The sequence below is a fragment of the Pituophis catenifer genome, unplaced genomic scaffold (assembly GCF_029215685.1).
Source record: "Pituophis catenifer annectens isolate HBS135680 unplaced genomic scaffold, rPitCat1.0.hap2 SCAF_1, whole genome shotgun sequence".
Classification (NCBI taxonomy): domain Eukaryota; kingdom Metazoa; phylum Chordata; class Lepidosauria; order Squamata; family Colubridae; genus Pituophis; species Pituophis catenifer.
The window spans coordinates 261,917,971-262,440,554 of NW_027256881.1; the positions used below are offsets into that span (position 1 = coordinate 261,917,971).

Sequence of the window (522,584 nt, forward strand, 5' to 3'; positions counted from 1 at the left end):
ACTGCTTAGAGAGGGCTGGAAAGCACGATGAAGCAGTATATAAGTTTAAGTGCTATTGCTATTCAAAACAACCTGCAATATCATTTGGGTTGTTTGCAAGATACAAAATTCATGAATGACTTCAGCAACCTGTATATACAGTCTGTGAGGGAGAAAGGAAATTCTTCCATTTCTGTTTTATTGTCTCATTTCTCTTCCCAACCTCCATTATGATTACATTTGTGGTTTTACTCTACCAGTAATTTTAAACATCATTCTTATCCCTTTGTCTCCCCAATGACTTAGTGTCTAATTTTCCTTGTGATGATCTTAGCATATACTTCTCAATAAGCTTTTTCAACTCATCTACTTTTTTCTTAGTAGCCATTAGCGACTCATATATTTGAAATTACTTCTTGTATTGTTAGTAAACACTATTTGACCACCAAGACCAAATTCAAATCCATGTAGGCATTTATTTATTAGATTTATTTGCTGCCCATTCCATCTCGAGGAGACCCTCGAGATTAAATTACACCATTAAAAGCTAATAAAACCAATGAATAAATATTTCTAGTAATAACATAATAAAAATTACAATTAAAAAGATGGGGATGAAGGGGGCAGGGTGTGCAGGGGGGAGGGGAGATCTTCTCTTACTCTGTCAACCACCTCCCTTTGGGGCCCCAAGCAGCTAATAATGGCAGGTCTACAGGTCCTTACTGAAGGTCAGAAGGATGGGAGGTGTAATTTATTTTCTATCCCATTTTATTTATTTATTTTTTATTGTATCTCATCCTCCAGGGATGAGTAACACATTATTAAGGGAAATAAAGGAGTGTAACTCACTTCATTTGGTTATAGCATTTCCCCTATCTTAAGTTGAATCTCTGGAATTCATCTGTAGTTCTGATATCTTTTTGCATATCTTCTTATTCTTTTTTTTAACCTGATTGTCACTCTTTACTCCATATTTATTTGACTATCCCATTTTCATTAGGCTCTTATTCTTTCCTGTGGTTGCTATCTTAGTAGCCAGCCCTGGCATAAACCATCATAAGAAAATCTAAAAAAATTACTGGTCACAAAGAGGTGCCATCCAAATTAGGGCTATAAAAGTAGAGATCAAATTCCAAGGAAGGTGTATAAATCAGAGAAAGTCTAAACTTGTGGCAACTGCTCAGAAAAGCCACTGATTTAATACCCTGCAACATCCATTCCGTGTCATGTAGGTATACTTCACGACCATTACAGGTGATCTGTGAATAACCACACTTCTATTTCATGTTACTTGACATTTCCAATCTGTAAAATAAATGTTTCTAAAATCTGGCATGTGAAACATGGAAAATTGCCACACGGCTGTATATTACATCAGTGTTGTTGCATGGCTGACACAATCATCATAAAATGTCACAGGTAGTCACCATGAAGGACTAAGCTATCACAGGGCCACCTTTGCAACTATTATTTTCACCTTGGCATTTTGGAATGCTAGAATGATTTAACAGCATACACTTCCCAAAGGTATCACTAGCGGCCTGAGGACCATGACTAGAGAAATATGATCTGCATTTAGAAAGGAGAGTTTAGTGTGTGATGATAGACTGACTTTAGAATGCTCTTACAAAAGAAATAGCAATGGTCTCTCTTTTCAATGCCAAAGCAAACATTCATTTTTTTTCTAAGTACTGTAAATATTTAGGTTTTCTTTTATATATATATATATATATATATATATATATATATATATATATATATATGTATGTATGTATGTCTTTTTCTTTTTCGTAGGCTTTTATGTGCATATTCTTTCTAGCCAGGTTTTACCTACGTAAACTAGGTTGTTTTGCAGCTCTGGTTGTGTGAAATCTCATTCACAAGCTTCAGGGCTTTTTTTCTGTTGACAAACTGCAACTCTGTGTTGCTCTCTGGGAGACTCAAATAGCTATTTCTGCCTTATAAGGCTTCGTCAGTGAGCCACACCCACTTCTCAGATATTCCCCCTGTAAAGGTATAATGTGTCTTTTTCTTTTTCGTAGGCTTTTATGTGCATATTCTTTCTAGCCAGGTTTTACCTACGTAAACTAGGTTGTTTTGCAGCTCTGGTTGTGTGAAATCTCATTCACAAGCTTCAGGGCTTTTTTTTTTCTGTTGACAAACTGCAACTCTGTGTTGCTCTCTGGGAGACTCAAATAGCTATTTCTGCCTTATAAGGCTTCGTCAGTGAGCCACACCCACTTCTCAGATATTCCCCCTGTAAAGGTATAATGTGTCTTTTTCTTTTTCGTAGGCTTTTATGTGCATATTCTTTCTAGCCAGGTTTTACCTACGTAAACTAGGTTGTTTTGCAGCTCTGGTTGTGTGAAATCTCATTCACAAGCTTCAGGGCTTTTTTTTTTCTGTTGACAAACTGCAACTCTGTGTTGCTCTCTGGGAGACTCAAATAGCTATTTCTGCCTTATAAGGCTTCGTCAGTGAGCCACACCCACTTCTCAGATATTCCCCCTGTAAAGGTATAATGTGTCTTTTTCTTTTTCGTAGGCTTTTATGTGCATATTCTTTCTAGCCAGGTTTTACCTACGTAAACTAGGTAAACACACACAAACCGCTATCTGCACGCACTCTCACACCACCACCCTGCCCAGATCAACTCTGTAGCCAAGACACTCATTTCCAGAACAAAACGCTTAGCTGACGAACAACACCTAAAAACCGAACTACACACCCTCACTAACGTACTCACATCCAATGGATTCCAAAGAAATAAGATCACCAACCTAATCCAAAAAGAAACCCCCACTAAAATCCAAGACAGAGAACAAGAAAACGGCAAGGCCCTCCTCCCATACATAAAAGGCACCACAGACAGAATAAGCAAAATCCTCCACAAACATAACATCAAGACAGCATTCTGCACAAACCGAAAAATATCCACCATCCTAAGGAACCCCAAAGACAAAATTGAGTTAGAAAATCAAGGAGTATATGAAATCCCATGCACCGCCTGCCCCACCACATACATCGGACAAACCAACAGACGAATAAGTGCACGCATAGAAGAACACAAGAACTCAGTCAGAAAAGAGGAACCAACTTCTTCCCTGGTCCAACACCTTAAAGCCACAGGACATGATATTGACTTTAAAAAGACCAGAACTATCGCCAAAACTGAACACTTTAACAACAGAATAATCAGAGAAGCCATTGAGATAGAAAAACGCCCACACAGCATGAACAAACGAGACGATACCTCCCGCCTACCAGCCATTTGGAAACCCGCCCTTATTGACAAACGAGTCCCTAACACGACGAATGACACCAGACCCACACTCACAAGTGCCACACCTGATGTCACCACCACACATCCACGCAGAAAGCAGACTCAAACCCACACTGATAATGAGCCACGACCAAGGACCAGAAGCCAGACCGCAGCTGCATCATTAGCCACTTTAAACCCCTCCAATCCATACATGAAGCAGACTGACACCCACCATGAAGAGCTCGCACGGCCACAAACACGAAGCCAAACAACAACAACAACGCAGCTCACCAGCTCAAATCCCCCTGCAACTCAGACTAAGCTGAGCACAACCAAGCCCCCACCCAAAAAGAACACAACCCCAGCCAATCAGAGCACAGCCAAGCCCCTAACCAATCAGAACACACCTCCACCCAATCAGAACACAGCCAAGTTCTCACCCAATCAGCTCACACCTCCACTAGCAGTTAAAAGGAAGAGACAGCTGCGATCTCACATTGCTCCTGGAAGCACGAAGCCGAGAACACCAGCCTGAAGATGACGAATGAGACTTCGTCGAAACGTCGCCAAGACACTTCCAATTTTACGTGGGAGAAGACCCGAATAACCAAAGACCTACATACAAACACCCGCGAAAACCTGAGAAAACATATATATATATATATATATATATATATATATATATATATATATATATATATATATATATATATATATATATATATTTGTTGAAAGTTCAGTTTCTCTAAATTCTGGTTTATTAATGTTATTACATTCACCTGGTTTATTACAATGTTATGTACCCTTTCCTGTTCAGGAATCTCTTGCAGATAGGAGAAATTGAAATGAAAAGAGCATGTATCCTGGAGACAGGGAATTTTTGAAAGGAGCTGGAAGCAGTAAGAGAGTTGGAAGGGACCTTGGAGGTCATCTAGTCCAACCCCCTGATCTGACAGGAGACCTGTACTAGGGATTTGAACTGCCGACCTTTCTGATCAACAAGCTCAGTGTCTTAGCTACTGAGCCTCCTAGTCAGGAGCAGAATATGTGGAGGAAAAAAAAAAGATGGAACCTCCTTTTTCCATTTCTGAACCAACCAAAAAAAACAAAAACAAAAAACAACTCATTGGTTCTGTGGGACTTTTTCCTAACACAAATAGTTATACTGGGGAGGAGTTGGGAAAAGATCATAAAGGACTGTGAAAATGATCCTCCATTTCTATGCAGTATGAGTCCAATGAAAAATAGTGTACTCACCCCTCTCCCCATTCATGAACCCAAAGAAAGGAAAGGAAGCTCATGCTGATATGTATAGTGAGTAGACATGACACTCCCATGGGAAATGCCAAATCAAAGACCTTTGACATTCCAACTATTAAAATTTCAAGGCAGCTGGTGTATATCAGTAGTGGGTTTCACTTACCTTCGCTACCGGTTCGGAACTGTGAGCGTGTGTGTGCTTGCTCCGCTTGCGCGCAACTCTTCTATGCATGCACAGAGCATTCGTGATGATGTCTGGGCAGGTGGGTGGAGCCTCCCACCACCTCTGCTACTAGTTCACCCAAACCGGGGTGAACTATTGTTTATTTATTGTTTATTTATTGGTTCGATTTATATGCCGCCCTTCTCCGGAGACTCAGGGCAGCTTACAATGTGTTAAGCAATAGCCTTCATACTTTTGTATATACCTGCTTAGTGGGGCTTTCACACACACACACACACCCCGCGGTGTTCTTTTTTATACAAAGTCAGCTTATTGCCCCCACAATCCAGGTCCTCATTTTACCTACCTCGGAAGGATGGAAGGCTGAGTCAACCTTGAGCCTGGTGTGATTTGAACTTGCAGTAATTGCAGGCAGCTGGTGCTACTTAACAGCATTTAGTCTGCTGTGCCACCAAGGCTCTTGGTGGTGGTAGAAACCCACCACTGGTGTATATCCTTTATCCTTGTTTTGGAGACATGTCAGTTTAATTCTAAGTTTCCCCAATCTGCTCCCATAGGATGTATCCCCTGTTTGCCATAGGAACATAGGAACATTAGCTACAGAGGAGCAAATGTGGCAGATATTTGTGAAATTGCCAAGAATAGAAGCCAAAAGTAGACCTTGTAGATTCCTCACCTTGTATGCTGAGAATATGATTGAACGGCTCCTATGTCTCCTACCATATGACTATGACATTAATGTATTTCCCAAGACTAAATTGTTTATTGTAGGATAGAGAATTAAGGGGAGACTAATTTATACCAATGTTTCTCAACCTTGGCAACATTAAGACATGTGGACTTCAACTGCCAGAATTTCCAAGCCGGCATATCATCCATCAATATTTTCTGCTACTGTTTCTATTTCTCAACAGTAAATGATTGAAACATAGCAATGCATCTTAAAATAAAATAATACAAAACAATCATAAATATTATTTGGCTGCTAAGAGCTTCGACCATACTTTGGTTCAGGAATGCCATTTATTTCATTATTAACAATCCTGCAACTATGTCTTCTTTGCATATTCAACATTTCAAGATATGCAATAAAGTAGAACACTATATATTATTCCAGATAGCCGCCCTGGGAAATCAGAATAAATTGCCAAGCTATGAATAACTCATTCGTGTTCAAATAAAAGAAACAAGAAAGTTTTTAAAAATTCAGAGTGTATTGACAGAAAATATTAGCCAAGGTTTTCAAGCAAAATCATCACTCTGTTGGTTTTACAAGTAGTCCTTGGCTGTGTTAACTATAATTGAGCCCACAATTATAGTCATAAGTTATGGCTGTCGTTAAACTGGTCACCATAGGACTATGCCTGATTTTATGACATTTTTTTGTGGTGGTTCTTAAGTGAATAGTCATTAGGCAAGCATGGTGGTTGTTAAGCAAACCTTTTTTTACCCAATAAGCATTTTTTGCCAGAAATGAAATGTAAACATAAGAAAACAGCAAACAAACAAACAAACAAACAAACAAACAAACAAAAAACAATAAAAAATCATGGTTATGTGATAGTGGGAAACTGCAAACACCATAAATGTGTGCCAAGTGCCCAAAATGCAATCACATAATTGTAGAATGTATGTGGCCATCGGAAGTCTGGGACTGGGTTGTAATGCAGTTTGTCATAACTTTGAATAGTCCCTAAGTGACTGATCATCGAGTAAGAACTACCTGTATCTTTGGTTGATTTTTTTAAAAAATATTAACCTAAGGAATTCATTCTTATTTTAAAGTGGACAAAAATCTTTTCTCTCCATACTTGTAGTTTCTGGGAACTGAACCAGCATTTCTTTGTATATCCCTTTCTTTGGAAGATTAATGTAGAACAGGTCATCTTGGAACAAATGGCCTGGTTGTAATATTCATGTCTGGCATTATAGAGGTGTAATGGTAAGAACATAAGACCAATGATGGTTCAGAATAATGACCAATTAGGTCAGTGTTCTATTCCTTCAAAGTCAATTCATGTTCAGTAGAAAGCCACAAGGAACAGAGGTGGTATTCAGCAGGTTCTGACCAGTTCTGGAGAACCGGTAGTGGAAATTTTGAGTAGTTCAGAGAACTGGTAAAAACCACTTCTTACTGGCCCTGGAGTGAGGTGGGAATGGAGATTTTACAGTATCCTTCCCCTGCCACACCCACCAAGCCACGCCACTAAGCCATGCCATGCCCACCAAGCCATGTCTACAGAACCGGTAGTAAAAAATTTTGAATCCCACCACTGACAAGAAAGACATTAAAACAAGAGTTTCCTCCTGCCACTCTTAGTAATTGGTATTCAGAGGAGATTTCTACTGATAGTAGAGGTGAAATAGCCATTACTACTGGCATTATCAGCATTATAGCAATGATGGTTTTACTGATACATTTACTCTGTACTAATTGTCATATGAAGGTAAAGCATTATTTGTTGGCTTTCTTAACAGCTTCATGATGTATTGCTTTTGTGATCATCTCTTTCAATTACAGTCAAAGCACACCTTCATTAAGAACATTCATTCAAATAGTTGTATCATTGTATATGCATTAAGCATGCTACCCAGTCATCAAAAGATGGGGGTGGGGTGGAAATTCTTCCCTTAAGATCAGATAATACATTTCATCACATTAAAATTTCTTTTTTTATATCAGTGTTAAATTCAGCCTAGGTTTCCCCTGTATAAAATATGTATAAAATACAAGTAGAAGTATATATAAAATAAGTATAAGTATAAAATAGGCTATTTACTTTTCAATCTGTGTAACTATAGTCTACTGACAGATCAGTGTTTACCATTTAAAGAGCCAAATGTCCTTGAATGGTGCCCAGCAGAGCAGAGATTCAATTAAGAACAAGCCAATTAGGTGTACTCAGGTATAACCAGATTTTGAAGAAATTTTGCTCAAAACAGCTTGGTATGAACTGTTGTGTTTTTTAAAATCTCAAACTAATAAAGCAATTTATTAGTTAATAATAAGAAAATAAAGAGGCAATAACTACATTACTGTTTCTTGGCTATGATACTTGAATTCCAGATGTTCAGTAATGCAATCTCAATAATTCCTGTCCTATGTATTGATTTGAGATTCTGGAAATTATAGTCTAAAAAGGCACCTATTTTCCTCTCTGAATACAGGGAGAACTGTGCTGATCTAACACATACTGAAATATTTAAATAAACGTTTCACTTGTTTCTATAAACAGAAATGAACCATCCTGTTATATAGGAAGAGTAATAATAAGAAATGATAGCATTTGTTATCATAGAGCTTCCATGTGAACAGACTAATGGTGCACTTTAGTGCATCATTAAGTATTTGAATCATTGATATTTGCAAATAAAGAGATTGATAGGAGAATTGATATAGTTAGCTTTTTCTATACTGACCCCTTGTCCTCAACACGAGGTTCTAGTTTCAATTTGTTTTATCACTTTTGCAGGACATCAGATGCCATTGAACAAATCAGTAACTTGCACTGTCTGCTGATCTTCCTCACTCTTTTCTTGGCCTTGTGAAAACTAGTGAAAGAGAAATGGAAGGGCAATAATTGACAAATAGGTTGTTCCACAATGAGTATTGCAATCTTGTCTATAGATAATTTACTCCACCTATAGTCAAGCTACTCACAAATCCATAAATCCAACTAAGCATCATTACACTGTGATAATGAATATCCTTTAAGGAACCACAGAATATTTTCTCAAGAATGAAGGTATCTAAGGCAACTTTCTAAGAAATGAGGATATGATTACAGTGGTCACATCTAGTTAAACAAGATAGGGACAGAGCCCTAAGAAATATGTACTGTAGTATTAAAGTTTATAAAACAAAAATTATATGGGATGGGTGTTAAGATGGAGTTAAAGGATCACTCTAAAACAAATGAGATGTACTGAATGGATCACTGTGCAATAGTGCTCTATTGAGAAACAATCTTTGTTGAAGACCCATTTCTTTATTCACATTTTTCTCTGAATCTGATGTATTGATTTGTTTCAGATATATTAATAAATATATTAATAAAAAGTGTATTATCCCGTTTATTGCCATTTTTATTGCAATTGTTTCATTTTATTTCTTCATTTTATTCAATCCATTGTTTAGATATTACCTTAATAACATGCCCTAGAATTATATAAATAATTTTTAAAAGGTCAAACTTAATTTTGGTAAAAGTCTAATTATATATTCATCTCTCTCTCATCTCTACGTACCTACCTACCTACCCACCTACCTACCTTTACCCACCCACCCATCCCATATATTTTTTTCTTTTATAAAGTGTAATACTGGCTAAAGTAGAAACAAATTATTTGTATTGTTCAGTCATCAACCTCAGTACAGTAATAATAATGCTAAAACTTACATTTTTATGGAGTAGAAGCAAGTAATAATCCAGTGACATTTATAAAAAGATTTTGTGCCTTGTTTCCCCGAAAATAAGACCCTGTTTTATATTTTTTTGAATCCTGAAATAAGCGCTTGGCCTTATTGTCATGCGCTCAAAAGCCCAATTATGCTTATTATCAGGGGATGTCTTATTTTAGGGGAAACGGTATTAAATGAGTAAAACCTTATTTAATGGAAATCCTCTTCAGTGGGAAAAAATGCAAAAGCACAAATTAAACTAGAGCTCAAATAGTGATTCTAAAATTCAAATAATACCTTGATGAGCTTTTCAGTCACCCATTTGCCTTATGAAAGCAAAGTGTAATTATTAGAGTAGAAGCTGAAATCTAGTTTTTCCTCCTCATTAAAACCCTAACAAAGACTTGTCCTACTTCTTAGTCATTTTGTTGATGAGCTTAGTGAGATCGGTAGGACTATTAAAAGGTTTTTATTACTAGATAAATACCCTTTAATAATAGTCTGAGCTTGCCAATGCATTGCCTCAGCTGTTTTTATTGCTACTCTTGCAAACAAGAGAAGAAAGAATGGAAAACCGATAGTAAGAATAAAGTGACATATTTAATCATGTTTATGGGCATTTGCTTAACAAATTTAGTCTCCTTCCCTTTATAATTCTCAGTAACTAAAAGATGCAGCAGGTCCCAGAACAAAGAATGATCAAGGGTTTCTATTTAGCTCTACCAATTGATGGATTATGGTACAGATTGGGCTTTTAAAAATAACAGTTTATAAACTTATAGTTTATGACTGATAGAAAAACTCTTTAGATCTAGGAGACATACCCTATTTTCCCCAAAATAAGACATCACCTGATAATAAGCCCAATCAGGCTTTTTTGCTCATGGCAATAAGACCAAGCACTTATTTCAGGGTTCAAAAAAATATAAGACAGGATCTTATTTTCAGGGAAACGTGGTAGTATTATAATAATAATATACTTTGTATTGGATATATGACACCCAAGGAGGTGAGCCAGCTGGTGACATTGCTAATATTCAGATCCACCTATTTTTTGTATGCAGAGGAGCAAAATTTGATTGGAATTTAATGTGAATCAAGACCCCATATTCCTAGCTAAACTGTGTATCAACTATACATTTGCATTTAATAAGGAAGATTTTATATCTCTTTAGTGTCAATGGGCATCCCAGTGACTTACCATGGAAAAACATCAAGCAACCATATCTTCTAAAGGGGATATAGATGGAGAGAAGGTATTTATGGGATCCAATCATTTTTTTAGGTCCATGTTAATGGGAATAAATGAGGCTTATTGAATGGAGAAATGAGGAAGGGACGGAGTTGGCTTGAAGAGGGATGGAAAAAGCATCTGAAATTCAGACACGAACAAATCAAAGGACTAACGTGGTAGAAGCTGAGATGTTAAATTTGTTCTGCAAATTTATTTGTGATTTTTGAATCCCATCAGTGTTGTTTTACATTGACAATTTTTCTAAATTGTCTTGTGAATGTTTCAATATGCATTTAGGATAACTGAGCACCCCTTTGTAATTGTCTCTTCTTACTAGATCGGTTCTCAGTTTTTCTAGGCTCTTTCTTTTGGCTTTTTAGTTGGTATTAAACCAACTATGAAAATTACCTATGTGTGATTTATAGCAATTCTGGACATAAAAGAAGACAATCAGCCAGATGGTGGGAACAAGAATTGCAGAAATCATAACCAAAAATTTCTGGACATTTCTTCCCATGTTTCATCTAGAGAAATTCATGAAAATAGTTCAACCAATAGGTATTTTCTGTGATAAACAATATAGCTTCTATTTTTAGACTTAATATGGTTTTGATTAGCCAATAGGGAATATCTCTCTTACTGTGCTTCTGAGCTTCCCAGAACCAGATCGGATCTGCTTGCGCTGCGAGATGCCCCCCTCTCACGGCGATGGCCTTCCACTCTATCAAAGGCCTACCTCAAGGACGGGCTTTGGAGCCCCGAGAGGTGGCATGTTTCAAAGCGGGGATTGAGGGGTTCTTTAATTAGGGCATTTAATGATCTTTTAAGGGGAATTGGGAGGATGACCAAGGGGGATGGGGGGGGGTAATCCACCAAGATCGGAGCCGAGCCCGGCACGGGGTAATGGTTTGGAGGGTGCAGGATGAGGGGCTGGGGAGGTGATGGAGGGCCATCCTAATGAGGGATGTACTATCAGCACGGTGGATGGGAGGAGCAGATACGGTGGGAGCAGGGGGCCATACCATGTGTCGGGGGTGCGCACTCGCTGTTTGAGAGCAATTGCACACCCCGGTTCCCAATGCTCCTCTCGGGTACTAGGTTGCACAGATATCAGGACCTGGGCCTTCGGCTGATGCTGTGCAACACCAGGTCCATGGTAAATAAGGCCCCCCTCATCTACGATCTTATAAGGAGGGGGGAGGGGACCTGGTGGGTATTACGGAGACCTGGCTGGGCCCAGAGGGAGGGGTCCCTCTGGTTGAGATGTGCCCACCAGGCTTCAGAGCATTCCATCAGCTGAGGGCCCAGGGCAGGGGCGGGGGGGGGTGGCAGTTATTATTAAAGAAGGTCTTGGTCTGAGGGAGACCACTGTGCCACAGATTGCCGGGTGTGAGTCCCTCTTTGTGAGGTGGGGTCAGGGGGTTCAGATGTACCTGGCTCCCTGCCTCATGGCAACGGCCCTACCTGAGCTACTCGATGTGATAGCCACGGTGGCAGTTGATACACCCAGGCTTATGGTCATGGGTGCCATCCGTTGGTGAAATGTCTCAGATGGCCTGGGAGTTCATGGCTTCCATGACAGCCATGGACCTGACCCAGTTAGTTCATGGCCCCACTCACAGGGGGGGATGCACTCTGGACCTGATTTTTGTCTCTGGCCAGTGGTTGGGTGGTCTTCTTATGGGGGATATAGAGATAGAACCCTTGTCATGGACAGATCACTCGCTCCTTCGCCTGAACCTTCGAACCATTACACCCTGCCACAGGGAGGCGGAACCAATAAGGTGGGTCCGCCCCAGGCGCCTGATGGATCCTGATAGGTTCCAGACGGAGCTTGGGTCATTTCCTGAGGATCTCACTCATGACTTGGCTGAACACCTGGTAGCTGCCTGGGATCGGGCGGCTGGGATGGGGCTTTAGATCGAGTCATGCCTTTGCGGCCTCTGACCCACTGCTGATCCCATGTGGCTCCATGGTTTACCGAGGAGCTGAGGGAGATGAAGCACCAGAAAAGACACCTGGAGAGCGGTTGGAGGGCCAGTCTCGCTGAATCTGACCGAACACTGGTAAGGTCACATATTAAGACCTACCTAGTGGCAATAAAGGCGATAAAGTTTAATTACTTTTCCGCTCTTATTGCATCATCAGATAATCATTCGGCCACCCTGTTCAGGGTGACCCGCTCCCTGCTACATCTGGGAGTGCGGGAGGATGCCCTGGAAGGCAGGGCCAAGGATTTCTGTATGACAAAATCTGTATGACAAAATCACGCAGATTCGGGGGGGGTTGGACTCTGACTGGGTAGATTCGGGCAGGGTAGCGAGGAATAGTCTTGAGAATGTTATCTGGGAAGAGTTTGACTCTGTGACCCCTGATGACATGGACAGGACTTTGGGGAGACTTAGTGCGGCCACATGTTTGTTGGACCCGTGTCCCTCCTGGTTAGTACTGGCTTCCCGGGAGGTTACACGAGGCTGGCTCCAGGGAATTATCAATGCTTCATTGAGTGAGGGTTACTTCCCCATGGCCTTGAAAGAGGCAGTGGTGAGACCTCTCCTCAAGAAGCCTTCCCTGGACCCGGCAGTATTAGCCAACTACTGTCCTGTCTCCAACCTTTGCTTTGTGGCGAAGGTTGTTGAGTGTGTGGTCGCATGACATTTTCCACAATACCTGGAGGAAATGTCTTATCTGGATCCATTCCAGTCAGGTTTCAGGCCCGGGTACAGCATGGAAACAGCATTGGTCACATTGGTAGATGATCTCTGGAGGGCTCGGGACAGGGGTTGCTCCTCTGTTCTGGTCTTATTAGACCTCTCAGCGGCTTTTGATATCATTGACCATGGTATCATGCTGCGCCGGTTGGAAGAGTTGGGGATGGGGGGCACTGTGTTATGGTGGTTCTCCTCCTTTCTCTTGGACCGGTCGCAGTTTGTGTTGGCAGGGGGGCAGAGGACGACCTCGAGACCCCTCATATGTGAAATGCCTCAGGGGTCGGTCCTCTCACCCCTTTTGTTCAACATCTATGTGAAGCCGCTGGGTGAGATCATCTGTGGCTTCGGGGTGAAGTACCACCAGTACACTGATGACACCCAGCTGTACATCTCCACCCCGGGCCACCCCAATGATGCCCTTGAAGTGATGTCCCGGTGCCTGGAGGCCGTGTGGATCTGGATGGGGAGGAACAGGCTCAGGCTCAACCCATCCAAGACTGAGTGGCTGTGGTTTCCGGCATCCTGATATAGTCAGTTGACACCATCACTGACTATTGGGGGCAAGTCTTTGGCCCCCACAGAGAGGGCTCGCAATTTGGGCATCCTCCTGGATACACAGCTGTCCTTGGAGGAACATCTGACGGCTGTAGCCAGGGGGACTTTTTATCAGGTTCGCCTGATCCACCAGTTGTGGCCCTTCCTAGATCAGGATTCCTTATGCACAGTCACTCATGCCCTCATCACCTCTCGCCTGGACTACGAAAATGCTCTCTACATGGGGCTCCCCTTGAAGAGCACCCAGAGGCTCCAAGTGGTCCAGAATGTGGACGCGCGGGTAGTTACGGGAGCCGCATGGCGCTCCTATACAACACCTCTCCTGTGTGAGCTGCACTGGCTTCCAGTGGTCTTCCGGGTGCGCTTCAAGGTGTTGGTTATCACCTTTAAAGTGCTCCATGGCATAGGACCTGGATATCTTCGAGACCGCTGCTGCTACCAATGGCCTCCCACTGACCTGTGCACTCCCACAGAGAGGGCCTCCTCAGGGTGCCATCGGCCAAGCAATGTAGACTGGTGGCCCCCAGGGGGAGGGCCTTTTCTGTGGGGGCACCTGACCTTTGGAATCAGCTGCCCCCAGAGATACGAAGAATCTAAGACCTCGGTGCCTTCCGCCATGCCCTTAAGACCTTTCTTTTTCAGCAAGCTGGGCTGGCTTAACACATTTTTAAATGTTTTTAATTATTGTTTTTTAACTATGGGGCCAAACACATATATATCTTTTTAACTGTATTTTAATGTTTGTATTTATGTTTTTACTTTGGCTGTGCACCGCCCTGAGTCCTTCGGGAGAAGGGCGGTATATAAATCTGATAATAAATAAAAAATAAATAAATAAACAATCTGTTAAATATCATTGAGAACAAAACAGGACAAGACTGGACAAGACTGATCCAGTGAAGCAAGATTCTTTTTTTTTTTTAATGTCAGACAGCTTAAATATAGTATTATGTGACTAAGGAAACTTCTTGCCATTACAGTCTCAACTGAATTCTACTCACATAACAATATACTTTTATAATTGCCCACAATGAGTTTGAGGATAAACAAGCAAATAATTATCTGAGACATCTATTTTGCATTTTTTAATGTATATATTTATTCAATTATTTTCAACTTGCCCTATAGTAATGAATCTCAAGAAAAAAAAATATATCGGTGACATTAACTCAGCAAAATTTCCATAATCTCCATTATACTGAACCTAATAAATAAGATCCCAAAGCTCAGATAAGTCATTTTGGGGGGTGAATAAAACACAAAAGTTTTAGTGAGTGTCTGTGTGTTTACTAAGGACCAAAATGAAGGGTATTAAAATGATATTCAAAGCTATACTGGTCAGTACAGGAAGATCAATAAAGTCTTTTGCTTGGTATCTCTCATCCATTCAGTGCCAAGATCACTGACTCCTATTTGTTCAAATGAAGGCTAAAATTATCTGAATAATCTGTTTTTCCTAAGAACCCCTAAAATTCTCCAAAGCTCTTTGTCCAAATAAAAGTGGGGCTTCAATGTCACTTTGTTTAAGAAATAAGTACCATCTCAAATACCGCTTACAGTGTGAGTAAGCACAAATACAATAAGGAGGGTGTTTTTATTTAAAGAGAATCATTTTTGCAGGATATGAGAAGGAAAGATACAACTATATATTATCTGAAAAACTGTGGAAGATCACAAGCTCAGTGGCTGATGAAAGGGGAAGGAGGAAACAGGTGCCAGATATGACATAGTCAGACCAACAAATACGCAGCAATGGCTAATTATTCAGTCATTTTCTGCAGGAGCAGAATCTGCTTTTTGAAGCCTTATGAAGCCCTGGTTAATTTATGAATCTTTCAAGTTTAGTCAGATTTATCTGGTCATCCCCCCCCCTCCCACTTTGCTCTGTACAGTTACAGTAACCATATCCATTTATTATTCAGGATTCATGTCAGTCTTGCTTTTCATTTCCAAATTGCTGATCCCCTCTGACTTCTACAGCAGTGGTCCAAAATACAGTAAAAGCAAAGTATTTAAAATGAATTCCATTTTACTGGATTACAATTGTAAAATGAGACATTTTCCCCAAACAAACCTGAGAGCTCAGTGGAGAACTTTTATGAGGTCTACTGCCAAAAAAAAAAAAAAATGTTTTTAACAAGACTTCCAATAACCTATTAAAGTCAGGCAATTTCTTGCTGTCTCAGATGCTTTCATTATCCTCACTGCACTATTGATTCTTTCTTTACACTCTCCAAGAAGAATGCAAGTTATCTCAGTCCTAGAATGTTTCTTTTTTTCCTATTCCATTTCTCTTTGGTTTAAGTTGTCAGCTTCTGAAGGCAACATTATGAATGACCAATGACAAAAGGACTAAGCCATGAAGCCCCAGGTATAAAATAGAGACTACATCTTCATTTTCACTAGTCAGCTCCTTCATTTTCACTAGTCGGCTCCTTCAAAGCATCAAAAAAGAGTTGAAAAATATATTCTTTGTAATGATCCTCCATTACTATGAATTACAGTATTGCAAAGATATGTCCAGTGGTCTCTTTTTTTCTGTTTATTCTTTTTCCGAATTCAGTAGCAGTTGTTCTACCCACTGAATGTTTAAACATACAGTGGGAACTCTGCTTCCATTTCTGCTCTAAATTTATGCCTACAATGAAAGATGATGCAAAATTGCAGGTATGTTTCCAATCCTTTTTGGGGGGACATTAGACTGTAATCCTTTTATTCACAGCTTCAAAAACTGCTGATAGTGAAAAAAACGGTTGATTGCTAAAGTTTCATCAAAACAAAATCAGTTTATAAGAAGCATTATGTGCAGTGATGGGATTCAAGTAATTTAACAACCGGTTCTCTGCCCTAATGATTTTTTCCAACAACCAGTTTGCCAAACTGCTCAGAAAGTTAACAACCGGTTCTCCCGAAGGGGTGCGAACTGGCTGAATCCCACCACTGATTATGTGGCAAGAACCTTGTCCCCTCTGTATAAATTATAAATTGCCCGTTTGCATTCCTTCTAATTTCTGTTTTGCTCAAAAAGCTTTTGTTCTTGGATCTTTCATTCATCATAATAGGGCCTGAGTGGCTAAATCCCCACAAACAGAGTTGGCAAGATCAGCCTTGGGGAAAAGTTGCTGCAAAAGTTGCTACAAAAGTTAACAAGAAGTTTTCAGTAGTAGAAAAAGATCAAAATCAAGTCAAGTCTATAAAAGCTAATTATGGAATGGAATTGAAAGCATGTATTTAAAAAATCATGTGAATTGAAGATCAATGCCTCTCAATTTTGAAGACAAAATGAAAGACTATAATGGGCTGAACAATTTTCATTAAAATCATTTTCTGATAATTATTTTTTTCCTGACATGAGATCATTGTTTTTCCCACCTGCCATACTCTGAAGTAGTTTCTTTTCCAACTATTGCTTTTTTCCACTTTTGGGCTACCTTAATTAGATATATTTTGAAAATAATATTACTACCGTGCTGCTTAATCAGTCACTTTGGGCTACAAGATGATAGAATGGAAGCAAAACAAGAAAATTGAAGGGGGTAAACAAACTTTATACAACTGAGAAATAAAACAAAAAATCTTCCTATTCAGAAAGTATTTATTGCAGTCAATTTTTTTTTAAAAAATGAGTATCGATTGCAATAACTGTTCACAAAAGAACTCTATATTTTTTTATTTTGCTCTAGTTAAAAGCCTTAGTGACGCTGAATTTGCCCAAATGAGATATGACATACTTTTCCCAAACCTTTCACATTGATCTAAGTATTTATTTGGATGTCAAGACATATTACAAAAACATTGATTGAGAAGAAGTATATTTTTCCCTCATTTGGAATTGTTAAAGTAGAATCATTCCTTAAGTCTATAATGACTCACACAGCAGCCAAGTTATTACTGATAAACAAATAAAGGGACAAGTGGAATAAAAGCATGTAATAGAACCATGATTTCTGCTATACACCCACCTTTAATAATCAGTAAGGTATGTGAAGAGCACGAATAAACATTATCATGTTCTGAGTCTTGAACTTTTTTTATACTTGCCTCTACTACGTGAATTCTGATTTTCCTATGATGCTTAAGGCAAGCATCTCAGCTGGTGGTTATTCCACTTTACCACCCCTCTTCTTGAGGTATAACTGACTTCTGCTATTACTGAGTTTTGTAAAATCATACTGCTTTTATGTTTTTACATTTTACATGTATGGGTGTTGATGATACTTTGGTTCTAATCTAACTTGATTTCCACTCAGATTTCAGGTTTTATTTCACCCCTAGGAGTTCTGTACTTATCTAACAGTTCTTTTTCAGCATTCACTCACCCTTCTTTAAATTTTGCTATTTCCACCAAATAGTGGGCAATGCTATGTTACTATTCAAGGTTGTCCTACCTAGACTGACTATTAATAGCCATCTTGGAAGTTGAGAAACGAAAAGTAGAGATAGAAAAGCTGACCAAAAGGGAAAGTTCAAGACAAAAGGAAACAAGATACTTAATCAAAGATCTCTGTGACCCTGAGGGCAACAGAAGATGTCAAGCAGCAATTTATAAGCAAGGAAGGCACGACGTTTTCAGGGTCCTCTTGGTGTGGAAATGCCTAGCAGATTTGTTAGAAACAGGAACTACGTTATTTACTTCTATAAATTGGATTACATCACAATGCCCTTAATTGTGAGAAAAGAAACTTTGCTTTAAAGACTACATTTATTCCAAAAGGGTTCCAGAAAAAGTCCATTTTTGTTTCCTAATGGGAAAAATAATCTCTTCACCAAGAAAAAGACACCTGTTATTGCCTTTGATACTTTTTATATCCTTGTTTTTAATTTTTATCTTTAAATCTGGCTTATCAAATGGTCTTTAAAATCATCTTGGATACACTCTTTTTAGAAATCTGCTCAAGAAATGCAGGAGAAAAGAGTAGAAACATAGTGACTTGCCATAACCATATCCCATTCTTGCCAGGCTGTCCATGTCCATATGCTCTAAGTTCTTAGGATTGATAGTATGCAAAAGCTCTCTTGTAAACCAGGCCATGTTTTTTAATTCATACCACATTAAAGACAGAGAGACATTATTTCCTGTAATTAGAAGTTAATTATGCAAGGGGAATTCAGCATAAAAATAGAGGTTCAGACCCCCCACTTCTTCATTCTGCCTTTGTTCCAAAAAAAATATGTGACTTCATGGCCTAATTATCCTATCTTTCTGAGATAAACTTTTTCTCTGCTTCAGCAACATCTCCAAAGTCTCCCTCCTTCAACAGAATAATAAGAGCAACATCACAGCATTGTGCTGCGACTGCATGCCTTTTGGGTATGTTTGTGATGTTACAACATACCTAGAAAACATGCAGGCTTTAAATCACAATCTAGGACACTGTGTGCATCACTCTGATTCCCTTTTCTTTCTCTGAGATGCCATTGCCTGCCTGCAGTAACATTGTTTAACATCCTAATTATGTAATGTTTCTATTAATAAATTATCCAAAGTGTTGGTCAAAGGGTAATTCAAAACTCTAATTTAGGATCTCTGTTGGGTAGACTGGCTTTTGATCCTGATGGGGCTCAAGGTTGACTCATCCTTCCATCTTTCCAAGGTTGGTAAAATGAGGGCCCAGATTGTTGGGAGGAACATGCAAATAATGCTTCTACATTGTAAACCTCCCAGAGAGTACTGTAAAACACTATGGGGCAGTATATAAGCCTAAATGCTATTGCCAGATAAACACGATGTCATTCTTTCTCTTACATAGCCACCTGCCCTTTGGTGATTTGAATCCCTGATCCTACTTCTCTTCAGCAGTCCAAGATTGCCAAATTCCATCTTTATGTATAAGCCATTTTTCTATTTTCCCACATAGTACTAACAGTATAAGATTCCTTCCTTTCTAGTCTATTTCAAATTTGCCCTCCTCTGACAAACTTTCTCTGAGGAGAAATCTTATATCTTTTCCCCCCGACTCTTTTTTACCTCAGGTTATCATCATAAATACAATTTGTATGTTTAGTGGATCATATGATGACAAATGATGTTGTCCTCCTCCATTCAGACACATCATGCATTAGCTGAATGGAGAGTGGCTCTGATTCAGAACTATTGCACAATCATTAATAAACCATTATTTGCTGAAACATATAGTGGAGCATAATGATCCCTTTCACATGATCAATTAAAGGTGCCTGTACTGGAGATACATATTAACTGAATGTTTAGTTTGCACTAGACAACCTGTGATCCGCCAGTTCATTCCTTCAGAGTTACTTCCTTACCTAAATAGAAAAATATGAGATCATGAGAGGAATAAAAAAAGCAGTGGTAATGAGAACAACTTCCTGTTGGCTTTCCTGTTGATGTTGCTTATGGGATGCTGTCAGGGATCATCAAAAATTATGCCTCCTCCTTGCCTGATCCATGGAATTGCCTACCATTTTCTGTGTGAGGTGGAAAAGAGGGAGCAATTGATCACATGGAAGACCACCCCTACTTCCCATCTTGGCATGTTCCCAAAGGCTTCTCTTCCAGGAAGGAAGGAAGCTTGCCTGTTGATCTCTGGCAACCCCCAGTTAGTCCTACTTTACCAGTAAATGTCAATTTTGGAAGATAGTTTTCCTTTTTGCTTCCTAACTGCCACCTATTTTAGCCTGGGAAATTGGGAGGGTTTTTTTTTTGCTGGAGCGGTAGAAAGTTAGTCACAACAACATTCTGTATTCAAGGACACTTTTGCCTGCATCTGCTGGAGACTGCCTGGAGATTGTATCCAGTTGAATGTGAAGAGTTGATTGGACTATGTGATGAACTTGTGGGTGTGAGACAGGGCTGTGAACTGTTAGCTGGGTGGAGAAAACCTGGAAGCTTTCAGATTTGGGTTTTCCCAGATGTGCCAACATGACATCTTTAATAAATTGGAACTCTGAGGAACCTCAGGCCTCGGAGTTTTATTTCATTGGGGGTGTTCCTTGGAACCCTGACAATAGCCTTGGTTCCAAAGTAGGCAATTGTTGAGTCTTGCCACCAGCTATTGTGTCCAGAGACCAGAGAGGTGAGAAAAGAAGTGGGGAAATGCTCCTTCCATATTCCTTTACACTCTACAAAATATGTGTTTCTGGAAAATATAGTCAGAAAGTGCAATGGCAATGAAGTAGCCACAACTTTCCCAAATTCCATTTCCATGGGACTCATTGGTCTCAAGATTTTGTAAGTTAATCTGTTCAGACACTCTTGTTTGAACAGATTAGATGGCATCCAATTTTAATACATAAGTAAGTAAATTCCATTACATATTTCAAATATGATAAAAATAATATGATACAGACATGTTCTATACATGATGGATATGATTCCTACAAGTGATTTAATTATTATTATTATTATTATTATTATTATTATTATTATTATTATTATTATTATTATTATTTTATTTCTATACCGCCCTTCTCCTGAAGGACTCAGGGCGGTGTACATCCAATTTAAAAACACAAGACACAACAATAATTAAAAATTAAAATAATTAAATAGATTTGGCCGATTTAAAACCCCAAAAATTTAAAATACCCCAATTTAAAATTATTAAGTTGATAGCCCGGCCTGGCGGAACAACAGGGTCTTCAATGCGCAACGAAACACCCGGAGGTCGGAGATCTTGCGTATTTAGACTTAAGGCAGAAGGGGAATCCACTTTATTTTATGCTTTTCCCCATTTCAAGGCACCTCTGAAGTGGTTTAACCCAAGAGCATCATAAACAGTTTATTCTGATATTGCAGCTGTAGATATGGTGGAACCACTGACTAAAGGGGAGGGGCCCCCTCTGGATAGAGTAAAGTGACATTTGAACTTAGAATCTTTTGGGGAGAGGAACCATCCGAGGTCAAGCCCCTAAGTCTCTATCTGTCGTTTCCCAAGGGAAGGCAAAAGTCTGGTGAGATTCTTGTAACATTGGTGATCAACAATAAAATAATTACCTGGGTCTATCCATAATTAGTTCTGGTTGCTTGCACCCACTGACAGTAGTTCCCTGAACAGACTTGCATTATATTTAAGTTTGTGCATTTGGAATTAGACAGTCTGCATTTCCCCCTTTTTTTGCAAAATTACCTAGGTCCTCCTTAGTGAATCCCCACGCAATCTAGATTGCCTAAATGCAAATATTTGTAACTGCAGGAAGCAGTGTGGGAAAATAAATGGCATTTCCCCCATTACCAAAACACAGAACTGCAAATGGTATTTTCTGTAGTGAATATTATGGTAAATTGATTCAATTTTCATATCTAAACTAGAATTTGCTACCTGCCAGGAAACTCCTTCAATCTGGATGTCAAGTTCTATTTTCACAGACTCTTCCACCATCATTTGTTCAATTGTGATTGTCAAAAACATGCCATGGACACAGAATGCTGATGAAAAAAAAATCAGAATTTTGTCAAGAAGCCTAACAGATGTGAATTACTGCTCGGCAGAAAATATTCAGGCTATCTATAAACACCTAGAATTTGTGAACTCTTTCAAATTACACTACTATCCCAAATATGTATCTTTCAAAATAGTCACCACATCTAATGGTCTAATGGAAAAAGCTATCTGTTATCATGGTATCAGACCCATTTGTGAAGATACATCAGTAAACATTTATAAACATTGAATATCCTTACAGACTAACATCACTTTAGATTGGATCAAAACATTGAAAGGTAATAGGCAGATATTATTATCCTGACTTCATGACTGTTGAAATATAAAACTCATTAGACTTCACGTTTAACCACAAATTGTTTCTCAGTGGTAGTAGTAGAAGGCAGTGATGCTGCTCTAACCTCTGCTTGCATTTAGCATCTGACAACTAAGAAGCAGTTAAAAATATTAAAGATTGTTCTTAAATATTTTCACCACTCATAATAGTACAAATCTTATGAAACTTCAGGTTATATCCAATATTCTCCAATTTAGGAAGTTAACGAACACTGATTTGAGAACACTGATATGAGCCGTGGTGGCACGGTGGTTAGAGTGCAGTATGGCAGGCTACTTCTGCTGACTGCTGACTGACTGCAATTTGGCAGATCGAATCTCACCAGGCTCAAGGTTGACTTAGCCTTCCATCCTTCCGAGGTCAGTAAAATGAAGACCCAGATTGTTGGGGACAATATACTGACTGTGAATCACTTAGAGAGGGCTGTAAAGCACTGTGAAGCGGTATATAAATCTAAGTGCTATTGAAGTGCTATTGCTATTGCTATTGCTATTGCTATTGATTTAATCTAAACAGAGTAGAATGATTTTCCCCAAACCAGTTGCTGTAGCTATTGTCTTTTAAAAATCTTGTTAGGTGCTGCTATTTCTTATTCAGCAGCATTTCAGTTATTTTTCTTTTGTTTCTCTGCATTAGTCACATAAGTGAACCATTTATTCAGGGATTGTGTAACCTTTACTTCATCTTTGTAAGTGCTTGCATATATCACAGATACCCACACCCAGTCAAAATGATAGTAATACATGTACAAAAGTATAGTAACACATGTACAATGCTATCATGATATAAACTCCACCTTAGTACTTGGATCCTGACTTAAGTACCCAAATCACCATTCTCCTACAGGGCGCCCACGGCAGTCATGCCTGGGTACTGACACGACTGTAGACCAATAGGACCGAGTCCACTGGAACTTTTAGCACCGCCCCTTCCTGCTGTATTCCAGTTTTTCGACTCGGTCTGTACTTGGACAGTCGTGTCTGTAATTTCTTCTTAGTACTTTAGTAACTTCTTAAAAAAAAAAAAAAACTTAGTTATATAGAATAGAAGAGGGAAGACCTGCTTTGATCGCTGGGCTTTCTGAGCGGCTAGGACTGCCGGCTGGCAGCTTCCATTCCTTCAGCGTGCACACGAGCTCATTTTATCTTGCTCCGCCGCGTCGCAGTCCCCATTCGCCAGATAGAGCGTGGATTGCTGTTCCAGAAGACCCGCTTTACAGCTGACGGGCACAGCGCTGCTTTTGCATTGCCCCAGGAACCGGCGATCTTCCGAGGGACGCGGTGAGCGATTCATCTGTCTTGGCGCCAAGCCAATTCGCGCCTTTTCCTTTCGTGCCCTTTTTAGCGCCCAGCTCCTTTGCGCCTGGACGGCCGCATAGCCCCTTATTTCGGCTGAATTACGAGCCGGCCATCCGAATCCCAGCTGATCGGCGCTTCTGGAGTTACGCGCCAAATTCAAATCCCTCGCGCGCAAGCCGGACGGCTAGCGAGGAACGGGGCTATTAATCTTAACTTCTGAGGCATTTTGGCGCCACTTTAAACCCTCGGCTTCAAGATGGCTGACGCTTCAGTTCGCTCCAAGGCCAAGGGGAAACGTCACCATCACGATGACCCTGGTGAAGGCCCCTCAACTAGCCACAGATCTAAGGTCAGAGCTCCTTCTTCTGATCGCGCAGCCCGCCCAAAAAGCTCTGCCCCTTCCAGGGACGAAGTCAGACGCCAAAAGGCAATAGAGAAGGCCTTTGACAGGGCCAGTTCTCAAGCAGCAAGGAACCAGCCATTTCAAAATCCAGCTGCTCCAGCCTGTTCGCCTCGGGCCTTGTCTCCGGACAAATCTATCCAGGGAGACTCATCCTGTGGGGCTGATGTGGACTCAGTGTTCCCGCCCCCCCCCAGAGGAGATCCAGGTTCAGGATCAGATGGGGCCTTCATCCAGTCAGACCATACGGGGGCCTTCCAGCTCTGCATCTTCCCAACCCAGCCACCTCCTGCAGGCGACTCAATTGCCCCTGGATCTGCAGGGATCCCTAGCTGGCCTCATCACCGAAGCCATCCACCAGGGGATTGCCCAGGGCATCCAACAATGTCAGCCAGTCGTTGCGGCTTCTGATACCAGACAGGTGGCCACAAGTTCCCATCATCGTTCTTCTCGCGAGGAGTCAGCTGTTGATGTCTTTGACCATGATTCCGCGAGCCAAGACTCGCTTTCAGAGGAGGGGGAGTTGCCTGAGCAGGACCTTTCTGAGGACGAAGACCTTGAGCCTGATCAGCCAGCATTTGTGGGGCTCTTCAAACCACACACGTTTCGCTCCCTCCTTCACAAGGCTAAGACAACTACCCGCCTAGGGCTCGATACCCCGTCTTCGGTCAATCCATCTGACCAGACTGATCCTTCTTCTGCCTTGTTCCAGGAGCCCAAGGTGCATTCAGACATCATCCCGGCTCCAAAGTTATTTTCAGAAGTCCTGAAACGCCAATGGTCTTCTCCCAGCACTGGCCCTATCCCCAACAAGTTGGATAGGAAGTTCTACAATTTGGCACCTGAGTTTTCCAACCTCTTGCAGGTTCCAACAGTGGACTCTCCCATCATAGCATTGTCCACTTCGGCTCCCCCAACGGGGCCTCCGGAGGATTATCTGCGACCTGAAGAGAAGAAAGCCGAGAGGTCCCTTATCAAGGGCCATCAAGCCTCCGCTTGGTCTATCCAAGCCTCTTCAGCGGCATCTTTCTTTAATCACGCGGCCATTTTGTGGTTGCGCCAGCTTCAGGACCGCATTCCTGCCTCCGACCACCGTTCCCACCAGGACATTATTAAGATCCTTGCGGCTCCAATGCATATTAAAAGGCTTTATAATGTTTTGTTAGAAAGAGATTCAGAAACGGAATTAGTTAAAGATTGTATGATTAAGTGGGCACAGAATTTTGAAGAACCAGTGATGTTGGAAACTTGGGAAAAAATTTGGGTTCAGAATGTTAAATTTACACAGTCGCAAAACCTGAGAGAAAATTTTTATAAAATGTTTTATAGATGGCATTTAGATCCTAAAAAGTTGTCATGTATGTACCCTAATGTTCAGCCAAAATGTTGGAGATGCGAATGTTTGGATGCTACGTATTATCATGTATGGTGGACCTGTAGGAAAGTTAAGGCTTTTTGGATAAAAATTTGGTGGGTCATGCAGAATGTTTTGAAGAAAAAAATTCAATTTTCTCCACAATTGTTTTTATTGGGTATAGTTAAGGGTTTTACACGGGGTGAAATAAAACTAATATTGTATATGATAACAGCAGCAAGATTGTTGATAGGTAAATACTGGAAGAATGAAGCTTTGCCTACTATCGAGGAATGGACTTTGAAGATGGCCAGTTTTGCAGAGATGGCGAAGATTTCAGCGTATTTAAAAGATTGTTCACAAGAGACTTATGAATGGGAATGGAAAAGGTGGATAGAATATGTTCAGAACAAATACCAAACTAGAAAGTATCAAATAGCTTTTATTTGAAAATAATGTATTAGAAATATTTTAATGTAAAGAGCCAAAGAGGAAAAATTATATAGGGGGAGGGATGGGTTCAGGTTTATTTATTAGTGTTATTAGTTATGAGTATGTAATAGGGAAGTCTGGGGGGGGAGGGTTAGGGAGGGTTAGGGAGGATGGGAAGTTTGGGGAGGGTGGTGGGGGGGTGAAAAAAGGGGTGAAAATGTAATTGTAAAACTTTTGCAATAAAAAAAAAAAAAAAAGATCCTTGCGGCAACGGAATTCTCAGCGGATGCCACTCTCACTGCCTCTCGATTTTCAGCCAAGGCCATTGGTACGTCTATTACATCACGCCGTCTCCTTTGGCTCCGGAATTGGCAAGCGGATGCAAGAAACAAGTGGCGGCTGGCCTCTTCTCCCTATTCGGCTGACAGGTTATTCGGTGCTCCGCTGGACCCTTTGTTGATCGAAACGAAGGACCACAGGAAGATCCTTCCTTCCATAACCCGGCGCTCTGACTTTCGTTCCCAGGGCTCCTTTCGTCCTTCCTCCTTTCGGGGCTCCGACTCCAACTTCTCTCAGCACCGGTCTCCCCGCTCCCTTCCTTCCAGAACTTCCCAGCACTTCGGACACCAGGTCAGACAGGGATCCCGTTTTCCGCCTAAATCCTCCTTTCGGGGGGGGAGGGGTCGCCCCTTCAGATGTTCCCGCTAACGTGCAGTCTGATTCTATGATTGGGGGTCGTTTGTCCAAATTTTGTGACCAGTGGGATTCATCTGTATCTGATATTTGGGTGAGGGATACAGTACGATTTGGCCTTAGACTTGAATTTCAATCCTGCCCTCCTAACCATTATCTCCCCTGCCCAGTCTCTCTTGATCCTATAAAGAGGACCAGAGTCAACCAGGCTATTCAACATCTCTTAGCCATCAGGGCAATTCAACCTGTCCCCTATCCAGAACGGGGCAGGGGTTTCTATTCCCGATTATTTCTGGTCCCCAAGTCCTCGGGTGGTTGGAGGGCTATCCTTGATTTGAAATCTCTTAATCGGCACGTCAAGTATCGCCGTTTTAAAATGCAGTCACTCCAAACCATTCTGCTCTGCATTAGGCGAGGGGACCTTATGTCCTCCATTGATCTAACGGAAGCCTATCTCCACATCCCGATTTACCCTCCCCACCGTAAATTTCTTAGGTTTTCCTACAATGGCCAACATTTCCAGTATGCGGCTCTGCCCTTTGGCCTTTCCTCTGCCCCTAGGGTATTTACTAAGGTCATGGCAGCCCTTATCGCCCACATTAGTTATATTCCTATTCGGACACTCTTTTATTTAGATGATATTCTTATCCTTTCCCGTTCCCTAGACCGGGCCCAGATTGATCTGGACCAGGTGGTGTCCGTTTTGCGACTGCATGGCTTCTCCATTAACTGGGACAAAAGCCATCTGTCTCCTACTACATGTCTCCAGCACCTGGGGGCTATCATTAATTCTTCTACCCTTCAAGTTTTCCTATCACAGGAGCGCCAGTCGAGTCTTTCTGACCTAGCCTCCAAGATACACAGGCGGGGCTCTGCCTCTCTATTAGATCTCTCTAGCCTCTTAGGCAAAATGGTCTCCGCTTACGGCATCGTGCCCTGGTCTCGCCTCCACAGCAGGGAGCTGCAGTGGCTGCTGCTCCCTTACCAACGGCGTCGGACCAGCACTTCGGCATCCAAGATTGTCCTGCCTCCGGCGGTTCGAGACTCTCTGACCTGGTGGACATTGTCAGCCATATCCCAGGGCTCTTCGTTCGGGGATCAGTGTTGGACGACTCTCACCACAGATGCCAGCCTCTCGGGCTGGGGGGCACACCTGGACTCACATTTGGCTCAGGGTCTCTGGTCCGACACGGAACGGACCCAGAGCATCAACGTCCTGGAATTGAGGGCCATTTATCTGGCCCTCCTCAGTTTCAAGCCTCTTGTTCTTGGCCGGGATGTCCTTGTTCTCACGGACAATGTCTCGGCCAAGGCCCATGTCAACCGTCAGGGCGGGACTCGCTCCAGGTCCCTGATGTGAGAGGCTCTCCAATTGGGTCTTTGGGCGGAGGCCCATCTGTCATCTCTGCAGGCCGAGCACATTTCGGGGTCGGCGAACTCCACAGCGGACTCCCTCAGCCGCTCCCTCATCGATCCAGCCGAGTGAAGTCTTCATCCTCTCCTGTTCGAGGAACTGTGTTCTCGGTACGGTCGTCCCTCGGTGGACCTGTTCGCAACATCCAGCAACCGTCAGTTACCCCGCTTCTTTGCCCGATTCCCTTCTCCGGGAGCGGAAGCGATGGATGCCCTCCTGAGTCCCTGGCCCCACAAACCTCTTCTCTATGCCTTTCCTCCTCTCCCCATTATCTCCAGGGTTCTTCGGAAAATGGTGGCGGAGCGGGCCGAGCTCCTCCTACTGGCTCCACACTGGCCTCGGCATCCCTGGTTTGCCGACCTCTTGGCCCTGTCGGTTGCTCCCCACTGGAGGATCCCGGACGACAGGATCTCCCTTCATCAAGGTCCTCTCCTCCACCCGAATCCTCAGGCCTTCCAACTGACCGCATGGCGGCTGAGCGGCTCCTCCTAACCAGAGCTCATGTTCCTCCGGATGCGATCCCCATCATCCAGGCAGCTCGCCGTCCTTCTACGCTCTGAATTTATGGATCCACTTGGCGAGTGTTCTCCTCCTGGTGTCGTGGAAAAGGCATTTCGCCTACCGACGCTTCGGTGCCTCATCTTCTGGGCTTCCTTCAACAGGGGTTTTCTGCCGGTCTTGCTCCTAATACGCTCAGGAGGCAGGTTGCCGCTTTGTCGTCGATTCTTTCCTGCTCATCAAACACACCCATTACCAATGATCCGCTCATCAGATCCTTTTTGAGGGGCACGACCAATCTCCGTCCTCCTACGGTTCACCGTTTTCCATCGTGGGACCTAAACAAGGTCTTATCCGCCCTAACCGGTCCACCGTTCGAACCATTACGGGAAGTTGGTCTCAAGTTTCTCTCGTTTAAGGTGGCGTTCCTCGTTGCTGTGACTTCTGTGCAGCGTATTTCAGAGCTTGCTGCCCTGTCCGTGCGCTCTGACCTCTGCATTTTTCACACGGACAGGGTGGTTCTTCGTCTGGACCCGGCGTTCGTCCCGAAGATTAACACCATCTTCCACAGGTCACAGGAGCTCACGCTTCCGAACTTCTGCCCTTCTCCCCGTCATCGCCAGGAGTTCCTTTGGCACAAGCTGGACGTCCGCCAGGCCCTCAAGATTTATGTTGCCCGTACTGCATCCTTCCGACGGTCAGAAGCTCTTTTTCTATCCTTCCAGCCTTCGACTATGGGTTCCCGTGTCTCTTCAGTTACTATAGGGCGGTGGCTCAGAGCTACCATTGCACTGGCCTATGAAGCGCAGTCCCTGCAGGTGCCAGCTAACATCACGGCACATTCAACCAGGAGCGCTTCCACCTCCGCTGCCTGGTCCACTCAAGCACCTCTGGAGGAGATCTGCCGGGCCACTACGTGGTCGTCTGTGTCTCCTTTCATCCGGCACTACCGTCTGGATGTCTATGCATCGGCGGATGCGGCCTTTGGCAGGAGAGTTCTGCAGCAGGTCCGGCCTCTCCCTCCCTAGGAGACATCAGGCTTTGGTATGTCCCAGGCATGACTGCCGTGGGTGCCCTGTAGGAGAATGGGCGTTGGTCTTACCTGATACGCCTCTTCTCTGACTGGCGCCCACGGCAGTCAGCCCCACCCGTTCCGGCCGTCCCTGGGTTCGGTGGGTGGGAAGTCTTTTACCCTCTGCTTTATCTTACAGACACTCTAGTCCGCTGGACAGCCTCGCCTCAAAACTGGAATACAGCAGGAAGGGGCGGTGCTAAAAGTTCCAGTGGACTCGGTCCTATTGGTCTACAGTCGTGTCAGTACCCAGGCATGACTGCCGTGGGCGCCAGTCAGAGAAGAGGCGTATCAGGTAAGACCAACGCCCATTTTGGGACATGAAATCAAAATGGATGTTCCTTTACTTCTCTCCACTCCTAGCACTTACATATGCTCTACATGTTAGGATGAGGTACGTTCTCCTATTCTCAACTGACTTACTTATTTTGAATGTATTTGTGTCCTGAATACATCTTCTTCTCATTACAGAGTTGAGAACACTGGAAAAACAAAGCTATACATCATAGGCATGTTGGAAATCTAATAACATTCTTATATAAATAGGAGTCTCTAATAGAGTATTATGTACATGATATATTGATACTACTAAAACTATCTTGTCTATTTGTTTGTAACCTTTAACTGGGGAAAATAGAGAGACAATTATTTAACCAAAGTAACTCAAAAGCAATAGCAATAGCACTTAGACTTATATACTTATATACCACCTCAGGGTGCCGTCGGCCAAACAGTGTCGACTGGCGTCCCCCAGGGGGAGAGCCTTCTCTGTGGGGGCACCTACCATCTGGAACGAGCTCCCCCCAGAGATACGGAAGATCCCGGACCTGCGCACGTTTCGCCGTGCTCTCAAAACTTTTCTATTTCAGCAAGCTGGCCTGGCCTAACTCCCATCTTTTAAATTTTTTAAATTTTTAATTTGTGATTTTATAAATTGGGTATTTTAATCTGTGTTTCGGCTGAAATATTTAATAATTTTAAGGGATTTTTTAATATTTGTATTATCTGTATTTTATCTTGGCTGTTCACTGCCCTGAGTCCTTCGGGAGTAGGGTGGTATAGAAATTTGATTAATAAATAAATAAATAAATAAATAAATAAATAAATAAATAAATAAATAAATAAATAAAGCATATTTTTATTTTTTATTTATTTATTTATTAAATTTTTATACCGCCCCCTCTCCCGAAGGACTCGGGGCGGTGAACAGCCAAAATTAAAACACACAATACAAATATTAAAATACAATTAAAACAAAATTAAATTATCTTTGGCTTCTCCAATTTAAAACCCCTTACCCATAAAATCACCCAATTAAAATTTTTAACCCAGTCCAGCTTGCTGAAATAAAAAAGTCTTCAGGGCCCGGCGGAAGGTCCAGAGGTCCGGGATTAGTCGTATCCCTGGGGGTAGCTCATTCCAGAGGGCGGGTGCCCCCACAGAGAAGGCTCTTCCCCAGGGGGTCGCCAGCCGACATTGCCTGACAGACGGCACCCTGAGGAGACCCTCTCTGTAGGAGCGTGTTGGCCGGTGGGAGGTTATCGGAGGCAGAAGGTGGTCTCGTAAATAACCGGGTCCTAAGCCATGGAGCGCTTTGAAGATGAGAACCAGCACCTTGAAGCGCACTCGGAAGACTACTGGAAGCCAATGCAGCTCGCGCAGGAGAGGTGTCACGTGGGAGTGCCATGTCGCCCCCATAAGTACCCGCGCGGCCGCATTCTGCACCAGTTGGAGCCTCCGAGTGCTCCTCAAGGGGAGCCCCATGTAGAGAGCATTGCAGTAGTCGAGGCGGGAAGTAACGAGGGCATGAGTGACCGTGCATAGGGAGTCCCGATCCAGAAAGGGGTGCAACTGGCGTATCAGGCGAACCTGATAGAAAGCCCCCCTGGTCACTCTCTAACAGCCCTCTCTAAACTGTTTACAGAGTTAGCATATTGCCCCAATAATCTGGATCCTCATTTTTCCAACCTTGGAAGGATGGAGTCAACATTGACCCAGTCAAGATCAAATTCCCATTAGGAGCAGAGTTAGCCTGTAATACTGCATTCTTACCACTGCATTACCACAGCTCATAATGGGCTCACTTGTAGAATGCCAAGATCCATGACTCCCATGGGAATGAATGGCTGCTTCAGCACCACAGCACCTTCTGACTACATTTCCCAGAAATCTGTAGGTTGTATGGCACAAAGGAAGATAGAAGAGGTTTATCCTTGTCCTTTTCACCACCTCCCTCTGACCATTGCACACAAGCAGCTGGTGGCAAGGCCCAGCAGGCAACTGGCAACTGGCTGCCTTGGAAACAAGGCTGAAATTTGAAATCTCTTAACAGTGGTGGGTGGTGAGACAGAATGAGAGAACAAATTCAGTGCCTACTGGTGAGGTAAAGCTGGTTATGGGATGCTGCTGGTCAATGAGCAAGTCCCCTTCTTTCCAAGAGGGCAAGGATCTTTGTGGACACTCCAGGAGGGAGCCGGGTAGTAGGCAACACTAAGATAACATGCTGGGAAAATTTCCTTGCTTGTAATGAATGTCAAGTAAGGAAGATGATTAGACAGAAAGAAAGGGTAAAATATAGATGATATACTAAAATGGACACTAAACATGGTAAGATTACATCATGAAAGTAAATAGTATAGTAAAAAAACTATGGAATGCATGCTTGGAATACTAAAAATATGAAACCCAAATCAGATTTTTTTTAAAAGATCAAGATGCCAATTATCAAAGGGACTTAGTAGAAAATTATGATGTTAACTCCCACATGGATCAGTGAAAATTAATAAATATTAACGCTGACAAGGAGATAAATATTATCAAAATTACGCAGTTTATATGTGGAGAGAGAGAGTTAGATGGGATTTTTTTCCCCGTTAAAAATACTTTCTCAAGGGGAAAAAATACTGGGGAAAGTTTTTCTTCTGGGGAAGGAATGGGAAATAGCGATCTTGTTTCTGGAGTTCCTTTGGATCTACATTCAGATTGTTTACTTAGTTCTGTACAAAAACTCAATATATTTATGTTACTCATTAGCTTAAGTGCATATATATTTATATTTTCTTGTCTCAAGAATTTCACGAAATGATGGTATACAACACACTGTTCCAAATTCCAAACATCACAATATGATAACTGTGGAAGGCTACATTTAGGAATCAAGAATTAGAAATACTTCATTAATTTATTTTTTCCTGCAGAGAGTTTTTTGTTTTTGTTTTATTTTATTTTTTGATAGTCATCATGCATGGATATTTTCGCAAATTCCATATTTTTGTGTACTATTTTTCCATATGGATTCACAAAATTGCAAAAAAAAAACCCCAACCAAAATATTTGCATGTTCAGTGTGTACGGGATGTAGATGGACTCATATCAGTGGTGGGTTGACCCCGGTTTGGACCGGTTCGCAAGAACCAGTAGTAAAACCAGCGGGAAGCTCCGCCCACTGACCCAGACATCATCATAGGTGATCTGCGCATGCTCGATGTGAACCGGTAGTAAAGGTAAATAGAACCCACACCTGACTCATATGGCTAGATAAAGGAAACCAAGAGGAAAAGAAAAGGGAAGATTCCTGATTCAACCTTAAAATGGAAGCTTCCACAGTGCATTTTCTTTAAAAGAGCAAAGATCAGGGTAAAATAGATGATCTGTGTTGGCAAAATTATATGAGCTAAAGATATGCATGTATGTGAGCATACATTAAAATAAGATATATTGGACTCATAAAGCTGTTTTCATGAATAAGATGCCTATGTCTACTCAGATATGTAAATTATTACAACATGTATTAACAATCAATATTCTTAAAATACTTTAATTTGAAATTTAAATTTGAATATTTTTTAACATACTTAAACATTTCTTTTCCTTCAGACAGCCATTACATTTGATATGTCACCACTGTCTCCTTCTATGTTATAAATTTTACTTGTGGTTCTCTATTAAAGAGGCAAAATGGCCAATAAATGTTGAGAGTTTTTTTTTAAAAAAGATTTTTTTTAGAATTAATATGCCCTCAGATGTCTTCTTATACAGAATCTATCTCTTCTTTTTCAATTTGCCTGAAATGTCTTTTCACTCATAAATTTAGGCACTACTGTTTTACGCCAAAATAATTGATTTCTAATATTTAACGGAGATCACATATTCTTTTATTTCTATTGATTTATTATATTCTCCATGCAAAGTAATCATGTCTTCATGTCCCATCATTTCTTTCCAAAAGAAAATATATATTTCAAAAATGCAAAACAAGTTGCTACTCTTTACCCTGAGGCATTTATTATGCCTGATTAAGTGAATCTCAGTGTAAAATTTCATATTATTGTAATATGATAATATCATTATATATTTCAAAAGAGTAGGGAGCATAGATTAGGTTAACTTAATTTATTTTTCAGAAATATTAGTAAACTTTTTTTTTTAAATGTATGTACAGCATTGTGAAACCAGAAATTACTAAGGCATTTTTCGAATTAAGACATTGGTGGGCTTTTCTCCCCTGCCAAGCTACAAAGCTATCTAACCATCCTTCAGCTGGTAGAAAGCTATTCCAACCTAGTATCTGCATGAAAGAATTTAAACAGGGCTAATCCTGGGCTGGGGTACAGCCAGGTTTCTAAAACTTGCTTAAATAAAGCCAGGGTATTTTGATTATCTGGCTCGAATGTGAATTTCCTATTTGCGTTCTACTATTGAATTTTAATTGCATCTACAAAGGCTGAAATTCCAAAGCTTCCAATTTGATCTTCAAAAGCCACCTCTAGAGGAAAATAACACCACAGTCTATTTTAGAGACAAGAAGTAAATGCACAATAAAGGCTAAACCTACTTTTTCAAGGGAAAATCAGAAGCTATTTGTCATCTTGATCTTTCGGCAGGCAAGAGGGCCTGTCGGGATCACCTGTGCTTTTAGAGATTGTACTTTAGAGATAGTACTTACTTAAAGAAAGTCCCCAAACTCTGAACTTCGATAAAGAGAGCCAAGCTCGGAATGCTGACTGGTATATTGGCACGCAAATTCAGATCATTGCCTCTGCTGCTGACCATAGCCAGGGTTAATGCAATTCCAACACCTTCTTACTGCTTAGTGAGCTTTTTGTAGATTCTTTGTATAGTTATTAAAGTGGCTAGCTAGTTTCTTTCCTCATAATTCTATTTATGTAGCCTTACTATAAGGAGATTTAGCACTTTGTCATGTTTCCTGTCAGGTTTACTTGGGAGGGATGACATCAACCTTGATAGTCTGCAGGTATAAACTTCTCGCCATTAGTTTTAACTGTCAGAACCATTAAGACGGGTCTTTCCTAAGTTTCTTTCTATGACTAGTGAATCCTTGAGGGTTCCTTCCTCTTGTGTCTGATTGTTACTTAGGCACTGGACCAGCACTGCTGGCTGAGGAATTCTGGGAGTTGAAGTCCACAGGTCTTAAAGTTGCCAAGGTTGGAGACCCCTGCACTAGACAGTATCTCTTACCCATATCCCCCAAGGTCATCAGCACATTCTATTATATGTAGCAATGGTGACACATATGTGTAAGGAGTCCTGTTACTGCTCACATAGCTGTATTTTGAACGAGTTGTAGCTTCCAGGGCAGCAGCATAGTACACATTGCAATTGTCCAATTGTGAGTGGCTAAGATGTGAAACACTTTTTGAAGGTCTCCAAGTTGTAAAAAAAAGTCACAACTGGAACATAAAGTCAATCTGTGGAATGGTCACCTGGTCTTTGCGTAGTAGCTGTGAGTTTAGGAGGACCCCCAAAGAACAACCTGTACATGCACATGTAGTATATAATATTCCCTGGACACATTTGGCTGTGCCTTATCCTTTCTCTCAAACATGTGTAAATAGATTCGTGCTAGGAATGTTCATTATTTCATTAATGCAATTGGAGCATGTAACACCAATTAACCTTAATGGCAGGTGCTTGTGGAGCCCTTAAAGCGAGATTATATTCCTGCTAATTTAATTCACTCCTGGCACAGAAGAACTAGCAACATTAAGGAAGAAAAAGTTGTATGTGTGGCTGGGCTGCTTTAACTAGGAAGTAATAGCAGCTAGAGCAGTGCTTTGCAGTTTTGACTATAAACAGGGAATGGTGGGGGGGGGAGAGATAATAGCAGCTCAGGTTTATTTCTAACCTGGGAACAGAATGTACTATTTAAGAATCACTGAAGGGTGAGCTTTTTTTAAAGGCCTCTCCAAAAAATAAGTAAGCATTATGTGACATTTAAAGAGGTTTCTTGAGGCAACTTTGTCCCAGTGACCTCCTGTATATGATGGTTCATATTCCAGTGTTGGGGTTGGAGGAAAAAAAAATCTTTTTAATAATTATTATACTCTTAAGTAGCTCTCTTCCTGATTGAATATATCTATTTTCAATGTGACCCTTTTGATCTTTTCTAACCCTTACCAAACTAGACACAATGAATTATATTACATAGTTCATATTTTCTGGAAACATTTTTTTCCAGTCTGAACAATACAAAGCTATTTCTCTTAAAAGAAAAAAAGAAAAGCATGGAGGTGAATTATCACTCTTTACCCTTGCCGACTTCATATTTGGTTAATTTATTCCTTATGAAATTTATTTTGCCCAAGGACTCTCTTCAATGAGCTCATTAAATCCATTGTTCCTAATCCTTTATTCCACATACTTGTAAACTGATCCAGAAATTAATCTTTGAAGGACTCATGGAAGATTATTTCTGTATATGGTAACTGCAGTGAGACAACAATATGCACAAAGATGGAAATTTCCACAATGGAGTAATGGTTGGTGAAGATGCCAGAATTTACATAAGAGGCACATTAATTTGCTAGAGCAGGAAGAAGACAACAAAGAAATTATTAGAAAATGAAAAGCCTTTATGGACCTTTGGCTAAAAATGAGAAAAAAATGAAATGGCCACCAGATTTGATTATTAGAAAGGATAAAATACGGGAAAAGGGAATTATGATGTAACCTAAAATAGATGATCTAAATCTTTTCCCCTTTTAAATGTAAATTTTAATCTGTTATGTCCTTATAAGGACATCCGCCCTGATTGGCTGCCAGCCATCGGGCGGGAGATTTGAATCCCTGTCTAGGGGCGGTGCGTCTGCCGGGAGCGAATATAAGGAGAGCTCCGGCAGTGCGCCAGCAGTCTTCTTTTACTTGTTACATTGTAAATAAAGCTGTTACATGTATCGAGCTGGTCACGTCTTCTGTTCCTGCGCCTGATCTAACACTGGCGACGAAGGACTAGAGAAGAGAACCTGAGAAAGACTCACGGCACGATCGCCCAACGAGCTGAAGTCACTACACCTCAGCGACTTCCAGAATGGCTACCCCGCAAGCCCCGATGACCGCGCTGAACCCGTTCGACCCATCCCGGGAGAAGTGGAGGTCATACATGGTCCGATTCCGGCAGTTCCTGCGAGGCAATGGATACCAGAACCTCGACGATGAGAGGAAAAGAGCCCTCTTCCTGGCTCATTGCGGATCGGACGTCCTGGAGATGGCGATTGACCTCGTGGCACCCAGGGACATCGAGGAGATGTCCTGGAACGACCTGCAGGAAGTCCTACAGGAGCACTATGCACCTACAGGCACCCCCATCGCAAACAGGTTCACCTTCCAGCAAAGAAACCAGCGGGAAGGTGAATCCATCAAGGAATTCGTGGCAGCGCTCCGCCAACTCGCTGCCAACTGTGAGTTCGACAATGTGGACAATGCCATCCGGGACTGCATTGTTTTTGGAATGCGAGATGTGGGGCTGCAAAAGAAATTCCTCAGCAGGAAGAGGATCCCGCTTAAAGACGTCCTCGACGAGGCAACAGCGGCTGAAACGTCGGAGCAAGCAGCCGCCGCAATGGTAAAAGCAAGAGGGATCCATAAGATCCACAAGTCGGGCCCGACCTCATCAGACGAGGCAACCACTCAATCTGAGTCTGATGGGGAAATGGCCGTCCACAAGGTGTCCCGCCCCCCCAGGCGGGAAAACCCACAGCATGGCGACCAGGGAGAGCGATGCGGCAGCTGCAGAGGCGACCACCCCAGGGCAAACTGCAGATGGAGGGACGCGACCTGCCGCCAATGCCTGAAGAGGGGCCACATCGCCGAGGCCTGCAGAGCCACAGACCCAGCCCCGGAACCGCCCAGACCACGATTCCGGGAAAATCGCAAAGATAATCAGAGGACATCCAAACGGTCCTCAAACCAGTCCCGGCGCGGGGAGGAGGAATATCCCCGAAACAGAACGGTGCACCAGACCACCACCATTGCTCACACAAGCGACGAGGGGACCACCAAGTTCCACGTGACACTGATAGCAGAGGGGTCCCCGTGCAAGATGGAGGTAGACTCCGGATCCGCCTTCTCCATCATGGACTGGCAGCACCTACAACAGCTGAAACTGGCATACAAAAGGACCCAGCTGAAAGCCCCGAAAGACAAACTTGTGGACTTCAACGGGAACCCCATTGAAATCCTAGGCAGAGCCACCATCTACGTGAAGTACAATGACTTCGACGGAAAGCTACCCATCACCATCGTGCAGCACAGCCGACCGAACCTGTTGGGTGTGGAGTGGTTCAAGCTGCTAGGACTTTCACTTCAGGGCATCCACGAGATCCGCAGGGACGAACTCGACTCCATCATCGAAGAGTTCAAGGAAGTCTTCGATGGTAAGCTGGGAAAATTTGTGGGGAGGCCAATCTCTTTTAATCTAGATAAGGGAATCACCCCAATCAGGCTCAAGCCCCGCCGAGTTCCATTTGCCCTGCGGCCTAAAGTAGATGAACAGCTGGATAAGCTGATCGCCCAGGGCGTCCTGGAACCGATCGATCATGCCTCATGGGAGACCCCCATTGTGACCCCACTGAAGCATGATGGGTCTGTGCGCATCTGTGCTGACTACCGTTGTACCATCAACAAGGCGTTGGCACAGAGCGCATACCCAGTCCCAGTGGTGCAACATCTGCTGCATTCCCTGGGATCTGGATCAATTTTCGCGAAACTGGACCTGGCCCAGGCTTACCAGCAACTGCCAGTGGATGACAAAACGGCGGAGGCTCAAACAATTGTCACGCACAGAGGGGCATTTAAATGTAACCGCCTCCAATTTGGAGTCAGCGCTGCCCCTGGTATCTTCCAATCCATGATGGAACGCCTTCTCCAAGGCGTTCCAGGGGTGGTGCCTTACTTCGATGATGTGCTCATCTCCGGGGACTCAAGAGCCCAACTCCTTGAAAGGCTCAGGCTTGTCCTGCAGCGGTTCAAGGCCAAGGGTTTGAGGGTCAGGCAGGACAAGTGCATCATAGGAGTACAGGAAGTCGAGTTCCTGGGCTTCCTCATTGATAGCACAGGCATACACCCCACCAAATCAAAAGTGGAAGCAATCCATGAAGCTCCAAGCCCAAAAAACAAAACGGAGCTTCAGGCTTTCCTTGGGTTGCTCAACTTCTACGCCATTTTTTTAAAACAGAAAGCCACAGTTGCTGAGCCACTTCACCGCCTGCTGGGGAAATCGGCTTCCTGGAAGTGGGGCCAGGAAGAGGAAGCGGCATTCCGGGCCATCAAAGGACTATTGACGTCCAAAAGCGTCCTCATCCAATACAGCGAGACGCTCCCCATCAGACTGACCTGTGACGCGTCGCCTTACGGGGTGGGGGCAGTTCTCAGCCACGAACTGCCCAATGGCTCGGAAGCCCCAATAGCGTACTTCTCAAAGACTATGTCCGGCGCAGAACGGAACTATAGCCAGCTGGACAAAGAAGCCCTGGCCATCGTGGCTGGAGTGAAGCGTTTCCACGAATACCTCTACGGAAGACGTTTCACCATAGTCACAGACCACAAGCCTCTCCTGGGACTCCTCGCAGGCGACCAACCAACCCCGACCTTCATGTCCCCAAGAATGACGAGATGGGCCATCTTCCTAGCTGGCTACTCCTATAGGCTCGTGCACCAGCCAGGCACAGCCATAGGGAACGCTGACGCCCTCAGCAGATGCCCGTTGAGGAAGCCGGTCGAGGACCCAGCCCCCACGCTCCACCTACTTCACATTGATGACGACGCCAGCTGCCCGGTGTCATCCGCAGATGTGGCCGTCCACACCCAAAAGGACCCCACACTCCGCCAAGTGAAGTCCTGGATCCTCAGAGGGTGGCCAGCGGAAAAGCCAGAGGAAAGGTTCAGCCCGTTCGCCAGGAAACAGGAGGAGCTGTCCACCATAAAGGGCTGCTTGCTATGGGGAGACAGGGTGCTGATTCCAAGCACTCTGCAATGGCGGACGTTAGAGACCCTGCACAAGGGGCATCCGGGCATCGTCCGCATGAAGGCCCTGGCACGGAGTTATGTCTGGTGGCCCTCCATGGACAGAGACATTGAACAATGGGTCTCCAGATGCGACCCGTGCCAAGAAGTTCGCCCAGCGCCGCCGCAATCCGAAGTCGCGAAGTGGGAGACCCCCAGCAACCCCTGGTCGAGGATCCACATCGACTTCGCGGGTCCGATGCAAGGGCAACACCTCCTCATCGTGGTAGATGCCTTCTCCAAATGGCTCGAGGTGGTGCCCATGGAATCTACCACAACAGACGCAACGATCCGAGCCCTGCGCCACCTTTTTGCCACACATGGTCTACCGGATGTGCTGGTCTCAGACAATGGCCCCCAGCTCACATCCCTGGCCATGGAGTCCTTCCTGGCAGGACTGGGCATCCGCCACGCCCTGTCCGCCCCCTACAGGCCGGCCGGAAACGGACAAGCCGAACGCATGGTCCGACTGACCAAAGAGGCCCTCACCAAGATGGGCCCGGGGGACTGGCAAGAGCGCATAGACAACTTCCTCCTCACCCAGCACATCACGCCACACGCCACCACCCACAAGAGCCCGGCCGAACTGTTGATGGGCAGAAGGTTGAGGTCACCCTTGGACCGGCTGCACCCCCAATACAGCCCGGAAGTGACCGCAACCGCCAGCCGCCCGCTTCGCGCCTTCAGCAACGGAGATTCAATCTTCGCGCTAAATTTCAGCGGCTCTCCTAAATGGCTGAAAGGGAAGATTGCCAGCACAACCGGCCCCAAATCCTACATCGTCGAGTTGGAAGATGGACAGTTCACGAGACGCCACATCGACCAACTCCGAAAAAGGTGGGGGGGAGCACATGAAAACCAGCCTGACGAGGGAGGCCTACAACACCCCGACGAGGTAGGCCTCCAACACCCCGGCGAGGTAGACCTACCACACCCAGACCAGGTAGGCCTACAACACCCCGACGAGGTAGGCCTACCACACCCCTGCGAGGCAGAGCAGCACCACCCCGACAAGGTCGGCCCAGCCCACTACCAGATGCTGTCACGTCGACAGCCCAGCGAGGTAGACCGGGGCCAACCGCACGGGGGATGGCACCACCAACCCAGCCAGGTGGGCACCGGGCACAACAGGGCCAGGGACCACCAACCCAGCCCGCAAGTAGACCGGTACCTGCCCAGAGGAGGAGCGGCGCACCCCACCAGTGACAGCAGCCTACGCCAGCCCAGCCAAGGAGACCACGGTTCCAGGCGAGTAGACCGGGACCCATCCAAGACGGGCACCCCCCAACCCATGGGCAAGGGTGGCACACGACTCCCCGGCGAGAGGGACCCCCGCCCATCACAAGAGGCAGCCAGGAAACAACACCCCGACCCGGATGACCCCAGGCACCACCCAACGGTAGACCAGGGACTAGGGGGAAGGGAAAGCCGACAACAACCCGGCCAGGTAGACCTGCACCACCCCGGCAGGGGAGACCTCCGCCGCCCCGCAGAGGTAGTGCCGCAACAACAGCCCGACCAGGTCGACCACCACCGACCAGACGGGGTAGACCAACGCCAGCCCGACCTAGCAGACCAACACCACCCCTGCGAGGTCGGACAACACAACACAAGCCAGCACCACCCGCAGCCGGCGGGCCGGTCCAGAGGGCACCAAACAGAACCACCACCCACCCGGCACCAGGCCGAACCGCAACCGAACCGCAGCGCCCGGGAGACCAGGGGGGAGCAAACGATGGACTTACCGAGACTCAGACGCTCTTCCCGGGTCGGAACCGAGCCACCGAGATGAGGCGACAGATCCACAGGCCAGGAAGAAGACCATCAGAACCAGCCATCCAAGGTCTGCGGTCTGGCCGGAGGCGCTGGGGGTGACCCCGCTCACTCGACAGCCGAACCAAGCCCGGTTCCGGAGAGGGAGCCGGGAGACAACAGAGCCCCGTCCATCCAGGTCGGAGACGGAGAACAAGTGAGACTGCGCAGGTCAGCTAGGGTGCCGAGGCGTCCTACGTACCTGCGTGATTACGTGACTTTTGTGGACGAGATTTGACAGTCCAGACTAAGGGGGGAGGAGTGTTATGTCCTTATAAGGACATCCGCCCTGATTGGCTGCCAGCCATCGGGCGGGAGATTTGAATCCCTGTCTAGGGGCGGTGCGTCTGCCGGGAGCGAATATAAGGAGAGCTCCGGCAGCGCGCCAGCAGTCTTCTTTTACTTGTTACATTGTAAATAAAGCTGTTACATGTATCGAGCTGGTCACGTCTTCTGTTCCTGCGCCTGATCTAACAAATCTGTTTTTAAATTATTGAGTATTTTAAATTTGTCTCAGCCAAATTATTTAATTTGTTTTTATTCTATTTTAAATTTTTGTATTTATGTGTTTTATTCTGTGGCTGTTCACCACCCTGAGTCCTTCGGGAGTAGGGCGGTACATAAATCCAATAAAATCAAAATCAAATCATATCAAATGATGAATGTATTTGTGTCCAGTAAAGAAAATTGGAAGTCTTCTCTTCTCTTCTCTTCTCTTCTCTTCTCTTCTCTTCTCTTCTCTTCTCTTCTCTTCTCTTCTCTTCTCTTCTCTTCTCTTCTCTTCCCTTCCCTTCCCTTCCCTTCCCTTCCCTTCCCTTCCCTTCCCTTCCCTTCCCTTCTCTTCTCTTCTCTTCTCTTCTCTTCTCCTCTCCTCTCCTCTCCTCTCCTCTCCTCTCCTCTCCTCTCCTCTCCTCTCCTCTTTTCTTCTCTTGAAAATGTCAATGTGGGTTCAGGTATTCACTTGCACAGAATGTATACATTATCTTTTGATATTTGTACAGGAAGCATGTTTTCAGTTTCTCTACTTAACTGGTCAAATCTCAAGTAAGATTTTTTGCATTAAGATTTTGCATTAAGAGTTTCTGACATTCATACCATATGGAATATATGGTACAATTGGTTAGAAGATAGACATAAAGTTGTTACATAAGGAATATGTAATATATGTATAGCAAAATAAGAAAATACTGTATATATCTGTAAATATTGTCACAATTTAAAAATAGATAACTAAAGGATTATAAAATATATAGAATAGTAGCTATGTTAATATTAGTGATATCAATACTGAAATGCTGTGATGAGTGAAATGTGGTTTTTAATGTTGAAATATGTCTAATATAAATTTATTTTTTAAAAAAGAATTTCTGACAAGTTGGTGTGACAAGAAAAACATCATTCTGAGTATTAATCTCCATCAGCAGCTGACATTTCTCAAGAAGAATTGCTGAGAACAAACCAGCTTTGAACTCTTTCTACATAATTGCAAGTTTTTTCTTATTCCAGACAGAAACCTCTTAGGACCACCTAAGAACAAGTCTTCTGTGAAGACTGGACTTGAATCCAACTAAGATGCAGGCAGAGGCCTGTTGGAATCAGAGTTGGATTTATTCCCTTAGCTCAAGTAAACTGTTGGGTTTCAAACATTGCCCCCTTAGAGTTTTAGAGGACAGCCTTCTTGAATTCTTAGAGCAGCACCTCCTATTGATTTGGCTTTCACAACCTGGAAGAACCATCCAGTTTTACCTAATCAACCAGTCCAATTCAGGTAAAGAATTGTTTATCAATGCACACTCTCTAAACTGGTATGAGCATCCAGTTCCAGGGGAACCATGGCTTCAGGGAGCTGCTGAGCATCTGAGTAACTATTAATATTGTAGGTATCTCCTACCTTCTACCCCATCTTTCCACAAACTTCTTGAAGTTCTATCTACCACTATTATTTTGAAAGCCAGGACTATGGCAACAGTAGAATCCATATTTTCTCACTCATTCCTCCATTTACTATCTAGCAATTCTCTCTTTCTTTCTTCCCTGTCCTTTCTGTACTCTATTTATCCATTACATACAGGCTAGTTTTTCACACACATCTCTCCTCTATCTTCAGCCAAACTGTTAAATGCTCCCTGTTCTCTGGCTCTGACAAAGAAAAGGGCTTGTGCAGAACATACATTGCACTTGCTGTCTTCTCTAAAGCATGCTAGCCTCCTGGGACTCTTCCCTGCTTTTCCCTCAATACCACTTAAATATTTATTTTTTAATTGAATGCTATTTCTACAGTTGTTCCTTCCTCCTTCACTGTCATTTTCCAGTTGCTGTTGCTTTCCCCCGGGGGTTCATTACAAATGGTTTCATGTATTTATTCTATTATGTCAACACTCTTTATTATTTTAAACAGTGTGTTCTCATTGAATGTTATTTCTCAATGACCCCTACCTTCCCCCTCACTCTAATTTCCCATTGATTTATTTTTATTATGTTAGTTTTTAGTAAGATTCAACTTCATCTGTGAAGTGTTAATGGTTGCCATTTCAAGTTCTAAATCTTCTGTGGAATACAGAGTTTTAAAATATGATATAGGGGTTATTGTTGTTGTTTTTAAGAAAATGCTTGCTGATCCTTTCTAAACTGTCCTTGCAGAACCCAAAGGTGCTTTTCTCAAAAGGCAACTGGGCTTCTTGTTTTTGCTTGAAGATGTTTTACTTCTCATCCAAAGAATTCTTTGATGAGAAGTGAAAAGTCTTCAAGCAAAAGCAAGAAGTCCAGTTGCCTGTTGAGAAAAGCACCTTTGGAACAACCATGACCTGGATGACTGAGAATCTCCATAGATGTCCTTGCAGAACATTATTCAAATAACCAATTCACTGGGTGATTTGCAGTCACTTTCTCATAACACAAAATAAATTAGTGATGATCCCATTTAGAATAAGCTACTTGGAGCTTCTCTGAAAAAGATAAAATATAAAGATGGGATACAAATATATTGTACATAGAGCGCTTTGTAGATTTTTTAATTGATTGATTGATTTTCTTATATTTTGTACTGTCATATATCTTATATGTTTATAGCTCTAAGATATCTGATGCATGATGGTATAAAATATTAGAAAATCAACCAATCTACTTAGCCTCTGAACTATTATATATAAGTGTCACACTCTTAACTTATCACTCTCTTATTTTCTTCTTTCCTCTACTGCTTTTCTTGAGTTAGATTCTTGGGACAAAAATACATCTTCTTTCATACTTGGTCAATAACCACATAATGAAAACAGTCAAAACAACAGTAGTTTTAATGGAAGGAAATACAAGTCTGTGCCTATAGTAAAATATCATCTGTAGAGAGAACTCAGAGAGCATGGCCTGTTTCACATTGTAATGTGAGCTGACCTAATCTTCACTTCCTGAATTAATGTACTTACCAGAGTTAATTTTCTACACTTTCCTGATTTTTTGTGAAGTAGATTTCAGAGCTAAAATATGCACACAATATGCTTCATTAGAGAAATTGTCTATAAAGCATGCTTTCAGAAAACATGCATACAAAAGGAAAAGAATATGGGGAAAAGAATATGAAAATGTTGACAAACTTAAGCAGAAACAAGTGGAATAAACAAATGTTTCTCAAAATGCAAATACTAAAGAAAGTCAAATACATTCAACCGAACTGGCAATTTCTGTGAAACTTACATAGTCTCCTAAGTGTTTATCTGGCTTCTTCTTTTCTCTATCTGGACAGGAAGGAAACATTATTTTGTCCCTGACAGCAGTAAATCCCACCCAGAACACTTTAAGCCTACACCTAAGTTTAACCCTCTACTCAATGCTTCTACAGCCTTCCTTTAAAATGGCTTCTTCTGGGGGGGAAGATCTTCTTAGATGTCTGTTAAATCTTCCAAAAAAGGAGCAAGAAACAAAGCACACCAGCGAGCTTAATTTTTGCAACTTCAGAACATGAAAAAAATAAAGGTGATCTAATTCAAAACCTTTCTAGCACTAAGTTCTTGTCAATAGCCAAAAACCTTTGACTGCCACAAATCTAGAATGGAGTAAATAGACTTACTCACTTGAATGATGCTCAATCATATAATCCTTCTGATATTTATGTATTATGGCTAATAAACACTAATCAGAACATTCCAAAAATTGAACTATAAGAAATAATGTTATGTTTGTTCGGGTTGATTTAAGTAACAAGAGATTTCACTAGGTGACCTGGAACCTTAGCATTCTGACAAGAAGAGAAAAAATATCTTTTCCTTCTTGTCCCAAAAGTGCTTTTTCAAAAGGCAGGTGGACTTTCTTTTTCCTTGAAAATATTTTCATTCTCATCCAAGAAGCTTATTCAGTTCTGACTGAATGGTGGAGGATGGAAGGATTTATATTCCTTGCATCCTCTGGTCATTAGCACTCTTTCTGAGAGTTGTTGAGGCCACTTGACAAAGCTCACTCTTTTGAAGACAGCTAAGTCCACATTCTGGACAGAGAGGACCAAAGGTTTGAAAGAGTGGGCATTTATGTTAATACTGAACAGCTTTCTCTCTCTCAACAGAGGAAGAGGGATATGATACCACCTATGTCCTGCTCATAACACAGTTCTTTCAGTTCTTAATTGTACCTGGGGCCATGAAGGTTCCACACCCATTTGTACTATTCAGCTGAGGGCACAGATAAACCTCCAAGTGGGCTCAATGACTCTTAGAAAGAGTGCCAACAGTCGGATGACCGAAAGGAATATAAATTCTTCCATCCTCCACCATTCAGTCAAAATTGAAGAAGTTTCTTGGATGAGAAGCAAAACATTTTCAAGGAAAAATAGGTGCCTTTTCAAAAATCACCTTTGGTATAACATGTGTGAAAGCAAAGAAATATTGGACAAAAATGCATACATGGTTAGAAAAAATGTTAAAGCTGCATATATTTTTGTTAGGTATAGCAGCAAAAAGTATGATAAGGGGAATTTGTATTTAATATTACATGTTTTGACAGCAGCAAGAATTGCATTTGCAAAGTACTGGAAAAATTAGGAAACATTGAGAGAAGGAGATGTAATTAAAAATATTAGATTGTGCAGGAATGGACAGATTGACATTAAAGATAAAAGAAAAAGAAGATACAGAGTATTTTTGAACATGGGACTTGTTTTATAAATGGTTGGATAATAGAGGTAAAAATTAGGAGCTGGAAAAGTATTATTAGGTGAGCAAATTGAGTCAGACAATACATTGTTCACAAAGCACTTATGTATGTTAAATGAAAATGTAGAAATAAACTATTTTTAAAAAATCACCTTGCTATGGTACAATCATGACCTGGATGACTGAGAATCTCCATAGACTCTTTCCCTTCTTCTTCATCATAGGCATAATCTTAAAAGCAAGGTTCACATCCAGATTACACAAAAGAGAGTATTCCTATTTATCTGCAATTTGTTTGAATTTGAAAACATTATTGAAAAAGGAGAGGTGACTTGTGACTACCTGCACCTTAAAAAGCAGCTTTTGGTGGGTACTAGAGTCTGTAAGGATGAGTTAAAACTCATCTTATTCCTCCCAGCAGAAGTGGAACTTTGCTCCTGGATAATGTTGGATTTAATTGTACTTGGGGCCATGGTTCTATGAGAGGTAGATGGATCATCAGAAGGAAATATATGATCAGGAGATCACAAATGTAAACAATGGGAAGCTGACTTCAAAGGACAAACCTTGGACATCTGAGAAAAGGAAAATCTAAGCCTTCTTTGTAAAGGAAGAAAATGGGAGATGAGCACAGTGAATTCAAAACAAGTTAGATATAAAATTTGAACCATTTCTCTCTCTAATACAAACACTGCAGAATTTTTGACTCTGCAGCATTATAATCAAGATTTAGTTCCTAGTCATGTTAGCCCAAATTGCCTAAAATTATGGCAAATACACCCTAATATCTGTTCCCCAGCACTGTGCTTTTTGCCCCCCCTCCAAAGACTTTGAAACAACATTCCACTTCTCCATCATTTGAACAGACTCTTCAAGCTTTTTCAACTCTGTGCTTTTCTTTTCTAAACGCAGCAACAAGAACAGGACATAATATTCTACAAATGTGGTTGCTAAGCGACAACTTAGAGTTTTATACATCATATTGCAACTTCTCTCTCCCAATAATCACTAAAGTGTTTTTTTTTTACTACCAGCAGTACATATTCAGTTGGAGATGTATGACCCTAAAGTCTCTACTTTAATTACTCACTAATATTCGATGTACATATACATCAAAACAGTCGTATGCAAAAATCCAGATGACCACTGGATGATTACTAAATGAAACAAAGACAAACTTGATCCAATTAGGTTTTCTGACTGCCTTTCTGAGATGTTTGTTTTCCTGAACTTTCTCAAAAATAAAATAAAATTAAAATAACTCATTCAACTTTATTTCCATGTATTTCAGTATCATGACAACTCTCCTCTCCTAAAGTCAAGATAGCAACTATCAGTTTGAGATATTGTTCATGGTGCAGTTGTTACTACACCCATTTGCAGCAACAGGGAGAAAATAAAAAAGGGTAAAGAAAGAAAAAGTGAAAAAAAGAAGAAATGATACAATTGTGTCAAAAATATGAACATATCGATCCACCCGCTAACCAGAAAGCCATGGTTTAACTCTTTGCAGTTTTTAAATCTCTCTTTATTGCAAAGTGCAGAGATCATTAACATCCATGAAATCTGTGCCCTGATAACCCTATTAATTTTCGATTGCTGGGAACAGAAATGTTCTGTATCAATTAATTATCTGACTCTGCTCTGAGGGGATGAGGGTGTTATCAGAGCTACTGGTTGCCATGATACTGACCAAGTCTGATAAAAGGTATCCTAGGGCTTTAATTTCATAATCCCTAGAAATTATCAGAATTGCAGGTTGAGACATCTGGAGTTACCAGCCTGAAGGAAGGCTCCGGCTATGCACAAAGCATTTGAACTGATCAAACTATGCAATCCAATGATACTGCCAGAAATGAACTGACAAAATTGAACCTGAGCATTTCTTGTCCTTTACCCAATTATTTTCAATATGGATTGATGAATGGGTTATCCAAATCAAGTATATATATATATAGTTATTTTTTAATGAGCTTTTCCTATGATTTTATAAATATCGATTGAAAATATCTGAACTATTGTCTGTGGATTAGCTCAGAAGACTAAAATGTTATGGCTTTAGAAATACCAATTTTGCCTTAGCGGGACTGTTATTTTGCATCCCTCTCAGCATGCAAGCAAGGGCTGTTTATTTCAAATTCTCATGAAAACAGCTGGAGCGATCTCAGTGGAAATCTTTGCTGAATGAGATTGAATCCAGATCATTTCCTTATTTTGCAGGAGAAGCTTTGCTCGTTCTGCACGGCTGTTCATTATATCAAAGAGACTCATTCAGACACCGGGAAAAGAATGGGCATGAAATTAGGGTGGAAAAAATAAATAAATCTCTAAACTGAATACACTTAAGAGTCTCATTTCACAATTAAGTAAATCATGTTACAAGTATCATTACCTACATCACAGTATGAAATTGCAGAACTGGGGACACTTTAATGTTTTCTGTGGAAACGCGAAGGAACAGATTAATTTAACAATATACCAGCTACAGCACTTCCTGAAATCAGCCTATTCATTTGGAACTGCTGGCAAATTAGAATTGTTTCAAAAGGTGTTAGGGGACGTAGCCATATTGACAGTTTTAATATGGCATAAACCTTCATTTAAATGGTTAGGGAGTTTGCTAATTATATCTATTAACTGTACATGCACGGGTTAGGTTCCGAGTCATCCTGGAATTCAACTTTGCGTGCACCAGCTATATGCACTTATAAACCTATCGACCAGTAGAGGCAATTAATATAGAAACAATTAGCAGAAAGACTTTGCCCTTTTATATCTTTCCTTGTCTGAGTGGCTGACGTTGCATGCCTCTGTGGAAGGTGTCTTCTCTTAGAATGCTCTTGTCAAGACTTTTATCATTTCCTTCACCTCTGAGTTCATTCTTCTTTGTCCTGTGCAGTTCAGAGATGTATCTGTCCTACTTTCTTACTTAACAGGGAGCACAATGTTGGTTCTTTGCTGTAGAAAGGCTTATGCATCTCGGGCTTCCCTATTATCATGGTCTTTCCCAAATAAAGCTTGCATTCATTTTTCTTTCATGCAAGCACCAGCCTCAGGAACAGTGGTGGGTTCCACATATTCTTTCCAATGGTTTGTTGTGTGCACGCTTTCCGCACATGTGCTTGGCCTCAAAAACGTGGCTAAATAGGATGGCATTAGGTTTGCCAGAACCAATATGAACCGGCTGAATACCACCTCTGCTCAGGAATATTTTCTTACTGAAGTTACACTTCTAACTTTAGCATTTCTCTTTCCAGCATTCTTATAAAGCTACCTACTACCCAACAAGTCAATTGTGTTTAGAGAAGGCTTATAGAAATTAGTGACATAGCTTGACTGATTCCAGTGGATCTGCTTTGAATATGACGTCTGGATCTAGCAAATTTAGAGTAATTATCTTCTTCCTTATTGTATGTTATTAACATCTTCAGTTCTGGAAATAAATGTGAATTCTGCTAAAGATTTTGAGTTTGTATGCTGATTTAATGCTATTTCTCAAAATCAATTTTCCAATATTTATTTATGACATTTTATCCTGTTTTTCTTCCATATAGAGTCTCATAGGAGAATGTATACAATTATGTGGGGAAGAGGATATAAAAGATGAAATAAGAATAAAAAAAGGAAAGAGTAAAGTGCAAAAAAAGATTCCACCTTCAATCACATATTCTTAAAGTTAAATATTAACTTTATTAAATAAGAATAAGAATAAGGTGGGTCAGAGGAGGAGAGAAACAGAATCAGAGTTTCAACAGGGCTGATGGGTTGGTTCTGTTTTCCATCTCATGTTCTTCCATTGTTCCCTACAGAAATACAGTAGTTACTGTTGCTAGAAGTTAGTTAAGGAAGAAGAACTACAAGATCTATTTGCTTGGTTTCTCAGGCTCCTCCTTGTTGTTGCCAAAAAGCAAAATGTTCTCAGCGAGCAAAACAAATTGCATATTTTATGTCAAAACTCTAATTGGACCCAGTTTGTGGGAGCAATAAGCTGACTTTGTATAAATATACAAAAGTATGAAGGCTATTGCTTAATGCATTGTAAGCCGCCCTGAGTCTCCGGAGAAGGGTGGCATATAAATCAAATTTAAAAAAAAATTGTCCTTGTATTACAAAGTAAATCATACAACATGAGCCGAATGATCATAATTCTCAGCTATGTTGTTGTTGTTGTTGTTGTTGTTGTTGTTGTTGTTGTTGTTATTATTATTATTATTATTATTATTATTATTATTATTATTATTATTATTTCAATTTATATACTGCCCTTCTCCTCTTGGACTCAGGGCGGTGCACAGCCAAGGATAAAAAACATACCAATACAAAATTTAAAATCAATTAAAAGAATTATACAGCTTTTTAAAACAATCGAATTAAAACCCAATTTACACTTAAAAAGCTAAAAAGCTAAAAAGAGCTAAAAAGGGGGGGGGGGTTCACACCAGCCCTGCTTGATGGAAAAGAAAAGTTTTTAGGGCACGGCAAAAGGCCCGGAGATCTGGTATCCTTTGTATCTCCGGGGGCAAATTGTTCCAGGGGGCAGGTGCTGCCACAGAGAAGGCCCTCCCCCTGGGGGTCGCCAGCCGACATTGCCTGGCTGACGGCACCCTGAGGAGTCCCTCTCTGTGGGAGCGTTCTGGTCGGTGGGAGGCTATCAGCAGCAGAAGGCGGTCTCGCAAATACCCAGGTAGAGTTAGCCCTCTAGTAATAATTACACAGTTTGCAGAGTAGGGACTTGTATGAGTAGCGGGGGAATGGAGGCAGTCTCAAGTGACTTGCTCTCTTCCTTGAAGGATTCTACATTTCTGAATCTACACCAAAGGATGGAGGATGCCTCTAACAATGTAAATGGCTAATTGGGCAGATTAAATTAGTAGAATTCTTCATATTTCCCTGACTGAAATTTATACTCTATCAATTACATATATCACACAATAGATTCCATTAATAATAATAATTAATAATAGATTACACAATCAATTACATGTATCACACAATAGATACAAACTTACACATTAGCTACAAACTTAAAGTGAACTGCTCAAAACTCGATTGCAGAAAATATGACTTCAGCAACAGAGTGGTCAATGCCTGGAATGCACTACCTGACTCTGTGATTACATTCCCCACCCCCCTTAACTTTAACCTTAGACTGTCTACTGTTGTCCTCACCCCATTCCTAAGAGGTCTGTAAGGGGCGTGCATAAGAGCACCAATGTGCTTACTGTCCCTGTCCTACTATCCCCTTTTATTTGTATCCATTTCCTGTATTCATAATCATGTTTATACTTATATCTGTTATCTAATACATGTTTGACAAACTAACTAACTAAATAATAAAAAAATAGCATTGGTGGGGAGGTAGAGAGAGAACCCATTCATTAATAATAAATAATAGAAAACACATCCATCAATCTCTTAAAATAATATGGTCTTAAAATAATATTCCTTTAAGAAATTTGCTTACTGATTAGCGGGCAACCTCAAGAACCCCCTGTTCTTCTATTCTTAGATTTTTTTTCCCCTTTAAACTTTTCTGTAGAAGGAAAAGAAGTACTAATTAGCAATGCTATTCTCTCAACTGTGGTAACTATTCATTATCTGTGATACTAGGGCTTGGCTGTTTCAAATCTGTCAGTGCAATGTTTCACACAGAGAATTAGCTCCGCAACAGATATACCGGTATGTAAGAACAGCCAGTAGTATATCATCTGGCTCTCGGTGAAAGAGATGAAGTATTTTTTTTCTGCTTTCAAAGTACCAAACTCACGTTGCAAAGAAAGTGATGAGTGAGAAAAGATAGACAATATAACCTTTCCTTGTTTCCTTCTGACCTTGATGTGGCTCTTTTCCTTAATGCAGAATTATTGATATGTTGATTATCACCATGACTGACAAATGTAATGAGCTCTCTCAATACATCTACAGCTCATTAATTTATTCCAAGAATACCTACACTATTATTTTCCTTGCATATGTTTAAAGTTAGTCTGCCTTTTTCACTTTAAGAAGTTTACTTTAGCTATGGAAACTGAATAGCAAACATAAATTCTAAGGATTAGTAAATACAATTGTATAAAAAATAGCTATATTTCCTTTATAGTCTAAAGGAAATCAACAGGACAATATTTTAATCATCATAATGTTATAGCTCAATTTTTTAAAAATGAGAAATGAATTTTGTTGAATTTGATAGAACCCGGTTGATACATATGTGAGCATAAAATTATTATATAAATAAATGTATTTATACCCAATACATTTATTGGGTTTTATTGCTCCCAATAAAATGTATTATATCTTGTCACAAAAAATAGTTTTGAAGTTTAATACATTTATTAGAAACTAATGAAACAGTGAGTTAGCTACATACACACACACACACACACACACACACACACACACATATACACAAATTGATGAAATAAAATAAATATATTTAGTTTAAGGTTGGTATAACTGGTAGAGGATGTAAATGCATGTCCATAAGCAGATGAATAAAATTTACAAAAAAAGGATCAAAAATAATCACAATAAATCTTTTTTAGACTCAATCATTACCCTAGTTAATTAAAGCAATGCAAATATCTTTCTAGAGAATCCAATAAAGATAGCTTCTCAATATTAGGTATTAGCAAGAGAATAATAGGCATATATAGCATTGGAACAGAAAATAATTGAATGCAGTATCAATGGTCTATAAAAAGACTATGTGTCATGTTGGAAAGTTAAAAACTGTCCATTCAAAGATTTCTCTTGATTTAGTGGTTGAAATAAAGTTGGGGAAAGGAGTGATCTGGTATAACTTGGTGGGGAGTTGTCATGAAAAGAAAGATATAGGAAGGGTACTAAGGACTTGAATGCCCAGGATTCATAATTAGCAGGATATAAGAAAGAGGTTGCTAAACAGAGAAACTAAGGTAATTGAATTCTAAGATAAGAGAGATCTTAACAGACAAAGGAAAGCACTTTGCCCTTGAAGAGAAAGAAAAGTACAAAGGGAATAGAGTTGTGAATGCAGAAAGATATATGTTGACTAAGAGTTACCCTTTAAGATACACAGTCCTGATCCAGAGAGAACAAGCCTGAAAGAAATTACTAAGAAAGAGAAAAATAAAAATAAAAGCTTAGTGAAATAACACGAAGAAATAAACAGCTTAGTGAAATAATGAGTCAGAAATAAATAAATATATTCACATTGCCTTAAGTAAATATATTTGCATTGCTTTAATTAACCAGGGTAATGAGTGAGTCTATAAAAGAATATTAATTATTATGATGGGTTTTCATCCTTTTATTGTATATTTTATTTATCTACTTATGGACATGCATTTATATCCTTTACCACTTATACTGTATTGGCCTTAAGCTAAATATATGTATTTTATTTCATTGTATAAGGAGATCACTCAAGAGACAAAGCTTTAAGTAAGAGATATTTGTGAGTCCGACAATTTAAGAAGACAATCTAGAGATAGGAGATAAATCATTCTGGTTAAGAGACCAATGACATAAATGTTACTTGTGTGTGCATAATAATTGACTTCAGGAGGAAGAGAGATGTACATAGAGATGTACAATGGAGAGATCCCATTGTACATAAATGGTGAGGAGGTGGAGAGGGTGGGTAGTTTTAAATTTCTGGGCACTTATATCTCGGGGACCTCTCATGGACTAAGAATGCTAACATGCTTGTGAAGAAGGCACAGAAGAGGCTGTACTTCATGAGAATGCTCAGGAAGATAAATCTATCTCAGCATCTACTTCTGTCCTACTATTGCAGCACCATTGAGAGTGTCCTGACATATGGCATTCTTGCATTCTTACAGACCAGCTCTGTAGCTCTACAGAGAACCATTAAAACTGCCGAGAATATCATCGGACTCCAGCTACCAGCCCTGGATGACATCTTCGAATCTCACTGTTTGAGAAAGTTGCATAACATTCTCAGAGACTCTTCCCATCCTGCTTACAATCTTTTTGGACTATTGCCTTCCGGCAGAAGATACAGAACAATTAAAACTCAGACCACATGTTTTCTGAATAGTTTTTATCCCAGAGCTATAATTGCACTCAACAATGAACTAAAGGGCCACCATCAGTGAGCTGTTGGACAGTATTACTTGGTCTGTTGTGTGGATGTTTGGGTGATTTAGGGGTCGAGAATTGTGGTGGGTGGGAGTGTGTTTGGGGATTATTATGTGTGTTGGACCTGGTCTTAGGGTGTTAAGTGAATTTCGTTGTATGGGTATACTGTGTACACACATACAATGACTATTTATTTATTTATTTATTTATTTATTTATTTATTTATTTATTTATTTATTTATTTATTTATAAGAGGAGAAAGGAGACTGCTGAAGGTAGTTTTTTCCTGCTAGGTACTCTGCTGGCATACTAGCCTTCAGCACAGGTTCAAAAAGAGGTGGCTTGATGTGCAAGTTCCACCCAAAACCAGAATCCACCCAGTGGATCAGCTGGAAAGAGAATGAAGGCAAAACAGTGAGGAGTATTGATGAATGGAAGAGGATATTGTCACTCCTCCCAAGAAAAAGCATGAGGAACTGAATAGATTTGGAGAAGCCAATAAGGAAGAGCCAGAGAACTCAAGTTGGCAGAGCTGAGATTTTTTGCAGGTTAGAATGAGCAGCAGCAGCTAAGCATCATTGCAAAAGAGAAACTGCAATGAGGTGCCTAGAGAATGGAAATGCTTTGCTACTTTCAGGAAATTGTCCTATTTCCTATTTCAGGAAATTGCCAGCTTTGAATTGTCCCAGGTGTTTGGATTTTAAAAGACATAGGACTGTTTTTTTTAAAGCATACAATATTGCTAATGTCATTAATAAGCTCTATTATTTCAGGACAGACAATACAACCCATACTCAACTTATGATAATATATGGAAAGTATTTACAGTATCTGTAGGTTTTGTGGTATATACTCTCCTGGTTTCACTATCATAAGTACTGGTAGAATATTAATTTATTCCTGGAAGTATTCAACAGTCTTAATATAGAACATAAAAGAGAATATTTCCAAGTTGTTCCATTCTTTTTAATGTTGTAGTTTAAAATAATGATTTTCCAGGTATAAAGTATAAATTGTATCATGATAGTATTAATTCAGATAAACATTATATACATGCATCTAATTTAATATCAATAATAAATTATAGGGCTATCTACACAAGTTAATACTGCAACTGATGTACAAATCATCAAATCATTGCGTCTTAGCTGTGAGCTGTAAAGAAACATAAATCCACAATTTATCACATTAGAGCAGGCGTATTAACTACTATTGGCCATGACTGGTAGAATAGCCAAGTTTGCTGATGACTCTAAATTGTTTAGAGTGGCTAAAACCATAATGGTTTGTGAAAGGAATCGCTGCACATTAGTGGAATGGGTTTCAAAATGGCATATGTCATTCAATTTGAGCAAGTATAAAGTGATGCATATTGATGCCAAAAACGCTAAGTACTCATAAAACCAATGGAGTAAGAGCTAGAAGAAAAGGTCTTGGAGTGATGATAAACAGTTCAATGGAAGTGTCAACATTGTGTATTGGTGGTTTTTTAAAAAAGGCCAATAGCCTGTAAAAGATAACCAGACATGTTACTGAAAATAGAGAATTCAATATCATATTGCCCTTATATAAATAATGCAACTGCATCTATTTTGGGCAGTACTGGCTGCTGTACCTCAAAATGGTTATAATGGAACCAGAGAAGGTCCAGATGAGAGTAATTAAGATGATCACGGCCAGGGCTAGAGCAATTTCCCTGTGAGTAAAGGTTGTGATATGGGCCTTTTTAATTTAGAAAGGAGGCAAATGAGGGGGGAGGTAACTGAAGTGAATAAAGCTATGCATACTATGGATAAGTCAGCAAGGAGAAGCCATCTTTCCCTTCCCAAAATAGTAAAATCAGAGGTCACCCATCCAATTTCTAGGAAATTGAATCCTAGAAGGATGATGACAGACAAAAGGATTTTTTCCCCACAATGCATAATTAAATTTTGAAATTCATTGCCATTAAATGTGTAACGAAAAAGGGCTAGCTTCCAAAAAGAGTTGGACCAATTCATGAAAATCATGGGGATCAATTACTGTAAGCCTTGACAGTAGTAGTATGACAGTAATTTGAATGCCTCTGAAGACCATATATTGGGGTTCAAACAGGCTTCCCTTTGTAGTTGGTTGCTGTTGTAATAACAGACTACTGGACTAGGTGGGCCAAGAGTCCAATCCAGTCAGGAAATACATTTCCTGACTGGATTGTGTATATTGCTACTAGATGCCATGTTATTTAAAGTGGGGCCACACAAACACAAAAGAAAGTCTATAAGTTTATATTACAAAATATATTCTCCTTTTTACGTCACAAATGGATACTGCTAAGCTTAAAGAGATGAAATAGTACCTTTCAGTACTTTTTAAAATAGAAAAGAGGCTAAAATAAATAAATAAATAATTTCCACACTGTCAAATGTTCTTTTTCACATCTGTTGCATCATTCATTGTATCTCAATCTAAATTATAATATCCTTTTTTTTTAAAAAAAAATGGAAATAATTTCATTTGTGTTCTATGTTTGGAAGAATTAGCTAGATTGATTAGCATTATTAATAACATTTACTAATTAACAATGCAGTTAAATGCTTCTCCTGGGAATCTTTTCCTGGAACATCATTAGTAGGTAGAACATTAATCAATATTTCCATCTTTTTACAAGGATCTTCAGCTCCAATGCTTACATCAGACTGCAGATCATTCTAGACTAGAGGTGTCAAACTCAATTTCATTGAGGGCCACAACAAGGCTGTGGTTGACCTTGGGGGGCTGGGCAGGCGTGGTGACTGGGTGGATGTTGCCACATTGACACCACTCACTGTCAGACAGTTGGCCACACCACTCCCCAAACTGCGGGCCTTTTGTTACAGTACAAACAAAGTACTGTATTATCCAATAGAACAGAATACATGTATATAGTTCAGGTTTAAACAATGTAATCCCTGGTGTTCTCTGAGCTTGGTAGTTTGCTTGCAGATGTTTCATTATCCCCATTTCTTATCCCTAAACATTCAGATAAATCAGTCATCAATAGACATTTAGAGATAAACCATATTTACCATATTTTTCAGAGTATAAGACGTGCCGGAGTATAACCTTAGTTTTTGGGGAGGAAAATAAGAAAAAAGCTGAGGAGGCAGGTGGATCGGCCTCCCGGAATACCCCCAATCAGCTGTTCCCAGTGGTGAATTTTAGCAACAGGTTTGTTGGTTGTGAGCTCTGTGCCTTGCTTTTTTTCAGTCTCTGAAACTTCTGAATCTCTGTTTCAGAAAAACTTTTTTTTCTGCCTCCGAAAGCCTCCGAAACAGAGCTTCAGAAAAAAAGTTTTTTTTTCTGAAGCTCTGTTTCAGAGGCTTTTTTTTCTGAAGTTTCCTTTCAGAGTCTTTTTTTTCCTGAAGTTCTGACTTTGAAACTTCTGAAACTCTGTTTCAGAAAAAACTTTTTTTTCTGCCTCTGAAAGCCTCTGAAATAGCTTCAGGAAAAAAAGCCTTTGAAGCTCTGTTTGGGAGATTTTTTTCTGAAACTTCATTTCTGAGGCTTTTTCAGCCTCTGAAACCTCCGTTTGAGTGGCTGGGTGGGGCTACATTCACAATATAAGACACACCCAGATTTTAACCCTCTTTTTTTGGGGGAAAGGTGCATCTTATACTCCAAAAAATATGGTACATACATATAATTGCAAGTGACAATAAAAAAGCTAAGAAGTAAACACACATTCTCTTCAACAACTTACATCCAGATAACCAGGGTCTAACACCAGACAAACAAATGAACAAGCAGAAAACAGTATCCTGATCAAGGTACTACGAAGGAGAAAACAACATCTCCACCAACAGGCAGGGTAAGCTACTGTATAAAAACAAGAAAACTTCATACTCACTACACTGGTGATGTTACTTAGATGTAAATGAAATGTCTGCCAGCAAACCACATTCAGAAAGGACTCCAAAGTATATTATACTATAACAGAATAACAGAATAAGCAAGTTGGAAGGGTCCTTGGAGGTCTTCTATTTAATCCGCTGTTCAAGCAGGAAACACTAAATAGTCAATGAAATGTTATTCACAATAAACTTAAATACAAACTGTCTGGGCTGTTTCTGAATACCTGCATCTATCAAAGCTTTCAAAAAGTATATGCATTTTTTTCAGTTTTACTATATCCCCCTACTGTATTTCAAGGATGTCTTTGAAAAGTGACATTTCCATTTAATAAGCCTTATCTTTGTCTCTTTCTCTCTCCCTTTTTATGAGCTCACAAATTATCTTTGTGTTTGTAAAGTTAAGCAAGATTTTTTACACTAACTTGAACCAGGAAGTTTAATGTGAGAAGAAAAACAAATGACGGTTCCCTTTGATATGCTTGAAACTTTTCCATAATTTGCTGCTAAATGGTCAAAAAAGTTCTGAGGCTGCAATTTTCAGTTTGTCATATTATACATCTATAAAATATGAAAAAAAGAACTTAAATTCATATTAGCTGCTGTGCCAGTGTGTCATGTAATTGTCCTTTGATTCTATTTATTACAGTCATGAATTACTCCATGCAGCTAGACCTAGGTTTTGCCATCTGGACAAATAAATGGTCTCATAATGTATACATTTTCAGCCATAAAAATATATCCATTAATTAATAGATATGTGAAATTCTGGAATTATCCTGCAATTCTTCCCTCCCTTCATTTCCTCCTATTTACAGTTTCATTTGCTATCTCACAAGCTGTTAGAGAAAGTAAAAATCAATTAATATATTTCCACCACAAAGCAATAGCTAACTTAATCTTATCCCCATCATCTCATGAAAAAAAAAAACAATCCTACTATAATAATATTCAATGTTGCTAACTGATTTTCCATGAACTCTAATGCAACATTTGACTCATCCTCAAAAGGAAATATGTTGGATAGAGTTTATAGGAAGAAGTAAAAGAATATTATGATTTTTCTTTACACCAAAGCTCTACTATGAAAAAGAACTGAAAAGGATAAAGCAGTTGTGAATATTGATGTCTAGCGGGGAAGCCTATGTGAAACACCTCTGCAGAGAAAATCTGTTTGTTGTTTTCCGCATGGATATTTTCTTCCTTTAACATAGAAATCCATGTCTATTAGAGTATTGAATGTTGTAGTCAGCAGATGCTTAAGGAATTCAGTATGGTTTGCCTCACTATGGTTTTCAGCCTGCAGTCTTTCTTCAATTCTTCCATAAAAAGAAGGACTCTTAGGACTGATTGACTTATTTCCTCTATTTATTCTTCACATTTCTAAAATTGCCCGGTTTCTCAATTACTCTGAATGGTGTACAGCTTAAAAACTAAAGAAATAACAACAGCAGACAGGAAGGAAGGAAGGAAGTGAATGGTTGGTGGAAGACTCACAAAGGGACCTCAAAACATCCTAGCCCAAAGTCTGAAGGAAGACCCAGATCTTCAAGACTTATTTAAGCATCAGTAAGCATGTTAAGGTGGAAAGTGAGAATGTTGTGCTCCATGGTATCCTGCAGAATAATTTGCACTTGATTTTCCTCTTATCAGAGCCACAGTTGTGCAGTGGTTAGAATGCAGTACTGCAGGATACTTCTGCTGACTGCCAGCTGCTTGCAATTTGGCAGATCGAATCTCACCAGGTTTAAGATTGATTTAGCCTTCCATCCTTCTGAGGTGGGTAAAATGAGGACCCAGATTGTTGGGGGCAATATGCTGACTCTGTAAGCCACTTAGAGAGGGCTGTAAAAGGCATTGTGAAGCGTTATAATGTATAAGTCTAAGTGCTATTGCTATCACATACTGATTCCAGGTAGAACTTAGTTGAGGTTGCTACCATCACCTCAAGGAAAACAAACTAGCTCCTCTGAAATGCATCAGGGTCCATTGGTCCCTTGGGAAGACCAATCTGTCAGCCCTTTGAAGTTAGTCAGGTCAAGAAACAAACATTGCAAGGAATCCCAGGATTTCTATATTATAACACCTTGAAATCTGTCCAAATTTCTCTGTGTCCTATCTAATACTAAATAAGAACAGGGTGTGGTTATTCTGAGTTTATTTCTCGTGTTTTTTTTCCAGTTCTTTTAATGTCATGTCCAAGTGCCTCCAAAACAACTCATTCGTGCCTTACTCAAGGTCAGCTTTGATTTCCTTTCTATCACTTTCTCTTCAAATATGTAAAAATGGGTAAGGCAGGTTGGTGAGGGTAACAGACCCTCTCCCCTTCTCTTGTTTGTAAATGGGTCCAACATCTTGCTAAAGTCAACAGAAAGCCTTGCATCAATGGTCAGATGGATTTGGAAAATGCCATGTTCTGTCCTTTTGCATCACAACCATCTGCGGAGAACATGGAGTCTCTTTCTTCCTCATTATTTATTAATATTGGCAGCAGGTCTTGCAAATAAAGCTTGTGTAGGGATTTCAAATGGAACTGGCATACGAAGTATGGAGCATGTACAACCACACTTCATCTAAAGTCCTGTCTCTGAAAAAAATCTTGTCTGATTCAGTACTATGGCATCTATGATAAGCTCAAATCCTCTTTCTCCTCCTCCTCCTCCTCCTCCTCCTCCTCCTCCTCCTCCTCCTCCTCCTCTCCTTCTCATCATTTTAGCCGTTGTCTATCCATTGCAGGATGAAGGCCTCTTCCGCATATTTCCAACCAATGCAGTCCTGAGCTTTCTTTTGCCAAGTGGGCCTGCAATACTTGCTGATGCTATTGATCCATTTTGTTTCAGGTTTAATAAATTCACCAAGCTGGTATATGCACACTAAATTGGAAAACACTAGGGGTTTGTTTTTCTTGTTTGTTTTTTAAATCCGAAGTTTTCTCTGTTATGCAGTTTCAGAATTGGCTTCTTCAAAAGAATCACAAAGTTTTAATTTCATTTTACTTCTTGAGTCATTGGTTGATGTTTGCACATGAAGGACTGTCATATTTTTGTATACTTCTTTATCAGCACAATCTTTCATGTCCCTTTTCTTCCTACCAACTGAACACAATCCCTTTGCTCTATCCTCTCCCCTTTGAGAATATATGAATAAGCAATACAGTAGTGTGTTAAGAATCAAGATGCTAGCTTGGCATTGTGGTTAAAAGCCCTGGACTAGAAGCTGGGAGATTGTGAATGCCCGGGGCCTGCCTTAGGCATGAAAGTCAATTGGAGGACTTCATTCCAGTCATTCCCTCTAAATTCTAGGAAGAAGATTGTGGCAAAATGTTTCCAAGAAAGTTGCATAGACTTGTCTTCTAGAATTGCTAAAAGTCAAGACTGACTTGGTCATTTGGAGAAAAGTTGTTGACCATGTCATACAACAATACAGATGAAGTTAATTGTTAAGAAGACATGCTGTTCCATGCTGCACTCAAAGCTTTAGATTTCTTTGGGTGGTGACTCATCCTTCCCAGCTGTATTTTTCGGCACATAGTCCCTGCAAGAGTTACATACGGTAGTATTTAATAAGTGATCTGACTTCCTCTTGCCCAATACTTAACTGTCAAAGCCTGTTATTATTTTTGTCATAGATCCGCTGCTTCCTAATAGCTTTTGCTGTCATGATCCCCAAATTAAGAAGCCAGCACATTGATGACCTGCTGAAACATCATTACCAGATGAGACCAAGCCAAATGCACAATGAAGCACAATTCTCTTTAGCCAAGTTCCCATTTTATTTTTAATGACTATGAATGTAATAGAATTAGAACTGTCACCCAAAATGATAAAAGCTTAGTCCTTTCACAAGATACAATACAGAAAATATGGCCTGGTCTAATCATTTGGAAATAGATGAACGTATTATTTCTTTTCTGCGTTAATTATGTATGCGTGCTTTCCTTTATATTTTCTTCCATTGCTTGATAGAAGAAATAATGAAACTTGCAGAGTCTGAGTAATTTTAAGATGATGAGTGCAAAAAAGGAATAATAGAAATGCTACATTAAGAAGGGCCTCAGAATCATTTAGGAACAGAAATGTTTATTAGGGTTGTGCAAGGCTAAAAAATACTTTGAAGAACTTATGAGTGTGCATGCTGCAACCACCTGCAATACCTTAAACCGTATTCATGTTTTCCTGAGATCATGCTGCAGTTGCAAAGATAATCCTAAGAAAAGACTCAGCTGCTTTAAAGAGTTGCAGATAGCTATTGCACGAGCAGCCTCCTTTTTGCCTTTGAACCTGAAGTGCAGCACATAAATGAAATATATGAAATGAAATGAAATATATCTCTTTCTTAATCAAAATCATTTTTTTCTTACACAGTAAGACAGGGCAGAAGGAATAAATGCTCCTATTTTTAGGATAATAAACAATAACCCATTAACTTTAAAACTCACATTTTTTTCCTTCAAGATAAAGCATCTTGTCTTATCTTGAAAAAGCAATGAAGACTGCATTAAAAGAAACAGCAAATACCATTGTAGTTCTGACAGTAAACAGTGGAGGTGACAGATTTGGCATGTATTTTAATTCACTTAAAGTAAATATTGCAGCCTGACTGACATTGTAACATTATAACAATTCCATCTGCTGTAAGACATACTAGGGTCATATGACTGTGCTATGGAAATTTAATAAATAAACAACTCCACAAAACAAACACAGGGGTTTTGCTGGAGTTCTATGCTAATTTAAAAACTTCTCCTTCCATAATCTTAATGGGAAAAAAAGAGAGTTCTGATGTGGCTCAGGCATGAACGACTGGGCCTTGGAAGCTCAGACATGAGTAAAGGTCATAATTGGTCTATCACAGGGATATCAAACTTGATTTCATTGAGGGCCGCATCAGCATTGTGTTTGACCTTGGGGGCCGGGTAGGCATGGCCAGGGTGGGCATGGCCAGTTTGACGCACTCGTGTCAGGGGCACCTGTGGTGGCCCAAGCGTTCTGCCAGTGAAAACGGAGCTCGGGAGGCTGCGATGGCCTCTTACAACCCTCTGCCAGTGAAAACGGAACTCAGGAAGGCTGCACACGGTCCTCCTGAGTTCTATTTTTGCTGTGCTGCTGTCACAGCCTACTGAGCTCTGTTTTTGTTGGCAGAGGAGCCACGGGCCAGTCCTTGGCTATTTCCAGGGTGACCCGGTGGCCCAGATCTAAGTTGACACCCCTGGTCTATCATATATGAACACTAATTTCTTGACACTGTTGGAAAATATCTTTATCTCTCTCTCTCTTTCATCCCTTTATCTATCTATCTATCTATCTATCTATCTATCTATCTATCTATCTATCATCTATCTATCTATCTATCTATCTATCTATCTATCTATCATCTATGGAATATTTATAAAGAGAGATATTTTTCAACAGTATGTTTGCATATGTATATGTGTATGTATGGATATGTGTATTTGTATGTATGTCACATACATACAGTATGTGTGTGTATGTGCATGGTATAGGACTCGGGGAAACATTATAGCAATGTTCCAATATCTCAGGAGTTGCCACAAAGAAGAGGAAGTCAAACTATTCTTCAAAGCAGCTGAGGGTAGAACAAGAAGCAATGGGTGGAAATTAATCAAGGAGAGAAGCAACATAGAACTAAAGAGAAATTTCCTGACAGTTAGAACAATTAATAAGTAGAACAACGTGCCTGCAGAAGTTGTGAATGCTCCAACACTGGAAATTTTTAAGAAGATGTTGGATAACCATTTGTCTGAAGTGGTGTAGGGTTTTCTGCCTGGGCAGGGAGTTGGACTAGAAGACCTCCAAGGTCCCTTCCAACTCTGTTATTCCATTTCTATTTCTATATATACGGTATATATAATGAGAGAGATTTTCCAGCAATGTGCATATTTTAAAAAATCCCTTCTTATCACTATGGTGGTCTGTGTTTTCTTCAATCTCAGATTCTCTAGCACAGGCCTGGGATTTGAGGGTTCTCTGAAGTCTCTTAGCTGTTCCTAGCATTGCACTCTTCTGGACAGAGAGCTTTGATATCATTCCAGGGAGGCACTCTCTCAGTTTAGGAGTGTTCCTACCACCACTGGAATCATTTTGGCCTTTATATTCCACAACCTCTCCAGTTCCTCCTTCAGGTGCTGATACTTTTCCAGTTTCTCATACTTCTTCTTCCTGATATTGCTGTCACTTGGCATTGCTATAGTATATCTATCACCACTTCTGTCTTCTGGTCCTTGTCTATTCCCACAATGTCTGGTTGATTGTTTAGTACCTGCCTGCCTGTCTGGATTTGAAAGTCTCACAAGATCTTAGTCTTCTTATTCTCCACAATCTTCTCTGGGATCTCCCATCTGGGCTTTGGAGGGTCTAACCCAGTGGTTCCCAAACATTTTTTGGCCATGCCCCACCTAAGCATCTCTAAAATCCTGATGCCCCCCACCCCCAATGACATATGCTGAGGATTTTGTGCAATTCCTGCACGATAAAGTCGCTCGGATTCGGGATGGCTTGGACTCCGATTGGATGAGTCCACGGGAGGAGACCGGGGCAGGTCTTGAGAATGTTATCTGGGAGGAGTTTGATCCTGTGACTCCCGAGGATGTGGACAGGGTTCTGGGTAAGATTAGTGCCGCCACGTGTTTATTGGACCCGTGTCCCTCCTGGTTGGTACTGGCCTCCCGGGAGGTTACACGAGGCTGGCTCCAGGGGATTATAGGTGCTTCTTTGGGTGAGGGTGCCTTTCCTGCTGCCTTGAAAGAGGCGGTAGTGAGGCCCCTCCTCAAGAAGCCTTCCCTGGACCCGGCTGAATTAGCCAACTATCGTCCAGTCTCCAACCTTCGTTTTGTGGCGAAGGTTGTTGAGAGCGTGGTGGCACGACAACTTCCCCGGCACCTGGATGAAGCTATCTATCTAGACCCGTACCAGTCGGGCTTCAGGCAGGGGTACAGCACAGAAACGGCATTGGTCGCGTTGGTGGATGATCTCTGGAGGGCTCGGGACAGGGGTTGTTCCTCTGTCCTAGTCCTATTAGATCTCTCAGCGGCTTTTGATACCATCGACCATGGTATCATGCTGCAGCGGTTGAGGGGGTTAGGAATAGGGGGCACCGTTTTGCGGTGGTTCTCCTCCTTCCTCTCCGACTGCTCGCAGTTCGTGTTGGCAGGGGGGCAGAGGTCGACCTCGAGGCGTCTCGCATGGGGAGTGCCGCAAGGGTCGGTCCTCTCGCCCCTCCTGTTCAACATTTATGTGAAGCCGCTGGGTGAGATCATCCGTGGTTTTGGGGTGAAGTGTCATCTGTACGCTGACGATACCCAGCTGTACATCTCCACCCCAGACCACCCCAACGATGCCCTTGATGTGATGTCCCGCTGCCTGGAGGCCGTGCGGGCCTGGATGGGGAGGAACAGGCTCAGACTCAACCCCTCCAAGACCGAGTGGCTGTGGCTTCCGGCGCCCCGATATAGTCAGCAGGTGCCATCGCTGACTATTGGGGGTGAATCTTTGCCCCCCACGGAGAGGGCTCGCAATCTGGGTGTCCTCCTGGACGCGTGGCTGTCTTTAGAAGAGCATATGACGGCCGTGGCCAGGGGGGCCTTTTATCAGGTTCGCCTGATTCGCCAGTTGCAGCCCTTTCTGGATCGGGACGCCCTGCGCACGGTCACTCATGCCCTTGTTACTTCCCGGTTGAACTATTGTAATGCTCTCTACATGGGGCTCCCCTTGAAGAGCACTCGGAGGCTCCAACTGGTCCAGAATGCGGCCGCGCGGGTGGTTATGGGCGCAACCCGTTATGCCCATGTGACACCCCTCCTGCGCGAGCTGCACTGGCTCCCGGTGGTCTTCCGGGTGCGATTCAAGGTGTTGGTTACCACCTTTAAAGCGCTCCATGGCATAGGACCCGGGTACCTCCGAGACCGTCTTCTGCCACCAATAGCCTCCCACCGACCAGTTCGTTCCCACAGAGAGGGTCTCCTCAGGGTGCCATCAGCCAAGTTATGTCGGCTGGCGACGCCCAGGGGGAGGGCCTTCTCTGTGGGAGCCCCAGCCCTGTGGAATGAACTGCCCCCGGAAATTCGTAAGATATCTGACCTCCGGGTGTTTCGCTGCGCATTGAAGACCCTGTTGTTCCGCCAGGCCGGGCTATCAATACAATAGTTTTAAATTGGGGTATTTAAATTTATTGGGGTTTTAAATTTGAGCCATTTATTTAATTATTTTAAATTTTATATCATTGTTTTGTCTGTGTTTTTAAATAGGCTGTACACCGCCCTGAGTCCTTCGGGAGAAGGGCGGTATAGAAATAAAATTATTATTATTATTATTATTATTATTATTATTATTATTATTATTATTATTATTATTATTATTATTATTATTATTATTATTATTATATAATTCTTATTATTCAAAAAGTGAACTCTTACTTACATGGAGGAAGCCTAAAAGGCCATTAACTTGGTTTAAACAAGTTCCAATTGCCCCCATTAAAAATCAAATTGCCCCCTGTGGGCATGGGCTCCACACTGGGAACCCCTGATCTAACCCATATTCTGTGCAGATTTCTCTATGCACAATGCCCTCTACTAGGTTGTGCCAATCAGTGCATGCTCTTCTTGCCTGCATCTTACACCCTGCCACTATGTGTTGGACTGTCTCTGAGACCTCTCTGCATAGTTTATACCTTGGATGCTATCTGATGAGGTAGACTCCTGCTTCTATGGATCTAATGCTTAGTGCCTGTTCTTATGCTGCTGTGATCAATGCCTCAAGTGCTGTCTTTTAGTCCATCTCTTTCTAGCCACTGGTAGAATTTCCCAAAGTATGTCATCTCAGCTTTGTTGATGGTACATCCCATGCAGGGTCTTGTCTTGCCATGGCATTTCCTCTGCTTGATCTCTGCTGCTGCCTCAGGCATTCTCTTGGTGACTCATCTTTGTGCACCATCTGACTGATGTACTCCTGGATGCTCTGGGTTTCATACAGGATAGTGACTTTGATGTATTTCAGTCAAGGTAATTGAAAGCTACAATATAACTTAATATAACATTAAGAGCATGCAGAAGGCAATGGCCATCACTAGGTTACTGAAAATGGCTGAATCCAGTCTCTCTGAGATTAGATTGATCTATTCAGGTCTATTCACATTCTGGAATGTGATTGGCAAAAGACAGCTCTTCAAATTTAGCATGCAAAGACACAGATGACTGAAATTTCTTTGTTTTTTAACAGCATTTTGTGAGATAAATCTAATCAAATTTCAAAAAAAAATACTATAGGGATTTGAGACAGAATGTGATGAAATCTGCAGCTCTAATAACACTCTGTATCCTTAACAAGTTTTAGATAGATATATTTGGAAGGATTTGTGACAATGGCTATTTAAAAGGAATAAGGCTGTTCCTAATGCAGGTGAACTAATCATTGTGGGTTGCAGCAAAAATCTAATGGGTTTCTTCGGCAGTTTTTTTTCCCTAATAAATTAGCTGTTAAGCCAATTGTCAAACTTTTGCCCATATCTGGACAAGAAATCACTCTTTAGAGTTCATGGGTTGACTTTGCAGAAGACTCTCAAATGTGACTTAGATCAGAATCAACTGCAGATACAAATAAAATCTTAACATAATAGTGTATTGCCTACTGCAGAACAAAGACATTCTGGAACCTTTATCTATGTAATTTTTCCAGCAGTGAAATCCACTTACCTTTGCTGCTAGTTCCAGAATGGGAGTGTGTGCGCCTCTTCTCTATGTCCTGTTTTTGACCCTCTGTGCATGTGCAGAAGGCTCTGCACATGCGCAGAAGGTCAAAACCTGGACGTAATGACATCCGGGGGGGCGGAGCCTCCCACCACCGGCACTACCGGATCGTGCGAGCTGGACAGATTAGCTGGATTTCACCGCTGAATTTTTCTTCTCATCTTCAGGGTTAATGGATACTCAGTGAGTCACCCGATGGTCTTAGACAACTGATTTATTTTACTTTATGGTCTTTTTAAGCCTGGGAGTTGAGTGCAGCCTGTGCCACCAAGTCTTATACCACCTCTTCTATTTTCTCCCTAACCCCTGTTATTCTTCACAAAGCTGTACATTTTAGCTCCCCAAATACTAACCCTTTATTTCATATCTGGCTTATTCAGCAGAAGGTTCAAAGAAACAACAGGTGTTGTTCCTGATGTTGGGCAGCAAGTGGGAAAAACTGAACTACAGGTGTTGCTGGTTTATGGTCCCAAATCTGAGGGATGGTATCTGCTCAGTACCCCTTCTCAAGCCTTCTCAATGATTGTCTCCTGCACCTGGAACAGCCTACTCCTAGATAGTCCAATCATCTTAGTTCTATTATATTTTCAAATAGCTGTAAAAAAAAGAGAGAGAGCTCTTTAAGAAGGCATTTGAAGATGTTTGAAGATCTTGCTGCCCAGATGGTGTCACATCAGAGCCTGCTTGCTATTGTTAATGTTTTTTTAAAAAATCTATTTGTAAGTCACATTTACTTGTTTGTAAGCCATTTGGGATCTTCAAAAGTGGAATGGGCTATAGGATAAAATTATACATATGTATAATGTATACAAACACCCGCGAAAACCATATATATATATATATATATATATATATATATATGCTTCTACCCTTTTAGGGATATATCCACAATTACACGGGAAGAAACCCGAAATATTAACTATACACACATACATACCCGTGAAAACTTACATAAACATATATATATATATATATATATATATATATATATATATATATATGTAGGTCTTTGGTTATTCGGGTCTTCTCCCACGTAAAATTGGAAGTGTCTTGGCGACGTTTCGACGAAGTCTCATTCGTCATCTTCAGGCTGGTGTTCTCGGCTTCGTGCTTCCAGGAGCAAGGAGCTTCCAGGCACGAAGCCGAGAACACCAGCCTGAAGATGACGAATGAGACTTCGTCAAAACGTCGCCAAGACACTTCCAATTTTACGTGGGAGAAGACCCGAATAACCAAAGACCTACATACAAACACCCGCGAAAACCTGAGAAAACATATATATATATATATATATATATATATATGGTTTTCGCGGGTGTTTGTATGTAGGTCTTTGGTTATTCGGGGTTTCTCCTGCGTAAAATTGGAAGTGTCTTGGCGACGTTTCGACGAAGTCTCATTCGTCATCTTCAGGCTGGTGTTTTCGGCTGCACAAAGAAAACCCAAATAACCAAAGACCTACACATATACATATAGATATACATATAGATATAGATATAGATATAGATATACATATAGATATACATATAGATATACATATAGATATACATATACATATACATACATACATATACACACACACACACACACACACACACACACACACACACACACTGCTCAAAAAAATAAAGGGAACACAAGCAGAAGACATCCGAGATCTGAATGAATGAAATAGCCTTATTAAATACTTTGTTTGTTACATACAGTATTTTTGTGTTCCCTTTAGTGTTTGAGCAGTGTATAAACTACTGTATGTAAATAAAAAAGTATTTAATAAGGCTATTTCATTCATTCAGATCTCGGATGTCTTCTGCTTGTGTTCCCTTTATTTTTTTGAGATATATATATATATATATACATACATATATACATACATACATACATACATTCATACATACATACATACATATATATGTATGTATGAATGTATTGCTGTAAAATAGATGCAACTAGATTAAGGTGACCAGATTTTAACATTGGTAAAGAGGGACATTGTGGGCGTGGCTTATTTTGTGGGCATGGCTAGCTGGTCATGTGACTGGGTGGGTGTGGCTAGCTGGTCATGTGACCGGGTGGCCATGGCTATGTGTATAGGGTAAGGTGAACAGATTTTAACATTGGTAAGAGGGACACCATTGTGGGCGTGGCTTATTGTGTGGGCGTGGCTTGGAGGCCATGTGACTGGGTGGGCGTGGCTAGCTGGTCATGTGACCGGGTGGCCATGGCTATGTGTATAGGGACTACTCAGAGGGCTGGAAAGTCATTTCTGACAGGTCCTCACACTTTTGACTGGTCCTCACACTTATGACCATCCTCACATTTATGCCCGTGCAGCATTCTTAACAACCATGTCACTCATTTCACAACCGCTTCTCTTCACCATGGTGACAAGATAGGGCAAAAAACGTAAAATGTGAGGACAGTCGTAAGTTCGAGGACTGGTCAAAAGTGTGAGGACCAGTCAAAAATAACTTTTTCAGCCCTCTGAGTAGTCCATATGCACAAAAGGACTAACCAGAGGGCTGAAAAAAGTCATTTCTGACAGGTCCTCGCACTTTTGACTGGTCCTCACACTTATGACCATCCTCACATTTATGCCCGTGCAGCATTCTTAACAACCATGTCACTCATTTCACAACTGCTTCTCTTCACCATGATGACAAGATAGGGCAAAAAACGTAAAATGTGAGGACAGTCGTAAGTTCGAGGACTGGACAAAAGTGCGAGGACCAGTCAAAAATAACTTTTTCATCCCTCTGAGTAGTCCATATGCACAAAAGGACTAACCAGAGGGCTGAAAAAAGTCATTTCTGACAGGTCCTCGCACTTTTGACTGGTCCTCACACTTATGACCATCCTCACATTTATGCCCGTGCAGCATTCTTAACAACCACGTCACTCATTTCACAACTGCTTCTCTTCACCATGATGACAAGATAGGGCAAAAATGTAAAATGTGAGGACAGTCGTAAGTTCGAGGACTGGTCAAAAGTGCGAGGACCAGTCAAAAATAACTTTTTCAGCCCTCTGAGTAGTCCATATGCATAAAAGGATACAGTAATTGAGAGGGATGAAGGAAGGGAAGGGAAATTAGAGTAGGAGTGACAGTTAAGAGAGGGAGGAAGAGAGGAGGAGAAGGAGAAAGGAAGAGGAAGTAGGGAGGAGAAGAAGAGGGGGGGAAGAGAAAGTAAGAAGGAAAGAAAAGAGAGGTGGTAGGTTTGAGGAGAAAGATTCCTGTACAATAAAAAAGATGAAAGGGAAGAATGCCAACCCCAAACAAATATAAAGATATTAAGATAAAGAATGAATTGTTAAACTTTAAAGAATAAAAGAGAACAAATATGAATAAATAGCAATAATTAGAAACACACATACATACAATGTATTTTCTTTGAACAGAATATTTGGCTGGTTCACAAATTTAAACAGTGTTTAGTCATTTCAATTAAATTTACAATTTCTATATTTCCTTTTTGCCATATTTATTCCTCATCTATTTTTTTAAAAAAACAATATTACCCTTCATCCTCATCTCTAATCTTAATCAAATTCAATTTTTCCCTTCTATTCTATTTTATACCCCTTCCCATTGTCATCTATTTTTATATCCATCCTCACATTGGTTAATTATGTAATTATGTAATACAGTTGTTTAATACAAATTCAACATTTTAATATAAATCAATTAGTTATATAACTATCTTTTTTGTATATTAATCAATATGAACATGAATATTCCAATTATTTCCATGCAATCCAATTTCTTACAAATCAATTAATTATACTTACCAATAATAATAAACCAAATAATTTCCCCCATATATTCCTCCAAACCACAACTTAACCATTTCTGCTTTCAACACAGTATACAATTAATAATATCTCAATTATTACAATTCCCTAGTTAAAAAGAACTTTTTTTTCTTTTGTGTTTTAAAATCTTGAACTCTCCTCTTTTGCCCTAAATAATTTTCCATTGTTTGCACTTACCTTTTTTGGTGAGGAAAAGGAAAATAAATCTGCTGCCTAATTTTCCAACGTTGCAAGCAAACCGCAAAGCCAACAGCCTGTTTTACTTTCATTTTCGTTTTGAGCTTGCTTTGCACAAAGAGGAAAAAAAAACTGAGCAATTTAGCAAGAGCAGAGCCCTGTGCAAATCAGCTGAGAGGGGGAAGCTGAGCTAATTAACGTAGGGCAGCCCTTTGAAGCCCCGCGGCAAGAGTTTAAACAGGTTTTTTCCCTCTAGCCATCAGCGGGGATTCAGGAGGCAGCCGGGAACCAGGAGGCAGAATGAAAAATCGGGACTTTTTTAAAACGCCGCGGGACGCGGGACAAATTGCTCAAAAGCGGGACTGTCCCGCCAAAAGCGGGACGTCTGGTCACCTTAAACTAGATGCAACCCAAGGAATTTATTCTTCTTTATTTAAATTCTCAGATAATATATTCACATTTTAATTTTACCAGGCAAACAAGTATCTCACCCCTTTGACCCTATGTCTCCTAAGAGAGTTGTAACCATGTTGCTAATTTAATTCTATCACCTTTAACTGTTAGGAAAAAATGCTCCATCTGATTCACAGCACATGTTCAGTATAAGGTGACAACTATATGAGATGTCTATCAAGAAATGTCTACTCTGGCAAGATGTTTGAACAACCAATAGCATGTTCAAATTTAATATAAATTTGATAAAAAGGGGCAAACAAAAACATTGTTCTTGTTGATTTTTGAAAGTTAAAGAGTCCAGATGGATTTGGAATAAAGGAATGAAATTATAACAATATTTTATGTAGGAAGCTGTCATTGTTTGCATTCTTCAGGAAAACAATAACTATAAGATAAAATGGGATTTTGAAGGTTGGACACTAGAGGGAACTAGAAGAAACTAAAGATTGCAATTAAAAGAGAACAATACTTCAATTCATTTTGTTAACAAAGAATGGAACAAAACACTGAATGTTTTGAAATATATTTTTAAACAATGGACTCAGAAATTAATTTTAAGAATAGGTAGATGCTGTGCTAATGATGTCATAGAAGAGGAACAAGTTGCACTACATAAGACTGAAATTGAATGTGGATTTAAATATAATAGATTAGAAGAATAATATGGAAAAAGATGAAATAGTGGACTTACAAACAAAACTGGTTGATGTCTTAATATTTGAAAGGAATATACAAATATTAACATTAAGTATTAAATGGATAATCAAGTATTTCAATGTACAATATTTGTACATTTTACTGTTCAAAAAAGAGGACAAAAGAGTTGTATTAAAGTTTTGAAGGATTTTATGAGAATAGATAAAAAAATGAAAAGAAATTGAGTACTATGATATTATTTGAAAGGATTAAGAAACAACATCTACAGAGAAGGAATACAGAGTTTACATTTGATCAAGGTTAAAATAGATATGTAGTTATCTCTGATAACCCTTAATGGACTTTTGCTGATAAGCACTGAATGATGAGGCTTTTGAATTTTGTTTATAATTAAAAGATGAGATATGGGAAGAAAAGAATATCTGCTGTATTTTAAGAGATGGTGATAAGTTATTAAGATTGTTTATACTTGTAATGGGATGGGGAATTACTTCTTCATATACTGTACTTTATTTTTTTTTCTTTTTAATCCTTTTTTCTTTTCCATACTTTTTTGTAGTTTGTATTAGCTTTACTTTTATTTTACTTCCCAATTATATTCTGTAATGAGATGATTATATAAAAAAAGGAAATTAGAGAAACCAAGGGGACCTTTAAACTATCACGAAAATGATCAAACCCCAAAAGGATAAACATCTAATGGAATAAGTAGATTCTGTGGAAGTTTAATTCAATAACTTAAACATGTTTTTTTAAAAATATAAAAAAATAAAGCCCCCTGAATAAATTCATGGGAAGAAATTGAAACTATGATACTGGAATGGAGATGCATAACAAAACCCAGACTGTTGTCTTTCCTGGTAATGTGAGTGAAAATGTCAGTATTTATCTCTCCATATTGTAGCCTGTTTAGAACGACCTGGGACTTCCTGAGAAAGGTGAAAGTGGAGATTCACCTATAGCAGTGATGGCAAAATGTTGTGCGGAAATGTTGTGCGCGTATGACCGCACTCATCAGGGCTACACTCCGGAAAAGCCAAACTTCCGGGTTCTAGCATGCATGCACGCACACCTGATGATCAGCCGGCCAGCGCACATGTGCAGGCCGGTTTTTGGCACTGCCACGTGCGTGAAGGTATCATGCTCTGGAAAAGTCAAACTTCTGGGTTCTAGCGTGCATGCGCGCCCAACAATCAGCTGGCCAGCACACATGCGCACACCAGTTTTCAGCACTGCCATGCACGCAAAGGACAGCTGATCATCATGCACGCATGTGCACCAGAAATCCGGAAGACAAACAGGCAAGGCCGTGTGTGCCGGGTGACATGGCTTTATGTGCCACTTTGGGCATGCATGCCATAGGTTTGCCATCACGGTGCTATACACTTACTGAATAAAGTTGCTTAGAATCATGCCAAGCTAGATTTTGGCCTTGAGGTAGATCTCTTGAAGATGACTGAAACTAAGTTAGCTTGGTTATATGGGTTAGTGTAATCTAATCCAGATGGAAGGGATAAATGTTTTAAAATCATCATTGAAACAAAAGAGTCTCTTTCTTTCATTTACTGCTATTTGGGAAAATTAAAAAGTTAACATTAAATTAAAGTTATAGGCTTTTGATAGATCAGTGTCTACTGAGAAAGCATACGAGTTTGATTAGTTTTCTTCTGATAAAAGAATTGTCACCCATGTTACAAGCTGTGAACAATTCTGCTATTTCTGGATTGTTTGCCCCCTTAAAAACAATATTACAATATTAAGCTATTACTTTAGTTTAGTTTAGTTTAGTTTAGTTTAGTTTAGTTTAGTTTAGTTTAGTTTAGTTTAGTTTAGTTTAGTTTAGTTTAGTTTAGTTTAGTTTAGTTTAGTTGTATACCGCCCTACTCCCGAAGGACTCAGGGCGGTGAACAGCCAACAATAAAATACATAGATACAAAAAATTTAAAAACCAGATAAAATCAAATTAAATCATTTTGGCCCAGACAGATTAAAACACCCCAATAATTTAAAAACAGATTAAAATTTATATATTTAAAAAAGGGAAGAGATTAGGCCAAGCCCGCCTGATGGAATAAAAAGGTCTTCACAGCACGGCAGAAGGTGCGCAGATCCGGGATCCTCCGTATCTCTGGGGGGAGCTCATTCCAGATGCTAGGTGCCCCCACAGAGAAGGCTCTCCCCCTAGGGGCCGCCAGTCAACACTGTTTGGCTGACGGCACCCGGAGGAGTCCCTCTCTATGAGAGCGTACTGGCCAGTGGGAGGCTATTGGTGGTAGTAGGCGGTCCCGTAGATAACCAGGTCCTAAGCCATGGAGCGCTTTAAAGGTGGTAACCAAAACCTTGAAGTGCACCCGGAAGACCACCGGGAGCCAGTGCAGCTCACACAGGAGAGGTGTTACATGGGAGCGCCATGTCGCTCCAATTACCACCCACGCAGCTGCACTCTGCGCCAGTTGGAGCCTCTGGGTGCTCCTCAAGGGGAGCCCCATGTAGACAGCATTCCAATAGTCCAGGCAGGAGGTGACGAGGGCATGAGTGACCGTGCGTAACGAGTCCCGATCCAGAAAGGGACGCAACTGGCGAATCAGGCGAACCTGATGAAAAATCCTCCCGGTCACGGCCGTCAAGTGCTCTTCTAAAGACAGCCGTGAATCCAGGAGGACGCCCAAGTTGCGAGCCCTCTCCGTGGGGGCCAATTATTTGCCCCCAATAGTCAGTGATGGCATCAACTGACTATATTGGGACGTCGGAAACCACAGCCACTCAGTCTTGGATGGGTTGAGCTTGAGCCTGTTCCTCCCCATCCAGATCCGTACAGCCTCCAGGCACCGGGACATCACTTCAAGGGCATTGTTGGGGTGATCCGGGGTGGAGATGTACAGCTGGGTGTCGTCAGCGTACTGATGGTACTCCACCCCGAAACCACGGATGATCTCGCCCAGCGGCTTCACATAAATGTTGAACAGGAGAGGCGAGAGGACCGACCCTTGCGGCACCCCACATATGAGGGGCCTCGGGGTCGACCTCTGTCTCCTGTCAACACAGACTGCGACCGGTCAGAGAGAAAGGAGGAGAACCACCGCAACACAGTGCCTCCCACCCCTAACTCTTCCAACCGATGCAGCATGATACCATGGTCGATGGTATCAAAAGCTGCTGAGAGATCTAACAGGACCAGGACAGAGGAGCACCCCCTGTCCCGAGCCCTCCAGAGATCATCAACCAACGCGACCAATGCCGTTTCCATGCTGTACCCGGGCCTGAAGCCCGACTGGAATGGATCCAGATACGTCGTTTCATCCAGGTGCTGGGGGAGCTGTTGCGCAACCACACTCTCAACAACCTTTATCACAAAACGAAGGTTGGAGACCGGACGATAATTTACCAACATTGCCGGGACCAGGGAAGGCTTCTTGAGGAGTGGCCTCACCACCGCCTCTTTCAAGGCGGCAGGAAAGACACCCTCACCCAACAAAGCATTTATAATCCCCTGGAACCAGCCCTCCCGAGAAGCCAGCACTAACCAGGAGGGACACGGGTCCAATAAACAAGTGGTCGTGTTCAGTCTACCCAGAATCCTGTCCACGTCCTCAGGGGTCACAGGATCAAACTCATCCCAGATAACATTCTCAAGACCTGCCCCAGTCCCTCCCCCTGAGACTACCCAGTCGGAGTCCAGATCTTCCCAAATCTGAGTGATTTTGTCATACAGATATTGAACAAAATCCTCAGCTCTACCCTCCAAGGTGTCCTCCCGCGCTTCCTGGTGGAGCAGGGAGCGGGTCACCCTAAACAGGGCGGCCGGGCGATTATCTGATGATGCAATAAGAGCAGCAAAATAGCTACATTTCGCTGCTTTTATCGCTACTAGGTAATTCCTAATATGAGATCTTACCAGTGTCCGGTCAGATTCAGAAAGACTGGCCCTCCAACTACTCTCTAGGCGTCTTTTCCGGCGCTTCAACTCCCTCAGCTCCTCAGTGAACCAAGGAGCTAAATGAGATCGGTGCCGGGTTAGAGGCCGCAAAGGCACGACCCGGTCCAGAGCTCCAGCAGCCGCCCTATCCCAGGCGGCCACTAGGTCTCCAGTCCAGGCGTGTGCCAGAGCCTCAGGGAATGGCCCAAGCTCCATCTGGAACCTGTCAGGTTCCATCAGGTGCCTGGGGCGGAACCATTTTACCGGCTCCGCCTCCCTGCGGCGGGGTGTAGTGGTTCGAAGGTCGAGACGAAGGAGAGAGTGATCAGACCATGACAAGGGCTCGGTGACTATATCCCCTATCTCGAGATCACTCAACCACTGTCCAGAGACAAAAACCAGATCCAGCGTGTTTCCCCCCGTGTGGGTAGGGCCATGAATTAACTGGGTCAGGTCCATGGCTGTCATGGAAGCCATGAACTCCCGAGCCACCTCAGATGCCTCACCGATGGACAGCAAGTTGAAATCCCCCATGACCATAAGCCTAGGGGTCTCAACCGCCACTGCGGCGATGACGCTGAGTAGCTCGGGCAGGGCTGCTGCCACAAGGCAGGGAGCCAGGTACGTGATCAGCAAACCCATCTGAACCCCATGACCCCATTTCACAAGGAGGGATTCACAGCCGGCCGTCTGGGGAACAGTGGCCTCCCTTGGTCTCAGACCTTCGTTAATAATAACCGCTACCCCCCCCGCCCCTACCCTGCAACCTCGGCTGATGGAATGCGTGGAAACCTGGTGGCACATTTCAACGAGAGAGACCCCTCCCTCTTGGCCCAACCAGGTTTCCGTAATACCTGCCAGGTCCCTTAGAAAAAAGATCCATCTGCTAAATTTAATTACATGCTACCACTTGCAGAATTTTATCATTTCATTTGCACAGAAAAAAATAAACTAAAAGCAATGTAATTTAGATCCTTGTATTACATTTGAGTCTGGTACAAAGCAGTGACACCCTAGAGAAGGCACATTAAATTCTTTGATAAATACTCTTCAGAAAAGAAATGCTCCCCCCCCACCCCAGCTGCTTGTTTCTCTGCTTTTGAACTTCACAAGTTTATGATATGTTCCAACAAACACAAATGAAAGTTTTGAGATAAACCCATCATTTGCATCAAAGCCATTAATCCATCTTTAATTTAGGAGCAATATAGAATATGTGTCTGTTTTCTCTTGATGTATCCTTTAACTTCCTTTAGGATTAGTTTGAAGGAGATCATTATGTGTTTCTTGAAGAATAGAGGACATAAATTATAGAGCTTTTAAAGTCCTAAACTGTAGCCATTTCATTTTAAAAGCTTCAATTGTCCGATCAATGCAATCACATTTTTTTAAAAAAATAAATGGCTTGAGAATTAACAGCTTTGTTGCAACTTTCAAAGTAATTTTCACATAAAAGATATATCTCAAGAAACCTTGGTAACTATAGTTTTGGAAAAAACATTGAGATTTATAAATAGGAGAAATGTAGCCAGAGAGATTTTAATCGTACATGTCATCTCAGATTTGATATCATTTCAAGAAACCTGGCAGCAGGTTCCTTGTCTCAAGAATTAATTTTATTTAAAAAAGAAATATTCACATGCTTGTTTTAAAAAAAAAGCATATTTTGTGTAAGCGTGCACAAATCTTCTAAATCTGATCTGCATTGGGGTAATAGCTTTTCATATATTATTCAGTTCTGTTCAATCATTTTTATTTATTTCATTTTCCAAATAAAAGAAAAAAATAAACAGCCATATAATTTTTTTACTTGCAACTTACAAGTTTGTCTAATATATGGACATTATTTTCCAACTACTGCAATATGTATTAAAAAAAATCACCAAATATCTTATTTTCCTGTATGCAGCATTTCCAAATGTATTCTGGCTTCTGCACTGTATATTTTTACTTTCCTATTTTTAAAAAAATAAATCAGAGTCTTATTAACACTTGTAATTGCTATTAATTGGTGTCCATTTCTCCTAGAATACAATCTGTTTTGCCCAACTGCATGATTTTGTTTCTGTGAATTTTTTTCGCACATCTTTGATTCTTTTTACATAAGTACACTTCAGTTAGTGAATTTACTGACAAATGAGAGATATATTTGTAGCTACTACTCAAGATATCCATCTCAATCTCTATGAAAAACAACGAACTGCAAGGTAAATAAAAATAATAAAATGGGATTCAATACCCAGAAAAAGAAGAGATGGTCTTAAATATGCTATGATCCTATGGAATCCTAAAGTCATATGAAGACAGAAGCCACCTACAGAACTGTTGTTGCTACTATCCAGTGGTGGGTTTCAATTTTTTTTACTATCAGTTCTGTGAGTGTGGCATGGCTTGGTGGGCATGGCAGGGGAAGGATACTGCAAAATCCCCATTTCCTCCCGATCAGCTGGGACTTGGGAGGCAGAGAATAGATGGGGGCAGGGGCAGTCAGAACTTTTTACTATCGGTTCTCTGAACTACTCAAAATTTCCGCTACCGGTTCTCCAGAACTGGTCAGAACCTGCTGAAACCCACCTCTGCTACAATCATCATCAATAAGGAAAGGAATGGAGAGAGCTCAGCTTTTTCTTGGTAAGATTCCCCAACAGGATTTTTTTAAAAAAGCTTGAACAAAATTAATAAGATTTCTAGCTGAAGTGAAGCTATTAATTAATTCAATGAAGTAGTATAACAACTTTGTTCAGCAACCTGATGGACTTTGCAATGAGTGTGTATATTAATAGCTTTTGTAATATGCCTGCAGGATGACAGGACATCAGAACTGAAAAAAAAATATTACTGAAATCTAGCTAGGATATGTGTGTTTATCTGGTTCCAAACATGCAATTATCAAATTTTCACCTGGAATTACATTTATATCATTTTTAATTATCCATCTCAAGAATGTCTTTCTTCTTGAGCTAAAGGACTATGAGGATAACATTTTTGTAACAAATTTTGAGACCTAAGGGCATCTGATTTTTGGGGGGAAAGCAACAGAAATATTTGAAGGCTTGTCTTCTCAGAATATATGGAGTTTTTCTGATAGGGATAGTAAATCACCCAATACGTAGTTGTATATAATATAAGCAGCACATAGTACAACTTGGTATTTTCCTTTGTAATTGATTATCTCTAAATAAGACTTTGCAGTTTAATGGAAAACTAAAAAATACTATCCCTTCTGATGACCTATAACCAATCTTGGACAGGTTGCTAATTTTAAAGAGATCCCAAATGACTGGTGGAACATGATCAATACATTAATCAATCTTTTTCAAGAAGCTGGATGTTGGAACAGACTTAGTTCATGGGTTTATTCCCTGGGTTCTTCTATACAGTTGTATTTTCTTCTACTAAACGCAGAAAACTATTTTGCATGAAGATGATAGAGAAAATTATTTCATCTTGCGGTAGTCCTGATTTTGGCAACTGAAATCTGGCAGCCCTAGCATCTCCAACAGAAATTTTCCTAAGGGCCAAATCAAATGAAAGGTGATATTTCTGAATTCCATTTCACTTGATTACTGAACTAATGAGTAGCAGAAGGCAGAGCTTAGCGATAATTCAAATACCAATAAAGTTTGTCAGGTTTCAAGGAACCATAACAGTGGAATTAGAAAAGTTGAAGATGGAAGCTTCCAAGAGTGTCATGGGTAATGTATACAGCACTCCAGTGGTGGGATTCAAATTTTTTTACTACCGGTTCTGTGGGCGTGGCTTGGTGGGCATGGCTTGATGGGCATGGCAGGGGAAGGATACTGTAAAATCTTCATTCCCAACACACTCCAGGGCAAGGATACTGTAAAATGTCCATTTCCACCCCAGCTCTAACCTGTTTTCCAGCTCCCTTCTCCTGTGCAGGGCAATGAAAGAAGACCCAGCCGATCAGATGGGACTCAATCAGCTGGGACTCAGGAGGCAATGAATAGATCGGGGGTGGAGCCAGCCAGAGGTGGTTTTTGCCAGTTCTCTGAACTACTCAAAATTTCCTCTACCGGTTCACCAGAACCTGTCATAATTGGCTGAATACCACCTCTGCAGCACTCTCTCCCAAGTGTTGAATTCTCATCATGCCAGAGTGAACACACTGAAATTGAACTAGCTTATAAATGGTACATTGATTTGGAAAGTAAATGCTCTGAATAAAAGTCCATTACTGTAGTCCTTCAGAAATTTTAAATTACTAGATTGGACATGCAAAGCCCATAAATATTCTGTAACTTTTATAAAACTGTATTGGATAAGCTTGAGGAACACTCTTCTTACGAGAATGATAAATTCCAATTATTTTACTTATGCTCTATGTTTTAATTCTTTAACAGATTCTGTTCCTGAGATTTATCACTTGCTTATACTTGGTTTGCAGCTTCCTAAATGGAAGGAGAGTACATCAATATATCAATCACCAATATACAATATTATCACATGGATACAGGATGAGGCCATGGAGGGAGTCTGCAAATGATCAAGGAGAAACAGTTTAGGCAAGCCATGCTGCTTCCTCAATTGCTTAGGAGTGATGGGAATTATATGGCAACATGACCAAGAATAGATACCAACCAAATGGAATTATGAAAGATAAAGGAAGCAAGAAAGGGTTATTGGACAGAGAAACAATGGGGAATTTGCCCAGAATGCTTAAGGTGCAGTGTACACCATTACTGGAGATATTAGCTCAGTTTTCAACTCCTTTCCTTGGTTTCAACTTCTGAAAAACCAATGATAGGAGCCTGGTTTAGCTCAACAGACAAAAGCACTGTAATTTAACACCAGCTGTCTGCAATTAAAGTAAGATCGAATCTCACCAGGCTCAAGGTTGACTCAGCCTTCCCTCCTTTCTAAGGTAAGTAAATTGAGGACCCAGTTTGTGGGGGCAATAAGTTGACTTTGTATAAATATACAAAAGTATGAAGGCTATTGCTTAACGCACTGTAAGCTGCCCTGAGTCTCCGGAGAAACAATCCATTACTTTTCAAATCGGAAGGATCATACTTCTATAATTGTTTCTCTATAGAAATGAAAGGGTTCATTTCCTTGGATAGAAGGCCCTCAAAGTGACATGTCATTGTCTTTCTTCTTACATAGTTTGATGACAAAGTGAATCTAATGTCATCGTCGTCATCATCATCATCATCATCATCATCATCATCATCATCATCATCATCATTTCTTTTGCATATTGACCAGGAATAGGCTACCCTACCCTATCCTCAAAGCTGTGCATAACCCTCTACCCCCCCACCCCCCACACACACATATATAGTCATTCTTAAAGTGTTTCTTTATTGATGTTTTTTTAAAGGCTAAATCAAACTTTTAGGATTTTTTTTTAGAGTGGAACACTATTTTAATTACCTCCTTTTTTGTAAGCAAGAAAACGATTTAACATTCCAGGTCAGGGTCTTTTTTTGAGGTTTTCCCCCAAAGGTAACTCAATACCTGTCTAAAAGTTCAACATATTTCCTTACTGTCTTTAAAATTGGAAGACATATTCAAGTGTTTCTGCTTTGTATGAACACAACTTCAGAGAGAAGCCAAGGATAAATGGAAAGGAATTCAAGAATGTGATATATCTTTTCTTTGATTCTTTAAGTTTTTAATCTATTTTAAAGTCCTAATGTAAATAAATAAATGGAAATAATGTTGATGCTTAAATTATCTAAGCTGCAAAGTGATTTAAATTGACATTTTTCATTTAGATTTTTTGTTTTTCAGAAAAGAACTGTTAAGGCAAAATTTCTGTAAGAAAAACTGGAACTATCCAACTTATATTTTGGGAGATAAATTATCACTTTTAGACTTTATAGTGTAACTTTTAGATTTTATAGTCTAAAGTGTATAGATTTTAAAGAACAAAAAAATAATAAATGTACAAAATATTTGCCTCTTATGGGGGATAAAAGTGACAAAAATGAAATATGTAGCTACTATCCAAGTTGAATGCAAGAAAAGAAATAGGCTTTTGACCTAGGTAAATTAAGTATGTTTAAATTCCAGTGAGTTCTGTTTAATTTTGTACCCTAAATGACTGTTTTAGTTTTTTTATATTACATTATTCTTTGAATTAAATGATGGTGAAGAACTTGAAAGATAATTTATTCTGCATCTAGCTTGCTTAATTTAAACATAGTTGAGTTAATTTGATTGATTCAATTCTCAGTGTTCTGGGTGTGGATGACACGCTAATCTGTAAATTAGCCCTACAGGCTGCATCAGGTTAATGTGTGTTTAGATCCTTTACGAATCAGTGTGTTGTGCAAATATTGCCATATCACTATCTTTGTCACCTCTTTGTCCTTATGCCAGAGTAGCATCCCACAAACATTTCCTTATGTGAATTAGCCTTTGATCTTTTAAGACATAGGCTTGGACTAGACATTAGGTATCAAACTCTACGACATCACACAAAAATTCAACAGATTAATATTCTAGTAAATTTCAACAGTATCTGTTCCTGTTGTTGTCAGTTGGTTTTCCATGAGATCTTTAATTAAGAGGTTGACAAAATTTGATTTTTTTTAATAGAAATTTTTTTATTTTTAAACGAAACATAAAACATAAATCCATCATCCATTACAATTGCAAACTGTGTCAGTTGTTTACAAGACTTTTGTGCTTCATCCCCATATACAAAATTTACTAGTTATCTAATTCTCATATTATCAAACAAATAAGTATCCTCATTTATCATTTATTTAACTATGGCTTTATCATTTCACAAAAAATATTTTCAAATATTATATTATAACATTCATTTCATGTTTCATATTTCATTTCCATATTTTATTATCTAGCCATTGATAAAATAAATCCCATATCTTATAATATTGTTTATCTTCTTGTTCTCTAATTTCAAATGTCAATTTACTCATTTCAGCACATTCCATGATTTTTTTAATAACTTCGTCTTGCATTGGTACTTTCTCATTTTTCCAGTTTTTAGTAAACACAATTTGATTTTAGTACGTAAAGTACTAAATAGGCCTTTATGTTTTTCAGCCAACTTCGCATATTAAGTATGCGAAGGCCCTTTCCTGGCCATACGTACTTCTGTACTATTCTTTCAAAGGCCCCTAAATGTTAAATGAATGCAATCAAACCAAGCCTGGAAATTTAATAGCTATCAAAAGGAAATTGTAGCAAATTGAAAGAAATACTCTCCAGCTTGCTAATAGTACCTTAGTTTTCTACAGAGCTATAAGCTCTAATTACCAACTAGCAATGGGCCACAATTTGGAAAGTCATCCCCTATCAAATCGAAACTCCATGCCAATGTTCTCCTAAAATTAGCCCCCATCCTTATGGCTATATCTTTCCAAAATTACTGTAATATATAGCTTGGTCCTGTAGATAGTGATTCCATCAGTCACTCTTTGTTGAATAGTAGTCAGTTCTCAAACATGGAAGTTGAAACATTTCCAATTTTACCTATGTTTGATCAGGCATCATGTTGATGCTTGATTATTTGACATAGCTCTTTGACTAGATCTTTCTTGGCTAAAAGAATGAGTGGGGTAGCTGCCTGTACTCTTTTTACAAAGAAGTGTCTTTTGTTGTTCTTTGACAGCCCTTCACATACCTGTTTGAAAACAGTCAGTCTAGGTCCTGTTTAATGATAATGAATCACCAGAAGGAAAATCATGGTCCTTGAAGTTGTCCATTAGTACTAAAAATTGGGGTAACAGACTCAGATAGCAAGCCAGTCAAATTGTTACAACTTTCCCCAAGTGTATTGTAATATATAATACAGTATTTCTATTTGAATTATTTTTGTTCTTCAATCTTTCCATTATACTTATCTATCTATCTATCTATCTATCTATCTATCTATCTATCTATCTATCTATCATCTACCTACCTACCTACCTACCTACCTACCTACCTACCTCTATCTATCTATCTATCTATCTATCTATCTATCTATCTATCTATCTATCTATCTATCTATCTATCTATCTATCTATCTATCATCTATCACACACATCTGTCTGTCTGTCTGTCTGTCTGTCTGTCTGTCTGTCTGTCTATCTATCTATCTATCTATCTATCTATCTATCTATCTATCATTATCTAACTACTTTGACTTTCCCTGCATCTTTTTAAATTATTTTTTGATGATGTTTCAGTCAGCCCTGGAAGCCATCTTTTACTTTGGATCTTTAGGCCTGCCACATTTAGTCCTATGGGAAACTGGGAGGGGGGATTGTATGGAGTTGGGGAGATATCTAGCCATAATAACATTCTTTTCTCTGAGAGTAAAGGACATCCTGCCCTGCACCTGGAGTGGCGTGACTGGGAGGCATCTCCAGTTAGGATGGTGCATTGATCGGACCATGTGATGGAAATGTGGGTGCTGGGGCAGGAACTTGGACTTTCTTTTGGGTGGGGAATATCTGGAAGCTTTCAGATTCAGGTTTTCCCAGATGTCCCAATATGACATCTAATAAAATGGAACTTTGAGGAACTTCTAGTCTCGGAGTCTTCTTTCGTTGGGGGTGTTACTTGGAACCCTGACAATGTCTTTCATCTATATGGCCAATAGATCATATTGTGTAAAACTCACAAAGCTTCATTGACAAAATATAAGAATTAGTTTTGGACATATTTCTATACCCTGGTTTTGATTAAAATTCTAAAATCAAAAACTTAGATTTTGTATATCTCTACTAGAGACTCATTTTACCCTTACCAGCAAAGATAAGGTAAATCTAGCTGGGGGCGGAGGGGGGAAGCTGCCTAGACGAATTGCTAGTCATCAGAGCAATATTAATAGTCCTTCTATCGAAGTGTACTTCACACTTTCCTATTAACTTCAATGTGTTAAGATTAAAAATAATGAATCAAAAATTATCTTCCAATGTGGTTTTTAATGAGCTATATCCACAGAGGAGTTGTGAAGATCAGGAATAATTTTAAAAGCTTCACAGAATTTCTAAAGGGATGGTGGAAGTATTCATGCATTAAAATACTGCTCTTTACTTTCATCATTAATCTGAACCCACAACCAAATAAAATGGAGATTCCATCTCAGATCAAATTCTAAGGAAACACTATGAGAAACTAAAAGGATTTAGATAAGACTGAACTATAAGGCATTCACAGTTAGGTTTCTCAAGTTTATCTCTGGAAACCTGACAGTTACACAGTTACACAGTTTTAAACTGAATGGCCACCAGTATTCAGGGGCAATCTGTCATTTGGTTTGATGCTGAATGTATTATTTTTTTGTCTTCTGTCTCCAGAATTCCATTGCACAAGAAAATGAAATGAATCATCATACCTATATGACAGTTATTAACTGGATAACATTGGATCCCTTCTCTTTGTCTCCACCAAGGTGACCATTTTTTGATTATACATACATTCATACATTCATACATACCATGTTTTCCTGAAAATAAGACCCTGTCTTATATTTTTTTGAACCCTGAAATAAGCGCTTAGCCTTTTTGCTATGCCCTCAAAAGCCCAATTGGGCTTATTATCAGGAGATGTCTTATTTTGGGGAAAACAGGGTACACACACACACACACACACACACACACACACACACACACACACATATTTTGGAAAGGATAAATTAACCCTTTCTAGCCAAGTATGTATTATTTTCTACCTGTCAAAACAAGTCCAAGATAAAACTGGAAAGCTTTGAGCGCTCCAAACTTCCAAACTTCCAAACCTCACATCTCTCATTTTTGTCTTATCCAGATGTCTACAGTACATAACAAAATTGATAGAACAGAAGGATCAAAAGGCAAGGAAAGACATCACATTGTCAAAATTGATTTTAAAAAAAGGGTCAGGAGCCAAGAAACAATCAGTTTTCCTAATACAATTTTTTTCTTACTCATTTCCACTGAAGTAACATATTCCTATATATTGCAATGAAGTTTCCAATATATATATATATATATATATATATATATATTTGTTTTCTCAGGCTTTCGCGGGTGTTTGTATGTAGGTCTTTGGTTATTCGGGTCTCCTCCCACATAAAATTGGAAGTGTCTTGGCGACGTTTCGACGAAGTCTCATTCATCATCTTCAGGCTGGTGTTCTCGGCTTCGTGCTCCTGGAAGCACGAAGCCGAGAACACCAGCCTGAAGATGACGAATGAGACTTCGTCGAAACGTCGCCAAGACACTTCCAATTTTACGTGGGAGAAGACCTGAATAACCAAAGACATATATATATATATATGTCTTTTTCTTTTTCGTAGGCTTTTATGTGCATATTCTTTCTAGCCAGGTTTTACCTACGTAAACTAGGTTGTTTTGCAGCTCTGGTTGTGTGAAATCTCATTCACAAGCTTCAGGGCTTTTTTTTCTGTTGACACAGAGTTGCAGTTTGTGAACAGAAAAAAAGCCCTGAAGCTTGTGAATGTTATTCGGGTCTTCTCCCACATAAAATTGGAAGTGTCTTGGCGACGTTTCGATGAAGTCTCATTCGTCATCTTCAGGCTGGTGTTCTCGGCTTCGTGCTTCCAGGAGGCCCCTACCGAAAGCTTAGCACAAATTTTAAAATAAAAAATTTTAAACTTTTAAACGTTCCAGAGATCGTGATGTCTATCGCCTCTTCTATAACTATACCTGGAACTCGCATCTTTAGGACAATTCTTAAGATATATATATATATAGTGTTTTTCTATTGAGACACCTGGTCTGCCCCAACATGTGGGAGGGGGCATTCTGCTCCCTTTCGCCTTTCAGCTCCAATCCAGGGGCCCTCAAGCAGTACCAAATTTATATTTTGCTGATAAAGAAATAAAGGGAGACTAGTATAGATCCATTTCAAGCTTTTTAGCTTTCATCAGCTAGCCAAATTATAAATATATATGTATACACACACACACACACACATACACACACACACATATAATTGATCTATGCATTTTTTAAATTGCAACTGCATTGCAAAAAGAAGAAAAAATATGGATTTCAGCACTCTTCCTGTAATACAAGAGATATGAATATACAGCATTACATTTCAAGAAGCATTTGAATGAAACTAACTCTGCCTAGTTTTCACCATCTCCTTTAACCGCTTCAACTTCCATTAGAAAAAGAAATTCAACCATTGGGAGGAGTTCTAAAAGTTGGGGTGCCCTCTACTGTAGGCAAACAGTGCTAAAACTGTAGGAAGTTCAGGTTTTAGTTCAGTTTCATAGAGTTACTATGGGCCAATTATCTCTCAGCCCATTCTAGAAGAAGGAAAAGCTCTTAATTGAAAGGCAAGGTATAAATCTAAGAAAAGAAGAAAGGGAGGGAGGAACAAGTGATCCTACAGTGCACAGTTCATAGATTTTAAAATAAAATCAAAGAATTGGAAAATAATGAGTAGAAGCTATTAAAACACTCTTCAAGATGGAAAGTATGGAAGATGAAAAGATATAAGTATTCAGAGTTTTGTTTAATATAATTAAGGAGGCAACCTGGAAGCTTTTAAAAGAATAGGGTGAAAAAGGATGTTTTATTCCTTTTACATCTTGCTAAATTTCAAGATTACTGAATTAAATCAGTGGGCACATTAAAAATATGGGCATATGATTTGTAAGACCTGACAACTGCGATGGAAGAAGCTGCAGTATTTGAACTATGAAACCCCTCCATCACTTATTCACTTCTGCCTACACTCATCATCTTGTTTTAAGAGTTGGAACACTTAATGCCTAGAGACCTTTAATCAGAGAATTAAACATGACACAAGCAGCATAAGATGATCATATTCAGATTTTATCAAGCAGGTATATATTAAGAAGCTTTTGTTTTCAAGATCCACTGCATTTCCAACCAAATGCACAACTAAAGTGTGCCTTCAAGGCAACTCTTGTTTACTTCCATTTTGTTTAGCAAGATCTTGGTTAGCAGATAGGCAGTAAAGAACTCCCTGCAATTAGTCTTTGCTGCAGTGTTTACACCTAGGAAATTGCAATAGTCATTATCAGGATGTACAAAACTGTCCTTTGTTTTTGTACCAGGAACCATAAATGTCACAAAAGAACACTCTTTACATTGAAGGAAAAATTTTCAAGCCGCTCAATACCATATTTTGCAAAACATTCTCATGGATCATTGCTTCAAGTCTTTCTGATTCACGGGAATGGGATGGGAGGAGAACAGAAAGGAAAAGCAGCCTAAATCAAGTGCTTACCTATTGCATACCACAGAACTAGGATTGTAGGAGAAGAAGTGGCAGAACCTGGGGATGGAGTTAAAAAAGGGATCAGCCTAGAATCTTTACATAGGCACAAGCAAAGTAAGTCCAATCTCCCTTGAATTCTGTTGACCCTTATTTAACTCCAAGAAGATGCTAAGCATTAGTTGAGAAGATTCCTGTGCATAGGCCTGAGTAGCAATAAATCAGTTTAATTGGACCTTTACATGTGGACCAGTGGTGAAATCCAATTTTTTTTACTACCGGTTCTCTGGCCGTGGTTTGGTGGGCGTGGTGAGACTTGGTGGGCATGGCTTGGTAGGTGTGGCAGGGGAAGGATACTGCAAAATCTCCATTCCCACCCCACTCTGGGACCAGCCAGAGGTGCTATTTGGCGGTTCTCCAAACTACTCAAAATTTCTGCTACCAGTTCTCCAGAACCTGTCAGAACTTACTGAATTTCACCCCTGATGTGGACTTGTTCTTTTGTGCCAAGCAAAGATCTTTCAAGAACAAAAATACTATCTCCTTAACCTACTACATCAGGGAAACTGTCCATTTTGAAAATGGGTTTCTGTCCCAGAAAATACTTTTTCCAATTTTTAAAAATTAAAAATATGAAGAAAAATTGGACCAAGTGTATATGACATCCCCACTTGTTTGAACATTAACCATGTAACTTGTCACTGTAGGTAGCGAGATGGGCAGCATATAAACTTAATAAATAAATAAATTTCATAAACTTGGTGATGCTCTGTTCTTTATTCATCCCAAAGTTGTTATAAGTCATTTTATAAATTCTTATAAATGTGTGGAAAATAATGCAAAGCCAGCCTCTTTGCATAGAATTTTCTGGGGACTGATAGTCTGGTTTATATTTTGTTTCAGTATATTATCCAAATTCATTCCTTACAAGAACTGCGATGGAATCCTCTTCAATCACTAATCAACATTAGCATTGTTTCCTTTAAAAGAAACCCTCTGTTTCTGCTACATTGCTAATTAGTCTAGTTACTTTAACATTAATGTTTCTTTAGGAGCTTTGGACCATGTCCTGCTGTAAGGGTCAACTACAAATGGCACTATCGCTTGCAATTACATCATCAAATTTCCTTTAATTACAGGCACAGGGGATTTTAATTGGGAAAGCAGTACACAACGAGGAAAAATATATCTTCCCCTCTCAGTTATATGATAATAATAAAAACACCTTCCATTGGCTGCAGTGAAAGGTTTTTTTTTTGTCTAAGTCACCTTTGGTGTGAGATTTAGACTAAATGCTTTTACACTGATTTGGTAATATCACTTGAAAACCAAGGAAGAGGCTTAGAAATTGGCAAAATTGAAAGCCCAACAGGGGCACTGAATTTAGCAGAAATTTTGAGTAGTTCGGAGAACCGGTACATACCACCTCTGACTGTCCCCACCCCCATCTATTCTCTGCCTCCCGAGTCCCAGTTGATCAGGAGGAAATGGGGATTTTGCAGTAACTTTCCCCTGCAGTGGAGAGGGAATGAAGATTTTACAGTATCCTTCTCCTGGAGTGGGGTGGGAATTTTACAGTATCCTTCCTCTGCCACACCCACCAAGCCATGTCCACCAAGCCATGCCACACCCACCAAGCCATACCCACAGAACTGGTAGTAAAAATTTTTGAAACCCACCAATGATCAAGAGCTGCAAATGAAGACAGGTTAAGATATCCCCATCAAGGTTTCAACTCCTTCCCCTGCTTTGACTGTGGGTTAGTCGAATGGCCACATTTATCACAACTTCTGTGAGTTCATTGCCCTGACCAGTCCTCCTGATCTGAAGAAAAGAAATAGATAAAAACATTTTACCATTCCCCCCCCACCCCCACCCCCATTGCTTGGGTTACAAGGGAAAAGTCCAATACCCTTGTTAATTTCAGCTGGCTACAAGAAAAGGCAGCTGCATTGTTTTGTTGTTCCATTGGTGAACGTGTAAAAAAGCAAAGTAAGCAAAAGAAAACCCAGTTTTTCTCAGTTCCTTTTGGTGAGCTTGCGGTAAAAAAAAAAAAAAAGTGCCTGCAAGGAAGAGGGTGTTTCTGCCACATTGCACAGTAACCAGATGGAGTGGAGGTATTTGCCTACTATCACATAAAACACAGCAGGACATCAGACAGCACCAGTTTGATGGTCCAAGTTAGAAAACACCAATATAAGCACTATATGGCAAAGAAAGACCAGCAGAGCTTGTCTTCATTATGGTCTGGGTATGGGTGAAAGATAATATGCTGTGTTCTCACTCTTGAGAAATAGTTGATGGCCTCTACTCATGCTGGGGCAATCTGGTTGTGCATATGGGTGGTGAGAAAAGAGAGGTGTCATCTCTATGGGGGTATTCTGAGATGTGGTCTCTTTAGCCTTTTTGGATATAAGACATTCTGTGGAAAAACTCCAGAGCGCTGATTGAACTGATCGCAAAATGGGAATTATGGATGGCAGCAATAGGTCAAGGGTTCAAGATTGGAGAAAAGATCAAGAAAATAAATTCAGCTCCTTTCTTAAAACACAATCTATACCTTTTAAAAATTAAAGGGGGTTATTTCCCAAATAAATAAGATATAATGAATCTAAGATATTGAGTAAGAGTTCTATCTTCAAAAGAATAGAGTAATTCTAAGTTTCAGTAAGTTTGGTCCCTGTTTACATTTTTTTTTTTGTTAAAAAGATTATTCCTATCATTTTAACACTACATAGCCATCCCTGTTCATAGCAGTCAACTAGCACCATAATTATAACGCAATGATGCAATAAATTGCTAACGTTAGTAGCTTCTATAGGTGGAAATATGTTTATTTCATCAACAGAGTATTTTCCTGGCCTGAGGTTTCCTGACCTAAATCAGAAATTACCCTGATCAGAGTAGTGAATGAATACTTGGGGACACATTTTCATATGGCTATATTCACATTCTCTTATCCCAGAAGGCTGCATTTGAGTTTAATTTATTTAGAAGCCATAAAGTGTAAAGGTTAGGATTAGATAAGACAGAATGCAAAGTTGTATACTGTGAAGGCAGGATGATGACAGAAATTGGCCAGGACCTCATATAAGGATAACTGAAGGCCAAATGAAAAATACTTTTGGTGCAGGATTAATTTGAATAGGTTTCTTTTGAAATGAAAACCAATCTCTATGGCCAATTCAGATGAGATTTGGACTGAGTGCCAAAAGGAGAAAAGGTTCAAGTAGAAGTATATATGCGGTTCACAGTTCTTTCTTCAGACTAGTGCCAATTGTTAGGAATTATGGGGGATTTCAGGGTTGGAGAATTCTGTTCTAGTGTTGTTTTGTCTTTGGTTGACAAAGAACCCTCGGCTAAATGCTTCACTTCCTTCATGTCACAGCTTTGACTCCAAGGGTAAAATGCACTTACCTTCGCTACCGGATCGGAAATGTGAGTGTGTGTGCGCACACTCGCTATGCTCGCACGCGCTTCTTCTGCACATGCACAGAGCCTTCTCCACATCTGCAGAGGGTCAAAAACGGGGTGGGCGGAGCCTCCCGCCGTCGGCCCTACTGGATTGCGCGAACCAGATTGATCAGGCTGGATTTCACCGCTGTTTGACTCCCTGCCTGTGTTAACTGTGTGATTAACATGGTGAAACATTCAGCATTAAAAAAAAAACTGGTGGGCAAACCCTCAAGAAGAAAAGACGAGTACCTGTTTTCTTCTTTTAAAAAGCTGACACTGCTCTGTGACAGTTTTTTCCTCTTATTCAAAAATATTAATCCAGTTTGCCCTATATGTATTAGAGTTGTAAAAATGTGTTTGAGACCACCACTTCTGGGGTTTTTTGCATACTTTTGAATCACAGTCTTATTTATCCCAAAATTTGGCATTAATATTTAAATAATAAACCAGTTGTCTTCATTCCCAGAGATGAATGCTCAGAGGTTTACGTTCATATTTCTTTACAATTGAAATGAACATTGTGTGTGCTCATGTGCAGCTATTTTTCCACCCTAAATTAGCTGTTTGGCTGGGCTGAAATATTTCTTCTTTAAAGTCTCATTTAGATTAAGTGTGAGAGATAAGAATCCTTTAAGAATTGAAAGATGCAAGACTTTTCTTTTGGTCAAAATGCATTGATCAGAAAGAGCTTGAAAACGTGTACATATTTATACCATATTTTTTTGAGTATAAGACGCACTGGAGTATAAGACGCATCTACCTTTTTTGGTGAGGAAAAGAAGAAAAAAAAATCTCCCTCTGCCTCTGCCTCTGCGCAATTTTGCCTCATTGCAGCAAACAGCAAACAGCCTGCTTTACTTTCATTTACATTTTCAGCATAGCTTGATTAGCACAAGGAAAAAAAATCAGCTGAGACTCAGGAGGCCGATCCAATCAACTTGTGCTAATTAGGCTGTGCTGAAGCTGAAAGGAGCTGTTTTTTTCTTGCTGTTTGCTTGCAAGGAGGTAACTGCTGTGAGGCAGAGGCCAAAGGGTGGGGGCCAGTGGGTGGGCAGGGCTACATTCAATGTATAAGACGCACCTAAATTTTCACCCCCTTTTAGGGGGGAAAAAGGTGCGTCTTATACTCCAAAAAATACAGTAATTATTATGCCAACCCCATATGCCTTGAATTGCATTTAGAAAGGAATTGGAAGCCAGTGTAGCTTACATAACAGAGGTGTAAACCTAGGGACATCCAACATTGTATGCACTGTTGTATTCTGGAACAGTTGAACTTTCTGGGTGGTCTTCAAGAGCAGCCCCATGCAGAGCACATTGCAGTAATCCAAATGAGAGGTAATCAAGGCATGAGTGTTCATGAGCAAGATTTCCCAGTCCAGAAGAGGATGCAAATGGCACACTAGATGAATTAGGGAAAATTTCCCCTAGTCACAGTTGCCACCTGCTCCTTGAGGAGGAAGAAAAACCCCAATTGTACACTAGTTCAGTCTGGGGAAGTGCCACCTTGTCAGAATCAAAGATGAAATGTCACCTGGACCTGGGGGTCAAAACCCCAGAACTACTCCATCTTGATAGGCTTGAGTTGAAGCTGGTTCCTCTCAATCTATACCCTTATAGCCTACAGCCTACAGCCACTCAGCAGCACTCAACTGCCATCAGACCAGCTAAGGCTGGAACTGTGTAATTGGGTATCAACAACAGGATACTGGACCCCATATCAACAGATGATCTTCCTAGCAATTTCATGTAGATGTTAAAAAGAAGTGGTGAAATATTCAAATCCTGGAATACTCCACATTGCAGGGACATAAAGCTTGAGGTCTTATCACCTAGAGAACTATCATAATGCAGTGCCTCCCACTCCTGGCCCCAGAAGCTGATCCTGAAGGATACCATGGTTGATGGTACTGAAAGCCTCTGAGAGGTTCAGGAAGACCAGAATTGTTGCATCACCTCCATCCTGAGCCCTCAAAGGTCATTAAGTGTGATCAATGCCATTTCAGTGCTATACCCCAGCCTAAAGCTAGACTGAAAGGCAGTGGTGAAATCCTCTGTGGATCGTCACTGGTTCGCTGCCTGTGAAAGCGCGCTGTGCATGCACATGCACAGTGTGTGTCAAAAGCACACTGCACGCGCATGCACAGTACACACCAGATGCACACTTCGCGCAGAAAAAGAAGACTTCACTAGGTAAGTAAAACAGCGAGGGGGGAGAACATTTGTGCTGTGCGATTTAGCTTCCCTAGAAAGCAGGATTTTCTGCTTTCTAGTGAATATAAACCGCACGGCACAGCTGATCATTGGAAATACCGGTTTGCCTGAACCAGTAGCTATTTTTTATTACTGGTTCACCTGAACCGGTAGTTTTTATCACTACCAGTTCTCCCAAACTGGTGCGAACCAGTAGCATTTCATCCCTGCTGAAAGGGTTCAGATAGTTATAACCAGAAAATTGTTTCTCTTTGTGTAGTCATATCTTCTAATACAGAAGAATTGTATTTCTGAATTTTAGGGAAAAATATTTTTTTGAAGGGAATAGATTGTTGACTTGGGTACTGATTCAAAAGTTCACACTAAAATCCCCCATTCCTGCTAATTGTTAAGTTTATAAATATAAACTTAACAATTCCTCACAATCAAAATCCATTGAGAAAGAATTGCCTCTGTCAGTGCCAAGTGAATTTCAACTGCCTGCCTTAAGGTAACTTTTGGCAAAGACGTTTCAATGGGTAATGATAAAGTTGTCATGGGAACTAAAATAATTATTCTATTCTTCCTGCAGACAATACACCTGAGAAAATCAAATGCTATAGAAGCTGAGAAGGCAGCTTCGTAGATATTTTCTTCAAATGTTCTGAACCACTCCAAAACAAACTAGTGCACTGGAAGAAAAAGAAAAGTGAATGTTTAGATTCACTACCGTAATTTAGCTCCACTTTATACCAGACTCTAATAAAGAGGGCAAGAAGTGTGGCTGTGTAATTATCTGCAAGCATTCCTACTTTGACCCACCATAGCGCTTCTAGAGTAGATATGGCAGAAATCATACAAACACAAAACAAACACTGTTGCTTTTTTGCAAGACATCAATTTACTCTGTAAAATGCCTGAAACCCTCTCCCAGAAGAGATTCTGTCACCATCCACTTCTGCAGTATACCACTATAAAATATCTATATATCTGTAAAAATCTATATAAATCTATATCTATAAAAAAGACTGATATGATCTTTGAGCTAGTAGATATTAGGTCTCTCTACTCTAAAAGGCTGATTTTACTGAATGTGTAGGTCAGGGATCAGCAACCTGCAGCTCTGGAGCCGCATGTGGCTTTTTCACCCCTCTGCTGTGGCTCCCTGTCACTCAAAATATGCATCATAACAGCCAATGTACAACACCCGCCAGCACACAATTTATTGAGCTTTTCAACCCCCGGAAGGCCAACCATGGATAAATCCAAGAAAAGAAAAGTTTCAGAAGAAAACAGAACGTTTAATTCAACTACATATGCTAGTTTTGTGGCCACTCAGAAAATAGTCAGGCATGGGAAGGGTTTTGTGGCTCCCGGTGTTTTCTTTTCTGTGGGAAACGGATCCAAATGGCTCTTTGAGTGTTTAAGGTTGCAGACCCCTGGTGTAGGTCATCACTGTGTCCCATTACAAAAACCTCTACTCCTTTATTGAATGTGAAATAGTGGATTGATTATTTATTTATTTATTTATTTATTTATTTATTTATTTATTTATTTATTTATTTATTTATTGGTTCGATTTATATGCCGCCTTTCTCCGGGGACTCAGGGCGGCTTACAATGCATTAAGCAATAGCCTTCATACTTTTGTATATACCTGCTTAGTAGGGCTTTCGCCCCCCCACCCCAGCGGTGTTCTTTTTTATACAAAGTCAGCTTATTGCCCCCACAATCCGGGTCCTCATTTTACCTACCTCGAAAGGATGGAAGGCTGAGTCAACCTTGAACCTGGTGAGATTCGAACTTGCAGTAATTGCAGGCAGCTGGTGCTACTTAACAGTGCTTTAGTCTGCTGTGCCACCAAGGCTCTTGGATGCTGCCACAAGTTTTATTTTTAGGAATGGTGTTTGTAATCTCTTTTGAAATGTCTAACTGGGCAATTTAAATTCTCAGTGGTACGTATTACATGAAGAAACATATTCATACCCAATGAAAGAAGGCTCCAAAATGTGTAACTATAACTGTGGGAAATAGTTAAGCAACTCACATTTGTGTCTTTTCTCTAATCTTATAACCATGGATTTTCTACCAAGGAGATGAATCAGAAGATGGATAAGCACGTTATTAGGGTACAGTGTATTTCCTTATGATTAAAGAGATTGTCAGCTATCAGATGATTTTCTTTTCATATTTTTGTATAGACTAACCTCATCTACACTCATTTATGCTTTGTGTTCCTTGTTATGCTGTATAATCCATTTGTGAGCTACAGCAATAATTGCCTTTTTATTGCATAACCCTTCTCAATGGTTGTGCTAAAACTTAAATTGTCCTCTAAAATGTGGAACTGGCTGTCAGTAAAGTACATCAAGAATAATTCTGAACTCTAATTCTTACATTGCACTTATATGACAGCAGCAGAGATGGTAATTCTGACTTTAAAAATATCTTAGAAGTAAATAAAGTTAGACATCACTGCCAATGCAATCCTGTGCATGTTTACTAGTAGTTCCCATACAATGCCACTTACACTCAAGATCATGACAACCATTCTAAATTACAAAGTACCGAATATGATATTTACCTGGGACTGTTAAGTATAAATATAATGAGTTATTTTTTTTATTTCTTCAAGTGTTACTTTTTGCATAGAAGAAAGGCAGTAGGAATGGGCTAATTCTACTTCTACTCCCTTCATTTCCTTCCCTTCAGGTTAAAACTGGAAAATCAGTGGTCTTAATTCTGTGGAGAACTATCATGGTTAATAGAGCTGGGTGCAAAAATTCATTATTTATATATAGAGACCAAGGAGGATAATGACAAGAGAGGTTAGAACTAACGTGCTCATACTTACTACTTCTCTTTATAAGGGTTCAATATATGGTTTGGAAATCATTAAAATAGCTAAAGTTGATTATGCTGCTTGCCAAATACCGTGGGGTTTAATTAGCAATAGCAAAGCACTTAGACATATAACGCTCCATAGTGTTTTACACTGTGTCAGCTATCAAGTTATTTTCTTTTCATACTTTTATATATACTAACCTGATCCACACTCGTTTATGTTGTGTGTTCCTGAGCAGTTTACAAATGTAAGCATAGTGCCTCCAACAATCTGGATCCTCATTTTACCATCCTCAGAAGATTGAAAGGCTGAGTCAACTTTGAACCCTGTCAAGAATAAACTCTTGGTGGTGAGCAGAGTTAAGCCTGCAATACTGCATCCTAACCATTGCACCATTATGGCTTAAATACCATTTGGATAGTCCTATGTAAGTATACAGTATGTGTGAGGAGCTTCTGCTGCTGCACTAAGAAGAATTAGGGGGTTTGGGATGGAACTGAAGGTGGAACCATACTGCTTCCTTCTTTTTACTTACTAGAAACCATATTGACTTTGCCATTGCTGACACGTCTTCAGTGCCTTGTCAAGACTACACTCTGTTCATGAATCACTACAGCAATAAGTAAAACTTTGCCAGCTTTTTTCACCACCCCCATCCCCATCCTCATGCTCATGACATGGGAATTGAAGATGGTACCTTTGGTATCTCTAGTCACAGGGCCCTTAAAGGGCCAAGCAATTCACCAATAGTGTTTAGCTTGCTTTAGCTCTTTGTTTCAGAGAGTGGTTATGAAGATGAACAGATGGCAAAGAGGAATCTCATGTAAAATGAAAACTAGAATTATAGACTATGAGTGTGTGACATATGATGTCTCTATGGGATTCTATCTCCATTAATAAGGGACAAGGATATTCCATTCCCCAATCAAATTAATATGGAATTTTCACAAGTTCTGTTCAGTGCACTGCTAAAGATTGGAAACCAGTTGTATAGGATGTACTGTGTTAGTGTAAGGAAGTTGTTCATAATCATTATTTTTAGCAATAGCTGTTATTAGTACAATGTAGGAAAAATTACAACTTCCTAAAAACAAATTTTCACATGTTAACCATGTGATCATTATTACTATTGGCAAACATCTAGAAGGCAAACTTCTGATAATAGGAAATTAGTATGTCTGCATTAAATGAGCACCATTTCTTCCTCTGAATTCTAATTACCTATTATGTAAAAAAATAATTATTTATATGTCTGGACATACTGGTAATTACATAGGAGGAATTCAAAGTCATGAAATCCATATGAAGAGTATAACTAAGAAATAGGTTAAGTTCAAAGACAATGATTCTTAAATATATTGCTTCAACCATTTTAACCAACTGTGCTTTCTGTACAATTTTATAGAACATGAACTGATCATCTTAAGCCCCATTTACTTTTAACAAGATTTAATTACTACCAATCTTTTTCTGAGCTGTTTTCCATACTAATCTACTTTAAAATCTATTTTATTTGATTAGATGTAATCTCCAAAACTTTCCATAGTTGTTTGGATAATAAATATTGCTCTGCACACATGATTCTACTACATAACAATTCCAGAGGATCAAAATTCCAGAGTATTTTGTTCTGAAATACAGACACTACTGTGTCAGAGTGAATATATGCATATGTGTAGAGTCACTTGTTCCTCTACTTTGACCTTAGTACACAATAAAGATACTTACAAAACAGAATTGGTTAATAAAATAAAACTTCTTAATAGCTTTTCTTTACAAAACAGAGTGATTTATAATAAGCAAGTTACAGATCAGGGCTGAATAATATTTCAAAAAACTGGACTGTATTACAAAGCATTTTTTTTTCAAACATCCATTTGTGTTGGATTATTGCTGAAAGATACTAGTAGTCAATCTATTCCAGAAATTTCTTGACTAATTTACAAACATCCATAAAATAGTGAAAAAATTGCATGCTCTAGAAACCTGGTACATTTTCATGCCTCTGGACTAAAAAGATGAAGACGATAGCAAATGAATAACATTTTAAAGATAGCAAGATGGCATTTACAGAGACTTTTCATTGATTTTAGCTGACTCTTCAGCATTGCTTCCTTTTCTCTCGGTTGATTTGTTATTTTCTGGTTTAATCCATGGGGGACTGTGTGATTTCTGTGGGTATAATGAAGAAAACACAATCAATATTCAAATGTTACAATGGGACTTGCAAGGAATGAAAACATAAGTTTGGACACCAAAGAATAAGCTTCAAAGGGAAACTCTCCAATTTGGACAATTAAGGCCCTTTGAAATGCAAATAAATAGATTATGTTGCACTGCAAAACTGCCATTGCCAATAAAGAATATTTCCTTTGCAGAAGTGTAAAAAAAAAATAGAAAAATAGAAGAAAATTATCAGCTGCCAAATCCTTCCTAACTAAAAATAATTCCACACATTTGTGTACTTGCCTATTGATCAGCCATGATAATTCATATAGCAGAAATAACATAATGAATTGCTGTCTTTCCCCCCCAAATCGGATTAGCTTGGGGAAAGAAATATGTGGCTAAAGGGAAGACATTGTACAACTGGTTTGTGTGAGTGGAGAACAGAGCAGTTGAAAATGGAGCACAATGAGAATTTGTATGCCTGGGTTATACATTCATATAAAGTGGAATCCACAGTAACAAGGCAATCTAGCAAATATTTCTCATTAAATAGCTAAACACCCATGTCTGTGCACTAGGAAGATTTTTCAGAAAATGCTTTATTAACGTCTTGGGAAAATATGGACTAGGATGGAAAATCTAGAAATTATTCTTTTTTTCTAATATAATCCTATCACTTGGTAGACTGTTGGAGTGCAGCAGAGAAGAACAGAATTGTTTTGTAATAGTATATTATCAAGACGTTCTATATATTTTTGCCAATATAGACACGGCAAGGAAGACAGACCACTACCATCTTAAATTTATAACAGGAAAGAACAGAGAGAAGAAAAATATACAAACTTTGTTGCAAATAACATGTTTATCTGTAAAATTGAACTTTCCCTATTATCTATTAGATTATGCTACAATACTTCCAAATTTCTTAGTGTGTTGAAAAGTGGTTAGGACTAAAGACTATAAGACTAAATTTATTTCTAGAAAATGAAGATGAAAATTGCAGTAACATTGGAATATAGAGATGAGATACCTGCTATGACAAATCAATCATTTTCTACTTAAAAGCATGTAAAATATGTCTTTAAATATCTTAGTATAGTGTCATTAATTGAACCACATGTTGAAATTTTGGATTCCATTCTCTGTAACCCTGCATAGGATATAAATATAATTTCTGAGAATGAAAATATTCTGGTAGTCCTGAACTTCTCAATAGCCTACATTTGTCTTCTACGATTGATTGATTACAAGATTACTGATGTCCTTGTGGACATTGATCTCTATTTCAACACTCTCCAGAAATCTAACTAGATGGTTGTGATATCTGCAGCGTCACAACAAAGAGGCATATCAACATGTGAGTCATCACAAATCTATGTCTCGGTGGTTATATTGTTCAAATTGTTTATTCTTCTCCTTTGGGTAGAATGCCTTTAGTACAAGAGGGTTACTCCAGCAAAGTGATTCATATGTAGTTATTTATTTATTTATTTTATTTATTTATTATATTTCTATACCGCCTTTCTCCCGTAGGACTCAAGGCGGTGTACAGTCAAGAAAAATATAGACACACAAACATCATAAAATTGCTAATTAAAATTGTTACTTAGTTTGGTCAATTAAATAAAACCCAGAATTAGATAACATTTAAAAAATCATTTGCATGTTTGTATGTTTAGCCCTGCCTGTTGGAACATCAGGGTCTTGAGGGCACGGCGGAAAGCACGGAGATCAGGGATATTCCGTATCTCCGGGGGCAGTTCATTCCAAAGGGTTGGAGCCCCCACAGAGAAGGCCCTCCCCCTGGGAGTCGCCAGTCGACATAATTTGACTGACGGTACCCTGAGTAGTCCCTCCCTGTGAGAACGAACTGGTCGGTGGGAGGCTATTGGTGGCAAAAGACGGTCTCGTAGGTACCCAGGTCCTAAGCCATGGAGCGCTTTAAAGGTGATAACTAACACCTTGAATCGCACCCGGAAGACCACCGGGAGCCAGTGCAGCTCGCGTAGGAGAGGTGTTACATGGGCGTAATGAGCTGCGCCCATAATCACCCGCGCGGCTACGTTCTGGACCAGTTGGAGCCTCCGGGTGCTTTTCAAGGGGAGCCCCATGTAGAGAGCATTACAGTAGTCCATACGGGAGGTAACTAGGGCATGAGTGACCGTGCGCAAGGCGTCCCGATCCAGAAAGGGACGCAACTGGCGGATCAGGCGAACCTGATAAAAGGCACCCCTGGCCACGGCCGTCAAATGGTCTTCTAAAGATAACCGTGAATCCAGGAGGACACCCAAGTTGCGGGCCCTCTCTGTGGGGAGCAAGATCTCATCCCCTATTGTCAGTGATGGTACCAGCTGACTATACCGGGACGCCGGAAGCCACAGCCACTCGGTCTTGGAGGGGTTGAGTCTGAGCTTGTTTCTCCCCATCCAGATCCGCACGGCCTCCAGGCAACGGGACATCACAGCAAGGGCATCATTGGGGTGGTCTGGGGTGGAGATGTATAGCTGTGTGTCATCAGCATACTGATGAACACTCACCCCAAAACCACGGATGATCTCACCTAGCAGTTTTACATAAATGTTGAACAGAAGGGGTGAGAGGACTGACCCTTGCGGCACCCCACAAATAAGGTGCCTCGAGGTCGACCTCTGCCCCCCTGCCAACACAAACTGCGAACGGTCAGAGAGGAAGGAGGAGAACCACCGAAGAACAGTGCCCCCTATTCCTAACCCCTCCAGCCGGTGCAGTAAGATACCATGGTCGATGGTATCAAAAGCCGCTGAGAGATCTAATAGGACCAGGATAGAGGAGCAACCTCTGTCCCGAGCCCTCCAGAGATCATCCACCAATGCGACCAATGCCGTTTCTGTGCTGTATCGTGACCTGAAGCCCGACTGGAACGGATCCAGATAGACAACTTCATCCAGGTATCGGGGTAGTTGTCGCGCCACCACACTCTCAACAACCTTCGCAACAAAGCGAAGATTGGAGACTGGACGATAATTTGATAATATAGCCGGGTCCAGGGAAGGCTTCTTGAGGAGGGGCTTCACAACCGCCTCTTTCAAGGCGGCGGGAAAGACACCCTCACTCAGAGAAGCATTTATAATCCCCTGGAGCCAGCCTCGTGTAACCTCCCGGGAGGCCAGTACCAACCAGGAGGGACACGGGTCCAATAAACATTATTGTTATGAATTCAGTTATGAATGCCCTGACTGCTGGCTTCTACATTTTTATCCAGTATTGATTTCTACAAACTAAAATAGGAACATGTTGCCAAATTAAACTGCCAAAGTAACAATAAATTAAAAATACCAGATTATTTCAATATAAAGTAAAAAATACCGGACTATACCAATATTAACTAATATGGATAATGAATAAAAAGTCGTGATAGGAGGGCCTTAATTTTAAGTTTTTCTTCATTGTCTTCTTCCTACATCAATACATCTTCCTGAAAGATTTGCCTCAGATAATTTAGAGCTGTAAGTTTAGAAATGTGGTTTCAGACAAAGCAAAACAAAAAACAGAAAAAAAAAAACCCGAGGATAAAAATAACATTGTAGAGAAAATGGTGTCTCTTTCAAAGCTGATGATTCATATAACAAGGGAGAAAGAAGGAAGTTAATTTGGGTGATCAGAATGTGTAAAAAATACAGGATTCATACCTGCATGCTAGGATCTGTTACATTACTCTGGCTTCCTAAACAAGCGTTGCCAATCTGAAAAGTGGAAAAAATGGTATTAAACAATCACCTCTAATTTAGAAATCAATAATTCATACACAATTGATTTGTGTTTTTAAACACATGTAGGAATGATTCATAGAATCATACTTGCCTAAATGAGGGTTTCATGTTTGAGAAAATGTCTGTCCATCTTTACTTTACTTTACTTTACACTTTACTTTACTTTACTTTACTTTACTTTACTTTACTTTACTTTACTTTACTTTACTTTACTTTACTTTACTTTACTTTACTTAAGATTTGAAGGAAAGGTGTGAATGCAAAGAACAGAAAATAAATATGCATTCAACAGCACATGAATAAATATATAAAAGCTATCCTAGTTCATAATTAAACCAGGTAAATTTTCTGTAGTTTTATATGGATACAGAAAATTTAAGCAGTATTTAATTACAGTATTGATTAAAGAGATGTGAACAGATTGTTTTGGTTTGACTTAATAAAAGTCAGGATAAAATGGAGACAAAAATACCTTTATATAATTACATTCAAAACACATTTTTTTTTTTAAAAAAAAAATAAGGCAAGTTGCTATCGCAGTATTTTTAAACTGCAGATTGTTGTTGAAATGGCATGAAACATATCTATGATGGAAAGATGCAAACATTTTTGTATCTGTCCCTGTTGATTTCTCAACTACCATTAGCAGCATGGGCAGCTTTTACTTGTGAATGTCCCAGAGCTATCTCATTGGTTCTGGGAGAAAAGAACATACTGGATAAGGTGAGTCAATATTTTGATCCAGCAAAGCTCCTATTGAACTGATAAATCATATTACATCAAAGAACAGCTATTACATCCATTACATTATATTACATCCAGACAGCTAACAACAGATAAAGAAATAACGATATCAATTTAAAAGTCCCTTAATGATACCAAACACCACAACAGCCCCATCACAAAATGACACGTGGGCTTTCCTCCCCTGTTGACCCAATGTAGGGGAGGGGGTCAGAGAGCAGAGTCTTAGCAACATCCATGAAGGCAAGGAGGGTGATGGGTCTACTAGAACTACCACAGTTATTGATAAGATAGTCAGAGAAAACAAGGTTTCTTTTTTTTAAAAAAAAAATCTTATCAAGCTGTGATGTGCAATACCCTTCAGAGGGCTAGAGTTTTGCTGTGATTATAAGCCTTTTTTACCAACCGCATCAAGATATCTATCTGTTTACTCAGGCCTCCTCAGAAACAAGTCCCATTCGGTTTCATATGACTTGTTCCTAGGATATAAATATGGCCTAAGGGAAATTGTAGGAAGGAGAACAATTCAAATTGCACATCTGTATTTCTCGGATAGAAACACTCAATTCTTTGTCTTATGCAGATGGACTTGTAGTTGTCATAGCGATAAAAGCTTATTTGTTCTACAATAATTAAGAAGTCCTCATCCCCTATTAGCATAATATCTCATCATCCATTTGGCGATTTATTTCCTTTTTAAATAATGCAACAGTGAAACTAAGAGATTATGCTGTATATATAACAATTGGCAATCTACTATATCTTCTTTTCCTACATATTGACTTAGTTCTCACATACACTAGATTGCATCGAGAATAATAGTAGCTCTATCAGTGTTTCACTTAGTAAAGGTAAAAATATAAATCTAAACTGAGAGGAACATGATTTGCGAGGAACTGACTGTTGGCCCTTTATGTTAGCTCTTTATGCAATTAGCAGTGCAATGAAGAGTATACATCTTTTCTCTGAAGGATGGTCTGCAGTAAGCATTGTCCTCCTTAGAAGAAACAATAAGCTTTCCCTACTAAGTGGAATGGGATGCGGTGGCTCAGTGGCTAAGATGCTGAGCTTGTTGATCGAAAGGTTGGCAGTTCAGCGGTTTGAATCCCTAGTGCTGGGTAATGGGGTGAGCTCCCATTACTTGTCCCAGCTTCTGCAAACCTAGCAGTTCGAAAGCACGTAACAAATGCAAGTAGAAAAATAGGGACCACCTTGGTGGGAAGGTGACAGCGTTCCATGCGCCTTTGGCATTTAGTCATGCCAGCCAGATGACCATGGAGACATCTTTGGATAGCGTTGGCTCTTCAGCTTAGAAATAGCGATTAAAAATGACTAGCACATATGTGTGAGGGGAACCTTTACCTTTTACCTTTACTAAGTGGAAAGCAGGTTGGTCATCTGGAGTAATGTCTGTTAGTTCCTCTCAGAGGAAAAAAAACACACACGTATCAATCAGTCAAACTTTCTCAATTCTAGAAAGAAAGCAATAGCAAATGACTCACAAAATATTGCCAAGGAACAACATGGTTATTCCAAATTGGAAAATAAATTTCACCCCAAGTTATGTAGGGACTGTGGGAATATGTGTTTAAACTCAGACCTTCTAAGATTTATTTTCATAAAGCCAAACCCATAACCCTAATATCAAAACCATTTCATGAGTTTCTCTCATCATTTCTTGCCTTCTAATGAATGCCAGTCTCAGGATGAGTTTATTTTCAGCTCAATTAGAAATAGATTTCTCCCCCAATGCTTTGACAAATATGAACCTGAAATGCCCATTTGCATGTGCTTTATGGGTGAATGAACAATATGGCACATGCTTCAGATAACATTTTCCTTTTTCACAGTGCAATAATTTCAGCACGTGTTTCCCTCATGTTATGTGGATTTGTTATTATATGACTGATAATCTTTTCTCCAAGAATTTACTTGATGCAAAAAATAAAAATAAAAAAGGGCTATTATGACAGCTGGGCCAGCAAAATCAATTTGTGCCAGAGAAACATGCCAAGATTTCATCCTGTCAAAATGGCTTAAGCATTTTTGTGCCAAAAATGCTTTCTGCCCTCGTTCACACATTTACCATTGTGTTGTGTGGTTCTAGCTGTGCATTCCTTCCCCTACTTCTTTTGTGCTACTATTACTATTTGATCAAAATGGACATTAACATCTTCCTCAACCAGTTTGCCCCAAATATAAAGGAAAACTTTTAATGCTAAAAACAAAGTTGGATATATTACATCATGTTGAAGTTGGTGAAAGAACCTGATTCTTAGGATGAGCTTTTAACCTGGATAAATCTATTGTGCCCAGCATAGCTAACAATGCTAAAATAAAATTTGTAGTGCCATTTTTCATTCGTCCTCTTTGTCTGTCATGATAACTCAAATATATAAAAGATGGAGAAAATACCTTCACTGTACCCAGAATATAAAACAAGGGGAAAAAATGTTTGAGTTAACTAGCACTTGAGAATAAGGCTGTAAAAATTTATGAACACATTTATTAACTATAGACAGGAGCAGATTTTTTTCATTACTATTATACATGGCAAAATAAATAAATAATGTGATTTAATTATTCTAGCTCAAGAAGCTCATACAACTGAGATTACATTTACTTTTATTGCCCCATCCTATTGTATGTAGGTGTCTAGGTGAATATTACAATAATTCTAAGAATGAAAAAGGTAAGCCTCCCACAGACCAAAGATATGTTTAATTAATATTGTGTGGTTTTATGACATTGATTTAATGGGACAATCAGACATTAAATTGCTAAACTGAAACTGGAAATTTTCCAGTTGTTGATTAGATCTTATCTATTCCATTGAGTATGAAACTATAATTAAATAAAATAATTAATATATCTATCTCCAGATTATGCTAAGCACATTAGTAGAATGAAGCATAATTTAGGGAAGCATTGGAAGTTCTCTTTAGCAGTTATGCAAAGGATTCAATTGTTACATGCTGATAGTAAAAAATACACTGTCTTATCTATTGTTATGTATATCATGAAATACCTTTTGTTGACCCATGGTATGCACAAAATAACAAAGCCAAGAAAGAAGAGCTAATGCAGCTTGTCACATAACAATTGTGAAAGCAGCAACTTATTACATTACATTCTCCAAAAAAAATCTGCGGAAAAGAATTCACCCCAAGATCCTGAATTCTCCTGCTCTAGATAAAAATCTATCTGTGGAGAAAAGGATAGATTTTCAGAAGTGTCTGTCTTGAAATAGCAGACACTATATCTCTGCTACCTTGTTACTTTTTTGGGAAGAGACACTTTGAATGTCCTAGATCCAATTCTCTTGCCATTAATATTATCTACAGAAAAATGACAGAATGCAGAATTTTGGAGATAACTACATATATAGTTGTTCCATTCTTGACTTACTTTGAATGCTTTTCTGGAGTGTATTTATTTAACAAATTGATATGGTTGCCACATATGGTTGTATGTGACTCTGGGCAACATATATCCAACAATATCACAAATGTTTAAACACTTAATTAAATAAAAGCAAGATTCTGTAAGAAATGCATCCATCTAGGATCCGCTACCTTTGGGGATGCATCCGCTGCATCCCCAGGGATCCGCTACCTTTCCAAAGTTTGGGATTTGGCATCTCCTCCATAATGGACTGATCCTTCATCATTCTTTATCCAAGACTGAATTTATTATGCCAAAATAAATACAACTAGACTAAAAAAAAAAAGCTTTGCTCTTGCCTTCTAATGTGAGTAATACATGGAACAGAAGCCAGTGGGATGTAATGATTTATTAATTAATTTGCTAATCTCACAAGAAGTGATTCTGGGCTGTGTACAACAAATAATGATTGAAGTATTGAATTGGTATAGGGAAGACCCAAGTTCTAGCCCATACTTAGCCACTGATATTCACAGAATGACTTTGGGATAGTTATTTTCTTTCAACCACAAAGAAATTTGTGATTGGGAAAGAAATTGATGGAAAGAGCTTTGTGTAGGTGTTGAGCTCCTGAATGAAAAAGTGCAATATAAAACTGATAAACAAAGGCCAGTTTATTATGAAGAACTATCACTCCCAGTCCGTTATGCCTTTCCAGCTGTGATAAAGACTAGAGAATGTCAATAACCACAACATGCAATGTTTACAGTAGTGGCCAAAATTGTGGAAACCTTTTGGGGAAAGTGTGTTATTGAGGTTTGATGACTAATTACACCACCTTTTTTGGAGTTTCAAGATAACCATATTCCACTGCTGGAAAGGCCTGGGAATAGCCCAGACCTTAACCAATTTAAAATCTATGGAGCTGACTAAAGAAACTTGTTAGTCAGAAGTGACCCAGCAATAAAACCCAGTTAATAGAAGCAATCATTCAATCTTGGTTTCACATTATAACAGCTGCAGAACTAAAAGACTTGGTTCACTCCATGGGAAGATGTTGTAAGGCCGTAATTCATGCTAAAGGTTACCCAACTAAGTATTAACTGACATGGTGATAATTTTTGTATATCTCATTTTTTCTACATGTTTCAGTTTTCTTCTTTATACTGTAACTGCTATTCTAATAGCAAAACCTTCATAAAAGTTATTGCATTACGTTCTTGATTATCTTTCCATTGATATATAATATTATGGTACTACTCAAAAAAAAAGTAGTGTTATTAGCTAGTTTTAGAAAATACACTTTTCCCAAAAAGGTTTCTACAATTGTGGCCACTACTGTATAATCAGTGTCGAAGAAAAGAGCAAGTGACTATCCCTCTGAATCTGTTCTAAATCTACTTTTAAAAATCAAGGGATTGTTCAAGTTTCATCTTCATTCATGATGGAAAAAAATAACGTTTTCCTGTTTAGGTGATTCTTTGGGGTTTACAAAGTGAATTGACACTCTGCTTCCACAGCATTTTTTTTTTTTGTGGAATGTAATAAAAGGAATTTTGGAGGACTGTGTGAAAGATTAGGGCAATCTTCCCTAGATAATTTCCTTGCTCTGTTCATTCTTGCATATCCGCAGAGCTCAGCAAATGTTTCAAGATCAATGCTGGAAACAGAGTTGTATTTTTCCAGTGCTTGTTTTTAGAATCTCTATTTGGACTGGCAGACAGATAAAGTACATGGAGGTAGAAGATAGCTAAATGAAAGAGGTTGTATATCTGAGAGACAACTGTGTTAAGCAAGGAGAACACAATTCATTAAGCAAGGAGGGCACAATGCGATGGCTGTAATAAACATATATTTGAACTGTTTAACCTGGAGAAGGAATATTGCTGGCACATTAAGAGCAAGGTACTGGACCTGAGTTATGTTCTCTGGGGGAAAAAAGGAAGACAGCTCAATTTCACTGAAAGCATTGATTAGGATAATTTAAAACCAATTTCTCCCACTGTTGTATAAAGCCAAACCATTCTACTCTTCAACAGCAAGCAAAATAGCTACTGTTCTGTCCTGTAGCATGAAATGGATTATAGGGGCAGTGTAAATGAATGCAAGATTTTCAGGAAATGCAAATCCAATAAAATCATTGGAAGATGATAAATATGATTAATTAATAACACTATCAGCTTTAATGCGCCACGGCATTGCAAGGAAATCTAATACAACATGCAAACACACATAAAAGTACACATGCATGACTTTTCCACAGTTTTCATAATGAGGCATGAATGTCAGAGGGTTAGGATCAAAATAGAATCAAGTGATGTAATGTAGCATATGCATCAGTCTGCAAATAATGTACTTCCTTCACATCATGTTATCATGACAGAATTGTTTCAAATGAAATGAGTTCTGTATCTATTTGTCTGTCTGTCTGTCTGTCTGTCTGTCTGTCTGTCTACAATCTAATCTAATCTATCAGAGAGAGAGAGGGAAGACAGGGAGAAGAGATATTTGCGTTGCCCTAATCTGTCCAATTGGCAATGAAACCTAGATGACATTTAATTCTATCTCTCCTTTTCATCTGAATCAGGAAAAGCAATTATTTTTTTATTAGTGCTTCTGGACTGCATAGACTGGATGAAGGAGCCAATGGCTTTACAATGAATCTTCAGAAGACAAAAATTGTCTGCTGGGCATTCTATAGCTAGAAATGACCTTAACCCCAATGCTTGATAGGCTGGTACTATCCTAAGGACTAAGGTAATATAATCTGGGTGTTCTTGGATGTTATATTGTCATTAGAGACATGTGGGGTGATTACTGAAGGCATCTATTCAGCTGGCTGGTTGACTTTGGGTCAGTCACTCTGTCTCTCTGACCATTAGGTCAGGCTGGGTTGACAAGCTCTTTTGTCAGTTCCTATTGCAATCAATGGTTCAGTGCTTGATTGATCTGGGGTGGGAGGAAATGGACTCTGCCCTTGCATAAAAAAAGAAGAATCTATGCAAAATGTTTGCCAGCATAGAAGGGTATGTAGATTTCCTTGAAGAAGGAATGCAAGAACAGTTTGATAAACACCAACATAGCCTTGAAAGGGATAAGGGGATGAGAAAGAAATTCATGATTACTCTACCTTGATTTTCTTGAGTAAAAGAGGGGGAAGAGAGAAATTAAAATTACTGTTACCATATCTTGCAACAATAGAGTTCCAGTATTCTTCGTGGAGCTTATTTTCTAACCTGGTCTATCTCATAAATATGATAGCCAGTGAGTTTTGATGTGCAATTTTACTATTGCATTATTTTCCTTGTGTGATTTTATTGCTTGAAATATACTTATTTATTTCTTCATTTAGAAACACCACACACGGCGACATTACTAAATGAAGAAATAAATAAGTTTCTATGCATTCACTGTATAAAATATAATTATATAAGCTTATTTTATTGTATTGGATATTTTATGCCTAACTTTATTCACTGGATTGCATTAATTGAGTGTGTGAATCTATTGTTGTTTGTTTCTGTATTTATTTATTTATTTATTTATTTATTTATTTATTTATTTATTTATTTAGCATATGGTTGGTCACACACTGTATTTGTTTCTGTAATTCTACTATGTTAGTCACATTGATAGAATCTATATGCATGCTAGTGTGTTAGACACTGTCACTAAAGAAATTAAGTATGAGCAGGTTCTGGGTAGGTCTCCGTCTAATGGCATTTGCAAAACATTACTGCTACCTTTGTGGGTCTGTCATAGCAATTTTTATAGTCAACAGTTGATGTAGTTTGAACACTTCTGCACTAATTTCTATAAACTTTGGCCTACTTTCCCTCTCCCACCAATGATTTACCTGTACTGTCAATTACATCTCATTCTGATGAAAAGTTCCAAAATTCATCAATCAAATTCTAAAGGTTGTTCCTAATTGTTTTAAATTTTAACACATTGTTCCTAATTATAATTCAGCCATGGGGATTAGTCAGCTACTTCCAGTTAATGCAAGGTCTTGGATGTGAATACTTTCCTTTGATATTGATTTGCAATGAAGGAGAAAAAAACACTTCCTCAACATGCTGACATAATTTAAGCAACATTAGTGGGGCTCCAGTTTCCATAATACCTGATATAGAACCCAGTGCTATATTTTATGAGATTCTAGTTCAGAATCATTTCTTAAGAATGTCAGTTATATTTATTTTGCATATGATGCTAATATTAGTTATCAGTCATTATTAAAAAAATAGTAGGTTGACTATGAAAAAGAGCTGCCTAAGTGAACAAAATTTATTGATGCTGAACCTCTGCTTATGCAAAACAGCCTTTTTAAATATAGATAGATAGATAGATAGATAGATAGATAGATAGATAGATAGATAGATAGATATAATCATGATGCAATATAATTATTCCTGTTATGCAAAAAAGACTAAAAGACAGATCCTGAAAATCATAAAGAGAGATATTAAAATAGCTATAGCGAACAGGAACATGGCTTCTGCTTAAAAGTAATTCCTACTTGATCAGTTTACCATGCACTTTGATCAGCAAAAGTACCTAGGTGTGAAAAACTCAAATGATGAAATATGCAGCTTGATCAGTAAAATATGTAAAAATTCAGCCATTCCCAAAGATAGCTCAGCCAGTGATTTATACAGAAAACCTGGCAAGGTACACAACTGGGACCATAAATTATGAAAGTGGATTACTCAAGTATGCATCTTCATTAAAAGAATTTGTGAGGGGGAAAAAAATCAGAATTGTAAAATTGCATGCCCCTTGACAATTAAACAGTGCAATTACTAGCTTCAAATAGTAACAATGGGACTACAAAGATATTCAGCTAAACTAGTGAAGCAAGTTTTTGTTTACAAAAACTACACAATGCAGACAAGGATCATCTTAGACAATTGGTTTATTTTACCAATTATAACTATTAGCTGAAAATGGAATATGTGTAACCAGTAGGAATGTTTACAGTTCATTAGAAATAGGATTTTTTTTTATTAAAAAAACCAAAAAGATGAGCAAAAAAATCCCCCAAATCTTGATTCAGGAATTGGGCTTATTTAAATATTTCCCTCCAAAGCTAAGTAGTGAAATAAGCCAAGAGAAATGCATTGATTTATCTGAATGTGATGATTTATATGAAAATAGTATAGTATAGTATAGTATAGTATAGTATAGTATAGTATAGTATAGTATAGTATAGTATAGTATAGTATAGTATAGAATTCTTTATTGGTCAGGTGTGATTGGCCACAAGGAATTTATCTTTGGTGCGTAGGCTCTCAGTGTACGTAAAGAAAAAATAAAATATATTCATCAAGAATCATAAGATACAACATTTAGTGATAGTCATAGGATACTAATAAGCAATCATATCATACTAGGAAACAATAAAAACAATATAAATTGTAATACCCAATATTGGCCAAAATAGTCAATCAAAAATTGGCTAAAATTGGTGTGAAAATTCACCTCAATCAGTTTAAAATCAATAATCTAAATAAATAATGTGAGATAAGTGGACATCACACCTAATATTTTGAAATTGTTTTCACTGAACGTCTTCTAGAGTTTGGCATTTGGGACTGCTTGTGTGTGTGTGTGTGTGTGTGTGTGTGTGTGTGTGTGTGTGTGTATGTGTAAGTATATGTATATGTATATGTATATGTATATGTATATGTATATGTATATGTATATGTATATGTATATGTATATGTATATGTATATGTATATGTATATATAGAAGTATAGTCTGAAACTATACTTCTCTGCTGCCCCTTTAGAACCCAAAAAAACTAGGGAGGGTTTCTTCTGAGCCTCTTAACTTGCCTACTACCCAGCTGCTGGCTATGCTGCATCTAATCTGACTGATCCCTTGGTCATTCCCACATACCTTACATTTTGTTTTATGCCATAAATCATTATTTACAAACCACAATAGCTGGTCAGACATAGTGCCAGGTATAAATGAAATAAGCTCATCACTAAGGCTTAGTATGAAGTGCAAACTCAATAAATGACCCCTTAGTTAATTTAAGGGATTACGTGTCCTATTTAACAAAAGATTAATTATAATTATGAATCATACTGACAAGAAGCTAATTGCAATAAATCATACCTAGCTTAGTCATGATAAATTTATTAATTTCAATCAATTACTTGAATGAATAAATACGGATTATGTTTTGTATGGATATAATCTAATTTGATTTTTAAAATGTGGAATAGAATAAAATAGAATACAATAATGGAAAATTAAGATTTAAAACTCTTATAACATTTTTTTGTTTTGTTTTGTTCTTGCAAACTTTTAATACAATTAAGCACTAAATGAATATTTTAGTTTTGCAAAGTTTGCAAAACTAGGGGCTCAGTTTCAGACACTGAAGGAATTCAGCACATATATGCACAGGAAGAAAATACACACAGGGGCAAAACTGCTCCTTTGCTTGATTTTCCATCCAGCAACTAATGCAATAAAAAAATGAACCATACATTTTCAGCAGAGTATCATTTTATATAGTTTGGGCTCATTAATTACACATTATTTCTTTTTTCTTTCCCCACTGTACACAGTTCCTTTTAGATCATTATTGGAAACAGAAGCTTAATGAGAAATGCTAGCTCTAAGAAATTCACACGTGATGCTAGAGAAGTGGTAATTTATTTTCACATCAAACCCCATGGAATCTATTTTGATTATTCAACTTGAATATGTTGCGGAGTTCCTATTATTTTGTTTATAACCTGTCAAACCCACAAAATAATGTAAAGGTTAGAGGAGAACAGGAAAACGCAGCCTATCTTACACAGGTGAGAAAATATTATTATATTTATATGTCTAGCCCAATTAGTTACTTAATTGGAAGCTTTCAAATAGGCTCATTTCCTGGTCATCTGCATTGACAAATGCTTGCCATCTCAATCTGTCTATTATAATTATTATCTCTTCCAAGTGAATTCCTGTAATCATGAAACTGGTCGTTCATTTTATTGTTTTCTCCTTTCTCAGCTTGCCAAATGTTAGATAGGTGGATTGAAGAGACTGGAGACAGGCTTCAGACAACAGCTCTTTATTCAGCAACTATTAAAAATCCAGCAGCTAGCCTCTCAGACAGCCGGCCCTTTTATAAGGGGCTGTCAGGGAACCCAGCCAATCACATTTAAGCATTCTTCCCGCTCAAACAGCAGACCAGAGAGAAAACTATCCTATCAATATCTAACACCAAGAATACTGCTTTTCCCTCCGTAGTTCATTGCCCACAAGCACCACCTGCCTAAAGCATGTGGGTTCATCCTTGCAAATCATTTCCTTTTTTCCAATAACCATCTCTGGATCCATAATTCAAAGGTATTTAGATTCCATATTTTCTGTGCCTACCTTTCACAACTATACATAATTACTGGAAATACCATTCTTTTATCATTTTGATCTTTGTTATCAGAGAATGCCCTATTCTTATTGAACTTGCCTGAGTTCGTTACTGCCTTCTTTCTCTAATGCATATCTTCTTTTTTAAATCCAGCATACTGGCCATTTTTGAAGTCAAGAAATAAAATCAATTGTTGCTTCCATTTTTTTCACTGTGAATTGTAAATTTCCTAAGCATGATGGTTAAGATTGATCTAAGAAGAGAGCCCTCTCTGCTGTTGGCTTCTGCAGCAGAGGTGAGGCAGACCCAGGGATGAAATCCAGCAGGTTCTGACAGGTTCTGGAGAACCAGTAGTGGAAATTTTGAGTAGTTCGGAAAACCGGTAGCGGAAATTTTGAGTAGTTTGGAGAACTGGTAAATACCACCTCTGACTGGCCCAAAGTGGGGTGGGAATGGGGATTTTGCAGTATCCTTTCCCTGGAGTGGGGTGGGAATGGAGCTTTTGCAGTATCCTTCCCCTGTCATGCCCACCAAGCCATGCCCACCAAGCCACACCACGCCCACCAACCACGCCCACAGAACCGGTAGTAAAAAAATTGAATTTCACCACTAGGCAGACCCCAACTCTTCTAGCCTTCCGACAAGAGCACAAAACATGGCCCTGCAACTTTGTGTGGAGGCACAAAGGATCATGCAATCATGGGGCTGTTTGGCACCATGAAAAGCCTCCCCCCACCCTCTATTAATTCAATGTTAACAGGATTAAATTGTCTTTTTGGAATTTTTTTTGTCTGTGATGTATTTTAATTTTATACCTTTAAATTTTTAACCCTAGATTAATTTTAATATTGACTTTATACACCGTTTTATATGCTAATAGTATGCTGTACTGTACATCTCTCAGAGCTCTTTCTTCAGGAAATGGGTGGTTTCAACATCACACTTACCTTTTTAATATTTAACATTAAGCCCCAAATTTCCACTTTCCACTTTAACTTTTAGAATGCATCTTCCAGCTCTTTACTTTCCAGTAACAAAATTATTTTATTTTATTTTATTTTATTTTATTTTATTTTATTTTATTTTATTTTATTTTATTTTATTTTATTTTATTTTATTTTATTTTATTTTATTTTATTATTTTATTTTATTTTATTTTATTTTATTTTATTTTATTTTATTTTATTTTATTTTATTTTATTTTATTTTATTTTATTTTAGCATAGAACAGCTGTAATCAAACTAGGAGACCCCCAAAATCACCATGAACTATCCACAGGAGTTACCTGTGTGTGAGTTGTATATATTTATGGCGTCCCAACCAGGGGTGAAATCTAAATTTTTTTGCTACCGGTTCTGTGGGCGTGGATTAATTAGTGGGCGGGACTTGGTGCTAAGGTGACTGGGTGGGCGTGGCCAAGTCAATGTCACTTCTTTGCCCTTTTTTAACCTACAAAACACAACACAATACAACTGGCTCACCCACAATGTAAAAGCAGCTGTGCTAGACTCAAAATGGCCCCGCAACAAGCAGGAACCTCATACAGCCACAAAAAGCCCCCCAAAAAACCAACTTTCACACTTTACACACACACACAACACAACACAAAACAACTGGCTCATCCACAATGTAAAAGCAGCTCTGCTAGACCCAAAATGGGCCCTGCAACAAGCAGGAACCTCACACAGCCACAAAAAGCCCAAAAAACCAACTTTCACACTTTACACACACAAAATTCCACATACAGCTTTGTGAGATTTTGTGTGTTTGTGTAGTTAGAGTGAAACACTACAGAAACACACTAAATGTCAGAAAGCTGCACAAATATTATTTTATTTTAATTTATTTTTATTTTTATATAAAAGCAGCTAAATTTAAAACTTCCTAAACTTTAAATGGCTAGGACTAAAAAAAGAACAACTAAAAAAAACCCCAATTAACTATTTTTTTTAAAGCTCCCAAAGGGGAAAAAAACTTACCCAATAGAACAGGGGTCTCCAACCTTGGCAACTTTAAGACTTGTGGACTTCAACTCCCAGAATTCCTCAGCCAGCTTTGCTGGGAGTTGAAGTCCACAAGTCTAGACAGGAAGGCAGGGAGGCAGAAAGAACTGCTCACTGATGACCTTGACTGCAGGCAGGGAGATTCAGTTGCTTGCTGATGCATGGATTGTGATCGTCATGCGATCAGCAGCTAAGGTAAGCAAGCTGGAGTCTGGGGGGGGGGAGAAAAAAAGAAACTTTTTTTTCTTTTACATGGCTTTGGCGATCCAAGCTGAGTTGCCTGATTAGCAGGCAACTCAGCTGGGATGTCAGAGCTTGGCTGGTCAGAGCCATTTAAAAGGAAAAAAAAGGCTCTGATGATTGTGGGGCTCAGCAGGGCATGGGGGCAGGGGCAGGGATTTTTTGCTACAGATTCTCTGAACTGCCCGCCGCCATCACTACCTACTCGCCCGAGCTGATCCGAACCGGGAGCATTTCACCCCTGGTCCCAACTCACACACAGGTAACTCCTGTGGATAGTTCATGGTGATTTTGGGGGTCTCCTAGTTTGATTACAGCTGTTCTATGCGCCCTAACTTTACCAATATATCATATTTGATATATCAGTAAATAGATATGGGGACAATACAGTCTTATCTCACTTCCTTTCTTATTCTGAATTATTTGATTTCTCCAGACTCTATTCATGGAATAGTTTCTTGATCATTACAGAAGTTCCCCAGAAAAATAACCAAGCATTCGGCCATTCCCATTAACCTTAATATATTCCATTTTCTGCCAGGATCTGAAGACTCAAAAGTCTGCTCACAGTTAACAGAGCAAAGGTCAATCTCCTTATATTCTTTTGCTGTCTCTGCTATCCGTATTACATTAGTTATCTGACAACGTGTCTCTCTGCCTTTTCTGAAACCTGTCTTGTTATTAGTCATTTTGTTCTCCATGTATAACTCATTTTTTTTCTTTATAAGACCTTATTTTTTTTCTTGCAAGATAAATTATTGCAATAGTTTAGTAATTACACTTTCTCTCACCTCCATTCAGTTTTTCTGCATTTTAAAAACTAGAAATTTCTTGCTTTCACACAGACAAATTGTGTACGCCAACATTTCTGCAAATGATACAGTATAAAGTTCTGCTATATCTTGTTCTTTGCACCAGGCACTTTCTAACATTGAAGCACACATAAGCTCCAAGGTATGTTAAAAGTTAGTACACATGTTGAAAATAAACAGATCTGGTGTGGTGAATTCACATGTGAATTTTCCAAGTGGACTGTAGCTAATTTGTAGTTAGATCACATATTTTCTAGTTGCTTCATTCTCTTGAAAATTTTGATAATCCTGTTAGTCAAGCACAGTCAAAGAGAAAAACACACACCATTATATCAAAAAAATACCTCTTTTATACCACCTGAATATCAAACATCTGTATTCACCTAATATAACACTGTATGTCATATTCCCACGATTACAGTTAAATAGATATGGACCCATATATCTCATGGTTCACATATACTACAGGTTAGATCTTGACTTTCAATCTAAATGGATTGTACTTACATCTTTTGAGTTGCATTCTGATGTGCTTTTATCAGTATCCACCCTTTTTGAAGAAACTTGAGGAATCTCTTTGCCTGTAGGAATTCTTTGCTGGAAGATTAAAAAAAACAGATATGTCAACATCTTTCTTGATTACAGTTGAAAACAATTACTTCCCAGAAATTGGAATTCTTTTATAGAGCTTTGCATTAAAACATTCAGTAGTACATTTTTTAATGTCTATGGATTACTCCTGAGATATAGAAGTGGAATGAAGCTTTCTTCATTGAGATCTTCCTATCCCATTCTTGTATAGACTAGTATGAATTACAGGAATTGCATTAGGAAGGAGAAATACTATATATATTGAATGAAAGTTGTTTTCTATGATCTGAATAATTTCTATTAGGTGACAGCAATGTTTAAGTCAATTTTTTCTACCGTCCATACTTTTTTTGACTTATCATGAACCCAGAAGAGCAGAAGGTCATAGAATTCAAGTCAGGTTGTACAATGTGAAACTTACCTACAAAATTTGGATGTCTACAGTAGTAAGAAAAATACCTTCCTCTTCCATCTATAGATGCTTTTTTTTTTTTTTTTTGGAAATTCCTTCATCTCCTCTGTTTCTATGTCATTGCTGCCAGTAATTTTGCCTATTATACTACATTATTTGTCTTCTAAATAGAAGTCCATAGAGTGCTCAAGATAGGCACTAATAATAATAGAATCATTTGTTGAGATGGGTGGCTATAAGAATCAAATCAAATTAATTAAAATATGAAAACAGTGTTACATCATCATAACATAATCTCTGTGCATTTTATGAATGCCCTATGGTATTAAATAGATTGTGAAAGGGCTGTAGCTTGCACTACAATCATGCAATGTTACTTTTGTCCTTTTGACAAAAATATCAGATTCCCAAGGATAGCTTTGTTTCTAGGCTCAGCTAGTACAAAAAAGTTGATACCTTTAGACTAAACGGTAAAATCATATTTCTCAGAAGAATCTAAAATGGGGGATCTCATAAGGAGAGGGGATCTCATAAGGAGACGAAATTTTATTAATTCAGAATATAATTGGAAAGGACTTTGGAGCAGGGGTGAAATGTAAAATTTGTTACTACCGGTTCTATGGGCGTGACTTGGTGGTGGTGGTAATGTGACTGGGTGGGCGTGGCCAACTTTTTTTTTATTTTAACTTTTCAAAGCATTTTTTCTGCAAATACAAAAAAATGCTTTGAAAAGCCTCTGCTGATCAGGAACACAGCTGGGATCGTCAGAGCCTTTTCAAAGCATTTTTTTTAACCACCTCTTCCACTGAAGAGGTTGCAGAAAAAAATGCTTTAAAAGTCTCTCTGATGATCCCAGCTGAGTTGCCTGATCATTTTAAAAAACGCTTTGAAAAGTCTCTCTGCCGATCAGGAACACAGCTGGGATCGTCAAGAGCCTTTTCAAAGCATTTTTTTAACCACCTCTTCCCTGGAAGAGGTTGCAGAAAAAAATGCTTTGAAAAGCCTCTGAGATCCCAGCTGAGCCGCGTGATCATCAGAGGCTTTTTTTAAACTTTTAAAAGCATTTTTTCGGCAGAAGGAGTTGTAGAAAAAATGCTTTTAAAAGTTAAAAAAAATGCCTCTGATGATTGTGCAGCTCAGCTGGGCATGGTGGGTGGGTGGGGGGCACAGAGATTTTTGCTACCGGTTCTCCGAACCACCCGCCGCCATCGCTACCGGATTGGGAGATCCGGTCCAAACCAGGAGCATTTCACCCCTGCTTTGGAGGTCTTCTAGTCCAATGCCCTGCTCAAGCAGGAGACCCTATACCATTTCAGACCAGTGGCTGCCCAGTCTCTCCTTAAAAACCTCCAGTGGTGAAGCACCCACAACTTCTGATGGCAAGCTGTTCCACTGGTTAATTGTTCTCACCGTTAGGAAGTTTCTCTTTAATTCTTTAATTATTGGCCTGTTCTTAAAGATGTCAGAAAATCAGAACTCCTTTGTACAACACCAGAAACATTTAAGCCTAGAGCATGGTGGTTCTCTCCATGCTGGAAAAAGCTGTGGAGACTGAATTTTGCCATTGTAGATAGACAATGCTTCTGATTCTGATTTACTGATGGAAAAGTGACAATATTGTTTTCCAAAGAGTCAAATAACAGAATATTTAATATCCACAATTGGTTTCGTGTTACATGTATCATTCTAATTTTCATCATCAATGCATTTAGAAAAATGAAGTTTATGATCTGTAGCATTTTAGGAGAAGGTTTTCTTCATAACATTGTGATTCAAAAATTAACTGTTTAAAAAGTTAGATTCTTCCTCTCCCTACCTTTCTCAACTGTTACTTTTATTAGCTTCTGGTTCCCTGTTTCAAAGGCTTAGAGAAAGAAAGAAAGATAGTCCAGAGGTAAAAGTCCTCTCTACATCTGTATTCTAGAAGTCATAAACTATAATATTGTATACATTAATATGTTTCTACCTTCCAGGCTAAGTGCTTTTTTCCCACTGGAGTCTTCAACTGCTTGGGTCTTATGTGTAAATTGGCAGTAAATGACTAAGTTTCTAGATTTCAACATTTTCCTCTGCTTTGGCCACACTGAGACCCAGGTTTTTTTGTTGGAATCCCCGTTATCACGGGGATCTCCTCTTGCCAGGAAATCAAGCATCAATTGTTTTTCTTTCTGTGGAGAATATTTTTCTGAAAACAAAGCAGTTTTCAAGTTCTATCCATCACTTGGGGAAGAAAGGCAGAATTCTTCTCAATTTCATCTTATAGAAGCATGAACAAAGAAACAGCTATTGTAATTCCTCTCCTGAATCTGAAGGGGGGAAAAACAAACTCACAAAGGCCCAGTCTTTCATGGCTGACAGTCATGAAATGGTGGACTATGGCAGACATTAGGGACCAAATTGCCCTGGATGTGCCAGTAAAGGGAAGAAAACTTTCTTTATGTGGAGCAAGAAAACTTAGAGTTTATTTCTGCAGCAGGCTAGGGAAGAGAACTGTCATCCAATAGAGGAGAACCTCCTCCCCCATCTCTCATCCTTGATGCTCTCAGACCTTGTTTGCTTGTATATGAGGTTCATTACTTGTAAGTTCTCCTGGATAAACCAGATAGGCAACACAACTCAATAAGCTAATTTTACTTTATTGTTTACGGAATCTTGCAAGTCTGAAGGTACAAACTCTCCCCCCCCCCCTGCACTTTTAACCACCTGATCAGTGGTGAAATCTTCTGAAGTCTGCTACCAGTTCTGTGAGTCCACACAGCACTAAAAAAAGGAATATTTTGAAGCCTTCCGAGTCTGCAAAGGTAAGTAGAACAGCGAGGGGGGGGGAATCCACTGTGCCACGCGATTTAGATTAGCTAGAAAGCAAGAAATCCAATGATTCTAGCTAATATAAATCACACATTATAGCTGATCTTCGCCCAGCTGATCATTGGAAATACCGGTTCACCCAAACCGGTAGCATTTTTTACCACCGGTTCGTCCGAACCGGTCTAAACTGGTAGCATTTCACCTCTGCACCTGATTAATTAGAGCAGGTCTTTCCAATTTTTTTCTCTGACCACTAATCCATTGGAGGGTCTTCCCTCTCTTATCTGATCATTTCCTAGGTAGCATCTCTTCCCCTTGTCTCCCAAGCTCACCCATACATTTGATACATCATTCAATTACATAGCATTATCATGTAACCTAGTTGGGTGGTGAGAATGGTGATGTTACTTAGTTGGATTAAACACCTGCAAGCAAACAACCAAGGACTCCACAGAACTATTCTCTAACAAAAAAACAAACTACTATGAAATGAAATGAAAATCCATTTTCATTCCAGGCAAGCAAGAAGTGTTGATCAGCCCCATGTTGTCTAGCATTTTCTGAATCAATTCAGTTTATAAGGGCAAATTGGGCTGAATTAGGCATTTCTAACAAAAATTAATACTCTTTCACTTTAGCATTACAACATATGATGATGGCAATGATGAACCCATTTACATATGGGAAGAAATACCAAGTGTTCCTCGGACAACTATTTATCTGAAATGGTATAGGATTTCCTGCCTGAGCAGGGGGTTGGATTAGAAGACCTCCAATGTCCCTTCCAACTCTGTTATTTTGTGTTCATGGAATGTGACAAATGTTTTGCACAGAAGAAGGATAAGTGGGTAGACAGATAGATTACAATAGTTTTGAAAATATTTTCTTGATCCTAGATGGCTGTGAAAAATAAATTAGCAAAAGTCTGAGTCAAATCCTGGTTTCAAAAAAGCAGGTTAAATCACTTTAGTTCCCGCTGACAGATATAATGGAAAAAGACTGTAGAGCAAGGAGTTAATATTAAGAGCCTCCTGCATTATAAAGAACTGGCATAAAATGTGAAGAAAGGTGATAAAAGACAGTTATTTTCTTGGTAGATAATGCAGCACCTGAAAAGCCCACCCAATTAAAATTAAATGTTAAAAATAACAGCTTATCTCAGAAACCCTCTCTTCTCATTATGAAACAATGCAAAGCTAATTAAAATGACGCTATGAAAAAAGGTGAATACAGAGTCAGATAAATAATTTAAAAACACTGTAGGTTAAAATGTTCTTGGTTCTTCATTATTTTTATTGCTTTATGACTCTTCTGGTACAAGAATATTGACATTCAAAAGGTCTTTTACTCTAAAGGATAAGAAACAGATAGTTTGATTTTAAAATATTAATTCTGCATCTTTGAAAACAGGATTTACTTTTCTATACAATTTGGATTGTGTAGAGATAATGAGATCTAATTGGAAGGATCTAATCTAAGGTTCCAAAATGGTTGAATTTAATAAAGATCACTAGGGAATATTTTAATCCTAAAAGTGGAATGAGTTTAGAAGAACAACATTCCTCTGCTGTGATCTTTTACAAGAAAATTACAACTGTTTTTGCTTTTACCTAGCAAAATTGGAAGAAATTTACAAGCAGGCCTAGAGCATTAGGGAGCTATCCACATTTAATAGAAATTAGTGAAGGAATTTTTAGTTAAGGTCTTTGAAACAAATATTCCTTATAAGAATAAATGTGTTAAGAAACTGGAATTCCTTAAAAGCAAGAACATGTGTAATAATTTCACCACTAGCATCACTATAAAAGGCTTTTTGTTTCAAGATCAATTACAATAATAAATATTTGACTAGCTATTATGTTACATCTGGCCTCAAGAAACAGACTAAAGACCCAACAAAAATTGCTTAATAAGGTAAGAATAATATATAAATAATACATTTGCTAATATTCTTGCAAAACAAAACAAAAATGATCCTAAGAAGAAAGGAAAAACCTGAAAAAGATTACAGAATTCGAAACACTTATGTAGAATCAAACTAAGTCATTAGGATGTATTTACAAATTGTTACTCAGATATGACAGAACAAATTACATCATAACATGGATGAAAAACTTTAGGAATATTAATAGGACCATGGAAATTATTATTGGCAAAATAACTTTGAGGATTAAAATTTAAACAATGCTACAATTTGAGGAAGAATTGCTATAAATGGTATGTAATTCTGTTGATGATTGCCACAATGGATAAATAATACCACAATAAATGTTGGAAATGCTAAAGCAAAGAAGGAACATTTCATCATATGTGATGGTTATGTAAAAAGACTGAGAAGTACTGGAAATAAATGCAAAACATCCATAAAACATGAAAATAGCATTTGAATTAAACCCACAAATATTTCTGTTAGGTATGATCCCAAAAAATATAAATGAAAAGCACCACAAGTTGGTATATCCTGACAGCTTTAAGAAGCAATCTGGGAAAACGTTGGGAAAAAGAAACCTTTTTGTCAGTACAAAATTGGAAGACTGAATTTGGAATATAATACATGGTGATGGAAAAAATGACTATATATTCACAGCAGAAATCAAGCAGGAATGGTTCTCTTATATGCAACATATTACATAAGCAAGGCAACCTAAGAGAGAATATGGCTTTTGAAAAAGAGAGAAATTATTTAAAGCTAATTAAAACAAATCAAATAAAAATAGTCCCATATATCCAAAGCAAAGTATAAATATATTTAAGAGGCAAGACAAGGGGACTATAAGAATGTTTTTTTTCCATATTTTTCCTTTTTTGTTTGTTTGTTTGGCCTCTTATTTTTTAACAAAATAATCATATTTTTTCTTCTACCTGCACTCTAGAATATGTATTATTTTCTATTTTCTTTACTTTTCTCTTTTCATCTGCTGTTTGTTTACCTAATAAATAAAAAAAATAAAACCAAACTCCTCCCCCCACACAAATGTTCCTTCTTTAAAAAAAACCACCATTGTGAATCAGGGGGAAAAACAACCCAGTAACAGTAGCTCTTTCTTTGGAAAGCCACTCTGTCAAATTCCAGACACCTACACTATAATGGGTTATGAGTAAAGGGAAAATCTGTTTACAAGGTATGATGAATACAGTACAACTGATTGCTGGGTACTGAAATGAAAATGAAAGCAATGATATTTTCTATTAAAAATATCTATTATTGATAGGCCACATAATCTATACATTACCTCTTAGGAAAAGCTTCACATGGCCACTCATGATGAGAGACCAGAAAAAAATCAGGCAGAAACATTGGGAAAAATAATTATTATTAAAATTAAAGAGTCACTTTAATCTGAGGACAAACTGGTTGCAAACTGGCTGCAAACTGTCAAGGACAGGGTTTTGTTGGAAAAACATCCAGGTTCAGTTCCAAACCGGGAATAAAATGGAGGCCGATTGGAAAGAGAGTTGGTTTATTGATGAGCAGAGCCACCAATGGCATATAATTCTGGGACAGCTGACCAAAATGGAGTTGAGAGTGGGTGAGTTTTATATCTTTTGGATCTCTATGGGGTCATGTAGTGGTCTTGGCTGGTTCTATAGGCAAAAGGGGAAATGCAAATCTTAGGTGTTTGTCTGAGTTAATCCTGTCAACCTTTGGTTTTTTGCTTATCTGAAGTTTCTGTTTGACCCAGTCTTTCTGAATGGATTAACAAATTTGCATTTCTAAAATCTGGCCTCCTCAGTTTTTGTTTGGTGCAGGGAGATTGAGGCTGGTTTCTGCCTCCTTTAAGATTTTTTCCCCATTTCTCCTTTAGGGGGAAATATTCGATCCTCCCTTTTTAATATTCTCCATGTGAGAAACACATTTAATTTCTGACTAGTGAGTTTGTTTCTCACATCCAAAATATTTCATTCTCTAGGACAGTGTGTGGGTGCTGACTTTCTACAGTTTTATTCTAAACACTCTGCCCTGTATAAATGAAAGCTGATTCAAATGATCTCACCCCTTTAAGCAAATTTAAAACATAGCATCACATTTAAATAATAATAAAATAACATTTAACTCCTATGAGCTGGCATTAGCTCCAATATTTACTTCATTGTTACTACACTAGATAACTAAAATTATTAATCTTTAAAATTATAACAAACAATTGAAGGCTAAAAGAAAGTTTTGTGGAACCAGACAGAAGTTGGCTCATGAGTTTTATAAATTATAGAGTGACAGGTGAAATCTTCTCATGCTTGACTGAATATCAAGTTTTAAATTTGCAGTCCATTTAATTTACACAGATGAAGCTAAACTCCATTTGTGTTTGAAAGTACAAAATGAAAACATATATTAAAAAACATGTTACTTGAAACCAGAAAGCCAGCCAAGGTCATTATTTCTCTCTAAAATGCTTTCCAAATTTACTGCTGGAGTAAATAATGCACATTCCCGTTCCATTGCATGTTTCCCAATTTTTAACTGCCTCTATTTATTTCTCCTTTCTTTGGAAACTGCTTAGCATTTCTCTTTGCATTATTGTACTCTTCTTGGTCTTTCATTATCTGTGCCTTGTCTAATGCTGCCATATCTCTATGCAGGATACTGATAATTAGAGATGTTTTTTTTTAATATTGGTGTTTTATTTCTTTACCAAAACTAAATTTTAGTTTCTTAGAATACTTCTGACACATAACTCTGATAGTAATTCTTTGCATTTTAAAGAACTCACTCAAAGTGGTAAACAAGAAATAATCCCACATCCATGATTCAAAGGAAAACAAATTAAAAATGTGGGTTTAGCAACATGCTCCAACTACTTTTGAGTGAAAATTAACTTAAAGCTTTCAGGCTTAGTTAGATATTAGGTTTGTGCATGCCTTGACAATTATTCATTTTGTATGCCATGCAAGTTCATTTGCCCTTCTGCTATTAACATAAGTTCACCATTTTCCCCCCAGTCTTCTACCTGAATCTGAAATAAGGATGACAATGCTTTAAGGAACCCATTAATTAAAGTTATATATCTCTTAAAGCAATGACTCTTGAGGGAAAACAAAAAGCCTGAAGAAAGTAGGGCTACTTTAATGAATACAGGCTCTTCTGTGCCCACATTAGGCCCAATGCATTTGTTTTGAATCATTTTCAAAATGTGTACTACCTTATCAGTCATAATTTTAAGCACTTGTTTTTTAGTACCTATAGCAGGAGTGACACATTGTGGCCCGCAGGCCAGATGTGTCATGTGCTGGCCACACCCACCCCAGTTTAGCAAAGGGGGGGAAGTCTCAATACGTCACATGATGACGATGTGATGGTGCGAGTCTGACACTCTTGACCTATAGGAACAAGTTTAGGCAGGACTTCATTCATTCTCTTCTTTTCTTCAATGCTGATGGAAGGAAGAAATTTCAAAGATTCCAGTTTTAATAATCACAATTTTAGCTTTGATTTATTGAAATAGACAAGGTGTAATCTGTGTTTTCCTATCCTAATTTATTTATCCTAAATATAGCATAGAATATTTTTAATTGTTTTATTGGAATAGTCTTAAATTGTTCCATCTATATATTTGTTAGATGAAAAAGACAATTGTTTTTATGGATGTTTTCCATCATTGCAAATTTATGACCAAGATTAGATTCTATATCTTTACCTCTCTCCCTTTATTTTCTTTAAAAATGTAGCCTGATTTTTAGTTTGAACAAGATTAGCACCATCCTTGCTTTCCAAAAAGTCAATTTGCTTTTTCCTCTTCTATTCTAGAGTCAAACTAATATCAAACATAAAGTGACCAGACGTCCCGCTTTTGGCGGGACAGTCCCGATTTTTAGCAATTTGTCCCGTGTCCCGCGGCGTTTCAAAAAAGTCCCGATTTTTCATTCTGCCTCCTGAGTCCCGCTGCCTCTTGAGCCCCAGCTGATGGCTAGAAGAAAAAAAAACTGTTTAAACTCTTGCCCAGGGCTTCAAAGGGCCGCCCTACAGGCAATCAGTGTAATACTGATTACACTGTAATCAGTGTAAGAGCCTTGATAGTACAAGGGTTTAGTGCACCCTGTTATTAACACAGCTGCCTGCAATTTCTGCTGGTTCGAATCTCTCCAAGGCTCAAGGTTGACTCAGCCTTCCATCCTTTCTAAGGTAGGTGAAATGAGGACCCAGTTTGTGGGGGCAATAAGCTGACTTTGTATAAAATATACAAAAGAATGAAGGCTATTGCTTAAAGCATTGTAAGCCGCCCTGAGTCTCCGGAGAAGGGCGGCATATAAATCAAATTAAAAAAAAAAAAAAATACGTAAGATCTCCGATCTCCGACCTCCGGGTGTTCCGCTGCGCACTGAAGACCCTGTTGTTCCGCCAGGCAGGGCTGTCAATATAATAATTTTAAATTGGGGTATTTTAATTTTTGGGGTTTTAAATCGGCCAAATCTATTTAATTATTTTAATTTTTAATTATTGTTGTGTCTTGTGTTTTTAAATTGGCTGTACACCGCCCTGAGTCCTTCGGGAGAAGGGCGGTATAGAAATAAAATTATTATTATTATTATTATTATAAAGAGTTCCTGAAGCAGTTTTTTTTCCCCTAGCTAAGCTGCAGAAACGAAACCGAAACCAGGATCTTTGGTGCAACGTGACAAAATGAGGCAGAGAGAGATTTATTTTTATTTTTATTTTTATTTTTCCTCCCCAAAAAAGGTAGGTGAAAAACTGCAAACAATGGGAAATTTAGGAGGAGAGTTCAAGATTTTAAAACCCAAAAGAAAAAAAAGCTGTATTTAACTAGGGAATTGTAATAATTGAGATACTATTAATTGTATATTGTGTTGAAAGGAGAAATGGTTAAGTTGTGGTTCAGAGGAATATATGGGGGAAATTATTTGGTTTATTATTATTGGTAAATATAATTAATTGATTTGTAAGAAATTGGATTGCATGGAAATAATTGGAATATTCATGTTCATATTGATTAATATACAAAAAGATAGTTTTATAACTAATTGATTTATATTAAAATGTTGAATTTGTATTAAACAACTGTATTACATAATTACATAATTAACCAATGTGAGGATGGATATAAAAATAGATGACAATGGGAAGGGGTATAATATAGAATAGAAGGGAAAAATTGAATTTGATTAAGATTAGAGATGAGGATGAAGGGTAATATTTTTTTAAAAAAAAATAGATGAGGAATAAATATGGCAAAAAGGAAATATAGAAATTGTAAATTTAATTGAAATGACTAAACGCTGTTTAAATTTGTGAACCAGCCAAATATTCTGTTCAAAGAAAATACATTGTATGTTTGTATATGTGTTTCTAATTATTGCTATTTATTCATATTTGTTCTCTTTTATTCTTTAAAGTTTAACAATTCATTCTTTATCTTAATATCTTTATATTTGCTTGGGGTTGGCTTTCTTCCCTTTCATCTTTTTTATTGTACAGCAATCTTTCTCCTCAAACCTACCACCTCTCTCTTTTCTTTCCTTCTTACTTTCTCTTCCCCCCACCCTCTTTTTCTCCTCCCTACTTCCTCTTCCTTTCTCCTTCTCCTCCTCTCTTCCTCCCTCTCTTACCCTCACTCCTACTCTAATTTCCATTCCTTCATCCCTCTCTATTGCTGTATCCTTTAATGCATATGGACTACTCAGAGGGCTGAAAAAGTTATTTTTGACTGGTCCTCGCACTTTTGACCAGTCCTCGAACTTATGACTGTCCTCACATTTTACATTTTTGCCCTATCTTGTCATCATGGTGAAGAGAAGCAGTTGTGAAATGAGTGACATGGTTGTTAAGAATGCTGCATGGGCATAAATGTGAGGATGGTCATAAGTGTGAGGACCAGTCAAAAGTGCGAGGACCTGTCAGAAATGACTTTTTTCAGCCCTCTGGTTAGTCCTTTTGTGTATATGGACTACTCGGAGGGCTGAAAAAGTTATTTTTGACTGGTCCTCGCACTTTTGACCAGTCCTCGAACTTATGACTGTCCTCACATTTTACGTTTTTGCCCTATCTTGTCACCATGGTGAAGAGAAGCAGTTGTGAAATGAGTGACATGGTTGTTAAGAATGCTGCACGGGCATAAATGTGAGGATGGTCATAAGTGTGAGGACCAGTCAAAAGTGTGAGGACCTGTCAGAAATGACTTTTCAGCCCTCTGAGTAGTCCCTATATACATAGCCACGGCCACCCGGTCACATGACCAGCTAGCCACGCCCACCCAGTCACATGGCCTCCAAGCCACGCCCACACAATAAGCCACGCCCACAATGGTGTCCTTCTTACAATGTTAAAATCTGTTCACTTTACCCTATACACATAGCCATGGCCACCCGGTCACATGACCAGCTAGCCACGCCCACAAAATAAGCCACACCCACAATGTCCCTCTTTACCAATGTTAAAATCTGGTCACCTTAGGCTAGAGTCATGGTTTCATGACTTCAAGCCTAGTGTCTTAACTACTTCACCAAACTCTCCTCTATTAAATTACTCACTTTCAAATTACTTTTTGTCATACAATTTCAACTTAGCCAGATCAAACATATTTAAATGGGCCAATTAGGGGTGCTTGCTGCTTGAAATGAAAGTATGGTAGCACAGTTTGAAGGGGGCTCTTGTGCTATAATGTATTTATTTGCCACAAAATACATAGTATTTTAATACATTTTAATACCAATTAAAACTGTGGCCAACAGAGACTCTCAGAGTGGATGGTGAGAAATACCTTTTGAAATATATGTGGAACATTGCTTTTCCTTTTTTGAATTGCAAGAGTTAAAGGATCTCCTTAAAATCTGCTCATGAGTCTCACATTTCCCACTTTTGGAATATTCTCCTTGATGTGCCATGCAAAGCCAATGTCAGTTTTGTACCTGGTTTATATGTATGGATGTTTCATATATAAAGGGTAAAGGTTTACCCTGTCCATTCATGTCCGACTCCAGGAAGCGGTACTCAGCTCTGTTTCTTAGCTAAGAGATCAGGCATTGTCTGTGGCCAGCATGACTATTCACTGAGGTAGACAGATTGTTGTTATATTCTCACTGAAGTGGTACCTATTTATCTACTCACACTTGCATGCTTTTAAACTGCTAGGTGGGCAGGAGTTGAGAAAGGTAATGGGAGCTCATCTCATTGCGTGGCACTTACAGTAGATGTTTAACCTGAGCTGTCAGCTTGCCAGTTGACGAGTTCAGTGTCTTTAACTGCTGTGCCATCATTGTTGTTTCATACATAAGAACAATAAAATCTTTGAGTTGGGAAATCAAAGTGAAAAAAATGTCACTTCTGAAAGGGTTTAATACAAAGCTTTAATTTTTTTCAGTAGTACACTCTACTTCTGTGATGACAAACCTATGGCACATGTGCCACAGGTGGCACGCAGAGTCCTCTCTGCAGGCATGTGAGCCATCACCACAGCTCAGCTCCACCACGCATGTGTGCATGCCTCCCGCCTCCAACCGCTAGCTGATTTTTGGGCCTCTGCCGTGCATGTCACCAACAGAATGAAACTTCCCAGCAATGTGGAAAATGAATATTGATGCTTTCAACAAAGGTTTTTATTGTACAAGAGCAATTGGCTGCCACATATAAGGGGATGAATAGAAAATAGCATTCTTCCTGACAGTGGCCAGAGCAGATGCTCTTGATGTTTATAATACATTCACTTTCATGGATGAAGGAATAAATAGCTTTAAAGCCACACTGCAGGAATTTTAGGCACACTGTATGCAATGAAAAACATAAGATATGAAGGATTTGTCTGCTGATCAAAGCTACAAAAGGAAACTGAGACAGTCAAAGAGGCTATAACAGGTCTGAAATTAAAGAGTAACTTTTATGACTGAATCTTTAATTAAAGATAAAGTTGTTCTGAGCATAAGAATCAAGACTACAGGATTCTGACTTAGCGATGCAAACTAGTACCTAAAGAACACAACTGATATATATCAAGCAGTAGAAGCTATTCACTCACAACTTAAACATATACTCTAGTATTAGCCATCATCCATAATAATTCAGTGTAAAGCTTCTACAGAGGGAAAAGCATGTTTAAACAGATTATGAAAATGTCTTTCATAGTATTAGGTGTCTCTTAAACTTAACTTAAACTTTCTTCTTCATAATGATGCATTCTATGAGGAATATACAAATAGCACTGAGAAGAACATGAATAGAATTAAACAGAATAGAAACAAGAAGAATTATTTGCCATTCTGAACAGGCAGCTGAATAGATTCATTTGATGTTTATAGTTCAGAAAAAAAAACGATAGCCTGAGAATTTGCCTGAATCCTAAAATGTTAAACAAATGGATTCAAAAAGAACACTATTGCATTTAGATATACGTGCACAATATTTTCCAAGCTAAATGCATTAGGTGGATTTTAGCACATACCAATGAATGAAGCAAGCACATACTTTTATACATTTAATATACCGTATGGTTGGTAGAGGTTTAATCATGCCTTTTAGTTTCCTGCACCATACAATAACAATAGAGAGCACTCCAGGAACCATGGCATAGATGGAGGATATAAAGGGCACCATAGAAGGATATAATCAAAACTGGTTCTAGTAAAAAAATCACTCTCTCAAATTTTAAATTGAATAAAACTATGTTTTTAATATGGCATTTGGGAAAAATGCTTAAAAAGGTGACATAAATCAGATAAAACTAAAGTAAAGGCAGTTGTAGATATGCCAAATCCTACTCAAAGGATCATGAAAATGGTAAATTGTATCTCAAAATTCATCAAAGCCTGGCTACTCTTAAAAATTATATGAGGGTATTAGTTTGAAAAAAACACCACCAGGCACTGGATTTTTGCACGACAAGTGTCTAGATAGTACATAAACAATGCTCTAAGTATGGTATCTACAATTTTGCAATATTATCATCCTTCTTAAAAAAGAAATGTCCATAGATGCCACTAGATTTTGAACAGACTGAGCAGTGCTAAATAAGTGAATCAATTATTTTATTTAGAAAGAGGGGAATGTAAAAAAAGTTAGCATTTACATCAGTTGGCCTACTCATATTATAAGGAGGATGCTTTGTAGTACTATATACTACATGTTCAGTTCCATTTTATTCTCTATCAATACTGAGTCCACACTGACCTTAACAAACACAGCCAGATCATATCTCATATCTTCACCTCATAAATGAGGAATGTAACTTCCACCTGCAGGTTCTGACCAGTTCTAGAGAATCGGTAGTGGAAATTTTGAGTAGTTCAGAGAACTGGTAAATACCACCTCTGACTGACCCTGCTATTGGCCCAGTCTATTCTCTGCCTCCCGAGTCCCAGCTGATCAGGAGGAAATGGGGATTTTGCAGTAACCTTCCCCTGGAGTGGGACAGGAATGGAGATTTTACAGTATCCTTCCCCTGCCACGCCCACAAAGCCATGCCACGCTCACAAAGCCACACCCACAGAACCGGTAGTAAGAAAATTTGAATCCCACCACTGAGTCAGATATGACTGGAATGGAATATAAACCAAATAAATAAATAAAGTTAGTAGCAAACCGAAAACATTTTTATTGTCTATGCTATTAGGGATAGCTGCCCAGAGACATCTCACAGGATGATGGGTGGCATAAAAATGTAATAAATAAATAAAATATTAGCAGTGGAAAGTTCCTCCTCCTCCTTCTCCTCGATTTACATGATCATAACTGGAAGTCCCTTCAGTTTGCCACCTCTAGGAAAAGTACTTTTATCCCCCTTTTCCCCACTATGAAGATTGAAATCCAGTGTGCATGTTATATAATAGCCTCAATAAAACTGCCTTTTGGATCTTAAACATCCAACTCTTAAATTTTCTCTGTGGGCTTGATTCTACATGTTATTTGCATGATTTGCTAAACATGTGCTCTAGAGATTAAACTCGACTATTCCAACTAGGGCATCTCAATATTATTGTCTGCCTATAGCAAATGTGATCCTCTTCCCCACTCTCCCCACCTGCATTATAAGTAATCAAGAATTTTAGTCGGGTGTTTTATGAATATAGTATGACATATTATTTCAACAAATAATGTTCATTGTTGTATGATTCCTTACTTAATTAGAAGACTGAAAGTCTTTCTGAATTGGCTCTTTCAGTACAAATTGAAGTGGGAAATCAATATGCAAATTTCTCTTTATGGAAAGTAATTCATTCATTATAATAGTTTTCTTATTGTAAGGAGTAAGTGCAGTTCCTGAAAATAAGGATTGCACAGATGAAGTGGAGATAAATATTTTTGCTGAATGGATAGTATAGCAAAAGATTTCCATACATTGTCCATTGTCTAATATTGGCTTATCACTTCCTTTAGTGCACAAACATAATTTTCCAACATTTTCTGAAAACAGTTCATCCGTTCCAGAAACTCAACAACTCTCACTCAAAATTAAGCCACTCCACACAACAAACCTTCCAGAAGCTATCTACAAAATTCAGGAAAGAAAAATTCTGTGTGCTGGAAAAAGCTTCTGAATTTATTTACATCCATTTCTTTGACAAAAAAGAAGATATTCAGAAGTTAGGTTATGATTTCTTTTTTGCCAGTTACTATTTTGTCATGACACCCCCCCTCAAAAAAGAGCAGCCACATATTTGTGCAGACAAAGCATTATATTTGTCTCTTTGAAATGGAGATCTCTAGTAGGAAAGACAACAATTCTAAAGAATAAAATAATAATTCAGATTGTAGCTGACATAAAATTATTGGATGTTAAGTTCCAATAAGCTATTTTATTTTAGAAAAATTGAATGTTCTTGGTGTATATTTTCATTTAAAATAGAATATAATATTATGGTATCATCATATGTGATTGACAGAAAGGAACCAGGGAAAACTAGCCTTATTGCAATCACAGGACAAAACAAATTATAACTTGGTCCTTTGTATCCAAATGATAGGTCTATCATATTTGTTGATGCTGGGGATATAAAATATACTTGACAAGGCTGTTATGGCAGGAAAACCATAAATACATGTCTAAAAACATTTCTTGGCTCAAAAATCACATATAATGCATATATTTGAGGATGCAGCATAAAGTTTACAGTAGTTAGTATAAACGTCCCTATATTAGGAAGTTGTCTATACCTGCTGTTACAAAAAGTTGTATATAAACTTTCATATATTAGGATGTCTATCATCTATCTATCTATCTATCTATCTATCTATCTATCTATCTATCTATCTATCTATCTATCTAATCTATCCATCCATCATCTATCTATCTATCTATCTATCTATCTATCTATCTATCTATCTATCTATCTATCTATCTATCTATCTATCTATCATCTATCTATCTATCTATCTATCTATCTATCTATCTATCTATCTATCTATCATCTATCTTCTTCATCATCATCATTATCTATTGCATATAATATTATTATAGAAGTATCTGTAACTAAGGTTTTACTTACAGAGAAGTCACTTGAATGAGGTTATATCTGTCAACATTATATACTGTATATCATTGACTAATAGTTTCTAGTGCCAGTTATAATATGCTAAAGAAAAAAAAACTACAATATCCATTTAGCTTTTACGCTCTTATTACCTTAGATTTGTTTTTCCTTCCTAAATCACTGAACTGTTGATTCAACTGTAATAAATTGTAAATTTTGAATTCAGAATCTGTTTTTTCTATATTTTAGAAAATCAAATAATGCTCAAATATCCTAAGTATTACCTTAGTTCTAAGGGGCATACATATAATCTGCATTCCTATTACATAAAGATTTTTTAAAGCAATTTTTTACTTCTTCTCAATTGCCCTGTGCTACTTACCACACTATTAATGAAAAAACCCATGTTATTTTTGTTTCTGTCTATATATTGTACCTAAATCCCATTTTTTTAAAAAAAAAAATATTGGCTTTTATGTTATTATCTGTGAACTGCCCAGAGTTAGTTTGAGTTGGGTTTTCCTAAACTGAACTAAATATATAAACAAGACTTGTTACTCAGTTGAGGATCAGTTGAGGATCAGCAAAACATTGAAGCTTAATCCTTATATTTTTATTATTTCCGTGATTTTTTGTGGTGTTATTTAAAACACCTTTAGATGTTTTCTAAAGTATTTGTTGGGAAACAGAGAAAACAGAGAAGCATTTGAAGATCCATCTCAAAGTCATAAGTAATTATCGATGTGTTGAACTTTAATGCGCCATAAACATTTTCCTTGCATTTATTTTTCTTTTTGTTTTGAACCTGCAATTTCCATCTCTTAGGTCTCTAGATAGATTGCATTTATCTAAGAGTATATCTAATCTAATTTGAAAGGATTGAGGCATGCTTGCTTCCCCAGATATTACTGAACCAAAACTTCCAACAGTTTTAGCCAGCATGACCAATTGAGAGAGAAGCTAAGAAAAACGCTGAAGTTAAACAAAGCCTAGAGAAGCAGCGGCTCTCCATCTGTTTCTAAATGAACTTGTATGAATGCATTTTTATGAGCTTGAGAATGTTGTAAAGGTTAACTGAATGAAATATGCCAAAGCTGTTTTGAAACAGAATTAAAATATTTCATTTTTTAAAAATATCATCATAGTCTGAGCTCAGGCCTATTGAATACAGGAAGTATGATATAGTAGATATGATGCTGAATAAACTCAGTAGGAGTGTGGTGGCTTAGGATTTAAGGTTCTGGGCTTATTGACCAGAAGATTGTAAGTTTGAGAACCAAGTACTACATGATGGGGTGAGCTCCCATTCTTGCTTTACCTCCTGCCAATCTAGCAGTTTGAAGGCATGCAAATGCAAGTAGATAAATAGATAATACCACTTTGGTGGGAAGGTTCCATGTGACTTGGCATATAGTCATGCCAGCAGCAGTGAAATCCTTTGAAGCCTGCTACCGGTACTGTGAGTCTTCTACCGAGCGCATGCTTTGTGCACTTTGTTCGCATGCGCGCCTGGGCGCATCCACGCAGCACTAAAAAAGGAACATTTTGAAGACTTCCGAGTCTGCAAAGGTAAGTAGAACAGTGAGGTCGGGGGGGGGAACCTGCTGTGCCATGCAATTTAGATTAGCTAGAAAGCAGGAAATCCGATGATTTTAGCTAATATAAATTGTGCAGCTGATCATCGGAAATACCGGTTCGCACGAACTGGTAGCATTTTTTACTACCTGTTCAGGAGAACCAGTCCGAACCAGTAGCATTTCACCCCTGCATGCCAGTCACATGACCACTGAAATGTCTTCAGACAATGTTCGCTCCCTCCGATGAGCATGAACCCCTAGAAGGAGAAACAACTGGGCAGAGGAAATCTTTATCTTTACCTTTAAGACTCAGGTTCAAGTCTACCTCAGCCATGATAATTCACTGTGTGATTTTGGGCTGGTGATTTTCTTTCAGCCCAACCTACCCAAAAGGTAATTATGGAAAAATTTGAAGCATATATGACACCTTAATCTTTTAGATAAATGATGGGATATATATCTAACAAATAAAAAAAACAACTAATTCAAATTGTATTATTATGACTATGCTTGGTTGAAAACTGGTTTTCTGATTTTCGTGTTTTCATATCCAGTATTCCTTAATTTTAAGATTTCTTCCTCTGCTACACCAGTTACTTATAGTCAGGTAATGTTAACAGCATCATGATTTATTTCTGGTAATTTAGCAGAGGGGTGTAGGGGCGCTAAATCCTCTTGCGACCCCGAGCCCCAGTGAGGAGAGCCCCTGCCCAACCTGGGGAGGATTTTTGCTCCCCTTGTGACATCATGGTTGGAGCGAGGGGCTAGCGGTTTGGGAGAGGCCCTGAAGGGTGCTTGGGACGCCGAGGACGCCGCGGAGCGCCGCAGGGTTAGTAGCGGCGGCGGCGGCGGCGGCGGCGACGCTGTGAGACCTTCCTGGGCGCTGTGGGACTGCCTGGAGCCCCGCGAGGTTGTGGCGGCGGTGAGGGCGCCGTAAACAACTGAGGGCGCCGAAGAACAGCTGAGGGCGCCGAGAAAGCATCGGCGGTGATGGCGGTGGCAGCAGCAGCAGCGGGAATGGCGGTAGCAGCGATGGTGGGAGCAGCTTGGCGTGGCCGCAAAGAGTCATCTAGCTGCGGTCCTTGTTTTTTCCATCATTTTTTCCATCGGAGAAGAGGGGCTGGAGGGGGACGGTGGCTCCGGCGGTGGTATGAACTGCCGTGGGGCGATGCCCCCCCCTCCTCCCCCTCCCCCCCCCCCACTCAAAGCAGCAGAACCAAGGCGGTGCTGGCGGTGGAGGCCAGTTGGCGGCGCTGGTTCCCCCCCCCCCCATGCATCTGTTATGGTGCTGGGGTGGGGGGTGACACTGGCTCCGGTGCGACGTCTGCCACAGAATGCTGCAGTGGTGGCTTGCTGAGAGTGGAGAGGAGAAGCCGAAGTGAGGGGGCCTGGACTTACAGATCGGCAGAGGAGGAGATGTTACCCTCCTCTGGGGATATTGTTTCCCCCCCCCCTCCTTCCCCCTGCCTTCCCCCCCCCTTTTTCATGGGGGGTGGGGCTTACGAACTACTATGCTCTGGACATCCTGGCCCCCCCCCCCCACTATGTTCCACTCATGCCCTCGCTGGTAGGAGAGACTGAACACCATTTGAAAGAACTGAGGGATTTTTGTATCCCAACGGGGAGGATAGAACATTGTTCCCGTTAACCCTTGTAACGGGACCGGCCATCGTGAGAGGATGGTTGGCTATTAGCCTCTGTTGGAGAAAAAGAACATTGGACCTTCTCCCTGTCGTGAGAGGACAGTGGAGTCCAGCTCTACAAATGGACATTTTTGTGATCTGTATGTTCAGTCACCCCTTTGGACTATGATAGACCCCCGGACTGGCCTTTTTCCCATCTTGGTTCGGTTGATGCTCCAAAAAGCCGACCTTCTTGCGCTGCGAGACTCCCCCCTCTCGCAGGCCTGGCCCTCCACATTATCGAGGGCCTATCTTGATGACGGGCTTTGGAACCCCGAGAGATGGCATGTAGCGAAGAGGGGGTTGAGGGGTTTTTTAGGAAAATTTTTTAAAAAAAAAAAAAAAAAAAAATTTTAAGGGGACCCGGGAGGGAGGGGGGGGTTGTAAAAGCGGACCTGGGGGGGTCCAGATAGCAACCGAGCGGGATGATGGGTCGATTAGTTGCAGCAGGAGGGTCGCGAAAGGAAATTCAACCGGGAAGCAGGGGGATGACAGGAAGGGCTGTGAAATTGAAATAATGAGTGGGAGGGGCAGGTATGACGGACGCAGGGGGCCATATCAAGTGTCGGGGGTGCGCATACGCTGTTTACGAGCGATTGCGCACTCCGGCCCCCGATGCGTGACTCGTGTCCTGGGTTGTGTAGAGTCTCAGGCCCTGGGTCCGCGGCTGATGTTGTGTAATGCCAGGTCGGTGGTTAATAAAGCCCCCCTCATTTGTGACCTTATTTCGGAGGGGGGTGCGGACCTGGCAGGTATCACGGAGACCTGGTTGGGCCAGGAGGGGGGGGTCCCCCTCGTTGAGATGTGCCCGCCAGGTTTCCGTGCATTTCATCAGCCAAGGGCCCAGGGGAGGGGTGGGGGAGTGGCGGTGATTATTAGGGAAAGTCTTTGTCCGAGGGAGACCACTGTTCCTCAGATAGCCGGATGTGAGTCCCTCTGTGTAAAGTGGGGCCGTGGGGTGCAGATGGGCTTGCTGACTACGTACCTGGCTCCCTGCCACGTGGCAGCGACCCTGCCCGAGCTACTCGACGTCATTGCCGGGGTGGCGGTTGATACCCCCAGACTTATTGTCATGGGGGATTTCAACCTTCCATCCGCGGGTGAGGCGTCAGAGGTGGCTCGGGAGTTCATGGCTTCCATGACGGCCATGGACCTGACCCAGTTAGTTCAAGGCCCCACTCACATAGGGGGACACACTCTGGACCTGATTTTTGTCTCTGGTCAGTGGTTGAATGATCTTGGTAGAGGGGACCTAGATATTAAACCCTTGTCATGGACAGATCATTCGCTCCTCCAACTAGACTTTCCTACCGCCGCCCCCCGCCGCAGGGAGACGGAGCCAACTAGATGGTTCCGTCCCAGGCGCCTGATGGAACCCGAAAGGTTCCTGACGGAGCTTGGGCCGTGTCCTGAGACCCTAGCACACGACTCGACTGAAGAGCTGGTGGCCGCCTGGGAAAGGGCGGCCGCTGGAGCTTTGGACCGCGTCGTGCCTTTGCGGCCTCTGACCCGATGCCGATCTCAACTGGCTCCTTGGTTTTCTGAGGAGCTGAGAGAGATGAAGCGTCGGAAAAGACGCCTAGAGAGCATTTGGAGGACTAGCCAATCCGATTCCGACCGGACACAGGTGAGGTCTTATATCAAGACCTACCTAGTGGCGATAAAAGCGGCAAAGTCTAACCACTTTTCCGCTCTTATCGCATCTGCAGAGAACCGCCCAGCCGCCTTGTTCAGGGTGACCCACTCCCTCCTCCGGGGGGGAGTGCGGGAAGATCCCTTGCAGGGTCGTGCTGAGGATTTTGTGCAATTCCTGCACGATAAAGTCGCTCGGATTCGGGATGGCTTGGACTCCGACTGGATGAGTCCACGGGAGGAGACGAGGGCAGGTCTTGAGAATGTTATCTGGGAGGAGTTTGATCCTGTGACTCCCGAGGATGTGGACAGGGTTCTGGGTAAGATTAGTGCCGCCACGTGTTTATTGGACCCGTGTCCCTCCTGGTTGGTGCTGGCCTCCCGGGAGGTTACACGAGGCTGGCTCCAGGGGATTATAAGTGCTTCTCTGAGTGAGGGTGCCTTTCCTGCCGCCTTGAAAGAGGCGGTAGTGAGGCCCCTCCTCAAGAAGCCTTCCCTGGACCCGGCTGAATTAGCCAACTATCGTCCAGTCTCCAACCTTCGTTTTGTGGCGAAGGTTGTTGAGAGCGTGGTGGCACGACAACTTCCCCGGCACCTGGATGAAGCTATCTATCTAGACCCGTACCAGTCGGGCTTCAGGCAGGGGTACAGCACTGAAACGGCATTGGTCGCGTTGGTGGATGATCTCTGGAGGGCTCGGGACAGGGGCTGCTCCTCTGTCCTAGTCCTATTAGACCTCTCGGCGGCTTTTGATACCATCGACCATGGTATCATGCTGCAGCGGTTGAGGGGGTTAGGAATAGGGGGCACCGTTTTGCGGTGGTTCTCCTCCTTCCTCTCCGACCGCTCGCAGTTTGTGTTGGCAGGGGGACAGAGGTCGACCTCGAGGCATCTCGCATGGGGAGTGCCACAAGGGTCGGTCCTCTCGCCTCTCCTGTTCAACATTTATGTGAAGCCGCTGGGTGAGATCATCCGTGGTTTCGGGGTGAAGTGTCATCTGTACGCTGACGATACTCAGCTGTACATCTCCACCCCAGACCACCCCAACGATGCCCTTGATGTGATGTCCCGCTGCCTGGAGGCCGTGCGGGCCTGGATGGGGAGGAACAGGCTCAGACTCAACCCCTCCAAGACCGAGTGGCTGTGGCTTCCGGCGCCCCGATATGGTCAGCAGGTGCCATCGCTGACTATTGGGGGTGAATCTTTGCCCCCCACAGAGAGGGCTCGCAATCTGGGTGTCCTCCTGGATGCACGGCTGTCTTTAGAAGAGCATATGACGGCCGTGGCCAGGGGGGCCTTTTATCAGGTTCGCCTGATTCGCCAGTTGCAGCCCTTTCTGGATCGGGACGCCTTGCGCACGGTCACTCACGCCCTTGTCACCTCCCGGTTGGACTATTGTAATGCTCTCTACATGGGGCTCCCCTTGAAGAGCACTCGGAGGCTCCAACTGGTCCAGAATGCGGCCGCGCGGGTGGTTATGGGTGCAACCCGTTGTGCCCATGTGACACCCCTCCTGCGCGAGCTGCACTGGCTCCCAGTGGTCTTCCGGGTGCGATTCAAGGTGTTGGTTACCACCTTTAAAGCGCTCCGTGGCATAGGACCCGGGTACCTTCGAGACCGACTTCTGCCACCAATAGCCTCCCACCGACCAGTTCGCTCCCACAGAGAGGGTCTCCTCCGGGTGCCATCAGCCAAGTTATGTCGGCTGGCGACACCCAGGGGGAGGGCCTTCTCTGTGGGAGCTCCAGCCCTGTGGAATGAATTGCCCCCCGAAATACGAAAGATTTCCGACCTCCGGGTGTTTCGCTGCGCTCTGAAGACCCTGTTGTTCCGCCAGGCAGGGCTATTAACATAATGTTTTAAATTGGGGTATTTTAAATTTCTGGGATTTTAATTGGAGCCTAATTATTTAATGATTTTAAATTTTAATTGTTGTCGTGTTTTTTGTGTTTTTAAATAGGCTGTACACCGCCCTGAGTCCTTCGGGAGAAGGGCGGTATAGAAATAAAATTATTATTATTATTATTATTATTATTCTGCATTTTGCTGTCATTTCCGCAAAACAAAGCCAATTTTTATGGAATCTCATTCCAAATGCTAATGGAACATTTAGAATGATAAATCTGGTGCTACTTAGTTTGCATCTGACCTGCTCATTTCAACAGATAAGAGTTTTGTGCCTTTTAGAAAATTGAAAGGCTGCTCTGATTTCATGAATTTTTCTAGAGATAATTTATATAGAATAGGGATGTCAAACTCCCGGCCCGGGGGCCAGATGCATTACGTGCTGGCCACACCCATGCCTGGTTTAGTGAAGGGGGAAAATGTCCCGATACATTACGTGATGCCGCCGTGATGACATGAGTTTGACATCCCTGCTATAGAACATGCATAGCTGCTATTTGGAAAAAGAAGAGTAGATTAAAGTCATAGAGAAAGAGGTCTATATAGAACAGACTGTTCTTACAAACAATGGTGTAGAACGTATAAAATCCATGTTCTCCTCAGTTATCCAGTTTGCTCCAAGTCTTAAGTTCTTCCATGAGGTGCTATTTAAATTTCTTATAACTGTGAAAAATGCTTATCAGCCAAACAGACCATAGAATAGCATCTGTTTTGCCAGCTGGAGATGAAGTGCTCTGGGTATTCTTGCAGATGCTTTAAGATTTTTGGCAAGTCTCTAAATACTATTTTGGCACTGTCCTCTCCTCAGCCATTGTCGATGCTTTGTATCAATGTATACAAATACACAAGTTCAGTTTAACACTGATCCTTTTAAAACATATGGCTTTTTTTTAAAAAAAATTAATCCTACACCTTTATTTTTCTAAATCAATTTGTGATCCTTCCTTCTACCAAATTACAGAGTGGAATTAAATGAAGCTTTGTATTTAAAGTAAAATAAGCTTTCCTCAGTTAAAACCAGACAGTTACTTAATGATGAAAACTAAATGCTTGGCTAAGATTTTCTCTTTCACACAACTTCGCCAGGTTTCAGCAGGCTTCAGCCTCCCATCAGCAAATGTTTATCTTTCAGACATATTGATCAGTGAATAATCTCATGTGCACCACTGCTCACCATTAGAAGACTGCTACTCGAGCACTTTCCCTATAATATTCCACAAATGATGAGTCATTCTTGCCAATTGGCCACATGCCTGCAATAGAAATTGATGTAGATATCGCAAGCATTGCCAGAACCAACCTGTCATTTCTCCACCTGATCTACAAAGGATTAGAGAAACCAACCTCCCACCCTCAAATCCTCTAATCATTGAAGCCATAGAGATTCCCTGTCCTTGCTTAGTCATATTCATTATGATAAAGACAGGTAGAAAAGAGAACAATGTGACTGCAAAAATTCTTGAGGCCATATGCAAAGGCACCATGGTGCTTCAGAGTCACCACAGCTGAGGGAAAATAGAAGGGCCATGTTGCTCTGGACAATGAGTAAGTGTTTAACACAAGTCCAACAATTTTTTAAAAAGTTTGCTTAGCTGTGTGAAAATGCTGCCATGGGGAAAATAAAGGAGAGGGATTGGTGCCAAAATCCTTTAAAACTTGTAAGAGTTTGCAATCCGTATGAAAACAGTTAGCAGTTTCCATATGAGGCTGCTACATGGGATTTTAAATTAGCGGCAGCAGTAAGACTGAATGTGGCAGCTCCAGGGATGGAGCAAACCAAAGGAGACCATCTTATTAGTTACTGATATAGCGGGAAGAGAAAAGCTTGATTGATAGAATCCCTGCTGCAGAAGGCAACATTTTTGTTCTTCTTGTTGTTTTGCCACCCTAGAAGTTTCCGCAGAGCAGGCAGCACTTATCCTGGAAGGAGAGTAAAAATACCAGTGCCAGCTTTCTTTTCTGAAGCCTATTTAATTGCATGAACTGGGGTTAGACACACAGAGTCTGGGCAGTGGTTCTGAGTTACTCATCATAAAAAAAAAACAAAAAACACCAGAATGTTACATTGAACTCCCAGTTACAGTGATGATTATTGCATTGTTGGAAGACCTTGTTGGAATGTTAGGGATAGATTGCCATGGAAAAAATCTATTTATGCAATTGCCAACAACTTAATGGCACATTATCTGTCATAATCAATTATTTTAAAATGGCAGCAATTTCATGCTTGGCTAATTGACATGCCTGCAGAAAAGATCTGAGTGAGTGGAAGAGCAAGGCATAGTATCACAACATTTTGCTACTGCATTTGAAAATACAGATACAGTTATCCCATATTCTAGGTGCACACTAGAATAGTCTTTTTGCACCACAGAAAGTTATTGTATCACCACATTCTCCTCAGAGAAATGTTTCTCAATTTGTCAACTTTAAGATGTGTGAACTTCAATGCTCTCAATTCCTCAGCCAGCATTTAAAGTCCACACACCTTAAAAATAGCCAAGATTGAGAAATATGGTCGCAGAATCTATTGTAGTTTGTAGGTGTGACAACCAGGCATAGGTTCTCTGTTGGTGTTGGAAAGTTTCTGTTCTGAGCTGACTTGTAAATATTTATGTATATAGTTCAGTGGTGATATTAGGCTGGTTTGGTTCGGGTGAACCAGTAGCACTGGCTGTGGAATGCTCCGTCCACCCGCCTGGACATCATCACATCCCGTTTTTGATGCTCTGAGCATGTGCAGAAGGCTCTGTGTACGCATGAAGGTGGCAATCACATTTGCAAACACATTTGTGCTCACATTTGTGAACTGGTAGCGAAGTGAATACCACCCCTGATATAGTTCTCCTATTCAGCACATGGGTCTGGCTGATGTATATCTCCAATAAACAGTAACGAGTCAACAAAAGCCTCATAATAAAATGAAACATAAAAATGTAACTCAAAATAATTTGTGTCAGGAAGAAGCTCATCCAATTGGCTATTATCCCTCAGAGTCAGTGCTTGAAAAGATGTTGTGGCCCGCCAGCGGCCTGCGCAGATTGTAGCTGATTCCGACGACGAGGAGGCTGGTGTGGTGCTGCGCCAGCAGCCTGTGCAGCTGGCGCTCGAGTTGGACAGCGAGGAGGCTGGAGAAGATGTGGTGCCAGAGGCAGGGATTCAGCCAGGGCCTTCAGAACCTCCAGAAGCTCCTTTAAGTGAACAGGATGAAGAGGAGGAGCCTCTTCTCAATGCATGGGCTCACAGAGCTGCCAAAAGGCAGGAGTGGTTCCTCAGGAAGAGGTCTCCTTGAGAGTAAGGCTTGGGGCTAATTGGCTACAAGCTGTAGAGAACAACTTTCGTTCACTCTCTTTCGTGTCTGCAAAACTGCTTCTGGACTTCCTGCCAAATCTAGTAAGACTGTGATTTACCTTACCTTAGAATTCTGATAGGCTGTTAAGACAATTCATTAACAGCCTTTGAAATAATAAATACTAAGTTATTTTGAGTAAATAAGCTTTGTAAAGAGTTTGTGTGTGCTGCGTTCTTTGGGGTCCGTAGCTGGGGCAGAACAAAAGAAGAAGAAAAAATCTAGATCTTTAATGTTTTTCCAAAGGCAGGCAGCATGAGACAAACTGAATCTTAAGGGGAACGGAGTTCCAACAGACGGGATCAATAATGGAGAAGACATATTTCCTGAGTCCTGCCAGATGATATTACCTTTTTGATGGTACCCCAACATGCCAAGCGCAAGCACATGTTTTAGCAAACATGCCAAACACAAGAAGAACCAGCCCTTAGTGGGATAGCAACCGAGCACTATTAATTGACACCAATCTTTGAAATCCAAGCTGCTTTCTCAGTACAACTGAACTCACAATACTCTGTGTTATTTTTAGATATACATCTCGCCACAGTATGCCTTTCTTCAATTTCCTTTAGGCATGCTATTATATCACGACACATTCTGAATGGCTTGGTACCAACATGCATCTAATTCTAGATAATGAGCTTCAATTGGCATCATCAACACAAAAGAGAAAGAGAGAAAGAGAAAGAAAGGAATTTCTAAAGCAAAAAGTCCAATTTTAATTAATATTTAGAGGTACTGAATTTGAAGCAATGAATAGCTTTTTGGAAGTAATGAACTTCAGTACTTTTCATACTTATCTATATGTTCAAAGATAGTAATAAACTTAAAAGAAAAGTTGGTTATGTCAGTTTATTCCAATAGTATAAAATACAGTATTCAACAATATAAACTACAGTATGCCACAAACACACTAAACCTACTTTTATCCCAAGTATGCTCATACTCTTCTATGCAAACTATCCTTCTAACCTGGAGCCTACTTAGCAAGCTGTACTGTTTCCTGCTTTCCAACAAATAGGAAGTATGCACAGCAGTGGTGAAATCCTCTGAGGTTTGCCACTGGTTTGCTGCATGCGTGCATATGCACTGTGCGCATGTGAATGCACAGTGCACACCAAATTCTTGCTTCGCACAGAAAAAGGAGGCTTAAGAAGGTAAGTAGAACAGCGAGGGAGGGGGTAAAACGGCTGTGCTACATGATTTAATTCACTAGAAAGCAGGATTTCCTGCTTTCTAGCAAATATAAATCACGTGGCACAGCTGATCATCAGAAATATCAGTTAGTACAAACCGGTAGTATTTTTTTTACTAACAGTTTGTCCGAACCGGTAGCTTTTATTATTAACAGTTCACCCAAACCGGTGCAAACCGGTAGCATTTCACCCCTGATGCACAGGGTATTAAAACATACCAAGATACGATGTATGTAGTAGTCTATGGATATATGATGGTTTGCAAAGGTTATGAAACAGTACAGTGAAAGTGTCCATGCAATGGTCAGTGTCATAAAATGTTTTTTAGCCATAGATGTTATTATAGATGCAATTGTGTGCTTTTAAAAGCATATAGAAAGTATGATGGTTGACATGAGAAATCACTGCTAAAATAACTGTGTTTATGTAAATGTTAAGAATAAGAAAATGCATATGTGAAACCAGGAGTTAAACTGTTAAACTTTTTGTATCCCATGCAATTCTCGTACATTCATTTTGGTGGTAAGTGATATTTGAGCCTGTTGAATTTTTAAAATGCAATTCAAAGCATTTTAAACCATCTTGTAAAAAGAGTCCTGAATATTTGAAGAAAACCTGTAGTCTGAACCCCAAATAATTAAGGTTTTATTTGACAATTGGAAATAAAGGTAAATGCAGAAACACTGCAGGAAGTGCACTGTAGGAAGAAAAATCCAATCCAGTTCCAAGCCGGGAGAAAGAAGCTGGAAATAAAATGGAGGCTGACTGACTGCAAGGAAAGAAGTTTATTTGGTTTCCAGAAACTTCAGTGACAATAGCAATGTCTCTGGGGTGACTGACCAAATGGCTGAGTGAATGAATGGATCTTTATAGGATTCTGTTTGAGATGCTCCAGGGGATTGTGCAATGTAGTGAGCCTTGTGCCTTTTGCTATTCTAATGGTGGTGAGTTAATCCTATTATATCCTAGAGGTCATGTCCTGTCCTTAGAATTTGGGCAAGGAATGTACTGTAGATTTTATGAATCTTTCTTTTTCTACTTTTAATCCCTTCTGGGGGAACTGTGCTGAAGGTGTTTTGTTTATGAATAGGCTGGCCTGGATTTCTTAATGTGCACAAAATATCCATCTCTGCAGATTCCAGGCATCTGTTGTAGGCTGTTTCCTATATCAGGAAGACTGGAGCTGCTTTCTGCCTTTAAGCGCATGTTTCTTAATTTCTCCTTTGGGGAAATATAATATTCTGCCTCTCTTAATATTAAGAATAAAGAATATTTTAATCTGGGTAGGGGGGCTTCCTACAGTTCCTTGTTCAATTTAGTTTTAAGCAGCAGCAAAAGCAGCATTTAGGATCTGTCATTGTTTGTAGAAACACAAGTCTATTGAAAAACAACCCACACTAAGTGTTCCATTTCCAAAATAACAACACAACTTCCCACAAGAGGAGCTATATAAGAACATTATTGAGATGGATACAAATCCATTGGAGCAATCCAAAACATCAGCAAGAGAAACCAGACTGCATATTCAACATCTCCCAACAAAATTAATATGTATGTAACCTTATTTAAAAAATCTGATCATTCAACCCAGTGCAAGTTAGGAAAAGGATAACGCTGTCATACTGTCATCTCAGACATATTAGTAGACTATTATAACTACACAGAATCATGACAGCACACAAATTAGCTAAAGCCCTTCAAAACATCTTAAGTAAACCAAAAGTTCAGCGGTGAAATCCGGCCGGATCTATCCGGCTCGTGTGAACCAGTAGCGCCGGTGGCAGGAGGCTCCGCCCACCTGCCGGGACATCATTACATCCCATTTTTTACCCTCTGTGCATGCACAGAAGGCTCTGTGAATATGCAGAAGATGTGCACGTGAACATTCCCGAACTGACAGCGAAGATAAGTGGAAAGACCTAGTAGCCCAAAGGAAAAATAAAACCAGAAGTCACCTACAACATATAGAATAAGGAGTATAACAAACATTATGTAGGATAGGCAGGCAGAAAAATAGTAGAGTCCATCCATGAACATCAACTAGCAATCAGAAGACTTAGTGAAAACTCTTCAATATTACAATACTTGGACAGATTTAACCATAGTTTCAATTGGGAAATTGACTATCCTAGACCAAGATAAATCCAAAAACTCTAGGGAATTTTTGGAAGCTTGGATTTCAGACAAATCATTCATCAATGGACACATAGAGACAAATCATATTTATACACAACCAAAAAAGGCAATAAAACACTTAAAAGAAAACAAAAAGCCTGGTGACTCAGCAGACTGATAGCATTGTGATTAACACCAGCTGTCTGCAATTACTGTAAGTTCAAATCTCACCAGGCTCAAGGTTGACTCAGCCTTCCATTCTTTCTAAGGTAGGTAAATCGAGGACCCAGTTTGTGGGGGCAACAAGATGACTTTATATAAATATACAAAAGTATGAAGGCTATTGCTTAACGTATTGTAAGCTGCCCTGAGTCTCTGGAGAAGGGCGGCATATAAATTATTTTTTTTTAAAAAAAAAAAACCAGAACACATACTTTCCAGCAGCCAACACCCAGATAAACAGAGATTAACACCTAAATTGATAATCAAGTGCAAAACAGTAACCTAACCAAAGCTCTACCAAGGGAAAAAAAAAACTACATCCCCACATTGGCAGGGCAAGCTAGTGTACATAAACAAGGAACAAACCCCACACTCACTAGCACTGATGTTACATAATTGAACATAAAAACTCTGTAAGTTTTTAACTACCAAGCTCAGAGAGCATCAAGGACTCCACAGATCAACCCTGGCTACATATATTCTCTTTTATTTTAGTCTTCCTGTCACCTTATCTTTCAATGAAAAGTAATATATTTCTATAAAAATAAGGGTTGCATACACAAAAAGTGCAGAGCACCTCAAAGTGAAGTAGAGACTGCATGTGTTAAATTCTGTTAGAGATTTGGTGGAACTTTCTGTACCTGACAGTTTCGTGAGCCTTCTTATAGGGCCAAAAGTCATAGATGCAGCCAGCATTTCAAATAATTCTCCAAGTCTCCTGGCCTATTGAACCCGAACTAGAAAAAGCAGCCATTGTCAGAAATAAATACTCAGGTTAATTGAATCTTCTCTCCCAGTGAAAAAAACCTGCCCTTCTGTTAGTCTCAATCAAAAAATAATTTGTTTAAAAATGAAGTTCTCTAGTGTTTCTATATAAAAGAAATCCAGTTAAATATTGGGCAGAAGTTCACGCAGAATAAAATTATCATCATAAATGCTGTCAGGACTGGGATGCCAGATAGCAGTACTGCATTCTTTTACATGACAGAATCCACAATATTAACACATTACCTCCATCACAACTGGGCAAACAATCCAGCAGAGGGTCATTGAACAGAGCGAATTCTCCAAATGACTCCCAATTACAGAACACCTGTGTCAGTAATTTTATGCTAATCCAATGCAAAATGCAGTGTTTAGCATCAAGAATCTGCATAACTTCTCCTTTATTACCTGTAGAGGGTTACCTTATTGTTTGCAGATTTTGTGGGTGTTAGATGAACCGTTTTAAGGTGAACTGAAAGGACATAATGTTATTCTACACATTGAGTATTAATGCTCAGTTCTTCACCTTTTGCCTGTGAAGATTATACTGGAAAATAGGTTTGTGCAGCACATTGGACTTTATTCTGAATAGGGGTTTTAGAGTATCTGGAGCATGCCTTTTGTTGGGATCATGAAGCAGCTGCAAAAGGAAACTGTGATCTCTGGGGAATATTTAGTTCTTGCTTCTTCATGCCCAGCACCTTTCCTAAATTACTTGTCAAGCATCATAAAGCTCTACTACTCAAGAAAACAGCCTGTGCTGACGTAAAAACAAGGACATTTTAATGGTAAATGTGGCCATTCACAATAGGAAATTCAAAAGTTCCAGGAAGCATATCGCACACACAAAAAAATTCAGTACACTCACATATCAATTAATTGCTCTGTATGCTGATTTAGAACATATAATTGTTTCTACATCAACAGCTTGCTACTTCTCATTTTGACCAGGAATCAGTATAGGGAGATTATGTAACCTGTAAAAAAAAAATAGCACAGCTACAACTTTCCTTATCACATGCAATCATATCAGCATGCAATTCCTTTGAATTGAAAGGACCAAGGTTAACAAACTCTTCAATGACCTACAAAGAAAATAAGACTCATTTAACTTGCTCTTGCTCCATTGTGGCTCTTTTTATCCCTGCTGGATTCTGAAAGAAAAGCAAATACTTTCCTGTTATGTAATTGCGTTTGGTTAAAGGCAATTTAGCTAATGATTCAGGCATTTTCCTAAGTATAGTACCATCTGTGATGATACAATTTGAAGAGCAAGGCTTGTCTGAAAGAACTGGCTCCATTCGTACTGCAAGCTCCAGCTTTATATACTGTATATACTACATTCAGTCCATAATGAATGTTGTTATTCACAAATGAAATGATGACACAGTACAGGCTCAGATTCAGGGGAGCACCTGTTCAGAAGACAGTGAGAAGTCTCAGAATTGAAGATTTATGAGGATTACATCACTAGATTGGGGATTACTTTGGAACAGGGTTCTCCAACCTCAGCAACTTTTAAGACTTGTAGACTTCAACTCTGCCTCTCTAGGACTATCTACAACAGGGATCTCCAACTTCGGCCACTTGAAGCCTGGCGGACTTCAACTCCCAGAATTCCCCAGCCAGCAAAGCTGACTGGGGAATTCTGGGAGTTGAAGTCCGCCAGGCTTCAAGTGGCCAAGTTTGGAGACCCCTGATCTACAACATAGGTGTCAAACTCGCAGCATCATGTTGCCATCACGTGACTTTTGCAAGGTTTTTTCGGAGCTGGAGTGGGTGTGGCCTGCAAATGACACATCTAGCCTGCGGGCACCAGTTTAACACCCCTGATTTCTACAATGACTTTTTACTCCATACAAAAAAAAGATAAATGTTGCGATTTGTCTCAATATAAAATAGCACACCAGAAGAAATGATGGGAAACCATAATGATGTGAGAGTTCCATATTATTTAGTTGCTTTACTTAGTCACATTAATATCTTTGATCAAAACTAATTCTTGCCATGCTACTGTTCATGTATGGCAATTTAATTTACAGATTGGAGTAGGCTGATGTATTTAACACCTTTCTGACTGATTTTTTTCATAGAATTTGATCATAAAAGATTAAGGAGTTTTGCGGTTGTGGCTCTTAAATAGTGTGCTTTCAGATAAATACATTTCTTGCAATATAAAAGGCAAATTGTAAAATATCTTCACTTCTTGCTATATATTAGATACCTATTTAGTATCTAGGGATACCATTGCAATTGATATAATAACCTTGTTGCTGGTATGCTTATGATTTATATTGACTGTTTCCCTATGACTATCATTAAGAGTTGTACCTTATGATTCTTGACGAATGTATCTTTTCTTTTATGTACTCTGAGAGCATATGCACCAAGACAAATTCCTTGTGTGTCCAATCACACTTGGCCAATAAAGAATTCTATTCTATTCTATTCCTCAGGATTAACTTCATAAATAACAGATTTTTAGAAGGACATCTTAACTTTCAGGCCCCAAGCATATTTATGGGAATGAGGATGGTTGTGCATGAATGAAAGATAATTGTATTTCAGATCTATTTATTTATAAGTAATTGGATAAATATAAATCTCCCTACTCTGATTATTTTTTATTTTTTTAATACTTAGGAAAGCAGCTGTATGAGAATCTGAAGGCACTTTCTGACTCATTTGGCTCAATCTGTTTTTCCAAAAAACAAATATAAAAATTGGGATATAATGTGTAATTATATCAAAGTATTGCCTTTGCCTCTCGCAATGTATGTGGTCCCAAACCAAGAAAAAAAACATAGGAAAAAATAATAAAATAGAGGCTGCAGAAGAAATGCCAAAAGGCTTTTTGTAATATTTCTCATTCTTCCCTTTAAATCTGCTTAGATAGATCACTGAATATGTCAGCCAAACTGATGCTTTATTACACAGCTAAAGAACACCCTATTGCCCTACTGACATTTGTGCCATTAAAGATATGGCCCCTTTCTACTGTGATATGATTTTCAGAAGTTTGTAAATCATCTTGGTATGTGATCTCTCTCTCTCTCTCTCTCTCTCTCGATTGTTAGAAGTTTCAAAGAATGCAGAAAATAATATTATTGTACATGTATATAGTAAAGGTAAAGATTTCCAATGTCCTGTTGTGTTTGACTCTAGGGGGTGGTGCACATCTCTGCTTCTTAGCTAAGAGAACCAGTGTTGCCCCCAAACACTTCCATGGTCATGTGATCAGCAAAGCTAAATGTCAAGATGCATGGAATGCTGTTACCTTCCCACTGAAGTGGTACTTAATTATCTACTCACATTTGCATGCTTTCAAAGTGCTATGTGGGCACTTTTCTGGAACAAATAACAGGAACTTATTTTGTTGTGTGACGCTTGGGTTTCAAACCCTGGCTGTCACCAGCTGGCAAGCTCAGTATCTTTAACCACTGAGCTATTGTGCCCCCATGGATATAGTACAGTACAGTACTAGCCTAATAATAGTTACTTGGGCTAGTAATATCTAGACAATGATACCTATTTGAATGTTGATGTTCAATAGAAATTTTTGGGACATTGAAAAGGAGAAGATTTGTTATAATATTGACATTCAACAGATGGATGACATAATAACATTTCAAATTTTGAGTAAGGATATCTATTGTTTAAAAAATTGCAAAATGTCAGAAGTGCAGCTCCATATTAGTACCTATAAACTATATTCCAGGGATGAAATGCTCCTGGTTTGGACCAGATCACCCGATCCGGTAGCAATGGCGGTGGGTGGTTCGGAGAACCAGTAGCAAAAATCCCTGCCCCCCCCTGCCCAGCTGAGCCGTGTGATCATTAGAGGCTGGGGTTTTTTTTACTTTTAAAAGCATATTTTCTACAATTTTTTCGGCCGAAGAGGTTGTAGGAAAAAAATTGCCTTTAAAAGCCTCTGGCGATCCCAGCTGATTTGCCTTATCGTCAGAGGCTTCTAAAAGCATTTTTTTTCCTGCAACTTCTTCGGCCGAAGAGGTTGTAGAAAAAATGCTTTCAAAAGTAAAAAAAAAAAAGTTGGCCACACCCACCCAGTCACATTACCCCCCACCACCAAGCCAAACCCACAGAACTGGTAGTAATAAATTTTAGATTTCACCCCTGTATATTCATACATTTTCCAAACACAAAATGAAATATGAAAATGTCTTACCCTACTAAAGTCTTCCCAAAAGTATCTGGCAGATATCAGATTTAGAAAGGCTGCTCAATTCTGTTTTAAATTCTAGCTTTCATCAGAGCTCTAGCAATTAAATTTCAAGAATTATGATGAAATCCCATTTAAGGCAAGGGAGCTGAAATGGTTGTTGATTTGCTTCTGTGTACAATTGAAGATGCTGATTGTTATGTATAAAACCCTGCATGGCATAAGACCTGGTTACTTGAAAGACTGCTTTTCTCCTTTAACATTTGCATGGCCAATTCAATCTTACAGGATTGGCATGCTCTGGGTTCCTTTGATTAAACAATGTCATCTCTTAGGACTGCAGAAGTGAGCCTTCTTTGTAGCAGTGCCTACTTTCTGGAATGCCCCCAGAGAGGTAGGTGCCCCTATTTTGCTGTTGTTAGAAGAACCACAAAGACCTGGCTTTTCACCCAGCCCTTTGGCAAGGAAAATTGAAACCCCTGACTTTATTATGCTTGCTTAACATAGTCCCAAAGGTGCTTTTTCCAAAAGGTAACCGGATTTTCTGGGTTTTTTCTTTGAAAATGTTTCACTTGTCATCCAAGAAGCTTTCATAGTTCTGAAGAAACTTCTTGGATGAGAAGTGAACTGTGTTCAAAGAAAAAAAACAAGAAAGCCTAGTTGCCTTTTGGAAAAAGCACCTTTGCAACAACCATGATCTGGATAATTGAGAATCTCCACAGATACTTGCTTAACATAGTTTTGTAAATTTATTATTGTAATTTCTTTGATTGTTATGAACTGGCCTGAGTCACTGAGAGTTAGGTGGCATACAAGTAGTTGTTGTTGTTGTTGTTGTTGTTGTTGTTGTTGTTGTTGTTGTTGTTGTTATCTTTTATTCATTAAACATGAACCTCAGTCAACTGGACATTTAAAAATGTGTCACAAATACCATTGACTGGTGCTAATGGTTGATACGGGTTGCTCCCAGCATCCTAGGTATCAACCAAGTACCTTCTTAAAATATATGATGTTCTGAGTAGCGCAGTTTTTTGCAGTTTACTAGTGTTATTGCAGGAAGCTATAGTAGTTTCTATGGCCAGGTTGCAATATTTCATGATTTTTTTCCCGTTCTTTTTCTTCGACTATGGCGTCTCTTGGTACAGAGATATCAATAAATTGTATGCTTTGGCTTTTGACAATTGTGATATCTGGCATGTATTATTATTATTATTATTATTATTATTATTATTATTATTATTTAATCTTTAGTGAGATTCACAGCCTTTGAGGCTGGTTAATAGCTCAGCAACTCGAGTCCTAATCAAGGACCTAGGAACTGTTAAAGTATCGTCGGAGGATGTAAGCTGTTCCGAGTAAGGTAGTTTTTTGTAGAGTCAAAATGTTCAAGTCCGGCAAATTTAGAATTTCTAAATAGCGGGGTAGCCCTTTGGGTATTGCTCCAATAATAATAATAATGATCATTCACTGGAAATTGTGCCAGAAGTTTGGATTTGAGTACAGCAAAAACCACTGGGAACATCAGGTTGAGAAAGTTTTAGAGAATGAGAAACTCAAGATCTTGTGGGACTTTAGGATTCAGACTGACAGGCACTTGGTCCACAACACACCTGACATAACAATAGTTGAAAAGAAAAAAGTATGGTTCATTGACATTGCAATACCTGGTGATGCACAGATTGAAGATAAGCAGCAAGAAAAAATCACAAAGTACCGGGATTTGCAAATTGAAGTTGAGTGACTGTGGAAAAAGAAATCGTGTGTTGTCCCGATTGTAATTGGAGCCCTTGGAGCAATACCCAAAGGGCTACCCCGCTATTTAGAAATTGTAAATTTGCCGGACTTGAACATTTTGACTCTACAAAAAACCACCTTACTCGGAACAGCTTACATCCTCCAACGATACCTTAACAGTTCCTAGGTCCTTGGTTAGGACTCGAGCTGCTGAGCTGTTAACCAGCCTCAAAGGCTGTGAATCTCACTAAAGATTAAATAATAATAATAATAATAATAATAATAATAATAATAATAATAATAATAATATTTTTTTTTCTCTATCAATGATGAGAATGTTTACTGAAGAATGGGGGAGACTAAGAGCATTTTCTTGTCTTCTGCCAAAAAAAACACCAACCAACACCCCTATAATCATCTCTTATTTTCTTTTCTGAGGTCAGCTGAATAGATCCAGGAAGGACAGGGGTTTTGGCTTGAACATTTTTCAAATCCCCCCATTCTTCAAAGTCATGGCCTAGACTTGATTTACTGCTTTATTTAACACGCAGTTCTCACCATGCTTATTTGCTAGAAATGATGTCTGACCTCCAACTCTTGTGTGACATTCCTGTTTGTTGAAGAAACTTTGAACTTCTGGGCTGGCTGACAATTCTGACCTGGCTCTTGGCACCCAGGATTGACTTTGGACAAGTCATCTGCATGGTCTATTTCAAAGCAAACTCTGCAGGCAAGCCTCTGCTTTTGTTTACATTCTTTATTTCTTATTAACTCTTTAGCCTTGAAGTAAAACTGATAATCTTCAAAGTAACTATATCTGAATGTGTATGATGGAAGCCTGAAGCAGGATACTCAACTGTCGCCCCCCCCCCCCCTCTACTTTCCATTTTGACTGAATGCCCTGGGAAAAAAAAAGAAAACCCATACTCCTAAGGATGTAGAATGTCAGTTTTGCTTTCTTCTTTCTCCCTACCTCTCTTTTACACACACACACACACACACACACACACACACACACACACACACACACATCATAAGTATGCCAAAAGAAAATTCTTACCCATTCCCAGCAGCTACATCTGGGACCAAATGGGCAAAAGTTACCAAAAGAAAGTGGGATGCTTGTGTTCAGAAAGCACAAAAGAGACCTCCCGGGCACCAAGGACACAAACTCTCTAATTCTTGTAGAGATGCCCATATGGTGAGATTTTGTATTATTTTAGAAAATTCTGTGTGAAAAGAAGCTCCCTCCCCTGCATAAATGCTATTGTGAACACTCATTTTAAAAATAAAAAGAAGAAATCTTTATCTTACACCTGAAGCCAGTCACTTTGCCCTAGGAAGGAGGAACTGGTAAACAACGTCCAAAACTTTTGCCAGGAAAACTACAAAGACATGTCAAGAAGTCAAAAGGGTGTGCATTTCCTTATACATGAATGCATGCATACATACATGCATGCATGCATACTGTCCAGTGGTAGGTTGCCTCCGGTTTGGACCGGTTCACAAGAACCGGTAGTAAAACCGGCAGGAGGCTCTGCCCACTGACCCTAACATCATCAGGAAGCTTCTGCGCATGCGGCCCCATTGCAAACCGGTAGTAAAGGTAAGTAGAACCCACCCCTGATACTGTCCATCTCAGTGCAATATGTAACAAGATTTATGCCTACCTGCCTGCATTTATACTTCTATTCATACACACCTGAAGCAATAGTGTTAATGTATTATGTATAATGTGTTTTATTAATGTATTATGTGTTAATAGAACACATAGTAATTCCAAAAATGTTGCTTGTGATGAATTCCTAGAATCTTCTGCAAGAGTAATAGTCTTTGTAGGATCTGAAATAAAAACAGCTGGGTCACATTGCCACAATTTTTTGTGATTTTTTTTACAAAGTAGGTAGAAGTCTCACTGCCTTTCGGCAATGCATATAAACACAATGTCCCTTCAACAAATATAGCACAACTCGGTAAAAATGATCTGGTCTGAGGATATGATTTTAGTAAAACAGCATAAGACTCATGTTGCATTCCTGAAGTCTGTCAAGAATCACACAGTCATGAAAAACGAACACAGGAAACATTTTATAAAGCAAGGTCATTTCAGCTGTCAAGCTCAGGATGTCAACTAGTCCAAAATTTGAAATGGAAAGTCCCCAAAGCAAGCTGACTTGCTCATGCTTGGCCTGTCTAAGTCTTAATCAGTTTGATCCTGGGCTGTCAGAAATGCTGCCCATGGAGTATCACTGCCTATCCTTCTTTTCTTTTCCTGATAGCACAACAACCACTAGCCAAGATTTATAACTCAGTTACTTCTGAAAATATTGAAATGACGGAAAAATTCTCTCTCAATTCCTCAGTTCTTACCAGGAATATCAGTCCTAGGAATTATGTAGTTCAGGGCTTGTTATGTATCTGTACAGTAACATCCCAGAAACAAAGGAGCCTGGAATATTTATGCCTTACATTATTTATACCTGTAATAATCAATATCAATACATGAAATTATGCAAGCTAGCCAACAGGAAATCAATATAGATTTTTAAGAACAGGCATTATATCATCCATTTCCTTGGATCATTTTGCATGCTAACTACTGTATTTTGCACAATTTCAAATATGCTAGCCTCAAATTCAAAGCATTATACTAAGCAAAACAGGCTGTAACATCTGATATAATTGCGTTAAAATATGCCTGGCTATAGCTGCCATCTATAAATCCAGTAGCTAGTAAGGTTGAAGAAACATCCCCTGAAGCAGAGGACAGCGTTGTCTAAACTAGGATGAACTGAAATTCTGAATTTCAATTTCCTATTTACTAATAGTACTTCTATTTTGCTTGCATTTTATTTTATTTTGTTTTATCTTTTTTTCAGACTATTATTAAACTTCCTTACAATTGGTTGGTAAAGAGCAATAGAACTAGATATAATTAGAATACTAATGATTCTGCATTCCAAAGCCTGATATGGTAGACAAGAAATATCCAATGAGACATCAAAGATTAGCGGCCTAGATGAATTATCTAGGTATAGCCTGGCAAAAAGAACTAGAACCGCTTTAAAATAATGAGCCAAGTTTTAATTTTGCCAAGCAGTCAACATTGGTAATGTTGTGAGATTTCGAAAAATCAGTTTGCCCCATCCAATATCTCCCATATGCTACCCATTAAGTTGACCAAAGCAGTTTCAGAACCATATTCCATAGAAAGTCTGGTTAAAATGGATCCAGAAAATCAATTTCATTTGACTGTATCTGAAACTGAAAGGTTGCACCTTCTTCATAATCTTTTCTGGGCCTCTTGATCTGAAATATGATTTCTTTAATACCTTTATTTAGGTATTGGGACCACATTCTTTCCTCAAGGATGTATTGATCACTACCCTTAATCACGAAGCCAATCCCATCATGGCCAATTGAATTTGCCAGAAGTCATAAAATCAAGTATGCTAGTTGTGGTTCTCATCATACAAATCCTCAAGAGGTCCACGTCCTCAAGATTTATAAGCGGAAAAGAAACAAAGGGAATGGGATATGTAGTTGCTTATGTATATCTCTATCACCTGCACAGCTATGGAATTTAACTAGAAACAGAACCAGCCAACTTTGTTTGCAAAGTTGTCTGCACAGAATGATGCAATTTGTTTCAGATTGTCCTTCTTTCCTTCTGTGTTTTAATAAAGGAGATGCTGAATAGAGGAACGATGCTAGCTTTTTTTTTTTTTTTTTTTTTTTTTTTTGCAGATGCAATAGAAGGAATCAAGCCTGGATGACTCCAGCACTATGGAGGTGAAATGCACCTTGAGATGGCCTTACTGCATAAGCAATCTGATCTGTCTCAAACATTAGGTCCCCAGAAAAAACACTGAAGTCATTTGGCATAACTTGGTTGCTATGCTTGATCTTCACTAGAGGATCTCTTATACAGGAATTGCCACAGCTAGATGAGAATTTTTGTGAAATACTATAATGAAGCCATATATGGATTTATTTATTTATTTATTTTGCCCACTATCAGTGTGCAAATTTTATTTTACACTCCTGGAAGTTCACACTCGTTAACTCTTTTCCATACTATGCTTCAATGGATTCTGTTGGTGTTTGAAGCTGAACAGTTGTTGATAGTTATATGTCAAGCTTTTCTGTCCTGGGAATCACTAGCTTACAACTTAATTCTCACATCAACTATCCAGACTGTCTCCATATCCAACAGCAACCAACAGCAAGCAAACTCCCAGGCAAATTCTGGAAACAATATGGATCCGACAGATGCCTAGAACACACCATTTTATCAGTTTTCCAGCTTTGCAAGGTTTATCTTACTTGTCAGGCAAAAAATGACCAAGGAGTCTTTTGACTACGAGAGGGTCACAGTCCATGCATAGGGACAAGTTAGAAACTTGGAAAATTCATGGTTATAATGAATAATATAAAACCCTGCATTGTTCCTGACTGTCAGTTTAGTCTGGACCTCAAACCCAGGACAAGGTACCAAGGTAATCCAGTGCCACAACTGAGATCACGATGGACTATTGACTGGAACATATGGTCAGTAAGATGGAATTCAACAGAATACTCCTATGCCCTCCAATGGTAGCCTACTATACCATAGAGAAGTTTGTTTTAAAAAGTCTGGGAGTAATGAATCTCTCCCTTTCTATCAGTCAGGTATCTGACTGAAGCCAGATCAGTGCTTTCACTGAAGACTGCATCCTGACTAAAATGCTTTACTAGAAATTGACTTTTGCTTTTTGTTTTGTTTTGTTTTGTTTTTCAGTAACTGGCTGCTTTGTTAGCCCTATGTTTTATATTGAACTGCAGTATAATGATTTCTTTAGAAAAGTCCATTTATTCCACAATACCGCCTTTTTCTTTCTGCTCATTGCTCAATGCTATATTATTGCCTAAAAGATCATTGACATTTGCATGTAACAAAAATACAGTACAAACAAAATACTTTTGAAAGGAGACATTTCAAAGACAAGAATTTAAGTCTATACATTCATCCATAAATTGTTTCAGCTTGTGTTGTTTACTCACAGATATATTCTGTTCACATTCTCAGTTATTTTGCCATTGCTTTTAATCGCACTAATATGTTGATTTTAAAGTAATTTTTTTTAATTTTCATGTCTTTGTAAACCAACTCAATTATGAACCAATGCAAAATTTGGATAGTAATTCCAATAAACACTTTGATCTGAAAAATATGATCAAATCCATTTACACTGGATTTTAGTTTCTTCAGCATTTCTCTTTTAAAAACAAACTTGATATGGACTGCTGTTCGAAGATGGGAAAGTAAAGAAAATCCCAGTGGACACATCTAAATCTTTCAACATATTATAATTAGGCTTTTGAATGCTAAGCATGATGTTATATGAAGTAATATAGAACTATGACCTCAATTTGTGTTATTACTGTTGGTCTCGGCCTCATCTATTATCTGGTTCGTGTGGCATCTAAGAAGACCAGTAAGCAATGTTGGGTTGCAAAGGTTTACTGATATAAGCCGCAACACAGTCAAAAGAACAGAACAAGCCGGATTGCTGGGTCAAAGTCAGCGCTGCGCACAACCACCACGCAGCGCTATTTATTCCCCTCCCAGCCCTCAAACCATCATCTGGCACTTATCCCAATCCCCCCATCAGCTGTTCGGTGTTTTCGTGTTTCCCGCTCATCAATGCTGCCGGCGCTCCGTAAACATCATTGGGCAGCAGCCCAAAGAATCAGAAACTGGAAGCTGTGCCATTGTGCCGACCTCAACGGGGCTGTAGGCTATCCATTGTTGTGCACAGCCATCTGCCATTTGGATCTTCCCCCACCATCTCAGGCGTCCTGATGGATGTCTCTGACACCCCGGCTCCCCCAGCCCCCCAGGAATGGCGAGTCCCAGCCGGGGCTCGACAGTTGGATCATAACAATTTCATTCATTTCTTTTAACATGTTTTTGTCTCTAGAATCTGTAAGAAGATATGCTATTAAATGTGTTTATTGTGAAGATTTTGCAACTAATTTGTGAAGTTCATGGTTCTGTTGACAGCTCAGAATCTCACCTGTGTTCTCATTCATGCAAATGATAGCTAGAAAAAAATAAAGTGAGAAACCTGTGCAGTAGAATCAAAAATAGAAAGAAAGAAAATAAGAAAAGAGCTTCCTATTTTTATTGAGAGAAAGACTGTTTCAATAATAAACAAACAAACAAACAAACAAACAAACAAACCAAAACAAACAGACAGACCTGTTGATTTCAGAAGATGTTGGCAGGTTTCTTTTTACTGCATTTCCAAAATATCAAAAACTGTTTAAAATACCTAAGCGAGATATGGGAAAAGGTTAAGAATGATTCCTTGTTGGCAAGGAAAAGCATTACATGATCAATTTCTACAAAAGATGGAGGGGAAAGTAGATAAAAATAAGATATGACAATGTCTCACAACTGGAACATTAAAAAAAAAATCACACTGCTGGATCCATACCTATACTATGATGAAATTATGACATCCTGGGTTTTGGGGAAGTACTTGATGCATATCAAGGTCAACACCAGCTAAAGAACAGCTGTGATTTCACATTGTGAATCATCATCATCATCATCATCATCATCATCATCATCATCATCATCATCACAAGCTAAAACGAAATATCTTAGGATAGCAAATATTAACTACTCATTATCCTAATTAATGTTAGCAGAAAGCCTTGTTTAAACTTCAAGAGAGAGTTTTCATTTACATTTTAATTTACCTTATCCTCTGTGGTAACTTTTGAAGGTCAGGGTTTTTTTTCCTTCTAAATACTGGGCAACAAGGCTTATTATATTAGGGTTACACTGATCATTAGAAAATGTAAGGTTTCTGCTAAGGCTTTCAGATAGGAATGACATACATGTGTACCATTAGAAACTGTCTGGATTATAGTTCAATTCTCTAAATTATTTCCTAAATACTGCAGGATAAAGCAATCCACCAATGATGAACAATGCTTTCTGCATTTTTGTGGCCAAGAATTCAATATATTTCAATTATAATACTTAGATATACAATCTGGAGTCAAATTGAAAAAGTTTAGTTGCTCAATGCAATTAAGATATTTCATGTTCATTTCTAATGAATGTTCCTAAATCATATCAGAGAAAGAATAGTCATGTACATTGTCATCCTATTAGTTTTGATGTCCTTTTATGTTAGAAAATTACTTTGGAACATAAGTTGATTGATTTGATTTTACTCAACAATAGTTCTGGAATATATATATGAACAACAACAACAACAAAATAACCATAATGGTGGAACATATGCCATAGCAAAACAACATAGTAAAATCTGGGTGGACATCCATCTCACCAACTTATCCCAGAACATGAGATAAAAAGGCAAGGCTTCAAGACTTATGTAAAGAACTGAAGAATTTGGATAATTCAAACCTTTGAGTCATGTTCTGGAAAGGCTTTATAAGAGATAACCAGTTTCTTGAATTGCATGCAGAAGCTCACTGGTACCTACTAACACTACTAAAATCTGTTCATGTAGCAGATATACTACATGAGCATAATAAGGTGTAGTCAAAACTGCTTGCATCACTGCATTCTGGACTTGCTGTAACTCTTCATGACCTTCAAGAACATCCTCCTGTATAACATCTTGCAATAGTCCACATGTATAGTGATTAGTGTCTCATTGACTGTGAGAAGTAATTCATATTCCAGGAAAGAATATATTTGGTCTTCTTGGCCACAGGTACCACCTGACTTGCTTTTTTAAATGCAAGCAGAAGAACCTTTTAGTATAAAGGAATTTGTAATCCAAAAACTGTACTATAATACATGGATCTTTTAAGATTTTATTAAAGTACTCATCCTGAGTAGTTTTATTAAGCTGAGTAGCTTTATTAAATGTATCATTTTACAACAAAGATGATAAAACCATAGGAAGATTTTCAGAAATTAGAACATGACCTATATTAGAAATTAGAACATGATTTATATACTTTGCTGCATATTTGTTTATAAAGATGTTTATAAAGCAACTAGATAATGAATGATTAATTTGAAATTTTCAGGGACTCAGTTAAAGCGATTCACCTGAGTATCTTGCTAAATATGAAGGAAAATTTTCCATTCAATGACTCAGTACTGAAGACAGTTCTTGTATTTAATCCTGTAGGGAAAGAAAATCTGAGCTACTCATTGGTAGATTATCTTCTGGAATAATTTCCTACTATGTGACCTAGAGTAAACAAAATTATATGGTATTCACGTGGTCTCAAAGTTTAATAGATTTACTTGTCAGCTGCTTTAAGAAAGTAAATTTGGTATCAATTAGCTATCATTAGCTATCTAGCTGCTGGGCAATCATTGTTTACATAATTTTTCATTTGTGAAATATGTGTTATTCTATTCAAATAGTAATGCTTTCTGTGAAAGAGCCTCAAGAATAATTACTAAAACAAATAACAATTGAATCAAAGTGCTATTTAGGGAAATCAAAGAATGACATGCTACGGCCAAACTGTATGCAAAATGCACAGATATTTGAAACAGATTGTGATGACTTCAAACAACTATTTTTAAACAATACAGTTCTACTTAATGGCAACTAAATAAACCTAATCCACCCAGCAAAGTCACCCAGCAAAATGAGATTCATGTAGAATACTGCAGGAAAAAAAAAGGAGTTAAGGAGGACAAGTTCTGTTTTAGCCTTATTAATCCTCACCTAATCTTTGATGTATTTATTTGTTTGGACTCAGGACATTCTGCTCTCATAGGCCAATCTCTGGTTCAGCCTCAGACATATACTTTAGTTCTGTGACATCTATCTCTGGAACTGGAGCCCGAAGGGATGATGGGGGCAAGAAGGAGCAAAACATGTTGCACAGTGTACATCTCACAGTTCTTTGAAAGAAATATGTGTTTGTTTTTAATCCTGACTTGTTGGCACATATATATTTGTCTTCTTAATATTTACTATAAACAGGAAAAAAAAAATAGACAGCAACTCTAATTTAACAAAACAAAAAGCAAAAACCTCAGGGGGATCTGTTTGATAGATAAATTGCTAGATTTGCTTTCCGAATTAATTTTTTTTAAGTTTCAGTTTTGTTTTGTTTATATATACAGAAGAAATAAATGATATACACTCTGTACAAATTCGAAGAACTTTGGCCTATTCTTACAAGACAGGCTTTAGAAGTGATCCTAGTTCTTACAAATATCTCAATCTAATCTAATCTAATCTAATCTAATCTAATCTAATCTAATCTAATCTAATCTATCTATCTATCTATCTATCTATCTATCTATCAATCAATCAATCACAATATTCTGCTAAAAGTTTATCTCTGAATTGAGACTTACCATATCTCTTCAGGGATAGAATGCATCTTAAAAGCAATTCTTTGTCATTAATGGTATAACTATTAGATGTGAGAAATCTTTCTGACAGTTTCATAGCAATAGCTTGGAAATATTGACTAAAATGATTTTTTTGTAAAAAGAAAAAAGAGATATTTCACTAAGGACTGTTATATGGAAGTTTTTTTTAAAAAAAAGTATACACATTCAGAGAATTTGAGTTTTTTACTTTATATGAGAGAATTCCCCATCCCAATCATTAAATTTATATTGTCTTTTCTTTTCTTTAGAGAAGAATATTCTGAACAAAAGATCAGAATCTGAATTTAAATTAGGATATTATGATAAATGAAGTTATCAGCAACAGTTCCATTTTTAGCAAACAAAAATGATTTATTTGAAAAATAGATTGTAATTTCAAGAAGTAGAGATTATTGCCAGATCTTCCAAAGGTAATGACAGTAGAACGGATCAATTGTTTAGCAGTAATGAGGACTGAACAACACTGATTGTATAGATTAATGATTAGAGGTATTGCTCCATTCATGTTTTTCCTGTGTTTACTTTAATTCTTATTTAGTTGCTTGCTATTTAGTTGCTTTTCTCCCAAAATGTAAAACTGCCACAACAGCATCAATTCAACAGTACCAACTCTTTATTTATCCCCCCAAGCCCTCCCTCTACAACAGTAATGCCATCTTTCATTTCCCATATTTCAATGATATCCTAAAGACATCATTAAGAAGCTCTTTGTCTGGAGCTTTTTCAGATTAAAAAAAAAAAACAGAAGTATAAACAAGAAAGTTTCAAAAGAGTGGAAAAATGTGTAATAATAAAGCAACAGCACTCCATAACAATAACTTCATAACTACTAACAAAAAATATTCTAAAACGTTTTCTTCTTTTTCTCTCCCCCCTACCCATTTACATTTTTAATTTGTTGGAGGCTATCTCTTTTCTATTTTTTTAATTAATGCAATCAATATTCTGAGAACAAGGTAGAAAGATCCCTTTTCAAAAAGAGAGAAAAAATTGTTGGAAATGTCCATGTACATATTGGAGAACTGCTTTAAATAATAAAAGAACAGATTCCCTTAAGACAAACAACAGCAATGTAGCTTTTCCGTTTCTACACTCTCCATCATTAAAAGGGATTGATTTTTTTTAAATTAAAAAAAAAACAGGCTTGTCATGAACATTTAACAAAATTAAATATAAAGTGAATGTGTTCCTTTTAAGTAGCTTCTCCTATCATTTTTATTACTTGTTTCAGACTGCTCTCAATGTTGTTGATATGTAATTCTTACTAAATTGAAAGTAACTTAATACAATCCTTCATTTCAGATAACAATTACTGATTTAGTCAGCCAAATTCTTTTGCAAGAAACAGTGTGTTCACTATTTGCAATGTTTGAAGCAAAAAATTGTCCCAGAAGTTGTGGATATTCCAACACTGGAGGTTTTTACCTTACCTGATCTGGGGGTTGGATTAGAAGACCTCCAAGGTTACTTGCAACCGGTTATTCTGTTAACTTTTTCGTCAGATCAAATTAGGAATTGCTCACCAGCAATCAATTGCTGGTTTGTTTTTAAAGCTAATTAACCTTAGACATATAAAGAACTGTTCCATTCCTTCAGTGTAACTTTTTGGGTATATACTGTATATATATATGTATATATATATATATATATATATATATATATATATATATATATATATATATATATATATTTGTCTAAAAAAGAATTGATATGTGCAAAATATGACAGTGACCTTATAAATATAATACTTATGAATTTTGCTACTTTTTATAAGCAGCAACTAGTTTGGCTTGTCTTGCAGTTAATATTATTTCAAGGCATTTTTCGTCCAATTTATTACCTTATGGTCTTTTTCAATATCATAATATAGTATAATAGTTCAATAATATAATTTGGTTGTGATGAGTATAAATGAAACCTGGTTCATTACTAACTGAGAACAAGTAGTATAGTAGCAGACTTCAGGAATTGTAACTATGGATAATATATATTTACAATAAGATGTCTATGAACAAAGCAACAAATTCATGACCCATTTTTCCCAGATATATTCATGACATGGCCTAGTGTCAACAATATCTCACAAGCAATCACATTTCTCAGTGAAAGATATTGAAGGCACGTGTTATGAATTACAATCTATTTATTGATTATTCTTAACCCTGGAGAGAAAGTCTATAATGGTGTTTCAGAAATGTTGCCTAAGGAGACATTTTGAAATGTATCTAGGAGACAGTGTTGAGGTTGGACATTGCTTAAAAGGGAAAATAAACCAAAACATTTCTGAAGAACAACTTTGGCGTACCAATGGTATTAGATACCTTGGGTGAAATCCCAAAACATCTGGAACACCACTTGAAAACCACTGGCATTAATAAAATTACCATTATCAATTACAAAAGGAACTTTTCTTGGACAGCTTACATTTAAGTACATTTAATAAAATAAATAAAATTTACAATGCAATCTGTCAATTACAAAAGGCCACACTTTTGATCCTAGGTTGTTGCAAAAATCTCAGTGCAAATGAAGGTAAATTCTGACAATTATGATTTCACATTGTTGTGTATATAATAATAGTAATAATAAGGATAATACTAATAATAATAATTTTATTGCTGCTGTAGCATATTGTTTGCAGAAATAATTGAAATCGATAAGCTGTTTAATGAAAGGCAAAATAACCCTCCATTAGGTCTACTATATACCAAATAAAATGGAAGGTTGAAGTTACTATTTTCTGTTTTCCTATGACAACAGCCTTGAATCTTTATGTTTAACAGTCTCTGCCTTATTGATTTAGAATCTTATAATTAAATATATTCAGAACATATTTATGAGAAGTTGTTTGGGACAATTCACTTCCATCTCTTGATTGATTAAAAGAAGTGACCATGATAGCAATAGCACTTAGACTTATACACTGCTTTACAGTGCTTTACAGTCCTCTTTAAGCAGTTTACAGAGTCAGCATATTGTCCCCAACAATCTGCATCCTCAATTTACTGATATCGGAAGGATGGAAGGCTGAGTCAACCTTGAGCAGGTGAGAATCGAACTGCCAAACTGCTGGCAGCCAGCAGTCAGCAGAAGTAGCCTTCAGTACTGCATTCTAACCACTGCATCACCATGGGTCTCACTATGCATGTATCATGTTTATAATTATCACCAACTCTAAAATCCACAACTACAGACCATGAAACGGTATTCATGACAAACCATAAAAATTACAAGATAAAAGTAATTGGTGCCCACACCAATTGAAGAAGGCAATACAAACTTTGAAAAGCCCTGTGGGAGGATTCCCATTTTATCTGCCTTATAAATGATGCTAGTTGAGGTATAAGCCAGACCTTCAGGTATAAGCTCTTCCATAAACAAGATCCTGGTATGGAAAATCTTTGCCTCATGTCTTCACTCAGGTAATCTTCTCTAGGTACAAAACCCATCCCCAACTGGGGCAATACATTGGATAAAGAAATTCTACCAAGAGGTAATGATGGTCTTTATTGGTTAAACCAGCACTTTGAAATAGGTTAACATGGGTGTAATGCAGATATTATATACTATAGTGGCTGTTAGCCATCAGTGCTGAGCAGTGTTCAAAGTTAATTATTTGTAATTGCAGTAGTCTAACTGGACAGTATAAAAGTATAAAAGCATGAGTCATTGTTGCCATTCTATTCCTTTGTCACCAATCAGTGCTTATCCTGGTGGTGAAATGTAAATTTTGTTACTACCGGTTCTGTGGGTGTGGCTTGGTGGGGGGGGGGGTAATATAACTGAGTGGGCGTGGCCAACTTTTTAATTTTTTTACTTTTAAAACTATTTTTCTATAACCTCTTCGGCTGAAGAGGTTGTTAAAAAAATGCTTTTAAAGCCTCTGACGATCCCAGCTGACTTGCCTGATTGGCAGAGCTTTTTCTTTTTTTTAAGCCTCTGACGATCGCAGCTGACTTGCCTGATTGGCAGATGCTTTTTCTTTTTTTTTAAGCCTCTGACGATCCTTGCTGACTTGCCTGATTGGCAGAGGCTTTGTTTTTACTTTTAAAAGCATTTTTTCTATAATCTCTTCGGCCGAAAAAATGTAGAAAAAAATGCTTTTAAAAATTAAAAAAAGCCTCTGATGATTGTGCAGCTCAGCTGGGCAATGGGGGGGGGCAGGGATTTTTGCTACTGGTTCTCTGGACCACCCGACTCCATCGCTACCGGATCGGGTGAATTTCACCCCTTAATAACCGTAAGAAAGAGCAAACTCACTGTAAATCAATGCCCAATACTCAATCTCAAGAGGTTGCTATGGCGGCTAGGAGATAAGATCAGCCAGCATACAGTTCCCATGTTTAGATTCTGAGAAGGATAAATTATTGGGAATGATCAATTCTGCTTCTATCAAATGCCTTGGAATGTAATTGAGGCCTTATCACCTCCTCAGAAATGTTGCTGTTGTTTCTCTTCATATTCGTTTTGCCTAATCATACAGTCTGTTGGTTTTAAGCTGTGCTTGTCTAGTTCTTACAGAGAAGCTTATCAATGCTTACTGTTAAGAGGGGTTTGTTTTTCAACCATTTTTTGCTCATCCTGATGAAGGCTCAGAGGTAGAAATTGACCCAAGATCACTGAATTGATTTCCATGCCTACAGGAAGACTAGAACCTGAGTCTTCTTGCTCCTGGTTCAACATATTATCCACTACATCACACCCTCTCTTTACCACCTCATTAAAAATATTCCCTAAAAAGGGAATAAGGAATAGAGATAGGATGATAGTTGGAAGTCTTCTTCAAGAGAGGATGCACCACCTCAATTTCCTGAAGAAACCTAGAAAACTTCCTATCTACTTCATCAGAATCTACCAAAAGGAATTCAGATTTTTTACTACTGGTTCTGTGGGCGTGGCTTGGTGGGCATGGTGTGGCTTGGTGAGTGTGGCAGGGGAAGGATACTGCAAAATCTCCATTTCCCCAACTCTAGGGGAAGGATACTGCAAAATCTCCATTTCCACCCCACTCTGGGGCCAGCCAGAGGTATTTGTCTGTTCTCCAAACTACTCAAAATTTACGCTACTGGTTCTCCAGAACCTGTCAGAACCTGTTGAGTAGCCTCCCTGCTATGAAGAGTTAAATTCTGAGTGAACGTTGTTGGCCTTATTAGCAAAATTTTGCATTGTAATCTATTGCAGACCTTCCTGCCTAATAGTAGGGGACCTAATAGTAGGGGACTGATTGTGTAAAATTGATGAAGTATTTCTCTTTTTGAAATTTCAGCTCTGACTGCTGAGAAAAGAAACATGTCATGGCTGCTTCACAAGATAATCAAGAATAATATTTACTCAACCATTTAAAAAAAATCTGGTTTTATTCTGTTTATTTACACAAAGATGATAGATAGATAGATAGATAGATAGATAGATAGATAGATAGATAGATAGATGGATGTAGACCTTTACTTATGACCACAATTGAGCCCAGAAGTTCTGCTGCTAAGAAAGACAATTGCCCCCTTTTACAACCTTTCTCGCCACAGTTGTTAATTGAATCACCGCAAATGTTAAGTTAGTAACACAGTTGTTAAGTGAATCTGGCTTCCTGATTGCCTTTGCTTATCAGAAGATCACAAAATGTGATAATATGACGCTGGGACACTACAAGCTTCATAAATATGAATCAGTTGCAAAGCGTCCGAATTTTGATCATGTGAGTGAGGGGATGCTGCAATGGTTCTAAGCATGAGAAACAGTCATAAGTCACTTTTTTCAGTGCTGTTGTAGCTTCAAATGAAATAAGTCACTAAACAAAATATTGTAAGTCAAGAATGATCTATAGATCATTCTTACCTCTTATCTTTAGAACACTGGTGGGATTCAAATAATTTAACAACTGGTTCTCTGCCCTAATGACCAGCTGGGTGGGCGTGGCCATGGTGGGTGTGGCCAGGGGTATGATAGGCAGCACTTGGCCTCCTGCACCTTTCTGGAAGCAAAAACGGGCCAAGGAGGCCTTCCTGAAGCTTCCTGGGAAGTGAAAGCGGGCCTAGGAAGCCTCCCTAAAGCCTCCCGGGAAGCAAAATCAGGCCTAGGAAGCCTCCATGAAGCCTCCTGGGAGTAAAAATGGGCCATGGGGGAGGGGGCGTGCCACCACCATCCCGTGCCCCATTTTGGGCCTAGGAAGCTCCCTGCACTTACCTGGGAGCAAAAATGGGGCACATGGGGACTCCTGGAAGGGGCAGGGTGGGAAGGGGAGGGGCCAGCCAGCAATTTAACTACTGGTTCACCTGAACCAGCTCGAACCAGCTGAATTCCACCACTGCTTTAGAATGAAAGATGACTATGACTATCTTTACATAACTGGGACATCTTCAAGTAAACCAGAATAGTTATATGGCCAAAGTTTCTATTGATGAGAAATGGTCCAATGACATTGGTTCATCACACTAACATAAGTTCAAGCACATTATTGGTAGAAAATCATAGTCTTAATTAGGAGTTACTTGAATACATTTGTATATATAAGTGATGATGTATGGACGCTCCTACAAAAATATGTCTATTACACAGGATATCAGAAGTGTATGAAGATGTAAATAAAGCATTCTGAAATAATCTGATTGCTGAAATAACTTTTTCTGGACTCTAGATATTCACAAAGTACCAGGGTAAATAAATTGATTTTGGAAATAGAAAACATCTCTAAAAGTACCTATACATCATGGCTGAAGCATATTGCTTAGCATAACATTATCAATTGCATGGTGACACAGCGATCACAATTATCCTTGGGAACCATATTCAGCCATAGTCACAACACATGCATGGCATTTTACTGCTCTTGTGGCATATTAGAAGAGTATTTAGAAGAGTATTTAAAGTTTCTGTGGTACTGCACAATTTTTTAAAAAATCAAAAGAATGGAAAATATTTGTAGTTCAGGGTTGAAATGAGGTGTCCTTGGAGCTTGGTTGTTTTCTTGCAGATGTTTCATTACTTAAACTAGGTAACATCATCAGTGCACTGCTGATGATGCTTCTCAATTAAAAATAATAATAATAATAATTAAGAAAAACAACAACAACAAAAAACAAAAACAAAACAAAACTCTGTGGACAGTAATATAACAGAAGTGTGTCAGGGCCAATATGCGCCATTGATTTTAACAGCAACCATCAACAGATAACCTTTTTTTCAATTAGCACAATGAATAGGATCTGAATTTATAGCTACAACCTTGTCTGGACTCAGAATTTAAACAGGGGAGACCTTAGCAATTACTTGAATGGAAATTTCCTAGCTGAAACTTTCAGGACAAAAGCCTAGACTGGGAAGTAAACAAAATAAATAAACAAATAAACAAAGAATCTGGAAGAAAGCACTGGCAAACTATTTTGGTAGTGTTATAACAAAACAGTATGGATGTTTGGTTGTATGTTACCAGGAGATGCTTGGTTGTATGTCACCAGGAGATGAGATTAACTGATAAGAAACTTTATTGTATCAATGAATGGAATAGTATAGAATCTATTAGTACTGACTTTAAAATTTAGTATTGGCTTTAAAATTTCTCCAGTTTTAGTAAAGTTTTAGTTCTATTTTGGTAGAATATTGAGACAAATGTCCATTAAAAAAAAACCAAAACCAGATACCTTGGTGTTTGTCACTTGAAATGGAGCTTTTGAACCATTTGTAAAAGACGATGTCCGTCTCTCGGTTGATCTTGAAGGGATAATATTGGCAGTAGGAGACTGATTGTGCAAAACAGATGAGAGGCATAGTTGTACAGTCTCCTTCAGAGCTTTCAGCTGTGATTCCTGGGTGGGGGGAATGTCACAGGATTATAAGGAATAATTTACTCAAACCAATTTCATCAAGTAAATGATCAGATACAATATAGGAAGAATAGATAAAACTATGTTCCTTACCTCAGTTGTCCAGGGACCACTCCCTGGGAAGGGAAAGGCATAGTACGACAACTGTTGCAAAAACAGCATTGGATTAGCTAGACTAATGGTCAGACAAAATGGTGGGAGTAACTCACCACACTGAACCATGGTATGGTTAGTTTGCTTTTGGCTTAGCATGTGATTTGAAACCCACAATTTATAATTTAGTGTTCAGTGTGAATCAGCTCATGGTATCTTTTTCAATACTGCATAGATGAAAGAAATAATGGCTTAGTGGGATGTTAGGACTCGACATGATAGCTTTCACTTTTCAAAAGAAACATTAATTACATGTAAAATCAAAATTATGGTTATGTTTTTAGAAGAATAAGATTTTCAGTTCTAAATTAGGGTGCCCGAAAGCTGCCTATTAATAGAGCTCGTGGATATACTCAGAAGAGGACTTACTTTGTCAAGAGCTGCTTTTTCCAATTCTTCCTTTGCAATTGCTAGTTTTTGTTCCAAGTCTGTAAGCTGCTGTGCCTGTGGGAAATTTAAAAAAAAAAAAAAATTAGCTAGTATAAATTATGAACCAATTTTTCACCCACTAAACTCATCTAAGATATCTGGAAGAAGAATAAGGTAACTAAAATAGATCAAACGCTGAGGAAAAAAATCTTGACAATGTAATAGTTTCTTTAGGGAATATCGGGGAGTGTAGAAGAAAGACATAAAAAGGAAGATTTTAAAATTCCTTTCTGATGACTATTTTATTATCAGTTTCAATGGAACCAAAATATTCCATCTTGTGCTTAAATGTTTAGAAATTTCATTGAAACACATATGTGGTAATTCTTGAATAACTTTGGATCATTGGAAGCATTTTATTCATAAAAAAAGACTACAATTCACATACATGTGAAAAGACAACTTTTCTTCATTCTTTTTCTTAAACAAAATAAAAGAACTGAAAGAACATATGGAACTTTTCCATATGCTGCATCGTGGGTCTCCCTATTTTATTCTTGTCCATGTATTGTAATCTTGCAGGAGAAAACCAATTAGGAGTCATAATTTGAAAAAGGAAAAATAAAGAATTCCTGTCACTTTTCTTTTTTGGATACCTCTTCTCAGATTGTAAGAGGTATGTTAATTATTTAATAACTTTTTCTTCACCCCATAAATTTTGGTCTTTGCTACCAGATAGACAGTGATATCATTTTGCATAATCAGCTGCTTTGAATACTTTGCAACATTACTGATTGCCCTCTGAGCATGAAACTACTATTTCAGTTGGCCAGTCATTTTATAAAAGATTTATGTAGACACACCATGCTTTCGAATGTGGAAAATATGCTGTTTGGGGCAAAACTGACAGTACAACATTCTGTCCACTGATATCAATGCAACATTACTAACTATGGAATTAAATTGCATATGATTGACCATGCCAAAAAAAAAATCCAGATTATATAAGAGAGGACCCTGAATAATTGGCAACTTCTGACATTAGTGAATCAACCTCTAATGCATCATGGCCATTAACACCAGCCATTCCTTATAGTGGTAAACAGAGTAATGCTCCTTGTTTGAGTTTAGTGTCACTGGGACTAGAAACCTATGCTTTGAAATTGGTTAACTATTACTCCAGCAACATAATCACTTGGGTCATTTTAAGCCCATCCATGTTTAACTACCATATATGAAAGACTATTTTTTTAAAAATAAATATGACTACCACAGTGATTGGTAGATAATTGCTTTCCCCCCAAATTTAAATAATTTTATGGTTATGTCTAATGTTTATGTAAAAGAAGTGGGGAAAGGATAGTGGACCAGATGGTTATGTTGGCTATAAGAAATTTTTATACAGCATTGGACATTTTTAGCATATGAATTGCTTTGCAAGGTTTTATCTCACAAGTCATAAAGGACATTGCATTTAGGGCTCTTCGCTAAACATTGCCAAACAAGCAATTACTAGAGTCCATTGCTAATTTTTCCCAAAGTTACCACCATCCAGATGTCTGACTTTCATATTTCCTTTATAAAATTATAGGAAGAGACAGCTTCATCCTTTACATTTTAATGTGCCATTATGATAAACCAGTGGATGGAAGAAAAAAACTGGAATGGCTTACCTTCTACCACAAATTAACAAAACATTCAAAGCAAAATAAATATAAAACTAATTTGGAATCCTTCTACAGATATGGAAAGTAAATTAAAACAGTTAAGGGAAAAATTAGATTTTTGGGCAATAGTGCAAAACTATTAAGGGATGCTTCATTTAATGAAAAATTGTGCACAGAACCTCTTGATGGCTGCTTTATAAAGCAATGTGATTCTCTGGCGAGTTTTTAAATCAAAGTGAAGTTAACACTTTTCTTCACCTTGTGTCACTCTGAGCCTCTCATCCAGTTTTTCTAGCAACTAGGAGAACTGGACAAAAAGCTTCAGATGTAAAGTACTTTGTTGAGGAGAATTGTGTCACATCCTTGACTGAACAAGAGGAACTGCATTGCAGCTGTGGCCTCCAGGGTCCTTCTTTGGGTAAAACACAGCAGCTTAGTACAGGTCTAGAGATCTAGGTCCCAAAGAATTAACCAGGCTCACATGATGGCTGCTCTCAAACCATGCAAGGCTGAACTAACTTGACTAAAATTTAACTTTGTGGAATTTTCTGAATAGTTCAGTTAGCAGGTTTCAGAAATGAAAACCAGAATGAAGAGTCAAGTAAAAGTTAGGAACTGAAATGAGGGGATGTTGCTTTTTAAAATTAAACAAGAGGGATTTTTGTTTGCTTCAGAGTAGTTAGAAGAAAATGAAACATGAATAACTTCTGAATTTGTACATACATACACCAGAACAGTAATGAACTATTTGAATTTATCCACAGAAATAGATAAGAATTTAAAACATTTCTGGTGGGCAGTTTTGTATAATTTTAGGACTACATTTGTGGCAAATATCCAGATTGACAAATTTTATATGAATCACAATGTTCTAGGTGAAGTACAGAAGTGTCCATCTTTAGTTTAAGTTTCAATAGGAAAGGTATTTTTTTTTAAAAAAGGATGGTAGTTCAGATATGGGGTTGATGATGAGTCCATTCATGCATATAGGTATATACTTTAGCATTTTTTGTATTTGCTAAACTGGAGGAGATCATTTTTATCAGATCTGGAGATATAATCCCCCCTCCCAATTTTCCACAGTAGCAAATGTGGCAGGCCTGAAGGCCCAATGCAAAAGATGGCTTCCAGACCTGACAGAGATGACATTAAATTGGATGTGTAGCTAGCAACCTAGAAGGCTGAAATAAAATTCAAAACAATTCTAATTAGAAAAATGAGCTGAAAATGAAAGTATCAAAGTGGACAGAGGAAAAAAAATCTCTGTATAAATCTTATGCACATATTTTGGATGGGGGATACCTAGTTCTTTAACAGAATTAGTGAAAAAAATATCTTGGAATAAGCTGGGGAAAAAAACATGGGAGTAAAAACCATATTTTATTATATTTTGGTCAGCCCTAACCACCAAGATCGTTTGAATGTCTAGTTATCACACCATCAGACAATAAACAGGATCATAGAAGGACAATAAAGAATATCAAGAATAATTGAATAAAGTACGGATATAATAGAACTCTTTAAATATCTAAAATGCTATAGTGCAGATGAAATTCAGAAACTGTTCTTTGTCATTCTACAGTGCAAAACATGAACAAACGCCTTTACAGAAGGACAAATTCTGATTCAATAACAGAAATAGCTTCATAGCAGTAAGAATAGTTTGATGGTGGAATCAAAAGTTTCCCCAAAAGATGATGGCACTGCTTCACTGGATATATTTAAATGGTGGCTAGATGTTCATCTTTCCTAAATATTTTCCTTTGGATTCCTGACTAAGTGGTTGTACCCAATGACTTAGATAGTTTGATCACCCAACGGTCAAACCATTTTCTAAAGCACCAAAAGTCAAAGCAAGAAACGATGGATGGAAACTAACCAAGGAGAGAAGCAACCTAGGTTCAGGAGAAAATTTCTAATCGTTAGAGCAATTAACCAATGCAATAGTTTGACTTCAAAATGTATGGGTGATCCATTACTGGAGACTTTCAAAAAGAGACTGGACAATCATTTGTCTGAAATGGAGGTTGAACTAAAACCAAGTTTTAGTTTAAAACCAACTCTCTAATTCTATGTTCTAAATGGTTGTTTTCAATTCTATGAACTATGCAGTATTGGCCATTTAGACAATCAGAAGGATTGCAGGGTTTTTAATGTTACATGTTTGAATTTTTAACTGCTGATAGGTAAGCTCCACTTACTACTATGAATTGGTGCACCATACCCATGGAAGTTAATTGGTGCAAATGGGTTTGAATGTTTTTGCTAATATTTTTTTAAACAATATATTCTTTTTGTACATCTATTGATATACAGTGTATACACAATTTAAAACAGTCAACTGTAAGAGGAGGCAAAAGTCAATAGATTTCACTGGCATTGCAAGTTAGTATTCTCATACTAATTCTCATACTAAGTACAGTGGTCTAAGGCACCCTGTTATTAAGCTGGTTATTAAGACCAGCTGCCTGCAATTACTGCAGGTTCTAATCTCGCCAAGGCTCAAGGTTGACTCAGCCTTCCATCCTTTCTAAGGTAGGTAAATTGAAGACCCAGTTGTGGGGGCAATAAGCTGACTTTGTATAAATATACAAAAGGATGAAGGCTATTGCTGAGCACATTGTAAGCCGCCCTGAGTCTCCGGAGAAGGGCGGCATATAAATCAAATTAAAAAAAAATACTTGCATATTTAGTATGAGAATATCATACTAGGGAAGTTTGAATAGAGATGGTAAAATAAAGTGAATTTCTTAATTCTCTTGCTGGCAAAACATCCAAAACTTCCTTTACATTTTTCTTTTCTTAAAAATCTATCATACTTACAAAATTATTTTATAATTTCATAGGCAGTTTGGTTTACTTTGCCATGTAATTTTATAATTAAAAAGTTAAAGGTTCCCCTCGCATATATGTGCTAGTTGTTCCTGACTCTAGCGGGTGGTGCTCATCTCCATTTCAAAGCTGAAGAGACAGCGCTGTCCGAAGACGTCTCTGTGGTCATGTAGCCGGCATGACCGACAAGGTCGACTCAGCCTTCCATCCTTTCTAAGGTGGGTAAAATGAGGACCCGGTTTGTGGGGGCAATAAGCTGACTTTGTATAAAATATACAAAAGTATGAAGGCTATTGCTTAACGCATTGTAAGCCGCCCTGAGTCTCCGGAGAAGGGCGGCATATAAAAATAAATAAATAATTAAAAAAAATGACTAGACACCAAAGGCACATGGAAAGCTGTTACCTTCCCACCAAAGATGGTCCCTATTTTCCTACTTGCATTTTTTATGTGCTTTCGAACTGCTAGGTTGGCAAAAGTTGGGAAAAGTAACAGGCGCTCACCCTGTTATGTGGCACTAGGGATTCGAACTGCTGAACTGCTGACCTTTCAATCAAAGTTCCTCTAATTTAAGATATTTATACATATAAGCAAAAAATATATATCAATGTTTTATGTTTGTGTGTTTGTGTGTGATTACTTCTGATTGCCCCTTGCCTTCTTTCTGAGCCAGAAATAACAAACCTAACATAATTTAATCTGTTTCACTCCTACAAAGCATACAATTTGTCATATAGCAGATCAGTTTTGGGGTAGAGGTAAACGTCCTATTTATAATTTAATCTCATTTAATAGTTAGCTATTAACCTGGTGCTGGGCACATTTATACGTTTTCAGCTACAATTTAATTTAAGTGATTGAGGCTAATGTCTGAATATCTTGCACAAATCCCATTTTGTTCACAGGGCATTGAATCAAAAGGGTGGGAATATCAATCTTGCTGCCACTTTACTTGCATCCTTGTAGTGAAAAGCTATTTGGTTGAAGAGATTGGTCATTTAGACATAGATGATGTGTCAGCCCTGAAAGCCATCTTTTTTTGGGGGGATTGTCAGGGCTGCCATATCTTCAGGGCTGCTGTGGGAAATTGCGAAGGGGGATTGCAAGGAGTTGCAGGGATATCTAGCCATGATAATATTTTTTTTCTCTGAGAGTCAAGGAAATCCAGCCTGCACTTAGAGTGGCATGACTAGGAGGCATCTCCAGTTGGGATGGTGCATTTATTGGGCCATGTGATGGACATGCGGGTGCAGGGGGAAGGGACTTGGACTTTCTTTTGGGTGGGGAAAACCTGGAGGCTTTCAGATTTGGGTTTTCCCAGATGTGCCAATATGATGTCTCTAATAAAATGGAACTTTGAGGAATTTCTGGCCTCAAAGTCTTCTTTCATTGGGGGTGTTAATTGGAACTCTGACACAATGTTTAAAACATCAACCTTTTTTTTTTAAAAAAAAGAAGAAAAATCACTAGATTATGGCAACCTTTATTCCTGGATTCTTGTTCAAGGCTCTTGAGTTGTGGAGCAAAAAAAAAAATAAAAAAAAATACTGATTTTATAAATTATGGTGCTTAGGTCAGTGAAGCATGTACAGTACTAGTTAATATATAAAGATGAGTCTGGCTTGGATTCATGAATAGAAAAATTTGAGCCAATTGCTTATTCAGTTTAATCCACCTCAGAAATTTGTTTTCAATTAAAGAAAGCAAGTAATCATATTCTGAGTCCTTGAGTTGCAACAGAAATCTAAAAAGAATCTGGCATTATGTTGGTTTTAAAACAAAATTAGTTTGTTCTAAATTCCTTTGAAAACACCATTAAAGGCTTTGAAGTTCTTTATAGTCAGAAACCTTAAGGGATACAACTGGAAGAGAGCCAAATGTACGTTTTATAAACAGTGGTGGGGAAGCTTTCAAATCCTCTTCAGAGACTGAAAGGAACCAGAATAGAAGTGATCTATATAACTAAGTATTCATAGTTTACTAGGATACATCTTCCTTAAAATAATTGAGACTGAAGAATATGGAGAATTCTAAGGAATTATAGTTCAATGACTAAAATATTTTCTAAATCAATTTTCAGGAATACTCTGCACTGAACTAAGTAAATTGCCTGTATGAGATTTGTTTCAGGACTGAGAACAGAATTAAAAACCTAAACATTAAATCTTTATAGCTTGCCCTTTTTTATCTTTCTTTCCTTTCCCTAATAAAGACAGAATCTGAAAATGGTAACAGAGGCTACTCCCTTAAAGATGAGTGTGGAAATCTCTTAACAATAAGGACTACCCCATTCAACATGTTGACTCCAAAAATAAAAAGTATCAGGTGTGGCTTTTGCTGCATGTGCTTTACTATGCCCATGTTTATTAATTAAGGCCAAGGTAAATCAGTGGGACAGCACACTTACAACTATGAATCTTATTTCATCTTCCATTGATTGCAGGAAGGTTTCATGTCCTGTCATTCACCTCCCGTGCCCCAATTTTATTTTCCAAGTTCTTTTACAAGGCAAGCCTTTCCAGATTTAAGATTTATAGTTGTTTTTGTACGCCACTTTTTTTTCTCCACATCAAGAAAATAAATGTGCATTCAGATGGAGAGAAGAATTAAAAGACAACCAAAAAGAAATCTGTTTGGTTTAGTCAAGGTCACTGGTTTCAGAAGGGTCAAGAAGTAACAAAGGAATCCAGTTCTTTCAAAATAAGATAATTTATTTTAAAGCAAAAATTACAAATCCCTCCAAAATCTTACAATAAGGCAGATAGTTAGACTTTTTCCTCTCTTGCTCTTTCCGTTTTGTTTTTCTTGTTCTTGTATTTTATAAGTCATGGGGTTGCCTGTTTTTGAGTTCTAGAGATGTTTGGTATCTTAATTATTTCTGTTTCTGTTTCTCAGGTCCCAATCAAAGTAAATGCAACTAAGAAGCAATTGTACAAATTTGCAGAGTGAATAACAACATTGGTTGTGACTACCCTATAATACGAGTAGCCATATAACAAGCTGGAAGGTACCCTCTTGCTGTGGTCATTCATGGCACATTTCAGAGTGGCTATAGAGCTGCTGGTTGCACTCAACCTTTTTTAGAAGTAACAGAATTGGAAGGGACCTTGGAGGTGATCTAGACCAACCCCCTGCTCACGCGAAGATCTATACTAGGGATTCAAACTGCTGAACTGGTGACCTTTCTGATCGACAAGCTCAGCGTCTTAGCCGCTGAGCCACCTAGCCAACTTGAATTTATCTATCTAACCTTGTAACACAGAACAGCTTGAGCTAGGTATTAAGCATCCTATTAACTTCCAATGTAAGTCCAGAAGCTTAAGGCCACCTTGCAGGCAAGAGATGGTTTCTAAATTGGATTTCTCAGTTCATTAAAGATGTAATAACTTCCTTAATACACATACCAGATTCAAAGAAACTACAGAAGAATGAAGGAGGTGGGGGGAGAGTACTTTTAACTCAGCAAAGATTTTTAAAGCTTTTATTTTTATAAATATGAAGAGGTTTCTCGACTACAACTCTGGCTTCTTTAAATCCCAGCAACACAAAAACTTAAATTGATATAAACCATCCACCCTATTATTATACTAAATTATTATGGAACCAACTGAAAATCTTTATATAGTTCTGATTCGGTATCCTATCGCCCCCCGCCCCTTGTTCTTATTTCTCTTTACTATGCAATTTAGGTTAGGTATTTTATGTAGACCATTATAAAAATGATTCAGTGATGACATAAAATAGCAGCTTTCAAAATTTAATAGAATACCATTCCTTCCCCTTCATGGAACATGTGCTGGTGAAGGGGCGTCTGCACCTGTATACAAAAAAGTACCTCATGATGAACAAGTCATAGATAAGTCACAGATAAAAGAACAGACCTAACACGACCCATTAGAGAAGGAAACCATTAAAGCATTCAGTCAAGGTTATACTATTGCAAATTTCGTACAAAGAAAACAAAACAATGTCTAAAGTAAAAAAAAAAAATCTTAGACATTGAAAAAATATAGTTCACATTCTGCATCTCAGTTTCTGAACTATATAAATCTTTGGTCTATAGCAACATAAAAAGCTTGACTCTTCAACAACAACCTGTTTTTATTACAGTGCACATGGCGAAAGTATAGGGGAAAACGTGAGAAATTGAATAAATGGTTGCAGCCTTAAACAAGCTAAACAATATTGCTATATCTGTCTTCAATAGATTGTGCAAAGACTCCAAACTCATTTATTTGAATTTTAATCTGAACAGTGTGATATTAATTCTTCATCAACAGATGATAACATTCAATTTTAGAAAAACTGGGGTTGCTACTGTACACTTATTAGAGGATCGGATAACTAATCCCATGTCTTTTGTTTCGAGACATTGTCGCTACAACTAAATCTGTACAATTAGGAAGGACTCCTAGTTCTGGTAATTTTCTTGATAATTGGGGTCTCTCTCTCTCTCTCTCTCTCTCTCTCTCTCTCTCTCTCTCTCTCTCTCTCTGTGTGTGTGTGTGTGTGTGTGTGTGTGTGTGTGTGTGTGTGTGTGTACGTGTGTTCCTTCCTATTTATTTATTTATTTATGGTTCAATTTATATGCTGCCCTTCTCCGGAAACCCAGGGCGGCTTACAATGCGTTAAGCAATAGCCTTCATACTTGTATATACCTGCTTAGTAGGGCTTTCGCCCCCCCCCCCAAAGTGATGTTCTTTTTTATACAAAGTCATCTTATTGCCCCCACAATCCGGGTCCTCATTTTACCTACCTCGAAAGGATGGAAGGCTGAGTCAACCTTGAGCCTGGTGAGATTCGAACTTGCAATAATTGCAGGCAGCTGGTGCTAATTAACAGCGCTTTAATCTGCTGGGCCAATAAGGCTCTTCCTATGTTTCTTTCTCTGACCATTAAGTGACTGTGAACTCCTCTGTCTTTGATCATTCCTCAGGAGGTGTCTCTTTTTCTTATACCCCAAAGTCATCCATACATTCCTTTACAATATACCATATATTGATGTATTATTGCATATTGGTCCACAGTGAAACTTTTTTCAGATAATACCTTAATTTTTAGTGTTAGTAAGATAACTATACATAGTTATTTCCAAACTGAACAAGGATGAACTATCTGTTTCATTTTCTTCATAGGTGTGAATGTTAGGATTTTATCAATTACATTTGGTGATAGATTGTAGTATACAGGTAATCCTTGTTTAACTACAGTAATTGGCACTGGAATTTCCATCCCTCAGTGATGCAGTTGTAAAATGCAATGTCATGTTACTGTGCTGCTTAGCTATGGTAGTTCTAGCACTTCCAATTGCTGGCATTAAGTGAATGCCATGCCACTATCAGTGGTGGGTTTCAAAAAATTTTACTACCGGTTCTGTGGGTATGGCTTGGTGGGAGTGGCAGAGGAAGGATACTGTAAAATCTCCATTTCCTCCCCAATCCAGGGGAAGGATACTGCAAAATCCCCATTTCTTCCCAATCAGCTGGGACTTGGAAGGCAGAGACTAGATGGGGGCAGGGCCAGTCAGAATTTTTACTACTGGTTCTCCGAACTACTCAACATTTCTGCTACCGGTTCTCCAGAACGGGTCAGAACCTGCTGAAACCCACCTCTGGCCACCATTAAAAGTGATATCAATAGCACTTAGACTTATAGTCCACCCCAAAGTACTTCACAGCAGACTATGGACACTGTCAGCATATTTTCCCCAACAATCAGGATCCTTATTTTACCGACTTTAGAAGGATGGAAGGCTGAGTCAACCTTGAGCCCATCAGGATTGAACTCCTGACTAAGGGAGGAGTTTGTCTGCAATACTACATTCTAATTACTGTGCCACTAGGGCTCTGTGATATCATGTGGTCATTAGTTGTGACCTCCTATTGGCTTCTCCATTGAGATTGCTTGTCAGAACCAACAGTTAAGGATATAAATGATAATCATGTGACCACCAGATGTTTCATGTCATAATTGTGAACCAGTCACCAAGTGCTCAGATCATGATTATGTGATCAAGGACTCACTGCAGCAGCCACAACTATGCGAACCAGTAATAAATCTCATTTGTCCCATCATAACTTTGCATTGTTGCTAAATGAGTGGATATTAATTAAGGACTACCATTATTCTTCTCATAATATCACATCCACCTTTCAATCAATGGCTTAATCTAATCTATCACAAGTCATATAGTCAGAAAGTTCCTCCTAATAACTAGCCTTAACCTACTTTCTCATAGTTTTAATTCATGAACTTAGTTCTGTTGGATTCTTATTATTCTTTGACCTTGGTTGTTTTCCTACAGACATTTAATTATCAGGCTAGGTAACCTCAACACTGCATGAGAAAGTGAAGTTTTCTGATTGTTTATACCCTGTAGCAACTTGTTCCACCAGTCTTGGTCGGAGTATAGTTTCTTCCTTATAGGTTACTTGACTAGGGTATTGCTTCCCCCCCCCACCCGACTGCTTATCTACCTTAGTTGTTTGCTAAGGTAGATGTGCTTTGGGCTGTTTTAAGTTTGTTTTCCAGACCTCTTCCCCTTTGGTAGCCCTTCTCTGATTTCACTTCAATTTGTCAATAGCCTTTTTGAACTTTGGTGCCCAGACACAGTATTCCAAATGGAGCCTAATCAAGCAGAGGAGATATTGGAACATTGTCTTCTAGATTTTTTGTTCTTCTTAATCTATCCTAAGGTAGCAATTGCCCTTTTAGCAAATGCTACAGGCATTTGCAATTTTTTATTCATTTGCAGTGGAAGATTTAAAAATGACACATCTATGTCAAATTATTTTGAAAGCAATATTATTGAAAAATGGGCTAGGTATGGGATGGATAGAGAGACTTTGTCTCTGAAGTGACATTTTCTGTCCGTCAGGTCCCAAAAAAGAAGATTGTATGGTTCAATCCACTAGACATGGGACCCAGGAGGAAGTCTTTTACTGTTATTGCACCCACCTTATAGAACATTATTCTCCTACCCCCAGGCCAGACTGGACCCCATTTTGATGGCCTTCCAGAAGGGCCAGAAGATCTGGCTTTGCCTATGGCCTGAAGATCAGAGAGTGGCATGGAACCCATAAATTGGCTGTACTGTTCTTGAATTATTGGGCTTCCCCAGTGATTGCATTTTATGATTTTACTTGTTTTTATCTTATATATTGTTCGTGTGGTTGTTTTATTCTGTGTTTTGACTATTATTTTTGTTTTAAATGTGAGCCATCCAGTCACAAATATAAGATGGATGACTATATAAATTAAATAAATAAATAGAAAAGTGAGGAAGTTAAATACAAAGCTGTGATCTCAACTTTCTGATAGAAATAAGTTTCGTCGGGATTCCTATATGTTTATTGGCATGAATAATGTAAATGAAATTTAACACCAACATTTTTTGAACATCCAAATTATTAGTACTTTAACTCTCCATTCTGGATAAAAAAAAACCTCTTCTGTATCAATAGTCCTCTCTTCTCCTTTCCTTTCCTCTCCCCTTCCCCTTCCCCTTCCTACATTCCATTCCCTTCTCCAGAATCCAACTTATATTTGTTGTCACTAATTTTATTTATTGTTTTATTTTGTTAAATATATTTAAAGTACCCTTTCTCTTAGTACTACTATAAAGCAATTTACATGAAAGTCTTACCTAAATTCAGTGTCACAAAAAAGCAACTGGGAAAGATTTGCTGGACCAGAGCAAATAAGCCAAGTTCTGTGGTCAAAAGAGGCCTTGAACTTGGGTGGACCCAACTCAAACCCAATCCAGGATACTGACTCTCTTTTAAATTATTATGTGTATAAAATAAAATAGAACAAATTAGTCAGAGTAACTTTCTACCAGTACAGGGTTGTAAACCTGTAAATATTCTCTTCCTGCAGGTTTTGTTTTTGGTTTTTCGACGGTTTTTTCTTTATTTTTGTTTTTTGGGTTTGTTTTTTTGAGGGGAAGATGGATTAGGAGGTTTTGTTGTTGTTTTGAAACATAACTTTTTGGTGAGTACAGCTCCCATTTGAGTCTCTTCTTATTTTTTCACAATAATAACCCTGTGTGGCTGCTGGGCTAAGAGAGTATGAATGCCCATAATCATGTCTATGGGAGAACTAAAACTTATATTCTCCTTATATCCGGTCCAACATGTTAATTATTATACCAACTGGCTCTCTAATAAATGCATACTTAACATTCTGAGATAAAAATGGGCAGGCTCCCACTAGTTTCTAATGGGAAAAATATGCTATTATTTTTATGCTATTATTATCAGGCTATTAAGCCCTTATAAGCAGAAGAACACTGACACTAAAGGTAAAAGGTTCCCCTTGCACATATGTGCTAGTCATTCCTGACTCTAGGGGGCAGTGCTCATCTCTGTTTCAAAGCCGAAGAGCAGCGCTGTCCGAAGATGTCTCTGTGGTCATGTGGTCGGCATGACTAAATGCCAAAGTCGCATGGAACGCTGTTACCTTCCCACCAAAGGTAGTCCCTATTTTTCTACTTGCATTTTTTACGTGCTTTCGAACTGTTAGGTTGGTAGAAGCTGGGACAAGTAATGGGAGCTCACCCTATTACGCGGCACTAGGGATTTGAACCACTGAACTGCCAACCTTTCGATCGACAAGCTCAGTGTCTTAGCCACTGAGCCACCACATCCCTTTTACACTGACAATGATATCCCCTAAATTCTGCTGAAGACATTATCTAGCCTGGTAACAAAATGTTCAGAAACCAACCCACAATCTAGAAGAATGAACCTCCACCATCATTCTATACCCGAGCTACAGATATTCACCACTATCCCAAAACTATGCTATCACAGAATGGTATCAAAAGGTATTTTCCATTGCTACCTATTGTCTTCCTTAGTTGTTGAATGAAAGGGTGTTTTGCATATACATTTTGACTAAACGCCACTAGACTCCCAGGATCAGAGTTTGGATAATTAATACTTTTACACAAAGGAACAGTAGTTATTAGATATCCTTCTTTGAAATACATTTTTAAAAATATATTGGGGGGGGAGGCTGACAATTTAGAAGTGCACAAGAAATTAAAGCTGTTGGTTACAAGTTGTAAACTCTGATTATGTCTGATTCTCATATTTTGAATACTGAAATCCTAACAAAATGTAAGGAAAGTTTTGTCCATATTTTGAATCCTTTTATTGCCATTAAGTATGATGCTATATTTTTTAAAAAATGTAACAAAGTCTCAGTTAAATATAGGACATTTTAAAGAGAAAAATAAAAACAAATTGATGATCAGCCTAAAAATGTGTGTCCTGGACCAGCTTTAAGTGAGCTTTAAAAATAATTTGCATTATAAACAGCCTTGCAATGCTTCTTCAGCCCACATCTTACATGTGTTCAGAAGGCTGCTTTCTTGCAAATGTGCTTATCCAAATGGATTAGATACACCATATATATTGCAACAACAGTCAAACCCACATCAAAGGCTTTTTTTTCCTCTTGTGCTGGGGAATTTGGAATTAATGAGCCTCACTGTATATAATGAGCATGCCAAAAAAAAAAAAAATCCTCACATCAAGAGTAAATATATATGTTTTCTTCACTACAGTCCATTAAACATGCAGTTCTCGTGTCATTAATTTGCTCCTCAAGACAAGATCTGAAACAATAGTCTTTTAAAACCATTAAGACACAGCTGGTAAATGTGTTGTACACATTTGTTTGATATGTTTGAGGTTAGCACCCCATTCTCAAGGTACCTGAAGTAAATGCACTTATTTGATAATGAAGTCATCACTCCATATACTAAAAAATAACTTTTCTCTCTGACGAAGCACAATCTATGATCAGCCTTCCCAAATATATCAAAATCATTTCACATAACTTTATGTAAGAATTATTTCATATATATATATATATTCCTATTGCATTCTATTTTTACACTGGATTCCTTGGATAGAAGATTTTTTGATCTTAAACTGATATGTGTATATTATAACAATAGAATATGGGAAAAGTTTACTTTTTATTAATTTTATTAAATATACGATTTAAAAACATTAGACTTAGTGCAACTTGTCTGGTATATACTTTTCTAACACTTTTTCTTTCATGTATATTACAATATAACATCATGCATATTCCATATATACTTTTTGTACATTCAATCACACTTCAGTTACATACATATTCCCTTTGTATCTATTCAAATCCAATTCATTCCTGTCTAATGTTTCTTATATTATTTTATTTATTTTTCTCCCCTTTTCTTCATTCTGTTTCTAATTCTCTATCCCTACATTTACTTTTACTTTTGTTATCCTTTTTGCTCCACACAAGTCCTATTGTTGTTATAAGAAAGTTGAGTTATTTTTATAATTCAGATTATTCTTGATTTGCAACCACAGTTGGATCAGAACTGCTTTTAAGTCAAGTTGGAACCAATTTCATGACAATTTTTACCACACTTGTTAAACAAATCTAGCTTCCCCGATGAGCTCCTTTTTTTGCTGGAAATCAGCAAAACAGGTGGAAAATTGTGGTCATGTGACCACAGGATGGTGCAACTGATATAAATACAAGATGGTTGCAAGTGCCTGAACAGTAATTGTATAACCGCAAAAGTGATACAATGTCTGTGTGCATACAGGTCATAAATTACTTTTTCCAAGATTGTTTTAACTTTGAATTGTCATTAAATGAATGGTCATAAGTCAAAGGCTAGCTGAATTATTTTTAGGAGATATAGAGAAGACAACAATTTGGTTAAACTCAAATTCCTTTTTTGTTTCCTTGATTGAAATTTCCCTTCAAATTTCCCCTCAGCAAATATACGTTTTATAGAATTTATACATTTTACATTTATGCTTTTCTTTTCCTTTGATGATTTTAAATTATTTATAGACAATTCAATAAAATATCAGCCTTTCCCCTTAACTAGATAAATATTATGTGTTGTGTAAGCCAGGGTATCCTGTTTCTTATACCGTTGTTGTAAAATTTGGATTCTGCCATTCTCTATTTAGGAAAGGTTATGAACTGCTGAAAGTCTTTAGAAAGGTTATGAACTAACCCAGCACTGCCCAAACAAAAAGTCACTCAAAATCAAAATGAGATCCTGCTTGTCACAAATTAAATAATCTATGGATTTCTTGATCCTCAAGTACCCACAGCGCTCTGATTTAAAATGTACATTGATTCTTGCTTTGGGCTCCTAAGTAAGACCTAAGTAAATCTTGCCTTCTGCTCAGTCTTGTTACTATTTTTGTTGCTGATGATGTAAGGGAAGAGCTATGAGTTGTAATTAATCAGGCTACCTTAAAGCCTGTTTCAGGAGGTATTTCCAAAGTGTTATATCAAGGTTTGATATTCCCAGAAATTCCCTTTATGTTTTGGGTTTAGCAACAGAGACTTTCTTTAAGCAAAAATTCTACCCAGACCCGACTTTTGATTGTAAGATGATGAGACAGATTCCTATCATACTTTTAAAACTGTTGTCACACCTGACACATAAGAGCAGTAGTTCCTCTTAATTATTTTCACCCTGAGCTTTCATTCACTCAGTTTCATTCAGTTTACCTGTGGCACAAAATGTGTTATAAGTGGAGACTGATGAGATCATATACACATACTTATGAACATACACACAAACCCCAACAACCATTTTATATCATGAAACAACAATTACTTTAATGGAAAAGATTACAGATGGCATTCTTATCTATGGGCCAAACCAGATTTAATGATTTTTTTTTTTTAATTAGTCCATCAAGTCCTCCAATAGCTTTTTTATGCCTTTGTAAATTACTTGCTCAATCGGGTGTTCTATATATTTTTGTTCCTTTGTAAATTACTTATTTACTTTGTAAATTACTATACATTATGTATGTATAGAATAACAAATCTAATGACAACTTCAAACATGTTACTATAATCAAATTATTTATACTGTATTTTTACCTATTTATCTAATACTAATAGTCTATTCTGTACAGACCTGAAGAGTAAAGGAGCTGTCCTTTCTTTTGGCCATGTAATCTAAAGCTAGATTAGTAGTAGCGATTCTGAACAGAAGTGGGTAAGTGAGCATTCTACCTTCAAACAATTAACTGATAGTCATTGTAGCATATCAACAATGTCAAGGCTTAGGGACTATATTAAAGGTGTAAACTACATTACCATGCTTTATCTCAAGCTTCAAGAATCCCTTTGATTTCCTTTTATTACTTTGAAGAAATGAGCATTTCAATTCCACCTTGAGGGAAATAAAAATCCATTTTTGTTCTGACAGATGATTTCCAGGTTCAACTTGTAAAATTCTAAGGTAAGATTTTTTTTTTCCTAGATAATCATTCTTGATGAAAAAGAGAATGTTTGCAAAAGAGATCCACTGCTAAGGACATAGTCTGCAAAAAGCAGCTGCCATTTCAGATGTCTTCACAGCATATCCATATGCATTCTGAATTAAATACATTTTGGTATTTACTCTGGCAAATAATATGCTAACAGTGGTTTGGCAATAAAAATATAATATGTTTTGGATCCTTGTCTCCAGGCTTACATCTCTTGTTATTAAGATAACATATTGGATTTAGCCAGGAGTTTTTATATCTCTTTATCATCTTCAACAAACTCACCACTATGAAATTTCCATCACTAGGGGAAAATATCCACTTCCTCTTTTTTTACATCCAAACACTCTATAAATTTTTAAAATAGTGTTAGTGCAGTGAACTGACATAATAACCTCATTTCACTTGCTACGTTTTATTCACAGATTTTTGTCCCCTCTGTATTTGTATTTGCAGTGAGATAAATGATTCTATTTTATGTCTTTTTAAGCATATATCTGACCTTACCTCTTGGACAAAAATGCTTGACGTATCATCATACAAATTCACCCCAGACTAGCAGTAATAATGACATAATTGTAATATGTTAATAGCAGTAATGATGATAGGCTTATATTATGTAAATACCAATAATGATAATAGATTTGTATTATGTAAATAGCATTATCCACATAAATGGCACTTAATGTCATATTTGTTAAAAAAGCAGATAAGTCTGTGCCCTAAAAATCCTACTTAAAAATTTAACCACAATATAGATAATAGAAGATGAAGAGAAAGGTGTTGGTAATAAGGATAAGGAGATTATGTTATTTTTAAAACATAAGATATTTTTTGTAAGTTAACGGATGTATTTTGAATGGTGCTTCTGCAAATGGGGTTGAACCAAATTTTGAATTTAGTCCTTTTTAATTTAATTACTGATAAAGGGAAAGAGAAAACTCAGAGGAGTAAAATAACATTTCATTTTGGAACCATTTTAATAAATGAATATGTGGATTTTTAAAAAATGAATAAAAAATAGGAGCCTGGTGGCGCAGCAAACTAAAGCACTGTTATTAACTGTTATTAACATAAAGCTGTCTGCAATTACTGTAAGTTCAAATCTCACCAGGCTCAAAGTTGACTCAGCCTTCCATCCTTTCTAAGGTAGGTAAAATGAGGACCCAGATTGTGGGGGCAATAAGCTGACTTTGTATAAAATATACAAAAGTATGAAGGCTATTGCTTAATGCATTGTAAGCTGCCCTGAGTCTCCGGAGAAGGGCGGCATATAAATCAAATTTAAAAAAAAAATGAAGGCTGAACTTGATCCCCATGTGTGGACACTTACAAATACCGAAATGTTAAAGCAAAAAGAAAATTATCTGGAAAACAGTTTGATTTAGCCCATAATCTAAATATAAAAACATACGGTTGTTGTTGTAGAGAAAATAAGAAGAGAAAGGTGTGTTAGATATGTTTGCTGCCGTGAGTTATTTGTACAGATGATAAAGGCAGGATATTAAATAAATTATAAATACCCAAATGACAAACATATACTACTATATATATAATATAATATAATAAATAACAAGCAGGCAAGCTCCCTGGTAGCCAAGGATGCTTCTCTATCAACAAATGGCAGACTGGATTATGAAGGTCTCTGGGAGTAAATTTATGATGGGATTTTAGTAAGACTTCCAATTCGTCTTCCTGCTTTGGAATATAATGGGATGATTTTACAATACAGTTAAACACATAAATTGAGCAGGACTATGGTTTTTGTTCTCTGAAGAAATTTCTCATAAATTGGATTTGGTTTTGATTATATTACTATTATTATAAATATTGAGTCATTGGAAATGAGGTATAGAAATGATTGCATAAATAAATATTTCTCCTCTTCCTATCACAAGAAAAAAAAAAGATAGATGTTTGAAAATTTTCTCTTTCCTCATTCCACCACTGTGGAACTCTTTCTCCTTCTGAAAATAAGGGAAGCAAACAGAGCAGATGAGATAGATTTGTGAAGGCAGATCTCCTTTGAGTTGAATTTGATTCCTAGGAACACATCCATGTACTTTTCTTGGCACAGGCTGGATGTAGCTTGCTGTTACCTTCTGCTGGATTTTTTTTTCTTTCCTAATCTACACTGGCATTTTCTGATCTCATATCTCAAGTACTAATAGGCGAGTTAATACTAGCCAAGTCTAATCCACTTAACTTCTGAGCCTTGACATAGCCAAACAGAATCTGATGGCTATGTTTTCTCAAACTTACAAAATACTTCCAATTTTGGTTGAGAATTATGGGTTTAATCTAGAATAAATAAAAAAAAGAGTGTTAGTTAAACTGTACATAATAAATACAATGAATGGATTTGACTCTGTTAGCCAGAAACTCAAACATATCAAATAATAATGAAAAATCATGTCTGGTTTAGTCCAATTTGTCCCAAGTTGATAATTATAAAGTGCCACTACAGTGAAGATTAATGTTTTTATTAAGAAATATTCGGTACTAGAATGTAAACGTTTAGAAATATCAGGGTTTTTTTCCTGATTCCAAATAAAAATATTTTATTGATTGCTAAACAAAGGATGATTTGATGATATTAATTTTTTGAAAGCCTCACAGATAAAATGTTCCTGACTGACACAGTAAAGTGCTTGGTGCCATAATTCATTACTTCATTTGATCCTGGTTACCTAAATGAACATTATCAGTGATAAATTTTAGCTTGAAATTTTAGATTAGGGATATATTACCATATTTTATATAGTATATAAATAGGGTTTATCTAAAGGGTCAAGGAGGGAGACAAACACCCCACCACACATCCTCCCTAGGAGCTAAGAGACAAATAAGCAGGAAACAGGAAATATCAAAAAGCCAACAGTTCAACCTTGAGGTACATATATTCTCAATTATTGTTTATTCATGTGTGGCAGGGTCTTATGAATCCATCTGGGGAATGACATATGCATGGCATCTTAGCTAGCAATAGCCTTTGCCAGGAAGGCATAAACTCTAGCCTGAATAAATTAAAGATGAAGAGACTAAAAAGTATGTCTTTCTAAAACCCTTGTTGCTCTTTGTGTTATCTGTAGCTTCCAACCCTTTTGAACAAAAGCAAATTCTCAGATTAGCCTACTTCGACCTGCCACACTATTAGAAGATAAGCAATGTTTATATTTTTCAGTAAAATGTTCCTAAGCCTCTAAAGCAAGTGCTGAGATTTTTAAAATGTAAGCTAAGGAATTAATTATTCAAAGTATTTTTAATACTTCCTAAATGTAAGATCCAGAAACTAAAGAGGATTGGGATTTTTGAAGGATAATAATGGGAACTGCTGCATGATGTTCTTTTAATTTGGCTCTGTATACAGTCAATGTTTGCTTCATGTGCTTTTTTTGCTTTTTTTATTTCAACAGAAATTAATTAAACTAAGAGGCATTCTTTGCATAATTAGTTGTGAGTTAAACTATGAGCACTGAACATTGTGTTTCATGCTATCAATTTTATTTAGAAATTACATACACAATATTATCCATACAATCTTCACTGTATGAAAAAAAACAAACTGTTTTAAATCTTAAAGATGTTGCAAACTACCTAATTTGGAGTACAACATTTTCATCCTCTGCTCACTATGATATCATCTTAAAGATGATCACAAGTCCAGAGAAGTATATTTTTTGCTTAATTTAAGTAATTATCTTTATCATATACTATAGTCAAATCTATCCCATTCAGCAGATCTATCCCATTCAGCAGATTTTTTGGGAGGCTAGATGGATGTTGTGGGAAAAGGAGAAAGTGGTTTGTAGCAAGTCAAGTTGAATTACCAGAAATCCTATAGAGTGGATCCAGACACGGCTAGTGTCTGAAAGTTGACTTTTTTCAGAATTTGCACTGTGGTTAAAAGATAATATCTTGGGATCCAAACAGTGGTGGGTTGCCCCCGGTTTGCACCGGTTCTATAGAACCAGTAGTAAAACCTGCGGGAGGCTCTGCCCACTGACTCCAACATCATCAGAACGCTTCTCCGCATGCACATGGCCCCATTGCGAACCGGTAGTAAAGGTAAGCAGAACCCACCCCTGGATCCAAACCATTTATAAGTTATGCAAAAAGCAGAGAAAGAAGTAAAAAAAATATGGTGCATTAAATAAAAGTAAATGTTTCAAACCAGATCGTCTGCATCAGCATTTTGTTAAAATGTTCTTCACTGAAACATTCTTGGAGAACTAGATTTCCTGATTTTGTTCATGCTCCATTTAAAAGCCAATTCATTTCTCTTTTTAGATTCAATTACTATCACATGGAATGCAACTTTCATTAATTATGTATCTGCTGCTAGTTTTTAATATAAAATGCTAATAGTTTATGTAATATCACATATAATATTTGATAATAGAGTGCATTTTTAAATGCTATCCTCTGGGTTACCTCACTCAGGCTCTGATTCTTAGACTGATTCAATCTGTGTTTTTTGTTATTCTTATACCATAAAGGCAGATTTAGTCTTTGGGTACTTAAGGTCCTATTTGGTTCTTCTATGACTAATCCACACTGCCCTAGGGGAAGGTGGAAGATAGGGTCCCCCACCCCAAGTTCAAAGCAGTTATCAAAGGAGTGGAAAGCTCAATTTCCACTCCTAGTCTTTATGTTTCTGCATAGAAAGTGTGGTGGTGTGTGGTGGTGGATACTTTGAACCAGTCAACTATTGGACAAATGACTTCAGAGAGATACTGTATATCCATCTGCTAAGATTTGGAGCTTGAAGTTTCAAATAAATGAGTCCTGTGCCTTTCAGTCTCATACATGCTTTTTCAGAATGAACTATTAGTGCTGTACTGTTCGTTGTTATGCAAATAGTGTTTTATTACATTTTCCTTATTTTTAATTCCCTTTACCAAATATAATAATTTATTTATCAACTCCCTCTCTGCATTCCTTGTCTTTTCTGGTTTGGGTAGAAGCATAAAGAGAGGGAAATAGGGCTTACTTTATTTATTTATCCCTTGTTTGCTATAATGCTGTGCTAATTACACAGAGCTATGGGGAATATTGCACTTTTCCAAATACTTTCTTCAGGCGATACACTGAAGAAAGATACACAATAGAAAGGTCTTGGAAAAGAGGGTATTCCACTCACAATTCTTTAGATTTCAGCCATGGTATTTAAGAATTGATGGGACACGGTGGCTCAGTGGCTAAGACGCTGAGCTTGTCAATCGAAAGGTTGGCAGTTCAGCGGTTTGAATCCCTAGTGCTGCATAATGGGGTGAGCTCACGTTACTTGTCTTAGCTTCTGCCAACCTAGCAGTCCGAAAGCACGTAAAACATGCAAGTAGGAAAATAAGGACCACCTTTGATGGGAAGGTAACAGCGTTGCGTGCACCTTTGGCATTTAGTCATGCTGGCCACATGACCATGGAGATGTCTTTGGACAGTGCTGGCTCTTTGGCTTTGAAATGGAGATGAGCACCGCCCCCTAGAGTTGGAAACGACTAGCACATATGTGTGAGGGGGACCTTTACCTTTACCTTATTTAAGAATATTCCCAATTGAACTTAACAGGTATAACAAATTGATTGGTTAAAAAAAAAACTTTGCCTTTTTAAAAATAATTATGTTTATCATTGTCATTTACAATAAACATTTATGGTATACTGTTACAAGGCTTTGGTTATCTCCTAAAATTAGTTGCACACAGCACCAAGCTAATGGACATCAAGATGACAGAAGACAAGCTACAATTCTGCCAAGTATCTGACAAAGATTTAAAATGTATGCTGGCTACATTTTTTAAATCAGTAATACATCCAACCACAACTGATTCGATAAATCTTGTATTTAAAATCCTTTTAAAGCTATCTTATGAAACATATGTGCTTGTTATACATTGGAACCAAGAGCTAATAGCCCCTTAATTTGCTCTGTGGTGGTACTGGTGGTATTGGTTTTGACAGCACTTAGAAAAAAAAAAACCTTTCTTTTTCTGCAATAGATATTCCAATAAGGATCATTCTCCTCCTTCTCCTTTATAGGCTTTTAACTTGTTAAAATAAATAGGAAGGCATTTCCATCTCCTGCATATTAACAGTAATGCATATTACTGTTGCTGTACCAGGAACAAAATCAGTCGATCTTTAACAGACAAAATGTAAGTGAATAACATCACCACCCAATATTATAGTTATGCATCCGTATCTTCAGGCAACCAAATATTTAGAAAACATTCACCTAATTTACCAAGGGGAATACTGAAAAAGGGTTGAGTGTATCAAGATTGAGTCTGTCTCTAAGAGCCTTTCTCCCCACTGCATGTAAACACAAAGGACTTTTAGACTAATTCTGTCCTTGGCTTCCCTGATGACCACTGAATGCTAACTTAAACACACCCAAACTGATACATCACAGATATTTGGATGGCAAAATCATATTGCAAGTTCAAAGGCCTCCAACATGGATCATTTAATCTGCAGGCCCTCCAGAACTCCTGACAGTTATTGGGGTTATTTTCTTTGCCCAAAATAATGCCTTGAAATAACTGTATTATTTTAGTTAATGAACTTTAGAGAGATTGGAGGACAAGTGGAATTAGGATATATGATACGTGAAGCTTATTTCTTGATCCTTATCTTACTATTCTAATTAAAAAGCAAACCAAAAGATGTATGTTCTGACTTCACTTTTAAAATAAAGACACTAGTTAAATGTTTATACACATTTTGTCTTCATGAGAAAAAAAGACAACTTTTTTAATCCATTAATTTTAACAAGCATGCTAAACTTTTTCTCTCATCACATAGTTATCAGTGGACTGCTTTCATAAAAGAAAATCAGTTTTCAGAGTGCTTTAAGATATGTATTCTGTACTGACAGTAATGGTTGGAAACAAACAAACAAAAAAAAGGTCATATTTATCCTGTGTCAGTTTTCAATTATTGTAGCTATTTAAAAAAAAAAAAAGCATCCAAGATGATCTGCTTTGTAGGACATCATCTTACAGTATTTTACAATAGTGTAATAATTTTTACATTTATGCCATGACAATCATGCACTTTTAGTAGTAAATAAAAATCTAAAACATTATGGTACAAAATAAAACATCCATGGTGCAAAGTTTAAATCAAAATTAAATATAGAAGCAATCTAAAACTGAGACAGGAGAAAGAAAAGTTTTACTAGATGGTACAACCTTAACTAAATATTTTTTTAAAAAAAGTTAAAATATTCCTCCTTGAAGAAATCTTGAGATATTTACATGTGAAATAAACAGCCTTTTCAAAGTTTTAGAACTGCTTGATTTTTCTTAGGAAACTTTGCCTTCTGAGAGCATTTTCTCCATTAAAAAAAAAGCAGAAATACATGAGTATTTGGATAATGTACCATGGAAATCAAATTCACCTTTCATTTTTCCCCCCAAATCCTTTTAAATATGTTGACATTTTTGTGATTTTCTTCCATTGGTGTTAGAGGAATAAAACAATTTGGTCAGATTAGATTAATGTTGTACTGTCTTTAAGCAAATACCATTGCCAGTTCAAGTGAGAAACTCACCTTAAATATCAAATCCTTTTTCCCATAGCGAAGCTCCTTCAGTTGGGCTTGAATCTTTTTTGACTGTAAGCAGAGGATAATATATTAATCTTTTAAGTAATGTAATACTGCTTCATTTACAGAGTTTTAAATATAAAGTTCAGGCAATAGGAAAACGTATCCTGAGATTTTGCAGAGGAGAGGGAACTGCTGAATTGTTACATTTTTGGGGTACACACATGTTCTGACCTAGGCTTCCCCAGCAGCACGAAGCAGAGTCCCGATAAACCCCTTTTATTTAATGTATACTGAATTTCTCTCCAGCAAAGTCTTTCCTCTCCCACAGTCTTTCAAGATAGTTTACAATTACCAACCTTTATCAGGCTTGGAGAGTGGCCAGGCTGATATCTTTCAGACGCTGCAATACTTGGCAAAAATGCAATGATGAACTAATTGTCTCCTGCAAACTCCACTCCCCTTTCACTCCTCTTTTATTCATTCTGGGAGGGGCCATTCATTGTCCACTTGTGGCCTTACTCACAAGTTGACCTTTGTTCTTTAGCTGTTCCCTTCATCTGGCAACTCTGATCATGCACACAACGGGAACAGGCTCCAGCTGTACATCTGCATCACTGATGTCTGATTCCAAAGGCAGCTGATAACTGGCATACAGCCCTGGCCCTCTCTCTCCTTCCGATGCAGAGCCTCATCAGAGCCTTTCTCAGATTCCAGGACTGGCCCATGTTCCTCCCCAACCCCCTCACTGTCCCAATCTGCTGCCAGATCCGCTGGCCATTGGCAGGCCACAACAACACACACATACACTCACACCCACAGTAAACACATAAAGTTCAGGACAGAAAATAATCCCAATATCCCACAGATATAATAAATGACTAGAAACTAATACCTGGGTTAGAACATAAGTCATACATGGGAAGGGAAGCTCATATAAAGAGGCTCTCCCTTTCTTGCCTGTGCCCTTCATCTCCTGGAGGTAACTAAAAGGATCTTCTGCAGGGAACTAGTAGCTGCATTTGTTTTCATCAGGATAAGATTTGTGAAGAAGCACAGAAACTCATTCAGTCCAGGGCATAAGAAGAGCTCCCACACTTGGTTGAGTCGGTCTACCCACATTTTAAAACAATGAAGTAATGCACGCTGCTATCTCCAGAGAGCAGCCAGATATCATTAAATCAAAGTTAAAAGAACCAAAATGTGCTAATATTGCTGAGTGAGGAAGATCAATTGTCAATTAATTGTCATACCAAAAAAAAAAAATCACTTTCCCCAATTTTGGAACAAAACCCCAAACTTAATTAAACAAAACTAAACTCAAAGTTGTTCACTTACTAGTGGACAAAGTCTTGAAGCAATTCTCCAAAAGAAGTGCTTAAAAATATTTTACTGTCTTTACTTCTTTGTTACCTACATTTAATAGCAAATAAATGAGGCAATGGAATATCAAATGCCAATGAAAGAAGTGTCTTTATGGATCAAGCCTCATTAATGAAATAATTTCAATACAACAGAACTCAACCAGGTTTATAAAGTACCGTTGTTAACCCTATCTTAGTTTAATGACCCTAAATTAGTTTTATGAACATTGCTATTCACTGAACTTGGAACCCCATTAACTGTTTTTTTTGCTTCCTAGTTTTCAGTGACTGCCCTCCCTTTCTTATTTCTCTAAATTATCCAAATCTAGGGAACTTCCCAGTCCTTCATCATGTGTTCCTGTTTTATGAACTTTACAAAACGTCCAATTTTAGATGTCCAATCTAAAATTCAAGGCTTTGACTAAATAAGGAGTGAAAAAAGCAAAGTAATAAAAAAGGAAGTATTAAAATCATCCTTAAGCAGATACAAGAAGCATTGAAAGCCTTTTCAACACACTATGTTCCAAACAGATATTGATGGATAATTATAGCAAGCCGATTTGGTGTAGTGGTTAGTGGTGGTGGGTAATCAAGAATTCTAATACTGCTTAAAATTTTATTAAGTCAGGAAGAGTAGTTGCATAGAAAGATTTGTTAAATGAAAGAGGATAATTGAAATCCAGGAATAAACTGAAAGAGGAAAGAATCGAACTCGAATGGTGGGCATATCTCCAAGTACAATAAAAATACATGGATATTTTGGTGATGTTACACCGTGATAGAAAAACTACTATACATTTGTCTTTGTTTTTGTTTTGTTTTTGAACTATAATAAAAAAATATTAAAAAAAAATACATGAAAGATAAGAAAGAATGGGGCATAAAAATAGAACTAATAGATTTAGATAAAATTTTATTAAGAACAGAGGAGAAGGCACTAAGGAAGATATATCTTGCTGGAACAGGATATGTTAGAAGAACAAGTAAAAGAAACTATGTTAATTTGGAGTAAACATTTTGGTTATAGCATTGATCTAGACAATTGGCATGATCTATGGGAAAGAAACATAAAAATTACTCTACAAATTACAAAGTAATTTGTAAAGTAACTCTACGTACAAAAAAATTTATACAAGATGTTCTACAGGTGGCATCTCCCACCCACAGGACTAGAAAAAATAAGTAAAAAATATCCATCAATGTGTTGGAAGTGTGAGGCAGTGCCAGGGACTTTTTACCACATGTGGTGGGAATGCCCAAAAGCTATAAAATTTTGGCATCAGATAAAACAATGGTTGGAAGAGATATTAACACAAAATATAGAATCAAAACTGGATTATTATTTTTTTACTGGGCATCATAGAAGGCAACTACAGCAAGGGTACAATTTATCTAATGTTACATATTTTAACAGCAGCAAGATTGGCTTTTGCACAAAAATGGAAAAATAAAGAGACCCCCACAGAAGAAGAAGTGTTAGCTAAAATATTAACTTGTGCGGAAATGGCAGACTGACCCTGGAATTTAAAGATAAGAATGAAACAGAGTATTATGAAATCTGGAACAAATTTTATTACTGGCTTGACAGGAAGAGGAATGCTGGGATAAATGATTATTGACGAGTAGAATGTTTAGAAGTGTTTACGCTAGTTTTCTGTGTTAGATAAGATCGAATTTGGTATTGATGTAATTTTCACAGATGTAAGAATCTACATTTTTGAAATGTGATAAATAGTATAAACTTGAGGGACTTCCTGTTTGCTGCTGGCCGCCGCCAGACGTTTCTTTGGGATCGTCAGCTTCCACTGCCTGTCAGAGCCGCCTTCACAACGGAACGGCGGCTCGAAAAAACTCCGTTTCCATGAGGAAACGGAGATAGAGCCGGCAGGGGTGGGTAGAACTCTCTGCAGAGTCCCAAAAGTTTTTCTTTTTCTTTTGGGACGGAGCGGATGAGATGCCCCATATCCCCAGCCGTTGCTCCGGGCTTTGGGAGACCTCTGCTAATGCAGAGCCAGGCGTCAAGAGCAAGCCTGTGAATCTAACAGATTACTCAAAGAAAATGTGAGCTGGATCTGTAATACTGAACCGCAAGTATTTTACTTATCTTTTAAAAAAAAACTACTTAAGAGAAAAGAGGAAAGGAAAGGGGGGGGAAAAAGCCTTTTAAAATGGCACTTGCAGCAGCTGGAGAAGAGGCAGAAAGGAAAAGTCCTTCCGTTTTCTATTATTACAATGTAGCGGAATAAATACCACTGGCTACATTTGTAGACAAAACTTCGCTCCTGTGTTTTTCTTTCTTTTTTTTTTTCCTGGAGACTTGATATTGTTGTTGACTGGAAAGAAGTCTTTTTTCTTGTTTTTTTTTTCCTTTCTTTTTAACAAAGCCTGCCTGGGCGGAAACATGGCACTGAGACTTACAAAGTCAGATAAACAAGTAGGGGGGGGGGATTCCCCTACCAACAATTTAAAGGAACAAGTTTTAACTCTTCAGTCTCAGAAACCTGATTTTAATATAATAGAATTTCTCTTAGAGGAGATTGAAAGAAGGGATGAGATTGTGAATCAGCATCTTGAAAAATTTAAGCAGGAAATTAAAGAATTGGTAAAATCTAAGTTTGATTTTTTGGAGCGAAAAATTTTAAAAGTGGTTAATGGTTTTTCAGAATTTATGATACAGTTGGATACAAATACTAATTTACTAGAGTCTAAAATGGATGAAATTCAAGATAAATTGGACAATAGAATTCAAAAAATTGAAAATGATTTGATAAACACTCAGGATAATAGCTCAGAAGAAAAACCTAAAATGGATGCTGACCAAAAGTCTGGTAATGTAGAAAATCTGCAACAGAGGATTGAAAAAGAGGTTCTAATGGTACAATATAATTTTACAGAATATGCGATAAGACTGAGAGGTTTGCAGGAAAATAATAGAGATGATTTAAGGAAAATATCTTCTGAAATTCTAGCTGGGATTTTAAAGGTTCAACCTGAGGAAGTGTTTTGTAGGATTGACAGAGTTTTTAGAATAAATTCCTGGATTGCTAAGCAAAGGCCTAGAGATGTGGTGATTTATTTTACGGACAAGGAAATTAGGAATAATATTGTGCAAAATTCCTTCAATTCTAATTTGCAATTGTATGGAAGAAAGATATGGATCTACAAGGAACTTCCACCTAAGATATTAACAGAAAGGAAGAAATTTGGTTTTCTGGTGTCTGAGTTAAAAAAGAGAAATATCTCATACAGGTGGAACGCCCCAGTTGGTATTATACTGAGACATCAAGGAGAAAGATATCAGTTAAATACTATTGAAAGAGCGGAAGAATTTTATCAAAATAGGTTGAACATGAATTTAACATCTTCAGGTATAATACAGGATAAGCAGAAGGAGCTGGAAATAAAGGGAAAATATCGAATTACAGAGACTGTACCAGATAAATTGCCTTTGGATTTATCGGATACCCCAGCTGGATTATCTACAAATTTGAGAGAAGTGCCATCTGATTTTAATGTGATGACTTATCAAGGCAAGGACAAGCATGGAAACCAATTAGGGGATATACAAGGGATAAAAAAGAAACATGAGATACAAAAACAAAATCAACACGACCAATCTACAAAGCAGAATGAAAACCGACCAGTTGACATACAATCTGTAGAAAGGAAACCAGGATGGAAGTCAAACCCACAAAAAGAAAACAAAAAAAGAAATAGGTTGTATAAAAATAGAAATTTCTAACTCAAGCAACAGTGAAGCCAGTGACTTTAAAATATGAATGATTATGTGAAAACATAGAGGAGGCGACATATTGGTCAATATCATCCTGAGGATAGTGGCAGATCTCTGCATTGCCGTAATTTTGGGACGTGGAAAGAGCCTCAAACTGATGGATTTGAATTATCCACTTTGAAATTTCTTTTTGTGTTGATAAATATATTATAATTATCTTGAATCATAAGGCAAGAGAATCATACTGGGGCATGCAGAAGATCCGGTTGTTACCCACTACGATGATGGAAATCAATAATCCTGATGAAACCCACAATTATTATTATATGGAATATAATTATAATGTCACTCGGGTGGTTGTTTTTACTTTTATACATATAAGAAGATATTTACTACTGATGGGGGCAGATATGATTGAAGATCTTGAATAAACTGTTGCATCAGCAAGCTATGTTACCCTATTATGGATGTTGGTTTTAACAATCCAGTGGAAAGACCTCAAAGAAGATATTATATAGATTATAAATTTAAAGTTATTGTCTTTTCTTTTTTTTTTTTATTTAGATATAATGGAATATATATATATATATTTTTAAGTAGTGTGGGCAGTGAATTAAAGATATTAAGAATTGTTGTGTATGGTAAATTTGCAGGACAGTGGGTGAATAAGCTAGCTACAGATTGATTAGTTTAAGAAAAGGGATTTTTAAGTGATATATTTAGGGGAGTGGAGGAAATGGATAGAGTGGAATAAATGTTAAATTAGATTTTATGGGGAGGCCGCTTTGAAATGTTATAGTAATATATATAGAAGATTAAATATTAAAGTAGGATTTATCGTATAGTTTTAAAGTGGAAGGTGGTTTTGAATTGTTGTAATAATATATAGATATAAAATACTATTATGTTAAATTAGAAGTTATTTTATAATAGTTATAGCATAATGTTTTTTTTTCTCTTCTTTTCTGAAATGTATGGATAAAGGGGGATGTTATAATATTTATAATATTTTTAGTATGTAAAGGTCAGTATTTTGAGGAGGGAGTAAGTAATCTGTTATGAATTAGGGTTTTTTTTGTTACGAAGAAGTCACAGGGGGGGATGGGTGGGGAGGGGGGGTTAGGGAGGGGGAGGGGAGGGGGGGAAAAAAGGGGGGGAAATCTGTATTTGAAAACTTTTTCAATAAAAAAAATAGTATAAACTTGCATAGAGATAAGGAATTGTATTAATTATAAGGTAAAACTTGACAAAAATATTTAAACTGGAGACACCACATCATGTCCAATGTTTTTAATTTGTATTACTAATAAAAAACTTTTTAAAAAGAATTCTAATACTGCTTTAGCACAAAACCAGCTGGGTGACCTTGAGCCAATCACTTTCTCTCTCAGGAGGCAATTGTAAACTACTTCTAATATTGTTGCCAAAAGAGTGCATGGATGTGTTCATGTAATTGTTAGGAAGCAAAACTGAATCGAAGGAACGGAAAGAGGGCGAGGGAAAAATATGAAGTCCCCCTTGCAAGTTATAGTTCCAAATGGATTAGAAAAAGAAACAGATGATATTTCTGGCTAGGATTTATTGCTTGTATGTTTTCTGTCACTGCATATCACCCAATTAGTATGTAATGTGGGATAGATGCCAACAATTCACAAGAAGCATCCAAAATATCTTTTGAAATTTAATTCATGCAAACAGCCACATGTTCCTGTGGCCACATGAAGGCTATCAGCCCAGTAAGATATTTAATCAAAACTAGTTGCTGTCAGAAGATTTTATCAATACGCATCTTGTAATTTGAAATGTGCTTATAAAAGAAGTTTGCATAATATTCTGTCTATCTATCTATCTATCTATCTATCTATCTATCTATCTATCTATCTATCTAATCTCTATGCACCAACTCCTATACAAACTATGTGCTCTATCGCCAAAATCTGTTTCTTCTTCAGTATCCTATATACATAATCACCTCTGGCTAGCTGACATTTCCTTCCATTTCTATTGATAGGTCAATATTTGAAGTATTTTAATTCATGATTAAAATTCAGCATAATGTCACTACTTTGAAGTTACCCAAGCTGTTTGAAATATATAGCTCATAAAGTGCTTTTTTATCATTAGATTCCAAATGCATCTGTTACACCAAGTTCCTGCTGTGTAGGAGAAATCTAATGCAGATCCTGTTATCTCAAGAAAACTCACAGCCAGGCAGGTTTATTTTTAAACCTATCTTCTATTATAAAATATATTTTCCCTTGGAAAGATGATCAGTGAGCAATTCCAGAAAATTGTCACTTCAGGCCTCCATGATAAAACTATGATTTATCTACAGTGAATACTCAGAAGCACAGTTTTATAACTTTATTTTGCAAAAAGGCAAATTCCCTTCCCCCATTTAAATTAAACCATTGTGTTATCTCATTCAGAATTATGCTGCAATATATATGTACTGTATGTGTATACATAAACACATATAGTATATTCCAAAGCATTTAACATAAATGAATCTATTAAAAAATAGTAAAGATATTGTGCCTAAAAGTAAAAGAACATACAGAAGAAAAAAAACTGGACTAACAGGGACAGTATTCAGGCTATAGGTCAGAATTCCTGACCTTGTTGGCTATATAAACAGGAGAATTGAGAAAGGATAGGTTAATGTATTCAGACAACAAAAGAAAGGAGAGAAAGAAGAAGAGGGCAGTATAAATATTTCATAATTTTGATTAGGAAAAACAATAAAGCACTTGTAGTTATAACATGCTGATATGGATTGCCTTGTTGCTCTGTTGATCAGAACTGGCCAGCAACTATTTTTGGAGGCAACAATAGACAACGTCACCTATCTAGTAATCCCTCAATCGTTGTGAAAATGACTTTTTCTTGTTTAATTTTTGAGATATACTTTTCCATTTTAAGATGCTTAAGCTTCCTGTCTGGTTTGAACAATAGACTTCAGTTTGCAGAAGTTCATTGGCTATTTCAGCTGGCCCTTCAACTGAGTTAATGCTTACCTTGTCCCTTTACCTTTCAGAGCTGCCTCTGAATTTTATTCTGAATGCTATAGTAGTTTAACAGAGTCTTGTAAATAGAAAGGTACTGATATGAAACATAGCCAATACCAATAGTTTCCTCCATTTCATCTTCCTCTTTTTTGTTACTTGTGAGCATCCTACTTTTCTCTGTCAATTTTTTAAATAATGAAACTAAGAATCTGGTGCCATACTTTTCTTTGTTTTTCCAATCACTTGAGACAGAATCATTCACTCCTACCTCCCATATAGCTCTCAGATGATTTGGGCTATTTGGGAGTTGGTGATAGAGATTGAAATAATGATGACTACAAGACCAACTAAATGGGAAAACCTTACCATCCCTCCCAAAAAAAATCTGTGTTGCACCTGTTTCTACGTGCATTTCTTTATCTTAACAGAATAACATAATAAAGAAACAGAGTCTTCTATTCCAAGCCCCTGCTCAAGCAACATTCCCTATACTATTCAATATGGCTGTCCAAACTCTTCCTAAAATCCTCCAGTGTTGGTGCACTCACAATTTTGAAGGCAATCTATTCACTGATTTAATTGTTCTCACTGTTAGTAAATTTCTTCTTAGTTAGGTTGGATAAGTTGATGAGTTTCCATTCATTACTTCTTGTCTTGCCCTCAGTTGCTTTGGAGAAAAATTGTCACACTCTTCTTTTTGACAGCTTCTAAAATATTGGAAGAATGCTATTATGTTACCTCTAGTCCTTCTCTTTGCTAGATTAGACATCTCCAGTTCCTGCAACCTTCATCATATGTTTTAGCCACTAGCCCTCTAATCATCCTTGTTGCTCTTTTCTGCACTTTTTCTAGAACTTATTTTACTTTGTGTATGTGTGCAGAACCTTTCCAGGAGCAGGAAGGTGGGCAGGCACAGCAGCAGCAGAATTATTCAATGGGATGACATGGTAGTCTGCAATCTGGACTAAACTCTTTGAAAGCCCTTTCTAAAGTGTCTCAATCCAAACATGATGTTCCTGAGCCATTTCAGAATGGATCAGCTTGAGCACAGGATAGAGTATTTTCAGTGATGACTGCAAATAAGTTCAGTGGTATAAAAAGCAATGAATGGTGAAGGGTTTTTGCTATGTTTTAAGTAGAATGGGCAAATTCCACAAATGACTGAGTGAACATTTGTCTTGATTTGGGGATAGTGGTACCTCTCCCCATTCCACATACGGAAAAAAAAGAAGAGTAGTGATTGAGTAATAACTTTGAATGGGTAACAGATGAAAGTCCTCCAGTACACCTGAGGGAAATAAGCTGTTTTAAGCAATTCAGCCTGTGCTGTATGAAATGCTCAATTTATCTTCTGCCAGTAGAGAATAGTGAGGTGCCTCAGAACAACATCTCTAAGGGATTTTAACCATTCCTATCAGCATTTATTTACATAGTTATGTTACTATGTTTAATGGTTGCTCAGCTTTGGGAATCAATTTAATTTGATCTTTTAGGAATGGAAAGTAGAAGCCCTCTACCTCCTAGAGAAAGATGTGCATGTCATTTTCCAATAAATTATTTCGGATTAGGTTGAAATAGTGGTTCTGAAACAGTGTCCTCTCTTTTCTAGCAATTATTATGGATGGATGATAGTGGCAATAAATTGGGATCAAATTGTGTTATTGTTCACAGAAAGCAATAGTTTCCTTGGAGCATATGGATATTGCTTGTTGGTTTTTTTGTTTTTTTTTTTGTCATTTTTTTTTGTTCTTATAGCTTTGTGTGTAGAAAAAATGCAAGCACAACTGAATTCCTTATGCGAACAGCTGCAGAGAAAGTTAAATTGAATCTGAAGTAATACATTATGCTCAGCATTACCTTTATTTATTACTGTATTACATGGTTTACGAGTTTACCTGGTTAGTCTGACAAAATTTTGCTTTAATTTTGGCATATGTTTAAATAGAAAGTCTTGTATTGATTATTACCCGTCATTGCCTGTTGTCTAATAAATCCATGCCAATTATTAGCATTGTCATATATTATATGCAATTAATTGCCTTTATAGCATGAAGTAGATCTTTCAAAGCACTTCCACAGAATCTTAAGATGTTGGAAAGCTTACTAGTAACTCTAGTAAAAAATAAAGATCACCAAGCAAGCTGTATCTAAATAAAGCTCATCTGTGGCTACTGATATTTTTCTGTAGCACATATTATATTATATTATATTCTAGAGAAGAATTTCAGTTGACAAGGTGATAGCAAGGTATCACATGGACCATCATGAATTCTGCATATTCTAGAGTGTGACTCAATTCACTTATAAAATCTTTTAGTGCAGTGGAAGAAGCAGGATTCCTTGAAGTTAAAAAGTTTGAAATCCATTGACATAAATAAAAATCTTCTTTAGCTGATGATAATATTTTGAAACATGAGAACAAATAGAAGTAAAGGTGCGCTTGGAAAATGTAACTCCCACAATGTATACTAGGATGGATTGCCTCCAGTAGTTATTTGTGCAAATCTATTCCATCATAATATATTCTCTGGAGAATTCCTAAAGATAGAAGCATGTTCATTAACCATTTCCCCAGATCAGCAATCCTGAGACAATGCAAAAGCCAAAGTTAATTGCTAAAGTCAACTATTCAGTCAATCACAGTCAAAATAACCAAGAGTTGATTACACTAAGGACTCAAGCCCATTGGTTGTACTGGAGACTCTGCAAGCAAGCATATGACATTGGATGAATATGTGAAAATAATCCAAGGTTATGCTATGATTATCTGAGATAGTAATCTGGAAAGAGTTATTCTTCGTTTTATTGGCTATATTATAGCAGGATCATGCAAAAGCTATAGCAGTAGGACCAGGAATGGCTATTTGAAATGCATTTCATCTACTAGCCTTGTTCCAGCACAAAGCTTTCTGCCTAAAACATGGCACTAAATTATTTGAAATGTTGAAGGTATCTGTCCTCTTTTCTTTTAATAAGAAATAGCATTATTTATGTGATCACACAGATCATGTCTATTCTGCATGGAAACAAAAATTAAGTTTATTTGCAACCCTTGAAAAATATAGCAATAGTTAATAGAGATTTCAAATTATATATTGTGTTTTTTAATAACTGTGAAAATACTATTTACCTATTATTATTATTATTATTATTATTATTATTATTATTATTATTATTATTATTATTATTATTTATAAAATTTGTATACCGCTCTATCTCCAAGGACTCAACTCAAAAGGTTACATGTTTTTAGATAAAATTGCTGATCTCAGAAATGTATACCAGATCAGTGTCTGGGTTTAATTTTTTTAAACAACTTATTGTCAAAGCCAGACATAAATGGATTCCTAGAAGCCTCTAAATGAATGATAAACATATACATAAATCATTGTGAACATTGGAGGGGGGGGAGACAGTTATCTCTATAAGAAGGGGTCCACAATGTGTAGGCTGCCCAGTGTGACTTCCAAGTAAACAAGGAAATAAATTTCATAATATTATGAAAAAGAAATAAGATTTGATACTACCTAACACTATGAAAAATCTTATATAGAAAATGAATCTGATGCAGAAACAATTTAGTACTGAACACTTTCTACATTTCTTCATTTCATTCCATATCAATTTTGTAAAATTATTTGTCGATGCCCAAATGATGTAGCAGACCAGAGCTGCCTTATAACTAGTACTACTATACTTCTACTTTCCATTAAGAATATTAAAAATCTATGTTGACATAACTAGTTCCTTACATTCTTTAATTTGTGACCTGCAACAATAGATTTCTTTTGTTATCACTGCGGGTCAAATCTTTCATGAAATTCCAGTTTTCCTCTTTGCATTGATTTGATGCGAGAGCTCTGGAAATAAAACTAATGGGAAAAATCCAGTGAATGCAAATATGATTAATGTCTATTTTATAGCCAAACTGTGAGAGAATAACTTCTTGAAATTCAATGAAAGTACCATCCCTTTTAGAACAGCAGTTGTTCCTAAGTTATTAAAATTTGTATTCAATTCAATTGTTTGTTCTAGATTCAGGAATATACAGGAAGAAATGATCCATTTTCCAAACATACTAGAATATTTTATCCCTACTTCCACCCTATGCCTGGCCCTAATGGGCTAAATAGCACAATTAGATAAATATATAGCATATAGCTATCAACCATTTTATTGGGACCAGGCAGTCCAAATCCAGAATTATAGTTTACTGAGAAAAGGAGACATTGTTTAGAAAAAGTAATCCATGCCCTGTTCAGATTCTTTTGTTGCTAGTAGGCTTTCAACTTGGTTGGCACAATTTTTTTTCTTTAATCTCTCACTCTTGGAATGAATGTGAATTTTTGGAATGTAAGATGCATTGTTTGCTATCAAGCAGATCTTCCAGAATGCCTTGGAATTGCTCATAAAATATTCAGAATCCACAGGACAATTTGCTGAGGCAAAATGTTTTATTTAGCTGTCCTTATAATAGTCAGAATAACACTTTTTGTATATATATATATATTTTTTCTTACCTCTTCTGCGTGAATTCCACAAAGCTTATTTCCTGACAGGAGTTTATTTTTCAGGCTTTTGTTCTAGGAAAAGGAGAGAAATATTTTGATATTAGTAATGTGAAATCAAATATTCAGTAACTAATAAGCGTAATAGGTCAGATGTTATTTCAAGTTGGCTATGAGAAAGTGTATCTACCTAATAATTTACTACATATCTGAAATCTAAATTGATAATGTTACAAGTAGCATTATACATTTAAGATCACTTATGGCATAGAAGAACATGCTCTTGTTTTGGACAAGTCTCAGGCGACAGTGGCATCAGATTATCTTGTCTAGCTTGAGAAGCAAAGAAAGATTGGGTCTGGTTGGAAGACTTCCATAAAACACCAGGAAAATAGTCTAGATAGTGAAGTAAAAATAAACAAACAAACCTGGAAAAATTTATTTCTATTAATAGATACATTTATTAATTTATCTATTGCTCCCAAGAACACCACATAGATGTATCCACAGAGCCACCAGAAAGTCAGCTTGACTTGAAATAATCTTTATTTTTTATTTTTCCTTAAAATATAATCCCTTAAGGAACAAACTAGGTCTTTGGAATAGATTTGATGTGGGATTAAAAAAGGGATAATAATGGAATCCTGTCCCATCTTTCACTGAGTGGTTTAACAAAACCCTAATCCTCATTCAACTTTTACTTTAATTCTTCAAAATAAAGGATTTTTTCTTTTTTTAAAAAAAGATTTAAATCGATTGATAAGTATCTCATTGAATAATTTCTAAATTATTTTCATTATTTTTCCAACACCGTATTCAGTTGTTACTAGTGCTCTACTCTATTAGAGACATACAAAAGAATGTGATCCACCTGACCTCCATGTGCTGAAAAGACAATTGATGGGATTCTACCATTCAGTCCTTTTACATAAAAGGATCCACACTTTGGCTAGGGTACATCATCTATCATTTCATGGGAGTACTCAGGAGCCCAATGGAAGGAGTGGTGGAGTGGCCTAGAGGTGGAGCTCTCACCTCACAATCAGGAGGCTATGAGTTTGATCCTAGGTAGAGGCAGATATTTCTCTCTCTGGGCACAATGAGAGTATATCTACTGAATTAAACTCTACATTGGTGACAGGAAGGGCATCTGGCCAGTAAACGCTCTGCTAGCTACATTCAGTTGCCCAGACTCCACCCTCGAAGGGATTATGGGGTTGTAAAAAGAAGATAATGACTCAGAAACCCAATGGAATTCCATATTTTCTTCATAAGATGTTTCTGTTTCTATCTTATTTTATTCATTAGATATATATCCTGCCTTTTCTCTGAAAGTTCAAGATGGCCTACATTCCTTCCTCCAATTTTTCCCTCAGTGGGAAAAATCCTGTGGGTAAAACTTGAGCTGAGTGATAAAGAATCACTGAGACAAAGTTACCTAGTAAACTTCTATGCCCAGGAGTATAGTTGACCAGACTTGACTAGTTCTTCCTCATCTTAAACCAATGAGGAATCTCAGACTAATGAGATTTACTTGTTACTTGAGAAGCTTTATATATAGCTCTCCTTATCTTCATATGACTGTTTCATATAGCTCCTGAATGTGGCTTCCAGTAAAGACTGGAATGCAATTGTTAAGTAAAGACTGGGGAATATTTCAACATTTTTACGTCAATATTATTGGTGCACAATAACTTTGGCATGGAGAATTAACATACAAAGATCCTTCCACATGGCCACTACCTTTCAATTTTTACAAAATAAGTGGCTTCGAGACAAACGCACATAAGGTAACACAAAAGCTACTGCCACATGATGCAAAAGGTCTGTTGGCTTTATCTTCAAGATACACCCTACTTAAAAATCTTAATTATATTTATTAGTGTACAATAATATACTAACAATGTAACAATGTTCGCCTATAAACAGGAATAGACACACTTTTAGTTCATGGCATTTGAATCAAAACATCTATGAAAAATTTTCCAAATACTTGTAAAAACAGTTATGCCAAACTCCTTAATTTTTTTCATAACTACATTTTCTATCTTCATTATTATACCGAAACCCTTTACCATCTATATTTAATTGCATGTGGGTATTAAGAAGCCTTGTTTTTTAAAAAAAACAAACAAACACTAAAGTGGTTTCTAATGGATCTTATATATTTTTAAATATCATACTATTCCATAGAAAGGAGCTTACATAATGAATATTACATTTTTTTAAAAAAAAAACTATTAACATTTATAACATTAATGTGCTGAACATATGTAACAAATGCAGACTGATCCTTTCAAGTAAACTGATAGGCTACTGCAAAAGTCTTTTCAGAGTCAAATTCAGATTCCCCATTTATTCCTGTTCTGGTTCAAATGTACTAATAATGTAATATCCAGAGAGTGATATAATGATGCAGCATAGAAGCCCTTTCAAAAATATCATCTTTAAGTGGGGAAACTGGAGGGGGAAGTCATCAAGTTGTTTTTTCCCCTCCAAGTGGGATGAAACATTGAATATAAACAAGAATTTACACTCTTCTATGAGAAAAGGACATTTTTAGTTCTACATGCAAGTCACATACAAAAGAAGATTATGCACTTTGTAATATTGCCAGTGCTAATTAGCTAAACTCCCTTTTGGTATTCAGTGCAGTACCTCTCTTAAAAATATGTGCCAAAGTACAACATACTAAACCAGTGTTTCTCAACCTCGATAACTTTTAAATGGGTAGACTAAATGTTCCAGAATTCCCTGGCCAGCATGTTGCTGAGGTTGAGAAGCACTGTACACACAGGTAATCCTGGTAATACTATATACGTGGATTTTCAAAAAGTCTTGGATAACCTTCCTTATGAAAAGCTCTTGAACAAATATAGCAATCAGTGGATAAGGTGCCATGTGTTTTACTGTGTTTTTTAAAAAAAGGATAATTTTCTCAATAGAGGGAAGGCTTGTGGGGATGGTTGCTTTCTCAGTGGCTGGCAAACCACGCTGAGGAATGCAACGTCAGCATAATGATTCTATCTCAGGAAGCATGAGACATGAGATTTGGCACGTAGGCAGATCACATTGTTTGCAGCAGGAAAGCATGAGCTGTCCACATGGATATCATGAGCTTTGTTTAGCCAATTGGGATAAGTGAATCTTTATCAATGAATCAGCTTCTGCCATGGAGACTGTGGATAACAATAAAAGGGAGCTCCCAGAAGCTGTTTGGAGTGCCTTCCCATTAACCTTTTTCCTGCCTGTACGTTTTTCTTCATCACAACAACAAAGGCTGTGTTGGGATTATACATTAATCACATACATAAAGGCTCAGGACTTGGGATATACAGTTTGCAGAAGATTCTAAATTATTCTGAGTGGTAAAAGTCAGATATGATTGTGAAGAGCTAAAGAAAGATCTCTTCAAGCTGGAGAATGGTCAACCCAATGGCAAATGTGATTTAATTTAAGTGCAAAGCAGTGGTGAAATTCAGCTGGTTCTATTCAGATCGCTCGATCCAGTAACGCCGGATGTGGGAGGTTCTGCCCACCAGGGGTGGGTTCTACTTACTTTTCTACTGGTTCACAATGGGATTGCACTTGTGTGCTTGCTTCACGCGCACGCGCACGCCTTAGTTCTGTGCATGCACAGATCACCGATGATGACATCCAGGGCAATGGGCAGGGCTTCCCACTGGTTTTACTACCGGTTCTTGCGAACCGGTCCAAACTGAGGGAAAACCACCACTGCTCCCCACCCACCCAAATGTCATCATGTCCCATTTTTTACCCTCTGCTCATGCGCAGAAGGCTCTGTGCATATGTGGAGGAGGCACACACGCTCACATTTGTGAACTGGTAGCGAAGATAAGTGAATTCTACCCCGTGCAAAGTGATACATATTGGAATAACAAACAAATGCCCTATGAGATAGAGAGAAGAGAAGAGAGGAGAGAGAGAAAAACAGAGAGAGACAGAGACAGAGAGATAAGCAAGAGATGAGAGAGAGGTGGAAGAATGTGAGAATATAATCAGGAATTTGTTTGCAGTTCCAAAATTGCCATAGATAATTTTTCCCGAACTGCTACTCTCCAGATGAACTGAATTACTGAATCATTGTCTATATGACTACTATTGTTGGGAGAAGGGGTTTGTTTTGTTTTGCTTTGCTTTATATAAAAGATGCTGATAATGGAAAGCTTTTCTTAAAGGAGGCAAAAATTATTTCAACAGATCCTCTGAGAAAGAAACCTTAAAAGGATTGAAATCTATCTTTCTCTATAGGAAAAAGAAGTATTACCACAGTGTGTGTGTGTGTGCTGGGGAACTCCTTTACTTTTCACACTGCCTCCAAACATATTTTTAAATGAAATATGTGAAATATCAACCAGCAGTAAACAATATGAAAACCTGGTCCCTAAGCATTTGGATCTTTTACTTAAGGATTCTGCAGTATCAGTACAAATTTATTGCTAGCTAGTAATAGCATTCTGTAAAATATATGCCCAGGAAACATGATGCCAATTGAATCAGAATATTAATTGCACTCAATAGACAGATTTAAGTCCATATCCTAATGGAAAGTTTGATTTGTAAATTAGACACTTCTTTATCCAAATAAATGAGCTAAATAGAGTCAATGGAAAAAGAAATAATTCCCAGGCACTGTTTACATTTGAATTTCCCTCATGTGTCTTTTTGCAGAATTTCTGGGCAATGACAGCATCCAGCATCTTGTTTCACACACATTTTAACTTGTTCTCGTCTATTACCCAGTGAAAGTGGCTCCTTCTGCAATGATAAATTGCTCCAAACTGCTTTTTCCAGGTGTGTGTGCCACTGTGAGGCAATGAAGAGTAACCAGGGGATTACAATACAGAGAACTTAATGTGTATATTCCTATCACAACTTTTGTTTTCAAAGCATTCAGGGAAAACAGAAAGTTATTTTGCCATGTGCTAATTGAGTTTGTCTCTGATCAAGGCACCTGTAAAAATTGGTATTTCAGCATCGCTTTTAAGCAGAATACGAGATTTCTCAAAAATTCCTTTTATTCTTGTGTTCATTTTACTGGGACTGTTTTTTTTTTTTTAAAAAAAAAGATTGATTAAAAATATTAACCCACAGACATAAGTTCTAGATTTCCATACACCAGCTTGTTAAAGATTAAATAAAAGCTGAGAAGATTTTTATCTCACAAATAATAATAAAAATGTTAATAATGCCATCACTTTTTGGGATGGAGGGGAGAAGGAAATGATAAATGTTAGCCAGATTATGCTTGTGACTAGCATTTATTCTGCTGTGCATGGATGCCAGGCAGCTTCTGGAAAATTTTGTAGTCCAAATATTTTACTACTAAGAACAGAATTATTTTGTTAGCAACATCCAGTTGGGATGGAAAGAAATGGTTGCTATCTAAATGTGTTGGACTTTAATGCCCATCAGCTACAACAAGCATGGAAAGCAGCAGGAAACTGTGGAAGCTGTAATTCAAAACAACTGGAAAGTACCAAGATTGCTCTGCTCCGATCAGACAATTGCTAAGCTTCTTAATTCTTATCAATCCTTATGTTTTGCCAGAGGCATTTTTGGTTAATGGGTTGATGCAGACAGACTTTTGTGCAGACAGCCTCAAGAAACAAGCTAGCAACAAAGTTTTATAAGTATTGCAAAATTACTAAGTAGTAAATAACCCCCTCTGGTTATGTATGATAGCACATAAACTGGAATTGTGATTTGTCCACCTGTTTCTTGTTCTTTTAGATTTTAGGATGCAAGGAATTCTATAAAATTACTCCTGTAAAGAATATAGGGGAAAAAAGAGAGAACTGGGAATGTGGCACAAATCTAATTTTCATTTTAAGCACAACTTTAGCGATCCAAAACCATTGTCAGCCAAAGAGAGGTCAAAGGCATGATGGATCTCAAAAAAGATAGTGTGATTAATTATAAACCAATCTGGAGAGAAGCTGCAGCAGAAAGGTTACCCTAAGGCTAGAACTCTTCAGTTCAAATTAAGAAAGAACTTTTAAAATTACTTCTATCCACCATTAAAGCAGAAAGTACTAAATTCAGGAGTACCTGTTTACAGTTGTTTTGCTCATTTTGCTAGGATCCTTATATAAGGGATGTTAAAATTCCTAAATACCTGTATGGCATGGCATGGCACACCACCAGGGCACTACATCCCCATACTGCAGGTTGTATAATTAAATTGCTGACAAAGTATTCCTAAATACACACTACAAAAGTCACTTCTGGCAAAACTTTCCCTTTTTAAACTTCCTCTTAATGGATAAATTTTCAAAGCAGGAAAGTAATATGAAAAGTACAGTAGGGAGAATTATGCTGCATGTAATATTCTAGTTAAATGGAAAGCATTGAAGTAGGTGTTACAGGAAAATAGGAATCTGCCTTATACTAAGTCAGACTTTGACTGTATCCCCATCAGGGGTGGGTTCTATTTACCTTTACTACCAGTTCGCAATGGGATCGCACACGCCTTGCTTCTGCACATGCACAGATCGCCGATGATGACATCCGGGGTGGTGGGTGGGGCCTCCCGCTGGTTTTACTACCGGTTCTTATGAACCAGTCCGAACCAGGGGCAACCCACCACTGGTCCCCTTAATATATAGAGTCAAAGCAAAGCTGTTTCATTTTCATTTAATGAGCTATGAAGCCAGGCTTTATGGCTCAAAACATGATTAATAGTTTAGCATGCTGTGCAAAGCCATGAAGTTGTAGTTAACTCAATAAACATATGGTTAAGCAAACTTAGTTTACTGCAGTGTGAGAATATTATCAGCTAGTCCAACATTGTCTGGCACTAGCTCTCCAGGGTCTTCCTTGGGCAACTATCCTTCTTATCTTCAGTTTCCAAATCTTTGTCACTGGAAATACCAGATATTAAATCTTGAGCTTTCTGTATACTGGACTATAGAAAGACAGCCATATTATTCCTTGGTAGCCAAAAATCAGGAGGACTCTGGTTGCACCTTTCTTGACTAACAAATTGTATTAAAAGACATAAGCTTTTGTGAGCTATAGCTCACTGCATCAGATGCAAGGGAAATGTTACATTGATGTAAAATTGATACTGGGATGAGGTTCTAGGGATAAAGTGAGTTCACAAAAACTTATCTCTTTTAATAAAATTCGTTAGTCTAAAATGTATAAGCAGACTGTCCTGAGTTTCAATGTGGACCTGTATAATTTCTAAAAAATATATAAAAAATAAAAAAGGTAAAGGTAAGGGTAAAGATAAAAGATTTCTTCAACTTGAACATGACTTCTAGGAACTTTATAGACATTTTCTGTGTAGATTTTTTATTTTCATCGCAGTACCGGTACTTAAAAAAATGATTATGGGTAAATAATTTTGATTGGCAAGAGGGCCAATCTGTCTAAATATATTCATTTCAAAGTCCGCCTTCCTGTTTGCTGGTCCTCAAAGCGCTGATGCACCAGCGATCACATTAGAAGCTTGCTGACAGCATAATGAAAAATGATACAATCTTTACTTATTAAAGCTATACTCCACAAATCTCACCACATGACAGGTTAAATTTATCAAGGACCCTCATGGGAAACTGCTTAGGAGCAAATGAACATTGTGTTCATTGTTGGAATGTTCTTTGGTATTGCTCAGTTGTAACCTCACTGCTCTGACAGGTAGCTTTTGCATCTTGATTAATATTGATGATAGTCCCTCTTCTGCAAGAAGAAGAACTTTTGAAGAATAATTTAGCTGTGCTTAGATTGAGTAAGTAGTCTGGCTGTGTTGCCAGCTCTCAAAGTGTGTTTTCTAAGACAATAATATTAGCAAAATATTCTGCCCCAGTTAGTTTGCTTTTAAATTATTTTTTAAATATTATTTTAACTTGCCCTCATTATTTTGTTTTGCGCTATGTGGTGCATCATCCAGATATGTTAATTAGAATATTACAAAGAATCCCATATCCTTTGATGAGTGCCTCTCATACTGAGTGACACTGATTATCATAGTAATAATTGTTTTCCTAAAGTTCACTTAATTCATCATTATTAATTTTTTTAAGAAAAAAAAGACTAAAAAAGTAGTCAAATGACTTTTCTGAAAAGGTAGGGAGTTTTCCTATGTTTGAAGAAGCATATATCAATATTCAGTCAATATTCTTTTGTAATCTTGAATAAGCCATGTTGACAGGTTCCTTCCTTTTTGATTGTACACTTGATGTTATTGCAATCAAGTAAAATATCAACTCAACAATGCATGGGAAGATGGAGTCTCATAAATTAGAGCTTATGTCAGATTACCAGTTTGACTGATACATAGAATCTAGTGGAAAGAAGGACAACATCTGAAGCTCTACTCCAAACATTCATTACAACAGCATTGCGGTATTGTGTCATAAATTCCTTTTCTATGTATTTTGCAACGTTGCATGAAGATCCAAAAAGACCTGTTGTACCAAAAGCAGCACAATCCTGTGAACATTATTGGATCTAATCAAACAAGTGATCCTTTATAGTTACACCAGTGATACTAAACATCTTCAACCAATTATGGGAAGTTTTGACCACTGGATTCAAATTTGGATAGGATCAAAATTAAAGTTAATAAGAAAGAAAAAGAAGAAACTTGCATATCTCATAAGTAAACACCAAAACCAGCTGACAAAGATATATCCTTACATTAAAAGGGAGCCCTGCAGTATTCAGTGAAGTGTAATATATATAAAAGTACATATATTTTTATGTAGAATTAAATAGTAAGCCTATACCATTACAAAATTACAAGTGACTTCTTTAGAAATAATTATTTTATTTATTTACAGTATTTATTTATTTTTGCCCAGAAACTTAAGGAAATATTTCTCTCTTTCTGAATGTTTGCATAAATTGCTATTTGCATTGCACAATATTATTCAGACCTACTTAGAAGCAAAGACTTTGAATGGAATTCACTGGATTCTATTCCTGGGTTTGCAGATCCATTAAAAAAAGGACATATGCAAAATCAGCCAGTACCTCTTGCCTTTGCAATTTAGCAGTAGCTGAGGAAGATCAGCACATATTTTTCCGTAACCCTAATCACTAATACAAACAAAATTTTATCAAGGAACTACATCTGTAATTTGTGCTTTTTGCACTGTATGCACCAACATCTAGCAGAGATGACAAGGCTGATCTGTAGATTCTTCCTCACTCTCTTTGTTCTGATTTTTTTTTCATTGCTCAAGCAAATAATACATTTCTGTGAAGGTAAAGCCCAATTGTATGTTAAACAATACATGGGATTTTTCTTCTCAGTTTTACTAACTGAGTTACAATTTATTAACACTTTTTAATAAAGAAAAGTAGCTTGTAGTCTTAAATGTACTAACCAAGTTTTAATGGTATGTGGTGTATAGGTTTGCATTTACATTTATAAATACGGGGTAGGAAGCAAAGTCCTAACCCATATTATCCTGGCTAGGTGGCTAAGTGGCTAAGTGGCTTAGGTTGGTAGTTCAGCGGTTTGAATCCCTAGTATAGGTCTCCTGTGTGAGCAGGGGGTTTGACTAAATGACTTCCAAGGTCATTCCAACTCTGTTACTGTTAACTGTTACTTGATAAATTTGTTGTGGCATGATGATAATGATTCAATGAAAATTCAATAAATGTGTGCCCAAAATATATTTTATTTTGTTCATATAAAATGAAAATCCAGATATCTCAGATGTTCTGGATATAGGAAAGCTTAGGAATTTGGGACCAGCAAAATTTACATTCTCTCCTAGATAGGAAGATGCAAAAGCAGATAATTTGCCCCTGCAAGATGAATCATGTTGTCTTTCGGAAAATAATTTCCTATAATACATGCCAACATAGACATTTTATTCTCTGGCATTTTATTTATTTTGACAGGATAAGTCTTCATCTCTTTTTCCCCTAATGCATACATCAAAGCAAACTACATTGAGACCATTTTTAGGATTTTGTATATAGAGAGAAAAACATTCTCCCATTCCCCACAAAATAGTATTCTGCAATTTTGTTAGGATTTATAGCCAAAATAAGTCATTTCTTCTTAATGATGGTTCTTTGCATGGTTCAATGGCACAGAAGTGGGAAAAACATGTTTTGGGCACCCTAAATATTTTAAAGTATGCAATTTGTTTTAAAGCAAGATGAAAGCCTGATTCATATAACTAATATAGAATCTGCTTCCACCTAGAATGATACTCAGTCTTTCATCTGTACCAGAGAGGAAAAAGAGATGCTGCAATTTGCATTAATACCTCTTACTCTATGTAATCTAAATAACCAATAGCAGAGAAGGAAAATAAATAAAAGAGAAAATAGGAAAACAAAAAAGCACACCTTCCAACATTACTCCTGACATATACTCATGTGTATTAGAGAGTTCTTATAATAAGACATTTATTTCTACCTGGCTTACATCAAATGCGATTCCAGAGAACATGCCCTTTAATTATTTTCTCCATGTGTGAAACATTTCCAATTAAATCAAAGCAATGGATTTCAACAGAGAATCACAAATTACAGTACTGCATTTGAAGATGCCAAATAATTGCTTGTATTATTCAGAATTGTCTAGCAAGGAAGGCTGGCAGTTGTCTAATAGGGTGATTGGGAAGATCTCGGGGTGCTTACAATATAAGTCAAACTGAAATGCCTTTTTAGAATCTTGTCACCCTTTAGCACTATCTTCCCATCTAATTGAGAAATGACCCTGAAGTCTTTCATGTGCACAGGCTGAAGATTAAGTTTAAAAACACCATTACTGCTAGCTGACAGTGCCACCAAAAGCAAGCTGATAAAAAATGAAGTGAGCAACATCCTGAAGCCATATATGCAAATCAAAGTAATTTAAGTATGAAATGCTGTACTGAATTCCTGATTTCCAAACAAATACTTCGCTGCTTTGGGCTCCAGATCTTCCTGTTTTCCTACTGTGCCATTCAATCTATATAGCATCTCATTAAATGAGTAAATATCAACATAATGAACTTCACCTGGATCATGACATAAATAAAATATAACAAGGCCAAAGCATGAGAATTTTGTGAAAAGACATTGCATTTAAGTAGTTCTAATATAATTTGCATGCTATTTATTTTTCTTCAATATAGATGCTGCAGTTCCCTATGCTTGTGGACTTCGAGTTCCAAATCTGTAATTCATGCATGCTATTTGTTTATGGAAAAAGGAAGTACTTGGTCTTTTAGACTACAATAAAAAAAATATCCATTCTTATATATTTTTATATTGAGTGGCATGGTGGCAGAGGTTAAGTTGCTGGGCTTGTCAGCTGGAAAGCTAGAAGGCCAGGTTTGAGACCAGAATGCCATGTGAAAAGTTGAGCTCCTGTCCTCACCCCAGCTCCTGCCAACCTAGCTGTTTGAAACAGGGGTGCGTTCTACTTACCTTTACTACCAGTTCGCAATGGGGCCGTGTGCGTGTAGAAGCTTCCTGATGACGTCCAGGTTGGTGGGCGGAGGCTCTCACCAACCAGTTTTACTACCAGTTCTTACGAACTGGTCCAAACTGGGGGCAACCCACCACTGGTTTGAAAGCATGAAAATCCGAGTAGATAAATAAGTAGCATTTCAGTGGGAAGATGCAGTGTTCCATGATGTCATACTGGCCACATGAGTGTGGAAATGTCTTCAGACAGTACTGGCTCAACAGCCATGAAACGGAGATGAGCAGCACTCTCTAGAGTTGGCAACAACTAGCAAAGTAGAATCCATAGAGACTCTTATATATTTCTATATCTATACTTCATTCACTTTTCTTTTTTCCACAACTTACTGAGGCATATGTGCTCCTTGACTCCCTTGTGTTCCATTCAGTCCAGAGATAGAGACAGGTGAGGGTCCATGAAACACGACCTTTGGCCAACATATGAAAATGGAACTTATTAGTGGACATCCTCATTTACTTTTAATGGGATATAAGTTCATGTTTTATGCAATAGTGAAATGTTCGTTGGAATATAGTTTTGATAATTTAGAGAGAAAGTTTCTGTTAATTTACAAATCTTTATTAATTACATTTGCACCAGTATTACACATCAACATGTACCGTAGATACTTACTCATGCTCATTTGCCCTGTACAACAAGGCTAAGGAATGGACAGGGTTTTGGGAAAATCGGAATGTGTACTAATTGGGGAACATCGACTAAAATCCATATAGCTTTTTTTTTTATCCTTTGCCAGAAACCTCTATCACATATTCCTTTCTGGGTCACCTTTCTGGAACCTGTAAGCTATTGGGTCTGATATGACTTGGTGCATGGCAGTTAATTGTTAGCTTTGTTGTCTCCGGTTGTTGTTTTCTGATCTTCATTGGTTGTTTCTTGTTGTAACATGCTCAGGAGCTACGTGCAGGCATGAGAGAATCATGCTGTAACGCGTATGCAAAAACCTAGCTAGGGGCTACAACAACCAATCAGCAGTCAGGATTGTAGATATTCCCTTATATGGGCAATGCTTCCATGTATTAATATGCTGTAACATACTGATTGGCTTATGACCCTATACGTTAGCAAACTCCTCCTGCCTTTGTCTGTATTCAATAAAAGAGGCTCCCGGAGTCAGATCTGGGTCGTCTCATCCCGAGAAAACTCGTGTCCGTGTCTTTCCTCAATATTGGCCTCATGGGTGGCCCGCGGAAAACTCACAGTTTCTTTAGAACCTGTTCACCTGAAGGGTGGTATCTAGACCTGGTCTGGCTTTCTTGTTTTATGACCTTTTTTGTGTGTCTTCATTTTTCTTCAGGTTCAAATTCTATTTAGCTATCTCAGCCAGTGTTATATTTCTCATAACACAAGTATTTATGAAATCATTCAGATATCCAGTGAGAATAGTGAGGGTGTCACTACAAAGATCACTATAAATCAATGACAACTGCCCCCTTCCAAAAAAACAAAATTTATTTGCGCTGAATCCTGAATTGTGTTCTTTTTAGTTTAATAATTTAAATTGTATAAATTAATTAATTCATTAAGTTAAATCATTCAAGAAAACAGAAGACACTTAATTCAGAAAGAAAAAAAATATTTTTGTGTAGAAGTTGGCAGCATGGTACTGTATAGATATTTATTAAATACATGCCAATCTTCCTGTAGGACTTCAGGATTGATTGATTTATTTTAGAACGACGGAGAGGGAAAAACAACTGGCCATTGCATAAAAACAAGGCTGCCATGTTTTATTTTATCATCATACAATGTTTCTCAAAATGAGTCAGTACTTTGGAACAATGTAAAGTTGATAGCTGCTTGAAGCTGTTAGAAGCTGGTTGTGTTTATTTATTTCACCAGGTAAAATACCAGACAAGGACGAAAGAAGAGAAGTCCTTCAAGTCTGATATCTTTAAATTTCTAACTTTCTAACTCTATTTCTTTTCATCTATTTTTCTATCAGTTTGTGAGTGAGTATGTATATGGTTGATCACATCCAAACATTTTCATGGATATTTCTCTCTATTTTTTTTTTTATTATTATTATTATATACACAAAAATGACAGTATACACAGCAAACTAGATAACCATGCTGGATTTTGTATCACAAATCACTAGTCGAACACTTCCCAAGCGTTTAGGACTGCGTGATGTATCAGCGGATTATGCGAGCAGATCCCAGTAAGGTGGCCTTCTGCAGCTGACCAATGGTGATCTTGTCAGCGCCAATTGTTTTTAAGTGTTTGCCTAGGTCTTTAGGCACAGCACCCAGTGTGCCGAGTATCACTGGGACCATCTGCACTGGTTTATGCCAGAGTCTCTGCAGTTCTATTCTCAAGTCCTGATATCTGGTGACTTTTTCAAGTTGTTTCTCGTCATATCTGTCACCAGATATGGCAATGTCGACGATCCACACTTTTTTCTTCTCCACAATTGTGACATCCGGGGTATTGTGTTCTAAAACTTTGTCAGTCTGTATTTGGAAGTCCCACAGCAGTTTTGCATGCTCATTTTCGACCACTTTTTCAGGCTTATGATCCCACCAGTTCTTTGCTACAGGCAGATGGGAGTTGTAACACAAGTTCCAGTGGACCATCTGAGCGACTGTGTTGTGACGTTGTTTGTAGTCTGTCTGAGTTATTGTCTTGCAACAGCTCAGTATGTGGTCAATGGTTTCATCCGCTTCTTTGCAGAGTCTGCATTTGGGGTCATCAGCAAATCTTTCTATTCTGGCTTTGATTTCATTTGTTTTGATGGCTTGTTCTTGGGCTGCAAGAATCAGGCCTTCTGTCTCTTTCTTCAATGTTCCGTTGGTCAGCCATAACCAGGTCTTTTCCTTATCTACTTTTCCTTGGATCTTTTCAAGGAACTGTCCATGCAGGGCTTTATTACACCAGCTGTCAGCCCAAGTTTGCATCGCTGTTTTCCTATATTGATTTTTGGTTTGCTTTTGGTGAGCAGCTTCCTCTTGTTGACCTCCATCAAAGCTGGTTCAACACTGTCTTTCACATAATCTGCCAAAGCATGCTTCTCTTCTTCAACTGTCTGCTTCACTTGCAAAAGTCCTCTGCCTCCTGCTTTTCTGGGCAAATATAGCCTGTCAATATCACTACGTGGGTGCAACGCATAGTGTATGGTCATTAGTTTTCTTATTTTCCTATCCAGGCTGTCCAGCTCTGCCTGTGTCCAGTTCACAATTCCAGCAGTATATCTGATGACGGGTATGGCCCAAGTATTTATAGCCTTGATGATGTTACCGCCATTCAGTTTGCTTTTTAGAAGTTTCCTGACCCTTTGTGTATATTCTTTGCTGACCACATTTTTCACTTGCCTGTGCTTGATATTGTCCAGCTGCAGTATGCCCAGGTATTTGTAGGCTTCAGGTTGCTGGCACTTGATGGTTTGTCCATTGGGCATTTCAATTCCATCACTGTCTACAATCTTCCCTTTCTTCAGTGCCACTGTGGCGCATTTGTTCAGGCCGAACTCCATGCTGATGTCAGTGCTGAAAATTCAAACTGTATTGGTCAGTGACTGGATCTCAATTTCCAATTTTCCATATAGCTTCAGGTCATCCATGTACAGCAGGTGAGAGATTTTCTGTGAGTTTTTAGCAATTTGATAATCCAGGTTAGTTTTCTGTAAAATTGTTGACAGGGGGATCATGGCGATGATGAACAACAGAGGTGACAAAGAATCACCTTGGAAAATCCCTCTTTTGATGTTGACCAATCCGTAGATTTCACTTCCAATAAACAGTTCTGTTTTCCAGGACTTCATTGCATTTGCAATGAAAGTACCAATGTACTTGCATATTCCGATGATGTCCAGGCACTTGATGATCCAGCTGTGCAGTAGTGAATCGAATGCTTTCTTGTAATCAATCCAAGTTGTATGCAAATTTGTTTTTCAGGTTTTGCAGTTCTCTAGAATCAGTTTGTCAATCAGGAGCTGATCCTTTGTGCCTCTGCTTCCTCGTTTGTTTCCTTTCTGCTCTACTGGCAAGATGTTATTTGCTTCTAGGTAGTCCTGGATCCTGTCAGCTATAATGCTGATCAGCAGCTTGAACATGGTTGGCAGACACGTTATTGGCCTGTAGTGTGCAGGTGTTGCCCCTTTTGCTGGATCCTTCTGTATCAAATAGGTTTTTCCAGCTGTTAACCATTCACTGATGTTTCCTGTCTGCAGCATCTCATTGAATTGTTCGGCCATTTTTCCATGCAGGCTGGTCAGGTATTTGAGCCAAAAGCCATGCAGTTGATCATTGCCAGGCGATGTCCAGTTCTTGACTTTTTTCACTTTGTTGCTTATCATTTCAGTAGTTATTTTCAGTTGGTCCATTTTGTTCTTGGAGAATTTCGCTTCAAAATCTCTGATTCACCCAGCATTTTTGTTGTAACATTTCTCAGTCTCCCACAGGTCTTTCCAAAACTGAATAGTTGCCGTTTTCTCAGATTTTTCAATTTTTGTATCCCCCGTCTGATTCAGACTCTGATAGAACCGTCTTTGGTCTGATTGGAACAATTGATTTTGTTTGTACTGGATGACTCTGGCTTCGTATCTCAATTTTTCTTGCTGTCGCTGTTATCTGCTGCTTTACAATTTCCAATGCTTCAACAATTTTTCTTGTGCTGAATCCGTATTTTTTTATCAGATGTTTCCTGATCTTGCTGTTCTTCAGCTTTTTCTCCTGCAAATTCTTCAGGTTGCTTGCATCTGCTTGCAGACTCTTGATTTTCAGCTCCAACATGATTTTCCACTGTGGTTTTCCAGTCAATTTTCTAGGGGGGGTGCGGCTGTTGAATCCCCAGTTCTTCTGTTACTATGACTGCTGTACTGTAGGCAAGCTGATTTGTTTGTTCAATTGATGTTATCTGGACTACTGCAAGTGCATAGTTCACATCTATCATCAATGGCACCAAATGTTTTCTAGGCACAGTTATTATTATTATTATTATTATTATTATTATTATTATTATTATTATTATTAATTTTATTCATTAAACATGAAACTCAGTCAACTGAACATTCAAAAATGCATCACAAATACCATTGACTGGTGCTAATGGTTGATACGGGTTGCTGCCAGTGTCCTAGGTATCAACCAAGTACCTTCTTAAAATGTACAATGTTCCAAGTAGCGCAGTTTTTTGCAGTTCCATTAGTGTTATTGCAGAAAGCTAGAATTTGTTGATGTATCTTATAAAATTCTTGGACATGCTACCAAGTGCCCCGATGACAATGGGTATCACTGTTACATGTTTCATCCATAGCCATGTAGTTTCAATGGCCAGGTCATGATATTTTGTGATTTTTTCCAGTTCTTTTTCTTTGACTCTGGCATCTCCTGGTACTGGGGATGTCAATAAATTGTACGTTTCGGTTTTCGACAGCTGTGATATCTGGTGTGTTGTGTTCCAAATGACGATCTGTCTGTATTTGAAAGTCCCACAAGATCTTCACCTTCTCATTTTCTATATCTTTTTCCATTTTATGTTCCCATGACTTTTTGGATACAGGAAAGTCATATTTTTTACCTAATGACCAGTGGATTAATTTAGCAACCCAGTTGTGTCTAGCTTTGTAATCAGTTTGTGCGATTTTGCTGCATTCACATATTAAATGTGAAACAGTTTTGACTTTGTTGTTGTAAAGTCGGCAGTTTGGATTGTCGGGGGATTTTTATATCTTCGCTTTCATGGCATTAGTTTGTAGTGCTTTTTCACTACAGCGAGTATTAAACCTTCCATTTCTTTCTTGATAGTTCCCATCTTAAGCCATGCCCGTGGCTTATTATTATTATTAATATTATTATTGTATGTGTTATATTTACTGAAAACTAGAAGTTTTCCAAACACATTTGTACAATTTTATTTTTATCAATCTACCATTACAATATTAATAATGTAATAGTATAGATGCTACACTACACTACAGAGTACCATACTTCAGTCTCATGTCTTTTCTCTTGAAAACTACATTCCAAATTTCAGGAAAAAAATATACTAAAAATTGAAGGATAACTGTTTTCTGGTTGTTGTTTTGCATTGAACAGGAACATATATTTGTAGGAACTGCTTAAGTTTGCATTACATTTAAATGGAAGGGTATCTCCATCTCAATGATCCTACCAGCAGTAGCTCCAGTTTTAAAGAAAACATTACCTTTATGTCACTTAGGATTCTAGAAATTGTATACATGCTAAGCATGGTAAGCAAAAACACTATTTTCACTCCATTCCTTTTTCTGTGCTTGTTATTTTTAAATTGGTGTTTTTGTATTCATCATTCAAATCTGCAGATAAAAGTCACATTCCAATGAGGCAATAGGCACAGTAAGACACATAGTTAACAAGCTCTTTGATGTTGCAAGAAAAAACAATTGCCATCACCGAATAGTTGGAGAAAGGGAGGGGGAGTCCCTGTTTATTCCCGAGGTTGAACCAGCAAAAAGCTAAAGCCACAAAGACCAGCTTAAAATAATAAAGCCTGATACTTCTCTGCAGGCATTACTTTTTAGGGAGTATTCCAGTGGTGAAATCCAAATTTTTATACTACCAGTTCTGTAGGCGTGGCTTGATGGGCATGGCAGAGGAAGGATACTGCAAAATCTCCATTCCCACCCTACTCTGGACCAGCCAGAGGTGGTATTTGAAGGTTCTCTGAACTACTCAAAATTTCCGCTGCCAGTTCTCCAGAACCTGTTGGATTTCACCCCTGGAATATTCCTAGAGAACTCTGGGAGTTGTAAATCAGCATGTTTAGAAGTTTAGAAGTTTACTTCAAGAAGGCTTCTACACAGAAAGGATATTGATTAAATTTGCAGTGGAGAAGAGCTATAGGATTGTACTCCTATAGATTCACTCTCTTCACACTGACACCAATTACACAATTCCTGGGGCGTACTGGGGGCAGCAGGGATAAATGTTGAGGACAAAAAGATACCCATGCACCTTTGATAGTTATTTCGTAAACTCTGAATCCAGAAGTATCAAATTTGAAGTCATTCTTATACAGGCAGTCCTTGACGTATGACCACAATTGAGCCCAAAACTTCTGTGGCTAAGCAAGACAGGTATTAAATGAATTGTGTCCCATTTTACAACTTTTCTTACCACAGCGATTAAGCAAATCACTGTAGTTGTCAATAACATAGTTGTTGAGAGAATCTGGCTTCCCCACTGATTTTGCTTGTCAGAAGCTCGCAAAAGGTGTTCACATGACCCTGAGAAACTGCAACCATCATAAATATGAGTCAGTTGCCAAGGATATGAATTTTGATCATATGACCATAGAGTGCTGCAATGGTCGTAAGGGTGAAAAACGGTCACTTTTTTCAGTGCATTGTAACTTTGAAAAGTCACTAAATGAACTATTGTAAGTTGAGGACTATCTGTAAGTGGTTATTTACTAAGTTCTCCTTGTTTTGGGAATCTGCTGAGACAGAGCTAAATTAAGGGCTGACCCAATTATCTCCCTAATTACAAGCTAAGTGACTGAAGTAGAATTAACTATAAAATTAGTTCAAGCTTTTTAGAAGATGATTCCCTTATTGCAGACTGCTCTGGATCAATATATGACAAAATATTGTCACTGGAAAGTATGAGGGTTGGATTTTAGAAGGATACCAAATGGCAAAAGAGATTTGTATGTGTTTTTTGAGAAGCCAGGGATGTGTACTGTAAGAGAATCTCACAGTGCGAACTCATATTCAAGGGGGATGAACTAAATCTTTATCTGTTTCTGAGGTAGTTAATAAATCTAAGATTGGTATGGAATGGTCTTTGTGTCTTGCTAATAGATGTCTAATTGATTACGCCACCGATCCTGGACTGAAATTGGTTTGTCAATATTTTCTCCAGCAGGTGGTGAATCAGTCAGAAAATCAACAATGCGCCTTCCAGCTTCAGGCGTTTTCCTAGCAGATTCAGCATTCTTCCTTTCCCCCTTATCATATATTTCAATAACCATTGGGATGCAGGGTAGGGTGCCAGTCCATCTTTCAGAAAGTCAGTCGGTCCAGGGGCCTTCCCATCTCTTTTCTTCAGAACTTTCCTGAATAAATAATATTACAAAGGACCAAATTATGTCAGCCTGCAATCATTCCTCCTATGCGTGAAAATTCCCTTCTGCACAGAGAGGAGCTATAGGTGGTTCACAGCTGCTCTAAGCTTTGAATTCCTTTCTTCTGAACTTAACAGAGAGAAATCAACCCAATCTTTTATTTTCAAAGAAACAATGCTTCCATCTTAAGTACTGATTTTCTTGTCTTAGTTATATCTTGCTACTATAGCTAACCTTTTTTCTTTTTTAAAGCCTCCCTCACTCGAGAACACTGAAGAAAGAAAAAGAGATGAAGGGGAGTGGTTCCAATCAATTTGTAGACTGCAGCATCAACATACAGGGCCCTGTATGTTATCCAAGTATCAGGAGAGTTGGAAGAATGAGTTCCAGGATTTTTTTTTAATTACTGTAATTAAAATTCTTTTTATTATTTTGTGTCTCTAATCAAGGTTCAGTACTACCCAGCAATTATCTATATACTCCACTGACACCTTAGGAAGATCTTTATTAGAATCCCATCTCTTTTCTCTGAGGTGTAGGGGATCTTTTTCTACAATGTGTTTCTTTACATTGTATTTGTATGGGTATAGGTCAGGTGTCATCAACCCATGGCTCTGGAGCTGCATGTGGCTCTTTCATCCCTCTGCTGCAGCTCCCTGTCGCCGGTCGGCTCCACAATTGATAGGACTTTCGGTTAGGACAGGTAAAGAAAAAAGGAAGCCGTACTATCAGGAGACTTTATGATAGGAGAACTGGACTTCCAGTCAGCAGAGGAAAAAAGACACCATGCTAGGAGGAGACTCTATGGTGGGGGAACCAGACTTCTGGACAGCTCCAGAATCGAATGGGGGGTTTCTGATTAGGGCCTTTGTGACTCTTTGAGTGTTTAACATTGCTGATCCCTGGAATAGGTCTCTCTCTGGGTTTGCATTCAATGTGTAGAAAGAAAATACGATTTTGGAAAGTTAGTTGGGTTTTGTGATTAAAGCAGTAGAACTAGATCATGAGTTCTAATCTGACCTCAGCCATGAAAAGCTGGCCGGGTGACTTTGGGCCATTCACTCTCTTTCAGCCCAACCCACCTCACAGAGTTGTATTTGTGAAGAAAACAGGAGGAGGTAGATGTATTGGATATGTTTGCTGCCTTGAGTTATTTGTAAAAATATTAAAGGCAGGATATAAATACATGAAAAGATATATACATACACTATTTCTTTTCTCAACCTTGGAAGCTGCAACTTAAAGTGAGTGACTTTCACTGCAGATACCGCTGGGTTGGTGTAAATAAGAAACAATATATTAGCCTGCAAGACGGAAATCTTTTCTTTCACAGAAAAACATGAACATATTTGAGAGATAACGGGGTTTCTTTCATTTGCCAATTATGCCAAAAACTGTCCAGTACTGTTCTTACTATTAGTGGGGAATATTGCATATTCCACAGCTATGGCCAAGGCTACTTACTTACTCTATATGTTCACTTTTTAAATAAAACATGTTATGCAAAAGCTTCTATTGACCAAAGCCATAGTAGACCATATCAGTGGGTCCATTTGATGATGACTATGGCATGTGAAAGTTTGCAACCTGGAATTTAAAAGTAAATTACACATAAGAGGAATGTATTAATGACTGAAATTAAATAAAGAAAAATAGGTATGTTGTGGGGCTTTAAAATAAGAGAACAATGTATACATCTGAATGAAGGTAGCCTGATCTTGTGAAATAGAGTTGATATATGTATGAAGATTTTTTTTTTGTTTAATTGTTAATGAATTGGACAAAACATATCTCAAAAAGTATGGATTTGTGTCATCTACTGTCATAAGAATACATACGGAAGTAAGAATTCACAGATTAGAGATAGCTGTATGTTAAGTTCCAGGGAATTGTAATAACGGAAGAATTGAGAGCCAGTTTGATGTAAGGTTGAGGTTGCTAGCCTGGAAACCAGGATATGGTGAGTTCTAGTTCTGGCTTGGCTATGAAAGCCATCTGGGTGACTTTGCACCAGTCACTCTCTCTCTACCCAACACATTTCATAGGAACATTGTGGTGAAAAAGAGGAGAAGGAGGGAGTATTATGTACCACCTTAGGTTACTAATAAAATAATAAAGAAGGGATAAAAATCTAATACATAGATAATAATTTTAATTCCAGGAGAGTGTAGAAGAAAATTATGCAATACTTTGAATGAATGGGAGACGGGTTATCAAACTGAATCAATGCATAGAAATAAAAGAAGAAAAGATAAGGGGAAAAAAGTATAGGTCTATTTGGAGAGCCAGGAAAATGAAAATGATGCTTACCCTGTGAGTATTGCCTAGAAGAGGGTCTATTTTTTTTTAATTTAATTTATAGGCTGCCCTTCTCTGGAGACTCAGGGCGGCTTACAATGCGTTAAGCAATAGCCTTCATACTTTTGTATATTTATACAAAGTCAGCTTATTGCCCCACAAACTGAGTCCTCATTTTACCTACCTTAGAAAGGATGGAAGGCTGAGTTAACCTTGAGCCTGGTGAGATTTGAACTTACAGTAATTGCAGACAGCTGGTGTTAATCACAATGCTTTTAGTCTGCTGAGCCACCAGGCCCGTTTTGCATCTAATGTATGGTTTAAACATAAATCTAGTTATATATAAATAGGCCAAAGGAATGAATATAAATCTAAAAGCAAGCTATTTCATTGTTTATGATGTCAAGATGTGAAAAATTCATGAAAAACGTTAAGGGAGATGAGAATTCTGCATCTGGTACAGATCAGTTTTTAATGGTGTCAGAGTTGAGGAAAAACTGGAGAAGGAAGAAAACAAGGCAAGAGAAAGAAAACAGAATAACTGCAGGAACAGGAACGTTTGAGGCATGTATGAAAGACTATTATAAGAAATAGTAATCTTCCATTTCAACAGAATGAATGGGAAATGAACCTAAGAAAAAGAGGAGGCAGAAGCTGCTTGGAACAGAATGAAAAGAATTACATTACAGAGAGTCCCAGAAGTGTGTGGAATCGCGCTAATGAAAAATATGGAAAATGATGCTTGATGGAACGATAACATGAAAGAGGCTGTGAATGAGAAAAATTGTATGAGGGAATGACTGCTTTTTTTAAAAAAGAGAAAAATATAGTACAGTGTATATGGAGTTAAAAAGATAGAAATAATATAGCAAGGAAGGAGCAAAGATTAAGAGGCAGAGTAAATGCTGACTGTTTTTCATGGAAGTAAAATTGTTTTGGAAGTAGGTGAAAAGGCCTACGGGAAAGTGAATAGGAATTAAAATAAACAATGTTGAACTGATATGGGATAAAACAGAAGTGGAGGATTGCTCAAAGGAATATTTTAGAGATTTCTAAGGGAACAATAGCATTACAATATGTTGAGTAGGATTTAAAGGAATGAAATACATTAAAAATGGATGAAAAGGAAATCATAAATGCTATGAGAATGTCAAAAAAGTGGTTAGACTGGGACAGTATATGGTGTAAGTGAAGAAGTGTTAAAATATAGATGACATTTGCTTGTGGCCTGACTTATGTGATTGTTTAATCATTATATAAAATCATAAATCTTGAAAGATTTCAGTGGTCTTCTAATCCAGTCTCCTGAATGTGGCAGAAATCTTATGACCAACACTTTGAATTACATCAGGAAAGAAACTAGGAACCAGTAGCTTGGGCAATAGGCATGTACATGGGCAAACTTAGAAACACCCACAACTACATATGTTGTGCATTTTGAATCAGTTGTAACTTCCAAATGGTCTTCGATAGGAACTACATGCTGCAGAATATACTGCAGTAATCCAAATCAGAAGTGAACAAGGCTTGAGTGAGCTAATCTAGGAAAGGACATAATTGGTACCCAAGACAAATTTGTATAAAGACCATCCTAGCCACAGTGTCCCCCTGTTTCATGACCAGGAGCCATAAATACAACAGGATTGAGCACCAGCTCAGTCTGGGGGAGTGCAACCCCATGCAAAGATGGTATAATACTAAAGACTGGGGTGCCAGACCCCAAAGCAACTTTGCTTACCAAGTTTGAATCAAAATAATCTCCTCTCCATCCAGACTCTCATAATCTCCAGGCACTTGAATAACACCACAACAACACGAGTTATTTGGCCAATGGTGATGTATAACTGGGTATCATCAGCATATTGATGATATTGTACCCCATGATGGTGAATAACCTTGCCCAGCAGTTTCTTGTAAATGGTAAAAAAGAAAGGAGAGAAACCTAAGCCCTGAGAAACTTTGCATTGATGGGGCCCAGGGCCTAGGATCCACTAACTCTGACTGAAACCAACTATGGACAAAGAAGGAAAACCACAGGAAAACAATGCTTCCCCCCTGTTAATTCCCAAAGCTGGCTGAGAAGAATCCCATGACTAATGGTATGATATTCAGGATGATCAGTTTGGAGCCCTCTAGAGGTCATTCACAATCATGAACAATGCCATTTCAGTACTGTATGCCCATCTGTATCCAGACTGAAAAAGTCCACATAATCTGCTTTAACCACAGTTTTCCGAAACTGAGCATCAACCACTGTCTCAATAGTCTTCTCATAAAAGATAAATAAAACTTGATTTTAGAACAAAACAGAGGGTTTAACCCTACTTGGGTTAAACCAGTATGGTGAAGAAGGTGCAAAATATGACAAGCAATCACAAAACAGAAGGAAAAAAAAGAAGCCTGTTGAGTATTGAAAACAAACAAAGAAACCAAAGCATATTTTGGAAAGACTGAGGCTTAGAGGGATTTAATTGCCAGGTAGAGTAGCAGGTAGAAGAAGCAAGAAAACAGGTTAATGGTCAGTAAGCTCTACCCATGGTCATGTTTATTTGGTGGGATACCTAGTTACACCTATATACATACACATTCCTATTTTATATAGCAGTTCCATATATCAACATATTTCCAAGCACCTTGATTTCCAAGCCACTGAAGCATTAAATTCTCAAATGGCAATTATACACAGCCAAGACTGAACACAACAAATGCTCTTTATAAACAAAAGACATAAGAAAAGAAAAAAAATATCATCTTACTGTTTCTTCATGTCTTGTGCTGAATGTTCTAACCCAGAATAATAATGGTATCAACAACATATAGGGGACGGCTTTACTAAAGGAAGACATTTGGGAAATATAAAACAAATTGGATTGATTACTGAACTGGATGAGCAGAATACATTCTATTTTCAGGAAGGAAACTGCAGTTTTGAAGCATAGCTTTATTGTATCATTTTTTTTATGTGCTGTCCCATCCTTTGTCATAGTCACAAACTGCAGTTGAGCACAAGCTAAAAGTAAACACCAATACAGCATGCTTCCTAAAAAAGGAGTTTTTTAACCTGCATCTACAGATATATAGTTTTTAAAACACATGAAGAACTCATTCCATTGCCCTCTGCATTGATCAGGTTTCACCTTGATTGTGATCAGAATGGGAGGACTAGACACCACTAACTCAATGCAGCCAGCAGAGAGCAGCCTTTTTGTGAGTTGGCAACAAGGACTCAGCATTGGTGAGAAGGCTGCCCCTGCTGGTGGTGTCAATCTAGTGGCATCAAGTTGTGATAGACCTGATTGCAGTATCTAGTTCTGCATCCTATAAGAGAGAATTAAAGTACAACAATAAGAAAAGATTGAATAAACTGAGAATATTTATCCTTTAGGGGAAAAAAAACTGTGAGAGGGCTCTTGGAGTCTTATTGGACAATCACTTAAATATGACTTCAGTATGCTGCAGCTGACAAAAAAGCCAATACAATCCTAGGCTTCATTAACGGAGAGATAGAATCAAGATCATATGACGTCTTAGTGCCACCTTATAATGCCTTGATAAGACCACACATGGAATATTACATCCAGTTTTGGTTGCCACGATGTGAAAAAGATGTTGAGGCTCTAGAAAGAATGTAGAGAAGAGCAACAAAGATGTTTGGGAGGTTGAAACATATGAAGAATGGTTGCAGGAATTGGTTATGTCTAGTTTTATGAAAAGAAGGACTAGGGAATGATATGATAGCAATATCTGAGGGGTTGCCACAAAGAGGAGAGGGGTCAATCTATTCTCTAGAGCACCTGAAGGCAGAACAAGAAGCAATGGATGGAAACTAATCAAGGAGGGAGTCAACCTAGAACTAAGGAGAAATTTCCTGACAGTTAGAACAATTAATCAGTGGAACGACTTTCCTGTCTGGAGGTTTAAAAAGCACGCTGGACGTTTTTAAGAAGAGATTGGGCAGCCATTTGTCTGAAATATAGGATTTCCTGCTTGAAACCTTCAAGGTCCCTTCTGTTATTCTGTTAAGTACTTAAAGCGATATCTCACTGAAGAAGGTCAAGATAGATATGCCTATGATTCTGTATTCAGGATATAGGAATAAGTTCAGAACTCAGAATCAGGTAGAATGTTATGAAATAGTTGCAAACAACAGGAGCTATTTAACCATGGACTCCACAGAGTGAATAGTTATAATGATATAACACATCATTAAATCATCACAGAAGTGACACAAATCATATACTATTTATCATTTGTATAATGATAGGCACAATTTAAATAATCAGTGCTCTTTTCAGGAAGATATGGTATGCATTATGTCATCCTCGTTTTATTTAGGAAGAGATAATATCTCCAGACCTTAAAGAAGGGATATGTCTTCTTGTCAAGAGATTATCTTTGGATCCAATGCTTTTGGATACCTATCATTCCAACTCCAGCATTCATTTTTAAGGAAAAGTTGTAGAGAAGGTAGTTGGACTGCAGCTGTTGACACCCTATAGGAAGCAGCTTATCTCAATCCATTTTGATCAGGTTTCAAGCTGTGATTCAATTCTGAAACAACTTTGATCACATCACATTTTGATGACATTTCTATGGCAGAGCCAGGAGAGAAGGGATACATCCATCCTTATGCTTCTGGATATCTTGGTAGCATTCAATACCATTGGCCATGATGTCCTTGTGGACCAGCTCTGAAGTCTGAGAATTGGGGACACAATCTTGTGGTTCTCTTCCTTCCCTTAGGTTTGGAACCAGTTGGTGCTGTTTGAGAAAAAAAGACATTCCATAGGTCCCTCCTTTTTAGGCTGCCACAGTATTTGGTGTTCTCTCCTGTTCAACAGTTTTATAGAAAACTGCTAGATGAGATCATTCACTGTTTCGGAATATGGTACTCAGTTATATGTTTCTATTCCAGGCTGGCCAAGTGAAGTTATTAAAATCCCATTTCAGTGCCTGGAAAGCATGGAGGCATGGATGGGAAGGAAGTTCAATCTTATCAGGAGTGACTGGTTATGGATATTAGGGTTACCTAGATTCAGGCAGATTTAAACATTAATCTTAGCTGGATTCAAAGGTGGCCTTACAACTCCTGCTCAATGAGGGCCTTTGCACATTTCATTTGGTGTACCAACTGTGTCCTTTCCTGGATTGACATGTCATTCAGAGAATCAGTCACTTCATAGATTGAGTATTACAATGTGTTGCACATGGGTCTGCCCCTGAAAACCATTTGAAATCTTCAACTGGACCATCATGGGCAATGACGATCATGCTTCAGTATACCAATCTGACATTGTAACTTTGAACATTCACTAAATGAACTGTGGTAAATTGAGGACTACCTGCATTTTAGTGCTTACTGGCTGAGAATACATTTTGAAGGGGTGTAGTATATGAAAGTCCCTTATGTTGACTGAATTTATTCTTCTGTAATCCTAGGTGGAAAAGCCACAGACCAATCTGAGACTGTTGGAATATAAAGATATTCGTTATGATAAACTTTTCCCCATGGTTCATTATGGAAGAAAAAAATATCTTGACCAGGCTTCTCCCTCTTAATACTGACTTTTGAAAGTAATTGGACTCCAAGGCCATGAGTAATGCACTTTTGTTGTTGTTAGTTGCAAAGTCATGTCTGACCCATCGCGACTCCTTGGACAATATTCTTCCAGGCCTTCCTGTCCTCTACCATCCTCTGAAGTCCATTTAAGCTCATGCCTACTGCTTCAGTGACTCCATCCAGCCACCTCGTTTTCTGTTGTCCCCTTCTTTTGCCCTCAATCTTTCCCAGCATTAGGCTCATTAGGGCTCCAATGAGTCCTTCCTTTTCATTAGGTGGCCAAAGTATTTGAGTTTCATCTTCAGGATCTGGCCTTCTAAAGAGCAGTCAGGGTTGATCTCCTCTAGGACTGACAGGTTTGATCGCCTTGCAGTCCGAGGGACTCGCAGGAGTCTTCTCCAGCACCATAGTTCAAAGGCTATAGGGAATTTGTTTATTTGAATAAAAATGTTAACACTTTTTTAAAAAATTGGAAATCACAGTGAAGAGATAGATGATAGATAGATAGATAGATAGATAGATAGATAGATAGATAGATAGATAGATATAGATAAAAGAGAGAGAGAAAGTGAACATCAAACTTCTTTTTTTGCAGGATATTGAAACACTGAAATTATGTTTCCAACTAAAATAAGATTACAGAATATCAATATGAACAAGGCAGAGAGATAATACAGAAATGACCTTGAACTAAAATTATAAGAAAAGTTAACAGAAGAATGAAGATATTTCAAAGAATAGAGAAACTGTATGTACCAAGAAAAGCAATATCTGGGAATAGAAATAAATAGCTGAAAATAGATATGGTTCTAGAAGACGAGATGGCTCTTCTTGTAAACAGTAGATAAATATAAAAATAATGATAAATTGTTTAACTTTAAATTATTATGGTTTTAGGCTACATAATACATTAGAAGGGAAATGGTAAGTCCCTAAAAGGATACTTTAGGAATAGTCATAATCATTGAAGGAAAATCGATATCATATGACTAATGTGGAATCTTGCTTTTGTGTAAGAAAAAACAATGTGTACCATAGAAACTTTTCATTATGGACACTTGCTCATGTTCTCATTTGATGTATCAAAATAGTAAATACCATTTTTGCTATCCGTCCACTTGATTAATGAAATAATATAAGCCAACTAAATAGGTTCCATTAAGCTGTAATATTAGAATTTGCATAAATAATAAATCCATATACATAAATACTTCAAAGGAAACCTAGCAGTAGACTAGGAGGATTGTTTACTTTCTACATCTTTACCTGAAAACTCTTGGGAAAGTGTTGCAGCTGTTCTGTGTGACTCAGGGGTTGAAGTCAATATTATTTGATTATTGTAGACAATTTGGAATTGATTGAAATATTTCCCTTTCGTAACATAAGTTCCCATGATAAGTTTACTGCACAGCAGAATTTTCTGTGACATTGTAACTGACAATGAAGCCCAATTTATGGCAGCAGAACTCTAGCTACTCCAAATATCCTATACCTCTGACTCTCATTACCACAAATGGCAAGTTGGAGATTGAATCATAAACTGCTGTATTACAGTTCGGTATTACTCTTTTAAGGTGGAGGTCAAAAACCACTGAAGGCTACTGGATATAGTTTAGCAGAATTGTCAACAGGGAAATAACCCAGAATATCCTTTTTGTCCCTCAATACGATTTTATTTGGAACTGATCTGACATTGGAAAAAAAATCCCTTTTTGTTTGCAAAGCCAAGTGCCTAGCCATTTTTATAACCAGTTCCATTAATTCAGTCAGAAATTACTAGCTGTACTGTAAGATACAAAGAAAAGACAGGACAGACTGCGCAGCAAATCTTTGTAATCTCTTAGAGGCAAAGGACCTACCATGAAAGTTGCAAAGTGGACTTTCATGAATTATGCTGGATTCTAGATGGAGCCGAGGTGGCGCAGTGGTTAGAGTGCAGTACTGCAGGCTACTTCAGCTGACTGCTAGCTGCAGTTCAGCAGTTCAAATCTCACTGGCTCAAGGTTGACTCAGCCTTCCATCCTTCCCAGGTGGGTAAAATGAGGACCCAGATTGTTGGGGGCAATATGCTGACTCTGTAAATCGCTTAGAGAGGGCTGTAAAAGCACTATGAAGCGGTATATAAGTCTAGGTGCTATTGCTATTGCTAGTTTGGGGGTTTTGCTTAGCTGTCGAGACCCCACGCTCGACACTCCAACAATGAAGTCTCCTGCAGTCGCGGAAGCATCACGAAGGTGCTGAGATTAGCATTATAACTGTAATATGCCTATTTTAAGGCCAATATAATATTTTTTAACAGAATAACAGAGTTGGAAGGGACCTTTCGGGGAAACATGGTGTGTGTGTGTGTGTGTGTGTGTGTGTGTGTGTGTGTGTGTGTATATATATATATGTATGTATGTATGTATGTATGTATGTATGTGTATGTGTATGTGTATGTGTATGTGTATGTGTATGTGTATGTGTATGTGTATGTGTATGTGTATCAGGGGTGAAATTCACTTGCCTTCCCTACCAGTTCGCAAATGTGAGCATGTGGGCCTCCTCCATTCATGCGCAGAGCCTTCTATGCATGCACGGAGGGTCAAAAAAGGGATGTGATGACATCCAGGTGGGTGGGCGGAGCATCCCACTGCCGGCCCTACCAGATCACGTGATCCAGATAGATCTGACTGAATTTCACTATTGAGGTGTATGTGCATGTATGTGTTCATTCTATATTCTACAACCGTGTCTTGTAGGATTAAATGTTAAAGGGAAAATGGTAAAGTGAATTAAGATAAAATGAGACCCATGGGTGTTGATAATTATGAGAGTAAAAGCCTAGAAGACTAGATCTCAGCAATGGCATGAAGTTTTTGTTTTGTTTTTTAAATAGATGATTATATATTCATTCCTGTCTTCAGGTCCATTCATTTTAGTAATTTAGTTTTGCAGCATTGATGTAAATTCAAAAAGATAGCTGGAATTCTCCTGCAAAAATTCACCATGAATAATAATTTTAAACATCAGCCTACATTCCTTGATTCAGGTTAACTGCCTATCAGTGTCAGAGCCAAACAGAGCTAATTAAGATAATAGTTCTAATATTCTTCTGTGTTTTGATTCAAAGAATTATGTACATTTGTGAATTTAAACAAAACTACATTCAAAAAGCCAAATTATCTAATAGTACCCTGTGATTTAGAAGCATATTGATGTGAGCACAGAGAGAGAACAGTAAAAGAAAATCAAGCCATTTAAGTCTATAGTGCAAGATCAAAATTAAACTGATTTTGTGCCATGATCATAATGGGGCAATTTGGCAGTGTGGGTATGCCCCAAGTCAAGCATCCATGAATCTATCAATCAAGCCTATAGTTACAAATATACTAGGACATAGAATATTCAAATATGCTAAAAAGAAAAACATTTAAAACAGAAGGAAAGTAGAACAAACAAAAAAGTACAAATGACTTGCTCAGGACCACAACATCTCATTTTAAGTATCTTCAAAGAGCAGACTAAGGTTAGAGTGATGCTCTTCCTTTCTTTAGATATTGTCAAGTTGAAAGGATCAGGATCATGCATAAAGTTGTGGCATAGAAGATTTATTCAAACTTTTACACAAGAGTCTAGTCAACTAACAGTCAGCACTAAATTGGTGCTAGGTAAGGGTCAATGGTATTCAAGGGGAGGATGGGACTTGGATCTCTTGTGGCAATACAAGAACTCTAAACTGAGGACGTGTTTAACTCCACCACCACCACCCCAACTCTGCCTGCTCTTCTTCTGCAGAGACTTATGTAATATAATTTGTCATGTTATGGTTTTACTGGTGACCCATTGGATAGCTATGACTTGGAGATAGCATCATTATTTTTTCCTACTATATAGACACACAGAGAGGGAAACATACTGTACATACTAAATTAGTCCCTATTATTATCAGCAGAGAAACATCAATAGTAGGATAGTATAGTAAGCAGCATCAGCCCTGGGATCCTGGTTTTTGGCTTTTGTTTTTACTACATGAATTATTTCAGTCACCTTCCCTACAAGACTCTGTGCCTTCATTGCAGGTCCTAAATCTCTGTCCTGAAGCGTAGCCCTAGTTGATCACTAAATCCATAATCATATACCACCATTCCCTATTTTATCATGACTGTTTTAGTGAGGTAAAGCAAAGGACACCATTTCCTGTATTCTATAAAATAATAAATGAGGGCAGGCAAATGTTACACAACTAGAAGCAAGACAACTAACACTTATGGGATAGGTGAAAAAAATGCTAATAATAATACTACTGTGATGTTCCACTATTATCCATATTTTTGTTTGTTTTGTTTGTTTGTTTTATTAGGCTTATATGCCGCCCTATCTCCAACAGACTCAGGGCGGCTCACAACAATAAAAACTACAATAATCCATTATACAAAGTTAAAATGCCTAATTAAATCAGATAAAGCTAAAAAAAAAACCGTATAAAACCCCATCAGTCCAGGCCGGGGGACTCGAACAAGCAGGTTACTGTATTCGAAAAATTTAAATGCTGATCACATTAAGATTAACTGATATTCAAATTAGCATGGATGTTATTGAAAACCACTTTCAAGAACAATCTAACTTCTAGATGAAATGGCTTTGTTTATACTTTCTGCCTCAGAGTACTGTGGTATAAAAACTGAATCTCCCTAGAATTTTCTTTTCTACTTTTAAATATGCCTTTTAAACAGCAAAGAGTTTTAGCTATTAGATTCCACAAAGTAAAGACTATTGCTTTAACTGACTTTAGCTGGAATAAGCCTTATGATTCCCTAAGCATAATGTTCAGTTCAACATCTTTAAGGTAGATTGCAAACTGGCTCATTCTTTGGAATTAGTATGTGAATTTAACTCCTTAGCGTGTTTCCTTGCCTTCTCCAGTTCTCAGATTCTTTAAGTAATGGTCACTTTGCTACAGAACCTAATAAAATATATTGTTTGGCTTCTCTGCCAAAATAAATTTTTATTATCTCTCACAACAGCTACATCTATTGATATTTTCTACAAAAAAATAAAAATAAAACTGAGTCTTCCCAAAGCTTTTTTTAAAAAAACAAAAAACAAACAAAAAACAAAACAAGCAAAAAAAACACCTGGCTGAATTCAGGTTTGGTGGTGTCCTTGACAGTTCCAAGGAATGAGATGAGCTATAGAATTCAGATAGACAGAAATAATAAAGTCCTACTCAGGGCTGGAAACACCGAGCATATCTCAATGCAAGACACGGATGTGCCAATGCTTTGAGAACTGTTACTTGTATTCGGTTCAACCTGTTAAGTGTTGTTGTTTGGACCACTTGGGATTAGAGTGTCTCTATGGCCTTGATTATGGCCTTGCCCACAATTTTTCCAACCTGTAAATCTTAATGTTTGATGAGGAGACTTTAACATGTATAAATATGGAAACATTCTGTACTGTGGTCATTTTATCTCAGCAATCAAATGCTGGGTAGTGTGTCTTAAAAATAGAATAGATTTTTTTTTATTGGCCAAGTGTGATTGGACACACAAGGAATTTGTCTTGATTCATATGCTCTCAGTATACATAAAAATAAAAGATACATTTGTCAAGAATCATAAGGTACAACACTTAATGATAGTCATAGGGTACAAATAAGCAATCAGGAAACAATATCAATATAAATCGTAAGGATACAAGCAACAAAATTACAGTCATACAGTCATAAGCGGGAGGAGATGGGTGGTGGGAATGATGAGAAGATTAATAGTAGTGCAGGCTTAGTAAATAGTTTGACAGTGTTGAGGGAATTATTTGTTTAGCAGAGTGATGGCATTTGGGAAAAAACTGTTCTTGTGTCTAGTTGTTTTGGTGTGCAGTGCTCTATAGCGTCGTTTTGAGGGTAGGAGTTGAAACAGTTTATGTCCAGGATGTGAGGGGTCTGTAAATATTTTCACAACCCTCTTTTTGACTTGTGCAGTATACAGGCCCTCAGTGGAAGGCAGGTGGGTAGCAATTGTTTTTTCTGCAGTTCTAATTATTCTCTGAAGTCTGTGTCTGTCTTGTTGGGTTGCAGAACCAAACCAGACAGTTAGCAAGACCTACAGAAAAGAAAAGACTGGAGGAACGTAATAGCACTCTTCACAAATCATAAGAGATTAGGAAAAGAGAGCAAAATATTATTTCTTTGCTGACTGCAGTTAAAGAGCTTAGATATAATGGGAAATTATAGGAATAGTAAGCTGTCTTCTTCTCCCTTGTTTTATCTGTTAAAACAATTCTAGCTGTAGTTTTCATATACTGAGCAGAACATTGGCCAATCTCCAAACGTTATTGCATTCTATGACTTTATACTTCCAGACATCCTGTGATTTTGTGACAGTTCAATTGCTAGGATGGTTTACTAATAATAGGTCATTTTAGGTGGAATAAGTTCATTTACTTTTGTAAAACTATTTTAAGATACTCATGTCACCTGTGGTGAGGTAATTAAAGCTTGCAGAATGTCACTATGTTTCTCCAATCACTAGAACACACTTCTTATTTTCAAATCAGTCCCAAATAATAGCTATGACCTATTCTGTAATCTCTTATACAGAGTTCCTGTAAATATGAATTTGGAAGACTGTGTGAGTTGAACATCTTAGAGATGAAAAGTTTGGGATTTACATACTTGGTCACAGATTAAAACAGTCATTTTGTTTCAGATCACTTTTTGGGCAAAAGTATAACTAATTGCTTGGGTTAATCTAGAAATAGTGGTGCCTTTTTCATATATTCTTTATTAGTAACACATTTCACTCTGCTCTGCTTGACCTATGTGACTATTTTTTTTTTTTGAGGTAAAAAAATCATGTTTTACACATTTTATCAGTTCTCTCACTGTGCTGTCTGTCTGACATATTAAATTCTCTAAAACATTTCAAATGAGTCCTCGAGCAGTGGTTCATATTATATAATCTTCCTTTGAAGCACTTTTACAATTTCCTTAAAATATCTGCACTTTAAAATGGTGGTCTGTTGAAAGGTTTTCAAGAATCTCATTGAAAAGGAGACCCTTCTCTTTCCTCTTTCTAATTAAATACAGAGTAATTCACTACACCCATATCTTCTTTCCTCACTTGTTCACTTCTTCAGGTACCTCAAAAAATAAGGTGGTTTTATTTTTACACACTCTGTACAGGTTATACATACCAATTTTGGCTATTCCAAAGGTGTATAAAATAAATGAAGGCACATTCACCAAAGATTCTACCTAGTGGAAATATCAAGAGCCTAATGTGCATATTTCATTTCTTCATCTTTTCAGTTTGCAAAATAATGGTCTTAGTGGTGAGCCAATAAAAATTCAAAACTGGTATGGGAGAGAAGGAGAAAGAAGACCTCAAATGAAATATCTAGTTTTTAGTTGCTGACTCTATAAGGAGTTTTATAAACTTCAAAAATTTTCTCCACCTCAGATTTAGAAAATATGAATTTTGGTATACTGGTAATCTACCTTGTCTTCCTAGCTTCAATCAGTCTTCTGAGAGTTATGCATTTCTTTCAAGAACCATTATTATTCTATCTCCCCACTCCCAACAAAGTCTATGGTATGTATCCATGTAAATAAATATTTCACTGTTACATTTTGATCCCTTCATTAAAAGGGAGAGAGGGGAAAAGCTTAGAACTGAGAAAAGTGCATCAGAAAAGTGCATCATGATTAACTGAAAGGGAGCTTTATTCTTTTCCAATTAAGAAATCTACTAGTCCCCTTCTATCCTATCCTACCCTAACCCTATTTGTATCATACTAGCCTACTTCAATATTACTCAGTATGAATAAACAATAGTAGTAGTATTCAGTATATGTTTTTGCATATTGGATTAAAGGTAAAGGTTCCCCTTGCACATATGTGCTAGTCGTTCCCGACTCTACAGGGCAGTACTCATCTCTGTTTCAAAGCCAAAAAGCCAGCACTGTCTCTGTGGTCATGTGGCCAGCATGACTAAATGCCAAAAGCTTTTGGGGATTTGAACCGCTGAACTGCCGACCTTTCGATCAACAAGCTCAAAGTCTTAGCCATTGAGCCACCAATCCCTGCCTATTGGGTATACTGACATAAATCCTGTTTCTTTAAACCTTAAAATACAAGGATTATATTTTCTTCTGGACAAAAAAATTGTAGCCCTTAGACTGGGTCATTAAATCCAGTCATGATTATTTGCCAAGTTTCATGACATGGGTTAATAAATTATGGGAATTTAATGCTACCTTTTTAGCCTATCTTTGCTAAAAAGATATTTGCTGTTCATTCATTCTCTTTGATCATTCTACTCTCCGGTTCCATTATGCCTGTCCTGCATAGTAAAGGCAATAAACCACTGTTATATTCCAAGTATACGTGAAGGAACAACAGAATACAAGCAGAAGCCCTTGCCAATTTGGAATCTCGCTCAACATTTTTACATGGACCAAAGTATGACCACTTTGGTCATTGATCTGACATTCAGTACTGGGTCAGACAGTGTGTTCTAGTGAAAGAGCAAATTAATTTACCAGGGAAGAGAATGTGCAGATTTATAGCTCCCCTTCACATTTACATGTTTATCCTCAGAAGCCTGCTGAGTGCTGCCCCCTGAAAATTGGCAGAATGCAACAACCACAACAGGACAGTCAGACAGGTTTCAGAATTACTTAGCATCACAGGGACAGGACGTCACTAAAAGAAATATTAAATGTTGTCACTTTGGGCTGTCAAAAGTCTAAGAAATTCAGTGAAAAATAAATGGTCTATTTCTACCTCCTGATTTTTTATTGCAGGTTCATTCATTCATCTGTAACATTGAGGTAACGAGATGGGAAACTGCAAATGAGCAGAATGCTGGTTTTTCCCCCCCATCTCTTTTTTTTTCCCTGACATTTGTTACTGAGGAAGACATTTTTCTGGGCTAATATTTTTTTCCCAGGGCTGTCATCTTTTGCATTTGTTTGTACTTTTCTGCCTTTTCATCCTGAGGGAATGCATTAATCTCTAGTGAGACCTGTGCCTCTGCTATCAGAACGACAATTTTCATCTTTACAATATATTTCGGAAAAATCATTTATTCCAAGAAATTTCAGGGGGTAGAAAGAACTGCAATTCTGGATGAATATAGGAAGCAGAGAACATTCAGATTTAGTTGCTATATCGAGGCAAGATTGCTCTGAGCAAATAGTTTTGGATGAATTTTTGGACATTAAGAAAAAATAGTGCTGAGATATATATTAGGTTGGAAAATCTTCAATGGCATGATAGATATATATCTGTAGATTTAGATTTAGATTTATATCCTACCATTCTTCCGACAGCTCAATGCAATATAGATAGCAGCCCTTCCATTTTTTCTAATTATTAGTTTTGCTGAAATAAAAGGATAGATTGAGCTGAGATAGTTCCACTCCTAACAACTTAATTGCTATAAAACACAGCTCACCCATTCAAAAATTGCACCAGTCAATTATGTATTTTATTTTGCTCAGTTGATTTAGTCATTCTCAGCAATTTAAAACTGACCCAATTTTTTCTAAAGATGCTTGTTCTGCAATCTGTAGTGTTTTACTAAATTACAATGACCTTCCTATTTTACAAAGTCTTTTAGCTCAGTGTTTTGATTTGGAGCAAGGTGTTTTTATTATTTCACTGTGGGCTTCTGGGATTGCTCTTTGATTCTGCTGATTATTAAACAATGAATATTTAACATGCTCATAGCATATTGAAATGTCCAGGCACATGACATTTTGAAATGGCTAATCTTTCATGTTACCTCTTTCTTGAATGCATAGCTTCAACTTTAAAAAGAAATCTAACAAGTCACAAACAAACCCGTCCTTTCTCCTAGCAAGATTATCAAAGGGGGAAAAAAAAAAAGACTTAGATGGCTTAAAAGACTATCAGATCGATGAAATATTTCACCTGTTTTTCCTGCACATTTTTTCCTGTGCTTAAACAAGAAAATCTCTTTGCCATGAATCCTTAACTGGACTATCTAATCTACTTTCCATTTTCATTGCCAGGATAACATCTGCCACCATGGGGCCAAACTTTTCACATATTTATTTGGTGGTTGAGATATTAAAACTTCAGTGTGAAGTGTTGGAGGATATCCAGCAAATTATTTGTAGTCTACATTCAGCAGATACATACGAACACAAAAGGGATAATCACAGTGGATTCTCCAGAGCAAGACAGAGTGTCACTTAGCAATGAAAAGGGATAGCAGTTTAACACTGAAGGACTTTTTAGCTTTCTCATTGTTAACGTTAAATGCTTGCATTATATTTTTGTACAAATATGTTATTTTAATCTCTTTTGGCTAAGTTATGGATTATGTCTGATCTATTCATGTGGCTACATGTTGCTATCATAGTGTATATTCCCATGAGATGCTAAGATAAATCTGACATTAAGTATGGGTAAGCTACTTATCCATCAGTTTATTCCCCACTAAAACATCAAATTGTGGCACTTATAGTTGGTTGTTTATCAGACAACTTTTTTTATTGTTGACTGACATACTTTCTTAAAAATAAAATAAAGCCAAGTAAAATAAAATAAAGTAGTTGGTTATTTTGTCCCTGTTACAAAACCCATGCCTATTGGGTATATGGGGAAAAAACAAAGAAGAATAGAGATTGCAATGGAATGGTTTGATTAGACAGCCACTCTGGCTGTCCAGCTCTATTGCCAGAGGTCAGATGTTTGCATCTTATTACCCCCTATTCAAAGTATTGTTTAGATAAATAAATGGCAAACTATAATTTAACCAATGAACTAAATTTCAAATGTTTGTTAATTCTAATCACTTTAATTTGTCACAAGGATATGATCATTCAATCATTTAATTTCCTTAGTTTATTTTCATTGTTTGATAAAATGCTAGATGTCATTTCTCCTAGATGATGGAATAAGAATCTGCATTGAATCTACATTACAGTGTAATGTAGTCTACATTACAGTGTACTCCTCTATGTGTGTGATAAGAGGAAGAAATTGAGGGGTACTTAGTGCTCTCTGAGCTTGCTTGTTTTCTTGCAGACATTTCATTACCCTAATGAAACATCTGCAAGAAAACAAGGAAGCTTAGAGAGCACCAAGGATCCCTCTTTTCAACCCTGAGCTACAAATTTTCTCCTATAAGAAGAAAGTTGCTGAATGCATGGACAAATGTTTATTTGTATCTCAATTCATTCAATCCTGAATTGATCAATCCTAGTTAAAGTGTATCTGCTTTTGTAATTTAAAAATTTGAATCACTAAAACCTTTAGAGACAAAAAAGTAGCTGTCCCATGTGCTTATTTCATGTCTTATTACACACACACACACACGCGCGCGCGCACACACACACACACACACACACACACACACACACACACACACACATTCTATGATCTATCATATGTAGAGCTTCTTGATATCTCCTTTGGGGTTTTGGAAGTGAAAAAAATAAACTTTATAGAAAAAGCATAATCAAACAATGCATCTAAAAAACAGATATTTACAATGGGAGAAACCCATATATTGCATTTTTGCATAGCAGGGTACACCACAAAAGCTTAATTAATTTCATTTAAAGAACAAAATTCATAAAGATTCATTAGACACTGCTAAGCATTTAACTGAAGCCTTTCAGGCAGTCCCAAAGCAGTCTTCAGCTTCCATTTCATATTTTCTTCTTTTTAAGCATCTTTTTAAGCATTTTATGTGGGAAAAGAACATAGATTTTGCAAACTCCCTAAGTGACATTTTAATGCAATTCTCTTCCCAAAGAGGTTGGTGAGAGAGCATTTGGAAAATGAAATTGTCTTAGAGGAGCTGGTGGGTGACAAATGTTTCATCCAAGTTACTTTATAATATAAAGTGGCAGAAAAAAATCAGAGCCCTCTATGCTACCTTGGATCAAATATTTCAAACAGCTGGAGGTATTATACTCCCAAAATGTGCTAAACAATTTGAGATATTTTAAGAAAATCTCAAATGAGTTTATTTCTTAGTCACATATTTAGGTGAAAATTAAATGCAATATAGCAACAACAAGGAGTGGGGTTTTATTTGCAAGTTAATCCCCTTGTTCCCTTTCTTGATGCAGAGGAAATCAATGGATTTTTTTTTTTCTGTCACTGTAACTTTTCTTGAGGTTCCTTTGCTAAAACCTAAGAAGGTTTTAAACAAAAAAAAATAAATCATATTTATCATTCTGACTTCTATTAATAAGTATTAATACTTTATTATACTTATTCATCATTAATTTTGAAGTCTTTTTCAGTTTTCAAAACATTTTAGTATCTGGATGATTATATGGTGCCAGCCATAACTTTTGATGAACTATTGCATTACTTGGAACCCAAAAGAAGAATCTTTTATTTCAATTGTTCTGCCAAATTGTTTCATTTGGGCTGTAAATCAGCAGGACCATATCTCCAAATATTGTGGTTGTTTCAGGTTTTGGCCAAAACAAAATCCAGAGGGTGTTATGGCCAAGCAGGCCCAAACAAATGAACCTCATTCATCTCCTTTGTATTTCTCTGCATGGTTTTGATGTATCAGCCTACTGTCAATATTTCTTCTTTCTTTCTCTGTTTCACTTCCAAGATGTTTAGCTTCAAGCACAGCATGTTTAGTTTCTCCAGCTTCTCTTTCTCGCAATATTCTTCCCTTAGTTATCTATGCCCTTGGCTTCAAGGGTGGTACAGTTAGCAATTTCCTCACCTATTTCTTGATCTTCTTAGCACCTTCTTTTCTCCATCAACTCTTAGCCATAACTGATGTCATTGACTTCAAACATAGCCCACCCAACCAGCCTACCAATCATTCATCTTGTTTTTCCCATGGCCCTCCTTTTCTTCCTCCTTCTTAGTGTCATCACTAATGTTCTTACTTTTATGCTTATTCTCTTCACACAAAACACTTCTGCTGGAACACACATTTCAGACGAAATCTGAGAAGCACGTGTTATTTGGTTCAGAAGTGAGACATTGAAAACTATATAGTTTGTATATAGAATATTTTCTACCAACCAGAATTAAAAACTGAGACTAATCATCAGTAACTCAAATACTGAATTATTGAATAGTTGGTCAACTGGAATGAGTGCATTGGCTGACAATTTTTTCACTGATCTCCATGTCCATGAATGACCACAAAAGTGATGCAAGCATTGATTTTGCAGTTATAAATAAATTTTAGTGAGCACCCAAACTGGCAAATATTGAGAAATAACTATCAAAAAAATTCACATTAAAAGATAAAGTGCCTTTCAAGTCAAGTTTGAATCATGAGAATATTCATTTGACTGTTTTAGTAATAACATGGAAGTGATTTGTCATTATTTGCAGTCTGACTTATAATCATTATCCACTCTATGTAGTGTGTTCATATTCAGCCAGCATAACTAGTTATACAAATACATAACACATAACAAAATTATGAGAAAGAATCAGAAACTCCCAATAGTGTCTTTGCCAAGGTTATGATATAGTAAATCAAATATCCACGTAGTCTATATGTACCCACAAATTAGTAAACAGAGTTACTTTATGTTTAAATATTCAGGACAATTTATGGTATTAATTACAATTTTATAAGGGTTGAATGTTTAAATATTCAAAACTAGTTCTTTCTGTTGCAATATGTCATTTTAAATATATAATAAAACAACAGGAAATGTATTATTGGGAATACGCTAGGCATCTAATAAGACCTTTTTCTTTTTCCTATAAAAACAATTCATGAATACCATGTATTTGTTTCCTAACAAAAGTGTAGCCCTTATTCAACATCTTTCGGGAGGAAATGATACTAATCTCACCTCATTTTGGAGATCTCTGATCATTTTGCTTTTTCTCTCCATTTCGGACTTCAGAAAATTAATCTGGAAATATAAATTTGAAGAATTTATTGTAAATCTTACTCTAGGTAGGCTAATAAGGCAATAAAATAGTGTCTGTCTACTGTATGGCTACATTACTTCAGCTGTCAGCTAGGTTTCTTTCATTGCTCATTTTTACCGAGGCCAACTCCAGTTCTTTATTCATCTCAGTCTATTGTAAATCCAACATTTAACTATTTCTGCAAAGCCTTTTTGGATTTTCAGAATCACCGATTCATTGATAGCAAGACCCATCCACTCCTGGTATAGGTGTCTTTTGCCTCTTCTTAATTCTGAGTATTTTCTTTACTCCAGACCTATTCACCCAGAGTAGAAGAGTATTGTGGGCATACTCTGGAAGAAGACTTTGTTAAACATCTCAACAGACTATTTCACCATTTCCTCTGTTCAGATTAAAATAGGACTGTTTTCCTCCTGTCTCCACAAAAAAAGTGGAAAAAAGAAGTCAAATATTGAACCAGCCCTCATTCCTACAACCCCACATGCAAAGCTGCTATAGGATATAATTGTTAGCTTATTATTTATTTATTTTATTTATTTTATTTGTTTCCATTTCTATACCGCCCTTCTCCAAATAGGACTCAGGGCGGTGAACAGCCAAAGTAAAAAACAGAACATACAAAATTTAAAAACAGTATTAAAATAATTAAATATTTTGGCCGTAAATTAAAACAACCCAATTTAAAATCAATTTAAAATTTAACTCAAGCCAGCCCAGCTAGTTGAAATAAATAGGTTTTCAGGGCCCGACGAAAAATCCGGAGGTCTGTTATTGTACGTAACTCTGGGGGAAGGTTATTCCAGAGGGTGGGTGCCATCACAGAGAAGGCTCTCCCCCTGGGGGTCGCCAGCCGACATTGTCTGGCAGACGGCACCCTGAGGAGGCCCACTCTGTGCGAGCGTACTGGCCGGTGGGAGGCTATTGGTGGCAGAAGGCGGTCTCGTAAGTACCCCGGCCCTAAGCCATGGAGCGCTTTAAAGGTGGTCACCAACACCTTGAAGCGCACCCGGAAGACCACCGGGAGCCAGTGCAGCTCGCGCAGGAGAGGTGTCACATGGGAGCGCCTCGTCGCCCCCATAATCCCCCGCGCGGCCGCGTTCTGGACCAGCTGGAGTCTCCGGGTGCTCCCCAGGGGGAGCCCCATGTAGAGACCGTTGCAGTAGTCCAGGCGGGAAGTGACTAGTGCCTGAGTGACTGTGCGTAGAGAGTCCCGATCTAGAAAGGGGCGCAACTGGCGTATCAGGCAAACCTGATAAAAAGCCCCCCTGGCCACGGCCGTCAAATGATCTTCTAAAGACAGCCGTGCATCCAGGAGGACGCCCAAGTTACGAGCCCTCTCCATGGGGGTGAGTGATTTGCCCCCAATAACCAGAGATGGCGTCAGCTGGCTATATCGGGACGCTGGAAGCCACAGCCACTCGGTCTTGGAGGGGTTGAGTCGGAGCCTGTTTCTCCCCATCCAGGCCCGCACGGCCTCCAGGCACTGGGACATCACTTCAAGGGCATCGTTGCCCTTGACTATAAAATAGTCTTTCAAATAATACTTTTATTAATCCTGTACAGATAAATTAAAAGGATAGAATACATAAAATACTTAGGTAAAATATAGAAGTTTGCCTTCTCAAGGACTTTACTACTTTTATGTCTAACTAATTATTCATAATGAAAGGTTCTCTAGGAATTGTGATTTTTGTGTGTGATTCCAGAAATGATTAACAACAACAACAACAACAACAACAACAACAACAACAACAAGTTTATTGTCATTGTACATGTATACACAGTATACAACGAAATTCACTTAACACCCAAAGACCAGGTCCAACACACATAACAATCCCCAAACACATTCCCACCCACCACAATTCCCCACCCTAAACCACCCAAACATCCATACAACAGACCAAGTAATTTTTCCTGTATGGCTGTAAAAACACCTTTGAATTGTTTGCACAGGATCTATAGCAGCAGTTTATAACTGAATAGATTTTTTTTCACACACATTTATCTTGATAGAAATATATTATTGGACTGCCAACCTGCTTAATTCCAGGAATAACATTCCTGTTTATAGACTGCTTAAGTTAATAATAATAATAATAATAATAATAATAATAATAATAATAATAATAATAATAATAATAATAATAATAATAATAATATCTCTCCATGTTCTCAGCAGACTTCCAATAATTCTGAACAGCTTGATGAAGTTAGGCTAAAGTAAATTAATTTCACACATTTTTCCCAAATTACTTCAAAAGCTCTTAAGCAGGCTTTATTGGATTTCTTCTGCTAATTTTCTCTACTGTGCACCTTTATCATTCTTTTTCCCTCACTTTTTTCTTCCTCCTTTTTTCTTAAAAGAAGCATGGACAATATTTTAATGCAGCCCTCAGAATTATTTATGATGACTCACTTACTTTATAGGTGGGTTATTAATTCTTCAAAGCAATCCTGATAAAGCAGGAGAAAGTAGAAAGATCATAGTAGAAAGATCAAAGCTTCAATAGGTCTTCAAATCCAGGCTGCAAAGAGATAACAGCAGACAAACTCTCTGCTTACTTTCTAGTAAATGTCCAGATTTTTGCAGCCCAGATCAATGAATCTATTTTTATTTTCCAGCAGCTAGAGTTTCCCTATATTAGTATATTTAGAAATGTATAAAGGTAAAGGTTCCCCTCGCACATATGTGCTAGTCGTTCCCGACTCTAGGGGGCAGTGCTTATCTCTGTTTCAAAGCCAAAGAGCCAGCACTGTCCGAAGATATCTCCATGGTCATGTGGTCGGCATGATTAAATGCCAAAGGCACACAGAACACTGTTACCTTCCCACCAAAGGTGGTCCCTATTTTTCTACTTGCATTTTTTACGTGCTTTCAAACTGCTAAATTGGCAGAAGCTGGGACAAATAAAGGGAGCTCACCCCATTACGCAGCACTAGGGGTTCAAACCGCTGAACTGCCAACCTTTAGATCGACAAGCTCAGCATGGAGGGTTCTGCAAGGACATGTAGCATGAGAGGAAATGTTTTATTCAAAGCTGTTATATTGCAACTTCCAGTTGTTTTATTCATTTATTAAAAATGAGTGATCTTAAATATGTGAAAGCTTATCTTAACCCCACCCACCTACTGATGGGGTTCCAATGACACAAGTTTTCTGCTTTCACACTTTCAATGCTTTGGCAGGAGAGAAGCTGTGAGAGATCCAATACCAAGATTGCTTACCCAGATCTTGCATTATCAGGTTTCTTAATTATAGGAAAAGCTTTCCCTTTAAGCTTTTTCAGAATTCTGAATTATTATAACAAATTAGTAGATAGGTATCCTGTTCTCCCCAAAATAAGACATCCCCTGATAATAAGCCCAACTGGGCTTTTGAGTGCATGACAATAAGGCCAGATGCTTATTTCAGGGTTCAAAAAAATATAAGACAGGGTCTTATTTTTGGGGAAACATGGTATATTTTTGCATTGTTTTGTGTTATAAAAGCCATCCTGCATGTACAATAGTTTCTAACAAGGCTAGTATATGGAGTGGGGAAGGAGAGGAAAAAAAAACCCAAAGTGAACCTATTTTCTAGATCTACATTCCAAAATTTGCAGTGGTTTCCTAAAAGAAGAAAGAGACATTTTAAGAAAGCTTCTTTTTTAGAAGGGCAAAACTTCTTATCATGAGAAATGCAAAATAATGTTATTTTGCATTTCTCATGCAAAACAACAGCCATGTCTTGAGATTCTAAAATACATGCATCTTGAAACAGAGATTACAGTATAAATGCTATAAATGTGAGAACCAAGGTGTGCAAGATAAGCTTTAATGCATGACCATCTTGGAGATATGAACTTAACATGAGTCTCTTATTCTTGAAACATCTGGTTCTAGCATTATACGGATTGATTATAAATTATTTACATTGTCAGTGGAGAGAGACAAAAAGAATTTCTATACCCTGTCAAAGTAATCTCCAAGTGCAGAGTATAACCATTTGTTATTGACAACTCCCAGAATCCTTAATCACATACAGAAGATCTTCACTAGACAACTATCCTTTATCTGTGGAAGGCAACACAAGAGTTACTCAGCTGAATAATGCTGAGTGTGAGCAGAGAATTGGCAACCAACCTTTGGAAAAATTCTTCAATAAAATCATCTCTTGATTGCATTCTGATTTAAAGCAACTGTAAAAAAAAAAATCTTTTTCCCAATAATAGTCTTACTAGAATTATACTGCTCTCTTTTGCTCCACATTCTCCTTATAATGCTACCTTAGCACCTTAAATCATGAGATTATCCTGGATAAATTGTGTTTAATTTAAATGGGCAAATCTTAGCAAGTTATGCTGAAAGCAGAGAAATCTCAGAATGCTGAACTTGCATTTTTTAATGGTACCTGCAATTTTTTTTAAAATAAGCAAATATGTAAGGATTAAAAACATCAATATTCTAAAGTCAGCATAGATACTGTAGTACTACAAATTAGCTGAAATCTCAATTTAAGATTCAAACTTAGCAAACTTTTATTGGAATTTGAGTTTTCAAGGCAACAGGATTTGAATCAAACTGATTTGAAATTTTCTTTGAGAAATGAAACCATAAGTTAAGTTTGCCTGCAGCTGCTTCATTTTGTGGCCAAATGGGATGAAATGAGACTGAAAATAACAGGACTGAGAAATCTTTTAGAGGATATTAACTGTGCTGCCAAGTTTTGGCTGAATACCTCAAAGGTTATACTGTAGTAATTTCTTGAAATATCTCCTTCCTCTCTTTCAAAGCAGCAATAGCAGAGATAAAAATGATAAAGCCTACTAACCCACAAATCATTCAGCAAAGAGCCTTTACAAATGTTGTGCAGAAACAATGCTGAAAAATATCCTTCTGTAACTTAAAGTGTTTAAAAAGCAAGGTTTTATACATATCAAAGAACCACTGGCAATCTTGTTGACAAAGTTTATTGCCAAGGCTCTTATTTTTAGCTGTTGACTTGTTATGTACTGCTTGCTTGTTTGTTTGTTTGTTTTAATATTTTATGTATTTTCCTTCCTTTTCTTTCCCTCTCTTCTCCTCTTTGAAAAGTTTGGGAACCCTGCTTGCTTTCAATATTGTGATTATAGTGAACTATAATATATCCTATCTAACTCTTTCTTTCTTTCTTTCTTTCTTTCTTTCTTTCTTTCTTTCTTTCTTTCTTTCTTTCTTTCTTTCTTTCTTTCTTTCCACCTTTATGATGTAATAATGTTCTGGATTTTAGACTATTTTAGGCCACTCATGAAGTTATTCATTCCAAGAATAGGGGGGAAAACAGAGAAATGATAGAAAAAAAAAATAAGTAATTGGTTTGCATTTCGATTTACTTCAGGGAGGATAGAGAGAATTAAATGTTAGGTAAAGAGAGACTGAAATATCTGAAAAACCTCTGACACAGAGAATGTAGAAATAAATAAAGTAGGGTAACCTTGAAAAAGAATTTAGTAGGTATGATTGAAAATGCATGGAAGAAGGGCTTCGTTAAAACAGCTATGACTTTTTTCCCCAGTTTTAAAATAAAAAACATAATTAAAGAGACCCTATAGTTGTACCAAAACACCTTTTCCAAAATATTTGGAAAATATTGTTCTTGTAGATCTATTAATGATCATATATTAACTGGGTGAAGTAACCATATACAAAGCTTAAATCTTCTAACAAACCTGAAACATATGTAAACCAATAGCCACTGATTATCATTTATATCTAATACAGGAGTCACAAACCCTCTCCAGATTTTCTATAATCATCCTAATTTAATCATTTTCCCTCATATGTTTCAGATTTAATAAATAGACCATCACTGGTCTATAAAACCAAACAATTACTAGCAGGTTGAAAAAAGAGATAATGGTAGTCTTCATATGTATGAAAACAATTAAACTGTGCATGCTACATTAAGTTCTGAAAGAGAATTAAGCACATCCTGTCAGTTAATTTCTCCAAAGCACACCAGCTGTGCTGGTATATGCAAACAACAACAACCTTTATATTCTGTTCTCAATTGTTATGTTTCACTCTGAGCATAAGAAGTTGGAAATTGTATGCTGCTTTGACCTAGTGTCAGTTCAAACAGCTTATGTAAAAGCCATCCATCCATCCACATACATACATACATATATACATACATACATACATACATACATACATACATACATACATACGGGGTTTTTTTGGTGCCTCAGTCTTTGACTGCAGGTATCTACATGGATTAGATTCTGTAGTGTTCTTGGCAAAGGTTTTGGAAGTGGTTTGCCCTTGCCTCTTTCCTAGGGCTAACAGAGAATGACTGGCCCAAGATTACCAACTGGCTTTATGCCTAAAGCCAGACTGGAATTCACAGTCTCCCAATTTCTTCTCCGGTGTCCTGACCTCTATACCAAATTAACTCACATCACCAGCCAGTACAATATGCGGTATACACAATTATTATGAAGCACCTACTCACAATGCATTGCCAAAAACAGTAGTGGAATCTATATTTTTTTAAAAAGTTATCAAAAGGTTTACATAATTGCTTCTCTTTCTATGTTCAGGCTCTGAATGTAGTTGCTAATATAATATGGCACCTCCTACACATAAGGGACTTCAGGGAAGTTACTAAATCAAGTTTAGAACTGGCAGTTCCCAAGCTGCAATGTCAGTTTTAAAAATAATCCGGCAATCAATTCAATACTTCAGTGCAATGTAACTAGAAGAAAAGGCCAATGGATTTGAACGTCTTACGGATATAAGATAGAAATTGAATCTTCACTCTGAGCTTTTCCATACTTCACCCCTTAAATTGATGAACTCCTGTGCATAAACTAACTGGAAGTAAAGCCTGCTTAAAAATCCTTTTCTACATTTTATCCTCCTCTGCTTTGGCCATGATAATAATCTGATTTGCTACTATAGCTCCTGCCTGATGTATTTCCTTTCTTCTTTACCATTCCTGGATCAGTTTTAAAAAAAACAACAACAAAAACCTCTAGTTTTATTATTTGCCCTGTCACTTAGGCTACAAGGAAATTTCACCTGGTTAAAAATAAAACAATATAGACAGGTATGTGTCTTCACTATTCCAGTGTTCTATCAATGCAGTTATTGCAGGGGTGGGTTCTACTTACCTTTACTACCAGTTCACATTATGACATCCGGGTGGGTGGTCGGAGCCTCCCACCGCTTTTACTACCGGTTTGTAAGAACCAGACAGAACCAGGAGCAACCCACCACTGAGTTATTTGTTAAAAAATGGTTGTGGAGGGCAGAAGCAATGACCAGAAAGGACTTTCCTGCCGCAGTACACAAATAATGAATTAGAGTTGTTTGCCTACAATGAAATGAAGAGCAGCAGGAAATCAGGCAGACCATTTGAGTCGAAAAACACTTTGTTGTTGTTGGTGTTGGAAAAAGGTGGGTAGAAATTGCCTTCATGTAGACTGTGGATGAATAGAGAATGACATAGTGCATTCCTACATTGAGAAGTGGTCAGCAGCTCATACTCACAATGAGCAAGCTTGTTAGGAAGATGAGCCCTCCCTCAGAGGAAAATCTGCCCTGTTTTTACAGCTTCAACCTAGTATGCAATTGAAGTGCTTATCTAACTGTGCCATGTTGTGCATCCAAGAATTTCTGCTCAGCTTTTGCCAAGGCAGAAATTCTGCCACATTTTAGGGGAGAAAAAAATGAGAACAAACAATTCAGTGAGAATTCATGGAATATGGATTAAATAGAAGAAAATATTGGTAGCTCGGGTTGAGCTGTGGAGTCCTTGGTGCTCTCTGTGCTTTGTTGGTTGGTTGCTTGCAGGCATCTCATTACCCAAATAGGTAACATCATCAGTGCTAGTGAAGGTGAGGTTTACTCCACAGGGTGAGAAGGCAGGGTTCCCCAGGGACAAATTACAAACAACAGCTCAAAGCACCAATCCACAATATGGATTGAGCACAGGCTGGAGAGCTAACAATCATAGGAGAGCAAAACTGTCCTTCTTTGCAAGGTTCCTCTTTGAATGAAAATCTAGAATTCCCAGTTGAGAATTCTAGATTGCTGAGGGCTATCAGCAGCAAACTACTTCTGGAAATGTTGAGATGGACATGGGGTTCCTACGTCCCTCTAGAAGAAGCATTAGTGGTAGAAATCTTCCTTTCTGACTCTACCCCGCCACTTCGCCCTAAGCATAGAAAGGGACACATTTAATGATAGACAGGTGCCTCCCTGAGAAACAAAACCAGAAAATATGAATCTACATGTAAATAAGGCAGTCATGGATGGGAACACACACTAACACAATCTCTGTTGGTTGGCAGATCAACATGCACTCTTAAATGCCAGCTTTAAAAGCCTTTTCTTTTAAGTAACTGGTAGCTGAAACAATATTTAATTTATCAACCTTCCTGATAAAACTCCTCTTGGCCTTCCTGATGACCTTTACTAGCTGGTTCTTTTTTGCTGCTGGTGGTGGAACCCCAAACTCCTTAACCTGTCCTGGAAATTATTTCCTCTAAGCAAGTATTTATCTTGGAGCAGGGAACAGGAAATGAAATATGGTGGGCAGAATTCTATGTGACAGGTGCATTTTTTTTTCTTCCTTGTATTAGTTACTGACATGGAATGTGCAACGTGATTCATACTGCAAGTACATTTGTGTTGTCGACTGCAACCATATTTTTGAAAATGAAAATGCCTTGGCACTGGTATTTATATGCCCATCACTACTATTACTCTGATTTGCTATTCCTATTTACCAAATGCAAATGTGCCAAAATTGGAAGTAGGGACATACAACAGCACAAAAGCATCTCCAATTTGAAATGCATATTAGATGGCCCAAATTATTCATCGCCCAACAGGGAATTATCATCACTGAGCTTCAATTCAGTACAAAATGCATGGATTACAGCCAGCTAAGTGCACTAAAGAAATGAAACCATTTCTAATATTGTGGAGAAAGCAGGCTATAAATATAAAGAAGCCTCCAGATTGTGGATAAAGGATGTATAATAGAGTTGATTCAGAAATGTGCATAGCTAGCAAGCCTTTTTCCTCTTTGTTTTAGAAAATTAAGATCTAGTTCAGCATTTATATTCTTCAATATTACAGTATAAATGATTGGATTCTTCAACAGCAACAAACAAATCCTGAATTCATTGAAAAATTTACTCTAGATATGAAACAGAGGCCTGTATGGAATCTTGGTGGGCAATCTGGGGATCCTTCTAGAGTCGCAACTCCTGCTCGAAAAGCAGGTGGCAATCTTCTCTAGAAGAACTTTTGTGCAACTTTGTGTTTTGTGCCAGTTGCATCCTTTCCTGGATCATGAAGCCCTGTTCACAGTCACTCTTGCCCTGGTCATCTCCCAATTGGATCACTGCAATGTGTTCTATATGGAGCTACCCTTGAAGAATATTTGGAAGCTACAACTGGTACAGAATGCAGTGGAATGCTCTGGTGGCCCCTTCAGGTGGCACATGTGACACTGTTGTTACATGAACTGCACTGGCTACTAATTTGCTTCCAGGTTCAATTCAAGGTGTTGGTCTTCACCATTATAGACCTTTATGGCATGGGTACAGGGTATCTGATAAACCATTTTATCCTGATGGGACTAATCCTTCTCACTCCCTACAATGGAAAGTGTCTACTTTGGTTCCTATCAACCAAAAAATTTCAGTTGGTGGAATCCAGGAGAAGAACCTTTGCTGTTGTGACCCTGTCCTTTGGAATATTCTCCCATCAGAGGTGAGATCCATGCCCACACTCCTGGCCTTCTGGAAGAGCCTAAAATCTTAACTCTGCCACTTGGTTTGGGACCCCAATAGGCCATTGGGGTGTGGCTGATGGGGTAGAGATGATTCTCACTGCCAGCTTATCCATTACCTTGGTTCTTTTTCTTTATTTTTATTCTAATTTCAGTTGTTTTTAGCACTTTTTAGTATGCTATCCAGAGTCACTGTATTAATGAGATAGGTACCATAGAAATATAACAATACTACTACTACTACTACTACTACTACTACTACTACTACTAATAATAATAATAATAATAATAATAATAATAATAATAATAATAATAATAATAAATAATGTCTTGCATTCCAACCATTCCCTGAATAAGGGGGCACCAGAACAATTTTTCATCCATGTATTCCATAGCCTCCTCTGCCATTCATTTTGCAATAAAATAGGATAGTATTAGACAATATGATAGGATTAGCCTGAGGACTAATCCTGAGGACTGGAGGAGCTTCAGCTCCAGTAGATCTGAAGTTGTCCTGCCTTTGTTCTACTTTGTTGGCTATCAGCTACAGAAACACCACCAGTAACAGTTTTTGACAGTAACTAAAGCTCCAGTCTGAATATATCCAGGTTTTGGTGTTGCTAACTCTGCAGATACAGCACAGTGGTCTTCTCCAACCATCAACTTTAGAATGTAGGCAATATATAATTCTTCAGCATTATGTTATTGTATCCACACATGCAATAGTGATGAATCTGGAAGATTTTTGTATTTTTTTTCCTAAGGCAAGACCAGTTGTTAAAATATTGTATATTATCAATATTTCTCAGGACAATTGCATCCTTTTCTACCTTATGTTTTAAATTGGTAACTTTCATTTTTAAAAATGCATGGAAAAAGACATATTAAGTTGCTAGTATTTTTTTTATTATTTAATCCACAACTACATCAATTCTCTAGTAAGGAAACACTTAATAGTGCTGCCTGAAATTCATCAGAGCAGTGTTTAGACCTTGAACATTTCATTTATATTCTTTCTACCTTTGATTATGCCCAGCATTCAAACAGTGTTGAATCTATTCAACACAGATATGAAGGATGGAACAATAACATTATATAATAATTATTGCAATATTACATTTTAAATCATTCAGTTTTAGTTTCTTACCTTTAGACTACTTATGCATCAACCAAGATATATAATTCAATAGAACCATACCTGATACACTAAGTTAAAAGCGGGTGGGGGGGACCTTTAAGAACTCTTGAGTTGCACTGATGAAATTATATCAGAGCATTTTCCATTTGAAATCCAACATTCCACATTGCCTGCAGTCTCTGGAAGCAACTATTCTACTACTTGGAATTGTATTTAAAATTAGATTTCTACATTGACCACACAATAAATTCAGAGGTAATGATCAGCTTTCAAGTATATTGCCCTGCCCATCTAAAATTGTGCATCTTCTCCAGTGGTTTGAATTCTTGAAGAAATTCATCACAGAAAGGCTTTAGGGTAGAAATAGAAACATAGCACCAATAGCACATCGCTCAACAATTCTCTCCATACTTATTTGAACTTAAGCTCCCTGTCATTGAATTAGGTATCACTTTTGAAAAGGCTAATACCTACAGGTGGAGAGAAAAATAGCTTGGTTCATATTGTAATGGAAATCTATCCAGTTTACATCTATTTCTTCTGTGGAATGTGGGAATATCAGTGATAAATTTGAAAAAGCTCATTCAATTGGGGAAAAAAAAAAGTTCCCAAGCTTTCAGAATCATGCTGGAGCCTATCCTCAGGGAACTTCTTTCTCTCCAAAATAAGATAAGATAACCTTTATTGTCACTTTTTTTTCTGTGAACAGACTGGCACATATTAAAAAAATGAAATTCTGATGCCTGCTCTGAAAATATATATACATCACACATATACATACACATATATCACATACATACATATAATACACACACACTATATGGTACAAAGCTATTGTCAGGGTTCCAAGTAATACCCCCAATGAAAGAAAACTCCGAGGCTTGAGTTTCCTCAAAGGTCCATTTTATTAGAGATGTCACATTGGCACATCTGGGAAAACCTGAATTTGAAACCTCCCAGGTTTTCCCCACCCAAAGGAAAGTTCAAGTCCCTGCCCAACCTCCACATGTCCATCACATGGTCCAATCAAAGCACCATCCCAACTGGAGATGCCTCCCAGTTCCAATTGTCCAGATGCAGGGCAAGATGTCCTTGACTTTCTGAGAAAGGAATGTTATTACGACTATATATTACCCATGCTCCATACAATCCCCCCCTCCCAGTTTCCCACAGTAATAAATGTGGCAGGCCTGAAGATCCAATGAAAAAAATGGCTTCCTGACAGCTATTGCAGAATCTAGTTGTTCTGCTTTGGATACCACAGTGCCTCCTCCCAGAAGGTAACAAAGAAAACCAGTCATGGAGAGAATGTGTAGCATCCCAGAAAATACTGCAGACCCTGGTCAAGCATCACTGTTATGCTATGTCCTGGATCGAAGGAAGTGAACTTCCAGTAATCTGCCATCCTCACTACTCTCTGCACAGTCTTTCTGTCCAGAACACTAATACTTCCAAACCACACAGTAATACAATATGACAGGATGCTTTCAATCGTCCCTCTATAAAAGTGTAAGGACAGGGGAACAAAGATCTGCTCTTCTCATAACGACACAGAAAATGCAGGCACTACTGTGTCTCTCTGTTGAGTAACCAAGCTGACTTGTGATTCAGCTGCACATCCAGAAATTTGATACTACTTACCACCTCCACAATTGAACCATTAATACGCAGAGGTGTATGGCTGTACCTACCTTTTCTGAAATTGACAATGATCTCTGTTGTTTTTCCTACATTTAAAATCAGGCTGTTTTTATTATACCAGGGCATCAAACTCTCTACTTCCTCCCGGTAATCACTCTCATTATCATCCTGAAGAAGGCCCACCACTGTTGTATCATCTTCATACTTCACAATATGGTTGGTAGCAAACCTTGTACAACAGTCATGGATCAGCAGAGTGAACAATAGCAGAATTAAGATACAGCCCTGAGGAGAACCAGTGCTCAAGAACATGGTGTTAGAAATATTAGTCCCAAGGTGCACATACTGGGGCCTATCAGTGGGAAAATCAAGAATCCAGTTGTACAAAGGAGTATTGAAGCCTAAAAGGCCTGGTTTCTCTACTAAGTGCTGGGGAATTATTGTATTAAATGCTAAACTATAGACAAAAAAAGGTAAATGATATAACATTTTGGAAAGAGAGAAGTTCCCTGAGGATGGGCTCCAGCATGAGTCTGAAAACTTGGAAGAATAAATCTCTGGTCCCAGTGACTTATTCAGACTGGATCCTGCAACGTTATCCTGCGACATGTATATTTGCCTTCAGTCACAAAAAAACTACATTGGTCAAATTGCACATATATGCCCCTTTGTGGAAAAAATGTATGAAAAACATCTCAATTTTTCTTTTCTTTGAAAAATTGTAAACCAATGCAAAAATTGAATGGGCTGAATTTAAAAGCAAGAAACAAAAAGTAAAAGATGCATTCATCCCTACTTGTATCTTCACTATGATTGAATAAACATATGAATAAACTGGATTTACATTGCTTTCTCAGCAAATATTTGTATGAATTTAGGAAATGTATAAATAAAATCTGATGTAACACTTGTAGAGGCCTTGGGAATTTTTTTACAGCAACTTCTTTTAAAAATGCATGCTAGATTGATATTACAATCCTGAATATCTCACTTCAGTGACCATTATCTCTGAATTGAGTGTCCATAGAGGGTTGCAGATTTATTTCTTCAGAGAAATTTAATCTAGAAGTGTAGCAATTTCACAATGGAGCAGTCAATAGGGACTGTATAGCTATGTCATTCTACTAAGTCTTTTCACCATATAATTTACCACTATGGTTCTAAATGCCCTCTGAGGTAGTAATATAACAAGAAAGATCAGATGTAGAACATATGTAATTCTATTTACTCGTTTGTAAAAACTCTTCATGTGCCTAAAGAAATGTTTCATGAACAAGGATTTGAGGATCATCATCATTTTTTTTTAAAGGAACACAATTATTAATGATTGCTTTTTAGTAGCATTCAGTATATTCATTGCAGTTATTCTATATACTGCTAAAACACTTATGTCTGTTTGTAACATTTCTTTTTGCTGAAATTGGAAGATATTGCGTAACCATTATTAAACCACAGTAACTCAAATGGGATAACCTGCAGAATGCCATGACTCCCGTGGGAATTTGAGAAAGTTGTAATCACTTCAATACTACTGTGCCCTTTGACTACACTTTCCATAAACTCATAGGTTGCAGAGTGCAAGGGAAAATGAGGGGCTATATCCCTACTCTCTTTCCTGTTTCCCTCTGGTTCCTGCAACCAATTGGAAGTAGGCAAGGAAAACAATGATTGACGGATTTGGAATCAAGGCATCTCTTAATGATAGTGGTAAGTGAAGAAAGGATGAGAGAGGAATACAGATACCTGCTGACAAGGAAGAGCTTTTTGGAGGACACCAATGGTTGACAGGTGAACCCTCTTTTTCCCAAGATGGAGGAGGCCCTTGGGGACACACTGGAATGGGAAGCTTGGCTGCCTCTGTTCCTTTTCCCCCAAGCAAAATGGTAGGCAGTTCCATGGGTCAAGCAAAGAGGAGGAGGAATTTTTTTATGCTCCCTGCCAACTTTCCACAAGCAAAACCACTAGGGAAGCTGGCAGGAAGTCAAAAGTTTGGTCTGCTTCCTCTGCTGTGCCCAATCAGCTGGTGACAAAGCCCAATGAATAAGTGTTGATTGGCTTAACCCATTGTAAGCCGCCTGAGTCTCCGGAGAAGGGCGGCATATAAATCAAATTAAAAAAAAAAAGTACTTTTTCAAACAGCAACTGGACTTTCTTCGTTTGAACATGTTTCACTTGTCAATCAAAAAGCTTCATCAGTTCTGACAGGATTGGGGGCAGGGGGCGGGATGGAAGTATCACATTTTTTGCTGTCATCTAGTCATTAGCACTCTGTCTGAGAGACATTGAGGCCACTTGGGGGGTTATCTATGCCGTCAGGGTCACCTGAATCAGAGTGCAAGTGGGGGTGGAATATTCTTGTAACTGCTGAAAGGACTGAGTTATAGACAGGAGATAGGCACATAGACAAGAAGGCACCGTCTAAATAGTGCTTCTGATTACTGTGCTCCAGTACAGGGCTGCCAAACACCCAGCCCGTGAGCCGGATGCATCACATATTGGCTATGTCCATGCCTGGTTTAGCGAAGGGGAAAAAGTCCTGATACATCACATGACACCGCTGTGATGACAGGAGTTTGACACCCCTGCTCCAGAAGATTCAGAGTACATAGATATGTGTTGGCATAACATTTACCTACAACATTTGAAAAAATATACCTGTTTTTCTAAGACTACGTGGCCTAATATCTTTTCCATTCATTTTCCCCCCATTGGATATACCATAAGCTTAAAGTGTCTGAAAAATACAGTTATCTTTTATTGAATCTGCAAATATATTCCTTAGGATAATTGGCAAAACAGTTGAGAACACTTATTTGGAAGTCCTTTTCTGGATTGAAATTATATATGGATGCATCCAGCTTCCAAAGAGTTTAACAAAATTGCAGGAAATAAAACATGGCCTCATATTGCATGTGAATTTGGTTCTTAATGTATACTTTTTCATCTTTGCATGTTTGAAAGTTGGCATATAAGTGAAATTGGGACTAAAAATTAGTTCATTCTGTTTTAAGACGAACATGAAATAGCAAAATATAATTAGTGACATAGCCTTTTACATTTGCTGCAAAACATTGAGAGAAGAAGGAATGGCAAATTATGTTCCCTCCTCCTCCTCCACACATTATCATCGTTTTTATTGTGGCTGCTCTAAAACATCTTAGGGCTATTTCTTATAATACCTTTGGTAGTTGAATTCATTTCAGTCATCAGAATTGCTGCAGCAGTAAGCTTGGGGTGTTTATATCAAACTTATTGCCCACATAAGGAGGGAGGCTGACAACCCTTGCACTGTGTGTGCTGATATTTTTATAGATAACACCCTCAAGATATTAGTCTTAAACGCCATGGGAGACAGGCGTTTGTTTTTTAGTTTTTCCTCCTTCTCCTAATTGTAGTTTTAAATAATGACACTTGCAGTGATCCAAACCACATTTGTAATTTTCATTCAATGCAACTTCATAGCTCTTTACTCAGAAATAGCCCACTGAGACCAATGGATCTTATTTTTTAGATAAACTGGTATAGCATATTATTGTAATCAGGGGTGAAATCCAGCAGGTTCTAACAGGTTATGGAGAACCGGTAGTGGAAATTTTGAGTAGTTCGGAGAAAATACCACCTCTGGCTGGCCCCAGTGGGGTGGGAATGGAGATTTTGCAATATTCTTCCCCCAGGAGTGGGGAGGGAATGGGGATTTTGCAATATCCTTCCCCTGCCATGCCCACCAAGCACCCCCACAAAACCGGTAGGGAAAAATTTTGGATTTCACCCCTGATTATAATGCTGTTTGTGCAATGTGCTGTATTCAGATGGATGGATGGATGGATGGATGGATGGATGGATGGATGGATGGACGGACGGACGGACGGACGGATGGACGGACAGACAGACAGACAGACAGACAGACAGACAGACAGATGATAGATAGATATACTGTGAGAAGTAATGTGTATACTCACTCTGCATACTTATATGTTACAACCTATTTACAATTAGATCTGCGGCAAAGGCTGCATTGTATAAAGATCTCCATTCCAAAGCAGAGTTTACTAGCCCCATGATCTTTCATTAAGGAGGACAGCTAAAATGAATGCTTCTAATTTAATCTGTAAGTCAATTATATGATCCTTCTGCCACCATGTGGGTCATCCTGAACCCATGAAATGCAGATAAAGAATCCTGATTGCATAATTTATGGGGAGTTTTTTTCTTCTTTTTCTGAATTGATTATGGGGTTTTAATGTAGAGTGCTTCCTCTAAAACACATAGTCTTCAATTATGTGCTTCCTAAATGTGTTTCCTGTATGCTCGAAATGTGCTGTGTCAGCTTGCCTAATGAATATGGAAACAGATTGTATTATTGTTAATTGTGTAAGACCCAACAGTCTTGCTTTTACAAGCATAATACCATTCTGTCAAACCAATGACAAGTTTGAGAACAAAGCTTCTTAAACATGCCCAAACATATAAACATGCACCAAAGCACACAAAGCATGCCTTAGGATATTTTTGACATAGTGATATATGCTACTCATTTTAGGGCATCTCCCATTGATGGAAGTTGGGTGATCTAAATATATAATGAACACATAAATAAATACATAGGAGATTCTCAAATGAGTCCTCTTTTGGAATTACCAAAGGATTGGTTTGTTCCATTGGTTAGCTACTACAAGATATGCTTCATAAATGTATCCAATACTGTATTTACTCAAATGATATTCCCCAGTTTATGTATATGTGTCTATTTATATGTATGTATATTCATACATCTAAACACACACACACTTTCTACAATTAGTATAAATCAGCAGCTTTGTTCAGTGAGAATTTTGGTGTGTTCCTTTTTTTTTAAAAAAAGAAAACTATTACCAAGTGTTACCAGGTATCACACCCATTTTTGAATTGAATGGAAAGAAGTTGAAAATAGAAGAAACCTAAATTGTTAGGCTTGTCCATATCCATTTGTAAAGGTGTGCCTGAAGAATTTGAAAAGAACGGGACATGGAAACACTGATGAAAATAATAGAGGAAAGTCACTTACTGTGGCCTGCTGCTTTTCTGCCTTCTCAGTTGCCTCATTAAGCTGTTTTTGAAAGGTCTCCTGGAGCGATTTCATTTCTTCCCTAGTTTATAGAAGGAACAAAACACAAACTTCATCTCTATTGTCCATTAAGAAATAATGCCTTTGTTTTCTCTTATTTCATGACAAGGCACTTTTAATTACACCAAACCACTAGTGTTTCTGCTTTCCCGAAGTAGCTTACTAATAAAGCTAAATAAAACAACCAGTGCACACCAGTAAAATTCCTAAAGCAAAATCCAGAAATAGGAAATTGCCTGTCTTTGTAGCTACTCTGTAGCCTGGTGTGCAGTATATTGCCACTTGAATAATTCTGGCTGGTCAAAAGAAGTGCAATTGCTATAAGCAAAAAAAAAAAAACTCTAAACAATGGTATGTTGAATCAGAATGAGATTATTGTAAGTGGAAACCATTCTGATTTTATTTTAAAACAAATGAGCAAAAATGCTTGTTAAATGTTAAGTGTATTATTAGTATTCTTGTTTCCAAAATTATCCTGGTTACAAAATTATGTTCAGAAACAATCACTAGAAAAAGATATAGTCATACTATCTTGAATTCTTAGAGTAACAAAGGCAGCTCTTAAGCTTCATTAGTGTCAGGAAATGATATGGTTTTTCTATGAGTCAAATCATATGCCAATTGGGTTTCTATTGCAGAGATCAGATTGGTCATACTTGTTTCCAAAGACACATCCACTATAAAGCTACTTCTGCTGACTGACAGCTGTCTTTAATTTGGCAGTTCGAATCTCACCAGGCTCAAGATTGACTCAGCCTTCCATCTCTCTGAGGTGGGTAAAATGAGAACCCAGATTGTTGGGAGCAATATACTGACTCTGTAAACTGCTTAGAGAGGGCTGTAAAGTACTATGAAGTGGTCTGTAAGTCTAAGTGCTATTGTTATCATACATAACCAAGCTTCTGTTCCTATTAAATGCACTGGCTAAGACGCTGAGTTTGTCAATCGAAAAGTCAGCAGTTCAGCGGTTCGAATCCCTAGTGCCACATAACCGGCTGAACTCCCATTACTTGTCCCAGCTTCTGCCAACCTAGCAGTTCAAAAGCACGTAAAAAATGCAAGTAGAAAAATAGGGACCACCTTTGGTGGGAAAGTAACAGCATTCCGTGCACCTTTGGCACTTAGTCATGCCGGCCACATGACCACGTAAACATCTTTGGACAGCGTTGGCTCTTCAGCTTTGAAACGGAGATGAGCACTGCCCCTTAGAGTCGGGAATGACTAGCACATATGTCCGAGGGGAACCTTTACCTTATGTTTCCAATAGCTTACACAGCATTCATTTAGTGAATGTTTATTTCTTACTGAAATATCTGCACCAAAAGGATTCTAATGTACTGTAAGATGTAATAGTGTTATCATATTTGGACTTCCTAAAAGAATGTACAATGATATTTGTATTTGTATTCTAGTTTTCTTGGTAATACAAGGTGCCATATATAGCATGGGGAAATCCCTTTCATTTTATTTCAACAATCTTAGGAGAGGTGGATGAAAGCTGGTAAAGAATGTCCTATCCAAATTTACTTAATATACTCATACCCAAGAGAGTTCTTCATTTTTCATTCACCCTGCTCGAAATCCAACATTTTATGCAAATGAAGAGAAATCTATTCCTACTCACAGACCCATATATAATCATGCATACATATTCCCCTCCTAAATCTTCTTCACTGGCTATACCTACAATAATAAATAGAGAGCTGGAGCTTAGAAGGCAATGAAAAAAGAAAACTGGATGCTAAATTGGATGTCAAAGGAAAAAAAAAAAGTGGATTCCTGAGCAGGGAAGGCTTTGCCTTTCTGGAAACAGGAAGAAAAGAGCTAGAACCTGGGCTGACAGTCAGGTCTATTATCGGGTTGACAGAAGGAAAATGGGTTGCCGATAACAAAAGTTGAAGTTTTGCAGAAGTTTCTCAAAACAAACAGAATTGGCTCAATAATACCCCTAAGAACTGGGTGTTTTCTCTAAGAAGTGTCACTAAAAAGCTAGTCTCTAGGAGAACTGTGCTAAGTTTCAGTTGGATGATGCTTTAAGCATAGCAGCCTCTCAAAGCTTCTTCACAAAGTGAATGAGATCCTCTCACTTCTGATATGTGACCATGATGATCCATTTCAGTTTGTTTTGGAGCCTTTCTCAATCTTCTCCTGAGGGATTTACATTAGCAAAGAAGGCAGAGAGGCCTTTTTATCTAGTGCTGGCAGAAATGTACTTAGATCTTCCAGTCTGGATGGCTTCAGCAAATGCTCCTGCAAACCCTGCAGGGCATGGTCCATGCTTCTTAAGGTACCGTCTCACTCTAATGGGACTGGCCCACACCACCCATGCTGGCAGAGGGGGCATGCTGAAGATTCCATCAGCCAAGGAATTTCAGCTGGCAGGTTCCAAGGAGCCTTCTCTGACATGACTTCTGTCCTCTGGAACATCTTACTCTCTGAAGTGAGATTGGCTCCCACCCTCCTGATGTTTTGAGAGCTACTTAAGACCTGGCTATGCCAGAGTGGTTGAAGGCCCAATGGGGGAGCTTCATACTGGAGGTGGTTGATTAATTAAAATCTAATCCCATCTCCCCACCTGCTATGTCTCTAACTCCCACCTTTTTCTGAATTTAATGGTTTGTAATTGTCAATGATTTTATCTACTGTGTGCATTACTGTTGATTTTAGTGTCGTTTTTGTTTTAGAGTCATTGGATATGACTCTAAATAAATTTTCTAAAGAAATAAAATAAACTCAGCCTGACCTATGCTTGGAAAAAAAGCATAAAGTGGAAAAAACAAAAGCCTATTTCTTAGAAACTCTTGGAGGCAGGGTAATCAGTGATGAAAATAGGTTAAACAAGAACACGCAAATGTGAAAATCTTCCACTGACTGATGATCCTCAGTTTACATACATCTGCAGTATTTTCTTGGGCAATGGTATTCATCGGGTTTACATCAGCCAATGGATGGCATTAGAACCCAGATGCAAAACTATCAAGAATCAGAGATTAGGTGAAGGTAGTCCCTCATTAATTACAATAATTGGGACCAGCAAGTCTCTCCTTAAGCAATACAGTCATACAGTGAGAAGTCATGTGACCTCACTGACTTACGGCAGCAATTGCAGCAGTTCCAGTTGCGATTGTCAGGTAAATCCTGCAAGATTGCAGAATCTCACAGTCATGTGATCACCATTTGCAACCTCCTGCTGGCTTCCCCATTGATTTTGCTCGTCAGGAGCTGGCAGATCAGGTCACAAACTCTAATCATGTGACCATGGGCTGTTGTGATTGGTTTAATTGTGAGCCAGTTGTCAAGTGATAAATCATATGAACATGCCTCTGTAACTACACTGCAACAGATGCAACTACAAGGACTAGTTGAAAATCTTTATTGGGCATCACTGAAACGTCAAATGGTCATTGAATAAGACTACCTGTAGAGAGGGGTCTTCAACCCGCCAGGTTGCGGTCTGCGGCCTATTGGGAATTGGGCCATGCAAGCAGCAGAGGAGCACACAAAGCTCTTTTTGCCCAAACAGAGACCACCCATGCACCTTCTCTCCTATCTCCACCATTGCTGTGAATCCATGGAGCCAGAAAGGTTAGGGACTGCTGCTGTAGAGACTTAATTTCTACCATGTCTTAATATTTTAATACAGAAATGCTGCTAAGGAATCAAAATTCTGAAAAGAAGAGAACAGTGGTGGGTTTCTACCAGAGATGGGTTTCAGCAGGTTCTGACCAGTTCTGGAGAACCGGTAGTGGAAATTTTGAGTAGTTTGGAGAACCGGTAGTAAAAATTCTGACTGGCCCCACCCCCATCTATTCTCTGCTTCCCAAGTCCCAGCTGATCAGGAAGAAATGAGGATTTTACAGTATCCTTCCTCTGAGGTAGGATAGGAATGGATATTTTACAGTATCCTTCCCCTCCCATGCCCACCAAGCCATGCCCACCAAGCCATGCCACGCCCAAGCCACACCCACAGAACTGGTAGTAAAAAATTTTGAAACCCACCACTGGTTTCTACCGGTTCGCCCCGGTTCGGGTGAACTGGTAGTAGCAGTGGCGGGAGGCTCCGCCCACCCACCCAGATGTCATCACTGATGCTCAGCACATGTGCAAAAGCGCAGGGGGCAAGCAAAGCAAGTGCACATGCGCTCCCGATTCTGAACCGGTAGCGAAGGTAAGTGGAACCACTACTGGAACAGAACATTTTGAATGGAAGAGCTACATATTAAATATAAAAGCTATCATGTACACGGCCAGTTAGGTTCAATTAAATAATTTCAGAGAGCTAGTTTTTTTCAGTAAATAAAGTGGGGAAGCTTTTATAGTTGTTTCAGAAAATATATTGCAGGATAGACAAGATAATACATTAGGGCTCAGCTCTCTATCTGATAGGTTCCTTTATGCTGATGGATTTATTGTTAGGTTGTTTAACTATCAAACAGGAACTGGAAATGCATGTGGATCGTTCTTTGCATGGATTACAGGGCAATTTTGTGCCTTACTGTTTTGAATTGCTAGCCACATTTTAAAATATGTGTCCTTTCAAGCACTAGATGACCTACAAGGACTAGATGATCTACAAGATCCCTTCCAACTCTGTTAATCTATAGATCAGTGTTGTTGTTTTTCAAGCAAAATCCAGGAATTCTTTAGGGAAGTGCTTATATTGGCATTATTTGGTATATGATTGTCATTGCATTTGTTTGGAGAATCAGAAGATAAACTGGGAGGAATAGCCAACACTTTAGAAGAGACACTCAAATTATAGTACTTTGTTGGAAGTCAGACAATTTCATAAATTTTAAATGGATTGAAAATCTTCCCTTATCAATCTTGACACTATTTGAAAAGTGTGTGTGTGTGTGTGTGTGTAGCATTTCTTTTGACTTGCCTCAGATGGAGGTTCATAAAACTCACTTCCTTGCTCTGGAGATTTCTTTTTGTTTTGATATATTTGATGCCTCAACAGTGACTGAAACTTGGTGTGCTCTTATTTTAATATGAAATTGTAGAAGGACTCACATGTAATAGTCTCTGGGAATCAAATGGGGTCCCATATTTCATTTCTCACTCAAATGTGTCTTGACAACTCTGAAATGACACTTTTGCAAGTTTCAAAATGGCAAAATGGCAAACAGGATCTGTTTCTTAAGAATGTAATATCTCCAAAGCTTTGAAAGCAGATCTTGGAATTTATAATGTTTACCATTTTCCCCTTATCTAGTTAAATATGAAATGGTTTAAATTAGATGCTGTGCAAATTCAGATGATCTTATAAAGGAGTGGGAGAACAAGATCCACTATTTAACAGAGAAATTCCATAAAGGTGGAAGTCTATATTGCACTACAAATAGCCTTCAGATACATTTTCATTAGATGCTGTAATATAATGTAATAAATATTGTTTACAATTCTTCAAGGAGAATTTAAAACAGATAAATTTATTTCTCATACAAGGGTAAAGGCTTTTGTCCCTTTTCTCCTTTGCTGTTTCAATATTTATGTTATAAGCCTAAGCATAGTCCTACTCCTAAATTTCATTTTATTTCATTTCATTTTATTAAATTTGTATACCGCCCTACTCCCGAAGGACTCAGGGCGGTGAACAGGCACGAAATAAAACACATAAATACAAAAGTTAAGACATGATTAAAACCCAATTAAATAATTTTTGCCTGAGACAATTTAAAACCCCCAATAATTTAAAACGAATTAAAATTTGAGTTTAAAAATTTAGAAGAAGGGGAAAAAATTAGGCCAGGCCGGCCTGCTGGAATAGGAGTGTCTTCAAAGCACGGCGGAAAGTGCGCAGATCCGGGATCCTCCGTATCTCCGGGGGGAGCTTGTTCCAGATAGTAGGTGCCCCCCCAGAGAAGGCCCTCCCCCTAGGGGCCGCCAGTCAACATTGTTTGGCTGATGGCACCTGGAGGAGCCCTCTCTTTGAGAGCATACCGGCCGGTGGGAGGCTGTTTGTGGTAGTAGGCGGTCCCGTAAGTAGCCGGGTCCTAAGCCATGGAGCGCTCTAAAGGTGGTAACCAAAACCTTGAAGCGCACCCGGAAGACCACCGGGAGCCAGTGCAGCTCGCGCAGGAGAGGTGTCACATGGGAGCACCATGTTGCTCCCATAACCACCTGCGCAGCCGCACTCTGCGCCAGTTGGAGCCTCCGGGTGCTCCTCAAGGGGAGCCCCATGTAGAGAGCGTTACAATAGTCCAGGCGGGAGGTAACGAGGGCATGAGTGACTGTGTGTAGGGAGTCCCGATCCAGAAAGGGACGCAACTGGCGAATCAGGCGAACCTGATGAAAAATCCTCCCAGTCACGGCCGTCAAGTGCTCTTCTAAACACAGCCATGAGTCCAGGAGGACGCCCAAGTTGCGAGCCCTCTCCGTGGGGGCCAGCAATTCGCCCCCAATAGTCAGCGATGGAGTCAACTGACTATATTGGGACGTCGGAAACCACAGCCACTCGGTCTTGGATGGGTTGAGCCTGAGCCTGTTCCTCCCCATCCAGATCCGCACAGCCTCCAGACACCGAGACATCACTTCAAGGGCATCGTTGGGGTGGTCCAGGGTGGAGATGTACAGCTGGGTGTCATCAGCGTACTGGTGCTACTTCACCCCGAAACCACAGATGATCTCACCCAGCGGCTTTACATAAATGTTGAACAAAAGGGGCGAGAGGACCGACCCTTGTGGCACCCCGCATATGAGGGGCCTCGGGGTCGATCTCTGCCCCCCTGCCAACACAGACTGCAACCGGCCAGAGAGAAAGGAGGAGAACCACCATAGTACAGTGCCTCCCACCCCTAACTCTTCCAACCGGTGCAGCATGATACCACGGTCGATGGTATCAAAAGCCGCTGAGAGATCTAACAGGACCAGGACAGAGGAGCAGCCCCTGTCCCGAGCCCTCCATAGATCATCAACCAATGCGACCAATGCCATTTCCGTGCTGTACCCGGGTCTGAAACCCGACTGGAACGGATCCATATACGTCGTCTCATCCAGGTGCTGGGGAAACTGTTGCACAACCACACTCTCAACAACCTTCGCCACAAAACGAAGGTTGGAGACCAGACGATAATTAACCAACATTGCCGGGTCCAGGGAAGGCTTCTTGAGGAGAGGCCTCACCCACCGCCTCTTTCAAGGCAGCGGGGAAGTCACCCTCACCCAATGAAGCATTTATAATCCCACTAGGATTATACTAGGTCTCCAGTCGAGGCATCTGGAACCCATCAGGTTCCATCAGGCGCCTGGGGCGGAACCATCTTACCGGCTCCGCCTCCCTGCGGCGGGGTGCAGCGGTTCGAAGGTTGAGACGAAGGAGAGAGTGATCTGACCATGACAAGGGCTCGGTAACTATATCCCCTATCTCAAGATCACTCAGCCACTGTCCAGAGACAAAAACCAGCATGTTTCCCCCCGTGTGGGTAGGGCCATGAATTAACTGGGTCAGGTCCATGGCTGTCATGGAAGCCATGAACTCCCGAGCCACCTCAGACATCTCACCCATGGATGGCAGGTTGAAATCCCCCATGACCATAAGCCTGAGGGTATCAACCGCCACCGCAGCGATGATGTTGAGTAGCTCAGGCAGGGCTGTTGCCATGTGGCAGGGAGCCAGGTACGTGATCAGCAAACCCATCTGAACCCCATGACCCACTTCACGAGGAGGGACTCACAGCCGGCTGTCTGAGGAACAGTGGCCTCCCTCGGTCTCAGACCTTCTTTAATAATAACCGCTACTCCCCCGCCCCTACCCTGTAACCTCGGCCGATGGAATGCGAGGAAACCTGGTGGGCACATCTCAACGAGGGGGATCCCCCCCTCCTGGCCCAACCAGGTCTCCGTAATACCCGCCAGGTCCGCTCCCCCCTCACAAATAAGATCACAAATGAGGGGGGCTTTATTTACTACGGACCTGGCAATGCACAGCATCAGCCGAAGGGTAGGGTCCTGAGGGTCTGTGCAACCTGGGGAACGGGTGGAGCCTTGGGGGCTGGAGCATGTCACCGCTTGTAAACAGTGGGTACGTGATCCCTTGACTCGATATGGCCCCCTGCTCCCACCATACCTACCCCTCCCACTCATGGTAATAATGTTCAGAACACTATCTGGACAAACTATGACTCCCCCCTCGACCCCGAGATCCCCACCTCCCACGCCATGCTTCCTTGCCAGGCCCGCCCCTCCCCTTTGTGGGCTATCCCCCATACCCACAACCCGCATTCCAATCAAACCCTCCCCCTCCCTAGTATCCCTTAAAAAATTTACAAAAATTTTTGATATAAAACCCCTCAACCCTCTAGTTTTTGCATGCCACCTCTTGGGGTTCCAAAGCCCGTCATCGAGGTGGGCCCTCGATAAAGTGGAGGGCCAACTTGCGAGAGGGGGGAGTCTCGCAATGCTAGCAGGTCGGCTTTCTTGTACGTCATTGTACATCTGAGTCCAAGGTGGAAAGAGGGCCAGTCCAGGGTTCATAGTCCAGAGAGACCCTTCAGGGTACAGATGGATTTCATAGAATTTCATAGAATTTCATAGAGCTGGACTCCACTGTCCTCTCACGACAGGGAGAAGGTCCAATGTCATTTCCACTCCAACGGGGCAATGATCAAGCCACCCTCTCATGCTGGCTGGTCTCACTGGAGATAGTCATACCAGGGGTGTTACTACAGCTCCTTCGCTGGAGTAGAAATGGATCCCTCATCTCCCCCATAGTCTCTCTATCTGGCTAAGGCATAGGTGAAATGAAGAATAAGGGGGAGGTCCCGTGTGATTATTCTGGAAACAATCCTGCGGGGGGGAGAGGGAGAGCAATATCCCCAGAGGAGGATAACAACATCCGCCATGTAGTTAATCTTGGCCACCATCATGCTGTCATATCTCGGCTACGGTCATCCGCTGCTACTGCCTCAGATCTGCCGCCTCCAGTGGCGGGGGGGGGGGGGGAAATTGTATTTTTCTTGCATGCTTTGGGGCTATAAATATATCCAGGTAGTGACCCAAATTAGTTTTTGAAATTGATACTACAATATTGCAATGGTAGTGAATGTAAATAGTTTGTAGCCAGCAGATTCCACTGTTGAAGTTCAGATACAGTATCTGGGCTGGAGAAGGTTGTACTGCACAACATTCTTTTCCCCAAAAAAATTTTGCTTCCTAAAAAACTTTCGGTGATTATGATAGACCCCTTCAAACTTAACATAAATATAATTTTGGAATAACTATGATGTACAGTTGGAATCTTGAGAAATACAAAATTAACTTTTAATGAGAATAATGCATTCTATTGCATAATGTTTTCAACACAGAGCATTAATTCAACAGGACTAAAAGTGTTTTGCTGCTGATTTTCATGTGTACTCAGTGTTTCAATGTTGTGTCTAACAGTAGTCAGTCGGCACTGATGGATTCCAGTTGCCCCAATATTATTTTTCCATTGGGGCAATATCCTATGAAACCTTTACCATATTCATCACTGATTGAATTTATAATTTTGAGGGGAAAGTTCACATGTGAATGTAGAAAAGAAATCTTCAGAAATGCAGACATTGTTGCATTTCTGAATGCATTTCTCCATACCATTTCTTGGTATTCTATGTATATTATAAGAAGTTTGTCAACCAGCTGAATATAGTTTGGTGCTCTATAGTTGTCAAGAAAATTCTCAATGACATCCTTGAATGCTTTCCAGATTATTTTCTTTGACCTCACTAACAGATCATTGAATCACTTGTCATTGATAATGTATTTGATCCGTGGACCAATAAAAATGCCTTCCTTAATCTTGGCATCAGTTATTCTTGGAAACACCTATCTCAAATAACAAAAACCTTCACCTTCTTTTTCATCACTTTCACAACATTTTTCATCAGTCCGACTTTTATGTGAAGTAGAGACAAAACTATCTCCATTGGGTCAACAAGTGGTTCAGATGCCTGTTTTTCTGTCTTGGAACCAAACTCGTTCAGAGTAGCCATTTCTTTATAATGTAATGTGACTCTCTAGCATTACTGTCCTATTCACATATGTAACAGGAGTACCTGGTATATTCAAGATGCATTCCAAGCAGCAGAGCCATTACTTTTAGATCTTCACAGATATTCTACTTGTATTTGGTCTACTGGATGTGCTTCAACAACAGTTCCATTATTCTGTGTGTGTTTCTTCCATGTATGCAGAATAGCCAGCAGGTACTGAAAGGTGTATTTTGCCATGTATAAAAATGGATTAGCCAAAAATCTATAAGACACACCCCAAAGTATTCATAGAAGGTGTGAAGTGTAATGAGCCTGGTCTTACTAACTCTTTTCTGTATTAATTGCTTTGAGTCAATGTCCACATATGACTCTCACCATTAGAAGTTAAAAAAAAATACTACTTCATTTTGGAGCTTATATGTTGAGTAGGTAAGCATGGTCTTGAATTGAAAGATATTTAGAAATTATAAACGTGTAGTTGTGATATATTCATTTGGATTTCTTAATAAAAGAAACAGGCTCCTTACTGGGCTCCTCTAAATCCTATGTCTTATTATAAAATATGGACATTTGCTCTTGATTTCCTGCACATTGGTTTATTCTGACCTTTGGCATCTATCAGCTTTAAACGTTTGAGAAGAACCACTGTAGATTTTATCTGCCAGACAGTGTAAAATTTTCCATCACTGGGAAATTGCCATAAAATAAACCCGAAGATATGCACTCGAATAAAGTTCCTGATTAGCTTTAACAAATTCAGAGTTGAAGTGTCTTTTTGTGGTAGAACTTTGTATGCAAAATGAAAATATTTTTTTTCCCAAATGGAATAGAGTATATCATAGAAGTAACTTCCCATGCAGAAAATTGGTTCAACAAAAAGATTCTGATCTTGCTCTTTCTTGTTAACTTTACTACTTGCAAGAGGTTATTCCCCCTTTTAACTTCAAAACATGAAACTAGTGTTTCCGATCAGTGTTGATTTTTATGATCCATTTCTTATGTGAATGTTTTGGTTTGCTGACTGATTTAACAAGGTAAGAATTCATCATTGTTTCCTGTTTATATGAGAAAATATAATAGTTAGGGCAAATAAATGCTGAATCATACCTTTGTTTTTGGCCTAATTCCAAGAGTTTCTGTACATCGCTTTTTGCTGATGCCTCATCATTTTTCAAAGACTGACAACAAAAGAAAGAATCCAGGTGTTACCAAGGAGCTCTCTTAAAATTTTCACCTCTAAAATTATTCATTGTGACTTTTTGTATTAAAGGCTGTATGTGAAAAGTACAGTAGATTTATGACAGAAAAGACAGTAAGAATGATACAACTTTGTTCTTCTATTGCCGAGATTTAACAACACTCTCAAACAAATTGGGTGGTTCATAAGGCAGAAGTTGATTTAACATGAACCAGAACATGAAATTCATCCAAATATCAGTATACACCAGCGGTGGGTTGCCCCCGGTTCGGACCAGTTCTATAGAACCGGTAGTAAAACTGGCGGGAGGCTCCGCCCACTGACCCAGACATCATAAGTGATCTGTGCATGCGCAAAAGAGGCGCAGGCACGATGCGAACTGGTAGTAAAGGTAAGTAGAACCCACTCCTGGTATACACAATATAATTGTAAACTACCCAGAGTATTTAACTGAGATGGGTAGCTCCAGAAATTGAATAAATAAATTAGGAAGAAGTTTAGTTGTTATCATCATGCTTGGGTGGAGCTAATCATGGTTTCCCAGCCTAATATTATGATACACTTTTTTTTCCCCAGACTAAAATTATGTTGTACTTTCTAACCACACTACCAGTTGGATTTAAGACAGAAAATAAGACCTTGGTTCTTCAACTCATATGCCTTTCTTTTTTCACAGAGCAAGCTATTAAGAATGAAAAATGAAATATTAAAAGTAAAAAATATTATCTTTGGCTTCCTGTCTTCTCCACTTCTTTGACTTTCATTCATCACTGAACCACAAATGGAGGAAGGGCCACATAAGTCTTCTAAGTGATCAATTCTCGGCTAGAAGTTTAATTGGTAAGAAGGACAGGGAATTGAGCATACCACATTTAGGAGTTTTTTAAAAAATGCTGCTGGTGTTCAGAAAGGAACGATAATTAGAAAAGACAACAGAAGGATCAAAGTCCTTTTACCTTCTAAATCTTGAAACCTTCTACTATTATTATATTAATACTCACTTTAAAAGATTACATAATTCTACAGAAGGGTTAAAAAGGGGATCTGATGTGAATGAATAGGTAAGCTCCCATTCAAAATTCTTTTCTCCTCTGTCTCTTGTGGAGAGGGGTCTGAAGGGGGGTAAGTAAGTCATGCTTGCTTGAATATGATCAAAAAAGATTTCATAAGTCCATCCAAGAAGATAGAATTACAGATCATACAGGCATTTCTACCGACACTTCAGAAGAACCCCACAGTGAAGAGGAAAGTCAGGAAAAACAATTGTATCTTTGTCCACATCCCATGTTCACATTTTACCCTCATGTGAGCCAAATAAATAATATCACAGAGCTAATATCAAATGAATTTTACAGTTATGGTAGAAGATGAGGAAAGGCATAAATTCTGACCTGAAGGTTTACTTTAATTCCCTCAAGCTCTTTGGATGTCTTCGACAGCTGGCGAAGTATGTTGCTTCTTTCCTTAAAGACTTCTTTAAGTTGTCTTTCCAGCTCTTCATAGCCCTGTCTAACACATTAAAAAACAGCAGTGAGATTGTCTCAAAATAACTGAAACAGCACAAATATAACTGGAATTATACCTTGGTTTGATTACTGCAGCACTCAGTTCTTTACTGACCAAAAAAATGATTATTTGTTATTTTTGTTTTTAGCCCATGATCTAATCATCAACAGCCAAATTCTCATGTATTTGGACAGCAGCCTTATTATCTGTTAGGCTTTTGTAATATACCATTTTCATCAAAAATCTGCTTATTCTAACCAGTATCTGTGATGCACTATTTTAAATTCGACAAATGTTACCTTTTGGGGTGACTTTAATATTGAAAAGAAAGAAATGAAGAAAAATAAATATTGGGAAAAATATTCAGCTCAGCTGTTTTATGTACTCTTTGCCGTTCAATATTACTATTCTTTTGCTGTTTTATATACACATTTCCCGAGTCTATCCTTTTTTTTTCTACAAAAGAAATCAATAGCAAAGATACATTCAAAGCCAGGAAAATTAACACAATTTAGTTCTGAGTTTGGAGTCAATATCCAGGAGAGAAAAATAGGGATGATGATGGATGATGATGACGATGATGATGGTGACGATAATGATTTAATAGTTTGAGGGGAAAAGCCAGCACAAAGGGGGAATGAATTATTAAAATATCCTTTGTGCTGCAGAATTGAAAGCTATTTCCTCTGAACGTAATTGAATGATATTACTGCAATTATAAGAAAGAAATAAGTGTCAAACAATGCACTCTTTTTGTGGATTCCAAAGCATCAGTGATAAAATATGAAGTAACCAGAGAGTAGACGAAAACTTGCATGCTGATGTAATCTGGAAAGGCAATAAATTAGTCCTTCTGTCATCAAAGCTGAAGCAGACAATAAATTCTGAACTAGTGACAAGAAAAAAAAAGAACTTATTACCTCCAATCTAAAGTTGCTTATTCATGAATTAATAAACTTAAGTAATGATGTGACTAGTGAATTTCAATCTTATCACACTCCTAGCTGTGAATGTATTTTTTGCTATTAAATGGACACAAAGTTTACTTCACTTGTGAACTATAAGAAAACTATCTTTCAATCACTGTTCTTGCATTATTCCATGGTTTTACAACTGCTAATTTGTTATACATATGTTATAATAAAACAGACAAGAAGTTCATCAACACATATAAGAGATTTTCTCTGTATGTGCAGCTTAATATTTTAAACTTGTATAAAGCACTATAGTAACCACAGGAATGTCTATGGAGATTCTCAGTATCAGTCATCCAGGTCATGGTTGTCCCAAAGATGCTTTTTCAAGAGGACTTTCTTGCTTTTCTTTGAAAACATTTCACTTCTCATCCAAGAAGCTTCTTCAGCTCTGATTGGATGGTGGAGAATGGAAGGATTAAAATTCTTTGCCTCTTGAAAAAGCACCTATGGGATAGCAATAGGAATAAAATAACATTTGCTGCTAAATGCATTTCTTTAGCAATGAAAACAACTATGTTAATAAGTAACATGACATTCATCTGTGAAAAGGAGTTTGTACAAGTAATATAATGGTAATCTGTGGCCATGTATATTCCTGGAAATATCCTTGTGCTGGATGGAGAGGTGGAGCAAAATTTTGGAAGTAACATCGGATTTCTTGGACCTCAGACAATGCTGAATGCATTGAACCAGGTAATTAAATCAGATCTTATGTTCAGTGTCCTATTATCTGTCACTCTCCAGGTCTAGACTTTCACTCAGAAGTCAGCCTTTACTGCACCATAGAAATGCTCAGAGTTCATTCTGATTCTTTACTAAGTTTACTATTTAAAGAATTCTTGTTAGAATATGAATGACCTCAGAGTTCAGATCTGGTAACCAAAGACTTGATAATTTAAGTGGAAGCTATATATATATATCAATATATATATATATCTTGATTTATATATAAATCAATTGTGGTTCAATTCCAATTTGAGTTTCAAAGAGGCATGAGTCAGTTTGAATTTATGATTTGAAAATCAAGAGTCAATTGATCTGATCTGAATCACTACAAGATTTGAGTCGAAAAAGATTTATCCATATGCAGCTATTTTATTTTTTTGCAGAATAGGATGAAAATACCAGGGAGAATAAACTTTAAGAGGAGTTCATTGTCAAGCTTGATGCCAACTTTCCACTGAATATTTTCAAACTGTTTTGTTCAATAATTTTTTAGTATAGTCATTCTGCAAAGAGATAGTAAAAATGTTCTTTTTCTGTTTGCCTTCCTGGGATTTGGGAAATAATGAAAAATAATATTGATATGTTCTTGTAGGGTGGTGTAGTTTGCTATTTCTGATCACTGCCCTTTCTGCCATGTCAAGCAGGATTGGTATAACTGGTTGGGAAGTTTGGTCTCTTATGAGCAGGAGTCCTTATCACCGTTTTAGCAGGGTTTCAACCTTAACAAATTGCATTGGTAAAACTTGACTTCTTCTGAAACAAGGAATTGGAAGAACAATTGTTGACTTGCCCTTTGGGACATTATAGCTTTGCTGTCTCTGTTCATTGGGGTTCCATAGATGCCAAGAAACCTGTCATAGCTGATTGGTAAGCTTGGCCTCTCCTGTAGAGGGATTTCCTTTCCAGGATTCAGTTGTGTCAGGTTTTGGACAGACAATAATATTCTGTGTTTCTTAATTAACCCAAGAAGCAGAATCAGTTTTACAGAGGAAGATACTATGTCATATTGTAGATAAAGAGGCTACCAGAGAAGAATTGGCATTTGTAGCCTTTCCTGCCTCTATTTTTACTATAAGCATTTAAACTATTGCTTGTGATTGTTAGCATAGCACTCATCCACTCATTGTTAAGTCTGCCCCAGTTATGAAGAATTGAGTAGAGTTTGACCCAAGAGCTTATCTGGGCAACATTCAAAGTGCTGAGAGCTAAGTTAAACCACGTTATTAATTGTATTAGTAGATCAATATGGAAGCAGCAGTGTCTATGGTGAACGTATCAAAATGGTCAAGATAGCAAAAAAGCCCATTCTGCCTGTTTTCTCTCACACATTCACACATACACATATGCACACTAGACATGCTGCATCAAGTATAACATTCCATTAGCCCAAGAGCTAATAAAGCTTAAGGCTTAATGTGGGCTACATTAAGGAAATTGAGGGCCGAGAGAGTGATTGAAGTTCAAAGCAGTCTTAGCGTTAATATTCGCCCCACCCCCACTCCCATTCCAAACCTCTGGAGGCAAAGCATTTCATATGATGATAAAATTGACCAGATACTTATCAATAATAAAGACCATCACATCATTCAAAATCTTCCTTGTGCACTCTCAATATATGGAGGTAGCATTATAATACTGTGTATTGTCTTTAGCAAGCTTAACAGCAACAGAAAAACCATCAGATCTATGATCCATTTCAAATTTCTACAAAGATTTTCAGAGACCTCTGACTCAACTTAAGTGTTCCTACTCTTATTCAAACATTTGCTTTGGAATGATTCTTCCAGAGTTTTGTTGAAATGTCTTTTGTAGCTGTTCACAAACTTTATTTCATTTCATTTATATCCCCAGATAAATGTAGCTAAAATAATATTGAATCCTTCAACTAGCATAAAAGCAACAAGCAAACTACCAGCTTTTTTTTTTAATGGTATCCATTGGTAAACATTAAAGAGCCACCAGAAAGGGATATGATTTTTTTCTACAGCAAAACTTCACAGCTGGCTATTTCTATTACAACACTAGTTCTTGTTTATGCCTCAGAGAGCATCAGTAATAAACCATTAAAATCCTTGATACTGTGAGACTCCATGCCATTTTCCTAGTATGTGACCCGTAAAAAATGCTTATAAATGATTGTCTGAGTTTCAGTAAACACAAGAAGATCTTTCTGAACTTTTTTTTGCACTTCTTCTTACATGTTCTTTGGTATAAGTACCTATACAGGTCTACTGTAAAAAACCTTTGCTAGCATTTATTAGTCATTTTAGTGGTTTTTTTATTCAACTGATTTCAATAGTTTCCTGTTTCTATAATACATCTTTTCCTCATACTATCCATGGAACTTGGGATTGTGTGAAAGCTTATCAGAGGTTCTTCAGGGCGATCAGATCAGCTTTCATGAATTACTTGTCCACATTATTGATCTTAGTATGCCATGTTCAATTGCACTAGAAATAGAAAAGTCCTATTTGTATTAAGCAGTACATGCCTACAGATACAATGTGTCGTAATAAATGATAGGTGGGCTACAGCAGGAGAAGGCCAGACACAAAGGCCAATATCATCCTTTTTGTCTTCCAAACAACAGATTAGGAAAAAGGTAGAGATTTCTTCACTAGACAGAGATTTCTTTACTAGCATTTTGCAAGGAACATTTGCAAAAGAAGGTTTGAAATCAAGTCAAGAATTGTTGAAATTAATCTGAGAGCTTCAAGTTACTCACTCTTAGATACAGGGCCATTTGCAAGAAGTGGTAGTGGTATAAAAAAAAAACCCTTCAAAATTGTGGACACACTTGGAAGGAGTGGGGGTTTGATCATGAGTCCACATGATCAAAACCCCACTGTTGTTTTGAAACCCCTTTCCCATTTCTAATCATATACAGCCTGATGTACGGAGATAGTTAATGGCAATTTTGTGAAATATTCTCAGCAGAGGTGGTATTCAGCAGGTACTAACCAGTTCTGGAGAACCAGTAGCAGAAATTCTGAGTAGTTCGGAGAACTAGTAAATACCACCTCTGACTGGCCCAGCCCCCATCTATTCTCTGACTCCCAAGTCCCAGCTGATCGGGAAGAGATGGGGATTTTGCAATAACCTTCCCCTGGAGTGGGGTAGGAATGGAGATTTTACAGTATCCTTCCCCTGCTACGCCCACCAAGCCATACCCACCAATGTTTTTATGTTGTACGTTTCATTGTTCTGTTTAGTTTTTACTTATAAATAAAAATTGGAGGAAAAGAAAAAGAAAATGAAACGAGGGCTTGCAAATTAACATATTGTTTAGAGTCTCAACACAAACTACCACAGATGCCTATGATATTAAAAGACCTTTGTATCATGGAAGGACAATTTACCAAATGCTACTTTATATTCCGACACATGTTTGAAACCAACGTGGTCAAAATTCAGAACAATTCTACTTTGTTTTCTTTGTACCTGAAATGACAAGATACTCAAACATTGTCTTCATTTGTGCTTTTAATAGCATTATTCCTCATGTTTCCAGTGATGCAGACATGAATCATTGGGTGAACTTAAGAACTATAGTTTTCTTTCTGGAACAAGGTCAAACTGCATACCAACGTTTATTAGCACAACATTTTCTACATTTTTTTTGAAATGTGACTCATTTTTCTGAAATCAAATTCCAGAGAAAGGAACTATCTGAAATAGTAGATGCAGCAAATACATATGGTTCTAGCTTTAAGATTTCACTATGGTGGTTGAAAAGCTGAAGGAAGGGGAAAACCAAATGTGTGTGAAATAGATGAGTGAATAGAAGATTGGAGAAAGGAACAGATCTAATATAAGCCAATTGCATACGTTTATATCACATTTATTACAATTGTCCTCTCAAATCCCTTTAGATATCAATATGTGTTCAATACACTTCCCTATGAACATGTAAAATTTAACTCTACAGTTAGCTGGGTACTGTGTAGATTTTATATTACAATAATGATTGAGAGGACAGCAGTAAAATGATTTTCAAAATAACCTCTTATGTAGAGATTTTACCTTATATAGAATCATGTAAGCATAATCAGTAAAATTGAGCTTGAATTTCATGTGTGGTATATTAGCCAAATGTCCCCAAATTGACCAATATGTTCCTTATCATTAAAAGGGAATTCAGCATATGCAATGCCAATAACAAAGGCTAAAATCAATATAACCATTTTATATATTACTGAAGAGCATTATGTGAAAGTCTTAATTGACCAAAACCATGTTTTAAGGAATGGGACAGGGACAGAAGATAATACCTATGAGATCATCTGATGATGATCATAAAATATGGGAGTTTGAGATTTGATATGCAAGTGGATCAATCTAATTAAAATTCCAATCAAAAGACACATACCTGGCTATTTCAGAAAGCCTTTGGGGACTGAGAAAATGGTTGATTTCCACCTTTAAGCAGATGATTGTACAGCAAGTGTTATTCCTTTGTGAGATTAATGGAACATTGTTGGTATTACTTGTTTTTGACCATGGTATTTATTGCTTTAATATATTTCTCTTCATTTACTGGAGTGAATGCCACTTAAGATTCATCTGCTATTGAAGTAGCCTATAACAGTAAATTAAGATTTTTTTTAAAAAAATGGCACAGTGTATGAATCAAGAAATGGAATAGATATGTTTGGTATGAGATTAAGAGAAACGGCGGAAATGTAATAGATCTGAACAAAGCTAATCTGTTCTTGTGGAGTAGAATTGATGAATTCACACAGGAATGCAAAGATGGAGACTTAATTTTGAATGAAATGGCTTATGGTGATCAGAGGGAGCCAGAAGCAATCTGCTACTAATGCTAGAATCCAGTGATATGAGCAAGAGATCACTCTGAGAGGCCCTCAGAAACCTTGGATGTTAATGTTGTCCAAGGAACACTTGTGGTAATTTTACTTGTGTGACTGGATGCTAGTGCTAGCTTCAAATGAGTAAGAGTGACCTGAGACAGCCATGTCCAACCTTCAGGTAGCCATAATGTCCAGCAGTGCAACTGAGAGATCCTTCTCTGAGATTGTGAAAGAGCCATGTGGAACAATAGGAACCAGATGATATGAGCAGGAAGACGCCTTCCATCATTAGCCAAAGTACTTGCTCTAGAAAGCAAGGGTAGTTCTGCAATGAAGTCATGTTGATAAGCAATAGCACTTAGACTTATATGCTGTTTCACAGTACTTTAAAGCAGTCTCTGGGCAGTTTACAATGTGAGCTCATTGCCCCCAACAATCTGGACCCTCATTTTATTGACCTCGGAAGGCTGGAAAGCTGAGTCAACCTTGAGCCCTGTCAAACTCCTGGCAATGGGCAGAGTCAGCCTGCAATACTGCATTCTAACCACTGCATCACCATGACTTGCTGTGCTATGTTAATAAATGTACTTTACACATATGTCAAAAATAATCTGCTACTCTGTGAAGGTGTAAAAGTTAACCAAAGCCAAAACTGCAGATGCGCAAAAACATTTATGTTTTTCAAGTTGTGGTCCCTGAGTTGCAGATACACAAAACCACAAATGATGAAACAGCAAATAATGAAGACCACATTATTCTAGTGATATTTGACTGTTCTTTATCATTTGACGTGCATGAGGCATAATACAAGATTATACAAGGAAGCAAAATAGGTTTTGACAAAAATGGGAAGGTGACAGAGATAAGGACGGCATATGTCTGTGTGGGATCAATTTGTTCAATATAGTGATAATCAGGGATTTACTGTATTCAAAAAAACAAAACCCAAGCTATTTATATAATGGGAGTATGGGTAGGTGCGTATGTGTGTAGGTACAGCAAGAATGCGTCAAAGTACACTATGATTGACAATCAAGATGTAAAAGGGTTTATTTAATTGTTAGAAAGGACACTGTTAAGGATATTGTTGTGTTAACCAACCAGCAGAGTAAGTGCACAGAGAAACGGTACTGAGAGCAATGAATACAATACATACAAACTGGTTTAACAAAGCTATACTTTGTAGTGAAAAACAATTGCATAGTGTTTTAGTCAATCCAAGTTTTTAGCCATTCAAATCAGTCCGAAGTTACAGATATTTTCTTACCAGACAAACAGCATTTGGTAATAAACAGCAATTCAATGCTGATAACAAATCACGATGGTAGCATATCCATCCACGTCTTCACACACGACAGTAACAGTTCCAGCCAACAAGTCAAGCAATGATGAGAGCAGGTCCAACAATGAATATAGCTCGGCTTTCTCCTTATATACAGTTTACACTAGTAATTATCCACTTAAGATAAGTGAAGTCAGCAGTGCAATGACTCAACAATACAATTATGATAATTGCAGTCAGCATTCAGTCAGCAGTCATTAGTCATTACAATGACTCAGCAGTACAATTACTCAGCATTACATTTAAAGTTACAGAATACATTTAAAGTTATAGAACACATATATTGCCTGGACAACTTGTTAGACTTACACCATATCCTAACAGACACTTATTTATTTATTGCTTAAGACGTTGGTCTTCCTAACCTTTTCTTATTATGTTCAAATGATGGCCAATGAGCCTTTCCCTTTTTTTCTCTTGCCCATAGTGATAAGGGAAGTCATTGGGGATTTCATGGAGTATATAGGTCCATGATGGCGAACCTATGGTACGCATGCCAGAGGTGGCATGCAACGCCCTCTCTGATGGCACGTGAACCATCACCCCAGTTCAGCTCCACTGCGCATGCGTTTGTACCTCCCACCAGCCAGTTGGTCTTTGGGTCTCTGCCGTGCATGCGCAGGGGTGCTGCGTGTGCGTGGAGGTGCACATGGATGCATGGAGTGTGGGGTGCATGTCAGTGGTGGGTTGCCCCTGGTTCACACTGGTTCTATAGAACCAGTAGTAAAACCAGCGGGAGGCTTCACCCACCAACCTCGATGTCATCAGAACGCTTCTGCGCATGCGCGGAAGAGTGCGTGAGAGCAAAGCAAGCATACTCGCATGGCCCCGTTGTGAACCGGTAGTAAAGGTAAGTAGAAACCACCCCTGGTGCATGTGCATGCATTGCATTTGGGGGATTTGGTCGCGTGCGCACTTTGGGCACTCGGTCCGGAAATGGTTAGCCATCACTGACATCGGCCCATCGTATTCTAAATTTGTGAGCCCCTTTCTTTATGCTGCCTCTTTTTCTTTTTCTTTTTTCCATCATCCATCCCAGGTGGTTTTTCTCCTTGGCAGTAGGTCTGACTAACACAACTCTTCTTCATCACTACAGCTGGTCAGTGGCAACAACTGAGATTATACATTCTCAGCCTCCTGGAAAAAGCTAAATAGGCTGAGGTAAAGCTATATCCAAACTTGGGGAAAAGAAGTAAATTCTAGCATTTGCATTTCAGTCCTCCACAGCCATTCCATTGTGAATTTAAGTGACATTCAACATGATAGTTAAGGGTTGGGATAGTTGCAGCCTCATTACCATTATAAAATCCTCTTTCTCTGTGTTCTCTCATTGCTCTCTCTCAGGTATTAGCATTTGAATCCAGTGTTGAATATATTTATTTCTTGCATACTAAAAATAGAATGGAAACCCAGAAAAAAAAAAGGTTGTTTGAACTTAAGGGAAAAAGAAAAAATGGTCTTTTCAATCTCATCTATATACATTTGTTTAGTGCATGCATTAGCTTAGCATTAAAACATACACATCTTTAAATACCTGGTTGAGACAATTAAGACTCATTTGGTTGTATACTTTATCACCTAATGACTTCTAATACAGAAGAACTAGAATAATTACTTTAGAGTGTCAGGGACACTCTAAATCCATGGTTTATTGCTGGTAAATCACTGGAAGAGAAGGCAATCTTTTAATATTACCAAGAGATTATAAATTTTAGTTTTTAATTACTCTTTCCTAAGCAATATTATTCCGTGGAGCTCTTGGTGCTCTTTGAGCCCTTTTGTTTGCTTGCGGATATTTCATTACCCAACTAGATAACTTCATCAGTGTTAGTGAATGTGGGGTTTGCTTTCTATTTATATACAATAGGACTCCAGGGATTTCACATTTCAACCCTGAGCTATGTACAGTATATTCTCTTCTGTTGGTACAATATTGTTCTTTCCAACAGAAGAGAATAAATGTGACTCAGAGTTGAACTGTGGAGTCTTTGGTGCTCTCTGAGGTTGGTTGGTTGCCTGCAGACATTTAATTACTCAACTAGCTAACATCACCAATGAGCCTTACTGTAACATCACTGAGAATATTTACCTAGTTAGATAATGAAATGACTGCAAGCAAACAACCAAGCTCAGAGAGAACCCAAAACTCTACAATATTGTTCTTTCTTTCTTTTATAATTAATAGAACAGTTCCTTATCATGCAGGTAGTCTGCATCAATTAGCAGTATTTATGATGCTGGATCTATAGTATTTATGATTATTAAAGAAGCTCCTAAATAATTTAAACAATAAGTACAGGGTGTTGTAAATCAGGACAAAAAGAAAAACTTTTACTCAGTGTTGAGAAGCTGCATTATAAAATTAAGCAAGGAATCCACAAAGCTGCTGCGCAGATATAAATCTCCCATAGCAACACACTGGAATTCTTAGTGATGATTTCTTTCTAGTTCTCTGTGGGATCTTCTGAAATCTGATTCAGTCCATACCAGGTAGGACTGATAAAGGTACCATACCAGGGATGAAATGCTCCTGGTTTGGACCAGATCGCCTGATCCGGTAGCGATGGTGGCGGGTGGTTCGAGAACCGGTAGCAAAAATCCCTGCCCCCCCCCCCATGCCCAGCTGAGCCACACGATCATCAGAGGCTTTTTTTTTTTTTTTACTTTTAAAAGCATTTTTTCTTCAGCTGAAGAATCTTTTTAAAATGCTTTTAAAAGGCTCTGACGATCCCAGCTGAGTTGCCTGATTGTCAGAGGCTTTTTTTTCCTTTTAAAAGCAAAAAAAAAAAAAAAGCTTTTAAAAGAAAACAAAAGCCTCTGACGATCAGGCAACTCAGCTGGGATCGTCAGAGCCTTTTAAAAGCATTTTTTAACAACCTTTTCAGCCAAAGAGGTTGTAGAAAAAATGCTTTTAAAAGTAAAAAAAAAGAAAAAAAGTTGGCCATGCCCACCCAGTCACATTACACCCCCCCCCAAGCCATGTAGAACCGGTAGTAACAAATTTTACATTTCACCACTGTACCATACCATCTAGTGCTGATAAAGGTGGCAAAGAGGCATTGCATTACCTTTATGGTATTGCCAAGGCTGTTGAAATCCTGATGGGAAGAGTATAAAGCTAAGGTTTTGTCTTTATCTTCTTTCAGAGAGAACTCATCAGTTTTGGAGTCCAGAAATCAGGTGATCCTATTGTAGTTTAGTTGTGTGACATTATGGGATATGGACTAAGAGGCAAATAATACATTAAAATGTCTGGATATTCTCAGTCATCCAGGTCATGGTTGTCCCAAAAGTGCTTTTTCAAAAGGAAATTGGACTTTGTTTTTCCTAGAAGACATTTTGCTTCTCATCCAAGAAACATCCTTTGTGGATGAGAAGAGTAACATCTTCAAAGGAAAACAACAAAACCAGTTGCCTTTTGAAAATGCACCTTTGGGACAATATATTCAAATATATACTATAAGAACATAGCTTATACAGAATGTTTCTAAGAATCCAAGTAGGCTAAAAAAGTTGATTATCAATGTGAGTTATATAAATTACTATAATTCTATGTAAATTTGCCTTGAAGACTTCAAAGTGCTAAATGTTAAAGAGGCTTAAATGCTAATACATTATCGCTGCTGGGATAAAGGGATTTCAGCTGTACCCCAGAGAAAGGTATTATTGATTGCTTTCCATTGCTGTCTCTGGTCTGGAAAATGTTGTATGAGAGTCAGTCTTGTAAATTTCAGTCCTTTGTATATTAAAGGTAAGTAATAAATTTTAAGACAAAATTTAGGAAACTGTCTTATTCATTCCCCCACCTGAAACCAAAACAGTAACAACAAAAACATATTTTCTGTTTCAATGCAATTTAGAAGTCCATTATTCTCATGAACTGATGTATATTCCCTAGAAAGACTATGTAAGAAAGTATGTTTCACATTCACGTGGCCTCAACTTAATATTTGGCACCACCAATTAAAAGAGGTCATTTTCAGGGTAGAATCAGGCTTTGTACTGGGATATTGAAATTAGGGAGTCATGGTAAGAGTATCTCTGAAGAACCTACTAGGAATAAGATTCAAACAAACACACACAAGAGGACATTTACAATAATAATGGAGAAGTTCACATCAAGTATGCTTATAAAGAAACCTCCTATTAATGTATAATTAAATCTTTAAAATATATTCATAGTGAGCTTTAAGCACATTTAATCATATATATTTTAAATGGCCTGACTTTAAGTGTTATAATGAATTAATATTAGGTTCCTTGTTACCAAGAGTAGTGGTAACAGAAATCATTTATCTAATTCCCTAAATTAGCTCCATTGTGGACCATTGATTTATGTCATAAATGTCTGCTGCAGTATTCCTTAAAAAGTATATTGCATTAATTTAGTCAACCACTAAAAATTAATATTATTAATACACATTTCTGCCATGTATTAAAATTCTAGACTGTTTTGATAAAATCAATTGTTAGTGAACTGAGCCATTAGATGCATTCTAATAAAATACGGGGGTGGGGGGAATGAAATTATGGGGAAAAGTTTCCTTTTCACAGAGAAGCATAACTTTTCAAACCCTTTTCCTCCAGTCTGAGTCATGGAAACAGAAGAGAAAGTAGCTTAAGAATGGAACAGTTAACAACATTCCAAGACTCTCCCCAACTTTCTGTCCCATAGGAATATATGAGTGACATTTTCTCTACTTTTTTCCCCCTCTGCAGTCCTCGCTCATTTTTTAACCCGGTATTTCTTCTGTCAGATTTTGTTTTTCTCATCACACAATGTTTGATTTAGTTCTGTTCTGTTTTCAAGCATTATCCCATCAAAGACCCGACACACACAATCCTGCCTCCCTTTACATAATTTCTTTACAGCATTCTGTAATATTGGAAGGAATAAAATATGATACCTTGCTAAATGACAAAGTAAAACTTTGCTGTAGCCATTTCCTCACTAGTGATTTATAGGATTCATAACATCAACCAACTATAATTGTGGCTATATAAAGTCTGTCTTCATTACTGGTATATTAACACAGCAACAGTGGGATGACACTACAAATTAGTATAAATCACTAGAGTGGGAATGACCTATATTTAATGTCATTCTTATAAGCTAGGTAAATAACTGGAAGCATATGTTCCTCACTGAAAGCCTAAAAAGGAAGAAGAGGAAGTAAAGAAAGGGGGAAAAAAACGATCCAGTCTTTGTCGCCTCAATTTTTGGTTGGATATAATTGGACATAATAGGTATGTTTTTATAGCCTTTCTTAATCCTCGCTAGGATCTAGTTCTCGTAGCTTATTTGCTGATAGTGGTGGATTTTTCTCCCTCGTATTTGAATAGTATTTCTGCCACACCTGGATACAACAGAAAAAGCAGCAAAAATGCATTTTCTAAAATTAGGTATCATTATCTGCTGACTGGCTGGATATGCTTGCATGAATGTATGTTTATTTAATTTTTTTTTAAAAAAACATTCAATCTCAATTATGAATTTCTTCTGAATCGGATTTAGCTTTTGGGATGAACACTGGCCAAATTTATGGAACAATATAAATGGCATATTGGGATTAAATAAAAATGTGCAAAGCATTTTGAGGGAACCCCAAGATGCTTTTTCAAAAGGCAACTGAACTTTGTTTTCCCTTGAAGACATTTCATTTCTCCTCCAAAAAGCATCTTCAATTCTCAGTCATCCAGGTCATGGTTGTCCCAAAGGTGCTTTTTCCAAAGGCAACTGGAGTTTCTTTATCTTTCCTTGAAGATGTTCCACTTCTCAGCCCAGAAGTTTCTTTGGTTCAGAAAGTCTAGTTGTCTTTGGAAAAAGCACCTTTGGGAAAACCATGACCTGGATGACTGAGAGTCTCCATAGACATTTCAAGATAATTTTCTCAAGGCAAATACTTTCAGTAGATGTTTGCAAACATAAAGTAATGTTACTTAGATAGGGGGAAAAAAGCAAACAAATGGCAAATGCAGATTATAGCAGGGGTAAAATGCTACGGATTCAGACTGGTTCGGGTGAACTGGTAGTAATAAAAACTACTGGTTCAGGTGAACTGGTAGTAAAAAAATGATACTGGTTTGTATTTCCAACAATCAGCTGTGCTGCGTGATTTATATTCACTAAAAAGCAGGAAATCCTGCTTTCTAGCGAATCTAAATCACGCGGCACAGCTGTTCCCCCCTCACTGTTCTACTTACCTTAGAAAAGTCTTCTTAAGCCTCCTTTTTCAGTGCTGTACAGTAGCACATGCAGTGCGCATGCACGCAAAGCACATGTTTGGCACACACTGTGGATGTGTGCACAAAGCACGTGTTTGGCACGCAACCCACATGCGTGTGTGCAGAATACTGGTAGCGAAGCAAACCAGTAACAGACCTCGGAGCATTTCACCACTGCATTATAGGATCAGAATTTAGAGTGATTTGAGTAGGAAAGGAACTTTGGAATTATGTTGGAGAGGTTGTTAAAAAAGTGAAACCAGAGTAGGGCTGTAGTTGTTCTTTTTAAAAGAGGAAAATTCAATGCAAGGGATTCCAGGGAAGAGAAATCATCAAAAATTCCAAAATCATAACGTCCTTACATATGGCAAAATTACATTTGGAATATTACGTAGAGCTCACATTACCAAAATAAAAAATGGCACAGCTGACTAATGCGCAGAACAGCTACAGTTGGGTGATTAGGGAACGAGGCTGCACCTTATTTTCTGTAAAGAAAAATTACAATTTATAGAGTGTCGTAAGTTTTATAAGACATAGCATAGGAGGCAACACATGCAGTTTCTCCCACTCCCCTCTTTAAATACAAAATCTCCCTCCGCCCACTAACTGAAAATTAGTACCACTGCATCCTGGATATTTGAGTTTCAATTCCTGACCTCTCAAAATCTGATGAGCCCTGATGTAGATAAACCAGCAGAAACTTGTGTACTTATATTTGTACATCCTTATATTTTCCACTGGTTCAAGGTGGACACCACATGGTATGTACCAAAGAGGATGTTCAAGGAAACAAATTACAATTTTTTTAACAGGCCTCTTACTCTTACAGATTTGTGTGAATGCCCTTCTTCATCCATATTGGGTAGGAACACAAATAAGTTCTAAATGTTTATTTGCCAGCTTTGCCACACTTTGCCATGGGAAATCAGACTAGTACCAATTTTGTCACTCTTCAGCCAACAGACTGTTAGTGTGTCAACTGGCTTATTAGCTGGATTTTATTCAGTTGAGTGTTCTTTGTTTATTTGTATTCATTTATGTTAAATAAAATATTAATTATTTAATTAATTATATAATAATTTAATTAATTAACTCCCTGATTGGCAGAGTTATTACAAAGCCTCAGCGTTAATATGGATAAAAGATTGGATCGAACTCAAAAACATAAGAACATTAATATTGGAAGGTTTTGACTTAACAAGAGGATGGTATGTATATCTTTGGGGAGAGAAAATTACAAAACAAGAACAATTTCGCAGACATATTGTAAGAGATAATTTGCTTAAAATACGGAATGAAATCAGAAAATATCACTAGGTGGACTTCCATAATGGAAGCACATATTTATCCAAATACAATAGATACAAATAAATTAAAAACATATAAGGACATCTTAAATGAAGAAGGAAAACTAAAAACAAGAGAAGAATTGAGAATGCAAAATGTGGAAATAGAGTGGTGGTCATATTTGCAATTAAAATCCAGATATAAATCTGATATGGAAAAAACTGGAATTCAAATGGAACCAAATCAGTTGGATAAAATTTTATTAGGCCCCAATGAGAAATTAATAACCAAAATTTATAATTTTCTATTGGAATATAAACTAGCAGAGGAAGTAGTTAAAGAGAATATGATCACATGGGTGACGAATTTTGGGTATGCAATAGAATTAAATAAGTGGGAAAAATTGTGGAAAAGTATTAATAAATTAACATTATCTGTACCATACAAAGAAAATGCTTATAAATTGTTCTATAGGTGGCATCTACCACCGGCGCGAATTTCTAAAATGTTTCCCGGCACATCTCCACTCTGTTGGAAATGTAAAGCACATAAAGGGACATACTATCATATATGGTGGTCATGTCCCAAAGCTAAAAAATTCTGGAACAATATAAAAATGCAACTGGAACAAATAATAACTCAAAAGGTGCCATTAAAACCAGAAACTTATTTATTAGGAATACCTACAAGCAAATATGAAAAAGAAATAATATATTTAATAACACACATTTTGACTGCAGCAAGAATTATATACGCACAAAATTGGAAACAAGAAGAGGTCCCGACTCAAGAGAAATTAATATCCAAAATTATGGAATGCGCTGAGATGGATAGACTTACCAAGGAGATCCAAGGAAAGGAAGAATCTGAATATTATCTGGTCTGGCAAAAATGGTATAAATGGTTAGAGGGAAGTGAAAAAAAAAGAGAAGAAGAAAGAAAGAAAGAAAAATTAAATAAAAGAAAAGATATCAATAGAGTAAAATAAATTTTTACATCAAATGAAATTTAAGAAAGAGACACGAGATATCAATAAAATAATATCATTATATAAGGTGAGAGAAATATTGTATATTGAAGAATATAGGATATTGATATTGTAACAATTCAGATATTATAGATAGATGTTATTAAGATGATGCTTGTTGTAAATTGTTTTACTTGCATTTATAAATGTATTATGTGGTTTCTTAAATTAATAAAAGTTTAATTTTTTTAAAAAAATATTAATTATATTTTAATTCATTTGTATGTTAATTATGTCTTTTAATTTGATTCATTATTGCTAGTTCATTGATTACCATTTCTGATAGAAAAGTGGTATATAAATTAAAGAGATGTATATTCAGTAAGATAGCTGACTTGCTTTCCTACTTAAAAGTTTTATATTTAACCTTCTTCTTGCTAGGGAAATAATAATAATTGCTGGGGGGATAAAATGATGAAAATTATTGTGGAAAGACAGACAGACAGCTCAAATAAGGGAGAGGGGAGGGAATTCAAATAAGGAAAAGAATGATTAAGATGAAAAGAAGAAAAAATGAGCAAATTTTATGGCAAATAAAACATTATTTGGAAATATATTAAGGGGTATAAATAAACAGTATTGAGCAGAATGAAAGGACTAAAACAAGTAAAAGCAGTGAAATTATTTAGGGAAAAAATGAAGTGAGGGCATGCAGAAAAGAGCATTTTAGAAATTCTTACAGGAATGATACTAGTATATTGAAAAATAGAACTGAAGTAAATATTATAAATGTTAGTGTCATAAATGCTGGGAACATCATGAAAAATAATAAGACTTGGAGAGGTAAATGCTATAATTGTATAAAAGGAAAGGTACAAATATAATTTGCTTAAGGTCGGGTATGTAGCTTGTTTAATTATCCTTTGTGTCTGATAGTTGAAAGAATGCTTTTAAATGTAGCAAAAGTGAAAGCAAAAATTATAGGGAGTAGTTTAATTGAGTCTAGGAAGGTAGAATATTGATAGAATTGAGATTGCAGGGCAACAAAAAGAAAACAGCAAAATTTGAAAGTGCAAATTATTTTATGCCAGTGGAGTGTGTGAGATCAGATTTTTGCCCTTCTAACTGTTGACTTCACTAGATATTAACTTCACTACATAAATTATATAGCTTTTTGCAAGAAGTTGAAGCTGATTGTACTGATTTATTAAGTTTGCATGCCGTCAAATATGTTAGCAGTTTACAACAACATAGAGCAACATAAATATCCAACATAAAATAAATAAATAAATAAATACTCCTTAACCTCAATAATAACAAAATAAATTACAATATACCAGCAATATTATAATAAAATAAGTACAATATAACTAATTTAATTTAATGTAATTTAACCAATTTAGGCACAGCCTGACTCCAGATTGAGTTTGAGTGGCTAATGACTACAATCTCATAAGCAATTACAAAAATGGCAATTACAAATATATAATAATAATGGATAAATCCAGGTCCAGATGGTGCACAATCATTCCCTAAAGCCTTCCAAATGAATCCACTCTTCACTGACTTCTGGAAGGTCACAGTTAAGGAGAGCAACCTAGTTTCTAAAGGGAAACTGATATGGGATAAGGGTGACATGCTAGGAAAACAGAATTTTCTACTTCAAACCCATTTATGTCTTGAAATTGCAAGTACCACAAGCAGCCTGAGGAGATTTTCTTGGGAAAATCCCTCAGGCAGGTTGACTATGGTTGCCATACTTTGGGCCTGGAGAGTCTTTAATTCAGAGTCCTCTACTTGATTAATCAAAAATAGCATTTTGAATTATGCCAGAAAGACTTTTCGAAACAGGGTAAGAAGGTATAATATAGAAATTGCTGTTTTTCCTTTTATCAGAGGTTCAGGTGAACATAATTGCTTTTCTTCTTTACCACCTCAGAACCTAGAGTTTGGCTGTAATTTTTGGAAGACAAAATCTTTACAGAAGGGGAAACTCTTAGGAAATGTTCTTTGCTATGTGCCACTGAGCCAAACCATACTTCAGCTAAGAATACCTTGCCTCACACAAAAAAAGTATGGACTTTCTCTCTGAGACACAGTCAATCTTGTTATTACAACAGTACCTATGCACTGTATATATCTTCTTGAGATGTCAACTGAGAATCTGCAAAAATTGTATTGAATAGAATATAATATAATTTTTTATTGGCCAAGTGTGATTGGACACACAAGGAATTTGTCTCGGTGCATATGCTTTCAGTGTACATAAAAGAAAAGATACGTTCATCAAGAATCATAAGGTACAACACTTAATGATAGTCATAGGGTACAAATAAGCAACCAAATCATATTAGGAAACAGTCAATCGTAAGTAAATCGTAAGGATACAAGCAACAAAGTTACAGTCATACAGTCATACAGTGGAAAGAGATGGGTGATGGGAACGATGAGAAGATTAATAGTAGTGCAGATTTAGTAAATAGTTTGACAGTGTTGAGGGAATTATTTGTTTAGCAGAGTGATGACATTTGGGAAAAAACTGTTCTTGTGTCTAGTTGTTCTGGTGTGCAGTGCTCTATAGCATCATATTGCTGCTAATTAATTCAAGAGTTAGCCTTAAAAAATGTTTAATTCTTTTATTAAAAAAACAATCTTGGTCCATTAGCCAATGAGCTCCTTTCAATCCTTTTTAAGCTGATGTCAATTTTTATTATATATATGATAGTTCTTAATATTACATTTTAAAGAAAACATGTTTTATTTTTGAAAACTTGCTTTTCACATTCACATCTCTCCCATGAGGCCTTCACATGTCTCTGAGTTTTCAGAGCAATTTGGGCTCAAAATTGTCCCCAAACTTTACTCAATCTAGGTGAATATTAGTGTTTTCTATAAAACAACATGTGTTGTTTCCAGGAATTAAAATGATTATTTAATGTAAGATGATCCTGTCCAAATAAATAAATAAATAAATAAATAAATAAATAAATAAATAACCAAGGGCCATGTTCACAACTGCTCTTTTACTATTGCTGGAATGAAATAAGCACATTACTTATCTATTTTTTTTAAAAAAAGTAAGCTTTCTTCTTTGCAGGAAGTAGAGAAAAATCTTTGGCTGGTGATATTGTTTCCTATTACATCTTTATTATTCTGAAATCTCAACAGCCTGCTACTTTCCCACAATTCCTGATTTGAGAAATCTTTCTGAATTTTCCCTAGAATGCCTTCTGTTGGGATGTAATTAAAGTTTTTTTTTTATTTGATTTATATGCCGCCCTTCTCCAGAGACTCAGGGCGGCTTACAATATGCTCAGCAATAGCCTTCATCCTTTTGTATATTTATACAAAGTCAGCTTATTGCCCCCACAACTGGGTCCTCAATTCACCTACCTTAGAAAGGATGGAAGGCTGAGTCAACCTTGAGCCTTGGCGAGATTCGAACCTGCAGTAATTGCAGGCAGCTGGTCTTAATAACCAGCTTAATAACAGGGTGCCTTAGACCACTGTACTACCAAGGCTCTTAGTTGAGGAAACTAGGGAAATTGCACCAGAAGAAAGTTTGTACAATGAAAAACAACAACAACAGGATATTTACCCACCCATCCTTTAATGAAATAAATCCTCCCTCATTTCCCCTACTTTATAATGAATAAGAACACCAACTTTACTCAGAAGCATTTAGCAATACAACTTTCCCTCTGAATGCAATGTCAGTGCAACTATTGTTTCTTTCAATTGAATGAGAACTTGTAGAAAAAAGGCAGAAAGCATTTCTAGGATGCCTCAGCTGCATATTATTACTATATCTATTGCAATTCTTAATCCCTAAAAGATGATTTGGGTTTCCAAAATTATCAATTGAGTTGGAAATGCTAGAAGGACAAAACTTCAAATAATCTAGAATAAGAGAATCATACTATTGAAAAAGGCCATTTAGGACACTATGTTCTATGCAAATTAAAGCAGCCCTGACTGAAAGCTGCTTAGCCTTTTTCTTGAATGCATCTTGTGAAAAAGGAATGTTCAGTCTCTGAGTAATTTGTTCCACTGTCTGACTTTTGTTCAGAAACTTCCTTCCTGAAATTTAAATTCATTATTTTTCAGTCCTACAGTTTGGAGTGAGAGAAAGCAGATCCTGACTTTCCTTTGACTGATGTATGTTCAAATATTTTAGAAATGCTACTGTCTATCTCCTTGACCTTCTCGCCTCAAGGAGGAACATTTCCACTTTCTGAAATCATTCTTCACAGGGCTTTATTTTTAGTCTTTTGAATATTTTCATTACCATGGTCTCATTTGCCTGAGTTCTTTCTAAAACAGTGATGGTGCATGCGCGTGGCCACACCCATAACACAAGGTCCCCCGTGCACCCCACCCCTGCACATGCCTGCACAACCCCCGTGCTCTCCCACCCCCATTCGTGTGCACGTGACTCCCTGCACCCCATTTTAGTCCTAGCAGGCCTCCCTGAAGCCTCCTGGGACCAAACACGGGCCTTGGGGGCGGTGCACTGCTCTCCCATGCCCCATTTTCAGCCTAGTAGGCCTCCTTGAAGCCTCCTGGGACCAAAAACAGGCTGCAGGGGGGTGCCGCATCTCTCCCATTCCTATACATGTATGTGCAAGCCCATACACATGTGGGTGTGACCCTCCCACCCCCACACATGTGCGTGCATCTCCCGCAGGCACGGCAGAGACCAAAAATCCAGCTGTACACTGGGAGGCACATGCACATGTATGGTGGAGCTAACCTAGGGCAATGGCTTGTGTGCCCTCAGAGATGGCTCTGCCATCTCTGAGGCTCTGCCGTATGGCTCACATGCCATAGGTTCAACATCACAGTTCTAAAATATGGTATATAGAACTTTAAACAATACTCAAAAAGGATTCTGACCCAATACAAAACAAAATGAAACTTATTTTGATTCAGAATTACAGGTTTGTTCATCTAGCCTAAAATTATATTCATTTTGCAACTGTATCCAACTGTTCTGAGATGTTTTTCACTAGTACTACCAAGTTAAACATCTTCCATTTTATAAACCATGAATCTATTCCTCTAATCTACCAAAATTACATTACATTTTATTATTGTCTTATACAATATTTATAAACTGGTCAGCTAAGTTTGAGATGGACAGCCATATAAATCATGTTGATAAATAATTAAAGTAATATGTCTGCATTCTAATCTGAAGATCTAATAAACATTTGGTTTAGGTGGGTAATAATAATAATAATAATAATAATAATAATAATAATAATAATAATAATAATTAAAAAAAGCATTTATTTGTTCCTGTACTTGTTTTAACTCCTGTGCTTTTTACAGCATTACCAAGTTCACCTACTTGCATTTTTGAGCAGGCATGGGTATTTTTAACTTAGTGGAACACCTTCTTTTCTATAGCTTCTATTTTTTTTCTGAACAAGTTACATCTTCAGTTGTTTCAGTCATGAAATTCTTTTCATCCTGACTGCTTTATACCTATTAAATCATATTTGCTAAGAGTTCAAGCTCATATTGTTTATCTCCTATATTCTGAATATTAGTGTATTATAGATTAGTGTAGTAGATTGAAAAAAAAATCTTAGGAATTTTAAGAGGTAAAGTTCTTTTAGCTTTTTATTGAATGGTTTCTTTAACCCTAATTTGTTTCTTTATAGCAGGATGCAACCTGTATTAGACTCTACAGATAGAGTGGAGAGTGTTTGTGATGAGAGGTGAATGGTAGCTTAGAGTCCTTGCACAGCTGGAAGCAATGCAGATCTTACCACTCCCAGAATCCCTAAAACCCTTATCTGGCTTCTCCTAAGAGAATGCATTCAGTCTGGTTAGATTCTTGTAAATAGGCATGTAGCAATAAAGAAGTAACTTTAATTAGCTCACAGCTATGGGTTCTTGTGCCTGACCCAACCTGAGCCTTGAAGCCCCATAATAATCTAAAATCATGTCACTAAACTAAAATCTGAACACAAGACCTCATGAAAGAGATGAAGCAGTTATATTCCCAATCTTAAATTGCCCCAATCCAAGGAAACAGGTGGAAACAATTATCTATAGCATGTTTTGCTAATTATTCACATTGCAAATTGAGCACTGTGTGTCCAAATTTAGAAATCATTAAATTTAAGGATGTCTCTTTGTCTTTAATTTCCCAACTCCAAGCATCATTATACAGTATATTACATTTTCCTTAAAATGATATTATGAGCCCAATTCAAAGTGAAGGGAATGTTCTAGTCAAATCATCTACTTATTGAAAAAGACAGAAGTTTCATAGCAGCTGATCAAAAGTTTGTTGGATAGCAGTATGTTTTATGGGTATTTTTACATTGGGTTCCATGAAATTCAACTACATGTTGTTGTTGTTTTCATTTTACCCTTCACACTTCTACTGATCTACTTGCAACTTTCAAGAGCAGATTTAGGATCTTTCCCTATTGTTCAGTTGAAGAGCTATCCAACCATCTGTCAACTTCAAAATGGATTGGGCCTGTCACAGCCATTTTCTCAGTTTCTCAGCTTGACACACTTTGGGGGGGGAGGGATCTCTGGAATGTCAGATCAGACATCAACAAATTACTATCTCAGTGGAACAAAGGTCATCCCAACAGGTGCTAGCCAGAGGCTGGAAGAGGTTACCAAGGAGACGCCAGAACACCTTTAATTGGATAATGTGACCTGTGACAAAGAGGAATTCTTTAACTATACTGAAAGCACAGGAAATAGCCAGAGCTGGTTTTGTATTTCAAAAGTGCCGAAATGATGTACTCAATAAAGCAGTTTTTTGAGAAAGCTGAAAGTCTCAGAGTTGCTGGATTGATTGGATTCATTACCTTGACATTATCATTGAATCAGTACAAGAAGATACCAGTTGCTATCCCCACTGCTAAGTGCTATCCTGCCTCTTTTGCCTGCATCAAGTCACTGCAGTCCTCTGACTTTTCTCCAAGTGTGATAGATTTTATACAACTTATGGGTGGCCATGTATGGCACCAGAATAACAATGCTATATTAATACTGGTTCAGCAAAGGATGACTTAAGTGTGATTCACTCATAGGCAGTAGAATGAGATGAAACCAACATGGAAAGACAACAGGCATGCTGACCATGTTGTTATAGTGGGCTAATAGGCAAAGGCTCTTGGGATGAGTGTACAGAGTTTATATTTGTCAAATGGTGCTTGACTGACAACTCAAAAAGGTTATTGTTTACATTTATATCTTAGGGATACTAATGTTTTTATGGACTAATATTCCAGTCATTTAAATATCAGCAAAAATAAATGTCTCAAAAATCTCTACATTTCTGACTAAACTATTTCTGAATAAAACTATTTCAATATTTTTTGCTATAAAGATCACTCAACCTTGTCATTGGTTAACAAAATAAATAAATGCTATTCTTCTCTGAACTATCTTGGGGGAAAGAGGTTGCCAAGATGCTTCAAATATCACTGAAGAGGAACATTTTAATGAAATCAGTCGTAAAACCAATACAGTGTTTTAACTAATTTTCTGAACAATAAATCAATAAAATAATTGTATGCTACCAAAGCAAACACATTTATATATTATTGAATAGCATATATTTAATAGAATGGATAGTCATCAAAGTTTTTCATTCAAGGAAAAGGCCACCCTTAACATGTTTATCCATTACACATTTCAGGCTGAATTAATAGTCTTGAAAAAGATAAAGTCAATAATATGCTTTCAACACCTTTAAACTAATCCTTCTACAAATCTTCAAGACACAATACCACCAGAAAATGTTTTTGCTTTGTAAATAGTAAAAGGTAAAGGTATAGGAGTCCCTGTAGATTTCACTCCGCTAGTCACTGCTGGCTATGAAGAGTGGTGCTCATCTCCATTTCAACGTCATTAAGCAGCACTATCCGAAGACATTTCTGCAGTCATGTGGCCAGGATGACATCACAGAGTGCTGTTACCTTCCCACCAAAGTAGGACTTATTTATTTACTCACATTTACATGCTTTTAAATGGCTAGGAACTCACCCCGTTGCATGGCACTTGGGTCTCAAACGTGGGCTGTCGGCTTTCCAGCCAGCAAGTCAGATTTCCACCAATAACTATTTACAAATATTTATAAATAGTTCCATAAATAAAATAGGATCTTTCTTTGAAAGCATTGGGATTATGTTCTATGAAACCTCTAACCTTCCTTGTATGGTCTAATTTTGGTCACTAAAATCTCTAACTCTCTTTGTTTGGTCACTTTTGGTTACTCAAACTACTTGAAAGAGCCATTATGGTATAGTAGTTAAGGCACACCAGGCTAGAAACCAGGAGTACATATTTTCTAATCCTACCTTAAGCACAAAGGCAGCTGGTTGATTTGGGGCAGGGGTGGGTTCTACTTACCTTTACTACTGATTTGCAGCAGGGCCGTGCGCACGCGCTTGCTTCGCTCATACACACACGTGTTCTTCTGCACATGTGCAAAAGGGTTTTGGTGATGTCAGGGTCGGTGGGCAGGGCCTCCCGCCAGTTTTACTACCGGTTCTATAGAACCAGTGCGAACCGGGGGCAACCCACCATTGATTTGGGGCCAGTCACTCTCTGAGTCCTAAGAAGGAGGCAATGGCAAACCACTTCTGAAATGTTGCCAAGAAAACTGCAAGGACTTGTTCTGGCAGTTTCTTGAAGTCAGCACTGACTTGAAGGAACACACACACACAAACTTACTTATGCTTTTAGAATGAAAAAAATTATTTACACAATCCTGAAAGAAAAATTAGACTGAGAATCCAAGTATGTCATCCTGTCTCCTGGACAGTTTTTTTTTAACCTACTTTTATTTTTTAAAAAATAGAGTGCTATAATATTTTTTAAATGTTTTTTTTTTATGGTGCTTTGAGTTTAATCCATTATTTTGAAGTAAAAGAGAGTTTTTATCTTCCCATTTCTGGTGTGAAAAAAAATTCACAGAAGAGTTCCTTTCATAATATCTTATCTTGGAGTTCAAGCTACATATGGAAAGCCAGAAGTATGCAGACTCTTGGAAAAGTGGTTATATAATAGAAGCGTGGAACTCTCCTGGCCCAATTTCATATACCTTATAATTAGATTAAGTACGAACACCCATGTGATTTTCACTAAGCTTATTTCTTCTTTGGAGGGGAAAAATAAAAAGACATTTCAACCGTCTTCGAAGAGAAAATGTTGAAAAAAAATAGAGAGCAAAATGTTAACAAGATGTATTACATATTTTATAAGTTGAAGGATCCTATTGATTGTGTATTGTGTATCCCCAACATCCCATGCTTATATGTACAAATTTTCAAGGAAAGCAGAGACAACAGCCGCCTGCATATGTAACATGCTTCTTTTGTTAACAGTACTGCTAATTTTGCAGTCATACCAATACCCCTTATTTTTAGTATAAGCAATCAACAACCACTCAAGTCCATGAAGTGCAGACAGAGCCTGTTGAAATGGAGCAGGAACAAAAGGCAACAGGTTTAGTTATGCAATCACTCCGACAGAGGACAGTCATCCACTTTTCATTCTAATTTAATTGAGTGTTGGAGCCTTTAGTCAAGTTCAAGCCAAACGCTACCAAGTTGTGTATCTGAAAAACATTCTGCCAAGGTTTTGCCATGACAACTTGATTTCTTTCTCTTTATTCTCAAGAGAAGAGCCGTGAACTTGTCTTTTCATTCAAGTTTACTAGCACCAGGGATGCCCCTGTCATATGATTTCAGATAGGAGCTCAACTATCACAGCACATCTTTGCAGATGTCCTATTTTAACTATTGGGTATGAAGTTCTGCCTGCCCTCTGCCTGGTATTCAACAAAAAGACTGGGTGTCAAATGTTTTGAGATTATTCTTTATGATAGCACAAATCAATCTTTTAGACTTTTGATTGCAGCTTCTGACTGCACTAAAATAGATCCAGTTTTCCAATTTTCTTTCCTAGTTTAAGACCTCTTTTAAGGCACTGCCTCTTACACAGTTTGATCCTGCTATTTTTACTCATCTTGGAAGCAAGAAGGAAATAATTTGAAATTTTTACTCTCAATACAGCAGAAGCATAAATGTTTAACTTATTGAGAGGGCTACTGAGCATCTGAATGTTCCTCAAACATTCAGCAAACATTTATAGCAAACCTCCATATCTTCTTCACTAGTTCCATTTGCTGCCTCCTCACAAACCCAGAGTCCATGACTATTCTTACATTATTAGCAGATGCGAGTGATGCAGGCACTAAAGAGGAAGGCACTTAAAAGACAGGGAAATGGAGAGGAAGATATGGCTGAGGAAACGAGCACAAAGACTGAATCACTCAAAAGACAGAAAATGAGTTCTGGAGAATGGAATTCTCACCAACTCTAACCAAAGGAAAAAAAATGTAAATTAAGGAGAAAGATCTCCCTTCCTACTACTCAGAATCAAAGGAGGGAATCCCAGCCTTTCCAGACAGAGAAGGGAAGGAGTCAGAAATTTGAGACAAGGATAAAAGGAAACTTAAGCATAGAAGTGATTATTCAAAGGGTAGAGGAGATATATAAATAATATATGTGGTCTACAGCAGAGTCCATTAAATCTTGATGGGAAGAAATGGCTGCATTTTTTTTCAAGTGTTATGGATATTAGAAAGAATTCAGATCCTTACTTTGACAGAGGGCAATAATCCTGTGCCACTTTGCGTGTCTGACGGTCTCTAACCAAGTTTAATTCTAGCATACAGACCAAGCAGTTTTGAATCAAATATCTGGGAACTTTTTTCCCTTCTGTTTTTATTTCATTTGAAAAAAAGTTAAAACACAAAACTCCAAAAAATTAAAAAAAGAAAAAGAAAAAACACAAAACAAAGAAGACATTAAAAAGTGCATTAAAAAGGGAAGGGGAGGGTTGGAAGGGAAGCAGGGAGGAGGAAGGGGAAATGTTTGTAAAACTTTTTAAAACTTTTCAATTTAAAAAAAAAGGTTTTGGTCACCACCTTTAGAGCACTCCATGGCTTAGGACCTGGTTATTTACGGGACTACCTGCTGCCACCAATAGCTTCTCACCAGCCAGAATGCTCTCACAGAGAGGGGCTCCTCCGGGTCCTGTCAGCCAAACAGTGTCGACTGGCGGCCCCTAGGGGGAGAGCCTTCTCTGTGGAAGCACCTGCTATCTGGAACGAGCTCCCCCCAGAGATACGGAGGATTCCGGATCTACGCACCTTTCGCCATGCTATCAAGACTTTCCTATTTCAACAGGCTGGCCTGGCCTAACTTTTACTTTTCCCTTTTTAATTCAAATGATGAATTTTAAATTTGTCTTAAAAACATTGGGGTTGTTTAAATTGTCATGGGCCAAATTATTTAATCAGATTTTATACTGTTTTTTAAATTTTGTAATTTATGTGTTTTATCTGACTGTTCACCACCCTGAGTCCTGCGGGAGTAGGGTGATATATAAATGTGGGGGAAAAAAAACAAACTGTGTTATAGGAAAAAAAAAAAGGAAAAAAGCCGAATACATATTATCCCCCTAACTGAATACTGATTAGTACATTACTACAATATTAGTTCCTACCCCTTATTTTTTAAAGTTGTAAATCTATTTGCAAATTATTGACCTGTCATCTATATGCTATATTAATGACAAAATAGTTAACAGGAAGAACAATAATAATAAAAAGGACAAGATTAAGGCTTCAAAACCCCGTTAACAAATTGTGATTGTAATCATCTTGTAGAAAGTTTACCATGGCATCTTATCTAGAATGGGACATTTAGACACTGACCTTTGGCTGTGACCCTTCACTCCCAGCCACCCGCCTCATCTGATTTATACCCAGCTTTCATCCCCTGCTGGCTCTCCCCTGGCCATTCTCCATGGCCAATAGGCCCCTGTCCCTCCTCCCCTTACCCTTCATCCCTACCCATTCACCCAGACACCATTTGATCCAGGCCTTTGGCTGCACAGGACAAATAGCCCCCAGCCAGTCAGGTGGCAGACAGAAGCAATGGTGCTGCAGGGGCAGCATGTGATTGGCAATGGGTGGGGCATTTGCATGGGCTGTGGGGTGGGTAGCATGCAATGCAAAATGTTTTTAAAAGCAGCAAAGGATACAGAATATCGTATATTAATCCAATTGATTAAAGGGAGACTATCCTTATTTCAGCAAAACTTTGACATCCCCATCAGATCAGATCAAAGGCCTTTTTTGCACCCAGAGAGACAATCACAGCTTATTTCAATTTTTCTAAATGAATAGCCAAGATATCTTTCTATAAAGTATTCTTATCAGATGCTTGATTACATTTTATAAAATCAGATTGCGGAAGGTGGGTCATTATAGTTTATGCGTCAAAGTCAGAGCAATATTTTTGTGCCAATGTTGAGGAAAGAAAGTGGATCACTTGTTCAAGTAGCAGACTGATTACCAGCTTTCAGAATCAGAGTCATGTAGCTTTTTCTAAAGAAGGTTAGAAAACTTATTTTAAAAGTTTTCACTATAAATCTTCAGTATCAGTGGGGCACAAATCTCAATTTTATTTCTTATATGACTCACTAAGATAACCTACTGGACTGGGACTGTTTTCTGTTTCACAGATTTAATGGCATCTATTATTTCTCGGAGAGATAATGATGTGGCTAAATAGGCAGCTCGATCATGCATAATCTTAGGAAGAGCTCTATTATATGAAAATGATTAATTTCTTCCCCTGTTGCGCTGAATTCAGTGTTGTATAGCCAAGGGAAAATATTAAAAATGTTAATTTATTGAGTCAGAATCATGATATATTTTACCATGGTTGTGCTTAATATGAAAAATAATAATGTTGTTTTGAGACGTCTGCAGGATATGATGCTTTTGTCACAATAATAAATGTGGCATTGTGACTTGGTGATGCAAGCTCTACTGCTCACATTGTGAGGATGAAACATTGTTTCTGGCATGTCCTCTCTTTGATACCCAGCTCTTCCTCCCAATGTTTTTCGATGTTGTAGTTGTTTCAGCTGAAAATCTAATCGTCTTTCACCGCACTTCTAATATTACTTTCTATAATTTAATGAATACTCTGTGTGAAACGCATAAAAGAAATGCTGTTCCTGTTTAGCAGTTACAAAAATGTTATGCAGATCCAAAGTAGGTGGTCTTACATCTGTACTCAAAATGTACTTAGCATTCCTCCCCATTTTAAAAGGTTTCCTTTGAAGCAAAAGCAAGCCCACACAAAGCAAAAGCAGACCCACACAAATACACAAACATACACACAAGACACAAACACATACACACACACACACACACACACACAGCCCTTGTGGTGCAATGGTTAGAATGCTGTATTGCAGACTGACTCTGCCCACAGCCTGGAGTTTGATCCTGATGGAGCTCAAGGTTGACTCAGTTGTCCATCCTTCTGAGTTTGTAAAATGAAAACCCCGATTGTTGAAGACAATATGCTGACCCTTTAAACTGCTCAGGAAATGCTGTAAAACACTATGGAACAGTATATATATCTGAGTGCTTTTGCTATAAAGGTATTCCAAAACACCCGATACATTCAACAGAATATCTATATTTTCCTCTCAAAAGAAATGTAGGACAGATTAACTCATAATTTTAGTCCAATTCCATATCCTCCTCAGATTCTTCCACCTTTTCTTTCCTCTTTTCCAGCTGAAGCAGCCACAGCCTCACCTTCTGGCAGACTGATACGTTCATTATCACGTTGGGCAATATGATGTTGAATATTTTCCCATTTCAGCTACTAATAGCCTTATTTCCAGGTTCATCATCCTCTTGGTGCAAACTTTTCATCTTTTGAGCTTGGCTGCTTATTGCCCTGAAAGGCCAAGAAGGTCATCTGCAACATAATGTTTTTCTCCCATTTTTTCCATATATAGGTCAGGCATCAGAATGCCAGAATGTCTCTTTATAAGGGAAACAAGCTTTTAAACTTGTGATAAATCTATTTCCTATTTTAAAAAATGGTGCTTTAAACAAATGCATATTTAAATGCCATTTAATAAAAAGAGGTCAAGCTTTCTTTTGGAGTGTCTGATTCATGAAGTAGACATGTTCTGAAATTGCTATTGTGCCAATATTAAATGTATTAATTCACTCATCTGAAAATCAAATACAAAACTAACGTAGTTGAAAACAGCTCTCAAGTGGAACTGAAAAAAAAAAAACAAGTCTACTTGCCAATAATGTAAAAGTCTTATTTGAATATACTCAAAACCCTATGAAGGAAAGAGCTTGCAAGGTCTAAAGCAGATAGGAGTAGACTGGTCCATTAGAGGTGCCAGCCACTTCTCACATCAGAAACAAATGGCTCAGTCCCTTATAATGCAAAGGAAAGAAATATAGTTTTTACTCAAGGAATTGCTTTAAAAAGAACTTGAATCCTAGAGTGTGTAGGAGCTGGTTTTCTTTGTTCTTAAAGGTCTTCTTTAAAGGGCATGTGGTGACAAGCTGAGCTTGTTGATCGAAAGGGCAGCAGTTCAGTGGTTCAAATCCCTAGTGCCATGTAACAGGGTGAGCCCCCATTACTTGTCCCAGCTTCTGCCAACCTAGCAATTCGAAAGCACACAAAAAATGCAAGGAGAAAAATTGGGACCACCTTTGGTGGGAAGATAACAGCGTTCCGTGTGCCTTTGGCATTTAGTTATGCCAACCACATGGCCATGGAGACGTCTTCAGACAACGCTGGCTCTTTGGCTTTGAAATGGAGATGAGCACCACCCCCTAGAGTCGGGAACGATTAGAACATATGTGTGAGGGGAACCTTTACATTTTTTAAAGGTCTTCTAGTATACAGAATGAAAGCATCTCTTAAAGTGTCTCCTTAAGTTTTTGCCTATGAGCTTTCTGGTTCTGATATTGGGAAGTCTATAAGCAATACTGCTATACAGTGTTCTATAAGGATACAATTGAATTTCTTGCTTGACTGATAGTGTCTGATGTTTATCTAGGTTCATATGATCACAACAGAAACTTGTTGATGTTAGGAAGTTCATGGTTCACCTTGACTGAATGCACAAATGCAAAACACCTCTCTATCTCTCTCTTTCTCTCTCTCTCTGGCACCTTTCATCAAAGTTAAGTGAAGGAGACTTTATATTAAGTGACAAGAGCCTACCCCAATCTCTTTCTTTCTTGTTCTGTTGGAAGATTAATGAAAAGGCTGTCAAGTTTACTGAAAGATGCTTGTGCATTAGACTGACAGTTCTTATTGCAAGGCTGCACTTTGATAGATGGAACACAATTGTTCTAAGGCACCTCTAATGAAACAGTAGCTATTTCCAAACATCCCCAAAGCTTATGGGAGCAAATTACTTCATCTAATTCAGGAGGAAGCTCTTACAATGCAAGAGAAACTCCTGCTGAATTAAATATAAATATTAAATACTAGCTCTTTTTTTAAAAAAAAACAAAAAATAAATTGCCCAAGGCCAGATATTCAAAGGAAGATATGCATCATAATAAATGATGCATATATACAATGCTATATCTGGAAAAAAAAATAAAGTTTAAAAGAATCCAGTGATTGCCACTATTAAAAGTGCCAGTGAAAAGATTATACAGAATACTTTTTATTTGGCTCATAAGGATTTCTCAGCATCTGGAGAAATTTGAGCATTCACATTTTTTAAAGAGAGAAATAGTTTACAGCTTCTTGTTATTGTTACATTAAAAACAAACAAACAAAAACCTATTTAGACAACTTATTCCTGTTAGGAAACATTTTTCGTGATGCCCACTGCATTGAAAATAGTAGAGAGCATGCATCTTACAGTAATTGTTTCATCATATGCTGAAAACTTAATTTATAGGATCACTGCTCAACTCTAAAAGAAAAAAAACCCAATCTCTATACGATATGCTATAGGGATTACATGTTTATTTTTCACAATACACTTACTTTTCCTCTCCCTCCCATCAAATTAATTACATCTGTTATTTTATTGGGGAACAATGGCTGAATTTGCTATTACAAAGGTGATTTTTTTTTCATTTTTAAAATGGCTTTTCAGAACATGTTGAAAGAAGTAGCTGTGTTTTCTCAAATCTAGCAGGTACTTCAAAGCATTTCCATTTGTAGTTAACTGAGTTCTTTGCAAACAATCAAGTCTATTAATTAAGTTTTAGTTAGATAAGACATATTAAAGCATTGAAAATGTTAATACATTGCCCATCATGTGATGCTTATGTATAGGACTGAGTGTTAAGAAGTTTCTTTAGTTCACAGCTAAATGATATTGATAGGTGATTGTTTTATTATCTTTTTCTTCTACACAGGATCAAGGGCATGCTCCATTTTAACAGCTCTTTTCAAAATGACCATTTGCTTCAATGAAGGTATTTGAACTTGATTCATCTCACTGAAGCAAGGAAGTCATCTGATTTGCCTCAACAAGCCAATTTGGGTCGCTTCAAAGCACTTCAGACCAGAACTATAGGTAAAGACTTCTGCATTTTTCCCCATGCTGAAGTGCTCCCAGCTAGGAATGTTTACAGTTCTTCAAAACTGCTTAATCTAGAAGTCCTTCAGTCTTCTACAACAGGGGTGGGCAACTGTGTCCCTTTTACAACCTGGCTGCTTGGCTGTCTCAGGAATTCTGCGAGTTGAAGTCCACAGCTTGTAAAAGGGCCACAGTTGCCCACCCCTGTTCTACAAGGCTATGCAGTGCTTCTAAAAGGCTATGCAGGATACAGCAGTGCTGATACCTACAGCGAAAGCAATTTACCTTAAACCACTTCAGTGAGTATGTTGGAGGGGCTTCCAAGGTTAAGAGAGGTGGCATAGGTCAATCAATCAGGATAGAGCTGGAAGGAACCTTGGAGATCTTCTAGTCCAACCCCTTGCTCAAGCACCATTTCAGGCAAGTGGCTGTCCAGTCTCTTCTTAAAAACCTCCAGTGATGAAGCAGGCACAATTTCTGAAGGCAAACTGTTCCACTGGTTAATGGTTCTCACTGTTAGGAAGTTTCTCCTTAATTCCAGTGTGTGAGGAGCAGGTTCCAATGAGATGAAAACACCTTAGCACAGGGGAATTAAAAACGCTTCAGGCTGCCTATTTCCAACACATATATATTTTTTTCCTCCTGTGGACTTTCAGGCTTTTGAGTAGCTGCCTCTGATGTGTATGTTAACATGTTGTCACCTTTATCACTGCTGCTCAGTTTTGGAGACTGTTCACATACAGTAAGTTTATACATAACTCATTGAGTTGCCCACCTTTTGCATGGATTTATGAATTCCTTGCTCCAGATTGGGAGACCCATTAAGTGTGGCTAAGATCCTTCAGGCTGGTATCTCAAACATAAGATGTGGAATTGTCCATAGCTGATGATGTAGCTGCTTAGCCTGAGATACTCCTTGACATAGCAGTGCAACTACTCTCAGTATTTTTTTTTTCTACAGAAAGCTTCAGCTTTCTTCATAGTGGAATGGGACTTTTCACCTGCTACCCTTGGCCGTGCCTGCTTCTCTGCCAGGCTTCTGCCTTGGGGGATTCTCCTCTAGCTTTTCTCCTCAGCTGACACATCCCCGCCCATTTGCCCAGTCGGCCACGGCCCCTCCGTCCCACACACTTCAGCATGGCCCATTCGATGCCACACTGTTAGTCCCGGGCTTTTCACCTAATGAGACAGTTAGCTGCCAGCCAATCGTCTAGTTGCCAATGCTGGCAGCCAGAAGCCAACTTCATCCAAAGGAGTTTTTGTTTTAGGTGGGTATCCTAGCCTTAGAAAGAGAGAGGGAAGGAGGGAAGGAAATAGGAAGGGAGGAGAGAGAGAGAGAGAGGGGGGGGGAGGGAGAAGGTTCCCACCCTCTTCTTTCTTTCTTTCTTTCTTTCTTTCTTTCTTTCTTTCTTTCTTTCTTTCTGTCTTTCTTTCTTTCTTTCTTTCTTTCTTTCTTTCTTTCTTTCTTTTTCTTTCTTCCTTTCCTTTCCTTTCCTTTCCTTTCCTTTCTTTTCTTTCTTGTCTCACTTCTCTCTCTCTCTCTCTCTCTCTCTCTCTCTCTCTCTCTCTCTCTCTGTCTCTCTCTCTTTCTATCCCCCTTCCCTTCCTCCTTCCCTCTTTCTAAGACTAGGATACCCACCAGAAACAAAAACTCCTTTGGATGAAGCTGGCTTCTGGCTGCCAGCATTGGCAACTAGCTGATTGGCTGGCAGCTAACTGTCCCAGGAGGTGAAAAGCCTAGGACTAAAAGTGTGGCATCGAATGGGCCATACCGAAGTGTGTGGGACGGAGGGGCTGTGGCTGACTGGCTGTGGCGAATGGGCGAGGGCATGTCAGCCAAGGAGAAAAGCTAGAGGAGAATCCCCTGAGGCGGAAGCCTGGCAGAGAAGTAGGTGTGGCCAAGGGTAGGAGGCGAAAAGTCCTAAACCCCTACATAGTCCATGCCCTTTGCAAGAAGACTGAGAGGGAATCTGAAGCAAACTGAACTGAAGTGGCCATGTTTCTTTCTTCTTCTTTATTTCCTCTTTTACCCTTTTGGGTGTCAAGGAAGATAACATATTTCTTTGTTTACAACTAAAATAATTGGACCACTATCACTTTGACAGAGAAGCATTCAGGACCATGTTTCTTCCGTAGCTTTGTCAAAGCAAACATCCCTTTAAACATTTAAGTGTCCTTTTGAACCTACCACACATTCACTTCCTGAATGAATGAATGAATGGGTTAAAAATTTTCATGGGTACCATTTTCTGTTAGGGATTTTGAATTCAATTTTCATATCATAAATTAATATACTCTTTCATAAATAAAGTTGTTCATAGTGCATTGCAACTTTGAAAGCAAGTGAAAGTATATGTACCAAACTTAATAAGTAAATTTGTTGAAGTTTGATAAAGTTGAAGCAGAAGCAGCCACTTAAAAAGTAGAAATAGCTTCTCTTTCAAACACTTTCCATGTTGGAGATAATTACAATAAGAAAAATGTAATTATTTATGCAGATATGATTCACCCAGACTTCATTAATAGACATAGCAAGAATTACTCAGTGAAAGCTACAATATGTTTTCAAATTGTTGAAAGCATAAAATCAGATCAAGAATGAAAGACATTTAGAAAAATGACAGAATTGTAAACATTTATACAAAACCAGCATCATCTGTTAAGTATATAGACAAACATACTAACATACATACACACAAAGAGAGACACTTATGATATGGAGGCAGAACAAATAAAAAATTGCATGAAAAAGGATACAAAATATTAGTCACAATATAACAAAGGGAAGCATTATGGAATAAATCTATAAAACTTACTAACATCTTAAAGGAAAACTGGATATAAAATGTTTTACAGTTGGCATACAACTCTATCAATAATTTCCAAGATGTAAATAAAGGTTGGAAATGCCATGAAACAAAATAAATGTTTTACTACATATGGTGGACATATAAAAACAAACAAACATAAAGCCATGCATAGCACCATTCAGAGAATTTTAGAAATTTTAGAAATCAAATTTGAAATTTTTGAAACTAGGTACAGAGTAATGCCAGAATATATTAACAACAACCCCATAATTTATTGAAATACATGGTCATGGCTGCAGAGATAAACTTTGCTCAACAGTGGAAGAAAGTTACAAAGCTGAAAATATCTGACTGGGGAAAAAAGCTTATAAAGGCAAAACTATAACACACACTGAATCCACAACAGAAGTTTAAACAAGAATGATTCTCGTATATTTAATATGGTATTACATAACATTTACAGTAGGGTTTTAAGAAGGCTTAAATGCTTAAAAACAGTGCAAATCTTTCAGAGTATAAAAAAGGGGGAAGTTAAACACTCATCTACTTTTTCCAAGCATGTTTTCTTTTTCTTTTTAGTATTAATAAATTGCAATAAGTAACAATAAACCCCTTTATATTATAAAATAATTAAATGTACTTTACAATATTATATTCAGCATGAATCACACAATTTAAGTAACTCTGTCCATCTGATACATTTTCTATTTTGAAAGGTTTTTACATAATTTATGTAATCATGACAGTATTAATAGCTTTCAGTTCCTGTTGTATAAATTCCATTGCATTTGGCCATTTCCATTCTATAATATAATAAAATAATTTTTAAAAGACTTGGAAAGTATGAAATGACCCATTTATCGTAGAAGCTGGTTTTGGGCATGCCTCAAACACTTAATGGTGAAGTCCTCAGGCGTGTTGATGATGTCTTACTTGTGAATGTCCCATATTGCATATGGAGACATTTATAAAATTAAAGATGTAGAGGTGGTGGTGGATGGTCCAAGATTACATTGAAAAGGATAACAGAATTTCTAAAATTCTTCTTTCCTTTGAGAGAGATAATTTAGATATAATGGCTGAAGCTCCTATGGAGCTTCCAGATGTCATTGGACTGTAAGATTTTGTTCCAACTGGTCTGGCCAAAAGTTTATTAACTGGATACATAAATATACATTTATTATGATACAATAATGAGTGTAAATTCATGGGATCTCAACTGGCAATGATCAACTAGAAAAGAGATATTAGGATCACAGAGGACAACTCAATTAAAATGTCAAATACTTCATGAAAAAGCAAATTTCATGTTCAGAATTATTAGATAGATTAAAAAAATCTAGTATGATATTTATTCTTCTGTAGCAAAGCTGATGGCGGTTGTAGGGAAGGATGGAAAAATGGAAAAACCCTCGTCTTGAGTGACTGGGTGCACTGTGCACTTTGTGTTTAGGTAGTATTTCATTACCACACATTAACATTAGTTTTTGAGAGAGATGGGCTGTCACAGACTCTAACTAAATTGTCCATAATCCGGTCATAGTGGAGGAGGAAGAAGAGGAGAAGGGAGGGGAGAAGAGAGGAGGAGGAGGAGGAGGAGGAGGAGGAGGACGAAGAGGATCAACTTTTTAGCATCACCTCCTGGAACTTAGCATATTTGAGCTATCTGGCCAAGGAACAGCAGCCATTTCTTCTTTTGAAGAGATGAAAACAAAACATAAGATATAAGAGCAAGTTTTATTTTCAAAAAGAAAATAATGTTGTTTTATTTTGCAACCTTAAATCAAACTTTTAAGGCACATGTTTGTCTTGATTCCTTAATGGTTTGGGGTTGAATGGTTGAAGCTCTAGGGGATGAATCCTTAGACATTTTTGGTCACAGTTGAGGATCTTCATCACCTTCATCCCAGAGATAAATTTTCATCTTCCCAGAGGCCTCTGTCCATCCAGAGTCTCTGTCTCATTTCCATACAAAGCAGTCTTAATTCTCTACTGTGAAGATTTCCTTGACTCTTAGTCACACCTTCCTCACTTCCAGTCCCAGAGAACACAGCTTTCCCCTTACCACAATTCCTCCCACTTGGTCCTTAGTTCTCTTTTTCTGCTGGAACCAGCTCACCAAACCACATATGGATGTTTTTAGTCTCCATATATTTTCTCACCAATCCCACTTTCTCCCTCTTCTGGGTGTCCCTCCATTTCCTCCTCAAAAGTCACCTGCTTTCTTTCATAGCCCTCGGCTATCTCTTATCCTTTCTCCTTTGCAATGGCAGAATGAAGGAAAACCTTTAGGGCTAGTGTAGGCATGTTTCTTCCTCTTCCTCTCCTCCTACTTCAAGGCTTACCCTGTTGTGTTTTCTCATTCACCACAAATACAAACAAAAGGGATCAGTATTGTCTGCTGGGGAATCAGTGGGGACATCAGACACAGTGCGTTATCCTCCTCCTCCTCATTATCAATATCATCATCAAGACCATCTCTTTTCTATTTGCATTGCAATGTCACGCACAATCACAAAGTGACAGGATCCTGCAGATACTACTAGAAGGAATGAAGATGGGAAGACCCGGTTAAGATATTAAATCAGTTTAAGCATTATTCTGCTTCTTATTTAATGAAAATAAATTATGTTGTGAGAACAAATATGTCCTTGTGCAAAACAGTTTTAAGACAACATCTTTTAAAGCAAGTTCCATGCTTTAACAGAGAAAAGACAAAACTTAATAAACAAGCACCTGGGGTTAATTGCTACTTAAGTTGTCCTGCATTAGTTCTGCCATTTTCATCTTCTGTAGGTGAAGTTAATTCCCCGAGATGCATATAATATCTGAACCAAAGACCCTTTCGCAGATATAAGGATGACACCAGCTAAATGCTTGCTGCACATTCTTTTTTAATAGCATTGAGGCAAATTTAATAAAACCTGTGTCATTAGTCATTGTACCTTGGATAGTTATGAGTGCAATCCATTATGCCTTATGAATAAGGCTCATTGCTTGCCTCTAAATGCAGTAAGTTGAAAAGGGGAATTTTGAGGAAAGAAAAGTAAGTACACAGCAGGCTATAATCCTAATGTTTGAATCTAAATGTAGACTCACCAGTTGTTCACCCTAAACAAGGAACTACTAAGGAGACAAACAAATTTAGCAATTCAAAGAAGGTAGTCAAAAAAAAAAACAGAAAACAATATCCTATTCAACGAACTACCAATGAAAAAGTCACAGCCTCACCAAAACTGGCAAGGAAAACTACTATATTTAAAGAGGAAGTAAACCCCAAGGATCAAGGACTCCATTCTCCAAATATATTTTAGAACACAAAAGGATGTAAATTGCAAACTAAAAATTTCAGTTTTCTCACTTCAGTCTACAGTATATATTCTTGCATTTATATTCCATTGCGTTCCATAGTATATATTCCATTGCATTTATTTATGTATATAGGACAGATTGTAACAGTCTAAAAAGCATTCTAAAAATATTTTAGCCAAAGTGTTAAACTTTGAGAAAGGAGCCTCTCTCTGTAGGCTTTGCTATGGCTGACACTGAAAATTTTCCATGCATTTTTCTTCTGAGCAGAGATATTATTCTGATTTTTATCCTATTGTGTTTTTTTGGTGAAAGGGAATGTGCTTTAGCAATTCAAAGAAGGTATTCAGTGCAACTCACTTCACAGGGTGGTTGTTGTAGGGAAAATAGAAGGAAGAAGGAGTATTTGTATAGTCACTGCCTTCAGTTATTTATAAGAATGACAAAGGCAGGATAAAAAAAATGAGTCAGTCTTGGGTAGAATGTAGTATTCTTGCATTTTTTGAGAGTTGGAGGAGGAATGTGTGCAGAGGGGGATGCTGCTGGTTTAACAACCAGTTCGGTGAGTATGCGCACATCTAAGACACTTGCGTGCAGCATTGAAAATGGAGCATTTAGAAGCTTCGTTGCTTACCTTCCAAGTCAGAAACAGTAAATAGAACAGCAAGGGGGGGGGGAATCAGCTGTGCCGTGCGATTGAGGTGAGCTACAGAGAAGAAAATAAATGACAAGATAGAGCGGGGGCAGGTGGGCTGGGCCAACTGATGGTCGGAGTTACCAGTTCGCTTGAACTGGTCTGAACCATCTGAATACTACCTCTGAATGTGTAGGAATGGCATTTCTTTCATAATGCAAGTATCTCTCCAGTCATCTTCAGCCTTCCTGACTCTCAAATTTTCCATTATAGTCCAAAGGAAATCATCATGCCATATGGCTCGGCTCAACAATAATTGCTTCTGCGGTGCTTTATTTCAACTACAATATTAGAGGAGTTACCCTGCTGAAGAAAATCTGTTGGACATTTCCTCTGATTTCTGGAACAATTCAGATAAATTATCTACCCAATTTCTTTGACCATTAATTGAGTAGACAATTTATAATGCCTTTATAAACATATTCATAAAGCCACTCTATGCTTCTTTGATGTATAATTTTCTGAAAGATAAATCCAACCTAGAATCAATCAAGGATTTTGCTCTTTGTTCTTAGAGCTAAAGGATTGTTCAAGCTTTTGGGGAATATTATCATATTCTTATAAATATTCTTATAAATATTATCTACACAAAGAACATTTGGGCCATTGAAAAGAAGCAGTGGTCTCCAGGGGTGGGTTCTAAAATTTTTTACTACCAGTTCTGTGGGCATGGCTTATTTTGTGGGCATGGTTTGATGATCATGTGACAAACAATTCTTTAGGATTTAAAAGAGGTACTGGTCTACCAGGCTTTTAACTGCTTGCAGAGCCGTACTGGTCTACTCATTTGTTTTTGGAGCGCACTGGTCTACTACCACTCTGCCTTTTACAGCTGATCAGCTGTAAGGAGGCCCTTTGAAGCGCTGTGCAAGAGTTTAAACAGTTTTTTGCTGCTCTGCCACCACCAAAAGCATCGGAAATCACTTTCAGGCAGCTTGGCCTCAATTGCCAATCTACCACCACCGAGCGGTTTATAAGGAGTGGATCAGTTCTAGCCGATCACTTGGGAAGCTTCTTGGCTTCTCAATTTAAAGCCACGGTATCTTGGGGTTTTTTTCCTCTTCTTTGTCAAGTGAGCCCTGATTTTTTCCTTTTAGCCGATCAGCTGGGACTCAGGAGGCACCGAATAGATTGGGGGCGGGGCCAGGCAGAGGTGGTATTTACTGGTTCTATGAACTACTCAAAATTTCCATTACCGGTTAGCAAGAACCGGGGTGAACTGGTAGCAACCACCACTGGTGGTCTCCCATGTCTACATTTTAATTCCTATTTTTGTTTGGTTTTAACTCAATATTTTTATATTTTTCATAGTATCTTTGAGACTCAGTTTTAAAAAGCAAAATTATTCTAAATAAAAGTGCAACACTACCTTTTATAATTCCAACTGAATAAGAAGAATGAGGTGAGTATTTCAAATTTTTAACTTAAAAGCCACACATTTGTGATTGTCTCTAAGTACTCTGAACACAATCGGTCGGTAATGGTTTTGACTTTGGGTTTTGACAATTGGGTTACTGCTGTAGAATGGCTAGTAGTTACTATTTTGTATAAGTAAAAAGTTGATACTATAATTATAATATGCATCTTACTACACAAAAAATAAATCAATCAAAAGTTACTGCTTTGATGGTTTTTTTAAAAAAATCTCTTTTTCTCTTCCTTCACTTTATCTCCTCATTAATGTGTGTGTGTGTGTGTGTGTGTGTGTGTATACATACATATATATATATATATTTGTTTTCTGAGGTTTTCGCGGGTGTTTGTATGTAGGTCTTTGGTTATTCGGGTTTTCTCCCACGTAAAATTGGAGGTTTCTTGGCTTCTCTGATATATCTCTGATCAAGATAGAAAAACGTCCACACAGCATGAATAAACGAGATGATACCTCCCACCTACCAGCCATTTGGAAACCCGCCCTTATTGACAAATGAGTCCCTAACACAAAGAATGACACCAGACCCACACTCACGAGAGCCACACAGGATGTAACCACCACACATCCACGCAGAAAGCAGACTCAAACCCACACTGAGGATGAGGCACGACCGCGGACCAGAAGCCAGACCACAGCTGCATCATTAGCCCCTGTAAACCTCCCCCAATCCATACATGAAGCAGACTGACACCCACCATGAAGAGATAGCACGGCCACGAACACGAAGCCAAACAACAGCAACACAGCTCACCAGCTCAAATCCCCCTGCTACTCAGACTAACCCGAGCACAACCAAGCTCCCACCTAAACAGAACACACACCCATCCAATCAGAGCACAGCCAACCCCCCATCCAATCAGAACACACCTCCACCCAATCAGAACACAGCCAAGCTCCCACCCAATCAGTTCACACCCCCACTGGCAGTTAAAAGGAAGAAACAGCTGCGATCACACACATTGCTCCTAGAAGCACGAAGCCGAAGACACCAGCCTGAAGATGACGAATGAGACTTCGTCGAAACATTGCCAAGAAACCTCCAATTTTACGTGGAAGAAAACCCGAATAACCAAAGACCTACATATATATATATATATATATATATATATATATATATATATATATGTATGTATGTATGTATGTATGTATGTATGTATGTATGTGTATGTGTATGTGTATGTGTATGTGTATGTGTATATGTATATGTATATGTATATGTATATGTAGGTCTTTGGTTATTCGGGTTTTCTCCCGTGTAAAATTGGAAGTGTCTTGGTGACATTTCGATGAAGTCTCATCCGTCATCTTCAGGCTGGTGTTTTCGGCTTCGTGCTCCTAGAAGCACGAAGCCGAAAACACCAGCCTGAAGATGACGGATGAGACTTCATCGAAACGTCGCCAAGACACTTCCAATTTTACATGGAAGAAAACCTGAATAACCAAAGACCTACATACAAACACCCGTGAAAACCTCAGAAAACAAATATTGTACCTCTACGGGGAGGAAATCCACCATCTGACCAGGACCTATGAAAAACTCGAAGTCCAAAGAGCTTCCATTTTATGTGACCTCACATTGCTACGCAACTGCTGAGATAAAAATTTAATCCCCACATCCTTCCAATTGAAATTCCACTCCAACCCTGCAGCCACCAAACACATCCTGAAAAGAATAGAATTGGCCCTAATCAGAAATGAACTTCACACAAAAAGATTCCTCCTAGACCGAATCAACAAAGATCTCCTCACACTTCACCTCAAACTCAGAAACAAGATCCACCCCGCACTTTGGGACAAAACACAGACCACCCTCAAGACAGACACACACACCAACAAACTCTGAAGACTACAAGAACGCCAGAAACAAACCCCTCCCCCATCACAGCCACACATGAAACAAACAGTGCATAATATCTCAGATAGGATCCTCACCAAAGCTGAAACCAATGTCCTTTCCAAAGGATTCAACTTTGCAGTCGCTCCCAAACACATTCCCACTGAAACCATTATATGCGGAGTTGAAACCAGCCTGACCAAAATCAACCCCGACGACACTAACAGAATCAGACTCGAAATCACCAACATCCTCTGCACCAGCAAGCCACCCAAAAGCAACTTACCCAAAGAGGAACAGACAGCACTACTTAACCTGAAAGAAGACACCAGCATAATAATCCTACCAGCAGACAAGGGCAATGCCACAGTGGTTATGAACACGTCTGACTACCAAATCAAATTAACCAACCTACTCCAAGACTCCACATACAAGCCCCTAAACACAGACCCCACCACCTACCTGGAAAAAAACCACTAGATCCAAAATAAAAGCCTCCCCCATCAGCGAAGAGATCCAGCAAAGAATCATTCCCAGAGAGAAATCATCCAGATGTCTTAAACTCTATGGTCTCCCCAAGATACACAAAGAAGGAACCCCACTTAGACCCATAGTCAGCTCCATAGGCTCATCTCTACAAAACCTAGCCAAATTTCTCACCAAACAACTACAGCCCTATACAGAATCCATCACCTCACATGTAAAAAACTCATTCCAGTTCATAGAGATCATAAAGAAACAAAATTTACAGCCCAGTGACCTACTTGTGAGCTTCAATGTCATAGCCTCTTCACCCAAGTGCCAATCAAAGAAGCTTTGACATCTATCCAAAACAAATATAAGCCCCCCAAGCACATCCTAGATCTGACCAACCACTGCCTATCAACACATACTTCATCTATAACGGACAAAAATACAAACAAATAGAAGGAGCACCCATGGGATTACCCCTCTCACCTGTCATTGCAAACCTCTACATGGAACACTTTGAAACCCAAGCTCTAGAAAAATCTGATCACAAACCCAAACTCTGGCTCAGATACGTAGATGACACCTTCATAATCTGGCCACATGGGAAAGAAAAACTGGACAACTTCCTCACACACCTCAACAGCCTACACCCCAAAATACAGTTCACCATGGAAACAGAAGCTAACAACCAACTTCCCTTCCTGGATGTCTTAGTCTATAAGAAATCCAATGGTTCCCTAGGACACACCATCTACCAGAAGAAAACACACACAAACTGCTATCTGCATGCACTCTCACACCACCATCCAGCACAGATCAACTCCGTAGCCATGACACTCATCTCCAGAACAAAACGCTTAGCTGACGAACAACACCTAAAAACCAAACTACACACTCTCACTAACGTACTAACATCCAATGGATTCCAAAGACATAAGATTACCAACCTAATCCAAAAAGAAACCCCACTAAAATCCAAGACAGAGAACAAGAAAACAGCAAAGCCCTCCTCCCATACATAAAAGGCACCACAGACGGAATCAGCAAGATCCTCCACAAACACAACATCAAGACAGCATTCTGCACAAACCAAAAAATATCCGCCATCCTAACAAACCTCAAAGACAAAATTGAGTTAGAAAATCAAGGAGTATATGAAATCCCATGCACCGCCTGCCCCACCACATACATCGGACAAATCAACAGAAGAATAAGTGCATTGAAGAACACAAGAACTCAGTCAGAAAAGAGGAATCAACTTCTTCCCTGGTCCAACACCTTAAAGCCACAGGACATGAAATTGACTTTAAAAAGACCAGAACTATTGCCAAAACTGAACACTTTAACAACAGAATAATCAGAGAAGCCATCGAGATAGAAAAATGCCCACACAGCATGAATAAACGAGATGATACCTCCCACCTACCAGCCATTTATTGACAAACGAGTCCCTAACACAAAGAATGACACCAGACCCACACTCACGAAAACCACACAGGATGTCACCATCACACATCCACGCAAAAAGCAAACTCAAACCCACACTGATGATGAGGCATGATCACAAACCAGAAGCCAGACCACAGCTGCATCATTAGCCACTTTAAACCCCTCTAATCCATAAATGAAGCAAGCTGACACCATGAAAATGACCAGGGACGCGAAGCCAAACAACAGCAACGCAGCTCATCAGCTCAAATCCCCCTGCAACTCAGATTAACCCGAGCACAACCAAGCTCCTACCCAAACACAACCCCAGCCCCCACCTCCACCCAAACACAACCCCAGCCAATCAGAGCACAGCCAACCCCCCATCCAGCCAAGCCCCCAACCAATCAGAACACACCTCCACCCAATCAGAACACAGCCAAGCTCCCACCCAATCAGTTCACATCCCCACTGACAGTTAAAAGGAAGAAACAGCTGCGATCACACATTGCTCCTAGAAGCACGAAGCCGAAAAAAACCAGCCTGAAGATGACGAATGAGACTTCATTGAAACATCGCCAAGACACTTCCAATTTTATGCGGGAGAAAACCCGAATAACCAAAGAACTACATACAAACACCCGCGAAAACCTCAGAAAACATATATATATAAAATGTATAAAGTCATAAAATGAGGGTGTGGCTGATTGATGAGGCCTTATAAGGCCGAAATAGATCTATCCTAGTCTCCCTTAGTCTTACAGCAGACAACATAATGCTGCTTAAATATCTGATAAAGCCTAGAAAATAGTGATTTGGGATGTCACTTAACTATGGCAATACAAACATCTTGATTTACGTAGGAAAAACCCTGGCTAGAACAGTAATGCACATATAGACCTATGAAAAAAGAAATATAGATGATAGATAGATAGATAGATAGATAGATAGATAGATAGATAGATAGATAGATAGATAGATAGATATAGATATATAGATATATGTTTTCTCAGGTTTTCGCGGGTGTTTGTATGTAGGTCTTTGGTTATTCGGTTCTTCTCCCACGTAAAATTGGAAGTGTCTTGGCGACGTTTCGACGAAGTCTCATTCGTCATCTTCAGGCTGGTGTTCTCGGCTTCGTGCTTCCAGGAGCCTGGAAGCACAAAGCCGAGAACACCAGCCTGAAGATGACGAATGAGACTTCGTCGAAACGTCGCCAAGACACTTCCAATTTTATGTGGGAGACGACCCGAATAACCAAAGACCTACATATAGATATATATATATAGATATATATAGATATAGATGATATAGATATAGATATAGATATAGATTAGATATAGATATAGATATAGATATAGATATAGATATATAGATATAGATATAGATATAGATATAGATATAGATATAGATATAGATATAGATATGTCTTCTTAAGTTTTCGCGGGTGTGCATATGCAAAAAATTAAAATCTTGGGTGTTTTCCCGCGTCATTGTAAATAAATTGGTTAAATGTTTAAAATTCTGGTTAAAATCCCAGCTTAAAATCTAAAAATCCTTACAGAGCACTCTGCAAAGTCCTTTAAAACCTCAGCTAAAATCCCATAGAATAGAACCCATAGCTTTTAAATGAAACAAGAGCCTGAAGATGACAGGGTTGTGAACCTGTCGAAACGTTGCTAAAAGAAAAACTTTTAAAGTTACCAGTAGGATTTTAGCTGACGTTTTAAAGGACCTTGCAGAGTGCTCTGTAAGGATTTTTAGAAGATTTTAAGCTGGATTTTAACCAGAATTTTAAACATTTTAACCAACTTATTTACAATGAAGCGGGAAAACATCCAAGATTTTAATTTTTTATATATATATTATTTTTGAAACTGATACTATCTCTTTGCAAAATATGTTCAAAATATTCTGACTGTGGCTGGAGGAAAGGAAGGAAGGAAGGAAGGAAGGAAGGAAGGAAGGAAGGAAGGAAGGAAGGAAGGAAGAAAGAAAGAAAGAAAGAAAGAAAGAAAGAAAGAAAGAAAGAAAGAAAGAAAGAAAGAAAGAGCCAGTGTGGTGCAATGGCTAAAACAACCAGGCTAAAGCGAGACAGCAGGCTAGTTCTGCCTTAGTCATGAAGCCAGCTGGATGATTTTGGGCCATGCAGAATCTTTCCACCGTAGGAAGCAGACAATGGCAAATCACTTTGAAATCTTGTCAAGAAAACACCAGGATTTCTCTAGACATCCTAGAGAATCCCATTCTCACGCACACACACACACAGCAAAAGCCTTATTTTTAGAAGGGTTCATTGATTACATATATTTTCACCAGCTTTTTAGTAAGGTTCATATGTGAGAAACTGCGTACTTTTATTGTGAAAAACAAAGAACAAACTGGGAAAAATAGCACAGCCTCTCCACACCTCATTAAGGGAGTAAAACAAAGCTTTACTCTTTTTTTCTTTATTTGCATCTACAAAAGCACTAAATGGCTTCAAGCAAGATATTTAATATTCTGGAATCATAGAAATTGCCCATCAAGGTTATCCCAGTGTAAATGAAATGTTAATATTTTAAATAAACCCTGCTTAGAGCACACAGATTGCTTACCTTATTGAAATATATATATATACATACATACACACACACACACACACACACACACACACACACACATATATATATGTATATATGTCTTTTTCTTTTTCGTAGGCTTTTATGTGCATATTCTTTCTAGCCAGGTTTTACCTACGTAAACTAAGTTGTTCTACAGCCCTGGTTCTGTGAAATCTCATTCACAAGTTTCTGGGCCTTTTTTCTGCTGACAAACTGCAACTCTGTGTTGCTCTCTGGGAGACTCAGATAGCTATCTCTGCCTTTTAAGGCATCATCAGTGAGCCACACCCACTTCTCAGATATCCTCCCTGTAAAGGTACAATGTGTCTTTTTCTTTTTCGTAGGCTTTTATGTGCATATTCTTTCTAGCCAGGTTTTACCTACGTAAACTAAGTTGTTCTACAGCCCTGGTTCTGTGAAATCTCATTCACAAGTTTCTGGGCCTTTTTTCTGCTGACAAACTGCAACTCTGTGTTGCTCTCTGGGAGACTCAGATAGCTATTTCTGCCTTTTAAGGCATCATCAGTGAGCCTAATAGTAGTTAGAGGAGAAAGGAAAGGGCACATTATATTAAAGAGAATGAATTACTCACATCACTTCATTTTCTCTGGGCAATATTCAGTATCTACATCTTGAATATGGGGGCAAGTAAGAGCCAAACTTTCATGGATAAAAATAATAATTATAATTAATTTGATCTGATCTTTGATAGGATTGTGAAAGACTTTACTTTTAATTCAAAAAAAATGGAGGCAAGAATGCAACTCCTGGCTGTGATTCATTAAATTAATCTCATCCTTTTTGTGCAATTGCCTCAGAAGCAGATATAGTTGCTTTAATGAGTTGAAGGCAAGTACTGCATTCAGTTTCTGAACTGTACTGATAGCGTTGCAAAGTCTTGGTCTTTAGGCCTGTTGTGCGAATGAAATTGTTACAATAATTTGTGAGATAAACTTTGCTGCAAGAAAGGTAGAAGGACATGGACTTTTTAAAATTCCTTAGACTTTGGTAATATTTAGATGTTTGACTGTAGTATCCCATTAGGAAAGGCTGAATTGGTTATTGAAAGTATAATTCTGCAAAGGTTTCACTCATATTTGTATTGCTATTTCCAGGATAAGTCTGAAGATTTCAGTTTGAATCCCTATCATATGGCTTTATACTATTTAACTTCTATGGCAAATATTTTCTATCAACATTTTCTCTCCCATTTTACTTTTGTCACTTTCCTTCTTTTAAGAGATACAGATGAAAACATAGAGATGCCCAGTTGGTGCCTGGCTTTTATAAGAGTTTTAATAAGGTTGACTTCCGGTTTGGTTCCTGTCGCCGAAAGACGGTCTTTTTTCGGACCGCCAGCCCCGCTGCCTGTTAGAGCCGCTTCGAACAAGAGAAGCGGCTCAGAAATTTCCGAATCCTGAAGGAATCATGAATAGAGTCGGCGAGAGGCAGGTAGAGCCCTTGTGAGCCCCCAGATAGCACTCCTTTGCTTCTGGGGAGGAAACAGGTGCGGCTCCCTATTCAGCTCACTGAGACTCCGGACAGCGTGGACAAGTAAAGTATAGTTACTTTAACCAGTTACAAAGTAGCATTGCCTGCAACAAGTGAAAGAAAACGGAATCTCTCTTAAGACAATAATAATAATAATAATAATAATAATAATAATAATAATAATAATAATAATAATAATAATAATAATTTTATTTCTATACCGCCTTTCTCCCGAAGGATTCAGGGCAGTGTACAGCCTATTTAAAAACACAGAAACAAAACAACAATTAAAATTTAAAATCATTAAATAATTAGGCTCCAATTAAAATCCCAGAAATTTAAAATACCCCAATTTAAAACGTTATGTTAATAGCCCGGCCTGGTGGAACAACAGGGTCTTCAGAGCGCAGCGAAACACCCGGAGGTCAGAGATCTTACGTATTTCCGGGGGCAGTTCATTCCACAGGGCTGGGGCTCCCACAGAGAAGGCCCTCCCCCTGGGTGTCGCCAGCCGACATAACTTGGCCAATGGCACCCTGAGGAGACCCTCTCTGTGGGAGCAGACTGGTCGGTGGGAGGCTATTGGTGGCAGAAGTCGGTCTCGAAGGTACCCGGGTCCTATGCCATGGAGCGCTTTAAAGGTGGTAACCAACACCTTGAATCGCACCCAAAAGACCACTGGGATCCAGTGCAGCTCGCACAGGAGGGGTGTCACGTGGGCGCAACGAGTTGCACCCATAACCACCCGCGCGGCCGCATTCTGGACCAGTTGGAGCCTCCGAGTGCTCTTCAAGGGGAGCCCCATGTAGAGAGCATTACAATAGTCCAACCGGGAGGTGACAAGGGCGTGAGTGACCGTGCGCAAGGCATCCCGATCCAGAAAGGGCTGCAACTGGCGAATCAGGCGAACCTGATAAAAGCCTGATTCTGATTCAATTTCATCTTTAACTTGACTAAATCTGGGGGAATTTTTTAGAGGAATCTGTGGAGGAGGAAAGGGAAAAAAGACTTCCTTTTTTGAAAAAGTTAGACTATGTGGCAGTATGGCTTCTAAGCAGACTAAACAGGATGTGAAGGCGGCAGGGGGGGGATCCCCCACACATAAGCCTCAACAACAGCCTCCCAGCCAGCAGAGCCAGAAAAAAGAGATTGATCTTGAAAGCCTAAAGGATTTTATTGCTCAGGCTTTGATGAGGCAAGATGAATGTTTGGATGAGAAGTTTAAAAAGTCACAACAGGAAATTAAGCAGGAGATGAAAGAAATTAAAGAGGTGGTGCAAGAAAAATATGACAAGGTGACTAAAAAATTAATGACTGTGGTGACTGGATTGTCAGAAGCAATTATTAAAACTGATGAAAAAGTAGAGGAATTTAGACTAGAAGTGGATGTCAAAATGAAGGAGGCTGATCATAAAATTTCTAATGTTGACAATAAAATGCAAAGACTGAAAAATGAGATAACAATGATGCAATTCAGGTCCATGGAATTTGCTATAAGGCTTAGAGGCTTAAAAGAGAATGATAGGGAAGATTTGAGAAAGATCTAATCTTTAACATCACAGCTAGTGCATCAGCTCAGATCTAGTGAATTCCTGGATGGCCAGACAAAGACAACTGCCTAGAGACGTGGTGATATATTTTACAGATAGAAAAATAAGAAATGATATCCTGCAAAAGTCCTTTGTCTCTGCTGCGCAAGTGGATGTAAAGGAAATTGGAGTTTATAAAGAACTGCCACCTAAGATGTTAAAAGACAGGAAGGATTTTGGATTTCTAGTGAATGAATTAAAAAAACAACAAATCCCATTTAGGTGGGATGCTCCAACTGGCATAATTTTGAGGTTTAAAGGAGAAAGATATTGATTAAATACTCTTGAAAAGGCGGAAGAATTTTATTTTAATTTTTTCAAAGTGAGTTCACCAGCCCCACATACATCTTCTGTGTTGGAGACAAAGGAGAGTGACAAGGAGAGGCAATTTCAGCAAGAGATTGATGAGCAGTCTAAGCAGTTGGAATTGGAGGCAATGGAAATGCAGGGAGCTACAGGAGGATTTCTGGATGCGCCCTTGATAGATCTTCCCTCAGAAACTGTAACTGAACCACCTAAGACCACAAGAGAAGTGGCTTTGGACCTAGCCCGGATGTGTGAAGCCAAAGATCAGCGCATAACTCAAGCAGTCGCTAAGCAAATTAAAAAAAAGCAACAACAGGAAAGGACCAAGCCACAGCAAGGCAAGAAAGTTAAGGGCAATATACAAGAATGTGAAACCATGGGAGGAGCAAGGACGAAGACTACCAATTTGGAGAGCCTTCAGCATATGTTCTTATCGCTTCGAGAAGATTCAAATGACAACTAAGTTTTTATCTTGGAATGTGAACGGATTAAATTCACCACAGAAAAGGAACAAATTATTTAATTACTTGAGACAATTTAACAACGATATTATTTGTTTACAAGAAACTCATATTCGAATACAAGACCAAAAATACTTGACAAATTCAAGATTAGGAACACAATTTATAGCTTCGAATTTGGAAAAAAAGAATGGTGTAGTGATTTATATAAATAAAAGACTGTCAGCTAAAATTATAGAAGCAGATGACTGTGGCAGGTTTGTAGCAGTTGAACTCTACACAGCAAATGGTCCAATTCTGGTGATTGGAATTTATGCTCCTAATCAACAGCAAGAAAATTTTTACAAAACTTTGCATTCCAAAATATTGCAATGGGATTATAGATCTATTATAATTATGGGAGATTGGAATGGAGTAATTGACTTCAAAATAGATAAAAAGAGTTTAGCAAAGTCAAGGATTAGATTACCACAGACTTTTTTTGATATGAAAGAAGATTTGGAATTAAAAGATATTTGGAGAATACATAACCCAAAAGAGTTGGACTTTACTTTTTTTTCAGATAGACACAGATCCTTCTCTAGGATTGACTTTATTTTACTATCATCTGATTTACTTGTAAAAACAAAAAGAACAAAGATTTTTCCAAGGACTTTAACTGACCATAGCCCGGTATGGATAGAAATTGAGATGGGAAAGAGTGAGTGAAGATCATGGAGAGTAAATGAAAATTTGTTTAGATATGAAAAGAATATAACAGAACTTAAAAAGCAAATGAAAGAATTTTTTGAAATGAACTTGAACAAGGGTACCCCTATTGAAATTGTGTGGGATGTGAGTAAGGCATATATGAGAGGGGTACTCATCCATATGAACTCTAAACACAAATTAAATCAACAAAAGAAAAGATCTGAAATGGAAGCAGAAATAAAGAATAAAGAACAGTTACTTATAAAAAATCCAACAGATGAAAGAATACGAGGAGCTATAAAACTGTTGAAAGATCAATTTCAAAAGCTTATGGCAGAACAAACAGCAACAAATTTACAATTTGTGAAACACAACACATTTTGTAACGCTAACAAACCGGGCAGATGGTTGGCTTATACATTAAGGAAGAGGCAGAGCACACGGGTTATTGATAGTATTGATAGTGGAGAGAAGGAAGTTTTTCAACAAAAATTAATCAAAGAAGTTTTTTTAGATTATTATACCAAATTATATGCTAAAGATGATATACAGAATGGACTTATAGAGAAATATTTAGAAAAAAGAAGAGTTACAAAAATTTCTAGTCGACAAAAGGAGAGAATGAATTATCCTATAACTGCTGAGGAGATTATTGCCGCAATTAAACAATTGAAAACAGCTAAAGCACCAGGGACGGATGGTTTAACTGCGGTGTATTACAAAACTTTACAAGCAGAAATGATTGAACATCTTAAAGATCTATTTTGTAGTATACAACAAGGGGGTAAAATACCCCCATCATGGAAAACAACTTATATTTCATTGATACCGAAAGAGCAAGTAGGTCCTAAAAAACTTGAGAATTTTAGACCAATATCTCTTCTGAATAATGATTATAAAATATTTGCAAAAGTATTAGCCAACAGGTTGATGCCAGTTATCCAAGAGGTGATTCATTATGATCAAGCGGGATTTATAGAAGGCAGATATATGAAGGATAATGTAAGGCAAATTATAGATTTATTGGAATATTTTGAGAAGAATAAACAGATCCCTGCAGTGCTGGTTTTCTTGGACGCGGAGAAGGCCTTTGATAGAGTGGATTGGAACTTTCTATTAAAGACTTTAAGAAAGATGGACTTTGGGGACCAATTCATACAGGCGGTTTCAGCAATTTATCAAGAACAAATGGCACAAATTATTATTAATGGAAGCTTGAGAACAAATTTTAGTATTGAAAAAGGAACAAGACAAGGTTGTCCGTTATCCCCATTGTTATTTATTTTAACATTAGAAGTCTTGTTGAACACAATACGGGACTCGAGTACCTTGAAGGGAATAGTGATAAGGCAAGAGGATTACAGAATAAGGGCATTTGCAGATGATCTGGTTGTTACCCTAACACAGCCGATGGAATCAATAATCCAGATGAAAGACATTATAGAACAATATGGTATGGTATCAGGATTTAGATTGAACCAGAAAAAAACTAAGATGATAGTCAAAAATATGACACAAGATTGAAAACAGGAACTTGAAAGCAAGGCAGGTTTTGAGATAGTACCAAAGGTTAAATATCTAGGAGTTCAGGTGTTGTGGCGAGAGGTACAAAAAGACATGGAGACTTGGAAAAAACTGCAGCTGTCTTTACTTGGAAGAATAGCAGCAGTTAAGATGAACGTTTTGCCAAGATTTCTTTTTTTGTTTCAAATGATTCCGGTGCTTAAAAGTGATAAACAACTGAGAGAATGGCAAAGTGGAGTGAACAAGTTTGTATGGAATGAGAAAAAACCGAGAGTTAAACTGAAAATTATGCAAGATGCCCCAGAAAGGGGAGGCCTTAAACCTCCAAACCTACAATTATACTATGAAGCAGCAGCTTTGACGCAAGCAAGTGATTGGTTTGGAAGGAAAAAGACTGGAATATTGAATATAGAAAGTTATGATCTTGAACTTGGTTGGCATGCATACTTATTTTATGAGAATAAAGTGGATAAAGTATTTAAAAGCCACATACTTAGAAACTCTTTGATGAGAGTTTGGAAGAAGCACCGATTCAAATGGGATTATAAAATACCGCTATGGCTGGATCTTGGTCATATCTTGTGGAATACAAATATAATGTCACTTGGGAGGTTTTTATATAAAGAAGTTCTTTTTACAGATGCGGGCAGATGGCAACTGAAGACATTATTTATTTATTTATTTATTTATTTAATTTGTTATTAATTTAATTTAGAAACGCTGTTGGAAGAAGGGATTAATTTAACTTGGCTACAGTATAATCAACTCCAACTGAGATGGAAAGAGGACCAAAAAACTGGTATAATGATGCATGAAGAAGAATTGGTTAGACATATAAAAGAGAAAGGTCCAATGCATATTAAAAGGGTTTATAATGTTTTGCTAGAAAGGGACTCAGAAACTGAACTGGTTAAAGATTGTATGATAAAGTGGGCACAAAATTTTGCAGAACCAGTGATGTTGGAAACATGGGAAAAAATATGGGTTCAGAACGTTAAATTTACACAGTCACAGAATTTGAGGGAAAACTTTTATAAAATGTTTTATAGGTGGCATTTAGATCCTAAGAAATTGTCATGCATGTATCCTAATGTTCAACCGAAATGTTGGAGATGTGATTGTTTAGATGCTACATATTATCATATATGGTGGACATGCAAGAAAGCAAAGGCTTTTTGGATAAAAATTTGGTGGGTTATGCAAAATGTTTTAAAGAAAAAACGTACCTCCGATGAGCTCCATACCTCCGATCCCCACACAAAGCAAACTAACACATGCCATGAGCACATGACAAGACCTCAGACTCAGAGCCAAACCAAAGTCCGGGATGTTGTATCACAGCCATCTGCTCAAGACAATATATCACAAAACTCAGGATGTCACAACACTAAAGCTCAGGATGCTGCCACACGGCCCATTACCCAGGTCATTATAACACAAAAGCCTAATGGGCACACAGCTAGGACCTCACCCACGCAGGATGTTACAAAACAGCCAACTAATCTGCAAACATCAACTCCATCAACTAATCAAGATGTAACAACACAGCCAACCAACCCGCTTACAACAACAAAGCCAGCACTCCCCACCTCCCCACCAGTATTTATAGAGAGACAGCATCTCCGATCATGCTTTGCTCACACATGCACGAAGCTGAAGACACCAGCCTGAAGATGATGAGTGGGACCTCATCGAAACGTTGCCAAGATACTCTCAATCTTACACAGGAAAAGACCTGAATACGCCAAGTCTTGAATACCTGTACCCGTGAAAATCTACGAAAACATATATATATTGTTTACATACTCCCTCTCTCTTTCCCTCTCCCTCCCCCTTTCTCTCTCCTTCTCCCTCTCTGTCTAAACTCTCCTTCCCTCCCTCTCTCTCTCACACACACACATGAATGCTCTTGCAAACTACAATGTGTGGTGAATTTCCCGTACACCTCTTTAATGGTGGTTTGTCTGGCATGGAATACTTTTTATCAGCCTACACTGATATAATGAATATGATTGTTAAGACTGAAAGGTTGTTGAGAGTGTGGTGGCGCAACAGCTTCCCCGGTACCTGGATGAAGCTGTCTATCTAGACCCGCTCCAGTCCGGCTTCCGGCCTGGGCACAGCACGGAAACGGCATTGGTCGCGTTGGTGGATGATCTCTGGAGGGCTCGGGATAGGGGTTGCTCCTCTATCCTGGTCCTGTTAGACCTCTCAGCGGCTTTTGATACCATCGACCATGGTATCATGTTGCACCGGTTGGCGGGGTTGGGGGTGGGGGGCACCGTTCTGCGGTGGTTCTCCTCCTACCTCTCTGACCGGTCGCAATCTGTGTTGACGGGGGGGCAGCGGTCGACCCCGAGGCACCTTGCTTGTGGGGTGCCACAAGGGTCGGTCCTCTCGCCCCTTCTGTTCAACATTTATGTAAAGCCGCTGGGTGAGATCATCCGTGGCTTTGGGGTGGAGTTCCATCAGTACGCTGATGACACCCAGCTGTACATCTCCACCCCAGGCCACCCCAACGATGCCCTTGAAGTGATGTCCCAGTGCCTGGAGGCCGTGCGGGCCTGGATGGGGAGAAACAGGCTCCGACTCAACCCCTCCAAGACCGAGTGGCTGTGGCTTCCAGCGTCCCGATATAGCCAGCTGACGCCATCGCTGGCTATTGGGGGCGAATCACTCGCCCCCACGGAGAGGGCTCGCAACTTGGGCGTCCTCCTGGACGCACGGCTGTCTTTAGAAGATCATTTGACGGCCATGGCCAGGGGGGCTTTTTATCAGGTTCGCCTGATACGCCAGCTGCGCCCCTTTCTAGATCGGGACTCTCTACGCACAGTCACTCAGGCACTAGTCATTTCCCGCCTGGACTACTGCAACGCTCTCTACATGGGGCTCCCCCTGGGGTGCACCCGGAGGCTCCAGCTGGTCCAGAACGCGGCCGCGCGGGGGATTATGGGGGCGACGAGGCGCTCCCATGTGACACCTCTCCTGCGCGAGCTGCACTGGCTCCCAGTGGTCTTCCGGGTGCACTTCAAGGTGTTGGTGACCACCTTTAAAGCGCTCCATGGCTTAGGGCCAGGGTACTTACGAGACCGCCTTCTGCCACCAATAGCCTCCCACCGGCCAGTACGCTCGCACAGAGTGGGCCTCCTCAGGGTGCCGTCCGCCAGACAATGTCGGCTGGCGACCCCCAGGGGGAGAGCCTTCTCTGTGGCGGCGCCCACCCTCTGGAACAACCTTCCCCCAGAGTTACGTATAATAACAGACCTCCGGATTTTTCGTCGGGCCCTGAAAACCTATTTATTTCAACAAGCTGGGCTGGCCTGAGTTAAATTTTAAATTGATTTTAAATTGGGTTATCTTAATTTCGGCCAAAACATTTAATTATTTTAATATTGTTCTTAAATTTTGTATGCTTTGTTTTTATCTTGGCTGTGCACCGCCCTGAGTCCTATTTGGAGAAGGGCGGTATAGAAATTTAATAAATAAATAAATAAATAAATAAATAAATAAACATTGGAGAAAAATCAATCCAATTACAATGATGCAGATTGTACTTTTTTGGCAAACAAACTGCTTCCACAGATTAAAACCCAAACAAACTATTATTCTCCTTCAGTACTACTAATCTTTGCTCTCTCTCTCTCTCTCTTTGCAACAGTCTCTCTGCCCTAGCACAATTCATTTGACAAAATAGTGAGTTTATTATTATTTCTAATTACAGGAGCTTAATGGAAGAGTCAAGGGTGAGACCTCTTCTCCTTAAAGTTATTTGATTTTTCCATTTGCAGACAGGTTTTCTTTTACAACTGGTTTTCATGTTTTGATCTTCTCAGGATAGGGAGTCAAATATCAAAGAAAACAGCAAAGTGATTGATAATGACTGTATCAGCTTTTTTATTGCCATTTGAACCAACATTACTTTGAGAGATCTTTGGTGGTCTAGGAACTTAGTTGTTTTCTTGCAGACATTTCATTACCAAAACTATGTGGTGTTACCTACTCTGGGTAATGAAAACATCTGCAAGAAAACAACTGAGCTCAGAGAGCACCAAGGACCGTTTATTTCAACTCTGAGCTACAAATATTCTTCTTATTGGTACAACATTGCTTTTGTTCTAACTCACAAGGGAAATTATATTTTTATTCCCATTGCTGCTATAGAAATAAACTGAGAAGATAAAAACAGGTTTCCTTGTTTATGTCATGATCTGATTCCAAGTTACCAGGGTGGTGGTACTGTCTGAAGAGAAACTTCTGAACTAGATGCTGACCCATGATCTACTCATTTATTTTCATCCCTGTAAGATAGAGAAATGGGAGTAGGCAGAGGCCACCTGTAATGGAATATAGTCTGAATAGGAGAGAAAGAGAAAGAGTATATTCCAGAGGAGCAAGAAACAACGCAGTTCTGATAATTGTGTGAGAAAAAGAGAATGAAGACAGCTCCTGCCTAATAGCGTTCACAGTATATGCTTTAAAGAGATGGTGTCAGGGTTCCGAGTAACACCCCCAACAAAAGAAGATTCAGAGGCTAGAAGTTCCTTAAAGTTCCATTTTATTAGAGATGTCATATTGGCACATCTGGGAAAACCCAAATCTGAAAGCTTCCAGGTTTTCCCCACCCAAAAGAAAGTGCAAAAGAAGGTGCCCCATCACCCACATGCCCATCACATGGTCCAATCAAAGCACCATCCCAACTGGAGATGCCTCCCAGTCACACCACTCCAGGTGCAGGGCAGGATGTCCTTGACTCTCAAAGAAAAGAATGTTATTATGGCTAGATCTCTTTCCAACTCCATACAATCCCGCCTCCCAGTTTCCCACAGCAGTAAATGTGGCAGCCCTGAAGATCCAAAGTAAAATATGGCTTCCAGGACAGACAGATGGTAGTTTGATTTGGTTTGGCAAGATTCTGTCTATGAATGAGGAACAATAAAGAAATCTGCTTTGCAAGAATAACAATGTGTCTTTCTTGGTTTTTGAGTTTGACATTGCTTGAGATTAAACTTTGTTCCAATCTTTTTTTCTTTTCTTTGAATAAAAGGGAAAAAGACAAAAAAGATGCCAGTCATACTTCTAAAGAAATCATAGAACTGCCGCCTAAAAGATCTCTCGAGATGGTGCATAAGACAAGAAAGAAAGAAGGAAGGAAGGAAGGAAGGAAGGAAGGAAGGAAGGAAGGAAGGAAGGAAGGAAGGAAGGAAAGAAAGAAAGAGCACTATTAAGATACAATCTAAAAATAATGTTTTAAAAAAGATACAGCATTATATATCGTATATATGATGCCATTCCAATATATTAAAAAATGTTCCATTTTTCTATAAACATTACTTTTCTTACTGCTCTGTTTTATATACTTACTCTCACACACAGTCTCATATTTTTTTAAAAAAATCATCAATTAAGATTCATCACTTCTGATTTTTTGACAAGACTCAGAAGAAAATAAGTATCACAAAAGCCATTATTTCTGTACTGCTCTTTTAATAACAATTACAGAGCTACATATCTTCAATGGAACAGACACAAGTCTTGCTTTAAAGTTTTGTTTTCTTTAAAGCGCAACCTAAAACAAAATACGTTATAGTTGCAAGGTAACAAGTTTTCAGATAGCACAATGTCAAAACAATTACCTTTACACAAATGTTGCCACTGCTTATTTCTTGCTAGAAAACAAGGATGGAAATAAAGCAGAGCATCTAGATGTGAGGTGGCATAGATGTCAAGGAAGGCTCAAGAGTAGCTGACCTGATGAAAATAGGAAATGAATAGCACTGCAAGCATTTTCTATCTTCTTAAGAATTGTTCCACAAATCACCAGAAACTTCACTCTCCCTTCTACCTTGGGTTACATACAATTGCCATCTTTTTCTTTTCTGACAGCAACTCACTGTTTAGCATATGTATAGAGTGCAGAAACTAACATTTATCAGAGCAAAGACTCCAATTGCTTAGATGTGCCAACACTGTGCTTACATAACCTTTGCCATTTACTTTGGCTGAAAATGCTGACGTTTCAACACAACTATCCCTAACAATTTCCTTGACATTCCCTTGTCTAAATGGCTTACTCCCAGTAGCAGCAACTGTAGATACCAGAAGGTTTGGAATTTATTCATAATTGGACAATTCCTACAACTCCTTCTCTGAATGTATGGAAGGACCAGAGGATTGGCATCACACATGGCAATAATGTTTATTGCATCCTTAATAGCGATAGCAATAGCATTTAGACTTATATATCACCCCATACTATGTTACAGCCAGTGGTGGGATTCAATTTTTTTTTACTACTAGTTCTGTGGGCGTGGCTTGGTGGGCGTGGCAGGGAAAGAATACTGTAAAATCTCCATTCCCTCCCGAACAACTGGGACACGGGAGGCAGAGAATAGATGGGGTGGGGTCAGGCAGAGGTGGTATTTACCAGTTCTCCGAACTACTCAAAATTTCTGCTACCGGTTCCCCAAAATTAGTCAGTACCTACTGAATACCACCTCTGGTTACAGTAGTCTCTGTGTGGTTTACAATGTCAGCATATTGCCCCCAATAATCTGGGTCTTTATAATAATCTTCATTTTACTGACCTCAGAAGGATGGAAAGCTTATACAACTTTGAGTTGATCAGGATCAAACTCCAGGCTGTGGGCAGAGTTAGATTGCATTCTAACCACTATGGCCCCTATTTGTGTTGTGAACATGTCACTTATTTGGGAAGAGATTTAAACCCAAACTGGTAGTGATGTATAGGCAGGATTGTAATTCATATCATATATGCATACAAATACCTTCACATTCACCATAAACACATGACTGTTACAATGCAGAACTGAGGACTGAAATATGCAGCATTGTGGGTGGTAATAAACTGGAGTTACTTTAAATATAAATGCAACATAATAGTTGTGAACTCACACAACTATGTACTTTTCCTAACTTTCATGTTAGTGCTTTTTATTATGTTTTTGTAAGTTCAAATGTAGCAAAAATAAATAGCACAATCTTACAAATTCAATTCTACAGACTAATTTAAGAAACATTTGAAACAGAACTGTAAGATTGTGAGGAGAAGGAAGAAGAGGAGCAGAGGGAAAAAATGTATCCATTTTTCCATCTATCCAGCTTTATGATAGGCATAAGTCAACAGATACAAATTTTACTAAATTTCCTAGAGTGACCAAATGAGACATGACTATTTGCTAATTGCCTCCATGCAATAGTTTAGGTTCAGAGATTCTGCTTTGCAGAAGTGATAAATGAAAGGCTCGGCTTTGTTATAAATATTTATTTTATTGAAGATGGCATTTTAGAGACAGACAAATAAATTAAGCTATTATTGACTTGTGTAATAAATCAAATGTAACACATCTCATACTGCCTTAAATATCTATGCATGAATACATCAATGAGACCCCTTCGCGGAGACAATCAACATTTATTTTTTATTTATTTATTTGTCAAGCATATATAAGATATCAGGTAAAAGTATAAACATATTTTGAATACATGAAAAGAGTAAGTAAAAAGGAATATTAGGACAGGGATGGTAGGCATGCTGGTGCACTTATGCACTCCCCTTACAAACCTCTTAGGAATGGGGTGAGGTCAACAGTAGACAGTTTAAGGTTAAAGTTTTGGGGGTTTGGACAAGAAACCACAGAGTCAGGTAGTGCATTCCAGGCATTGACCACTCTGTTACTGAAGTCATATTTTCTGCAATCGAGTTTGCAGCAGTTTACCTTGAGTTTGTATCTATTGTGTGCTCGTGTATTGTTGTGGTTGAAGCTGAACTAGTCATTGACAGGAAGGACATTGTGGCAGATAATTTTATGTACTATGCTTAGGTCAGACTGAAGTCGGTGTAGTTCTAAGTTGTCTTAAGCTCAAAATTTGGAATCAGGTATGCTTTCTGATATTGGGACACACATTGGAAATAATTCGAGTAACGGTAATGTCATCATTCAGAATGTGTTTTCCAATTGGGAAGATCTGGAAACCTGACCAAAAGGAAAATGGAGGAGCTTTTTAGCAAAGTTTGGCATCAATTGTAAATGAAAGAGCATGACAACACTGATTGCTTGTTATCATAGATTGGCTACTCATGAACAAGTGTTAAGGTCTCATTAATACATAGTGCTGGTAACATCTTTGGTCTTCCGGGTGCGCTTCAAGGTTTTGGTTACCACCTTTAGAGCGCTCCATGGCATCGGACCGGGGTATCTACGAGACCGCCTTCTGCTACCAATAGCCTCTCACCGACCAGTACGCTCCCATAGAGAGGGGCTCCTCAGGGTGCCGTCGGCCAAACAGTGTCGACTGGCGGCCCCCAGGGGGAGAGCCTTCTCTGTGGGGGCACCTACCATCTGGAACGAGCTCCCCCCAGAGATACGGAAGATCCCGGACCTGCGCACGTTTCGCCGTGCTCTCAAAACTTTTCTATTTCAGCAAGCTGGCCTGGCCTAACTCCCCTCTTTTAAATTCTTAAATTTTAAATTTTTGAATTCGTGATTTTATAAATTGGGTGTTTTAATCTGTGTTTCGGCCGAAATATTTAATAATTTTAAGGGATTTTTAATATTTGTATTGTCTGTATTTTATCTTGGCTGTTCACCGCCCTGAGTCCTTCGGGAGTAGGGCGGTATAGAAATTTGATTAATAAATAATAATAAATAAATCTTTGTCACAGTTCCCCATATTTCCTGATGCTTACGTATATACATGCTGCTCTCAAATCCCGTTTTTGCATTTCTTGATACTGCTTCTAGTAATAATTGTTAAAAGCTGATAGCACAGTCTCCTGGTATTTTAAAGTAGGGAACAGGTGAAAAATATAGCACGCCCCTATATGTTAAAGAATAAATCATCTTTTTCTCTTCCTCCATTCCCTAGAAAAACTTACTTTTGCTTTCACATATCATGTGGCCACATTCATTTTTTTGGCCATCTTACCATTAAAAAATGGTAACGGTAGCCACTAGTCACTAAAGTATTGTTTATCCCTGCAGTATAAAACCAAATGACTAACATGTTTAATCAACAATAAAAAAGATTCACATTCACATACTATAGTTCAAAATATTGTCCCATTTTGGACAGATAGACAATTTGAAATAGCAATGGAATAATGAATATGCCATGACTATTTCTCATATTACCAAAAGAATATCCATTCTGGTTATACAAAATGAGGACATAAAGATTACTATGAACTTGTATGGAAGTCTTTGATATGCCAACTGTCTAGATATACTGATTCCACTGTGAACTAAGCCATGAGCCAGGGTCATGGTGATTTTTAGGAAAAGAGCTTGGTGTCTACTAAATGAAGTGTGACATGTCACGTATGACAGTGGGAAAAGGACCTAGATTTTATTTCATTAGTAGTTATTTTTATGTATTTAACTTTTTTAAAAAATGCTGCTATGAAACTTTAATGTAGTTCATGCCTCCAAAGGATTGGAAACATAAATTATATTGTGTCCAACAGGCTTCTGAGAGTGAGATTGAGTGGTTATCACTTCTGTCCTAAGGTTACAAGTTGCCACCTCAAGTTTGTTCTGTTTCTTATGATGTTTATGTGTTCATGATAACTAACCTTAGAAATGTAGCATTAAAGCAAACAAGTTGAAATTAAATTCTGCAGATCTTTTTATTGTTGATGTTGTCCTTTGACTTCTAGACAACGTATATCAATGTTTCTAAGATCCTTATTTTTATTTTCACTGCACCATTAAAAAAGACTTCTGTAATTGCATTCATAGGGTCACCAACATGATTGCCAATGATCAATGACAGATATGGCACAACAAGAGGAACTGCATTCATTACATAGCATCTCTTTTTTATCACAGTAGCACTGAATAAAAACTTTGATATAAGTATTTGATCACTTGTTAGATACATGTATTCAAACAAGAGCACAAAGATAACTTGTGACTCAAGAATTAAGAATATATGAAAAGTGGATATGATATATGTATTGTTTGTATTTTGTTGGAGATAATAAATGAAAGTCATATGAATTATCAACATCAATGAGAATTTGGAAAAATGAATATAAAGTAACCTTTGCACGAGAAAGATTTTTAATACATAATGAATAGGGAGTTCAGAGATTGCCATCAATGTTTTACAGCTGAACTATATAAGGATATTGAACAGCTCAGCTTATTATCAATTATAATCAGAAGTATTCAAATCAAAACTTTATTATGGTCATAGGCAAGCATAGGGAGGGTGCATAAAGATTATATCTGAAGCACTGCATAGCCCTCATGACAAAAGTAGTTATGTGTTTTAAATGCTCCTCAACTTGGTACCTGCCTGCACTTTCAAGATTTTGTCTTTTGAAAGATCTAGAAGTTTGTCAAAAGTTTCCTCTTTCTAACACTTGCAGCTGGAAACCATCTTTTTATTCTCATGGACCATATTATGCTGTGGTGCTATTTCTAGTCATTAATTAAAAATAAGGGAAAAATCATGGCTAACAGCAAGTACCTCCCGTATTGACTACTGCAATGTTCTCTACTTGGGGCTGGCCTTGAAGACCACTCGGAGGCTTCAGCTGGTACAGAATGCGGCCGTGCGGGTTGTGATGGGAGGGTCCCGATACTCCCATGTTACACCTCTCCTGCGCGATTTGCATTGGTTGCCGGTTGCCCTCCGGGTGAGATTCAAGGTGCTGGTGATTACCTATAAAGCCCTTCATGGCTTAGGCCCAGGATATCTGTCGGACCATCTGCAACCAGCAACAGCTCCGCATCTTCCAGTGCGTTCTCACAGGGAGGGCCTACTCAGGGTGCCGTCGGCTAGACAATGTCAGCTGGCGATCCACAGAAGTAGAGCTTTCTCTGTGGGGGCTCCCACCCTTTGGAATCAACTCCCCCTGGGGCTCTGGTTGGCCCCTGACCTTCGCACCTTCCACCGCGAATTAAAAACATGGCTGCTCAAATTGCCCAGCCTGGACTGATGGGGTTTGGATTATTTTAATATGTTTAATATGTATTTTAACATGTTTTATCTGGTTTGATTTTAATTGTTGTGAGCTGCCCTGAGTCTTATGGAGATAGGGCAGCATACAAATCAAATAAATAATAATAAATAATAAATAATAATAAGTATCTATCACATGTACCTGTAATAATCTGAGCAGTTGAAAACACCTGAGTGATCTTGTATGAATTTGGAAAATAAGCAGAGTTGGGATATTTGAATGAGAGACCACCACAGAATATCTGGACTAAAAGTTGGAGTATTTTTTTTAAAAAAAAATCCTGAAAGAAGACAGAAGCACACTTCTGTACTCATGCAGTCAAGAAAACTACATGATTGTGTCCATGAAATCACCAGAAGTGGAACTCAACTGGAATGAGATTTAATACAATGGAATAGGAGTCTGAATGAGCAGCTTATAAAAAGTGAATTGAATATAGAGTGATTAACGTTTTCTAGGTTTTCCACTGTATCTTTAACTTCCTCCAGTTCCCCGTTCTTCATATGTTACAAAATAGAATATGTATTTCTATCATCCATTTTCACATCAAATTTCTCTTGAAGAACAGGAAATATATTTGACATTAGACTCATTTCTGCTGCTTTGTTAATTAGCAGAAATGAGCCATAGGATTTTTTTTCCTGACAAGTACATTTGAATCTTTCAAATCTTGACAACTTCTATTTCATAGCTTGGTAATGTAGTGTCCCCTTGGATAAACACTTCTAACGAAGTGTTTATATAAAATAAATCTATTCCTGTAAATAAACACTCTAAAATGAACAGAGCCGGTGAAATGAGATCAAACATGAAATCAGCAAAATAAGATGTGTCTTCTCAGGTTTGCTTGCATCCCTCCCCTCTGCTCCTGAAAAAATGTGGCAGTTAATAAAAATGGCTTCCCCCCGCCCTGCCATTTAAGTGAAAGCAAATAACAAGTGAAATAATGGATAAAAATAGTGTTTTACCATTTACTGACTTTCACCATTCTACATGATAAAAAAAGAGTCAACCTTATGTTGACACCTTCATCATAGACTGTAAATGTTTAATTTTCAAAACCATTCATTGACACAGTCATTAACTGCAGAGCAGAGAAATGTGAATTAAGAAAACTAGAGAAGGCAAAACTGATTCTTAAAGATATTTTTTCTTTAATTTTTCTTTTCTTTTTTCTTTTACTTAAAAAGATTTTGTTATCTTTATTTTTTATTTATTAATCACATTTATATGGCTGCCTCTCTCACAAAAAGCAATTCTGGGAGTTTGGAAACTCAAAAATCAAAATATTATGTTTCTAGTGCAGCATATATTTATTTCTGATTCACTACCAAATTGTTGCAGCCTTTGTCCTCCATATGCACGTAAACACACAAATGCATGGAGTCAGAGATTGATAAAAATAACACGAGCACTACCATCCTGCTTCAGGGGCTTGCAATCTAGGATTAATTTTATGACACTTGTGTGGGCTTCTTGCTGATGATAAGATTTTCATCTTTAATATTATGCATGAGCCTGAAAGCTATACAATGATGGAATAAAATACTATGGGACTTTTCCTAACAATCTTCAATAGCATACACTGCCTTTTTTTTTTTTTCCATTTGATCATGCCACTTAGATGAAAATTACAAGAAGCACTGAGGAAAAAGCTCTGAACTTAAAGAAAGAAGAAGGAAACATTTCAGCCACATCGTGCATTTTTCAAAATTATACTCTGCTCCATTTTACTGTCAATCTATTTTCCCTTTGGGAAAAAAAAATCCTAAGGGTTTTTTTTTCTTTTAGAATTCATCCTTCATCCTGGAGAAGATCTATTTATGTGGTCACCAGATTCAACTCCAGCTTGATGACATGTAATCAATCAATTGCTCATCTCAATATGGATCTGAAATTTCCAGGAAAAAAAAAACATGTTTATTTTTTTTTAATCTTCAAATTCTATGTAGGAGAATTTCTAGGAGTCCCTAGTGTGCATATTTAAAAAAGACAAGGTGATATGGAGTTGGAATCAGTGTACACTCTGGTAATCACAATCTTTTTCAGTGACTTTGTAGTTAAATAAAATAATAGCTAAATGAACACATAACATGAGAGAGAAAGAGAGAGGGAAGGAGGGAGGGAGGGAGGGAGGGAGGGAGGGAGGGAGGGAAGGAAGGAAGGAAGGAAGGAAGGAAGGAAGGAAGGAAATAAGAAATAAGGAAGGAAGGAAGAAGAAATCACCCATGAGTCTGGAGAAGATGCAGCTGCTTTAAAGAGCTGCCAACAGGTGTATGCCTCCAGGGCTTTCAGTGATTTCCCCCTTGAATGCAGATCCCACCATTGACCTAAAATGTATATTCACATTATAAATTAAATGAGTCAATGATATTTACCATAATTTGTTTGCAAAGAACAGCAGACACTTTCATGAAAAATTATCAATGACCCAAAATTATAATGCAAAAATAATTTATATAATACTTTCTCCAACTGTTCCAAAAATTAGATTCCCTTGAAATATTGTACATTAAACAATTTAAAGTTAAATCATGTAACATTGTTAACTATATTCTTATGGATATATATTTGCTGATTCATTGTTCTAAGAGTCCAGGTGGCATTTGCTAAAAAACTAACCCCCGTGGTGATTAAATTATGGAATATTTTGAAGAACAGCTACTGTAGTGGTTGAATCAAAACATTCCCCATTCTAAAACAACTGGAAAACAGTGGATGAAATAAATTTACTGAAATATTAAAGATGGAGTGAAAATGGAAAACAATTCCAAAAAGGCTCAAAACTGATTTTTATCACTCCAGATAACCTGGCAAAACTCAGTTCCCAAGTATATCAACTGGAACTTCCCAGTTAAGCAGATATGAGAAATGGACATATGAATCCATTATTATTATTATTATTATTATTATTATTATTATTATTATTATTACCACCTTTATTCATTAAACATGAAACTCAGTCAGCCGTGGCCAGGGGGGCTTTTTGTCAGGTTCGCCTGATACGCCAGTTGCGCCCCTTTCTGGACCGGGACTCCCTACGCACGGTCACTCAAGCACTCGTCACTTCTCGTCTGGACTATTGTAACGCTCTCTACATGGGGCTCCCCTTGGGGTACACCCGGAGGCTCCAACTGGTGCAGAATGCGGCTGCGCGGGGGATTATGGGAGCGACGGGGCGCTCCCATGTGACTCCTCTCCTGCGCGAGCTGCATTGGCTTCCGGTGGACTTCCGGGTGCGCTTCAAGGTGTTGGTGATCACCTTTAAAGCGCTCCATGGCTTAGGGCCAGGGTACTTACGGGACCGCCTTCTGCCACCAATAGCCTCCCACCGGCCGGTTCGCTCCCACAGAGAGGGCCTCCTCAGGGTGCCGTCGGCCAGACAATGCCGGCTGACGACCCCCAGGAGGAGAGCCTTCTCTGTGGTGGCACCTACCCTATGGAACAATCTACCCCCAGAGATACGAGTGATCTCCGACCTTCGGATTTTTCGTCGGGCCCTAAAAACTCATTTTTTCCAGTTAGCCGGTCTGTCTTGATTTTAGGGTTAGTTTTTAAAATTTTAATATTGATTTTAATTGACAAGTTTTAAATTATGGGCCAAATTATAAATTATTTTAACTTTATTTTTAAACTGTGATGTTTTGTATAGATGTTTTTATCTTGGCTGTTCACCGCCCTGAGTCCGAAAGGAGAAGGGCGGTATAGAAATTTGAATAAATAAATAAATAAATAAATAAATAAATTGAACATTAAAAAATGCATCACAAATACCATTGACTGGTGCTAATGGTTGATATGGGTTGCTGCCAGCATTCTATGTATAAACCAAGTACCTTCTTAAGATGTACGATGTTCCAAGTAGCGCAGCTTTTTGCACTTCCACTGGTGTTATTGCAGGAAGCTGCGATTTGTTGATGTATCTTATAAAATTCTTGGACATGGTACCAAGTGCCCTGTTGACAATGGGTATCACTGTTGACAATGGGTATCACTACCCATTGACAATGGGTATCACTGTTACATGTTTTATCCATAGCCGTGTAGTTTTGATGGCCAGGTCGCGATATTTCATGATTTTTTCCAGTTCTTTTTCTTCAACTCTGGCATCTCCTGATACCACGATGTCAATAAATTGTATGTTTTGGTTTTTGACAACTGTGATATCTGGCGTGTTGTGTTCCAAGTGATGATCTGTCTGTATTCGAAAGTCCCACAAGATCTTCACCTTCTCATTTTCTATAACTTTTTCTACTTTATGTTCCCATGACTTTTTGGATACAGGTAAGTCGTATTTTTTACATAATGACCAGTTTGTGCGATTTTGCATATTAAATGTGAAACAATTTCGACTTTGTTGTTGCAAAGTCAGCAGTTTGGATTGTCGGTGGATTTTTGTATCTTTGCTTTCATGGCATTAGTTTGTAGAGCTTGTTCTTGAGCAGTTCCCAAGCATATCAACTGGAACTTCTCAGTTGAGCAGATATGAGAAATAGACATATGAATCCTTGATGATGATGATGATGATGATGATGATGATGATGATGATGCAATTTTCTTTGTTATATATAAAATTTCCATATTCACAATGACAGTGTACTGACTGGGTATAATCTCTTAGAAATGGACATATGAATCCTGATGAACTGGAGAGATTCTGAGTTCAGCCAATTGTTTATTAGATCAAAATCCTTCTTGGGTTACTATAGTTTCTGTGAGGTGAACTGAATTTAGGTTAATACAGTGGTGTTAGCTCAGGGGTGAAATGCTGCGGCCCAAACCGGTAGTAAAAAATGCTACCAGTTCACCAGAACTGGTAGTAAAAAAATACTTTAAGAAGTTTTTTTAAAAAAAGTTCAGACCATCAGCTGTGTGACAATCAGCTGTGCCGCACGATTTATATTCGCTAGAAAGCAAGAAATCCTGCTTTCTAGCGAATCTAAATTGCTAGATTTAGATTCCCTCCCCTAAATCACTAGATTTTGTTTCCTCCCCTTGCTGTTCTACTTACCTTTGCAGACTCCGAAAAGGCTTCTTAGCACCTGCGGTGCGCAATGAAGCAAACTGGTAGCAGATTTCAGAGCATTTCATCCCTGTGTTAGCTCCTTTGAGAGATAGGGTGGTGATAGACTCCTCCTTCTCAAGAAGCCATCACTGGATCCAGTGATCTTCGACCCAATTATTATCCAATTTTCAAACTTCTCTTTTTAGAGAAATTTGAGAAGAAGACCACTGGGCAACAGCTCCAGAGGATCATGGATTATCACATATAATTCAGAGACACCATTGTCATGCTTGCTGATGACCTGTGGTAAATTCAGAATGAGAGTGGCATATCCTGTCTCTTCTCCCAGTTCTTGGGATAGAATGGTTCTTGAGTCCCCCCCCCTCCATAAGGATGTTTTCTTTGTTTTATATGGTTTATTCTCTGGCTGCATATGATCTGTATTTCTCTCTATATCATTTCTTATACTTTTAAGCACAAGCTTCCAAGTGTGATTTGGAGTCATGTAATTTCTAAATTATATACATAAAAGTAAGTAAATAAAAGTCATCTAAAATCCAAATGGTAATACTTCAATAAGGTAGAAAGGTCATTTCTGAATTAGAAAACTAATCATTTCATTTATTTCAATTGTTCAGCCCCCAAGCACCACTTCAAAGTTAAATCTGATTCATCCTCGTCAATGTGAATAATGTAATTCCAGTAATGTGTTGCCCGTGGCTTTCAAATTGAAATGCTCCTATTCTGAACTGGGGAACAGCCAAAAAGCAAAGTCTGAAGCATATGTAGAATATTCTAAGCAATCCGAGTATTTAATTTCCTATTGGTTTGTTTACAGCCATAAAGCAAAGCATACAAATTAATAAGCACATTCATGCATTTTATTATTAAACTCACTGAGACATAACAACTTAATTTTGCCTAATGTGAGCATCTGCACTCTACAACTCTAGTTTCTGAATGACTGAATTTGGCTACACCATTATGACAGTGAAGCAGGAACTGCAATAGGTCCTGCTCTATTGTCATAATGGTGTAACTAAATTCAGTCATTCAGAAACTAGAATTGTAGCTCTGAATGTGATGATTTCAAGCACTGATCATGTTGAATCAGGACAAGTTTCTGTTCACAAGAAGTATACTTCTCCAAACCCTTCAGCAGTCCTAAGCCAACACAGCCTGTAATCAGGGATGCTCATTATTTTGAAAAAAATAAAGTAAAACCAACTCCCTGAAAGATTTTTCAAATATATCACAAGACCCATCACAGAGCAAGCATTTTAGGTTTGTCCTGCTTAGCAGAGACTCTGTTTGTTTCCATATACAGATGAACACCATCTGTGAATCCAAGTTGCAAGGTGACACTCAGGCAGATGTTCCATTGTATAATTCTAGATATACACGTATATAATGATAATCACATTTGGTCATTCTGTTGATTAATGTTACTGATTTGACATTCCTAATACTCATTATATTAAAAAAAAAACTTTTATATGTGGGAAGTTAAAGTAGCATAAATCAAATGTGACTCAAGTACTTTATATATTTCCTTTCCTAAATTTATTGATCTTCATTGAGTTAAAAAAATAATTTCTCCAGTTCCCACAGTTACCAGTGAAGGTAACATAGCATGATAAATGTCCAAGGAAAATATCTGTAATTTTGTACCAGGATGAAATGACTTCTAGTATCCATTCGATAACTGACTGGCTGAAGACCTTTTATCTGGTAACCCCTAAACCTTTGCTTTTAAGATTTATGTTATCAGTCAGATGCTTTTCTGTTTCCCTAGCACTAATTTTTTTTAAATTAAATTTGCACATCAAAATACCTTTGCAACCATTATTGTTTCTACAATTTCTATTCATTTCTCTCTTCCTCAGTCATCTAAATAGGAATGCATTCCTTGAATCACTTCAGATATTGTACCGTGCCCCAATGCCAATGAGATCAACATGAGCTTCAACAACACCTCCTGAAACTCTCCTCTGAATCAGATGAGGTGAACTATCATCTCCAAATCTCTTGAAACAGGTTATCTACTGGAGGAATCCAAGCCATGACAGTCCAATCCCAAAAATGAATGAACCAGGTGCAGACATGTAATTATGGAATGATGAAGAAGATTTAAGTGGTGGAATCTTTTTTATAAACTCTGTAGATTACAATGCTTCAGGGTTAATCTGTTATTAACAGGTGTTAATTCTAACACTGTCTGGATAAACTGCTTAATGATCTTTGCAGCATCTCTTTGTTACTAACCTATAGGAAGGAAGCCAATATCAATGTATCTTTATGGCAAACAGCACTGTGGGATTCTGTTGCTCTATGAAATTATCAGGCAAATAGTCTAATTTAGTTGGCAAAATATTGTGTTTGTTTTATAAAGTGGAAGTTGGGGAAAATGTGGGATATTTCTGACTGCTTTCATTAATCTTTTAAAAATTTAAATGCTCCAAGGGCTTCTAGAATTCTGCCATTTCTAGCATGGACCCTATATTCTTTTATTATTGTTGGAAGACTTGAAATATGTTCAATATATTACTATATTAATAACTGCTTCTTTAAATGTATATAGGAAAGTATATATAGGAAGGTAGAAGAATTGGTTGTTGAAGATTGTTTGGCTTTTTTAAAAAAATGTTACATATTTGGCAGCATTCTCATTCTATGTATCAAGTATAGAACATCATTTATAGTTGGAAATTATCCCAATGTTCAGCTAGTAGTATTGAGCAATTAATTGGCTGTTCCTCAATCATTATTTGCATTAGGCTTCTTCACTCTTGTCTGTGATTTGTATCCCATCATTTCATTGTCTCATCTTAGTGTTCAAGTAATATTATCTCTATCTCTATTTTGTACAGTACCCTTTATATCAACAGTCACCAACTGGTGGTCCATGGACCACTAGTGGTCTGTGAGAAAATTTTGGTGGTCTGCAGAAAAATTATTTGCATTTTTTTATATTGCTCTAAATCAGGGATCCTCAAACTACTGCCCCTGGGCCAGATACATGCAATGAATACTTGTGTTGCTGCAGAGAGTCTCCCCCTTCAGGGTCTTTTTGTGCTGGTCAGACGGGGGCAGAAATTCCAACTCAGGATCTACTTCAGCCTCCTGGTGCGGGGCTTTGGGCGAAGGCTGGAGGGAAGTGCTGCTGGTGGCGAAGAGCCGGAGGGCCTCGCTCCAGTGGGACTGCATCATGGTCTGGAACTGGCTGACCATCTCAGCCTGCTGAGCCTCCAGGCGCTGGTACCTGGCCTTGCACTCCCCAGGTCTTCCCTCTGCTTGGAAAGCCTATGTTCGTAATCCTCAGTGAGGTACTTCTGCTGACCCTCTTCTCGGTTAGATCCAATTTGAACTGAGCCAGCTGTTTTGCAACTCTTTCTCGTGTTGGCTGCTTACCTCTAACAACTGCTTCCTGTTGGGGCACTAAGGAGCCCGGGCAGGCAGGTAAGGAGGGGCTGGGTGAGGAGGGGTGAGTAGAGGCCGGCGAGGTACCCCTCGACATGAGTGCCATCAAGTTGGCCACACCCATCCAGTCACATGACCACCTAGCCACACCCACCCAGCTGGTCATTAGGCAGATCACATTAGTGGTCTGCGGGATTTAAAATTATGAAGTTAGTGGTGCCTGAGGTCCAAAAGGTTGGTGACCCCTGCTTTATATGAGCAACAGAGGATCCCAGGCTAAAAAATGCTGAGAAAAAGATGTCCAATTTAATGCTGTAAAAATAATGGTTAATTACTCTTAGATTACAGCTCTGATGGTGCAGTGGTTAGAATGCAGTATTGCAGGCAAACTCTGCCCACAGCCTGGAATTCAATTCTGACGGGCTCAAGCTTGATTCAGCTTTCCATTCTTCCAAGGTCAGTAAAATGGGGAGCCAAATTATTGGGAGCAATATACTGACTCTGTAAACTGCCCAGAGAATTCTGTAAAGCACTAAGGGGTGAGATATAAATCTAAGTGCTATTGCTAAGTGCTATTAATAGATGAGGCACTTCCAACTGATTAAAAAGTTATTAATATTAATATTTGTATGCTAAGCATCTTATGAAATGGCTGTTATTGGCTGCTTCACAGGAAAGAGAAGCATGAATTATGAAGAATCACCTTTCTAATGAGATTTAGCTAAGGAAAAAGTATTTGAGAATCATGCAAGAATTAGATTAATACTTATTTGTGGCAGATATCTACGGCAGAAAAATTGTGCTTTTAGCAAGATAATTTCTGTTTTGAAACCTACCCATGTAATTGTTATACCCAGTGGAGGAAACGTTCAAACCAAAGCAATCTTATTTTCATTAATTTCAGACAATTTATAACTTTCTCATTTCAGTACAATGAGGTTTTTATCTGTTGTTTCCACTAAATTTATTAAACAAGATTACAGTTTTATTCTGAGGAATGTACACATTTAGATGCAAGTAATAAAACTGAAAATATAGAATCATTTCTTTCAGGTAGAAAAGAGAAAGGAGAAAGGAGAAAAGAGAAAAAAAAAACCTTGAAAACCAAAATTGAATGAAGCAAACAAATATCACAATTAGAAGTATACATAATCCAAAACTCAATCAGAAAAGTTATTTTGCATGCTTCGGTTAGAAATAAATTTAGCAGAACTCAAGATGAGAAAAATTGAAATATCCTCTCTCTCTTTATGAAATTGCAAACATTTCTGTCCTCTAACATAGCCTTTCCAACTTTACTAAACAATAAACAAATATACACTGATGATTATTGCCAAAATACATGTCAATTATGATATTATAGTTTAATTTACATACAAATATCGGTGCCGATCTGAGCATATAATGACATCCTGCCTCAATCAAGCATCAGCAGTTCATAATATGGTACCATATTGTGTTCTTTTTAATAATGCACAAGCCCTTACAGCCAGTGGTGGGTTTCAAAAAAATTTCTGTGGGCATGGCTTGGTGGGGGTGGAGTGGCTTGGTGGGCATGGCAGGGGAAGGATACTGTAAAATCTCCATTCCCTCCCCACTCCAGGGGAAGGATACTGTAAAATCTCCATTCCCTCTCCAATCCAGGGGAAGGTTACTGCAAAATCCCAATTTCCTCCCGATCAGCTGGGACTTGGGAGGCAGAGAATAGATGGGGGCGGGGCCAGTCAGAATTATTTACTACTGGTTCTCCAAACTACTCAAAATTTTCGCTACTGGTTCTCCAGAACTGGTCAGAACCTGCTGAAACCCACCTCTGCTTACAGCCCTTACAACCAAGTATTAATCAACAAGAGACACTGCCATTACATTGTAACACTGATACAGGGATCCAAACCATTCCCCCCCCCCGCCATTCATTCCTTCAAAAGTTGCAAGGAAATCAATCCCACATGATTTCACAGTCACACCTTGATTCTTTTTAAACCAAATAGGAAATCAAAAAATGAGCTTTGTTTTATTTTATTTTTAATTTTAGTTAAATAAACACATTTCAAAATATATGTGAGAGAGCCAGCTTGGTGAAGTGATTAATTCACTTCAATACCAAGAGTTCTAGCTTGGAGTTCTAGCTCTAGTTCTCTTTTTGTTGTGCAAAAAAAAATGACTTTGATACTTTTGCTGGTTCAAAACAGAATACCAATTTTCATTAACCAAAATTGATAGATGAGTTTACATCATCCCAGCAATTTTTACATGCTGTAATGAAATTTATTATTTTTCAAAAACCTAGTTTAAACCAGTGTACTTAAAATAATCTCTTTATGTATAACTGACCAGGCCATAAGATCATTTTCAAAGCCTTTTGTCTAGATATTTTTTTTTCAAATGAAACTGCTAAACAAGCTTTTTGGAAGTGCCAACTCAATTGCAGAAAAGTCTTTCCAAGGAAACTAGCTTCAGATAGCTATTGTATCCATATTGTTACCCCAGTATTTCACTTTACATCATCACCATTATAAACCATCATCATCAACCATCATCATTATCATCATCATCTGTAAGAAGTAAATCTCTTTCCAACTGCAAGAATGCTCCAATTATTATTCTTATGCTTGAATCCACATTAACTTAAATTGAAAGTAAACTTTGCTGAATTTATTAGACTACTGGATGTATACATTTACATTCATTTTTCTGAGAGTGATATGTCAAAAGAAATAGAACTCTACTTTCATAGAAAATAAGTAGACAGATGGTAAAAAATAATAAGGCCTACTTGGTTCATTGAATATAATCTACAATTGCGGATCAATTATGGACCAATTATGTAGTTCATGCATACTACATTTAAACCAATTTAGTAATGTATTTTATATTCTGTAAAGAATAATGAGAGCATCTTTCCTCCATAGTTATAATAGATTACACTTTACATTTCCATAACTCTTTAAAGAAACTGTCCTGGTATACTACATTTTCACCTATTTAAAATGAATCATTGATTCATACAGCAGTAGAGACATGATGAATGCCTTAATTGACTTTCCTTACTCCCCAGATCAAAAGCACAACAACTAACCCCCAAAATAATCTTGGGGGAAAATTTGGCAGCCTACCTAAAAAAGAATTATAGGAATTAAGAGTATGTGGGGGCGGGTGAGTGGGGATGTGGAAATACAGTTATTTTATTATATGTATTGTGGCAAAAATTCTACAGTGAGCTAAACAAAACTTTACTTATTAAAAAAGATTTAATATAAACATATGTAGTTCCAAAGAGGGGTGGAACAACCTTTAGTTTCAGTTTAAAAATTAGAAATATGTTTAATATGTAATTAAATATATTAACTATACATTTATGCACAAATGTACATAAGCGCAGCTGTCTCAGAAATTCTGGGAGTTGAAGTCCACAGGTTATAAAAGAGCCACATTTACCCACCCCTGGTCTAGTCCATACTGCCAATATTTGTATAAGTCCCCCTCAAGCTATGTTACCAAATAAAATATTACATATCCTGATTATCAGTATTTCATAAAATAATCTGAGGTCTTCAGCCCAATATTTAAGCTTAGCCCATCCTTTTTTGTCCTGTTCTTGAGTTTGATTTGAAATGAAGTTGTCTTATGTCTTCAAGGTTGAAACCCATTAGATTCTGATCATGTTTAATACATTTCTGAACAAGGCTTGAATGAATAAAAAGATTTAGCACATATGTGTAAAATGAATACTTTGCTATCACACAAACCCATATAAGAGTCATCTATACCTCAGGCTTTATCTTTTCTTTTTCTTTTTGTAATAGTTTATGCATGGTATGAAAACCGGGTTCTATTTTAATGAAAGCCTATAGTAAATAAGAAGAGGCCACTTAATTATTGAAGCCATCTTTCATACAAAGACTGAACTGTCAGGTGGCTCTAGTTAAAATTAGATTCTCAATGATATTGTTTGGCAGTGAATAATATGGAGGATCTAAAACAGGAGTAGATAAAAACCCTTATAAAATTGGCTCTTAATGGATGTAGGAAAGATGTATAAATCTTCCATGCAATAATCTTTATTCGGCAAGAGCCCTAGATGAAAATCTATTGGTCACAATTCAGGGAACTATTTTAATGACATCAGAGAATTTGTACAAATCAAATAGGCTTCATTTCCCTGTTTTGGCTCTTCTATATTACAACCCATTTTGGAAATTTCTGAGTTGAAAAACTGGATTAGAGACCTGTCATTTCTGAAGCAAACCCCAGGAAATGCCTGGAGTGATATATCTTGGTCAGGGTTATAGTCTTTTCTCCTCTAAGTGATACAATCTTCCTTTAGAGAAAATCAGTCTCCACCCCCATTATTATTATTATTATTATTATTATTATTATTATTATTATCTCTTTTATTCATTAAACATGAAACTCAGTCAACTGAACATTTAAAAATGTGTCACAAATACCATTGACTGTTGCTAATGGTTCATACGGGTTGCTGCCAACATCCTAGGTATCGACCAAGTATCTTCTTAAAATAGTTGATGTTCTGAGTAGCACAGTTTTTTGCAGTTCCGCTGGTGTTATTGCAGAAACCGGCAATTTCTTGATGTGTTTTGTAAAATTCTTGGACATGGTTTGTTGTTCTTAGTTGCGAAGTCATGTCCGACCCATCATGACCCCATGGACAATGTTCCTCCAGGCCTTCCTGTCCTTTACCATCCTCTGGAGTCCATTTAAGCTCATGCCTACTGCTTCAGTGACTCCATCCAGCCACCTCATTCTTTGTTGTCCCCTTCTTCTTTTGCCCTCAATCTTTCCCAGCATTAGGCACTTCTCCAGTGAGTCCTTCCTTCTCATTAGGTGGCCAAAGTATTTGAGTTTGGACATGGTAATTATTATTATTATCTTTATTCATTAAATATGAAACTTAGTCAACTGAACATTCAAAAATGCATCACAAATACCATTGACTGGTGCTAATGGTTGATACGGGTGGCTGCCAGCAATAATAATAATAATAATAATAATAATAATAATAATAATAATAATAATAATAATAATAATATTAGTTAATCTTTAGTGAGATTCACAGCCTTTGAAGCTGGTTAATAGCTCAGCAGCTCGAGTCCTAACTAAGGACCTAGGAACTGTCAAGGTATCATCGGAGGATGTAAACTGTTCCGAGTAAGGTGGTTTTTTCATACAGTGAAAATGTTCAAGTCCGGTAAATTTAGAATTTCTAAATTATGATGATGATGATGATGATGATCATGATGATGTTTGATAACAATATACTTTTCTAAGGAAATTCAGTGTTGACATTGGAGTACATCCCCTGGATCATCCTTTCTCAGCACTGCCACAAGGGCTGAACTGATCAAAAGCACAGTTTTCTCTGAGCCTAAGTTTTTGAAAATACTTTCTTTAGTCTGGTGGGACATAGAACAGCAGTCATTATTTTAATGTTATTATATTGTGGATTACTGCTTAGAGGCATAGTGATTCCCTGAAGAGTTTTAATAACTATTGATAAATTCTGTGGAGTTATCAGTTTTAATAACTATTGATAATTTCTCTTGAGTTTTGAGTATTAATGTCACCACAGGACCTACTTTTTGTATAATTTCCTTCTTTCCTTTTGCTAAATTAGAATTAATGTTTGAATGTTTGTGGAATTAAAGACTTTAAATTTCAATGTCGAATCATTCAAAGTTGTATTTAATAATCTCACCTGTTAGGTTCCTCTGATTAAGAGCAATAAATCACAGGTCTTTCTAGCATTAGTTAGCTAGCCACATCAGCAAGACTAAGTAAAAAACTCATGGGTGAGGCTTGAGTAGAGTATCTCTACTCACAAGAATGAGGCTGTAGAAGTAGTTGACTGCCTACCCCTAGTGAGTTGATGGCATTTATATCCTCTACAGCACAGATGTCACATTCGTGATGTCACATCTATAGCTTTAAAAGACAAGAGAATAAAACCCAGAGCAATGGTGTGTGTGTGTGTTTGTGTGTGTGTATGTGTGTGTACGCATAAAAATCAAGATGGTGGTTATGACAATTTGATCTAAGTCCTGCTACTTTGTACTTCTGTGTGACAGTGATTAATGTACAAAAGGAGAAGGGCTTCTACTGTGATGCCATAACTGCCACAATGACACTTTTATTGATTAAATAGTTTATTGATTAAATTTATATGTCACCCATCTCACTGTCAATCGCTTTCCCTTTATAGTAGTTTTTATTCTTTGAAATATAAACTACTATAAAGGCTTTGATGCCTTTGATCTCGGAGGGCAAATCATTTCTCTGTACATGGTTTCACTGTTGTCTGCAAATTAGAGCCTAATTCACTCAAGTGATGCCTGCCAGTCTTCTGCTGAATAAGCCCATTCCTGAATACAGGGTTAAGTGTTTGAAGGACTGAGATTTACTAGCAAATACTGATATGAAGTTGACAGCATTGTGTGGGTGTGTGAAATTGCAGTTATAGTTCTTGTTTGCTTGAAAGTAGATTCTTTAAATTTCACTGCCAACCACACATATTACACTTGACTGTTTATTTCTACTTATTGCTTTCTAAAATTGTGCCAAATCACACTTCCTATGTTGTTATATCTGTTGGGGAGGGTGTTATATCATTTTTATTCATTTTTATTAGTTCCATTTCACTATTCATTTTCTTTTACTATTCCTATCCTAAGCAGACTCTAGCTTCTATCTAATGTCAAAATTAATTTTTCTTCACAAATATGATTGGGCTTGTAATAAGGGAAATTTTATTCCAGATGATATTGTTTTGTGCTGTCTTTCTCTGAGAGTATTTCACCTCCTTGTAATATTTATACCACATATTAACCACCCTAATTCTATTATATTTTACAGTTTAGATATACACTAGCAATTGGAATGACCTACCTCAATACTCGTAAGTTACATTTTAATAAATGTCTAATAAATCTAGACAATCAAGGTGTACACCTTGACATAATGGAATTATTAAGCAAAGAATAGTTTAATTCTCCATCTTCGTCCTCTTTTTTTAAAACTCTTCAAATTTACTGGAAGAATTACTTGCAAATTTCCAACAGTTCTAAGCTGGAACATAGAAAAGAAAGATGGGTTTTCCACAGTTTGGAAAATATCATTCATCCAAACTTGTATGCCGGATTTGGAAAATGGAAAATTCAAGGACCACACCCATGCAAAATAGAATTAATGTATTTGAATGTTTTTCCCATCCACTGCAACCTAGTCTTATAAAGTGATCATCTGTGACTCCTACCAAGCAAATGGTGGCCTGCCAATAGTTAAAAGTATCATGTACATTTAGCTAAAAGATTAGACCTTGATTGTCTGCTAGAGTAGATAATAATGAAATAGGCCAATGGGCTGATTCTGAGGAAGAATCATTTGGATCTCCAGAACACTTTATTATGAAGATGAAGGATGAAGGAAATGGTGGAGATCAGGCAGCTTTGTGAGGAACACCAAAAGGGAAGTGTTAAACATGGTAGTTTAAGAGTGCCTTGTGGGGCAAATTCCAAAAAAAGCAGAAGCTGAGGTTAATGCATTTCCCAGAGCTCTGTGCTTGGGAACAATTTTGCCCTAATGGTTAGATGCTGTAATGCATCACATTTTTATTGTTTGCCACTCAAAATTCTTACAGAGTTGGGTGGCTTTCTAAAGGAAGGAATACATGATCAGGACAAAGTCCAGACTTGTCCAGCATACTGAGGCATATATTATTTTAGCATGTTAAACAACTTCAGTGAGTTTATGATCCAGGGAGACATGTTTAGCATGGATTAATTGAGTAAGTAATGCTTGAGGTAATGATAGGTTCAAACAGAGACAAGGGAGTGGCTTTATTGGTCACAGATTATTCTCCCTGTTTGGATTTGGGTTCAAAGAACATTAACATCAAAGAATTGTCATACCCCTGTCAGAGTCTGACTCTGAGATGGAAGAGAAACAGCTGACAGAGAGCAAGAGAGTGGCTCCATTGGCTGTGGAGGAAACTAGGGAAGGGCAAGGTCAGGCTGGTCAGAGCAGGGAAGAGTTAGAACAAGGGAGAGGAAGGCCAAAGCCCACCCACCCCCTCATCCTAGGGCACGCAGGGAAGAATGGAAAAGAGAGCAACATGGGTTGCATTGCTTACAAGAGAGGAAAGGGCCCCACTTCCCTTCACAAGATACACCTGGAGCTTGAGTTTAAACGGAGAGGCAAATGGGAGGGGCGGTTGTCGGGAACAAACACTGAGTTCATGACTGCTTTATCTGAGTTCCTGGCATCCTCACAACTGGTTTAATTTACGGCTGTGCTAATTCTGGAATTCCTTATCTTGCTTGCTCTGCCGGATTAATTACCTTATCTTGCCCTGTTGGATTTATGATTGGAAGTTTTGTCTGCTTACAGGTTTGTGGAAAGGTTTTTCTCCAGACCGGAGAGTAAAGGGATGTTGGGGGCAACATTTGGAGCTAATAAAGGGACTTGTACTTATTTTCTGTGTTGCCTTTGTGCCACGCCCCGGGTCATCACAGAATATACAGAGGGCGAGTGGTAAGCAAACACAGTTTAAGACATTGCATACTATACTTATTGATCTTCCAAACTTCCAATTGGTTTTCTAGAATAAAGTTGAGCATCGTTTTAGATAAATCCATCTCCTTATTGACTTTTCCCCCCCATCGAGCTTAGATGCCTCAAATAATGTTGGCAAGACTCAGGCAAAGGGAGAAGAGATAATAGCATAAACCTGCCAAGAGAGTTACATGGAAGTGAAACTACATTTTTCTTTTTGATACTAATGAGAATCTCACAGACCAGATCTTTTAGAGATGTTAAAAGAAATCCCACCAGCCACATCAACAGTCCTATTGCTTGCGTTAGACTGTATAATATCAATTTCATGCAGATCTGGCATGCTCATTTATTATCGTTCATCTCTTCTACGAAGCTATGCTATCATATTCAGATGCTGGAAGTTGATGCAACTAAAGAAACCAACCAAAAAGTAAAACCGGGAGATGCATAAATTCAACAACTATGTGTCTTCCTTATTTTTATTTTTATTTTTTTTAAAAAAAGAAGGTTACAGCATTACAGTTTGGTAACATCGTTTCTTCAATATTTCTGTCACTGATAGATTATGTACTTCAGATTCCATGTTTCAGAAAACAGTTTTTTTATGTAACAAGCTTCCTTTTTTCCTTTAGTTAGAAATGGAGAATGTGATGAAATGTTGGCTTATCTCAGGAAAGGGGGAGGAGAATGCTGAGTTGTTCAAAAGGGATATTTGAGTCCAAGGAAAACATCCATTTTTATTTTCCTGTACATGTTCCTTTTAACTTTTAGGCAACAGAAATTTCCTTATTGATTCTACAGCTTTTTCTTAAGCTGTCCCCATTTCTTTTTCTATTGGAATAGCATGTAGTGATGTGTACACAATTTATTTAAGATTAGGATTTCAGTCCATTAAATACTAAGTACTTTTAAAAGCTTCTTGAAGTTATCTCTCTTGGAATCTAATGTGTACCCTCAGTGTACCCTCAATTTCTCTTTCTTTCTGTAATATCATCAACCCCCAAATGACACAGCTGCTACTTTCCATGGTTCTTGCTGCTTTTACCTTATCAGCAGAAGAATATATCTAATAGTCAGTTTCTGCCTAACTCAATTACTTATTTTAACCACTCATAGGCATTTAGTTGGCTGCTTTAGGGAGAGAATACTGGATTTCATTCAGCGTTATTTCACAAATTTTATCTTGTATTTCCTTCATGTTTCAGCCAAGATTTTCCAAACATTATTTTTTAAAACAACAAAAGCACTTGTATTTGACAAGCAATATGGTATTTCGTAGGATCTTTTTCTTTCTTTCTTTTCTTTTCTTTTTTTTTTTTTTTTGCTGCTGTCTTGCAGAATTATAGTGCACTTACAGTTACAAGATCAAGGGATATCTTTCTGAAATGTAGCTTATGATTTTTTTGACAGAGTAGCTGTCAAGTTTGTTTGTTTTCTTCCCTTCGTAGGTACATGATCTACAGTAACAATTCTCCATGTCTTTCCTCCGAGATAAGACTTGAGAACTGCTTTAGAATTTCAGAAGAATTTTATAGCATACTTAATTAAAGGATATTAATATCAGTAGTTGAGGTTGTGACACATTTGCCTGTCCTGAATCTCTTGAGCCAAATTGGGGTGAGGTTTTGATTCAGTAGTGCCTGACTCACAATAAGTCCACCATAAAACATCGAGATAAATATTCTATGTACTTCAAAACAAAACCAAAAACCTTCACTTGTGTACTTAATTTTGTCAGATTTATACCTACTTGTGTATCATATAATTTTAAATGTGCTAAAGCAGTTAGTTACTAACTTGCCATGGCTTCAGCTCAATGAAACTAGAAAAACCATAAAGAAAAATGAAGGTTTTTTCTCCACTGCAGAAAACGCAGAAATTTCAAAACAAGATGCAAGTTGTTAAGGAAATAAATCTTGTAGTTACAATCTGCATTTACTCAGACATTCAGCTCAGGCAAAGAATAACAAACCAGCTATTCTACTATAAATTTGCAAGTAGTCTGCTTTTTTCCCTTGAAAAGTTAATATTATACCAGCAAGAGGTGAACTAATACAACAGGTTGCTGCTAAACGTGTACCATGCTTATAGCCTTCACACAGACCACAATAAATTGGCTATAATAGGAACTGATTACTATTACACTGTGACCCTCATGAAAATGTTTTTTTTCATCTATAAAATCCCATACCATTTGTGTTGTGGGCATTGTTAAGGAACTTCTGGATTAATAAGACTCTCTGGCAACATTACCATTGCACAGAGGACACCCATAGAGACTCCTTTTATCTTCCTGTCAAGGAGATGGAGTGAATGATGGGAGCTAACCCTGATATGAACGCGGCCTTGTTAACCTCCAACCCAGCATTCTAAACATGTGAGCCACCACGCTCCACAATATGTACAGCTATGAACCAACTTCAAGGATCTTTGAACAGAATGCACAGTGGAGTTTGTGCAGCTGGTTTTTTGGGCAATTGGGGAAATAGCTGTTTCTAAATCTCAAAGTTATTGAAAAATCACATCTGTTTAATGCTAATAAATAAATCCTGTAATTCATGAAGTCTCATGGACAGAGCAATCAGAATTTGTTTCTTCCTGACTGGCACTTCAGATTCTTCTAGTTTCCTTGTTCTTTCAAGAACAAAATTAAACTAAAATTGAAGTTCTGAACTAAAAGCCCAGCGTGATTTTAGTAAAAGCCATTACTCCTCCACTGCCATATCTCAAAATCTTGGCTTCATCTGTCTTAAATCCATGCAGATTTTGCAGAGGTGAGGTAATGCCCTCAATACAGGGGTGAAATGCTACCGGTTCGCTCCGGTTTGGGCAAACTGGTAGCGGCAGCGGCACGTGGTTCAGCGAACTGGAGCGGCGGCAGTGCAAGGCTCCATCCACCCGCCCAGACATTAATACTTCCTGGTTTTAACCAGGAAGTAACCTGTTTTTGACCCTCTGAGCATGCACAGAAGGCTTTGCGCATGCACAGAGGGTCTATAATTGGACGTGAAGAGGGCACACACACTCACTTTGCTCGCGCACACACACAGCACAGCACACAGCACAGCACACTTTTGAACTGGTAGGGAAGGGAAGTAGATTTCACCTCTACCTCAATAAGATACTTTATCTCATAAAAGCACTTGTCCAATATAGCCACTTGAGATCTATGTCTGAACAAAATCTGATCTCAAGTGGTTTGCAAAATTGCAGAACATTTAATAATCAGTTTTGCAAGCTTGCACACTAGCCTAGCACACTAGTCCTTGCAGGAAAATTTAAATTACCATGACAGATAATTGTCCAGCTTCTTGGACTATAAAGGAATGTCACCACATATCTTGGTAATTGGCTTCGCCATTGAACTCCTTTTTCTCTAACATATAAGTAAAATTTTCTTGTATCTTAAATCCATATTATGCTATAGGAAATTTCAGACATTACAAGTGCATTTTTTAAGGTATTCCAAGAGCCCTCATCCAATCTTCCCAAGGCTAACTATTCCAAGAGCCTTCTATTTCTTTTCTCAGCATTTAATCTCTAGTCTCTTGATTATCTTCATTGTCATTCTTTGAAATTATTACAATGTAATTAAAATCGTATCCATACCTGAGTATTTTTAAAGTGGAGTTTAGAAATGTGACCTTGTCTAGTTCTTACTATTTGCCCTCGTTTACATGGGTCAACAGCTGGGTAGAATTACAATAAATGTGCTGTTCATGTAAATTGTGAAAACTCCTGAATTATTCATTTTGTTAAATGTTTTGATAATGATTTTTTTTACTGTAGTTTATTGATAGATAGATGATAGATAGATAGATAGATAGATAGATAGATAGACAGACAGACAGACAGACAGACAGACAGACAAACAGACAGACACACACACACACACACACACACACACACACACACACACAGAAACACAGACAGACAGACAGACAATTAGCAGCTTTGTGGTCTAGTGGAAAAGATGCTCCCTTCCTACTTGGAAAGTTGAGAGTTCAATCCTAAGTAGCTGCAGATATTGGATGCAAAGAAATAAATATCTATTGTGAACTTTGTGTGGCACAGAAAGGGCATCCAGCCAGTAAATGCTCAACACCATCCAGTCACCCCGACTCTACCCCAAATTAAGATATTACAGGATTTTAAAAAGAGATCTTTTCTAGGAAGGAAGGAAGGAAGGAAGGAAGGAAGGAAGGAAGGAAGGAAGGAAGGAAGGAAGGAAGGAAGGAAGATATACAAATAAAATATAAATATAGAAACAAACATCTGATCAAATCTATCATTCTGAACTCATTATTCAACCTGTTGGTAGATATTATGTCTTGGTAATAAACATATTTTGGTTGTGATGGAATTTATGAAATGTATAAAAATAGAAAACTTTTTTTATTTATACATAACTGCAATGAGTCAGAGTGCTTCAATTAGGATGATTCAACTGCAAATTCTTGTTATGACTTGGAGCTATTGCCAATTTTGACTTTTAGGTTTTTAATGATGAGCCTAATGAAAATGAAGAAAGGTTTTAGAAAATTTCCTTTTGCAAAACAGAACTGGTGGTTAAAGTTTCAGAAATTGTGTATTTCTAAATATGAATATATTGCATAACTTTTAATAAAACAATTTGCATAATTTTTAATAAAAGATTGTAACTTGTAAGAAGTCCTATTCCTAAACTAGTTTCTTCTTTTAATATTAGTACATTGATCATTCTTTTTAATTAAAAAAAAATTGGAAGTCCACACTTCCTAAACAATACTTTCAAATGCCATATAATTTGAGTTATTTTATATTTTTGAATACAGAGAAAACGAGATACACAACAAAGATTATTGCCTCAAATCTAGCATCTTTGTCCTAAAAAAATGTACCCATAGTGTACATTTTTAATATAGTTCTATTGTACCAGAAAGGAATATGCCTTGAGGAAACAGTAATGAAAGCTTCAATTGTTTAATTATGTAAAATCATTCTTCCAGTTATTTTACTGCTCAACCTGAATATCACTTTCTATGTTTTGAGTTTTCAAAAGTTAAAAATAATTATATGGATGAAACTGAATGCTTTCTGTGCAATGTGATGGAAGACTGCCAGGTACTTTCAGTATTTGCAAAATACATTTACATCACTATTACATAAATAACCATAAAGCGTTATACAACACAGCTGCCAGCTACCTTGAGAAATATACAGTTACATGGTACATTAGGTAAACAGGATATAATAGAAAAGGCAGTCAGAAAATGGCTATTAGCTCATTAAGAAGACAACAGCGTACAAGAGAAGCCATGGTTGGGAATCTCATAATCAGCTGTGTTACTGCAAGGACACATATGCACAAAGGTACCACAAAAGCAGGATTCTGAGAGGGAAATTTAGAGCACTGAGCATTAGAATATGTAGAATGGTTTTCAAATGCAGTTCTATTGTCTTGCCATATTTGGAAGCAGTACATATTTTTATTTAAATAAAATAATGTGACACAACATTTTAGTTTGGATAAATGAGAGATAGGAAGAGATAAGATTATATGGTTACACATTAAGGTCAAATTAATTCCAGTTAAATAATTTCTGGATTAATTACAATCCTGAACCCGCCCAAAGTCACCTTGTAAGGGGAGATGGGTGGCATAGAAATTTGATCAATTAATAAATAAAATAATTACCCAAGCTTTTCAGACTTAATTTTGGGTGAAGAAAACAAAGCCTCATTATTTGGCTGTGCATTGTTAGGTCTAGGTATGCAGCCTTAAGGTTGCAGAACTCTTGCTACTGTCTCATTAAGATGTATGTCTCATATAGCTACATTAGCATCACTCTCACCCCATCATGCATTGTCATTAGGTGCAAAATGACACCTAATGCAGAAGTATCCTTCAGTACAGCATTCTAACCACTGTGCCACCGCAGCTCATTAACTAAGATAAACTAAAGGATGGTAAACCGATCCAAACTAGACTGCAGAAAACACGACTTCAGTAACAGAGTTGTCAACGCCTGGAATGCACTACCTGACTCTGTGGTTTCTTTCCCAAATCCCCAAAACTTTAACCTTAGTCTGTCTACTGTAGACCTCACCCCATTCCTAAGAAGTCTGTAAGGGGTGTGCATAAGTGCATCAGCATGCCTACCATCCCTGTCCTAATGTTTTCTTTTATTCATTTCCTTTGCATGTATTTATAATTATGTTTACACTTGTAAAATACAAGCTTGAGAAAGAAAGAAAGAAAGAAAGAAAGAAAGAAAGAAAGAAAGAAAGAAAGAAAGAAAGAAAGAAAGAAAGAAAGAAAGAAAGAAGTCTCAGTCAAATCCATAAGATCTGCTTCAAGGCTAGAATCCAATGGATAAAATCCAAGATCTGACACCTGCCTAGCATATTCTTCACACTGACACTGCAGATAATCTTCTGAACTGTTTCTCCCCTGGAAAGACCAGGTTAACTGAATCAAAATCCTCTTCAGTGGTGGTTCCAAAACTTCAGTGGTGTCTCCACAACTCCACAATTCCTCTTTAGATATAATTATTTAAAAGTAAGTAGAGGAAAGGCATAAATATTCAGTCCACCTTTGCTTTCTCAGATCTCAATATTTTTAGTGGGAAAACTCAGGATTGCCAGACTAGCTTTACTTTACTGCAACTACAATGCTCTGCAATATCTTTATCAGCAATATACTTTCATATAAGCAAATGCAAGCATGAATCCCTTTTAGAAGTTTCAGACAATTATACAGATTGCATACATTTAAACATTTTGTTCTTTTAAGAAAACTTACATATCACTTTGGGAAAGCTATCAAAGATGCTTTGTAAACCTCTTCACTGGTTCTTAAACTAAATGCATCATTTGTGAAAAAGATGAAGTAGGCTCATTCTTGCAGTTGGTTGGACTGAGGGAAAAAAATCTTCAAAGTAGGTTTGAGTGTTTCAACTCAGTTTTGCATATATCAAAAAGTATATGATTTGCATATTTCAGAGGAGATGACCATTTTATAGTCCTCCAGCTAGCAGGATACTGGAGTGGAAAGTGAGTTCTTTTTGATCATTTAGGCTTTGATTCAGAGGCCATTATCAGGTAACAAGAATATAAAGTTTATGAAATGAAAATTCATCCTGTAAATAAAAATAATATCTTTATTTTACACTGTTGGTTTCGAAATTTTTTTTTTTTAAATGCACCAAGTCAGATGGGAAATCAGAATGTTTCAATAGATGAATAATTACTTGAGTTTAGAGGCATTTGCAGAAGATGGCAAAAAAGTCAAAATCCCAGTCATGATTACATTTCTACCTCTTTTCTGTGAGCCATATTTGCAGTTGCCATTGCCACTTTTCCATTTGTCTGTACAAGTGTTCCTGTCTGAGTCTGATGATTGTAGGTTGACTAAAAACATTCCTTTTTGTGATAGTAATAGCAATAGCACTTAAACTTATATAATGCTCCATAGTGTTTTACAGCACTCTCTGAGTGGTTTACAGAGTCAACATATTGGCCCCAACAATCATTTTACTGATCTCAGAAGGATGGAAGGCTGAGTAAACCTTGAGCCAGGCAAGATCGAACTTTGGCTGGAGCAGAGTTTGCCTGTAATATTGCAGTCTAACAACTGTGCCACCAGGGCTCTTGTGATGCCTTTTATGCAACAGTCTTCCTCTTCCCTGTATTTTTATCAGCTAGAATTGAACAAAAGGGTGGAATAGAGTGAAAAAGCAAAATAGCAGAATGGAAGTTCTTATTTGGAAGAGAAAAAGAATGTATGTTGGATTTGATGGCATACATTCTTCTTCTTGATGGTCCCTTGGTCCCTTAGTATAGTCTTACATTAATTTGGATTAGTGAATCATTTATTAGCTGGCATTAGCTAACTGGTCTAGCTCTGAATTTTACTTTCCCATCACTCAGATGGGTTTAAGCATAATGAATTAGGCATTAATTAATGGAGAAATATTGCTCCATTTTAGTACATCACCACAATCCTTTCCTTTGATATTGAGTGCTATGATTCAGGACACAGAATCGGCTCTTGAGCAACATATCTCTCTCTCTCTCTCTCTCTCTCTCTCTCTCTCTCTCTCTCTCTCTCTCTCTCTCTCTCTCTCTCTCTCTCTCTCTCTCTCTGTGTGTGTGTGTGTGTGTGTGTGTGTACAAATGTGTGTCTGCTTTCCTTTCTCTAGATTTTATTAAGAAGGTCTTTCCATATTTTATCCTCAAAATCTATTTTTGCATGATATACAGAAGATATTTGCATCCTTGCATGTGTAGATGAGCAAGGTTGTCATGAAGGACCATCGGATAATGAATATTCATGATGGGCTTGTACAGGAGAAGAATATAATAACCTTATCCAGTCCAGAGTAATTTACCTCAGTCCAAAGTGATGCGACAGCTAAACCAATGCAACTAAAATCAAGCAATGAAATAAAATGATAAGTAGGCAGGAGCAACAGATGCAAGCTAGGTGTGCAAAATGCAGAGTACATCCAAGATAAGGGGATGCAAGTTTCTGAATGAAACTCATTGCAGGGAATGGGGGCCATGCTATTTATGGTGTGTGGCTCTGGTTAATTGGGTTTCTGTGCAGTTACATAATTTATAATTATGTGCTTCATGCAATGAATACTTATAAATGTATTCATAAGAAGAAATACTCTGGGATTCAATTCAGAAGAAGCTAAAATGATAATGAAGAGAAGAAGCATGTTTTAGCTATGCGGATGCATAAACTGCAAGGTGAATACAAAGTAAATTATTGGAAGAAAGGAAAATTATGAATAAAAGAAATCTAACTAGAGGAATCATTTGATGTAAATGGTGTAGGAAGAGTCTAAAACCACAAACTCACAGCAAAACAAAAATGGTGCTTTGTTCACATACGTAAATAGTTCACCGACAATGTAATAGGTTAAAATGCTAGTCATAAGAATCTGAATCAGCTGATATTTGGCAATCTCTAAGACAAAAATGAAATAAATGTTCTCCATATGATTTGAAGCATGTATTTATTTATCTGTTGGTTTGTTTGCTTATTGAATCTATACTTATTTTTTATAAATTACTCAATCTCTGACTAATTGTGCAATGAACAACAACAACAACAACAACAATAATACTCTAGGCCTAATAATTGTTAAGAAAGACAAAAATGTCTGTATAATAGATGTTGCAATACTTGGGAGACAGCAGAAGAGAAGAGAAATAACAGAATACAAACACCTACAAATAGAATTAGAATGACTGTGGCAAAAGAAAGCAAAATAATAATAATAGTAGTGCTTTAGCAATCCCAAAACATCTGGAATACCATTGGAACTCCATTGACATTGACAAATTCACAATCAGTCAATTACAAAAGGCAACTTTATTTGGAACAGCTTAAATCCTGTGAAGATATTTTAATATCCCAAAACAATACCTGCTTGTCCAAAGTCCTTGGGAAGAGCTCAATAGATGGATAAACATGCCAAATCAGTCTAAACTTGTTTTGCCAACCTTAATAAACTTAATAAGGGTCTCCCTAGCAATAAGCATAGGCTATGTATCCTATAAAATTTTGTCTGCTCAGAAATACTATACTGCAAAGGGATAAAGTGGCAGTCAAGGAGCAGAGAGTCATAAAAACTTTATTGTCTTGGCAATAATTTATGATAGCCTTCCCAACAGCAAATAAGATTGTTGTTATATATTGCTTAATTCTGTTAAGTTAAAATAAAAGAAATCTAGTCAGCTCCTTGACTAGACTTAAATTCATCCAAAGAGTTTTCTTAGCAAATACACAATGCAAAACTGGTTTCTATTGCCTTCTTCCAGAGTTATTTTGTTTTTATTTTGTTTTTTTGTTGATCTTACAGCCTTTGACTTCTGATATAATCTTTCATTTAAGGCTTATCCTGATAGGCTTCTGGAATCAGCCAAAGTTCTCTAATTTCTAGTTTCTTTTTCTATTCCTTTATCCTTTAACCCAATCCTTTATTAGTTTTAAATGAGATGGGTATGACAATATGATGGTGAGGCCCCTCCTCAAGAAGCCTTCTCTGGACCCAGCCGTTTTGGCAAACTACCGTCCGGTCTCCAACCTTCGCTTTGTTGCAAAGGTTGTGGAGAGTGTGGTTGCGCGACAGCTCCCACAGTTCCTGGATGAAACTGTCTATCTAGATCCGTGCCAGTCCGGCTTCAGGCCTGGGTATAGCACGGAGACGGCATTGGTCGCATTGGTGGATGATCTCTGGAGGGCTCGGGACAGGGGTTGTTCCTCTGTTCTGGTCCTGTTAGACCTCTCAGCGGCTTTTGATACCATCGACCATGGTATCATGCTGCGCCGGCTGGAAGGATTGGGGGTGGGAGGCACCATGCTGCGGTGGTTCTCCTCCTATCTCTCTGACCGGTCGCAATCTGTGTTGGCAGGGGGGCAGAGGTCAACCTCGAGGCGCCTTGCTTGCGGGGTACCGCAAGGGTCGGTCCTCTCGCCGCTCCTGTTCAACATTTATGTGAAGCCAGTGGGTGAGATCATCCGTGGTTTTGGGGTGCGATGCCATCTGTACGCTGATGACACTCAGCTGTACATTTCCACCCCAGACCACCCCAATGATGCCCTCAAAGTGATGTCTCAGTGTCTGGAGGCCGTGCAGGATGGGGAGGAACAGGCTTCGGCTCAACCCTTCCAAGACCGAGTGGCTGTGGATGCCGGCATCCCGATATAGCCAGCTGGTGCCATCGCTGGCTATTGGGGGTGAGTCACTGACCCCCACAGAGGGGGCTTGCAACTTGGGCGTCCTCCTGGGCACACGGCTGTCTTTAGAAGAGCATATGGCGGCCATGGCCAGGGGGGCTTTTTATCAGGTTCACCTGATATGCCAGTTGCGCCCCTTTCTGGATCGGGACTCCTTGTGCACAGTCACTCATGCCTTGGTTACGTCATGCCTGGACTACTGTAACACTCTCTACATGGGGCTCCCCCTGAGGAGCACCCAGAGGCTCCAGCTGGTGCAGAATGCAGCCGCGTGGGTGATTATGGGAGCGATGTGGCGCTCCCACGTAACACCTCTCCTGCGCGAGCTGCATTGGCTCCCGGTGGTCTTCCGGGTGCGCTTTAAGGTGTTGGTTCTCATCTTTAAAGTGCTCCATGGCTTAGGGCCAGGGTATTTGCGAGACTGCCTGCTGCTACCGATAACCTCCCACCGGCCAATACGCTCTCACAGAGAGGGCCTCCTCGGGGTGCCGTCAGTCAGGCAATGTCGGCTGGCGGTCCCCAGGGGGCGAGCCTTCTCTGTGGGGGCACCTGCCCTGTGGAATGAGCTGCCTCCTGGAATATGATTGATCCCGGACCTCTGGACCTTCCGTAAAGCCCTGAAGACGTTTTTATTTCATCAAGCCGGCCTAGCCTAAATGGTTTTTAATTGGGATTTTAAATTTTATGGATTTGGGGTTTTAAATTGGGTAGCCAGTGATTTAATTCTTTTAATTATCTTAACTTTTGCATTTGTATGTTTTTTAATTTTGGCTGTTCACTGCCCTGAGTCCCTTCTGGGAGAAGGGCGGTATACAAATTAAATTAATAAATAAATAAAATGATCATTACTGTTCATTTATAGGACTTGCAAGCTTAGAGGTAAGTGTAATCTATATGGAGGCTATCTACAAAGAAAACAAAGGAAAAATATTTGCTTGTTTTCTCTAATCCACATTTAGAAAAGTGGGGAGAAATAACAGAGGTATTGCATTTACTGCTAACAGTAAAATAATTTTGGGTGAATGGACTATAAGTTGTGCAACTATTTCTTACACATTGCCTTTCTTGGACAGAATGTGCTCCCTATAACTCGTGGCTCTACAGATTACAGTTGTAGTGCGAAATCTCTGAACCATAAAAAAAAAAAAAAAAAACTGTGGAAGGATGCTATGCAAGCTTATTGCAAACTAAACCCTAAGATCAATGGGATTTATTTTAAAATCATGCACAATAATGCATCACATTACAGTGCCAGGGAACTTACTGTTTATGGATTTTCCGTTATTTTTGGTACATGGTAGAATGAAGGCATATGCAAGACCAAAGAAATAAATGTACCATACAGAATGCAGAAACTATTTTTCCTCAATATACAGCTAATCCTTGACCTACAACCACAATTGACCCCAAATGAGACATTTGTTAAATGAGTTTTGCCCCATTTTATAACCACAGCTGTTAAGTGAATTACTGCAGTTGTTAGTAACCTGGTTGTTAAGTGAATCTGGCTTCCCCATTGACTTTGCTTGTCAGAAGGTCACAAGCGGTGACCACATGACCTTGGGACACAGCAATGGTCATAAATATGAACCAGTTGCCCAAGCACCTGAATTTTGATCGCATGACCAAAGGGATACTGCAATGGTCTTAAGTATGAAAAATGGTCTTGTCACTTTTTTTCAGTGCTGTTGTAACTTTGAATGGTCAATAAATGAACTGTTGTAAGTCAAGGACTACCTGTACTGATACACTAAATGATTTTTATGCTGTATATTAGAGCTTTTATTTGACAGCACTCTCTGGCTCACATTTCAGCATGCTAATACAGTTTATTCCAAGACAAATCACTTATTTAATAAATCAATTACTTCTCTCTCTTTCTTCTATTTGCTTATTTGTTCTCTATGACTATCATTAAGTGCTGTACCTTATGATTATTGACGAATGCATCTTTTCTTTTATGTATACTGAGAGCGTAAGCATCAAGAAAAATTCCTTGTGTGTCCAATCACACTTGGCCAATAAAGAATTCTATTCTATTCTATTCTATTCTATTCTATTCTATTCTATTCTATTCTATTCTATTCTATTCTATTCTATTCTATTCTATTCTATTCTATCTTATTTCTTTTATTTACTTTTATTACTTTTTATTAAATGTGTTTATATGGTGAATTTATATTCACACATGGCGACTCTAGGTGGCTTACAACATTAACATTCTACTTTGTAAAAGACCATAACTCTCTGCCCTATCAATAAGCACAATCACATCAGCCACTTCATCAGCTCCATGTCAATCATATCTTCAGAGCTGTTTGGAAAAGTATCAAAGTTGGGGGCCAATGTTTTTTTTTCTGGAGAAATGATATTCTATTTCTGGGACCGACCAGATGTACTTTCCTAAGAGATGGAACCCATAACATACTTTGATATGCCACTCTGGTAAGCCAGGTAGATGTAACTGTGGGGGGGAGTAGTCCTTCAAATAACTTGGCTCCAACTATTTGGGCTTTAAAGATAATAGCCAACATCCTGAATTGCATCTGGAAGCAAATCAGTTGCCACAAAAAGAGGTAATATATGCATAAATCTCACTTTGTGTGAAAAACAAAGAAAACTGCAGGGATTTGTCCTGGGAATCTTTGAGAATTGGGCACAGGGGTGAATGAAATAATCTCTCTCCCTCTCCCTCCCTCCCCCTCCCTCCCCCTCCCTCCCCCTCCCTCCCTCTCCCTCCCCCTCTCTCTCACACACACATCTTTGATTTTTATGAAACATTTTAAAATCATTTTTAAAATGTTCCACCAGAAAATATAAAACCAGAAACATTTTTATGGTTAGGATTCCTGGATAGAGAATAATTTAAACATTCATTAAATCCAATATTGTACAGATTGCTTTCTTGCGCCATTGGCTGTCAGCTCAAATATGTGACTGTTAGTTTATCAGTGACAAATGTACTGTATTTAATGCAATGGGACAGTCCTTTAATTTGAGCACCTAGAATAGTGTCAACCTAAATGTCTTTCAGCTGATTTATTTAGCAGAGCTCCATGTTAATCAATTTGCAATTAAACTTTCTGGACCTTTATACTATGTGTGTGTGTGTGTGTTTGTGTGCATGTGTGCATGTGCATTCCTCTAAACAAAAGTAGAATTAGCTTAGTAATAAAAGTAATTTATGGGTAGGTGTTTTTTTCCCCCCAAAAGTAAGTGCATTGTGCAGTTGATGAATTATTCACTTGCTAAATACTCAGAGCACATCTACTGATTTTAATGAGCTTTCCTAATTTTTCTTCCCATTCTGAATCATATTATTTTATTGCATATTTATTAATTGAAAATGATTCATTAGCAAAAACAGTCATTAATAAACTGTACTTCTAAGTAATTAATCCATAACTTTTATATTGCACAATTTGCCATATTGGTATATAACTTACATTATTGACTAATCCTGGTTTAACCTGATTTTCGCTGCATTGTGAAAGAAGACAAGAATTCTTTGGGTTAGTAATTGTTTAAAGGCGGAATACAGAGACATGTAACGCTTTGAAAAACAATCATAACTGTCCTTTTCATGGTTGCTTCTCTTCCAGGATGTAGAATATTAACATTAAGGACTTTTTACAGAGACTTTATTTCTCGAAGCTGCTATGAAGGGAGATACACATAATTGCCATTCACTTCCAGAATAAAGTCACAATGTAGAGGTAGCAATTTGATAAATTGTCATTGAAAGAATTATATCTAAGACTTCAAAGGTTCTGACTGAAAGAAAAGTGAAAAAGCAGCATTTCCCTCCCGCCCAAACTTTTTGCTAGAGATAAAACATAGCAAAGCAGATACTTTGTTAACCTTGAATTATTGCTTTTTTGCCATGTCCTACAAACAGTTTACCCCTTTTCTTTAGTACATCAGTGTTTCAAAAGTACAGAGGGAAACATTTTGTTTTTTAAATCCAACTGCCAGTTCTACTTAGTTCTAAACACCGTTTCTCTGAAAATAAGACCTATCCAGAAAATAAGCCCTAGCATGTTTTTATGTGTGTGCCTAATATAAGCCCTAACACCACCACCACCCCAAATAAGCCCTATTTAAGAATCTGAGTAGCTGGCTGGCCACCTATTCCATCTGGTTGCTCGCAGTGCCGCAGCCACAAGCAAGGTGAGGTGGTGATGGAGATGCCTTATGTGCTCCACACTGGCTTACCTCAGGGCCCCTGCAGCTATGCCATCCATGCCCTGACAGCTGCCTTGTGGCAGAAGCACCAGCACCCATGTGCAGCAGGAGCCCATGTGATCGCCAACCCACTTCTGCTTGCTTATAGCTGCAATGGCCAAGAGGTGTACTGGTGCTGTGGCTGCGAGGCGAGGCGAGGCGAGGCAGCTGTCAGGGAGTGGATGGCTTGGCTGCAGGCTTAATGATGCTGCCAGTATTCCGGTATCCAGCTCTGCAGGATTGAGTGAGCTCCCATCTCTTGTCTCTAGCTCCTGCCAACCTACCACAAAAGCATTGTGTCAGGGTTCCAAGTAACACCCCCAATGAAAGAAGACTCCAAGGCTTGATGTTCCTCAAAGTTCCATTTTATTAGTGATGTCATATTGGCACATCTGGGAAAACCCGAATCTGAAAGCTTCCAGGTTTTCCCCACCCAAAGGAAAGTCCAAGTTCCTGCCCCAGCACCACATTTCCATCACATGGCCCAATCAAAGCACCGTCCCAACTGGTTCCCAACTGGGCCCAGTTCCAACCCTCCAGGTGCAGGGCAAAATATCCTTGACTCTCTGAGAAAAGAATGTTATTATAACTATATATCATCCATGCTCCATACAGCCCCCCTCCCAGTTTCCCACAGTAGTAAATATGGCAGGCCTGAAGGCCCAATGCATAAAATGGCTTCTAGACCTGACACATTGTTTGTGTAAGTATATAGATACCACCATTTCAATGGTGGGAAAATGCTGACTGCATTCTGCACAGGGACCTGGAAATGGCACTGGATTTGCCCGGTTGTGTTCTGCAGAGGGCTGGTAGAGGAAAGCCACAAATGATCCAACTTCTGAGAATGCTGCAGGCCAGCAAATGTAAAGCTCTTGCTGAGGTGGGTAAAATGAGCACCCAAATTGTTGGGGGTAATATTCTGACTCTGTAAACCACTTAGAGAGGGCTGTAAAGCACTGTTAAGCAGTATAATAGTCTAAGTGGTATTAGTAGGACTATAATATTCCTCTCTGGAAAATATCTAAATCCCAGTAATATGTAAGTTATACTCTCAAATATATTCATGCATTGCTTCAGGGATCTAGTCGCAGACACCATTTTTAAATTGGCTTTCTAGTCATATGAATAGTTTCCCCAGTTGATCACATTGATTAAACTATGGTTTAGAATTTTGAGTCACCCATTTTATGGTAATCCTTGTTGATTGGTTAATCCATAAGCAAGTTCAAGATTTGGTTATTGTAACTTCAAACAGTTGCTAAACAAATGGTTGTTAAACAAGGACTACCTGTATTGTAACAGCTATTTTTTGGCATAAACTTTGTCTTCTACATCCCATTAAGCCTCATTTGGAAAATCAAAATGTTGGTGAGTTTGCATTATTAATTATCTTAAAAGCAAACTTTTAAAAAAGGAATAATTTGTTATGAGATATACAATATGAATCATGCAATAATCTGTATTTTTTATGCCATATGTTATACTGGAGCATATTCTGATAAGAATATGATTATAATTCCAGGAGGAAGCTTCAGATAAGCAAAATAACAAATGGGAACAGCAATTTATCACATAGCAAATATAGTGAAGCATATAAAAAGATTGGATGAACACATTCAGCATTTTAATCACTGAATATATATATATATATATATATATATATATATATATATATATATATATATATATATATATATATATATATCCCTGTCTAATTCAGTAAGTTACTATATTTAAATACGAAACAATGCATATTTTCACTTCTAAAAAACTAACTTATTGTAAGACAAGTTTATGAGATTCATATAAAGAAAAGTAACCTCATGCCTAAATATAATCCAGAATTCATACTCCTTTTTAAAATATTTAAATGTAGTCAAACTTTGACAAAGATAACAGAAAAAGTATAATAAAAGAGATGCAAAATAACAATCAATGGAACATAATAAACATGGATCCTTTTTATTGTCATAAATTATTATCATTTTTATTCCAAATTCACATGAGGAAGCTAAATGTCATTTATTTATTAATTTTATGTAGCCACCCAACTCACATGTATGTAACTGTGGGCACCTTACAACATTTAAAAATCCACTACATAACCCCCCCCCCCAATAAAATGATAAGATTAGAGCATAAAATTTATCATAAAGTAAGCTGAGTCTTTTGTGGGTATTGTTTGTTCTCACACATGCTTTCTGTGTATTGTATTTCAAGGTAATATTCCTTAGGGCCAATTAGTTAATTTTTAATTTAATTTAGGTGTACAACGTTTATGAGCTTTAAATGTTATTTTTATGAAAGTACATAAACATACAATTCACATGCATAAAAATACACAAAATAAACTGTTGTTGTTTTTCTTCTTAAGGTGGTTCCATTAAAGATAACTTCTGCCTTAAATCATAATATTTTTGACTGCAGCATGTTTAATTCTGCTTCAAAAACAGAGAATTTCCTCTATATTTATTAAAAATGTAATAACATATTCTGAAAGAAAAAATAAGCAAACAGAAAGCAGTACAGCAATCTGAATGTTTTCTGTTTTTTAAAAAATAATTATTACTATTTTTGTTTAGTGGTGAGTGGTTGCCTGGTTACCAATACCTGCTTGATCTTTCAATAATTTCAGTGTTAATTAATTATTAATTTATGGTACATAACAACATTAACAAGAGTGCTATTTATTTATCACAAGATGAATTGGACAATTCAGCATTAATATATATTTGAAAAGATAGTCCATTGAAACTTAAGAGAAGGAAAGTGTGAACTTCTGTGATAAATGTTTATAAAATAGGTATATAGCAAATAGTGTATATTTGCTAACAAGGTGCTAAAATCTGTAATTTGCTTAGTAACCAATTGACCTATACTGCTAATACAGATTTTTTAAAATTTCATTGAATTTTTCTTCTTCTTCTATATTTTTGAAAGAAAAATGAAGCATGAAAAAGCATGAAGAGATTCTAATACTTTGAAAACTCTCATAGACAAGAAACAAAATGAGACACAAATATGAAATTAGAAATATCTAAAACTTTTTTTAAAATAAAAGTAGGACCTTATTTATGCGTTTATGGAATGCTAGATTGTTCCTTGAAACTTTCACTTTTATGTGTGTGTAGAAATATCTCATGGCATCAATATTTGAAAATAGGGAAGGCAGCCATATTGGCGCCCATAGACATATGTAGGCAGTAGATAGATTTCTTAGCACTGATAAGCTCACTCAGATTCACTAAGGTTTTGACTTCTCATGTACCATACTACAAAATATGGTATGATGATTACTTGGTATCTTACCATGTTACTTCAGATTACTTCTGATTTGTGAACTCTGATGAAATATATAGCATCTTCTTTGGCATTTCTGCAGCTTCTATAGGCTAGAGCCATGATGACAAACCTATGGCACGTGTGCCACAGGTGGCACGCGGAGCCATATTTGTGGGCACACGAGTGTTGCCCTAGCTCAGCTCCAACTGCATGCATGTGCTGGTCAGCTGATTTTTGGGCCTTCTGGACCCACCGGAAGTTGGGAAACGGGCCATTTCTGGCCTCCAAAGGGCCTCCGGGGGGGGAGAGGCCATTTTTGCACTCCCAAGACTCTTATAAAGTCTCTGGAGCCTAGGGAGGGTGAAAAATGGGCCTACCAGTCCCACCGTGCCATCACGTGCCAATAGTGGGGGGAGCGCAGAAGGGTATCACACGCGCATGCATGGGTAGCAGGGCTCATTGAATTATGAGTGTGGGTACTCGGGCACATGACCCCTCTGTGCTCCCCCCGCTTTCGGCACACGACAGCACAAAGGTTAGACATCACTGGGCTAGAGCTAAGACCACAGGAATAAGACTATCTGGACAAAATGTCACTTTGGAGGGTTTTGTGCCTGTAGCCTTGAAAAAGATGTAGCATGCCTAGTTTTTAAAAAGACCTTCATCAATATGATTATTTTTGACAATTATCATTTAGTCTCTAACCCTAACATTTGAGGGAAAGGAACAGAAATCATAGTAGAAGGGCAGTTATAGAGTGCCTAGAAATAGTAGGATATCTTAATTCCTTTTGTGTTGGGGTCCATTCTGGAGGTGAGTCAGCAATGGCATTGATCAGTCTTGCATATAATCTTTGTCAGAACTTGGAAATGGTAGTGTGCTTCTCTTGGTCCTTTTATACTTCTATGTGTACTTCTGTCTTGGTCTGAGTGATTAAAATCAAAATACAAATATTTGGAAACAATCCTTAATCATCAGATTCACCATGATGTTTCTGTGAATCCAAATTTGGATTGTTTTTTCTTGCTAAAATGTTAAAGTCAGAACCAATCTTAACATTTACTAAACTGATGACAAACAAATTAACGCTAAAAGTCTATAATCAATTTAGTATTATTGAAGTTATGTGTGACAACTTCTAATAGATTAATAAAACCTACACTGTTAATTATATAGATTTCTCTTCACATTAAATAGTGGGATATATTTTTCTTAATCACAGGTTGATTTGACTATTCAGAAAATCTTTGAAAGCACCTATTCAAATATATAGATTTAATTACTTGTTTTCTTCCAAAATAGTAATTACTAATAACTGCATCACAGTATTTACAAATTCATGGAAAGCTGGGTTGTAACATGAGTATTAGATCAAGAAAGACTTGATAATTACATATATAATTTTGCAAAATTACAATACCTTAAATGTCAATGTTTTATCTAATATTACTAGAAAGAAATAAAAATAATGCAATAGAATAGAATAACAGAGTTGGAAGGGACCTTGGAGGTTTTCTAGTCTAACCCCCTACTCAGGCAGGAATAATAATAATAATAATAATAATAATAATAATAATAATAATAATAATAATAATAATAATAATAGTAATAGTAATAGTAATTATTATTATTATTATTATTATTATTATTATTATTATTATTATTATTATTATTATTATTATTTTATTTCTATACCGCCCTTCTCCCGAAGGACTCAGGGCGGTGTACAGCCAATTTAAAAACACAGGACACAACAATGATTAAAAATTAAAATAATTAAATAGATTTGGCCGATTTAAAACCCCCAAAATTTAAAATACCCCAATTTAAAATTATTATGTTGATAGCCCTGCCTGGCGGAACAACAGGGTCTTCAGTGCGCAGCGAAACACCTGGAGGTTGGAGATCTTACGTATTTCCGTAAGGAAACCCTACACCACTTCAGACAAATGGTTATCCAACATCTTAAAAAATTCCAGTTTTGGAGAATTCACAACTTCTGGAGGCAAGTTGTTCCACTGATTAATTGTTCTAACTGTCTTCCTAAGTTCTAAGTTGCTTCTCTCCTTGATTAGTTTCCACCCATTGCTTCTTGTCCTACCCTCAGATGCTTTGGAGAATAGCTTGACTCCCTCTTCTTTGTAGCAGCCCCTGAGATATTGGAACACTGCTAGTCCTTCTTTTCATTAAACTAGACATACCCAGTTCCTCCAACCGTTCTTCATATGTTTTAGCCTCCAGTCCCCTAATCATCTTTGTTGCTCTTCTCTGCACTCTTTCTAGAGTCTCAACATCTTTTTTACATTGTGGCGACCAAAACTGAATGCAGTATTCCAAGTGTGGCCTTACCAAGGCATTATGAAGTGGTATTAACATGTTTGGTCTCTGCTCACAATACCTGACAATCTATTTTCTATCCAGCTCATATTACCTTATAGCTTCTTATGAGTATCTGTTCCCATTTCCTTCTTACTGAGAAGACATTTCATTTATTTGATATGTCTTCCTATTTTGATCTCACCCTAGAGCAATGAGTGCCATCTGATAATGAACCTGATATAAATTGACTACTTATTGCTATATCATTTTAATATGGAAAAAAAGACCATCTTCATTCAATCTACATCAATATGATTTTTGCATATGAAAAGCAGCTATTGATACAGTTTTTACAAAGAGAAGAATGGATTGATTTTATTTAGCCATTTTTATGGATTTTTCCTTAAGGAGAATTCCTAAATTTAATGCAGAGAGATAGACACATCTTTGAGTCTGCTGAATTAATTTCCCACTGAGTTCCTTATTAATTTGCCCTATACATTACCAATAAAATACGTTCATTGATAATTGTGAGAATGAAAATATAATATGCATTATAATTATTGCATTAGAATTACTTTCTGTAGATTTTTGTCAGTGGATATTTTTAAGAGACAGGCACAACAGATTTGGTAAATAAACTGTACATATATTATTTTATTCAATTAAAAAGATGACTAAAATGTTATGGTGAAGGTTTTCTAATATATCATATTTTTCGTAGAATAAGACACACTGGAGTATAAGACTTACCTTAGTTTTTGGGGAGGAAAATAAGAAAAAAGTTGATTGATAGGTGGATCGGCAGGAATACTCCCAATCAGCTGTTCCCAGAGGTGAATTTTACGAACAGGTTCCTTGGTTGTGGGCTCTGTGCTTTGCTTTTTTTTTTTTTTTTTTTTCTGCCTCTGAAATTTCTGAAACTCCATTTCAGAAAAAACTTTCTTTTCTGCTTCTGAAAGCCTCCAAAATAGCTTCAGAAAAAAAAGCCTTTGAAGCTCTGTTTGGGGGCTTCTTTTCTGAAATGCTGTTTGAGTGCTTCTTTTCTGAAACTTCGTTTCTGATGCCTTTTTCAGCCTCTGAAACCTCCGTTTGAGAAGCTGGGCAGGGCTACATTCGGAGTATAAGACACACCCAGATTTTCACCCTCTTTTTTGTGGGAAAAAGGTGCGTCTTATACTCCAAAAAATACAGTATGTATAATAACAGCGATGAAACGGAAATTCCTTTGCTTTTATTTTATTGCACTCTTATCTGCTTTGTATTTCCTGAACTGATTTGAAACTGCTCACAAAACATAATATATGCATGTCCTGGAGAGATACAAACAAAATACATACTTTATGAGGAATTGCCAGTGCAAAAATGACAAAGAGAAACATGCACTGATTTTTGCATGACATATAAACCCAAATCTTAAATCAATGTGTAAATTGGATGGAAAAAATTTAAAATTGAAAATATGACAGTGAGAAAAATCCAGTTGGACAAATTCCCCACCAGTTCCATTTGAACAACAGGGACCCTACCGTGATTTAGAATGCCTAATTTATATCCTTAAATAGATGTATGTCTCCAGGTGTGATGAATTAAATCCAGGTGTTTTGAAAGAACTGGCACAAGAGACATCAAATGCATTGACTGCCATCCTTAGAAACTCTTGAAGAAGGAAAAAGGTGGTAGAAGCTTATCCAAATATCCGAAAGTCAAGGAGGAAGATTCTGCAAACTTATTGACAGTTTAACGTGTATTAAGGGAGGGCAGAATAGATTATTAACCAGCACATATGTGAACATTAATAAATGAATAAGATTACCAGGATCCAGAATGGCTTTGCCAAGAATGAGTCATGACAAATTAACCTGATCTATTTTTATGAAAATAAAAGAGCTGTTTTGATAAACTAGGAAAATGCAATAGATGACTTAGTATTCCCTGATCTCAGGGTTTGACAGAGGCTGATACGATATCCTAGTGAATAAGATGAATAAAGTGGTTGGTCTGTTAGATTTTCTATTGGTTGAACAACAAGAGGGTGCTTGTGAATGATTCTGGATTGACCTGAAGGGAAGTATCAAGGCTTGGACCAATACTATTCAATACCTTCAATGATTACCAAACAGTTGGAATAGAAGGAAATATTATTAAATGCACAAATGCATTAAGGTTTTGGTTAATACCTTAGGACAAAATCAAAATGATTTTGACAAACTTGAACACAAGCAAATCCAACAGGATGACATTGGATATTGATTATACAGCAAATACAATACCCTGTACGTATGTAGAGGACAAAAATGCATAGCTACACAATTGAGGAACCTATCCATTTCTGGACTGTGCAATTTTAAAGTGACATAGAGAAACTGAAACAGATTCAGAGGACGCTTACCAGGATTTTAAGGGGCATAAAAATCAAACCTCAGGAGGAACAGTTCATGAAGCTGGTCATGTTTAGCTTGCAAAAGAGAAGATTGAAGGAAAGTGTATTGACACCAACTATCTAGAAATATTTGGTGTTGTGCATAACAGCAGACAGTTCAGTTTTGTTTGGAAAGTGAAGGCAGGACAAAGATCAGTGCATTAACATTAAATATTAGATGTAATAATAGCAGTAATGTTGTTTGTTAGTTATTGTTGCCTAGTACAAAGGTGGACTCTCTCATGCTGGAGATTTTTTTAAAGGATGTTTTCTTTTAACTAGATTCATACACTGAAAAGAAGGTTGGCTTAGATGACACAAGTTCTCTTCCAACTCATGCATATTAGCTAAGAAGAATTCAAAAGCCTTGCAACATAACAGTAAATTATTGAGAACGTTGGAGGGGTGGGTGGAGGAGAATCACACAAATCTTGTTCTCTTGGGATTTTTAAAGTCTACTATTAGACTTCTTTTATTTCAAAGCCCTGTCAACATTTCCTTCCCAATGAGCCTGATGCCTAATATGGTGATCAAATCTGCATTCCTCAGTCACATTGATTAGCAGTTTGTTAGCAATGAAAAGGCTCTGACAATATTGAACAGAATAGTTATGAAAATAGATGGTTCACCTGAAAAAGGATGGTCAAAACTCAGCCATCTGACACGATTGCCTGTTATAATTGCAATCTAGCATGCAATTTTGTCCTTCATCTTCCTTTGTACTGCCAGTTAATGCACACATAACTCTTTGCCCTGTATTGATTTGGTTTTGTTCGCTTTCTATTTCCCTTAATGGATGCTTCCAGAGACTGAAATGGATGCTTCCTCTTTGTAGCTCCCAAAATGTTATGCAACTACAATTAACTTTATTTTCTCCTTAAAACAAGCAAACAAAAGGCAGATATGATTAAATGATTATACCCACTGCAACTTCCACTGTTCCACTAATTTTTGTAATAATCACTGTTGACATCTCTAAAGTCTAAACGTCTAAGATGAATAAGGTTATGTGAGCTAGGCAACGATTTTGAAAGGCAATTCCTAGAGGATCTCTGAGAATAGTTACTATTCATTGTACAACATGGTCTGTTGGGTGGTATCTGAAATTTAATTAAGCCAAGTGACACATACCCCATCCATTACTCCACCTGCATATTTGTCAAAGGTTTCATTAGAAAGCTCCTTGGAATAAAGGTTCTTATATTTACAAAGGCCCCTTCACAAAATCTGCTTTCCCTAAACAAGTCCAAATGCTTGTATTGATGGTAATGTGTTCAAATTTTAAGACTCTAAAGAAATTTAGAATTTCTAATTTAGTATAAAAAGTTCAGACATTAATATTAATTTACAACATCAATAACTAAAAATAGGATTTCTGCAATATATTATGCATAAGGCTGCCTCCGAAAACAATTTGGATGCTTCATCTGATGCAGAATGTGGCAGTCAAAGTTTTGAGTGGCACGTTCATTCAGAACACATTTCATCAGTCTTACAAAAATGTCTAAACTACCTCCTTTGCTTCTGGGCTAGCATCTGGAAGAACAAATGAGCCACGGAAAGAAAATGTTTCCCTGGAGCCAAAAGACTTTGACCCAAGTATTTCTGTTCTCAAAATGTTGACTCCTTGGGTAGAGCAAAATAAATAACAAATGCCATGTCTCTCGGTCTCTTTTGTGACTCTGTGGATGTTTATACTGATCTAAACAAGTTTGCAAAAGCAAGTCAAGAAGAGAAAGATGGCTTTAATAAACACTCCCTGTATTTATCTCAAGGAAACTATAGCTAAACATTTTATTAATCATACTGGTTATCTATGCTGAAGCCAGTAAACTAGTAAAAAGACTATGCTATTGAGTTGGTAACTGAGCAGATGCAGCTCACTGTGTATGAGTGACCCGTCTCATCTTTTCTCATGCCCTTCTCCTTCACAAGGTTCTTGTGAGGTTAAAATGAAGGGAATATTCCATATGCATTTACTGTGTGTATAGATGTGCATGTATACACATACATACTCTGTTTCCCTGAAAATAAGACTTCTCTGGATAATAAGCCCAATCGGGCTTTTGAGCGCATGCGCTAAAATAAGTACCCCCCCCCAAAAAAAAATAAGCCCAGCTGGTTCCCTCCATTTCCTCTGGTTACAGTTAGGGAGACAGAGCTGGAAATCAGGTAAGATGGCAAGAGGAGCCCCGTCTTGCTCCACGGGCCCCCAAAAATAAGACCTCCCTGAAAATAAGGTCAAGCACTTATTTTGGGGTTCAAAACAATATAAGACAGGGTCTTATTTTCAGGGAAACACGGTGGATTATGTTTTTACCTTTAAAATTAATCAAGGCATATCCTAGATTTTGTCTGGTATGAGGCAGGATTCCAGTTGGAATTCTGTTTTATTTTGTTTAAAAAGGAAAAAAATGATTTTAAAAAAACAACAACAACAGAGTCATTAGAAGCTGCTAAGTAGGAAACACCAACTAGGAAATATGCATTGCCAGGTAAGCTAGGAAATATGCATTGCCAGGTAAACTAAGACACTCTTGATTTGAAGTCATTGGTATAGAATTGAAAGCAAGCTAATTTTTGGTTCCATGATTACATATTATTTTCTTTTCTGTTTCTTTATTTCATTTGTGCAATAGATTCTGGATCAGCCAGTGGCCTCAAATTCCATATCTCTTGTTTTCTTCAGGAGTAAGAGAAAGATCACCATGTAAAAAGCAACCTACATATTGAACTATGAGTTCACTTAAAGTATTTTGCAGGTCCTTTATTGCATAAAGTCTGCAAAAGTAGTCTGGGCATAAATTCTCAACAAGAATGTGTCCATCAAATCCAATGAAAGGGGAATGAAACATGGGCATCTATGTGGATACACACTCAGTGCTGTAAATACACTCAGTTTTGCATGTTAAATTTTCTATATTTAGTCCAAAATTTATGCAAGCATGTTTGACTGGACATGCTTACAAAGTCCTTGAGACTGGGAAACAAGGCATCTAGGCACACAGGATTCTATATTCTGGGTCCAATTTAATTAAGATAACTAGAAACTATCTCCCTGCCATGTTAGACTTTCATATGACAGAACCTGCAAAAGTATGGTGTCATTGTTTCAGTTTCATTGGGAGAAGGCTATTTTAGGCTATTATTTGTACTTCTGAAGGGCATATATTCTGAAGGAGGGAGAGGGGAAAGACTGCATTATTCATAAGGTAACAATTTGGCACCATTTAAAAAAAAATGTACCTTAAAGCTTAGACTTTAGTCTTTGTATCATAATTCAGACTGTATCTTTATAATGTTCATCACAACTACTGTTGCATATTGCTTACAAGCTTATGTCTGTATATTTATTCATAATGAAACACAGCTTGTATCTAAGACTTTGAAGCTAGCTAAATAAATATGTCATTTAGCTGAAGATTTATGAACTTGTCTTGTGTGCAGGGCCTTGTCCAGAAAGTTGCTATAATGCAATGAAACATTTTGTTAAAGTATTCCTTGGGAAATAATGACCCCCCTCATCCGAAAAGCTCAACTCACTGCTTGATGGGTTTGGTTGATAGGTAAGTTATCTATCAGTTATTGGAAAATAAGGTTAAATTCGTGAGTACATGTACATTGTTCCACAGTTCAGGTTTAAACATTTGTTCCAGAGTTTCTTCCCATTCATAAGAACATACATTGAGTAGAGTTCCTTTCTGGACAGTGTCACAAATATAGTCTACATGGGTTTGGGAATTGCTGAAGGGTCTACAGGTACCCCTGGGTTCTTAAAACAAACAAATCTGTTGTGGTCTGTGGCAGAGCTGATGTGCACCATGGACAAACCAAGGCATATGCCTAGAACAGTATGGTGGATGTGGAAAGCTTCAGGGCAGACTAACGGGTATCATGTGAGTGCCTTGTATGGATCATTCTCTGTAGTTCAAATTATATTGATATTTTGAAGCCTATTTACAACTACAACTATTTACAACTACAGATAATGATATGCACTTAAGAGAGTCACCCATAAAAGGCAAGTTACAGATGAAAGAACCAGCAAAACATAATGCACTGGAAAAGGAAACGGAAAGCAGTAAAATGGACAAATGGTCTGCAGTTGGAGATACCGAGCACATCAAGAGACAGGGGGAAAAAAATAGAAAGTGGTGTTGGGGAACAGGGTTTTTCTAACTCTGTTCTATAAAATTCTAGAGTTCCATAAGAACTTGAGAGGGCTCTGTGAGAGATCAAGAGCAAACATTCATTGAATATAGCCTTTTTTCTATCATTAAAGCTTTGTTTCTTGCTCTTGGATTCCAGAAATCATTATCAATCATCATCACCAACTATCAAATTCCATGAACTGAAAAATTTTGAAAACTTGCTAAGGAATGCTTGAACTGAAGAATCACACCTTTCTCACACAATACTAAGACACTAGTACATAGTTTACTGATTCTGGCAATCTAGACTTCAACAATTCCTGAAATAACTGACAGAAGTACAGTTGGATATAGAAAAGATGCAGGAATCTGAGATTATATTACTAACATCTGATGAATAATAGAAAAGACAAGAAACTTTCAAAGAGTTTTCTATTTTTGTTTTACAAAGTGTTTTGATTGTAAAAACCACAACATATTTCAGCCTAGCCTTAAAATCATAAGTGTATGATGACCAGGAAAGAATATGATGGAATATGAAACAATTAAGTGGTTCAAAAATGGGGAGAGACTGCACCAAAACTGTATATTATTCTCTCTATGGAGACTCTCAATAATCCAGGTCATGGTCATCCCAAAGGTACTTTTCAAAAGGCAACTGGACTTTCTTAATAGAAAGCTGCTTTTCAAAATGCACATCATTTCCTTATTTATATATAAGAAATGCCATACTAGAAGAAGAAGTCTCAGATAGTGATGATCTAAGTATAATTTTCTGAGTGGTTTGGGGCCAGTGACTTTCCTATAGTCCCACTTACCTTGTAGGGCAGGGGTGTCAAACTCACATCGTCACGTCATCATCACATGATATATTGGGACTTTTTCCCCCTTTGCTAAACTGGGCAAGGGTGTGGCCAACACATGACACATCCAGCCCATGGGCTGGGAGTTTGACAGCCCTGTTGTAAGGTTTTTGTTCTGGGGAAAACTGGAAGGAATGAAAGCTATATGTAATGCTTTAAACTCTACTTTATCACTGCTGGTACCATTTTTCCCCAATCATGGCTTTTGTGAGCAAGCCTCTTGCATCAAACAGATCTACCATTTTGAATATATAATAGCTCCCAGTTCTTTAATAAATGAGCCATGGTGGTGCAACAGTTAGAATGCAGTACTGCAGGCTACTTCTGCTGACTGCCAATTGATTGCAGTTTGGCAGTTCAATTCTACAATATTTTGGACATGTGATGCGACACCCGGAAAAATATGGCATACTTCACTTAATCCTCCAGGGAAAAATTGAAGGCAAATGAAGTCCAGGCAGAAAAAAGAACATCATGACTTCAAAATATAAGGAACTGATTTGGACAAAACTCAGCAGCACTTTTTCATTCAGCTGTTGATAAAAATAAGATTGCCAACATGATCGCCAACGTCCAATGATGGATATGGCACAACAAGAAGAAGTTCTATTCTTACCAGCTCAAGGTTGACTCCAAGGTTGATAAAATGAGGACCCAGGTTGTTGGGGAAAATATGCTGACTGTCAGGCCTGGAAGCCATGTTTTGCATTGGACCTTCAGACCTGCCACATTTACTACTGTGGGAAACTGGGAGGGGGGATTGTATGGAGCAGGGGTGATACTGTATATAGTCATAATAACATTCCTTTCTCAGAGAGTCAAGGACATCTTTTCCTGCACCTGGAGGGGTGTGGCTGGGAGGCATCTCCAGTTGGGATGGTGCATTGATTGGATTATGTGATGAACATGTGGGTGCAGGGGAAGGGACTTGGACTTTCCTTTGGGTGGGGAAAACCTGGAAACTTTCAGATTCGGTTTTTCCCAGATGTGCCAATATGACATCTCTAATAAAATGGAACTTTGAGGAACTTCAGTCTCAGGGAGTTCTAGTTAACAAAAGAAAAAGAAAAAACGGGTGAAAATTATTATTCTCCAGGGTTTTGTTGTTGTTATTATTGCTGTTGTTGGGTTGTGGGTTTTTTTTTGTTTTTTTTTTTTTTGTGCATTTGGATTGGGTTTTGATTCCTGACAGCCATCTGCAATTGTCTTGATTAGATTTTTCAGAAACAGTTTGCCATAGTCAGCTTTCCAGTGCTGAGAGAAAGTGGCTGGCCTAATACCACCTAGCTGTCTTCATGCTAAACTGGGACTAGAACTCAGATTCATCTAGTTTTTAGTCTGATACCTTAACCTGTACACCAAACTGGTTCTTGAGACCATACTAGTTTTTAGCATGTATCTTAAATTCCCAACCAAAAGCATTAATTGTCAATTAAATATTCTGATTCCAATATCTGATGCCATCTCTAGGTATGCAAATTTATCTTGTGAGTCATGTCCTCACCACCTGAAAAGCTTAATAAATAAAATGCTTCTTTAATTGCCACAGTAGCAGAAAAAAAAAAGATAAGTACAATAAAACAGATAATTATAAACAAAAAATGCATATGACCTTTCTCAGGATATCCTCTAGACATACCTCTCTCTCTCTCTTTCTTTTTTAATCTGTTTCAGTCAAGCTTGATATATGAAGAAATTGTTTGCAATTATTCTTGCAGAGTAAAACAAAAAACTAAATGTAAAAAATATGTTCTTGAAAACATCCTTTACTAAATTATTGAATCAAATGTAATCAACGTCATGAAAATAAGAGGCTGACCACAGCAGTTCACAAACCTAACTGATTAAATGAAAGACTTCCCATCGTTCAATGTGCAATGGCATGAATTTGTCCAGCTGAAATCAATGAGACTTAAACACACATAATTATACTGCATTAAAACCATACCCATTTTCATCAATTTAGCTTGCCTGAACCCCAAACAAATGGAGTTATTTGGTTAATGTTCTCTCATTTTTTTTACTTCGTTTTTAATTTATTTAGGTATAATTAAACTTTGGTTCTCTTATTTGTCATAGATTCTAATATATATAGCATACAGATGAATATATCTTTTGAAGCTGATCAGTGGATTTTCACTTTGGAGAAGGACTAGTGAGAACAGGCCTGCCTAAATGAGACAATGAAGGTACCTTCTCTTTTGTGTTGAAATCATAAAGCTTATTTTTTTTCCTTGCTGAAAAATATCTTTATAGAGGACTGTAAAATCAAATGCAGATTTGGAACCTAAACAGTTTTCAACCCCCTCCTATATTGCATGAAATAGATGACCTTGTCATATATGTCTGTAATTTAGGTAATAATCATGAGCTATTAACACATGATTATGTACTGATATACACATCAGTACATGATGATGTATTGAAGTGTATATGTACTGAGGCTTATTATTACAGCAACAAATAATATGCATGTTAATATAAAATGTAAATATTGGAGAATGTTAATGAGCTTTTCTCACTAATTTGCCAGTAACAATTCTGGTTGGGCATTTTAGCAAATATAGTTCCAACTCATGAAAGTGAAAAATTCACTGAAAGACACCATGATATGTTAGGGTATTATGTACTTTATCCATAAGTGTGGATAAAACAGGTTTCCTCTGTTCAGTCATGACCAACTGTAGGGAGTGGTGCTCATTTCCATTTCTTAGCCAAGGAGCCAGCATTGTCTAAAGGCATTTCTGTGATTATGTGACCAACATGATTATATGCTGAGGCATGCAGAATGCTGTTGCCTTCCCACCAAAGTAGTACTATTTATTTACTCACGTTTGCGTGCTTTTAAACTGCTTCGTGGGCAAGAGCTGGGGCAAGTAATGGGAGCTCACCCCATCATGTAGTGCTTGGGTCTCGAACGCAGCTTTCCAACTGACAAACTCAGCATATTTAACTGTTGAACCATCATGCCCCCTTGGGTTTACTCATACTATGCTATGGTTTATTTTATGTTAAGTGCACTAATTGCTCAAAAGAAATGGAAAAGAGTGACATGTCTTAATTAAAACAAACAAACTAAAATCCTTAATTTTAAAAATCTCCATATTGGAAATTTCCTTAATAATTCCACATTTAAAATTGATTTTATTTATTACATGAGAGAGAAAAACAGCAATATTCTTGGAGGAACATAACCTTCCTGCTTTCTTTTTTAGAATTATGTTATTCGTGTAACTGCTAATTCATGTTTAGATTTCAACTGAAACCTGCAGGAGAAAAAATGCTTTTAAATAATAACCTTGTTAGTTGTTTCCACAATAAGTCAGCACTGCTAGAACTCTCAACTAGCAAAGGAGTAGGTATTTTTGGCTTTTAAAGGAAGAATGAGTAAAACCTGAAGAACCCCACCTGTATTTGCATACTAAAGGGTAAACAGGATTTCAAATCTACATTGCTAGCATACAAAAACCTGGTTTTATTTTAATCAATACAAAACTTGCATTTATTTTAATGAAATGTCTTTGGGAATAAAAATTGTGCATTCAATTAGCGGGACTTCTTCACATATACAGAATAAAGGCAAAGCTTCTCGGTTGCTGGAGATCAATTGCTACAGTAACAGAATTAGTAATCCAGGAAACTATGATGATCCTGTGAAGCAGGTTCAGGCTTAGGGGAATCACGAAATTGCAAGATTAGGGCCTGGAAACTTTTTCTGAAAAGTTTTTTTTCAGATCTGTAGAGGGATTTTTGGCATCACCCTAAGTATCAAGGTAGGGAGAAGGTCCACTTATATTTACCTTTAAATTGGACAATTCTTACCTTTAGTCATGAAAGCTGAAAAAATGGTTTGGAGATGGACAGCTGTAACCATCCAGTTGAGTCCTTTATAAACCCAGCTTATATATGGATCTTTATTACACTGTTAAAGTTTTGGCCTGCATCTAAAAGTTCAGTGTTAGCTTTCTGCAATAGCTTTCATGTGAAATTGGCAAGGCTGAGCCAAGAAAATGATTGCAAGATGGCAAAGCAAGAACAGAAGAAGGAAGAAGAGGAATACTTGGCAGCAAATGAAGCTGGTTTCAACATTCAAAACAGATAAATTGCTCCTTTGTAAAATGTTTCTTTGTATTGTTTATTGAATGCCAATCTATAGTATTCATTTACTAAGCAGCTGGGTAGAAAGACATTCAGAGAGCGTAGCATTTCAACTATTTAATTTGTGGTTTTATTGAATGTATTCAGTGGAACTTCTCTTGATTCCTGCTATTAAATTCTACAGCACCTGCCAAATCACTCTCAGTTTTACTCAATTCAAAAATCCCAAACAAGGAGAAAAGTTTAAAGTGAGCATCTTTATTTAGCATAGCTCTGATCAATAGCAGTTGCTTTGCATTTGTAGTCATTACACCTGTCATCTGCCTTGATATGCTCATTAATTAATGAGAAAAAACCTGTTGCATTATAGATATTTGCCCTGGTTTTCTGTTTCATCCTTCTTTATATAAGAAGGATACAAACCCATCTTTCACATCTAATACATCTAGTATTCTTTTTAAGGCCCTTGGTTGTATTCAGTGTCGGTCTAACTCTGTGAGAAAGGAATACTGCATTGAGATAGATAGGCAGGTAGGTAAAAGCCCTCCTTCCAGTCTAGTCATCTGAATGAATCATTAGCATTTACAGTACTATATTGTTATTGGAGAAATGGAAAGGCATGGAACAAAGCTTTCTTCCAATGGAAATTTGCATTTAAAAGGCTGGGAATTGGCAGCAGCCATTGTGGGATACAGGAAATGAATACTGTCAACAATGCTGATATTTTATGTAACTTCCATTGCATGAACAAATTAACAAATTAACTTGTATGTGCTTCCTATCACTACTCCTTTTCCAAATAAATACATATTATTTTATGTGATGCATTTTAAAATCTAAATTTTTGTAACATTGTTAGTCTTCCACTTTTATATCAAACCAAGGGCTGCTCTAGGTGATGTAACTAGAGTTTTTCATGGTTGTCCCAAAGGTGCTTTTTCAAGAGGCAACTGGACTTTCTTGTTTTTCTTTGAAGACATTTCACTTCTCATCCAAGAAGCTTCTTCAGCTTTGACTGGATGGTAGGGAATGGGAGGATTTATATTCCTTGCAGACAACTGGGCTGAAGAAGCTTCTTGGATGAGAAGCAAAACATCTTCAAAGAAAAACAAGGAAGTCAAGTTGCCTCTTAAAAAGCAGCCATGACCTGGATGACTGAGACTCTCCATAGAAACTTCCATGGATGGTTCTATTTTAGTTTAAGACAAGGTTTTCCTGGAACCAAAGGGAGCTTCTTATTGCCATATCTCAATTTCTCTGTGCTTTCAGGGACAACTGCTAGGAAAGTTCTTAGTCATTTGCTTAACTTGGGACACTGATAGACAAAAAAGCTGTCTGTTCCTATTAAAACTGTAATAAGGAAAAGTGGCTTTAGGAAACCTACACAGGCACTGTATGAATGAGCCTTGGTAGTACAAGGGTTTAAGGCACCCTGTTATTAAGCTGCTTAAGACCAGCTGCCTGCAATTACTGCAGGGTTCGAATCTCGCCAAGGCTCAAGGTTGACTCAGCCTTCCATCCTTTCTAAGGTAGGTGAAATGAGGACCCAGTTTGTGGGGGCAATAAGCTGACTTTGTATAAATATACAAAAGGATGAAGGCTATTGCTGAGCACATTGTAAGCCGCCCTGAGTCTTCGGAGAAGGGCGGCATATAAATCAAATTAAAAAAAAAACAAAACTGCAAATCTGAAAACAAAATCTTTGTTGTTGTTCCTTGTTTTTTATGCATATCTTCTGTTCTACCTATAGTTTGTAGTTCCAAGTATTACACTTTTTTTCCTTTTCTTTATTTTCTGCCTCTGTTTTCTTCTTTGGTCTGTTGAACAAAAATCAGAAAATATCCTATGGCATCTGAAACTCTAACACATTTATTATGTCATAAATATTTGCGGATAGCACTTTTCGTTAGATATATAACCTATTTACTTGGTAGAAGAATATGTGTCTAGGTATTTTAACTCTATCTGTACTTGTATCTGTGATGATAGATAGATAGATAGATAGATAGATAGATAGATAGATAGATAGTTCTTCCTCGTACTGGATTATTTTGCTTTTTCATATACTGTTTCATATCCTGACATACATATGATACATATCAGAAATAAAATGTAGGGAGGAAGGAAAAAAGAGGGAGTATAGTGTAACAGGAGAAAAAAATAGAAAAAGGCACCAACTTCCAACTCTCTTTAGCACAGTAGAAAGTAACAACATTACAACCACAACTTTTTGCTTTTACACAATATACCTCCTCTTCTACCCCCTCATCTCTTCTTACTTTTCCATGTTTTTTTCTTTGTACTTTTTACTTCAATAATCTAATACAAAAGTTAAATTGATAAAAAGATATAAAATGTAGGAGGTATAGAAAATATCTTATTTTTCATTATTTTTGACATTGTTTCCTATTCTTCCCTACTCTGTGTAATGAAGGAGATGCCTGTTTGTTCATCCATCTATTCATCTGTCCATTCTGTCTATCTATCTCAGATACATCAGGATTATGGACTATAAAAACTAATGGCCATGGTGTTGTAAATGGATTTTTCCTTTGATTTAGAAAAAGTTTCATGCCTTCCTGAAGCTTTCTAGACTATTACAGACAAGCACAGTTTTTTGTTATGTTCAGGTAAAAAGGCGGCTGATGAGTCTTTGCTTGGATGGATTCTATGGATCTATCACTTTATAAAATTGTTGTCAACAGATACTGAAATATATAGGGACATTTTGAGGAGGCACTGGAAATAGAAATCTGAATCAGTTTTGTTCTGTACTGATGGAATATAATTTAATGTTGTATTTCTGCAGTGAATGCACTTTCCTCTTTTTTCCTAAATCATGCCTCTTGCCTTTTTCCTAAATCTTGCCATTTGCAAATGGATTGTTTCACACAGTTCAGACACAGATTGTTTTACACATATTGGGATAATGTATTATTCACTAATCCTTGAGATAGCAAACAATTAAAATATCACATAATTGTCTTGTGATGAAAGCTATTTATGTATTATTATTTTTTACCATAAGAAGAACTTCCTAAATTAGGGATTTCAGAAATCAGCTTCCTTTCCACAAGATTGACAATTATCTAAATTTCATAGATTGCTGGCTAAAAGCTCAAATACTCACTATTAAAACATGAATAGCATAGCATAGCATAGCATAGCATAGCATAGCATAGCATAGCATAGCATAGCATAGCATAGCATAGCATAGCATAGCATAGCATGTTGATAAGGGATTTCCATCTCCAAAAGCATAATCTTCTAGCCAACATCATGGGGAAAATCCTGCATTTCTGTGGTTCCTGAGATGTTATTCAAATTTATATTTTTTATGAGAAAAAAATAAAGATTTTTTTTTGAGTTTATAACTCATACTTCAGTTGCATCATTTTCAATCCCACTTTAGCAAACAATGTTAAATGCTTTTAATGAATATTTTTGTCTACATTCCCTCCTCAAAAGCCATGAAAGTTAGGCTTAACATTCCTGCTTATGTGGGTTTCCAAATTGTAAATTTACATGGAAAATGGGAAAGAGAAAGAGGAGGAACAAGAGGAAAGATAAGGATAAGAACAATGAAAAGAAAGGGAGAAAAAGAAGGAACAAAAACAAAATATGACAAGAATTCATGGATTTAATTTAGCTTGATTAGAGCAGGGGGAGGAGAATATTCCTCCAAAACTAGAATTAATGGACAAATCAAAGTTAGAACTATTCAATATTTCAATGACTTGGTGTTCCAGGGACAAACATCTCTTTTTTCCTTGCTTTTAACCTTAATTTCCCTGCCACATGGCACCTTATGACCCCAAACATACCCCAAAAACTGTTAAATATAATCAGTTGTTGGTAATGTTAAATTAAAATAATGGACATCCTAGTTAGTTGTTTTTGCAAATCAATTTATATATTTCTAATTCTTTACTTTTAACTTCTAAGTGTAGCAATACTACAAAATAAGCAGAAAACTCAAACAAAATTAGTGCAATGAAGTTTAAGCCTTATATGAAGAGTATATCTCCATAGTATTCCAAATTTTATTATATTTACTTCTGAGTAAATACGGCGAGTTTTATAGAACAATTTTACCTATTTTAAAGAAAGAGTATCAATGTTGGACCAGCCCTCAGACCAATTACTTTTTTGTCGTTAGGCTTCAGTAACTGAATCTTTTGAGATTTATTTGTAAGATTTACATCCCTCCTTTTCTCCAAGAGCTCAGGATAATTTACAGTGAGATTTTATTTTATTTTATTCCCAATCCAGCAACCCTGTGTGACTCTTGGGCTGAGAAAGAGTGACTGGTTCAAAGTCACCCAAACAGTAACTTTCATAGAGCGAGAAAAATCTTAGGTCATTCAATCCACTTTACTTTTTATCCCAAGAGATTGTGTGATGTTTTGTTAGCTGTGTTAGTTCCCCGACCAAAGAATTGATTTATTTTATTACTATTGCCTCAAGCCTTAACAAGCAGTTCCATAACATTCAGGAATGGGCATCGTCATTACTTAAAACCACTTCTCCAATCCTTACTCCCTGACCTCTTTGTCTCAGATCCACCTCATTATACCTTCCTTCCTATTGTGGAAGCTAGAAGTGCTGATTTCATCACATTCTGCCTCAAGGGATAAAATTGAAAAATCAGATACTGAAAGAGCAGAGCTAAAAATTTGTGTATCACCTCATATGGAAGTCATGCTGGTGTGGGGAAACAGGTACAGCAATTTCCATGTTTCCTCAGCTGTATAAAAGAACAGAGCCTGTGATTTTCCAAACCTCATCCAACATCTAAACTATCTCTCTATCTAGTATAGGTTGTTTTTTAAGCTCTGCATGTCTAGAAAACAGCACTTACAATTTTATCCCAAGTAACTAATGTTATTCTTCCAAAGTGTGAGCACAATGTTTTAATATCAGTGTACAGCAAATGGTGACCAGCCTTCAACTGAATACTTTTATAGTATTTCCATATGAAGGTTTTCAAATATATTGTCAGCACTCCAAACTACATTCGTTCCAGTGCTGACATAAGGAGGAGAAGAGGGGACAGCTGGCAAGAGGATGCTTGACTTTTCACCTACTTATTTTCCCTTAAGATAATATCCCCTAGGAGATGGGATGGGAGGGGGGACATTCCTGGGAGCTGAATTAGTAGATATGGGGAGAGTGATTTGGAAGATGGCCATTGAGATGCAGAGAATTGGGGAACGGAAAGGGAAGGTTTGGGGTCAGGAAGTCAGTGCTGGCTACAATATAATCGGGGACAGATTGTCATGCTTAATAAATGAAAGATTTCATCAAAGACTATTTGTTTGGAAATGCAATTTATTTTGAGACGACACTGAAACCTGACATATATATTTTGGGTAGCGTTCTGGAAATTATTTTACAGTGTATCCAAGGAATTACTTTAGAATCATGTAATGGTAATTTGCTACTACTGAATAGATTAAATTTCCTTTTCCATTATTCTAATGAAGAAATGGGGTTCAATAATACTTTGTAAATGTGTATTTCTGTTTATATCTTTCTGGGCAAAGACAATGGAAGAGCATAAGAAAGAAGTGATATCAATGTGCTTCAATGTTCTGGTGCATTTTAACAACGACAGTATGATACTCATAACAACATTGTGGCTTGGATCAGATGTCCACACTTATATTTCAGATTTGATTAGAAATAAAAAAAACTTTAAAATAAAAAAAAAGGATTGGATTACTATGTTCTCAAATTTTATTCTGAAATGTTTAACTTTTAACCACAGACATACTATTTCAGCTACACTATTACAGACATGACGTCATAATGACTTCAGTAACAAAAAGACATTAGATGTTTTCATGGTTGGATTTAAAAATTGATGTATAGAGCAGTAAACCAAAAAATGTATTGATCTCTATCAAATCCACATCACGAAGGTCACTTTTTGTTTCTCCATCCTTGAATTTCAATCTTTCTTCTCCAATTTTTACATTGGTCCACTGAATGATGGCACTAAATAATATTATCCAAATCTCTAGGGGAGTAGGTGAATTTCCGAGATTTCTAGCTGGTGGCCATAGTCCAGGTAATTGCACAATATTGTGACTAGTGGTTCTGGATCTACTGTTTCCAAAATATGCAGAAGACCATTTGAATTTGTTCTTGCCATATAATTTACTGCACGACGTAGATTGTACCTGGTCATCAATTTCATTGGGAACTTCACCATCACTGATGTCAAAATTGGCGGCAGGGCAGGTTCCTCATCATCCATTACAAAATTTTCATCACAATTGGATTCCACTTCACTCAGATCACTCTCTGCTTCTCCATACTCCATAGAACAGTTTCTTCAAAGTTTGGATCACCAAAATGTACTCTTTTTGGCAGAAAACATGTCCCCAACATTATTTTTTTAAAAAAAGGTTAACAAAGATCTGTGGTCAAAATGACTGAAACTCAAACTCAAATGTCGCCATAGAAAACACCAAATAACTGATGCAAGAGTGATGCTGCATACACTCTTATCGGTGGGGAAACAAAAGCTATTCGCAATTGGAATGGTCCATTTCCAAAAATATGGGTGTTCCAAACATTTTGAAAAACTGTTGTGGTTACTATGACTGCAGGTCTGTGGTAATGGGTTAAACTTGATGAACATCATTTGAATAAAACCAGAATAATGCTTATGTATGTTGAATGGAAAACATCAGGCATCAGGTCATTGACTTCATGCTGACAAAGATTCACACCAATTATATGTTTTCCTTTTGAGAAAATAAATAAATAAATGCACAAGTTAATGTTAAAACACTCGCCTTTGTTATCAGAGAAGATGAGCATATTCAAGTGCTTTTGCCCAAGAGATAGGAAGTAGACTTAAATGGAACAGTGTTCCAACAGTTTTGGCTGCGATGGCCTCCTTCAGCACACTGCCAGTGAAAACAAAGCTTGGGAGGAGTGCAGGCAGCCCTCCTGAGCTCCGTTTTCGGCTGTGATGGTCTCCTACAGCACTCTACCAGCCACCACCAGGTTGTAGATCAGCACCCGGCCAGGCTGAGGCGTTGTGGGCTGGTCCTTTCTGTTTCCAGGGTGGCCCCATGAGCCAGATTTAAGCACCCCATGGGCCGGATCCAGCCTGAGGGCCCTGAGTTTGACACCCCTTCCATAGATGAATGGCAACAGGAAGAATTTTGTTTTCAGGGGAGAGGGGGAAATAGAGCATCATTCATCTCATTCCTCTGCTTTGAAATTGTGAGCCCACAAATGCTTTGCATTATTCATAGCTTCTGATGTCATAAATCTACCATAAGTGGTTTGGTTTGGTTTATGCATATGACTGCCCCCTTATAGACCTAAATAGAGGGAGATAATTGCTCAAAATATGAAGAATAAGGCAGTAGGCAATAATAAAACTTTTAATCCTTGGATGGTCAGAAATTACTTCTCACACTTGAGAGGGCTTTTGATCATACTTTTTTCACTTGAAGGTAGATCTGAAAATTATTCACAAATGGCTCTGATTTCAAAAAGTACCTGGAAAAAGGAAAAATGGTATAAATCCTTTCAAAAAAGAAATGAAGAAAAGAATCCAGAGGAAATTCAAACCCGTCAGAATGTTTTGTGGTACTGAAGGCATATGGGTATACTTGTGTGTCAGTGCACAATGCCCCTCTCCTGAACCTTAAAAGATAGCTTAGCTTCTTTTATATAACTGTTCTTAGAAAACTGTTTGAATACATGACTAAAGGAGAACTAAAATAAATCAAATAATTTTAATTCTACACAAGGTATATTGCTTGAAACAAATTATTAAAATCAAATAACACAAATGTGTCATTTGTTCATGGATTTCCAGGGGCGATCATAGGATATGGGTAAAAAAAATGTTAACTACAACTAAGTAATCAAAGCTTCACCCATTTTTACATTTGTTGAACACGTGCCACACATTTTAAAAGGAGTGGGATTTCAATTATACAGGCATGACTGACATCATGTCTTTTATGAATAAAGTAGAAGGTAATCCATAGTTGAGAAAAAGTAACTTAAAACAATTGGTTTTTTTTTAATGAAATATTGATGCTTATCAAATTGTTAACCTTCAAAAGAAAACCAACCAACCCCCTACCTCTGCTGAAAACATTTTAAATATACAGTACATGTCTATGTAATTAAGATTTTCTGTTTGGAAATATGCATACAAAATTATAGAAGGAGTTTCCCAAATGTGGTGATCTTCAAACTGTTGAAAGCTGCAACACCCAGAATAGAAAACAAAGGGATATTTGTGCAATACTTGCCACTTTTGTAAATCTTCTGGTTAACATTATTAAGAAATCAAGAATTTAAATTTCTGTTCAGATTACTCATAATGTAGCTTCAGAAAGATCATTATTCTTTAATTCTTATATCTATGATTTGAAGTTGAAATGATTGATTTGAAACTCACAATGTATTAATTTATAATGTGGTTTGTCTGATTTTGGTTTAGTGTGTTGTATGAACTTCTACTCAAATTTTTGAATTATCTCCTGGTTCATTATGGTTTATTCAATAAACGATCCTTAAACAAACCATGGCTTACCATGATGTATTATATTACATTACAACATTACATGTTACATTATTATATGGATCTATGTGAACACTGCTATATGATTTATGGTTGATTAAAGTATACGGTATTATCTGAAAAAGCTGTTTTATCTGGATCATTGTATCCCAGTCTTTCTATCTATCTTTAGTTGTTATCAAGGGACATAAAAGTAATTAATGATTATACTCTTGGCAGAAAAAAAGAGCTAGAATCTTATATTAACCAATTTGAAAATCCCATAGCAGTTTTTCTATACAGAGTCAGGAATAGTATAAAATATGTAGTCTTAATCCATATTAAGTGCCCAGAGTACAATTCATCTCTACACTTTTTTAGTTGCACTGGAGATGAAAGATCTTCCTGTAAATAAAATGGGAAGGAGGGGAAAATCATTTCAATTTCTGAAGTTGACAGCTTTTAATCACACAAGAGTGATAATATATGGTATGGAGTAAAACAGTGAAAGAAAAATAATCTGCGGGAAAAGAGAGACATTTATTTTATAAAAGTGGGTTTCAGTGACATATTACAAAATGGGTACCAATTGGAAGAACAATTGTACATAATGCACACTTATTATTGAACACTATTGGTTCCTATTGGTGAAAATTTTATTATCTTACATGGTAGAAATTAATCAATGTGCCCCATGAAAGCCTCAACTATGAATAAATTCAACATTAGACAAAAAGAGTTTTCATTTCTTATGTGAGTTTTGTGGCCTAACCTCAAATTAAACCACAAAACAAACAAGAAAAAGCCCTTAGGCATAAACAGGCCACACGTTAGTATCTCATTGCTATATTTTCTTTTGGAATCATTGCGTCCAGAATAGTGAACAGGAAAGGAGATGTGTGCAAAATCAAGCTATTTGAGTTGGAGCTGGAATGGCATCAAAGAACCAGTGGCAAGCATTTAGTCTAATGTCATCTTTTTTATACATCAGTGTTAATTCACTTGCAAAATAGTGCTTTCACCTTGAAGCCACCTCAGCAACATGACAATACAAAGGAAGCTATTAAAGAGGAAACTGCTTTCTCTATCCATCAAGTTAATAAAAAGTTTGCACATAAGGCAGGAAAACAGCCTATCCATTTTCATTTCTATCCCATCCACCATTTTCTGCCTTCAAATTTTTGCATCAGTTATTTTGTGATTTCAATAAAAGTCTGATCAAGTGTTCATCCTCATTTTTTTTTTTTGTGAATACTTTTCTGACACAAGCATTTTCTTTGCATGTTTTTCTAAATTTCCATTTTTGTTAGCATTTTGCCATCAAATAATGTGTTTTGGCATACTTATCTCACCCAAATCCAACCTTTCTTTGTGCCAGAAGGCACCACTGAAATGTTGAAATCATGTTTTGGGCAACCTCACAAAAAGTCTTGCTGCAGGTCTAGACTTTCTCCACATGGATGTAGTTGATGATACCATCAATCCAAAAGCAAAGATATCTTAGAATGTTACTTGCCATCTCATGTCTATAGTCTTGCTTTCCGTTGTCTCTTTCTTAAGCAAATAATCATTAGGCTGCAATCGCCCATGACTTTCATCTTCCTAGAAAATTTGGAAAGTAATCATTTGTGACCTAAAGGCATTCTTGGAAATAAAAAGGACATTAAGGGCTGATGCTTGTAAAATGTTAGCTTCCCCAAAAGTGTAATTAAATCATTGTGGGTTTTGTTTTTGTTGTTGTTTTTAAGGAGAGAGTGAATAAAAATGAACGTGGGACAGAAAGCTTGGCAGACACCAAAAGAGGTGTCCCTGGAAACATTTCCAAACCTGTGGATCACAATAAAACCCCAAGTTTTAGTGTATACATTTTTAACATGCATGTTTATTTGAGATAAAACCAGACATATCTCTTGAAGCCTAAATCACAAGACTACATCTGATTTACATTGGCCACGTCTTGTATGCTATTTCATTGGAGAAGTCAGTGATGCTAAGAATGGTTTGTGGAACAGGAAGAAGGGGCAAGCAAAGAACATGCTGGTTTGATAACATCAAAACTGATACAAAGATGAATATCCAACACCTGAAAGAAGCTGTGTTTGACAGGGTAGCATGGAAAGCACTTGTCTATAAAATCACCAAGAGTCGGACATGACTGAATAGTTAAAACAACAATTTATTGGAGAACTACATTAGAACATTCAAGCAAAATACAATGAACTAACTCAATCAATCTGTAAAGAGAACTGTATATCTATTCAGTACTGTGACTCTGATAAATTTCTGTCCATCCCTAATCTGATCCTTAGACAGGAAATGTTTCTAAGCCCTTTGCTAGGGATCATCTTTGGGAGAGAAGCTCCAAGAAAGCAATTTGCAATTCTTCTTTTTTATTATTTTTATTATATCATAATAGGAAGCATCATTTACTTTTTCACTTTTAAGCTCTGAAGTATTTGTGTACCCATGTAATGCTGGATGATTTATGATTACCCTCCCAGCAATTTGGCACTGTCATCTGGCATACTGAGTGTGTGATTTTGAGTCAGGTCCATTTTGTTTTAATGTACTCCAGAGACATTTCATCATAATGATAAAACGGATGCAAATTTAGTAGCTAAAAGATGGGTAAAATACAATGACTGCATTATACACAATAAATAAATACTTCTGTTTTATAACCTGAATTTACACCATCAGGCCATTGTACATCTTTTATATTAATATTTCATTGTGCAGGCATCTCTATTTTTAATATTAAAAATGATAAACTTAGAATGGGGAATTGCTTTTAACTATTTTTATGGTGTATACTAAGCATTAGACTTGTGTTCTAATTCTCAGCAGAGCCTGAACACCCAGCCTAACATTCAAAGCAAGACAAATATTTCTAGACTATTCTGTCCTCCTTCAAATCCCTCTGTGAACCCTTGATATGTAGCTTGGGAACTCTACAATGCTGGAAATGGCAGGATATTGCCATAGCAACTATATCAAAGAGGGAGGATTTAAAGCTATTACTACCTTTGTGCATAAAATGGCTTGGTCAGAAGAGGAGGCAAATATTTGATTCAGAAATTTAAATGGGCAGCAGTTTCAAAGGAGAGTAGAAGCAAAAGAGATGGTTTCTGTTTAAAGTCTGATTTACTTTGTAACACATGGCTTATGCTTGACTGTGGTCTAGATGCTGATGGTGAATACTGCTAATGTTCTCCCTTAAGAATAAACTGTGATCACTAGATTTGTTTTATTGTTCTTACTGTATTCTTAGGTAACCTCCAGTAAGGTGGATGATGCAAAAAGGCAAATCACTGGAAGTTTCAGATTTGGAGCCATAAAAATACCTAATCAATACCTAGAACTGCTAACTCTAAAGGTTTGTTTCTTAGGTAACATTTGTCTATATGAAAATATTTTTTTCATCTCTGATAAAATTGTTCTATAAGCAATGAACTGTGTAAACCCAACCAATGAAATATTTGAAAGAAACCAGCTAACCTATGGTCTTATCCTTTCTTAATAGAAAGATATTCTATGATAAATCATTTTTTCTCAATTTGGTGCCTCCGTGATGTTTGGGGAACATAACTTTTCAGTCAACATCACTATGCTACCTTGGAGTTCTGAGAGTTATTCCAATTTGTCTGGATGATGATATGAATAGGAAAGGCTGGTTTAAAGCATATTTGCCAAATACAGGGACATTCTTTTCAAGCTCCATAAAGCTCCATAAACATGCTTATAATTCAGAAAGGTTTATTATGTTAACAAAGTCCTAGTACATTTTAAAGTCTGTAGCTATCCAGCCAGCACACAAGTAGATAATTCAGCAGGATTCATTTATAGAAGAAACTTCTTTATTTACAATAATATAAAACATGATGCATATATACAATACCCCTGTAGCTCTGGCAAAAAGAAGAAATACAAAGAACAAGAAGCAAGGAACACTCAAGCAAAGACAAACGAACTCTTATATACAGAGAACAGTTAAGCTAAACCATACCAAGGCTCCGAGCCATCTGACATGGCTCACAACAAATCCTGTGTCTCAGTCACCAAACAGTTCTCATTGATTGAATTGTTCTTATAGCTATTCCAGTTCATAAATTCTTATACACTGACAGTACATTTTAAAAAAATCTGATATTTACCTCTTACTTTATATTCTTTCTGATATACAAAAAAAAAAATCCTTCTCATGTTTCCTCCTCCTTCTCCTACTAGAAACATCTAAACATCTAAAACTTTCATTGATCTTAATTTCTTTAAGATATACAGCCTGCTCATTTAATTTTTTTCAGGTTTCCATACAATTTATCAGTCTCACATTTCTCTTCTGAATCATGAATCTTAAAAATGTTTGTAACAAAAATGTCTATTAAAAATAATGCCACATGATATATTATGCATCTTGGGATATACTGGAATTCATTCATTCATTCATTCATCAAATTTATATGGCTATATATCTCATAAGAAACTGACTCTGAGGGTGGTACAATAGGATTAAAAACAATATATAAAAACAATTACTAAATATTTTAAAAAACACAGGTTTAAGACAGAACAGCGGGTGTTAATAACATTGGAGTCCCATAATGTCTCACTAGCCCCTGAGATTCCCAGACTTAATGTAATAACCCAATTTTGAGGGTCTTCTGAAAATTAACAGTAAGATTAGAGTTAGGGAAGGGGGAAAATATTCCATGAATTGTTGTGGAGTTGTGGAGAGGCAGCCCCTCAAATAACTTGGCTCTATGTCTCACATGGCTTTAAAAGTTAAAACCAGCACCTCTGAATGCATCCAAGAACAAGCTGCAGAGCAGAGGTGTAACCTAGCTGCCGATACCACTGTGTGTTGCATCAGGTGAATTTTCCAGATACCCTTCAAGGGAAGCCCCACATAGAAAACATTACAGTAGTGTATCAGGAGATGACTATGGCATGAGTGACCATGAGCAGAACCCTTATCTGGGAATGAATGCAGCTGGCACACAGCAGGAAGTTGTGCAAAAACCCTCGTAATCATGACTGTCACCTGCTTTTTTAGCAGGATTCACCAGTCCCGGAGGACCCCCAGACTGTGTGCAGGATCTGTTTGGGGTAATGCAACCCATCCAGCACCAAAGATGTTATTATCCTAGAACTGACAGAGTCTAAAACCCAAACCATTCAGTCTTCAGTTGAAGATTCAGTTAAAGTCTGTTCTTTTCCTTTCAAACCTTATTTTCTATCCAAAGTGTCAGAGGCCCTTTATCAGGAGTAAAGATATATAATGGCCTATCATCAATATACTGATACCTCATCACATGGTGATGGATGAGCCTCACAGTGGGAGGCCAAGGGCAGATCTCTTCCTCCCAATCATCATTGACTAGAATTCACCCATATTTGCCACCCACCTCCAATTCTCTGAGTCAATCATAAGGATACCATGGTTGATAGTATAGAAAGATGCAAAGAGGACAAGGATGAATACATAATTCCATTCTACGCTTGTCAGAAATCATCCAAAATAGCAACCAATGCTGCTTCCATCTTATACTAAGATCCTAATTCTGACTGTAAAGGATTCAGATAATTCACTTCATCCAAGATCCTCTGAAGCTGCTGCACAACTACTTTCTCAACTATCTTCCTCAAATGGGAAGGTAGATATTAGACATTTTTAGACGTTTTTATTGTTCTTACCAATAATTGTTATGTCTAGGGCAGGGGTGTGCAATTGCGGCTCTTTTACAACCTGTGGACTTCAACTCCCAGAATTCCTGAGACAGCCAAGCTGTCTCAGGAATTCTGGGAGTTGAAGTCCACAGGTTGTAAAAGAGCCACAATTGTCCACCCCTTGTCTAGGGTATTATGCTTGTCTATTTGAATTCTAAAGTCCCAAGCACTTTAGCTTCTTCCCTTTATATTACATTGTATATTTTGTAGACCCACTAGTTCTTGTTTGTGGACAAATGGTATTTCTGGCAGATAGTTTAATGCACAATGGTTGCTATTTTGTCATGCTGTTATTTGTAGCATCTTTTTGCAGCATTTAACCGAACTGTTTCTTCAGCTTCTTTTCAGAGCTGTTTTCTCAATTCTGAATTTGTATGCACTTGTTCTTAATTATGTATTAATATTGTTTCTTTAATATAGTATGTACACTTATAATATATATAATATATAAGTGTGTGTGTATATATATATATGTATACAAACACAAACACACACACACACACACTTTTCTTTTGTTAATTAGTTGAGCATACATGCATACACAAAATAACCCATGATGGAAATGTAAATGGTAGATTGTATTTGTCAGTTCATACATATACTTTAATTCCTAGGGACTAAATATGTAAGAGAGAGTAGGAAGCAAAGTATTTGATTAATTCACAATCTTCAAATTCAGTGACATATTTTTATGTTGATTATATATGTAGATCAGGCAGTGTAAAATCAGCTACTGACACATTTATTTTCTATGCCTTCAAGTGAATGTGTGAAATTGGTGGTGTTTATGTACACATAAACCAGCTCATACTAATCCTGACATAATGCAACATAGCTAATTTCTTCTAAGGAGTAAATACTTATTTTAAATCTACAGCTCATAGCACTTGAGTAAACAGCTGTTGAATAAAAATCTCTCAACATTTTATGATGCTACATCCTTCGTAGCTTCTTTAGAAATGACACTAATGAGACTTTTCAAAACACTTGACATGTTCTAGCAAACCCTGACAAGTTTCTGGGAAGAAAGTAATTAAGTATAATTTTGCTTTTTGATCTGCTGGAGATTTCAAGGGGAATTTCATATATGATGATGATGGAAGTTGAAATCATCACATTGTCTACAGTTTGAATAAAAGTAGGAGTAAAATTCTTAAAGCGTTATAGAAAAAGTTCAAAAACCATATTGCAAAGCATTCTATATTACAGAAAAAATATATAACTCTTTTTTTGCTTCCAAAGTTAATACAGCTTGCTTTTTATTTGCACTACTTGCACTACTTGCATTATTTCCACTACAGCTTGCACTATTAATCTTCTCATTGTTCCCACCACTCTCTCCTTCCACTTATGACTGTATGACTGTAATTTTGTTGCTTGTATCATTTGTACACTATGACTATCATTAAGTGTTGTACCTTACGATTCTTGATGAATGTATCTTTTCTTTTATGTACACTGAGAGCATATGCACCAAGACAAATTCCTTGTGTGTCCAATCACACTTGGCCAATAAAAAAATTCTATTCTATTCTATTCTATTCTATTCTATTCTATTCTATTCTATTCTATTCTATTCTATTCTATTCTATTCTATTATTCTATTCTATTCTTATTACATTCTATTCTATTCCATTCTCTCTCTCTCTCTCTCTCTCCCTCCCTCCCTCCCTCCCTCCCTCCCTCCCCCCCCCTCTCTCTCTCTCTCTCTCTCTCTCTCTCTCTCTCTCTCTCTCTATATATATATATATATATATATATATATATATATATATATATATATAGAGAGAGAGAGAGAGAGAGAGAGAGAGAGAAAGAGAGATCTGCAAAAGACTCCTCACATAAGCCTGATGATGGCAGATGAGATTCTGTCGAAACATCACTTCTACCCTTTTAGGGATATATCCACAATTACATGGGAAGAAACCCGAAATATTAACTACACACACACACACACACACACACACACACACACACACACACACACACACACATATATATATATATATATATATATATATATATATATATATATATATATACACACACACACAGTATATATATTACCTGTCCCCATAAAAGCTATGGAAATAAACTGACCAAGCCATTATTATACAAACAGCAAATAAAGCAATTATCTCTGTGCATAACCCTGAAACTTTGCTACATATTTCTTTTATATATTGTTCATATGTAACTTTCAGTATATATTATTTTGATCTGGAGCTCCTTTCTCCATCACCATCTCCTCTATTCTGTCCCAATGTATCAGAAAAACACTTTAAGAAGGCTAATTTACTGGATGCCTGTCTACATAATAACAGACCTTCAAACATTTTCATTAATCATGAACCTAAAGTACAAGGTATTTCATGTCTTATGCTTTGTAAAAATAGATCACCAGACCTTTCTTAAAAGCAATTTTAACATCGGGCTTAAGACCATGAATTGAAAATTCTGTGAAAACTCTCATCTCAGTTTATCAATTCCTTATGTGAACTTTAAAACACCACAACATATTTTTTTCTCAAAAGACTGTAATAATATTGTTTATCGTACTTCCAAAGATTTCTGCCAGCCTTAGTGAATTAACTATCTATACGTGATCCAGTCTTAGCTTTCATACATAAATACCAAATATGTTTCGTTTCCATATATGAATGCAGTTTCTCTTTGCCATCATATTGATGGCCTCCTGCAACCCTCTGCCAGTGAAAACAGAACTTGGGAGGGCTGTGTGTGGCCCTCCCGAGCTCTGTGTTCGCCGGCAGAAGCACCATGGGCCGGTCCTTTGCAGTTTCCAGGGGGCCCCTGTGGACCAGATTTAAGTACCCCATGGGCCAGATACAGCCCCTGGGCCTTGAGTTTGACACCCTTGATCTAGAGTAGTCAAATCAAGCCGGTCAATTAACAACTTCCTTGTAAGGTAAGAGACTTGGCAACCATTCACTTTTAGGAATGTTCTCCTCTCCTATGAGCAGGTTGATTCATGGAAGTCAATGTACAGCAATTTACTCCATGTAGATAACAACAGGATGGTGTGGAATGCTATTAGGATTAAAATATACAGAACTCTGTATCAGTCCCCATATTAAAACATTAAAATAATATTAAAACAACAAGTTTAAGTAAGCCAGAGATAAATGCTTTTAATGGTCATCTTTTAAGGTGCAATTAGATAGTGGTGGGATAGAGGAGTTTGTGGATCTACTCCTTTGCACTTCTATTATGAGAAGATTAACCAATAGAACCCATAGAAGCTTCTTCTTAGGAAAAGCTGTGCAAAGACAATCCACAAATGGTCCCTTGAGAGTGAAAAAGGCGGGGGGGGGGGGAATGGAAGTGTATGAACATGCCCTAGTTTGAAATATTCTTTCCAACATATTCCCCATCCCATTTTTCCTACCAATATGGTTCCTTTATTTGTTTTTTTCTTTCCTGCTCCTTAATCAAGGACAGAAATTTACCTAACATTGGATCTCTATGTGAGGTCTCCACTCTCTTCAATGGAGCTTACTCTTAATTAAAAGAGTTGGATTCGGTAAGGTTTTAATCTTGGGTGTGAATGTAGTTCTTCAACTGAAATCAACAATGCATGTGTACCTGCAGATATACACAACAAGGTAAATATTATAGCAGAGATAGAGAATCTTCAAGGCAATCAGACTGGAATTTTAGAAAGCACTGTGGAATGGGAAATTGCTCATAGAATAGAATAGAATAAAATAGAATAGAACAGAACAGAACAGAACAGAACAGAACAGAACAGAACAGAACAGAACAGAACAGAACAGAATAGAATAGAATAGAATAGAATAGAATAGAATAGAATAGAATAGAATAGAATAGAATAGAATAGAATAACAGAGTTGGAAGGGACCTTGGAGGTCTTCTAGTCCAACTCCCTGCCCAGGCAGGAAACCCTACACCACTTAAGACAAATGGTTATCCAACATCTTCTTAAAACTTTCCAGTGTTGGGGTATTCACAACTTCTGCAGGCAAGTTGTTCCACTTATTAATTGTTCTAACTGTCAGGAAATTTCTCCTTAGTTCTAAATTGCTTCTCTCCTTGATTAGTTTCCACCCATTGCTTCTTGTCCTACCCACAGGTGCTTTGGAGAATAGCTTGACTCCCTCTTCTTTGTGGCAACTCCTGAGATATTGGGACACTGCTATCATGTCTCCCCTAGTCCTTCTCTTCATCAAACTAGACATACCCAGTTCCTGCAACCGTTCTTTATATGTTTTGATGTCCCCTAAAACAGTCCCCTAATCATCTTTGTTGCTCTTCTCTGCACTCTTTCTAGAGTCTCAACTTTTTTTTTACATCTTGGCAACCAAAACTGAATGCAATATTCCAAGTGTGGCCTTACCAAGGCATTATAAAATGGTATTAACACTTCACTTGATCTTGATTCTATCCCTCTGTTTATGCAGCCCAGAACTGTGTTGGCTTTTTTGGCAGCTGCTGCACACTGCTGGCTCATATCTAAATGGTTGTCCACTAGTACTCCAAGATCCCTCTCACATTACTACTATTGAGCAAGATACCACCTGTACAGTACCTGTGCATTTTGTTTTTCTTCCCTAAATGTAGAACCTTGCTTTTTTCACTGTTGAATTTCATTTTGTTAGATAGTGCCCAATGTTCAAGTCTGTCAAGAGCCTTCTGTATCTTGAGCCTATCTTCTGGAGTATTGGCTATTCCTGCCAACTTGGTATCATCTGCAAATTTGATGAGTTCCCCATCTATCCCCTCATCCAAGTCATTGATGAAGATGTTGAAGAGCACTGGGCCTAAAACAGAGCCCTGGGGTACTCCACTGCATACTGCCCTCCATGTAGATGCAGTTCCATTGAGGACTACACATTGACTGCGATTGCTCAGCCAGTTATGAATCCATCTGGTGGTGATGCTGTCTAACCCACATTTTTCTACTTTATCTAGTAGTAGTAGGTCTTTGCAAAGTGCTGCCACTCCCTGTAAATATACCAGGCTTCAAAAACGTTAACCATCCTAAAAGAGTTCCCCTAGACCAGTGATGGCAAACCTTTTAGACACCGAGTGCCCAAACTGCACATGTGGGCTTGCCCAAACTGAAAGGTGCACACCCCTGAGTGAACTTGCACATGCGGGAGCAAACATGCCCACATGCATGCATGGACATGCACGCGTGCATGCTCAGCAGAGACCTGAAGACCAGCTGGCCGGCGGGAGGTGGGGCATCCCAACACTGGCAGCACGGCAAGAGATAAGATCTTTTTCTTTCCTGAGCTTCTGTTTTGTTGTTTGCAGGGAAACAGAAGCTCACAAAAGAAATGCCATGGAGAGCTGAGCTGGGGTGACCATGCATGCCAGCAGAGAGGGCTCTGTGTGCCACCTCTGGTTTGCCATCATGGCCCTAGACCTCACATTTCTATAAAGCAAAGGCAATCACCATTTCCCCCACATTAAATTCCTTCTTTTTAAAATGGGAATAATAATGAATTATAGCTTCATTATAAAACAGATGCATAGCAAAAGAGACTATGTATGTACATACCCTCCTTTCTCTCTGTGTGTGTAGTAGAATATTCTGTCTGTCTGTCTGTCTGTCTGTCTGTCTGTCTGTCTGTCTGTCTGTCTATCTATCTATCTATCTATCTATCTATCTATCTATCTATCTATCTATTATCTATCTATCTATCTATCCAGATCACTCATTGACTGAACAATTCACTTAAGTCTCCCCCTCTTTCTTTGTAGAATTGAGATGAGGATGTTCATGTGACTTCTTCCTCACCCTGCAAGCTGTTGCAAACAGCTCCCATTCCACCTACATAATGTCAAAAAAGGAGGTCCTGCTGTCACTGCACCTGTCTCTTTCCATCTCTAGATGTTTTTCTATCAGAGGAAAGCTGTGAGCATATTTGGCAGAGGAAAAGCTTGGAATAATATCTTCCACATTCAATAGAGCAACTACAACTATTAAAGGTCACACTTGGCTAAGCATTTGAAAGCTAGCATGTTTCTCACATCATGTACTTTGGAAGACTAACTTCAGAGGCTGAGGAGATTTCAACTTTCTCTTCCCTCTTACTAGCAAAGCCATTTCCATGTGAACTGAGTTACTTCTATTTCACAAGTTGAAGCAAAATACAAGTATAATAAAAATAATATAACTTTCATGGGGAAAAAAACTGTTTGTCATGATAAAGTGAGAGGCTCCCACTTTGCCAGCATTTTGTATCAGTTTTTTTTAACAATGTCTTATGCTAAATAGAGCTTAACTCTGCCAACAAAATGAATATTATTGATAGAAGAAAATATTTGTAGCTCAGGGTTGAAACAAGGAATCCTTGATGCTTTCAGAGCTTGGTTGTTTTCTTGCAACTGTTTCATTACCCAAGTAAGTAACATCAGACATTTCATTAACCAAACTAGGTAGATGTCAGTGTAGTTTTAAATTGTCTAAGCCCAAAATTTGGATCTGCTGGCATAAGGTATTTTATTGTGGGTAGAGGAATGGAGGACTCTTTTCGTAAAATATCTCTGGACTCTCTCAATTGTATTTATGTCTGATATGCAGTGCGGGTTCCAGACAGATGAGTTGAATTCAAGAATTGTTCACTTGTTCCTGTGTAAAAAATGCACTCTGATTGGTGGTCAGACTCCCAGGAGGCGGGGGCGGGGGTGAAATCCAGCAGGTTCTGACAGGTTCTGGAGAACCGGTAGTGGAAATTTTGAGTAGTTTAGAGAACTGGCAAATACCACCTCTGGCTGGCTTCAGAGTGGGGTGGGAATGGAGATTTGGCAATATCCTTCCCCAGGAGTGGGGAGGGAATAGGGATTTTGCAGTATCCTTCCCCTGGAGTGGGGTGGGAATGGAGATTTTGCAATATCCTTCCTCTAGTAGTGAGGAGGGAATGGAGATTTTGCAGTATCCTTCCCCTGCCATGTCCACCAAGCCACGCCCACAGAACTGGTAGTAAAAAAAATTGGATTTCACCACTAGGCGGGGGTCTTAGCTAACTTTGTAGGCTATCTGTGTCCCACATTTGGGTGATGCAATCCCCCCAAGTGCCATGTGATGAGTTCTGTTGCTAGATGGGTAGAGGGCTAATCCTATCATGTCCTGAGGGCCATGCCTTAAACCCATCACCCTGGAGCTGAAGTTGGGGGCAAGGAGCTGCAGGAAACTGTTTTGTCTTTAAAAACATGTTTCTCTTTTTCTCATCCAGGGAAACATAACATTCTGTCTTTTTAATATTTCCTAAAATATTTCATTCCTCTGGGATGGGCGGGGTGCTAACTTCCTACAATGGTAAGAGGGTTTATTTATTTATTTATTTAAAAGAAATCCAAGAGGAAAGCATTACTCCAACTACTTAATCCTAAATTACACCGGGGCACTAAATATATTGCATTAAATTAGGAGCTGAAGCAGGATGACAGCTTGTGCTATTTTGAGATAGCACCGCAGTCTGACAGTAACATCGTGTTACCTAGTTTGGGTAAAGGAACATCTGCAAGAAAACAATCAATTTAGAGAAAACCAAGGACTACAAAATGAATATTTTTAAGTACTTCTTCATATAAGGAGAGGATGGATTGAAAGGTTCCTGCTTCCCTTAAACATTTAAAATAAATAAATAAGTTAAGGTGGTCTTCTATCAAATTTTATTAAAAAGAAAACTGTCATGATGGCTCCTCAGAGATATAAATACTTCAGAAGCAATAATTCATTATTTTCTACTTTTAATAACACAAAGCAGTAAAGCATAATAAATTTGCTTTTCGGGTTTCCTGAGGCATAATAGAATCCTAGGAATGAATAACCATTCAATAGAAATCATTAGTTACAAATTAAGAATTAGATCTCTAAATTAAATTATAAATTCTCTTAGAAGAATTCCAATATCAGTAAAATTCAGAACTTGTTCACATGCAGAAACTAACATCACCCTTGATACTTAATTGAAAAACAAATTAATATAAACACAAATATAACAAATAGGATTAAGGGATAGCAGGAATGGATTCATTCTTTCGTTCATCTTCATTCATATAATGAAGATATTTTTAAACGTTATGGTGTTGCCTGGAATTTTAGGTTTCATCATTAGCATTTCAAAAGATGATATTAGCGTTTTTAAAAAGGCAGTTTAGGTCTTCTTTTTTAATTTCAAGAAAACATTTTTGTTTTCTTCTTAGTCAAGGCCATTTTCTTTTGCTGGCAAGAACTTGTCTTTTCAGCACTAAACAATAAAGAGGGTATTCTGAAAATCCTTGAATACACTGCCAAGTTTTGAGAAAGATAGAAACCCAGGAGGGAAGGAGCAATGTACCTTGTAAATAGCAATAGCAAAAGCACTTAGACTTATATACCACTTCATAGTGCTTTTAAAGCCCTCTTCAAGCGGTCTATGGAGTCCTCATTTTACCCACATCAGAAGGATGGAAGGCTGAGTCAACCTTGAGCTGGTGAGATTTGAACTGCCGAACTGCAGCTAGCAGTCAGTTGAAGTAGCCTACAGTACTGCACTCTAACCATTGCACTACCTCGGCTCTTGTGGACAAATTCCACAATTTGTCATTTGTAGAATATTATCTGGAGCCAATGTTTTCTATTGTTCATGTCTCACGTGTAATCAATGATTTTTATTGTTAGATCACTTTCTGATGTATCAGATATTCCAAATGTATGTAATTTGTTTACACACACATACACATATTAATAAATGCTTTTGCTTTGCCTGAATTACTGGGTGATTCTTATTTTTCGGTGGGCAAAGGAGCCCCTTTGTAAAAATAAAAATGTCTCTCTCTCAAGTTCAGAGATCTTATTCTTCAAGGGTGCCTGAGTTTGGAGGCAACACTAGAATGTCAAGATCCAGTCTGGGCTGGTCACTGGGACCAAAAGTTTATTCTTCCATGCTTTCAGGCTTGTGCTGGAGTCCATCATTGGGGAACCCCCCCTTCTCTTGCTTGCTCACTAGCTCACTCACTGTTCTATATATTCTGGAGAGAGGGGGCAAGAGACACAGTGGGAGAGAGGGAGAGGAGGGAGGGAGGGACGGGGAGAGAGAGAGAGAGAGAGAGAGAGAAATTCCTTGATGATAGGTTCCAGCACAAATCCCAAAAAGCAGGGAAGAGTAAACCTTTGGTACTGATGAGTGACCAAATGATCTTGCAATATTATCCTGGGACATAAGTATGTACCTTTATTTACTAGAATGTCACTTTATAACTAATCATTCAGCTTTAATGACAGATTGTAACCATTGGCCATTCTAAAGTTACTGTTGGAAAATAATAACCAAAAAGCTAAACTTCGGCCATTGTAGAAGGAAAGTTAGTGGTTTTCCGTTACAAAGAAACGAGAGCCATAAAAGCAGATAAGAAAAGAATGAGGAGAAACAGATACAAAATGTACAGTTAGCAAGTGAGAAATTGGACTGCAGAATTTTAGAACTGGGCATGCACAAAATAGTTGTTTATACCCGACTATAAAAGGGGGTCACATTGTTGGCTTTTGCCTTGTGCCTTGTGTGTCTGTTTGTTTTGTTTGGTAAAAACAACACCATCACTGAATTATGGCACTGAACAGGCAACAAATCCCATGGCATAAATTCTCCCTACGGTATGTATGTATACAATACATTTCTAGCTGAACTTCTCTGGGAGCTAAAAGCAGGATATAAATGGATCTTAATACAAAGAGTACAAAGAGTAATCGATCCACCACATTTTCTCTCACAGGGTGATTAAGTGCCTCTAAAGGACAAATATCAGTTGTCAGTATCCAGCAGTTGGGGAGATTGTTCTCTTGATGTAGGTTGCCTAAGAGAGAGCCGTTGGTAAACTTAGACCTCATTTGTTGTTGTTGTTGTTGTTGTAAATAACAGAAAGAGTAAAGTAAAAGCTATTATAGGTTCTGGATGTTCTTTTCACTCAATCATTGTAAAGTCTTCAACAACCACACTTTGTTCAAGGGAAATGCAAAGATTTATAGGAACTGGCTATTTAGCTCCCAATGAATATAACAGCCATAATCGCCTTTAGCAAAAGAACTCAGTTGAAAAGCTTTCATGGAAAGGAACCAAAACTATGTATAATGTAAGAGATTGGAAGGTGAACATAAGGCAAGAAGCTTATGAAATTCAGCCTATATACTTGGAAGACAAGCCTAACCGTAAGGTGATTTTTTAACAAAGCAGAAAGAAAAGTCTTTCCAAAAACAAAGTCAACAATTGGTATGACATATTCATTTAAGGCTTCTTCTTCTTCTTCTTTTGTCTTTTTCAGAAAACATGAGGATATAATCTGAGGCAAGAAAGGTTAAGGCCCAATGGATGACAGGTCAGATTTCTACACAGACACATACATACAAACACACACACACACACACATGTGCACACACAGAGACAAAATTTTAAATTAGCCTGACAAGAAAATAACAGTAGAAGCGCGAAATGATGAGTATGTGCCAGGGCATATGAAGCAGGTAATTGGCTCTTTCTATCCAAACATGAAACCTCAAAGTGTTGTGTCATGAGTCCAAATATAGTTTTAAAAGTAGGTTATCAATAGCAGAAAGCACCATAGTAGCTGTTCTTCTGCTCTGAGATTTTCCCCAATTAGATCCTGGCTGCATCTCAGGATCTGAATGTATTATTAAAAATAATAATAAAAAAAATGTATTAAACACAAAGATGCTAAGCACACAGTGATGTTTATTTATATGTTTATTTTTCCCCTTTAGTTCATTTTTGCAAGGAATTTCCATGCTATTATTCTTTTTTTGGACCCTTTTAAGAAAGGGTACATAGCTAATATGAAAAGATTTTTAAATAAAAATCTTTTATTATGCAGTTTTCTTCATTTTACATCACAATTTCAGACTTCGCAACAGCGATACACCAGTATATATCCACATTTTTTTTCTTACATTATATATACTATTATATCTCCTAATATACAGTATTATATTCGTAGCTGTTGTTTCCGTATTTCTAACACAAATCTCTATATGGTTATCATTCCATATATTTTGTTTTACATTTTACATTTTTATATCCTCCTACCATACTATCCTTTACAACAAATTTTCTATCATTTTACTTTTATTTATTTCTAATTTCTAGTCCGTTGATCATTTTTCATTGTTACTTTTCTAATCTTTGCATCTTCTCTCCAACCAATTGTACCATACATCCCAAATGAAATAGTATTCTGTTTCTCCTTTTTCTTTTAAAGACAAAAAGGCTAATATGAATTCTATTACAGTCTGCTTTTTAAAAATGTCTGAGTATGGTGCTTGATGTCCATATTTATTTATTTATTTATTTATTTATTTATTTATTTATTTATTTATTTATTTATTGGTTCAATTTATATGCCGCCCTTCTCTAGAGACTCAGGGTGGCTTACAATGCCTTAAGCAATAGCCTTCATACTTTTGAATATACCTGCTTAGTAGGGCTTTTGCCCCCCCTAAGCGGTGTTCTTTTTTATACAGTCAGCTTATTGCCCCCACAAACTGGGTCCTCATTTTACTTACCTCAAAAGGATGGAAGGCTGAGTCAACCTTGAGCCTGGTGAGATTTGAACTTGCAGTTATTGCAGGCAGCTGGTGCTATTTAACAGCACTTTAGTCTGCTGCGCCACCAAGGCTCTTTATGTTATGTCAACATAAATTTCCATAACAAAAAGTGCAAATCTTGAAAATATTTTTTCCAGAATTTTCATCTGAAAAAGCATTGCCATCATGCTTTGGTCAAATATTGCAATATAATCTCTCCCCTGAGAAGACATCAATCTGAATTTCTTAAAGCAAGAGCAAGCAAATGGAGCCACACATTTTCCCCTTCTCATTTTTCCTTTGCTTCTTACGACTGGAGAACTAGTGGAGCAGACAAGTGTTGGGCTCTCTCTCCACCAACAGCTACGCAAACAATGGTTTTTGTTTTCCTTGGATTCTCATTTTTAGTTCTATAATATTACATTGCTGTTCTGGAGTGCTTCTTTAAACCAGAAATGAGAATGGGAAGTTTTGTATCATGAATTGTGCAATGCAGATCTTTATAAATTATTCTTATGGGTAATATTATTAAGAAAAGTTAATTATTTTTATATCCCAAGTTAGGTTGGATATATTTACAGGAGGAGACTTACTATCCTGCTGTAATCAGGGGGTTTAGAAGTATTTAGCAGGCTCATATTTGAGAGGAAGTATTACTATCTTCCCCAAAAGACATTTGCAATTTTATGAAATTGGCAAGGCATAAGTAATTCGTTTCCACCTTAAATTCCTGTAAAGTCAGACTTTGTTTGCATTCAAACTGAAGTTCTCCTGGAATCTTAAAATATCCTACAATAATGGGGATAAGCACTTTAGTGCAAGCTCCTAAAGATCAGAGGAAATTCTGTCTAGAAGGCTAAGACACATCAAACAAAAATAAACCAACATTGTTATGTAGTCCTATAGATACAAAGCAAGAATATAAATAATCACCACAGAGAAAATTAGCTAGTCATTTGCATTGAGAGTTTACAGAACCTCTTACTATAAAGAAGAAAACGAGAGAAAGAAAGAGTGCACTTCTAATGGTCCAGATCTGTTTCCTTCTTTGAATAACACAAAACTGAATATATAAGGATGTTCTTGTATCTGCTGATGGAGTATGTATATTAAGGACTCTTTTGCTCAGAACTGTTTGCCTTGTTTCCTATGCTCCTCTTCCTTTGATCTCCATTTGATTTACATCTTCCTGATTTTACCTGTTTTTTTTTTTCATGAAATCCAATTTTAATTTTGGAGCCTTGGTGGTGCAGCAGACTAAAGCACTGTTAAGTAACACCAGCTGCCTGCAATTACTGCAAGTTCAAATCTCACCAGGCTCAAGGTTGATTCAGCCTTCCATCCTTTCGAGGTAGGTAAAATGAGGACCCGGTTTGTGGGGGCAATAAGCTGACCTTGTATAAAAAAGAACACCACTTGGGGGGGGGGCGAAAGCCCTACTTAGCAGGTATATACAAAAGTATGAAGGCTATTGCTTAATGCATTGTAAGCTGCCCTGAGTCTCCGGAAAAGGGCGACATATAAATCGAACCAATAAATAAATGAATGAATGAATGAATGAATGAATGAATGAATGAATGAATAAATAAATAAATAAATAAATAAATAAATAAATAAATAAATAAATAAATTTTGGACCAATCAGAACTTATCAAATAGCAATAGTAATAGCACTTAGACTTATAGTTCTTCATAGTGCTTCTCTATAAAGAGCCCTTTCTAAGCAGTTTACAAAGTCAGCATATTACCCCCAACAATCTGGGTCCAACCTCAGAAGTATGAAAGGCTGAGTCAACTTTGAGCTGGTCAGGATTAAACACCCGGCAGTGAGCAGAGTCAGCCTGCATTCTAACTATTGTGCCAGCACAGCTTTCCAAATGTGAATTCACCTTTCTGACCCTGATAACTTCAGCAGGGATAAAGACAGTACTATTTTGTAATTTCCTTTCAAAATAAAATTCAAGTATTCAAGTAAATACATAACAATAATTTAAATAAAATTAAATAATTTTAGTAAACAAACAAGTAAATAAATAACAATAATATAGGCAAAACTGTTCAGCTAAATTAAAAAGCTCTGAAATCAGAAAGAACAAGAAGAAAAGTAGATCACCGGAAAATGAGCAAATACAAAAGTCATAAATTGTAAAATTGCCCAATCTTCTCTCATCTTAGTTCCTTTTCTAGACCTTTCCTCTCCCAGCTGCACCATTTGCTCCAATCAGATTTGGACTGAGAAGGAAACTTGTTTGTCAATCTACAGAAATCATCTTCGGTAATAGGATGTATTGGGTAATAGTTCTTTCACATTGATTCCAAATTGGGGACTCTATTATAAAGCTCAGTTAAAATCTACTTTTTGTCATTATATTTTCCTTTATTTTTCAGATTAGACGACTAAACTGGAAACCTTATGATAAAATCATATGCCCCTATTTGGTTTTTATAGCAGCCGTGAATTGGATTTCACAGATGCAGAAGAGAACAATTTTCTTTTTACTAACACACGTTAATGTGGTTCCTTTTGTTCAGTACCCATAAAGTTCTTACCAGCTATCCGTCTACTAAACAAGACCTTTAAAAACAAAAGATGAGTATCTCATTCTCATGTGGGTGTTGCGATTCATCTGCACATTAATGGATTTTGTTACTTAATTCACCTTGTTAGCCTGCCATGAAATTTTCATCAGAAATAGATGGCCAGGATTTGCTTCTTCATGCTCACTTAGGCTATAATTTTCCAGTAATTTAGACAGCAGTACTGTCTCCTTGAAATCAATGGCAAATTGAGGTCTTCTGTGCATCATCATTGGCAACAGCAACACCACTATCATATTTGAAGCTCTCAGATAAATTGCTTATTATAACTTCAATACCACATGGGGTGTGATATTTCAAAGTTTATGCTATTGTCCAAATAAATTAAGATAGAAGAGTAGTTCTGGGGAGGAAAGTAAAACATAAGCGTCGTATCTGGATCTGTTCCAGCCGGGTTTCAGGCCTGGGTACAGCACGGAAACGGCATTGGTCGCATTGGTTGATGATCTCTGGAGGGCTTGGGACAGGGGTTGCTCCTCTGTCCTGGTCCTGTTAGATCTCTCAGCGGCTTTTGATACCATCGACCATGGTATCATGCTGCACTGGTTGGAAGAGTTGGGGGTGGGAGGCACCGTACTAAGGTGGTTCTCCTCCTTTCTCTCTGACCGGTCGCAGTCTGTGTTGACAGGGGGGCAGAGGTCGACCCCGAGGCCCCTCATATGTGGGGTGCCGCAGGGATCAGTCCTCTTGGCCCTTTTGTTCAACATTTATGTAAAGCCGCTGGGCGAGATCATCTGAGGGGGCGGTATAAAAATCTAATAATAAAATCTAATAAATAAATAAATAAATAAATAAATAAATAAATAAATAAATAAATAAATAAAACCAAACTGTCGAGTCCTACTGGAGCTCGCCATCGATGGGGGGTGTGGGAGACGAAGGAGTGGAGATAAGCAGCCGCAGCGAACACACAAACAGTTCCTGGATAGCAGTATTCAGGGCGATGATTGATGACGTTGCCGGGCCTCTCCGATTCTGCTGTCCTCGCTGCTCTGGTGCTCGCAGCTGTTACTGTTAAGGGAGTGGGGGGTGCTTGATTGATAATCACCGGATGTATGTTTAAGGGGCTGAGTTTTTGTTAAATAGCGCTGTGGTGTGATTACACCCAGCGCTGACTTTGAACCAAAACACCGACTTGTACTTTACTTTTGACTGCAAGCTTATCATTGCCAAAGTAAACCCTGATTCTCTGTGTGTTACTGGTGATTATTTCCTATCGCAGTTCTGAACGAACGACAAGCCGAGACAAACCTTACCTGAGATTTTACTGATCTCATCAAATGGGATTACTGTTACAACTTTAACAATAACAGAGTTGGAAGGGACCTTGGAGATCATCTAATCCAACCCCCTGCTCACACAGGAGACCTGTACTAGGGATTCGAACTGCCGATCTTTCTGATCGACAAGCTCAGTGTCTTGGCCACTGAGCCACCTGTCAGTTTTTTATGATAATAATTTTACGATAATAATTTTATTAATTAAAAAAGCTGCTACTCAACCTTCTAGATTTTATTTATTTTTTATTTCTACATTTATGTAGTACCCTACACCCCGAGGACTCGTAGCAGTGCACAATTAAGCACACTATAGCAAATGTAGTGCACCGCAGCAAATCAAGAAGCTAAAACACTCAAAAAATCAACAGCCAATTAAATTACATGTATTATGCATGTCCCAGGAAAAGTGCATTTTGTTTTGTTTTGTTTTGTTTTGTTTTGTTTTGTTTTGTTTTGTTTTGTTTTGTTTTGTTTTGTTTTATTTTATTTTATTTTATTTTATTTTATTTTATTTTATTTTATTTTATTTTATTTTATTTTTTTATTATTTTTTTTATTTTATTTCAGCAGCACCCATCTCTGTCTAACTCTGGTATTATCTATTCAAATTGACATGCCTAAATCCCATGAAGTTTAATATGATAATTTTTCCATCTTTCTGCATCTACTGTTAAGTTAATGAAATATGAGTATCTGCTTGTTACATAAATAACAAAACAGACCAGGAGAAATGTGTTGGATATAAATTTGTCTCAAGGAGAGTATACCCAAGAAGAGTATACATTATTTTTTAACTTTTCCTTTAAATATTGCATTTGCTGTGTAATATTTTGACATAAATTTTAAATGAACAGTTCCCTGTGGTGTGTAAACCTGAATGACTGACATTGCATTCATTAGTGCTTGGAATCTTTATAGGTTAAATCCTGACTTCATTTGCGTAGCCCACAATTTTTTTTCCACTTGTGATCCCCTAGCAATCTTTGAGCTCAAATTATTCATTGTTGATTAGACATTGCACATGCTAGGTGCACAAATTTGATTGCTTTTGCATATTTTGCCAACAACATCTTCAGTTATTTTGTTAAGTAAGCAGAGGCAATTGCTGTGTGCAAACAATGCACATTTTAAATAGAGACTTTACACTATACACCTTTTCTCAGAAGTAACTCTCACGACTCTCCTCTGCAGTATGTTTTTTTTTTTTTGAATTTTTATTTTATTTTATAGGCAAACAAACATTTAATACATCAGTCATTCATTCCATGTGACATCTCGGTGTTTTCTCCATGTCTTTGTCTTTTTGTTATTTAATCTGTCTTCATTTTCACTAATCTATTACAACATTTCTCCATTGTAATAGAAGTGTAATATTCTAATTATACCATATTCTTACATACCTCTTAATTTGCTTATCTATATCTCTTTTCCAACCAATGGTAAAAATGGTCTCATATCTTAAAATATTCTCTTTCTTTAGTCATCAAAGTTAATCTATTCATTTCTGCACAATCTATACATTTTTGAATTACTTTTCCTTCCAGAGGTATTTTCTCTGCTTTCCAATTTTGTGCAAAAACAATTCTTGCAGCTGTTATTACGCGTATAATCAGATAAATATTTTCTTTGCTAATTTTGTCTGGAAGGATACCCAATAGGAACAGCTCTGGTTTTAAATCAATATGCTGTTGTGTCATTTCTTCTAACCATGTCTTAATTTTATTCCAATAGTTTTTGGCTTCTGGGCATGTCCACCGCTCCTCTGCAGTTGAGAATGGGTAGTCCTTTAAAGTACTTCATGGCCCAGTCATATAATGTGAGGTCTCCTCTGAGTCTTCCTTGGAGTTCATCCTCCCAAGGGAGGATGAGCTCATTCCTGGCATGTCAGGAACTGGGTTAATTATTAACCTGAACTGCCAGCAGAAAGACAATTACTGTAAGGCCCAGCCTCTTCCCCTTATTCAAGAAAGTAAAGACTCTTGAAACTTGGCATTTTAAAAGGAACCTTTTATTGAATAGAGGTGATAGCAAGGTGAAAAGAAAGCAGGCTCTGAGGGGCTCTCAAGCCATGCAGTTAGAATAAAGGAATTAGAAACCCCTCCCAACACTCCAGTGTGGATTCAGCCAATCCACAGGTGTGAAGATGTTATTGTACCAGCCACTCTGAGAAAGTGAAAAGTGAACTTTCTCAGGGTCATCCTTCCACCACTCTCGAGCGATGAAATCCACATGGCCCTCCCTCCCCTTACATTCCCCAAAAGGTAAGAAAATGCCAGGGCGCTTAGGTGCCAGGCTACAAGGTATAAATCAGTAGATTGAAGGATACAGGATATATTGGGGAGAAAGCCGTAAAGTATGAATGTAATAATAAATGCAGGGGTTCCCCTCATCCCCCTTGAGAAATGGCAGATTCATGGATCTGACAACTAAAGGCTTTGGCTGGGTCACATTTTACAGGTCAGTGAAAAGGAGGGGGAGGAGCTGCCTTCTGTGGTGGATCTCAGAGCATGCAGGGCAGAGAAATGGAGGTCTGCCAGATTACTTGGGAAGAGGCCCAACCCCTCTTGAGGGGCTGCACCAGGAAGCTATTTAGCACAGCAGGCAAGGGTGGTGTTGCTGAAAACATCATGTGTGATTCATGGCTGTGTGTTTGTTCATGCTTCCTGCTGGACTTTTGAACTGCTCCTGACAAGTGAGCTTTCATAGAAGTACTTTCAGTTTTGCCTGGTGACTTTAAGTTGGTTTAGTGGACTTACTTGCAGGAGCAGCTTTGTATTTGTTTTATAGACTATTGGCCATTGCCTGGTAAAGTAATCTTTGCTTGCTTGGGACACTTCTGAGGCTGGGTGACAAGAATTGCTGGGGAACACCAATAAAACTCTCTATAAACCACACTGGTGTGTTTGTGAGTGAGCGAATGGGGCAGCACATATAACTATTTAGCTACTATTTACCATTTATCAACTATTTGGTAAAACTCACCAAATGTAAAGGGATGCGGTGGCTCAGTGGCTAAGACACTGAGCTTGTCGATCAGAAGGTCAGCTGTTTGAATTCCTAGTGCCGCATAACAGGGTGAGCTCCTGTTATTTGTCCCAGCTTCTGCCAACCTAGCAGTTTGAAAGCAGGTAAAAAATGCAAGTAGAAAAATAGGGACACCTTTGGTGGGAAGGTAATAGTTTTCCATTCACCTTTGGCGTTTACTCATGCCGGCCACATGACCATGGAGACGTCTTCGGACAGCACTGGCTCTTCGGCTTTGAAACGGAGATGAGCACCGCCCCCTAGAGTTGGGAGCTACTAGTATATACAAGGGGAACCTTTACCTTTTATACCAAATGTAGAGTTGATGTGGTATTTTCCAGCTGTCTCAGAAGAAGCAGCCCTAGAGCTCTGCTGTAAACGTATATATGGAGATAATCCTTGTTTGTTTCTCCTCCACAGTCTGCATTCCTTCACTGTTCCTATTTATAGGGGCTTTATGGTACAAAAAAAAATCTCCTTTTATACTTTTAGAGTGGAGCTCTAGGGCTGCTTCTTCTGAGACCGCTGGAAAGAAACCACGAAGAGGTCATCTCTCCAGGAAATGCCCAATTGCTGCAGAGGCTTGTCTTTGGGAAATTGTGCAGGCACCCCTCCAAAAAGTTCCACAGAGGGGTACTCAGACAATTAAGAAGTGCTCAGATGTCAGTCGGCAGGCTAATGCATTTTATTATCCTTGTTACTCATTTTGCACCCTGCTGGTGCAAAAATACATCTCTTTTCTCTCTTTTTTAAAGGATCTGGCACAGCAGCTAACTTCATAAATGAGACCACAGTGCATCAGTTTCAGTTGCCCACACGTTTATTAGAGAACTCAGTGCTAGATGAGAAAATTGCTAGGCAATCTCTTCAAGCTGGTCCTCTTTTGCTATGTACAATGCATCTGCAGTTAAAATAAATGACCATACAGTATATTATCATTCTGCATTACAACTGTCTATGGAGATTCTCAGTCATCAGTCAACATGGTATATGCAGTTCAATGCAGTGAGTACAGACCTGCATCTGTACATTGGGGAAACAAAACAACCATTTCATAAATGCATGGCACAACATAGGAGAAAAAACCCATCAGGACTAGATTCAGTAGTCCATCTGTATTTAAAAAAACAAAACAAAAGCCACTCTTTTGAAGACAGCAAAGGCCACATGTTGGACACAGAGAACTGTAGGGTTGAAAGAGAGGTCAAAGAGGCCATCTATTTCAAAACTGAACAGCCCTCTCTCAACAGAGGGAGAAGGATACAACATCATCTATGTTCAGTCTACAACACCTTTCAACAGTTCCAAGAAGGCTCCACACCTATTTGCACCACTCAGGTGACCCTTTTGACACAGATAAACCTCCAGATGGCCTTAACAACTCACTAAACGAATGCAAATTACCAGCTGTTTGCAAGGAGTATATATCTTTTCATTCTCCACCATCCAGCTGGAGCTGAAGAAGCTTCTTGGATAAGAAGCAAAGAAAAACCAGAAAGTCCAGTTGCCTCTCGAAAAAGCACCTTTGAGATTTTGCATTAGAATTTCCTGATATGTCCCCATAATTTTGATCATAGATGGAATGCAAACTCATAATCTGAATATCTACCAGGAGCCAAAGATAATTTGTTTTCCTTTCAAAGGTATGAGCAAAAGCTTCAGGCATCTCCTTCTATGGGGATTTCTTCTTTACTAGAAAGGTTAACAGATTTTGTAGATGCTTTGGAGGAGGATGAAGCATTTTGCCTCATGTGACCATAACAGCTTAAAACCTGGAATCCAGATTCCAGATGAAAGGTAATATCCTACATCTATACCTAATTTAGCTGATTTAAATAATTTTTTTGGACAGTGGTGGAATTCAATTTTTTTTTACTACCGGTTCTGTAGGTTTGGCAGGGAAAGGATATTGCAAAATCCCCATTCACTCCCCACTCCTGGGGGAAGGATATTGCAAAATCTCCATTACCACCCCACTCTGGGGCCAGCCAGAGGTGGTATTTGCTGGTCCACCAAACTACTCAAAATTTCTGCTACCGGTTCTCCAGAACCTGTCAGAACCTGCTGAATAGCACCCCTGGTTTTGGATGACAATCTGAAGAATTTGATTAAAGGTAAAGGTTCCCCTCGCACATATGTGCTAGTTGTTCCTGACTCTAGGGGGCAGTGCTCATCTCCATTTCAAAGCTGAAGAGCCAGCGCTGTCCAAAGATGTCTCCATAGTCATGTGGCCAGTATGACTAAATGCCAAAGGTGCACGGAAGGCCTTTCTACTTGCATTTTTTACATGCTTTCGAACTGCTAGGTTGGCAGAAGCTGGGACAAGCTGGGACAAGTAATGGGAGCTCACCCTGTTATGAGGCACTAGGGATTCGAACCACTGAACTGCTGACCTTTCGATCGGCAAGCTCAGCATCTTATCCACTGAGCCACCATGTTCGTTATTGAATTTGTTTACCTTTCTATAAATCTAGTGTCTGTGTCTCTTTTTATTTTTATTTTGGAAATAAAAATAACGATTCTCTAAGAATTATGCATGATTATAGACTTCTGAATTTTGCAATCATTTGGAACCATTACCCACTGCCCCTTATTTCAGATCTGGTGGATTGCCATCAGAAGGTGCATGTTTTCATTAAATTAGATTCAAAAGAAAGTTACAATCTGGCCTTAGTAAAAGAGGCTATAAATGTTTAGAATTTTGATAACCAGTATGGCAAGCCTGAGTTCATAATAAGGCTCTTTGGTTTGGCTAATTGCTCCATGGTCATCTTCAGATTCATAAATATTTTAGACAAATATATATTAAGCTACCTGAATGACATACTGATTATTTTTTTCAAAAGACACATCCTGATGATGTGTTTTTCAGTGATGTTTTTTCAGAAGACACATCCTGATGAGACTTACATCAGCAATGAACAATTTCAAAATTGCAAACTGTTTGCTAAATCTGAATAAATATTAATCTGGATAAATCTGTATCTAATCTTCCCCAGTTGGATTACTTGATTGTATAATCTCCACAAATGGAATATAAATAGATTCAGCTAAAGTACAATAAATTTTCACATAGCAGGATCCTAGAAATGTGAAAGATGTCCAATATTTTCTGAGCTTTGACATTTTTTATAGACAGTTTGTCTGAAAACATGCCTCAGCCTCAACTTTGGGAGGTGTTTTCCTGCAGGCTTCAGCAGACTTCAGGTTTTTTATCTTGGCTGAAACAAACTATGATATTTTCAAGAAAAGTTGCTGGCCATAAAAGCAGTATTGTAGCAGTGGAGAGATTTTTTTGCAGGGAACAACCCACCCCACACAGGTTGCAGAGTTCACAAGATTTGGGAGTACTTGCAGAAGACATAAACCTTCTTTCCACAATAAAGCAGATGGACACCAACTTTTCTCTTATTTCAGGCTTTATATATTCCATGTTCCTAGTTCACAGACAAGCTTGCTACTTCTCACTTTCCTTGAAATTCTTAGGGAACCTGGGAGAAAGAAATCAAGCAGTAGATCAGTTGGGTTGGATTTTCTTGCACAACAAGACCCATATGTAAGGGTATGGACAGATGATTTCCATGTAGCTTACAGATTAAGAATGAATATCAAATGCTATGTTTCATTTTGTCATGTCTTTTGATAGACTAAGACTATTATGAGTTGCTCAGTTAATTTGCTCCAGCCATTCCCCTACCCTCCTGGGATGTAGGGCAGAGTTCCTGTCGATGTTATTATTGATCTTGCAGCTGAATAAGTTCACCCAATGAATAGAATAGAATAGAATAGAATAGAATAGAATAGAATAGAATAGAATAGAATAGAATAGAATAGAATAGAATAGAATAGAATAGAATAGAATAGAATAGCAGAATTGGAAGGGACCTTCTAAGGAGGTCTTCCTGCTCAGGCAGGAAACCCTATACCATTTCAGACAAATAAATAAGTTTATTTATTTATTTATTTATTTATTTATCTATTTATTTTATTTCTATACTGCCCTTCTCCCGAAGGACTCAGGACGGTGTACAGCCTAATTAAAAGCACAAAGACAGACAAAATTTAAAAATTATTAAAATTATTAAATAATTGGCTCAATTATAAAACCCCCAAATTTAAAATCCCATATTTAAAACCAATTAAAATCTTTACATTGATAGCCCGGCCTGGCGGAACAACAAGGTTTTGAGGGCACAGCGAAATACACGGAGAGAAATGGTTGTCCAATCTCTTTGGAGCATTCCAAAGAGTGTTGGAGCATTCATAACAATTTTAGTCATAGTAGATTGGTTTACCAAGATGGTGTATTTTGTTCCTTGCAAGGAACTACTGTCAGCTCAAGGGACTGCATAAGACTTTCATTTTTGATCCAAGTACTTAATCAATCACGTGATTTTAGATTAAAATTCTCAATTTACATCCAAATTTTGAAAGGCTTTTTCCATTGACTGGTCATTCAGTGTCATTTGTCATCCTTTATCATCTGGACTCTCAATTCAATTCAATTCAAACCTTTATTGTCAGAGTACAACATGTGTACCATGAGATTGGCTGAGCCTCCCTTCGTGCACATCCCCCACAATACAACTCACAGTGAAAGACAAAAAGAAAATCCCTAGCCCAGTGAATCCTACTAACAATCACTCAGTCCTATTGCACCATGTGAACTTATTGCATGTTGTGCCGGCCCCGCAAGTCAATCTTGTGCTATGTTGTAGAGTTTTGTTTTGTTTTGTTTTAATTTGCTTTATATGCCGCCCTTCTCTGGAGACTCAGGGCGGCTTAGATTGCGTTATTTTTCATGATGAGTTATTTTTCATTCAGGCGTCTGACAGCCCATGAATAAAAACTGTTCTTCAGCCTGTTTGTGTGGCTGCCTATGCTTCTATATCTCCTTCCAGTTATATATCCAGTTAGATAGCCACTTCCTATCCAGTCTAATGGATAACTGAAGAAAATGAATGCCTTTCTTAAATAATATGTGTACTGCCAAGTTTCTTACCCCAAGAAAACTGAATTATTACCTCCTGCAGAATTTGCCTAAAACACGTTGGTACATTCCTCTATTGGGAGGTCTCCCTTTCAATGTTGTGGCCCGCCAATGGCCTGTGCGGCTTGTGGCTGATACCGATGACGAGGAGGCTGGTGTGGTGTCACGCCAGCAGCCTGTGCAGCCGGCACTCATGTCAAACAGTGAGGAGGCTGAAGAGAATGTGGTGCCAGAGACAGAGACTCAGCCAGAGCCTTCAGAACCTCCAGAGGCTCCTTCAAGTTCAGAGAGTGAAGTGGAGGAGCCTCTCCTCAATGCTTGAGCATGCAGGGCTGCCAAAAGGCAGGAGTGGCTACTCAGAAGGAGGAGGTCTCCTCGAAAGTAAGGCTTGGGGCTAATTGGCCACTCCCTTAGCCTATTTAAGTCGCACGCAGTTAGCAATTGTTGCTGGATACAATGTTTAATTATTACGCAGAGCATTTTGTAGAGTGAGTTTCTTATCACATCTTGGTTTATGGGCTGGTTGCCAACCTTTGTCAGACTTTGTTTATTCTTTGTACTTTATAGCAGGCTGATAAGGACATTTGCACTGAAAGCCTGCATTTTGAAAGGGGTCTGTTTGTAATAAACGGAGTTTTTGGAGCTTGGTGTGTGTCACACTCCTTGGGATCCGGCGCTGGGGCAGAACATTCAATCAGTATATGGCTAATGCACCTGCATCTTATCTTTCAGAGTTCTAGCCATTTTTTTCCCTCCAGGAGAGACAGGACGGAATAGATACATTCAGCCAATGTTGCAGACAAATGTTATTCTACCCTATAATAATAAACAGCATTCCTGAACTCCCTTCTGTACCTGTTTGTTGATCATGCTGTCTCAAAGGGATGACATGTAGTATTTTGTGCATTCAATATTCTGTTAACACAAAAGGGTTTTTCTTTTCTTTTTAATTTATAGCTTTTGTACAAAAAGGGACAGGAAAAACAAGACAATATGTAGCAAGAAAAAGCAAAGCACAAAAGAAAGAAAAAAGAGGAACAATTTTTTAAAAATCCCAGATGAATAATCACCCAACTGAATGTTTAAACACATAATTAAACTTTGGGGCCACAAAATAATATGGATCAGTTTTCCATTATGTCAGTAAAGAACCAGAACATAAACAAATACTAAGCCACGTACTGCTGATCCCAGAATTATAAATGAAAGTTGCACAGTCATTTCCATATTTATCTCCATGCTCAAAAAATCCATTTCTTACAGTACAATATATTGACATATTTGAAATATTGATTTATAAAATTTATATTAACAAATATAAGAATTTTAAAAGAAAGGAAGCAATAGGGAGACAAGCCAATTTTATAACAGTAGATGGTTCCTCAACAATTTTACACTTCCCAAAATCAATTGTTAGACAACTCTAAAACATTTATCTGATAACTATGAAAAAATGTTGAATTAGTCTCATCTTAAAATAATTGTTTTTAATCTTTAAGGTAAAATAGATTTAACAATATAGGATAATCCTTCTTCAGAATTTTTGTAACTAATATCTAGTTTAGTAATAATTTTTGATTATTAGACTCATCCAAAACACATACTAATATTAATAATGTGCTATATACTGTGAATATTGCTAATACATCTGGACCAAATTGTGAAATCAAAATAAATTTGAATACATTACACTGCCATTTCATAATTTAGGCTATCCAAATTTCTATTGCAATTAACAAAAATGAGGTAGTCTTTGAGTAATGATGGTAATTGGGATCGTACACAGTGTGTGTATGTGTGTGTGCAATTTAAAAAATGTTTATAGTGCATAAAATAGCAACAGCAATAGCACTTAGACTAATATACCATTTCACAATGCTTTACAGCCCTCTCTAAGTGGTTTACAGAGTCAACTTATTGCCCCCAACAATCTGGGTCCTCATTTTACCAACCTTTGGAAGGATGGAAGGCTGAGTCAAACTTGAGCCTGATGAGATTCGAACTGCCAAATTGCAGTTAACAGAAATAGCCTACAGTACTGCATTCTAATCACTGCACCACTGGGGCTCACTATATATGGCACAATGGTTAGAATGTAGGATTGCAGGCTAACTCTGCCCACTTCTAGGAGTTCGATCATGACTGGCTCAAGGTTGACTTAGCTTACCATCCTTCCAAGGTTGGTAAAATGAGGACCCAGGTTGTTGGGCTCAATCTGCTGACTCTGTAAAACCACTTAGAGAGTGCTGTAAAGCACTATGAAGCGGTATATAAGTCTAAGTGGTATAATATAGGTATATAAAAAAACTATAAGTGTGCAAATCATTTAAACATGTTGCTTCACAATGCACAGAGGCTTTATAAGAGGTGTCAACTCAAGGCCCGCGGGCCACATCTGGCACATGGGGTGCTTAGATCTGGCCCACGGAGCCACCCTGGAAACAGCGAAGGACCAGCCCATAGTGCTTCTACCAATGAAAATGGAGCTGAGAAGAGCCATGTGCAGCCCCCCCAGGCTCCATTTTTGGCCGCAACAGCCTCCTGCAGCCCTCTGCCAATGAAAATGGAGCTCGGGGAGGCTGTTGCGGCCAAAAACAGAGCCTCAATGAGTGACATCGAGTTGGCCATGCCCACCCTGGCTATGCCCACAGCCCCCTGAAGTAAATCACAACTCTGATGTAGCCTTTAATGAAATCGAGTTTGACACCCCTGCTTTATAACTATCAATACTGGAGCTATGGCTTTTCTAAGGCTCATGTAGCTGCTTCAGAACTTACAGTATATGCATATAGTGTATACATACACATTGAGGTCTGCTCAAATTATATGCGGCTTGCTGAGAGAAAATGAATTGTCATATGAAATTCCATAGCATAAACATATATTTATCTCCCCAGATACTATATCTGAAAAGAAAGAGACTATGAACACTAGATTAATCTGTTTAGATCAACTTTCCAGAATGCATTGAATGTTGATCGAATGCAACTTATCAATGTTCCAGGTAGCTTTTATAATATTTTGCTATGAAAAGCCAAATATACAGGGGAAACTATTAACCTTAGTCATTTTCTACCTTCCGTTTCTGGAATAACAAGATAAATATGTTTCATTGCAGTGCATATAAAATGAAAATGAGAAGGCAGTTTTGTCAAATTTACAAAATCTAATTTAGACGGTATCAGCAAATTAGCTAGTAACAAGACATGATGAAAATTTGAATCTATTCCACACACACCTCTCCACATACCACAGAAACACAATTATATTTTAATATTTCACTTACATAATGAATAAAGTTGCCTAAAGCACTTTTTGTAGGTTTCTGTTCTAGAGAATTAGAAACATTTGCTTTACAGTGAAACAGTAAATTGCTTAGTATCCAGGCACTGCACCTGAAAAGTAGTCCTGACAACTGTAATAAATAGTTACTAAATTTCTGCTTATAGCAATATATTTTAGGGAAAATGTTAAAGTTCTATATGCATGCAAACTCCACTTGGTTGGCTACACAAGATTCATAAATGTTTATTTTCTTTTCATTACAAAACATAATATCCTAATTAAAAAAAAAAACTGTACTGCGGATGGAGTATTTGAGAAAGCACCAAAGTTGTTCAGTGGAAAAACAAGAAAAAAATGACTACTTTCCTGGGTTCATATCCCAAGCTGTCAAATATAGTCTCATTCTCTGTATGTGTGTCTCTTTGTCTCTCTCTCTCTCCCCCCCCTTGATTGTAATATTTATTCTAATACTGAATTGGTTTGAGATAACACACACATATATTTCACACATATGTATACACACACACACACACACACACACACACAAACATATTTCCCACAAAAACAATCCTGTGAATTCCTAAGGGTGGAGGGAGGCTGTGGAATGCAAGTGAACTGTCTGTTGTTGGAGAGACATTATGTGACAAGGCTAAGTGATGAAGAATATTTTGACTGACGCAGACAGCTTTTCCCAAAGCAAAAGAACTGAACTCAGTTGGTGAAGTATGAACCGTGAGTCAGGGGTGAAATCTAAAATTTTTCACTACTGGTTCTGTGGGCATGGCTTAATTAGTGGGCGTGGCTTGGTGGTCAGGTGACTGGGTGGGCATGGCTTGATGGTCAGGTGGGCGTGGCCAAGTCAACGTCACTTCTTTGCCCTTTTTTAACCTACAAAACACAACACAACACAACTGGCTCACCCACAATGTAAAAGCAGCTGTGCTAGACCCAAAATGGCCCCTGCAACAAGCAGGAACCTCACACAGCCACAAAAAGCCCAAAAAACCAAATTTCACACTTTACACACACAAAATTCCACATACAGCTTTGTGAGATTTTGCGTGTTTGTGTAGTTAGAGTGAAACACTACAGAAACATACAAAATCTCAGAAAGCTGCACAAATATTATTTATTTTATTTTATTTTTATATAAAAGCAGCTAAATTTAAAACTCCCTAAACTTTAAATGGCTAGGTCTAAAAAAAGAACAACTAAAAAAAAACCCAATTAACTATTTTTTTAAAGTTCCCAAAGTGGAAAAAAACTTACCCAATTGAAATAGGGCAAGGCACACAGGCAGATAGACCTACTCACCAATGAGCTTGATTGCAGGCAGGGAGATTCAGTTGCTTGCTGATACAATGGATTGCAGGGATTACAGCAAGCGAAGCAAGACAGGTGTGCGAAGGTAAGCAAGCTGGAGGCTGGGGGGGGGAAAGGAATTTTTGCTACCGGTTCTCCGAACTGCCCGCCGCCATTGCTCCCTACTCGCCCGAGCTGGTCCGAACCAGGACCATTTCACCCCTGCCGTGAGTGGCCCGAAGTGGAAAAGAGGAGTTACCCAGTGGTGATATTCAGCCAGTTCTATCCAGTGCGGGCGAACCAGTAGTGGCCACTGTGGGAGGCTCCGCCCACCCACCCAAACATCATCATGTTCCATTTTTGATGCTCTGTGCATGCACGGAAGATCCCTGGAGTTACCTATGTGGGTTTTTGCAAGAAAAATCCCAGAACTGATTTTGCTTCTGCCGTGCCTAGATGGATTTTTCAATAAAGCTATACTCTTGGTTAATCTAAAGAACTGAGAGTTTCTTTTGTTGAATGTACCAAATGGGATGGTTGAGAGTTGGGCTGAGAGATAGTGAGTAGCCCGAGATCACCGATGGCTAACGTTCATACCATATTAGAAAACAGTCTCATGGTCAATCTGCATTGTTCTATTTCTATATGAACTGCTAGGGAGCTGACTGTATGTTCCAAAGTTGTGATTCCATAATAATTGATATTGTAAATGGTTGTAATGTTTTGGAAATGATAATGTGAACAGGCAGTTGCAAGCTTTCCATTATCAATGGAAGCTCATTTCCTTTCTGGATCATCTAAAGACTGTTAGAAATAATTTAAAAGTGTGACAATCTTAATATGTCAGGGGACAAATTTGTCCTAGATGAGAAATAGTACAATTCCTCCAATTCTTGTATTTCTATCCCCTTTATTTTAATAAATCTTGCTAAAGAACATTCTGTGAGAACCCAATTTGAAAAAAAATACTTTCAATTTGAGGCAGCTGCAAAAACAGCTAATAGTGACATTAATTGCATGTATATTCTTGATTGTAATTTACTCTAATGCTGAACTGATTTGATCAAAATCTGTTTTATGGAATTTATTAAAAGCTATTTTCCATTTATGGAAATCAATAAACTCTTCCTTTTCCTGAAAACATTTGAGTATATATTTCTAAATCAGACACCATTAAATCATCAGGAAATATATATGTGACAAATACTTTGTGTGCTAGGTGGATGTCACAACACTTTATAATTCTACTTGTCATCAATACACAGCATGAAATAAGAAAGGAACCATCTGTTTTCAAATGTAAAACATCTGTTCTTTCCATTGTCACTGCCTTTACTTAATCTGGCTTTTAAAAATTGTAATTATTTCTTTTTTAATTAAACATATTTTGGCAATTAATCAAATTCTGGAAAGGAAGGGGAGGGAGGGAGGGAGGGAGGAAGGAAGGAAGGAAGGAAGGACAGACTAGAATTTGTAGTCAAAGATAATAACAATTTAGGAGACATGTATAATGTAATACAGCAGAAATATATAACAGCCCAGTTGTTATTAAACTACAAGTGCTATTATTCTAGGTTAATATTGGACTCAGGAAAAAGTATAACATGCTTTAACAATACTTTCCCATAAAAGTATATCTACCACCACCATGTGTGACATTTTGTACATAGCTAACTGTATCGACTTTACTGGAAAAATATAAGGGTTGCGGACTAATACCTCACTGTATTACATGAGATGAAATTTTGATTTTATTCGTTCAGCTGTTATTTATTTGTTGTTTATTTAGTGGGTGCCTATCTTGCTTTTCCTCTGGAAGTACAAGACAATCTCCATGCCCCCATCCATTATTTTCCCACAGCAACCACCAGCAGGTAGGTTGTCTTAGAAATGGCAACTGATTCAAAGTTGTTCAATGAGCTTGGTGAGGTGAGGAACAAACTTCAGCCTGGATCTCCTATATCCTAATCCTACAAATGATATCTGCTAGGGATACAAGGAAATACAAATTGAAATGAATTATATGCTTATTCGTGTACACCAGGAGTGTCAAACTCAATTTTATTGAAGGCCACATCAGGGTTGTGTTTGACCTTGGTGGGTGGGGGGTGGACCAGGTGGGTGTGGCCAGGGTGGGCACAGCCAGCCCAATGTCACTCATGTCTGGGGCACCTGTGGCGGCCTGGGCGCCCCCTCCCCCAGGCTCTGCTTTTGGTTGGGACAACCTCCTGTAGTGCTCTGCCAGTGAAAATGGGCGGCCCCACGGACAAGATCTAGGCACCTCACAGGCCAGATCCAGCCCACAGGCCTTGAGTTTGACATCCCTGCTGTACACCATTAACTCATCTGTTTAAAGACATTTAAGCAGGAAATGTGTCTGATGCAATATGGAAAAATCCAAGATGATGACCTTTTTTTTTTTTGTTTATTTTCCGTGGTGGCTTCTTGGAATGGGAAATCATCTTAAGTAGATGGAGTTATTTTTAAAGTTCCTTCAATGCACTATTGAAAAATAAATCTCAAAGAAACATCCAGGCAGTAGAAGCTCAAATGCATTGCTTTTTTGCTTCTGATTATTGCATGACACATATTTATTTATTTATTATTTATTTATTTATTTAGTGTATGGCTGGTCACAAACAATATTAAAACACTTCATTTTTACAGGTTAGAACAATTAAAACATTTTTTTTAAAAAAGCAGTAAGAAAACCTAAGAGGAAAACAGAAATGACATTTCAGAATTTAATGTCGAGTTTGGAGATCCAGTCAGTAGCTGTCGTTGTTACACAGAGGAAGTCCCTAAAATCTCCTGGATACCTTCTGTTAGAGCATTCCCTCACTATATGTTGGATAGTTTGTCGAGGGGCCCCGCAATCACATTGTGCTGAAGGTGTCTTTCCCCATTTATACAAGGAATCAGCACACACCCCATGAGTCATTCTAATTCTATTGTATGTCACCCATATGTGTCGGGGTAGATTAAATCCTGGAGGTATACTATTAGGATTAATATGCTCAGAAATACCTTGAGGGTGTTCTGTCCCCGTACCACACACGTACCCCCACAGACAGCCTGGAGTTAATAAGCCACATGACAAAACTCTTTTTGTCAACTCTAAAGCTGGCAGTAACCCAGTGGCTAGCTGCCAATTCAGACTTTACTCACACAAAACAAAGATTAGACTGCAAGCATTCCAATCAAACAGGCAGAGTTTCAACAATACAAGGATTAATCCAAATGCAGTCCGATAAAGCAGGCAAAGTCCAGTAACGCAGAGATCATGGATTATTTCCAGTTTTTGCTCGTCACAAACTGAACCGGCCACCACACCCACATTTATACCCTGTGAGGTGTGGTCCAGTAACTCAGCTAATCTCTGGCATGCCTTCCCCTCTGCTGCGCATGCTTCTCCCTGAGCCTCTGCCGAGGGTCCAGCCAGCACTTATCTTCTTCGTCACTGTCCACTTGTGGCTGCGGGACGTGCTTGGCTCTGAGCCTATCATTTGGCCTTTGGTGTCCTCCGGAGGCATTGCCAGAGAGGAGGGTCCTGGAGAGGGAGGCCTTGCCAACTCCTCTCCCTCACTCTCAGAGTCTGCATTTGTCGATAGCCCAGGCTCAGGCAATGGAGCCACAACAGAGGGGAATAGCTACTCCATGCTTCCATCCACTTTTGTATGGTGTTCTGATGATCGGCCAGCAGCTTAAGCGCTGTCAAGAGTGGTGAGTTTCTTGACTTTAATCGGCATCTTAAGAGATCAGGAATGTAGCCATGAATGGGTAGAGAGGAATTTAATAGAGAGGGGGCAAAGTTACTCGCGTCCGGGGCAATCCTCAAGCCTCCTGGGTGGTGCTAAATGAGTAACAGACGGACTGGTAGCCAGACATCCGCGAGGATCTCCTGGCTTCACACACAATCCCATGGTCCTTTTAAGGACCTTTTAAGTACCAAAAAAATAGCATGACACATAGAAAAGTTAAAATAGCTTGCTTCAGTAGATAATAAAGGGCCATACAGATATTGTATCAAAATTATGGTGCTGGTCAACTTTAACATATGATCTCTATAACCGCTCAACCAGATTTCTTTAGGATTAGCCATCAACAGAAAATCAGCATGTCAGAGAAGTATCTTGAAATCTGCGGACATGTTTTGAACAAAATAAGACTTTCTGTCTGCTTCTCTTTCCTCTTTTTGCTCTTTATTAGTTAGTTTTTATGTGTTTTGTAAAAGTTTAATAAAAATGGATATATACAGTAGATAAAAAGTAGAAATCTGCAGACAAGATGGTTCAGGCTGCACTTTTGTTACCATGAGAAAAAAGTAGAGAGAGAGGGAGGAAGGGAAGAAGGGAGGGAGGGATTGAGAGACAGAGACAGAGAGAGACAGAGAGAGGAAAATTTATGTCAAGATATTGTGAATATGGTATAGATAGGGAACTCCTTGAACAAAGATTTGTAAACTAAAATCCCCCTTCCTCCACTGAACAAAAAATATTTCCTTGCAAATTTAAACAATGCTTCAAATATATGTAGATGTTCATACATATTCCTTCCATATTGCCAAGTTCAGGTATGATATTTTGAAATTTTGCATCTGTTAAATCAAATGTAGAGAAAGAACCTTCAAGTCCTATGTGTGAAAATTATTCCTTCTTATCTTATTAAAATTTACAAAACAACCAAATGTGTAACTAATTTGCAGTAAACTTTTTTTTTAAAAAAACAATACTGTATGTTTGTGATTATATTTTCAAAGTATTATGTCAAGAACTAACACTCCTGAGAAACGTACAGTGTTAAGAAAGAGATAGAAGACAAAAATGGGAAGATTAGCAGCAAGGAGAATAGACTCAATTGAAGCAGTGATAAGTGTAATATTGGAAGACCAAAAGGAGCAGAATTAAGATAAACATTCTGGGGAATATTTGCCTATGTGGATTTCTCAAAGTCAACACCAACTTGATGGCACATAATCAGTCAATCTTAATGACACTTACAGAAGTTGAAAATTTACTTAGCTGTCCATGTCACCAGAAAAACTGTCCAGAATGTTTAATGGCACTTCAAATTTATGTTGGAAATGTAATCAACAAAAAGGGACATTTTATCATGCTTGGTGGATATGTAAAAATAGTTTGAAAAGTGCAAATAATAATACAGAAAATTTTGAGGATTAATAAACAATTTAAGCCAGAGATTTTTCTTTTGGGACTCATGAATAAGCAGATGGGGAAAAATACATGGAACTTTGTTTCTGTATACTACAACTACAGCAAGACTATTATTTGCACAAAAGTGGATTTGACTTTATCCATAGTAGTGGAGGAATGGATGGTGATGAACTTGTTGAGATGGCCAAATTGGTGGCTTTAATTAGAGGCAGGACATTGTTTAATGCTGATGAGAAACCCTTTATTGACTTTTTGCATGAAATTTTAAAAAATGAAATGATGAAATATGGTTTTATTAGAAAAAAGTAAATGATAGAAAAATATGTACAAAGTTGTAGCCATAGAGTAAAAGGTTAATTTACATTTATATTTATAACTGCTGTAAAATAAAATCAGAAATAAAGTATTTCTTTTCCTTATTTTCTGCATTTATTCTTCTGCTTTTCTTATTTCTTTCTCTCTCCCCCTTTTTTAATCCTAAATATTAGTTTTTGTTAGTTTTATTCTTTCAGCTTAAAATATTAATAACATCATATACTGTAAAAAAAAGAAAAGAAAGTTGAGTCAGCAAGCTAGTACCCATTAAAATAATACAGACATTTTAACATGGGGCTGTTTGTCAGTTACAAAATTGGATTTATTTTCAGAATTGCATAACTTTTCACCTTATAGATGGAGTGGGGACTGATTTTTGAGATATAATGTGGCAGGAGACTTATATTACAAAGTTGTAACTACCACCAGTAATATTTGTTCCCTGCTCCTAAACACAATACAACTTGTTCCTTGTTTCTCTAGAGAGCAAGCAGGAATCAATTCATAGAAATTGCAGAAAAGCAACCCTGTTGATGTTTAACAGTAGCATAGGCCTTCTTTGGAGATAAAAACCTCACCGGCCATGGAAATAGTTAACTGGAAGTTGGACAGTCATCAAGCAAGAATGCTACAGTTCAGGTATGAGCAATCTACAATCTTTCTTGTTACCTGTCTTCCAACTTTACAAAACCTGGAGGCTCATCCACACCTTTTAATACTTTCTCTATAGTTCTAGCCAGCATAGCCAAAGAGAGACTATCGTAACTTGTGAAAGTACCTTCCAGGTTTTGTGGAAGTATAATGCAGCTTTTTTTTTTTGGGCGGGGGGGGGGAGTTCCAGGGGAATGGTAATTAAAAAACAATAGACAAAAATGTGTTCTATTTTCATGAATTTCTCTCTTTTTGAAAAGGAGAGAAAGGAATAGATAAAACCAGACAGAAGGTCAGAGGTGGGTAACACATGAATTAACAACTGGTTCGCCCAGCACGAAAATGCTCACACGCGTGGCTTGCATGCATTCACACGGCTTAAAAAATGCAGCTAAATACACCCACCTGCAGGTCACAACTACCATTTTGCCTGAACCGGTCCGAACTGGCAGCAACCCACCACTGCAGAAGGTGCAATGAAATGAGGTGGTAGAATAGTAGTAACCCATATTAGTACAAACATCAGTTTTTCCTTACTTACACCAAATTTTATTTGCTTTTTAATTACCAATGAAAATCTGTCTCTTGTAAATCACATTGGGTTTTTGTTTTTGTTTTTGAGAACTTCTCTTTTATCCAGAATCTGTTTCCTGTCTTGCCTGCCTGTCTTCAGATTATACCCTTGACATTTGGTGCTTTCCATAAATGTTTTCGTGGGGAAACATTTCCTTCAACAGATATTATGCACTGTATCTTGCATCAGCATGGACATTTGGCAGCTTTAAAAATGTACATTGTAAAGAACATATCAATTCCTTTTAATATTACCATTTTTGTAAAGCCAAAAGAAACAAAAGTAGGCTAGGAAGAAATAATTAACTGTGATAATCATATGGAGGAGACCAGACCAGACTTCATTTGGATTTCTCACTCAGGGACTGAAGTGTGATATTTTACTCTGCTGAAGAAAATAGAAGATCATCCTGCAAATTGGATCAGCTTTCTTTTAGTTTCTACCATGTCAGTAATTGCTTTCAAGGATAAATTTCTATGACACAGAAGTTATATCTAAAACATTAATAGTGATATTAGCTTTCCCAAGCATTTTCTCCTTTTGATTGCTATTTTCTTTATGTGTGTCATAAATTATCCTTATTTCTTTATGCCCTGAGTATTTGGTCATCTTTGTAAGATCAGCACTGTCAGGAAATCAATAATTATGGGCATATACTCATTTCATTTGAAGATAACTTTTTAAATCTAACATAACAATACATAGTCAAGCATAGGAATCTCTTGTTATTATTTGCAGTTTTTCTTCCCCCTTAATTACACCTTTTCAAATTCTTTCCAAATTAGTGCCTTCTCTGTTCATCATCAGCTAGATTGTCTAATCTATCAATTAATCAATGGCACAGCTCCCCCCACCCCCGAGTTGGAAGTGCTTCATCACTGGAGGTTTTCAAAAAAAGATTGGACAACCACTTATCCTGGATGATATAAGAACTCCTATCTTACAAACCTATGATATCATGATCAAAAACTGTGAGATTGGGGACTTGTGATAAATAAAAGTAATATTTGGATCAGATTTTTGTTGTATAAAAACAATTATTAAAATAAATTTAAAACAAGTATAAAATTGAAATTATATTTGTTCTTTTATAGATAAACAACTTGAAAGAAAATTTGGAACTTTTTAATTATATACAGTATGTTGACTGCACCGAGATTCCTATTTGTACAAAAATGGACACATCAATAGATATGGCAAAAGTAACTGCTTTAATTAGAGATAATGACTTATCCAGTTTTGTTTCCACTTGGAAACCGTTTTTGGACTTCATGTTCAAAACAGGAAAAAATGAACCTGATTTTAGATTTTAAATGAAATCTATTGTTTTAGAAATGGGTAGTACTTATTAAATGTGTAAAACAAAATGTTGAAGTTGTAACTGTGTTTTTTATTATTCTGCCCTGAAAAAAGTAAAATGCCACTTCTTTTTTTCTTCTTTACTTTGCATTTCTTTTCCTTCTTCCACTTTTCCCAATTCTCTGATATTTGTTTTTATTTTTTATATTATAATAAAATATAATAAAAGAGGAAAAAATGGTGAGATTAGTTTTCGGTATAAATCTGCTCAATTTTCAGACTAGTGAAAGTTAACAAAAGACAAGATTGGTCATCTTTTTGGGGGGAGGGGAGGTAATTGACCATCAAAAAACCATGCTCTTGTTTTTTTTATATTTCTTTCATGAATATATAAATTAGGTAGCAAATAGTTCATGAAAGCATCTTTGTAATGTTTCCAAATCCCTTAAAATATTGTGCAGATCATACTTCAAATATTATTAGCCACTTGAGCCATCTATTCTTCAGTTTGAAAAATTGTGTTAATTTCATATATTAAACATTAAAATCACTGGATGCATCAAAGCCTACTTCCAGGCTTTGTGGATCCATTTTTCCCCTCTCCCTATGGGTAAAAAGGGATTAGAAAGCTGTGATTTTAAGATTCAAATCCTAATAATTTATCATTTAATTGTAGATAAAATTTTACTTTTCAATAAATTAATCTTTAGATTTGACATCCATTGTGTGTTTCATATATAGTTTTGCTGGTTTACGTCCCTAGTCTTCATTGTTGGTTCTTTAGATTTGTTGTTCTCTATACTTTGGCTTTTTGATAAAAGTAGATTGTTTTGTATTTTTGGTTAGCCTATACAAAAAGCTTTTTCAGCTCTGACTGGATGGGATGAGAAGTGAAACGTCTTCAAAGAAAAACCAGAAAGTCCAGTTACCTTTTGAAAAAGCACCTTTGGGACAACCATGACCTAATGACTAAGAATCTCCATAAACATTAAGCTACAAAGCAATTCAAGGTGCCTCATCCAGCCAAATGAAATTCCTTATTTCTATTGAAAAGAATTTCTTGAAGTCATATTATTATACCAGGCTTTTTTTCAGTACAGTGTTTTTATTTCCTTTTGTTAATTACTTTAGCGCAATGAAATTGCGAAAAAAATATAAAAGGCCCAATGAAAAATGTATTTCATGCAGTTACTAAGGTTCCTCCTTCTGTTTATGAATGTTATGATCTCTTAATACTTTTTTGTATCAAAATGGCTTTGAGTTAATACTTATTGCATCAAAATGGCTTAAAGTTTGACTGGATTTGCAATTCCAATCATTCTAGAAAATTTGTCTGGGGTCAAAAATGGTACAGCTGCAATTTGTTCTCTTAGAGTTTATAACACTCTTATTTTACTTGGTCAAATGTCACGATACTTTGTCGGTGTGAAATGATGGAAGGTAAACCTTATAACACAGCTGATTAGTCCCTGGAGCTTTCTATCCTAAATTACACTGTGGGATTTGGGTTGAACAGCTTTCATTTTCTTCTCTGCCTGCTTCTAATGTTGCATTAAGATTGTAATTTACCCCCAATTTTATAAAATAGTTCTTTTTCAAGGGGAGAAAAACCCTGTATTTCTTCTGCTTTATTCTGATTTATTTAATATCAGTAGTTTTTCTTGGACTAAAAACTTTAGACAAAGAGAAGCTACTGCTATTAAACAAATAGCATGTTGTCTAATGTTTTTAGTCCTAACCTTAACAATAAGATTTCCTATGATGTGTTTTCTTTTATTGCAAATCTTTGCACCCTTTCAAAATGAACCATGCTTCTTCTTAAATAGCTCCACAGTAGATATTTTGCCAAGTCTGCCCCAATGTTTAAGGTCTTTAATGAACAAAGAGCCAGGGATGCTGTAGGCTGCTACAACACTTATACCTGTACTATAAAATATGGTGATAGTGAAGGCAATCAAATTATTCCACTTCAAATTAATTAACTTTCCCAGGAGAAATAAACTGTCAGAACAACCACAGAAACATTAGGCATAAAGAATGCTGATTAAAACACTAGGAGATAGAAACAGTGCTGGGAAGCAACACAGTTTAGAGATAACACCCAGCAAAGTAATATATCAAGAGTAAATCTTATTCAAAGAATACAATTTTTTTTGCCTAAGTCTTACAAGCTATTGTCTTCATAGTACTACCTTCATTACCTCACAGTTCTGCCACAGCTACCACACTAATGTGCTACTATATCTGATCAAATTATGCTGTTGCTATAACTTGTCAATTATTCTGCTCTATTTAGTGTATGTTTGTATGTATATTTATATGTACTATATACAGGTTTGTGTGTATGTTTATGAATATGTGCACATATTTGTGTGTGTGTATATGTGCGTTCACGAACACACAAACATACACACTAAAACTATACAAAGGGGTTGAGTCCCTGTGTCTGTTTCTGTTAGTTTCCATTTATGAACAAACTCTAGTGAACAATTTGATCGATATACCTATCAGCCATTTTATTACAAAGAAGTCCTCTCCAGAGTATTTTACTGAGAGTATTTCTTTCGCTTTCATACTTTATTGAAAACCATTTCTTTTATATTAGTTTGAAATAAAAATGTATATAAAATGGAAATGTGGACTTAATCCTCTCCAATCTTTGGTTTACAATAGTGTTTCTCAAACTTGGCAACTTTAGGATACGTAGACTTTATGGGGAATGGCTGGCTGGGGAATTCTTAAAGGTGCCAAGTTTGAAAAACATGGGTTTAGAACACCATCTGCATCATCTGATTAGATAATAAGACAAAGAACTGGATATAAACTTCATATCAGTGACAATTCAGATCACTTTTTCAACTATCTCATCTTAAGGGTGATTATGTGTGTACATATCAGAGGTGGGTTTCAGCAGGTTCTGATCAGTTCTACATTATCTACGGGACCGCCTACTATCACCAATAGCCTCCCACCGGCCGGTACGCTCTCATAGAGAGGGGCTCCTCCAGATACCGTCCTCCAAATAATGTTGACTTGCGGCCCCTAGGGAGAGAGCCTTCTCTGTGGGGGCACCTACTATCTGGAACAAGCTCCCCCCAGAGATACAGAGGATCCCAGATCTGCGCACCTTCCGCCGCGCTCCTAAGATCTTTTTATTCCACCAGGCGGGCCTGGCCTAATCTTTTCCCTCTTTTTAATTATGCAAATTTTAATCGGTTTTTAAATGATTGGGGTGTTTTAATATGTCTGGGCCAAATTGTTTAATTCGATTTTACTTTGTTTTTAAATTTTGTATCTATGTATTTTTACTGTTTGGCTGTTCACCGCCCTGAGTCCTTCAGGAGTAAGGCGGTATATAAATCAAATAAAGTAAGTAAGTAAGTAAGTTCTGGAGAACCGGTAGCAGAAATTTTAAGTAGTTTGGAGAACCGGTAGTAAAAATTCTGACTGGCTACAGCCCCATCTATTGTCTGCCTCCCAAGTCCCAGCTGATCGGGAGGAAATGGGGATTTTGCAGTAACCTTACCCTGGATTGGGGAGGGAATAGAGATTTTACAGTATCCTTCCACTGCCACGCCCACCAAGCCATGCCCACCATGCCATGCCATGCCACGCCCACCAAACCACACCCACAGAACTGGTAGTAAAGAATTTTGAAACCCACCATTGATACATATGCACATATGTATGGAGAGATGGATATACATACACATATACAAGCATGGGGAACAAACCAGCGATCTAAGGGACCATAAGGAATTGCTATAATCCCTTAGCACCATCTTCTGGAATTTGTCATGCAAATAAAAGGGAGCGACTATAATACAGTCTTCCTGCATCCTGATTAGGACAGCTTTCCAGCTGGATTATCACGGTTAATGTCTCAGCATCTTTCAATAATCACAAAAAGTAACAGGTTCATATTTATCTCACAGCATAACACATCTCACAGGGCAATCAAAGCAGCTTATTGTTCCAAAAGTAGGTTTGCAAGCAGGTTGAATAGAATCAAGAAAATCAGTTCCATTCAAGAATGCTTGAAATAAATGGAAAGAGAAACAGTGGCAACAATGTAATCCAATCCACAAAGCAAAACAAACACAGGGACTATTTTAGGAATGAAAGTCAATATAGAAATAAACATTTTAATTAAGATTCTTTTGTTCTCAATAAATCCTGACAGAAATGTTCTCTTTGGATCTCTTTCTTCCACCTGGCCTAGGACACTATTCCACCTTATCTTCCTTTTTCACCTGGCTTCAGTATCTCAGCAGGATTTCATTAAAATATGTAATTGGCTGACCTTTTAGATTTTAGTTTCTACATGACAACAAAGAGGAATCTTTCTTGTGAAATGGCAGACTTTCGTTTCCCAATGCTTAAGTTTAAATGTATTCAGTAACTTCCAGCCAAGGCTATAACATCCTTCAGTCTCAAAATTGCTTGTCAAAAAAGTTTATGTAATCAGAATGGCATGTCACTCCAATGATGCCAAATGAATTTTGTCATTTGTTTTAGAGGGATAAAATCAATACCGCAGAGTCACATTGCCACGGATGTAAAATCAGTTTTAATGACTTCCTCTTTAAGTACCATTATTAAGCCCAATTAAGTAAATAGTCCTTCAGCGAAGAATAGAACACAATCATGCCATATTTCATTAGGTCTTATTAAATACTTTTCAGTAGATATATGAAATTATAGCAGGTACAGGTTTGCATAGCATGAGCATTTTTAAAGAGGTAGGGCTGATCATTCAGCAGCTCAATCAAGCAAGGTTCCTTGGTTGCACCATTTATGAAATGGATCGTGTTTACTACTTCTTCAAGCTATGTGTGAGGCATGGGACCTCTTAAAGGAATTTTACCCAGTCCAGACAACAGATTATTGTCAGTTGCAATAAATTCTTCTTATTTCAATTTTAAATGTGAGTTTTGATTTCTTAAATATTAAAGTGTAATGGGTAATGTGTTAATATTTTCTCAGATTAATTCTTTAATAATGCTCTTTAAGCATCCAATCTGTTCTTTCTATGGTCTTAAACATGCACACTTCTTACTATTGCCAGGGTATAGAGTACACCAATATACAGAAATCTATAAGGTATGTAGCCTCTTACTCCAGTTGTCTGCTTTTGATTTCTGAAGTTTCTCCTGTTTTTGCTTCCCAAATTGGTTCTAAATCAAGTTCTTTGGAGATTATATCCCATTAGTGGGCAGGACTGAGATTTCTGATGCATTTCTCTAGAGCATAATCTTATACTCCAGGTATATATAGCCATATTCCTAAAATGCTGTTAAATTAGAAAATGCACACCCTTAAACTGTGATTGTGGGGCTGTTTTTTTCACCAAAAGTGGAGTCACAACTTTGGAGAAGGGAGTAGAAAGTAGTAATTTAAAAACTGCACTTGGGCTTTAAATCTGGCCTATTTGTAGCAGTGGAGGGTATTTTAAGGCCTGCTGACAATGGGGGCAAAGGAAGAAGATATTTGAAGGCGTAGTTTTTCTCTCCAAATCCATCTCCTTTGAATTACTTATGTAAAACCTCACATTAATATAGGAATACAAGTTTTGAGAAAAGTCAAATACGAGGATTTGCCATTCCCCCCCCCAATACCACAGTTTCCTAAAAATGCTGCTTTATAATGTTGCTTTATAATGAATTAAAGCAGCTTTCTTTATCAGATGGTATGATTTTCAAATCTGTAAAGACCAGATGAAAACTCTTCTTTACTGCTAACCTACTGATTAGAGGTAGAGGTTGTTTTCTTATTGAAGTTTCAGTAGAAAGTCAGCTTTAGGAACACAAGAGGTCTTGGGAGGAAAGTCCCATGCTTGAACTAATTCATTCTAAGGCGATTATGTGGTTAGGCAAAATCTGCTATACTGAAGAAAACATATCAAATAATAGCCTAAAAATCTAATTACATGTTCTAATTGGGGCAAAACATGCAGTAGTTTAGATCATTTGGCAGTGGACTGAAATAAAGAGGCAAAGTTTTATCCTACTATTTAAAACTGCTTTGCTTTGCCTTTCCTGAGAATGGGGGGGGGCTGCCCATAATTGCTAGGTCATTCTGGGGACCTAGCAGTCTGGTAGGACTGCCTTAAAGAACTGCTGGCTACATTATATACCCCTCCTTGTTTTAGGTTCAGGAAGGAAGGAAGGAAGGAAGGAAGGAAGGAAGGAAGGAAGGAAGGAAGGAAGGAAGGAAGGAAGGAAGGAAGGAAGGAAATTAACCATTTTCACTATCTGTACTCACATATCATAATCACTGCACAAAAATAGTAACAAATTGCAACATCACTGAAAAGAAGTCAGAATTAAATTATGTTTCAATTTGATATTACAATGAGCTCAACAAATGTAAAAGGCATTTGTCAAGAATCCTGCCCAAGTGATTGATGTGTACTTGCAGCTAGCCTCAATATTCATGCAGATACATCGTATCAACTTATTTTTTAGCCTTTATTTATAAAATAACCATGTACCATAGAACTCAGATCAATGCTATAGTGTAGGAGGTTTTTTTTTAAACTCCTAAAAATACAGGTAGTCATCAACTTACAACAGTTCATTTAGTGACCATTTACAACAGCACTGAAAAAAGTGATTGATGACCTTTTTTCATACTTATGTCCATTGCAGCATCCTCATGGTCATGTGATTTTCATTTGGATGCTTGACAACTGGTTCATAGTCCCAGTATCATGTGATCACCTTTTGCAACCTTCTGACAAACAAAGACAGTGGAGAAGCTCAATTCACTTAACAACCATATTACTAATTTAACAACTTCAGTGATTCACTTAACAAACGAGCAAGAAAAATCGTAAAATGTAACAAAAACTTTAAAAAATTCTCACTTAACAACATGAATTTTGGGCTGAATTCTGGTTATAAGTTGAGGACTACCTGTATTTAGTAATTCCTAGTCTATATTACAAAGGACCAAATCTATTTAAAAACATGCAGTAGTTTCTCATTCTCTTATTGGAAAAAAACCCCACCTCATTGAAGTGTTTTTTCTTAAAATCATAACATTATAATGAAGCCTTCTTCCCAGTTGCTATCAATTTAACTGAGGCAAAGAGTTAACTTAATTATATTTACTTAGTTCCAGAGAGGAAAAGCAAAAATGACATTAGTAACAAAATCTTGCATTGTAGATGTAATCTGCCCAAAGGTATTTGCATTTCTTATCTCTAGAGCATTGTGTAATATCTACTGTAATTGTATTTCATGTTACAGACAAATAAGAATATAATCTTTAGGACATTACACTGAGAATATGAAAACCAAAGTTTTAGCTTACTATAGATGCCTATACAATTCAGAAAAAAATTCCTTCTGAGTGATATTTATTTATTTATGAACATTTATATGCCTTTTGTTATATTCATAGTAAAACAATAGAAATTAGTTAAAAACCTGTACAGGAAGGTTCCTATTTTAATTACAAAGTTTTTAATTCTCCCTGTTAGGAAGGAGGTGTTGATCAGGCTGAATCTAAGAACTGAAATTTATCTTGGATGACTATCACAATATTTTGAAAAGGAGACTATGCAACCTTTCATGGTTTGAAAGGTCTTGGCTCTGATGTGATATTCAAAGAGCAGTTTTGGTCACACATTATAAAAAAAAAGATGTTGAAACTCTAGAAAAAGTGCAGAGAAGAGCAACGAATATGAGTGGGGCCTAGAGGCTAAAACATATGAAGAAAAGTTGCAAGAACTGGGCATTGCTAGTCTAATGAAAAGAAGGACTAGGGGAGATGATAGCAGACTTCCAATATTTGAGGGGCAGTCAGAGAGAGGAGGGAGACAACCTACTTTCCAAAGCACACGAAGGCCAGACATGGAACAATGGATGGAAACTGATCAAGGAGGGATTCAACCTAGAAATAAGGAGGAATTTTCTGACAGTGAGAACAATTAAACAATGCAACAGTTTGCTTCAGAAGTTGTGGGTGCTTCATCACTGGAGGCTTTCAAGATGGACAGCCACTTGTCAGAAATGATATAGGATCTCCTGCTTGAACAGTGTTGGACTAGATCACCTACAAGGTCCCTTCCAACTCTGTTATTCTTTAAATAGCTATTAGCTATGCTGCTGAAAAAAATGATAAGTGTGTGCAAAGGAGTCTCAAAGTATAAACCCTACAGTATCTTACTTGTACTCTATGCCAAGGACAAAAACTTAAACTGAATTAAAGTAATTTTACTTGACTTAACATTAACTACATGAAGTTCATACAGCTCACCAATGTAATGCAATTCTACCTACCTGACATTAAAAACAAAAACTGAGTAGTACTTCAAGGAACTCTTGTGGAACTCACATGGCCAGCAAAGGCCACATGCACAGACATTAAATGTAAAGTACATATATATGCAAGCGAAACCCAACATTTCAAAGCACTGATTAAAGCCCAAAGCCCTATTGTCCAAAGCTTAAAAATAAATAAGACCTATTCAGAACATTATTGTGCTTGATTTTAGAAAGCAGCAGCAGCAATAAATTCTGTTAGTCTGTATAGGACTTTCTAGATTTAGAGAAATATTGTTGGTGTAAACAGCACGGCTCTATCAATTTAAAGAATAGTCTTTCCTGCTATTGTACTAAAACAATACAGTTGGATTGCATATCCTTTGCAAATGATTCAGAAATGTTTCATACTTTGTAAAGAGTGCAACATTTCCCAACTATTCATTAACATAGCCTATCTTTTTTAATACTTCCACATCAATCTTCTTCCAAATCTTTTTCAATCTGGGCACAGCCCAATAATTTTTATGATAACATAAAAAACCAAGATCTGTTTTGAGGGATCTTCATGCATTCATCCATAGGAACTACACATATATCCTTTATAAGTGCTCCAATAATACACTGTGAATGCACTGCTTACACACAGCTCTATGGAACACTTCATATTGTCCAATTTTCCTTGTCCACTACTGTGAGGAAGAGATATGGCAGCAGTGTGCATTATCACATATTTACTGCAACCTTTCTGCTGTTCTCTGTAGGACTATTTTTATCCCAACGCATTTGTGGGAACGTCTTAATACCTTCTCCGTGTCTAACTTATGCTTTCAAAATTTGGAACTATATGTGGATGCACAATGCTGGGGGCAGGAGAGAGAAGAAGATAATTTTTCTTCACGATGCTAATTGGCAGAACTGGGTCAGCTTATTTGTATTGCCTTCATTCCTGGTAATGCTTGAGATTTTCAATCAAGCATTAAAAAGATAAAGAAAAGGGATCTAGGGCACTTCCATAAAGCAATACCATCAGTATGGATTCAGATTGTATCCAGGCGTCCATACCTTCATCCTTCTTTGCCCTCTGAGTCAATGTGCTTTCAGCTCAGCTGTGGAACAAGAAGAACCACTGTGAAAACAGTTTGATAATGAAGTTTGGAAGCAAGTGTTTTTCAATTGGCATGAACTCTGTCCTCATTCAGCCCGCCCTGTCTGTTTGACTCGTCCTCCTCCAGTTGAGGATAATTTAACAAACCTATATTTCACCACATATTTTAAATTGAGACAAACTCAATTCTCCAAATCTCCAAGCTCCAAATCTCAACCAACAAATGATCTGTTTTACACATTGGCAAAAGGAATCAGAACACAAAATACAAGCTGAGTGGACATGACCTTGTAGATGACCCTCACTCTCTCAAGGACCTTGGAGTATTCGTATCAAATGATCTAAGTGCCAAAGCCCACTGTAACAACATCGTCAAAAAGGCATTAAGGGTTGTAAACCTAATCTTGCGTAGCTTCTTCTCTGGTAATATTACACTACTAACCAGAGCATACAAAACATTCGCTAGCCCAATTCTCAAATACAGCTCGTCTGTCTGGAAACCGCACTGCATATCGGACATTAATACAATTGAAGGTGTCCAGAAATATTTCACAAGAAGAGTACTCCACTCTCCGCTCGCAACAAAGTACCTTATGCCACCAGACTTGAAATTTTGGGCTTAGAAAATTTAGAACTATGCCGCCTTTGGTATGACCTAAGCACAGCTCATAAAATAATCTGCTACAATGTCCTACCTGTCAATGACTACTTCAGCTTCAACCACAACAATACACGAACACAAAAGAGATAAAAACTTAAAGTGAACCGCTCCAAACTCAATTGCAGAAAATATGACTTCAGCAACAGAGTGGTCAATACTTAGAATGCACTACCTGACTCTGTGGTTTCATCCCAAAACCCCCAAAATTTTAACCTTAGACTGGCTACTGTTGACCTTACCCCATTCCTAAGAGGTCTGTAAGGGGCGTGCATAAGAGAAGCAGTGTGCCTACTGTCCCTGTCCTAATGTTCCCTTTAATTGTATTCATTTTATGTATTCAATTCATGCTTATACTTATATATATTATCTAATACGTACTCAACAAATAAATAAATAAACAAACAATTATTTTGCTGCTATCCCCTCCCCAACTGTCCAACAACAAATGTATGGCAAGTAAAGGACAAGAATGGTGGCAAAGAGGTTCTAGCTAATTGCAATTTTCTATTTTGTTCTTCTTCCTTTTTGGCCAATTGGAGGGAACATGGGGATTGTTCTGGGATCTTGGCACTCCAAGCATGTTGGAAGTGAAGATAATCATGCACAGATGTGAATTTGTTTCTGAAGGTTTTGGGGGTTGAATATGGTGGCTATGGGGAAGTGTTCTCAGAACTTTAGAACTTTGAGATCCTGGAGGGGAAAAAAGTAACAGATGACAATAATTTAATTCTACTAGGTCACAGCAGAAGTGAGTGCCCAAATAAAAGGAAAATTGGGGGTGTGCAGCCAATAGATAACTAAATAAAAAATATAATGGTTCATGAAGAGGCAGAATATTTGGCAAGTATAAAATGATGAAGTACTGTTAATTTCCCCTCTCGGTGGATGAAAACTACAACTCAGCTATTCCCAAATCTCAGAGCAGCCTATTTGCAGTATAGATAAACTACATTAATAATCTTAACTAATATCGCATAAGAATTTCAAAAGGCTTACATCTTGAATATTTAATTGGAAGAGCAATATAAAGCCATTTATTAATTTGCTGCTTTGTTGAATGTCTTATTACCCTTTAAATACATACATATTTAAATATGTATTTTATATAAAATATAATACAATATAAATATTACAAATATATTTATAAATATATAATACTTCCAAACCCGTACACATAGACAGAAATGAACACACATACACATTCCATTTATGGACACCTAAAATATGTCAGGTGTCTCTTTCATTATTTTATAATGAATCTGAATCATCTTCTGTGTTTTCCCCGTACATACATTATTGGTCTCCTATGAAAAAAAGGTAGCAAAAGTGAAATGCAAAAAACCCTACATGAACATCAGACTGTTCAAATTCCAAAGTATCTGGAAGGTATTTAAAGGACTGAAAAGATAGAGAAATGAAAATTCACAACATCTGGGAATTCATTATGGTTTTATATCAGGCAAAGGATGTTGCATCCAAATTCTTGTTCTTCTGCTAGCTATTCAGAAATATACAAATATAAGAACATTTACAGTGGATATTTTTAAGTGTATGATAAAGTGAATAGGCTTAAATTACAAAATATTTTATGTGAATATGGAATTATAATTTGATTGCTGAATGCAATAAAAGTGATAGATGATAGAAAAAAAATCATTCCCAATGTTAATGATAAGTACAGCAACCAGCCTTAGGATGGAAAATGCGGTGGTAGATGGCATTTTCATTTTAGAATCAACTTTCAACAGGAACTAGCAGTCAATAATATATTATAGGATAGCACTTGCTAAAGAGTAATGAAGGCACTGGAAAGATATTCAGATATAGTGACATTTCTATACCTATAAAGATCAGAAATATGCAAGTAATATGCAGGCAACAACTTTTGCTGTCACATTCTATAGACGCAAAAGTTGGACTATGGAAAAGCAGGACATAAAATGTATGGATGCTTTTAAATGTTGGTGTTGGAGGAGACTCTTAAGAATACCAGAAACAGCCAAAAAAATCAAACACATAGAGCATAAATCAATCAATCCAATCTCACTCTTCCTCACTAGGTTCAAATTATTATATTTTGGATATATTATTGAAGACTACTCTCTTATGAAATCCATAAGACAAGTCCACAAGCTGGAAGGGGAAAAAGAAGAAAATTATCAGAATATGTTGCAGCACACACAGGCAGACTATTAAGCAAGATTCAAAAATGTCTTTATATACATAACAACACTTAAGGCATACAATATACCCTTGTAGGTTTTTCCACGTTGTAGAGAAGAGTATACTCTGAATATACTCTGACAAAGACAACACAGGGAGGTGGATGGACTTGATTACAGAGGTGATGGTGCACCAATGGAAAACCTGAAGGGCTCATGTTGTAGATAGTTTAGCCTGTACTGAATCTATGTGTTTGCTAGGGATTGATACCAACTTGATAGCATATAGCAAACATTTCAGGCAGATAAAGTTACTCCTGTTCTTCTCCCCATGAAATAAGTGGAATTTAAACATTTCCAATCAAACTTTCTAAATATGGTAGTCTCCAGACATGATGAAGTCCAGTCTCTCTAGCCCACTGCATTGATAATGCTCGTCTAAATCCTCCATGAAAGAAATTGAATTCAAATTCCAAGATACATATATCATTAAAGCAAGATCTCATGACTGAAGAATTATACTATACAACAGTAGACAAGTAAAAAGTTTTAAAACTTCATCTCCTCCAAACTTGAAGGTATTTTAATGATAAGGACAAGTAGAGTAAGCCAAAATGGAACAGAGATGGATGGAAAAAGAGAATATTGGGGATATGTAAATTACTTAGAAACATAATGTTCATGAATACCATGAATATGGAACAAGTCATAATTCATCACAGATGAAACACTTTTTGTAAGTTGTAGCGGGAAGCTTTTTCCCTAAATGAAAACTTCAAAGTACTTCTGGTTGCATCATACTGGTCCCTGACAGTATCTCAGAGGATACAGAATTTGTTAGATTTCCTTTGTCTCCCTGTCAGTTTATAGATAGGACTTTCTGAGGCTGAAAAAATAGCAATGTATGGCATGCAGGTAATGCTGGAAGGGACAGAAAATCCTTCTGTATCCTGTACAATATCCTCTATATTGTCTTATGGGAAACAGCTGGAACTAGTGTAATTTATTTCTGTTTAATTGTTTCCATTGAGATAGTGATAAAAAAAGAAAACAAAAATTATCCAGAATTATAATTAAGATATTTATACATTTCTCTTTTGCTATTTCTGATTTGCAGCTCTACTCTCTGCTGTTCTCAGGGTTTCAGAAATACTGGAGTGCTTCCATGCTAAAACACTTCAGTTAAACAATTTAGCTGAACAAATAACAAAATAAAATATTTTATGTACCTCGGCTGGAAAGCTATATATCTTCAATTTCAGTTTAGAATGCAGCATATTAGTTATGATTTTCCAATCATCCCAAACTGGAAATAAACTTACTCTAAGAGTAACATGAAATCTTTCATAATTTCACACACACACTATCTTCCTCTTTATGTTCTGAATAGCTTTCAGAATAACAGAATAACAGAGTTAAAAGGGACCTTGAAGGTTTTCTACTCCAACACTCTATGGACCCACAATGTCTGGAGTTAAGGTGTTCCACTGATTAATTGTTCTAATTAATTTCTCCTGGAAGCTAATCAAGGAGAGAAGCAACCTAGAACTAAGGAGAACAATTAATCCATAGAATGACTTGCCGCCAGAAGTTGTGAATGCTCCAACGCTCAATCCGACTTTTCAGCAATCCAACATGTGAGCTCATGAAAACTTTAATCAGATATTTGAAATACAGATCACCATCATCATCACAAGAAGCTCAGATGTGTAAGATCAAATGATTTACTCTTTTTGCAGTCATGCTCCTAAGAGTAGCATTTTCTATTTATCATAGGATTATATAGCAATCATTTAAGTATAGGTGAAATGAAAAGCAGATAATTCAAAGACAAGCTGTAAGATTACACTAAACCTGAGCCATGTCTTGGGTGACCCTGACTATTAAAAAAAAATCTGTTACAAAGCTGCTTTCTATAATAGGATATTGGACAGACTTTTGACCTGCGTGCAATATGTTGCAATGTATTCACACACTGTAGGATTCTTGGTTAGGTTCCAAGTTTTTTATTTTTTTCTGCTACTTGGGGCTTGTAAAGAAGAAAGGATTTAAGATGTTTAGGAAGATAAAGCTTCTTTCCTTCTTTCCCCTCTATGTCCTCTGAAGTCAGAAAGATGAGATTTGGACTTAGTTTGAACCTGAGCATCTAATGTATATATTAATGGAATTTTGAGACTACTTTAATCTTAAGCGAGTCTAAGAAGATTACAAAAATGCAACAGCAACATAGCCAATGCAAACAATAAAATAAAATAAAACCTCTCATGCTACATTGTAATAAAAACACATCTGGTGGTGACACACTCACATCAGTCAAGTCCTGAAGATGTTCTGTGGCAGCCAAGTTTTTACAAGGTTTGTAAGGTCATAAGAATGGGCACCATCTGTGTTTTGGATGGTGAGCTGTTCCACAGCAGGAGACTCTTGACTGAAAAGTGTATTAGCTATACAATTGGATAGGGATATAGTTTCCCAGTTATGTGTCATGAAATACTCTGTAAAATGTGTAGCATACATCACCCTTAAACAGAACATTCTTCCTATGGTTCTACAAATTAAGGGTTTGAATTGGCAATTCCATCTTTCTAATGCTCTAGATAGGAGAGGAGAGGAGAGGAGAGGAGAGGAGAGGAGAGGAGAGGAGAGGAGAGGAGAGGAGAGGACAGGCGAGGAAAGAAGAGGAGAGAAGAGGAGAGGGGAGGAGAGGAGAGGAGAGAAGAGTTGGAAGGGACCTTGGAGCTCTTCTAGTCCAACCCCCTGCTTAGGCAGGAAACCTTACACCACTTCAGACAAATGGTTATCCAACATCTTCTTTAAAACTTCCAGTGTTGGAGCATTCACAACTTCTGGAGGCAAGTTGCTCCATTGATTAATTGTTCTAACTGTCAGGAAATTTCTCCTTAGTTCTAAGTTGCTTCTCTCCTTGTTTAGTTTCTACTTATTGCTTCTTGTCCTACCCTCATCAGGTGCTTCGGAGAATAGCTTGACTCCCTTTTCTTTGTGGCAGCCCCTGAGATATTGGAACACTGCAATCATGTCTCCTCTAGTCCTTCTTTTCAGACTGCATTTATTATCTTTCAGTTGATGCAGTGTTGCTTATAATCAGTACTGTTACTGGTCAATTTCCAGTGTATGATTGTTAACAATTCTTTTAACATTTCATTTGAAAATCTAAATACATTTGCATTTAGTCTCCAGGTAGTCTTCGATAATTAGAACCTAACAGGAGACAGACCCATTTTTGTTCACAAAATCACAAGCACTTTTATTATATGATGTATGAACGATTGATAGACTTCACTGAGTAGAATTCTTAATGCTATCAAGTAAGTATAATACAAGTTGGTAGAAGAATCACACTGAAGAACCATATTATCCTTTATATACATTAAGCTCTCTTCTGCTGTTGTCCATGCATACACAATATACAATGTCTGTTGTATATATGTGATGTTAAGCATTCAACTATATTTATCTACCAACCACCTACCTACCTATCATGTATTCCACCTTTTCTTATGCTGCCTCTCCAAATCTGACCTATCATATTTCTTGCATAAAAGGGGAAAGCAGCAACCTTGACTACCAGGGGTGAAATCCAGCAGGTTCTGACAGGTTCTGGAGAACCAGTAGTGGAAATTTTGAGTACTTTGGAGAACCGGCAAACACCCCCTCTGGCTGGCCCCAGAGTGGGGTGGGAATGGGGATTTTGCAGTATCCTTCCCCTGCCACGCCCACCAAGCCACGCCCACAGAACCGGTAGTAAAAAAAAATTGGATTTTATCACAGTTGTCTACCATGGGGCTATTGATAGTGAATTCCGTCATTCATGATAGCTTTAGTCAATGAAAACTTTCACATGCTTGAATAAGATAAGGAAGGCTTAGAAAAGTATTCCCTGTGAATGGCAAGGGCATTAATCCTTAATTTTTAAGTATAATTTAATTTATATACTTTTAGATTTTTAATGCTTGCTTCTGCCTAGTTTGCATGCTTTCCATTTTGCATTTTATTTAATCTTATTGTAGATGTTTTTACTACGGTCTGGGTTGCATTTTCTTATAAATCACCCAGGGAGGTTTGACTCCTGTGTGATTTAAACATTGAAATAAAATAATAAATTGCCACATTTGGGCAGTGTGTAAGTTCCACAAACGCCCAGTGTTATCCCAAATGTATTATTTTATGCAGGCTACCATCTTTAATCTAGAAACTACTTTCCAAGCCCATATACTATGCCCTGCTAGGAAGTATATCAAAAGTACTGACAATTTGGCTCAGATGTGATGGATCCTAAACTTAACTGTGTGTGTGTGTGTTTGCGTGCATGCTCACGCACCCACGTGCACATTTCAGCCACAATTTCTAATTGCTGTGCATGCATTTAGGCTCCCGAGACATTCTGAAAGCAGTGAAATTGTGGAATCTAGGAAGTAAGGCACATTTCTGTAGCAAAATATATATATATATATACAGATTTGAAGTGCAACCTGATTTGCACATTATGTCTCAAGGCATTGGTATATACAGATTTCAGTTCATATAAATTAAGTCACATATTTTTTTTTCCTGCTGTAACATCAATAGTGAATCGCCACTGCAGGTGCCCATAAAAGCATCCCAGCCATCTTTCCTCTAGTGCTTCTGATTGGCAGAAAGCGCAGCTGAGGAAGCAAAGATAATCGAGGCTGTTGTTCTCCTGAGAAGAAAATGCCAAAAAATATCAGTTGCCCTTTAAAACCACTGGGGATTGTTTTCTTTTGCCAGCATCACAAACAGCTCAGTTAGGAAGAAAGAAATGCAGCCCTGTGTGTGTGTGTACGTTTGTAAAAATCTAATCTGTGAAAAATAATTTCTAACGATTTTTGCTTCTTTATCCAGAATGCTTTTTCTTGTTCTCCATACCATTTGGCCATTTATTCTTGGTAGGAGATAATTTCTTAAACAGCAATAACTTTTTTTTTTCAAAAAGAGAACATGCCAGGATATACAAAGAGTTTCTTCCAAGCAAGAAACTCTGTTAAAATAAAAATCTTTTCTACTCCTCTTTAGCTATTAGAAAAAAAAAAGAGGGGATTGCTTTTATTCGGTAGAAAACCCAGATAAAAGCAACTGGTTATGGCTTAAATGTTCTGAAAAAGTTTGGACAAACATGCAGGAGGTGGAAGCAAATGGAACTTTTTTTAAAAAAAAAAAGGCAGTGGTTTTGCATTCATTTTGCAAAATAGACTTTTAGAAGATAAAAGCTACAAATGCATGCTTGAACTAAGAGTTCTCTGTATGTTTATGTTCCAGTCCCCTGAGCAGCATTAGTGGAGGAAAATTTACTGATATACAAGATAGTTCAAGCTTTCCTTTTCAATAGCGAGATGAGTTTCGCATCTATTTATAATTTTTATCTGGGAATTCTGTTCTAGTGGGTAGACTGAAAATCACTGAACCTTCCTTTTGCAGCTATTAGTTCAGTCAGAAGTTTTGGCAGTCTATCTTCCCTTCTAAATAGCTGTGAACAAAACCAAGGTGAGGACAGAGAGCAGGGAGTGATTTTCTCACACATCCAGCACTTAACATATATATCAACTTTTTGTGTGATTAGCCAGGTAAAGTATTTTACATACCGTGTTTCCTCGAAAATAAGACCGGGTCTTATATTAATTTTTGCTCCAAAAGACGCATTAGGGCTTATTTTCTGGTTAGGTCTTATTTTGGGGGAAATACGTTACTAAATGCACCCATCTGGCTGACAATCTTAACTGGGGCTTATTTTGGAGGTAGGGCTTATATTATGAGCATTCTGAAAAATTATGCTAGGACTTATTTTCCGGTTGGGTCTTATTTTCGGTAGAAAAGGGTAGAAAAGCCATTCCCATCAGGATTAGAATATTGGCATTTATTTATTAATTTAGTTTCTTCATCTTTTTTAGGCTTTTGGAAAAGTTTGTTTTCATTATATCAAAGAGTGAGAATCATTAATGTAATCTGTGGCATCTTCCTATAACCCACAGCAAGTGACAAAATGTTACATTACACTAACACCATATTTTTGTAGATATTAAGAAAAAAAATGTTTGCAGCGATCAGGTTTTATTGTGGCCATCTTCCTATGCCAGATGGGGAAAAAATTATTTATTTCAACATATGACTAGAATCTACCTATAAACATCATTATTTTGCCTAGCAGAGGATATGAGAAATTGCATAGAACTGCTAGCTAAATTGTAGCTTCCATCTGCTTCTGTATGACTAATAGAACTAAACATTCTCTGGATTATCCCTTTCATATATGATGAGTCTCCACATCTGGACTCATACATAAGGTAGTGAAGTTTATAATCCCCCCCCTCTCTTCCAATCAAGATAAGCACAGCACACCTATCAAACCTTTAGTCAAAAACAAAAGATTTAAAACATTTTTACAAACCAGATTGGTGCCAACTGGAAATGACTGGCATTTTGCTAGAAATGGCATGATGTACTAGCAACACTATTTTCTGGTGGCTTTTTTTTTTTTTTAACCAGTGAATTAATGTCACTTCATTGTTTTCTAATAATACATGGTTTCAAAAGCTCTTATTTCCTGTGCCCATCAAAGTGTGCAGCACTCGTTTCAACAAAATGCAGAGTGTTTAGTATGCATAGTATTAAAACTGACATTCATACAACATAATACTGATTATACAGTAAACACTGTATACCACTTATACTCATTAGAATGTTTAGCTTCAGCACTTTGCACCAAAAGACTATATCAAAATATTAGTAAGTACAAATGCAACACAATGTGATGGTGCCTAATGAAAAGCAGCATCGCATTATGCCCTGACAATTTATGTTGCTCTATCAAATTGCTTTTTAGTGTTCCTTGAAATTCTGGTGACACATTCTCTTTGAATTTCACTTTTCGCAAAAACCTGTTATGATCCAGACATCTGCTAACCAAAAATCATTATTAGACATAATAAAAGTATTTAAACTTTTCTTTGTAGCTTCTTAAATGAGTTTCCTCCCAATTTACATATTTAAAAAAAACTTGTACTGGAAGAAACAGGAAATAAAGCAAAAAAAAAAAAAAACCCAACAACCCAAAACTGTAATATTATATTATCATGCATTATCTTAGGAACACCTCCATTTTAAAGCTAGTTGCATTATAGTTTGCTTCTTATGTAAAATTTTGAAGGCAGCTTTATAAAGAGATTGATACTCATTGACACTACCTATCTGATGCTTACTAATCCTGAAAATTAAACAGGGTTAAAAAAAGATCAGATCTTGAATAGGTGAAGGTAAATCTTTTTCATGTTGATTCAGATAAGATAACTTTAATGTCATTATTTACTGTGAATACACTGTAATTTCATTAAAAATGAAATTCTGTTGCCTGCTCTCAAGAGAAAGTGTATATCTACCCAAACACATACATAACATACATATACACATGCTATATACATACATATATACCTGCATCTCTCTCTCTCTCTCTCTCTCTCTCTCTCTCTCTCACACACACACACACACACACACACACACACACACACACACGCATGGACACACACACACACACACACACACACAAATCACTGTCCATTTTGAATACATAGCAGAAAGAGGAAACTTGAGAGTTCACAAGAGTGATGCTACATGGAACAAAACTGTGACTGAATCTGATGTTCTGCTTCGGATATTATGAAGCCTCCTCCCAGAAAGTAACAAGGAAAACAAGTTGTGAAAAGGATGTGTAGCGTCCCAGACAATCCTGCGGACTATGCTCAAGGATCGCTTATGTGCTATGTCCTGGATAGAAGAAATGAACTACCAATGATCTTTTCTGCCATCCTCACCATTCGCTGCACCGCCTTCCTGTCCGAAGCAGTAATGCTTCCAAAACAGACAGTAATGCAATATGACAGGGTGTTCTCGATTGTCCCTTTATAGAAAGCGGTAAGGACAGTGGAAGGAAGATGAACTTTTCTCATACAGCAGAGAAAATGCAGGCGCTGCTGTGCCCACTTCACCAGTGTCTCACTGTTGAGCAACCAAGCTAGCCTACTCTTCAGCTGCACACCCAGAAACAATGCTGCTAATCCCCTCCACAGGTGAATCATTAATACATAGAGCTATGGACTGTGACTGCCTTTTTCTGAAATCCTGATTAGTGATTCTGCATTAATTCCTGATTGGTGCAGGAAACAGGAAGATAATGGCAGGCGTATTATAGCCTTGCCAGGAAAACAACATGAATGTAACTATGAAAACGAGTATTTGCCTTTCCTGTACTGTAAAAACAAAATTAGAAGACTTAAAGCATGAGTGGCAGGCTACGAAATTGCTATTTGTTAGGTTATGCTTCTTGGAACATAATTAGGGACCGTTTTTCTGAAATGTTGAACTTGGAATCTAAAAAATTAACAAAACATGAGTTATTTTTTTATACAGGACATACTATTAGCATAGCAAGCAAAAATTTCATTTTTACTGTATCATGAGAAAGAAACAATCACGGTAAAGCTATTTCAACATCATCTGTTGACTCAATTTTTTTCACATTCACATTTTTTCTTCATCTACATTTTGCTATATTCACACCTTGATACCCATCTGCTGCCAAAAGCTTATCTATTAAAAATGGACATAAAACATTTTAACAGTGGGAAAAAGAAAACTCAACAATATCCACATAAATATAAGTTTTAAACCGAACTCAAACTTTATACAAAACTACTATAGATATCCCCTATCCACCTACACACAAAACTGTAATTAGATAAAATACTCTATTACTGTAACAGAACTGTAACTGAACTGACATAAAGGAATAAATTTTCATACCTCAAAGGGCACATTAAAAAATAAACCTTGAATATCAGCTCACTTTACCTTAAGCCTATCTTCAGTTATGTAGAGTTAATGTATATGTTTCTATGATGTAGGAGGAATAGTTCTCCAGAGTCAGCATGTGGATGCCCACAGAGAGGGAAAAAGAAGATGAAGTTAGGTTACACACATCACTACATAATTGTGTCTTCATTAATCATAGTTATTATCATCTTCAACAGTATTGTAAACAGGCTAATTAAGCCATTAATATTTTTCTAATCAACATTAGCAGGTAGCTATAACTGACTAGCTATATGAATACTGAGTATAACTTTAACCAACTTCAATCCAATAAACCAAAACTTCAATCAACTTACATCAAATAAAACATTAAGGATGCTTCCGTCTCGTTTTTCAGATATTCGTTAATGACTTTCACATGCAAACAAAATAATGGTCTAAAATGTTATCTGAAACCACAGTAACTTAAAACAGTAACCTTCAGGTGATGATAACGATGATGATGATAGCTTATTGCAATTGGTACCCATAAAAACAATTTGTACCATTCATTTATTAATTTTATGCATGTTCAATTCTGTCTCATTAAGCTGAGTATTTCAATGCAGACAGATAATAAGTAATCTAGTCATTATTAGCTTTATACTTTTACAAGACGTTTTGCCTTCCCTTTGCTCAGTTGAAATCAAGATATCATTGTGAAACTACAAACTATTAAATAAAGTTCCTTATTCTCCATCCACTAGTTTTTAAATATTTTCCTTGGCCATTCTTTCAATTATTTATTCAATAATTTGGTGATGTTTTGTATTCATATTTTATATGCACAGTTATGAGGCTTTCAGAAACACACCTGCATATCTCTAACTGCATAAGAAAGAATGTTTTGCTTTATTTTTTTTTCTTTCATGTAAATGCAAATCACCAAGGTGAATTTTTTTGTAGTATAAGTTTTCTTCTAGAGAAATCCAGCAGGGGGACACTGAAGGCTAATTGAAGTGAGAACAGTACAGTACCAATAATTCCAGGGCATTATTTCAGATTGAGGAGTAGAAATTACAGTAGGGAAAGCTTCCATCAGCTTTTGAAAAGTGTTTTAAAAAAATCCCAGCACCTGTGATGCAGCCCTTTCTACCTTGCTAATTATATGGTTGCATTAACAATCTAAAAAGAGGCATTGCACATGCACTCCAGTGTTTTTCCAAGGAATTGTTTTGCATTCTTTACGCAGCCCTTCTTGTAAAGGTTTATCTTGGCTCCATTCAAAATTAGATTTTTTAAAAATTGTGTTATTTCAAGAACTGTTCCTGTAATGATATAACTTTTCCAAGAAATAATCAAATTGTGAAACAGCAAGAGGCACAGTTTTTACCTAATCAAGAAACAATGCTTGTCTACTCAGTGGAATGATACAGACTGAATCTCTGAAGACTATGCAGACTAAATTTTAGCTGCCTAAATACTTCACTGCGTAATATATATGGGTGTTCTGAATAGTGGGATAATATTTGAGGCTGTAGGCTACAAATCACATTTTTCCTCTACCTTACTGCAGTTTTTCACTGTGACCTGTCACAGGCCCATAATTAAAATGCTACAAAAGGATTTTTAAAGACTAATGGATGAGGCAGTAATAATTCTACTGATGACTGTCTACATAACAAATTCACATATTGTTGTCAGAGTACAGATGCATTTTAGCACTCTTGTAACTGGATGACTGATTATCCACTCCAATAGGAGTTCTGCAGCAGGAAGTTTCACACTTGGAGAAATTGGAGAACCTGGGTTGTTTTTTCTTTAAGATTTAACCCCCAATCAAAAGTCTTTTCCTTCCTTCCTTCCTTCCTTCCTTCCTTCCTTCCTTCCTTCCTTCCTTCCTTCCTTCCTTCCTTCCTTCCTTCCTTTCCACATAGTCTCTTACAGAACCACAGAACACAGTTGGAAAATCTCTGTATTGGATATCTACCTAGAAAAGTTGGAATTTGTAAAGACCCAAGAGTATTGATTCTTACAGATTCCTACAAGGATGAGCAGATCTATTTATTACACTGTTGGGTTCTGTATGAGAGAGATTATTTAAGATGTTAAAGCTGGATCTCAGTTTTAGGCAAATATCAATTGGGGTAGATAGCTGTGAAATCACTTTCTTGAAGTGTGGAGATGAGAGCTGCATGCAAATGGACTTTAGATATTCTTTAGCCAAATTACAAGCAGAAGAATGGGGTGGATGATTCTGCTATATTTCTTGAGTGGAAAGAAAAAGTATCCAGCAATTTTGCAAGTCGGGACTCTGCTTTAGTAATAAATTTGCTATTGAAACAGCTCAATAAGAAATGTAATTTTGTATGTCCTTGACTGGAATTTGACTGAAGCAGGAGAATCTAGCATAACCAAGACCACTAGAGAGATGTCTGTAAAGTTTTAAAAAGGGCATTCCACAAATCTCTTGATCATCTCGAATTAAATTCTTGCACTTATACAAGAATTCATATTCAACCATTTCTTACCAATCCACTTTCCCCTTAAAAGAGATTTTGAGGCAAATTCATTTTTATCAGTTTGAATAAGAATTGCTTTTAAAAATGCGGAACAAACTCTTTACATTAAGAGAATTTAACATAATGGCTTTGACTGTTCATTTTTTAAATAAAAGCTAAAAGAGATTTTTCTCCCCCAAATCAATTCAGAGTAGCCCTAAAGTACACACACAGAGACAGACAGACAAACCTAGGTCATGAGAGATAATTGGTATAATTTGGCTGTTTTAGTTTCAACCTTCAGTCACATTGGCATTAGACCAAATAAGAGAACAGTGTGAGTATAAAGTTGATTTCAATAAAGTAGAGAATATGCCAAGACATACATAGGACTGGGTAAGCATAGTCATAATTGAGTTGCTGCATTTTGTGCAGATGTGTTATATGATTAGGATTATCTAATGGTTATAATGAAAAATCAATTTCATGGCAACAAGTTGCAAATCTTGGTTAGTTTCATTGTTCCGTGAATGGAGACACACACAAAACTTAAAAGCATGAACTGAATGCAAAGTTCTTATGGTTTCCACACATTTTTTATATTCCGATGAACTTGCTTAGGTTAAAAGAAAAGGACACATGGAAAGTAGTGATTATTAAAAAGTGACTAACAGTTCATATAAGAAAACATACATTAGGAAAAACTACATGCAGAAGACTCTGTATACAAAAATAGTGTATACTTAATATAAAATATAAAATATATTTATTATTTTATTTTATATATATATATATATATATATATTCAATAGGATGAGTTCCCATTATTTGCCTTGGCTCCTGCCCACCTAGCAGTTCAAAAGCATGTGAATAGATAAATAGGTACCACTTTGATAGGAAGGTAACAGTGTTCTGTATTCCTTTGGTGTATTTAGCCGTGCTGGCCACATAACAGTGGAAATTGTCATCAGACAATCCTGGCTCCCTTGCCCAAGAAATGGAGATGAGCAACGTGCCCTAGAATCAGACACAACTGACAGGGAAATCTTTACCTTTATATATATTTTAGGTGGGCTTTAATCAAGAACTTTCTAGAATAGACATTATGCTTTAAAAACCATTTGAAAGATTGAGAAAGTACAATATATGTATTGATTATTAGCTAGGTGAACAAAGTTCCTAACAGTTATTACAAATAATTCCAAGTTAAAATGTAATCTGCAATGCTGTCTTTATCAAGGTCAAAATGTCACATTTCTTCAGTGACATTCTGTTAAATCCTAACTGCTGCAGACTCTAAGTGTGGTGATTGAAGGATTAGTATTATAAAAACAATAATATGGACAGTCAATATACTTTCCTCAACTTGATATTAGTAAGGATCTATTTTAATTCTTGAAAGGCAACACTATACTTATAAAGTTTGACTGAATTTAACAGGAATTACTCTCAAGACATACAGTATGTATAATCTGCTTTTAACTGAAGCCTCTTCACAGGTGAGTAGCATCACTTGAAAAATGTTAAGAGGGATATTTTGCAGTCTCATTGACCCTTCTATTCTGTTTTACAGATTAATTTATCTGATTTATCCCTCCTTTTCATCTTTTGGTTGGCTGTGGTCCAAAATTTTCTGCAGTATTTTTTGCCTTTTGCTTTTTTTGCTAATAATATACCTAGTAGTATACAACTCTTGACCTCTCATAGCCCAATTTCAAATTTATCTGACTTACTTTTAGTGTTCTGTTTCCCATACTTATTGTTCCATCATATTTTCAGTTTTTGAGTGCCCTTATTCCTACTATTCCAGCTCCAGGATCATCTTCTCATTCAGCACCCCTTTTACTACTTTTTTAATGTTTTCCTTAATTATATACAAATACGTCTTCAGATTTCAATCAAATATGTTGATTGAAACACAAAAAAACACCTCAAGTTATACACTGATGAGGTATTGTTGCTTCAAAGAGACTATTAAATGCACTATTTTAAGGTACCTAATTAAGTAAAATTAAAAACTATCAGAATACTGCAAAAAAACAACAACAACCCCATGACAGAAGGCTATATACAATTTTCTACTGTATATTAGCCTTTATAGCCTTTACAAACAATTCAAGTTTATAGCAGTATTATTCTTTCTTTGCTTTTTAATTGTGAAAATGCAGACATCTTTGGGCTTACAGTGATATTCAATTTAGCAAAATAATAAAGAACCATTCTTTTCAACAAGCAAACTATGCCTATTCAATTTAATTATCAATTTCTATAACACAATCTTCCAGATCTAAAACAATTTTACCATAATCTTATTTAATTAGCATAAACTGTCCTGTGTCCAATAAAATATCATATTTCCCTCATGTCCCATTAGTCAATCCATGTGAGACATTGCTGGTTTATTACTCTTTGGGATTGTTGCATAAAAGGTAACAAGATATTGCTTTCTTCATTTTAAATCATACTAGTTTTATCCAGGTTGACCCTCTATTTCATTTAGATGAATGATATGAACCCCTGTATAACTAATGCAGGTTGTAATTCTGCTATGCTGAGAAAAAAAACTCCTGCTTCTTCCCAAACTTCCTGTTAGTTAGTACAGAATTACTCCAGAAGCGTGAACATTTATCTCCTCTAATCACACCAAAACCAGCAGAGTTTGCATGCTCTAGTTCCCATCTATGTGACTGTTTTGTCACTCTGTCTACATGTAGGCCAACAATCCTACTTAGATCTGAATCGCCCCAACCCTGTTAGACTTTTACAAAGCATTAAAAATGATCCCAAAGCCATTTGGGCTGGGAGAGTAAGCGCAACCCATGTTCAATTGTTTTATTTATGGTTATTTGAAATATAATAGCTTCTTGACCTCTGGCATGCATTAGAGAATGCATTTTGAATATTGATTAATTTATGTAAATAGAAAAAAATAGTCAATACCAAAAATACAACATAGAAAAAGTTACTAGTTATTGAAAGAAACAATAAAAGAAACAGCAATTTCAAGGATACTCAAATACATAGAAAGTTAACCAGAAATCTTTAAAACTCATGGTAGGAGTAGCAAAATTACAATATGTATGAAAGAAAATATAATACAGAACTATGCTGAATTCAGAAACAAGACTCCCAATTAAAAATCAACCCCTTCTCTTACTTTGGTCATGCAATTACATAGGAACAGTATTAAATATTAAAAAGAGAGAGAGGTATGGAATGGGTCTTACCATTTCTGAAGCTATTGTAAATCAGCATAGTTTTCTTTAAAACGATAAGAACCCTGTGGCATTAAACTAAGGGCTCATGTAATCCAGACTGCTTCTAAATCTTGTGAGCTTTGGAGAAACTTCAAAACCACCAATGAATACAATACACTTCCTTTGTTGTTCTCTGTTTCCTACAAGGTATGCGAAGAAACACAACTATCTTGGATAAGAGACAACCTTCGATAGAAGAGTTGTATAAACAGATGCTTTACACTGACAGTACATACAAAGGATCTTTTGACAACACTGAAGCAGCTTTATTTTTTTCTAGGCTTGGGCAAGTGCTTTCAAAGATGTTCCTAACCATATCTACATGCACGCATCTTTGTAAATTGATATGATGGTTGAAAGTGATGAAACAGGACCCTTCAATTATCACAGATTTTTATAAAGGTGGCACAGATTGGGGGGGGGGGGCGGGTAAGAAAAACAGCAGCCCAAATTGTTAAGAGAGGATGAGGCCTGGGTCTTAAACCTTGGAATTTACATAGATATCGGATGAGCCTTGGATAAAAACTTGACTGTCAAAGTGCTTGCATGATTATGTATGTGGATATAGCCAGAAACAACTTTTGAAGCAGACATAAAGGTAAAGGTAAAGATTCCCCTCGCACATATGTGCTAGTCATTCCTGACTCTAGGGGGCGGTGTTCATCTCTGTTTCAAAGCCAAAGAGTAAGCACTGTCTGAAGACATCTCTGTGGTCATGTGGATAGCATGACTAAATGCCAAAGGTTCAGGGAACGCTGTTACTTTCCGACCAAAGGTGGTCCCTATTTTTCTACTTGCAGTTTTTACGTGCTTTCGAACTGCTAGGTTGGCAGAAGCTGGGACAAGTAACGGGAGCTCACCCGGTTACAGGGTACTAGGGATTTGAACCGCTGAATGCCGACCTTTCGATCAATAAGCTCAGCCTAAAGAAGCAGCCATAAGAGCTTAGAAAAAAGATTTCACAAAGTACTGTATGTATAGCCATCATTAATAGACCTATTTTTTTCCTGAATGTATCAAAATTATAATGGGAATTCATTCTGATGATAATAGTTCAGGGTTTGAGGGGTTCTTTTCTGGGATGGGGTTTGTAAAAAATTACTGTCTGAAGACAACCAAGTTGGAGCACACATTGCAATTAATGTAAAGATGTGAACACATTTGAGGTACTCAGAAAGTATGGGGAGGGGGAGGTTCGGGTGGTAAAAGAAATTTTAATGAGCCAATTTGATCTAATGATTAGGGCACCAGGCTAGAAGCCAAGAGACCATGAATATAAGTTCTATCTTAACCATGAAAGCCAACAAGGTGATCTTGCGTCAATCACTCTCCCTCAGCCCAACTCATCTCATGCAGTGATTTTTGGAGTAAAAGACGAGGAGGAAGAAGTGTTAGATATTTTCACCCCCTTGCATTATTTATAAAAACAATAAAGGATTAAAAAAATATTTAAAAAAGAATACTATGGGGTTTTTTTTTTAAAAAATCTTAAAACATCTTTAGAACCTACAGTACAGAAGCGACAATATTTCATTTTGTTGCTAGGAGTTGAAAACAATTTTATGGCACCTAATCAATGTAGTGGATAGAGCCCCAGTGAAACCACCTAACTTTTGTTGGGACATGGTGGCTCAGTGGCTAAGACACTGAGCTTGTCGATCGAAAGTTCAGCACTTCAGCAGTTCAAATCCCTAGTGCCGTGTAATGGGGTGAGCTCCCGTTACTTGTCCCAGCTTCTGCCAACCTAGCATTTCGAAAGCACGTAAAATTGCAAGTAAAAAAATAGGGACCACCTATCTGTGCACCTTTCGCATTTAGTCATGCTGGCCACATGACCACAGAGACGTCTTCGGACAGCGCTGGCTCTTCAGCTTTGAAACGAAGATGAGCACCGCCCCCTAGAGTTGGGAACCACTAGCATATATGTGCAAGGGAAACCTTTACCTTTATCTTTAATCAATGTAGAAAAAAAGGTAATGCTTTAACTATCTAGACCCTGGCAACTTCATTTGAATTCTTCCAATTTTAATTGCTGGAAATAATAAGCACACATTTACTCATTTTTAAGGGTCTTCTTTTGGTTCTGATCAGTTCAGTGAAGGACAAAGTAAGTATGTTGCTGCTCATCTAAATCTCCAATCTCCAGTGTGGATTGATTCTGAGGCATCTGAGATGAAATGGAACCAAAAGTCATCAAAATCCAATTAGGGTTTTCCAATTTTTAATTGTTAAATTTTAAATTGTATTAATTAAATTTTTAAATTTTAAATGGCATTAAAATTGTTATTAATAGCAATGTTAATTGTTAAATTAACAATTAACCAGTGGAACAGCTTGACTTCAGAATCTGTGGGTACAGTATAGGTGGTACCTGGCTCAACAGTAGTAACTGTAGGAGGGATCTTGGAGTCCTAGTGGACAAGTATTTAAATATGTTGGCTGTCAAAAAAGCCAACACAGTACTAGGCTGCATTAACTAGGATCAAGATCATGTGAATACCACTTTATAATGCCTTGGTAAGACCACACTTGGAATACTGCATCTAGTTTTGGTTGCCACGATGTAAAAAAGATGCTGAGACTCTAGAAAGAGTGCAGGCTAAGACATATAAAGAATGATTGCTGGATTTAGGTATGTTTAGTTTAACGAAAAGAAGGACTGGGGTGACGTGATAACAGTGTTTCAATATCTCACGGATTGCCACAAAGAAGAGGGAGTCAAGCTATTCTCCAAAGCACCTAAAGGCAGGACAACAAGCAATGGGTGGAAACTAATCAAGGAGAGAAGCAATTTAGGAGAAATTTCCTGACAGTTAGAACAATTAATCAGTGGAACAACTTGTCTCCAGAAGTTGTGAATGCTTCCAACACTTGAAGTTTTTAAGAAGAGATTGGACAACCATTTGTCTGAAATTGTATAGGGTTTCTTGCCTGAGCAGGGGGTTGGACTAGAAGAGTTCCAAGGTCCATTTCAGCTCTATTATTGAGTTTGAAGTATTTAACATACAATTCAGCTCTCCAGACCTGACCAGAAACTTAGACATTGTGAAGAACAGCAGTTCCTCCATAAAACATAATGATAGGCAGAAGAAAGAGAAGGAAGAGTAGTGTAAGAAGAACACCAGCTCTTTCTGATCATAGATGATCAGACATTCCAAGCCACAATAATTTGTGTGAGGCATATATAGTTAAATTTTATTCTTTTTATTAAAAGCAAGACTGTAACCATTTTCCTTTAAAAAGGAAAACAGCATGTAAAAGATCCTTCACCTCAGCCGCTGCACAGCCAGATCCCATTCTTACTGAAGGATGAATTGTGCCTGAACTTTTCATTCATCCTAATCTTTTAACAGATTGAAAAAGTTACAATAATTTGTGATTTCCTAGGCTAATCAATGGATAGTATAGAACTGGATTTCCACATTTTATTCATATTCTAGTTCCAAATGAATCATGCCCTGGCTGATTAGTTTCAAATGGAAATAGGCATATAAAAAATGCAAGTAGAAAAATGGAAATAGGCTGTTTTCCAAAACAACAAACTGAGGCTCAAAGCAAATACATTAATAAGGAGTAATCTTTGATTATTTAAAAATTTTACATGAAAGGGTTGGTTGTGTTAGGTTAATGAGTTATCTAATAGTGACTTGACAGAATATTAAAATGAATTAAACAGTTAATGGATTTTTAAAACACGGTTATTATTTTTATGAAAAATGTTGAGTTATGTAAACAAAAAGTTTCAGCAGTTCCATTTTAATTTGATAGAATTAAAATGGCCTTCAAAATAGCAGTCAAAATGGCCATCATTAAGATCAATAGAGATTCTTTGATGTTAATCTGTTATTCTGTACTATAGCACTAAACAGAACACCCCCAAATGTTGTTGTTGTTGTTGTTGTTGTTGTTGTTGTTGTTGTTGAAAGTCTAATGTAGTTTGGAGACTAAAACATATGAAGAAAGGTTACAGGAACTGGGCATTGCTAGTCTAGTGAAGAGAAGGACTAGGGGAGACATGATAGCAGACTTCTAATATTTGAGGGACTGTCACAGAGAGGAAAAGGTCAAGCTATTTTCCAAGGCATCTGAAGGCCAGACAAGGAATAATGGATGGAAACTAATCAAGGAGAGATTCAACCAAGAAATAAGGAGAAATTTTCTGACAGTGAGAACAATCAACCAATGGAACAGCATGCCTTCAGAAGTTGTGGGAGCTTCATCACTGGAGGCTTTCAAGAAGAGATTGGACTGCCATTTATCAGAAATGGTGTAGGGTCTCCTGCTTGGGCAGGGGGTTGGAGTAGATCACCCATAAGATCCTTCAAACTCTGTTAATCTAATCTAAATTTGTTCCTGTAAACTTAATTAAACAGTACAATATTACACAGTGCAATACATGACCATCTCCTCCTCTTTTCTTTTTTCTTTTCCTCCTCCTCCTCTTCCTCGCTATTAAAATAATATAACAATCATTTAAGCACATTATTAAAAACACCATTATTGATTTTTCTTGGAATTTCATGCCTGTTCATGAATGAAAAGTCCTGATTCGGCCCTGCATCTTTTTCTTTCTTCTTCTTTTTTAATTCTACAGATGTAAGTATTTGCTATGCAAGGAAAAGAGAAGCAACAAAAGTATCCATTAATAAATAATGGTGCAGTATACTTGTTTCCTCCTATTGCCAAGCAAAAAATCGGTATTTACATAGAAGGCCCATTTACTCAGATTTAAAGATGATGCTTAGCAATGCTTAGCATTGTGTCTTTAAGAGTTTGCTTTTTAAATCTAGTCATGTAAATTTATTGCTAGTGTCTGTGTTCTGCGAAGCATCAAAGAATAGAGTGGGAGTGGGAGTGGGAGTGGGAGTGGGAGTGGGAATAGAATAGAATAGAATAGAATAGAATAGAATAGAATAGAATAGAATAGAATAGAATAGAATAGAATAGAATAGCAGAGTTGGAAGGAACCTTGGAGGTCTTCTAGTCCAACCCCCTGCTTAGGCAGGAAACCTTACACCACTTCAGATAAATGGTTATCCAACATCTTCTTTAAAACTTCCAGTGTTGGAGCATTCACAACTTCTGGAGGCAAATTGTTCCACTGGTTAATTGTTCTAACTGTCAGGAAATTTCTCCTTAGTTCTAAGTTGCTTCTCTCCTTGATTAGTTTCCACCCATTGCTTCTTGTCTTGTACTCATGTGCTTTGGAAAATAGCTTGACTCCCTCTTCTTTGTGGCAGGCCCTGAGATATTGGAACACTGCTATCATGTCACCCCTAATCTTTATTAAACTAGACATACCCAATTCCATCAACCCTTCTTTATATGTTTTAGCCTCCAGTCCCCTAATCATCTTTGTTGCTCTTTTCTGCACACTTTCTAGAGCCTCAACATCTTTTGTACATCATGGCGACCAAAACTGGATGCAGTATTCCAAGTGTGGCCTTACCAAGACTTTATAAAGTGGCATCCCTCTGTTTATGCAGCCTAGAACTGTGTTGGCTTTTGAGAAGAATTTTTTTTTTATTTAAAGACATAACAATCTCTCACTTAAAACCATAGATAGATAGATAGATAGATAGATAGATAGATAGATAGATAGATAGATATAAATGAGAGATAGAAAAAGAGAAGATAGACATGTACAGATGATATATAATTCATATAAAAGATACCAATTTGATTAGTCTGCTTATATAGACTGTTTGCTGTAATAGGAAAATAAGCACCTAGATGAGCTTGATTGATTTTGGAAAAAGGAGCTAAGTAGGATCGTGAAGCTCTGAAAATGACAGGTCAATATTTTTCATAATATATCCAAACTGTGGGCTGAACAGCCACATATATTAGATGAAAGTTATTGTGAGCAGTTCATCCAAACAGCTATCTTCTCTCTCCTTCTCTCCCACCAGCAAGAATTCACCATAAGTACAAATGAATCACAATATACAATATTATAGGATCATTATCTGAGAAACTATACCTCTCAGACCATTGCTGGATGTTGCACTGAACATTTCCTGGAATGTCAGAAGGATTAGACTGCTTAATTGAACAAAATTAAGAAAATCCTTGTTTTATAGATGTCATCGTTAAGCAAAGGCCCTAGACCTTTTGCTCAAAGGTTCATGATAAATGAATAAAAATGAATATACATCCAAACTGTCTATAAATAACTGGATGCTATCTTTCATCCCAGCAATAATCCAGACCAAACTTCTTTTCTTAAATTCCATTGGAAATAAAACACAGAGCTTGATCCTGTCTTATATTTACAACAGTTTATTAATTTTTATACAGTGCCACACCAGTTATGTTTCTTTTCTATATTTATCATTCAGACTTTGTACCACAAAGTCAGCCTGACTCATCTACAGATGTTCAAGTGCTGTTAAGGATAGAGTTTCCTTACGTCAATAACTAAACATGAGACCAAGTTGGATCAATATGATATACAGAATTAATGAAAGGAAGAGTAATGTATGTTAAGAGGTTCTCCACCATCTTTCCTGGATATGTATTATCAGAACAAATTTCTTTTGGATGTACCATGTTTGGTTTTGACAGTGCCCCCCAAAATCTATATTATGCATAACATGTTTGTACCACTTACAAAAACATTGATATATGACAGAGATGGAAAGTTCCATCAATGCATAGATATATCAGATTATTTTTCTTGAACTATTTAGCCATAGCTTTGCTAGACACTGAATAACAGTCTAGTACTTTTTAACTGTTATATTACTGAGTAAATGTTAAATAGTTTTCCCTATGGAAGATTATAGATGCTCAAAATATGTCAGAACATTTTATAACTAATGTGTTACGAAATCTGGTTGTATATATTATTATCTTGGTCTTTTATGTCTTTACAAAGGAAAGAAGAAGCAATGGTCAAGGGAAACAGGGTTAAAACAAAGGCAAACTGTTGGTAGTATGAGAATGAGAAGCCCCAGTCCAGGATTAGTACATTTTGATCAAAAAATAAAAGTGGAAAATTTTCAACAGAGCCCCATAATCTTCTATAATTTATATATATTATATTATGACCAGAATAGAAGTTCCCTTGAGCAAAAGGTCTTTTACAAATCATTCCTGCTAGCAAAACTTGTAGAATGAAATTTTTGTCATGTCAATTTTTCCTTTTGTTGCTTCTTATACAATATACTATATATATCCTTCAAAAGCTGCTCCTCCAGATTTCTGGAAAACCCTGAGAAATCTTGTGGAGATCTGCAGAGAGCAAGAGGTAGCATGCAGAAATAACTTCTACTGGATTCTAATCTGTCAGCCTTATCATGTAGACCAGACAGGAAACATGGCCAGATAAATTCTACTTTATTGTAAAGTTACATTAAGAGATTCTTGCATGTCTGAAAATAGAATTCTGTCATCACCTTTACAGACCGAGAAATTAGGGAGGGTCCCTTCTGAGCCTCTTGTTCTGTCCATTATGCAGCTGTAGGCTATGCCGTCACTTATCTGACCATTCCCTAGGCAATATTTCTTTGCTCCGTCTTCCGAGGTCTTTCCCACATACTATTATGTTATCCCTTTCAGAACTGAAAGTAGCATTGGATTTGTAAAAGCAACACTTTGATCCATCACATAGTGCTTTAATAGTAGTGAAAAATGTCCAATATCTATTAATATTTCAAAAAAACAAAAATGCTAATATGTTCATTAAGATATAAATTATACTAGTATCAGTTTTCATATTACATAATCAAAGAAAATGACAATACCATGGTAATCACAAAAAAGATCAATAACATTAAAAAACAGATCCTTTTTTGAAATACAGATGCCAGCACTTATTAACTTTTGCAAAATATTAACATATTAGACTAGTAAACTATTAGAGTACTATTTGTCCATGTAAATAAATTAGTTTTGAATAAGAATGTACCGAGTTGAATAAATTCACAGTAGATTCTGCAGAGTACTGACTATAGTAATTTACTCCTCTGATTCAATTAAACATATGAGTCAAATCCTTTCCATTATACTGTGCTTCCTATTGTACATAATACCGCTTTTAAGTGTTCAGATATAATGTTCATATCAATTCAACTCACAGAACAGATTGTGACTTTTCAATGGAGCAGCAGTAATTCCATTATTTCTAAACTATCCCCACCCACCCCAATAAACTAATCTAACAGGGCAGATGCAATTAAAATACTAAGACTTAAGTGATTTATGGACTACTGTTTCCTCTTACTGTGATCTTCAGTTGTGCTTGTGTGGCTATATATTCTCATGTCAGTCCTATAAAACTTGATACTCATGCTGCTAGCTAATGTAAGATTCATTAATAATAGAAAATCTTCAGCGCTATCATATTTGATTTTATATCTATTACAGGAACATAGTGAGAAGAATATCATTAGAAGTATTCACTAGTAGTCAAAGTTCAAGGGGAGGTACACAGAATCATTATAATCTATCATGAGACCCTGTCAAGATGTTCTGTTCACTAACTCCATCTTGCTGCCCTTCCATAAGACAAGTACAGAAATTTCTACTATTTATTTGGCCATCCTAAGAAAACTCATGATAACCCTCTCCCCGATATTTTATGCAATATATCTTGGCAACAATTTCTATATAATTAACTTGATATATGTCCTTAATTAGTTAAGTGGGACATGTTTTGATTTATGGGTAAGGATGATGACTTGTGATAGAAACGATGAAGTTCACTCCTTTATCGAAGTTCACTCCATTTTCAATGACAAGCTCAACTACTATTGACTTCTAGAATTTCTCTGAAGCAAAAAGTGTTCTGGTCTTTTTCAAAGATATTTTGTTCAACTTCCTAGATTAGACCATGGCTTTAGGATTTTCTGACTGTTTCTCATTCATGTACTAATCAGGTCCAATTCTGTGTAACTCAGCTAGGTACTATAATGGCTAGATCATTTTCCATTTCTGCAGGTAAAAGTGATTCTACCTACCTTACTCACTTCCATGCTATCTTCCATAAAAATATCTTCCTATTACCTGAAGTTTCTGAAGTTAATTATTTGATTTAAGCTGTCACTGGGAATACGTTATGTCACCTATGCTTTTCAAACTCTTCAGAAATCATTGGGAAATTGGAAACATGCTTTTAAGGGTATTTTTATTGTTATCAGTTATGTATTTTCTTTCTACCATATTCTGAGAAGACTGAGGAGGTTCTACATGGATGATGAGCTAGATAAAGCTAAACAAACGAAAAGCAAATTTGGATGAAACAGAAATACCATTGATTTGAGTCCAGCCAATACAGTAGTTGAATTTCAACTCACTAAGGATAGTGTTTCATCCCATTAAAAAAAATCAGGTTTATAATCTGGAACATTCATGGACTCAACTTTTCTATGAAGATATATAGGCATTAAAAAGTTTTTGTTGATGAGTCAGCTGAATACTTTTCCTGGAGTGATCAGATTTAGCTATAACTTTTTGTTTTAATTTAACACAACTCAGCTGAATTACTGTAATATAAATTGCATGGAACAATTCTTAAAACCAGGTTGAAATCTCAGATAGCACAGCTTAGTACTATTGAAATATACTGGTAAATACAGTTCAAGATACTAACTTATTACCTTTGAAGATTTAAGAGTAGACAATCTGAAAGACATATATGAACTAGCTCAGTCTTAAAGTTCAACCACCACCTTTCCATTCTTGGTGCACTGTTGCCTTTTGAAGCATCTTTAATGGTAGCATATTAGCTGATATAGCTTACAGCTATATATCTTAATACTTACTTTTTTATTGTTCTTGGATATATTAATTCATTTGTTGTATATTAACAGCAGGGGTTTTTCATTTTCATTTTTACAATTACTTAGGTATGTATATTATTGAATGGTTGCCATAACACATTTAACTCATGGTCATAGGTAAAATCAGTATGTATGGAATCAAAAAAAGAGTTAGAATCATCAGAAATGGAGTTAGAGAGAGAGAGTTTAATCCCCAAAAGTTTGAGGTTTTTTTTAATTAAAATCTTCTCCCCAGGTCAACCATATAATACCCAAAGTGCCCCATCTAAGATAAGACAATCAGTGTTCTCACTGCCAAAGTCAAGGTAGTCAGGAAACACAGCTTCCATACTTTATATAGCCTGACTAGGTGGCTCAGTGGCTAAGACACTGAGCTTGCCGATCAGAAAAGTTGGCAGTTCGCCGGTTCGAATCCCTAGTACAGTCTCCTGTGTGAGCAGGGGATTGGACTAGATGACCTCCAAGATACCTTCCAACTCTGTTACTGTTACTGCTTGGCTTCAACAACTAACTAAACCAAGGGGCTACTTACAGAGATCTTTTCTGCAAATTTTTACATTATAAATTGACAGAAAAATACTTGATATACATACATATATATATATATATATATATATATATATATATATATATATGTGTGTGTGTGTGTGTGTGTGTGTGTGTGTGTGTGTGTGTGTGTGTATGTATATGTATGTATATATGTATATGTATATATATGTATATGTATATATGTATGTATGTGTGTATATATATACATATACATATACATATACATATACATACATACATACATACATACATACATACATACATATATATATATATATATATATATGTATATATATATATATATATATATATATATATATATATATATATATATATATATATATTTCCTGCTTACAGGGCAACTATGCCTGAGCTAAGCATTTTCACACAGCAGGATAACAGAGTCCCATCTTCAGTACAGCAACTGTTCTTTGAAATCTTCTCCGTATGGCAATTGCCTGAACATTAGCCATATGTTAGAAAGGAACAATCTGAGATGCTAAAAACTAAATGACATTCTTCTAGAATAAATTATAGGAGAAATGTCACTGATTTCAGTAATTTCATCAAGGTAAAAGTCTAATCAAAGACTACAGCTCCCACAGTCCACATTTCCTAAAGTAAGGTCATTGCAATGAAGCAATAAACAAGACTTTTTATTGCTTAAGTAGATACTTAAGCAGATACTTTTATTGCTTTAGTAGACACACCTTACAACAAACTTTTTTCTTCCTATAGAGGGAAATCTCCTAAAATATGCAGATTATTGTTACTGGGTCCTAATATGTGAATTATTGGACCTGTTTAATGGAACAAGCATTCAAGAAAAAAATTGATTGCATTATCTCAAATCCTCTACATTTTTACTACTACTGGAATGTAACCTATTTCTTTAAAACACCACTTTGTTAGTTTCTAATGCCAAATGTTCCATTTAAAACCACTTAATTGGCATTCCTCAAAAAGCTAAAGAAGTTCCAAGAAGTCATTTCTAAAGACTGAATCTGTATGTAGTACTCTATTTTCAATCTCAGAAAAACTGTTTCTGATGAATTCATGCAAAGTAACTTTATTTCTGAAAGTTGTCAGAACATGCTTGTACTGGAGTATCTATGAAAGTCTATTTTTCCAGTTTTGTTTTGTTTTTTCAATTCTATTTTTTAAAAACCCCTCTAGAAGAAAAGGGAAGTGATTGTTTCAAATTTTGCAGCTTTTATTGTATTGCAAGGAACATCTTTCTCTTTTTTGTGATAGCCTTTCAAAGTTTACTAGAGAAGATCTTAAATTAAAGCTGATCTTTTAATCAAATGTCCTTCTACCAAGTCTCTTCAAGTTTTCTTCTAAAAAAATTGCTGCGGAAAGACAAACAATTATATTCATTTTCTACATACTACATAAAGGAGATAAATTGGCAAGGCTAAAAGAACTTCACTCAAAAGTCCATTCATTTGCTGGACCATCTCTGTCCTCCACTGGGATTTAGCTCTGGTATCATTTGGAGAGATACCTAAAATTTAAAACTACTCTAGATTACTCATACAGCTTGATACAGAGATACATAATAAGACAATGTTTCCCAAATCACTTCCTAAACCAAAGTGGATCCTCAGATAATAGGCAACTCACAGTACAAAGTTCCAAAGGGATCTTTAGAGTCTGTCAAGTCACATAATTATTACAGTGGTTCATGACTAATTAAGCAGGAGAGAATATTCAAGTTTTTTAAAAATATATATATAGACAGTTGAGTAATTTGTCCTATGTTTTATTATTTGGTTATTTGTGGTGACTTATGACTTCCTGAATTCATTCTTTCTTGGTTTCACTTGTACTTGACAGGAGTCCTTCTATAGGAGGATTATCTTTAAAAACCCAACAGTTTAGCAAGTAATCTTGCTTCAGTGACTAAACACTTAGAACTCTAAATAGAAAAAGCTTTTCCAAATCCACTGTAAAGAAATATTGCTAGAAAACATAACTTGGCAGAAAAGCCTACAAGCGTTTCTCCCATGATAGGCATAGCTTTGTGCAGGCTGTTTATTGCATTTCCCAGAGACTTAGAAGTTTACCAGATACATAATAAGCAACAAAGCAAAAGATTGGCACTCTCTCATTTATAGGCTTCAGAAAATTGAAAAGCACACACTGATAGTAAGGCTGCTGAAGAAACGATTTGTTCAGATCATACCATGCACACAAGCATTAACTTTCTATCTGTGTACTGAGTGACTCTATATCAGATTTGACTTGCAGGACAGAGTGTGTGTATGTGCGCATATAATCTGATAGTGTGTACTCCAGAATAAAGATCACATGTACATCCACGACTGCAAATCCTACATTTTACCAGCTTTTCTCGTTCATTGCTAAAAAGGTATTCTGCAGGAAAACTGTATTAATGGAACTTTTAAATAATCTTAATAGCATCCCAATGTCATCTTACCCTTATGCTCTTCACAAATATAAACAGAGCACCAAGGCTTTTTTTTTTTTTGTTGCAAAACTCCCAGTGAAATAAAACCGGTCCATGCTTTAAGGTTTTGTTTTGAAATCAAATGCAATGTATAACAAAGCCAAGTACATTCCATATTCTTCTGGTGTAGTTTTTGTTTTTTGCATTGGAGTACATAAAAAATTACTAGTGCTGGATGAACATTTATTGACATAAGACACTGTTTTGCTTAATCACAAATGCATTGGGTCACTGCAGAGCTTGGAGTTTTCCTCTTATTGACTAAGAAGATGAATGGACTTGACTAACTAGCGAATGACCCAGAATCAAAGTCTCTTAAGCACCGTTTTCCTTCTCTTTCTCTCTGTATGTATGAGAGAGACAGAGAGAAGCATTGTGAAAAGGGGGGAAAGGAAAATAAAAGCTACCCTAGGATCTGCACAACAGAAGATGCTGTCTGAACTTCCAAAGCAGGAAAAAGCTGGAACGAAAAGCCTGGCTTAAAAAAAAAAAAAAAATCACCTTAACCAGCTTCTCAAACCCCCGTTCCAAGTCAGAAACAGCTGGGTACTCACCTGGTACTGAGAACCAGAACAGGCAAAAGGAAGAGCAAATATTCAGTCAAGATGAATTTCATTTTGCAAAGCGTGGCTGTTTCGTTCTCTGGAGCTGCTCGGCACTCTTCCTCTCTTGATTCCTCTTGTCTTTCCCACCAGCTCTCCGATTTCTAAAGTCCTTCCTCTGCAAAGAAGCTGCTCCCGCGGATGACAGTCAGTAGATCTGAAAAAGCAGGCAGACCAACACACTGACTAATGAAGGCAGCCTAGAGTGGGGCTTGAGCTTCAGGAGTGATGTCACAGGCAACGGAGCTGCTGCTGCTACTAGTCTCATGCCTGATAGTCTGTGATTATTCAACACAGGGACTCTATTGATGTCCTGAAGGATTTGTTATTACTAGCAGTTTCAGTGGCAACAGCAGAGGGAAGTGAGCACCCAGCAGATGCTGCTTCCTGTTAAAGGCTCATCCTAAATTCCCCCTAAAGAATCAAAATGTCGAATGAAAGTTGGGTCATTTGCATGGAGACCCAGGGTGAAGACTTGTTTAAATGAACAGCCAAGTTTCAAACTCACCTCCTGCTTGCTGCAAGTGAAAGGCAGCTCTTCAACTCACTATGAATAAGAAGTTATTGTAGCAACTGGAAGCATATTCCTTAGCAGCTAGGAAGCCAACACTAAATGGGTTTTAAAAAAAAAAATCCGGAAGTCTCTTCTCTAAAGATCCAATTGTCATCATTGGAAATCTTTATAAAGGTCAATCCAAATGTAAGCTTTCTTTGGGTGTTATCCTGATAATCATTCTGTTTAAAGAAGCAACATTTGGCATCAATTATTAAAATTTTAATTTGAGGGGGAGAGAAGAAGAGGGAATTAAAACTCCTTCAAGAGGGTTTCTTGACATCACTTAAAATCCATTTGCCAATGAAAGTTAAAGTCCTGAATGTCCTTCACAGTCCCCAAACATAAATAAAACTCTATTCTTGGATAGTAATAGGTTTCTACAGTATATTTTGGTTATGTCAGAATTTAGACTTTTAAAAGATATTGCAGTTTTATGAAATGAGGGTAGCTTGGTCTGGAAAGGAAATGTGTTTGCGCGGGTCAGGATAAAAGAGAATTCAGTTGCCTGAATACATAAATTGCTCATGCAGAAAGGCATTTAAAACATTTTAAATGATTTTCTGTATTACAGAGAGGCAATATATATCGAAGGCAAAAGCTTCCAGAAGATTGGGTCTTAGAACATTTGAAACCTATTAACTAGAGGCAGGCTAACGAGAAGCAAATTTCCTTTAAATGGCAAAATACTCGTGTGAAAATTAATTGTCACACAGTGAAATGGCAAGATGTCCTTCCTATTAATAGAAATCATATAATGGAAGTTGAAATGTATACATTATGTTGTATCATTAATGAATGACATTTTGTATTCAACTTCAATGAGAAAAATATACTTTGCCCTCAATGATTTCTAGGTTTACTTCCTTTCTCCCTTCTCCCTTCTTACCTCTTCCTTCCTTCCTTCCCTTCCTTCCTTCCTTCCTTCCTACCTACCTACCTACCTACCTACCTACCTACCTACCTACCTACACAGCACCTTCCTACTGTGTTGGGCAGCATAGATTGGGAAGAGTCCATACTAGGTGCAAGAAGTGCTGTGCAGATAGGGGAGGACAAGAAAGATTTACATGAATGCCATGTAGGGAAAAGTATTTGTGGAGAGAGGGTGATGGGAGTCCATCAAGATGCACAGGAAGTGATGGTGTATGTGGGCAGTGTGGGCTTGAAATAGTGTGTGGTCATTCCTTCCTTCCTTTCTGTTCTTCCCTTTCTTTATTTCCCTTCTCTTCCTTTTCCTTCCTAGCAGGCAGGTAAGTATTTGCTGCTAGCTGGGGAAAAGAGTAAAGGATTGCAAGAGTAGCTGGAAAACTACTCAGCCCAGCAGTGCCTAAGTAGCCACAACTTTCCCAAATTTCATTTGCTTAGGAATAATGAGTCCTGGCATTCAGTAAGTTAGTTCATTTGGGGAAACTTTGTTGACATGTTTTTGCCAAAAAGTTACAAATAATCAAACACAAATGTTAGCAATTTATAGAATTGTTCTTAATTCTGTAACCCACCCAAACTTAATGAATTGGGTAGACTTAGAAATATTAATTATAAGTAATATAATTTAGGTAAACAAATAAATATGTTTATATAAAGGGTCTCTCTCCCTCCCTCTCACTCTCTCTCTCTCTCATCTCACAGCAGGTTGGATACATTTTTAAACAGAATATGGATTGCAGCAATTATTTTTGTAAGAATATTGGATTGCAGCAATTATTTTTGTAAGAATATTTATAGTTTCTACATAATGCCTCTTGGAAACAAATTTAATATGGAAGGCTGGGAATATTTTTTTATGAAGCCATCTTTGTGTTTATTTTTTCCCCCAGAAAATAAAAGAATTGAAATACTTCTTTAAAAGTAAAACCAAAGGAAGCCTTTATTGGCCTGTAGATTCCCCCATACTGGAGTTCTTAATTGTAAATTATGAAACATTAATTGAAAAATATATGTCTGCAAGGATCAATATTCTTTCTTTCTTTCTTTCTTTCTTTCTTTCTTTCTTTCTTTCTTTCTTTCTTTCTTTCTTTCTTTCTTTCTTTCTTCCTCTCCTCCTTCCTTCCTTCCTTCCTTCCTTCCTTCCTTCCTTCCTTCCTTCCTTCCTGTTTCATTGTTTTCATTCTTTACCTTTTCCCAAACTTTAGATGGGCTGGATATGGAGAATTGAAGTGCTTCAAACTCTGAATCTCTCTGACCTGCCTCAGGTCCAACCTCTTTTTCTGAGATTTCTGAGCAAAACATTTTCCTATTGGGAAACATTAGCTAGAGAACCATAGAAAGAGGTAGGATGGTAGAAGCTGATATTAGATTCTTGCTTCCAAGTTTGGAAACTTGCCTCTGTCCTTAGAAGTAGAAAAAAATAAGCATTCAGATAGACTTAAATGTGTACCCTTAGAACAGGAGTGTCAAACTCACGTCATCACAGCGGCATCAAGTCCAGACGTATCAGGACTTTTTACCCCCTTTGCTAAACTGGGCATGGCTGTGGCCAGCACATGATGCATCCGGCCTACAGGCTGGGAGTTTGACAGCCCTGCCTTAGAATAATACCAGTAGTTGTTTCTTCTCAAGTTTACTCAACTTTAAAGGGATGTTTATTATCACTGGAGAAAATATAGGACAACATATTAACAACTTGATTACGTAAACATTTGTTCCTCACAATTCCAGTGATGTAACTTTCAAATGATCTCAACATCTTTGAATTTTCCTCCCAAAACAGTCAATAGCTTTTGTAGATATAACTAAGTACATAAAGTATTAATCAACCATTATTAACAAGCCAGTTTTTTATCTACGACTATGCAGTATGTCATGTGTAGGAACCATAGTAAAAAGGGTGGTGGGAAAAATACAGGCAATTTAAGAACACTTAAACTTTTATTCTTATTCAACTGTTTTATTTACTGTAAATATTTTTATTAAGCATTTAAAAAAAGGATTTTTTAAAAAAGACAAAAAGAGCAGAAAAATTAATGATAAATATGAAGTGAAGAAACAAAGAATTTTTAAGTATAAGAATTAAGTTCAAAATTTCATTAATTGTTTTAAGTAATTTTCTTTATTATGCATTTTTAATTTTTTCCAGCCATTCTTAAAAACCATGAGCTATATATAGGAAATATATTCAGCAGCAATATTCAACACAGTGTTGAATATCCTAAAATAAGTTTAACAATTACAGTAAATCCTAAAATAAGTTTAACAATTACAGTAAATTCTATTCAAGCTTCTGATTATGTATTCTGATTTAATAGATCCTATAGAATCAGAATATTAAGACTTTCGGGAAAGAAAAATCCAAATTTGGAAGTGTCGGAAACTCAAATGTTGAATTATAGTCCAGAATTGGCTTCCAAGTTGAATGAAAAATTCTGTGTCAGATTTACTTCTGAGATATGAAATTAGTTAACCATCGAAGCATACTTCCACAACTGAATTTGCCATTCTTCCATGAATGGAATTATAACTATTTTCAAGTAAGAAGCATGGCAAATTGCTAAAGTAGTAACCATGCACAATAGTATTTTAGTATACTTTCTGGAAATATAATATTTAATAAGACAATAGACTGGAATGAAAAATCAGCTTTTAGAACTTGTTTCTTTCTGGAATATATCATATTCCAAAATAGTTGCACTTTACAACATAGCCATTAAACAAATAAAATCCAACAAATTTTAGATAATGCATGTCCATTTTAGCAATTATTAAGATTTTTCTAATTCAGCCATGTGACACAATCTTTTACCTAATTTTTGCATTTGTTTTAGTGTTACACTGCTTATTTGAAGATATTGACAACATTTGGTTATTTCTGACCATCCTGAAGGAAATGTGTCAATTTTTTTTGACCTACCTCTTACTGATAATCAAGCTTTGTGTCTATAGTGTTTCATTGAGTGAATTTCTTTACAACATTTAACATTGCATTGTGTCATTCCAATTAAATTTTGTTCAGTCCATCTGGTAATTCTGCTCTATCAATAGATGTAGTCAAGCCATAAGGTGATACAATCCAATCTGTTATCCAAGTTATAAAGCTAGCTTGATAATACAGTTTGAAATTTGGAGGGATGCCAGACAACTTCATCTTTTCAAATCCTGTAGTATCTTGAATTTAATCCATGCCTTTTATTGGACTATATGTAAGTTTTTACTTCCTCTGCCAGTCATTTAATAACTTAATTTTTATTTTTATTGGATACAAAATTAAGGCTTAGTAGAATATTCATGTTTACAGCTCACCATTCATGCTCACCAAGATAATTTCAGCTTTTTCCACCTTGTAATATGTGTTTTAAATTATTTTTCAATGGGTCTTCATTTTTTTCTTATCTATTTGACCTTTCTAGCAATAATGCCAAACCCTATTATTTGGTGCAAATATTGCTTTTATTCTTTGGCTTTCTGTCATGACAATATTTTAGTTTTACTGTTATTTATCCAATAATCAGATATACCAAACCTTATTGCAGTATGTATTGCATTATCAATTCTAAAGATTCCTTTGGTTGAGTAAGTGCAAACATGACATCATTAGCATATACTTACAATTCATAGCTTGAGATGCTAATATCCATTCCAAGATTCTGTCTTCTTGATGTATCTTCAGTGTCTCTTATTTTTAGCGGTCTTTGTTTATTTTATGTCGTGGTTTATATGTTTCTGTGTAATAAGCTGCCCAGAGTCACTGGACAGTATATAAATGTGAAAGTAAAACAAATCTGTCAGTAATGCTTCACTATATCAGTGAGGAACACTTCAATTCTGTCACTGACTTCAAAGTGGGTAGACTGAGAAAAGGAATTACAAAGACTGATTTCTTTGAAAAAAATAGCTTAATTAAAAATAATCAAAATAGAATAAACTAAAAGCCAAGTTCTTTCTTAATTATATTAGCCAGCCATTCAATGCAAAAGTGTTTTTGTCTCATCTGAATTCTTCTTGTAAAGGGCAGTGATAGTTAATTCTGATGATCATTAATCTCTGTTTACATATCCTCATCCTGAACACCATCTCTCTAACTTTCTTCCCATTCAGTAGTTATGTTTTTGCATTTCTCAAGGTCATAACCCATGAACATGATAAAACTCTGTGATCCACATGGTTCTATGCACTAATCAAATTGTTAGCATCAACACATGTGAGGAGTCAGAGGTGGGTTTCAGCAGGTTCTGACCAGTTCTGGAGAACCGGTAGCAGAAATTTTGAGTAGTTCGGAGAACTGGTAGTAAAAATTCTGACTGGCCCCACCCCCATCTATTCTCTGCCTCCCAAGTCCCAGCTGATTGGGAGGAAATGGGGGTTATGCAGTAACCTTCCCCTGGATTGGAGACAGAATGGAGATTTTACAGTATCCTTCCCCTGCCATGCCCACCAAGCCATGCCACACCCACTAAGCCACACCCACAGAACCAGTAGTAAAAAAAATTTGAAACCCACCACTGTGAAGAGTACTCAGTCAAACGTTTTAACTTGGTATTTCAAAAGGCATTCTGTAATGACATCAAAAATTCATAGGAGTCGTATTACAAGAATAAAGGTTTTTTATGGGCTACAAAGAAATTCAAGAACAACAAAAGGTATATAGAAAAGCAATAAATAGCCACTAGATGTGAAAAGAGGTTTCTTAAATTATTAATTAAAGTTGCTTGTAAATTATCTGAATTTGGGGCAAATGAGGCAATCAGATCTGAGGATGTTTGATTATTTAGTATGCTGCTAAATAAATAGATCACGAGGAGCTTTAAAATGCTACTGAAATTCAGGAAGTGTTCATTAAAATGGCAAATACTATTTGGTATTGTTATGTAGGTTATGATGGAAGGATGATATGGCAAGAGATATTTTGAGGTTATGATAGAGAAGGCATAAATATTAAAAGCCATCATAATGTCTTTAGAGAAGACTTTAGAGCCTTGATAGTACAGTGGTCTACGCACCCTGTTATTAACACAGCTGCCTGCAATTTACTGCTGGTTCGAATCTCTCCAAGGCTCAAAGTTGACTCAGCCTTCCATCCTTTCTAAGGTAGGTGAAATGAGGACCCAGTTTGTGGGGGCAATAAGCTGACTTTGTATAAATATACAAAAGTGTGAAGGCTATTGCTTAACGCATTGTAAGCCGCCCTGAGCCTCCAGAGAAGGGCGACATATAAATCAAATTAAAAAAAAAAAATGTATGGGATATTTTGTGAATTGGGTTTAATGGATAAATACATCTTATGTAAGAAAACAACAGTGATACTTTTATATGCACAAAGGTGGAAGGATTTACAATACAGTGAAAGAATGGACAGTGAAGCTGATAGAATTGGTGAAGTTGGTAAAATTGGCAGCTTTGATTAAGGAAAAGTCTTTGAATAATTTTATTTCTACTTGGAAAACACTTGGATTTTTGGGACAATAACTGAAAGAAATGAAATGTTAATTTTGGGAAACAGGATTGAAATATATAAAGAGTCCATTGAAGTCAATAAATTTAAATAAACGAATAAATAAAAAATGTGCATAGTGAAAACAAAATAGATAGCAAGACATTTTCTTCCTCCATTTATAATTCTACAATGAACTCACATTAATCTGAATTATTCATCACACAACAAACTATAAGATTTTACTATCAGAGTATATATCATGACAGCTTTTCATGGAGAATTAAGCTAACAACAGCTACATGACATTGCGGTTTATGTTCTACTTTTGTAATCACTGTTGATGTTGTCTTTGGGGCTTCCTTCACCCCATCCTTGAAAAAAAGAATGTTGGATTAGATGGTTCTTCAGTTTAATCCAGCATTTATTTAATGCCATTAATTGACCTAGTATAAGATTTTTTTTTTCACAGTATCTTGAAAGTATGGTTAATAAAATGAATCATATAGTATAGAGTGTAAGGAAGAGGACTTTGATCATAATATGCAGGGGTTGTAATTTAGGTAAAAGGGAATATTTTTTTAAAAAAATAAATACATTTCTGAGATAATATTTGAAAGTGACTCAGGCAGATGCTAATTATGGTCTAATTCATTGGACCATAAGGGGAAGGGGTGACACAATTGCAGGTTTCTATTATTATAGCCAATCTAAATAAAATTACTTTTAGCCTTCCATAGAATTGATTTCCTGATCTGGTCTACCTAGTAGGCTTTACATCAAGCTCATAATATAATCACTGATGAAGGTGATGTCATAATATTAAGTTCAAGTGGAACTTTTCCCAGAATGATTCTAAAGAAGCTATATACTTTGCCCCCATCCTGGAAGGGGTGTTTCCCGGCCATGGAAACGCAGAGTTTACTTACAAGAGTGCCACAATCAAACCAGCCTTTCCAATAGTCTCTCCAGAGCTACTAAAGAACAACTCTATTAAAATGCATCTAACAAATTTGTAACATAAGACAGTAAAGTATCTTCTGGTGCATCAATTAAAATTTGCAAGTGAATTAATAATTCACAATGAAAGATAGAACGAGTCATGCCATTTGTTAATTACACTTCATAATTCTTAACTGAACCATTACTTCTCAAATTTTAAGTTGCAAAATACTGATGGTTGCAAACTGTAGAATAAAGATTACAATCCAATTGTTCTTAATAGCCTCTCTACTTTATGTCTTTGTTTAAGGCCATTTATAAGTCAGAAATATGATAAAGCCTTTTGGTTCATATTAAAGCAATAAAATGAGAGCCAGCATAATATAATGATTAAGGTGCTAGACTAGGAATATTTTGGACATGTGATGTGATACCCAGAAAAATATGGCATACTTCATTTAATCCTCCAAGGAAAGATTGAAGGCAAAAGAGATCCAGGCAGAAGAAGAACATCATGGCTTCAAAATCTAAGGGACTGGTACATTTTTTAATGCAGCTATTGATAAAAATAGGATTGCCAACATGATCGCCAATGTCCAATGACAGATATGGCACAAGAAGAAAAAGACTAGGACCAAGAGAAGCCAGGTTCAAGCCTATCCTCATCCCGAAAGTTCAGTGGATGACTCTGAATCAGTCCCTTCTTTTTAGCCAATCTACCTCACTGGATTGTTTTTGTAATAACATGAACATACAGCCTTATGGTTGTTGTGTTGAATAAAAAACAGGACATCAATTTAACAAATATAAAGCAAGTAATATTTAAAGAACTTCCAAATGATAGGAAAACTATTGTTATACAAGCTCCTATAATAAGCATGATATTTAAAAAAAGAAAACTGATGGAAAAAAGAAATCCTATTAGATGTAATCATACATATGAACTCATTTCAGTTTCATAGGATTGATGATTCATTATGTACACTGGATCAAGACTTATTTTTCTAAAATATTCTGCAATATAGGGCCAGGGTTTTTTTTCTCAAAAATAAGTAAAATAGTGCCAAGCTAACACTTACAGGCAGTGCCCAAATATTTACTGTTTAATAATAACAACGTCATTAATGCCACTTTTTGAGCCCACATCTTTATGGCCTGCCCATCTCTAAGTCTGTATTCCATTGTGTTAGCCTACTTCTGCTAACTAACTGAATGTTTCCTGCAATTGATGCTACAATTGATGCCACAGAGTATTGCCGATGATAGCAGTAGCAATAGCACGTAGACTTATATACCGCTTCACAGTGCTTTACCGGCCTCTCTAAACAGTTTACAGAGTCATCATATTTCCCTCAACAATCTAGGTCCTCATTTTACTGACCTAAGAAGGATGGAAGGCTGAGTCAACCTTGAGCCGGTGAGAATCAAATTGCTGACAGTTGTCAGAATTAACCTGCAATACTGCATTCTAACCACTGCACCATCTTTCTTAGAAAATCCAAGCATATTAACCAGTCATGCCAACTTTCCTAACATCCCACAAATCCAAACAATTAAAAGCAACAAATTTCCAACATACCCTATTCAATAGTCATTCATCAGTGTCTTACCACAAACACATTAAAATATGTAACACAAAATGTTACATATTTTCCTTGTTGTGGGGTTCTTTTGACTATTATTTTGTTCTACTACCACCATTAACCTCCTTTGAGGTTTAGAATTCCTTAAGCATCCAAGAAAGTCAAATATGATTGTAATATAGAATAGAACAGATGCTTCATTAACACAGGAAAAAGGGGCAAAATTATTTTTTTAATTAAATAACTAAAATGGTTTATAAATAAGTTCATTTCTTTTATTTATCTAAATATTATCAATACCTGCCTAACCCAGAATTAAAAATATTCATGGTGCTAAGAACTAAAACTCCTGTTGTCAAAAATTTAATCTCTTTCCCCAAAAAAAGATGAATTTCTTCCTTTTAAGTGATTAGGTTTAGAAGCATCAAACCTGATGGGAAGAATTCTACTTGTACCTTTAGCTTACAGAAATTGACTGGTGCCTTCCTCAAAGGAGATGATGATGATACATGATTTGGCTTCCAGGTTATTTTTTTATGCATGCATTTAGCGATAGCACTTAAATTTATATACTGCTATGCAGTGCGTTAAAGCCTCTCTAAGCAGTTTACAGAGCCAACATATTGCCCCCAACAATCTGGGTCCTCATTTTACCCACCTCGGAAGGATGGAAGGCTGAGTCAACCTTGAGCCGGTGAGACTCGAACTGCTGAATTGCTGGCAGCCAGCAGACGTAGCCTGCAGTACTGCATCCTAACCACTGCGCCACCACGGCCCATTTCACCAGTTGTGCAATATATGCTTTTATATTTGTTGGTTTGGTCTTTGATCATTAATACATGATCCTTTCTGCAACTGTGCTACTTATGCCATTAAAAGAGTAAATTGGAAAATTCAAGAATTTTTTATTTTATTTTTATTTTATTTTGAATTTGTATACCGCCCTTCTCCCTGAGGACTCAGGGCGGTGAACAGTCAAATAAAAACATCAAATACAAATATTAAAATACAGTTAAAAATATATATAGATTTGGCCCCATTAATTAAAACGATAAACAAAACAATTAAAAACACTTAAAAAGAATTAGGCCAGCCCAGCTTGTTGGAAAAAGAAGGTTTTAAGGGCTCGGCGGAAGGCACTGAGGTCATGGATTCTCCTTATCTCTGGGGGCAACTGATTCCAGAGGGTAGGTGCCCCCACAGAGAAGGCCCTCCTCCTGGGGGCCACCAGCCTGCATTGTTTGGCTGATGGCACCCCGAGGAGGCCCTCTCTGTGGGAGCGCATGGGTCGATGGGAGGTCGTCGGTGGCAGTAGGCGGTCTCGAAGATAGCTAGGCCCTATGCCATGGAGCGCTTTAAAGGTGATAACCAACACCTTGAAGCGCACCCGGAAGACCACCGGGAGCCAGTGCAGTTCACGCAGGAGCGGTGTTACATGGGAGCGCCACGCTGCTCCCGTCACTACCCGCGCTGCTGCGTTCTGGACCAGTTGGAGCCTCCGGGTGCTCTTCAAGGGGAGCCCCATGTAGAGAGCGTTGCAGTAATCAAGGCGAGAGGTTACGAGGGCATGAGTGACTGTGCACAGGGAATCCCGATCAAGAAAGGGCCGCAACTGGCGGATCAGGCGAACCTGATAAAAGGTCCCCTGGTTACAGCCGTCAGATGTTCCTCCAAGGACAGCTGCATATCCAGGAGGACTCTCAGAATGTGAGCCCTCTCTGTGGGGGCCAAAGACTCGCCCCCAATAGTCAGTGATGGAGTCAACTGACTATATCGGGATGCCGGGAACCACAGCCACTCAGTCTTGGAAGGGTTGATTTTGAGGCTGTTCCTCCCCATCCAGAGCCGTACAGCCTCCAGGCACTGGGACATCACTTCAAGGGCATCGTTGGGGTGGCCTGGGGTGGAGATGTACAGATGAGTGTCATCAGCGTACTGATGGTATCTCACCCCAAAGCCACGGATGATCTCGCCCAGCGGCTTCACATAAATGTTGAACAGGAGGGGTGAGAGGACCGACCCCTGAGGCACTCCACATATAAGAGGCCTCAAGGTCGACCTCTGCCCCCTTGCCAACACGAACTGCAACCGGTCGGAGAGAAAGGAGGAAAACCACCGTAACACGGTGCCCCCCATCCCCAACTCTTCCAACTGGCGCAGCATGATACTATGGTCGATGGTATCAAAAGCCGCTGAGAGGTCTAACAGGACCAGAACAGAGGAGCAACCCCTGTCCCGAGCCCTCCAGAGATCATCAACCAATGCGACCAATGCTGTTTCCGTGCTGTGTCCAGGCCTGAAACCAGACTGGAATGGATCCAGATAGGATGTTTCCTCCAGGAATTGCGGAAACTGTCGCGCGACCACACTCTCAACAACCTTCGCCAGAAAGCGAAGGTTGGAGACAGGGCGGTAGTTAGCCAATATTGCCGAATCCAGGGACGGCTTCTTGAGGAGAGGCCTCACCACCGCCTCTTTCAAGGCTGCGGGGAAGTGACCCTCACTCAAACAAAGCGTTGATAACACCCTGGAGCCAGCCTCGTGTAACCTCCCGGGAGGCCAGTACCAACCAGGAGGGACACGGGTCCAGTAAACATGTGGCCGCACTAAGTCTCCCCAAAATCCTGTCTACATCATCGGGAGTCACAGCATCAAACTCTTCCCAGATAACATTCTCAAGACTATTCCTCACCCTGCCCTGATCTACCCAGTCAGAGTCCAAGTCTCCCCGGATCTGAGCGATTTTGTCATGCAGGTATTGTCCGAAATCCTCCGCCCTGCCTTCCAAGGGATCCTCCCGCGCTCCCAGGTGAAGCAGGGAGCGGGTTACCCTGAACAGGGCAGCCGGACGATTCGCTGATGACGCAATAGAGGCGGAAAAGTAATTAAACTTTGCCATCTTTATTGCCACTAGGCAGGTCTTAATATGCGACCTTACCAGTGTTTGGTCAGATTCAGCGCGACTGGCCCTCCAACCGCTCTCTAGGCGTCTTTTCTGGCGTTTCATCTCCCTCAGCTCCTCGGTGAACCAAGGAGCCGTGAGGGATTGACACCGGGTCAGAGGCCGCAAAGGCACGACTCGATCCAAAGCCCCACCAGCCGCCCGATCCCAGGCAGCTACCAGGTCCTCGGCCGAGTCGTGTGCCAGATCATCAGGAATTGGCCCAAGCTCTGTCTGGAACCTATCAGGATCCATCAGGCACCTGGGGCGGACCCATCTAATTGGGTCCGTCTCCCTGCGGCGGGGTGTAGCGGTACAAAGGTCCAGACGAAGGAGTGAGTGATCTGACCATGACAAGGGTTCCATGTCTATATCCCCTATAACAAGATCACTCAACCACTGGCCAGAGACAAAAATCAAGTCTAGAGTGTGTCCCCCCCCCCCCCCGTGAGTAGGGCCATGAACTAACTGGGTCAGGTCCATGGCCGTCATGGAAGCCATGAACTCCCGAGCCATCCCAGACTTTTCACCAACGGATGGCAAGTTGAAATCACCCATGATCATAAGTCTGGGTGTATCAACTGCCACCGTGGCTATCACGTTGAGTAGCTCAGACAGTGCTACTGCCACGCAGCAGGGAGCCAGGTACGCAAGCAGCAAGCCCATCTGAACCCCATGACCCCATCTCACGAAGAGGGACTCACATCTGGCAATCTGAGGCACAGTGGTCTCCCTCGAACCAAGACCTTCTTTAATAATAACCGCCACCCTCCCGCCCCTCCCCTGGGCTCTCGGTTGATGGTATGTTCTGAAACCTGGTGGGCACATCTCGACCAGAGGGACTCCTCCCTCCGGTCCCAACCAGGTCTCCGTAATACCTGCCAGGTCCGCTCCCCCCTCCTGGATAAGATCGTGAATGAGGGGGGCCTTATTTACCACAGACCTAGCGTTGCACAACATCAGCCGCAGGCCCAGGTCCTGAGTGTCTAAGCCACCTAGTATCCGAGGGGAGCCTTGGGGGCCGGGGCGCGCAATTGCTCTCAAACAGCGAGTGCGCGTCCCCAACACATGATGTGGCCCCCTGCTCCCGCCATATCTGCCCCTCCCAACCACCGTGCTGATGGTATTTCCCTCATTGGGATAGCCCTCCGCCCCCTCCCCATTCCCTCGACCAATGTCCTCCAAACCGGTACCCCCGTGCCGGGCTCGGTTCTAACCTTGGTGGATTACCCCCCCCATCCCCTTTGGTCGTCCTCCCGGTTCCCCTTAAAAAATTATTAAAAACCCTAATTAAAAAACCCCTTAATCCCCGCTTTGAAACATGCTACCTCTCAGGGCTCCAAAGCCTGTCCTTAAGGTAGGCCTTTGATAACGTGGAAGGCCATCGCCGCGAGAGGGGGGCATCTCACAAGCAGGTCTGCCGAGGTATAAGCCATACATAGATGAGAGGTAGAAAGTCTGGTCAGGAGTTTGATAAATAGTCTAAGGTATTGGAGCAAGATGGATCTCAAAGCCAGTAGGCTGGACTCCACTGCCCTCTCACTGCAGTGGGAGGAGTCCCGTATCAGTTCATCAAAATTGGAGGTAAGAATCCAAGCCACCCTCTCACGGTGGCTAGCCCAGATGGAAAGGGCTTAGGAAAGTTAGATGGTCTATTCCTCCATTGGTGAAAGGCAGCAACTCCCTCAGCTCCCGCATGACAATTGCCCAGACACCCTCCAGCTTGGGGCTCAAGATAAAAAAGGAGCCAAACCATAGAGGCATGATGATATTAAACCCGAGGGAGAGAAGATGTTCAAAAGGGAGAGATAACATACAGCTGGACACAATCTGGAGGCGAGGAGCCGAAGACCAAGTCAAAGGCATGGCAAAGGCATGGGGGGGGAGAGATCAATCGAGGCGACCAGATGACCAGTTTTTTGGCCGCACTCCAGCCTCTCCGACCCCCAGAACTTCATAAATCCCCCTGATTGTATCTCCCACCTCCAGACTCCAGCCCCCAGGTCAGATGGTCTATTCCAGGTATAGATGGTAAGGCCAGAAACAAAGCGGCCATATCTCCCCCCTTCTTCACTACTAAGCACCAGGCCGCCGCCGCCATCGTCTCGCCATCAAGCCACAGCCGCCATTGCCACCTCAGCTGCCATCGTCGACGCCGTCCGGAACCCGGCCCCTCAGCACATCCCAGGACCACCGGGACAGCATCCAGGGCCTGGGAGGGGAGGGGAGGGCCCGCTCCATGCCGCCACGCCCACAGCCGCCGCCGCTCCGGCCTCCGCGGCCTCCAGTGCAGAAGAAGGCTGCCATCCTCCTGCTTTACTTTAATAAGTATTTAATAAGTATTTACTTTAATAAGTATCCAAATATTTGGAAATATTGAAGTTTTCTAAAAGTTTTCCATCCATTGTATTTTCATCCTTTCTGCAAAAGGCAAAGGAACCTCACATGTTTTGAAGTTTCCCCATTATAATCTATGGATTTTTTTAAAAAAAATTAAATTGAGTAGCATCCATAAAGAGTGATCGGCATAGAACTGGGTGACTTTTTACATTTAAAATAAATATACTTAAAAAAAAAAACTTTTATCCTGTGCAACCAAGAAAGGTAGGCATTAAATTAATAGGTGCAGGGAGTAGAAAGAGATAGTACACATCTTTTTAAAGAGTTTGTATGGAACAGCATGCTTATCTACACTGAGCACATGCAATTATAGTAATTCTTTGTAGACAAATGTAAGTGGTTTGCCAAATAAAACCAAAGGAGCAGAATTTTCACTGCTGACTCACTGTGAAAGTGCAAAACTCCTTTGGTGCTTTAAATACATTTCAGTCAGAGGTGAAATCCTCCGTGGATTGCCACCGGTTCGCTGCCTGTGCATGCGCGGTGCGTGCCAAATGCATGCTGTGCATGTGCGTATGCTCGGTATGCGCCAAACACACACTGCGTGTGTGTGCATGCGCAGTACATGCCAAATGCACACTGTGTGCATGTGTATGCGCAGTGCACCGCAAATGTATGCTGCATGTACACGCATGCACAGTGTACACCAAACGTGCACTTTGCACAGAAAAAGGAGGCTTAAGAAGATAAGTTGAACAGCACAGAGGGGAACAGCTGTTCCGCGCAATTTAGATTCGCTAGAAAGCAGGATTTCCAGCTTTCTAGCGAATATAAATTGCATGGCACAGCTGATTGTTGGAAATACCAGTTCAGACGAACCGGTAGCTTTTTTTTTACTACTGGTTCGCCCGAACTGTTACTTTTATCACTGTTTGCCCGAACCGGTGCAAACCAGTAGCATTTCACCCCTGATTTCAGTACTATATATTTTCTTTAACTTTACACAACATTTCACTGCCTAGATGTTGTTGATTTATTTCAACATATTTCCTAATGTTATCCATACATTTTTTGATTTTGTTTAAATAGACTCTACTATTTCATGGGATATAAGTTAGGGCAGTGCTTGAAAAATGATTTTTTTTTAAAGGGGTGAGGCTTCAGAACACACAGACTTATGAATATAGCACCTAGATGCAACCTTTTAAAAATGGCTAATTTCTCCCTTCCCCAGGAATCATGTAGCATGTAATATGTACCCAGTCCCTGGAAGAAATGCAGCTGCTATAAAGAGTTGCCATCAGGAACTCCATTTGTACTGCAGCACACCCTAAAGTACTTTTTGTTAACTCAAATCTGAAGTGGGATACTATAGGCTAGAAATGGCACACATCATGAGTTACACAAATATGATGCATTCAGGGCTACCATTTTCCGGTAAGATAGGATGTAATTATCTACAATTCCTGTTAAATTGCTTAGTCTGGTACTCTGAGCAGCATCAAACAGATATATCAGCCCATCTATTTAGATCACCTAGTACCAGTGGTTGGATTCAGCCAGTTCACACCTATTCGGGAGACCCGGTTTTTAACTTTCTAAGCAGTTCGGAGAACCGGTTGTTGGAAGAAATCTTATTTTGTTTTTTTCCACTTTACAGGGCTAATCCTGTAAGGAAGGCAGGAAGGAAACATTCTGGTGTTATTTTTAGCCTAATCTTTGTTGTCTTGCTTACAGAAACTGCCTCTCTGGTTAACCCTTATTACATTGTAACAGCTAAGGCAAAGCGCCCATCGATGTGAGTGACATTGAGTTGGCCACACCCACACGGTCACATGACCACTGAGCCATGCCTACCCAGCTGGTCATTACGGCAGAGAACCAGTTGTTAAATTATTTGAATCCCACCACTGCCTAGTACCTATCAACTAACATAATTTTAAGGCAGGGATTGGAAACTTCGGCATTGTCATGTTAATGAACAATATTTGCTTCTTATTATGGGCATTACTTGAGAATGAGGAGAGTCATAGTTCATGTCTCATTTCTCTGTGAGGGAGGCAGCAAGCAGAGTGCATACATATGAGAAATATGAGGGTTACATCAGAGGTCAAGGAGCAAGTCGACGGCTGATGTTGAACAAATCAAAATAAGACTTGATGAAACTCACTTAAACAGTAAGTTTAAGGTAATTGCTTTCTGATGTTAGTTTCTGCTTGCATAGCTAGATAAGCTTTTTTCATGTAAGAAAAAAACCTTTAATTTTTTTGTAGCACAAGGTGTAATTTTAAGAAGATAAAGTTAACAGTATTTGTGGGGTATGTGATCAGACATGGATTTACCATACCAAGCTAAATGTTGCGCAATTACAAAAATAACAGCAGATTTGAATTCTTGGGGTAATAACACATATTTTTAGAATCCCTCACTGAAAAAAATTGCCAAAATTAATTTTCACCCTGTTAAATGACACACCCTATTTTCACAATTCCCTGGATCTTTCCATTTCCATTTTTTTCAAAGGTTTTCCCATCCATTTCAACAAAAGAGAGAAAAAAATAGTTGTGCCAAATACTCTCCTAACTGAAGTAAATGAACCAATATAGTAGCTAAAAGGCCCATGATCACACAGAGCTTCTGCCAAATTAGAGTATAATTTTCTAATCAAAACTCTCTTTTTTCAAACAGCTACCTATAACAAATAAACATTAGGCACTTAATTTTGAATTACTGGGTTGTATCTAACATTAGCAACTGTATCATGACCAAAATATGAAACTCAGGTTCCAAAATGTTTTTATGCCATAATGCTCCTCTCATTAACCTATGAAGCACTCTCTGCCCTGAAACCTGGAACCATTCTTTAATTCAAACTGACAGATTGCAATTATAATTCTAATTCATTCATAAAAGGGATGAGCATGTGTTTCATTATTATATTTCTTCCCAACTTATAATACACATACAAGGCAGGTGCAATCATGCATATAGGTACGTACAAATTCTCTTTCACTGGCTGTGTTTTGCTTTTTTATTTTCTTGGAGCTTTTATTTTGTTTTCCTTCCTGAAAGATTTGCAGGGATGAAAAATCCCCCACTGGCAGCAGTCCATTTCAGAGACTGTCAAAAATTGTCAGAGCTTTTCACTTACCACAAATAGAGAAAGACCTCAATCTTCTCTCCTTCTTTGGAATTGCGAATCTTTCAACCTGAACTTGTAAAATTATTTATTGTTACTATGTCTGAATAGAAGGAAAGAAAGGTTAACTTAGCCTCTTCATGATTCATCTTTCATGAAGAGAACCTTTATAATATCTAGATGCTATTCTATTTTATTCAGATTTCAATTATTATTTCTATAAAAATATGAAGGTGACCCTCTTTTTTGGGGGGGGGGGGGGTAGGGATATTGTTCAGGTATAAAACTACTCATAACAAAGCCTTACATACTAAGTAGGGGTGAAATACAGTAGGTCAGTGATGGCTAACCTTTTTGCCATCGCGTGCCAGTAGAGGGTGGGGGAAGTTCGCGCGTGCACGTGCCCACACCCATAATTCTATGTGCCCCCCTGCACATGCGCATGCAACCCCCCTCCCCCCTCTCGCTCCTGGCACGCGATGGCTTGGTAGGCCCATTTTACTTTCTTACCTGGCTCCAGATCCTCTCTCTGCATCTGCAGAGGGCGAAAACAGCCTTTCCCACTCCCTCGGAGTCTCTGGAGGCTGGGGACAGCAAAAAATGTCACTTCCTGTCCCACCGGGAGTTGGGAAATGGGCCCTTTCAGGCCTCTGGAGGGCCTCCGAGGGAGTGGGAAAGGCTGTTTTCACCCTCCGCAGATGCATAGAGAGGATCTGGAGCCAGGTAAGAAAGAAAAATGGGCCTTCCCCACCCCCAGGCCCTCCGGAGGCAGGAAACAGCCTGTTTCCCTACTTCTGGTGGGCCCAGAAGGCCCGAAAATCAGCTGGCCAGCGCGCACATGCGTGCCCACTGATATGGCTACGCATGCCACCTGTGGCACGCATGCCATAGGTTCACCATCACGGCAGTAGGTTCTGACAGGTTCTGAAGAACCTGTCAGGGCATTTATTAATCCCATGTTTGGCTCTGGGACTAATTACCCTGGTTTAGAGGAGATGGGTCGTGGCTTAATCCAAGTTGCAATAATCTGAAAAGAAACGCGAGGAAGGTTTCTAATAAAATTCATTTATTTGTTATAAAGAAAATAAAACACCTCACTATCTAAGAAAAGTTAATTGTTACATTTTTGAAAATAATTCTCCTGCCGGTCCAAGACGGACCTTGCTGGCAGGAGAACAAAGGAAAGAGTGTGTGAAGCAAGTGAAGGAATGTGGGTGGATACGGAAACACGTAGCTTACTGATAACAATTCTTGGCAAGCTACGGAGGGTCAGATAGTCCAGAAATAATTGGCTCAGCTGGTAAATAAAATAACGCAGTGACAGAACCGGTAGAGAAAATTTTGAGCAGTTCGGAGAACTGGCAAATACCACCTCTGGCTGGCCCCAGAGTGGGGTGGGAATGGAGATTTTGCAGTATCCTTCCCCCAGGAGTGGAGAGGGAATTGGGATTTTGCAGCATCCTTCCCCTGGAGTGGGGTGGGAATGGAGATTTTGCAGTATCCTTCTCCTGTCACACCCATCAAGCCACACCACGCTCACCAAACCACGCCCACAGAACCGGTAGTAAAAAAAAATTGGATTTCACCACTGATACTAAGACATTTATTCTATGAAAAATGAGGCATTAGTTTCTAACATTTAAGATCCTCTCCTTCTAGTTACACTTTCTACATTTCCTTTCAGAGTCAATGTCCCCTGTCTTGTTTCCAGGAATGGATCTATCTGTAATTGCTAGTGCTGTATTTGGAGGCTTTTCATGAACAGGACTACTCCAAATACACAAAGAAACAATCAAGGAAGAACTGTTTTCTGTGAGAAAATAGCCATATCAGTGAAAATAATATTTGTGCCATCCATAGTATTTGATTTCTAGATCTGTTTTGATCTTCTCTTCATATTCTGTAAGTGGCTTCGTGGGAAGCAGTGTGATGATTTCCTAGTGTAAACAGCCGAAATTTATTTTTTAAAATCAAGCATGGATAATAGACATCAACAGGTGTACTGGTAAAGTACGTAATCACAGCAATGTGATGATTATGTTATTTTGTGTGTTATCATTATTTGGGCATTGTAGTAGTTTGCTGTGGATGCTTCTGTTTGTTTTCCCATCTAAAGAAAAGCATAGAAAATATAGAAAAAATAAACTGTAGGAAATATGATAACATAGAAAGCACACCAACTTGAAAAAAGTATTATGTATCTATTTTGCACTCCCCACCAACCCACCCACCCACCCATTAATTGCTATTATGCGGAAGAACCTAGCTGACTTATCAAGGCTATGACCTATTTAGCATATGGATGGAAAGGTATCAGGAAATACCGGATTGTTGGCTAAATAGAGAAATTGAAACATATCCTACAAATGATAGTGGGAAATTACTTCCCTACTGAGGCTAATATGTGTCCATGAAGTTATTAGACTTGAGCTTGGTTTGAAAATCGATTTACTTAAACAAAAACAAAGTCTGTATTTTTCTATCTGGCTTTGAAAGAAATGTCTAAATTTGATTGTTTTTCCTTTAAATTAAAAATAACATAAACAAAATCTTCAAACCTCATCACCAGAATAAAATACCTATAGCATGGAAAATATGTTGCATAGCTAGATGCATGAACTGATATACCTTACTCTTGTTTTATTCTCTTTAATTATTGTTGTAAATGTCTTCAGATTCCTGACAGTGAAAAGTGATGTGTGTGTGTGTGTGTGTGTGTGTGTGTGTGTGTACACAAATACATACATAAAAGATAAATAGGGATGATTATTCCTATTCTGTAACATTGCTTTACTGACAAAGTTGTGCATCTGTTCTGTGATATTTTTTGTGATCCTGTTAACGAAAGAAAATATTTTTATTACAGTTCCTTATGTTCAAATATGTAATGTTTCCAAATTTACATATTTTATGTGTAAATTTCTAAATATAAACATTTTTGTATGGATTTTTTTTTTTTTTTTGAAAGAGTAATATTTTTATGGTGGATGCTAATTGATTCCCAGATTTTCACTTTTGTTTGTATCAGAGATTCCATTATGGTGGATTATTTCACATCACTTGAAAATAGATTCATAATACTTTTATTTGTTGTTCTTACTGGAGCCCAGTGGTGGGATTGGCCACCAGCCAATTCGCACCACTTCGGGAGAACCGGTTAACTTTCTGAGCAGTTTGGCAAACTGGTTGTTGGAAGAAATTATTAGGGCAGAGAACCGGTTGTTAAATTACTTGAATCCCACCACTGCTGGAGCCTGTATGGCAAATATCTTTTAAAGATGAAAAGGCACTCAGAAAATAAAGGTGGCAAGATTAATTAACACCCACCTGACATAGGCATTTAGATGAGACATTCTCATCTAAAGACTTTGGCATTAACATTTTATATTTTAGCTAAGATTTGATATAAACTCAAGATTTGAAGATCATAAAGTCAATTCAGATTTGAGATTCAAGGTTCGAAAGTAACAGAATTCAGTTCAAATTGGATGGAGATTTCATAAAACAGAGAATCACCATCTATAAAGCAAAAACGCCTAAACACTTATATCCTTTCAAATCAAAATAACAATTATGAGAAAAAGACAATACAGAATCCTTCATGCTGTTAGCAAAGAGTCTATAGGGAATTTGTGCTAAAAACATTTCTCAAGAATCTGAGTATAACTGAAAAAAATGACAACTTCCATAAAGAAGTGTTACAAAAAAAAGTTCTCACTAAGGAATGAAGAATGAACTCTCCTTAACATTGGCACTTCAAGGTTGTTGTTATAGCTTATTGGCAGAATTAGTTTCTTCTGGATAATGCAATACGTGTTGTTATTTGTATGACACTTTTTGTTATCATCACTATATATATAATACATTATAATCATTTTAAAAAATATATTGATATTATATAAGCAGTAACAAGGATCCTATCTTGGCTCTCTTCACAAAATTCACTCAGTATAAGGCTAGTTAGAGAGAAATTAGTGTATGTGTGTGTGTATGTGTGTGTGTGTGTGCGCGTGTGCGTGTGCATGTATGTGTATGTGTATGTGTGTATATGTATATATATATCACATATACATATTGTCAGGACTCCAACGAATGCCCTAATTAACTCATGAGCCTCGATCCAAGTTTCAAAAGAAATCCATTTCTTAGGAGCAACATGTCGACAGCTTTCCAAGTGTAGTCAACTCTGCTGCAAGTAATTTATGGCTCAACTATAACCCTATTCTCCCCCACTTTTCTCAAGCTGTGTCATAAATCACATTCTCCAAGAGACACTTTCGTGGGCTGTAAAAATCATGCCTCACAAACTGGCTCTGGTAATCTGAGATCCAACCTTTGAGGAAGGTATGCATGGAATGTGACTGCTGAATTGCTCCATCAGTTCTCCCCACTTTCTGCCCATGGCAACTCAAGACCAGACTAGAAATGCTTTGCAAGTTGACACATATACATATACATATACATATACATATACATATACATATACATATACATATACATATACATATACATATACATATACATATACATATACATATACATATACATACATGACATTTTCAGGAAGGCTAAGAGAAAATAAAGCAGAACTGAAGTTGCTGAAATACTGCAGACAGGGGATATAAAAACTCAAATTTCAAGTAATGAAATATAAGGGTATGAAAATAGGAACAAAATTATACAAGAAAGTCCAAACCAGATTAAATTAGAAAACCTCTTTTTGTCTACTTTCAAGTGAACCTGCCTGAATAGATTCTAACAGTAAAGGAAGACACCAAAATTAGAGAAGCACAAATGGGAAGACATGATAAAATTCCCTGACCAGCTACTCATATCACTGTTATATTATACCAATCGACATATTACTAGCTTCCTCATATATGGAATAAATGCTACAAGAAGGAACTCTGAAATGCCATAAGTTCCAGAATGTCCAATGAATGTCCAAAGTAGTTTTGAATTCTTCAGAAGTGATTTATTGATTTAAAAGTATATGAGTCTATGTGACATCTTGAATTTACCTTGAGAATCATTTTAAACATTCAATGTGAAGGGAAGATATTTTTCAAACTTCTTTCAAATAAAATCACCTCTTCAATTTTTGCAAAGCTTATTAAATATTTAAAGACCTTTGCCCATCTGGATAAATATAATAGTTTGGCTTTTTCTCAGATGATTTAAAAATATATTGGGTTCTTTATATCACAATCATGAAAAATATTTAATATTATTTTATAGGAAAACAAACTAAAATTCTCATCCATCCATATAATCCAAATAAAGTAACTGTAGCTCAAGAAATTAGGGACATAATTTTTCTTTGACTGTTTTATGTGTATGGATATTTATTTCTACAATAAAACTGATTTTTTTTCTCTGACTTAGTTAAAATGATTGCCAAAAACTGGATACAAGTCTTCTGCAGTAACTAGTAAATCCTACTGCACCTCCTTCTTCCCTTCCTTCCTTCCTTCCTTCCTTCCTTCCTTCCTTCCTTCTTCTCTCCCTCTCTCCCTCTCCCTCTCTCCCCTTCTCCCCCACTCCTTTTTTACAAATTGTATTATGTACTAGGTACCATAAAACTACTTTCTGGAATGATAATATGTCTCAGGTACTTCCTATATCTAAAAATATTATTATATTTCAAAGAAAATAGTGCATAGTGCATTAAAGGTATAAAATGCATGTCTGTTGGGTATGTTATGAATTTAGTGTATATTTTTAATATCTTTTTTCTATTCTTACTATTAATATCCAGAATACATAAAAATCACAAAACAAATTGATAATTATTAAATATATTACAGATTAAAGTAATTTGCCATTTAGTTTACTAGAATTAAACTCTGGATAGTTTCTGCACAGCCAGGATTAACACAAAGACTGTAGCAAATGGCACATCTGCTTCAGATTTCTCTTCTAAAGATTGACTTGGTCCCTGGATGAGATTCAGAATTTAGAGGAAAAAAAATGGTCAGTACTCTCATATAGTCTAAAATGAAAGGGGGAAAAAAACACACATGACTAAATATCTTGCCTTTCATCTGAACAGTGTGACATTTGAAAAGCTAAATTGCTATGAAATGTTGGATGAAGTGCATCAAATTTCATAGTAGTTGAGGCAGAAGTTTTTGATCTCTGCTCCTTTAATTTTTTTAAGAGCCTAAAACATTTTGTATTTTGTATTTTTTTTGGACAGAATGTAATGAAGTTGGCACTGAAGATAACCACTGTAGTGAGGAAAATTTCAGGAAACTAGACTGAAGACCACATGACTGAGCTTCTGAGATATGTGTGTGCCCAGAACACAGTTTCACAAGCTCTCATTTCATGTTACACCTTACCAATTTAACTCATAAGTGCTTCTTTGCTGCGAAAACACATTCTCAATGATAGGGATGGAAAAGTAGGAACTTTTGTTCCCTAATAAATTGTCACTTTATATTAAAGGCACTATAGGATGTAATTCACTACTAAATTAAGATGCCATGTTTATCCATTTTAGTCAAGCCCAAAAGCTGTTCTAACCTATGATTAAGTACTTGAATTGATGCAAAACAGTTTCTTCTAAGGATGTTTGAGATAAACATTTCAAGTTCATTTTGCTGGTGCTAAATGAATGAAACATTCACTTACCTAAGGCTTTAATTGAATAACAGAAAAGGAAGTTTTGTTTTGAGTAGCAGAACCTAATGTGCTCAGGAGATAAATCTTGTGCTTTAAAAAATCATTTTAAGTATTGTGAAAATATCTATATGTCTGTATTACAATTTTTTTTTTTGATAATTTTATTGAAGTTAGAAAAACAGAGTTTCCACAGAAATGGAAAAGGATTCAGCTGTTGCATTTGCTGCTCAAATCTGAAATGAACTACTGCTAGACCCAAATATGTAAGCATTTGAACATTATTTCAAATACAGAAATGTCAGTTCCAGTCCCACTTTCACAAATTCTGAATTTCTATCCAAAGGCTAGACCTAATTTACAAAACCCAAAATCATACAGCACTGTGCCTGAAGATACATGCAAGATTTTAGAAGGAAAAGATGAAGAGAGATTTCCTCAAATATATGTGTCTTGTACTTGCCTAGGACAAGGTTGATTATTGACTTCCTGTATGTGTGCAGAGACCAACTGCATCATAAATTTATCAGATTGTCAGATTCCCCCATATCTCATTGCTTCCTACTGTATATCTTCCTTTGGTAGATACAGTATTAAAAATGCTAGTATTGGAGTGGAAGCAATAACAAGAATCTTAAAGAATGGCTTTAGCCATATTTCCTTGAATCTGATGTTTTTCCCCCATCAACCTACAAGATAGAATTCATAAAAAGATGTACAACTTCATTTTTAGATATGCTGGCATTTTTTCGGCAGGTTGATATTTCAGAATTGTCATCTTCAAAGTTCCCCACAGGCACCATTGTTAAAAATGGTTATGTAGAACATTCTACCAGACTTTTGCTACCCACTATGAAAAACATGGAAATAAGTCACTATTCTACACATTGGAATCTTTCAAACACAGAGACACACAACCAAGCCTGCTAGTGTTACTGTCACATAAGTATGATTAATATCAATTCCTGGAAAAAGATTCTGCAAAGACAAAAGAGAATTGTAGGAATGTTCTATTATTTTTAAGAAGCTACTTGTATGCGTCATAGTGAGATTAATTGCTTTTTCTAAAGACCTGTTGCACTAGCGAACAAATAGTTGGATTGTGCATATACATAAGGCCATATTAACAAAATAACCCCTCAAGCATTGAATGATATAGGTAGGTACCACAGCCAGTACTTCTGTGCAATGTTTAAAGATCAGGATAATATGAAAGTGATGACAATTGTGTGAAATATGGCTTTGTCCTCTTGTAAGGACATACCATCCAAACACGTACATGATGTTCAAACAACATAGTTGAATTTTATCACCATTTATATCTTTTCTATGAAGATGTCTTGCTCCTGCTAATTGCTATTATTCATAATCATGATACCAATCTTGTAGTAACATGTATAGTTGTGTGTGATTTGTGAGCATCTTAGCATATAACTGATAGAATTGAAACTGGTATCAGCTCTGCTCTAGTTTTTTTTCCTGCTAAAGGACAAGTTGTTATTCATCAGATTAAATTGCTTCAGAAATCAGCATTCTTTGTGAAATAAATTGGACCCTCAGTCGTCATTTCAATTCTTTGACCGGGTTAGAGTTGAAAATTCAGAACTTAAATTCATTCTAAATTAGGCATCTGGACTTGAATCAATGTCTAGTTATAATAAGTCACAAGATGTTAAGGGGCTTGTTCCAAATGTGACGTTGAATGACTACTCATATAACTGCACTGTCAGGGTAGCAAAATCTGTCCTTCTCTACCTGTTAGCTGTTATGCTAATATGTGACATGATCTGGTGAGGGTATTTCATCATGTAATCATTATATGCAATCTAAGGGAGGAAAGTGAAGATTTTTTTTTTACTACTCCCACACATTCTGTGTGCACATAGTTCCCCACAGGCTTTCTTAGGGAAAGGACAATTATTCATGCAAATGTCATCAGTTCTGTCAACAAAGCAAAACAAAATCAGTTTTAACACTTTCCATTAATCACCAGTCCTCATATTAAAAAAGACCTAGTGTTAAAAATCCCTGCAGTTATTTTTCTGTAGTGTAACAGATTTCTTCCCTTCACAGCATGGTATCATTTCAGGAAGTTTTGCATAGTCATAGAATCATGGGACTGAAAAGGGATTTGGGGGGGCGGGGGTGTCTTCTAATCCAACACCCTGCACCAAGGCAGGAGTATATCATTTCAGGCAAATGGTTGTCCAGTCTTCATGAAAACCTCCAGTGATAGAGCTCCCACTACTCCAGAAAGCAAACTGCTTCACTGCGTAATAGTTTTCAGTATTAGGAAATTATTTCTTATTTGCAGGTTGGATCTCCCTCTGATGAGTTTCCCACCCATTGCTTCTTGTTCTTCCCTCAGGTTCCATGGAGACTAAACTGATGCCCTCTCCCATGGCAGCTCTTCAATTATTGGAAGACTGCTGTCATAATTGTCTTTAGTCTTTTCTTTGTTAAACTAAACATACAGTAGTGGCCAAAATTGTGGAAACCTTTTGGGAAAAGTGTATTTTTGAGGTTTGATGGTTAATAACACCACTTTTTTTTTTTTTTTTTTTTTTGAGTTTCAAGATAATCATATTCCACTGCTGGAATGGTCTGGGAATAGCCCAGACCTTAAGCCAATTGAAAATCTATGGAGCTGACGAAAGAAACTTGTTAGTCAACAGCGACCCAGCAATAAAACCCAATAGAAGCAATCATTCAATCTTGGTTTCACATGATAACAGCTGCAGAACTAAAAGACTTGGTTCACTTCATGGGAAGACGTAAGGCCGTAATTCATACTAAAGGTTACCCAACTAAGTATTAACTGACATGGTAATAATTTTTGTATATCTTGTTTTTTCTACATGTTTCATTTTTCTTCTTTATACTGTAACTGCTATTCTAATAGCAAATCCTTCATAAAAGTTATTGCATTACATTCTTGATTAAATTATTTTTCCATTGATATATAATTCGATGGTACTACTCCAAAAAATGTGGTGTTATTAGCTAGTTTTAGAAAATACATTTTTCCCAAAAGGTTTCCACAATTTTGGCCACTACACTTATTTATTTATTTATTATTCATATTTCTATGCCACCTACTCTCCGAGGACTCTGGGCGGCTTACACCAAAGACAGTATATTAAATAGCATATTGCCCCCAACAATCTGGGTCCTCATTTTACCCACCTCGGAAGGATGGAAGGCTGAGTCAACCTTGAGCCGGTGAGATTTGATCTGCTGATCTGCAGTCTAGCTAGCAGTCAGCTGAAGTAGCTGCAGTACTGCACTCTAACCACTGCACCACCTCGGCTCTTTCACTACCACTGTACTGTCATAGAATTAAGCCTCCTATTCCATTACCATCTTTGTTGATACTCTCTGAAGTTTTTCTAAGGCTTCAGCGTAATTTTTTGAATTATGGCAGACATAGTATTGCAAATATGATCTCACCAGTGTGTGGCACTATCACTTCCCTTGTTCTTGATGCTATCCCTCTATTGATGCAGTATAAGACCATATAGACTTTTTTGTCAGCTGCATCACAATGCTGATTCATACTTAAGTGGTGGTCCACCAGGACACCTATATTCTTCTCACAGGTGTTAGTGTGGAACCAGGAATTGCCTACCCTGTATCTGTGAGTCTGATTTTTCCTGCCTAAGTGCAGAACCTTACTTTTCTTGCCACTGAACTACTTCATTAAGTTATTTTTGCGTTCCCATGACGGGGGAATAAAAATATTTGGCTTTCTAAATTTCACGATGGCTTTGCTGAAATTAGGTGAGAAATGGTTCCTTCCAAATTAATTTCTTTTCTGAAGTGATACATATTCAAAACTGGGGAAAACAAAACAAAACAAAACAAAACACCAAATAGCCAGGTTTTAACGTAACCAAAACAGTTTTTCTTTTCCTTAAACTGAAGGAAACCTACTCCAGGTTCTTTTGTTACTATCCCTCCAAATAAAAATGGATATTTTTTTGTGGGAATGACTAAACTGTTTTTTTTTTCCTTCCTTCAGGAGATATGGACACCCATAAGTTTAACATTGTTACTAATGGGGAATTCTATACAGGAGAAACTATGCAGTTATAAGGGTATGTATGGGACAGAGAATGGGGAAAAAACGGGAAGGAAATTGAACCATCAGTCATCCCATTACTGAAATTGGGCTGGTATCTCCTAAGAGATAAGCAATAAGAGATAAGTGATGATACTCTTATCTAAAAATCCAGAAAACAACAACAATAATTTATTATCAAACTAGTATGTTGCCCAACTCTCAGTGATTTTGGCTGCCTCACAGCAAAGAAATTACAACAATATCCATAAAACCTTTTTTTTAAAAAAGGTAAATGATGGTAAGGACAATGAAATGAGGCATCCCACTCTCCTTCACCAAAGGCTTGGGTGAAGAAGAGCCAGGTATTCATTGCTCTTTGAAGCAACAGAAAAATGGGGAGGGAGGGGTATCCAAATCATAGGGGAAATCTCATTGCAAACAGCAGGCACTACTCAGAAAAGGCATATTTCCAGGGTCTTGAGAAATCACGTTATTTAATCGAAGGAACTTGAAGCATGCCAACCTCCCAGGATTGAATCAAAAAATGTATTTTAAAACTTACTGTTTCACCCTGATTCCCACATATCCATTAACTAATAAAAGATATCCTTGTATTGTTAATGGCTCAGAAAATTTAAATGTTTCTCTCAGTTGTTTAGCTCCAATTGACTAAACAAATTTAGCTTTCAGTTATTGAGTGAGTAACTGACAAATTGTTTTAACAGATAATAGTCCCACCTTCTTTCTTCCTAGAAAGTTATAGTTTATCTATCTATCTATCTATCTATCTATCTATCTATCTATCTATCTATCTATCTATCTATCCCACAAAGCAAGTAACAATGAAATCAGTTAATGTGTCACTCACAGTAACAGCGTTTTCAAAAACAGCATTTTCAAAAACATTTAACTTCAATAGTTAAATGAAGTTATTGTGAATTCCGGATTGGAATCATTCATGCATCTAAAACTCCTACTGGGTGTTTTTTTATTGTTGCATACATTTCTTTAGACAGTAAATAAGTATAACAATTATTTTTAAGTGCTAAAAAAGAACATTTGGAAAGCTGAGTGATTTTTTTGAACATAGAATTCCATATTAAGTTAAAATTCTCTAATTGGTATTTTTACCTGTTGGTAACAGTGATTCTGGGAATGTGTGTGAGTGTGTTTGTGCGTACAGTATGTAAGTGTATTTGTAGCTTACAAAACTAAATGCCCATAGTATTTTCAGTCAGGATGATTGAATGGACTCCTCAGTTGACTTGGGAAATGGGTTGCATAAGCTAAAGGTTTACTTCCAAATCATACATTCTGTGATTGTATTGTGTTGTGTTGTGTTGTGTTCTATTCTATTCTATTCTATTCTATTCTATTCTATTCTATTCTATTCTATTCTATTCTATTCTATTCTATTCTTTCTTGATAAAATATGGATTTGGATCTTTTGATTTGGATTTATTAGATTTAAATTGTCATTTATTTAGGAGAAACATCAGTATATAGATAGGAAATATTAGTGTGGACCAGTCACTTGGTAACACCGGGAAAAAGAAGCATTTCTTGACTGCTTCAGATGGCTTCACATGCTTTTAAATTTTTGCCTTCAATCCCAAGGAAATCATTTTGTTTGGCTCAGAACAGGGAATACACAAGTTGCTAAACAACCTTGGAATATATTGCCAAATGGTTTTCTAAATAGTACCTGTAAAGTAAATTCAAAAACATGGAATAAAAACATATCATTCATCCCTTGCAGCTTCAATTCATGTGTCATACAAAAACATTATAAAAATGAAATAAAGCAATTTGAAGATTTGAGTCAGAAAAAATCCCTAATGGTTTTCTTTCTTTTGAAAGCAACTATTATGAGCTGCAGAAATTCATATTTTGAATCAGGAATTATGAATTTATGCAGTAGTTCTAATTGTTAGTCAATATTAATTTCATTGGGACTTGTTGTAAATGCAGGTAAACTTGCATAGCAATAGATGTGGGTAGAATATAATATGGTCCTAATATTCTTGTTTTCAGTTGTTTTATTTTAAATTTCAGTTGAACTAATTCTAGGATAGATGCACCTTGCCTGATGAGCAATAACATGGAAGTGTTTTTATTACATTCATTTCTATCATTAAAAAAAATCTTGCCTTGACTTTTGAATGACAGCTTTTATTTATAAAATAAATAAAATTGCAGAGTGACTGATATTTAATAGCTTTAATAGCTGGGAAAAAAAGATGAATGGATGAAAATAAATATTACAAATAAATTGCACTTTAACAATATATATTTATTTAACAAAGTTACATAAAAAATGTATATAGGTTACTTTTTCTCCTCCATCATTTAAAAATCTTATAAATAATAATACAAATTTTGGCATGTATCACAATTTCAGAGCACATTACAGATACACTTTTGACAAGAATTTGAGGGTTATGATATAGTGCTAGTCCATGACAAATCCTGATAGAAGTCAGTTCACAACCTTGAGTAAAGTCCTAGATTTCAACATGGCTAAACAATGACCAGGCTAGAAACAATGAATTCTAGTCTTGTTTTAGACATAAAGCCAGCTAAGTGACTTTGACCAGTCATTCTCTCTCAACCCTAGGAAGGAGACAATGGTGAACCAATTCCAAAATCTTGCCAAGAAAACTGCAGGGATCAGTCCAGGCCATCATTAGGAGTCAACACTGACTCAAAGGTACAGAGAGGGAGAGAGAGATAAACAGCTTCTTAAATTTAACATTGTCAGCAGCCTTTGAATCACTTGCTTCCTTTCAATTTGATATTATTATTATTATTGTTGTTGCTGTTGTTGTTGTTGTTGCTGCTGCTGCTGCTGGAAAGGAAAGTCATGTGTACTTTCTTTGTTTCTTTAGGCTAGAATATCTCTACAGAACATATTCCATATGTTTGTCAACTGCAAATTTACCATGTTCTCATTATTTATTTCTACGTTATTGCTTACCAGTTGTGTTTCTACTGAAAGATAGATAGATAGATAGATAGATAGACAGACAGACAGACAGACAGACAGACAGACAGACAGACAGACAGCCAGACAGATGGATAGGGGTAGGGGTAGGGGTAGGGATAGGGATAGGGAGAGAGAGAGAGAGATGGAAAGATGGAGAGATGGAGAGCTGATATAGATTGATAGATTGATAGATTATAGATGATAGATATAATATAGATATAGATAAATTATGGTAAATAGATGATAGATATACTAGATAGATAGATAGATAGATAGATAGATAGATAGATAGATAGATAGATAGATAGATAGATAGATGATACATCGATACATCGATAGATACACATATATTATTATATATATAATTATTAAAAATTATTATTATTATTATTATTATTATTATTATTATTATTATTATTATTATTAACATATATTACTTAACACACACACACACACACACACACACACACATGTTTTCTGAGGTTTTCGCGGGTATTTGTATGTAGGTCTTTGGTTATTCAGGTTTTCTCCCGCGTAAAATTGGAGGTGTCTTGGCGACGTTTCGACGAAGTCTCATTCGTCATCTTCAGGCTGGTGTTTTCAGCTTTGTGCTTCTAGGAACAATGTGGGATCGCAGCTGTTTCTTCCTTTTAACTGCTAGTGGGGGTGTGTTCTGATTGGTTGGGGGTTTGGCTGTGCTCTGATTGGATGGGGGTTGGCTGTGCTCTGATTGGATGGGGGTGTGTTCTGTTTAGGTGGGGGTTTGGTTGTGCTTGTGTTAGTCTGAGTTGCAGGGGGATTTGAGCTGGTGAGCTGCATTGCTGTTGTTTGGCTTCGCGTTCATGGTCGTGCCACATCTTCCTGGTGGGTGTCAGTTTGCTTCATGTATGGATTGGAGGGGTTTAAAGTGGCTAATGATGCAGCTGTGGTCTGGCTTCTGGTTTGTGGTCATGCTTCATCGGTGTGGGTTTGCTTTTTGCGTAGATGTGTGGTGGTGACATCCTGTGTGGTTTTCTTGAGTGTGGATCTGGTGTCATTCTTTGTGTTAGGGACTTGTTTGTCAATGAGGGCGGGTTTCCAAATGGCTGGTAGGTGGGAGGTATCATCTTGTTTATTCATGCTGTGTGGGCGTTTTTCTATCTCGATGGCTTCTCTGATTATTCTGTTGTTAAAGTGTTCAGTTTTGGTGATAGTTTTGGTCTTTTTAAAGTCAATATCATGTCCTGTGGCTTTAAGGTGTTGGACCAGGGAAGAAATTGGTTCCTCTTTTCTGACTGAGTTCTTGTGTTCTTCAATGCGTGCACTTATTCTTCTGTTGGTTTGTCCGATGTATGTGGTGGGGCAGGCGGTGCATGGGATTTCATATACTCCTTATGTCTTCTTAAGTTTTCGCAGGTGTGTATATGCAAAAAATTAAAATCTCGGGTGTTTTCCCACATCATGTTAAATAAGTTAGTTAAAATGTTTAAAATTCTGGTTAAAATCCTAGCTTAAAATCTTCCAAAAATCCTCACAGAGCACTCTGCAAGTTCCTTTAAAACCTTAACTAAAATCCTACCAGTACCTTAAAAGTTTTTTTTTCTAGCAATGTTTCGACAGGCTCACAACCCTGTCATCTTCAGGCTCTTATTTAGTTTAGAAGCTATGGGTGTGTTGCGAGGTCAAAGCTGTTGCTTTTCTATGTTTGCTGCTGCTGACTAATGCCGGTTAGCCTGTAACTCTGTGTTCTGATTGGAGGACAGCAGTTTTTCTTCCTGCTTCCTCATCCTGGCTGTTTGGCTATGTGTTACAGGCCTAACCTTTCTCAGGTTCTCTATTATTATCTGTCTGCTGTAAAGGGGAAAGGATTCTGGTAGGCATCCCAGCACCCTTGATTGTTAGTTGAGATCTCAGCTTGTCTGCTGGCTTAAAGGACCTTGCAGAGTGCTCTGTAAGGATTTTGGGAAGATTATAAACTAGGATTTTAACCAGAATTTTAAACATTTTAACTAACTTATTTAACATGATGCGGGAAAACACCCGAGATTTTATTTTTTTGCATATATATATATATATATATATATATATATATATATATATATATCACTGACGACGCCTTAAAAGGCAGAAATAGCTATCTGAGTTTCCCAGAGAGCAACACAGAGTTGCAGCTTGTCAGCAGAAAAAAGGCCCAGAAACTTGTGAATGAGATTTCACAGAACCTAGGGCTGTAGAACAACTAAGTTTACGTAGGTAAAACCTGGCTAGAAAGAATATGCATATATATATGCATGATAACATTTTAGCTATGGCAGAAATTGCTAGCTTTCTGGAGGTTTTCCCATCCAGAAAGTAGGAAAATAGGATTGTATCCTGCTTCCCCTCTATTTAATATATAAATATTGACTCAATCATTGCAGCTTTAATCTAATGTGAAACTCCACCCCCCATCCCACCTCTCAATTTAATAATAGACACACGGTCATGCAAAGACATTCTGCCTCTCCGAAAAGGTCTATGGGCCCTTGTAGATTATTATAGAGAAGAATTGCTTACAGTTAACTACTCCAAAACTAATATTATGGTTTTTTTTCAAAGGGACTGGGATGTCATAAACTGAGATAACAAAACTCTAGACCAAATTTCATATTTTAAATATCTCAGCATAGTATTGCAATAATTGGGCATCTGGCAGGGACAAATTAAATCTATCTCCTTAAAGGCCAATAACAGTGCTAAGTCCATACTCAGCTTCTTTTACATTAGAGGAGCTAAGAATGTACTCACTTCCATAAGACAGCTAAATCTATCTCCCAAAAGTTTTCTGGCTCATAAATATAGTCCTCTAACAACCTAAACACTCCGTATACAATTATTACCCCCAAATTCTTAAAGAGCGGTAGTTGGAATAACTTGCTGCTCTTCTCAAAATCGGGGTTGATTTTCCTGCGATTTTAGATCTGGTGGGCTAGCGGTATTTTTGGCAGAAGCTTCATTTTTTCAGCAATTCCCTAGTTGTAATGAATTTTGCTGATAACTTCCCCTCTTCTTGGAAAGCTAGGACCCAAGTTGACCTATGTCAGTGTGCTTGCTCAGGTAATAGTCTCCTAGCCCTGGGATTTCCAAAAGTGTGACCTGTAATGCATCTTACCAGGCTTGTGCATATTTGACATAGCTATTCAGTCAAAGAAGGACATATTAGGCAGTGGTGGGTTCCTTCCAGTTCGGTCCGGCCCAGCCGGTAGCGGTGACGATATGACATCACCGAACCAGTTCTCCCCCCCGCCGCCCTCCCACCCCCCACTCACGTTATTCTTACCTTTTATTTGGTCCCACCCCCAATCTATTGCTGCCTCCTGAGTCCCAGCTGATGACTAGAGGGAAAAAAACTGTTTAAACTCTTGTCCCAGGGCTTCAAAGGGCCGTCCTACAGCTGATCAGTGTTAAAAGCAAACAAATGAGTCGGGTCGTAAGTGCGAGGACAGGTCGTAAGTGCGAGGACCTTCCAGAAATGACTCTGACCAGCTAGCCACGCCCACCTAGTCACATGACCTCCAAGCCACACCCACAAAATAAGCCACGCCCACAGAACCGGTAGTAAAAAAAATTAGAACCCACCCCTGATATTAGGCCACTTTAACTAACAGTATTTAAAAGAACAGACCTTTCCAGACAGCTTTTTATTTAGCATCATTTTCTTTTACACTGAAGAGCTTTCTCTCTAGGTCACCATAATGTCTTGCCCTCTGCATTAGTAAAGGAAAAGATTTTCCCTTTTCAGTCATATCTGACTATACAGGGAGTTGCTCATCTCAGTTTTTTTAGCCGAGGGATACAGTGTCTGAAGACCGTTCTGTGGTCATATGGCCAGCAGGGATATACGACAAGGCACATGAAATGTGGTTACCTTCCCACTGAAGTGGTAACTATTTATCTACTCACCTTTGCATGCTTTCGAACTACTAGGTGGGCAGGAGCTGGGACAAGTAACAAGAGCTCATAGCATTGCATGGTGTTCAAATCCAGGCTGTCAGTTTTCCAGCTGACAAGCTCAGTGTCCTTAACCATTGCGCCATTATGCCCCTCTGCATTATTAGAGATTCAGCAACCAAAAGACTCAATCTTTTGCAGACTGAACTTGTTTCTATGCTTTGGCATAGAATCCAACTAGATCATGTGCTTCTATGCAAAGCTTCAGTTTAAATATCTGATTCAAAGGTTATTTGATTGGATCATCCCAGTAAATAACCAGACTGATCAAATTGCTTCTAGCATATTTGAAACAATTTATATTAGGTAGATTCAATTTGCCCAGATGTTTTCAAATCAACATTCATGAATTTATATATATATATATATATGGCGCTCCCATGTGACACCTCTCCTGCATGAGCTGCATTGGCTTCCAGTGATCTTCCGAGTGCGCTTCAAGGTGTTTCTTCTCATCTTCAAAGCGCTCCATGGCTTAGGACCTGGTTACTTACGAGACCACCTTCTGCCTCCGATAACCTC

The 522,584-nt window shown here is 37.8% G+C and overlaps 1 protein-coding gene across 1 annotated transcript; it reads right to left on the reverse strand.

Moving 5' to 3' along the window:
- Positions 1-100,108: 100,108 nt before the first annotated feature.
- LUZP2 (leucine zipper protein 2) lies at positions 100,109-486,590 on the reverse strand. The gene is made up of 12 exons (XM_070957545.1): positions 486,508-486,590; positions 282,420-282,537; positions 280,938-281,008; positions 269,794-269,875; positions 252,120-252,182; positions 210,949-211,011; positions 198,330-198,392; positions 173,963-174,037; positions 173,258-173,422; positions 119,147-119,236; positions 103,990-104,043; positions 100,109-100,324 (listed from the first exon to the last, which is right to left on the reverse strand). The coding sequence occupies exons 1-12, from the start codon at positions 486,567-486,569 to the stop codon at positions 100,220-100,222; spliced, it is 1,011 nt and encodes a 336-aa protein (XP_070813646.1). The 5' UTR covers positions 486,570-486,590; the 3' UTR covers positions 100,109-100,219.
- Between the last annotated feature and the right edge of the window lie 35,994 nt (positions 486,591-522,584).

Bases quoted from the DNA above. Each gene is read 5' to 3' on its own strand.
- LUZP2 (XM_070957545.1), bottom strand. From the start codon at position 486,569: ATGAAATTCATCTTGACTGAATATTTGCTCTTCCTTTTGCCTGTTCTG. The intron at 252,183-269,793 runs GTAAGTGACTTT...TTATATTTCCAG, and splicing joins CAGAAAAGCAGCAGGCCACA to ATTAATTTTCTGAAGTCCGA. The intron at 104,044-119,146 runs GTAAGTACAATC...TCCACTTTTCAG, and splicing joins CAGAATGCAACTCAAAAGAT to ATTGGCAACGCTTGTTTAGG.